Source organism: Bos mutus, chromosome 3 (assembly GCF_027580195.1).
Source record: "Bos mutus isolate GX-2022 chromosome 3, NWIPB_WYAK_1.1, whole genome shotgun sequence".
NCBI lineage: Eukaryota > Metazoa > Chordata > Mammalia > Artiodactyla > Bovidae > Bos > Bos mutus.
In genome coordinates, this window is record NC_091619.1 from 10,555,076 (window position 1) to 11,129,659 (window position 574,584).

Here is a 574,584-nt window from a genome sequence, read left to right on the forward strand (position 1 = left end):
AAAATTTTCCCTGAATTCTTAATCAACAGATGGGCAGAGAATAAATTAAATGTTCACTTTAACCATGACATTTATGGTTTGCTACCTCAACACAGGTATGTTCTAGGATTGCTACCTCAACACAGGTATGTTCTAGGATTTTAAAAAAGTAATTTTGCCGCTGCCTTTTGGAATCAGTGGGTCAAACTTGGAACATAAGGATGATTTAGAGTTCATGTTTTACCACCTTGAAAGTAGACTTCAGCTATCTTGCTGCTGCTGCTGCTGCTAAGTCGCTTCAGTTGTGTCCGACCCCATAGACGGCAGCCCACCAGGCTGCACCGTCCCTGGGATTCTCTAGGCAAGAACACTGGAGTGGGTTGCCATTTCCTTCTCCAATGCATGAAAGTGGAAAGTGAAAGTGAAGTCACTCAGTCGTGTCCAACTCTTTGCGACCCCAAGGACTGCAGCCTACCAGGCTCCTCCGTCCATGGGATATTCCAGGCAAGAGTACTGGAGTGGGGTGCCATCACCTTCTCCATCAGCTATCTTAGGAGAATGTTAATCATTGTTTCTTTTCTCATGTTTCTTTGGGCCATTCTATTCATTAAACTTAGAAGAAGGAAATTGAATTTCAGGCATGGTGGCAGCTTCACCTGTCCCCACTCTTGATGTTTTCAAACTACTGTGCACTTTTTCTTTAGGCTCTGAAACCTTAGACTGTAGAGAAGCAAATAATATACTATACCATAAAAATAAACTTCATCTTTCTGAGCCAAATTTTTAAAAAGTCAGGAATCTGGTAAGATTCCATCAACAAGATGGAAGACTTGTAATTTTACATTTTAAAAGGATCACTCAGGCTGCTGATTGGAGGAAAAATTGTGGGGAGTCAAAGGTAGAAGCAGTGTTAAACTGCTTTAAACAGTATTAAACTATTAGTTACTAATAGTGTTAAATTTAAATAATGTTAGTAAATCTTACAAAAATGCCACATAGGTTCTCAAAATAATGGAGATCAGACTATGATCTGATTTTTCTGTTCCATTTTAAGCACTTCACCCACTGCTTTAAAAAAAAAAAATCTCTCTCATCTCCCAAAAAAATTGTTTTAAGGAAATTAGGTATCAATATATCACTGCTATAAACTTATATCACCTTTCAAAAGTTTCTCTTTGCATGTAGTAAGCACTGTATAAACATTATTGGCAGTCTGATGAATACAGAAGGTTTATTCAGTAAATAATTCAGAAGAAATATTGACCAAAAATCTTTTGTAAAATAAAAATGTATGTCTTTCATTTTTTAGCATGACTAAAAAATCATTTTAAGTATTTTCTTAGCTTACCTCCTTTCCAAAAAGACTTATATTAGTTTTCCTGCATACAAATTTTCATTCCTCAGATTTCTGAGTCATCAAGCTAGTTTCGGTGATGATCTACCCAACTACATAATTACTGGAAGAGTTCGGATGAAACCAAATGTTACAAAGTTCACAGAAACATCAGCCATCTTTGAGGACGGCACAGAAGAGGATGTTGATGTTATAATCTTTGCCACAGGATACACTTGTTCTTTCCCATTTTTGGAAAATAATTCAACAGTTCTGGATATCCAGCGTTCCATGTATAAATTTGTTTTCCCTCCTGAGCTAGAAAAACCAACGCTAGCTTTTATTGGTATCCTCCAGCCAGTAGGAGCCACTATTCCCACATCAGAACTCCAGAGCCAATGGGCTGTACCTGTATTCAAGGGTATGTCGTGACCTTTTTCATATTTACAAAAGATAACCATCCAGATAATGTGATTTCAGAGGCACTGAAAAAGTCTTCTGCTGCAAACATATCTGAAGCTCACCTTTACAGTATTTGAAATTCTGCCTCAAGATTTTTTACTTCAGTGTTTGATGGCTATGTAATCTTTAGGATTCCCATATGAAAATGAAGATTAAAAAACTACTACCTAAAGATATCAAATGACAACTTATTGGCAAATGATTCTTTAAAGCACATCAGCGAGATACACAGGATAGGAAATGAGGGCAGGAGAAGAAAGATCTCAACCTAAAGTACACATGGGAAATAACAATTATCCTACTTTTCAGTCTTTCTAGAATATTTCTGGAGTGATCCACAACTACAGGGAGCATTTTTTGGCCTATCTCTCAAGTTTAAAATATAAAAAGGACAAGAAGAGTCACAGAATTATGAACTGTGAGTTATGAAAATTATGTCAGAGTCAGAAAGTAACTGGAATAGGACCACAGCACAATTAAAAAAGCAAGAACTTTGTAATCCAGCGAGCTCTGATTAAAACCCAGTTCCTCCACATGCTGACTGCATGGTCTTGACATATTACTTGACCTCCACAATTCCCTCACTTATAAAAATGAAATAATTAGGTGTATTGTGCAGAGCAGTGAGAATTAACAATTAAGCATTTGTCTTTTGTAAGCCTTCAAGGAATGTTGATTGTATGAATCAAGATTAGCCATGGTGCTAATTTTTTTATTATTATTCTTTTTTATATCATAACTTTTAGGTTTAGAATAGATTGAAGACAGAGTCAAACCTACCTTAATGAAATGATGTCCATCACATTGCAATAATTCTGCTCATTTTTTTGTTCCTTCTTCAAAATGTTTCCCATATGTTCCTACTAGATTCTGCTTCTTGAAATGTAGGATATTATTCATTAAAGAAATGAATAATTATAGGAAAGTGTTTTACATGATTTAAGATGAAAAATCAAGAAGAAATCTCTGTTCAATGAAGACAATCAGGAGTCATTGACTCACCATTAGTAGCTATTGAAAAGCTAAGTGATAGCGTAAATGAACAAGTATAGCTCACTATTTAAAAGAGAGTCAAAAAAAGTACTCTGGTTATGGAACTACACACACACTACTTTGTGCCTTGTTACTGGATGCAACTCCCTTCAGTTCATTCTTCCTTGTGAGATTTGAGGTCTACCAGTCAAGATGTGTGGAGAAGGCAATGGCACCTCATTCCAGTACTCTTGCCTGGAAAATCCCATGGATGTAGGAGCCTGGTAGGCTGCAATCCATGAGGTAGCTAAGAGTGGGACAAGACTGAGCGACTTCACTTTCACTTTTCACTTTTCACTTTCATGCATTGGAGAAGGAAATGGCAACCCACTCCAGTGTTCTTGCCTGGAGAATCCCAGGGATGGGGGAGCCTGGTGGGCTGCCGTCTATGGGGTCGCACAGAGTCGGACATGACTGAAGCGACTTAGAAGCAGCAGCAGCAGTCAAGATGTGGAGTCATTAAAGACATGTTTTTGCATGTGTAAGGCATGTGCACCTGATAGAACAGTGAATGTAGGGCAATCCAGAGCAACTCCTGAATCCATCTCTCCCACTCCTATGCTATCTCACGATGTTCTCCACCAAACATTACACATTTCTTCCTCAAACCACAGCTTTTCAATAAGAAAACCATTTTCACATTTGAAATTTCTTTCCTAGGATTGAACAAATTACCTTCAGTGAGTGGCATGTTGGCTGACATAAGAAAGAAGAGAACAAAACTTGAAAAACAGTAAGAAACTTGCTTCTTGATGAAAGTCAGTAGAAAGTGTTTAGGTGGAGGTGTTTGTATTTCAAGCATTCTTTATATTTTTCTCATGATGGAATCTGAGTCTATTTGCCTGGAGGAGATCTCAAATTATCAACTTTTTAATTTCCTCTTAACCATGCATAAATATCATATATGGAGGACTTATCGAATGGAATGGGTAGAGAATGGTCCAACTTGGAAAGTGTAGAATTTTATTTAAAGTTTATGGAACACTTTATATAACATATAATTATAAATTTGTGTCATGCTGTAGCCTTAGAGATGTAAAGCATCTGAAAATATATGATGAAATGAAAGATTGTTTCACTCTTTCACCATGTTGAAAAGAAAAACCAATGTGAGAAATGAGATAGGAGACCATTACAGAATCCAAGTAAAATTCTTATGTTTGGTTAGGAGCTTGTGGGTTCACCAAATCTCTTTAATGGAAAATTATTCTCAACCACTAGTGTTGGGGATATAATTTATTTCTATTTAGCAAATATCTACTGAAAATCTATAATGTGGAGGTCACAGCATGTTCTCTATGAGAAATAAAAGGCTTTATTTTAAGAATCACAATTTGTTACCCAGTAACTTTGGTTTAGGAGGGTGAAGATTTGCATTTCAGTAATATTTAAAGTGAAATTAATATCACACATATATGTACAATTCTTGTAGCATATTCCATAGTGTATTCATCACCACTGATTTAACGAAACGAGACTATATCCTAATTGAGAATTAAATTCATGGGCAAAGAAAATTTAAGAAAAGACAATAGTCTTCTGAAACCCACCTATTAATATCCAAGATCCTTGGAAGGATTTGTTGGGGAAAAAACACTGCAAGAATATTTTGTTAAAAAGCACTGAGGCCACAGTCAATGAAAAGAAGAAAACATTTTATATCTCATTTTTTGGAGAAATCATCAGCCAATGTCTAGATGTAATTGTGCTTGGAGAGATGGAGGTTCTGATAGTTTCCCCTTCTGGTTTCAGGTACCTGAATAGTCCCCGTGATGCACGCAGAGTTCAGTATGTGGATTACATGGATGAAATTGCCTCTGAAATAGCAGTGAAACCCAACCTGTTCTCACTTTTCCTGTGGGATCCAAAGCTGGCTCTGGAACTTTTCCTTGGGCCATGCACATCTTACCAATACTGCCTACAAGGGCCAGGGAACTGGGCTGGGGCCCGGGAAGCCATTCTGACTCAGAGAGAACGGATCATTAATCCCCTGAGGACTCGCACCCTCATATGTGCCCAGGCTCCATGCTGTGTGCCACTTTGGCTTAAAAGTATCTGTGTAGCCCTTCTCCTCTTTGTTCTCACTTTCATCATTATTAAAGGATAATCTTCCTGTGATCATTGCTATATTGTAGGTTAACAGTAACACACACTAATTAAGAGACTGGGCATGTGCAAGTATTTATCCCTCACTCTGGACAATTCAGTGCAATGAATTGCCTAATAATTGCAAAATTACTCATGTATGAGCATTTGGCAAAACTGGAGTCTTCAGAAGTCCAAAGGGGTAGAGTAACAACTTGAGCTAAAGCCAACTCGAAAATTGGAGATTTCAAATGAAATGGTTTATATGAAAGCTTGCTCTAGAAGAGCATATTTAATTTCTATAATATGAGAAATATTCTCAGTTACCAATCTCTCCTAGCCTCCTTTTGTATGAATTGGTGAATTCTTTGTTTTTCATGTAAAACACAGGCTAGGGAAAAGTGTCTCTTCAACGACTTAGAAAAATTAACAATGAAGAAATATTTTACCATCAATCCTTTCCACTAGGTCACATTCTGTATAATCATGGATATTGAGGTATCAAGTTGTTTGAGGGATTATTGATGACAGTTTCAGGTTATGGAGGGTGCCAGGGAGAGAAAAAGAGGGAATAATGTAAGTCAGAAAACGTACATAATTTTGTCTTCTACTCATACTATCAAAACACATGAAATAATTCTGTAGTAAAACTACAAAATTATATAAAACACTGAGGAGAATGAAAGGAAAAAATGGAAAATAAGCAAATATTTATAACATTTACAGAGACTTTTGCAACTAAGCAGAGAGATGAAATATTTGTGTCTGGATCAGTCACTCATATTACAGGCTATATCTGAGTTTAGTGCTGATATTCTGTAATAGATTTTTCTCCTAGATTTCTTGAGGCATGATTGAAAATTTAAAAAAAAAATGTGTATTTTTAAAGTGTACAATGTGATATGTTGATATACAAACACATAATGAAATGATTACCACAATAAAGTTAATTAGCATATTAATTACCTCATTAGTTATTTCAGAAGTTACCTTTGTGTGTGTGTGTGTGTGTGTATGTAGTGAGAACACTTATGCTATGTCCTCTTAGAAATATCAAGTATACAAAATAGTACATAATTACTATACTGTACATTAGGTTTCCAGAACTTATTAATCTTATAACTGAATGTCTGTTCCCTTTGACCAATGTCTCTCCATTTCCCCACCAGACTTCAGTAACCACTCTTGTACACTCTGTCTCTAAGAGTTAAACTTTACAAAATTTACATATAAGTGAAATCATTCAGTATTTGTCTTTTTACATTTGGCTTATTTCACTTAGGGCTTCCTTGATACTTCCATTATACTCAAATGGCAGGAAATCCTTCTCTTTTAAGCCTGAATAAAATTCTGTTGTGTGTATCTATCACATTTTCTTCACCCCTTAATCTTCTGATAGACACTTAGGTTACTTCCATATCTTGTGATTAACACTGTATTGAACATAGGACTATAGGATCTCTTCAAGCTCCTGTTCTCATTTCCTTTGAATATATACCCACAAGAGTGATTGTTGGACTATACAGTAGTTCTATTTTTAATTTATTTTGAGGAATCAACATTCTATTTCCTTAAGTGGCTGTACCAGTTTACATTTCCACCAACAGTGTACAGGACTCCATTTTCTCTACATCTTCACCAATACTTATCTTTTGACTTTTTTATAATTGGCATCTTAGTATGTGTGCAGGGATATCTCATTATTTATTTCCATTTCCCTTAGTGATTAGGGTTGTTGAGCATCTTTTCATGTACCTGTTGGCCATTTATGTCTTTGGAAAAATCAAGCCCTCTGCCCATTTTTTAATTATTTTTTTTATTGAGGTATGTGACTTCCAGATACATTTTGGACATTCATCACTAATTGAAAATTTGGTTTGCAAATATTTTCTCCCATTGCATTAGCTTGCCTCTTAATTTTGTTGACTATGTCATTTGCTGCATAGAGAAATTTTAGTTTGATATTTTTCTTTATTTTTGCTTTTATTGCCTGCACTTTTTGTATCATATACAAAAAATATATTTGCCAATACCAGTGTTGAGGAACTTAGTCCTATGTTTTCTTCCAGGACTTTAATGCTTTCAGGTCTAACATTCAAATCTTTAACACACTTGACTTGATTTTTTGCATATGGCATAGGATTACTGTCCAATTTCAGCCTGGGCTTATTCAGTTTTCCCTGTATCATTTGTTGAAAAGATTATTCTTTCCCCATTGTGTATTCTTGGTATGTTTGTCAAAAATTAGTATCTTTGTCAAAAAACCATACATGCTTTTCTGGGCTATATATTCTGTTCCATTAGTATATGTGTTTGTTTTTATGCCAGTACCATACTATTTTGATTATGAAAGTTTTGTAATATATTTTGACATCAGGAATTATGATGTCTCCTGTTTTGTTCTTCTAGCTTGAGATTGCTATAGCTTTTCTAGGTCTTTTGTGGTTCCACAAATTTTAGGGTTGTTTGTCTATTTCCCTAAAATATGCCATTGGAATTTCAATAAGTGTTACATAAAATTTGCAGATTGCTTTAGGTATCATGGATATTTTGACAATATTAATTATTTCAATCCATGAAAACAAGGTATCTTTCCATTTATGTGTCATCTACAATTTCTTTTATCAAGTTGTGGGCTTATTATACAGATATTTCATTTCCATGGCTAAATTTATTCCCCAGTCTTTTATTCTTTTTGATATTATTATTGTAAATTAGATTTGTTTTCTTAATTTCTTCTCGGAAGGTTTTTTTGTTCATATATAGAGATGAAACTGATTTTGTGTATTGATTTTTAGTCTACTTTACTGAATTCATTTGTTAGTTTACCAATTTTTGGTGGAGTCTTTAGGATTTTCTATATACAGGATCATATCATCTGCAAAACAGGCTTTTACTTTTTCTTTTCTGACTTGGATGCCTTTTCTTTCTTTTTTGTTTTGCCTAATTTCTCTAGGCAATTAGGGTAAAAGTGGTAAAAGTGGGTATCCTTATGTTTTCCTGAACATATATGAACTTGATTATGTGAGATATATTCCCTCCACACTCAGGTTATTGACAAATTTTATCATGAAAAGCTATTGAATTTTTTTCAAGTGCTTTTTTGTGTGTGTATTGAGATGATCATATGATCTTTATCCCTCATTCTGTTAATATGTTGTATCACTTTGATTAATTTATATGTATTGAATCCTCTTGCACCCAAGGGACGCTGTTGCTGCTGCTGCTAAGTCGCTTCAGTCATGTCCGACTCTGCGCGACCACATAGACAGCAACCCACCAGGCTCCCCCATCCCTGGGATTCTCCAGGCAAGAACACTGGAGTGGGTTGCCATTTCCTTCTCCAATGCATGGAAGTGAAAAGTGAGAATGAAGTCGTTCAGTCATATCTGACTCTTAGCTACTCCATGGACTGCAGACTACCAGGCTCCTCCATGCATGGGATTTTCCAAGCAAGAGGACTGGAGTGGGTTGCCATTGGGGGTAAATATTAGTTTATCATGTTCCCAAATAGCTCAGTTGGTAAAGAATCCGCCTGCAATACAGGAGACCATGGTTTGATTCCTGGATTGGGAAGATCCACTGGAAAAGGGATAGCTTACCCACTCTAGTATTCTTGGGCTTCCCTTGTGGCTCAGCTGGTAAAAAATCTGCCTGCAATGCAGGAGACCTGGGTTCAGTCCCTGGGTTGGGAAGATCCCCTGGAGAAGGGAAAGTTTACCCACTCCAGTATTCTGGCCTGGAGAATTCCATGAACTTATAGTCCATGAAGTCGCAAAGAGTTGGACATGACTGAACGACTTTCACTCACTCACTTATTATCCTTTTAATGTGCTGTTTAATTCTGTTTGAAGAATTTTATTTCTGTGTTCTTCCAGGTTATTGATCTGTAATTTTCTTTTCTCATAGTGTCCTTGTCTGGCTTTGATATCAGGTTAATTCTGGTCTTATAAAATGAGCTTAAAATGCCCTATCTTCATTTTTTTTTTTTTGAAATACTAGTACTAATTCTTCTTTAAATTCTTGGTAGAATTCACCAGTAAGGTCATCTGGTCTGGATTTTCCTTACTGGGAGATTCTTATTACTGATTCTGTCTCTTTATTTGCTATTTGTATGCTCATATTTTCTGTGTTATCATTATTCAGTCTTGGTAGGTTATATGGGTTTCTTGGCATGTGCTTCTTAATGGTCTCTCGTGATCCTCTGCATTTCTATAGTATCAGTTGCAAAGTCTCCTCTTTATTTTCTGATTTAAATTTTGATTATTCTCCTTTTTTTCTCAGTCAGAAAGGTTTGTCAATTTTATCTTCTTAAAAACTCAGTTTTGGTGATCTTTACTATTGTTTTTATTATTTCTATTTCACTTATTTTTGCTCTGATGTTTATTAATTCCTTCCTTCTGCTAACTTTGGGCTTTGTTTGTTCTTCTATCCCTTGAGGTACAAAATTTGGTTATTTATTTGAGACTTTTCCCCCCTTAATGTAGGCATTTATCCTTCAGAGTTCCCTGGGTACTGCTTGTGCCCATGAGTGGAAACAGATCCTCCAACTTTATCAACTTTACACACAAAACACCTACCACAGAACTCATATCAGTGGAAGCTCAATACAACAAATATTTAGACCTGAATGATAAAGGTCCATTGAATCCAAAGATGCTGGAAGGATTCAGCGCAAATGGAAAGTAGTCTTGAAACTTTTTCCTTTTTATAAAATTATCCTTGACCGTTGATGGTGTCTATTTCAGAAAAAAAAATAGTTCTATGTAAATGATGATTTTTAACATTAGATAAAACTTTGTATAATACAAAATCCATCAGAGATCAGAAATATTTAATATCCTTTCATCATCCAGAAATGAAACAGATATGTTAAACTTGCCTGTGGCTGCACACAGAGTCACTACTGGGTGTGGAGGTAAAATACTCAGGAAGTCTTAAGAGCTACATGTTGTGCCTGAAACAATGCAGCGGCCTAGTCACAGTTCCCTCACTTTTCTTAAATTACTAAAAGAATGGAAGAAAATTAAGAGCTTCAAAATAGAGAACTCACAAGACTAGATTTATTCTCTGAAGTCAACTAAACTTAGAAGTGTCTAGTAATTATTTTCAATTTGTAGTACAAAATTGAATAAAAATGTCAGTGTTATCTTTTGGAAAAATAATTAAATAATAACCCTGGTTTTTAAAAATAACAATGGAAACCTAGATCTGAAAATCTCAAATTATGTCAAGACACATTGGGCTGGAGATGAAAGAAGACTAAACTTGTGCTTAACTCCCAGCCTTCATAAGGGGTAATGAGTGTATGCCATTTACTTCTGACCACACTTCATTAATTCTGATATACCCCTGGGGTGGGTAATGTTTCTGATTTGGTCTTGATTCCACTTCCTGGAAGTTTGGTGTTCTGTGCCCCTAGCTCCATGCTCTGGAAGCTTCTGCTTGTTCAGCTATGCTCCGTGGTCCTACCTGAAATGGACTTTAGGTACTCTGCCCTCCTTTCTGACTAAGCGGCTTTTCCTGTTGATAGCCTACAACCACTGATGCTTGGGAGACCAAGGATCACTTTCAGTCCCAAATAGTTATAGTCTATTTTAGTCTAGGCAAATGGTTCCTCTGACAGTACAACTCTCTCAAAAACTTAGCTTCCTATCTGTTTAATTCCAGTTAGCTCCAAGTGTCAGTATCCGTGATCACAGCCTTCCCTTTATGTATGTCTATACCATTGTATTTCTTTACCCTTTCCCGGCTATGCTTCTTCCTTTGCCTATACACATACATACTCCTACATCCTCTGTTTCTCTCCTTCTCTCCCCCACTCCTGAGTTGAGTGAACTGCAATTTCCTTAGCTGTACAGATATCGATAGGAGAGCAGCACCCTGAGATTTTTGCTCAACTGAATGGATTTACTAGGAACCAGTGCCCTGGCTGGGCCTTGACACCTTATCCACACAAAGGCTATAATATAGATGGGATGGCTGCACCTTTGGAGAAGGCAATGGCACCCCACTCCGGTCCTCTTGCCTGGGAAATCCCATGGAGCCTGGTGGGCTACAGTCCATGGGGTCACAAAGAGTCAGACATGACTGAGCGACTTCACTTTCACTTTCAATAGTAGGCTATAAAATTGAAAGTTAAAGGAGAACTAAATTTTTTTTTAAAAGTCATAATAGTAAAAACATATCTAGGAATTTCTCTGTAGCAGTTGTGGGCAGTGTGGGGCTAGTTTAGTGTCAGATAGTCCCTTGTTCCAGCATGTACTTGTTCTCAAAGTCTATAGTTGCTCCCTCAAATGCATAGTCTCGGCATCAGTTGCAGGGTTTTAATCTGTTGCACCTGTCACTTCCAGGACAGTTCTGCCACCTTTGTTTATTTTGGCATCCTCTGTTTGCAAGTCTCTTCAGTGTCTAATTTCCACCCTCACATGAGGGGGCTAAGGTGACCACTTATTCAGGCTCACTTGTTCAGTTGCAATGTGGACAAGGAGGGGCACTGCAAATATCATTGGCATATGTGGGGATTGCTCACAGTGGGTGGCCCACACTGGGCTTGCCACAGCCCAAGGCAGCGTGTACTTCCCAGGTTCACACTGCTCAGGCTCCAGGGTGCTCCACTAGGGCACTGTCCCAAGTGAGCCCTGCATTTCATGCACATCCCAGGTCTAAGATGCTCAGATTCTTGGGTGTTCTGCAAGAGCACAGACCCAGATGGGCTGTGAGTTTTGTGCCCTTCCCAGGCCCAGGTCCAAGCCACTCAGGCGACCAGGTGCTTGGCAAGTGCACTGTCCCAGGTGGGCCATGCATCTTATGCACCTCCCTGGTCCTGGCCACTCAGTTCCCAGGCATGAGGGCACAGTTCTATGTATGCTGTGTGTCTCCTCTGGGGGCTGATCTCAGGCTGTGACACTCCTGGCCTATGTGAACCATCCAGGATCCCAGAAAGATGTGGTTAGCAACTGGCAGCTTGCTCACAGTTTGGTGGAAGATGTGGTCTGTAGGGCCAAGATTGCAGCCATCCCTTGCCTTCAAGCTCTGGCTGTTGCACACCTGCCTCTCTGTCTCTGCGGGGGGAGGGGGCGAGGCTAAAAGGCAGTCTGCCTGCTCTCCTTTGATATTCACTAGGGTGTAATCTTTTGTTCTGTGAGTGTACCAGGGATCACCATGCAGTGTTAGAGCCTTTCAGGGGAAAGGTTGTTTTTTCATAATTTTTACCTTTCTGGCGATCCCATGGTCTGGATTGCTATATCACATTAGCTCCCTCAGATTGTCCTCAGAGCATTCAAGGCCCATCCTTACCCTAAGGACAGACACATCTCTGCCCAGTCCCCACTCCCTGCTGGCAGACATGAGCGTCTGAGCCGTTTCTCCACTGGTAGTCGCAGTTAGGCACGTATTCTGTTTTGTTTTGTTTTCCTGGTTATTTTGCTCTCTGAGATTCCAAATCTCCCCGCTGAAGCCTGTGAAAGGATGTCCTTTTGTGTGGAAACTTCTCCTCCTTCTTGACTCCCTCCCCAGGATGGGTCTCCATCCCTAAATCTTTTGTCATTTTTGTCTTTTATATTTTTCCCTACCTCCTTTTGAAGAGATTGGGCTGCCTTTCTGGGTGTCTGGTGTCCTCCACCAACCTCCAGAAAGAAGTTGTTTTGTGAAAGCTACTTCACATTCAAATGATCTTTTGATGAATTTGTTGAGGAAAAAGTGGTCTCCCCATCTTATTCTTCTGCCATCTTGGGACTGTCTCCTGTTGAAGTGTGTTAATTCCAGATATATTTTGGACATTAATCACTAATTGATTATTTGGTTTTCAAACATTTTCTCACATTCTATAGGTTGCATCTTAATTTTGTTGATTGTATCAATAGCTACATAGAAAAAATTTAGTTGCATATAGCCCCATTGGTTTATTTTTGCTCATATTCTCTGTTTTTTTTGTGTCATATGCAAAAAATAATTACCAATACTGATGTCAATTTTTTCCTCTATGTTTCCTTCTAAGATATTAATGGTTTCAGGTTTCATTTTAAGTCTTTAACACACTTGAGTTGATTTTTGCATATGGCTTAGGATAATAGTCCAATTCCATCCTTTTTAATGTGGATGTCCAGTTTTCCCAGTACCATCTATTGAAAATGTTATCCTTTCCCCATTGTGTATTCTTGGTAACTTTGTCAAATATTGGTTGACTCTATGTGCCTGAGTTTATTTCTGTGCTATATGTTCTATATCCATTGGCATATTGTATGCCAGTACCATACTATTGTGATTATGATAGCTTTGTAATGTATTTTGAAATTAGGAAGTACAATGTCTTCAGTTTTGCTCTTCTAGTCTGAAATTGCTTTGGCTATCAAGGTTTTGTAGTTCCAAACAAATTTTAAGATTATTTTCTATTTCTCTAAGAAATATCATTGAATTTTGATGATAAATATATTGAATACTTAGATTGTTTTACGTACCATGGATGTATTGATAGCATTAATTGTTCCAATAATTAAATAAGATTTGTTTTCTTAATTTCTTTTCAGATGTTTTGTTGTTGGTATGGAGAAATGAAATATTTTGTGTGTTGATGTTGAATCTATGATTTTACTGAATTCATTTATTAGCTTTAACAGTTTTTGGTGGAGTCTCTAGGGTTTTATATATATGTAAGATTATACCATCAGTAAACAGAGGCTTTTATTTTTTCCTTTCTTAGTTAGATGCCTTCAATTTTTTTCTTGTCTAATTGCTCTAGGTAGGATTTTAATTACTATGTTGAATAGAAATGGTAAGAGTAGGTATTCTTATATTGTTCTTGAAAAATATAGGAACCTAATTATGTTGAGATATATTCCCTCTAAACACAGTTGATTAAGAATTTTTATCATGAAAAGCTATTGGATTTTGTCAAATGCTTTTTCTGTCTGTAATGAGATGATCATATGATTTTTATGCTGCCTTTTGTTATATAGTGTATCACTTTGATTAATTTGCATATGTTGTTCAGTTGCCCATCGTGTCTGACTCTCTGTGACCCTATGGACCCTGCAGCACACCAGGACTCCTGTCACTCACTGTCTCTTGAAGTTTGCTCAAGTTCATATCCATTGCATTGGTGATGCCATTCAACCATCTCATTCTCTGATGCCCTCTTCTCCTTCTGCCCTCAATCTTTCACAGCATCAGGGACTTTTACAATGAGTCAGCTGTTCGCAATAGATGACCAAAATACTGGAGTTTCAGCCTCAGCATCAGTCCCTCCAACTAGTATTCAGGGTTGATTTCCCTTAAGATTGACTGGTTTGATCTCTTTGCTGTCCAAGGGGCTCTCAGGAGTCTTCTCCAGCACCACAGTTCGAAGACATCAATTCTTCACTTGTTTTGCACCCAAGTGGTAAATGTAAGTTTATCAAGGTGTATGATCCTTTTAATGTGTGGTTTATTTCAGTTTCCTGGACTTTTATTGAATAATTTTACATTTGTGTTAATCAAGGTTACAGGTCTGTAATTTTCTTTTCTTATAGTCTGGCTTGAGTTTGAAAATGTCCCATCTTCTTTAATTTTTTGGAAATATTTGAGGATGGTTAGTAAAAATTCTTTTAAAATATTTATTAGAATTCACCAGTGAAGTTATCTGATCTGTATTTTCTTTCTTGAGAGAATTTTTATTATTGATTCTGACTCTTGTTATTCATCTGTCCATATTTTCTATTTTATCATTATTTAGTCTTGGTAGGTTATATGAAAATGTTAGTCACTCAGTTGTGTTCAACTCTTTGTGACCCCATAACTGTAGCCTGACAGGCTCCTCTGTTCATGGAATTCTTCAGGCAAGAATACTACAGTGGGTTTCTATTCCCTTCTCCAGGGGATCTTCCTGACGCAGAGATGGAACCTGGGTCTTCTGCAGTACAGGCTGATTCTTTACTATCTGAGCCATCAGAGAAACCCTGGGTTACACGATTTTAGAAATGAAGATATTTCTTCTAGGTTATCTAAAATGTTCCCATGTAATTGTTAGCAGTCTTTTGTGATCCTTTGTATCAGTTGTAATGTCTCCTTTTTCATTTATGATTTATATATTCTCCCTTTTTTGTCTAGAAGTTTGTCAATTTTATCTTTTCAAAGCACTTGATTTTGTGGATCTTTTCTATTGTTTTTTTGTCTCGATTTCACTTATTTTTGGTCTTGTTCTTTGCTAATTTATTCCTTCTGCTAACTGGACTTTGTTCTTCTATGTCTGTTCCTTGAGGTACAGAGTTGTTTATTTGAGGTTTTTTTCCCCTCATTGAAGCCACTTATCATTCAAACTTCCCTCTGTGTACTGCTTGCACCCATGAGTGGCAACAGATCACCCAACTCCAGCAGCTTCTATACACAAACATCTACCACAGAGCTCACATTGGTAGAAGTTCACAATAAATCAGATCAGATCAGATCAGATCAGTGGCTCAGTCATGTCTGACTCTTTGTGACCCCATGAATCACAGCACGCCAGGCCTCCCTGTCCATCAAAAACTCCCGGAGTTCACTCAGACTCACATCCATCAAGTCAGTGATGCCATCCAGCCATCTCATCCTCTGTCGTCCCCTTCTCCTCTTGCCCCCAATCCCTCCCAGCATCAGAGTCTTTTCCAATGAGTCAACTCTTTGCATGAGGTGGCCAAAGTACTGGAGTTTCAGCTTTAGCATCATTCCTTCCAAAGAAATCCCAGGGGTGATCTCGTTTAGAATGGACTGGTTGGATCTCCTTGCAGTCCAAGGGACTCTCAAGAGTCTTCTCCAACACCACATGTCAAAAGCATCAATTCTTCGGCGCTCAGCCTTCTTACAGTCCAACTCTCACATCCATACATGACCACAGGAAAAACCATAGCCTTAACTAGCTGGACCTTTGTTGGCAAAGGAATGTCTCTGCTTTTGAATATGCTATCTAGGTTGGTCATAACTTTTCTTCCAAGGAGTAAGCATCTTTTAATTTCATGGCTGCAGTCACCATCTGTAGTGATTTTGGAGCCCAGAAAAATAAAGCCTGACACTGTTTCCACTGTTTCCCCATCTATTTCCCATGAAATGGTGGGACCGGATGCCATGATCTTCGTTTTCTGAATGTTGAGCTTTAAGTCAACTTTTTCACTCTCCACTTTCACTTTCATCAAGAGGCTTTTGAGTTCCTCTTCACTTTCTGCCATAAGGGTGGTGTCATCTGCATATCTGAGGTTATTGATATTTCTCCCGGCAATCTTGATTCCAGCTTGTGTTTCTTCCAGTCCAGCGTTTCTCATGATGTACTCTGCATATAAGTTAAATAAATGGGGTGACAATATACTGCCTTGACGAACTCCTTTTCCTATTTGGAACCAGTCTGTTGTTCCATGTCCAGTTCTAACTGTTGTTTCCTGACCTGCATACAAATTTCTCAAGAGGCAGATCAGGCTTATACCTAAATGACTGAATTTCATTGAATCTAGATGCTGGTAGTATTTGGTGCATGTGGAACGTAGTTTTGAAATTTTTTTCTTGCTATAAACTTATCATGGATCTTTGGTGATATCTATTTTAAGAAAGTAATATTTGCATGTATAGTATAAATACTACATCAGATAATACTTTTTACAACAAAATTAATCACAGGTCAAAAGCTTTGATATCCTTTCATCCTCCAGATGAAAAATATATGTTAGGCTGTCTGGCCTAAGGCTTCACACTGAATCACCGCTCTTTGTGGAGATTAAATATCCAGGGAATCTTAAGAACTCCACGTTGTGCCTGAGATAATACAGTTGCCCTGTCACAGTTCATTCACTTTTCTTGAAGAAATTGCTAGAATTAAAAAAAATTAAGAGCTCATAAAAAAAGATCTCATAAGACTGAACTTATTCTCTGAAGCAAACTAAGCATGGAAAGTGAAAGTGAAGTCGCTCAGTCAAGTCCGACTCTTTGCGATCCCATGGACTGTAGTCTACCAGGCTTCTCTGTCCATGGGATTTTCCAGGCAAGAGTACTGGAGTGGGTTGCCATTTCCTTCTCCAGGGGATCTTTTCTGACCCAAGGATTGAATCCAGGTCTCCTGCATTGCAGGCAGATGCTTTACCCTCTGAGCCACCAGGGAATTATTTCAATTTTGAGTTCAATACTGAACACAAATGTTAATATTATTTTCTGGGAGAAAAAAGTTACACAATGACTCTGGTTTTTTAAAATTACAATGGAAACCTGGATCTACAAATTTCAAATTATGTCAAGACACATTGGGGTGAAGATAAAGGAGATTAAACTTGTGCTAAACTCCCAGCCTCTCCAGGGGTACTGAAAATATGCCGTATTCTTGTGATGATACTTTGATAATCTTAGATACCACTGGGAGTGGGTGGTGTTTTTGTTTTGGTCCTGATTCCACTTTCTGGAAGTTTGGTGTCCTGTGCCCCTAGCTCCATGTCCTAGTAGTTCTGTTTGCTTAGTTATGCTCCATGACCACACCTGGAAATGGACTTTAGGGACTCTGCCCTCCTTCCTGACTAAGCAGCTTTTCCTATTATCTACATCCATTTATGTTTGGGAGCTCAAGGATCACAGTCAGTCTCAAATGGTTACAGTCTATTTTAGTCCAGGCAAATGGTTCTTCTGACAGTACAACTCTCAAAAACTTACCTTCCTATGCATTCAGTTCCAGTTCAGCTCCAAGTATCGGGAGACAGGACCATAGCCTTTTCTATATGTATTTTTCTATGCTGCTGTATTTTTTGCCTTCTCCCAGCTATGCTTCCTCCTTTGCCCCCACCCACACTCATACATACTCCCATTTCCTCTGTTTCTCTCCTTCTCTCTCTTCCCCACCCCTGTGTTAAGTGAACTGCAATTTCCTTAGCCTTGCAGATACCAATAGGAGAGCAACACCCTGAGATTTTTTTTTTCCCCACTCAGTTGAATGGACTTACTCGAAACCAGTTCTCTGGCTGGACCTTGACACCTTAATCCACTCAAAGGCTATAATAGTGGGTGGGATGGCTGCACCCTTAATTTGATTTTTATCCCAAGACTGAGTTTTAATCAAAGATCTTCTCAGTTTTATATTTATTTATTTATTGAGTTAAGAATCAGTTGCCTCTTCCAACCCTGTAAGACCCCAAATTTTGGATTCTCTTCATTCCCTTTTCTAGATTATTGGCATAGACTTCCCTGGTGGCTCAGTGGCAAAGACTTTGCCTACCAGTGCAGGAGACATGGGTTTGATTTTTGGTCTGGGAAGATCCTCTATAGAAGGAAACGGCAACTCACTCCAGTATTCTTGCATGGAAAAACCCATGGACAGAGGACCCTGATGGGCTATGGTCTATTGGGTTGCAATGAGTCAGATACAACTTAGCGACTGAACAACAGCAACATCCCACTTCAAGGTATTAGGTTTTCCATCACTCAGGATAATGTCAATTTTGCTGTGGCCCCAAGCTTCATTGTTTAAAATCACAAATATTTCTTTCTACTTGTGACAGGTCAGCAGGAAGGCTCCTTATATCATAGTCAATCAGGGACCTAGGCAGAAGATGCATCTCTATTCACACATCCAAAAGTGTTAAGACATGAAAAAAGAAACATGGTAAGTTGTTCATTCACTCTTCAGCACCTCCTGAAAGTAACACATCACCACCATTCACATATTATTGGCCAAAGTACTTATGTGGCCACATCTACCTTTAAATAAGAAAAATACAATCCTATCACCATTAAATAAAAGGTTTTCCCAGGAAAGCCAAGAACTGGAACATTTCTGAACAGCCCTGATGACTAGGACACAGAAACATGTTAGAGAATACATATGAAAACTTTAAGCAATAAAACCAAACAGCAAAAACAATAATATACACAACTTTCTAAATGCCAGAGAAGAGACAAGCAAAGAAAACTGTCCATAAAGCTAAGGAAAATATATGGATACCTTAAAAGGGGAAGCCATAAAACAAAATGATAGAAATAAAGTCCAAGAGCATCACTTTGAAAATATGTAAATTTAAGTGAGTTAAACTCTCAGATTCATTGAATAAGATACAATCTAATTTTAGAGGATACAAGTGACATCAAAGTTTAGAAGAAGGGGCAGAAAACAACGGCCCACAGGCCAAATCGAGCCCAGCTCACTGCTTATTTTTGTAAGTAAGCTTTTACTGGAACACAGCCATGCCCAGCTGTTTATACATTATCTCTAGCAGTTGTTTGCTGAGTAGTTGTCACAGAGACCTTATGGCCAACAAAGCCTAAAATATTTGTTTGATTCTTTACAAAAATAGTTTACTGACTCATAACTAAGACAATAAAGGATAGATTAAGCTATGCAAAACAAATAGAAATAAAATAATGGTTGTAATATTAATAAAGTAGAATAAAATATCAACCTTCATTAAGAGTATAGAAAAATCCCTGAGTGTTAGAGTAAGAAAAGAACTCAGAGTAGAACAACACACAATTCAACACACACACACTTGAAATAGAACAACAAACATTCCAATTTCATGTTAAACTACCCTATAATCTTCTTTAGATAGAGGCTTATTTAATTTCCTAAGTCACACAATTCTTTTTTTCTTTTTTATTTATTTTTTTAATTTTATTTTATTTAACTTTACAATATTATATTGGTTTTGCCATATATCTAAATGAATCAGCCACAGGTATACATGTGTTCCCCATCCTGAACCCTCCTCCCTCCTCCCTCCCCATAACATCCCTCTGGGTTGTCCCAGTGCATCAGCCCCAAGCATCCAGTATCATGCATCGAACCTGGACTGGCGACTCGTTTCATATATGATATTATACATATTTCAATGTCATTCTCCCAAATCATCCCACCCTCTCCCTCTCCCACAGAGTCCAGCAGTCTTTCTTTCTAAACCAGTTCTTGATCTCTAATTTACTTCTTTTCTGAGAATGGTTTAATGAACCCAGCAATACAAGACTTTGGGCACTGTGTTTGACAATGCAGAAATGACTTTTGGTTAAACGTGAAAAATTATAGGAAATTTGCATAGCATGCATTTACAACATACATAGAACTTTAACAACTCATTAAATCAAGAAGCTTTGGATAAAATTTTTTTAATGAAGTACATGTAATGTTTCTCTATTTTAGTTTATTCTTATACTTGATAAAAAGTTTTAAACTGGAATCTCCTATTTACAATACATACTCAATGTCTTGGAGGGCTCTGCTCCACTTAAAAGGATTGTCTACTGGAGCTATAGTGGGCTTGCTTGCCAAGATGCAAGACAATCCTGCTCTAGAAGAAATCAATTCCTTTAATATTTTTAAGTTTTCAAAACAAAGAGCCCACATGTCTATTACATAGGTTTTAATCCACTGATGACTTTTTGAATATCTGTGAAAGAACAGTGTATACATCTGTGAGTTCTTCAGGTAATTAATATTATTAAATAATGTCTTAATGTGGAATATCCGGCCCCAACACTCCTGTAAAATATGCTCATTGAAAAAAGTAAGGCTGTGCCACATCCCCTCTCTCACTCCTATTCATTCATCTCAAAAATATGCACTGTTTATAATAGCCAGGACATGGAAGCAACCTAGATGTCCATCAGCAGATGAATGGATAAGAAAGCTGTGGTACATATACACACAATGGAGTATTATTCAGCCATTAAAAAGAATACATTTGAATCAGTTCTAATGAGGTGGATGAAACTGGAGCCTATTATACAGAGTGAAGTAAGCCAGAAGGAAAAACACCAATACAGTATACTAACGCATATATATGTAATTTAGAAAGATGGTAACAATAACCCTGTGTACGAGACAGCAAAAGAGACACTGATGTATAGAACAGTCTTATGGACTCTGTGGGAGAGGGAGAGAGTGGGAAGATTTGGGAGAATGGCATTGAAACATGTAAAATATCATGTATGAAATGAGATGCCAGTCCAGGTTCGATGCATGATACTGGATGCCTGGGGCTAGAGCACTGGGACGACCCAGAGGGATGGTATGGGGAGGGAGGAGGGAGGAGGGTTCAGGATGGGGAACACATGTATACCTGTGGTGGATTCATTTTGATATTTGGCAAAACTAATACAATTATGTAAAGTTTAAAAATAAAATAAAATTAAAAAAAAAAGAAAGCCCAGTCTATGTTAGCAGGGGTTTCCCAAAAGTGGAAACAGTAGAATATAAATGTATCTTATTTGTAGATATCTATTGTTGTTGTCATTCAGTCACTTAGTTGTGTATGACTCTTTGCACCCCATAGACTACAGCACACCAGGCTTCCCTGTTCTTCACTATCTCCTGGAGTATGCTCAAACTTATGTCCATTGAGTTGTTGATGTCATCCAACCATCTCACCCTGTTTTCCCCTTCTCCTCCTGTCTTTAATCTTTCCCAGCATCAGAGTCTTTTTCAATGAGTCAGCTCTTTGCATCAGTGGCCAAAATATTGAAGCTTTAGCTTCAGCATCAGTCCTTCAATGAATATTTAGGGTTGATTTCCTCTAGGATTGATTGGTTTGATCTCCTTACTGTTCAAGAGACTCTCAAGAGTCTTTTCCAGGATCAGAGTAAGAAGGCATCAATTCTTTGGCACTCAGCCTTTTTTATTGTCCAACTCTCACATCTGTACCTGACCATTGGAAAAACCATAGTCATTGACTATATGGACCTTTGTCAGAAATGTAATGTCTCTGCTTTTTAAAACTCTGTCTAGGTTTGTCATAGATTTTTCTTTTTTTTTTTTTTTTTCTGGGTTCTACTTCATTTTTTTTTTTTTTAATTTTTTTTTTTTTTTAATTTCAGGTATACACGTGCTCCCCATCCTGAACCCTCCTCCCTCCCCCTCCCTATACCATCCCCTGGGCCGTCCCAGCGCACCAGCCCCAAGCATCCAGCATCGTGCACTGAACCTGGACTGGCATCTCGTTTCATACATGATATTTCACATGTTTCAATGCCATTCTCCCAAATCTTCCCACCCTCTCCCTCTCCCACAGAGTCCATAAGACTGTTCTATACATCAGTGTCTCTTTTGCTGTCTCGTACACAGGGTTATCGTTACCATCTTTCTAAATTCCATATATATGCGTTAGTATACTGTATTTATGTTTTTCCTTCTGGCTTACTTCACTCTGTATAATAGGCTCCAGTTTCATCCACCTCATTAGAACTGATTCAAATGTATTCTTTTTAATGGCTGAGTAATACTCCATTGTGTATATGTACCACAGCTTTCTTATCCATTCATCTGCTGATGGACATCTAGGTTGCTTCCATGTCCTGGCTATTATAAACAGTGCTGCGATGAACATTGGGGTACACGTGTCTCTTTCCCTTCTGGTTTCCTCAGTGTGTATGCCCAGCAGTGGGATTGCTGGATGATAAGGCAGTTCTATTTCCAGTTTTTTAAGGAATCTCCACACTGTTCTCCATAGTGGCTGTACTAGTTTGCATTCCCACCAACAGTGTAAGAGGGTTCCCTTTTCTCCACACCCTCTCCAGCATTTATTATTTGAAAACTATAAAACACTGGTGAAAGAAATCAAAGAGGACACTAATAGATGGAGAAATATACCATGTTCATGGATTGGAAGAATCAATATAGTGAAAATGAGTATTTATAGCAATTTATAGATTTATAGCAATTTATAGATTCAATGCAATCCCTATCAAGCTACCAAGAGTATTCTTCACAGAGCTAGAACAAATAATTTCACAATTTGTATGGAAATACAAAAAACCTCGAATAGCCAAAGCGATCTTGAGAAAGAAAAATGGAACTGGAGGAATCAACCTACCTGACTTCAGGCTCTACTACAAAGCCACAGTTATCAAGACAGCATGGTACTGGCACAAAGACAGAAATATAGATCAATGGAACAAAATAGAAAGCCCAGAGATAAATCCACGCACATATGGACACCTTATCTTTGACAAAGGAGGCAAGAATATACAGTGGATTAAAGACAATCTCTTTAACAAGTGGTGCTGGGAAATCTGGTCAACTACTTGTAAAAAGAATGAAACTAGAACACTTTCTAACACCATATACAAAAATAAACTCAAAATGGATTAAAGATCTCAGCGTAAGACCAGAAACTATAAAACTCCTAGAGGAGAACATAGGCAAAACACTCTCTGACATACATCACAGCAGGATCCTCTATGACCCACCTCCCAGAATATTGGAAATAAAAGCAAAATAAACAAATGGGACCTAATTAAACTTAAAAGCTTCTGCACATCAAAGGAAACTATTAGCAAGGTGAAAAGACAGCCTTCAGAATGGGAGAAAATAATAGCAAATGAAGCAACCGACAAACAACTAATCTCAAAAATATACAAGCAACTCCTACAGCTCAACTCCAGAAAAATAAATGACCCAATCAAAAAATGGGCCAAAGATCTAAATAGACATTTCTCCAAAGAAGACATACAGATGGCTAACAAACACATGAAAAGATGCTCAACATCACTCATTATCAGAGAAATGCAAATCAAAACCACTATGAGGTACCATTTCACACCTGTCATAGATTTTTTTCCAAGGAGTAAGCATCTTTTAATTTCAGGGATACAGTGAGCAGCTGCAGTGATTTTGGAGCCCAAGAAAATAAAGTCTGTCACTGTTTCCATTGTTTCCCCATCTATTTTCCATGATTGATGGGACAAGATGCCATGATCTTCAATTTTTGAATGTTGAGTTTTAAGGCAGTTTTTTCACTCTCCTCTTTCACCTTTATCACATTTATCAAGAGGCTCTTTAATTCCTCTTCACTTTCTCCCATTAGGGTAGTGTCATCTGCTTGTCTGGGGTTATTGGTATTTCTCCCTGAAATGTTGATTCCAGATTGTGCTTCATCCAGCCCAGCATTTTGCATGATGTACTTTGCATATAAGTTAAATAAGCAGGGTGACAATATACAGCCTTAACGTACTCCTTTCCCAATTTGGAATCAGTCTACTGTTCCATGTCCGGTTCTAATTGTTGCTTCTCGACCTGTATACAGGTTTTGCAGGAGGCAGGTAAGGTGGTCTGACATTCTTATATCTTTAATTTTCCACAGTTTGTTGTGAACCACAGAGACAAAGGTTTTAGCATAGTCAGTGAAGCATAAGTTGATGTTTTTCTGGAATTCTCCAGCTTTTTCTATGATCCAATGGATGTTGGCAACTTGATCTCTGGTTCCTTTACCTTTTCTAAATCTAACTTGTATATCTGTAAGTTCTCAGTTCATGTACTGTTGAAGCCTAGCTTGAAGGATTCTGAGCATGACCTGGCTGGCATGTGAAATGAGTACAACTGCACCGTAGTTTGAACATTCTTTGGAATTACCCTTCTTTGGGATTGGAATGAAAACTGACCTTTTCCAGTCCTGTGGCCACTGCTGAGTGTTCCAAATTGAGTGCAGTACTTTAACTGCATCATCTTTTAGAATTTGAAATAGCTCAACTGAAATTCCATAACCTTCCCTAGCTTTGTTCTTAGTGATGCTTCCTAAGGCCCACTTGACTTCACACTCCAGAAAATCTGGCTCTAAGTGAGTGATCACACACTGTGGCTATCCAGATCACTAAGATCTTTTTTTTTATATATAGTTCTTCTTGTGTATTTTTGCCACCTCTTCTTAAAATCATCTGCCTGTTAGATCCATACTGTTTCTGTCTTTTATTGTACCCATCTTTGCATGAAAATTTCCCTTGATATCTCTAATTTTCTTGAAGAGATCTCTAGTCTTTCTCATTCTATATTTTCCCTCTAATTCTTCTTTGTGTTGTTCACTTAGGGAGGCTTCTTATCTCTCTTTGCTCTTCTTTGGAACTTTGCATTCAGATGAGTATGTCTTTCCTGTTCTCCTTTGCCTTTTGCTTCTTTTCTTTTTTCAGCTATTTGTAAGGCCTCCTCAGATGACCATTTTGCCTTTCTTCTTCTTGGGGATGGTTTGATCACTGCCTCCTGCACAGTGTTGTGAACTTCTGTCCATATTTCTTCAGGCACTCTATCAGATCTAATCCCTTGAATCTATTGTCACTTCCACTATATAATCATAAGTGATTTGACTTAGGTCATACCTTAGTGGCCTAGTGGTTTCCCCTAGTTTCTTCAATTTAAGTCTGAATTTTGCAATAAAGAGTTCATCATCTAAGCCACAGTTTTTGCTGACTGTATAGAGCTTCTCTATCTTCAGCTGCAAATAATATAATCAATCTGATTTCTGTATTGACCATCTGGTGATGTCCATGTGCAGAGTCTTCTCTTGTGTTGTTGGAAAACCAGTATATTCTCATGGCAAAACTCTGTTAGCCTTTGCCTTGTCTCATTTTGTATTCCAAGATCAAACTTGCCTGTTACTCCAGGTATCTCTTGACTTCCTACTTTTCCATTCCAGTCCTCTATGATGAAAAGGACACATTTTTGTGTGTGTTAGTTCTAGAAGGTCTTTTAGGTGTTCACAGAACTGTTCAACGTCAGCTTCTTCAGCATTAGTGGTTGGGGAATAGACTTGGATTACTGTGATATCGAATGGTTTGCCTTGGAAACGAACAGAAACCATTATGTTGTTCTTGAGATCGCACCCAAGTACTGCATTTTGGACTCTTCAGTTGACTATGAGGGCTACTCCATTTCTTCTAAGAGATTCTTGCCCACCGTAGTAGATATAATTGTCATCTGAATTAAATGTGCCATCCCTGTCCATTTTAGTTCACTGATTCCTAAAATGTCAACGTTCATTCTTGCCATCTCCTGTTTAGCCACTTCATGGACCTCCCTTTCCAGGTTCCTGTGTAATATTGTTTACAGCATTGTGCTCTATTTTCACCACCAGACACATCTGCAATGGGGTGTTGTTTTTGCTTTGGCTCAGCCTCTTCATTCCTTCTCGAGCTATTTCTCTGCTCTTCTCCAGTAGTATATTGGACACCTATTGACCTGGGGGTTCATCTTTCATTGTGTGAGAGAAAGAGAGATAGCTATACACAGAGACAGTGAGATAGAGAAAAAGAGACAGAGAGAAGCACAAAGGGAAAGAAACAGAGAAATTTATTATAAGGAATTGGTTCTGTGATTACGTAGGCTGCTGCTGCTGCTGCATCACTTCAGTCGTGTCCGACTATGTGCGACCCCATAGACCAAAGCCCACCAGGCTCCCCTGTCCCTGGGATTCTTCAGGCAAGAACACTGGAGTGGGTTGCCATTTCCTTCTCCAATGCATGAAAGTGAAAAGTGAAAGGGAATTCACTCAGTCGTGTCCGACTCTTAGTGACCCCATGGACTGCAGCCCACCAGGCTCCTCCATCCATGGGATTCTCCAGGCAAAAGTACTGGAGTGGGGTGCCATTGCCTTCTCTGGATTATGTAGGCTAACAAGCCTGAAATCTGCAGGACAAGCCAGAACACTGGAAACTGAGGTAAGATCTAATGTTGCAGTCTTGAATTTGGAGGTGGAATTCTTTCCTTTTCAGGGAATCTTAGTCTTTTTTCACAAGGCTTTTTGCTGATTGGATGAGCCCATCCACACAACGAAGAGTAATCTGCTTGATTCAAAGTCTGCTGATTTAAATACTAATCCCAGTTAAAATACCTTCATAGTAACATCTAGACCATGGACAACACAGCTTGACTAAATGGATGCATAAAGTTAATGATCACATCTCCTATGTGCCAGGCACTGAAAATAAAGAGGTGGTTAAGTCTAACAAACTAATGATTTCGAGTAGTGCACAAACACAGGACCATAGAGTTAAACTGAATTAACTCAAACAAAGAAAGAAATATACATCTAGTTGTTTCATGTAGAGAAGGCAGAAAGTCTTGGCAAATGTAGTACACAAACAGCCTCATGGTCACTGATGTGGAACAGGTATGCTGTCCTGAGATTCATCTATTATACCTTCTTCAGGAATTCCATCATCATAGGCCCCTGAAAAATTCTTCTAAGTCCGTCTTTACTGCATATATTGCTCCTTTGGGTTACTGACAGTTGGCATTTCTGCACACTGTACATGCATATGGGGAAAGAACTCAGCAAAGTGACTGATGTGTTTTTTCTCCTTCTCATGACTGTGTCTCCAACTTCTTTCCACTTCAACCTTTTTGCAGTACTCTATTAAAAAAAAAAAAAAAAAAGACCAAACACACAACTTCATGGAAGTATCTTTTGATTTAGCCACCAAAACTTGGCCAACATTCTCTTTGGTGACAGGTCCAGTAAATTTCAATCACTTCCCTGAGTTGTATGTTGTCCATTTCACATTATTGGAATCAGATGTGAGATTTTGCAAGACTGCCATTCCCTTTCATAAAACTTTTACAAAGTATTTTAGTCTTGTGTGACCTGAAAGTGACCTTCATAATTAAATAATCTCCTCAACTCTCTTCCAAATAGATCATAATGTATTTATGATCTGGAAGCAGATAGAAGTGATTACTCAAGAAACAAGATGAACTTGCTACTGTGAGTTTAGAGAGAAAATATAACCAGAACCGGGATCTAGCTGCTCACCATCAGAAGCCAATAAAGAAGCCATGATGATGGAAAGGAAAGTTTGCTTCATTTTGGATCCCAGTAGCAGGGAGGAGAGAGGGGAGGGGAGACTCCTGTCCAAAGATGGATTCCCTCTAACTGACAAACAGTGGGCAAGGGTTTTTATAGATAGAGGAATGGGACTATGTGCAGAAACAGCACAGTTGGCGCTGGCAGTCATTTTGAAATTGATCATCAGTGGTCTGATCAGCATTATCTTGATTGTTTTAAGTATAGTTAACCTTCAGTTTTTGGAGAAGGAAATGGCAACCCACTCCAGTGTTCTTGCCTGGAGAATCCCAGGGATGGTGGAGCCTGGTGGGCTGCCATCTGTGGGGTCGCACAGAGTTGGACACGACTGAAGCGACTTAGCAGCAGCAGCAGCGGCAGCAGCAGCAACCTTCAGTTTCAGGATCAGTTTATTCCCATTTCCTTGAGGCCAGTTCTTAGAATTGTGGCTTTTTATTTCACAACTATATTCAGGTCATAATGTAGTTAACTTCTTCCACTTGGTAGGGTTTCAGTATCTATAAGACAGCTCACAGGATATGGTTCAGGATATTATCTATAGTCTTTGACAAGGAACTAAAGGTCCTTGACTATGCTTAATGATGAAACTATTATTATTTGATCTCCTTTGACTGTTTTCCCTTATTTCTGCATTTTCTCATTTCTTTGATTAAATTTATCCATTGGCTAAAATTTTTTTACAAACAGAAGACCAACTGAGGACATAGGGGAAAGAGGTAGGGACCATAAGATCCTGCTTCATTTCAAGCCTCCTTTTCTATGATAATTCTCAATCTTGAGGAGGGAGAGTAAATAAAGTTTTGAATAGAGAGGTTAGTCATAAACTTAGAAGAGAAACTTGGTTTTAGTTCCATTTCTATTCCAATTTTGCCAACTCTTTGAGGGAATGGGGAAATGGTCACTCTTGGCTACTTCCTATGGAGGGGGTCACAGTCCTACCTAATTTACGAAATAGACACAGAGTTGGAAATAATCTTGAGTTTCAAACTTAGCATCAACATTTTGTATTCTTTTTCAGCATTACCTCTGTTTTTTGATTACTTTGTCATAGTACCTGGACTAGACAAACAAAATTAGTAGACATATTATCATGAGGATAATAGTCAAAAAATACCTCTTTATTCTACTCTGAATGTACTTTTTTTCTTAATGGTTAAAGCAGATGTACAATATATGTTTAATAGGCCACAATCAGGGTGTTTTGGCTACCTAAACTTCAATTTAAATCAACTATAAGCCAGAATGATTTCCCCACACTACAATATATGAAAATTTTCTTCATCATTTCCCCCTTTTAATTTCAAACCTTTCCATAGAAAGCATTGATAATCAACATATTTTTCCAGCATTGCCAGAATGACTCACTTGCCTGCTCTGGGTCCATTCATGGCCCTCGATGTTAGACCTCTTTTTTGTCTAGTTCTCCATGTTGGAGGAAAACTAATCAGACATTATGAACAGGCTCACAGGTATGTTAATAGGAGAAATGCTTTATAGACAATACATTTTGCCATTTATATCTAATTGTCACACAAAAATTGCACATGTGCTTTAAGTAGTAAGGGCTTCTCTTATGTCTCAAATGGTAAAGAATCCACCTACAATGTGGGAGACCTGGGTTGGGAAGATCCCCTGGAGAAGGGAAATGCTACCCACTCCAGTATTCTGGCCTGGAGAATTCCATGGACTGTATAGTGTTGGACATGACTGAGCAACTTTCATTTTAAGTAGTAAATTCAAAGCCAGCAGTGTTACACATTATGAGTATTTATACTCTGACAATTTCATTAAACAATTGTTTCCATCCTGAACACTGGGGTCACAAGTTTGGTTAGAAGCAAAACAGTAACTGTCCATTAGAATTCCCTGTTATCAAAATCACATCAATATTCCAGGAGACCTTTCTTATCTTAACAAGAGAAAAATAATCAGTCTTGCATAATATACTGTTAATAAAGAAATTCATTTACCTAATTAAATTTAATCTAACCTTAATCTTGACAGTGTACAAAATTATTTCTTGAAGTTCCTTTTTTTACAAAGTTTTTATCATTTTCTGATTTCATATTAATTTGTCCATTATTTTCCCATCTAGAATCAACCAACTGTAGGACAAAATTATTATCATCATTTTTCCTAAAAAAAAAATCTCACTTCCTTGTAACTTCTCTGGCTGACAATACATACCCTACTCACTTTACATATTGAAATGGTTCTCTAATCATTTTTATATGTTACAATTTTTAACTTGAAGCCTTAACAAAACCAAGAAACAACTGAGCTATTTGCTATATCAGTATTTTGTGATTGGCAAATTTAAGAACATATTTCTTCATAGTACAATATGACTTAAATGTGGTGCAAAATGTGTGTTTAATAAACTCAGACATCTTAGTTTCCATCTTGGTCATGCAAGACAAAAGTAGATAAATTTGCACTTGTTTGTCTTGTAAGTGCTTACTTTTTTAAAAACCAATTAAATAGAACTCCTTTATAAGTTAGCCTCAGCAATATTATCCAAAGACACATATTGAGACATACAATACATCCAGACAGAGATTCATTGTTTCATCTTTTTACATTTAATATATTAGGCATTGCAATTAAGCTTATTTGTTTATGAATAACAGAATAGTCAAATTTACATAGTTGATTTTAAAAGGCTTCTTTCTCCTCCCTCCTTTTCCCCCTCTTTGGCTTGAAATTTTCCTAATTAACCCAAGTCTGAAGTCCTAGGCCAAGGGGGCTGTGTTTGTATTTCAAGGACATGATAACAGTCAATTTCAAGCTTTCTCATAGGCAAAATTTTGTTCTCTCAGAATAACAATTTGGAAAAAAGTATTTTATCAAGGATGCTTTTCTTCACTGCATATGCAAAAAGAACCAGTTGAGGTAATTTCAAAAACAGTTATCTTAAACTTTTTTTTTTTCCTGTAGTCTAAAGAATATTCTTGCCATACATTAGTTTAAAAACCATCTTTCTTTCTTTCCTTTAGTCATAATATCATGGCTAAAATTTTTTCTTAATGAATTGAACCTGAATTTCCCAATTTACAAAAGGCAACAAGAAACAATTGCACACATTCACACACCAAAAGACAGAACTATCCCAAATCAGCTGAGAGGATGACCAGTATGGAGTTCCAAGCAAGCATTTCTCCAACATCAATAGCCCTCAATGGTAGATACGTGTCAGAACCAGTTGGCAAAATGCCCAAGTGACAACTCATTGCTCACAAATGGCCTCAAGCATAGACAGAAATCAGAACCAGTTGACAAAATGCTCGAAGAACAATCAGTGCTTATAAAATGATCCTCAACTTCAGACACACTTCAAAATCAACCAGCAAAGTGCCCAAATAGCATTTTGTGCCCAAAAGAGTAGTTTTCCCAGGAGGACTTCAGTGGTCTTGTTCTTGGACCTCATCAGTTCATCGAGATGCATGTTTTTATCCCATCAAAGAAAAACATAAGTTTGCCACTCATGTCGAGGAGGGAATAAACAAGGAGGATCCCCTAAACAAATGGTTTCAGCAGTTTCTAGAAACATCCCCCTAAATGCCCTTCTTCGGGCCAGCTAGCCATAAGCAGCAGGCTCATCACAACCATCAGTGTATTGTCATGGCTGTGGCTCTATTCTAGAAAACGCAAGGGAGCAAGGTGTCATGAAAGTGCAGGAGCTGCACCAAGTTGGGCACAAAATGTAACTAAAAGTGAGGATCACCTCCTTGCCACTCAAAAGCCAACATAAAGAGGCCAGGTTGGTGAAAAGGGAAGTTTACTTTATTTTGGATGCCAGCAACTGGGCTAGAGGGCAGATTCCTGTCCAAAGGCTGACTGACCCCCACTGACAATCAGTGGGCAAGAGCTTTTATAGATGGAGGGAGGGGGCAACATGCAGAAATATCAGTCAGCTAGCAGTCATTTTTGAACTAGGTCACCAGTGGTGTGATAGTGTCATCCTGATTGTTTTAAGCACAGTAAACTCAGTTCCAGGGTCAGTTTGTTCCTATTTCCTTGAGGCCCGTTCTCAGAATTGTGGCAGCTTATCACAGCTCCAGTCTGGTAACCATGTAGTTCATTTCTTCTACCTGGTAGGGATTTCAGGATTTATCAGAGAGCTCATAGCATATGTCTCAGGATATTATCTATAGCATTTGAAAAGTGACCAAGTGTACTTGACTGTGCTTAATGACTAAATTACTATTATTTGGTCTGCTTCAGTTGTTTCCCCTCATTTCTGAATTTTCTCATCTCTCTGATTAAATTTATCCATTGGCTAAAATTCTTCCATAGACAAAAGTCTCCATGTCTGAGGACATACTGTGGAGGGGGACCCCAAAATGTCCTATTTTGTTTCAAAAAGTGTTAGAAAAATCTGATCCTGTCAAGCCTCTGCAAGTTTTATATCTGGGAGATGATACCACCAGTTGGAGTCAGCTGTTTTAAGCCCAGGGCTCTCTAATCCAAGATTTGCTTGTCTTTTTTTGTTCCTCTTGTGATCCTATTTCTTCTCCTCCTCAGTGTTAAGCTCCTGACTTACCTTTATATTTCAATTACCTTGCCTGCTGCACCTCAGTTCCATCCCCTAGTCTCTCAACCTGGTAGCTTAGTTCTGATTTCCCAATGGCTTTTTTTTTTTTTTTTTTTTTCAGTTTTCTGTTACCCAGGGACTGTTTCTGACTTGCTTAAACATTCCTATTCAACACACAAACACACAAACCAAGCTTTTGCTCTAAACAAATATCTTTTAAGAACAAAATACTGAGCCTTGTACCAAAAAAGAAGAAATAAACATATTTAGAATATTTAAATATACCAAATTTGTGATCCTGCTCCATACAATGTGCTTATTTTAATATTAGCCAAACCTGTTTAAATTATACAATTGTATCATTCTAAAAAATTTTTTCCTCTTCATATTACCATTACCTTAAAATATTTAATTAATATAATGATATTTTATTATTTAAATATTAATGAAATGTAATGAATTTATTTAATTAAAGCTTAATTAAATAAATATTGATTTAATTAATGTAATATAATAACTTGGCACCTCTGTAAATTTAGGCATTGTATAATATGTTCAAAAAATGGCACAGTCAGAAGGAAAGTCAACAGGGAGAAAAATTGACTAAGTGTCCTTGGAAAGACCCTCACATCACATTACAGGTGGTTACCGTGCATGCAATCTAGCATGCTAAGCTGTTTCAGTCCTGTCCAATTCTTTGTGACTCTATGTACAGTAGCCCTCCAGACTCCTCTGTCCATGGGATTTCCCAGGCAAAAATACTGGAGTGGGTTGCTATTTCCTTCTCTTTTAACTAATGCATTATTCAATCTGTAGAGGTCCTTTTAAAAGGACAAATAAAACATTATTGAGTTAAGTACAATGGGTCTTGATATTATACTATGTGAAATAGACAAAGAAAGGCAAATACTGTGTGATCCCACTTACATGTGAAATCTATAACAAATTTTTTTTTTTTTTTTTAGGTTAATACGAAGAACAGATTGGTGGTGATCAGAGGTAGGGGATGGGAGGTTACTGATATGGGTGAAGGGGATGAAAATGTATAAGCTATCAGTTATAAAATCAGTTATCACTTATAAAAACTTTATTTTTTAAGTTCTGTATATATAGTGTACAGCACAGTGATTATGGGGCTTCCCTCATAGCTCAGTTGGTTAAAGAATCCACCTGCAATGCAGGAGACCCTGGTTCAATTCCTGGGCCAGGAAGATTCGCTGGAGAAGGGATAGGCTACCCACTCCAGTATTCTTGGGCTTCCCTTGTGGCTCAGCTGGTAAAGAATCTGCCTGCAATGTGGGAGAGCTGGGTTTGATCCCTGGGTTGGGAAGATCCCCTGGAAAGGGAAAGACTACCCACTCCAGTATTCTGGCCTGGAGAATTCAATGGACTGTATAGTCCATGGGGTGGCAAAGAGTAGGACACTACTGAGTGACTTTCACTTCACTTTATAATGATTATAGTTAATAATACTGTGCTTCATATTTGAATATTAAAAAAGTAGATCTTAAAAGTTATCACAAAAATGTACTTTTGTAATATATGTATAATGACAAATGTTAATTTACTGTGGTGATCATTTGTAATACATACAAATACTGAATAATTATGTTTTACACATGAAACTATTATAATATGTCAATTATAACACACTTAAAAAAAAGAGTTAAAACTAAAAAACCTGAAGTTACAATTACAATTATTACTGCTACCATTACTAGTTCTTCCCAAAAACCATGTTAGTGAAAGATCTTTGTAGTGGATAGTCCCAGTACACTTTTCCCTTGACAAGACAAACAACATTTATTTCTACTTCTTAATGACGGAAATAAATATTTAAAGAAAAATTGATAGACTCAGAAATTCGAGCTTCGAATTTTATGAGTATTTCCTCCACAATGCAAATTCTGCAAACACTGTGATTATATACTCTGCTTTTGTTTTCTTGCTTGCTTTTATTTTCTTCATTTCTTATTGTACCTTTGATGGTACCAAGCAGATAGGGGAGAGAGGTCTTCAGAGGAGAAGACAAAGCTGAGTGGAGCAAACGTTTTCAACTTAGCCCTGGATTGAACATAGATGAGTGTTGTGGTGTAATCTTTACCTGTTTTGATGTTTAGCAATGAGATCAGAATGACTCCTACTAAAGAACTGTGTCCAAAAAATCATATATATATTTAAAGCCAATGCTGAGATCCAGTTTAACTGTTAAGTCACCTGCTATTATTGATATGATTCTACAACAAGATATTGTGGAAAACATAACTTACATCCATTTAACCTTATGGAAAAAGTACTGACCTGTACCCAAGGTCCAGCATTCAGTATTATGTGCATTATCTGCCAAGGAGTCTCCTCAAGCATCTCTACAATTGAGTTTCTGTTTCTGGAAGTAAGTGTTCCAGGGATTAGAACATTTTATCTGTATTTCTTCTTTTGCTACCAGCAACAGAGGAACACACAACCCTTATTGCATATCATGTAAGTTCATTCATTAATTTTATGTCTATTGAGTATCCTAATTTAGAAAATACTTAAAGTAGATGATTGGCTCTACATAAAAAGAAGTTTGGAAGGGAAAATTATAACAAATTACTGAGGTTAGGGAAACAAATCAAAGAATAAAGGATACCTATCCCTTGTTCCACCAGGTGTATTCTCCATCTGCTCTACCTTTTCTTTTTCCATAGCACATATCATCTTCCAAAATGCTCTATAATTTACTTATCATGATAATTGATTTTTGACAGTCTCCTCCCACCAGAATGTAAGTTTTATGAGGGCAGCCACCTTCTTTTCTTCATTGATGTATTCCAGGCAACTAGAACAATGTCTGACACTTACTCATAAGATAGCTTCAAATAATAATCCTTCAATGAAAGTTTTAAAATTTTATATTAAGATTTTAACTTTGCATATCAAGTAAGTCGTCAAAAAATTTTTGCAAAGAAATAGACTATAAATATTTTAGGCTTTGAAAGCCCTGTGGTCTCTGTTACATGTGAAGTCTGCTGTTCTAATTCAAAAGCAACCACAGATAATATTTTAAATAATAATATTAATGATAATAATAAGCATGGCTGTGTTATAATGCAAGTTTATCTATATATGTTGAACTTTAAATTTCATATAATTTTAACATCTCATAAAATATTCTTTTTTCCCAACTATGGGCTAGATTTGGATGAAGGGCCATAGTTTGACAATCTCTATTATAAATCATGCTTCACAAATCAAATAATATTGGAAATGAAAAATGTGACTCACTGATAGATTTTAGAAGAAACCTGTTAAACATAGAGGATTCTGGCATATAATATTTGTGTGCCTTTCTACACTAACCAAACAAAACAGGTTGATAAATCTGACAGTATCATGAAAATGTTTTACCTCTAATAGGGCAGATGAAGAGCTCATACTTGGAATAAGAGAAGTGTCAGCTCAGACTTTCCTGTTAATTGATTATTAAAATTAGTATTACATTAATAATATCATTACTATCATCTCTATCAAATTTGTTGGCAGTGATCTTTTTTAAGCCACATATTCTTTTCTGGAGGTTAGTTTGGTTGAACTGGAATGATATAATCTATAAACCCACATAGCCCAGTCCAGGTAAACTGCCACAGCTCACAAGATACAAGTAAATGCAACATGGCCAGCTCCTCCTCATCCCTCAGGGTCACCACAGATGGCACATGCCTCTACCTTTTGACAAAGTTGCATGTCAATATCAGCATATATACTGAATTCAGTAAGGCTTAATGTAGTTCTTTATTTAGAGCAAAAAATACAGCAGAAGTCTAATATTTTGTTCGTAGGCCCCAGTTGTTGGTTGATTTCATTTACTGACCCCTCTTTGAAGAACACTAAACTGGCTTATGATTCTCTTTTTTATTTATTTATTTTATTTTTTAACTTTACAATGTTGTATTGGTTTTGCCATATATCAACATGAATCAGCCACAGGTATACACGTGTTCCCCATCCTGAACCTCCCCCTAAACTCCTCCCTCCCCGTACCATCCCTCTGGGTCGTTCCAGTGCACCAGCCCCAAGCATCCAGTACCGTGCATCGAACATAGACTGGCGACTCATTTCATATATATTATACATGGTTCAATGCCGGCTTATGATTTACTAATTGAGAATATATGTAAAACCACAGTCTACAAAATGCTGGAGACAATTCCCCGTCTCAAACTACCCTAATTACTTAACCATGGACTTTTCTTGCCTCTTATCTCTCTTTCCTGTCAGTGGTAGTCATTAAAGGCTTTCATTTCAAGGTGTAGCCCTTCCAAGGTCCTCAGTCAAACTTGATGGGATGAAGTGCATTAAGCCCCACTGCCTTTAATGGGTGTTGTCTGGACAGTGTTGTTTGTACTTCTTGGACTGAGTTAAACTTCCATCATTTGCTTGTTGCCCAGTCCCATAGTCTGCTTAAGAAAAGGCATCTCATGAATGCATTCATATCCTTGCATTCTGCTCTCCTGAAATATGTGCTATTTCCAGTCATTTCATAGCATAACTTTATATCAATATATCTCACTGCTCGATGGATACAAATTCCAAACTCACCATGTCTTAAAACTGAGTGCATCACTTTTTTCCCCCAAAGCTACTATTCTCCATCATCCTTTCCTCACTGAAGGAACTCTTCTTATACTTTTGTATTTGCCAGTAGAGCAACATCATTGAAAACAAAGAGTGCTATCTTATTCATGCTTCCAGTGAGGAGGAGAAGGAGTAGTGAGTAGTGTGTGCCCATGCTCAGTCTTGCCCCATCTTTGCGACCCCATGGACTGTAGCCTGCCAGGCTCTTCTGCCCATAAAACTTTACAGGCAAGAATATTGGAGTGGGTTGCCATTTCCTACTCCAGGGGATCTTCCCAACCCAGGGAACCTGCAACTCTTGCATCTCCTGCATTGGCAGGTAGGTTCTTCACCACTGTACCACTGGAGAAGCCCATTCATGCCTCTACCCCAAGTCTAACTCAACACCTCCCTAACCCAGTCAACGAAGGCATCAAAACTGACTACTGAACTACTGAGGATGCCTTGACTTTCTGCTCAGTTCCTTGTAGAGATAGAAGTTTCTCTAAATTTTATTCCACCCAGTGGAGTCTACATCTCACCTCAACACAATACCAGGGGATTGTGTCTTTTCTCTGTACCTCAGTATTGTTCCAAATGGAAGCCTTTTCATCAAGAACTATTTTATCACACCCAGTGGAATTTGAACCTTGGCAGTCTAGAACCACTAACTTCTGTGCCCTCCCCTTTGCATATAATCTTTATAACATAAATAAAACTTTTATTATTAAATGTGTTTTGCATTTTTTAACTAAATATTTGCTTGAAACTAAAGGCTTCCCTGGTGGCTGAGAGGTTAACGCATCTGCCTGAAATGCGGGAGACCAGGTTTCGATCCCTGGATCGGGAAGATCCCCTGGCGAAGGAAATGGCAACCACTCCAGTATTCTTGCCTGGAGAATCCCATGGACGGAGGAGCCTGGTAGGCTACAGTCCATGGGGTTGCAAAGAGTCGGACACGACTAAGTGACTTCGCTTTCACTTTTCACTTTAAAGGCATTAATATTTTTGATTCATAAGAGTGTTCTTTTAAGAAAGGCAAAAGTATAAGCTAGTCTTTATTGATTTGGTCAGCTGTATGTCAGCAGACAAAACTGGCCATTGTAGAAGTGTTTTTCTTTTGAGACGCAGAAAAGCTCACTGTGAACTAAACTCCTGCTGGGACCTCTTGCTTTTAATAACCTATTTGCACAAATACTTAAGTTAGCACAAAATAGGGTGTGAGACACTGATACTACATACTTAAATGCAAAGTATGGATAATTAATGTAAGAAAGAAGTCTGGTTTTAGAAAAGGCAGAGGAACCAGAGATCAAATTGCCAACATCCACTGGATCATGGAAAAAGCAAGACAGCTCCAGGAAAACATCTATTTCTGCTTTATTGACTATGCCAAAGCCTTTGACTTTGTGGATCACAATAAACTGTGGAAAATTCTGAAAGAGATGGGAATACCAGACCACCTGACCTGCTCTTGAGAAACCGGTATACAGGTCAGGAAGCAACAGTTAGAACTGGACATGGAACAACAGACTGGTTCCAAATAGGAAAAGGAGTATGTCAAAGCTGTATATTGTCACCATGCTTATTCAACTTATATGCAGAGTACATCATGAGAAACGCTGGTCTGGAAGAAGCACAAACTGGAATCAAGTATGCCAGGAGAAATATCAGTAACCTCAGATATGCAGATGACACCACCTTTATGGAAGAAAGTGAAGAAGAACTAAAGAGCCTCTTGATTAAAGTGAAAGAGGAGAGTGAAAAAGTTGGCTTAAAGCTCAACATTCAGAAAACGAAGATCATGGCACCCGGTCCCATCACTTCATGGCAAATAGATGGGGAAACAGGGGAAACAGAGGCTGACTTTATTTTGGGGGGCTCCAAAATCACTGCAGATGGTGATTTCAGCCATGAAATTAAAAGACGCTTACTCCTCGGAAGGAAAGTTATGACCAACCTAGACAGCATATTAAAAAGCAGAGACATTACTTTGCCAACAAAGATCCGTCTAGTCAAGGCTGGTTTTTCCAGTGGTCATGTATGAATGTGATAGTTGGACTATAAAGAAAGCTGAGCACTGAAGAATCGATGCTTTTGAACTGTGGTGTTGGAGAATGCCGAGGACCAGCCCCGGCTGATCCAGGGTATTCGAAGGGGAGACGGCGTCGGCGACTATTTATATGCTAATTAGAGATATAGAGAACAATAGAATGAGGATAGCTCAGTAGGAAAATTCAGTGGAGAAAAGAAGCTGAGTAGCTTGGTTTACGCTGGGAGACCAATAAAACTTCAAGACAAGAAGTTTGCACCACCGGATGCAGGCGCCCTCTCGAATAGCGGAAGGTGTCTCACCCTAGACACCTTCTCGAGTGGGTCTTAGAAGCCCAGGCATGATTAGTAAGCGTGGTGGGTTCAGGCTCCAGATGGAGACTCAGCTGGATTAAAAGAAAGAATGACATGGGGAGACCAAGCGTTGGTGAGCAAGGCCCATAGCTTTATTTTTAACAGGGGCTTTTTACCCTAAGTTACACATAGAGGATAATAGGGGATGCAAAGTCAGCAGTTTTGGTTCTTATCAAAAACCAAGGTTTCTTTCCTGCAAATGTATCGTATACAAATGGTTTAGGTGATTTACATCATCTTCTGGCCAGAAGGCCTACTAACATTTTATGACTCTTGACAAGGACTTATCAACAAAGACTTTTTTTCTCTAAGAGTAATTATTTCAAGGTTTGGCACCATCTTCCAAAGATAAAATTGCATTCCTATAGGGCGGATGTGTAATGGGTTTACAACAAAGAAAGAATTTATTACCTTAAGGGTCTAAAGTTACACTAACACCAAGGCCACTACTTATTTTTTCTACATACCCACTGTATTAATTGATACATATTCAAGGATACAATTCAGGGGATGTGAAAACTTGGCAACAAGCATTGACTCATCAATGAAATCCTTTACTAGTTTATTCTGACAGTTTTTAACTCTCTGAGAGGCTCTAAGCTATTTGAATATCTTAAGCTTCCCATGCCTCTCGAGGCTGGGAGACTGTAAACAATCGTATGCAAAGCTGCAGGAGTCCGGGTAAACTTGTCAGGTGAGTTAGAGAGCCATCAGAGGGGTTTGGATTTAAACACTCCCTAATTGCCCAGGAACTTTATTAATTGGAGCTGTAAGTTAACTCTTTGACAGAGAGAGAGAGATGGTGGTGGGGACAGCCCCAGTAAAGTCAGAGGTGAGAGCACAAAGCAATAAAGTAGGCAGACTCTGGTTTTGGGGGGAAAATGCTCGAGAATATCCGGGGACTCCTGAGGCTCGATCCCGCCTTTTGCGTATGCCGAGCCTCCTTCCTCATGACCTTTGTCACGAGTGGAATGCCTCACCGCTCCTCCACTGAGGAGAAGATTTTTGAAAGAATTAGACTGCAAGGAGATCCAACCAGCCTCATCCATCCTAAAGATCAGTCCTGGGTGTTCATTGGACAGGACTGATGTTGAGGTGGAAACTCCAATACTTTGAGTCACCTGATGCAAAGAGCTTACTCATTTGAAAAGACCCTGATGCTGGGAAAGATTGAGGGCAGGAGGAGAAGGGGACGACAGAGGATGAGATGGTTAGATGGCATCACCGACTCAATGGACATGAGTTTGGGTGGACTGCACGAGTTGGTGGTGGACAGGGAGATCTGGCATGCGGTGGTTCATGGGGTTGCAAAGAGTAGGACATGACTGAGTGACTGAACTGAACTAACAATGACAAAAGTTGTAGCTCTAAATGAGAATCAACAAAACTTTTACAAGAAAGGAAAGAAGAAGGTCATATCCTGAAGACAACCAAATGCATTGATCATAAGATAAACAATATGGAAATGGGTGTGCCTCTATTCCAATAAAATTTTATGGACACTGAAAAAAAAAAAAAAAAGCCTATGATTTTCTAAAAAAAGTGATGTAAGAACCTTCATAAGAGATAATTACCTCATTTTTCCCAGAGTCTGAATTGTCTATAATCTCTAAGAAATTAGTCTGGTCTTATGTACAACAGACAAGAAATAGATTAGAAGTGATCACTGAAGTAGGTAACACAAATTCTGTCCATGTGATGAGACAACACACATATACATTATTTCATGGGACTGAATTTTTTATAAAATCACATGTTAATGTATATGCCAATACACGATTTACACTGTGTATGAGATGTTCCCAAAACAAGAAACTGATAGACCATAATATAGCTAGAGTACACAGAAGAAGTAATTGTTGAATTATTCTTATATTCAGTTGCATGGAATTTCCAGAAGAAAAATAATCTCCACTCAAGGTGAGATCACAAATTTCAAATGACATAAATAAAGATTATCATTGATAATACTGTATCAAAGCACACACACAAAAATAATTAGTCCCTGAAATGTTTGAGATAACAGGACATTTGAGATAAGACAATTTCAAAAGGAAGACAATGGAGCAACCTCAGAACAATAGCATATCAAAAATACATAAATGAGTTGAAATATAAAAATTATATAAAATTATTAGGGAGACAGAAGAAGAAATACAATTCATTAAAAGGGCTATAGAAAAAATACAGAGAATTTCTAAAAATGTATATAATCCTCAGTTCAGTTCAGTTGCTCAGTCGTGTCCAACTGTTTGTGACCCCATGAATTGCAGCACGCCAGACCTACCTGTCCATCACCAACTCCCGGAGTTCACTTAAATTCATCTCCATCGAGTCTATGATGCCATCCAGCCATCTCATCCTCTGTCGTCCCCTTCTCCTCCTGCCCCCAATCCCTCCCAGCATCACAGTCTTTTCCAATGAGTCAACTCTTCGCATGAGGTGGCCAAAGTACTGGAGTTTCAGCTTTAGCATTATTCCTTCCAAACAACACCAAGGACTGATCTCCTTTAGAATGGATTGGTTGGATCTCCTTGCAGTCCAAGGAACTTTCAAGAGTCTTCTCCAACACCACAGTTCAAAAGCATCAATTCTTTGGTGTTCCGCTTTCTTCACAGTCCAACTCTCACATCCATACATGACTACTGGAAAAACCATAGCCTTGACTAGACGGACCCTTGTTGGCAAAGTAATGTCTCTGCTTTTTAATATGCTGTCTAGGTTGGTCATAACTTTCCTTCCAAGGAGTAAGCGTCTTTTAATTTCATGGCTGAAATCACCATCTGCAGTGATTTTGGAGCCCCCCCAAAAATAAACTCTGACACTGTTTCCGCTGTTTCCCCATCTATTTCCCATGAAGTGATGGGATGGGTGCCATGATCTTCATTTTCTGAATGTTGAGCCTTAAGCCTACATTTTCACTCTCCTCTTTCACCTTCATCAAGAGGCTTTTTAGTCCCTCTTCACTTTCTGCCATAAGGGTGGTGTCATCTGCAATCTTGATTCCAGCTTGTGCTTCTTCCAGCCCAGTGTTTCTCATGATGTACTCTGCATATAAGTTAAATAAGCAGGGTGACAATATACAGCCTTGACGTACTCCTTTTCCTCTTTGGAACCAGTCCATTGTTTCATGTCCAGTTCTAACTGTTGCTTCCTGATCTGCATATAGGTTTTGCAAGAGGAAGGTCAGCTGGTCTGGTATTCCCATCTCTTTCAGAATTTTCCACAGTTGATTGTGATCCACACAGTCAAAGGTTTTGGCATAGTCAATAAAGCAGAAATAGGTATTTTTCTGGAACTATCTTGCTTTTTCCATGATCCAGCAGATGTTGGCAATTTGATCTCTGGTTCCTCTGCCTTTTCTAAAGCCAGCTTGAGCATCTGGAAATTCACGGTTCACGTATTGCTGAAGCCTGGCTTGGAGAATTTTGAGCATTACTTTACTAGCGTGTGAGATGAGTGCAATTGTGTGGTAGTCTGAGCATTCTTTGGCATTGCCTTTCTTTGGGATTGGAATGAAAACTAACTTTTTCCAGTCCTGTGGCCACTGCTGAGTTTTCCAAATTTGCTGGCATATTGAGTGCAGCACTTTCACAGCATCATCTTTCAGGATTTGAAATAGCTCAACTGGAATTCCATCACCTCCACTAGTTTTTTCATAGTGATGCTTTCGAAGGCCCACTTGACTTCACATTCCAGGATGTCTGGCTCTAGGTGAGTGATCACACCATCGTGATTATCTTGGTCGTGAAGATCTTTTTTGCACAGTTCTTCTGTGTAGTCTTACCACCTCTTCTTAATATCTTCTGCTTCTATTAGGTCCATACCATTTCTGTCCTTTATCAAGCCTATCTTTACATGGAATGTTCCCTTGGTATCTCTAATTTTCTTGAAGAGATCTCTAGTCTTTCCCATTCTGTTGTTTTCCTCTATTTCTTTGCATTGATCGCTGAGGAAATCTTTCTTATCTCTTCTTGCTATTCTTTGGAACTCTGCATTCAGATGCTTATATCTTTCCTTTTCTCCTTTGCTTTTCGCTTCTCTTCTTTTCACAGCTATTTGTAAGGCCTCCCCAGACAGCCATTTTGCTTTTTTACATTTCTTTCCCATGGGGATCATCTTGATCCCTGTCTCCTGTACAATGTCACGAACTTCCGACCATAGTTCTCAGGCACTCTATCAGATCTAGTCCCTATTTCTAGTTTCTATTTCTCACTTCCACTGTATAATCATAAGGGATTTGATTTAGGTCATACCTGAATCGTCTAGATTGGGCTTCCCTGGTGGCTCAGAATTTAAAGCGTCTGCCTGCAATGTGGGAGACCTGGGTTCGATCCCTGGGTCAGGAAAATCCCCTGGAGAAGGAAATGGCAACCCACTCCAGTATTCTTGCCTGGAGAATCCCAGCAAGAATCCTGGATGGAGGAGCTTGGTGGACTACAGTCCACGGGGTCACAAAGAGTCAGACATGACTGAGAGACTTCACTTTCACTTTGAATGGTCTAGTGGTTTTCCCTTCTTTCTTCAATTTAAGTCTGAAATTGGCTATAAGGAGCTCATGATCGGAGCCACAGTCAGCTTCCAGTCTTGTTTTTTACTGACTGTATACAGCTTCTCCATCTGTGGCTGCAAAGAATATAATCCATCTGATTTCAGTGTTGACCATCTGGTGATGTCCATGTGTAAAGTCTTCTCTTGTGTTGTTGGAAGAGGGTGTTTGCTATGACCAGTGCGTTCTCTTGACAAAACTCTATTAGTTTTTCCCTGCTTCATTCCGTATTCCAAGGCCAAATTTGCCTGTTACTCCTGGTGTTTCTTGACTTCCTGCTTTTGCATTCCAGTCCCCTATAATGAAAAGGACATCTTTTGAGGGTTAGTTCTAAAAGATCTTGTAGGTCTTCATAGAACCGTTCAACTTCAGCTTTTTCAGCATTAATGGTCAGGGCATAGGCTTGGATTACTGTGATATTGAATGGTTTGCCTTGGAAACAAACAGAGATCATTCTGTCATTTTTGAGATTGCATCCAAGTACTGCATTTCAGACTCTTTTGTTGACCATGATGGCTACTCCATTTCTTCTAAGGGATTCCTGCCCACAGAAGTAGATATAATGTAGTAGATATAATCTTAGAAATAGACTAAACATAGATGATGGAGGAATCAGAGAAATAGAAGTTATATTCAAGGAATTATCCAGCATGTCATCTGAACAATAAAGTGATAGAATTGTTAAAGAAAAATTAGGATTCATAGGGCTAGTATGAGAAAGTTGAATATATGACTAATGGCTTCCCTGGTGGCTCAGATGGCAAAGAATCTTCCTGAAGTACAGGATAGTAGTAGTGTAGTGTTAGTAGCTCAGTCATGTCTGACTCTTTGTGATCCCAAGGACTGTAGCCCAACAGTCTCCTCTGTCCATGGAATTCTCCAAGCAAGTATATTGGAGTACGTAGCCATTCCCTTCTCCAGGGGATCTTCCTGTCCCAGGGATTGAACCTGGGTCTCCTGTATACTTGCCTGAAGAATTTTTATTAGAATAAGCATAAAACAAATTCTAAGTCAAAGATATTTTACTGAAACTACATAATGCTAAAGACAAAATCTAAAATACATTGCTACAGAGGACATGATTATTATTATCATCAAGGGAACAAGAATTGTGTATTAACAAGTTTGTTTATCAACAGAAAAAAAAAGAAAATAATTTAAAATGCTGAGAGAAAACACCTTTAAAATTAAAAATTTTATATCCAGCAAAACTATAATTCAAGAGGGCAAATAAAGCTGTCTTTTTCCCCCAAAGTTTGAGCATTTGCCATTCATTGAAATTTAATTGAAGAATTCTGAAGGGACTTCCCAAGTGGATCAGTGGATAAGAATTCTCCTGCCAAAGCAGGGGACATGGGTTCAGTCCCTGATCTTGGAATATTCCACATGCCACAGAGCAATAAGCCCATGTACTACAACTACTGAGCCAGCATGGCACAACTACAGAAGCCTGTGCACTCTAGGGCCCATAAGCCACAACTACTGAGACTGTGTGCCATAACTGCTGAAGCCCATGCATCCTTATAGGCCCTACATGCTGCAAATACTGAGCTTGTGTGTTGCAAGTTCTGAAGCCCACTCACCTAGAGCCTGTGCTCCACAATAAGAGAAGCCACAGCATTAAGAATCCCATGCCCTGCAATAAAGAGTAGCCCCCATTTGCTGCAACTAGAGAAAGTCTGTGCAAAACAACAAAGACCCAGTGCTTCCAAAAATAAATAAATTAATAACTTTTATAAGAAAGAAGTCTGAAGCACATTCTCCATTTTACTCATGCAGAGATACATAGGGAAATCTAAGACATGCTCCCTATCCTACATAGTATCATTCAACTAGAAGGGAATTCCCATTTCCCAGTTTCTCCATGAGGAGCAAAGCATTTGGACTCCCACTAGCACTGCAAATTCTAAGATTCTCAATGAATCCCAAAAACACCCACAGAGTTTGCTTCCATGAGACCCACAAGACTATAGCAAACAAAGAAACAGTTTCTTGTGACTTCACAATGACTCTCCAGGCCTATCTATCCAAGGCCCAGTTCAGAGGAACAAGGGAACAAATCCCAGTATTTCCCTGAAAATGGCTTATTGGCATACATTAAAAGCAGCTTCCTGGGGATAAACCCTCTAATTTAGCACAACTCTAGAGGCTGACTGCAATCCTTCACAGAGACTTTGCAGAGAGAGCAGATACCACCTCTAACTTCTCCCCTCCAAGTCCACTCCAAGTACTCAGTATCTCCTTGGAAAGATTTTTTATATACTTTTGGTGCCCCAGGTTTTGTGGAGCAGAGAGGTAACAGGCAAACGGAGACTATCTCAGTTTCTCACTGGAAAGTGTCTAAGTATATATACTTTGCTAGCTTTTGCCTGAGAGGCTGGCTTTCTGTCAACCTGAATCTCAAAATCTCCTTTTTGAGACAGTGACAGATTTTGGTACACCCTCAACTACAGAGAGCTACTAAAAACAAAGATGTCAGCTTGAATAATCACAGGAGTTTAAGATACATCTAAGAGCTTGGTCCAGGTGGAAAAATAATGTTCATTTCCTACACAATACTACTTTGTCAAGACTGAGAGAGGTGGCGTTTTTAAATAATATGACGAAACTAACACAGAGAGTCAAGGAAAACGAAGAAACAAAAGATATGTCCCAAGCAAAAGAACAAGTTAAAACTCCACAAACAGATCTTAATGAAATGGAAATAAGAGATTTATCTGATAGAGTGTTCAAAATAATGGTCATAAAGTTGTTCATCAAGGTCAGGAGATCAATACATGAACACAGTGAAAACTTCAACAAAGAGACGTAAATAAGTACGAAACAGAAATCACAGAAATGAAGAATAACTGCACTAAAAAATTTACTAGAGAGATTCAACAGCAGACTATATCAGGTGGAAGAAAGTCTCAGTGAACTTGAAGGCATGGTAGTGAAATTCATCCAATCAGAGGAGCAAAATGAAAAAGGAATAAAAGTAGATTAAGGGACTTAAAGGACTCTATAAAGCAGATCAATATGCACATTCATCCACAAGTCATTTTATACATACCAATATGTAAAAAGAGCTTGATTCACAGGGAAGATATATCATAATACTAATATGTAAAAAGAGCTTGAGCCATAGGGAAGATATATCATAATAGTGTGATATACAACAAAATCAAAATATGTGAGGCAAAATCTCTGATTAAGAGCAAACTGATAACACTCCAATGGATTATCTTTCTTAACAGAAAATAAAGATAAGTTAAATAGGGACACTAAAGATAATAAATATATACTAAATTCAATGCCCCAGAAAAAACTACCTTCTCTTCCATAATTTTTAATACAAGTACATAAAAATACAGTATGTTATATATCAGGGAAAGTATCAATAAATGTCAGTCAATTGAAATCATTTTGCTAACATCTTTTGATTCCACAAAGGTATAATTACAAATTAAGAACAAAAGTATAATAAAATAAAGAAAACCATCTGTGTTGACCTAAATGGGAAGAAATTCTAAAAAAGAAGTGTTATATGTTTGGTAAATCTGATCAACACTGCTGTACAGGAGAAACTAACAAAACATTTTAAATCAACTATACTTCAATTAAAATTAATTAAAATTAGCAAATAATTAGAACAAGACAAAATTTCAAAAAGATCTGGAAAATCATGTGACTTAAAGACCTTTGACCATAATTATAGGAAATTTTGGAAAAGAATGAGCATAAGAATCCCATATCTTAAAAACTTGAGAGGATATGGCCAAAATAGTAGTTAAAGTATCATTTATAATCATAAAAAGCAAAATATAACAAATAAAAATACATAAATAAATGAGGTATATATAAACTTAAGTTAGAAAACAAAAACTGAAACCTCAGGGAAGCATAAGAAAAGAAACAAAAATAAAAGCAGAAATTCATGAATTAATAAACAAAAAATGTAGACTTGATGGCAAACTGTAAAGCTGATTCTTGGGGAGTACAAAGTAAAATAAAATAAACAAGGTGGTTGTATTCTCAAATCGACTGTAATTTATCTACAATGAGACAACAAGTTTGTGAAAAAATATAAATTGATTAAATCATTAAAGGCTTTGCCGATGTTCACTAACTTTTTGGTGTTGTTGTGAGCTTCTCTTGAAGCCACAAATTGCTTTACATTCTGATATAAGCACTTTATCTCATTACCAACTGTGATTTGACAAGCTTTGCGATTAGACCAAAGTAAAATTAAGTGAATGCATTAAATACAAAATTAGAAAGGAATTTAGGGACAGTAACAAATCAGCAGAGATTTTAAAATCTTAAGATTACACATACTAGCAGGTGAAACTTTTGAAACTCATATAAATGAATAAACTTCAATGAAAAGAATAATTAGCTGAATTTGCATATGAAAAATGAAACAGTTAAAGAAATAAAAGAAAATTACAGGGCTCAGTTACCTAGTAGATTGGGTGTTAGCTTTCAGAACATAGATGATTACCATACCATGTAAACTGTCTGAAGCATAAAGAAAATACAAAAGTTTTTTCTAACCCTAATAGCAAAGATAGCATACAAAAAAGTATCAAGAGACCAATCTTAAGTATAATCTTAAGTGCAAAACGCTTTTTAAAAGTTCTAAGAAATAGAACACAACATTTTTGAATATTAGTATATCAAGACCAAGTAAGATTTTATGTAGAATGCAAATGTGACTCAAAAGGATAAATCTATTAATATAATCCATTATAGTTACAAATTAAAATTTTAAAACTACATAATTATCTTAAAAGATTCAGGAATATATTTAATAAAATCAATACTGTTTCCAGATTAAACACACAGACACACACATGTGTACACACACACACACACACACACAGAGACCTATCTATAAAGAGGAAAAAAATTTTCCTTAATATGGCATAATCATCTTCCTCATACCAAGAGCCAGCATCATACTCAAGGGTGAAACACAAGAGAATATGTTCAGTAACCCCATCCATTGGAAATTGTTCTGAAAATTCTAGACAATTCAGTAAATGAGAGGGGAAATATAGGAATACTTGTCAAAAATGGGGAAACTAAATTATATTGATTTTTAGGTGGACAGACGTGAGAATCTCCGAAATATTTAGAATGAAAGAGTTTGAAATGATCAAAATTGTATGTATCATGCTCAGTTGTGTCTGATATTTTTTAAATAATTTATTTTTTTATTGGAGGATAATTGCTTTACACAATTTTGTTGCTCTCTGTCAAGCCTCAACATGAATCAGCCATAGATATATATATATATACTCCCTCCATTTAGAACCTCCCTCCCATCTCCCTCCCCATTCTGCCCCTCTAGGTTGATACAGAGCCCCTGTTTGAGTTTCCTGAGCCATACTGCAAATTCCCTTTTGGTATCTGTTTTACATAAGGTAATATAAGTTTCCGTGTTACTTGTTCCATACATCCTATCCTCTCTTCCCCTCTCCCCATGTCCATAAATCTATTCTCTTTGTCTGTTTCTCCACTGTTGCCCTGTAAATAAATTCTTCAGTACCATTTTTCTGGATTCTATATATATGCGTTAGAATATGATATTTATCTTTCTCTTTCTGACTTATTTCACTCTATAAAATAGGCTCTCGGTTAATTCACCTCATTAGAACTGACTCAAATGTGTTCGTTTTTATGGCTGAGTAATATTCCATCTCACATGCTAGTAAAGTAATGCTCAAAATTCTCCAAGCCAGGCTTCAGCAATACGTGAACCGTGAACTTCCTGATGTTCAAGCTGGTTTTAGAAAAGGCAGAGGAACCAGAGATCAAATTGCCAACATCTGCTGGATCATCAAAAAAGCAAGAGAGTTCCAGAAAAACATCTATTTCTGCTTTATTGACTATGCCAAAGCCTTTGACTGTGTGGATCACAATCAACTGTGGAAAATTCTGAAAGAGATGGGAATACCAGACCACCTGACCTGCCTCTTGAGAAATCTGTATGCAGGTCAGGAAGCAACAGATAGAACTGGACATGGAACAACAGAATGGTTCCAAATAGGAAAAGGAGTTCGTCAAGGCTGTATATTGTCACCCTGTTTATTTAACTTATATGCAGAGTACATCATGAGAAACGCTGGGCTGGAAGAAACACAAGCTGGAATCAAGATTGCTGGGAGAAATATCAATAACCTCAGATATGCAGATGACACCACCCTTATGGCAGAAAGTGAAGAGGAACTAAAAAGCCTCTTGATGAAAGTGAAAGCAGAGAGTGAAAAAGTTGGCTTAAAGCTCAACATTCAGAAAACAAAGATCATGGCATCCGGTCCCATCACTTCATGGGAAATAGATGGGGAAACAGTGGAAATAGGGTCAGACTTTATTTTGGGGGGCTCCAAAATCACTGCAGATGGTGACTGCAGCCATGAAATTAAAAGATGCTTACTCCTTGGAAGGAAAGTTATGACCAGCCTAGATAGCATATTCAAAAGAAGAGACATTACTTTGCCAACAAAGGTCCATCTAGTCAAGTCTATGGTTTTTCCTGTGGTCATGTATGGATGTGAGAGTTGGACTGTGAAGAAAGCTGAGCCGAAGAATTGATGCTTTTGAACTGTGGTTTTGGAGAAGACTCTTGAGAGACCCTTGGATTGCAAGAAGATCCAACCAGTCCATTCTGAAGAAGATCAGCCCTGGGATTTCTTTGGAAGGAATGATGCTAAAGCTGAAACTCCAGTACTTTGGCCACCTCATGAGAAGAGTTGACTCATTGGAAAAGACTCTGATGTTGGGAGGGATTGGGGGCAGGAGGAGAAGGGGACGACAGAGGATGAGATGGCTGGATGGCATCACTGACTCAATGGACGTGAGTCTGAGTGAACTCTGGGAGTTGGTGATAGACAGGGAGGCCTGGTGTGCTGTGATTCATGGGGTCGCAAAGAGTCGGAAATGACTGAGTGACTGAGCCAAACTGAATATTCCATTGTGTATTTGCACCACAGCTTCTTTATCCATTCATCTTTCGATGAACATCTAGATTGCTTCCATATTCTAGCTATTGTATAGTATTGCAATGAACAATGGGATACATGTGTCTTTTTCAATTTTGGTTTCCTTAGGGTATATGCCCAGAGTGGGACTGCTGGGTTATATGGTGAGTTTATTCCTAAATTTTTGTTTGTTTTTTTGTTTTTGAGTTTTTTATGTCAAAGTCTTTAAGTTTTGCATCCATACACCATGTGTTATTTGTGTCTGGCTGCTTTTATCAACACAGTGTGTGTGAGGGTCCTGCACATTGTTGCACACAGCTGTAGCTAATTGTCACTCTAGTATAGTATTTGGGCAATCAACAGGTGTTTACACATCCACCTAGCTTGTTACCTGTTTGGGGATTTTATGACTACATCAGCTCTGAGCATTCTTATCTGTGTCTCCCTGTATTCAAGTACACACTTTTACATAGGCTGGATACCTTGGAGTAGAATGACCAAGTCATAGGTTATGTTCCTTTAAATTTACTGGATGATGACAACGTGATTCTGTTGATTTACACTCCCATCAGCTGTGTTTGGGAGGTCTCAGCACCTCATGTTCTCTCTGATGCTTAGTAATGCTAGTCTTTGCAAGTTTAGCTCTTTTTGTTGTTGTTGTTTCATATATGATATTATACATGTTTCAGTGCCGTTCCCCAAATCATCCCACCTTCTCCCTCTCCCACAGAGTCCAAAAGACTGTTCTATACATCTGTGTCTCTTTTGCTATCTCACATACAGGGTTATTGTTACCATCTTTCTAAATTCCATATATATGCGTTACTATACTGTATTGGTGTTTTTCTTTCTGGCTTACTTCACTCTCTATAATAGGCTCCAGTTTCATCCACCTCATTAGAACTGATTCAAATGTATTCTTTTTAATGGCTGAGTAATACTCCATTGTGTACATGTACCACAGCTTTCTTATCCATTTGTCTGCTGATGGACATCTAGGTTGTTTCCATGTCCTGGCTATTATAAACAGTGCTGCGATGAACATTGGGTACACGTGTCTCTTTCAGTTCTGGTTTCCTTAGTGTGTATGCCCAGCAGTGGGATTGCTGGGTCATAAGGCAGTTCTATTTCCAGGTTTTAAGGAATCTCCACACTGTTCTCCATAGTGGCTGTACTAGTTTGCATTCCCACCAACAGTGTAAGAGGGTTCCCTTTTCTCCACACCCTCTCCAGCATTTATTGCTTGTGGACTTTTGGATCGCAGCCATTCTGACTGGCATGAAATGGTACCTCATTGTGGTTTTGATTTGCATTTTTCTGATAGTGAGTGATGTTCAGCATCTTTTCATGTGTTTGTTAGCCATCTGTATGTCTTCTTGGCAGAAATGTCTGTTTAGTCCTTTGGCTCATTTTTTGATTGAGTTGTTTATTTTTCTGGAATTGAGCTGCAGGAGTTGCTTGTACATTTTTGAGGTTAATTTTTGTCAGTTGCTTCATTTGCTATTATTTTCTCCCATTCTGAAGGCTGTCTTTTCACCTTGCTTATAGTTTCCTTTTGTTGGGAGGCGCAGTGCAAAATAGCCTTGAAGGAGAAGGTCTCGGGAAGAAAATTCCCACAGGTGACGCCAAGAACAGGGACTTGATAGGAAGACTGAACAAAGCAGCGAGCCCTGCAGAAAGAGGTAAGCAGGATGGGACAACATAGCAGTAAGATTCCTTTCATTTCTATAATGCATCACTTTCTGAAACAAAATGGTGTTAATGTTTCAGGAGATCAGTTGAATGACTGCTGTCATATTTTACTGGAACATAATCGTGGTTCCCAGAGGAGGGGACGCTCGATCTAGACATATGGAAAAGGGTTAAGAATAATGTTTTGAGAGCATATCAGCAAGGAGTCCATATTCCCCCTCAATGGTAGGTTACATGATCACTCATATAGGCTGTCATAAAACAAATTGAAGGGCATAATGTTGATTTGGAAGTAGAGACTGTTCAGTCTTTGCATGAATATGAGCTTAAGGAACAAGATATGCAAGGTGCTTTGAAATATAAGAATGTTATGCTCAATCAGACAGAATCCTTGGAAAAACAGCTTGGAGACATATGTATACAGGATGTGTCAAAACTGAAACCACTTAGAGCGGAGGTCATTTCATTCAATGAACAGCCCAAATCTGAGGTTTTTCCTTCTGCTCCACCTGTAATACAGTTGCTAACTTTTTGCTCGTACTAATCATTTCACTCCTCCTCGGGAGATGACTACTTGCACTTTCACTTTCCCAATACAGTTTGATCAGCCTGCCCAAGGCCAGAATGCTTGGGCTGGTCTAGATTTTGGTATGTTGTCCAGCTTTAAGAAAACATGCACTCTGTATGGACCTACTTCTCCTTACTGTGTAGAATTCCTCAGAGGATGGGCTGATCATTGAATGCCACATGATTTTTTTTAATTAGCAAAGATGGTTCTAAATCCTCAACAATTACTTCAATGGCAAATATGGGTTGGTGATGAGGCCCGACAGATGATGATTGACCAGCAATCTCGTGGTAACCCTTCCCATTTAACCTATGATATACTCACTGGTACAGGAGCCATGGCCGATATGACTGCGCAATTAGCTAATATTACCCCTCAGATGTTGCATTTCATTAGAGAAATTTCTTGCAGAGCATGGGTAAAGGTTGATAATGTTAACTCTGATGGTTCATTTGTCAAGATTACCCAAGGACATGAGGAGAAATATTCCCAACTTATAGGAAAATTAAAGGATGCCATCAAAAAAATCTGTCTGAGATGAAACCTTACAAAATATTATTTTAAAACAACTTGCCTTTGAAAATGCTAATGAGGAATGTCGATTCATGCTTAGACCAATTCGAGAAACCGGTTCTCTTACGGAATATTTGAAAGCTTATAGAGATATCAGATCTATGTCCCATAGAGTAAAATTAGCAGCACTAGAAACTTTTAATGTGCAAAAGGCTGCTAATGCTAAATGTTTTAACTGTGGGAAGGCCAACCATATGAAAAAACAATGCCACATGCCAATGCAGACAGCTAAAAATAATAATACTTCTAATAAAAAAAAAAAAGGCCCCCAGGAGCCCAAAATGTAAAAGGGGATTCCATTGGTTGAATGAATGTCATTCCAAATTTGATAAGGATGGAAATGAATTGACACAAGAGGCACAACAAAAACAACAGGGAAACTAATAAAGGAGCTATCCTCTAGCCCCACTACAAAAGGAGGACCCAACATTATGACACTGCAAGCAGCTACATCTAAGAGTGCTTGCATTGATATACCTAGTCTTTATGATATGGAATTAATAGAATTATACAATCCTCATAAAATCCCCAATGGATATTATGGTCCAATCCCACCTGCAACAGTTGGACTAATTTTGGGATGTAGCAGCTATACAATGAAAGGTTTAATAATGTTGAGTGGAGTTATGGATGAAGATTATGAAGGAGAGATATATGTCATGGTTAATGTCATAAAATTAGGAAATATATATCTACAAAAAGGGGAACACTTTGCACAATTATTGCTTTTGCCATATGTCAAACCAGTGAGGGCATCTGATAAAATTAGGCAGGGGGATTTTGGTAGCACCAATCTTACCATGGCACTATCTACCTTATTAAAGGAACATCAAAAGCCTAATGCTTACTCTAAAGATACTGGGAAAAAATTTCACAGGTATGTTGGATACAGGAGCCAACATTTCCATTATTAGAACTGAAGAATGACCCCTTGAATGGGGTAAGACTGTGGCTCCTTCCAAACTGTGAGGGATGGGCGAAGCTGATGCTACACAAACTTTCGTCAGTGCATCCTATTTACAGGCTTATGGTCCTGATCAAATTGTAGCTTACATCAAACCATATATTACCAATATCCCTATTAATTTGTGGGGAAGGGATTTTCTTGAACAAACGAAAGCCACAATCTCTCTAAATGAGCCTTTTTAATGGGGGCCATTGAGTTAACACCGCTGCCTCTCGATTGGGAATCTGATGCCCCAGTATAGACACCTCAATAGCCCCTGACTAAAGAAAAGTTGGCAGCTCTCACACAATTAGTAAATGAGCAATTACAGAAAAATCATATAGAGCCTTCATTTTCCCCATGGAATTCTCCCGTTTTTTTAATAAAAAAGAAATCAGGAAAATGGCGAATGTTGATAGATTTAAGAAATGTTAATAATACTATGATTCCTATGGGGCCATTACAACCTGGATTGCCCTCCCCTTCCATGGTACCAAAAGGCTGGTCTGTAATTATTATTGATTTACAAGACTGCTTTTTTACTATACCTTTGCATCCTAAAGATAGAAAACGTTTTGCTTTTTCAGTTCCTTCTATAAATCACGTGGCTCCTATTAAAAGATTTCAATGGAAGGTTTTACCTCAGGGAATGATGAACTCTCCTACCATTTGCCAATATCTCATATCTGTTTTATTACAATCCATTAGAGATAAATATCCTACTGCCTTCATAATTCATTATATGGATGACATACTTCTTTCCATGGAATCTGAACTCTGTTTACAATAGCTATATGATGAAATCACCACCACTCTTCAAAATCATGGCCTACTTGTTGCACCAGATAAAACTCAATTGAAAGCACCCTTTAATTACTTGGGACATGTTATGGAAGAGTCTAACATAAAACCTCAAAAAACTCAAATCTCTATGCATTCTCTACTCACATTAAATGATTTTCAAAAATTGATAGAAAATATTAATTGGCTTCAGTCATTTATTGGCATTCCCACCTATGCATTACAAAATTTATTTAAAATTTTAGAGGGACCTCCTAACCCTAATAGTCCTAGACAGCTAACAAAAGAAACCAAAGAAGAATTAAAATTTGTTGAAAAACACATTCAACAATCTTTCTCAACTCGGCTAGACCATACCCAATGGGTCTGTTTATATATATTTCCCACCAAACATTCACCTACTGCAATCATAGCTCAAAACAGCCCGATAGAATGGGTATATCTACATACTAAACAAAGAAAATCGTATCATACATTGAGAAAATAGGGCAGATAATTGTATCAGGAAGGAGCCATGTACAAACCTTAACTGGATTTGATCCATATGCAATACATGTCCCCTCGACAAAAAAGGAATTACAAATTGCCTTACAATATAACATGACCATGCAAATAGCATTAAGTGATTTTCAGAACATTATCTCATTCCATTTGCTGAAAGGAAAATTATGGGACTTCCTACAATTTACTAAATTTATAGTAACTAATATCATTGCCTCCCAACCTATTTCAAATGCACCTACCTATTTCATTGATGGCAACAAGAAAGGCATAGCTGGGGTCGTCAGCCCTGATATCAAAGAGAAATTACCTACTACCTATTCTTCAATACAAAGAGTTGGATTATATGCTTTATATGCTCTATTGTCTCTTCAACCATTATTCTTCAATGTGTATACTGATTCCAAATATCTTGCTTCCCTTTTCCCTGATTTTGTTACCGCCTTTTTATACAACTTAAATGAAGAATTATATATTCTCTTTTCAAAGACTCAAGCCTTAATTCAATCACATACGAAACCTTTCTTCATTGCACATATACGTGCTCATTCAGGTTTACCTGGCCCCCTGGCATCAAGGAATGATGCTGTTGATAGGTTCATAGCTCCTGTCTTTGCGTCTGCTATGGACGAACACGCTAATCTTCATACCAATGCTAAAAGATTGCACTCTAAATACCATATTCCCCTCACTGAAACGAGACATATTAAATCCTATGACATCTGTGCTCCTCTGCACTTATGTACCACAGTTTAAAGAGTTAATCCTTGTGGGCAACAGCCTAACTCCCTTTGGCAATCTGACTTCACTCATTACTCCTTGGGAAAGTTTTCTTTGCTTTTTGTCTCAGTTGATACATTTTCAGGTTTTATATGGGCAATGCCTGTCTCTTCAGAATCCAGCAAACACGCCATTTCTGCACTTTTACTCACCTTCCCTGTTATGGGAATACCTTCGGTCTTAAAAACAGATAATGGGCCTGCATTTATCTCTCACTCATTTCATTCATTTCTAATGGAATGGAATATAACACACATCACAGGGATACCCTACAATCCCCAAGGTCAAACAATTATCGAAAAAGCCCATCGTACTCTTAGAACTCATTTATTAAAACAGACAGGGGGAATATAGAAGAGGAGATACAGTTTTTATCCTATGAACCCTCAATTGTTATTATCTTTAACTCTTTATTTCTTAATTTTTTTTTAATTTACTAAAAGATAGTTCTGATACTCGTGCAGACAAACATTTTGCAGAGGAAAACAATAAGAAACCATTAGAAGCCAACACACCAATATGGTATAAACAGTTTAATCAATGGTTGCCAGGAATCTTACGACTCCTAGGCAGAGGTTACGGTCTTGTCGTTGCAGATGGAGAAGAAATCTGGGTTCCACTTCGCCATGTCCATTACCAAGAAGGACCCCGAGACCGGACTCCTCTGACAGGTGACGCAGCTGACGCGAAGGGTCTCGTCAATGACCATAGAGAAGCTGAAGAGAAAACGTCAATGTCTGAACCCCTACAGTAGACCTGAGCAATGGCATGTGTGGAAGATTCCTGCTGCATTGGAGCGCTTTGCCAATGTGTATGGGACTGCGAAAGCCTTAAAACCTCAAAACTATACCTTTTTATACAATAGTACAGGTTATATCCAATCTTGTGTGCACCTCCCATACATGTTTATTGTAGGTAACTTCGATATAGATCTTTCTGCTAAGATTGTTAACTGTACAGCATGTGCCTTGTATACGTGTTTAAACCATACTATTTCATATCATTATGTCAACATTGCAATAGTCAAGCAAAGATCTGATTTGTGGCTTCCTGTTAACCTAACAAAACCATGGACCAACTCTGTATTTCTCTCAGTTTTGCTCAAATATGGCTTAAGGAGGTCAAAGCACATAATAGGATGGATTATTGCTGGCATTCTTAGTCTAATATCTATTGTTACAGTAGGAACCCTATCTGGTATAGCACTACACAATTCTATACAGATGTCTCTACTCAAGACTCCATGCCTCCTATGACGGAGTCCAACTAGCAGCTGCTGTGCTTAAACTAAAAACAAAAGGAGGATATGTTGGGAGGTGCAGTGCAAAATAGCCTTAAAGGAGAAGGTCCTTGGGGAAATGGCAAAGGGCCAGAAGTGCCCAGGCATTGTGTACTCATAGCTGAAAAACATTTCCTGCCTTTGGCTATGCTCGGCGCCAAAATTTAGCGATTAAACATTAAAGACATTGCTTGAGAAAATGGGTCATAGATAAACACATGGGTCATTAAGAATGCGCTGTTCCTTGAAATATCTTTTACTGATTATATCTTAGCCTTGTATGTGTTCTGCTGGCCGTATGCTCTAAGCTCTTTGTTCCTCACTCCTATAAAAAGGCTTGACTACAGAAATAAAGTTGTCAGTCCTTGCAGAGACTGTCCAAACGTTGTCCTTTCAGGTTCACCGTTTCCAAGTCCCGGGAAGAAAATTCCCACACCTTTGTTGTGCAGAAGCTTTTAATTTTAATTAGTCCCATTTGTTTATTTTTGCTTTTATTTCCAATGTTTTGAGATGTGGGTCATAGAGGATCCTGCTGTGATTTTTGTCAGAGAGTGTTTTGCCTATGTTCTCCTCTAGGAGTTTTATAATTTCTGGTTGTACATTTAAATGTTTAATTCATTTTGAGTTTATTTTTGTGTATGGTGTTAGAAAGTGTTTTAGTTTCATTATTTTACAAGTGGTTGACCAGTTTTCCCAGCACTACTTGTTAAAGAGATTGTCTTTTCTCCATTGTGTATTCTTGCCTCCTTTGTCAAAGATAAGGTGTCCACAGGTGCATGGATTTATCTCTGGGATTTCTATTTTGTTCCATTGATCTATATTTCTGTCTTTGTGCCAGTACCATACTGTCTTGATGACTGTGGCTTTGTAGTAGAGCCTGAAGTCAGGCAGGTTGATTCCTCCAGTTGCACTCTGCTTTCTCAAGATTGCTTTGGCTATTCAAGGCTTTTTGTATTTCCATAGAAATTGTGAAATTATTTGTTCTAGCTCTGTGAAAAATACCACTGGTAGTTTGATAGGGATTGCATTGAATCTATAGATTGCTTTGGGTAGTATACTCATTTTCACTATATTGATTCTTCCAATCCATGAACACGGTATATTTCTCCATCTATTAGTGTCCTCTTTGATTTCTTTCACCAGTGTTTTATAATTTTCTATATATAGGTCTTTTGTTGCTTTAGGTAGATATATTCCCAAGTATTTTATTCTTTTCATTGCAATGGTGAATGGAATTGTTTCCTTAATTTCTCTTTCTATTTTCTCATTATTAGTGTATAGGAATGCAAGGGATTTCTGTGTGTTGATTTTATATCCTGCAACTTTACTATATTCATTGATTAGCTCTGGTAATTTTCTGGTGGATTCTTTAGGGTTCTCTGTGTAGAAGATCATGTCATCCGCAAACAGTGAGAGTTTTACTTCTTTTTTTCCAATCTGGATTCCTTTTATTTCTTTTTCTGCTCTGATTGCTGTGGCCAAAACTTCCAAAACTATGTTGAATAGAAGTGGTGAAAGTGGGCACCCTTGTCTTGTTCCTGACTTTTGGGCAAATGCTTTCAATTTTTCACCATTGAGGATAATGTTTGCTCTGGGTTTGTCATATATAGTTTTTATTATGTTGAGGTATGTTCCTTCTATGCCTGCTTTCTGGAGAGTTTTTATCATACATGGATATTGAATTTTTTCAAAGGCTTTCTCTGCATCTATTGAGATAATCATATGGCTTTTATTTTTCAATTTGTTAATGAGAGAGTCAGTTCCTAGGCAGGTTGATAAGGAGTCTAGGGGTCCCCAAGGAGAGAGGGGTCTGGAATTCTCAAGGAGGAAGAAAGGACAAACTTTTTTCTTTCTCCATATTCCTTAGGATTATATAACAATAATGTATCCTGCCTAAGGACAGTCTTTGGATTCAACCTTCTGTTATCTTAAAATGTAAATTATGGGAGTAGACCTGGTCTTTACAAGGATGTATCTTGCCTGAGGACAGTGTTATCTTAAAATGTAAATTATGGGAGTAGGTCTGATGAGGTCTTTACAACCTCCAGACATTCTTTGGATTATATAACCTCATTGTTAACACTAGCAAGGGGGTACTCTTTCTGCCCCCTTCTGATGCCTATGTCAGAAGCTTTCTCTATCTCCTTTATACTTTAATAAAACTTTATTACACAAAAGCTCTGAGTGATCAAGCCTTGTCTCTGGCCCTGGATTGAATTCTTCTCCTCTCCGGGCCAAGAATCCCGGTGTATTTGCATGATTCAACAACTACCTTTCATTAATGTGGTGTATTACAGTGATTGATTTGTGGATATTGAAAAATCCTTGCATCCCTGGATAAAGCCCACTTGGTCATGGTGTATGACCTTTTTAATGTGTTGTTGGATTCTGTTTGCTAGAATTTTGTTAAGGATTTTTGCATCTATGTTCATCAGTGATATTGGCCTGTAGTTTTCCTTTTTTGTGGCATCTTTGTCCAGTTTTTGTATTAGGGTGATGGTGGCCTCATAGAATGAGTTTGGAAGTTTACCTTCCTCTGCAATTTTCTGGAAGAGTTTGAGTGGGATAGGTGTTAGCTCTTCTCTAAGTTTTTGGCGGAATTCAGCTGTGAAGCCATCTGGACCTGGGCTTTTGTTTGCTGGAAGATTTCTGATTACAGTTTCAATTTCTGTGCTTGTGATGGGTCTGTTAATATTTCCTATTCCTTCCTGGTTCAGTTTTAGAAAATTGTACTTTTCTAAGAATTTGTCCATTTCTTCCACGGTGTCCATTTTATTGGCATATAATTGTTGATAGTAATGTCTTACGATCCTTTGTATTTCTGTGTTGTCTGTTTTGATCTCTCCATTTTCATCTCTAATTTTATTGATTTGATTTTTCTCCCTTTGTTTCTTTATAAGTCTGCCTAATGGTTTGTCAAATTTATTTATCCTCTCAAAGAACCAGCTTTTGGCTTTGTTGATTTTTACTATGGTCTCCTTTGTTTCTTTTGCATTTATTTCTGCCCTAATTTTAAGATTACATTCCTTCTACGAACCCTGGGGTTCTTCATTTCTTCCTTTTCTAGTTGCTTTAGGTGTAGAGTTAGGTTATTTATTTGACTTTTTTCTTGTTTCTTGAGGTATGCCTGTATTGCTATGAACCTTCCCCTTAGCACTGCTTTTACAGTGTCCCACAGTTTTTGGGTTGTTGTGTTTTCATTTTCATTCATTTCTATGCATATTTTGATTTCTTTTTTGATTTCTTCTGTGATTTGTTGGTTATTCAGCAGCGTGTTGTCAGCCTCCCTATATTGGAATTTTCAATATTTTTTCTCCTGTAATTGAGATCTAATCTTACTGCATTGTGGTCAGAAAAGATGCTTGGAATGATTTTAATTTTTTTGAATTTATCAAGGCTAGATTTATGGCCCAGAATGTGATCTATCCTGGAAAAGGTTCCATGTGCGCTTGAGAAAAAGGTGAAATTCATTGTTTTGGGGTGACATATCATATAGATATCAATTAGGTGTAACTGGTCTATTGTATCTTAAATGATAGTTTGTGTTTCCTTGTTAATTTTCTGTTTAGCTGATCTATCCATAGGTGTGAGTGGGGTATTAAAGTCTCCCACTATTACTGTGTTATTGTTAATTTCCCCTTTCATACTTGTTAGCATTTGTCTTACATATTGTGGTGTTCCTATGTTGGGTGTGTATATATATATAATTGTTATATCTTCTTCTTGGATTGATCCTTTGATCATTATGTAGTGTCCTTCTTTGTCTCTTTTCACAGCCTTTGTTTTAAAGTCTATTTAATCTGATATGAGTATTGCTACTCCTGCTTTATTTTGACCTCTATTTGCGTGGAATATCTTTTTCCAGCCCTTCACTTTCAGTCTGTATGTGTCCCCTGTTTTGAGATGGGTCTCTTCTAGACAACATATATAGGGGTCTTGATTTTGTATCCATTCAGCCAGTCTTTGTCTTTTGGTTGGGGCATTCAACCCATTTGCACTTAAGGTAATTATTGATAAGTATGATCCCCTTGCCATTTACTTTATTGTTTTGGGGTCGAGTTTACACACCCTTTTGTGTTTCCTGTCTAAAGAATATCCTTCTGCATTTGTTGGAGAGCTGGTTTGGTGGTGCTGAATTCTCTCAGCTTTTGCTTGTCTGTGAAGCTTTTGATTTCTCCTTCATATTTGAATGAGATCCTTGCTGGGTACAGTAATCTGAGCTGCAGGTTATTTTCTTTCATCACTTTAAATATGTCCTACCATTCCCTCCTGGCCTGAAGAGTTTCTATTGAAAGATCAGCTGTTATACTTATGAGAATCCCCTTGTGTGATATTTGCTATTTTTCCCTTGTTGCTTTTAATATTTGTTCTTTGTGTTTTATCTTTGTTAATTTGACTAATATGTGTCTTGGGGTGTTTCACCTTGGGTTTATCCTTTTGGGGACTCTCTGGGTTTCTTGGACTTGGGTGGTTATTTCCTTCCCCATTTCAGGGAAGTTTTCAACTATTATCTCCTCAAGTATTTTCTCATGGTCTTTCTTTTTGTCTTCTTCTGGGACTCCTATGATTTGAATGTTGGAGCATTTAACATTTTCCCAGAGGTCTTTGAGATTGTCCTCATTTTCTCTTAATTCGTTTTTATTTTTTCCTCTCTGATTCATTTATTTCTACAATTCTATCTTCTACTTCACTAATCCTATCTTCTGCCTCCATTATTCCACTATTTGTTCCCTCCAGAGTGTTTTTTTAATCTCATTTATTGCATTATTCATTATATATTGACTCTTTTATTTCTCTAGGTCCTTGTTAAACCTTACTTCCAACTTCTCAGTCCTTGTCTCCAGGCTGTTTATCTGTGATTCCATTTTGATTTCAAGATTTTGGATCATTTTCACTATCATTATTTGGAATTCTTTATCAGGTAGATCCCCTATCTTTTCCTCTTTTGTTTGGTTTGCTGGGCATTTATCCTGTTCCTTTACCTGCTGAGTATTCTTTTGTCTCTTCATCTTGTTTATATTGTTGTGTTTGGGGTGGCCTTTCTGTATTCTTGCAGTTTGTGGAGTTCTCTTTATTGTGGAGTTTCCTCTCGGTGGGTGGGGTTGGACGGGTGGCTTGTCAAGGTTTCCTGATTAGGGAAGCTTGTGTCGGTGTTCTGGTGGGTGGAGCTGGATTTCTTCTCTCTGGAGTGCAATGAAGTGTCCAGTAATGAGATGTCAATGGGTTTGGAGTGACTTTGGGGAACCTGTATATTGAAGCTCAGGGCTGGGTTTCTGTGTTGCTGGAGCATTTGCATGGTATGTCTTGCTCTGGAACTTGCTGGGCCTTGGGTGGTGCTTGGTTTCAGTGTAGGTATGGAGGCATTTGATGAGCTCCTGCTGATTAATGTTCCCTGGAATCAGGAGTTCTCTGGTGTTCTCAGGATTTGGACTTAAGCCTCCTGCTTCTGGTTTTCAGTCTTATTTTTACAGTAGCCTCATGACTTATCCATCTATACAGCACCATTGATAAAACATCTAGGTTAAAGATGAAAAGTTTCTCCACAGTGAGGGACACCCAGAGAGGTTCACAGAGTTACATGGAGAATAGAAGAGGGAGGAGGGAGTTACAGGTGACCCAAATGAGGTGCTGCTGCTACTGCTAAGTCACTTCAGTCATGTCCGACTCTGTGTAACCCCATAGACAGCAGCCCACCAGGCTCCCCATCCCTGGGATTCTCCAGGCAAGAACACTGGAGTGGGTTGCCATTTCCTTCTCCAATACATGAAAGTGAAAAGTGAAAGTGAAGTCGCTCAGTCGTTTCCAACTCTTAGCAACCCCATGAACTGCGGCCTACCAGGCTCCTCCGCCCATGGGATTTTCCAGGTAAAAGTACTGGAGTGGGTTGCCATTTTCTTCTCCCAAATGAGATGATGTGGAATCAAAAGAGGAGAGAGCAAACTAGCCAGTAATCACTTCTTTATGTGCACTCCACAGTCTGGACCGCTCAGAGATGTTCGTGGAGTTATATAGAGAAGAGAAGAAGGAGGAAGGAGACAGAGGTGGCCAGGAGGATAAAGGGGGGAATCAAAAGGAGAGAAACAGATCCAGCCAGTAATCAGTTCCCTAAGTGTTCTCCACCGTCTGGAACACACAAAGAGATTCACAGAGTTGGGTAGAGAAGAGAAGGGGGAGGGAGGAGATAAAGGCGACCTGGTGGAGAAAAAGGAGAGTCCAAAGGGATAGAGAGTAGTCAAGCCAGTAATCTTGCTCCCAAGTAAAAATGGATACTGAAGATTGGGTTCTTAAAGGTTTTTAAGAACAAAATTGATAACAAATACCAAAAAGCACAGATTAAAAATCTAGAGTAGAGGTTGGATTTTCAAAAATAGAATATTAAAGAAAAAAAAAAAAAGTCACAAAATTATAAAATATATATATATGAATTTTTTAAAAAATAGCGTCTCTCTCTCTCTCTCTCTCTCTCTCTCTTTTTTTTTTTTTGCAAAGTAATAGTAGGTTATAAAAATGAAAACTAAAGGAGTAACAGAGGACTTAAATTTTTTAAATAAAAAAATAAATAATGATAGTAAAAATAGTAAAAATATATCTAGAACTTTCTCTGGTGTTGTTGTGGGCAGTGTGGGGTCAGTTCATTTTCACATAGTTCCTTGGTCCGGCTTGTATTTCTCAAGATCTATAGGCCCCTTCCTATGTAGTCGTTACTAACTACAGGGTTTTAATCTATTGCACCTGTCACTCCCAAGGTGGTTCCCTCTGTTTTAGCTTCTTCTGTTTGGTGGTCTCTTCAGTGTCTAATGTCCACCCTGACACAAGGGGGTAGTGGTGGACACGTTTTTAGGCTCACTTGTTCAGTCTCGCTGTGGGGAAGGAGGGACGCTGCAAACAAATAACACTGGCGTGTGCTCGCAGTGTCTCAGCCACATTGGGCCTGCCTCCACTCATGGCGCGTGTGCCCTCCCTGCCCACACTGCTCAGGATCTAGGTTGCTCTGCCAGGAACCGTCCGAGGCTGGCCCTGGGCTGCACGCACCTCCCAGGTCTAAGCTGCTCAGGTTCAGGCACTTGGGTAGCCCTCAGTGGTGCAGACAAGGTTGGGCCTGCGTTTTGTGCCCTTCCCAGGTCCAAGCAGCTCAGGTGATCAGGAGTTTGGCGAGTGTGGTCACTGCGACTTATCGCCTCCCCTGTCCCTGCTGCTCAGTTTTCTGGGGGTACAACCGGCGCACCTTCTCAGGCGGATGTTGACCATACAGAATCTCAAGAAGTCTTAGTTAACAAAGAAGCCTGCTTGCAGTTTGGTAGATAATGCCTCTCTGGGGCCACGATTGCCCCTTTCCGGCTCTGGCTGCCTGTCACTGGAGGAGGATGGTCTGCAGCCAGCTGGCTCTGTTCAGTCTTTTGTTCTGTGAGCCAGCCTGACAGTGTCTTAGGTTAGGGCTTTTTCCGTGGTAGCTATCCCACAGTCTGGTTTGCTAGCCCAAGTTAGTTCCCTCAGATTGCCCTTGGGGCATTCAGGGCCAGTCCTTACTCTAAGCAATACAGCCCGCACCTCCCTGCCCAGCCCCCGCTTGCTAATGGCGTGTGCAGGCTTCTGCACTGCTTCTCTGCTTGGGGGAGTTACCGTTGGGCACATAATCTGTGGGTTTTCATTATTTATTTATTTTTCCTCCCAATTATGTTGCCCTCCATGGTTCCAAGGCTTGCACAGACTCGGCAATGAGAGTGTTTCCTGGTGTTTGGAAACCTCTCTTTTTAAGACTCTCTTCCAAGGACAGAGCTCCATCCCTATCTCTTTTGTCTCTCTTTTTGTTTTTTATATTTTTTCCTACCTCCTTTAGAAGACAATGGGATGCTTTTCTGGGTGCCTGATGTCCTCTGCCAGCATTCAGAACTTGTTTTGTGGAATTTACTCAGTGTTTAAATGTTCTTTTGATGAATTTGTGGCGGAGAAGTTGGTCTCCCCATCCTATCCCTCTGCCATCTTAGGACTGCCTTCTGGATGTTGGCAATTTGATCTCTGGTTCCTCTGCCTTTTCTAAAACCAGCTTGAACATCTGGAAGTTCATGGTTCACATATTGCTGAAGCCTGGCTTGGAGAATTTTGAGCATTACTTTACTAGTGTGTGAGATGAGTGCAACTGTGCAGTAGTTTGAGCATTCTTTTGCATTGCCTTTCTTTGGGATTGGAATGAAAACTGATCTTTTCCAGTCCTATGGCCACTGCTGAGTTTTCCAAATTTGCTGACATATTGAGTGCAGCACTTTAACAGCATCATCTTTCAGGATTTGAAAGAGCTCAGCTGGAATTCCATCACCTCCACTAGCTTTATTTGTAGTGATAGTTTCTAAGGCCCACTTGACTTCACATTCCAGGATGTCTGGCTCTAGGTCAGTGATCACACCATCATGATTATCTTGGACATGAAGATCTTTTTTGTACAATTCTTCTGTGTATTCTTGCCACCTCTTATTAATATCTTCTGCTTCTGTTAGGTCCATAACATTTCTGTCCTTTATCAAGCCCATTTTTGCATGAAATGTTCTCTTGGTATCTCTAATTTTCCTGAAGAGATCTCTAGTCTTTCCCATTCTGTTGTTTTCCTCTATTTCTTTGCATTGATTGCTGAGGAAATCTTTCTTATCTCCTTGCTATTCTTTGGAACTCTGCATTCAGATGCTTATATCTTTCCTTTTCTCCTTTGCTTTTCGCTTCTCTTCTTTTCACAGCTATTTGAAAGGCCTTCCCAGACAGCCAGTTTGCTTTTTTGCATTTCTTTTCCATGGGGATGGTCTTGATCCCTGTCTCCTGTACAATGTCATGAACCTCCATCCATAGTTCATCAGGCACTCTATCTATCAGATCTAGTCCCTTAAATCTATTTCACACTTCCACTGTATAATCATAGGGGATTTGATTTAGGTCATACAAAGTCAAACAATACCAGGAGCCAACTGTGGCTCAGATCATGAACTCCTTATTGCCAAATTCAGACTTAAATTGAAGAAAGTAGGGAAAACCACTAGACCATTCAGGTATGACCTAAATCAAATCCCTAACGATTATACAGTGGAAGGGAGAAATAGATTTAAGGGACTAGATCTGATAAAGTGCTTGATGAACTATGGAAAGAGATTTGTGACATTGTACAGGAGAGAGGGAGGAAGAACATCTGCAATAAAAAGAAATGCAAAAAAAAGGGGGGGGGGGAATGGCTGTCTGAAGAGGCCTTACAAATAGATAAGAAAAGAAGAGAAGTGAAAAGGAAAGAAGAAAAGGAAAGATATATCCACCTGACTGCAGGGTTCCAAAGAACAGCAAGGAGAGATAACAAAGTCTTCTCAGTCATCAGTTCAAAGAAATAGAGGAAAGCAACAGAATGAAGAAGACTAGAGATCTCTTCAAAAAAATTAGAGATACCAAGGGAATGTTTTGTGCAAAGATGGGCTCGATAAAGGACAGAAATGGTATGGGCCTGACAGAAGCAGAAGAGATTAAGAAGAGGTGGCAAGAATACACAGAAGAACTGTTCAAAAAAGATCTTCACGAGGTAGATAACCATGATTGTGTGATCACTCACCTAGAGCCAGTCATCCTGGAATGCAAAGTCAAGTGGGCCTTAGAAAGCATCACTACAAACAAAGCTAGTGGAGGTGATGGAATTCCAGTTGAGCTGTTTCAAATCCTGAAAGATGATGCTGTGAAAGTGCTGCACTCAATATGCCAGCAAATTTGGAAAACTCATCAGTGGCCACAGGACTGGAAAAGGTCAGTTTTCATTCCAGTCTCAAAGAAAAGCAATGCCAAAGAATGCTCAAACTACCACACAATTGCACTCGTCTCACACGCTAGTAAAGTAATGCTCAAAATTCTCCAAGCCAGGCTTCAGCAATATGTGAACCATGAACTTCCAGATGTTCAAGCTGGTTTTAGAAAAGGCAGAGGAACCAGAGATCAAATTGCCAACATCCACTGGATCATGGAAAAAGCAAGACAGTTCCAGAAAAACATCTATTTCTGCTTTATTGACTATATGCCAAAGCCTTTGATTGTGTGGATCACAATAAACTGGAAAATCTGAAAGAGATGGAAGTACCAGACCACCTGACCTGCCTCTTGAGAAATCTGTATGCAAGCCAGGAAGCAACAGTTAGAACTGGACATGGAACAACAGACTGGTTCCAAATAGGAAAAGGAGTATGTCAAGGCTGTATATTGTCACCCTGCTTATTTAACTTATATGCAGAGTACATCAAATGAAGTACCAGGCTGGAAGAATCACAAGCTGGAATCAAGATTGCCGGGAGAAATATCAATAACCTCAGATATACAGATGATATCACCGTTATGGCAGAAAGTAAATAACGAAAGAGCCTCTTGATGAAAGTGAAAGAGGAGAGTGAAATAATTGGCTTAAAGCTCAACATTCAGGAAACAAAGATCATGGCATCCAGTCCATTACTTCATGGCAAATAGATGGAGAAACAGTGGAAACAGTGGCTGACTTTATTTTGGGGTCTTCAACATCACTGAAGATGGTGACTGCAGCCATGAAATTAAAAGACGCTTACTCCTTGGAAGGAAAGTTATGACCAACCTAGATAGTATATTAAAAAGCAGAGACATTGCCAACAAAGGTCCGTCTAGTCAAGGCTATGGTTTTTCCAGTAGTCATGCATGGGCTGAGAGTTGTACTATAAAGAAAGCTGAGCGCTGAAGAATTGATGCTTTTGAACTGTGGTGTTGGAGAAGACTCTTGAGAGTCCCTTGGGCTGCAAGGAGACCCAACCAGTCCATCCTAAAGCACATCAGTTCTGAGTGTTCCTTGGAAAGTTGATGTTGAAGCTGAAACTCCAGTACTTTGGCCACCTGATGCAAAGAACTGACTCATTTGTGAAGACCTGATGCTAGGTAGATTGAAGGCAGGAGGAGAAGGGGACAACAGAGGATGAGATGGCTGAATGGCATCACCAACTCTATGAACATGATTTTGAGTAAGCCCTGGGAATTGATGATGGACAGGGAGGCCTGGCGTGCTGCAGTCCATGGGGTCACAAGGAGTCGGACACGATTGAGTGACTGAACTGAACTGGACTGAGGGCATGGTAATTACTTTGGGTTGTACTTTTAGTGAAATAACAACACATTGGGGAATAATTTTACAGTTTTTTACTATTTAAATAAACATTTTTATTAAATACAGAGCAAGAAAATCAACAGTGTTTACTATAAATGGTTTGGTATAAATGTTCTTTAACAATGTTGTTCAGTCACTCAGTTGTGTTGAACTCTTTGCGACACAGTGGAATGCTGCACGCCAGGCTTCCTGGTGCTTCACAGTTTCCCAGCATTTGATCAAACTCATATCCATTGAGTCATGATAGCATCCAAGCATCTCATCCTCTGCTGTTCCCTTCTCCTCCTGTCTTCCATCTTTCCCAGAATCACAGTATTTTCCAATGAGTCCACTCTTCACATCAGGTGGCCAAAGTATTGGAACTTCAGCTCCTTTATTAGCCCTTCCAATGAATATTTAGGATTGACTGGTTTGATCTCTTTGCTGTCCAAGTGATTCTCAAGAGTCTTCTCCAGCACCACAGTTTGAAGGCATCAATACTTGGGTGTTCAGCCTTCTTTATGATACAACTGTCACATCTGCACATAACTATTGGGGAAAAAAAAAAAAACATAGCTTTGACTATGCAGATCTTTGTTGGCAAAGAGACGCCTCTGCTTTTTTTGTGCTGTCTAGGTTTATCATAGATTTTATTCCAAGGAGCAAGAAACCTTTAATTTCATGGCTGCAGTCACTGTCCATAGTGATTTTGGAGCCCAAGAAAATAAAGTATGTCACTGTTTCCATTTTTTTCCCCATCTATTTGCCATGAGGTGATGAGACCAGATGCCATAATCTTAGTTTTTTGAAGGTTGAGTTTTAAGCCCACTTTTTCACTCTCCTCTTTCACCTTTGTCAAGAAGCTGTTTAGTTCCTCTTTGCTTTCTTCCATTAGGGTGGTGTCATCTGCATATCTGTTATTGATATTTCTCCTAGCAATCTTGATTCCATCTTGTGCTTTATCCTGCCAAGCATTTCGCATGAAGTACTCTGCAAATAAGCAAGGTGACAATATACAGCATATCCGGTTTTAACAGTTGCTTCTTGACCTGCATACAGATTTCTCAGGAGGCAAGTAAGGGGGTCTGGTATTTCGATCTCGTTAAGAATTTTCCACAGTTTGTTTTGATCCACATATACAAAGGCATTAGCATAATCAATGAAGCAGAAGTATATGTCTTTCTGGAATCCCCTTGCTTTTCCTATGATCCAATGGATGTTGGCAATTTGATCTCTTGTTCCTATACCTTTTCTAAATCCAGCTTGTACACCTGGAAGTTCTCGGTTCATGCACTGCTGAAGCCTAGCTTGAAGGATTTTGAGAATTACCTTGGTGGTGGTGGTGGTTTAGTCACTAAGTTGTGTCTGACTCTTGTGACACCATGGACTGTAGCCTGCCAGGCTCCTCCATCCATGCAATTCTCCAGGCAAGAATACTTGAGTGAGTTTCCATTTCCTTTTCCGGGGGATCTTCCACAACAAGAATACTTGAGTGAGTTTCCATTTCCTTCTCCAGGGGATCTTCCGGGTCTCCTGCATTAAAGGCAGATTCTTTACCAGCTGAGCCAAGAGGGAAGCCCAAGAATTACCTTGCTGCTAAGTCACTTCAGTCGTGTCCGACTCTGTGCGACCCCAAAGACGGCAGCCCACCAGGCTCTGCCGTCCCTTGGATTCTCCAGGCAAGAACACTGGAGTGGGTTGCCATTTCCTTCTCCAATGCATGAAAGTGAAAAGTGAAAGTGAAGTCGCTCAGTCGCATCCGACTCGTAGCGACCCCATGGACTGCAGTCTACCAGGCTCCTCCATCCATGGGATTTTCTAGGCAAGAGTACTGGAATGGCTCGCCAGTGCCTTCTCCGAGAATTACCTTGCTAGCATGTTAAATGAGTGCAGTTTTACAGTAATTTAAATATTCTTTGGCATTGCCCTTCTTCAGGATTGGAATGAAAACTGACCTTTTCCAGTTTTGTGGCCACTGCTTTTTCCAAATTTGCTGACATATTGAGTACACACTTTAACAACATCATCTTTTAGAATTTGAAATAGCTCAGCTGGAATTCCATCACCTCCATTAGCTTTGTTTGTAGAAATCCTCCACTGTCGTGGCATGGATTTAGCTGCTAGAACTTCTACCTCCAGGTTTGGTTTCTTGACCCAAGGTTGGCCAATGTGAGTGACAGTGATTGGTTCAGAGTTAACATGTGACCAAGTGCTGGGCCAATGAAAAGCTGTGTGTGTGTGTGTGTGTGTGTGTGTGCACACCCACGGATGTGTGTGTTAGTCACTCAGTCATGTCCAACTCTTTGTGACCCCATGGACTACAGCCTGCCAGGCTCCTCTGTCCATGCAATTCTCTAGGCAAGAATACTTGAGTGGGTTGCTATTTCCTCTTCCAAATGAAGAGGCATACTTAGGATATTTGTAGAAACAGGGAGTGTCATAAAAAAAAAAAAGTAATGCTTCTTTGTTTTTAATTTAAATATATTTATTTTAATTAGAGGCTAATTACTTTACAATATTATATTGGTTTTGCCATACATCAACATGAATCCACCACGGGTGTACACGTGTTCCCAATCCTGAACCCCCCACCCACCTCCCTCCCCATACCATCCCTCTGGGTCATCCCAGTGCACCAGCCCCAAGCTTCCTATATCCTGCATCGAACCTGGACTGGTGATTCATTTCTTATATGATACTATACATGTTTCAATGCCATTCTCCCAAATCATCCCCCCTCCCTCTCCCACAGAGTCCAAAAGACTGTTCTATACATCTGTGTCTCTTTTGCTGTCTTGCATACACCAATACAGGATACTAACGCATATATATGGAATTTAGAAAGATGGTAACGATAACCCTGTATGTAGTAATGCTTCTTAAGGCCCACTTGTCTTCACACTACAGAATGTCTGGTTCTAGGTGAGTGATTACACCATCATGGTTATCTGGATCATTAAGACTCAGTTCCTCCATATATCCCTGCCATCTCTTAATATCCTCTATTTCTGTTAGGTCCATACCATTTCTGCCTTTATTGTGCCCATCTTTGCATGAAATGTTTCCTTGGTACCTGTAGTTTTCTTTAACATAGGGGAAAGATTAACTCAATTTAAATTAGCTAATTTTAAATATATATGTTTTTTATTGGAATATAATTACTTTACAATATTATTTTAGTTTCTGTTATATAACAAATTGAAGCAGCTATATGTATACATATATCTCCTCCCTCTTGAGTTTCCCTACCACATGCCCCTCCCACCCATCTAGGTCATCAGATAACACTGAGCTGAGATTTTGGGTTTAATTATGTCTCATTTATTTATTTTTGGTTTTATTTCCATTATTCTAGGAGTTTATAGAAAACAATGTTTCTGTAATTTATGACATAGAGTGTTTTGTCTATGTTTACCTCTAGGATTTTCATAGTATCTAATGTCATATTTAGGTTTTCAATCCACTTTGAGCTTATTTTTGTGTATAGTATTAAAAATGATCAAATTTCACTTGTTTTTCAGGCAGCTATCAAGTTTTCCCAGCACCATTTGTTGAAGAGACTCTCTTTCTGCCATTGTGTAGTCATATCCACTTTGTCCCTTTGCTGGATCCCCAGCTTGGGAAATCTGTTGTGGGCCCTAGAACTTTTGCAACAGTGCAAGAACTTCTTTAGTATAATTGTTCTCCAGTTTGTGGGTCACCTGCTCAGTGGCTCTATGGTGGGCCTAATGGAGACCTCCTACAAAAGGACTGATGTCACACACATTATTTTGCTGACAAAGGTCTGCATAGTCAAAGCTGTGGTTTTTCCAGTAATCATATATGGATGTGAGAGTTGGACTATAAAGAAAGCTGAGCACCCACTAATTGATGCTTTCAAACTGTGGTCCTGGAGAAGACTCTTGAGAGTCCCTTGGACTGCAAGAAGATCAAACCAGTCAATCTTAAATAAGGTCAACCCTAAATATTCATTGGAAGAACTGATGCTGAAGCTGAAGCTCCAATATTTTGGCCCCCTAATGCGAAGAACTGACTCACTGGAGAAGACTCTGATGCTGGGAAAGATTGAAGGCAGGAGGAGAAGGGGACAACAGAGAGTGAGATGGCTGGATGGCAACACCAACTCAATAGACATGAGTTTGAGCAAGCTCTGGGAGATGGTGAAAGACAGGGAAGCCTGGCATGCATCAGTCCATGGGGTTGCAAAGACTCGGACATGACTGACCAACTGAACTGAACTTTGTCATGAATTAATTAACTATAGGTGTGTGGATTTATTTCTGGGCTTCCTATCCTGTTCCACTGACCTATGTTTCTATTTTTGTGCCCACATAATACTGTTTTGATGACTATAGCTTTGAGGTATAGTCTGAAGTCAGGGAGCCTGATTCCTTCAGCTCTATGTTTTTTCTCAAGATTACTTTGGCTATTTTGGGTCTTTTGTGTCTCCACACAAATTTTAAAACGTTTTGGTCTGGTCTGTGAAAAATGACATTGGTAATTTAATAGGTATTGCATTGAATCTGTCGATTGCCTTTGGTAGTATAGTTATTTTCACAATATTGATTTTTGTAATCCATAACATGGTATATCTTCTTATATATTTGCACCTTCTTCAGTTTCTTTCATCACTGAGTACTCTTTCATCATGTACTCAGAGTACAAGTCTTTTGTCTCCTTAGGTAGGTTTATTCCTAGATATTTTACTCTTTTTTATGCAATGGTAAAAGGGATTGTTTCTTGAATTTCTCTTTATGATCTTTAGTTCAGTGTTAGTGTTCAGTAATGGAAAAGATTTCTGTGTATTTATTTTGTAGCCTGAAAATTTACCAAATTTATAGATAAGCTTTGGTAGTTTTCCGGTAGCATCTTTAGGATTTTTTTCTATGTATAGTATCATGTCACTGACAAAGCAAGTTTTACTTCTTTTCCAGTTTGAATACCTTTTTTCCTTCACTGATTGCCATAGCCAGAACTTCCACAAGTATGTCGAAGAGAAGTGGCAAAAGTGGACATTCTTGTCTTGTTCCTGATTTTAGAGGAAATATTTTCAGCTTTTCACCATTGAGCATGTTAGCTATAGGCTTGTTATATATAGCCTTAATTATGTTGATCTATGTTTCCTCCATTCCCACTTCCTGGAGAGTTTTTTTTTCATACATAGGTGATGAATTTTGTCAAAAAAATTTTCTGCATCTATTAAGAATATCATATGGTTTTATTCTCAATTTGTTGATGTGGTGTATCACACTGATTGATTTGTATATGTCAAAAAACTTTTTTTTATCCCTAGGATAAATCCCACTTGATCATGGTGCATGATCCTTTCAATGTATTATTGGATTGGCATTGCAAGTATTTTGTTAAGAATTTTGCTCCTATGTTTATCAGTGATATTGATCTATAATTTTCTTTAAGTTTTTACAAGGTTGTGAAGTGATGTACATGGTACAATGTTTGTAAATATAATGATATAGCCAAAAATTTAATCCTTGGTAATCCACAGAAAGGACATACTCTGAAACATAAATATTTATGCAGTAAATTCTTCCATACTCCATTAGAGTAAAAAAATGTATTAATTTGCATATGGAATACGATATTAACTATGTACATGTTTCTAGTCTTTAATCTTTGTCAGTTTGATTACTATGTGCTTCAGCATGTTCCTACTTGGGTTTATCCTTACTGGTACCCTCTGTGCTTGCTGGACTTGATTTTTTCCTTTCTTGTGTTATGAAACTTTCAGTTATTATCTCTTCAAATATTTTCTTCAGTCCTTTCTCTCTTCTCTTTCTGGCACCCCTGTAATGCAAATGTTGGTGTGTTTAATATCCAAGATGTTTCATATGCTGTCTTTGTTTCTTCATATATTTACATATATACATGTAAATTAGTTTATTGGCTGCATTGAGTCTTAGTTGCAACATGGTGGACTCTTCATTGCCACCCATGGCATCTCTCTAGTTGTGGCACATAGGCCTAGAGTATGCAGGCTCTCTAGTTGTTGTTCACAGGCTTAGTTGCCCTTTAGCATGTAGAATCTTCGTTTCAAAATCAGGGAATCCCTGCCCCCTGCTTTGGGAGAGGCATTCTTTACCACTGGGCCACCAGAGAAGTCCGTCTTCATTTGTTTTCATTCTTTTTTATTTAGTCTATTCTGCAGTAGTGATTTCCACCATTCTGTCTTCCAGGTCACTTATCTGTTCTTCTGCCTCAGTTATTCTGCTATTGATTCTAGTGCATTTTTCATTTCTATTATTGTGTTGTTCATCTGTTCATTCTTTAGTTCTTCTAGGTCTTCATTAAACATTTTTTTCATCTTCTCAAACTTTGTCTTGATTGTTTTTCTAAGATTGTGAATCATCTTCACTCTCATTATTCTGAATTCTTGTTTAGGGACGTTGCCTATCTACACTCCATTTAGCTGTTTTTCTGGGGTCTTGTTACTTCATCTGGGACGTAATTCTCTGCATTTTCATTTTGTCTAACTTTTTTTTCTGGAGGCTGCAGGGTTGTAATTCTTGCTTCTGCTCTCTGCCCTTTTGTGGATGAAGCTATCTATGAGACTTGTGGAAGTTTCTTGATGAGAGAGACTGATGATGGGTAAAGTGGATCTTGCTCTGGTAGGCAGAGCCTGTCCAATAAAATTTTAATACACTTGTTTACTGATATGTGGGGGCTGTGTTCCCTCCCTGTTTATTTTTTGGCTTGAGGTGACCCATCACTGGAGCCTACAAACTGTTTGATGGGGCTATTAGGGCTCACACCAATGAGTACTTCCCAGAATGGCTGCTTCTAGTGCCCTTGTCTCTGTAGTGAGCCACAGTTACCCTCCACCACTGCAGGAGACACTCCAACATCAGCAGGTAGGTTTGGTTCAGTCTCCTGTGGGGTCAATGTTCCTTTTCCATGGGTCTTGTTGCACACAAGATTTTGTTTGTGCTTTCCAAGCAAGGAGTCTCTGTTTCCCCTAGTCCTATGGAGTCCTATAATCAAATTCCATTTGCCTTTAAAGTCAGATTTTCTGGGAATTTGTATTCCTGTTACAGGACTGCCAGGATGGGAAGCCTAATGTGAGGCTCAGAACCTGCAAAACAATGGGAGTACTTCTGTGGTAAAATTGTTCTGCATTTTGTGGGTCAGCCATCTGGCAGTTATGGGATTTGACTTTATCATAATTGCACCTCTTCTACCATCTCATTGCAGCTTCTCCTTTCTCTTTGGATGTGCAGTATCTTTTTTGGTGAGTTTCAGTGTCTTCCTGTCAATGGTTGATCAACAGTTGTGAATTCAGTGTTCTTGCAAGAAGAGGTGAGCACATGCTCTTCTATTCCACCATCCTGAAACTAATTTTTAAAAGTATTTTCTTGATTGGGATATGCACATCACTATTTATAAAATAGATAGCTAATAAGATATACTGTATAGCAAAGGGAACTCTATTGAACTCAGAAATGACTTATAGGAGAAAAAAATCTAAAGAGAGTAATATATGTATAATTGATTCACTTTGCTGTACATCAGAAACTAATACAACAGTATAAATCAACTATATGCCAATAAAAATAGTATTTTACTCCCTTCCATAAAGACTTACATTCATTTTCCTGGATTAATTTTTATTCTTCAGATTTCTGAGCCATCAAGCTACTTTCAGTGATGATATACCCAGCCACATGATTTCTAGAAGAGTTCTCATGAAACCAAATGTTAGAAAGTTCACAGAGACATTGGCCAACTTTGAGGATGGTACAGGAGAGGAGATTAATATTTTTACCTTGCTACAGCATACACTTATTCTTTCCACTTTTTGGAAAATAATTCAACAGTTCTGGACAACCAGCACTCAGTGTTTAAATTTGTCTTCTCTCCTCAGCTAGAGAAACCAACACCAGCTTTCACTGACATCCTCTGGCCATTGGGAGCCACTATTCCCACATCAGAATTCCAGAGCCAATGGGCTGTATGTGTATTCAAGGGTATGTCTTGACCTTTTGCATATTTAGAAAAGAAAGGCATTCAAGTAACATTCTAAGGCATGCCATTCTGAGGCATGACAGGTGTCTTCTGCTGCAAAACATATTGTTAAACTACAGAATGTAAAATTCTGCCACTTAGGATTTTTTTACTTCATTGTTTGATAGCTATTCAATTTTTAGGACTGCTGTATGAAAATGAAGAAAAAAAATCCACTACCCTAAGATATCATCAACTGACAACTTGTTGACAAATAATTCTTTAGAGTACATAAGAAGGTACATAGTATGGGAAATGAGGGCAGTAAAAATAAGATCTCGACCTTCTACTGGAAAATACACCTGGAAAATAACCATTATCCTAATTCTCAATCTGACTAGGATCTTTCTGAAATGAGTCTAAGTTTAAGGGAGCATTGTTTGCCTGTCTTTCAAGTTCAAAATATTAAAAGGACAAACAGATCCATAGAATTATGAACTGTGAATTATGAAAATTATGGCATAGTCATAGAGTAATTGGAATATGACCACAGCACAATTAAAAGAGCAATAGCTTTGAATCCAATGAATTTGGGGTTAAAACCAGTTTTTCACATGATGACTGCATGATTGTCAAATATTACATGACCACAATTCCTTCACTTATAAAAATGGTGATACTTGCATATACTTTGCAGAGTGGTAAGAATTAACAATTAAATATATGAATTTTGTGGGCATTTTAAAAATTGAATGCATGAAAATTAGCCATTGTTGTAATTCTTTGTTATTATTCTTTATTATATCATTAATTCTAAAACTGAGACTAGAGGAAGACAGATTCAAACTTACCTTAATGAAATTATGTCAATCACATTGTAATAATTCTACTCCTTTAAAAATTTCCCATATGTTCCTGGAACACTCTGTTTCTCAAAATGTAGGATGTCATTCATCAAAGAAGTAAAGAATTATGGGAAAGTGTTTTCCAAGAGTTAAGATGGAAAATAAGAAGAACTCTCTATCCAATAAAAACAATCAGAAGACATTTAGTCACAACTAGTAGCTATAATATGTACTAGAAAACTAATGATAACATAAATGAATAACTGTAACTCACTATTAAGGGAGAGCCAAAGTGAATACTCTGGTAATGGGACTACACACACACAACTTGTGTCTTGTCATTGGATGCAACTCCCTTTAGTCCATCCTTCTTTGAAGACTCTGAGGTCTGCTAGTCAAGATGTGAGCTCATTAAAGACATATTTTTGCATCTGTAAGGCATGTACACCTGATGAAACAGTGAACGGAGGGCATTCCAGAGCAACTCCTGAATCCATCTCCCCCACTCCTATACTATCTCACTCACAATGTTCTCTAACAGAGGGACTCTCATATTACACATTCTTCCTGAAACCACATCTTTTCAATAAGAAAACCATGTTCACGTTTGAAATTTCTTCCCTAGGATTGAACAAATTATCTTCAGTGAGTGGCAAGATGGCTGACATAAGAAAAAAGAGGGAAAAAATTGAAAACGGGTAAGAAACTTGCTTCTTGATAAAATTCAATTGAAAATGTTTACATGAAGCTGTATGTCTTTCAAGTATTCTTTATATTTTTCTCATGACAGAATCTGAGTCTATTTTCCTAGATAAGATTTAAAATTATCAACTTTTTAATGTCCTCTTAACCAAGCATAAATATCATTATGGGATATTTAAGGAATGGAATATAATAAAGAATGGTCCAACTTTTTTAGGAATCTTGTTTAAAATTTATGGAACACTAAATATAGCATACAGTTATAAATTTACGTCATACCATAGCCTTAGAGGGGTTTCCCTCATGGCTTAGCTGGTAAAGAATCTGCGTGCAATGCAGGAGATCCGGATTTGATTCCTGAGTCAAGAAGATCCCCTGGAGAAGGGAATGGCAATCCACTCCAGTATTTTTGCCTGGAGAATTCCATGGACAGAGGAGCCTGGTGGATTACAGACCATGGGGTCACAAGGAGTCCGACATGACTAACACTTTCACTTTCACGGCCTTAGTGATGTAAAGCATTTGAAAATGTATGATTCTTTTAATGTGTTGAAAGATAAAAACAATGTGCAAAATGAGATAGAAAATCATTACAGACTCAAATTAAATTCTAATGTGAAGTCAGAAGTTTGTGGGTTGCACCAAATCTTCTTAATGGAAGACTATTCTCAACCATTAAGGTTGGGGATATACTCTATTTCTATTCAGCAAATATCTATTGAGAATCTACAATGTGAAAGTCATGGCATACGATCTAGGAGTAGAAGTCTTTACCTAAGAACAAGCAGTTATCCAGTAAATTGGTTTAAGAAAATGGACCAAGAATTGCATTTCAGCTGTATTTAAAATCAAATTAATGTCACATATAGCTAAATAACTGGCCTGTACAATTCATATATCATATTCCTCACCACCAATTTACCAAAATGAGACTATAACCTAATTGAGAACTAAATTCAATACCCAAGCACAGAATTGAGGAAAAGAATGCATTACTAAGACAAAAACTTTTCTGAAACCCACCCATTACTATCTGAGAGACTTGGAAGGATTTGATGGGGAAAAACACACTACATGATATTTTGTTAGAACCACTGAGACTATGGTCAATGAAAGCAAGAAAACTCATTTATCTCTCACTCTTTGGAGAAATCATTAACCAATGTTCACAGGAAGTTGTGCTTGATGAGATGGAGGTTCTGATTTTTTTCCCCTTTCTGGTTTCAGATTTCTGAACAATTCCCATAATACACTCATAATGTAGTATGTGGATTTCATGGATCAAATTACCTCTGAAATAGGTGTGAAACCCAACTTGTTCTCACTTTTTCCATGGTATCCAAAGCTGGCTCTGGAAGTTTTCCTTGGGTCATGCATGCCTTACCAATACTTCCTACAAGGGCCAGGGAAGTGGGCTGGGGCCAGAGGAGACATCCTGACTCAGAGAGAACAGATTAAGCCCCTGAGGACTTGCATGCTTACCTGTGACAAGGCTCCATACTCTGTGTTATTATGGCTTAAAGTATCTGTGTAATCCTTCTTCTCTTTGTTCTCACTTTAGTCATTATTAAAGGATAATCCATCATTACTGTATTAACTAAATTACAGGCTCACTGTGACACACACTAATTGAGACCCTGGGCAAGTACAAGTGTTTAACCCTTAATTCAGACTAGACCACTGCTGTTAATTGTCTAATAATTCCAAAATTACTTGTACATGAGTATTATGGGAAAATTGGATATTTCAAAAGTCCAAAGAGCCAGAGTAACAAGTTGATTGAAATTCAACCTCAAAATTGAAGATTTTAAATGAAATGGTGTATATTAAAGCTTGCTCTGGAAAAGTATATTGAATTTCTATAATATGAGAAATGTTCTAAGTTACCAAGTTCTCCTAGCCTCCTTTTACATGATTGGCAAATTCTTTGTTTTGTATGTAAAACACAGGCTAAGAAAAAGTATCTCTTCAATGTTTAAAAAAGTTAACAATGAACAAATATCTTGTCACTAAGGTCTCATTCTATAGAGTCAAAGTAACAGGTTATTTCAGGGATTATTGAGGGTATTTTCAGGATATCAAGTGTTCCAAGGAGAGAAAAAGAGGGACTAATAGAAGTCAGGAAATATACGTAGTTTTGTCTTCTACTCATACTATCAAAAATCTATGAATAGGAATTCACTGGTTTTCTAGTGGTTAGGATTTCTCGCTTCCAATGGTCAGGGAAATAAGATCTGCATGGCCAAAAAAAGAAGAAAAATACATGAACAAATTCTCTTGTAAACATACAAACTTCTGGGGAAAAAAAAACACTGAGGAAAATACAAAGGAGAAATAGAGAAATGCAAATATTTACAACATTTAAACAGCCTTTTACATTTAATCAGAGAGATGAAATATTTTAATGTCTGGATCAATAACTCATCACAGGCTATGTCTGAGCTGAGTCTTGATATTCTGTAAAGCAGATTTTCCCCTTAGCTTTACTGAGCTGTGGTTGAAAAATAAAGAACTGTAAATATAAAGTGTACAATGTGATATTTTAATATATACACACATAGTGAAATGATTACCACAATCAAGCTAAGTAATATACTAATTACCTCATAGTCACCTTTGTGTGTGTGTGTGTGTGTGTGTGTGTGTGTGTGTATGGTGAGAACACATAAAATATCACATTTAGGCAAATATCAAGTATACAATATTATATTATTAACTATAGACACTGTACTGTACATTAGGTATCCAGAACTTATTCATTTTTAACTGAATGTCTCTTCCCTTTGCCCATGATCTCCCCAGACCCTGTTTTCCCACCAGACCCTGTTTCTAAGAGTCAAACTTTGCGAAATTTCACATATAGGTAAAACCACGCAGTATTTGCCTTTCCACATTGGGCTTACTTCACTTAGCATAAGGTCCTCCAGTTTCATCTATTATACTGAAAAGGCAGGAAATCCTTCACTTTAAAGACTGAATAAAACTCCATTATGTATATCTATCACATTTTCTTTTTCTCTTTATCCTCTGATGGACACTTATATTGCTTCCATATCTTGAGATTAACACTGCTTTGAATTTGGGACTGCAAATATCTCCTGCTATCATTTCCTTTGAATATATACCCACAAGAGGGATTGCTAGACTATACCATAGTTCAAATTTTAATTTATTTTGAGAAACCAACATTCTATTTCCCTAAGTGGCTGTTGTGTTCAGTTGCTCAATCATGTCCAACTTTTTGTGACCCCATGGACTGCAGCATGCCAGGTTTCCCTGTCCTTCACCATCTCCCAAACTTTGCTCAAACTCATGTCCATTGAGTTGGTGATGCCATCCAGCCATCTCATCCTCTGTCATCCCCTTCTCTTCCTGCCTTCAATCTTTCCCAGCATCAGGGTCTTTTTCAGTGAGTCAGCTCTTTGCATCAGGTGGCCAAAGTATTGCAGCTTCAGCTTCAACATCAATCCTTCCAATGAATATTCAGGGCTAATTTCTCTTACGATTGACTGGTTTGATCTCCTTGCAATCCAAGCTACTCTCAAGAGTCTTCTACAGCACCGCAGTTCGAAACTATCAATTGTTGGGCACTCAGCTTTCTTGGGAAGATCTCCTGGAGAAGGAAATGGCAACCCACTCCAGTATTCTTGCCTGGAAAATACCATGGACGGAGGAGCCTGGTAGGCTACAGTCCATGTGGGGTCGCAAAGAGTCGGATACGACTGAGCAACTTCACTTCCAGCTTTCTTTACAGTCCAATTATCATATCTGTACATGACTCCTGGAAAAATCATAGTTTTGACTATATGGACCTTTGCCAGCAAAGTAATGTCTCTGGTTTTTAATATGCTATCTAGGTTTGTCATAGCTTTTCTTCCAAGGAGAAAGCATCTTTTAATTTCATGGCTGCAGTCAACATCTGTAGTGATTTTAGAGTCCAAGAAAATAAAGTCTCTCACTGTTTCCATTGTTTCCCCATCTATTTGCCATGAAGTGATGGGACCAGATACCATAATCTTAGTTTTTTGAATGTTGGGTTTTAAGCCACTTGTTCACTCTCCTCTCTCACTTTCACCAAGAGGCTTTTTATTTCCTCTTTACTTTCTGCCATATCAATGCTGTCATTTGCATATCTGAAGTTATTGATATTTCTCCTGGCTATCTTGATTCCAGCTTGTGCTTCATCCAGCTGGTGTTTCACATGATGTACCCTGCATATAATTTAAATAAACAGGGTGACAATATATAGCCTTAATGTACTCCTTTCTGAATTTGGAACCAGTCAGTTGTTCCATGTCCAGTTCTAACTGTTGCTTCTTGACCTGCATACAGGTTTCTCAGGAGGCAGATAAGGCAGTCTGGTGCTCCCATTATTTTAAGAATTTTCCACAGTTCGTTGTGATCCATACAGTCAAATACTTTAGTGTAGTCAATGAAGCAGAAGTAGATTTTTTCTGGAATTCTCTCACTTTTTCTATGATCCAATGGATGTTGGCAATTTCCCTCAACAGTGTACAAGGACTCCATTTTTTCTCCATATCTTCACTAATACCTATTTTTGACTTGTTTATAATTGGCATCTTAACATGTGTGAAGTGATACCTCATTTTATGCTTGCTTTCTCTAGTGTTTAGTGTTGTTGAGCATCTCTTCATGCACCTGTTGGGCATTTATGAATTCTTTGGGAAAATTTCTAATCAAGCCCTTTGCCCATTTTTAAATAAGTTTTTTCTGTTAAGCTGTGTGATTTCCAGATATATTTTGGACATTAATCACTAACTGAAAATTTGGTTTGCAAATATTTTCTCACATTCAGTTAAGTTGTCTCAATTTTGTTGATTGTGCCATTTTCTGCATATAAAAATTTTAGTTTTATATAGTGCTACCTTTTACTTTTGCTTTTACTGCCTGTGTTTTTTGTGTCATATGCAAAACATAATTGCCAATACTGACGTCAAGGAACTTATTCCCTATGTTTTCCTCTACGACTTTAATGGTTTCAGATCTCACATTTCAGTCTTAAACACACTTGAGTTGATTTTTGCATGTGACATAGGACTACAGTACACTTTCAGCCTTTTGCATGGGCTTATCCAGTTTTCCCAGTACCATTTACTGAAAAGATTATCCTTTCCCCATTGTGTATTCTTGGTATTTCTGTCAAAAGGATTATTTGACTATATACACTTGAGGTTATTTCTGTACTATATCTTCCAGTTAGTATGTGTGTAAGTTTTTATACTGTACCATACTATTTCCATTATGAGAGTTTTATAATATATTTTTACATCAGGGAGTATGATGTCTCCTGTTTTGTTCTTCTAACTTGAGATTGCTTTAGCTTCTTTGTGGTTCCATACAAATTTCAGGGTGGTATTTCCATTTCTCTAAAAAATGCCATTGGAATTTTTATAAATATTGCATTGAATTTGTAGATTGTTTTAGGTATCATGATTTTGATATTTAGTCCAAGTCATGAACATAGGATATCTTTCTATTTATGTGTGTCTTCTTCAATTTCTGCCCTCAAAGGTTATTGGGTTTTAGTGTACAGATCTTTCATTTCCATGGCTAACTTTATTCCTCAGTTTTATTCTTGTTGATGCTATTGTAAATTAGATTTTTTTCTTAATTTCTTTTCAGATAGTTTGTTGTTAGTGTACAGAAATGAAACCGATTTTGTTGATTTTTTAAATTTATTTTTAATTGGAGAATGATTGCTCAATAATGTTGTGTTAGTTTCTGCTGTATAGTGTGTGTGTGTGTGTGTGTGTGTGTGTGTGTGTTAGTCACTCGGTCATGTCCAATCTCTGTGACCCAATGGGCTGTAGCCCACCAGGCTCCTTGTCCAAGGGATTCTCCAGGCAAGAATACTGCGGTGGTTTGCAATTTCCCTCTCTAGCTGTGCATTCAGTTCAGTTCAGTTCAGTCACTCAGTCGTGTCCGACTCTTTGCAACCCCATGAATCGCAGCACGCCAGGCCTCCCCTTCCATCACCAACTCCCGGAGTTCACTCAGACTCACGTCCATCGAGTCAGTGATGCCATCCAGCCATCTCATCCTCTGTCGTCCCCTTCTCCTCCTGCCCCCAATCCCTCCCAGCATCAGAGTCTTTCCCAATGAGTTAACTCTTCGCAAGAGGTGGCCAAAGTACTGGAGTTTCAGCTTTAGCATCATTCCTTCCAAAGAAATCCCAGGGGTGATCTCCTTCAGAATGGACTGGTTGGATCTCCTTGCAGTCCAAGGGACTCTCAAGAGTCTTCTCCAACACCACAGTTCAAAAGCATCAATTCTTCGGTGCTCAGCCTTCTTCACAGTCCAACTCTCACATCCATACATGACCACTGGAAAAACCATAGCCTTGACTAGACGGACCTTTGTTGGCAAAGGAATGTCTCTGCTTTTCAATATGCTATCTAGGTTGGTCATAACTTTTCTTCCAAGGAGTAAGCGTCTTTTAATTTCATGGCTGTAATCACCATCTGCAGTGATTTTGGAGTGCCCAAAAATAAAGACTGACACTGTTTCCACTGTTTCCCCATCTATTTCCCATGAAGTGATGGGACCAGATGCCATGATCTTCATTTTCTGAATGTTGAGTTTTAAGCCAACTTTTTCACTTTCCTCTTTCACCTTCATCAAGAGGCTTTTTAGTTCCTCTTCTCTTTCTGCCATAAGGGTGGTGTCATCTGCATATCTGAGGTTATTGATATTTCTCCCAGCAATCTTGATTCCAGCTTGTGCTTCTTCCAGCCCAGCATTTCTCATGATGTACTCTGCATATAAGTTAAATAAGCAGGGTGACAATATACAGCCTTGATGTACTCCTTTTCCTATTTGGAACCAGTCTGTTGTTCCATGTCCAGTTCTAACTGTTGCTTCCTGACCTGCATATAGGTTTCTCATGAATCAAATATAAGTATACATACACTCTCTCTTGCGCCTCTCTCCCACCCTGCCATCCCACCTCTCTAGGACATCACAGAGCAGTGAGCTGAACTTCCTGTGCTATACAGGAAGTGCTATCTATTTACATGTGTTAGTATATATGTGTGTGTGTGTGTGTGTGTGTGTGTGTGAATACTGCTCTCAATTCATCCCACTCTCTCCTTCCCCTGCTATGTCCACAAGTTCATTCTCTATGTCTAGTGTCTATCCCTGCCCTGGAAATAGGTTCATCAGTACCATTTCTCTAAATTCCACATATGTGTGTGTGTGTGTGTGTGTGTGTTCACATACGATATTTTTCTCTTTCTGACTCACTTCACTCTGTATGACAGCCTCGAGGTTCATCCACCTCGCTACAACTGACTCAAGTTTTGTTCCTTTTTATGGCTGAGTAATACCACAACTCCTGAATAGTACCACAACTTCTTAATCTGTTCATTTATTGATAAACATCTAGGTTGTTTCCATTCCTTGGCTATTGTAAATAATGCTGTAATGAACATCGAGGTACATGTGTCTGAATTATGGTTTTCTCAGGATGTATACCCTGTAGTGGGGTTGGTGTGTCATATGTTAGGTTTACTCTTAGCTTTAAAACAAACCTCCATGCTGTTCTCCATAGTGACTGTATCAATTTACATTTCCACCAAAAGTGCAAAAGGATTCCCTTTTCTCCATATTCTCTGCAGCATCTATTGTTTATAGATTTTTCAATGATGGCCATTCTGACCAGTGTGAGGTGATACCTCAATTCAGTTTTGGTATGCATTTCTTTTTAAATGAACAATATTGAACATGTGCTTGTTGGCCATCTGTATGTCTTCTTTGAAGAAGTGTCTGTTTAGGTATTCTGCCCATTTTTTGAGTGGGTTGTCTTACTGATGTAGAGCTGCATGAACTGCTTGTATATTTTGGATAGTAATCCTTTGCAGTTGTTTTGTTTTCAATTATTTTCTTCCATTCTAAGAGGTGTCTTTTCATTTTGCTTATAGTTTACTATGAAAAAGCTTTTAAGTTTAATTAGGTTTTTTTTTTTTAATTTTTGTTTTTATTTTCATTACTGTATGAGGTGGGTCAAAGAGGTTCGCTCTAATTTATTTCAAAGAGTTTTCTGCCTGTGCTTTTCTTTAAGCATTTTATACTTTCCGGCCTTACATTTAGATCTTTAATCCATTTTGAGTTTATTTTTGTGTATAGTATTAGGAAGTGTTCTAATTTAATTTTTGGCATGAAGCTGTCTAGTTTTTGTGTGTTGATTTTGAATCTACAACCTTACCAAATTCATTTATTAGCTCTAAGAGTTTCTGGTAGAGTCTTTAGAGTTTTCTATATATAAGAGTGGACTTCCCTGGTAAAAGAATCCACCTGCCAATGCAGGAGATGCAGGTCTGATTCCTGGGTCAGGAAGACCCTGGAGAAGGAAATGGCAACCCACTCTGATATTCTTGTCTGGGAAATCCCATGGACAGAGGAGCCTGGCATCCATGGGATCACACAGAGTCAGAAACAATTTAGTGGCTAAACAACAACAATACTTTAGGTAGAGGTTTATTTAATTTCCCAAATCACAATTCTTCATTTAGAATCAATAAAGGTTAAATAATAGTCTTTCTTTCTTTCTAAAGCCATTTTTCAACCTCTAGCTTCCTTTTTTTTCAGAAAAAGATTTAGCAAACCCAGCAACACAAGACATTAGTTACCATGTTTGACAATACAGAGATGACTTTTGTTTAAACATATGAAGAATTATAGAAACTTTGTAAAGCATGCATTTATAACATACACAAGAAATTTAACAACTTTATTAAACCAAAATGTTTTGGTATTCCCATCTCTTCAAGAATTTTCTAGTTTGTTGTAATACACACAGCCAAAGGCTTTAGTGTAGTCACTGAAGCAGAAATAGATGTTTTTTTCTGGAATTTGCTTGCTTCTCTATGATCCAACGATTATTGCCATCTTTGATTCCTCTGCCTTTTCTAAACCTAGCTTGTCACATCTGGAAGTTCTAAGTTCACATACTGCTGAAGCCTAGCTTGAAGGATTTTTAGCTTAACCTTACTAGCATGGAAAATAAGCACAATTGTATAGTAGTTTGTACATTCTTTGGCACTACACTTCTTTGGAATTGGAATGCATTAGACATTGCAAGTAAACTTATCAGTTTATTTAAAATTTACACTTTTAAATGACTTTTTTTCTTTTCTCCTTTTCTTCCCCTTGGCTTTTAGTTTTTTTTTGTTTGTTTGTTTTTTTAATTTTAATTGGAGGTCAACTACTTTACAATATTGCATTGGCTTTGCCATACATCAACATGAATCCACCACAGGTATACATGTGTTCCCCATTCTGAACCCCTCCTCCTCCTCCTCCCCCTACCATCCCTCTGGGTCGTCTCAGTGCACCAGCCCCAAGCATCCAGTATCATGCATCAAACCTGGACTGGTGATTCATTTCATATATGGCTTTTACTTATTAACCCAAGCCTGATATCCCAAGTAATATGAGTTATGTTTGTGTGTCAAGGACATAGTAGAGTTAACTTCAAGTTTTCTCCTAAACATATTTTTGGTCTCTCCAGCTCAAAATTTTGGGGGGGAAAGTATTTTATTAAGGAAACTTTCACTGCATGTGCCAAAAGAACCAGTTTTAGAATTTCAAAAAGTTTCATCTTAAACAATTTTTTCTAGAGTCTTAAAAATGCTGTTGCCATGAATTGGTTAATTTTTCTTTCTCCTTAGTTGTAATGTCATAACAAATGTTTTCTTAATGAATAGAACCTGAATTTCACAATTTACAAAATGCAACAAGAATATCAATCACACAGATGGAATACACATTCACACACTGAAACACAAATCTGTCCCAAATCTTTTGAGAGGATGACAGATGCAGAGTCCCCAAAAAAACATTTCTCCAACACATTCATCAATGGTAAACACATGGCAGAATCAATTAGCAAAATGCCCAAGAGACACTCAGTGCTCACAAATGACCCTCTAGGGTAGACAGAGATAAGACTTAATTGGTAAATACCCAAATACCAATCATTGCCTACAAAATGATCCTTAGCATCAGCCACATGTTCCTTCCAGTTGGCAAAATACCCAAATAATACGTGGTGCTCAAAAGGGACATTTGCTTGAGTGCCCACTGGTGGATTTACTCAGTCCTGGGACTCACCAGCTGATGCAGGTGTACATTTCCATTCCACCAAGGAAAAACATAGGTTAGCAGCCAGTGCCAAGTAGGGGAGAAACAGGGATAATCCTAGAGACAAGTGGCTTTGGCAGGTTGCCACTTAAAGGCCAATAAAGAGGCCAGGTTGGTGAAAAAGAAAGTTTGTTTTATTTTGGATATCAGCAACTGGGGATGGGGAAGGCAGGTTTCCATCCAAACACCAACTCCCCCACCCCCACTGATAATTAGTGGACAAGAGCTTTCATAAATGGATGGAGGGGCTATATGCAGAAACAGTGCAGTCAGCTCTAACAGTCATTTTGAAATAGGTCATCGATGGTCTAATCAGTTTCATCTTGATTGTTTGAAGTACAGTTAACCTTCAGTCCCTAGAGGTAGTTTGTTCCCATTTCCTTGAGGCAACTTATGTCAGGGCTACAATCTGGTCATCATGTAGTAAACTTCTTCCACCTTCCTCCACTTTGTAGGGGCTTCAGTATTTATAAGACAGCTCATGGGATACGTCTCATGATATTATCTAAAGTCCTTGAGAAGGGACTAAAGGTTCTCGACTGTACTTAATGACCAAACTATTATTATGTGGTTTTCTTTGACTGTTCCTTTGCTTCTGCATTTTCTCATTTCTCTGATTAAACATTTGTTGGCTGAAATTTATTCACCAAGGCTAACTGGGGAAATGGGGTGGGGTGAGGGGACCATAAAATTCTATTCTGCTTCAGTGTTTCTCAGAAAAATCTGATCCTGTCAAGATTCTGTAAGTTCAATAGCTTGTAGGTGATACCACCAAGTGGAATCTGTTTTAAGTCCAAGGCACTGTAATCTGAGACTTGATTTCTGTCTTATTTTGATCCTCTTGTGATCCAATATTTCTTCTTCTCCACCTAGTGTTAAGCTCCTGACCTCTCATCTTTATTCCATTTTTAAATTTTATTTAATTATTTATATTAATTATTTAATATATTTATTGGCTGCATTGAGTCTGTAACCTGGTAACTTCCTTCTGATTTCTTAATGGGCTTTCTGCTTCAATTTTCTGTTCCCCACAGACTGTATCTGACTTGATTAAACACAGTTATTCAACATACACACACACACAACTTTTTCTGTAAACAAATATCTTTCAAGGACAAAACACTGAGCCTTGTACAAAATGGGAAGAAACAAAGATACTTTGCGTTGATTTTAAAATAAAATATCTGATTCTATTCCATAAAATATGTTGTTTTTATATAAGTGGCTTAGTGTTTGTCGCTCAGTCATGTCCAATTCTTTGTGACTTCATAAATTGTAGCCCGCCAGGTTACTCTGTTCATGGGATTCTCCAAACAAGAGTTTGAACTTGTTTGAACAAACAAATAGAATGGTTTGCCATTCCCTCCTCTGGGAAATCTTCCCCATCCAGGGATAGAACCTGGGTCTTCTGCATTGCAGACAGATTCTTTACCATATGAGCCAGCAGAGAAACCCTTTCTTATATTATGTAAACTCTATTCAGGGCTTTCCAGGTGGCTCAGAGGGTAAGGAATCTAAGGAGATGCAGGCAGACTATTCAAGTTATAAAATTGTTTTATATGATTCCGAAAAATTTTTCCTCTTCATATTACCATCACCTTAAAATATTTAATTAATATAATAATCTGGCACCTCTGTAAATTTGGGCATTGCATATTATATTCAAGTAAATAATCAGAGGGAAAGTTAGCAGGGAGAAAAATTGTCTAGGTGTCACTGAAGAGACTTTCACATGACATTACAGGTGACCATGGTACAGGCATTCAAATAATGCATTATTCAATCTACAGAGGTCCTTTTAAAAGGATAAATGAAACATGACTGAATTAAATATACTGGATCTTGAGGATATTATATTAAGTGAAATAAGTCACAGAAAGAAAAGTAAATACTGTGTGATCTGTTATATGTGGAATCTTTTTTTTTTTTTAAGCATACAGAGAACAGGTTGGTGGTGGCTAGAGGCAGAGGGTAGGAGGTGAGTGAAATGAATGAAGAGGATGAAAAGATAAAAACTTCCAGTTATAAAATAAAGTCCTGTGGATGTAGTGTACAGCATGGTGACTATGGTTAATAATACTGTGTTGTATATTTGAAAGTTAAAAGAGTAGATCTTAAAAGTCTTTATCTTAAGAAAAAAATTTATAATTATGTGTGGTAATAGATGTTAACTACACTTGCTGTGGTGATAATTTTGCAATATATACAAATATTGAAACTTTATGTTTTACACCTGAAGCTAATATGTCATGTGTCAATTATAATTCATTTTTAAAAGAGTTAAACCTAAAAAGAAATCTGAAGCTACAATTACTAGTTTTTTCCAAGGACTATGCTAGTGAAAGATTGTTTTAGTGGGTAGACCCACTTTAAAAAGTACATTTTTTCATTGACATGATAAATTGTATTTATTTATACTTCTTAATGAAGAAATAAAAATTTAAAGAAAGATTGCTGAACTCAGAAATTCTGATAAAGTCTAATTTTATGAGTATTTCTTCCACAATGCAAATTCTGCAAACATTGGGATTTTTATCTTCTGTTTTATTTTCTTTCTTGCTTTGAATTCTTCATTTGTTTTTGTGTCTTTGTTGGTACCTAGCAGATTTCCATACATAGAGGGAACTCCATAAGTTGTGAATGAAGGGGTTACAGAAATAATGAGAGAGAGATACTCTGAGGAGAAGACAAAACTGAGTGGAGTGAACCTTTCCAGCTTCAACTTAGCCCTGGATTGGATACAGATGACAGTGGCAATGTCATCTTCACCTGTTTCCATCTTTACAAATAAGATCAGTGCATGCGTGCTAAATTGCTTCAGTCATGTCTGACTGTAGCCTGCCAGTCTCCTCTGTTCAAGGGATTCTCTAGGCTAAAATACTGGAGAATGGATCGGATACTGGAGTGGATTGCCTCGCCCTCCTCCAGGGATCTTCCCTACCAAAGGATCAAACCCACATTTCTTGTGTCTCCTGCATTGGCAGGTGGGGTCTTTACCACTAGCACCACCTGGGAAGCCCAATGAGATCAGAATGACTCTTAAAGAATTGTCTCAAACAAACTGTACATATAATTAAAAAGCAAATGGTGAGAATGAGATGGTAAGATGATGGGTGGACGTGGCAGTTGGCACTCAGGAGCTGAGGTAGACAAGGTGCCCATTGGGCCCTTAAGCAGCCAGGAACTTGGGGAATCCCCCTGCTGAAGTCTCTAAGGGCAGTCCACTGCCGGAGGCAGGTCATGGGGGGCTGACCGCTACTCTGTTCTTGGAAGGAGTAGCTGCTTCATTTATAGAACACAACAGCTTTGAAGAGTGAAGCAGGAAGTGAGCCATTTCTGAGCTACAAAAACTAGTTTCTAAACAGAGATCAAACCTGAGCCTTTGGAGTGGGAGCACTGACTCCAAGACCATAGACTACCACAAAACTAACCCATGGGAGTATCAAATAGTGAGAACTCCCACAAAAGAAACCACTTGAATACTGGTTGGCATCACCCAACCAGTAGTATCACCCTGTGCAGGATGCCTCATCCAAACAAGAAACAAAACAAAAATAAAACCTAATCATCAACACACAGGATTACCACTTCACACAGCCTTGCCCATCAGAGGAAAAACAAACAAACAAACAGAAAAACTCAGCATAAATCTCACCTTATACAAAGCTTAAACAATCCACTGCACCAACCTTAGGGAGGTAGAAACCAAAAGGAAGAAAAAATTCAACCTTGAAGCCTGGGAAAGAAAGAAAGAAAGTGAAGTTACTCAGTCGTGTCCAACTCTTTGCGACCCCATGGACTGTAGCCTATCAGGCTTTTCTGTCCATGGGATTTTCAAAGCAAGAATATTGGAGTGGGATGCCATTTCCTTCTCCAGGAGATCTTCCCGACACAGGGATTGTACCTGGGTCTCCCGCATTGTAGGCACATGCTTTACGGTCTGAGCCAGGGAAGTCTGAAGGCTGGGAAAAGGAGACCTCAACCAAAATAAGTTTAAAAAAATAATAATGATGAAAAGGCAGAGAAATACTACACAAATGAAGGAACAAACTAGAAACACAGAAGTTCAAATAAATGAAGAGGAAATAGGCAAACTACCTGAAAAAGAATTCAGAATAGTGATAGTAAATGTGATTTTAAAAAAAAAAAAAACTTGAAAACAGAACGGAGAAAATGCAAGAATAAATTAACAAAGACCTAGAAAAATTAAAGAATAAACATACAGAGACAAACAACACAATTACCGAAATTAAAAATACTCTAGAAGGAACCAATAGCAGAATATCTGAAGCAGAAGAACGAATTGGTGAGCTGGAAGATAAAATGGTGGAAATACCTTCTGAAGAGCAGAATAAAGTAAAAAGAATGAAAAGAACTGAGGACAGTCTCAGAGACCTCTGGGACAATATTAAATGCACCAACATTTGAATAATAGGGGCCCAGAAGAAGAGAAAAAAAACTAATACAATTATATAAAGTTTAAAAAAAAATAAAAATAAAAAAAAAAAAAAAAGAAAGGGTATGAGAAAATTTTTGAAGAGATTATAGTTGAAATTTTCCCCAACACGGAAAAGGAAAAAGTCAATCAAGTCCAGGAGGCACAAAGAGTCCCATACAGGATAAAACCAAGAAGAAACATGCCAAGACACATACTAATCAAACTAACAAAGATTAAACACAAAGAAAGAATATTAAAAGCAGCAAGGGAAAGACAACAAGTAACATACAAAGGAAATCCTGTATGTTTAACAGCTGATATTTCAGCAGAAACTCTGCAGGTCAGAAGAATGGCAGGATATATTTAAAGTACTAAAAGAGGAAAATCTACAACCAAGATTACTGTACCTGGCAGAGATCTCATTAAAAATTGATGGAGAAATAAAAAGTTTTTCAGACAAGCAAAAGTTAAGAGAATTCAGTATCAAAACCAGCTTTATAACAAATATTAAAGGGACTTATATAGTCAAGAAATACAAGAGAAGAAAAATATCTAAAAATTCAACCCCAAACAATTAAGAAAATGGCAATAGGAACCTATATATCAATAATTACTTTAAATGTAAATGGATTAAACGCTCCAACCAAAAGATGCAGACTGGTTGAATGGATAAAAAAATAAGACCATTACATATGTTGTCTACAAGAAACCCCCTTCAGACCTAAAGACACATATAGACTGAAATTGAGAGGATGGAAAAATATATTCCATGCAAATGGGAAAAAAAGAAAGCTGGAGTAGCAATCCACATATCAAACAAAATAGACCTTAACATAAAGAAGATTACAGGAGATAAGGAAGGACACTATGTAATAATCAAGGGATCAATCCAAAAGGAAGACATAACAATTGTAAATATCTATGCACCCAACATAAGAGCACCTCAATACATAAGACAAACACTGACAGACATAAAAGGAGAAATTGACAGTAATGCAATAATAGTAGGAGACTTTAACACCCCACTCACACCAATGGACAGATTATCAAAACAGAAAATTAATAAGGAAATACAAGTCTTAAATGATGCATTAGATGATATGGATCTCCTTGATAGCTTCAGGACATCCTATCCAAATGCAGAAGAATACACTTTCTTCTCAAGTGGACATGGAACATTCTCCAGGATAGACCACATCTTGGATCACAAGTCAAATCTCAGTAAATTTAAGAAAATTTAAATAGCATCATGCATCTTTTCTGACAACAACACTATGAGACTAGATATCAATCACAAGAAAAAAACTGCAAAAAAACACAAGCACATGGAAATTAAACAATATGTTTCTAAATAACCAACACATTACTGAAGAAATCAAAAGGGAAATCAAAAAATTCCTAGAAACAAATGACAATGAAAACACTACAAATCAAAACCTATGGGATTCAGTGAAAGCATTTCTGAGAGAGAAGTTTATAGCAAAACAATTCTATCTTAAGAAACAAGAAAACCATTGAATAAACAACCTAACTTTACACCTAAAACAACTGAAAAAAGAACCCCCCCAAAAAAAAATAGCAGAAGGAAAGAAATCATAAAGATCCGAGCAGAAATAAATGAAAAAGTAATGAAAGAAACAATAGTGAAGATTAATAAAACTAAAAGCTGGTTCTTTGAGACGATAAACAAAATCGGCAAACCTTTATCCAGACTCATCAAGAAAAAAGAGACAAGAATCAAATCAACAATATTAGAAATGAAAAAAGAGAGGTTACAACAGACAAGGCAGAAATACAAAGGATTATAAGAGACTATTATGATCAACTATATGGCAACAAAACAGATAACCTGGAAGAAATGGGCAGAGTCTTAGAAACGTTCAATCTTCCAAGACTGAACTAGGAAGAAATAGAAATTATGAACAACCCAATTACAGATAATGAAATTGAAGCTGTGATCAAAAATCTCCCAAAAAACAAAAGCACAAGACCAGATGGCTTCACAGGAGAATTCTATCAAACATTTAGAGAAGAGCTAATGACTATCCTTCTAAAATTCTTTCCAAAAATTGCAGAGGAAGGAGCACTTCCAAACTCATTCTACAAGGCCACCATCACCCTGATACCAAAACCAGACAAAGACAACCCCAAAAAAGAAAACTGTAAATCAATATCACTGATGAACATAAATGCAAAAATCCTCAACAAAATTTTAGCAAACAGAATTTAACAACACATTAAGCTCATTCACTATGATCAAGTTGGGTTTATTCCAGGGATGCAAGGATTATTCAATATATGCAAATCAACCAATGTGATACACCATATTAACAAATTGAAAGATAAAAACCATTTGATAATCTCAGATGCAGAAAAAGCCTTTGACAAAATTCAGCACCCACTTATGATTAAAACTCTTCAAAAAATGGGCATAGAAGGAGCCTACCTCAACTTAGTAAAAGCCATGTATGATAAACCTACAGCAAACATTATTCTCAATGGTGAAAAAACTAAAAGCATTGCCCCTAAGATCGGGAACAAGACAAGGGTGTTCATTTTCACCACTATTGTTCAACATAGTTTTGGAAGCTCGAGCTACAACGAGAGAAGAAAAAGAAAGAAAATGAATCCAGATTGGAAAAGAAGTAACTCTCACTGTTTGCAGATGAGATGATACTTTATGTAGAAAACCTGAGAAATGCTATCAGAAAATTAGCAGAGCTAATCAGTGAATTTAGCAAAGTCGCAGGATGCAAAATCAATACACAGCAATCACTTGCATTTCTATATACTAACAATGAAAAATCAGAAAGAGAAATTAAGGAATCAATCCCATGCACCATTGCAACAAAAAGAATTAGATATCTAGGAATAAACTTACTTAAGGAGACAAAATAACTGTACCCAGAAAATTATAAGACACTGATGAAATAAATCAAAGATGACATAAACAGATGGAGAGATATCCCATGTTTCTGGGTAAGAAGAATCAATATTGTGAAAATGACTATACTATGAAATGAAATCTACAGACTCAATATGATCCCTATCAAATTACCAATGGCATTCTTCACAGAACTAGAACAAAAAAGTTCTCAATTCATATGGAAACACAAACACTCAGAATAGCCAAAGCAGCCTTGAGAAAGAAGAATGGAGCTGGAGGAATCAATCTTCCTGTCTTCAGATTATACTACAAAGCTACAGTCATCAAGACAGTATGGTACTGGCACAAAAACAGAAATATAGACCAATGGAACAGATAGAAAGCCCAGAAATAAGCCCATGCACCGCCTATTGAGTGCAGCACTTTCCACAGCATCATCTTTCAGGATCTGGAATAGCTCAACTGGAATTCTATCACTGCTGGGAGCCAGTGAGGAACTCCGCCCATGACAAAGGTCATGAGGAAGGAGGCTCGGCATACGCAAAGGCGGGATCGAGCTTCAGGAGTCCCCCTGGAAATTCTCGAGCATATACCCCCAAAACCAGAGTCTGCCTCCTTTCTGCTTGTGCTTTCACCTAAACCTCTGACTTTACGGGGGGCTCTCCCCACTACCTCTCTCTGAAAAAAGAGTTAGCTTACAGTTCCAGTTAATAATTCCTGGGTGTGACAGTGTTTAACCTACAAACTCCTTTGGAAATCCTCTAGCCTGCCTGAATAGGTTTTTCCGGCCACATGTGATTGTTCAGAGCCTCCCAACTGTGAGAGGCAGGAGATGTTCTAAACTGTCTAAACACAGATTCTTTTGAGTAGTTAAAAGATTGATTAGAAATTGTATTGGTGAATGGTTTTTCACTTGTTGGGCCATAGAATAGCTAGCTGTTAGATGAGCTACTATTATTGATACAATGCTACAACAGGACATTGTTAAAAAAAAAATTACTTATTTCCATTTAATATGTTGGAAAACTACTGATCTGTACCCAGGGTTCAGCTTAGAAGATTATATACATTATCTGCAAAGGAGTCTCCTCAATCATCTTTACAATTGAGTTTCTGTTTCTGGAAGTGTTCCAAGGTTTACAACATTTTATCTGGATTTCTTCTTTTTCTTTCCCAGTAACACAGAGGACACATAAGTCCTATAGTTAGGAATTTTGTTTTCTATCAAGTGTCTTTTTTTTTTTTTTTTTTTTGATTGATAGCACCATAAATCTAATTGCCAAGAAGTCAGAAATCAGACATAGCCATTCATTTGTCTATCATTATCAATCACCAAACTCTATTGACTCCATCTTTTAAATATGAACAACTCTTCTACTTCTCCCAACCATCCTTGTTTTTGTTACATATACAAGGCATATATATTTTGTATATATATATATATATATATATATATATAAAACGGCAATTGTTAATTCCCGTTTGGGTAAGTGACAGTTCTCAGTCATTTCCCTGAAAGCAGCATAGGTTAATTTTCCAAAACATAAGTTGTCACCAGCCCCCCTCAACTGGCTTCACGTTAAATTTAGGAAAAATGTACAAATTCTTCAACAAAGGCTATACATTATTTATTATATAACCCTAGCTAACCAGATTTTCCATTTTCTCACTGTTTCCTTATCAGAAATACAGCACTGATCTTTGATTATACTTTTCATCTCACTTTTACTTTCAAACGTGTTCACTGTGGTTTAAATACTGGTCTCCTTCCTCTTGCTCCATTTTGCCTATCCAGCAACTACTCATAAGCTATTTGCGCTGTGTGTTTAGTCGCTCAGTCATGTCCGACTGCGACCCCATGGACTGTAGCCCGCCAGGCTCCTCTGTCCATGGGGATTCTCCAGGCAAGAATACTGGAGTGGGTTGCCATTTCCTTCTCCAGGGTTTCTTCCCAACCTAGGGATTGAACCCAGGTTTCTCACGTTATAGGTGGATTCTTTACCATCTGAGCCACCAGGGAAGCCCATTTTTAGAATTTTTAAAATTTTTTAGAATTTTCTGATCCCTAGATCAATGATCTGCCTTTTTTGACCCTCCTGTGGGCCCTTGTCACTTATCCGTATCCACTGTCCAGATGTCCATCACACTTGTCATTCTCATGGGCACATTGCACTGACTAACTCAGTGCCAGACATAAGATAAACATTTGATAAATGTTTTTTGAATAAATAAATGAATAACAGCCAAAAGGAAGTAGAATCAATATATAATTATTAATAAATCTATATTATACAGTATATTCACTTGCTGTTTTTTATTGTTTTTTGAAGGTGGAATATGTGGATATCAATAGGAAAAAGTATATATATATATATACACACACATATATATATATTTTGTGTAGACAATCTCCTTTAATTAATCCTATTTTTTTTTTTTTTTTTTTAAGCATGATTGCTTTTTGTTTATTCTTTTAAAGAAAAATTTATACAAAGAAATTGGGTAGGTGTTTAAGTTTAGAGAGGAAGAGAAAGCTATTGTTGGTTAGGGAACACAGATGCTAAAAATTCTTCTATGCTTTGGTTTGCTTAAAGTGTGTATATTACTTTTTTTAGTTAGCACCAGAAGTTCAAGAGTCCAGTAGCTTACAGCCATACTTTTTCTCATCTATCTCCTTTTTTTTTTTTTTAATAATTACAACTATCGTTTTATTTATTTATTTTTTTAATTTTTCAGCACTTTATTTATTTATTTTTTATTTGATAAATTTAATGCCTTTTATTGCCATACCTCATTTTACTGTGCTTTGCTTTAGTGAGCTTTATAGATACATGTTTTTTTTTTTTTTTTCCTTGTTAATTTTCTGTTTAGTTGATCTATCCATAAGTGTGAGTGGGGTATTAAAGTCTCCCACTATTATTGTGTTATTGTTAATTTCTCCTTTCATACTTGTTAGCATTTGTCTTACATATGCGGTGCTCCCATGTTGGGTGGAAATATATTTATAATTGTTATATCTTCTTCTTGGATTGATCCTTTGATCATTATGTAGTGACCTTCTTTGTCTCTTTTCACAGCCTTTGTTTTAAAGTCTAATTTATCTGATACCCAGTATTGTGACTCCTGCTTTCTTTTGGTCCCAATTTGCATGGAAAATCTTTTTCCAGCCCTTCACTTTCAGTCTGTATGTGTCCCTGTTTTGAGGTGGGTCTCTTGTAGACAACATATGTAGGGGTCTTGTTTTTGTATCCATTCAGCCAGTCTTTGTCTTTTTGTTGGGCATTCAACCCATTTTATGTTTAAGGTAATTACTAATAAGTATGATCCCGTTGCCATTTACTTTATTGTTTTAGGTCTGAGTTTATACACCATTTTTGTGTTTCCTGTCTAGAGAATATCCTTTAGTATTTGTTGAGAGCTGGTTTGGTGGTGTAGAATTCTCTCAGCTTTTGCTTGTCTGAAAAGCTTTTGATTTCTCCTTCATACTTGAATGAGATCCTTGCTGGGTACAGTAATCTGGGCTGTAGGTTATTTTCTTTCATCATTTTAAGTATGTCTTGCCATTCCCTCCTGGCTTGAAGAGTTTCTATTGAAAGATCAACTGTTATCCTTATGGGAATTCCCTTGTGTGTTATTTGTTGTTTTTCCCTTGCTGCTTTTAATATTTGTTCTTTGTGTTTGATCTTTGTTAATTTGATTAATATGTGTCTTGGGGTGTTTCTCCTTGGGTTTATCCTGTTTGGGACTCTCTGGGTTTCTTGGACTTGGGTGATTATTTCCTTCCCATTTTAGGAAGTTTTCAACTATTATCTCCTCAAGTATTTTCTCATGGTCTTTCTTTTTGTCTTCTTCTTCTGGAACCCCTATGATTGAATGTTGTAGCGTTTAATATTGTCCTGGAGGTCTCTGAGATTGTCCTCATTTCTTTTAATTCGTTTTTCTTTTATCCTCTCTGATTCATTTATTTCTACCATTCTATCTTCTAATTCACTAATCCTATCTTCTGCCTCTGTTATTCTACTATTTGTTGGCTCCAGAGTGTTTTTAATTTCATTTATTGCATTATTCATTATATATTGACTCTTTTTTTATTTCTTCTAGGTCCTTGTTAAACCTTTCTTGCATCTTCTCAATCCTTGTCTCCAGGCTATTTATCTGTGATTCCATTTTAATTTCAAGATTTTGGATCAATTTCACTATCATTATTTGGAATTCTTTATCAGGTAGATTCCCTATCTCTTCCTCTTTTGTTTGGTTTGGTGGGCATTTATCCTGTTCCTTTATCTGCTGGGTATTCCTCTGTCTCTTCATCTTGTTTAAATTGCTGAGTTTGGGAGTCCTTTCTGTATTCTGGCAGTTTGTGGAGTTCTCTTTACTGTGGCGTTTCCTCGCTGTGTGTGGGTATGTAGAGGTGGCTTGTCAAGGTTTCCTGGTTAGGGAAGCTTGTGTCGGTGTTCTGTGGGTGGAGCTGTATTTCTTCTCTTTGTTCAGTCGCGCTATGGGGAGGGAGGGAGGGATGCTGCTAACAAATGACACTGGCGCGGCGCCGCAGTGCCTCAGCCACACTGGGTCTGCCCCTCGCCACGGCGCGTGTAGCCTCCCTGCCCACACTGCTCAAGCTCCAGGTTGTTCCGCTGGGAACAATCCGAGGCTGGCCCTGGGTTGCATGCACCTCCCAGGTCCAAGCCGCTCAGGTTCAGGCACTCAGGTAGTCCTCAGAGGCGCAGACTCAGCTGGGGCTGCGCTTTTTGTGCTCTTCCCAGGTCCGAGCAGCTCAGGTGATGAGGTGTTTGGCGAGCGCAATGCTGCGACTTATCGCCTCCCGCCACTTGGTTATCTGGGTGTAAAACCGGCGCACCTTCTCAGGCAGATGTTGACCGCCCAGACCCCAATAAGTTTTAGTTAGCAAAGAAGCCAGTTTTATAGATAATGTCTCTCTGGGGCTGCGATTGCCCCCTTCCGCTCTGGCTGCCTGTCAGCGGAGGGGGGAAGGTTTGCAGCCGGCTACCTCTGTTTAGTCCTTTGTTCCGACGCTGGCTGGCGGTGTCTTAGGTTAGGCTGGCTTTTTCGCATGGTAGATATCCCACAGTCTGGTTTGCTAGCCCAAATTATTTCGCTCAAATAGCGCTCAGGTATTCGGGCCAGATTCTTACTCTAAGCGATGCAGCCTGTGCCGCGCCTCCTGCCCAGCCCCGCTGCTAATGGCGGATGCAGGCGTCTGCGCTGCTTCTCCGCTGGAGGAGTTATCGTAGGGCCTGCAATCTGCGAGTTTTAATTGTTTATTTATTTTTTCTCCCTGTTATGTTGTCCTCTGTGCTTCCAAAGCTCGCACGGATTCGGCAGTGAGAAGGTTTCCTGGTGTTTGGAAACTTCTCTCTTTTAAGACTCCTTCCCGGACGGAACTCCGTCCCTCCCTCTTTGTCTCTTTTATTGTCTTTAATATTTTTTCCTACCTCCTTTCGAGGAGTTGGGTTGCTTTTCTGGGTGCCTGATGTCCTCTGCCGGCATTCAGAAGTTGTTTTGTGGAATTTACTCGGCGTTTAAATGCTCTTTTGATGAATTTGTGGGGAGAAAGTGTTTCCCTGTCCTACTCCTCCGCCATCTTGGCGCCTTCCCCTCTATCAAGTGTCTTAAAACAGAAAATACTTAAAGTATATGATTGGTCCTATATTTACAAAAGAAATTTGGAAGAAAAATGATAATAAATTACTAAAGTTAGGGAAACAAATTGAAGAAGAAAGTACTGCTGCTGCTGCTGCCAAGTCGCTTCAGTCGTGTCCGACTCTGTGCGACCCCATGGACTGCAGCCTACCAGGCTTCTCTGTCCATGGGATTCTCCAGGCAAGAACACTGGAGTGGGTTGCCATTTCCTTCTCCAGAACAAAGCACACCTATCCCCTATTCTACCAGGTGTATTCTCCGTCCTCTCTACCTTTTCTTTTTCCATAGAACTTACCATCTTCCAACATGCTCTATAATTTACTTATTTATTATGTTGATTGATTTTTTACAGTTTCCCCTTGCCAGAATGTAAGTTCCATAAGGGCTGGCACCTCATTTTCTTCAGTGATACATTCTAGGCAACTAGAACATGTCTGCCACTTACTCATGAGACCACTTTTGAGTAATAATCCTGCAATGAATGTTTTAAAATTTTATATCAAGATATTTACTTTATATATCATATGAGTTTTACAATATTTATATAACCCAAGAGTTGTCAAACATTTTTTTTCCAAAGACCAGATAATAAATATTTTAGGCATTGTAGATCATTTGGTCTCTGTTGCAACTAATCAGCTCTGCTGCTATACTGCAAAACCAGGCATAGATAATATTTAAAATAATAATAATGAGGATGGTTGAGTTTCAATAGAACTTTATCCATAGATATTGAAACTTGAATCTCATATAATTTTCACATCTCAAGAAGTATTCTTTTTGCCAACTATTTAAGATGTAGAGACTATTCTTGTGGGCTAGATTTAGTCTAAGGGTCATAGTTTAACAATTTCTGTTATGAATCACATTTCACAAATCAATCATATTGTAAATGAAAAAGGAGAGTCACTGATGGATTTTAGGAGAAATCTATTTAAGGTAGGGGATTCTGACATATGGTACTTGAGTGCCTTTCTGCACTGACCAAACAAAAGAAGTTGACAAATCTGACAGTATCATGATCATGTTTTACTTCTAATAGGACAAATTAAAAGCTCATACTTGGACTAGGAGACATGTCAACTCAGACTTTATTGTTAACTGATTAGTATTACATCAACAATATTAATATTATCTCAATCAAGGTTTCTTGGCAATAATCTCTTTTTCTTAAATCATGAGTTCACACAGTGGTCATATGTTCAGGCTTGATTGAGAGAGGTCTACATATGTCATAGGTTGTAATTATTAGTAGCAACCTATGTAGCTTTTAGGTGACCCAGGTTTGGTGATAAATTATTTGCTGCTGTTCAGTCACTAGGTCATATTCAAATCCCTGTGACCGCATGGACTGCAGCATGCCAGGTTTCTCTGTCCATCACTATTTCCCGCAGTTTCTTCAAACTTATGTCCATTGAGTTGGTGATACCATCCAACAATCTCATTCTTTGTCACTCTCTTCTCCATTTACCTTCACTCTTTCCCAGCATCAGGGTCTTTTCCAGTGAGTCAGCTCCTTGCATCAGGTGGCCAAAGGATTGGAACTTCAGCATCAGACCTTCCAACGAATGTTCAAGATTGATTTCTTTTAGGATTGACTGGTTTGATCTCCTTGCTGTCCAATGGACTCTCAGGAGTTTTCTCCAGTGCCACATTTTGAAAGCATCAATTCTTTAGTGCTCAGCCTTCTTTATGGTACAACTCGCATACATACACGACTTCTGGAGAAACCATAGCTTTGACTATATGGATCTTGGTTGACAAAGTGATGTCCCTGTTTAGGTTTGTCATAGTTTTTTCTCCAAGTACCAAGAGTCTTAATTTTGTGACTGCAGTCACCACCCACAGTGATTTTGGAGCCCAAGAAAATAAAATCTTTCACTGTTTCCACTTTTTCCCCATGTCTTTGCCATGAAATGATGGGACCAGATGCCATGAACTTAGTTTTTTAAATGTTGAGGTTTAAGCCTGCTTTTTTCTCTCCCCTTTTACCCTCATCAAGCTGCTCTTTAGTTCTTCTTTGCTTTCTGCCACTAGAGTGGTATCATCTGCATATCGGAGGTGGTTGATATTTCTCCCAGCAGTCTTGATTCCAACTTGGGATTCATCTAGCCTGACATTTCACATGATGTACTCTGTATATAAGTTAAATAAGCAGGGTGATAATATACAGCCTTGACATATTCCTTTCCCAATTTTGAACCTGTCATCATCCCATGTCTGGTTCTAACTGTTGATTCTTGACATGCAAACAGGTTTCTCAGGAGACAGGTAAGGTGGTCTGGTATTCCCATCTCTTTATTTTCCACAGTTTGTTATGATTCACACAGTCAAATGCTTTAGCATAGTCAATGAAGTATAAGTAGATGTTTTTCTGAAATTACTTTGCTTTCTCCAAGATCCAACAAATGTTGGCAATTTGAACTCTGGTTCCTCTATCTCTTCAAAAGCCAGCTTGTGCATCTGGAAGTTCTCAATTCATGTACTATTGAAGCCTAGCTTGGAGGATGTTGAGCATTACCTTGCTAGCATGTGAAATGAGGGCCATTATGTGATAGTTTGAATATTCTTTGAGATTGAAATGAAACTGACTTTTCCAGTCCTGTGGACACTGCTGATTTTTCCATATTGAATGCAGCACTTTAGCAGCAGCATCTTTCAGGATTTGAAATAGATCAGCTGGAATTCCATCACCTCCACTAGTTTTGTTCATTGTAATGCTTTTTTAAGGCTAATTTGATGGCACACTCCAGGATGTTCAGCTCTAGGTAAGTGACCACACCATGATGGTCATCTGGGTTATAGACATTTATTATAAAGTTCTTCTGTTATTCTTACCACCTCTTCTTAATCTCTTCTGCTTATGATAGGTCCTTGCCATTTCTGTCCTTTGTTGTACCCATCTTTCCATGAAATGTTCCCTTGGTATCTCCAATTTTTTCGAAGTGATCTCTAGTCTTTCCCATTCTATTGGTTTCCTCTATTTCTTTGCATTGTTCACTTAAGAAGGCTTTCGTATCTCTCCTTACCGTTCTCTGGAACTCTGCATTCAAATGGGTATATCTTTCCCTTTCTCCTTTGCCTTTCTCTTCTCTTCTTTTCTCAGCTATTTATAAGGGCTCTTCAGACAATCATTTGGCCTTCTTCCATGTCTTTTTCTCTGGTATAGTTTTGATCACTGCCTTCTGTACAATATTACAATCTCCATCCATAGTTCCTCAGGTACTCTGTTTACCAGATCTAATCCCTTGAATCTATTCATCACCTCCAGTATACAATCATAAGGGATTTGATTTAGGTCGTATCTGAATGGCCTAGTGGTTTTCCCTATTTTCTCAAACTTAAGCCTGAATTTTGCAATAAAGAGCTCATTATCTGAGCTACTGTCAGCTCTAAGTCTTGTTTTACTGACTGTATAAATCTTCTCCATGTTGATGTATGGCAAAACCAATACAATTTTGTAAATTAATTAGCCTCTAATTAAAATAAATAAATTTTTAAAAAATTTTCTCCATATTTGACTGAAAAAAATATAATCAATCTGATTTTGATATTGACCATCTGGTGATATACATGTCCATCTCTTGTGTTGTTGGAAGAGTGTGTTTGGTATGATCAGAGTGCTCTCTCAGCAAAACTCTATTAGCCTTTGCTTTGCTTCATTTTGTACTCCAAGGCAAAACTTGCCTACTATACTGGGTATCTCCTGAATTCTTAGTTTCACATTCCAATCCCCTCTGATGGAATATCTTTTTTTGGTGTTAGTTCTAGAAAGTCTTATAGGTCTTCATAGAACTATTCAACATCAGCTTCCTCAGCATTAGTGGTTGGGATATAGACTTGGATTACTGCGATGTTGAATGGTTTGCCTTGAAAACAGACTGAGATCATTTTGTTGTTTTTGAGATTGTACCCAAGTACTGCATTTCAGGGTGGGGGTGGCTCAAGAGGGCGGGGATATATGTCTTTTGTTGACTAAGAGGTTTACTCGATTTCTTCTAAAGGATTCTTGCCAACAGTAGTAGATATATATATAATGGTCATCTGAAGTAAATTCGCCCATTCCTTTTCATTTTACTCCACTGATTCCTAAAATGTTGATATTCATTTTTTCCATCTCCTGCATGACCACGTCCATATTACCTTGATTCATGGACATAACATTCCAGGTTCCACAACTGAGCATCATTTCCACTTTGTCCCAGGCTTTTTTTCTTTCTTTCTTTCTTTTTTTTTTTTTTTTTGCAAATAATGAGTTCAGCTTTATTTTCTTGCAGTGTTTCAGTGTAAATTAGATATGATGGTAAATCTTTTTAAAATTAATTAGTTTATTTTAATTGGAGGATAATTATTTTATAATCTGTGATGGTTTTTGCCATACATCAACATGTTCCAGCCTTTTCCTTCTTTCTGGAGCTATTTCTCTGCTCTTCCCCAGGAGCATATTGGACACCTACAGACCTGAGGGGTTTATCTTCTGGTGTCATATCTTTTTGTCTTTTCCTACTGATCATGTAGTTCTTGAGGCAAGAATAGCAAAATTTTTTACCATTACCTTTTCCATAAATTACTTGGTCATTCTGTATTAATAACACATTTTATTGTTTACTCTTTTGCCATTTTTAATTGGAATATAATTGCTTTACAATCTTCTTTTAGTTTCTGCTGTACAACATTGTGAATCAGCCATATATATACATATATCTACTCCCTCTTAAGCCTCCCTCCTATTCCCCCCATTCCACCCTACCACAGAGCAAAGAGCTGAGTTCCCTGTGCTATACAGCAGCTTCCTGCTAGCTATTTTACACATTGTAGTGTATATATGTCAAGGCTACTCTCTCAATTTTCCCCTCTCTCCTTCCCCCACTATGTCCACACATCCATTCTCTACATCTGTGTCTCTATTCCTGCCCTACAAATAGGTTCATCAGTAGCATTTTTTTCTAGATTCTTAATGTATGCATTTTAATATTCATTAGAAGGACTGATGCTGAAGTTTCAATATTTTGACCACCTGATGGGAAGAGCCGACTCATTAGAAGAGATCCCAATGCTGGGAAAGATTGAAGGCAGAAGAAGGGGATGGCAGAGGATGAGATGGTTGGATGGCATCACTAGCTCAATGGACGTGAGTTTGAGCAAGCTCTGGGAAATGGTGAAGGACGGGGAAATCTAGAATGCTGCAGTCCATGGGGTTGCAAAGAGTCAGACATGACTGAGAGACTAAACAGCAACAATATATGCATTAATATACGAAGTTTATTTCTTTCTTTCTGACTTACTTCACTTTGTATGACAGGTTCTAGGTTCAACCACATCATCTCCATGCCCTGGCTATTGCAAATAGTGCTACAATGAAATTGAAGTACATGTGTCTTTATGAGCTATGATTCCCTCAGTATATATGCCCCCGTAGCGGGGTTGCTGGATCATATGCAAATTCTACATTTAGTTTTTTAAGAAACCTCCATACTGTTCTCCATAATGACTGCACCAATCTACATTTCCACTGTCAGTGTAAGAGGGTTCCCTTTTCTCCACACCATCTCCAGCATTTATTGTTTGTAGATGTTTTGATAATGGTCATTCTGGCCAGTATGAAATGATACCTCATTGTAGCTTTGATTTGCATTGCTCTAATAATTAGTGATGCTGAGCATCTTTTCATGTGCCTCTTGGCCATCTGTATGTCTTATTTGGAGAGATGCCTATTTAGGTCTTCTGCCCATTTTTTAGTGGTATTGTTTGCTTTGTTTATATTGAGCTCCATGAGCTATTTGTACATTTTGGAGATTAATCCTTTGTTTCTTGCTTCATTTACAAATATTTTCTCCCCTTCTGAATGTTGTCTTTTCATCTTGTTAATGGTTTCCTTTGCTGTGCAAAAGCTTTTAACTTTCATTAGATCCCAATTGTTGATTTTTGTTTTTATTTTCATTATTTTAGGATGTGAACTAAAAAGGATCGTGCTGTGATTTATGTCAAAGAGTGTTTTTTATGTGCTTTTCTCTAAGAGTTTTATAATGGCTGGTCTTATATCTAGGTGTTTAATACATTTTGAGTTTACTTTTGTTACAGTGTTAAGTACTGTTCTAATTTTGTTCTTTTACATGTAACTGTCCAGATTTTCCAGCACCACTTACTAGAGAGGCTGTCTCTAGTAGGCTGTCACCATTGCCTACTTTGTCATAAAGTAACCATAGGGGAATGGGTTTATATTTGGACTTTCTATCCTGTACCTTTGGTCTATATTTTTTTTTGTGCCAGAAGCATACTGTTTTGAATACTGTATCTTTGTAGTATACTTTGAAGTCAGGGAGCCTGATTCCTCCTGCTCCACTTTTCTTTCTCAAGATTGCCTTGGCTATTCAGGATCCTTTTGTGTTTCCATAGAAATGTAATTCCTATCAAATTCCAATGGCATTCTTCACAGAATTAGAAAAAAAGCTTTACAATTTGTGTGGCAATAATATTTTGTAAGCCATATATTCTCTTGTGGAGGTTAGTTTGGTCCCAATGGAATGATGTAATCTACAAATTAACATAGCTCATGCAAACTGCCACAGGTCACAAGACACTGATTACAAAAGGCCAAATGTGAGAACAATTACCAGCTCCTCTGCACCCATCAGGGTCACGATAGATGGTATGTACTCCACCTTTTGACAAAATTGTATGTCAGTATCAACACATGTGTTAAATACAGTAAAGATTGATGTAGTTGCTACAGTTAGAAAAAAATACAGTAAATTCTAATACTTTATTCTTACTCACTAGTGGCTGGTTGGTTGCACTCACTGACCTATCTTGGAAGGTCATTAAACCTACATATGATTTGCTGACTGAGCATATGTAAAACAACATTCTACACAAAGCTAGAGACAATTCTCCATTTTGAACTACCCTAATTACTTAAACTACCTTCATGAATAACAGCCTTGTGGAAAAAGGGCTTGTGTAAACCAATGAAGCTATGAACCATACCATACAGGGCCATCCAAGACAAGATAGATGGGTCAAAGTGAAGACTTCTGACAAAATGTGGTCCACTGGAGGAGGGAATGGCCAATCACTCCAGTATTCTTGAACCCATGGACAATGTCAAAAGGCAAAAAGATATGACGCTGGAAGATGAGCATCTCATGTTGGAAGGTGTCCATTATGATACTGGGGAAGAGTGGAGGGCAATTACTAATAGCTAGAGAAATAATGAAGTGGCTGGATCAAAGTGGAAATGATGCTTAGCTGTAGATGTATCCAGTGGTAAAATAATGTCCAATGCTAATGAGAGGGTCGGAGAAGGCAATGGCAACCCACTCCAGCATTCTTGCCTGGAAAATCCCATGGATGGAGGAGCCTGGTAGGCTGCAGTCCATGGGGTCGCAAAGAGTCAGACACGACTGAGAGACTTCACTTTCACTTTTCACTTTCATGCATTGGAGAAGGAAATGGAAACCCACTCCATCATTCTTTCCTGGAGAATCCCAAGGATGGAGGAGCCTGGTAGGCTGCCGTCTATGGGGTCTCACAGAGTCGGACACGACTGAAGTGACTTAACAGCAGCAGAAACAATGAGAGGGTAACAGGCAGAAAGGCCAGGGGTCTCCAAATGGAGGAAATAAACTGCAAGTGTCAGACATTTTTATCTCTCTCTTAAGCGGCAGGAGGAAACAAACTAGTGAGATATATATATCCCCCTTCTCTATACAAATTTAAAAAGAAGTGATGTCGCTCAGTCATGTCCGACTCTCTGTGACCCCATGGACTATAGTCCACCAGGCTCCTCCATCTATGGAATTTTCCAGGCAAGAGTACTGGAGTGGGTTGCCATTTCCTTCTCCAGAGGATCTTCCCCACCCAGGGATCGAACCCAGGTCTCCCACATTGCAAACAGATGCTTTTAACATCTGAGCCATGAGGGAAGCTCCTAATTTAAAAAGAGGTTTCTCTTAAAATACTGTGTTGCCATAATGATACCTGGTTCCACCTGAAGTTAACTATTCTCAAACCTTGAGTTAACCAATGCATTCTTCTTATGGAAATGTTTGCTTTAAGCTATGTTAATGTACTATGCATTTACCCCAGACTCTGTCTTCAAGTCGATTCCACCTAAGGCTCAGAGCCGACTTGACAAACCATTATGTTATACTCAGACATTGCTCACCTAATCTATGTAAACGAAACTATTTGTACCGCAATCTGCCCTTCTACAAGATTCAAGTCAATCATTTTATTGCCCAGGATGACTTGTCTGGTGCCAAAATTATCCCAAAATACGTCTTATGGATCAGAGGCCTGATGCCATTTTCTGAGTCTTAAGACATTTCTGTCATTAACAGAAGAGGAGAAGGGGACGACAGAGGATGAGATGGCTGGATGGCATCACTGACCGAATTGACGTGAGTCTGAGTGAACTCTGGGAGTTGGTGATGGACAGGGAGGCCTGGCGTGCTGCGATTCATGGGATCGCAAAGAGTTGGACAGGACTGAGCGACTGATCTGATCTGATCTGAGTGACTATATAACATCCAGATAAAAACTAGCAGGGGAGTACCGTTTCTGCTCCCTTCTGATGTCTATGTCAGAAGCTTTCTCTATCTCCTTTATACTTTAATAAAACTTTATTACACAAAAGCTCTGAGTGATCAAACCTAGTCTCTGGCCCTGGATTGAATTTTTCTCCTCCGGAGGCCAACAATCCTGGAATCTTTTTGTGGTTCAGCAATAACCTTTCACTGTAAAAGAACTATATAGCAAAAAAACCCCTGGAACATTAGGTTCTTGAATCAAGGAAAATTGGACATGGTCAAGCAGGAGATGGCAAGAGTAAACATCAACACCTTAGGAATCAGTGAACTAAAATGGTTGGAAATGGGAGAATTTTATTCATTTGCCCATTAAATCTATTACTGTGGGCAAGTATTACTTCGAAGAAATGGAGTCACTCTCACAGTTAATAAAAAGAGTCTGAAATGCAATGACTTGGGTGCAATCTCAAAAACAACAGAATAATTTCAATTTGTTTCCAAGGCAAATCATTCAACTTCAGAGTAATCCAACTCTATGCCCAAATCACTGATGATGAAGAAACTGAAGTTGAATGGTTCTAAGAAGAACTACAATACCTTCTAGAACTAACACCAAAAAAGATGTCATTTTTATCATAGGGGACTGGAATGCAAAAGTAGGAAATCAAGAGATACCAAGAATACAGGCAAGTTTGGCCTTGGAGTACAAAATGAAGCAGGTCAAAGTCTAACAGTGCTTTGTCAAGAGAACACACTGGCCATTGCAAAGACCCTTTTCCAACAACTGAAGAGACAACTCTGCTCTTGGACATCACCAGATGGTGAATATTAAAATCACATTGATTATGTTTTTTGCAGTTGAAGATGTTGAAGCAATATGGAGTCAGCAAAAAGAAGACCTAGAGCTGACTGTGACTCAGATCATGAACTCCATATTACAAAATTCAGACTTAGATTGAAGAAAGTAAGGAAAACCACTATATCATTCAGGTATGACCTAAATCAAATCCAATATGATTATGCAATGGAGGTGACAAATAGCTTCAAGGGACTAGATCTGGTACACAGAGTGCCTGAAGGACTATGGGCAGAATTTCATAATATTGTGCAGGAGGTGGTAACCAAACCATCCCAAAGAAAAAGAAATTCAAGAAGGCAAAGTGGCTGTGTGAGTAAGCTTTACAAATAGCTGAGAAAAGGGTAAAAGTGAAAGGCAAGGGAGAAAGGGAAAGACATACCCAACTGAATGCAGAGTACCAGAGAATAGAAGGGAGAGATAAGACAGCCTTTTTAAATGAACAATGCAAGGAGGTAGAGGAAAAAACAATAGAATGGCAAAGACTAGAGATCTCTTTAAAAAAAAACAAAACCTGGAGATACCAAGGGAATGTTTCCTACAAAGTTGTGCACAATAAAGGACAGAGATGATTAAGAACTTAGCAAAAGCAGAAGAGATTAAGAAAAGGTGGCAAGAATACATATAAGAACTATGAAAGAGATCTTAAGGGTGTTATTTGGAAGGAATGATGATAAAGCTGAAACTCCAGTATTTTGGCCACCTCATGTGAAGAGTAGACTCATTGGAAAAGACTCTGATGCTGGAAAGTATTGGGGGCAGGAGGAGAAGAGGACGACAGAGGATGAGATGACTGGATGGCATCACTGACTCGATGAATGTGAGTTTGAGTGAACTCCAGGAGTTGGTGATGGACAGGGAGGCCTGGCATGCTGCGATTCATGGGGTTGCAAGGAGTCGGACATGACTGAGTGACTGGACTGAACTGAACTGAATGATTCAGATAACCATGAAAAAATGTGGTCACTCACCTATAGCTGGACACCTGGCAAATGATGTCAAGCAGGCCTTCAGAATTATTACTACAAACAAAGCAAGTGGGGGTGATGGAATTCCAGCTGAGCTATTTCAAATCCTAAAAGATGCTGCTCCTAAAATCCTGCAGCCAATATGCCAGCAAATTTGGAAAACTCAACAATGGCCACAGGACTAGAAAATGTCAATTTTCATTCCAATCCCAAAGAATGTTCAAACTACCATACAATTGTGTTCCTTTCACATGCTAGCATGATAATGCTCAAAATCCTTTTAGCTAGGCTCAGAAGTACATGAACTAAGAACTTCTAGATGCACAAGCTGGGTTTAAAAGAGGCAGAGGAATCAGAGATCAAATTGCCAACATTCGTTGAAGCACGGAGAACGTAGGAGTTTCAGAGAAGTGTCTAATTCTGCTTCATTGACTATACTAAAGCCTTTGACTGTATGGATCACAACAAACTGTGGAAAATTCTTCAAGAGATGGGAATACCAGGCCACCTTACTTTCCTCCTGAGAAACCTGTATGCAAGTCGAGATGCAACAGTTAATACCAGAAATGGGATAATGGACTAGTTCAAAATTGGGAAAGGAGTATGACAAGGCTGTATATTGTCACCCTGCTTATTTAAGTTATATGCAGAGTATATCATGCAAAATGCTGGGCTGGATAAATCACACACTGGAATCAAGATTGCCAGGAGAAACATCAACAATTTGATATGCAGATGACACCACTCTAATGGCAGAAAATGAAGAGGAATTAAGACCCTCTTGATGAGGTTGAAAGAGGAGAGTAGAAAAGCTGGCTTAAAACTCAACTTTCAAAAAACTTAGACCATGGCATCTGGTCCCATCACTTCAACGAAAATAGGGGAAAAGTGGAAGTAGAGATAGACTTTATTTTCCTGGGCTCCAAAATTATTGCAGACAGTAACTACAGTCATGAAACTAAAAGACACTTGCTCCTTGGAAGGAAAACTATGACCTAGACAGTGTGTTAAAAAGCAGAGGCATCACTTTGCAGACAAAGGTCCACATAGCCATGTATGGATGTGAGAGTTAGAGCATAAAGGTTTGTGCCAAGGAATTGATGTTTCACATTGCAGTGCTGGAGAAGACTCTTGAGACTTCCTTGAACTGTAAAGAGATCAAAATAGCCAATCCTAAAGGAAATCAGCCCTGATTATTCATTAGAAGGACTCTTGCTGAAGCTCTAATACTTTAGCCACCTGATGCAAAGAGCTAACTCATTTCAAATTACCCTGATGCTGGGAAATATTGAAGGCATATCGATAAGGGGGTGGCAGAGAATGAAAAAGATAGCATCGCCAGCTCATTTGGACATGAATTGGAGCAAGCTGTGGGAGATACTGGAAGACAGAAGTGCTTGGCATACTACAGCTCATGGGGTCGCAAAAAGTTAGATACAACTTGGCAACTGAACAACAACACAAAATTACTTAAACCTGCACTTTTCTGCCTCTTGTCTCCATTCCCTGATTAGTGGTAGTCATTAAAGGCTTTCTTCTGAAGGTTCAGTCCTTCCGAGGTCCTCAGTCAACCTTGACAACATGAACGATGTTAAGCCCAACTGCCATCAAAGCATGTATGGAATGTGTTGTTTGTACATCTTTGATTGAGTTAAACTTCTGCCATCTGCATGTTTTCCAGCCCTGTTTATACCCATAGACTGCCAAAATATGGTATCTCATAAATTGTTTTGCACCCCTGCATCCTCCTCTACTGAAACATCTGCTAACTCCAATCATTTCCTAGCACACTTTAAATATGTGTATCCCACTGCTAGCTGGATACACATTCCAAACTCACCATGTCTTAAAACTGAAAGCATCACTTTTACCCCAATTGCCAAAACTACTGCTCTCCATTATCCTTCTGTCACTTAAGGACACCTTAATATATGCTTATCATGGCATATTAATTGCTTGTAAACCTGTATTTTCCACTAATAGCAAGATCCTTGAAGGTAAAGAGTGCTACCTTATTCGTGTTTCTACCCCAAGTTTAACTCAATATCTGCCTAACCCTATCAATGTAAACCTCAAAACTGACCACTGGGACTTCCATGGTGGTCTAGAGTGTAAGACCTCACACTTCCAATGCAGGGGCCACGTATTTGTCCCTGATCATGGAACTAATATCCCACATGCTGGGTGGGGTGGTCAAAAACAAAACAAACACCAACAACAAAACAGCAAAAACTGACTACTTAACTGAATGCAATGATGATTCCTTGACTTTATGCTCAGTTCCCTGTAAGAGATAGAAGCTTGTCTAAATTTCATCCCACTTCAGTTCAGTTCAGTTCAGTCGCTCAGTTGTGTCCGACTCTTTGCGACCCCATGAATTGCAGCACGCCCGGCCTCCCTGTCCATCACCAACTCCCGGAGTTCACTCAGACTCACGTCTTACTGGAGACTCATCCCACATTACTAGAGTCAATATCCTGTCTCAGCACTATGCCGGAGATTGTGTATTTCTCTCTGTACCTCAGTATTGTTCCAAATAGATGTTTTTTCATCTAGAATTGTTTCATCACACCCAATAGAATTTGAATCTTGACAGTCTAGAACCACTACCTTCTACGCCCTACCTATTAAACATAACCTCTAGAATATAAATAACACTTATTATTAAATATATTTTGCCTTTTTTGGACTAAATACCTGCTTGAAGCTAAAGGCAATATTTTGAATCCATAGGAGAGTTCTTTCATAAAGCTGAAAAGTATAAGCTAGCTTTTATGAATTTGGTCATTAGTATGTCAACAGGAAAAACTGACTGTTGTAGAAGTGTTTTTCCTTTTAGACTCAGAAAAGCTCACTGTGAATTAAACTTCTGTTGGGACCTTTTGTTTTTAATGACCCATTTGTACAAATATTTGGGTTAACACAAAATAGAGTGTGAGGCACTAATACTACACACTGGAATGCAAAGTATGGATAATTAAGATAAGAAAGAAATCTGTTCTGCTTTATGTCTTACTACCTCAATTTTCCAAATTGTTTCCCTGAAAGTTATAATTTATTCATGTCTTTAGTTGTGTCATATATGATAATTATGAAGATTAATAAATTAGTCTTAAAAATCTAAAATGAATCCTCACTGACTCATGGTATTGTATATTAATTATTCTCATGACAGCTCCAACCTTCAGTAGAATCTCTTTTAGGAAACGAAATGTAGAAATATATCCATGGTTCTGCACTACACTTTCATCTACTATATGGATTACTATGCATTGAAAACTACGTCTTATGAAGAGCCTTAAAAAACTGAAATAGATCAAGAAGAAAATAACCAAGAGAGTAATGAAGTTTAAAATTATGAGATATGAGGAGCCATTAAAAAAGATAAATTATTTCACTAAGAAAAAAACTGATAATGTTTTTCTCAAACATTTGAGAATCATCATATAAAAAACATGCGCAGGTTTTATGTCACCTCAAAAAAAACAAAATTAGAATTAATAAATAGACACTACAGAGAAACATACTTCAGCTCAAAATAAAGATTGTTCTAATAATCATTTCTGTCTGAAAATGAACAGGCTAGTTTGGGAAGTGACACAATCCCCATTCCTAACAACCTTTAGGGAAAGAATGAGTGTTCTTTACTCAAGGATGTATTGGAGGATGGTAAGATATCCAATGAGAGCTGATTGATGACATGTACAGACACAAAATTCTATGATTCTCTAACAAAAAGAGATTTCAGAGCTTTTATAAAGATGAATTTTCTCATTTTCCCCAGCGTCTGTATTATCTGTAATCTCCAAGAAATCAGTCTGGTTTTATACACAACAGATAAGAAGCAACTCAGAGATGATTAATGAAATAGGTAACACAAATACCACACATATACATTGTTTCATGGGATTGAAAATTTAATAAAATCAGGTATATTCAGGTATTGATGCATATATGTATATGTCTTATTATATGTATATTTAAATTGTTTTTCAGTTGCTCAGTTCTATCCAACTCTTTGTGAACCCATGGGCTGCAAAACAACAGGCTACCATGTCCTACACTATTCCCTGGAGCTTGCTCAAACTCGTCCAATGAGTCAATGGCACAATCCAACCATCTCACCCTCTGTCACCCCTTCTCCTCCTGCCTTCAATCTTTCCCAAAATCGGGGTCTTTCCAAATGAGTCAGCTCTTCGCATCAGGTGGCCAAAGTACTGGTGCTTCAGCTTCAACATCAGTCCTTCCAATGCATGTTCATTGTTGGTTTCCTTTAGGAGTGACTGATTTGAACTCTTTGCTGTCCAATGGACTCTAAAGAGTCCAGCACCACAGTTCAAAAGCATCAGTACTTCAATGGTCAGCATTCTTTATGTCCAACTCTCCGTACATGATGACTGGAAAAACCACAAGTTTCACTATATGGACCTTTGTCATCAAAGTGGTGTCTCTGCTTTTTAATATTCTGTCAGTTCAGTTCAGTTCAGTCACTCAGTCATGTCCAACTCTTTGTGACCCCATGAACCTCAGCACGCTAGGCCTCCCTGTCCATCACCAACTCCCGCAGTTCACTCAAACTCATGTCTATTAAGTCAGTGATGCCATCTAACCATCTCATCCTCTGTCATCCCCTTCTCCTTCTGCCTTCAATCTTTCACAGCATCAGGGTCTTTTCAAATGAGTCAGCTCTTCGCATCAGGTGGCCAAAATATTGGAGTTTCAGCTTCAACATCAGTCCTTCCAATGAACACCCAGGACTGATTTCCTTTAGGATGGACTGGTTGGGTCTCCTTGCAGTCCAAGGGACTCTCAATGTCTTCTCCAACACCACAGTTCAAAAGCATCAATTCTTTGGCACTCAGCTTGTTTATAGTCCAACTCTCACATCCATACATGACTACTGGGAAAACTATAGCCTTGAGTAGACGGACCTTTGTGAACAAAGTAATGTCTCTGCTTTTTAATATGCTATCTAGGTTGATCATAACTTTATTTCCAAGGAGTAAGCGTCTTTTAATTTCATGGCTGCAATCACTATCTGCAGTGATTTTGAAGCCCCCCAAAATAAAGTCAGCCACTGTTTCCACTGTTTCCCCATCTATTTCCCATGAAGTGATGGGACCGGATGCCATGATCTTAGTTTTCTGAATGTTGAGCTTTAAGCCAACTTTTTCACTCTCCTCTTTGACTTTCACTAAGAGGCTTTTCAGTTCTTCTCCACTTTCTGCCATAAGGGTGGTGTCATCTGCATATCTGAGGTTATTTATATTTCTCCTAGCAATCTCGATTTCAGCTTGTGCTTCACCAAGCCCAGCATTTCTCATGATGCACTCTGCATATAAGTTAAATAAGCAGGGTGACAATATACAGCCTTGATGTACTCCTTTCCCGATTTAGAACCAGTCTGTTGTTTTATGTCCAGTTCTATTTGTTGCCCCCTGGCCTGCATACAGATTTCTCAAGAGGCAGGTCATGTGGGCTGGTATTCCCATCTCTTTTAGAATTTTCCAGTTTGTGGTGATCCACACAGTGAAATCCAGATCCAATCAGTCCATTTTGAAGGAGATCAGCCCTGGGATTTCTTTGGAAGGAATGATGCTAAAGCTGAAACTCCAGTACTTTGGCCACCTCACGTGAAGAGTTGAATCATTGGAAAAGACTCTAATGCTGGGAGGGATTGGGGGCAGGAGGAGAAGGGGATGACGGAGGATGAGATGGCTGGATGGCATCACTGATTTGATGGACGTGAGTTTGAGTGAACTCTGGGAGTTGGTGATGGACAGGGAGGCCTGGCATGTTGCAATTCATGGGGTTGCAAAGAGTCAGACACAACTGAGTGACTGAACTGACACAGTGAAATTCTTTGGCATAATCAATAAAGCAGAAATAGATGTTTTTCTGGAACTCTCTTGCTTTTTCCGTGATCCAGCGGATGTTGGCAATTTGATCTCTGGTTCCTCTGCTTTTTCTAAATCAGCTAGAACATCTGGAAGTTCATGTACTATTGAAGCCTGGCTTGGAGAATTTGGACCATTACTTTACTAGTGTGTGAGATGAGTGCAATTATGCAGTAGTTTGAGCATTCTTTGGCATTGCCTTTCTTTGGGATTGGGATGAAAATGGACATTTTCCAGTCCTGTGGCCACTGCTGAATTTTCCAAATTTGCTGGCAAACTGAGTGCAGTATTTTCACAGCATCATTTTTTAGGATTTGAAATAGCTCAACTGGAATTGCATCACCTCCACTAGCTTTGTTCATAGTGATGCTTGCTAAGGCCCACTTGACTTCACATTCCAGGATGCCTGGCTCTAGGTGAGTGATCATACCATCGTGATTATCTGGGTCATGAAGATCTTTTTTGTATAGTTCTTCAGTGTATTCTTGCCTTCTCTTCTTAATATCTTCTGCTTCTGTCAGGTACATGCCATTTCTGTCCTTTATTGTGCCCATCTTTGCATGAAATATTCCCTTGGTACCTCTAATTTTCTTGAAGAGATTTCTAGCCTTTCCCATTCTATTGCTTTCCTCTGTTTCTTTGCACTGATCACTGAGTAAGGCCTTCTTATCTCTCCTTGCTATTCTTTGTAACTCTGCATTCAAATGGGTATATCTTTCCTTTTCTCCTTTGCTTTTCACTTCTCTTCTTTTCACAGCTATTTGTGAGGCCTCCTCAGACAGCCATTTTGCTTTTTTGCATTTATTTTTCACTTTCATCAAGAGACTCTTTATTTCCTCTTTGCCTTCTGCCATAAGGGTGGTATCATCTCCATGAAAGTGAAAGTGAAAGTTATTCAGTCATGGCCAACTCTTTGCAACCCCATGGACTATACAGTGTCCAGAACACTGGATTGGGCACCCTTTCCCTTCTCCAGGGGATCTTCCTAGCCCAGAAATCAAACCCAGGTCTCCTGCATTGCAGGTTGATTCTTTACCAGCTGAGCCACAAGGGAAGGTCAAAAAGAATACTGAAGTGGGTAGCCTATCATTTCTCCAGAGGATCTTCCCATTCCAGAAATCGAACCAGGGTCTCCTGCATTGCAGGCAGATTCTTTAACAGCTGAACTATCAGGGAAGCCCCATCAGGGAAACCTCCACATATCTGAGGTTGTTGATATTTCTCCAGCAATCTTGATTCTAGCCTGTGATCCATCTAGCTCATCATTTCACATGATGTATTCTGAATATATTTAAATAATCAGGGTGACAGTATACAGCCTTGATTACTCCTTTTCCAATTTTGAACCAGTTAATTGTTCCATGTCCAGTTCTAACTGTTGCTTCTTGATCTGCATACAGGTTTTGCAGGAGGCAGGTAAGGTGGTCTGGTATTGCCATCTCTTAAATTTAAGAATTTTCCATAATTTATGGTAGTCTACACAATCAAAGGCTTTAGCATAGTCAATGAAGGAGAAGCAGATGTCATTCTGGAATTCTCGTGCTTTTTCTATGATCTAACAGATGTTGGCAATTTGATCTCTGATTCTTCTTCCTTTTCTAAATCCAGTTTGAACATCAGGAAATTCTCAGTTCACATTTTATTGAAGCCTAGTTTGAAGGACTTTGAGCATTTCCTTGCTATCATGTGAAATGGGCACAATTGTACAGTAGTTTGAGTATTCTTGGGCATTGACTTTCTTTGGGATTGGAATGAAAACTGACCTTTTCCTGTCCTGTGGCCACTGCTGAGTTTTCCAAATTTGTTGGCATATTGAGTGCAGCACTTTAACAGCATTATCTTTTAGGATTTGAAATAGCTCAGCTGGAATTCCACCACTTCCACTAGCCTTGTTCATAGTAATGCTTCCTACGGCCTACTTGACTTCTCTCCAGAATATCTGGCTCTAGGTGAGTGACCACACCATTGTGGTTATCCGAGTCATTAAGACCTTTTTTGAACAGTTCTCCCATGTGTTCTTGCTGCCTCTTCTTAATCTCTTCTGCTTCTTTTAGGCCCTTACCATTTTGTTCTTTATCATGCCCATCTTTGCATGAAATATGCCTTTGAAATCTCAAAACTTCTTGAACAGATCTCTAGTCTTTCCCATTCTATTGGTTTCCTCTATTTCTTTGCATCATGCACTTGGGAAGGCTTTCTTTACCCCCCTTGCTATTCTTTGGAATTCTGCATTCAGTTGGGTATGTCTTTCCCTTTCTCCTTTGCCTTTTACTTCTCTTCTTTTCTCAGCTATTTGTAAGACCTCCTCAACCATTTTGCCTTCTTGCATTTCTTTTTCTTGGAGATGATTTTGGTCACTGCCTCCTGTACAATGTTATGAACCTCTGTCCATAGTTCTTCAGGCACTCTGTTTATCAGATTTAATTCCTTGAATCTATTTGTTACTTCCACTGTATAAGTGATTAGATTTAGGTAATATTTGAAAGGAGTAGTGGCTTTCCCTCCTTTCTTCAATTTCAGTCTGAATTTTGCAATAAGGAGCTCATGATCTGAATCACAGTCTGCTCAAAGTCTTTTTCTTTTTTTGCTGACTGTAGAGAGTTTTTCCATCTTTGGCTGCAAAGAATATAATCAATCTGATTTTGGTATTGACTTCTGGTTATGTCCATAATATAATCATCTCTTGCGGTTTTGGAAGAAGGTGTTTGCTATGACCAGTGTGTTCTTTTGGGAAAATTCTGTTAGCCTTTGCCCTGTTTCATTTGTACTTCAAGGCAACTTGCCAGTCACTCCAGGTTTCTCTTGACTTCCTAGTTTTGCATTCCAATCCCCTATGATTGGGATATGAATGTACCTTATATATATATATATATATATATATATATATATATATATATGTGTGTGTGTGTGTGTGTGTGTGTGTGTGTGTACACATATCTTGATTAATAATACATAATAAAAGAAGATTCTGTAGAAATTATCAAAAGTCTCTGAATTTTAAGGTTAACAGTATTGAGAGGCCTCTAGTTCTAACAATCTGGTAGACTGAGCTGATACTGACAAATATTCACATTTTCCCGCTATGGGTAAATGTAGCAAAAATGATATAAATTGAATTCAAGATAAGCAATTGGAAATTCTTGGACTCCGAAATGAAAGGGAACTTAAAGACCAAGTAGTAAATACATAAGATGATATCAAATGGCCAGAAGAAAATTTAGGCTAAAGAGATCCTATGGGTTATGGGTTAGAATTTTAATCCCTAACTAAGCATCAGAAACACATGACATGCAAATTTCAAAGTATCACTCCCACATAGAGTATGGAGCTTAGAGAAGTACCCTCTGAGTGGAATGTTATCTTCAAGAACTTTTACCTTTAACACAGGAAAACAATCAAGGAGATTTATTTTTGTATGGGTATCTGGGTTGGGAAAAGATTCCCATGAGAAATAGAAATTTCAGGCCTAAGACATATATGACTGTGGTGTCCAAATTTACACTATGTACAAGATGACACCACCCTTATGGCAGAAAGTGAAGAAGAACTAAAGAGCCTCTTGATGAAAGTGAAAGAGGAGAGTGAAAAAAGTTGGCTTAAAGCTCAGCATTCAGAAAACTAAGATCATGGCATCCGATCCCATCACTTCATGGCAAATAGATGGGGAAATAGTGGAAACAGTGGCTGAATTTATTTTTTCAGGCTCCAAAATCACTGCAGATGGTGATTGCAGCCAAGAAATTAAAAGACGCTTACTCCTTGGAAATAAAGTTATGACCAACCTAGAAAGCATATTAAAAAGCAGAGACATTACTTTGTCCACAAAGGTCTGTCTAGTCAAGGCTATGGTTTTTCCAGTAGTCATTTATGGATGTGAAAGTTGGACTATAAAGAAAGCTGAGTGCCAAAGAATTGATGCTTTTGAACTGTGGTGTTGGAGAAGACTCTTGAGAGTCCCTTGGACTGCAAGGAGACCCAACCAGTCCATCCTAAAGGAAATCAGTCCTGGGTGTTCATTGGAAGGACTGATGTTGAAGCTGAAACTCCAATATTTTGGCCACCTGATGCGAAGAGCTGACTCATTTGAAAAGACCCTGATGCTGGGAAAGATTGAAGGCAGGAGGTGAAGGGGATGACAGAGGATGAGATGGTTGGATGGCATCACCGACTCAATGGACATGAGTTTGAGTGAACTCCGGGAGTTGATGATGGACAGGGAGGCCTGGTGTGCTGCGGTTCACGAGGTCGCAAAGAGTTGGACATGACCAGTGACTGAACTGAACTGAACAAGATGTCTAAGTTTCCAAAACAAGAAATTGAGAGACTGTAATATATCTAGTGTACACAGCAGAAATAATTGCAGAATTGCTCTTACATCCAGTTGCATGGAATTCCCAGAAGAAAAGTAATCTCCACTCAGAGTGAGAGCAAAAATTTCAATTGACATAAACAAAAATTGTCCATTATAATGCAGTATCAACATACACAAAAAAAAATTACTAATAAGTAATTAGTCCTTGAAATATTTGACATGATAGGACATTTGAGATAAGACAATTTCATATGGAAGACAATGGAGCAATCTCAGAACAATATCATAATATCCAAAACACATAAATGAGTTGACATACAAAATATATAAAATTATTAAGACAAAAGAATAAATATATTTTATGAAAAGGCAATGGAAAACATACACAGAATTTCTAAATATATATATAATCCTAGAAATAGACTAGACATAGCTGAAGGAAGAATTAGGGAGATAGAAAGTATATATTCAAGGAATTATTCAGCATGCAATATAAGAAGTAAAATGATAGAATAATTAAAGAAAAATTAGGACACATTGGGCTAGTATGAGAAAGTTGAATATATGACTAAGAGAATGTCTAAAAAGAAGAAATCAGGGGAACGAAAGAGAGATAAAATTCTAAGATGTAATAACTGAGATTTTTCAATTCATTATTAACATTAATTCTCATAATGAATACTTTTAAGCAGACTAAGTGCTAAAATAATTTTCAACTGAAAGCTATTGTAATAAAGCAACATAATGCTAAAGACAAAGAAAAAAACCTTAAGTATATCCATACAGAAGAAGAACATTATCTAAGCATTATCATCATATCATCAAAGGAGCAATAATTATGTTAACTAGTTTTTATCAGTAAAAAGAGAGAAAAATAATTTAAGATTCTGGGGAGGGCAGGGTGGGAGGGGACTTTAAAATTAAAAATTCTATACCCAGCAAGACTATATAATTCAGGAGGACAAAATAAAGCTAAGGTTTTTTTCCCCAAAGATTGAGAATTTACCATTCCCTGAGACTTACTTAAAGAACTCTGAAGCACATTCTTCAAAATAAAGTAAATTTAAGGGAAGAACACAATGAAATGCAAGATGAAACAGTTTTTGAAACATTAATAATGAAATTAGTGTCGTTTCAGTCCAAGATGGTGATGTAGGAGACTTCTTAACTCACTTCCTTACATAGACATATCCAACTTATAGCTAAACATGGAGCAATTTCTTCCAAAAGAAAGCTAGAAACTAGCTGAGCAACTCCTATACATCAGGCAAATGAGAAAATGCTTACACACCCACTCTGAAATAGTTAGGAAAGGCTAAAACATATTCCCCACCTTGTCATAGCATCGTACGGCCAAGAAGGAATTCCCATCATCTCCCTGAGAGGGAAAGGATTTGGACTCCTATCAAGACCCCAGATTTCAAGACTCTCACATAAGAGAATAGATCCCAAAACACCTAGCTCCAAAGGCCAACAGAGCTTGCTTCCATGAGACCCACAAGACTATAGCAATCAAAGAAACAGTTCCTTATGGGTTCACAAGGACTATCCTTCTAGGGCTCAGTTTAGAGGAAAAAGGGAAAAAACACCCATCTGTCAGTGTTTGGACTATTTGTGTACATTAAAAGATGCTGCCTGAGAGTAAGCTCCCTAATTTAGCACAACTCTAGAGGCTGACTACAATCCTTCCCAGAGATTTCCCAGAGACAACCAATGCCACCTCTAACTTCTCCATCAAGCCCACTCCAAATTGCCAGTATCTCCTTTGAAAGAGTTTGTATACACATCTGGTGCCCCAGCTTTTGTGGGGCAGAGAGGGAACAGGCAAAAAGAGACTATCTCCTAGTTTCTCCCTGGAACATGTCTAACTATATACTTTCCCAGCTGTTTCCTGAGAAACTGGCTTCCTATCAACCAGCATCTAGATTTCTATCCACCTTTTGGGGACAATGACAGATCTTAGCACACTCTCAACTACAGAGAGCTACTAAGAATGAAGAAGTCAGCTTGAAGAATCACAGTGATTTGAGACACAACTAAGAGCTTAGTCTATGCTGAATAGGGTCATCTCTTACACAAGACTCTGTAAAAGCTAGGAGAGATGGATGTTTTAAGTAAAGTGAAGAAACTGACACAGAGAGTTTAGAAAATGAATAAACAAAGGAATATGTCCCAAACAAAAGAATAAGATAAAACTCCAGAAACAGATCTTAATGCAATGGAAATAAGAGGTTTAGCTGATAAAGTGTTCAGAATAATGGTCAGAAAGATACTCATCAAGGTCAGGAAATCAATGCATTAGCAAATTGAGAACTTCAAGAAACAGAAAGTATATATAACAAACAGAAATCACAGAGTTGAAGAACACCTGCACTAAAAATTTCAATAGAGGGGTTCAACAACAGACTATATCAAGTGGAAGAAAGGATCAGTGAACTTGAAGGCAGGGTAGTGAAATTCATCCAATCAGAGGAGCAAGAAGAAAAAAGAATGAAAATAGCTTAAGGAACTTAAAGGACACAATAAAGCAATCAATATACACATTATAGTGGTCCCAGAAGGAGAAGAGAGAGAAGAAGTTCATTCAAAGAAATAATGGCTGAAAATGTCCCTCACTTAGGGAAAGAAGTTCCAGATCTATGAATTTCAGAAATAAGATCCACACTAAAATACATTATAATTAAACTTTCAAAAGTTAAAGACAAGGAAAGAATTTTACAAGCATCAAGATAAATACAACTGAAGTAGAAAGAAAACACCACTATGACCATCAGCAGATTTTCTAGCTGAAATTTTACAGGTCAGAGTGATGTGGCATGATAGATTCAAAGTGATGAAAGAAAAGAACTGCCAATGAAGGATATTACAACTGGCAAGCTGTCTTTAAGAAGTGAAAGAGAGAGAGTTTTTCCCCAATAAAACCTGAGGTTGTACATCACCACTAGACTTGCCCTTTAAGAAATGCTGAAAGGAGTTATTCTGGTAGAAATGAGAGGAAACTAACAAAATGAAACAAATGAAAGCATAAAACTCACTGGTTATGGTAAATATTTAGACCATTACAGAATACTCTGATATCATAAAAAGTGTGCAAAATCACTTTTAACTCTAATATAAAATACTAAAATATTCAGAGTAACAAAAAGTCAATATGGAAAGAATTATAAGACTAATAACTTCATAACTAAATTGTGAAATAATGCTTATATACAGTGTGAGATTACTTGGGCAAAATTTAGAAGCACATTATAATGTAGGTTACTAAGTGAATATACATGTATAATTCTGGTCTTATACATGCACAGGAAGGTTACACAAGACTTGCAGGATAGTGGTTACTTTTAAAGAGAGTGGGAAAGAATAAATGGGAGAATATAGAGTTTTAGCTGTATTGGTGATGTTTTATTTCCACACACACAAAAATCTAAAATAAACACACCAAAATGAAAATATATGTTAAATCTAACTGATGTATACACAAATGTCTTATATCAATATTTCATGACAATTTTCAGTTTATGGAACATAAACTAATTCAATATATTTGTTTATCAAATATAATGAACTGTTTATAGCACAGTAAATAAATATATGATGCTTTGGGGTTTAATGAGGCTGGCCTGGGAGAGCTAGCAGCCCCAAGACACTCTTGCTATGACTGAGGCCTGAAGTGTTCATATAATCCCAGTACACCCATAGCCCATTTGCTACACCTTAGTGCCCCTTTGCACACAGTGGGAAAAATCTGTTTTTATACTATTTTCTACATTTTTACATTTGTTTGAGTTATTGAAAAGGCCTTATTTGAATAAAAGTTTCACTTCTCAGGGAGTTCAGAGAATCTTCAACAAAATATGCTGGGCAGAAATGGGGTTACAGTAAAACATCTTTCTAACAGAATAAAGCTGGAATTGTATAGGTTGTTAAATCTTTAAACCTTCACAACAGAGTGTTGTAGCTCCAGATGGACTGAGTCTGTGTGGCAGCACATTTGTGTGGTAACAGATCAGGAACCAAAGGCAGTGAAGTTAAAGTGGAACTTGGGGTTCATAATCTGGTAATAGAGACCATGATGAAATGCCCAAGCCCTTGGATGGAAAGACTTGGAACATGTCCTGTTGCTTTCCTGTATTTTTAACTAACTTCTTAAATGCAATTTACTTCCCATAAGTAGACATGAAGGTTATGCTAATGGTGTTGGAAAATTTGAGTAGAAAATCTAGGCACTAAATTCCAGCCCACTTCTTTTGGACATCAGAAGCCATCCATCATATCATTGTTTACAATCCTTTTCTTCTATTATTGTTTGTTCCCTCTATAACATAGATGAATGACATGGACTCTGTATATAAGGGTATCATTCCTTGGGAGAGAAGATGGGCATGTGAAAATGGAACAATATAGAGAAATATAATATCTTTAATGCAGAGAAATAAAATGTGCCCCAGGTAGAGACAACACAGAGAAGCGCTTAGCAGGTGATATTGGAGAAAACTTCCCCAAATCTGGGGAGGCACCAAGTGATGGTGGTGATGGCCATGGTAAACTTGGGGTACAGAGAAGAAATCAGGATAATGCAACAGATGTGGCCACAGGTCTCAACAAAATTTGCACCATTTAATATTTCCTTGAAAAGTTCTAATGAGGTTAGATACTTCATTAATAGATTTTTTTTCCAAGGCCAACATTTAGCTCAATTCTGCCCTGAGAAGTCAACCATGAGTTTGGGTTTAGAAAACAGTGACAGCATGCTAATTTCTGCAACTATATTAACTTATTAAATCTAAGCAGAGAAAAAAGATAAACAGGAGAGTTCTTTGTGTGTGAACCATCACAGAAAGATAGACTTAAGCCAAAAGAAAGAAAAGTGGGGGCATTCACTCTTCATATTTTAGGAATACAGTAGTGCATTTCTCTGCCATATTCAGTGGATTGAGTCAAATCTGAATCTTCTTTTTACTAAGGTTAGTGGTCCTATGGTTTTACCAGTAGTTCATGTATGGATGTGAGAGTTGGACCATAAAGAAGGCTGAGCACCCAAGAATTGATGCTTTAGAACTGTGGGACTGGAGAAGACTCTTGAGAATCCCTTGGACAGCAAGGAGATAAAACCAGTAAATCCTAAAGAAAGTCAACCCTGAATATTCATTGGAAGGATTGATGCTGAAGCTGAAGCTCCAATACTTTGGCTACCTGATGTGAAGAGCCAACTCACTGGAAAAGACTTGATGCTGGGCAAGATTGAGGGCATGAGGAGAAGGGGACCAGAGAGGATAAGATGGTTGAATGGCATCATTGACTCAATGGACATGAGTTTGAGCAGACTCAGAGATAGTGAAGGACAAGGAAGCCTGGTGTGCTACAGTCCATGGGGTCACAAAGGGCTGGACACAACTGAGCAACTGAATGAATAAGTGTTACTAAATTTTATATATTCAAACAACAGTTTTTGAGTGATTTGGGAAAATATTTACTGGTCATAAATGCATAATTATCTCTTTTCTTCCATATCTGTATTCAAAATGTAGAAGGAAATGTCAGCCCACTCCAGTATTCTTGCCTGGAGAATGCTATGGACAAAGGAGTCTGGTGGGCTACAGTCCATGGGGTTGCAAGAGTTGGACACAACTTAGTGACTAAACCACCACCACCATATTCAAAGAGTAGAGTTAATCATCAGAATGAGAAAAGCAAGTGTAAATGATGTCTTAAATGGGATGTGGAAGAGAGGGAAGCATGTAAGAATAGAAAACTTGTTCTTTTTTATGACTTAAGCTTGGATGTGGTCCATCAGGGCTTCTCTGGTGGCTCAGTGGTAAAGAATCTGCCTGCAATGCAGGAGACCGAGTTTGACCCCTGGGTTGGGAAGATCTCCTGGAGAAAGGCATGGCAACCCACTCCGGTACCCTTGCCTAGAGAATTCCATGGACAGAGGAGCCTGGTGGGACTGTACTCCATAGTGTCAAACAGAGCCAGACACGACTGAAGTGATTAAGCAATAGCACCAAAAGTGGTCCATCAAAGACATAGACAGAGTTTGATCCATGGATCTTTTTGAAGGAGAGAAAACTGAGAAAACAAGATTTCAGAGGGACAAAAAAGGATCCATTAGAAATTTTCAGTAAATTCAGTAAATCTACGATATCTTCTGCCACCTACAACTTTTGAAGCACAGAGAAGAAACATACTAAATGAAAGCACTCAATTAGATTCTTGCAACAGTGGAATGTTGTTTTACATTATTGCTTGATGAAGTTAGACTTTAATATATTTAAAAAACTTTTGTACGTTTGGATCTTTTCCTATTTGTTTTTACATTTATAATTTTATCAGTTACTTATGTGCTAAGATTTTTTTTCCCATTAAAAGCTTTTCATTCTGCTGTTGGATGTCACAGGATATTGACTGATAAAGAGACATCTTATTGTATGATATTGTTTTACGTGCATGCTAAGCTGCTTCTGTCGTGTCTGGCTCTTTGGGATGCTATAAACTGTAGCCTGCCAGTCTCCTCTATCCATGGAATTCTCCAGGCAAGAATATTGGTGTGGGTTGCCATGTCCTCCTGCAGGGGATCTTCCCGACCCAGGGATCAAAACCCTGTCTCCTGTGTCTCCTGAATTGCAGGCAGATCCTTTACCTGCTGAACCACCCATTTTCCACTATAAACCAGAGGAAAGAAAGAAGAGAATCAATGAACTGATGTGGTAAGCTCTGAGAACATATGTTTATAAACAGCCAAAAGGGAAGAGTAATTTGGAGATGAAAAGAAAGGATAAAAGTGATCATCGATTTTCTTTCTAGTCGTTTTAAACATGTAGCACTTCAACTCTTGTTGTATCAGAATTTTCAAAGTATTTGGTTAAATTTTTCTATAGTCCACACAGTGGAGCTGTATCTTGATCTTATTTGCTGGAGCAGAATGACTTTTCAACCAAGAAAATTGGTCATTAAAGATCCTGTCAACTGAAGTAAAATGGAGGAATCAGAAGAACATCATAGTAAATGAAAAAAATCAGACACAGAAAGGCAAATACTGCAAGATCATATATGTGGAATCTAAAATAAACTAACACAGAGAGGCAGAGAGTAGAATGACAGGAGCTCCAAGGAGGAGGAAATGTGGAGATGTTGGTTAAGAGGTGCAAAGTTTCAGTTATACAAGATGAATAAGCTCTGGAGACCTAATGTATATGACTATAGTTAACAGTACTGTATTATTAACATATACATGAAATTTGCTAAGAAAATAGATATTAAGGATCCTGGAATAAAGGAAAGAAAGAAAGAAGGAAGGAAAAGAAAAAAGGAACGGAAAAAAGAAAAGGAAGAAAGGAGAAAGAAAATGGTTACTATGTGAGGTGATAGACTAATTAGCATTATGGTGATTATTTACATATACATATACACGTACATGTGATATACATACACATAAGGTATATGTATATCAAGTATATATATATATATCAAGTTTTTCACCTTAAATATACATAATTTTAATTTATGAACTAAACCTTAGTAACAGTGAAAGAAAAAGAGACCCAAAATGATTTCATATGAGACTATAAACTAAGTTGTAGGACAATTCAGGTAGTGAGTAAAAGTATTATGTTTACATTTATTTTCTTGTTATAAATCTTTGTTTTATTTGGTTAATTGTTCTATTTTACATTTGCCCAAACTCTCCAGCAAAATTGAAAGTCTCCTCTTAATTTTCTTAAGGACACTATATGAGAACATTCCTCTCTTCTTTCACCTTCATGGAGATATGTCTCTTGGAGCCTGCTGACCTCCTGCTAGGGTTGTACTGGTTACCATTCCAGGACTTATCTTCTTCACCATCTGAGAATGTCCTTTGCCCTACTCTTGATTTGAGTCATCTTTTTCCTGGATCTTGTGTAACCTTCATCTTGGTCTACCATTTTCTTTTGGTTGAACATAACCTCCAGTAGCTTTCTGAGACAGAGTTCATTAATGGTAAGTTTTATCATACCTTAAAAGGTCTTAATTTTACCTCCATGTTTAATCAATACTTCAGCTGGATATAGAATTCTAGACTCAAATGATTTTCTATTTAAAGTGTTAAGGATTTAATGTATTGTCTCTAGTCTTAAGGGCAGGTTATTTTCTCCTTGGGATATTTTATGATAGTCTCTTTATTTCCAGTGATCTGAAATTTCACAATGATGTGCCTTGGAGGAGATCTTTTTTCATTCTTTGTGGTAGGCATGCAGAGAATTTTTAGTTTAGAAGTTTGAATCCTTCAGTTTTAGGAAATATATTATACTTTATATATAATTCACTTTATTTTATTTCTTATTATTTTCTTTCTAGAGGTACTATTTTTGGGGTATTTAAGTCCTTTTCTAGATTACTAGCTATTTTCCCCCACCTTTTCTCTAGATTTCCATTTCTTCATCTATTTATTCCACTTTATGGAAGATTTTTTTTCTCATTCTTCTCTTCCAGATCTCCTGTTGAGATTTTTCATTTCTGCTACCATATTTTTAATTTCCAAAAGTTCCACTTCTCTAATGTTTTTTCCTTAAGGCCATCCAGATTGTCTCGTGGATCTGTATTTTCTTTTATCCATACATCTTTTAGTTATGTCTTTTATTTTTTAATTTTTTCTCCTTTCACTGTCAATGTTCTGACTTTATTTTTGTTTCTATCTTTCATGATACAATCTTTCCTAAAGTAACTTTGGTTGTTTAAGTGTGAGGAGAAAATTTTATTGGAAGTTGTGCATGCATAGGTAGGATTCATCTAATGATGTTTTTCACTGTATGGTAGTCTGTCAGGGAAAGTGATTTTTCAGTGGAAGACTCCCAAATGTCAGTATCTAGATTTTTTCCCCTCTTGGCTGAGTCTGCTTTCCCAGAGAGGGCCTCTCCAGCCTTCTTTGTATCTAATATTTCAGTATCTGGGGAGTTTAGTCAGGGGAAGGATAAAAATACAGGGTAAATGGATTCATTATCAAGATGTCAGCTTCAATGTATTACACTTGCTATGAGTTTGACACCTTCCCTGTGACTTTAGGTATACTTGAGCCCCTGAATCCACTAGCAGCCTCCTACACTAAATTCTCCAAGTCTAAGAGCCAAATAAAAAATAAACAAGGCAAATAAAACCAGAGCAACTGAAACAATTCCATACACCCCTACCACATGTTTAAACACCATGGTTAAAAAAATCTTACCGCAATGCAGGAGACCCAAGCTCTATCTCCTGGGTTTGGGAAGACCCTCTGGAGAAGGGAATGCAATCCACTCCAGTATTCTTGCCTGGAGAATTCCATGGACCAAGGAGCCCAAAGAACTACAGTCAATGGGATCGAAAAGAGTCAGATATGACTGAGCGACTAACACACACACACACACACACACACACACAAAGAGCCAATGAGGTTTTGATAGGCAATGTCAGTTGTTGAGACACAACTGGAAAATAATGGACTCATTATATCTTGCATTGTCACTATATCCTCCTTCCTCTCCTGCCCTTCACCCCCATGGATGTATCCAGTGTAAATACACACTTCTACGTTAGAACTAGGAAAGGACGAGCATATTATTTTTGAAGTCAAATCCCCAGAAGTTTTCATGGCACATTTTAACTCTCTTTATCCAGAAGATGATAGCTAAGTTGATAAAAAGATCTAGTTCCTAGGTTGTATTGGTCAACTCAACAAATGCTTTTATGGAATCCAGAATAGGTAGTGTCTCACATTGTGTTAAGAAAATAGCTGAATGAATTGTGGAAATTTTCTTAAATAAAAATTTAGATAGGATACGATAGCTTTTCTCAGAGAGTCATCATATATAATAGAAAACAGAGTGGAAGTACTGAGTGAAGACTGTCATACATAAATTAGACATATGGATGTTAAGATGACAGAGGAAAGAATTTTCTAAAGATTAGTACTTTATGGAAATGGAATATACTCCTTGTGAATCAATAACACCCTCATCACTATATGTAGTCAAGACTTGATAAATACATGTGAAGTTACTGTAAACAGAATTTCTACATTTGGTATGAGATAGAACTAGTCAACCTCTAAATTCTCTTCCATCTCAAGAAATGAATCTATAATTCCGCTTGGATTATAACTGAGAACACAGTGCCTAAGTGATTAGGAATAATCATTTTTAGTTTAGTAAAAATCATTTTGTTTTCTGTATATATTTTTGAATATATAAAGATTAAAAACATCATCAACCATTGTTCCATCACCAAAATGCAGTAATTAATAAAAATTTTATATGTTTCTTTTTGTAATTTACAGCTTGCTTTGTCTTCTTTTAAAAGTTATATCATAAGCATTAACTGAACATTATTTTCATCAAAAAATTTCTTAACATAAATACATAAAATTCCTTAGCATAAAATTATTATACAGAGTGAAATAAGCCAGAAAGAAAAACACCAATACAGTATATTAACGCATATATATGGAATTTAGAAAAATGGTAATGATAACCCTGTATTGGAGACAGCAAAAGAGACACAGATGTATAGAAAAGTCTTTTGGACTCTGTGGGAGAGGGAGGGGGGGAATGATTAGGGAGAATGGCATTGAAACATGTATAATATCATATAAGAAACAAATTGCCAGTCCAAGTTCGATGCAGGATGCAGGAAGCCCAGAGGGATGGTATAGGGAGGGAGGTGGGAGGGGGGTTCAGGATTGGGAACACGTGTACACCCGTGGTGGATTCATGTTGATGTATGGCAAAACCAATACAATATTGTAAAGTAATTAGCCTCTAATTAAAATAAATAAATTTAATTTTTAAAAAATTGATAAGAATGCTTAAATTTGTGAAGCATAATTAACAACATTACTTATTTTCAAAAATATCCATTATACTTTTCCCAGTCAATGAAAATACTTCAGTTTGGTTGAGCTTTTCAATGTGCCAGTTAGCATTAAAATGTACTGCAGACCAATACCTGTGAATGAATTGTAAATCTCATCAAATTAGACATGGTCCTTCCTAAAAAAATGCATGGCAATTTTTTTTTAATACAACTGGAGGAGTCATGGGAAAGAATTACACAGAAACTAGTTCAATAAGCTATACAAGTCTGTAAATTGTTGTGAAATGACTTTATTATAAAGAAGACAGAGGAAGCAAAAGATCTACTTTCAACCAGAGGCTGAAACTGAACTTGATTTTTCTTCTTTCCAAAGGTTGGTCGTTTATCCTTACTTATAACATATATTCAAAAGCAGAGACATTACTTTGCCAACAAAAGTCCGTCTAATCAACGCTATGGTTTTTCCAGTGGTCATGTATGGATGTGAGAGTTGGACTGTGAAGAAAGCTGAGCGCCAAAGAATTGATGCTTTTGAACTGTGGTGTTGGAGAAGACTCTTGAGAGTCCCTTGGACTGCAAGGCGATCCAACCAATCCATTCTGAAGGAGATCAGTCTTGGATGTTCTTTGGAAGGACTGATGCTAAAGCTGAAACTCCAGTACTTTGGCCACCTCATGCGAAGAGGTGACTCATTGGAAAAGACTGATGCTGGGAGGGATTGGGGGCAGGAGGAGAAGGGAACGACAGAGGATGAGATGGCTGGATGGCATCACTGACTCGATGGACCTGAGTCTGGGTGAACTCCAGGAGTTGGTGATGGACAGGGAGGCCTGGCGTGCTGCAATTCATGGGGTTGCAAAGAGTCAGACATGACTGAGCAACTGAACTGAAGCTGAACTGATAACACATATTGCTTTGTGGGGATAGTCACCAATATGTTTTATCTGATTATAGTTGTATGATATAATATTCTTACTGTCCAACCATATTAGCAAGTACAAAAAGTAGGAAAGTTCAGAAATTAATTTGTCCATTCAAATTTGATTTTAAGTCATTTATTAGACCAGCTGAGTCTCAAATTTTGCTAAGTGCTTCAGTTCAGTTCAGTTCAGTCGCTCAGTCATGTCCAATTCTTTACAATCCCATGAATCACAGCACACCAGGCCTCCCTGTCCATCACCAACTCCTGGAGTTCACTCAGACTCACGTCCATCGAGTCAGTGATGCCATCCAGCCATCTCATCCTCTGTTGTCCCCTTCTCCTGCCCCCAATCCCTCCCAGCATCAGAGTCTCTTCTAATGAGTCAACCCTTCGCAAGAGGTGGCCAAAGTACTGGAGTTTCAGCTTTAGCATCATTCCTTCCAAAGAAATCCCAGGGCTGATCTCCTTCAGAATGGACTGGTTGGATCTCCTTGCAGTCCAAGGGACTCTCAAGAGTCTTCTCCAACACCACAAGTGCTTAATACTCAGTAAAATAAGACAGAATAATAAACAAAAGGATATGCTAGATGCAATAAGATTTATCTGCACAAGTCACTATGTGGTTACCTTTTTAAAATGGGCTTAACTATGCCAACAAAGGTCCATTTAGTCAAGGCTATGGTTTTTCCAGTGGTCATGTATGGATGCAAGAGTTGGACTGTGAAGAAAGCTGAGCGCTGAAGAATTGATGCTTTTGAACTGTGGTGTTCAGCCCTGATCAGCCCTGGGATTTCTTTGGAAGGACTGATGCTAAAGCTGAAACTCCAGTTCTTTGGCCACCTCATTCGAAGAGTTGACTCATTAGAAAAGACTTCGATGCTGGGAGGGATTGGGTGCAGGAGGAGAAGGGGACAACAGAGGATGAGATGGCTGGTTGGCATCACTGACTCGATGGACGTGAGCCTGAGTGAACTCTGGGAGTTGGTGATGGACAGGCAGGCCTGGCGTGCTGCGATTCATGCAAAAAAAAAAAAAAAAAAAAGCATGGATCTAAATAGTCACTATGAGCAAGATTGAGGCACAATTTACATGTATCTTAATCTCACCAGTTACAAAGTCATATCTTTAATTTTATTTGCACCTCCTTTAGATTTAGATTGAAACCTTGAGGTCAGGCCTACATCATTTTCTTTGTGGCCTCAGCAGTAAACACAATATCTGGTCCATAGCCAGAGACGAGTAAGTGTTGAGCAGATAAATAAATGGGTAAACAAGTGAATAAATAATCTAAGGCTCATGCATGCATGCATGCTAAGTTGCTTCAGTCATGTCCGACTCTGTGTGACCCCATAGACGGCAGCCCACCAGGCTCCCCTGTCCCTGGGATTCTCCAGGCAAGAACACTGGAGTGGGTTGCCATTTCCTCCTCCAATGCATGAAAGTGAAAAGTGAAAATGAAGTCGCTCAGTCGTGTCCAACTCTTAGCGACCCCATGGACTGTAGCCTACCAGGCTCCTCCATCCATGGGATTTTCCAGGCAAGAGTGCTGGAGTGGGGTGCCATTGCCTTCTCCGACAATAAATATTGATGCTTTCATAGTAATTTCAAAAACACAGTTTTTTTTCACTCAGACCATCTTTATCATGTGTTTTTATTTTAAAATTTTTATTGTGATATAAAAGATATATAACATTGTGTAAGTTTATGGAAGAAATGCAGAAAACCAAAATGGCTCTCTGAGGAGGGCTTACAAATTGCTGTGAAAAGGAGAGAAGCAAAAAGCAAAGGAGAAAAGGAAAGATATACCCATTTGAACGCAGAGTTCCAAAGAACAGCAAGGAGAGATAAGAAAACTTTCCTCAGTGATCAATGCAAAGAAGTAGAGGAAAACAACAGAATGGGAAAGACTAGAGATCTCTTCAAGAAAATTAGAGATACCAAGGGAATATTTCATGCAAAGATGGGCTCAATAAAGGGCAGAAATGATATGGACCAAACAGAAACAGAAGATATTAAGAAGAGGTGGAAAGAATATACAGAAGAACTGTACAGAAAAGATCTTCACGACCCAGATAATTACGATGGTGTGATCACTCACCTAGAGCCAGACATCCTGGAATGTGAAGTCAAGTGGGCCTTAGCAAACATCACTACGAACAAAGCTACTTGAGGTGATGGAATTCCAGTTGAGCTATTTCAAATTCTAAAAGATGATGTTGTGAAAATGCTGCACTCAATATGCCAGCAAATTTGGAAAACTCAGCAGTGGCCACAGGACTGGAAAAGGTCAGTTTTATTCCAATCCCAAAGAAAGGCAATCCCAAAGAATGCTCAAACTACTGCACAATTGCAGTCATGTCACATGCTAGTAAAGTAATGCTCAAAATTCTCCAAGCCAGGCTCCAACAATACATGAACCGTGAACTTCAAGATGTTCAAGCTGGTTTTAGAAAAGGCAGAGGAACCAGAAGTCAAATTGCCAACATCCACTGGATCACCAAAAAGCAAGAGAGTTCCAGAAAAACATCTATTTCTGCTTTATTGACTATACCAAAGCCTTTGACTGTGTGGCCCACAATAAACTGGAAAATTCTGAAAGAGATAGGAATACCAGACCACCTGACCTGCCTATTGAGAAACCTGTATGTAGGTCAAGAAGCAACAGTTAGAACTGGACATGGAACAACAGACTGGTTCCAAATAGGAAAAGGAGTACGTCAAGGCTGTATATTGTCACTCTGCTTATTTAACTTATATGCAGAGTACATCATAGAAACGCTGGGTTGAATGAAGCACAAAGTGGAATCAAGATTGCTGGAAGAAATATCAATAACTTCAGATATGCAGATGACACCACCCTATGGCAGAAAGTGAAGACGAACTAAAGAGCCTCTTGATGAAAGTGAAAGGGGAGAGTGAAAAACTTGGCTTAAAGCTCAACATTCAGAAAACTAACATCAGGGCATCCGATCCCATCACTTCATGGCAAATAGATGGGGAAACAGTGGAAACAGTGGCTGACTTTATTTTTCTGGGCTCCAAAATCACTGCAGATGGTGATTGCAGCCATGAAATTAAAAGACACTTACTCCTTGGAAGGAAAGTTATGACCAACCTAGATAGCATATAAAAAATCAGAGACATTACTTTGTCCACAAAGGTCCATCTAGTCAAGGTTATGGTTTTTCCAGTGGTCATGTATGGATGTGAGAGTTGGACTGTGAAGAAAACTGAGCGCTGAAGAATTGATGCTTTTGAACTGTGGTGTTGGAGAAGACTCTTGAGAGTCCCTTGGACTGCAAGGAGATCCAGCCAGTCCATCCTAAAGGAGATCAGTCCTGGGTGTTCATTGGAAGGACTGATGCTAAAGTTGAAACTCCAATATTTTGGCCACCTGATGCGAAGAGCTGACTCATTTGAAAAGACCCTGATATTGGGAAAGATTGAAGGCAGGAGGAGAAGGGGATGACAGAGGATGAGATAGTTAGTTGGTATCACCGACCCAATGGACACAAGTTTGAGTAAACTCTGGGAGTTGGTGATGGCCAGGGAGGCCTGGCATGCTGCGGTTCATGGGGTTCCAAAGAATTGGACACGACTGAGCGACTGAACTGACTGATGGTGTACAACATGTTGATTTCATACATTTATGCATCACAATGTGAATAACACTGTTTCCTTAGCTACTTTTATCACATCATATAATTGTCATGTCTTTTTTACAACAAGATCATTTAAGATCTAATCTCTTAGCAACTCCACATACTTGCAGTTATAAGATGAATAACTTCTGGAGATTTAACGCACAACATGATGTTAGTCAACAATATTGTATTATGTACTTTGAAAAGAAAATATCTTTTTAAAAACAGCAAAATTATCTAAAGCAATTATCCTCCAATAAAAATTATATTTTAAAAAACCTCAACATTCAGAAAACAAACAAACAAACAAAAAACACCTTCCTATTATTTCCATTAGCTAGTATTAGGTCATTCAAAAAGAATAAACTATCAATATGTTGAATTTATTTTTTTTTTTTTTAACTTTACATAATTGTATTAGTTTTGCCAAATATCAAAATGAATCCACCACAGGTATACATGTGTTCCCCATCCTGAACCCTCCTCCCTCCTCCCTCCCCATACCATCCCTCTGGGTCGTCTCAGTGCTTATAGGCTTTTCTGGAGCATAATTAACAGTCAGTGTAAAAAATTATTTTGGGATATTTTTGTGTCCCTTATACCCATCATAGCCCCTGAAAGATGATCAACATATTGGTATTCTCATTGCTAATAAGACCATTATCTGGTCTTATTTTCTCCTCAAACTGTTAGAAAATGGCTACCATCCCACTGCTTCATTGAAACTTCTCTGGCAAAGATCACTTATGACCATTACCTTGGCAAATCTGATGGACTCATTTCAGTCCATATCTTTCTGAATTCAGTTTTACTATTGCCCATATTTTCTCACTCTGCCTTCAATTAAGTTGTCTTCCCTGTTTGAAATGTGATACACATATACACACATACCACCTTTCCTGGTCTCTCACTTACTCAATATCTACTCATTCATCCTTAAATTTTTGTATGTGTCACTTCCTCCATCAAGTCAAGTATTCCTTCCTATACTTCCTTTTATTATCATTATTATTATTATTATTTTACTTTACAATATTGTATTGGTTTTGCCATACATCAACATGCATCCACCATGGGTGTACACATGTTCCCCATCCTGAACCCCCCTCCCACCTCCCTCCCCATACCATCCCTCTGGGTCATCCCAGTGCACCCACCCCAAGCTTCCTGTATCCTGCATCAAACCTGGACTGGCAATTCTTTTATAATATGAAAGTAATTGCATTTATCAGGTAGTCTGATAATTACTACTTATGTATTTATGTTTCCATAAATACATAAATATGGAGAAACTTTTGGAGAACTTTTGGAGAAACTATATGGAGAACTTTTTGAGGGAAAAATTATTTTTGGATATTTTTGTGTCCCTTATACCCATCATAGCTCCTGACAGATGGTCAACATATTGGTATTATTGCTAATAAGAGTAATCAAGATTTAGAAATTGTAGGTCCTGTGGCAAATTAATTTTATTTTAAATGGAATTGATGGTAGTGATAGATGTTTCCATTTCTAGCAACCAGTTGAGTTTTGAGACACCGTGGCCAAGAAGCATATTGCTGTGATTAGAACTGGAATTAGTGGATTGGGCACCATTAAGTGCTGCTTAGATTAAGATTTGGAGCCCATTTGCTTTGAAAGAAATGATATTGGCGCTCTCTGGATTTTTCAGGTAAGTTTGGATCTTACTTGGTTTGAAGCAATTAACTTTTTAAAACATATGTAAAAATTTGGATAGTAGTTTTGATGGACAGAGAGGCCTGGCGTGCTGCGATTCGTGGGGTCGCAAAGAGTCGGACACGACTGAGCAACTGAACTGAACTGAACTGAACTTCCTCAAATGAAACAATACACCATATTTATTATTGAAGAAATTTGTAAATATGGGTCAATTTCAGACATGGTCATGAAATTTATGAGAGTCTATTCTTTGTAGCTAAGATTCCATGTGACCATGAGAAATATTAGAAAAAGATACTAGTTGAGTGTCAGGGGACGTTCAACTTTAGGGAATCCAATATGTTGCACTTTTCTTCCTTTATGTGCCATTTCTCAAGGATTCTCTATTCCCTATCAGTTCCTATTCCAGGAACGAGTAGAGCTGCATGCAGTTCTCAGGACTGAGATCATGGGAAAGTGTACCTGCTTGGATTCCTTTCAGTAACTCCCTTCAGTGACTCTTTTCAGCGTCAGCGACTCTGTATGTATTGGACTATCCATTTTGTTGCAACTGATGGAATTTCATTCTTTGTAATGGCTGAGTAATCATTTTACTAAAGATATATGAGCCTGCATTTCTGCTAATAAAATACCCTTGCTCCACTAGAGACCTGGGTCCCCTGAGTCCTGCTTTATGTCTTCATTCTCTTTGGAGCATGGAAACCTACTGAGCTCTCTTTCTCGCCTGGGCTTTCAAGACCTCCTTGAGAGGATGCCCTGTGCCTTCGTGAGCAGTGCGAGTCCTGTGTATGGGCTTTATTGGTTTTCCATGTAACCCGAGATATGCTGCTCTCTCTTTTTCTCTCTTTCTTTTCATCGACTCCAGTCCACCAAGTCCTGGTCTGTAAAGAAGACCAACAGTTGAGAATTAAGGTTGAGGATGCTAAAGATGTCACAGATTATTTTTTCCTGGCTTAAAATGGGTATAAGAAGAGTAAGATAAAGATTTTCTTCCATGGCTTATAATTTTGTCATGTATTAATATAAGTATTTATAGCTTTTTTATCCCAAGGTCTTAAAAGTATTCTATAATTTTCTCCCAGAAGCTTTATTGTTTTACCTTTAATATTTAGATCTATGGTTCATTTTGAATTACTCTTTGTATATGCTGAGAAATAGGGGGTCAATTTTTTTTTCTCATAGAGATAAATAGTAAAAGCACTACTTATATTTTGTTCAAAGTTGAAATAGTGCCTCATTTTGAAAATTAAATTACTTTATATGTGAATTTATCTGTTAATTCTGTTCCACTGATTCACTTTTCTATCCATGTACCACTATTATTTTTTAAAACTTTATACTCCTATTTTGTATTGATGTATTACTATATTTGCTGTTCTTATTCTTCTTCATAAGGACTGTCTTAATTTTGCAAGGATACTTACATTTCCATGTAAACTTTAAAATTGCCTTATTAATGTCCACAAAAATATCTTCTGGAATATTATTTAGGATTGTATTGAATCTATAGATAAATTTGGGATGCATTACCTGAGTCATCTTATTCATGAAGTAGTTTATTTCTCTAGTTATTTATGACTTTTTAATGTGAAAAACCTTTCATATCTTTTGCAAGATTTTTCTTATGTATTTGATGCTTTTACTTTAGTAAATGGTAGCTGTTAATTGTTGTTCTTCAGTTTCTCAGTTAAATTCGACTCTTTGCAACCCGATGGACAGCAGCATGCCAGGCTTACCTGTGGTTCACTATCTCCCAGAATTTGCTCAAACTTATGTCCACTGAATTGGTGATGCCATTCAGCCATCTTATCCCCTGTCATCCCCTTCTCCACCCACCTTCAATCTTTCCCAGCATAAGGGTCTTTTCCAATGAGTTGGCTCTTTGCATCTGGTAGCCAAAGCATTGGAGCTTCATTTTCAGTATCAGTCCTTCCAATGAATATTCAAGGTTGATTTCCTTTAGGATTGACAGGTTTGATCTCCTTGCAGTTCAAGAGACTCTCAAGAATCTTCTCCAGCACCATAGTTCAAAAGCACCGATTCTTCCTTCTTTACGGTCCAACTCTCACATCTATTTATACATGGCTACTAGCTTTGACCACATTTGACCTTTTTGACCATATTTGACCTTTGTTGGAAAAGTGATGTCTCTGTTTCTTAATATACTGTCTAGGTTTGTCATAGCTTTTCTTCCAAGGAGCAATTGTCTTTTAATCACATGGCTGCAGTCACCATCCCCTATTTTGGAGGCCAAAAAATATAGGGTCTCTCATGGTTTCCAATTTTTCCCCATCTATTTGCCTTGAAGTGATGGGACCAGATGCCATGATATTAGTTTTTTGAATGCTGAACTTTAAGCCAGCTTTTTCCTCTCCTCTTTCACTTTCATCAAGAGGCTCTTTAGATCCGCTTCACTTTCTACCATTAAAATGGTATCACCTGAATATCTAAGAAATGGTATTTCTCCAGGCAATCTTGATTCCAGCCTGTGCTTCATCCAACCCAGCGTTTCTCCTGATGTACTCTGTATATAAGTTAAATAAGCAGGGTGACAATATACAGCCTTGAAGAACTCCTTTTCCTATTTGGAACCAGTCTGTTGTTCCATGTCCAGTTCTAACTGTTGCTTCCTGACCTGCATACAGGTTTCTCAAGAAGCAGGTCATGTGGTCTGGTATTCCTGTCTCTTTCAGAATCTTCCACACTTTACTTATGTAAGTTTTCCACACTCTGTTTATTTAACTTATATGCAGAGTACATCATGAGAAACACTGGGCTGGAAGAAGCACAAGCAGGAATCAAGATTGCCGTGAGAAATCAATAACCTCAGATATGCAGATGATACCACCCTTATGGCAAAAAGTGAAGAAGAACTAAAGAGCGTCTTGATGAAAGTGAAAGAGGAGAGTGAAAAACTTGGATTAAAGCTCAACATTCAGAAAACTAAGATCAGGGCATCTGGTCCCATCACTTCATGGCAAATAGATGGGGAAACAGTGGAAACAGTGGCTGACTTTATTTTTCTGGGCTCCAAAATCACTGCAGATGGTGATTGCAGCCACGAAATTAAAAGACAGTCCTTGGAAGGAAAGTTATGACCAAACTAGACAGCATATTAAATAGCAGAGACATTACTTCGTCCACAAAGGTCCATCTAGTCAAGGTTATGGTTTTTCCAGTGGTCATGTATGGATGTGAGAGTTGGACTGTGAAGAAAGCTGAGTGCCGAAGAATTGATGCTTTTGAACTGTAGTGTTGGAGAAGACTGTTAAGAGTCCCTTGGACTGCAAGGAGATCCAATCAGTCCATCCTAAAGCAGATCAGTTCTGGGTGTTCATTGGAAGGACTAATGCTAAAGCTGAAACTCCAATATTTTGGCCACCTGATGCAAAGAGCTGACTCATTTGAAAAGACCCTGATGCTGGGAAAGATTGAAGGCAGGAGGAGAAGGGGATGACAGAGGATGAGATGGTTGGATGGCATCACCTATTCAATGGACATAGGTTTGGGTGGACTCTGGGAGTTGGTGATGGACAGGGAGGCCTGGTGTGCTGCAGTTTATGGGGTCACAAAGAGTCGGACACGACTGAGCCACTGAACTGAACTGATAGCGGTTTGGTAGGAATTGAGGTGGAAGGAAGGCTAATGATGATTAATGACTGTGTTTTTCAAACTAGGATACATAATAATACATCATTTTCTTCCTCAATTCTATGTAATTCAAAATATATTTTATCAGTAAGAGATCATTATGGCACAGAATGCAAGATTACATACATTTTCAAAATTATACATATCTACAAAAAGGTAGCACTGAAGTGACTTCTAAAGCACTTAGTACAAAATTACCTCTGTCTTCTGTTAGAGGCAAAAATTGGATAAGCACAGATTTGGGGGGAAATGCAAACTGACTTCAATCCCTTCTCATATGTATTTCTTTCTTTTTATATATTTTATTACTTGGGATTTTTTTGGTTTTTATATAGATTTTTAAGTCAGCATCCAAATATCAGTGATGACCTGACAAACCACATAATTTCTGGAAGAGTCCAAGTGAAACTCAATGTGAAGGAGTGCACAGAAACAGATGCCATTTTTGATGATGGCGGCATAGAGAGTATTGATGTTGTTATCTTTGCCACAGGATACAGTTTTTCCTTTCTTTTCCTTAGTAATTTGATCAATGTCACCAATAATAAAGTGTCCCTGTATAAATTCATGTTCCCTCATGACCTGGAGTGGAGAAAGCAATGGCACCCCACTCCAGTACTCTTGCCTGGAAAATCCCATGGATGTAGGAGCCTGGAAGCCTGCAGTCCATGGGGTCACTAAGAGTCGGACACGACTGAGCAACTTCACTTTCACTTTTCACTTTCGTGCATTGGAGAAGGAAATGGCAACCCACTCCAGTGTTCTTGCCTGGAGAATCCCAGGGATGGGGGAGCCTAGTGGGCTGCCATCTATGGGGTTGCACAGAGTCAGACACAACTGAAGCGATTTAGCAGCAGCAGCAGCAGCAGCAACATGACCTGGAAAAGTCAACACTGGCTGTCAACGGCCTTATCCAGCCACTTGGCATCATCCTATCTATTGCAGAACTCCAGTCTCACTGGGCTACACGAGTGTCAAAGATATGTCAATAAAGATTGGATAAATTCCTCATATTTCAGGGAAAATTAGTCTTCAGTTTCTTCTTGCCAGTAGTCATCTCCTTTCAACATTTGGAATCCTAAAACACTCTGATTGTCTCTTCTAGGATGAAATCAACTACTCTCGGTGGAGAACATGTTGGCAGATATTGCCCAGAGGGAAAAGGCAATGGAAAAACCATAAGTAAATAGTAACAACTAGTTTGGAACCAGTGTAGTGATCATGGAATCCCTAATCCAGGCTCAAAATCCATGCTTCATCTCAATTATGTGGGTTTTTCTCCATATCCTAAGTAATTTTGCAGCATAAAACCAGGTATGAATCTTAGTCCTCTGAGTTATGCAACAATTAATCATATTTATTCTCTTTAAATCATATTAAATCTGAATTTCAGTCTTTACTCGTTGTTTCTTCTATGGTTTCACCAGAATCCAGGAAATTTATGTAATCCCCCAAAGATGGGAATATTCTCTCATTTTCATATCACATTCCTTACCGGAATCCTCATTGTCTAGATCTAAAGTGCACTCTTAAAATCTGGAAAATTTGACTTTTCTGCCATGATGAGGATGAAGAGGTCTTTGCTGAGGATGGGGTCTCCAGTTGAGATGGGCTCAGAGTCTAATCTCCCCAGGAATTCAACACAGTTATTCCCTCTGAAATCTTGCCATGGGCTCCCAAACTCTTTCACACCACTCTTCTATATCACACACTGCATGAAATCTCTCCCTCTCCCATCTTGTTGCCTTCAAAGATATGTCATCTTCTTCCTGAGCCCAGAATTTAAGCAAACAAGTTAGAAGTAGAAATTACAAGGAAGCTATTTCTTTGACCATATAACAAAAAATGTCTGATGCAAGGAACTATAAAAGGCTCAGCTACTTTGATAGAATCGTGGAGATGAGTAATACAGACAGAAAATATACAAATTAACATCTTAATTACCTCACCACATCATTTTAGGATTTTAAAAATTGTAATATGTTTATATGTGTGTCCAAATTCATTCTCAGTAACCCACTCCAATTTATACTCAGTTTTACAAAAGTTGTAACACAATGAAAACTATTGGTTGAAGTATTCAAGTACCATTCTCATCAATACTTGTAATAAGTGAAATGTCTCTAGTTAACTCATTAAAAATCTATTTCATGCATATTATGGCAGGCACATTGCTAAGCATTTCCAATATGACAATGGAGAGTGATGTAAAATGGCAACATTGTAGTTTCTTCATATGTAACAGTACCTAAAATAATCCTTCTGTTCTCAGATGTAAAGGCTATAAACTTCATGTTGTTGTGAAGGTCCCACATCATGGAACAAAGGTTCAGATCATGCAAAAGAGGTGCCAGCTCTCACACATCTCTAAGACGACATTTTGTGTGTTCTTGCATCAGGAAATACACCATACCCTGCCCCCTGTTGTACAGGTGTGCACAGGACCACAGATATTCTATGAAACACATTTATGCATGTTATGAAAGGTCATTCCTTCTTCAAGACTCTTTATTGCTATATGTGAGAAATAAAACTATCATAATGAAAAATCAAACCCACAGTATAAGTAGGGCCTTTAGTGTTTTGCTGTCCTTGGATGGTCATCATGTTGAAGCATATGGATCAAGGCAGAGCCATACAGACAGCTGCCATTTCCCCACAGTACTGATCCCTGAAGCAACTACAACCACTGCATCCCTACCCCATCACAGCCACCAAGCACCTTGGCCAAGTTCTTAGTGACTGATTGACTATCCATCCCCCAATTGATGGCATGCACACAGGGTCTAGAAGTTAATAGTTTTCTATCCCACCCACACAACACACAGGGAAGTACTGAACTGGATTACAATCCTTCATTTACAAAATGAATTTCTTAGAAGGTAGGGATCACCGTTAAAACCAATCTGCAGTTCAGTCTCCTTAGAACAGTCAAAAATGAATGGACAAGAGCATGGAAACTTGGGTTCTGTGAATACTTTGCCATTTAGTGGCTGAAGGGAGCAGGGTTTGTCACTTAGCTTTCTAGTTCTGTTTTTTTCCCCATTTAAGGTGAATAGAAGTAAACTGGTAGCTTTCAAATGATGCAAAGCTCTGTCCTCCCACTTGTTTCAGGTATGTGAAGACACCCCGCCACACCATCCAAGTGGATCACATTGAGTATATGGATGAGATTGCCACCCTAATGGGTGTGAAGCCCAACCTGCTATTCCTGTTTCTCTCAGATCCAAAGCTGGCCGTGGAGGTTTTGTTTGGCCCATGCACAGCATACCAGTACTGCTTTCAGGGGCCAAGGAAATGGGCTGGAGCCCGGAGACACATCCTGACCCAGACAGAGCATATCATCAAGCCCCTGAGGACTCAGATTAGTAGTCCGGACAGTCATTCATCCTCACCACTCTCTTGGATAAATATGGCACCTGCTGGCCTTGCATTACTAACTGCTGGCTTAGCATACTTCAGATATATTCATCATCGTATATGGAAATAAATGAGTAAACATTGAGGGAAAAAGCATGTAATATTTTCTACTCATCTTGGATCATTATGTTTAAGCCAGTCACACATGTATAAAATGTTATTTAGTATTACCATAACTGTTATATAAAATATTATCTAGATATACTTTACAAATAGATTTATTTCTTAAAAATAGGTATACATTTTGCTTCTAGAAGTAATGTGAATGTCTAGGGAGAGCTTATCATTAAAAGGAATTCTATGTAAAGTATACCCAAATTGGTTTCCCAAAGCTCAATTATCCTTTTAGGAATTTATAAATAAAATATTACTTTATCACTGTATTTTCAATGTTATTCTTTTCTTCCTTCCAATTAAATTATATAACATTTTCATTCATAATAAAAGCTGAAATTTTTATTTTTGTGTTTACAACATAGGAAATAAAAATCAAAGGGGAAAGTACTTTAGGCTTTAGTTTCTCAGAAACTAAAAATGTTTTTTTGAGTACATTTGCAAACAATCATTTTATTTTGAAGAAACAACTAAAGAAAAAAAGTGCAGTGTATTACATACATTTTAATAAATTACTCTAAACTTTCAGTTAATAAGCAATTATATAAGGATTATATAATTTATATATATATATTATATTAAGAAAAAGGCTATACTGATATCTAAGTACCAAATACAGCTACTAGTTGGTTGACCTGGTCCTTTGGCTCAGCCTTCAGAGCAGCCCTCTCCATGTGTTATGTAGGAGACTTCCTTACTGATGTCATTTTGGGGGTGCCATAAGAGTTCTCTGCTCCAAAACACTTTCTCCTCCTCCTGACTATGTGAAATCCTCCCAAGACTCAGCCTCTGTTTTTTGACTAAAGGGTACTTTTCCTGTCTGCTTGTTAAAATCCAAACTACCATGGAATAGGAGTATGAAAATTAAGTGGGGTGAGGCATGGGTATTGAGCAGCTGTGTGGTTGTAGTCATAAGAAGGAACATTAGTAGCATATGCTAAAAGCATTACAAAGTAGTATAAATATTTACTAAAGTGGTGGCTCAGACGGTAAAGCGTCTGTCTACAATGCGGGAGACCTGGATTCCATCCCTGGGTCGGGAAGATCTGCTGGAGAAGGAAATGGCAATCCACTCCAGTACTATTGCCTGGAAAATCCCATGGACAGAGGAGCCTGGTTGGCTACACAGTCCATGGGGTCGCAAAGAGTCGGACACAACTGAGCTACTTCACTTTCCTTTCCTTTTCCTTTCTTAAAGACAAACCGATTTTTTTTTTTTTTTTTTTAAATTTTGGTTGCACTGCATCTTCATTGTGCACAGGCTTCTCTAGTTGCCCATGGCATGTGGGATCTTAGTTTCCCAATCAGGAATCAAACCCATGTCCTCTACATTGGAAGGGGGAGTATTAACCACTGACCATCAGGGAAGTTCCAAAACTAAATTACAATGACAGCAAAATTTAATATCTTCCCATATTTCTCACAGTAGCTTAAATAGCATGCAGCTGTTTTGCCCCACTGTACACACACAACCACCTCAGAACACCACTACTAGGACTAACCTCATAATTACTGATCTCTCTTTAAAACACTGATCCTTAGAACCTGTGAATGTATTACCTCCCATGAAAAAAAAAGGGACTGTGTGTATGTGATTAAGATAAGGCTCTCCTGAGATGAATAGAGGTCCTGGATCACCCTGATGGTCCCAGTATAATCAAAAGTCCTGATAAGGGAATGAGGGAGGTGATGGGACAGTAGAGGCCCTTGACACATTGGCTGGTTCTGAAGAGGGAAGTAAGCCACTGGTCAAGGAATTTAGGTGACCTCTAGAAGCTGGAAAAAGCAAGGAAAGGATTCTCCCAGAAACTCCAGAAGGAATACAGACCTATCCACACATTGGTTTTAGCCCAGTGAGATTTCTAACAAAGTAAAAATCTGTGTTAGTTAAGTAATCAAATCTGTAGTGATTTGTTACAGAGAAGATAGGAAACTAACACTTTCTAAATATAGAAAGACAGTGAAAAAGATCTGGAACATGGTGGAATATGAGGATATGAAGTTAACATCTCCTCACAAGTATATCAAGAATACATCAGAACAGCTCTCACAGAGCACCTACTAAACACTAGTGGAGGACCTCAGACACCTAAGAGGACAAGAAAACTCCCCACAGGTAGGACGTAAGAAAGAAGGAAAGTGGGGAGGAAAGTGGAAGTGGAAAGGGACAGGCACCACTGAGGGAGAGCTGAAGGAGAAGAGAGGCTCCCACACTCAGAAAGGCCCACTCACAGCAAGGGGATAAATGGGGACAGAGAGGGACCTTTGGGGCATCAGGGGATTGGAAGGCAATGAAGCTGATCTGTGGAAGGCAGGACTGAGTAAGACCTATAGGAATGGTCTGTGCTGCAGCCCCACACACCTCAGCCTGAGCTATGTGTATCCTGGTGAGGTGGACTCTAGGGACCAGAGAGTGGGGTTTGGAGAGTTGACCAGGAAGGGAACAGCTGAGAGCAGTGAGGACACAGCCAGAGGCAGCAGAAGGAAGGGCTCCACAGCTGGGAAGTTTAGTGGAGGGAGCCCGGGCCACCATGTAAGCCAGGTGCAAATGCAAGCTCACTCAGCTCACCACACAATAGGCCAACAAGTCTACAGACAAGATGTTGAGGCAAGGACTTTATTCAGAAAGCTAGCAGACCAAGAAGATGGTGACTAATATCTCAGAACAACCGTCTTATTAGTGTCTTAATGCCAGTTTCTTTTATAGAACAGAGAGAGGGAGAGAAAGGCAGTAAAGAAGTAAAGTAAAAAAGGCACAATCGAGAGGGAGAGGTAGTGAGGAAGTAAACGAAACAAACAGGCTATCAGTCTTGCAAAACATCTCCTGGAATGCCCAGGCTCATGGAGAGGATGTGTTAATCTCGTCTTTCTTACAGCCATTCACAGGTGAGCATGGTCAGATTGTCTTCCTATGAGCTAAACAAAGGCACTTTTAGTATAACATTCAGTAAGAGGGGCAGGGTTCCAAGACTGGCCATTATGTACGATTGTAATAGTAAAAGCAATGAAAAGCAAAGGTTAGAAAAAAATCCAACATGAAATCTGATTTTAGCTCTTCTGTTACAGTGCCATTGTTGAGTAGCATGCAAAGGGTGGGGCTTTCATTGCAATGCCCTTCCCCACCTGCCAACCTGGCTTCCTTGGGCAATGGCAGGAGAGCAGGCCTGAGCAGGCTAGCCCACCACTCAAGCCAGGGTCTCCTTTACCCTCTCAGGCTCTGTCAACCCTTCAAGAGTCCCAGGCCTGAGCCCCAGCCCTGGCAAAGCCTCTATAGGCTGAGTGGTCCCGAGGCTGAGCACCTCCCCATCAGATTTCCCTCCGACTGTGCAAGTCCTGGTAGACCCAAGTACTGCTCCCCAAAAAGCCTCCATGGGCCACACAGGTCCCAGCAGCCAACCTGCTGCCCTGACAAAGCTCTTCCATCCAAGCAGGACGTAGGCCTCAGTCCTACCTCCACCAAATCTTCCACGGGTAGCACAGGTACTGGCAGCCTGTGTGCCACCCCTAACAAAGCTTCCTCTGGCCACACTGCTTCAGGCGGGCCAAGCACCTCCCATTGACCCAAAGCCTCCTCCAGTAGTGCCAGCTCCTGAGGACATGCCTGGGGAAAGCCTATGCCCCAGCTGCCCTATGCAGCTCTGGGTGCTCTGGGTGCTCTGGGGAAGCTTCAGGAGCAGCCCTGGTGAAAAGAATACATGCAAGCTGGGGCTGACACATCAGGTCCAGAGACCTACCTAGAGGTCTTGGAGGGCCTCCTAGGAAGTAAAAGACTGGATATAGCTCACCATGAGGGCAAGAACACTGATAGTTGAGGCAAGAGGGGAATATTCTTTTTTTAATTTATTTTCTAACCTTTATTTTTTTATTTCTTTTTGATGGTGTTTTGTGTTGTTTTTTTGGTGTTTTTCCATTTATTTTTTTGAATACATTTTTATTTTCTAATTTTATTTTATTTCTTATTCTTTGATATTATTTTTCTCTTTTCTATTTATCTTTTCTGTTTTCTTTGTTTTTTGATATATTTTTAGGTTATTGTTTCATTTTGCTTTGTATTTTGTTTTGTTGTGCTTTATCATCTTTTTAATTTTGTTTTTGCATTGCTTTTGTCATCATTTTTGTGTGTTTATCTTTTGTTATTGTAGATTTTCTTTTAGTTTATTATTATTATTATTATTGGTCTATTTTTTTTGTTTTCTGTTTAGGTTAGGTTAGTTTGGTTTTTAACTAGTAATTTTTGGTTTGGCCACTCTCTTTTTTGAATGCCTTCTTGTTTTTTTTTGGTTTCCTGGTTGTTTTTGTTTTGTTTTGTTGTTTCCTTATTGGTTTTGTTGTTGTTGTTGTTAGTTTGTTTCATTGCATTTATTTTTAATTGAGTTGTGTTTAATTTGTTTGTTTCTCTTCTGTTTGTGTGTTTGTTTTTGTTTCTTCAGATTTGTTTTTATTATTCACCTTGGGCTTTGTTTGTCTGTTGTTTTGTTTGTTTGTTTGTTTGTTTGTTTTAACCACTCCATGCAGCTTGCTGGGTCTTAGCTCCCTAACTGGGGTCAGACCTGAACCCCTGTGGTGGGAACATTGAGTCCAAGCCACTGGACTACCAATAATTTCAGGCCCCAGTGAATATTAATTGATGTGAACTTTCCTGGAGGTCCTCACCTCAACACCAAGACCTGGCTCCACCCAAATGCCTGCAAGTTCCGAAGCTGGACACTTCAGGTCAAACAACCACCAAGACAGGAACACAGCCCTATCCGTGAATAAAAATGAGACAACAGAGAAATGCATTACAGATGAAGGAGCAAGATTAAAAACCTAAAAGGCCAAATAAATAAAAAGGAAATAGGCAGTCTATCTGAAAAAAGAATTCAGAGTAATGATAGTAAAAATGACCCAAAATCTCAGAAATAGAATAGAGGCACTGATAGAGAAAATACAAGAAATGTATAACAAGGACCTAGAAGAACAAAACAACAAACAGTGATGAACAACACAATACTGAAGTTAAAAATACACTGAAAAAAGAATTCATGGGTTGGGAAGATTCCCCTGGAGAAGGGAAAGGTTACCCACTCCAGTATTCTGGCCTGGAGAATTCCATGGACTGTATAAATAAATATAAATAAACAAATAATAAAAATAAATAAATACAAACCCTTAACTCTAGTTTTGTGGTCTTTCCTTTATCCTTTCTTAGCTACTTTACTCTCTACTGGACTTTATAATCATCCCACTGGTCAGTAAAGGTCATGTTAAAGTAATATGTGTAATACATTTCCTCCAGAATTAACAGTAGAGAAGTGACTTAGCAGCAGCAGCAGGTCAGTTTAATAGAGCAAATTAAAATGAGTTTTAAACTTATTATCTGGCTTGTTCATATAGTAGGAGGATCAAGAGTGGGGCCTTTTTTAGTATTAATCTACCTTTTGAATAAACAAATGAACAATAGCTTTTCAGGGAAAAGACAGAGGCTTGGCTAAAGGTGGAATCTTGGACTTTTCCATCTGAACCCTGTCTGTATGTACGTTTCATCACACAGTACCCCCACCACTCTGCACTGGTATGATTTGGTACTCTTTGCAGGATTTTAATTCATCTGTTTTCCCACAGTCTTCTAAGCAGTTCTGAAAATTTCACACAAATTACTGAGTACTTTTTTTTTTTATTATTTAGAACTGTTTCATTGTAGCTTAGTTACTTTTTGTTTCTTCCTTTACTGTACAAAATATGAGTTTATTCAGTCCTCATTCAACAACACACATGTTTAAAGATAAGTTATAAAAAAGCAACTTATGAATGTTGATTACTTTTATAAATAGTATGTTTCAAGGACATGGTGTAGTCAGATGAATCTTGATTCATGAGTGCTAATTTGTTTTATAATAGTATATGTGCTTCAGGAACAAGCTGTTCAGATGGATCCTAATTAATGAATTAATTTTTTTCAACTTGAACATGTTTATTAACTTCATTGATTTTTAATTCAAGATTTTTTATTGCATTAAACAAGCAATGAGTCTAAACCAGAAGAACTGAGGATTTTTTTTTAACCAGCCTTGAATTTTATATTTCTTTTTTCTCTTTAGTTCACATATCCATTTTATTTCTTTTTTAAGTTTTATTTTCTTTTTAAATTGAGGCATAATTGACATATGACATTATATTAATTTCAGGTGTACAACCTAATGATTTAATATTTATATACATTGTGATATGTTCACCACAATAAGTCTAGTTATCATCTATCACCACACAGTTACAGAAATTTTCTTTTCTTTTTTTCTTGAGAAAATTAAAGGCCTTTAAAATCTACTCTCTTAGCAATTTTCCAATATGTCATACAATATTATTAAGTACAATCACACCATTCTGGCTGTGCTAAGTCTTTGTTGCTGCACAGGCTTTTCTTTAGCTGTAGAGAGCAGGGGCTACCCTCTAGATATGGTGCGCAGGCTTCTCAGTGCAGTGGCTTCTCTTGTTGCAGAGCAAGGGCTCTAGGGCATGCGGGCTTCGGTACTTGCAGTTTCGGGTCTCTAGAGCACAGGCTCAATATCTGTGGCACACGGGCTTAGTTGCTGCGAGGCATGTGGGATCTTTCTGGATCAGGGATCTAACACGTGTCTCCTGCATTGGCAGGCATGTTCCTATTCACTGAGCCACCAGAGAAGCCCAAGAGTAAATTTTATATTATGTGTTTTATCACAAATAATTTTTAAAGGATGGTACTGGGAGGGAGGAGGGAGGGGGGTTCAGGATGGGGAACACGTGTATACCTGTGGCGGATTCATGTTGATATATGGCAAAACCAATACAATATTGTAAAGTTAAAAAAGAAAAGAAAAAAAAGGAAAAACTGGTTAGCTGTATGTTATTCAAATTTAAGTTTAAAAAATACTACAGCAAAAAAAAAAAAAAAATGGAGGCGTAGTGGTAGATAAAACTAGATTAGCAAAAAGCCGATAATTGCTGAAGTGGGTTAAGGGTATCTGAAGATTCATTATACTGGTCTTTCTTCTTTTTTTTTTTTTTTTTAATATAAATTTATTTATTTTAATTGGAGGCTAATTACTTTACAATATTGCATTGGTTTTGCCATACATCAACATGAATCCGCCACAGGTGTACACGTGTTCCCCATCCTGAACCCCCCTCCCATCTCCCTCACCATCCCATCCCTCTGGGTCATCCCAGTGCAACAGCCCCAAACATCCTGTATCATGCATCAAACCTGGACTGGCTTTTCATTTCACATATGATATTATACATGTTTCAGTGCCATTCTCCCAAATCATCCTACCCTCGCCCTCTCCCACAGAGTCCAAAAGACTGTTCTATACATCTGGGTCTCTTTTGCTATCTCGCATGCAGGATTATCATTACCATCTTTCTAAATTACATATATATGTGTTAGTATACTGTATTGGTGTTTTTCTTTCTGGCTTACTTCACTCTGTATAATAGGCTCCAGTTTCATCCACCTCATTAGAACTGATTCAAATGTATTCTTTTTAATGGCTGAGTAATACTCCATTGTGTATATGTACCATAGCTTTCTTATCCATTCGTCTGCTGATGGACATCTAGGTTGTTTCCATGTCCTGGCTATTATAAACAGTGCTGTGATGAACATTGGGGTACACGTGTCTCTTTCAATTCTGGTTTCCTCGGTGTGTATGCCCAGCAGTGGGATTGCTGGGTTATAAGGCAGTTCTATTTCCAGTTTTTTAAGGAATCTCCACACTGTTCTCCATAGTGGCTGTACTAGTTTGCATTCCCACCAACAGTGTAAGAGAGTTCCCTTTTCTCCACACCCTCTCCAGCATTTATTGCTTGTAGACTTTTGGATAGCAGCCATTCTGACTGGCATGAAATGGTACCTCATTGTGGTTTTGATTTGCATTTCTCTGATGATGAGTGAGGTTGATCATCTTTTCATGTGTTTGTTATAGGCTGTATGTCTTCTTTGGAGAAATGTCTGTTTAGTTCTTGGGCCCATTTTTTGATTGGGTCATTTATTTTTCTGGAGTTAAGCTGCAGGATTTGCTTGTATATTTTTGAGATTAATTATTTGTCAGTTACTTCATTTGCTATTATTTTCTCCCATTCTGAATCTGTCTTTTCACCTTGCTTATAGTTTCCTTTGCTGTGCAGAAACTTTTAATTTTAAGTAGGTCCCATTTGCTTATTTTTGCTTTTATTTCCAATATTCTGGGTGGTGGGTCATAGAGGATCCTGCTGTGACTTATGTAAGAGAGTGTTTTGCCTATGTTCTCCTCTAGGAGTTTTATAGTTCCTGGTCTTACGTTGAGATCTTTAATCCATTTTGAGTTTATTTTTGTGTATGGTGTTAGAAAGTGTTATAGTTCCATTCTTTTACAAGAGGTTGACCAGTTTTCCCAGCACCACTTGTTAAAGAGATTGTCTTTTCTGCATTGTATATTTTAAATTTTATTTATTTTTTATTGAAGGATATGCCAGGAGAAATATCAGTAACCTCAGATATGCAGATGACACCACCCTATGGCAGAAAGTGAAGAGGAACTAAAAAGCCTCTTGATGAAGGTGAAAGAGGAGAGTGAAAAAGTTGGCTTAAAACTCAACATTCAGAAAACGAAGATCATGGCATCCGTGGGAAATAGATGGGGAAACAGTGGAAACAGTGTCAGACTTTTTTTGGGGTGGGGGGGCTCCAAAAGCACTGCAGATGGTGACTGCAGCCATGAAATTAAGACGCTTACTCCTTGGAAGAAAAGTTATGACCAACCTAGATAGCATATTGAAAAGCAGAGACATTACTTTGCCAACAAAGGTCAGTCTAGTCAAGGCTATGGTTTTCCTGTGGTCATGTATGGATGTGAGAGTTGGACTGTGAAGAAGGCTGAGCACCAAAGAATTGATGCTTTTGAACTGTGGTGTTGGAGAAGACTCTTGAGAGTCCCTTGGACTGCAAGGAGATCCAACCAGTCCATTCTGAAGGAGATCAGCCCTGGGATTTCTTTGGAGGGAATGACACTGAAGCTGAAACTCCAATTCTTTGGCCACCTCATGCGAAGAGTTGACTCATTGGAAAAGACTCTGATGCTGGGAGGGATTGGGGGCAGGAGGAGACGGGAATGACAGAGGATGAGATGGCTGGATGGCATCACTGACTCGATGGACGTGAGTCTGAGTAAATTCCGGGAGTTGGTGATGGACAGGGAGGCCTGGTGTACTGCGATTCATGCGGTCACAAAGAGTCAGACACGACTGAGCGACTGAACTGAACTGAACTGAACTGAATTGCTTTACAGAATTTTCTGTTTTCTGTCAAACCTCAACATGAACCAGCCATAGGTATACATATATACCCTCCCTTTTGAACCTCCTTCCCATCTCCCTCCCCATCCCACCCGTCTAGGTTGATACAGAGCCCCTGTTTGAGTTCCCTGAGCCGTACAGCAAATTCCCATTGGCGATCTATTTTACATATGGTAATGTAAGTTTCCATGCTCCTCTCTCCATGAGTTTTAATAGGATAAGTCCTACAAGAACTGTGTGTACTCAGATGCGTCCTCCTCAATGAGTGAGCCTTTTCTCACATGCATTCATCTCCTAAAGATTGATATTCCACAGTTCTCTTGTTGACTCCTTTCTCTTGTTGTGGTACACTCCCTCCACAGAGGATATCACTCAGTTTTAATCTTCACCTGTAACCTGGTGACTTCCAAATCTTTATCTTCCAGTGTAGCCTTCTCTCTTGAGCTACAATTTCATGTTTATATCTGCCTTCTGGACAGCTCCACAGGCACATCATACTCTAATTTCTAAGACTGATTGCAATTTATTTCCATTAAAACAATTCCCTGAATACATCATGTTCATCTTGACTTCACATCTTTGTAGAGGCTGTTTGGAAAACTCTTTTCCTTTTAACTGCCTCATAAGCTCTATTCATCCCCCAGAACTTGGCTAAAGTACGATCTCCTTTAAGAACTATTTTCCTGATCCTTACTTCTCTAACCCAAGCAGAATTAGGGAGTTAGTGTGAAATTATGAAAAAGCAAAAATAGAAAAGATAAAAAACCATGCTATGTATTGTTGTGTTTTGTGTTTAATGAGAATGGGCTAAAAACAATGACTCATTGTCCTACTAGTGGAAATAATAGAAAATGAATTACTTGAACAGCAGCAATAGTCCCTCCAAATCTCTCATTCTGTTAATGGATCTGTTTCATTACCACTGTAATAAATTACCACAATCTTAGTAGCTTAAAACGATATGAATTCATTATCTTACAGTTTTGAAATTCAGAAGTTCAAAATTAGTTTCACTGGGATAAAATCAAGGTATCAGAGGGCTGTTTTCCTTCTGGAGATTCTAAGGGAGAATCTGTTCCTTGTCATTGTCAGTTCCTGGAGACCTCTTACATGCCTTGATTCATAACCCCTTCTATCCCAGCCAGCAGCAAAACATTTCTTTCCTCTAAGATCTTTTCTTCCATTCTCACATCTCTCTCTGACTGTAATCCTTCTTATAAGGACCCATGTGATCAAACTGAGCCCACCTGGATAATCCAGGCTACTCTTCCCATATCCACATCCTTAACTCAATCTCACCTACAAAGTCCTTTTTGCCTTTTAAGTAAATATATTCACAGGTTCTTATAATTGAGACATGGAAATTTTCCTTTTAGTTGAAAATTCTCTGCTGATCTCAAAGTTTCGATAATATTCCTGGTCATGCCTACATAGAGTAGACCATATACATCTGTCAGTGTTTTCTGTGATCTTGTCATATTTTGTAACTTTAGCCGACATAAAATTGAAAACTGATGAAGATTTATCTGCTTAAACTCATTTCTGCTATGCTATAGACTCCACTGTGGTTAATGAGAATTTGGCAGAAGTGTTTCCATACACCAGAACAATTCATTAATGAGACCACTGTTTTAGAAGAGAACACCCAAATGCATGGAGAGAATAAAAGGAGTTTGTTCCATCTGCAGGAGCAGCAGCACAAAAGAAAAATCTTCACATATTCCTGGTAAAATATCCCCACTGGCAAATTTTAATACTGGCTTTGGATGTCTACTTAACTTTTTTCCAGGAACTAATACTAAAATAACCAGCTTACCATGAGCTACCCTGTACCATGAGGTGCTTAGGCTTATGTATATAATATTCCCAATTTTCAAGTTGAGTCAGATTAGATTAGGAAAGAAGTGCAAAGGAGATGCACAGTACTGTGTTGGCTCTTAGGTGATGGTACCTATCTTTCCCCAGGTGAGTCCCATCTACTGTCTCTCCACAGTGTCTAGGAACAATTCTGATTGAAATCAGGATGTATCTAATAATGTCCCGAGGACCTAAGGTTGGTCTAGTTTCTCTAGTTAAACTCAAGCTATTAAATTTACATAGGAAAGAAACAAAAAAGTACATTTTTAATTATTTATTTGTCAGGTTTCTTTTTAATAAGATGTACAGTTCTTATAAGAATATCCTGTAATGTCTTTGAAATGGTAATTTTCTATTAAAGTGGAGTTTCTCAACTGGAGGTTTACCAGAATCTCCCATGGTATTTTTTCAAACTATATTAGTTTCCCTATCAGCTTTACTCCATATATATACACCTATGTCTTGATATATCTAGACATCACTTTGCCAATAAAGGTCTGTATAGCCAAAGCTATCGTTTTTCCAGTAGTCAGGTAAGGATGTGAGAGTTGCACCATAAAGAAGGCTGAACACCAAAGAATTGATGCTTTCAACTGTGGTGCTGAAGACTCTTGAGAGTCCCTTGGACTGCAAAGAGATCCAACCAATCAGTCCTAAAGGAAATCAACCCTGAATATTCATTGGAAGGATGGATGCAGGAAGCTGAAGCTTCAATACTTTGACCACCTGATGTGAAGAGCCGACTCATTGGAAAAGACCCTGATACTGGAAAAGATTGAAAGAGGGCAGAAGGAAAAGGAAATGGCAGAGACTGAGATGGTTGAATGGCATCACCTGTGGACATGAGTTTGAGCAAACTTTGGGAGATGGTGAAGGACAGGGAACCCTGGTGTGCTGCAATCCATGGGTTCACAAAGAGTTGAACACAACTCAGTGACTGAACAACAAAGATGAATCTTCAGTAGAGTGTCCATATTATTGATGAATCAGTTTTAAGAGTGAGTTTTGTTAGTCATACATAATACCAAAAAAAAAAAAAAAGGCAAAGCCAAGATTGTCTTGGGTAAGCAAGGACATGTGTTGCATATCTTTAAGTCCTCCAGTTCTGGGGAAGTGGTTCTCAACCTAGACTATATATTCATTTGTAAAAATGCTCCTTGAAAATATCAATCCCTGCTCCTTATCTAGGATGTTGAGAAGACAACTTGGAGGAGAACACAGAGAACCTTCCAGCAAAGAAGGAAGACAGTGGCTCCTATAACACAGTCACTTGGTTCACAAGCAACCCAAGCTGAGGGATTCAGGACAGGAATGTCAACAGCACAGCTGCATCATGCGTGAGTCCAGGAAGAGGAAGACACCCATCTTCAAAGATTGTAAAGGAGTTGCAGAATCCTCCCTTTGAAACATCGGAAAATTGTATTTAGAAAATTGAGCCTACTGATTTTTTTTTTTTTTTGCCTTCTCCTACCTCCCACTTCCTAATCTCCCATTGCATTGGTTTGAACCACTTTGTCAATGGATAATCTATCCAGGAATTTCTAGTATTTCTTTATTTTAAATAGTCGGTCTTAGATTGACATATGGTTTGAATAAATGTCAATTTTGAGTTCAGGAAATACATCAATTATTAGCACTTATATTTTCCATGTAATTGTACTTGTCTTAGCTTCTCTAGTCCACACTTAATTCCTTGATATTAGAATTGAACCTTATTCCTCATGATATACTACCTCCATGTCTGACACCTGCTTCACTTTGTGAGTTTTTAATATACTTTTGTTGAATTAAAATTTAATACACGCACATGAAATTAAGGACAGAGAACTTAATAGATACCACATTCTCATGTCTTCCTTCCAGATTGTTGGTTTTCATTGTACTTTATGTGCAAAGTGAAATTTTCCAACTACTTCAGTTCAGTTCAGTCACTCAGTCATGTCTGACTAATTGCAACCCCATGGACTGCAGCACGCCGGGTTTCCCTATCCATCACCAACTCCTGGAGCCTACTCAAACTCATGTCCATCACGTTGGTGATCTCATCCGACCATCTCATCCTCTGTCGTCCCCTTCTCCTCCTGCCTTCAATCTTTCCCAGCATCAGGGTCTTTTCCAATGAGTTGGTTCTTCTCATCTGGTGGCCAAAGTATTGGAGTTTCAGCTTCAGCATGAAGTTTCCAATGAATATTCAGGACTGATTTCCTTTAGGACTGACTGGTTGCAGGATCTCCTTGCAGTCCAAGGGAGTCTCAAGAGTCTTCTCCAACACCACAGTTCAAAAGCATCAATTCTTTGGTGCTCAGCTTTCTTTATAGTCCAGCTACTTACTGGATACTATTTACTGAGAAGGTGTCATGTATCAGGCACTGCACCTGCAGAGATGATTGTATGTTCATCACCCAAGAATAATAGGAATAATTGATGAAGATCCAGCTGATTGAAAAAGAAATGAAGTAGTAGAATTTCTGTGGCTAGGGACAGCTTATGAAAAGTAAGAAAATTTTTCTTTCTTTATAATCATAGAAATCTGGAAAAATCTAAAATGCACAATAATAAATTATGTAATAGAAAAGGCTATAGTTGTTAAAATACATTAATTCATTTAATAAATATTTCCTGAAAGTCTCTATATATACATATTCAAAACATTATTAGATAATAAAGCAGATTACATTCTATAAATGGTATACTTAAATTATATAATACATATATAAATGCATATGTGTGTATTTATATATAATTTAGGAAGATGAAGTCCAAAACTTTGTACAATGTGTAATGACATCTGGGTTGAAAGTGTCAGTGTTAGTTGTTTAATCCTGTCTGACTCTTTGTGACCCCACGGACTGCAGCCCACCATGCTCCTCTGTCCATGAAATACTCCAGGCAAGAATACTGGGGTTGGTAGCCATTCCCTCCTCCAGGGGATTTTCCCAAGCCAGAGATCGAATGCAAGTCTCCTACACTGCAGGTAGATTCTTTACCATCTGAGCCACCAGGGAAGCCCTTTTTTGCTTTGGTTTGGATATTTTATGATTTAATAATGACAAGTAGCATTGGGCCTGTTGTTAATAGTTCATAAACTATAATAGCTGCATTTGAGAAAGTACATTCTAGATATTAAGTGAATATGAAATTTAAGATGACACAAATTTTATTTTATTCTAAAATTAATGACTTACGAATTCCATTTTGAAATAAGCATAGAATCTTTATATTAAAGAAGAAAACTGCCTTGAAGGAAGCTCATATATAACTGCTATGAATTGGAAGGTGCTAACAATGTACATAGATATTTCTTCTTTATTGATTCTAAGCAAGTCAGAAAAAGATATATAAGAAAAAATGTAGATTAAAATATAGCCTTGCCAGGGTTTCCATGGTGGCTCAGTGGTAAAGAATCTGCCTGTCAATGCAGGAGAACCGGCTTCTCTCCCTGATCCATGAAGATCCTAATTATTAAGCCTGTGCTCTAGAGCACAGGAGAGCAACTACCGAGCTTGTGTGCTGCAAGTACTAAAGCCCACATGCCCTAGAGCCTGTGCTGCACAACAAGAGAAGCTTCCACAGTGATAAACCTGCCCACCACAGTGAAAAACCCATGCACCACAACAGAGTAACTCCCACTCACCACAACTAGAGAAAAGCCCACACAAAAGGAGACTTCACCATAAATAAATAAGTGAAATCATATATAAATATATATATATATATATAGAGAGAGAGAGAGAGAGAGCATTGCCTTCACTGTCCAAAGTACAAGGTCTCCCTGTTCAAGCTGGATTAGAAAAGTTCAATTAACTCACAATCAGAATCATAATCCTATTTCTTCTCCCTCAAGTCTAGATTTTGGAAAGTGCCTAGGACAGTGAGTTCTTCAGAGAGCTCATCTCTAGCCAGACACATGGAGGATCACAACTGGCTTCCCACCCTTGAAGAACAAAAGAGCCTAAGTAAGACAGGCAGGGCTCCACGTCTGGTTCAGGTCATCCAATAGACTGCTATTTCACCCATCAGAAAAACCATTTTTCCTCCCATCCTCCCATGAGGATGCAAAGGCAGGAAAAATCTTAACACTAGAAAAATGCTCCCCTCTTGGGAGATAAATTGGGAATCCCCACATCAAGACAAGGTTGAGATGCAAATGGCTTGACCCTAGGAGTATTGAGCCCATTTCTTCCTTCATGTGTCCCTGTGATATCCTTCAGTTCTATGATGGGGACTCAAAGAGATGGTCATGTACTTTCTCACAAACTCACTACCCAGTTGGAGGAGGACTGTGAAGCGGGTAAAATAATGTTTAGTAACAGAAAACTAGCAAATTACAAAGTTATGTCTTAAATTGTGTATTACCAACTATAGGTATGGAAAAGAAGGTCAAAGAGAATTGAAGTAGTCGAGAAAGATGAAAGGGGAAATAATATCTGAGTTTCATTACATTTTTCTCAATTAATCGAACTGAGTCTTAATGAATACATACAATTGAGTATACATGAAAAAGAGGAGACTTTCTGGACACAAGGGATAACAGTAACATTAAAATCAGAAGGTCACAGCATGCTGTGTAATGTTACGGTGACATGTAAGAATAAGAGATGGTGTCAAAGCTGTAGCTTTTTGTGGTCTCTGTTAAGTGACTCAGAGTTGTAAAATATTTTTCAGAATGTATCCTCTATTTTTCATGGACTTCTTACTTAAATTTTCCATTTGTAAGTGTATGAGATTTCCTCATGCAAATTTCTGTATTGCATCTCTGTTGTTATCCCAGACTTTGTATCCACTATACAAAATGATAGTTCTCTAACAGTCTGAATTGTAGAATGACAGACTTAGGATGGAACTAACTTGTAGCTCCCAACATAATAACTCATTTTTATTAACTTTTTATTCATATTCTGAGACCTAAGTAATTCTAAAAACATAGTACCTCTACAGTAAACACTAAAATAGAAATAGGTCACAAGGAACAACAGGTAATTTTAACACTTCAAGTAATAGGGCCTGAGAAATGTGTAACAGAAAGGAGGAAGAGGATCAGAAATTTCAGGTAAGGTGAGAAGTTAATTTCAAACTCTTAAGATTAATTTAAAAAATATATCTAAGATTCTGAGACAAGTATGATAAGAAGTAAAATTATTTGGCACAACTCCTTTCTTATAGGTTTTGCAAAACAAAAGACATGGAACTGGGTTTGGGATAATGAGAATCCCCTCGATATCATACTGTTTATTTGTTATAATAGAACAATCTAAAAATTCTCTCTCACATTCATGATCAACAGATGAGCACAGAATAAATTAAATGCAAAGTTTAACCTGACAATGATAGAAAAATTCCCCCCTTTGAAATATTTTATAAAGGGTTTAGTTATGAGTTCTATAAAGATGTGGATGTTTTTAATTTTTTAATTTCAGAAGGGTTTTGCATGTTTTTTCCTTGTGATGAGAACTTTTAAGATCTACTTGCTTAGTAACTTTCAATATACAATACAGTATTATTAACTAAAGTCACTTGTGTACATTACATCCCTAGGATATATTTTATAACTGACATTTCTACCTTTTGATCATTTCCACCTATTTCCTGCACCCCTCACCTCTTTTTAAATTCCTCATATGAGTGAGATCATATAACATTTGTTTTTCTCTCTATGACTTTCACTTTGACTAATGTCCTTGAGATCCATTCATACTGTTGTAAATGGCAATATTTTCTTCCTTTTATAGTTGAATAATATCCCATTATGTGTATGCCTTTTTGATTTTTTCAATCTAAAAAAGTGATATATTAATATTTAAACATATAGCAAAAAACCATACAGATTATGATATATTATAAATAGCATTCAACTGCAGCATCTCTCACACCTCCATTGAATAAAGTTTTAATGGCATAATTCTTAACTCTTCTTGTACATTTAATTCCCAAAAATATAACCAGCTAGAGGTGTCTAGACACACATATGTGACTGAAAGCCTCAGGTTCCAAAGCCAAACTGACTCAAGTTAAAACCCCAGTCCTATTGGACTGCAAGGAGATCCAACCAGTCCATTCTGAAGGAGATCAGCCCTGGGCTTTCTTTGGAAGGAATGATGCTAAAGCTGAAACTCCAGTACTTTGGCCACCTCTTGCGAAGAGTTGACTCATTGAAAAAGACTCTGATGCTGGGAGGGATTGGGGGCAGGAGGATAAGGGGACAACAGAGGATGAGATGGCTGGATGGCATCACTGACTCGATGGACGTGAGTCTGAGTGAACTCCAGGAGTTGGTGATGGACAGGGAGGCCTGGTGTGCTGTGATTCTTGGGGTCCTGAATCCAAGAGCTTCCCAATAGTTATAATTCTTTTCTTGTTGTTTTTGTTCAGTCACTAAGTCATGTCTGTCTCTTTACTACCCCCAGGACTGCACCATGCTTCCCTGTCCTTCACTATCTCTTGAAGTTTGCTCTAATTCAGCTCCATTGAGTCAGTGATGCTATCTAACAATCTCTTCCTTTGTTTGTCCCCTTCTCCTTTTGCCATCAGTTTTTCCCAGCATCAGGGGCTTTTCCAATGAGTTGGCTCTTCACATCAAGTGGCCAGAGTACTACAGCTTCAGCTTTAGAAACAGTCTTTTCAATGTTCATTTCCTTTAGGATTTCTTTTAGGATGTCAATGTTCATTTCTTCCTGGTTCATTTCCTTTAGGATTGACTGGTTTGATGTCCTTGCAATCAAAGAGACTTTCAAAATCTTCTACAGCACAACAAATCAGTTCTTCAGTGCTCAGCCTTCTTTATGGACCAGCTCTCACATCCATACATAACTATGGGAAAAACCATATCTTTGACTATATGCACTTTTGTCAGTAAAATGATGTCTCTTCTTTTGAATACACTGTCTAGGTCTGTCAAAGCTTTCCTCCCAAGGAGCAAGCACCTTTCTATTTCAGGGCTTCAGTAACCACCTGCAATGATTTGGTAGCCCAAGAAAATAAAATCTGTCACTGTTTCCACTTTTTCCCTTTCTATTTGCCATGAAGTGATGGGACTAGATGCCATGAATTTAGTTTTTTTGAATGTTGAGATTCAAGTCAGCTTTTTCACTCTCCTCCTTCACCATCATCAAGAGGTTCTTCAGCTCCTCTTCACTTTCTGTATCATCTGCATATCTCAGTTTGTTGATACTTCTCCTGGTGATCCTGATTCCAGTTTGTGATTCATCCAGCCCTGCCTTCATTTTACATGATGTACTCCACACAGAAGTTAAATAAGCAGGGTGACAATATACAGCCTTGTCATTCTCATTTCCCAATATTGAACCAGATAGATGTCCAGTTCTAACTGTTGCTTCTTGACCTGCATACAGATTTCTCAGGAGACAGGTAAGGTGGTCTAGTATTCCCATCTCTTTAAGAATTTTCCACCATTTATGATCCACACAGTCAAATGCTTTAGAGTAAATGAAGCAGAAGTAGATGTTTTTCTGGAATTCCCTTGCTTTTTCCATGATCCAACAAATATTGGCAATTTGATCTCCAGTTCCTCTGCTACATCAAAACTCAACTTGAACACCTGGAAGTACTCAGTTCACCTACCACTGAAGTCCAACTTGAAGGATTTGAGCATAACCCTGGTAGCATGTGAAATGAATGCATGTATAGTAGTTTGAATGTTTTTTGAACAGTGCTCTTCTTTGCAATTGGAATGATTGTTTACTTTCTCCAGTCCTGTGGCCACTGCTGAATTTTCCAAATTTGCTGAAATATTGAGTGCAGCACTTTAACAGGATCAACTTTTAGGGTTGTAAATAGCTCAACTGGAATTCCATCTCCTCCTCTAGCTTTGTTTGTAGTAATGTTCCCTAAGACCCACTCAACTTCACACTCCAGGACGTCTGGCTCTAGATGAGCAACCACATCGTCATGGTTATCTGGGGCATTAAGACATTTTTTTAATAGTTTTCCTGTGTATTCTTGCCAACTCTTCCTAATATCTTCTGCTTCTGTTAAGTCCTTACCTTTTCTGTCCTTTATTGTGCCCATCCTTAAATGAAATATGTCCCTGATATCTGCAATTTTCTTAAAGAAATTTCTAGCTTTTCCCATTCTAATTGTTTTCCTCTATTTCTTTGCATGCTTCACTTAAGAAAGTCTTCTTATTTCCCCTTGCTATTCTCCAGAACTCTGCATACAGTTGAGTATATTTTTCCCTTTCTCCCTTGTCTTTTGCTTCTTTTCTTTCCTTAGTGATTTGTAAAGCCTCCTCAGACAACCATTTTGCCTTCTTGTATTTCTTTTTTGAGGGGATTGTTTTGGTCATTGCCTCATTTACAATGTTATAAACTTTCCTCCACAGTCCTTCAGACACTCTGTCTACCAGATATAATCCCTTGAATCTATCTGTCCCCTCCACTGCATAATCACAAGGGATTTGATTTAGGTCATACCTGAATGGCCTAGTAGTTTTCCCTATTTTCTTCAATTTAAGCCTGAATTTGGCAATAAGGAACTCAGGCTCTGAGCCACAGTCAACTCCAGGTCTTGTTTTCACTGACCGTAGAGAACTTCTCCATCTTTGACTGCAAAGAATATAATCAATCTGATTTTGATATTGACCATCTGGTGATGTCCATGTGCAGACTTGTCTCTTGTGTTTTTGGAAAGGGGTGTTTGCTATGACCAGGATATTCTCTTGATGAAATTCTTTTGCCCTGCTTTTTAGCCTTCCCTCTACTTAATTTTTTACTCCAAGGACAAACCTGCCTGTTCTTCCGAGTATCCCTTAACCTCCTACTTTTGTATCCAGTCCCCTCTGATAAAAAGGACATCTTTTTTTGTTTGTTTGTTTGTTTAGTTCTGGAAGGTGTTGTAACTCTTCATAGAACCGGTCCACTACAACTTCTTTGGCATTAGAAGTTGGGGCATAGTCGTGGATTACTGTGATGTTGAAGGTTTGCCATGAAATCAAATCAAGATTATTCTGTCATTTTTGAGACTGCACCAAATACTGCATTTCAGGCTCTTTTGTTGACTATGAGAGCTACTCCATTTCTTCTAAGGGATTCCTACCCACAACAGTAGATTTAATGGTCTTCTGAATTAAATTCTCCCATTCCTGTCTATTTTAGTTCACTGATTCCTAAGATGTTAATGTTCAATCTTGTGGTCTCCTGCTTGACCATATCCAATTACCTTGATTCATGGATCTAACATTCCTATGCAATATTGTTCCTATGCAATACTGTTCTTTACAACACTGAACTTTGCTTTCACCACCAGACACATTCACAACTGAGTGTTGTTTCCACTTTGGCCCAGCCACTTCATTCTTCCTGGAGCTATTGGTAATTGCCCTCTGTTCTTCCCCAGTAGCATATTGGACACCTTCTGACATGGGGAGTTCATCTTTTGCTGTCATATATATTTGTCTTTTCATAATGTCCATGGGGTTCTCCAGGCAAGAATACTGGAGTGGGTTGCCATTTCCTTCTCCAGTGGACCATGGTTTGTTAGAACTCTTCACTATGACCCGTCCATCTTGAGTGGCCCTGCATAACATGACTCATAGCCTCATTGAGTTATGCAAAGCCCTTTGCCACAAAAAGGTTGTGATCTATGAAGGGGATCTAACTACTGTTAATAGTAACATGAAGCTAAAACTAGGGATTACTTATAATTCTTTACCACACTGAAAATGCCTATTAACACTGTTAGTTTTGTTAAGTTGTTTTATAGAAGTTAAAAAACAAATTAAAAAATTTTTGAACTGATCCTAGCCACAAAAGTTTTATTGGAAATGAGGATGTGAATTAAATCTTCAACCACCTTTACTATTGTAAAGGCATTTGGCCATGATGGCAATAACATGTGAATGCAAGGACCAGCTAAAGAATATTCTTCTGTCTTTGGTTCTCTAGAGATCTCAGACACTATAAGCTGAGGGGGTCACCCAACGTATTTGAAGAGTCAGTATTATATATGAACTCCAGAATCTTTCCTTTCAGGATTAGTGATCTATTAGATCCATTAGTAAGCCATGGACAAATACATTATCAGAAATATGCATTGTTAAGAATGTTTCTGTCTACTCCAGAGACCCTTTCAAACAAATAGATCCTCCTGTAGGGCATGAAAAAGCCTCTACCTTCTTTCTCTTCTCAGATAATACCCAACAGAGAACTGTATCCAGTGAAAGCTCAACAAACACTTCTGAATAAGTAAGTCCCACAGGGCAGGGGACTTCCCACTTTCTGAGGGGAGTAAATGAGTAAGAAGACAAGTTGTAAGCTTTGTATTTTTGACATATAGTTTTCTCTGACTCTTTGAAGGAGTCTATTTCAAAATAATGATACTGATAAATGTGAAACAATTTGAAACATGAACTAATTACTGCATATAATGTTCTTTAGATTCCAGGAAGCATTAATATCCCTTCATGTTAAAAAAATATATATATATCCCTTCATGTTTAAACAATGAAACAGATACATACAGTTGGCTGGCCTTAATGAGTAAGGATTAAGAAACAGGAACACCCAAAGTAAACCCTGTTGTTTGAACCACTCAGCTGCGCTGTCACTGTTTCCAAAGCCTTGAAGGAAATCCTAGCCAATTAATAAGAGACTCCAGTGCTGGAGGAGGTGGGGGCCACCAGGTGCCTTGTACTGTACACCGTAAGACAGCTTCACACTTCTGCAGTGACACCTCGAGGACAGGGAATCACAAGCCTCACTTTTCCCAAATGATTGGAGTTCAAGTAAATGTCACAATGGGTGGCTCATAGCTTGGTGCCGTAGCTGGACACAATTCAAAGCATGATTGCTGCTGCTGCTAAGTCGCTTCAGTCGTGTCCGACTCTGTGCGACCCCATAGACGGCAGCCCACCAGGCTCCCCCGTCCCTGGGATTCTCCAGGCAAGAACACTGGAATGGGTTGCTATTTCCTTCTCCAGTGCATGAAAGTGAAAAGTGAAAGTGAAGTCGCTCAGTCGTGTCCGACTCTTAGTGACCCCATGGACTGCAACCCACCAGGCTCCTCAGTCCATGGGATTTTCCAGGCAGGAGTACTGGAGTGGGTTGCCATTGCCTTCTCCGTCAAAGCATGACTAGGTCCTTATATCCTCAGAAAATCCTTCCCTTGGCTGGCTTAAGCATCCTATTAGTAAACAAAGCCAGCCGAAGCATGGTCCTACTCTGAACCTAAAGGAAGCACCATTGTTCTAACACTAGGCTAGAAGCATTTTCCATTTATGCAAGCTCATTCATTCATCTTCCATCATAAATACAACAAATATTTCAGAGTTCCAGGCACTATCCTAAGCACTAGGACAGAAAACAGGAGGAAGAAAACAAGAAAAACAAAATCCCTTTCTAGTGTGGAGCTACAGAGTCTAGGGCAAGAGAGGTACTAAACAGACAAGTAAGCATAATGCCAAGGAGGCAAAAGAACCAGGAAGCAAATTAAAGCTTTGTTATATAGAGTCTGGGAAGGACTCTCTGAGGAAGAACATTGTAGTAGAGACTTGAATGAAGTGAGAGAGGCAACTGTTGTGAGCAATTTAATATCTAGTCTTTCTCATTCTTTTTGATGTATATAAATACAAATTTTTCTGCAGAAATTGGAACAAGCCTACTTTGTTGTCAACTTATATAATTTATTTCAGTAACCCTTCAATGGCTGGAATTTAGTTTCTTTCAACATATTGGGATTTATAAAAATAATTGACTAAAAACTATTAATTAATTATAAAATAGTTAAAATGAATTATAAAATGAAGACTTTAAGCACCTAAAATGACTAAAGGCTGGAAAACACGTTGATGGTGTATCCAAAGATCATTTTTATGTTGACCAGTTTGCTCTTAGCCAATTACTGAGCTTCAACTAGGACACTCCTTTACTCTAATTTTGCCATCACCTTCATAATCCGTCATTGCTCAGAGAGCCTTTAAGCCACTTCAGTACACAAGTGATTCAAGGTCTCCTATCTGTAGCATCTGGAATCAAGAAAGAACATCTGAGCAGGAAACGTTATCTGGCTCCCCTCCTTAGACAAGTCCCTCATTGTTGCAAAATACACCTGGAACCTTCCCAGTGCTACAGAAATTTTAAGTTCTGCTTCCACACGGATTTACTCCATTGCCCATCCACTCTGCTACATCCTGCACTGCCTTTCTGTATGCCAGCTTTGAAAACTTGGGAAGGTGATCTAGACACACGACACAAGAAGCACTGAATTTCCACAGAGTGCAATCCATTCTGTCATTTAGGACAATGGGAGGGTATGAACTGCAAGAAGAGTCATGGGAGCTTAGCCACTGCCCCCTCCCTTAACAACTTAGGGCTTTTCAAGGAGTACCTGTGATACCAAGCCCTAAGGAAGAGGGGACTTCCTATACATCTCTTTAAGTGGGCCAGCTCACTAGGCTGTCACTCCAATAGCTCCACCCCCATTTCCCCATTTATTTCCTGCTTACCAGTCCTTACTACTTTATTTATTCCTTGGCCATTATTTATAGCCTCCAGGCCACCTCTATAGCTGCCTTTTGTGCCATCTCATCTGGGCAGTCTTCAGAATTCCCTTAGTTATTTTTGACCTTAGCTTTCTAGCAGTCTGATTCTGTTTGCCCTTTCCCCATTCATAAAAGAAAAGTAAAACTTCTTAAAATATAGTTATCTAGAGTCTTTTTGACAAAGATGGACAGCCCCAAATTCAACTAAACATCCAAACCTTTTTGAAGTTGAAAACAAAAGTATAAATAATAAATAAGCCAGAGTATAAATATTTGATTCAAATTGTCTGAGAAACTATCTCTGTAGGCATGCTGAATATGAATTGTCACATTCAACTAATTTGGGTAAAAGCTTTTTTCCTTCTTATCACAGAATGGGGATGTGCATGAATTGTGAAACTTCTGAATTTGTTCCAAATTGGAAAGAGAGTTGGAAAGAGAAAAATAAGGAGGCAGCAAGTAGGTGGTAGAACCATTGTTATAGCCGTCTTTCTGGAAACTTGTTTCCATTGCTAAAATGAGCACACCACTTCAACTGGTTGGCAGGATTTCACAGAGGCAGTTTTACAAGATTACAAGGTGTCATTTGTAGCTGTATTTGAAAATTAAGATTAAGAAAAGGCACCCTGTTACTATCATCTAATTTGATATTTCAAGGCAAATCTAGCACAGATGTGTAACAACAAAACATACTGGCAAAAACTGGAACAAGAGAGAGCAGATTTAGAACTTTCTGAGATGATGAAATATTACAAACTCATTCTCCAGATTATGAACTTCTGCCTTTTTCATTTTGTTCAGTTCAATGCAAAAGCAGACCTTTAAGAGAGTCCCAGTGGATTACCCAACACAATAGCATGACTAAAGCAATACTCTAGTAAAGCAAATATCCCTGTAGGTATGTCCAATAAAATCCTTACTAGTGACAGCTGATTTCATGGACTTTATTTAAGTAAATAAGCTACATAAATTCCAAAGAATGCCTATTTATGCCTAATAAGTATTATTAGCCTCACTTTTTGTATGAATGAACTAAAGTCGGGAGCTGGAAACCAATCCAGTGGTACTTGGGCTAAGCCTTCCTGCCTGGACTTGACTAGCTCATCATGGGTAACTTCTGGGGATCTACCAGGTGATAATGGTGCTGTACTATCCAACACCAGGCTTTCGCACCTCAAGTTGGGGGGTGACGTATAGGAGGACTGCTGAGAACAATGGGCCTTTGTGCAAAGAGGACCTCTATTAAGAACAAAGTCAGAGGCACAGAAGTCAAGTTAGGAGCCAGGGTCTAGAGGTCAAGAGCATTGATACCTCTGGCCTTGCTTGTGGTAATGACCTGGTTTTATTGTGATCAAAAAGCAATGCTGAGGACAGTCCTTGCCTGAGGACATATCAAAAGAAGTTCTTGCCACACAGTCCATTAGTCAGTGCTTCTCTCAAAGAATGTATGCTGTTTCTCCAAAAGAATTTACAAGTTACTCTTTTAAAAATTAATATAAGCATATTTGGGGTGATCTGGATGACCAGTGACCAAATTTGTTTGTGTTCATGACTGCATTGGTGCCAAAGGAAACAGGTTTTTAATTGTCTCAGAACAACTGAAGAGAATGTAATATGTAAGTGATAGGAAATCAGTCCTGAATATTCACTGGAAGGACTGATTCTGAAGCTGAAGCTCCAATACTTTGGCCTCCTGATGCTAAGAACTGAATCATTGGAGAAGACCCTGCTGGGAAAGATTGAAGACAGGAGGAGAAGGGGATGCCAGAGGATGATATGGTTGGATGGCATCACAGACTTGATGGACGTGAGTTTGAGCAAGCTCCAGGAGATGGTGATGGACAGGGAGGCCTGGCGTGCTGTAGTCCACAACTGCACAACTGAACAACAACAAAAGTGACCAATGTCAGAATGAAGGCTAAGCAAAGTTTCTGAGGAAAAGAGAGAAAAGTAAAATTTTTTAAAAAGAGAAAGAAAGAAAGAAAACTTGTCACACAGCACATAGTGATGTAGCCATACCAACATCAAAAGAACCGTAATAGTTTACACCTGGTTAATACTGAAACCTTAGGAATAAGAACTAATTTAAGGTTTATTGTACAGTTAAGCCACTCGTGAATGCCACATTTTTCAGGTCCTCTATAGTACATGGTTAAATTAAGCAAAAAAGAGGACATTTTGATAAATGTGAAGAACTACCTAACACAGAACAGACACACAGCCTGACTTCAAGAAGAACTAGCTCCAGAAACTAGAAAATTGCTCATAACTCTGACAGGAGCCTCTCTCTCCCAGGTCTCTGCTCTGACCACTGACTCTTTCTCTGCTCTCTCTACTCCTTCACCATTCTCTTCTCTGCTCACAGCCTGCAATGCACAATATGACTGCCCATAGCTACCCAGCTTGAGTTAACAGGTCCATGAGAGGAATGTGTTCCTCAACCCTTGATCTAAGTCTCCAGTGAATGAACTAGGTCAACCTGAGTCAAATTCTCACACCAAAATCAAGCAAGCAAAGGCTAAGGGCAGAGTTACTATTTTATACACAAACAACTGCTGGGAGCCACACACCTACCATAAATTAAGAGGGAGCAGTTAAGAAAGTTGCTGAAACCTGGACAGATCTCTCCAAAAATGTTTGTAATAAATGAAACATAGGGGTTTTGATTTTTTTGTGCAGTTCACAAAGAAAAAAAAAAAAAAAAAAAAAAGGCTTTGTATCTACAAAATCTTGAAAACACTTCTTTCTTATAACAGGATTGCAATAAATTCTTAACCAGTTTTCATTTTTTCAAAGGTTAAGTATGAGTACTCATCAACTATATTCCTCTCTTCCTCTAAAGTATCCATGCCTTGTAAGGTCACCAAGACGGACAGGTCATGGTGGAAAATTTTGACAAAATGTGGTCCGCTGGAAGAGGGAATATCAAACCATTTCAGTATTCTTGCTTTGAGAACCCCATGGATAATATGAAAGGGCAAAAAGATATGACACTGAAAGATGAACTCCCCAGGCCAGTAGGTGTCCAAAATGCTACTGGAGAAGAGCAGAGAAATATCTCCAGAAAGAAGGAAGAAGCTGAGGCAAAGTGAAAACGATACCCATTTGTGGATGTATCTGGTGGTGGAAGTAAGGTCCAATGTTGCAAAGAACAATATAACATAGGAAACTGGAAGGTTAGGTCCATGGATCAAGGTAAATTGAAAGTGGTCAAACAGGAGATGGCAAGAGTGAACATCAATATTTTAAGAATCAGTGAACTAAAATGGACTGGAATGGACAAATTTAATTCAGAAGACCATCATATCTACTACTGTGGGCAGAAATCCCTTAGAAGAAATGGAGTAGCCCTCATACTCAACAAAAGAGTTTAAAATGCAGTGCCTGGGGGCAATCTCAACAATGACAGAATGATCTCTGTTCATTTCCAAACTAACCATTCAGTATCAGAGTAATCCAAGTCTATGTCCCAACCACTAATGCCAAAGAAGCTGAAGTTGAATGGTTCTATGAAGACTTACAAGACCTTCTAGAACTAACACCAAAAAAGAAGTCTTTTTCATCATATAGCTTGGAATGCAAAAGTAGGAAGTCAAGAGATATCGAGAGTAACAAGCAAATTTTGCTTTGGAGTATAAAATGAGTAGGGCAAAGACTAACGGAGTTTTGCCAAGAGAATGCACTGGTCAAAAAAAAAAACACCCTCTTCTAACAGCACAAGAGAAGACTCTATACATGGACATCACCAGATGGTCGACACTGAAATCAGATTGATTATATTCTTTGCAGCCAAAGATGGAGAAGCTCTACACAGTCAGCAAAAACAGGTCTGGGAGCTGACTGTGGCTCAGATCATGAACTCCTTATTGCCAAATTCAGACTTAAATTGAAGAAAGTAGGGAAAAGCTCTACACCGTTCAGTTATGACCTAAATCAAATCTCTTACTATAATACAGTGCAAGTGCCAAATAGATTCAAGGGACTAGATCTGATAGACAGAGTGTCTGAAGAAATATGGACTGAGGTTTGTGACATTGAACAGGAGGCAGTGATCAAGACCATCCCCAAGAAGAAGAAATGCAAAAAGGCAAAAGAGTTGTCTGAAGAGGACTTACAAATAGCTGATAAAAGAAGAGAAGTGAAAGGCAAAGGAGAAAAGGAAAGATATACCTATTTGAATGCAGAGCTCCAAAGAATAGCAAGGGATAAGAAAGCCTTCCTAAGTGATTAATCCAAAGAAATAAAGGAAAACAACAGAACAGGAAGACTAGAGATCTCTTCAAGAAAATTAGAGATACCAAGGGAATATTTCATGCAAAAGTGGGCATAACAAAGGGTAGAAATGGTATGGACTTAACAGAAGCAGAAGATATGCAAGAACACAGAAAAAGTATACAAAAACATCTTCAGAATCCAGATAACCACGATGGTGTGATCACTCACCTAGAGCCAGACATCCTGGAATGGGAAGTCAAGTGGGCCTTAGGAAGCATGACTACAAACAAAGTTAGTGGAGGTGATGGAATTCCAGTTGAGCTATTTCAAATCCTAAAAGATGATGCTCTGAAAGTGATGCACTCAATATGATAGCAAATTTGGAAAACTCAGCAGTGACCACAGGACTGGAAAAGGTCAGTTTTCATTCCAATCCCAAAGAAAGGCAATGCCAAAGAATGTTCAAACTACCACACAGTTACACTCATGTCACATGCTATCAAAGTAATATTCAAATTTCTCCAAGCTAGACTTCAACAGTATGTGAACCGAGAACTTACAGATGTTTAAGCTGGACTTAGAAAAGGTGGAGGAATCAGAGATCAAATTGCCAACATTCATTGGATCATAGAGAAAGCAAGGAAATTCCAGAAAAACTTCTACTACTGCTTCATTGACTACACTAAAGGCTCTTACTGTGGGAATCACAACAAACTGTGGAAAATTCTCAAAGAGATGGGAAAACCATACCACCTGAGAATCCTGTATGCAGGTCAAGAGGCAACAGTTAGAACTGGACATGGAACAACAGACTGTTTCAAAATTAGGAAAGGAGTACATTAATTCTGTATATTGTCTGCTTATTTAACTTCTATGCAGAGTACACCATGTAAAATGCTGGACTGAATAAAGCACAAGCTGGAATCAAGATTTCCAGGATAAATATGAATAACTTCAGATATGCAGATGACAGCACTCATATGCAGAAAGTGAAGAGGAACTAAAGAGCCTTTTGTGAAGTGAAAGAGGAGAGTGAAAAAGCTGGCCTAAAATTCAACATTCAAAAAACTAAGATCATAGCATCTGGTCCCATTATTTCATGGCAAATAGATGGGAAAACATTGGAAACAGTGAGATACTTTATTTGGGGGCTCCAAAATCACTGAAGATGGTGACTGCAGCCATGAAATTAAAAGACACTTGCTCCGGGGAAGAAATGAGATGACCAACCTAGACAGTATACTGAAAAGCAGAGATATTACTTTGCTGACAAAGGTCCATATAGTCAAAGCTAAAGTTTTTCCAGTAATCATGTATGGATGTGAGAGTTGGACCATAAAGAAGGCTGAGCATTGAAAAACTGATGCTTTTAAACTGTGAGGTTGGAGAAGACTCTTGAGAGCCCCTTAGACCCCAAGATCAAACCAGTCAATCCTAAAGAATATCAATCCTGAATATTCGTTGGAAGGACCAATACTGAAGCTGAAGCTCCAATACTTTGTCCATCTGATGCGAAAAGTTGACTCATTGGAAAAGATCCTGATGCTGGAAAAGATTGAAGGCTGAAGGAGAAGAGGGAGCAGGGGATGACATGGTTAGATAGCATCACCGACTCAATGAACATGTATTTGAGCAAACTCTGGGAGATACTGAAGAACAAGGAAGCTGCAGTCCATGGTGTCACAAAGAGTCAGACATGACTGAGCAACTGAACCACAAAAATTTTGTAAATAAGTTCATTTGTATCATTTTTTTTAAGATTTTACATATAAGTGATACCATATGATATTTGTCTTTGTCTGATTTATTTCACTCAATATGACAATCTCTAGGTCCTTCTGCTGCTGCTACTGCTGCTGCTAAGTCACTTCAGTCATGTCCAACTCTGTGCAACCCCGTAGATGGCAGCCCACCAGGTTCCCCCATCCCCGGGATTCTTAAGGTAAGAACACTGGAGTGGGTTGCCATTTCCTTCTCCAACCTAAGTCCTTCTATATTTCAGCAAATGGAGTTAGTTCATCCTTTTAATGGCTGAGTAATATTCCATTGTGTAATATGGACCACATTTTCTTTATCCATTCATCTGTCAGTGAACATTTAGGTAGCTTCCATGTCTTGGCTATTGTAAACAATGTTGCAGTGAACATTGGGGGTGCATGTGTCTTTTTGAATTATGGATTTCTTCAAATGTATGCCCAGGAGTGGGATTGCTGGGCCATATGGTAGTTCTATTTTTAGTTTTTTAAGGAACTCCATGCTATTTTCCATAGTGGCTACACTAATTTACATTTCTACTAATATTTATTATTTGTAGACTTTTTGAGGATGCCTCTTCTGACTGGTCTGAGGTGATACTTGGTTGTAGTTTCCATTTGTAATTCTTTAATAATTATTGCTGTGGATGTGACTGGTGATAGAAGCAAGGTCCGATGCTGTAAAGAGCAATATTGCATAGGAACCTGGAATGTCAGGTCCATGAATCAAGGCAAATTGGAAGTGGTCAAACAAGAGATGGCAAGAGTGAATGTCGACATTCTAGGAATCAGCGAACTAAAATGGACTGGAATGGGTGAATTTAACTCAGATGACCATTATATCTACTACTGCGGGCAAGAATCCCTCAGAAGAAATGGAGTAGCCATCATGGTCAACAAAAGAGCCCGAAATGCAGTACTTGGATGCAATCTCAAAAATGACAGAATGATCTCTGTTCGTTTCCAAGGCAAACCATTCAATATCACAGTAATGTAACGCTGAAGACGCTGAAGTTGAACGGGTCTATGAAGACCTACAAGACCTCTTAGAACTAACACCCAAAAAGGATGTCCTTTTCATTATAGGGGACTGGAATGCAAAAGTAGGAAGTCAAGAAACACCTGGAGTAACAGGCAAATTTGGCCTTGGAATACAGAATGAAGCAGGGCAAAGACTAATAGAGTTTTGCCAAGAAAATGCACTAGTCATAACAAACACCCTCTTCCAACAACACAAGAGAAGACTCTATACATGGACATCACCAGATGGTCAACACAGAAATCAGCTTGATTATATTCTTTGCAGCCAAAGATGGAGAAGCTCTATACAGTCAGCAAAAACAAGACCGGGAGCTGACTGTGGCTCAGACCATGAACTCCTTATTGCCAAATTCAGACTGAAATTAAAGAAAGTAGGGAAAACCACTAGACCATTCAGGTATGACCTAAATCAAATCCCTTATGATTATACAGTGGAAGTGAGAAATAGATTTAAGGGCCTAGATCTGATAGATAGAGTGCCTGATGAACTATGGAATGAGGTTCGTGACACTGTACAGGAGACAGGGATCAAGACCATTCCCATGGAAAAGAAATGCAAAAAAGCAAAATAGCTGTCTGGGGAGGCCTTACAAATAGTTGTGAAAAGAAGAGAAGCGACAAGCAAAGGAGAAAAGGAAATATATAAACATCTGAATGCAGAGTTCCAAAGAATAGCAAGAAGAGATAAGAAAGCCTTCTTCAGTGATCAATGCAAAGAAATAGAGGAAAACAACAGAATGGTAAAGACTAGAGATCTCTTCAAGAAAATTAGAGATACCAAGGGAAACTTTCATGCAAAGATGGGCTCGATGAAGGACAGAAATGGTATGGACCTAACAGAAGCAGAAGATACGAAGAAGACGTGGCAAGAATACACAGAAGAACTGTACAAAAATGATCTTCACGACTCAGATAATGATGATGGTGTGATCACTGACCTAGAGCCAGACATCCTGGAATGTGAAGTCAAGTGGGCCTTAGCAAACACCACTACAAACAAAGCTACTCGAGGTGATGGAATTCCACTTGAGCTATTTCAAATACTGAAAGATGATGCTGTGAAAGTGCTGCACTCAATATGCCAGCAAATTTGGAAAACTCAGCAGTGGCCACAGGACTGGAAAAGGTCAGTTTTCACTCCAATCCCAAAGAAAGGCAAGGCCAAAGAATGCTCAAACTACCGCACAATTGCAGTCATGTCACACGCTAGTAAAGTAATGCTCAAAATTCTCCAAGCCAGGCTTCAGCAATATGTGAACCGTGAACTTCCTGATGTTCAAGCTGGTTTTAGAAAAGGCAGAGGAACCAGAGATCAAATTGCCAACATCCACTGGATCGTGGAAAAAGCAAGAGAGTTCCAGAAAAACATCTATTTCTGCCTTATTGACTATGTCAAAGCCTTTGACTGTGTGGATCACAATAAACTGTGGAAAATTCTTCAAGAGATGGGAATACCAGACCACCTGACCTGTCTCTTGAGAAATCTGTATGCAGGTCAGGAAGCAACAGTTAGAACTGGACATGGAACAACAGACTGGTTCCAAATAGGAAAAGGAGTTTGTCAAGGCTGTATATTGTCACCCTGCTTATTTAACTTATATGCAGAGTACATCATGAGAAATGCTGGGCTGGAAGAAGCACAAGCTGGAATCAAGATTGCCGGGAGAAATATCAATAACCTCAGATATGCAGATGATACCACCCTTATGGCAGAAAGTGAAGAGGAACTAAAAAGCCTCTTGATGAAAGTGAAAGCGGAGTGTGAAACAGTTGCCTTAAAGCTCAACATTCAGAAAACAAAGATCATGGCATCCAGTCCCATCACTTCATGGGAAATAGATGGGGAAACAGTGGAAACAGTGCAGACTTTATTTTTCTGGGCTCCAAAATCACTGCAGATGGTGACTGCAGCCATGAAATTAAAAGACGCTTACTCCTTGGAAGGAAAGTTATGACCAACCTAGATAGCATATTCAAAAGCAGAGACATTACTTTGCCAACAAAGATCCGTCTAGTCAAAGCTATGGTTTTTCCTGTGGTCATGTATGGATGTGAGCGTTGGACTGTGAAGAAGGCTGAGCGCCGAAGAATTGATGCTTTTGCACTGTGGTGTTGGAGAAGACTCTTGTGAGTCCCTTGGACTGCAAGGAGATCCAACCAGTCCATTCTGAAGGAGATCAGTCCTGGGTGTTCTTTGGAAGGAATGATGCTAAAGCTGAAACTCCAGTACTTTGGCCACCTGATGCGAAGAGTTGACTCATTGGAAAAGACTCTGATGCTGGGAGGGATTGGGGGCAGGAGGAGAAGGGGACGACAGAGGATGAGATGGCTGGATGGCATCACTGACTCGATGGACGTGAGTCTGGGTGAACTCCAGGAGTTGGTGATGGACAGGGAGGCCTGGCGTGCTGCGATTCATGGGGTCGCAAAGAGTCGGACACGACTGAGTGACTGAACTAACTAATAATTATTGATGTTGAGCATCTTTTCATGTGCCTATTGACCATCTGTATGTCTTCTTTGGAGAAATGTCTCTTTAGATCTTCTGCCCATTTTTGATTAGGTTGTTTGCTTTTTTATTATTGAGTTTATGAGCTGTTTTTATATTTTGGAAATTAATCCCTTGTCAGTAGCATTGTTTGCAAATATTTTTTCCCATTCTTTGGGTTGTCTTTTTATATTATTTATGGTTTCCTTTGCTTTGCAAAAGCTTATAAGTTTGATTAGGTCTCATTTGTTTATTTTTTCTTTTATTTCTATTGTCTTAGGAGACTGACTTATGGAATCATTAGTGCAATTTATGTCAGAGAATGTTTTGCTTGTGTTCTCTTCTAGGAATATGGTATCATGTCATATTGAAGTCTTTAACCCATTTTGAGTTTTTGTGTATGGCATGAGGAAGGGTCTAACTTCATTGATTTCCATGCAGGTGTTCAATTTTCCCAACACTACTTGCTAAAGAGACTGTCTTCTCTTATTTTATATTCTTGCCTTCTTTACTGAAGATTAATTGACTAAAGTTGTGTGGGTTTATTTCTTGGCTCTCTATTCCGTTCCTTTGATCTATGTGTCTGTTTCTGTTCCAAAACCAGTGTTTGGATTACTGCAGCTTTGTAGTATTGACTGAAGTCTGGGAGGATTATGCCTCCAAAGCTTATTCTTTTCCCTCATGTTTGCTTTGGCAATTATGGATCTTTTGTTGTTCCGTGTAAATTTTAGGATTATTTCTTTGAGTTCTGTGAAAACGTCATGGGTAATTTGATAAAGATCGAATTAAATCTATAGATTGCTTTGGGTAGTATACCCACTTTAATGATATTAATTGCTCAATTCAAGAGCATGGGATATCTTTCCATTTCTTTGAATCATATTCAATTTCCTTTATCAGTGTTTCATAGTTCTCAAGTCTTTCAACTCCTTGGTTAGGTTTATTCCTAAGTAGTTTTTTTCTTTTGGATGTAATTTTCAAATGGATTTTTTTTTTTTTTACTTTCCCTTTCTGATATTTCATGGTTAGTGTAAAAAAATGTAACATATTTCTATATCTTAACCCTGTATCCTACTACCTTGCTGAATGTCATCCACTTATAATGAAGAATGTCTTGTCTTCTAAAGTATAGATGTTAAATGTTGTATCATAAATGTGTTAATATTTTATGGTTTCACAGTACTGAAGAAGGAACAAAAGCTTCCTGACGTCTACACTTACTACTCAATGACCAGGAAGGACAATGACAAAGGCATCTGGACCTCTGGAAAAGGGGCCCTTCAAGCTCCAGTTATAGCTGCTACTCACTTTAATAAATCTATAACTTGAAATCCAGAGTTTTACACTTCAGTTGCGAACAATTTGACAAATTCAAACTGATTCAATACCCTACAGGATGAATATTTACAGTGACAAACTATTTAATTCAGTCTCAATTTCTGCAACAGTTATGATCAGTGAAAGTATTTTTATTAATCTGAGATTTCTTTTAGGTAAGAATAGTGGCTTGTTTATATACTAAAGACATTCCATCCTAGGATTTCCTTCTTTATAATCATTTCAGTCCAAGTTTCTGCCCTTGGGAATCTGATAATGAGTATTCTATGTCTATTTGATTTTTATAAATTTAGGAGATTACTTTTTTTCCTATCCTGGAGTTGTCTTGTTGTGTAGTTATTTGCTTTTAATATTTAAACATATTCTTAACAGGCTATCCCTAATGAGTAATACTTTTACCAAACACATTATTCTTTAGCCATTTTATGCATAAGGAAAATGTAAGTTGTGTATATAATCTAGAACGATGTGAAAATCTGAACCATTAGCCATCTAGTAAAAGACAATATTTTTACTCTTTTTCTAAATAATGTTAGTGATTCTCAGCACACTTTATGTCTTAAAACTATTGAAGACTCCAAAAGAATTCTTTATGTGTTACACCTATTGATATTTACCTCATTAGAAATTGAAACTGAGATATTTAAGAAATATTTACCTGTTTATTTGAGAATGATAATAGTAAACCCAATGCCTGTTAACATAGACATATTTAATGAAAAATAACTATCTTTTTCAGAAGAAAGAAATTTTAGTGTAAAGAATGGCATTAATTTTTCACTTTGCAAAGTTTTTCAATGTCTGACTTGACAGAAGACAGCTAGATTCTAATATCTGTTTCTGTATTCAATCTGTTCTGTTATTTCATTGTAGTTTATAAAGGAAATACAGCTTAATTCAGATATAGTTGGGAAAAGAAAGCGTATTTTACTAGGCTTTCCAAATAATTGAGGCTATTCCTCCTGGATATCAAAGCAAAACTCTACAAGTGGTAGCTTCTTATAGATTTTCTGCAGTGTAAAATCTGAAACTACCTCAGTGAACTGTATGTAGTCTTATTACATTAAAATCTTTTGGTCTATCTTGCACTCTGGACACATCTTTTAATCATTCATGATCCTGTAGTGTCATACATTGGTTATTTCAAAAATATTGTTTTCCAGAATTGTGCAGCTTCTCCAAATGTTGACATTATATTATTATACAATATCAAAGAATCACATTTCTCATCAGAAAAGACTTTAAGTATTAGGAAGCTAAGGAAATGGCAACCCACTCCACTGTTCTTGCCTGGAGAATCCCAGGGATGGGGGAGCCTGGTGGTCTGCCATCTCTGGGGTCACACAGAGTCGGACACGACTGAAGCGACTTAGCAGCAGCAGCAGCAAGCTTATAGTTGCAAATACAAATTTTCCAATTTTAATATCTTTGCTTGAATGCTCTAATTTTATTAACAGCAAATGCTGTCAGTTGCTTTCCTTTAAGAGATGGACTTGCTTCATCCATTTTTTGTTTTTGTTTTTTAGAAAATGTCTGCCAAATACCCAAGTCAAAACAACCTAAGTTTAAATCTCAATTATTCTTTCAAATAAAAATGATGTTTCACGGGAAAAGTCAGTTGTTCAGCTCACAACTTAAACAATTGGATGCTTTTACTTCCCCAGAGACAATCATCATATGTTAATGCATCAGAAATGCTTTAAGTATTTCCCACTCTATTACATGAAATGTTACAAACACTCAAGGGTTGAGATTTAATAAAATTCATAATTCATCAGGGATGTTGTTAGGTGAAACTGGCCTCTTTTTTAACTGTAAATGTGTGGCAAGGAAGAGTGCAATGGCTGCAAGTATGGTTTGGTGCCACTGCTTTGATTTTTTTCCTGAGATACCCCCTTTTACTCATCATTGCTTTTGTCCCAACAGTGCAAATGTCAGTACAGTGAAAAAGACAAATAAATTTGATATAATTATGAAGTGTCTCCCCATAGACTTTCATAGAATCTCAGGGACCTGCAAGGGTCAAGGGGACTAGACTTTGAGAACTACTACTTCACAGAATGTTCGGTTTAGTCTTCACTTCTAAGGATCTGGTTTGAAAAGTGCTAAAACTTCAGCTATATTGTCTAGTGAAGATAAAGAAGAGAAGCCAAAACTGACCAGGACAAAGGGTACAAAATAAAAAAAAATTGCCCCAATTGGAGGACTATCTTTTCAAACAAGTGAATTCTAGTGTCAAATGAAATTCAAAGTCAGACTGGTGAGAGCACTGTCATAAGAATGTCATAAGTATCAACCTGTTTATTTTTAAAAGAGTCCAATTTATTTGCAAGTTAAATAAAACCAAAAAAAAGGCCCTATATAATAGTGTTTGCTATTTTTGTATTTTGAAGTTAATTTGCTAGTAAATATAAAACACAAATTAAAAAAAAAAAAAAAAAAAAAGAATCACAGCCACTAGTTGGCTTATAGAGCTAACAAGTAATTTTCCCCAGAGATGCCATCTCACAAAATGTAGGCAGGATATTAAGTCTCTGACTAGGTAGGTTGAAGTCAAACACAGTGTTCATTCCTAACAGTAGATGAATTGTGGGGAGCGAGCTCCGCCCCTGGCAAAGGTCATGAGGAAGGAGGCTTGGCATACGCAAAGGCGGGATCAAGCCTCAGGAGTCTCCCTGGAAATTCTCGAGCAATCTACCCCCAAAACCAGAGTCTGCCTACTTTCTGCTTTGTGCTTTCACCTACATCTCTGACTTTGCGGGGGGCTGTCCCCCACTACCTCTCTGAAAAAAGAGTTAGCTTACAGCTCCAGTTAATAATTCCTGGGTGTGACAGTGTTTAACCTACAAACTCCTTTGGAAATCCTCTAGCCTGCCTGAATAGGTTTTTCCAGCCACATGTGATTGTTCAGAGCCTCCCAACTGTGAGAGGCAGGAGATGTTCTAAACTGTCTAAACACAGATTCTTTTGAGTAGTTAAAAGATTGATTAGAAATTGTATTGGTGAAGGATTTTCACTTGTTGGGCCAATGTTTGCTGCTAAGTTTCCATATCCCTTACCTGCTGTGTCCCTGGCAGTGTATTGATTAATATAATTGGTGTAAGTAGTAGCTTTAATGTTTGTAACCTGGGACCCTTGAGTTAATTCTTTTTCTTGTTGTAGCCCACCACACCTTTGCTCTGTAGGAATGCAACTTTATCTAATGTTTTTGGAGGGTGGCTCCTGACCAATCACCTTTAGAGAAAAATAAGTTTTCTGAAGAAAAGGTCTTAAAATGTTAACAGGCCTCCGGGCCAGAAGATGATGCAAATCACCTAAGCTTTTGCATATGATAAGTTTGCAGGAAGAAAGCCTGGCTTGCTGCCTGACTCTACCCCTTCCCCCATTATCCTCTATGCATAACTTAAGGTATAAAAACTACTTTGGAAAATAAAGTGCAGGCCTTGTTCAACGAAACTTGGTCTCACCATGTCATTCTTTCTCTTACCTTCTGGCTGAATTATTCAGCCTCTTTTCTCCACTGAATTTCCTCACTGAGCTATCCTTATTTCAGCCTCTTTTCTTCACTGAATTTTACTGAGCTATCCTCATTCTATTACTCTTTATATCCTTAATTAACGTTTAATTAAGCAGTTGTTTCCTGATCTTCGCCTACGCTGTCTCTCCTTCGAATACCCTGGATCAGCTGGGGCTGGTCCCCGGCAATGAATAATGTGCTAGTCAGTAAACTGAGGCAGATACCTAGTCTTTATGGCTAGAACCACCTGAGGAGAGGGGTTAATTTGAAGGAAGAGAGATGAGAGTAACCAAATGCAAATTCTATAGTTTATAGATTCCAAAGGCACACAACAAAGTACATCAGGTCTTAGGTCTATACAAGCAAGATTAAGACTAGAACACATCAGCTGGCATCTGAATGAGGCTAATAAGAAACCTCACTCCTTGGTGAGTTTTGGTCCTGAAACCAGGAATGATGGAGTTTACAGATTTAAAACTTGAACGATTACATCTACAAGGTTCTCAAGAAGGCAAAGGTAGACTCAATTTTCCAAACCAATTGAAATAATTTTAATGATCTTAACAACTTGACAAATTATTATTATTATTAGAATGGAGATATGTGAAACAATGATTTTCAAACCATAACCTTCATCGTCCTTGGACAGATGACTATCTTATGGTATTTACAACATGGGTAGAAATAAGATACATGACAACAGCAACACAAAATGAGAGGGAAATAAATGGCTTAAACACTTGCATTGTTTGGAAAGTGAAATAGACCAATTTAAGCACCCCACTCCAGTACTTTTGCCTAGAAAATCCCATGGACGGAGGAGCCTGGTAGGCTGCAGTCCAGGGGGTCACTAGAGTCGGACACAACTGAGCGACTTCACTTTCACTTTTCACTTTCATGCATTGGAGTAGGAAAGGGCAACCCACTCCAGTGCTCTTGCCTGGAGAATCCCAGGGACAGGGGAGCCTAGTGAGCTGCCGTCTATGGGGTCGCACAGAGTCAGACACAACTGAAGCGACTTAGCAGCACAGCAACAGCAAGGTAGACTGTAGCAAGCCAAGAATGTATATTGTAGCCTCGACTGTAATCATTAAAACAATAATGCAAATCTATTTACCCAAAATGTAATAGAAGACATAAAATGTTATATTTTTAAATTTTTGCTTATGTGGCAAAAAAAGGGTCAGAAAAGTGAGGAAAAAAGAAAAAGTCAGGAAAAAAGAACAAATGAGAAAAATGGAAAATAAATTACAAAATAATAGAACAAGTTACCTAAAAGAAAAGAAACAGATATGTTAAAATAATAATGTTAATAATGACTGAGATGTCAGGCCCTGTGCTAGACACTTCACATGAATATTTCATTGTCTTCTCAACAATTCAATAGACAAGTATTCATTTCAGTTCAGTTCAGTTCAGTCACTCAGTCGTGTCCGACTCTTTGCGACCCCATGAATTGCAGCACACCAGGCCTTCCTGCCCATCTACTGGAGTTCACTCAAACTCACATCCATCGAGTCAGTGATGCCATCCAGCCATCTCATCCTCTGTCGTCCCCTTCTCCTCCTGCCCCCAATCCCTCCCAGCATCAGAGTCTTTTCCAATGAGTCAACTCTTCGCATGAGGTGGCCAAAGTACTGGAGTTTCAGCTTTAGCATCATTCCTTCCAAAGAACACCCAGGACTGATCTCCTTCAGAATGGACTGGTTGGATCTCCTTGCAGTCCAAGGGACTCACAAGAGTCTTCTCCAACACCACAGTTCAAAAGCATCAATTCTTTGGTGCTCAGCTTTCTTCACAGTCCAACTCTCACATCCATACATGACCACTGGAAAAACCATAGCCTTGACTAGACGGACCTTTGTTGGCAAAGTAATGTCTCTGCTTTTGAATATGCTATCTAGGTTGGTCATAACTTTCCTTCCAAGGAGTAAGCGTCTTTTAATTTCATGGCTGCAGTCACCATCTGCAGTGATTTTGGAGCCCAAAAATATAAAGTCTGCACTGTTTCCCCATCTATTTCCCATGAAGTGATGGGACCAGATGCCATGATCTTCATTTTTTACTATCTCCATTTTATTACTGATAGGAAAACTGAGGCTTTTAGTAAGGAGCAGAGTCAGCTTTAGAATCAGAGTTGCCTGACCACAAAACTTAAGTTTTTAACCATTCTGCTAGTATGTTTCTCTTTGGGTTATAAAGAAAAACCAAGACTCTGGACAGACAAACCTACAAAGTGATGAATTTCTCTGCACAATGGGAACATGTTAATCTTATGTTCAGCTTACTGTGATACAAAGAAAGCTAGTGTATGTACATATATGTATATATATAGTATATACATATACACCTAAATATGTAAAACACAATAAATATAAATGAGATACAAATAAAAACTTCCCTGGTGCCTCAGACAGCAAAGAATCCACCTGCAGTGCAGGAGACCAGGGTTCAATCCCTAGGCTGGGAAGATCCCCTGGAGAAGGGCATGGCAACCCATTCCAGTATTCTTGCCTGGAGAATCCCCCTGGACAGAGGAGCCTGGTGGGCTACAATCCATGGGGTTGTGTCAATCAGACACAACTGAGTGACTAAGCACATAATACAGGTTTGTATATAATGTCCCCTTCATAGATCACAACTTTGTCATGGTGAAGAGATTTACAAAACTCAGTGAAGCTATGACCTTGTCGTGCAGGGCCAGCCAAAACATGAAGAGTTCTGACAAAACATGGTCCACTGGAGAAGAAAATGGCAGTATTCTTATCTGGAGATCTCCATGGACGGTATGAAAAAGCAAAAAGATATGACATCAGAAGATGAACTGTCCAGGTTGGAAGATATCCAATATGCTACTGGGAAAGAGCAGAGAGCAATTACCAATAGCTCCAGTAAGAATGACAAGACCAGACCAAAGCACGAATGACGCTCAGTTGTTGATGTGTCTGGTGGTGAAAGTAAAGTCCAGTGCTGTAAAGAACAATATGACATAGGAACCTGAAATGTTAGGTCCTGAATCAAGATAAACTGGACATGGTCAAACAGGAAATGGCAAGATTGAACATTGACATCTTAGGAATCAGTGAATTAAAATGGACAAGAATGGGCAAATTTAATTCAGATGACCATTATATCTATCCCTTAGAAGAAATGGAATAGCCCTCATAGTCAACAAAAGAGTTCAAAATGCAGTTGTTTCTTAGTTCTTAAGTTGTGTCCAACTCTTTTGCAATCCCATGAACCATAGCCCACCAGGTTCCACTATCCATGGGATTTTCAAGGCAAGAACATTGGAGTGGGTTGCCATTTCCATCTCCACCAAAATGTAGTACTTGGCTGCAATCTCAAAAACAACAGGATAATCTCTGGTATCTTTCCAAGGCAAAACATTCAATATCACAGTAATCCAAGTCTATGTGCCAACAACAGAGTCAAAGTAACTGAAGTTGACTGGTTTTATGAAGAACTACAACACGGCCAAGAACTAACACCAAAAGACATCCTTTTCATCATATGAGATTGGAATGCAAAAGTAGGAAGTCAAGAGATACCCAGATTAACAGACAAGTTTGGCCTTGGAGTACAAAATGAAGCGGGAAAGGTTGATAGAGTTTTGTCAAGAAAACACACTGGTCATAGCAAACACCTTTTTCCAACAACTCAAGACAGGACTCTACACATGGACATCACTAGATGGTCAATACTGAAATCAGAATGATTATGTTCTTTGCAGCCAAAGTTAAGGAAGCTCTATATAGTCAGGTGCTGTTATCTTCATTGCCTCCACCAAAGTTTGGTCTCAGATCAAACAATGGGAAGGGAACACAGTCCTGCCCATCAACAGAAAATTGGATTAAAGATAACTAAGCATGGCCCTGCCCATCAAAACAAGACCCAGTTTTCCCCACAGTCAGTCTCTCCCATCAGGAAGCTTCCACAAGCCTCTTATCCTTATCCTTCAGAGAGCAGACAGAATGAAAACCACAATCACAGAAAACTAACCAATCTGATCATGGGGTCACAAAGAGTCGGACTTGACTGAGTGACTGAACTGATGCAGTCAGTAGAAACGAGACCTGAATTGATGGTGGCTTAGATCATGAGCTCCTTATTGAAAGTGTTAGTCATTCAGTCATGACCGACTCTCTGTGACCCCTTGGACTGTAGCCCACCAGGAATTCTCCAGGCAAAAATACTGGAGTGGGTAACCATTCCTTACTCCAGGGAATCTTCCTGACCCAGGTATCAAACCTAGGTCTCCTGCATTTCAGGGGGATTCTTTGCACTCTGAGTCACCAGAGAAGCCCCCTTAGTTTAATTAAAAAAAAAAAAAGTAAAGCTTAAATTGAAGAAAGTAGGCAAAACCACTAGGTCATTCAGGTAGAACCTAAATCAGATCCCTTATGATTATACAGTGGAGGTGAAGAATAGATTACGGGATTGTATCTGGTAGACAGAGTTCCTGGAGAATTATGGACAGAAGTTTGTAACATTATACAGGAGATAGTAACCAAAACCATCCCAAGAGAAAGAAATGGAAGAAGACAAAGTGTTTATCTGAGGAGACTTAATAAATGGCTGAGGAAAGAAGAGAAGCCAAATGCAAAGGTGAAAGGGAAAGACATACCCAACTGAAAGCAGAGTTCCAGAGAATAGCAAGGAGGGATAAGAAGGCTTTCTTAAATGAACAATGCAAAGAAATAGAGAAAAACGATTGAGTGGGAAAGACTAGAGATATCTTCATAAATTGGAGATATCAGTGGAATATTTCATGCAAGAATGGGCACAGTAAAGGACAGAAATGGTAAAGACCTAACAGAAGCAGAAGAGATTAAGAAGAGGTGGCAAGAATACACAGAAGAACTGTACAAGAAAGGTCTTAATGATCTGAATAACCATGCTAGTCTGATCACTCACCTAGAGGGTGGAGTCACTCATCCTGGAGTGTGGAGTCAAGTGGGCCTCAGGGAGCATTACAGTGAACAAAGCTAGTAGAGGTGATGGGATTCCAGCTGAACTATTTAAAATCCCAAAAGAGGATGCTATTAAAGTGCTTCACTCAATATGCCAGGAAATTTGGAAAACTTAGCAGTGGCCACAGGACTGGAAAATATCAGTTTTCATTCCAATACCAAAGAAGGACAATGCCAAAAATGTTCAAACTACCATACAATTTGCATTCATTCCACATGCTAGCAAGGTTGTGCTCAAAATCCTTCAGGCTAGGCTTCAGCAGTATGTGAACAAAGAACTTCCAGATGTACAAGATGGGTTTTGAAGAGGCAGAGTAATCAGAGATCAAATTACCAACATTTGTTGGATCATGGAGAAAGCAAGGGAGTTCCCGAAAAAAAAAATTTACTTCTGTTTTAATGACTATGCGAAGCCTTTAATTATGTAGGTCACAACAAACTGTGGAAAACTCTTAAAGAGACAGGAGTACCATACCACCTTATCTGTCTCCTGAGAAAACTTACATGTAACACCTGACTGGTTCAAAATCGGGAAAAGAATACAATAGGCTATGTACTGTTATCCTGCTTATTTAACTTCCGGGCATAGTACATCATGTAAAATGCCAGGCTAGGACAAATCACAAGCTGAAATCAAGACTGCTGGGAAAAAATATCAACAACCTCAGATATGCAGATGATACCACTTTAATGGCAGAAAGTGAACAGAAACTAAAGAGCCTCTGAAAGAGGAGAGTGAAAAAGCTGGCTTAAAATTAAGCATTCAAAAAGCTAAGATCATGGATCCCATCCCTTCATGGCAAATAGAAGGGAAAAAAGTGGAAGCAGTGACAGGTTTTCCTTTGTTGGGCTCCAAAATCACTGAGTTAGTGACTGCAGCTGAAAAGCTATGACAAACCTAGGCAGCATATTAACAAGCAGAGACATCACTTTGCCAATAAATGTCCATATAGTCAAAGCTATGGTTTCTCCAGTAATCATGTACAGATGTAAGAGTTGGACCATAAAGAAGGCTGAGTGCCAAAGCATTGATGCTTTCAAATTGTGGTGCTGGAAAGACCCTTGAGACTCCCATGGACCGCAAGAAGATCAAACCAGTCAATCAAAAAGGAAATCAACCCTGAATATTCATTGGAAGGACTGATGCTGAAGCCAAAGCTCCAATATTTTGGCCACCTAATGCTAAGAGCTGACTCATTGGAAAAGACCTCGATGCTGGGAAAGATTGAAGGCAGGAGGAGAAGAGGGTGACAGAGTACAGATGGTTGGATGGCCTCACCGACTCAATGAACATGAATTTGAGCAAACTCTGGGAGATAGGGAAGGATAGGGAAGCCTGGCGTGCTGCAGTCCATGGAGTCACAAAGAGTAGGACACAACTGAGTGACTGAACAGCAACAATAATGTACCTGTGGATATATATCTATTGATCCATATCTATCTCTACCTATTAGACCAGAGCCTGACATTGAAATAACCCTTCTTTTGAAACAATTACATATATATAAATAGGATTGATTTTACTTGAATCATAATTGTTTTTTAAATTAGTTTCAAGAGGTTTTAAAATCTAGTGACAGAAAACAATAAAATTAGTTCAATGTAAAACCAGTTAGTATTTATCCAGACATTAGATTTCTTGGAGTTTGGACACTTTGAGGAAAAAAAAATTTGAGAAAGAGAAATAATGAAGTTAAAGAACAGCACGTGTGCTGTGCTAAGTTGCTTCAGTCATGTCTGACTCTTTGCGACTCTATGGACTACAGCCCAGGAAGCGCCTCTGTCCTCGAGATTCTTCGGGCAAAAATACTGGAGTGGGTTTCCCTGCCCTCCTGCAGGGGATCTTCCTAACCCAGGGATCAAACCCTCATCTCTTATGTCTCTTGCACTGTCAGGCAGGTTCTTTAACACTAGTGCCACCTGTGAAGCCCCAAAGAACAGCATAGATATATGTTATAATTACTGTATTGCTGTTCTTTAGGTTTAGAGGTTTGTAATGATTTCTGTATAGCTTAATTTCCTCATTACTTTATCATTTCACTTGTTTGGGTGTATATCCAGAGAACACCATGTGCTCAATTGTCTGCCTCTTTTCTCTGAAAGCCAGAAATAAGACCATTCTTATTTACCCTCACCATTTGAAAAGCACAGATACCTGTAGTCAGTTAATTATAAAATTGAGTGAATATATGAATATCCAGAAGCAGTTTAAATACTCCTGACTCTAAGTTCCTGAAGAAATACATCATCTTATTTCATCATCATGACCAAAGTTTCATTGGTGGAAAACTGATGAGATGAGGGAGAAAGGATGTGAGAATCAATGACACAAATAAAAATATCAAGTGACCCAAAACCTAATTACACTTCTTTTTTTTTTTTTTAATGCCATTCTTCCAAATCTTCCCACCCTCTCCCTCTCCCACAGAGTCCATAAGACTGTTCTATACATCAGTGTCTCTTTTGCTGTCTCGTACAGCGGGTTACTGTTACCATCTTTCTAAATTCCATATATATGCGTTAGTATACTGTATTTATGTTTTTCCTTCTGGCTTACTTCACTCTGTATAATAGGCTCCAGTTTCATCCACCTCATTAGAACTGATTCAAATGTATTCTTTTTAATGGCTGAGTAATACTCCATTGTGTATATGTACCACAGCTTTCTTATCCATTCATCTGCTGATGGACATCTAGGTTGCTTCCATGTCCTGGCTATTATAAACAGTGCTGTGATGAACACTGGGGTACACGTGTCTCTTTCCCTTCTGGTTTCCTCCCTTCCCTGTAATCCCTTAATTACACTTCTTTATGTTTAGTTTTGGCAAGTAAGAGAAATTGTTTGTACCACTTCTTAAGCACCTATATCCATAGGCATAATGGAGATTCTGGCTGAAAGAATAGACAATTTAGGATTAAAATTTAGTCAAAGTGGAATATCCTAGAAAGGCACAGTCAAAGGCTGGCTGGGTGTCTTCTGACAACAAATATTCAAGCTAAAATCTTTAAACAAAATATTTTATATAAGAGACAAAAACTTTTCTGGCTGATCTAAGTTATTCTATGCAATTCTGAGAGATATTTTATTCTCTACAAAGTATTTATCAATATCACTTGTTTCAATGAATATATGCTTCAAGGTCCTTGAAAAAATTCACCAAAGTCCAGGGTAAAGAATAATTCAAATTCAGAATAACTAAACTGAACTCTTGGCACAATCTTCTAAATTTCAAATCGCTGGTGAATGCTCCTTCCATGTGTTACCCTTCAAGAACCATTAGCCCTTCTGTCAGTTCAAATCCCTAACGTAAGTGTTTTGAGGCTTCCACCTTGCCCAACACAATGCTAGATCACTAGGGGATACACCTGAAGTACACTATTTGCAAAGCCTCCTCAGATAACCACATTGCCTTCTTGCTTTTCTTTTTCTTTGGGACAGTTTTGTTCAGCATCTCCTGTACAATATTATGAACCTCTGTCCATAGCTCTTCAGGCACAGTGTTAACTAGTTATCTAGTCCCCTGAATCTATTTGTTACCTCTACTGCGAATTCATACAGAATTTTATTTAAGTCCTACCTGGCTGGTCCAGTGTTTTTCCCGGTTTTCTTTAGTTTAAGCCTGAATTTTGCTATGAGAAGCTGGTGATTTGAGCCGCACTCAGCTCCAGGTCTTGTTTTTGCTGACTGTATATTTCTGGGCAACTGGACAACAACACCACCTGAAACCCAGACATAGCTCTGGTCCTAAGGAACTGATCCTTTCCTTGTTGTTGTTCAGTTGCTAAGTCATGTCCAACTGCTTGCAACCCCATGAATTGCAGCACACCTGACTTCCCTGTCCTTCACTATCTCCCAGAGTTTGTTCAAATTCATGGCCATTGAGTCAGTGATGCTATCTAACCATATCATCCTCTGCTGCCCCCTTCTCCTTTGGCCTACAATCTTTCCCACCATCAAGGTCTTTTCCAATGAGTTGGCTCTTGGCATCAGGTGGCTGAAGTATTGGAGCTTCAGCTTCAGCATCAGTCCTTCCAATGAATATTCAAGACTGATTTCCTTTGAATTGACTGGTTGGATCTCCTTGCAATCCAAGGGACTCTCAAAAGTCTTCTCCAACACCACAGTTCAAAAGCATCAATTCTCTGGCGCTCAGCTTTCTTTATGGTGCAACTCTCACATCCATACATGACCACTGGAAAAACCATAGCCTTGACTAGACGGACCTTTGTTGACAAAGTAATGTCTCTGCTTTTTAATATGCTATCTAGGTTGGTCATAACTTTCCTTCCAAGGAGCAAGATCTTAATCTCATGGCTGCAGTCACCATCTGCAGTGATTCTGGAGTCCAAGAAAAGAAAACCTGTCAGTGGTTAAATATAAACTAACTTTCCATATTAATGTTATGAGGGAATAAGATAATATGCCCCTGATGTCCAAGTCACCAAATAACTTTTTGAAAATTGAGTTCAAAAAAATTGAGTTCAAATCAATCTTTTTTATGTGATGATGAACCACCTTTTAAAAAGTAGCTTTTCATACATGTAAAATGATAATAGGAAAATGTCTTCTGAGTGCATCTTCAAGGACACTCAAGCACCAGACAAAAACTGATGTGGCTAATGATTTTATCATATAGGGGCAAAAGTGTCTTAGTTATATTGAGGAACTAAGATGCTCTCAGCATGCACTGAAAGATTTAAAAGAAATGTGACTCCTAGGTATTATTTTCAAGCTTACCAGGAAGGAAAATAAGCCTAAACCAAAGAAGAATAAAAACTCTACACAACTAAGGAGAAAACTGTGAATGGCATAGACTATAGATATCACAGAAAGACGAAATAAGGGATTGTGATGGGCAGGAGCAGTCAAAGAAGTTTTCAAGAATGTGGCAGATGATCTTTAAACTCCCAGTTATCCGCTCCTTTTCCTGTAAGCAGTATACAGGCCCTCCCTTGCCCTACCTCTTCATGAGGAAACTATGTTTCCACATGCCACTGCAATGCTTGGCTCGGTGACAATAGTATATAAGTCTATGCATGTAACACAGCATGACCAACCAGGAATTCCAAATGCACATGTAAGGCTGTTCGACCTCTTGAGTTACTACCTTCTGCCAAGAGAACAATATGTCCCAGATAAGCTACAAAAGCTGCCCTTAATCAGCCAGGAATTACCAAATCCACTGAGTCATAAAATTAACAGAGAACAGAAGCAAGCTATTGATGGAGATAATCTGGCCTGAGCAGGTGAGGCGAGCACAAATAAATTGCATGAATAAGTGGTCATGATCCCAGTGTCATCTATTTCTGTTTGCTTTGGAAGTTAGGGGAGCCTACAATTAGTTGATGGAGGAAGAAAAATCTCAGGGGTGGTACAGAGATGGATGGCCTCCTTGTCAGTGAAAGCTGAAAGTGAATGATCTGGAAGGCAGCAGTGAAGTGAAATGTTGCCAGTGGACACAACTGTGAGCAGGGCATTTGCTTATTTACCTTGAATGGAAGGAGAGATGAGTTACACTTGGACTCCTGTGTAGTGACAATGATCAAATGCATCAAATCCATCCCGTGAAGCAAAATTGAAAGGCTGGAGACACAGGGAAGCATGTGGATGGGTCTATTGGCATGAGCACAAGTGTGTAAATCTGTGCTTCTCACATTGATGCCCAAAAGAGAAGAGTCCCTTACTAACCTGGCAAAGGTCTACTTTCCTTGATCAGATGCTTTTCTCAGCCATCCTGTACTTGTGCAATGAGTTCCTGGTGGCCATGGTGTCAGGAGTAAGTGCTATGAAGAGGCCCCCAAACATAGGATCCTTCTCCCTAAGGGTCCTGCCACTGGTGAAAGTTCAGTGTGCCTAACATTGAGCTTTAACACTTGAAGAGACCATTCAACCACTTGGTGGTGAGTTGATTACATCAGACCTCTTTCACCATAGAAGGAATATCAATTTGTCCTTACTGAACTAAAACCTGTTGTGAATGGGATTTGCTTTCCCTGTCCACAGCGCCTCTCATGGGCCTACAGGGTATCTGATATACCAGCATGGGACCCTGCACAGTGTCAATGCAAGCCAAGGCAACAACTAACCAGCTGTAGGACCTCAGACAAGTTACTCACTCTCTCTTAGCCTCAGTTGCCTCATCTAAAAATGAAGAATTTAATAATAATTGTCTTGGTTTTAATGTATATGAAGGCATTCATATAATAAGTCCATAGTGAATTATAGATCTGTGTCCTATACTCCTGCTTTATTTAGCCTCCTTATCATGAGTTGTCTTGGAGGGATAGTAGTACAGAGTGGGGCCTGAAACCCAGTAAATATTCAGTTCAGTTCAGTTCAGTCACTCAGTCGTGTCCGACTCTTTGCAACCCCATGAATCGCAGCACACCAGGCCTCCCTGTCCATCACCAACACCCGGAGTTCACTCAGACTCACGTCCATCGAGTCAGTGATGCCATCCAGCCATCTCATCCTCTGTCATCCCCTTCTCCTCCTGCCCCCAATCCCTCCCAGCATCAGAGTCTTTTCCAATGAGTCAACTCTTCACATGAGGTGGCCAAAGTACTGGAGTTTCAGCTTTAGCATCATTCCTTCCAAAGAAAGCCCAGGGCTGATCTCCTTCAGAATGGACTGGTTGGATCTCCTTACAGTCCAAGGGACTCACAAGAGTCTTCTCCAACACCACAGTCCAAAAGCATCAATTCTTCGGCGTTCAGCCTTCTTCACAGTCCAACTCTCACATCCATACATGACCACAGGAAAAACCATAGCCTTGACTAGATGGACCTTTGTTGGCAAAGTAATGTCTCTGCTTTTGAATATGCTATCTAGGTTGGTCATAACTTTCCTTCCAAGGAGTAAGTGTCTTTTAATTTCATGGCTGCAGTCACCATCTGCAGTGATTTTGGAGCCCAAAAAAATAAAGCCTGACACTGTTTCCACTGTTTCCCCATCTATTTGCCATGAAGTGATGGGACCAGATGCCATGATCTTTGTTTTCTGAATGTTGAGCTTTAAGCCAACTTTTTCACTCTCCACTTTCACTTTCATCAAGAGGCTTTTTAGTTCCTCTTCACTTTCTGCCATAAAGGTAGTGTCATCTGCATATCTGAGGTTATTGATATTTCTCCCAGCAATCTTGATTCCAGCTTGTGTTTCTTCCAGTCCAGCGTTTCTCATGATGTACTCTGCATATAAGCAGGGTGACAATATACAGCCTTGACGTACTCCTTTTCCTATTTGGAACCAGTCTGTTGTTCCATGTCCAGTTCTAACTGTTGCTTCCTGACCTGCATACAGATTTCTCAAGAGGCAGGTCAGGTGGTCTGGTATTCCCATCTCTTTCAGAATTTCCCACAGTAAATATTAGCTGTTATATTAGGAGTGTGACTTCCGTGAAGACTAAGACCAACACAGCTTCACTGCTGACTGATGTCTGGCATTACACCATCAAAGGCTCTTTTCCTTTAGCTTGAGGCCAATGTAGGAGGAATCCACTTTGCTGAAAATATTTGTTTAATTGTTTGCTCCCAAAAGAAAGTTACTGTTATATATAAGATTATGTAGTAAGATAACTTCAAAGCTGTAGCCTTTGATCAGAGGGGAAATAAATAAAACAGAGACAAAAAAATAGGAAAGATAAACAAAACCAAGAGCTGATTTTTTGAAAAGATAAAATCAATAAGCCTTCTGCTAGGCTCATCAAGGAAAAAAGAGAGTGGACTTAACTAACCAACATAAAAAATAAAAGAGAAGAAATTACAACTGATACCGCAGAGAATTTAAAAATCACACACACAAAAATACTAGTTATACATCAACAAATTGGACAACAAAACAGACAAATTTCTAGAAGCATACAACCTGCCAAGACTGAATCAGAAAGAAATAAACAATTTGAATAGACTGATCATTAACAATGAGATTGATTTAATTGAAATCAATTTTAATTGATTTAATTGAAAATTCCCCCAGTAAACAAAAGTGCAGCACCAGATTGCTTTACAGGGAATTCTACTAAACATATAAAGAAGGGCTAATACCTACTTTTCTCAAACTGCTCTACAAAACTGAAGAGGAGAGAACACACCTAAATTCATTCTACAAGGTCACCATTACCCGATACCAAAACAAGACAAAGACATTATGAAAAAATGAAAATTATAGGCCAATATTTCTGAAGAATATGGATGCAAAATTCTCAACAAAATTTAACAAACTAAATTCAACGACATGTAAAAAGGATCACACACCACTATCAGGCGGGATTTATTCTAGGGATGCAAGTAAGTTTCAGTATCTCGAAATGAATCAACACTGATTGATATCACATGATATTAACAAAAGGAAGGATGGAAATCACATGACTATCTTAACAGAAAAAGCATTTGACAAAATTTCAAAGTTGTAACCTTTAAGACAGGAAATACACGAGGCATTCTGCTTAGCTTTCTCACTGAGGAGAGAAAAAGATGAGGGAAGCTTCTGAGGACAGTCAGTCAAAGGAGCTATGAAAATCCATTTCCTTGTATACTTAAAATGGGTGAATTTTAGGATGTATTAAGTATATCTCAATAAAGCTGTTTTCCAAAAAACCTGTCCAGAAAGCCTTATCAGAGTGGAGGTCAGGAAGAAAGGAGCTATGAAGACAATGATAGATTTTAAGAAATATCTTTAAATTATCACTAACCTAACAATTTTAATGGAATTAAATTGCATAATTTACTTTTTTAAACTTTTGAACCACTAAATAACTGTTATATTTTTTCCTTTCCTAGCAAACCAATTCACATCGGACAACTCCAAAATCCATTTTTCATAAGTATCCAGCACCTGATTGAGTTGTCCCCTAATGATGTGCTGGAGCTGATTCATAGCAGCTCACAAGAGGCAGTTGTTAAATGTTTAGGAATTTTGGTAAGCAGTTATTAAACACAGGAATTAAAAGTTAAACTATATAAACTTGAAATTAAATTAAGTATATTAAAAAGCAAAATTAATAAATACTCTATACTCACCCTGTCCTGATTATTTTACTACTTTTATTTTCTATGCTCTTAAGATTATTTTTTTTTTTTTTTTTTGGCCCTACATGGAATCTTAGTTCCCCAACCAGGGATGGAACCCACGACCCCTTCAGTGAAAGTGCAGAGTCTTAAATATTGGACCACCAGAGAAGTCCTGTGTTTCTATTATACAGAAGAAGCAGTCCCATGAAAGAGTCAAAAGAGTCTCAAGAAAAAAATGAAGAAGGGAGAAACAGTCCACCTTTGTTATCTCCTAAGGCATACTTCCGAGATATTGAGATAAAGTTCCGGACCACCACAATAAGGCAATTCACATGATTTTTTTGGTTTCTCGGTGAATATTAAAGTTACATTTTTACTATACTCTAGTCTATTAAGTGTGCAATAGCATTATGTCTAAAACAACAAAGTTCATACCTCAGTTAACATTTACTATAATATGAATGCATTTAATATAATATTTAATTTAATATATTAATACTATACAATATTTAATATAGTTAATAAATAAAATATTTTATTGCTAAAAATTGCTAACCAACATCTAACAATGCAAGGTTGCCACAAAACTTGAATTTGTTAAAAAAAAAAGACTCAGTATCCCCCTACAAGCTGCAATAAACAAGGTGTGCTGTGATCCTGCCTCACTGCTGCTCTTATAGCTCATGGTGAACACACAGTCCCAGAATGTATATGCCATAGGTTAAACACTGCTGCTGCTGCTGCTGCTGAGTCGCCTCAGTCGTGTCCGACTCTGTGCGACCCCATAGACGGCAGCCCACCAGGCTCCCCTGTCCCTGGGATTCTCCAGGCAAGAACACTGGAGTGGGTTGCCATTTCCTTCTCCAATGCATGAAAGTGAAAAGTGAAAGTGAAGTCACTCAGTCGTCTCCGACTCTTCGCGACCCCATGGACTGCAGCCCACCAGGCTCCTCCATCCATGGGATTTTCCAGGCAAGAGTACTAGAGTGGGGTGCTATTGCCTTCTCCATAAACACTGGGTGTTAGCAATTAGCATCCCTCTAAGAGTTCACCCCAAAAAGTCTTGCACACCATGACCCAAGAAAGCCCTGTCACAAAATGCCCAGAACCCTCAGAGACAAGTTTCTTCTGTAGTTTCGGCCTTTTTTAAACTCTCCCTCTCTGAAGAAAGAAATGGCGTTGTGCAGCCTGTAGGAGTCTGCTTAACTCATCCATTGTAGGTAGCAATTGTTCATCCATCAGCTATTCTCTTCTCTATGCTGAAAGACATTGAGCTCCAGTACAACCTACCCAGCTTCCACCTGTTTCTTTTACTAGTCATTCTAATGGATATAATAATGGGTCACAGATTTGTGACATCATTGCTTAGCTATTTTTGTTACTTCACAATAAGTACCTTTAAGTTTTCAACAGATTGTAAATGTCCTGAAGTCTCCATGAATTATAAACATAATTATCATACCAAACAGCCTCTTTGTCTAGGCATCTCTTGAAACACCCTTTTGGTCTCTTTTGCACAATTTTCCCCTTTGGGGCCACTGGCTTTTGATCTTTTAAAATCCCCAGGGTTTGAAAGAGAGGTTGGGGTATATTCATTAATTTCTTCCCTTGTTTCTACTTTTTTAACTCAACACTCAAGTCAGTGTCAAACTCCACCTGTACCAGGAAGCCTCCCTTAATCACCCAGTGCTGCCTTAAGCTTTATGTGGGAAGCAAGTGAAAAACAGGTAAAGAAAAACTTTTTGATCTTTAGTTGGTTTGGTTTGAGTCTGTACACCAGGAATGGAGAATTTTCCTCTTTTGTAGCAGAGTTGCCTTTAGTCTTGGTGGCTATGGAATTGAGTTGGCAACTATGTTTAAGGGCAAGCTCATTAATTTCCATAATTGATATGTATCTAAAAAGATAAGAGAAGCAAACTTCCAGAATAGACATATAAAATAATGAAAGTTAAATGTTATAAATTGAATACAGTTTTCCATTAAGGTACTCTATCATTAAGAAATTTTAATGCCCACAAGTCTTTGTCTCTTCCCTATTTCCTTTTTTTATTTTTCCATTGGATGGTCATTATGGGAGAAGATGGCAACACTGGCTCATTTACTTTTCAAAGAAGGAGCAAGTGAGGCAAGAAGAAGTGTGGGTTAAATTCCCCAAGGTCAAAAAAACTGATCAGTAGTAGAGTTAGGATTTGACTCTAAATGTACCTGATTCCAAAGCCCAGGATCTTTAAAATTTATATAAATATATATATATATATATATATATATTTTATTGTACAAAAAGATTCATATTTCTTCTAATAATCAGACCTGGATTTCCAAGATCTTCACATATTTTCCTAGTGATTCTACAAATAAGTGGGGCATATGAAGTCTTTCAGGCCTTGTTTCCTAGCTTATTACTGGAATTTTACCGCAGTATCTCTTTCTGGGGGTAATTTGGGGCCTTGTGACCCTTCACTGGGACATCCAGAATTTGTGCGGAGTCTGCCCTACCCAGAATGAACAGCAGAGGGAGCCATCAGCTCTTTCTCTCACTCGCTCGCTCGCTCTCTCTCACTGCAAGGCACGTGGCCGCAAGTTACTGCTGCCCTTCCTTCCAGTTTCAAAAACATCTTCCTCCAAAAGAATATTTAAGGAGTCGGAGAGAGAGAAGGAGGTGGAAGAGACTACTTGGACACTCCAGAGAGAAAAGCGCCGTGACCACTGGGGCTTGGAGCAGGGAAGCAGCATGTGGGAAAACAACAGTGCCTGCAAAAATGGGAGTTTGTAGTCACGGTGTCTGTATGCAGTGCGGACTGGCTTCAGACAGGATGCCTGTGTTAGCCACATCTGCCTCTCACTACTGAAGTTATTCTGGGGAAAGGGCTTAACTTACCTGAACCTCCGTTTTCCTCATCTGTAAGACAGCAATAATACCTGCCCTGCCAATTTCACAGGATTTGCCGCAGGATTAAATAAGATACAAAGTGCATGCAAAGGGCATGCAGAAGAGGTAATGAAGGTAAGACGCAGCATACACTGAGTGTTTATCTTGTGCCAGATTAGAGCTTTACATGTACAAACACACCTAACGTGGTAACACAAGGGCCAGAGATCGGAAGAATTCGTGGACCATCTGCTCTGCCACGTGACCCAGATGAAAGCAGTGATACACCATTTTTAATAAAAGAAAGTAAAAATAACCGACTTTGGAAATTGTCCTGTCATTAACTGCATGCATCTGTTACTTCATAGTTCTAAGTCATGTTTTCCTTCCAGGAAAATGAGAATAACAACACCTACTGTGATTCACAGATTGTGAGAGATCATCTAATTCTTGCCTCATCTTTCCCCGTCTTCTTTTGGCTGCAGGAGTTTCTTACACACTTGTTGACAGAACTGAGAACACAGTTCCAATCTGTGGAGTGCAACCTCAGGCCCTACAGTTTCATCCTAGGGAGGACCATGGCCAGCCACAGATCCACAACCCCTTGTGGGGTCTAACAGAACTAATTTCTCAGCATATTCATTTCACTGCTTATATGAATCCCCAAACATTGCACACATCCCAAACCAAAAACTTCTTTTTAAAATATTGATCTATTATTATTTTTTCGGCTCAGTCGGGTCTTAGTTATGGCACTTGAGATCTTTGATCTTCGTTGTGGCATGCAGGATTTTTAGTTGCAACACGTGGGATCTAGTTTCCTGACCAAGAATTAAACCCAGGCCCCCTATATTGGGAGTCTTAGCCACTGGACCACCAGGGAAGTCTCTCCAAAACTTATTAACCAAGAAATTGTTTTGAAAGAACTAATGATTAGATTCAAAAAGTCAATATTCTTACACTGAGCATCATTCACAATTGTATGAAAGTCTTGATTTCAAATAAGCTGCCTCCCTGTTGATCCACCCTCATTTCCCAACTTGTCATATTGGATGTTCTGATTGGCAAATTGAAAAATAAAGTCGTAGTATCTTTTATAATTGGAAACCCTTCTTTTGAAAAATTCTAAATTAATAAGTAGAAATCACTTTAAGGTTAATTGAGTCCATTTGTTAAGAAAAATTAGCCAAAGTTTGGAAAGAAGGCAGACGGGGCACAATGTGGCCATCAGTGTCATGCTGGAAACTCGTGTCCCAGGCCTGCCCAGAAGTATCTCATTCTCTAGCAGACGGACCTGTGTTTCACCTGCTGCTTACTATTAATTGGGACCAAGACTCTTTGAAGTTAGATAACTTGTAGATTTTCATCAGGTAGAATTGTAAACAATTTCTCTACTATGGAAAAGTTAACCACAAAGTTATGATTTTATCGCTCAGAATGATGGTAACCAGATTTTCATCTAAAAGTCATGACATGCCTAAAATCTCTCGATGCCAAACTTTACCACTGATTTGCTTGTTAATGAATTTAATAACTCTTTGATGTTTATTCGTTCCATATTTGTATATAAAAATATTTTTTAAATTTTTACATCCCTCTCATTTTACATACCTCTCCTTTCCCTACTCTCTACCATTGTGTCACAAATGGTAAAACAAAATTCCTGATCATGTATCACAAGCCAGAAGTGGCTGCAAAATACAAATGGTCTTACTCCTAACAACTGCCAGGAAAACAAAAATTACTCTATACTGAAATGAAATTTACTACCTTTAGGACAAACAATCTAATAGATGTACAACAAGTAACTACTTTCCAAAGATCAGCTTGTCCTGTTAGCTGAGGGTTTACTCTTCAGATCTACATTCCAGTGTATATATTACGAGGCAAAGTTGCTTATGGTGTCTTAATCCATTCAACAGTAACTGATTGAGTGCATACTACTTGCCAGGGACTATTCTGGCTGTCAGCAATGCAGCAGTTAACAAAATAGACATATGCATCTATTCCAGTGGGAAGGCAGACAATACATAAGTTAATATAAAGGGAGGGAGGAGGGTTCAGGATGGGGAACACATGTATACCTGTGGCGGATTCATTTTGATATATGGCAAAACCAATACAATATTGTAAAGTTAAAAAATAAAATAAAATAAAAATAAAAAAATAAAGGTGGTCAGATAAGTATGATGAAGAAAATAAAGCAGACTACAAGAGATAGAAGATGTGGGAAGTAGAGGGAGAAGTAGTGGTTTTCTAAATGGTTGTCATGGAAGGTCTCATTTAGATGGTGACATTCAAATGGAGGCCTGGGGCCTTTTTAAAATATCTAGGTGTTACATTGAAAACAGACTGTAGAGGACAGAAGTGAAAGCCTGACAACCAGCTATGAGGTTATCAGCTGTAACCTAGGTAACAGATGCTGTGGTTTATTTCAGGTGGAGGGGCAATGACGCTGGATATATTTTGAAGGTAGCGCCTACAGGATTTCCAAATGAATTGAAAGAAAAAAGACACGAATCAAGAAAAACTTGCCCAGAAAAACTGTTAGACTGGAACTGTTACTCAACAAAATGAGAACTGTAGAAGAATAACTTGAGAATATCAACATTTTAAGTTTGGACTGATTTATTTTAAGATGCCTATTAAACAAGCAAATAAGGATTTCTGGTAGACAATTGAATGTGAGTTGCAGTTATGTTTCAAGCTGGAACATAAATGTGGGCCTAATCTTAAATGTGGGTATTTAAAGCCAGTGACCAGTCTGAATAAGAAAAGGAGTATAGAAAGAGATATCTGAGAAATGAGTTCTGAGGCATGCAGTTGTTCAAAGGTGTGGCAGATAAAAACAGCAATGAAATATGAGAAAAAGCAGTTAGTGAAATAAGAGAAAAACATCCTGAAAGAAGGGGATTCAAAAGAAAGACATACAAAAACTTAAACAGATACTTGTGTACCAGTCTTCATACCATCGTTTTTCACAATAGCCAAAAGATAGAGACAACCCAAATGCCCATCAGCTGATGAATGGATAACAAAATTTGGTATATCTATAGAATGGAATATTATTCATTTTTAAAAAACAAGGAAACTCTGATACAAGCTACAATGTGGATGAAACTTGAAGACTTTACTCTAAGTAAATAAACCAGGAAAAAAAGGAAAATTTTATTATATGATTCTACATAATTATCTAGGCAAAAGAGACATAAAGTTATCAGCAAATAGGGAACGTGGAAATGGGAATTTATGTTTTAATGACTACAGAATTTTTGTTTAGAAATATGAAAAGTTCTGGAAATGAACAGCGATGATGATTTTACATGTAAATGCCTGATTTATACACTTAAAATGGTAAATTTATGTTATGTATACTTTCAATTCAGTTCAGTCGCTCAGTCGTGTCCGACTCTTTACAACCCCATGAACAGCAGCACGCCAGGCCTCCCTGTCCATCACCAAATCCTGGAGTTTACCCAAACTCATGTCCATTGAGTCAGTGATGCCATCAAACCATCTCATCCTCTGTCGTCCCCTTCTCCTCCTGCCCTCAATCTTTTCCAGCATCAGAGTCTTTTCAAATAAGTCAGATCTTCACATCAAGCAACCAAAGCATTGGAGTTTCAGCTTCAACATCAGTCCTTCCAATAAACACCCAGGACTGATCTCCTTTAGGATGGACTGTTTGGATCTCCTTGCAGTCCAAGGGACTCTCAAGAGTATTCTCCAACAATATCTCCAGTTAAAAAGCATCAATTCTTCAGTGCTCAGCTTTCTTTATAGTCCAACTCTCCCATCCACACATGACCACTGGAAAAACCATAGCCTTGACTAGACAGATCTTTGTTGACAAAGTAATGTCTCTGATTTTTAATATGCTGTCTAGGTTGGTCATAACTTTCCTTTCAAGGAGCAAGCGTCTTTTAACTTCATGGCTGCAGTCACCATCTGCAGTGATTTTGGAGCTCAGAAAAATAGTCAGCCACTGTTGCCACTGTTTCCCCATCTATTTGCCATGAAGTGATGCGACCAGATGCCATGATTTTAGTTTTCTGAATGTTGAACTATAAGCCAACTTTTTCACTCTCCTCTTTCACTTTCATCAAGAGGCTCTTTAGTTCTTCTTCACTTTCTGCCATAAGGGTGGTGTCATCTGCATATCTGAGGTTATTGATATTTCTCCCAGCAATCTTGATTCCAGCTTGTGCATCCTCCAGCCCAGCATTTCTCATGATGTACCCTGAATATAAGTTAAATAAGCAGAGTAACAATATACAGCCTTGACATACTCCTTTTCCTATTTGGAACCAGTCTGTTGTTCCATGTCCAGTTCTAACTGTTGCTTCCTGACCTACATACAGGTTTCTCAAGAGGCAGGTCAGGTGGTCTGGTATTCCCAACCCTTTCAGAATTTTCCACAGTTTATTGTGATCCACACAGTCAAAGGCTTTGGCATAGTCAATAAAGCAGAAATAGATGTTTTTCTGGAACTCTCTTTCTTTTTTGATGATCCAGTAGATGTTGGCAATTTGATCTCTGGTTCCTCTGCCTTTTCTAAAACCAGCTTGAACATCAGGAAGTTCATGGTTCATGTACTGCTGAAGCCTGGCTTGGAGAATTTTGAGTATTACTTTACTAGCGTGTGAGATGAGTGCAATTGTGCAGTAGTTTGAGCATTCTTTGGCTTTGCCTTTCTTTGGCATTGGAATAAAAACTGACCTTTTCCAGTCCTGTGGCCACTGCTGAGTTTTCCAAATTTGCTGACATACTGAGTGCAGTACTTTCACAGCATCATCTTTTAGGATTTGAAATAGCTCAGCTGGAATTCCATCAACTCCATTAGCTTTGTTTGTAGTGATGCTTCCTAAGCATCACTTGACTTTGCAGTCCAGGATGTCTGGCTCTAGCTGAGTGATCACACCATCATGGTTATCAGGAGCGGCGGCTGGGACGGCGCAGGAGCGGCCAAGAGGGGCTACCCCATGTCCAAGCTCAGGGGCGGCAGGCGAGAGGAAATACCCCACACCCAAGGTAATTAAGGAGCAGCGGCTGTGTTTTGCTGGAGCAGCCATGAAGAGATACCCCATGTCCAAGGTAAGAGAAACTCAAGTAAGATGGTAGGTGCTGAGAGAGGGCATCAGAGGGCAGGCAGACTGAAACTACAATCACAGACAACTAGCCAATCTGATCACACGGACCACAGCTTGTCTAACTCAATGAAACTAAGCCATGCCATGTGGGGCCACCCAAGATGGACGGGTCAGGGTGGGGAGGTCTGACAGAATGAGGTCCTCTGGAGAAGGGAATGGCAAACCACTTCAGTATTCTTGCCTTGAGAACCCCATGAACAGTATGTATACTTTACCATAATTTAAATATATATATATAATCACGAACAACTTTGTCAAATGCTTCTAATTAGTTGAGTTTATAAGCTATCTATTATACAATGAAGCACCTCAAAACTTAGTGACTTAATCATTTTCTGCTTATGCTTTTGAGGGTCACTAATTTGGACGGGGCTCGGTAGGTAGTATTTTGGATTATTTTCCCTTAGGTTTATTGAGGAATAATTAACATATAATATTGTGTAATTTTAAGGCATACAGTGTGTTTCTGTGATACACTTCTATATTGCAAAATTATTCAGTTCAGTTCAGTCGCTCAGTCGTGTCCAACTCTTTGTGACCCCATGAATCGCAGCACGCCAGGCCTCCCTGTCCATCACCAACTCCCGGAGTTCACCCAGACTCATGTCCATCGAGTCAGTGATGCCATCCAGCCATCTCATCCTCTGTTGTCCCCATCTCCTCCTGCCCCCAATCCCTCCCAGCATCAGAGTCTTTTCCAATGAGTCAACTCTTCACATCAGGTGGCCAAAGTACTGGAGTTTCAGCTTCAGCATCATTCCTTCCAAAGAAATCCCAGGGCTGATCTGCTTCAGAATGGACTGGTTGGATCTCCTTGCAGTTCAAGGGACTCTCAAGAGTCTTCTCCAACACCACAGTTCAAAAGCATCAGTTCTTCGGTGCTCAGCTTTCTTCACAGTCCAACTCTCACATCCATACATGACCACAGGAAAAGCCATAGCCTTGACTAGATGAACCTTTGTTGGCAAAGCAATGTCTCTGCTTTTGAATATGCTATCTAGGTTGGTCTTAACTTTCCTTCCAAGGAGTAAGTGTCTTTTAATTTCATGGCTGCAGTCACCATCTACAGGGATTTTGGAGCCCAGAAAAATAAAGTCTGACACTGTTTCCACTGTTTTCCCATCTATTTCCCATGAAGTGATGGGACCGGATGCCATGATCTTTGTTTTCTCAATGTTGAGCTTTAAGCCAACTTTTTCACTCTCCTCTTTCACTTTCATCAAGAGGCTTTTTAGTTCCTCTTCACTTTCTGCCATAAAGGTGGTGTCATCTGCATATCTGAGGTTACTGATATTTCTCCCAGCAATCTTGATTTCAGCTTGTGTTTCTTCCAGCCCAGCGTTTCTCATGATGTACTCTGCATATAAGTTAAATAAGCAGGGTGACAATACACAGCCTTGACGTACTCCTTTTCCTATTTGGAACCAGTCTGTTGTTCCATGCAAAATTATTACCACCATATTATTAGCTAACATCTGCATTATGGTACATAATTACCATTACTTTTTGCAGCGAAAACATTTGAGATCTACTCTCTTAGTAACTTTCAACCATGTAATACAGTATTATTAACTATAATCATGTTTTACATTAGATTTTCAAAATTTATTCATCATATAAAGAACTTTATACTCTTTGACCAACATCTCCCATTTTCCCCTACTTCATAGTCCCTGGTAACCTTCAAACCATCAGTTTAGTCTCTATTTCAATAAGTTGGGCTTTTTGAAATTCCACATAAGCAATATTATGCAATGTTTCTTTCTCTGTCTGACTTACTCGTCCATGTTGTTGGAAATGGCAAGATTTTCTTCTTTCTCATGACTCTAGAAGATTCCATTGAATGTATATCCATTTATCCATTGATGGACAGCTAGGTTGTTTCCTTATCTTGGCTATTGTGAATAATGCTACAATCATCAAAGCTATGGTTTTTCCAATAGTCATGTATGGATGTGAGAGCTGGACCATAAAGAAAGCTGAGTGCTGAAGAATTGATGCTTTTGAACTGTAGTGTTGGAGAAGACTCTTGAGAGTCCCTTGCACTGCTAGGAGATCAAACCAATCAATCCAAAAGGAAATCAAATTTGAATATTCATTGGAAGAACTGTTGCTGAACCTGAAGCTCCAATAATTTGGCCACCTGATGTGAAGAGCTGACTCATTGAAAAATACCCTGATTATGGGAAGGACTAAAGACAAAGGGAGAAGGGGGTAGCAGAGGATGAGATGATTGGATAGCATCACCGACTCAGTGGACAAAAATTTGAGCAAACGCCAGGCTTCCCTGGTGGCTCAGATGGTAAAGCGTCTGCCTGCAATGCTGGAGACCTGGGTTCCATCCCTGGGTTGGGAAGATCCCCTGGAGCAGGAAATGGCAACCCACTCCAGTACTCTTGCCTGGAAAATCGCATGGATGGAGGAGCCTGGTAGGCTACAGTCCATGGGGTCACAAAGAGTCGGACACGACTGAGCGACTTCACTTTCCAGGAGATGGTGGACAAAGGAGTTTTGTGTGCTACAGTCTATGAGGTCACAAAGAGTTAGACATGATTTAATGACTGAGCAACAACAAACATGGGTGTGCTTCTAACTCCTTTATTTTCATTTCCTTTAAATACATATCCGGAAATGGAATTGGATCCTGTGGTAGTTCTAATTTTTTAAAGTAACTTCCATAATGTTTTCCATAACAGCCAAGCCAACCTTATTGCTACCAACAGTGCACAAAGGTTGCCTTTTCTCCACATACTTGCTGCTGCTGCTGCTGCTAAGTCACTTCAGTCATGTCTGACTCTGTGCGACCCCACAGACGGCAGCCCACCAGGCCTCCCTGTCCCTGGGATTCTCCAGGCAAGAACACTGGAGTGGGTTGCCATTTCCTTCTCCAATGCATGAAAGTGAAAAGTGAAAGTGAAGTCGCTCAGTCGTGTCCAACTCATAGCAACCCCATGGACTGCAACCTACCAGGCTTCTCCATCCATGGGATTTTCCAGGCAAGAGTACTGGAGTGGGGTGCCATCACCTTCTCCTCCACATACTTGCTAGCATTTGTTATTTTTTTGTCTTTTTGATGCTAGCCATTCTAATAGGTGGAAGGTGATACCTCTTTGTAGTTTTGATTCACATTTCCCTAATGATTAGTGATACTGAGCACCTTTTCAGGTACCTGTTGGCCATTTGTATATATTCTTCTATACATACAAATGGAATAGACATATTCTTCTATACATACATAGTATATACATTCTAAAATGTCTATTGTTTCTCCCCTTATTTTTAATCAGATTGGGGTTTTGTTGTTGTTATTGGATTGTATGAATTCTTTGTATATCATGGATATTAACACTTTATTCAATATATTATTTGCAAATATATTCTCCTGTTCTGTAGGTTGATTTTCATCTTCTTTGTTTCTTTTGCTGTGCAGACATTTTTTCAATGTGATGTAGTCCCATTTGATTTTTTCACTTGTGGTTTTGGTATCATATCCCCAAAATTATTACCCAATCAAACATCAAGGAGTTTCTTCTTTATGTTTTCCTCTAGGGATTTTATAGTATCAGGTTTTATGTTTGTCTTTAATTCACTTTAAGTCAATTTTTTTTTAAGAGGTGTAAGATCAGGATCCAATTTCATTGCTCTGAATGTAGTTATCCAGGGTTTCCAATATCATTTATTGAAGAGACTGTCCTTTTTCCATTAAATATTCTTGACTCCTTTGTCTCCTATTAGTTGATTATATATATGAGGGTTTATTTCTGGGCTCTCTATCATTTTCCATTGATCATGTGCCTATTTTCAGGCCATGACATTTTTTTAATCACTATAGCTTTGTAGTATACTTTGAGATGAAGTGTGATGCCTCTGGCTTTCTTTCTCATGAATCGTTTGGCAAGTCTAGTTCTTTTTGGTTCCATACAAAGCCTAGGATTGTGATTTCTTTTACTGTGAAAATGACTTTGGAATTTTAATAGAGATTATGTTGAATCTGTAGATGATTTTAAGTAGTATGGACATTTTAACAATACTAATTCTTCTGATCCATGAACACAGGATATCTTTCCATTTGTTTGTGTCTTCTTCAGTTTCTTTCATTAGGCCATGTAGTTTTCATTGTACAGATCTTTCAGCTCCTTGATTAAATTTATTCCTAAGTATTTTATTTCTGATGCAATTGTGAATGAGATAGTTTACTTCATTTCTTTTTCAGATATTTTATTGTTAGTGTATAGAAACGTAACTGATTTCTGAATGTTAATTTTATATCCTGCAACTTTCCTGAATTCATTCATTAGTTTCAACAGTTTTTGGTTGAGTCTTTAGGATTTTCTACATATAAATCTGTAAACAAAGACAGTTTTTCTTCCTTTCTTATTTGCATGCCTCTTAAAATCTTTGTCTTGCCTAATTGCTCCAGTTAAGACTTTCTTTACTATGTTGAATAAGGGGTGAGAATGGGCACCCTTATCTTGTTCCTGATCTTAGAGGGAAAGCTTTCAATTTTTCACCATTGAGTACACTGTTAGCTGTGAGGTTATTATTTATAGCTTTAATTATGCTGAGATACGTTTCCGCTATACCCAATTTTTTGAAAGTTTTATTCATGAAATCATGTATTTTGTCAAATGCTTTTTCCTCATCTATTGAGATAATCATAAGATTATTACCTTTCATTCTATTAACATAGTGTATCCCATTTATTGATTTGCCTATGCTGAATCATCCTTGTATCCCAGGGATAAATCCTACTTGATCATGGTGTGTAATCCTTTTAATGTGCTATTGAGTTCAGCTTGCTAATATTTTGTTGAGAATTTTTGCATTGGGGTATTGATCTATATATTTCTTATAGAGTCCTTATCTGGTTTTGGTAGCAGGATAATTCTGGTCTCATAAAATGAGTTTAGAAATATTCCTTCCTTTTCAATTTTTTGGAAGAGTTTAAGAAGGATTGGTATTAATTCTTTAAATATTTGGTAGAATTCACCAGTGAATCAAGCTTATCTTGGGATTTTCTGTGTTGGGAGGGTTTTGAGTACTTATTCAATTTCCTTATTCATTATTGGTCTATTAAGATTCTTATTTCTTTCTGACTCAGTCTTGGTACATTCTAGGAATATATGCCTATCTTCTAGGTTATCCAGTGTGTTGGTGTGTAATTATGATGTTTTATATCTCTGTATTATTTCCTCCTTCATTTCTGATTTTATTTGGGTGTTATTATCTGAAATTTAATCTTTGTGTTAGTACACCTGCTCCATTCTTCTTGCTCCTTCTTGTGGCAGAATTCTTAAGCTTTTTTGTCTTCTCTGGTTCTTACCAGTCACTAGGCTGGCTAGTGGAAACCTCCCTGCTATTTTCCAGAAGATGGCACTAAATTCAAGTTTGTGGTTTTTCCTTGCCCACAGATAGTGGCCTGTCTTCTGAATGCTCCTAGTCTATCTGGAGCTCTCTATAAATGTTTTGTGTGGAAGTACATACCAGTAAGGGCTTCCCTGGTGGCTCAGACAGTAAAGAATCCGCCTGCCATGCGGGAGACCCGAATTCGATCCCTGGGTTGGAAAGATCCCCTGGAGGAGGGCATGGCAACCCACTCCAATAATCTTGCCTGGAGAATCCCTATGGACAGAGAAGCCTGGCAGGCTACAGTCCATAGGGTTGCAAAGAGCGGACACGACTGAGCGACTAAGAACAGCACAGCACATCAGTAATAGGTACAGAGTTGGGGAAGGTGTGGGTTTAGCCCTTGAGGCCTTGGAGGTGACCCATGGGTCTGATAGACGGATTCCTGGGTTCGGTACTCCCAGAGGCTTAGGTAGACTTCCTGCTGAGTGCAGTCAGAAGGAATGAAGTCCCTTCTTTCCCAATCTCCTCCCCCACCTCAGCCATGGAGGTCCCACCTCAGTTCTCTGGGTGTTGCTGGAGAGAAATGGGTTGTTCCAGCCACATTTCCTTCCTGCACAGCTAGGGTAGCCAGACACTCATACTCACAGCTACCCTTTTTCCCCAGGGAGAATTCACCTCCTGGTTGGATAAGTTTCCCCTCCCCCAACTCTCACACATATTCCCTACCCACTCCCCCACACACAGTGTTTCCTTGTGAGGGATGGGAGAACTGGGAAAGTTTCTCTTACCCTCGCCTTCACAGCAACCAAACATTTTTTTTCTAGAATAGTGTGCTGGAACCTCTTCTTGGGAAACTGTACTTTTGCAAATTCTCTCTCATACATGAATATCTACCCAGGGCAACACTCTCCAGGGTTTTTCTTGGCTGTACTGATAAAGGTCTGGGTAAGTTTGCTGGCTCCCCAGTTCCACAGCCCATACCAACGTCTGTCTGCCTATTATTGAATGCACAGGTGGGCACGACTCCTCCCAGATTCCTTGGCAATATGGTGCTAGATCCCACAACACCCACAGAGGCCCTTATGTTCATGGATGGGATATTTCATTGTTTGAAAGTAAAAGTGTTAATCTCTCAGTTGTGTCTGACTCTTTGCTACCCTATGGACTATAGCCCACAAGTCTCCTCTGTCCATGGAATTCTCAGGTAAGAATACTGGAGTGTAGTCAGTATTCTGCCATTCCCTTCTCCAGGGCATCTTCCTGACCCAGGGATCAAACCTGTGTCTCCCCCACCGCAGGTAGATTCTTTAACAACTGAGCCACCGGGGAAGCCCATTTTGTTGTTTAAAAGGGAGGATATAAAGGAGAACTGTCTTACACCACCATGATGCTGACACCGTTCCTAGGCAGCACATCTAATGGTCTTGCTTAGAGACACTTAAGCAGCTACAGTCAGACTGATCTTGAGTGACTGCAGCCTGCAGTGGCTTGGAGTGAGGTTTTGGTTCCCAGCCACAGATTAAGATCAGGTCACAATAGTGAAAACACCAGATCCTAGCCACTAGACCAGTCGTCAGTGACAAGGGCTGTGACTCTTTTGACTGTGCAAAAAGAATTTCTAAAAAGATGGGAAATAATGAAGCAAATATTTATTAAGAGGAAAAAGAGTACAGTGTGTGTGGATAGATACACGGGCAGACTCAGGGGGAGAGTCCCTGAGTCGTGCCCTCATGGCAGTTTAAGTCATTTATGTGGAACATTTCTTCCAGTTTTCCTTTGGCCAAACTTTTTGATTTTCCTGGATCACAGTCAATATTTTGTATATGTCATGATTCTTCCATGTGTGTGAAAGCATCTCTTAGCCAAGATGGATTTTATCGAACAGGTGTATGGGTAGAGCATCCCTTGACATCACCTCCCCCTTTGATCTCCAGTGAGCCTTTCTGTGCACATGTGGTCAGGGAGGTCTACTGATTTTGGGAATGAGAAATATGTGGTCTGGGAAAGGTCCATTCTTCTCCCCCAGTTGTCCTGCTATTCTCGTCTTTGAGTTTTGGTCCATACAGAATGAATCTCCAATTGCTTTACCATGGGTTGGGGAAGTGGCAGGGGACATCAGCCTTTCTGCCTCAAGACAACAGGGTGGCTGGGAGCTTACTGTTTCCCAATGGCCTCAGTCACAGAGCTGGAGATCGGTTTGGGCTGCCATACCTTGATTCTCCTGCACATCACCTCTCCAGCAGGATGGCACAGATTTTTTCCTTGGGAACCGGGCTCCAAGAGTGACAGTATCAAAGCAAAAATGCTTATCAAACCTATGCTTGCTTCAGACTTGTTGATGTCTCATCAGTCAACACAAGCCCCACGGCCAGTCCAGAGTTTATGTGGAAGAATACCACATGGGCACCCCCATCCTGAGACACATGACTCTTTGGGGATAGTAATATAACAATATCTCATAATTCAGTAAGATGCAGATAGAGAATTGGAGAGGGAAATAACCAACTCCAGCCCTGTCTTCCTGTCTCATTTAAGGATGATAAATGGAATGTTTTCTGCATATTAGTCATCAGTGATTGCAGCCCTCTAACATGAGGAAGTGCAGGATGTGAAAATATAGGATACGAGCCCAGATAGCTGAGGTGCATATCGAAGGAATGATTGCAGTGAGCCTAGATTCTTGCATCTTCCCATACATAGGAAAGCGCTAAACTTCTTAACTTGGGATACCTGGCTTTTTTAATTAACAATGATCTTTTGACGTTCAGACTACCTACGCTTTGTTGCAGAACTTCTGTATAGCCTGGCTCCCCACTCGCCCCCTCAGAGCAGTTCTATCAAGGTTACTTGAGATGCTGCCTCCTGGGATTGAAGTCCTAAAAATTCCTTCAGACTAAAACACAACTCTCAATAAGGTTGTGAATAATTTATATCAACAAGGGGGAAGGAGGGAGAAGCTGAAAAGCACTTGTGAAGATCAGAGTCCAGGAACACAGGCTCATTAGAAGACTGAGACTTAATCATAGCAGTGTGGACATTACTGATCACCTTGACAAGTTCCGCAATTAGGGAAACAGAAAACAATGTTGAAGGGTGTTTAAGAGGAAAGTGGAGATGAAGGAGACAGTGAGAACAGACAACTCAAAGGGGATTGTGGTAAAAGAGTGAAAAAAGGTATATGGAGGGAGATATGAGGTAAAGAGTGGCTTGTTTGTTTGTTTGTTTTATTGAGAAATACTGTAACATGCTTTTATGCTGATAGAAAAGACCAATAGATAATTCATGGGACTACTGTTTCTTGGTACTCTCTGTAGGACAATTGTTAACACCTGCTTTAAAGATTTTCAAGGCCAAAATTACTTTATCATCCTTGAGGTCAAGCACTTTAGGGATACCACCAAGCATGTGCTGAGGCAGATCTAAAATTCCTTTCATTTAAAAATAAAAGCCTAGCCTTTTTTGCCCACAGGTACCCTTCTGTATATGTCACTTAATTTTTGTAATATTGCCATTGAATGTCAATCCCTAACCCCCATCCTCACCCTTTCCCACTGCTGATGTGCATCCCAAAGCACATGGAGTTTTCCTGTGGGTGATATAAGACACCAGCAATTCTGTCTCTTATTTGAAAATTATCTCCCTTCAAGCTCCTAGAAAAAGCTAGGCCAGTAGCAATGATATTCAGAGAAAACTGATCAACAAATTAATTTTCATCTACTCCTCCAGCAAAACCTGGAGGTGACTCTGGCTCAGATCATCAGCTCCTTACTGCAAAATTCAGGCTTAAATTGAAGGAAAGAGAGAAAACCACTAAGCAACCCATGTATGACCTAAATCAAATCCATTATGATTATATACTGGAGGTGACAAATAGATTTAAGAGATTAGATCTGAGACAGAGTGCCTGAAGAAATGTGGATGGAGGTTTGTAACATTGTACAAGAAGTGGTGACCAAAAACATTCCCAAGAAAAATAAACGCAAGATGGCAAAGTGGTTGTCTGAGGAGGTCTTACAAATAGCTGAGGAAAGAAGAGAAATGAAAGGCAAAGGAGAAATGGAAAGATTTACCCAACTGAATGCAGAGTTCCAAAGAATAGCAAGGAGAGATAAGAAGCGTTCTTAAGCAAACAAGGCAAAGAAATAGAGGGAAAAAATAGAATGGGAAAGATAAGCGATCTCTTCAAAACAATTGGAGACTCCAAGGGAATACTTCATGCAAAGATGAGCACAATAAAGGTAAAAAAATGTCAAGGACCTAATAGAAGCAGAAGAGGTTAAGAAGAGGTGGCAAGAATACCCAGAAGAATTGTACAGAAAAGGTCTTAATGATCCAGATAACCACAATGGTGTGGTCACCAAACTAGAGCCAGACATCCTGAAGTGTAAAGTCAGGTGGGCCTTAGGAAGCATTACTGCAAACAAAGCTAATGAAGGTGATGGAATTCCAGTTGAGCTATTTCAAATCCTAAAAGATGATGCTGTTCAAGTGCTGCACTCAATATGCCAGCAAATTTGGAAAACTCACCAGTGGCCACAGAACTGGGAAAGGTCAATTTTCATTCCAAGCCCAAAGGAAGGCAATGACAAAGAATGTTCAAACTGCCACACAATTGCACTCATTTCACATGCTAGCAAGGTAATGCTCAAAATCCTTCAAGCTAGGCTTCAATAGTACATGAACCAAGAACTTCCAGATGTACACGCTGGACTTAGAGAAGGCAGAGGAACCAGAGATCAAATTGCCAACATCCACTGGATCATAGAAAAAGCAAGGGAATTCCAGAAAAGCATGTATTTATTTTTCATTGACTATGCTAAAGCCTTCAACTGTGTGGATCACAACAATCTGTGGAAAATTCTTAAAGAGATGGGAATACCAGACCACCTGACCTGCCTCCTGAGAAATCTGTATGCAGGACAAGAAGCCAGAGTTAGAACTGGACATGGAACAATGGACTGCTTCAAAATTGGGAAAGGAGTACATCAAGGCTGTATATTGTCACCCTGCTTATTTATCTTATATGCAGAGTACATCATGGGAAATGCCACATTCTGGAAGGCTTACAAGCTGGAATCAAAACTGCTGGGTGAAATATCAACAACCTCCAATATGCAGGTGATACCACTCTAATGGCAGAAAATGAAGAACCTCTTGATGAAGGTGAAAGAGGAGAGTGACAAAGCTGGCTTAAAACTCAACATTCAAAACACTAAGATCAAGGCATCTGGTCCCATCACTTCATGGCACATAAATGGGGGAAAAGTGGAAAGAGTTACAGACTTTTCTTGGGCTCCAAAATTGCTGTGATCTATGACTGCAACCACAAAATTAAAAGACCCTTGCTCCTTGGAAAAAAAACTATGACAAACCTAGACAGCACATTGAAAAGCAGAGATATCACTTGTCCAACAAAGGTCCATCTAGTCAAAATTATGGTTTTTCCAGTAGTCTTGTACAGACGTGGGAGTTGGACCATAAAGAAGGCTGAGTGCTGAAGAATTGATGCTTTTGAACTGTGGCGTTGAAGAAGGCTCTTGAGAGTCCCTTGGACAGCAAGGAGATCAAACCAGTCAATCCTAAAGGAAATCAACCCTGAATATTCATTGGAAGGATTGATGCTGAAGCTGAAACTCCAATATCCTGGCGACCTCATGCAAAGAACCGACTCATTGAAAAAGACCTTGATATTGGGAAAGATTGAGGGCAAGAGGAGAAGGGGTGACAGAGGATGAGATGGTTGGATGACATCACCTACTCAATGGACATGGGTTTGAGCAAACTCTGGGAGATAGTGAAGGATAGGGAAGCCTGGCATGCTACAATCCATGGAGTCTCAAAGAGTCGAACACGACTGTTACCAATGACAACTCCTCCAAAATCTCTAAATTCACTCTTTACATCAGATTGGATATCTAAGAGAGAAATAGTAAATGTCATCCATTTATGACCTTCCTGACTCCTTTTACTGAGTTACATTTCTATGTTATTCTCTCATCTTCTCCTAAGAAACAACCATATTTAGCAGTTACATGTGTGTCATGAGAGTTTCAAGTGATTTTTATTCTTTTCTGTGAGTAAAAGTCTTCTTTTTTCCTGGTAAGAGAATCAGTTTCTCTCTGACATATGGCTTGGAAGTGGTCGTTCCTGTCCTCCCAAGAAAAGAAGCTGAACAAATTGAAAATCAACAACCCTTCTTAGATCTGTGAGAAAGCTGAAGTCACAAGGCAAGTAGCCACACTGAAAATCAGATGGGTGAACACAGAGAAACAGTTTCCTGGAAGCAGGAGCCCATGCTAGAGCCAGTATAGGTACAACGCTTTGCTAGAGGCTATGTGTGCACCAGCCATAAGCTTAAAATCCCAGGGGCCCGGTCTTAGTGGAACCCTAACTTTCATAAGCTTTACCTTCAGAAGCCCCATCAGGTCCTCAGAGTAAAGACTAGATTAGAGAAAATTTCCCTTATGTTTCTGGCAAGGGGAGAGGACAAAAAGGTTTTTTAAAACAAGTCCATAGCATTCTGTTTTTGTTTTTATTTATTTGTTTATTTTTGTATGGCTGTTCGATTTCTAGTTTTATAAGGAATCTCCACACTGTTCTCCACAGTGACTGTACTAGTTTGCATTCCCACCAACAGTGTAAGAGGGTTCCCTTTTCTCCACACCCTCTCCAGCATTTATTGCTTGTAGACTTTTGGATAGCAGCCATTCTGACTGGCGGGAAATGGTACCTCATTGTGGTTTTGATTTGCATTTCTCTGATAATGAGTGATGTTGAGCATCTTTTGATGTGTTTGTTAGCCATCTGTATGTCTTCTTTGGAGAAATGTATGTTTAGTTCTTTGGCCCATTTTTTTGATTGGGTCATTTATTTTTCTGGAATTGAGCTGCAGGAGTTGCTTGTATATTTTTGAGATTAATCCTTTGTCAATTGCTTCATTTGCTATTATTTTCTCCCGTTCTGAGTCTGTCTTTTCACCTTGCTTATAGTTTCCTTTGTTGTGCAGAAGCTTTTAATTTTAATTAGGTCCCATTTGTTTATTTTTGCTTTTATTTCCAATATTCTGGGAGGTGGGTCATAGAGGATCCTGCTGTGATTTATGTCGGAGAGTGCTTTGCCTATGTTCTCCTCTAGGAGTTTTATAGTTTCTGGTCTTACATTTAGATATTTAATCCATTTTGAGTTTATTTTTGTGTATGGTATTACAAAGTGTTCAAGTTTCATTCTTTTACAAGAGGTTAACCAGTTTTCCCAGCACCACTTGTTAAAGAGATTGTCTTTTTTCCATTGTATATTCTTGCCTCCTTTGTCAAAGATACGGTGTCCATAAGTGTGTGGGTTTATCTCTGGGCTTTCTATTTTGTTCCATTGATCCATATTTCTGTCTTTGTGCCAGTACCATACTGTCTTGATGACTGTGGCTTTGTAGTAGAACCTGGAGTCAGGCATGTTGATTTCTCCAGTTCCATTCTTCTTTCTCAAGAAGAAAGAAGAATCGCTTGCTTTGTCTATTCAAGGTTTTTTGTATTTCCATACAAATTGTGAAATTATTTGTTCTAGCTCTGTGAAAAAATACCGTTGATAGCTTGATAGGGATTGCATTGAATCTATAGATTGCTTTGGGTAGTATACTCATTTTCACTATATTGATTCTTCCGATCGATGAACATGGTACATTTCTCCATCTATTGGTGTCTTCTTTGATTTCTTTCACCAGTGTTTTATAGTCTTCTATATATAGGTCTTTTGTTTCTTTAGGTAGATATATTCCTAAGTATTTTATTCTTTTCATTGCAATGGTTAATGGAATTGTTTCCTTAATTTCTCTTTCTATTTTCTCATTATTAGTGTATAGGAATGCAAGGGATTTCTGTGTGTTGATTTAATATCCTGCCACTTTCCTATATTCATTGATTAGCTCTAGTAATTTTCTGGTGGAGTCTTTAGGGTTTTCTCTATGGAGGATTTCTTTGGAAGGAATGATGCTAAAGCTGAAACTCCAGTACTTTGGCCACCTCATGCGAAGAGTTGACTCATTGGAAAAGACTCTGATGCTGGGAGGGATTGGGGGCAGGAGGAGAAGGGGATGACAGAGGATGAGATGACTGGATGGCATCACTGACTCGATGGACGTGAGTCTGAGCAAACTCTGGGAGTTGGTGATGGACAGGGAAGCCTGGCGTGCTGCGATTCATGGGGGTGCAAAGAGTCGGACACAACTGAGCGACTGATCTGATCTGATCTGATCTGATGTAGAGGATTATGTCATCTGCAAACAGTGAGAGTTTTACTTCTTCTTTTCCAATTTGGATTCCTTTTATTTCTTTTTCTGCTCTGAGTGCTGTGGCCAAAACTTCCAAAACTATGCTGAATAGTAGTGGTGAGAGTGGTCACCTTTGTCTTGTTCCCGACTTTGGGGGAAATGCTTTCAATTTTTCACCATTGAGGATAATGTTTGCTGTGGGTTTGTCATATATAGCTTTTATTATGTTGAGGTATGTTCCTTCTATTCCTGCTTTCTGGAGGGTTTTATATCATAAATGGATGTTGAATTTTGTCAAAGGCTTTCTCTGCATCTATTGAGATAATCATATGGTTTTTATTTTTCAATTTGTTAATGTGGTGTATTACATTGATTGATTTGCAGATATTGAAGAATCCTTGCATCCCTGGGATAAAGCCCACTTGGTCATGATGTATGATCTTTTTAATGTGTTGATGGATTCTGATTGCTAGAATTTTGTTAAGGATTTTTGCATCTATGTTCATCAGTGATATTGGCCTGTAGTTTTCTTCTTTTGTGGCATCTTTGTCAGGTTTGGTATTAGGGTGATAGTAGCCTCATAGAATGAGTTTGGAAGTTTACCTTCCTCTGCAATTTTCTGGAAGAGTTTGAGTAGGATAGGTATTAGCTCTTCTCTCAATTTTTGGTAGAATTCAGCTGTGAAGCCATCTGTCCTGGGCTTTTGTTTGCTGGAAGATTTCTGATTACAGTTTCAATTTCCGTGCTTGTGATTGATCTCTTAAGATTTTCTATTTCTTCCTGGTCGAGTTTTGGAAAGTTGTACTTTTCTAAGAATTTTTCCATTTCTTCCAAGTTGTCCATTTTATTGGCATATAGTTGCTGATAGTAGTCTCTTATGATCCTTTGTATTTCTGTGTTGTCTGTTGTGATCTCCCCATTTCCATTTCTAATTTTGTTGATTTGATTTTTCTCCCTTTGTTTCTTGATGAGTCTGGCTAATGGTTTGTCTATTTTATTTATCTTCTCAAGGAACCAGCTTTTGGCTTTGTTGATTTTTGCTATGGTCTCTTTTGTTTCTTTTGCATTTATTTCCGCCCTAATTTTTAAGATTACCTTCCTTCTACTAACCCTGGGGTTCTTCATTTCTTCCTTTTCTAGTTGCTTTAGGTGTAGAGTTAGGTTATTTATTTGACTTTTTTCTTGTTTCTTGAGTATGCCTGTATGGCTATGAACCTTCCCCTTAGCACTGCTTTTACAGTGTCCCACAGGTTTTGGGTTGTTGTGTTTTCATTTTCATTCATTTCTATGCATATTTTGATTTCTTTTTTGATTTCTTCTGTGATTTGTTGGTTATTCAGCAGTGCGCTGTTCAGCCTCCATATGTTGGCATTTTCAATAGTTTTTCTCCTGTAATTGAGATCTAATCTTACTGCATTGTGGTCAGAAAAGATGCTTGGAATTATTTCAATTTTTTTGAATTTACCAAGGCTAGATTTATGGCCCAGGATGTGCTCTATCCTGGAGAGGGTTCTGTGTGCACTTGAGAAAAAGGTGAAATTCATTGTTTTGGGGTGAAATGTCCTATAGATATCAATTAGGCCTAACTGGTCTATTGTATCATTTAAAGTTTGTGTTTCCCTTTTTTTTTTTTTTTTTTTTAAGTTTGTGTTTCCTTGTTAATTTCTGTTTAGTTGATCTATCCATGGATGTGAGTGGGGTATTAAAGTCTCCCATTATTATTGTGTTATTGTTAATTTCCCCTTTCATATTTGTTAGCATTTGTCTTACACATTGTGGTGCTCCTATGTTGGGTGCATATATATTTATAATTGTTATATCTTCTTCTTGGATCAATCCTTTGATCATTATGTAGTGTCCTGCTTTGTCTCTTCTCACAGCCTTTGTTTTAAAGTCTATTTTATCTGATGTGAGTATTGCTACTCCTCTTTCTTTTGGTCTCTATTTGCGTGGAATATCTTTTTCCAGCCCTTCACTTTCAGTCTGTATGTGTCCCCTGTTTTGAGGTGGGTCTCTTGTAGACAACATATATAGGGGTCTTGCTTTTGTATCCATTCAGCCAGTCTTTGTCTTTTGGTTGGGGCATTCAACCCATTTACATTTAAGGTAATTATTGATAAGTATGATCCTGTTGCCATTTACTTTATTGTTTTGGGTTCGAGTTTATACACTCTTTTTGTGTTGCCTGTCTAGGGAAGACCCTTTAGCATTTGTTGGAGAGCTGGTTTGGTGGTGCATAATTCTGTCAGCTTTTGCTTGTCTGTAAAGCTTTTGACTTCTCCTTCATATTTGAATGAGATCCTTGCTGGGTACAGTAATCTGGGCTGTAGGTTATTTTCTTTCATCACTTTAAGTATGTCCTGCCATTCCCTTCTGGCCTGAAGAGTTTCTATTGAAAAATAAGCTGTTACCCTTATGGGAATCCCCTTTTATGTTATTTGTTGTTTTTCCCTTGCTGCTTTTAATATTTGTTCTTTGTGTTTGGTCTTTGTTAATTTGATTAATATGTGTCTTGGGGTGTTTCACCTTGGGTTTATCCTGTTTGGGACTTTCTGGGTTTCTCAGACTTGGGTGGTTATTTCCTTCCCCATTTTAGGGAAGTGTTCAACTATTATCTCCTCAAGTGTTTTCTCATGGCCTTTCTGTCTCCTCCTTCTGGGACTCCTATGATTCAAATGTTGGGGCATTTAACATTGTCCCAGAGGTCTCTGAGATTGTCCTCATTTCTTTTAATTCGTTTTTCTTTTTTCCTCTCTGTTTCATTTATTTCTACCATTCTATCTTCTACCTCACTAATTCTATCTTCTGCCTCCAGTATTCTACTGTTGGTTCCCTCCAGAGCGTTTTTTATCTCATTTATTGCATTATTCATTATATGTTGACTCTTTTTTTATTTCTTCTAGGTCCTTGTTAAACCTTTCTTGCATCTTCTCAATTCTTGTGTCCAGGCTATTTATCTGTAACTCCATTTTGTGTTCAAGATTTTGGATCATTTTCACTATCATTATTTGGAATTCTTTGTCAAGTAGATTCCCTATCTCTTCCTCTTTTGTTTGGTTTGGTGGGCATTTATCCTGTTCCTTTACCTGCTGCATATTTATCTGCCTTTTCATCTTGTTTATATGGCTGTGTTTGGGGTGGCCTTTCTGTATTCTGGCAGTTTATGGAGTTCTCTTTGTTGTGGAGTTTCCTCACTGTGGGTGGGGTTGGACAGGTGGCTTGTCAAGGTTTCCTGGTTAGGGATGCTTGTGCCCATGTTCTGGTGAGTGGAGCTGGATTTCTTCTCTCTGGAGTGCAATGAAGTGTCCAGTAATGAGTTATGAGATGCCAATGGGTTTGGTGTGACTTTGGGCAGCCTGTATATTGAAGCTCAGGGCTATGTTCCTGTGTTGCTGGAGAATTTGCATGGTATGTCTTGCTCTGGAGCTTGTTGGCCCTTGGGTGGTGCTTGGTTTCAGTGTAGGTATGGAGGCGTTTGATGAGCTCCTATTGATTAATGTTCCCTGGAGTCAGGAGTTCTCTGGTGTTCTCAGGATTTGGATTTAAGCCTCCTGACTCTGGTTTTCAGTCTTATTCTTACAGTAGCCTCAAGACTTCTCCATCTATACAGCTTTGATGATAAAACATCTAAGTTAAAGATGAAAAGTTTCTCCACAGTGAGGGACACCCAGAGAGGTTCACAGAGTTACATGGGGAAGAGAAGAGGGAGGAGGGAGATAGAGATGACTAGGAGGAGAAGAGGGGGAATCAAAAGGGGAGAGAGCAAGCTAGTCAGTAATAACTTCCCTATGTGCTCTCCACAGTCTGGATCCCTCAGAGATGTTCACGGAGTTACACAGAGAAGAGAAGAGGGAGGAAGGAGACAGAGGTGAGCAGGAGGAGGAAAGGGGGGAATCAAAAGGAGAGAGACAGATCGAGCCAGTAATCAGTTCCCTAAGTGTTCTCCACAGCCCAGAATACACAAAGAGATTCACAGAGTTGGGTAGAGAAGAAAAGGGGGAGGGAGGAGATAGAGGCTACCTGGTGGAGAAAAAGGAGAGTCCAAAGGGCAAAGAGCAGTCAAGCTAGTAATCTCATTTCCAAGTAAAAATGGGTACTGAAGATTGGGTTCTTAAGGTACAAAATTGATAACAAATACCAAAGATTAAAATTCTAGAGTAGAGGTTGGATTCTCAAAAATACAATATTAAAGAAAAAAAACAAAGTTACAAAACTTATTTTTTATATATATATATATATATATATATATATATATATATGAAGTTTGCTTTAAAAAATAGGGTCTTTTTTTTTTTTTTTTTGCAAAGTAATCTGTCCTGTCACTTCGGTCATGTCCGACTCTGTGTGACCCCATAGACAGCAGCCCACCAGGCTCCCCCGTCCCTGGGATTCTCCAGGCAAGAACACTGGAGTGGGTTGCCATTTCCTTCTCCAATGCATGAAAGTGAAAAGTGAAAGTGAAGTCGCTCAGTCGTGTCTGACTCCTAGCAACCCCATGGACTTCAGCGCACCAGGCTCCTCCATCCATGGGATTTTCCAGGCAAGAGTACTGGAGTGGGGTGCCATTGCTTTCTCCATGCAAAGTAATAGTAGGTTATAAAAATGAAAATTAAAGGAGTAATAGAGGAGTTTAAATTTTTTTTTTTTAATTTTAAAAATGATAATAGTAAAAATATATCTAGGACTTTCTCTGGTGTTGTTGTGGACAGTGTGGGGTCAGTTCATTTTCAGATAGTTCTTTGATCCAGCTTATACTTCTCAATATCTATAGGCCCCTTCCTATGTAGTCGGTGCTAGCTACAGGGTTTTAATCTATTGCACCTCTCACTTCCAATGCGGTTCCTTCTGTTTTAGCTTCTTCTGTTTGCTGGTCTCTTCAGTGTCTAATTTCTGCCCTGACACAAGGGGGCGATGGTGGACACTTTTTTAAGGCTCTCTTGTTCAGTCGTGCTGTCGGGAGGGAGAAACACTGCAAACAAGTAACACTGGCGTGTGCTCACAGTGTCTCAGCCACACTAGGTTTGCCCCCACTCACCACGTGTGTGCTTTCCCTGTCTTCACTGCTTAGGCTCTAGGTTGCTCTGCTGGGAACTGTCTGAGGCCGGCCCTGGGTTGTATGCACTCCCCAGGTCTAAGCCACACAGGTTCAGGTTCTTGGGTACTCCACGAAGGGCAGACTCAGTTGGGCCTGCGTTTTGTGCCCTTCCCAGGTCTGAGCAGTTCAGGTGACCAGGTGCTTGGTGAGCACAATCGCTGTGACTTATTGCCTCCCCTGTCCCAGCTGCTCGGTTTTCTGGGTGAACAATGGGTGCGCCTTCTCAGGTGTGCCGTGTGTCTCTTCTGGGGAGCTGATCTCTGGCTGCGACTCTCCCGGCAAATGTCGACCATCAGGAGTCCCAAGAAGTCTTGGTTAGCAACGAAGTCTGCTTGCAGTTTGGTAGAGGATGCCTCTCTGGGGCCACGATTGCCTTCTTCTGACTCTGGCTGTCCTTGCCTGCCTGTCTCTGGTGGGGGATGGGCCAGTCCACAGCTGGCTAACTCTGCTCAGTCCTTTGTTCTGTGAGTGGGCCTGGTGGTGTCTTAGGTTAGGGCTTTTCGCGGGATAGCTATCCCACAGTCTGGGTTGCTATCTCAAGTTAGTTCCCTCAGATTGCCCTCAGGGCATTCAAGCCCAGTCCTTACTCTAAGCAATGCAGCTCCCTCTTGCTAGTGGCGGATGCGGGCTTCTGCGCTGCTTCTCCGCTGGGAGTTACCCTTGGGCAGGTAATTTGTGGGTTTTAATTATTTATTTATTTTTCCTGCCAGTTATGGTGCCCTCTGAGGTTCCAAGGCTCGCCACAGACTCACCAGTGAGAGTGTTTCCTGGTGTTTGGAAACTTCTCTCTTTTTTAAAACTCCCTTCCCGTGACAGATCTCCATCCCTACCTCTTTTGTCTTTTTATCTTTTATATTTTTTCCTTCCTCCTTTCAAAGACAATGGGCTGCTTTTCTGGGTGACTGATGTCCTCTGCCAGCACTCAGAAGTTGTTTTGTGGAATTTACTCAGTGTTCAAATGTTCTTTTGATGAATTTTTGGGAGAGAAAATGGTCTCCCTGTCCTATTCCTCCACCATCTTAGGACCGCCCCCTGTTTTTGTTTTTAAACAAAATACTGCTCTCAAGGAAAATAGTTTCCCTTGAGAAGCTGCTGCTACTGCTGCTGCTAAGTCGCTTCAGTCATGTCCGACTCTGTGCAACCCCATAGATGGCAACCCACCAGGCTCCCCTGTCCCTCGGATTCTTCAGGCAAGAACACTGGAGTGGGTTACCATTTCCTTCTCCAATTCATGAAAGTGAAGTCGTTCAGCTGTATCCGACTCTTAGCAACCCCATGGACTGCAGCCTACGAGGCTCCTCTGTCCATAAGATTTTCCAGGCAAGAGTACTGGAGTGGGGTGCCATTGCCTTCCCTGCCTTGAGAAGCTACCAGAGCCCAACTCATGTGAGGGAAGGGTGATACTCAGCTCCAGCCCCCTCTTATTATCTCCCTTAAAGGTGTAGGGGTAGAAAGCAGAGAAACACCTGAGAAGGTCAGAGCCCAAGAATACAGGCTCATTAATGACTGAGACCTAAGCAGAGAATTAGAGGATGCTTCTTCTCACCCCCATATCTTTATACCGTATCATTCAGGTACCTAATAACAGGGAGTCAGCAGAAAAGCAAATGGAAGGTAGCTGAGTGTGTGTGTTAGTTGCTCACTCATGTCCGACTCTTTGTGATCCCATGGATTGGGGCTGACCAGGCTCCTCCCATTCATGGGATTCTCCAGGAAAGAATACTAGAGTTAGTTGCCAGTCCCTTCTCCAGGGGATCTTCCAGACCCAGAGATCAAACCTGGGTCTCCCACATTGCAGGCCGACTCTTTACCGTCTGAGCCACTAGGGAAGCCTAATTGTGCTAAATTGTTATCAGTTATCAGCCCCAATTGTTCATGCTTCTGTGTTATTTTATGCCGATGCCGTTGTCATGGCCTTGAGGTCAGCAGGGTGTACGTTTCTCTGCCCCTTGACTTTGGACTTGGCCATGTGATTTGCTTTGGCCAACAGGATATTAGTAAATAATTGAAGACTCGAAACGTGCTCTCCTACAGTGGGTCTTGCCCTCCTGTGTTTCTATAATTCCCCCATGAGAACAGTTTCCTTCTAATAGCTGCTGCTCCTTCAATCTGTTTGCTGTTGCTTAGTTGCTAAGTTTTGTCTGACTCTGTGACCCCCATGAGTTGTAGCCCACCAGGCTCCTCTGGCCATGGGATTTCCCAGGCAAGAATACTGAAGTGGGTCACCATTTCCTTCTGCAGGGGATATTTCCAACCCTGGGATCGAACCCATGTCTCCTGCAATGGCAAGTGAATTCTTTACCCTGAGCCATGAGGGAAGCCCCTTTGATTTGGAACCCAAAGCAAACACATGTGAGCACACCTGAGCCTAGGCCACAAGCTGGAAACACATGCAGCCAGCCTCCTGCCAGAAACACATGAAGCCAGCCTCCTGCCAGAAACACATGCAGCCAACCTTTAGCACAGCTAAAGCCCAGCTGAGATCATCTAAGCAACAACTGACATGCAGGCCCATGAGCATAAAAATAAATGCCTGAGCTTTTGTGTGTTTTGCTTTGTGTTTTTGGTTATACTACATGTAGGAGCTTAGCTCCCCCACCAGGGATATAACCTGCACTCCCTGAAGTGGAAGTGAGGAATTTTAACCACTGAACAACCAGGGAAGTTCCAATAAATGCCTGTTTTTCTAAAACACTGAGTTTTAGAGTATATATAATACAGCAAAAGCTAATAAAGAAGCTCATAGCTAGAGGTGAGTTACTGCTACAACAGAAATGTAAAAACGTTTGGGACTGGGAAGTAAGTGACCCAGAAACTTATAAGCTGGAAGATGATGATGTGTGTAGTGGTAACATACTTGATAAAACTTTCACTATTTATTCAATATTGATAAAACTTTCACTATTTATTCAATATTGATAAAACTTTCAATATTTGATAAAACTATCTACTTGAAAGGCAGATAATATAACTAATGAAAGGAGGACAACGTTTTAAGGTGGACTGTTTGGCTGTGAACTAGCTGCTACTAGCTACATTTTAAAGCCCTAGAGCAAAGACAGCTCTGAAATGAGCTGAGGAAAAAACCGGTCAGATTTTGAGCAGAGATTAGAAGGAATATAGAGGTCACAGAAATTGCAGAGTAGGGAAAAGAAATGATTTCTCATCAAATAACAGGAGTGGGTATTAAAATAGGACCTCAATAAAAAAAACCCAAATCAAAATAATAGCTTTTATTAAGACCTTGGAAAGGACAAAAGTATCATAGAGCAGATCCTTCCAGCTGCACGAAAGGACCACTTGAAATATTAAAAAAAAAAAAAAAAAAAAACTTGGCCCAGAAGCTGGAAGCACCCTAAATTTCCTTAACTGTGTCTAGAGAGAGAGAGCCATCTCCCCCAAAGAATGGAAGATGTGTCTTTGGACACATGATGCAAATTGTAATCAAATACTTAGAAAACTCACAAAGTTTTTAGGAAAGCTGTGTTGGCAAAAGGTTCCTCACAAATCCAGACTATATAAAAAAAAAAAAAAAACAACCTTGAGGGTGTTCACAATGTATAAGGATCTATAAATGATGATTACTATATAAGAAGCGACAGTTAAACTTCTGTATGGAAAAACCGATTGGTTCAAGATTAAGAAAGGAGTACAACAGGGTTGTCTTCTCTCACCCTGTTTGTTTAATCTATATGCTGAGCACTTGTGAGAAATGCCAGGCTGGATGAGTTACAAGCTGGAATCAAGATAGGTGGGAGAAACATCAACAACCTCAGATACGTGGATGATACTACTCTAATGGCAGAAAGTGACGAGAAACTAAAGAACTTCTTGATGAGGGTCAAGGAGGAGAGTGAAAGAGCTGGCTTAAAACTAAATATTAAAAAAAAAAAAAACCTAAATTATGGCATCTGGCCCCATTGCTTCGTGGCAAATAGAGGGGGAAAATGTGGAAGTAGTGACAGAATTCCTCTTCTTGGGCTCTAAAATCACTGCGGATAGTGACTGCAGCCATGATTTCAGAAGACGTTTGCTTCTTGGCAGGAAAGCTATAACAAACCTAGAGAATGTGTTGAAAAGCAGAAACATTACTCTGCCAAAAAAGGTCCCTGTAGTCAAGACTATGGTCTTCCCAGTGGTCACGTATGGTTGTGAAAGCTGGACCATAAAGAAGGTAGAGCACTGACGAATTGATAGCTTCAAATTATGGCGCTAGAGAAGATTCCTGAGTGTCCCTTGGACAGCAAGCAGATCAAACCAGTCAATCTTAAGGGAAATCAACCGTGAATACTCATTGGAAGGACTGATGCTGAAATTGAAACTCCAATATTTTGGTCATCTAACGTGAACAACTGACTCATTGGAAAAGTCCCTGATGCTGGGAAAGGAGATGGTGGCAGAGAAGAGGGCATCAGAGGGTGAAATGGCTGGATGATACCACCAATGCAGTGAACATGAACTTGGGCAAACTTGGGAGATGGTGAGGGACAGAGAAGCCTGGCGTGCTACAGTCCATGGGGTCTCAAAGAATCAGACACAACTGGGCAACTGAACAACAACTATATAAGGATCTATATAAGCATCTATAAAAATAAAGCCTTTTGTAGTTTAAAGGCAGGAAGCAGGTTGAGAAGGTTACTCTTGCCACCAAGATGGACATGTTCCCCTTTGGCCTTGGAAGAGGCTAAGGAGAATGATGAAAAGTGAAGGGCCTCCTAGAGTGTGGAGCCATAATGGTAAAGAACATAAACTTGGGAGTTACTCCCAGGAGCAGATCCAGGGCCTAACCAAGGGACAACATTCACCTAGTGGGCTTCCAGAGTTGTTATGATTATGACTGCTCTACCTCTCACTCCTCTTCCTTTCAAATCAAAGTGTTCATGTGGTTTTCCTGTCCCTGGGTTCTCATTCTACACAGGTGTGCAGGGCTGGGGAAGAGGATAACTTGCCTTCTTAGTTTATAGAGGTCCTGATTAAGCAGACATGATGAAAGTCATGAAAATCTGGACTTTGAGCTGATGCTGTGATTAGATGAGACTTGGGTGGGGAAAGATCTTGGACTGGGTATGAATATATTTTGCAAGAGGAAAGGTCATTAGTAATTTTTCAGATTGAATTAATGGTGCCAATTATTCATCCCTTGTGGTAATATTATACAGTGACACCTTCTATGGACTGAATTGCCTCCTAAAAATTCATATGTTGAAGCTTAATACATGTCTGTATTTGGACATGGGGTCTTTGGGAGGTAATTAAGGTTGTAGGATTAGGTCCCTAATCCAATAGGACTGGTGGCCTTATAGGAAGAGGAAGAGAGAAAGAATTCTTATGCTCTCTTTCCACATGCAGCACTGAAGAAAGTTCGTGGGAACACACAGTGAGATGGTGATCACCTACTACCTAAGAGAAGAGGCCACAGAATGAAACCTTAGCAGCACTTTGAACTTGGACTTACCAGATTCCAGAACTGTGAGATTTAAATGTCTGTTCTTTAAGCACTTTCTTAAGGCAGTCTGAGCAGATAAGACAATAGTCTTACCATGGCCCCATGGTGGACAGAGTATTTCTCTAGCTCTTGACTTCAGGCCTGGCGATGAGACTTGCTGTGACCAATAGTAAGTTCAGTTCAGTTCAGTCACTCAGTCATGTCCGACTCTTTGCAACCCCATGAATCACAGCACGCCAGGCCTCCCTGTCCATCACCAACTCCCGGAGTCCACCCAAACCCATGTCCATCGAGTCAGTGATGGATCCAACCATTTCATGCTCTGTCATCCCCTTCTCCTCCTGCCCTCAATCTTTTCCAGCATCAGATTTTTTTCAAATGAGTCAGCTCTTCACATCAGATGGCCAAAGTATTGGGGTTTCAGCTTCAACATCAGTCCTTCCAATGAACACCCAGGACCAATCTCCTTTAGGATGGACTGGTTGGATCTCCTTGCAGTCCAAGGGACTCTCAAGAGTCTTCTCCAGCACCACAGTTCAAAAGCACCAATTCTTCGGCACTCAGCTTTCTTTATAGTATAACTCTCACATCCATACATGACCACTGGAAAAACCATAGCCTTGACTAGACAGACCTTTGTTGACAAAGCAATGTCTCTGATTTTTAATATACTGTCTAGTTTGGCCATAACTTTCCTTCCAAGGAGTAAGTGTCTTTTAATTTCATGGCTGCAATCACCATCTGCAGTGATTTTGGAGCCCAGAAAAATAAAGTCTGACACTGTTTCCACTGTTTCCCCATCTATTTGCCATGAAGTGATGGGACCGAATGCCATGATCTTAGTTTTCTGAATGTTGAGCTTTAAGCCAACATTTTCACTCTCCTCTTCCACTTTCATCAAGAGGCTCTTTAGTTCTTCTTCACTTTCTGCCATAAGGGTGGTGTCATCTGCATATCTGAGGTTATTGATATTTCTCCCAGCAATCTTGATTCCAGCTTTTGCTTCCTCCAGCCCAGCATTTCTCATGATGTACTCTGCATATAAGTTAAATAAGCAGGGTGACAGTATACTGTCTTGATGTACTCCCTTTGCTATTTGGAACCAGTCTGGTGTTCCATGTCCAGTTCTAACTGTTGCTTTCTGACCTACATACAGGTTTCTCAAGAGGCAGATCAGGTGGTCTGGTATTCCCATCTCTTTCAGAATTTTCCACAGTTTCTTGTGATCCACACAGTCAAAGGCTTTGGCATAGTCAATAAAGCAGTAATAGATGTTCTTCTGGAACTCTCTTGCTTTTTTGATGAGCCAGCGGATGTTGGCAATTTGATCTCTGGTTCCTCTGCCTTTTCTAAAACCAGCTTGAACATCTGGAAGTTCATGGTTCACGTACTGCTGAAGCCTGGCTTAGAGAATTTTAAGTGTTACTTTACTAGTGTGTGAGATGAGTGCAATTGTGCAGTAGTTTGAGCATTCTTTGGCATTGCCTTTCTTTGGGATTGGAATGAAAACTGACATTTTCCAGTCCTGCAGCCACTATTGAGTTTTCCAAATTTGCTGGCATATTGACTGCAGCATTTTTACAGAGCCGTTTTTCAGGATTTGAAATAGCTCAACTCAATTCCATCACCTCCACTAGTTTGTTCATAGTGATGCTTCCTAAGGCCCACTTGACTTCATATTCCAGGATGTCCGGCTCTAGGTCAGTGATCACACCATCGTGATTATCTGGGTCATGAAGATCTTTTTTGTACAGTTCTTCTGTGTATTCTTGCCACCTCTTCTTAATATCTTCTGCTTCTCTTAGGTCTATACTATTTCTGTCCTTTATTGTGCCCATCTTTACATGAAATGTTCCTTTGGTATCTCTAATTTTCTTGAAGAGATCTCTAGTCTTTCCCATTCTGTTGTTTTCCTCTATTTCTTTGCATTGATCGCTGAGGAAGGCTTTCTTATCTCTCCTTGCTATTCTTTGGAACTCTGCATTCAAATGGGTATATCTTTCCTTTTCTCCTTTGCTTTTCACTTCCCTTCTTTTCACAGCTATTTGTAAGGCCTCCCCAGACAGCCATTTTGCTTTTTTTGCATTTCTTTTTCTTGGGGATCGTCTTGATTCCTGTCTCCTGTACAATGTCATGAACCTCCGTCCATAGTTCATCAGGCACTCTGTCTATCAGATCTAGTCCCTTAAATCTATTTATCACTTCCACTGTATAGTCATAAGGGATTTGATTTAGGTCATACCTGAATGGTCTAGTGGTTTTTCTCCACTTTCTTCAATTTCAGTATTTTAGTGGTTAAACATGCACAGATGATTGACATGTATTTACACAGTCGGGCTTGTTTCTTATGCTCAACTGACAAGCCTGGTCCCATCTCCTAAAACTCAGTGATTTACATAAAAAGTATTTTCATGTTTACTGGTCCTAAAGTCAACTATGTATCAGATGATCTGGACTGGGCTTCCATGGCAGCTTTGTCTGCTTCAGGCAATGAATTGGTTGGGCTTGGTTCCAGGCTGTGGGTTGAGTTAAGGTCAGCTCCACATGTAAGGTCCAGAGACCAAGCTCGAGGAGCAGCCACCCAGGGGAAACTCTTCATAGCCAATCACTGGTGCATCAGAGGCAAATCCCACTGTGCCAGCACAGGTCAATTCTCTGCTCACATACATCCACTAACATCCCATTGTGCAGCAAAAGCTGGCAATTACATTATTTGAATTTGAGACTACATTTTCTCAAACGATGTTGTTGAGGATGGTATTATATCACTCAGTATCCCTTATACAAGACACATGAGAAACTGAGCTAGCATTCACTGCTAGGGAAGATTTTGTCTCCTGTTGAAGAACTAGTCTGCTTTTTCCTTTCCAGTAAAAAGCCTTTCTGTCTGTAGAAAGAAGAAGAAATAAATGCACATAGAAATATATGTGGGAAAATTACTATGAGGATCATATACCACTAAGATCCATAGTCTCAGGAAAATTCTGAACTACAATAAATGATCAGTTCAGTTCAGTTCAGTCACTCAGTTGTGTCCGACTCTTTGCGACCCCATGAATCGCAGCACGCCAGGCCTCCCTGTCCATCACCAACTCCTGGAGTTCACACAGACTCACGTCCATCAAGTCAGTGATGTCATCCAGCCATCTCATCCTCTGCTGTCCCCTTCTCCTCCTGCCCCCAATCCCTCCCAGCATCAGAGTCTTTTCCAATGAGTCAACTCTTCGCATGAGGTGGCCAAAGTACTGGAGTTTCAGCTTCAGCAACATTCCTTCCAAAGAAATCCCAGGGCTGATCTCCTTCAGAATGGACTGGTTGGATCTCCTTGCAGTCCAAGGGACTCTCAAGAGTCTTCTCCAACACCACAGTTCAAAAGCATCAATTCTTCAGCGCTCAGCCTTCTTCACAGTCCAACTCTCACATCCATACATGACCACAGGAAAAACCATAGCCAATGATAAATAATCTCAAAAGACAAGAAACTTGAAACCATGCTCTATGAAGGACTATTGAAGAAAAAAGGAACTTTTAGATTTTTAAAGGAACAGAAGTTTTTAAATCTTAGATTTGGTTTGAACAACTTCAGAGACTAAGACTAGGAGCAATAAATAAATATTACAGAAGAGCGTGGGAGAAGGTTGTAGACATAACATATAAACTGAGAGTTAAGAAGAACAGTGATTAAGACTCCACACTCCCAAAGCAGGGGGCCTAGGTTCAATCCCTGGTTAGGAACTAAGGTCCCACATGCTGTACAGTGCAGTCAAAAAGAAGCAGCAGCAGCCTGAATGAGCAGTACCAAGCTCAACTCTGTTGGTGAAAAGAAAATTAGCTCTTATACTGTGTCATCTCTAAGGATAAAGTAAAGTAGGAGACTCTTGCCATAGTCTTATCTCCAACTTAAAGATCAATAGCTTCCCTATTTAAAGAACCCCTGGCCAGTCTGACATGTGAAGAGCTTGGAAGTCATCACTCCTATTCTCACAGAAAGAAAATACCTTGAACAAACTGAAAATCAATAAGTGTTAGATATATCAGGGAACTGAGTTTACAGGAAAAACCGCAACCCCAAAAACGCAAGAACTGCAACCCTGGAGAGACAGGAAAATACAGAGAATTATAGTTTACTAGCTGGAGCCTTGTGCTCCAGTGTTCTTGCCTGGAAAATCCCAGGGACGGTGGAGCCTGATGGGCTGCCATCTATGGGGTCACACAGAATCGGACACGACTGAAGCGACTTAGCAGCAGCAGCTGGAGCCTTGCAGAAAGGGCCACTGACTAATTACTGGATACTGGGCCTGGGTTAGTTTAGGAGATAAATGTGCCTGGGGGGGGGGCCCTAAATTTTTGAGTTTTATGTCTAGAAGCCTCACCAGGTTCTTAGGGTGAATATGGGAGAAAAATCCCTTCATACATCCAGAAGAAGGGGGAAAGTAACCATTTTAAAAGAGTGCTTTGTTCTCTTTAACAAAAGCCTGCTTTTAAGGAAAGCTATTTTACCAGAGCTTAACCAACTCTGTTTTCCCGGAGCCTAACTGACCTGGGAGAAGGGCAAGACCCAATGCCAACTCCTCTTCCTGTCTCAGTTAAGGAGGAAGGGGAAGAAGACTGAGAAATACTTGTGAAGGTCATAGCTCAGAGATGCAGGCTAAAACAATGAAGACCTGATTATAGATTATGACATGCTTATCCTCCCCCAATAGTTTTCACCATATCAAAGAGGCTCCTGGATGGTACAATAACATAGATTTACAGCTAAAAGAACTTCAGGGCTCAGAGCCTAAAGAAAGAGTCTCTAGGGAAATCCAACGACAACAAAGGAGACAAAACAAAGACACTCAGGAAATTTTAGAGTCAGCTGAAACTCCAGTACTTTGGCCACCTCATGCGAAAAGTTGACTCATTGGAAAAGACTCTGATGCTGGGAGGGATTGGGGGCAGGAGGAAGAGGGGACGACAGAGGATGAGATGGCTGGATGGCATCACCGACTTGATGGACGTGAGTTTGAGTGAACTCTGGGAATTGGTGATGGACAGGGAGGTTTGGTGTGCTGTGATTCATGGGGTCACAAAGAGTCAGACACAACTGAGTGACTGAACTGAACTGAACATCTCAGCTATAGCAAACTGCCAAGTATAGGATAAATCCTAGCCCAATAAACATTAAACCTCACAGTAAAGGATCATTTACCTCAGTTCTTTTACCCAATGATTCATGTCTGGGTTTTAACAAAAACACCATAAAAGCAAAGCTAAAAAGCAAAAAAACACAGCTTGAAGAGACAGAATAAGCATCAGAACTAGACTCAGATATGCCAGAGATTTTAGAATTATCAAATTGGGAATTGGAAGGAATGATGCTAAAGCTGAAACTCCAGTACTTTGGCCACCTCATGCGAAGAGGTGACTCATTGGAAAAGACTCTGATGCTGGGAGGGATTGGGGGCAGGAGGAAAAGGGGACAACAGAGGATGAGCTGGCTGGATGGCATCGCTGACTTGATGGACGTGAGTCTCAGTGAACTCCGGGAGTTGGTGATGGACAGGAAGGCCTGGCGTGCTGCGATTCATGGGGTCGCAAAGAGTCGGACACGACTGAGTGACTGATCTGATCTGATCTGATCTGATGGTTAATATGCTAAGGGATTTAATGGGAAAAGTATATCATATGTAAGCAAAGACAAATGATGTCAGCAGAGAGATGGAAACTCTGAGAAAGTATCAAAAGGAAATTCTAAAAATAAAAAACAGTGCAATATAAGTCAAGAATGCTTTTGACAGGTTCATCAGTAGTTTGTGCACAGTCAAGGAAAGAATCAGTGAACATGAAGATATGTGAGTAGAAATTTCCCAAACTGAAAAGCAAAGAAAAAAACAGGTGAAAAATAACTATAAAGGATTACAACAGGTATAACATACACATAACAAAAATGCCAGAAGGAGAATAGAGAAAGGAATGAAAGCAATATTTTAAGTAATAATAATGAATTTCCCCAAATCAATGACTGACAGCAAACCATAGATCCAGGAAACTCAGAGAACAACAAGCAGGAAAATATCAAAAAACTACACCTAAAAATATCCTATTCAAACTACAGAAAAACAAAAAGAAAATCTTAAAAGCAAGAGGAGAGTGGAGTAAAATAATTCAAGTGTTGGAAAAAAAAAAAAAGCATCCCCGTGGCAGAGACAAAAATCCAGGTTCCCCTTAACAATGTGCAGAACTGTCATTGGAAAGTGACTGCCTAGATATATTCTACATTTCCCAGCCCCTCTTCATATAAGTGTAATTAATCCTAACTAATAGAATGTAAGCAAAAGAGATGTGTATCACTTAAGGGCTTAAAAAAAAAAAGGGTGTATATTCTCCATTTTCTCCTTTCTCCTCACTCAGGTGGATGAAGGAAGCCACAAGGCCTGGAGGTGTGGCAGAGCCACACGGTGAAAGGAACCTGGCTCCATAAATGACAGCATGGAGGAGAGTCACCTGTGGACCAGGAATACCCACAAAGGACTGTTACATAAGTGAAAGATACATTTCTATTGTTTGAGCCTTTACATATTTGATAGTCTGTTTGTAGTCTGTACAGTATTCTCCCCTCATCCACAGTTTCACTTTCCATAGCTTTAGTTACCCATAGTCTACCATAGTCCGAAAATATTAAATGGAAAATTCCAGAAATAAACGACTCATAAATGTTAAATTGTGCATCATTCTGAGTGGCATGATGAAGTCTTGCACCCTCCCCTCCTTCTTGCCTGGGACATGAATCATCCCTTTGTTCAGCACATCCTTTCTGTTAGTCACTTAGTAGCCATTTTTATCATAAATTGATTGTATCAGTATATCAGTGCTTGTGTTCAAGTGATACTTATTTTACTTGATAACAGCTCCAAAGTACAAGAGTAGTAGTGATGCTGGCAATTTGGTTATGCCAAAGAAAAACCATAAAGTGCTTCCTTTAAGTGAAAAGATGAAAGTTCTAAACTCAATAAGTAAAAAAGATCATATGCTGAGTTTGCTAACATATGGTAAGAATGAATCTTCTATCCATGAAATGGGGAAAAAGAAAAAATAAACTCATGCTAGTTTTGCTGTTACACCTTAAACTGTAAAAATTACAGTCACAGTGTTTGATAGTATTTAGTTAAGATGGAAAATGTATTAAATTTGTGGGTGGAAGACATGAAGAGAAAATGGTTCAGTACTATCTGTGGCTTCAAGCATCCACCAAGGGCCTTGTATCATGTCCCCTGCTAACAAGGGGAGACTACTCCACCACAGTCAATATTACAGTTCTCTTTCCTTTTTCTCTAGAAAATCCTTTACCTGTTCCTTCACCCCCTGAGTTGCTCTAACAACAAACTGCCTCTCCAGGAACCTAAACCTTCTAAGAACTGTCCCAAGAAGGTTTTCCCTTAGCACTTTATCAAGATCTCCCAGGAACAGTTTGAGGCTTTACGGGGAATATGAATGTAGAGGTCCTATCTTGATCTTCCTCTGAAGTGCCAGAATCCCAGGGAAGAAAAAGAGCCAGCAATGACACTCCTCCCCTGTTTTGGTTCTCTCTTCCTCTGCTTTCAATCTTGGATTCGAAGGAGGAGATGGGGACGACAGAGGATGGCATCACCGACTCAATGGACATGAGTTTGAAGAAGCTCCAGGAGTTGGTGATGGACAGGGAGGCCTGGCGTGCTGCAGTCCATGGAGTCGCAAAGAGTTGGACATGACTGAGTGACTGAACTGAACTGGACTAAGTCATGTTAGCAATTGTGACTTCTACAAAGGTAGGCCCCATGACAGGAATTGAGATCATGGGGCTGGGAGTTCAAACTTAAGAATTCAGGTGGGTCACTGTTGGTTGGCATCTTCCCAGGAAAAAGCTAGTCAAAACTGCATGAGAACAGTCAGGTTATTAGAGACTCAAATCCTAGCGTAACATTCCTCTTTGGTTATCTCATACTCTGTCTTAATACTTTTTTGTAAGAAGGTGAGTTACCAACAGTGTCCCTCGTATTCTTCTCCTTCCTGATTCCCTCTTCACCATTTCACTTGAACCAGCTATTTTCCCAGAAAACTTAAGAGTGGAATGTCAGTCAGGGTAAGCTAAAATGTCACTCTTACCCTAAAAAATGTTAAATTTATATAGAAAAAGAATATTTTGCAAAAACAAAAAATCTTAATATCTGTCCCAATATGTGAATCAAATGTTCTCCATTGACTAGATTTCTTTGGTCTTGAGTTGTCTGCCACAATTACTCTTCAAAGACATGACTGTCATACTATATTTCATATACTGAGTGATACATGGTCCCATTGTAGCCTCTCCATGGCAGAGAGAAGTCAAAGTCACACGTAAATACAGGAATGGTGACAAAAACTTGGAGAAATCTTTCCCTGCCAAAAACTCATGTCTAAAGGACAGTCTGAAATGTGACAAAACCCTCTCCTTCACCAAATTTGAGTCAAGCTCCTCTGAACCCTCTTCTCTACCTTGAACACATAAACACACTCACTCTGATCCCAGGACCGCCAAGCCCAGTGGTAGTAAGAATTCTGCTAAGTCAGGTTAGAGAGAATCTCCCATCTTGGATATCAATCAACCCAGCTTGCCATCAGCAAGAATCCTTCTACCCTTCATGTCTCCTCTTAGTATTCCATCCACTGACCCCCCCCCAACTCAATGCAAGTGATGATCCCCCAATTTGTTTTTCCTGTATTGAGCCAGAGAGCTCATCTCAATTGCAATAGTATTGCCAACTATGTCAATGCTGCTGCTGCTGCTAAGTCGCTTCAGTCGTGTCCGACTCTGTGCGACCCATACATGGCAGCCCAGCAGGCTCCCTCGTCCCTGGGATTCTCCAGGCAAAAACACTGGAGTGGGTTGCTATTTCCTTCTCCAATGCATGAAAGTGAAAAGTGAAAGTGAAGTCACTCAGTCTTGTCCGACTATTAGCAACCCCATGGACTGCAGCCTACTAGGCTCCTCTGTCCATGGGATTTTCCAGGCAAGAGTACTGGAGTGGGGTGCCATTGCCTTCTCCCTAACCCTGAATAAAATCCTACTATTTCACTTTAAGCAGTGTCAGAATAATTTCTTCTTTGAGATACCAACAAAAACTCAAACCTGAGATCTTTTTTCTGGAATGAGATGGGTTTCAGGGCTTCACTGCTCACTTTTGTTGTATCATCCACAGTTCAGTTCAGTTCAGTTCAGTCCCTCAGTCGTGTCCAACTCTTTTCGACCCCATGAATTGCAGCACGCCAGGCCTCCCTGTCCATCACCAACTTCTGAAGATCACTCAAACTCACGTCCATGGAGTCAGTGATGCCATTCAGCCATCTCATCCTCTGTCATCCCCTTCTCCTCCTGCCCCCAATCCCTCCCAGTATCAGAGTCTTTTCCAGTGAGTCAACTCTTTGCATGAGGTGGCCAAAGTACTGGAGTTTCAGCTTCAGCAGCATTCCTTCCAAAGAAATCCCAGAGCTGATCTCCTTCAGAATGGACTGGTTGGATCTCCTTGCAGTCCAAGGGACTCTCAAGAGTCTTCTCCAACACCACAGTTCAAAACCATCAATTCTTCGGTGCTCAGCTTTCTTCACAGTCTAACGCTCACATCCATACATGACCACAGGAAAAACCATAGCCTTGACTAGATGGACCTTTGTTGGCAAAGTAATGTCTCTGCTTTTCAATATGCTATCTAGGTTGGTCATAACTTTCCTTCCAAGGAGTAAGCGTCTTTTAATTTCATGGCTGCAATCACCATCTGCAGTGATTTTGGAGCCCCAAAAAATAAAGTCTGACCCTGTTTCCACTGTTTCCCCATCTATTTCCCATGAAGTGATGGGACCGGATGCCATGATCTTAGTTTTCTGAATGTTGAGATTTAAGCCAACTCTTTCACTCTCCTCTTTCACTTTCATCAAGAGGGTTTTTTTGTTTGTTTGTTTGTTTTTTAAAGCTCTAAAAACCACTAGGCCATTCAGCCAGTTAAATATGTTGCTCAGTCGTGTCCGATAGTTTGTGACCCCGTGGACTGCAGCACACCAGGCTTCCCTGTCCATCACCAACACCCAGAGCTTCTTCAGACTCATGTTAATCGAGTCAGTGATGCTATCTAACCATCTCAACCTCTGTCGTCCCCTTCTCCTCCTGCCCCCAATCCCTCCCAGCATCAGAGTCTTTTCCAATGAGTCACCTCTTCACATCAGGTGGCCAAAGTATTGGAGTTTCAGCTTCAGCATCAGTCCTTCCAGTGAACACCCAGGACCGATCTCCTTTTTAGGATGGACTTGTTGGATCTGCCTGCAGTCCAAGGACTCTCAAGAGTCTTTTCCAACACCACAGTCCAAAAGCATAAATTCTTCTGCACTCAGCTTTCTTTATAGTCCAACTCTCACATCCATACCTGACCACTGGGGTGGCGGCGGGGGAAATAGCTTTGACTAGACAGACCTTTGTTTGCAAAGTAATGTCTCCACTTTTTAATATGCTGTTTAGGTTGGTCATAGCATTTTTTCCAAGGAGCATGCATCTTTTAATTTCATGGCTTCAGTCACCATCTGCAGTGATTTTGGAGCCCAAGAAAATAAAGTCTGTCACTGTTACCATTGTTTCCCCATCTATTTGCTATGAAATAATGGGACCAGAAGCCATGATTTTAGTTTTTTGAATTTTGAGTTTTAAGCCAGACTTTTCACTCTCCTTTTTCACTTTCATCAAGATACTGCTTAGTTCTTTGCTTTCTGCCATAAGAGTGGTGTCATCTGCACATCTGAGTTATTGATATTTCTCCCAGCAATCTTGATTCCAGCTTGTGTTTCTTCCAGCCCAGCGTTTCTCATGATGCACTCTGCATATAAGTTAAACAAGTAGGGTGACAATACACAGCCTTGACGTACTCTTTTCCCAATTTGGAACCAGTCCATTGTTCCATGTCTGGTTCCAACTGCTGCTTCTTGACCTGCGTACATGTTTCTCATGAGGCAAGTCAGGTGGTCTGGTATTCCCATCTCTTTAACAATTTTTCACAGTTTGTTGTGATCCACGCAGTCAAAGGCTTCAGCATACTCAATAAAGCAGATGTTTTTCTGAAACTCTCTTGCTTTTTCTATGATCCAGTGGATGTTGGCAATTTGCTCTCTGGTTCCTCTGCCTTTTCTAAAACCAGCTGGTACATCTGTAAGTTCTCAATTTACATACTGTTGAAGCCTGGCTTGGAGAATTTTGAGCATTACTTTGCTAGCGTATGAGATGACTGCAATTGTGCCATAGTTTGAATAATTGTTGGCATTGTCTTTCTTTGGGATTAGAATGAAAACTGACTTCTTCCAGTCCTGTGGCCACTGCTGAGTTTTCCAAATTTGCTGGCATATTGAGTGCAGTACTGTCACAGCATCATCTTTTAATATATGAAACTGCTCAACTGGAATTTCATCACCTCCACTAGCTTTGTTTGTAGTGATGCTTCCTATGTCCCATTTGACTTCACATTCCAGGATGTCTGGCTCTAGGTGAGTGATCACATCACTATGGTTATCTAGGTCATGAAGATCTTTTTGGTGTAGTTCTTCTGTGTATTCTTGCCATTTCTTAGAATCTTCTGCTTCTTAGGTCCATACCATTTCTGTCCTTTATTATGCCCATCTTTGCATAAACTATTCCCTTGGTATCTCTAATTTTTTTTGAGGCGATCTCTACTCTTTCCCATTCTATTGTTTTTCTCTATTTCTTTGCGTTGATCACTGAAGGCTTTCTTATCTCTCCTTGCTATTCTTTGGATCTCTGCATTCAAATGGGTATATATTTCCTTTTTTCTTTTGCCTTTAGCTTCTCTTCTTTTCTCAGCCATTTGTAGGGCCTCCTCAGATAACCATTTTGTCTTTTTGCATTTCTTTTTGTTGGGAATGGTCTTGATTACTGCCTCCTGTACAATGTCACAAACCTCTGTTCATACTTCTTCAGACACTCTGTCTATCAGATCTAATTCCTTGAATCTATTTCTCACTTCCACTATATAATTGTAAGGGATTTGATTTAGGTCATACCTGAATGATCTAGTAGTTTTCCCTACTTTCTTCAATTTAAGTCTGAATTTGGCAATAAGGAGTTCATGATCTGAGCCACAGTCAGCTTCCAGTCTTGTTTTTGCTGACTGTATAGAGCTTCTCCATCTTTGACTGCAAAGAATATAATCAATCTGGTTTTGGTATTGACCATCTGGTGATTTCCATGTGTAGAATCTTCTCTTGGGTTGTTGGAAGAGGGTATTTGCTATAACCAGTGTGTTCTCTTGGTCCTTTCCCTGCTTCATTCTGTACTCCAAAGCCAAATCTGCCTGTTACTCCAGGTATCTCTTGACTTCCTACTTTTGCATTCCAGTCCCCTATGATGAAAAGGACATTTTTGGGGCATGTTAGTCCCAGGAGGTCTTGTAAGTCTTCACAGAATCGTTCGGCTTCAGCTTCTTCAGTGTTAGTGGCTGGGGCATGGACTTGGATTACTGTGAAATTGAATGGTTTGCCTTGGAAATGAACAGAGATAATTCTGTCGTTTTTGAAACTACACCCAAATACTGCATTTCGGACTCTTTTATTGACTATGAGGGCTTCTATATTTCTCCTAAGGGATTCTTGCCCACAGTAGTAGATATAATGGTCATCTGAATTAAATTCGCATATTCCCTCCATTTTAGTTCACTGATTCCTAAAATGTTCACTCCTCCCATCTCCTGTTTGACCTCTTCCAATTTACCTTGATTCATGTACCTAACATTCCCTGTTCCTATGCAATATTGTTCTTCACAGCATCAGACTATTTCCATTACCACTCACATCCACAACTGGGTGTTGTTTTCACTTTGGCTCTGTCTCTTCATTCTTACTGGAGTTATTTTTCTACTCTTCTCCAGTACCATATTGGGCACCTACTGACCTGTGGAGTTCATCTTTAAATGTCATATCTTTTTGCCTTTTCATACTGTTCATGGGGTTCTCAAGGCAAGAATACTGAAGTGGTTTGCCATTCCCTTCTCCAGTGGACCACATTCTGTCAGACCTCTCCACCATGGCCCGTCTGTCTTGGGTGGCCCTACATGGCATGGCTCATGGTTTCATTGAGTTAGAATGGCTGTGGTCCATGTGATCAGTTTGATTCATTTTCTGTGACTTTCATTTTCATTCTGTCTGTCCTCTGAGGGATAAGGATAAGAGGCTTATGGAAGCTTCCTCATGGGAGAGACTGACTGTGGGGAAATCTGGGTCTTGTTCTGATGGGCAGGGGCATGCTCAGTAAATCCTTAATCCAATTTTCGATTGATGGACTGGGCTGTGTTTCCTTTCTGTTGTTTGACCTAAGACCAAACTGTAGTGGAGGTAATGAAAATCATGGTGACCTCCTTCAAAAGGTCTGTGTGTGCACTGTTGTATTCAGTGCCCCTGACCCTGCAACAGGCCACTGTCAACCCACACCTCCACCAGAAACTCTTGGACCCTCATGGGAAAGTCTGGATCAGTCTCTTGCAGGGTCACTGCTTCTTTCTCCTGGGTCCTGGTGCACACAAGGTTTTGTTTGTCCCCTCCAAGAGTCTGTTTCCCTATCCTGTGTAAGTTCTGTAATCAAATCCCACTGGCCTCCAAGTCAAATTGCTTGGGGGTTCTCAGCCCCTTTGTCAGATCCCCAGGTTGGGAAATCTGTTGTGGGTCCTAGAATTTTAACAATGCAAGAATTTATATGGTATAATTGTTCAGCACTTTGTGGGTCATTTGCTCAGCAACTCTATGGCAGGGTTACTGGCGACCTCCTCCAAGAGGGCTTATGCCACATGTTGTGTGACCCAGGTATGCTGCACCCAGAGCCCCTGCCCCTGTGGCAGGCCACTGCTGACCTGTATCTCTGCAGGAGACACTCAAAAATACTCAAAGGCAGGTCTGGCCCAGTCTCTGTGGGTTCTCTGGGTCCTGGGCACACAAGATTCTGTTTGAGCATCTCTGGCGAGTATGGGATTTGATTCTAAACGCAATTACACCCCTCCTACCATCTTGCTGGGGCTTCTTCTTTGCCCATGGATGTGGAGTATCTTTTTATGGTGGGATCCAACATTCTGCTGTGGATGGTTGTTCAGCAGTGAGTTATAATTTTGGAGTTCTCGCAGGAGAAGATGAATGCATGTCCTTCTACTCTGCCATCTTGTGGGTCACAGTGGTCCCATCAAGGGCTCAGAATAAGCCCTTGGAGGTCGAACAGCTGTCTTTAGTTCCAGCACACAGCTGACTAGGTAGGGGAAGAACCCTTTTAAGGCCATTCATGTAGGACTTAAATCAAATCCCTTATGATTATACAGTAGAAGTGACAAATAGATTCAAGGGATTAGATCTGATAGACAGAGTGCCTGAAGAACTGTGGAGGAAGGTTAGTAAAATTGTACAAGAAGTGGTGACCAAAAACATCCCCCAAGAAAAAGAAATGCAAAAAGGCAAAATGGCTGTCTGAGGAGGCCTTACAAATAGCTGAGAAAAGAGGAGAAACGAAAGGCAAAGGAGAAAGGGAAAGATACACCCATCTGAATGCAGAGTCTCAAAGAATAGCAAGAAGAGATAAGAAAGCCTTCCTAAGTGATATATTCAAAGAAATAGAGGAAAGCAATAGAATGGGAAAAACTAGAGATCTCCTCAAGAAAATTAGAGATACCAAGGGAACATTTCATGCAAAGATGGGTACAATAAAGGACAGAAAGAGTATGAACCTAACAGAAGCAGAAGAGATTAAGAATAGGTGGCAAGAATACACAAAAGAAGTATATAAAAAAGCTCTTAATGACTCAGATAACCACAATGGTGTGATTACTCACCTTGAGCCAGACATCCTGGAGTGTGAAGTCAAGTGAGCCTTAGGAAGCATTACTATGAACAAAGCTAGTGGAGGTGATGGAATTCCAGCCGAGCCATTTCAAATCCTAAAAGATGATGCTGTGAAAGCACTGCACTCAATATGCCAGCAAATTTGGAAAACTCAGCAGTATCCACAGGACTGGAAAAGATCAGTTTTCATTCCAATCCCAAAGAAGGGAAATGTTAAAGAATGTTTAAACTACCACACAATTACCTCCATTTTACATGCTCAAAATCCTTCAAGCTAGGGTTCAACAGTACATGAACTGAGAACTTACAGATGTATAAGCTGGATTTAGAAAAGGCAGAGGAACCAGAGATCAAATTGCCAACATCCGTTGGATCATAGAACAAAGGAATTTCAGAAAAACATCTATTTATTCTTCGTTGACTATGCTAAAGCCTTTGAATGTGTGGATCACAACAATCTGTGGAAAATTCTTAAAGAGATGGGAATGCCAGACCACATGACCTGCCTTCTGAGAAATCTGTATGCAGGTCAAGAAATAACAGTTAGAACTGGACATGGAACAAAGAACTGGTTCCAAATCAGGAAAGGAGTACATCAAACTGTATACTGTCACCCTGCTTATTTAACTTATATGCAGAGTACATCTTGCGAAATGCTGGGCTGGATGATGCTCAGGCTGGAATCAAGATTGCTGGGAGAAATATCAATAACCTCAGATATGAAGATGACACCACTCTAATGGCAGAAAGCAAAGAAGAACTAAAGAGCCTCTTGATTAAAGTGAAAGAGGAGAGTGAAAAGTCTGGCTTAAAACTCAACATTCAAAAAACTAAGATCATGGTATCCGGTCTCAGCACTTCATGGCAAATAGACGGGGTAAAAATGGAAACAGTGACAGATTTTATTTCTTGGGCTCCGAAATCGCTGCAGACGATGACTGCAGCCGTGAAATGAAGACGCTTGCTCCTTGGAAGAAATGCTTTGACCAACCAAGAAACCATATTGAAAAGCAGAGACATCACTTTGCCGGCAAAGATTCGTATAGACAAAGCTATAGTTTTTCCAGTAGTCATGTATGGATGTGAGAGTAGGACCATGAAGGCTGAGCACCAAAGAATTTATGCTTTCAAACTGTGGTGTTGTAGAAGACTCTTGAGGGTCCCTTGGATAGCAGAGTGATCAAACCAGTCAGTCCTAAAGGAAATCAACCCTTTATAGTCAATTGTAAGTACTGATGCTGAAGCTCCAATGCCGTGGCCACCTGATGAGAATAGACCACTCCTTGGAAAGGACCCTAAAATGCTGGGAAAGATTGAAGGCAGGAGAAGAGGAAGACAGAGGATGAGATGCTTGGATAGCATCAGCGATTCAATGGACGTGAGTTTGAGCATAGTCTAGGAGATGGTGAAGGACAGGGAAGCCTGGCATGCTGCAGTCCATTGGGTCCTACAGAGTAGGTCACTACTGAGCGACTGAACCATAACAACAAAGTTCTGATATGCCTGCCAGAATGTGCATATGCAGGCCTCCCCCAAAGTCCAACACCCCTCACTCTCCCTCATGCCCTTGCTGGTCATTCTTCATAACACATTTCTTGAAGCACGGCCCCGAGTACCCGGAGTACTCATCTAACTAAGCGCAAAGCAGTGGTTCATGCAAATAAGCGCAGGGACGCGTGCACCCAGGCTACGTTCACTTCAAATGTAAATACGGGCTCTTCCTGCCTCATCTATGCCGAGGTCACAGACGGAGCGTTGGAAACTGCACCAGGGGAGCAGAGAGGGCAGAGTGCACGACTGTTCAGGCAGGCGAGGCATAGGCTGCCAGTGGGTCAGGAGCTCAGCCTCGAGGAGCGCAGGGCGCTCACCAGCCGGAAGCCACGCCAGGAGGAGGGTCGGGAGCTGGCGCGGACGCCGTCCCCCGGCGCCGCCGAGCCCGCTGACATCAGCCGCGCTCCTCCCCTCGCCTCCCAACACTCTCAGCTCCCGGCCGGACCCTCCCTCCTCCCACCACGTGTCCTCTCCCCTCCCTCCCGAGGGGCCGCGCGCACGGGAAGCCAGAGAGACGGGAAGGATGGCGCTGTGACAGCCGGGACGCAGCCCTCGGCGTCTGCATCGCGGCCCCGGCCCGCGCCCTGGCGCTCGGCCCGGCGGTGAGTGCGCGCGGGCGGACGGGGCGGGGGCAGCGCGGCCCCTCCCTCGGGCCCCAGGCCGCTGGGCCGCGGCGGGGGCGGGGGCGCCGACGCTGCAGCTGCTACCGCCGCCGCCGCCGCCGCCTTTGTTGCGGGCCCGCCGGGGGAGGCAGGCGGTGCCGGCCCCGGCCGCTCGGCAGGTGCGCTGGGGCCGGGAGCGGGCCAGGCGGGGAGGCGGGCCGGGCCGGGCGCGGGCAGGCAGGCGGCGGGAGCGCTCCCGGCGCGGGGCCGCGGAGAAAGGGAAATGGGACAAGATGGCTGGAGAAACCCGAGCGCGCCCCGGGGGCGCGGCAGCGGCGGCGGGCGGGGCGCCGAGCGGGTGGGCGGTGGCGGCGGGGACCTCTTAAACCACACCTTTGCTGTGGGGCGGCGCCCCCACCTCCCGGGAGCAGGCAGGCGAGGCCGTAGCTAAGTTCTGGCCGCAGCTCCAGGGATCTGAAGCCTGTTTCACCCGCCCCAGAGGTATCTTGCTGCATTTGCCCGTCCTTTTTGAAAATACCGAAGAAGCGGACTTTGAACTCCGGAAGGATCTTTTTTCTTTGGAAGCCTGGGAGGATGCGGCCCACCAGATGCACACTCACTCCACACCTAGGAATTGCCCGCGCCCCTAGAGGGCAGGAGCGCGGCCTTTGTACTGGCGTAGGAGCTGGGCGAAAGAGAATTCGCAGAAGAGAGAATTTGCGGTCCAGAGGCAACGAGTTTTGCCGGTAGGGGTGGGCCCCAGACCCTGGTGATTTCTGCCTCTTCTTGGGTATCCAAGCATTACTCTTCACTAAGGGTCCTGGGCTTGGAAAGTCACTAAAGGCAGAATGACTCTATTTTCTGACCTGGCTCATGGACAAAACCTTTGACTCTGGAAAATCCAGGTCTTCTGGGCCAACCAACCTCCTGACACAACTGGCCCTGTAGGAACAACCCAGTTGAGCGAGTGCACTATGAGTTCAAACGCCTTCATTGACAGGAAGCCAACACACCTGCTGCTGATTCCATGTTTGGGTGGCACTGGCTGTGAGAAAGTTCTGCCTTTTGTTGCATTAATAAAACTTCCTGGAATGTTTACCCACCAACCTGTTATGCCCTTGGGTCTCTACAGAACCAGTTTGGTCTCTCTTCCAGTTTTTTAAATATTTGAAGACAGCCAGGTATGCTGACTGCCTACAACCCTCTTCTTTTCATAACTAAATGTCACCTTCCAAACCTTCCTGGTGCTTTCCTTGAAGCCCTTGCTCCCCAGACCTGGCTCTTCCCTTTCTCTTGTTCCCCTGAACTGTCCTGGGGCTAAAAAGGTTTGTGTAACCTGAGCTGCCCCCTTCACAGGCTCTGAAGAGTTCACACTAGCACCTGATTTTTCTGAACTGAATCTTGCTTGCAGAGATGGCATCCACAGCCTGCCCTCTGAATTTGACCCTGAAAGAAGAGGAAGAAGAAGAAGAGATTCAGAGCCGGGAACTGGAGGATGGCCCCACAGATATGCAAAAAGTCCGAATCTGCTCAGAGGGTGGATGGGTAAGTAAGAAGGTGTGGGGTTCTCACACAGCTGTGAGGGGCAGGCCTGGGAGCCAGGTTTGTAATAAGTCTCTTCCTCAGGCAGCCACAGGAAGTAAAAATAGCCTAGCTTAGCCCAGTCCGGTGTGTTTGCATTCCTGAGAAAACAGTTCTGTGGCTTTAAAAGGCACAGCGAAGAATGGAGAAGCTGGTTATGGGAACTATCTCTTTAGCCACATAATGTATCACCATCAAGACTGGAAGTCCAAGAGGCCATGACTGTGTCTCTCTCCTGTATCCATGGATTCCCTATATCCTGCTTAATGCCAGGCACCTTGTAGATATCAACTAAATGTCTGCTGACCCATGTGTAAAAGAAAAATTATTCTGGCACTTGTTTAGATAATAAGGAATATACTAAGGAATATATTAATATTCAGAATACTGAGATAGGCTTCAAGACTGTCACAATAGGAGAGAGAAGAGAACGGGAGAGAGCTCAACAGTAAAGACACGTGGGGATTTATAGCCAGGGAAGAGAGCGTAGGGCTCAGTGAATGGAAAATTGCTAAGTGGAGCCATCAACAGTGGCATCAACAGATTCTTTCTAAACTAACTTAGTGAAATTCTTGCTAAAACTGGGCTGTGCAGGCTGTGGACCATAGCAGCTGTGTATGTGTCCAGGGTAGAGGCCTAGTGGAGAAGAGGGCTCAGAGGCTGACCAAGTTTGGGGTGAGGAGAAAATCTTTGTCACCTACTGCTGATTGAAGGGAACCACTTAAACCATTTAAGTCTTGGGGCACTGAGCTGATATGAGGAGAGCTGTATGGGATGAGGCCAGCTGGTTCTGTGTGAACACCTCTTACGGTAGTTGACACAGGACAGAACTGCATTTCCAGCTGGCCTTGGATTGGGATGGTAGGCAGCAGTGAGTAGGGAGCACGTCCGAACATTGTAGCGTGATAGAATTCAAATTTAAAGCATAAATGGAACAGATACTTAGAGTTGTATACATTTACAGTACTTACTGGACTTCATGATAACTCAGCGTGCATGGTAAACATTTTAAATAAGCACCAAATGACGTTCCTTTTCTCTGCTTGGTTTTCCACTGTGTATGAATGTCATTGGTATACATAGTACGCTTTGTTTCCAATGAGAGATCTGTATCCATAGAATCACGGTCTTTGCAAACTATCTCGTCCTACTCCCCTCCCACTGCATGAGGTGCAGCAGGGTTATCTGCTTTGCCCCTGGATACACATGTATGCTGACTTCTGTTCTTAAAAACACCTCTTGAGCTGGAACCTTAAAAGTAGTGCATTTTGTTGTATGTATGTTATACTCAATTAGGAAAAAAAAAAAAAATACGACTCCAGGCTGCGGGTTTGCCAGTCTAGCTGTTGAAGCTGGACTGCTTCTGTCTCTTCAGACCATGCTGCTGTCCTCCTCAGTTCTAATCCCTGCAGCTGGGGAGATTTTAGAGTGCAGGAGTCATCCCATCTAGCCCTGAGCAAGAACTCAATGCTTTGAGGCTATACTGGCCAACCGAGAACATTTAGACAGGATGGAGAAACATGCAAAACGGGTGCAGTAGAAGCAAGCATTAGAATCTGTTGGGACAACACAGAGAGGAGCAAGGTGAAGCCCATGCTTGGCTTGGGCTGGAGGAGGAGGACCGGCACGTGTGGCATCCAAGCAACCGGCCATCCATCTACAGTTGCTCAGCGCAGTGCTGAGTGTCATTAACACAAAGTCCTTAGTCTCGTGGAATTATTAATACTTGTTTTATGAGTAAGACAGGAAAGTAAATCTGATTAATTGCACAGTATTTGGAATTCTGTGGTAGATGTCAGTCTCTCCTACAGGCCTGAGAACTCCTGGAAAAAGCAGGCAAAGACCTGGTCTTGAGTAGTACGTAGTTTTGCCCCCTCCCAGGTACATCTGGGTGGAGACATTTCTGGTTATCATGACTTGTGGTGGAACTTGGGAAGTGGGAGAGCCTACTGGCATCTCCTGGGTAGAGGCCCGGGATGCTGCCGTACATCTGTGATGCCCAGGACAGCCCCTGCAACAGAGAATGATCTGGCCAGAAGTGTCAGCAGTGCTGAGTGAAAAAAATCCTGTTCCAGGGCAACTAGAAGAAAACAATCAAATCTGTCTCTTACATATGTGTTTTGGCTGTAGGTTGTGTTAGGGTGATCAATAAAAGCTTTCAATCTTAAACCATGCTATAAGGGTAATATTGCATGGGAGAATTGGAGTAGAAATACAATTTCAGCTAGAGAAAAGGGAAGATGTACTTTGAACCAAGTCTTAGGCAGAGGTAGAACCAGCCAAGGGAACGGAAAATCTTGCTATCTAGGAAGCCAGGAGCACAGGCACTGGGAAAAAAAGTTTATGTGTAGAGTCAGCAGCAGCTCTTGCAGCTGGAGCCTGCAGTGCGTGTCGGGGAGTGGAGGAGACGGTTGAGAGAAGAAGGGCGGGCCCCAGGCTCAAGCCAGCCACTCGGGGGTATATGCTGCACCCTGGAGTCTGAGCTCTCTCCTTAGAAGCTCTGAGGAAGAAGTCCTCGGTTCATCTTGCTTAAGGGACCCTGGGGTTTCCTACTGCCACGAAGCAGGGGCCTAAGTGACCTGCTGAGAAAGTGTGGGCATGGGAGTCAGACTTGCTAACTCTGTGATCTTGGGCAAGATGCTTATCAGCCTTTTGCTCACCCATAAAACTGGGGTAGTGATCCCTGTATCCTTGTATTATCTAAAGGATTCAATAAAAGTGCAAGAAAGAGTGCCCTACACAGTGCCTGGCACTCTATCAGTGCACTGGTCCCAGGCCTCTGCCCTAAGAGCCCCACTGTCTTTGTTGAGTGGTTATACAGCTTCGTCAGCATGCCTGGGCAGCGTGTAAGTACTCTAGGATGGTTAGATAAGCATTGGAATGCCAGCTCTTGGAGCCGAGCGAGGCAGTGCACACAAGCAGAAGGAAGAACACCTATCTGATGAGACCTTGACCTTCTGGGAAGGAAGGAGGGCAGGGATCGAGGGCCCCTACCTGTGAGGCCAAGCAAGGGTGGGTGTCTGGGGGTTGGACGCTGGCTGCCTGATTTCTGAGTTTGGCCCAGGGCTGGCCCTGTTTACCTTCTGTGCTTGGCCAGATAAAAGGCCTCTGTAGAGAGCAGGGAGGCCTGCACAGCAGGGCCTGGCTAAAGGCTTGCTCAGTTCTCACAGAAGGTTGCTGTGAGCAGCATCGCTAAGCCACACTACACCGTGTGCCTCTGAAGCATCATGTGGGCTTGTCTGAGGACCCTCTGTGGCTCAGTCGTAAATGGGAGGAGATGAATCCAACCCCAGCCTCCAGGTGCCTGCTCACCACTCCAGGGCTGCTGTATTTTTGTCACACTGGGTACGTGTTACCTTCTATGAGTGTTGATAGGGATCGCCCTTCTGAAATGACAGGCACAGCCCGTCCTGTGTCCTGTTTTATCAGCAAAGGGAAAGGGACTATAAATAGGTATAGCCTAGATCTGAAATTTCCTAGGGAGAGAAAAGGCCAAAGGGAGAGTTGTTCAAAAGCCTGGGAAGTGGGATAGGGTGGGATGGAAAATTCCTAGCTTCCTGGCTTTCCAGATTGATGAAATCTGAGCAGAGCCCGGAGACCCATCCATTATACCTCCTGGTATTTTACACTAGGCATTTTTGTCCATTCTTACTCAAAAGAGTAGGCTCAGTTTTGTGACAGATAAATTTTAATGATTATTTGAAACTATTCCAGGTAGAACAAGAGAAGCGAAGAGAGTATATACTTAAATCTTTGACTCAAAAACACCATTTCAAGGGATTACTTTCTACAGGAAGTGTCCTAGGCTTAGGGGAACAAAACAAAATAAGCCCAGGTTCTGCCCTCAGTGAGCTGATACTCTAGTGAAAGAAGCAGACAGGTAAACCAAGAGGATCCTGCAGTGTGATAAGTGCCACAGAGCTTGAGCCCAGGGCATTACAAGGTACACAGCCCAGGTTGAGGCCAGCTTACCCAGGGAACAGGATATCTGGGCTGAATCTTGGAAGGCGGATGGGTGTCAGCCAGGCCAAGAATGAGGAAGACTTCTGAAGCAGCATGTATAGAGACCTCCTGGTCTTTGGAGGGGTGGGAATGGTTTGTTCAAGGAACTGCAGGAGTGAAGTTCCACTGAGCGTGTGGGGTAGAAGTGCAAGCCTGCAAGCTGGGTACCAGGGAGGCCATTCTGCCCTCTGTAAGGGCCAGAGCCTTGAAATCAGACATCCTAGGTCCCAGCCTCAACCCTATTGTTTATTGGCTGTGTGATTTTTAGACCAGAAACAGGGCTGCTCAGAGCCAGTTTCCTCCTGGATTAAATGGGGTTGTGGGGGAAAATAAATGAAGCAGTTACAGAGCCTTTTGCAGAAAGTTCTCCCTATGTGGAAGGGGGCTGTGAGGGTGAGGAGGGATGGGGTGGATTTTGTGAATAAGGCGGAAAGGCCAGGAGGTCTAAATGACTGATGGCCAGACACCTGAAGAAGCTGCAGACCATGCAGACACGGAACTTTTCTAAACATCATCATGATCCCCTCCCAGGCCCTAGACTGTGCCACAGGAAATAGCTCTGAACGCAGCAGCCCAGTGATGCTTTACCACTAAATATGATGAGCTTTGGAATAGGATTTTTAATGACTGCAAGATGACACATAGTAAAAAGAAAGGAAAGAGTTGAACAAGAGGAGGTTGGTCTGGGTGGCTTGGCTGCATTTGACCACGTGGGCACCCTCTCCCACTGGCCCATGGTGTCGGGGAGGTACAGGAGCGGGGAGTGGAGCTCTGTCTTTAGGGCTTTCTGCTGTGGGTCTAGGCGTCAAAGCAAACCAGTTTACTCTAGTATCTCATTACATAAATTGAAGCTCTAATTAGCCCTTCTCTCATCCTCATCCTCTTATGGATTGGAAAAGGCCAGATGAGGTCCCTTCTCTCACCGGCTCCTCCCCAGGCAGCTCTGGGGTTCTGAGTCATACACTGGGGCTAGTGCTCTGCAACTGGAGACTAGTGCCCAGGCAACCACCAGCACCCCCGTGGTCTGAGGGTCTGTGACTGAGGGAGACAGCAGGGCTGTGTTGGCAGGGGAACCGTCTCAGGGTGCTCATTCCTGTGGTTGACTGGCTCTGGGTGGGGGCTGAGCTGTGATCAGCTCTCCCTGCTTTGGATGAGGATCCAGTCTCTCGACCTGGTGATCCATGGTGGGGAGTTTTCATCTCAAGGTTCTGCTCTCCTTATCCATGAATGGGAGTGTGGCAAACACTCAGCAGGGCACAGAGGAGCTTGTTGACATCCAGATTTTGCTTCTTGGAGCCGTGTGAGGACTGATGTGTCTCTGGGCCCAGGCCGCCCTTGTGAGACAATGGTGTGATCTGTGTCTGCGTGTGCCAACTAGTCGTTGAGAAAAGCCTGTTCACTGTTGCAGGTGCCAGCCCTATTTGATGAGGTGGCCATATATTTTTCCGATGAGGAGTGGGAAGTTTTGACGGAGCAACAAAAGGCTCTCTACCGGGAGGTCATGAGGATGAATTATGAAACTGTCCTGTCTCTGGGTAAAACTTTGTTTTCCTTTGTCCCTTAGAAGCTCTGAGCCCAGAGAATTGCTTCCATGTCTCTCTTCTCAGGTGTATCCAACATACCTCTCTCCTGAACCTGGACTCTGTCCCCTCAATGCCTGTGTCCATTTAATTTCCTGTTTTTGATTAGGCAGGATATAAATATTGTGTCCTCCTACTCAGCAGCTTATGCCAGCTCTCAGAACCATCCTCATTCAACCCAGGCATACTTATCAAAAAAAAAAAAAAGACATCTAGGAAATGTCACTGTGGATCTGGGCCTGTACTTTATACTTCTCTCCTAGGAGAGAAGGCAGGCCTCGCTGTTATCCTGTCAGCCTCAGAAGCTTGGGGACATATCCCCAAAGAATCCTTGTTGCTTCCCTCCCAGCACTGATATTATTAGAGTCTAACCATTTGGAGGGATTTCCCCACTTGGCTCATGCAGGTACTGGAATGCTCATTAGATCAGTGGCTGCATACACCCACTTCCCTGCTAAATGCAGTTCGTTTTTGTCATTGCTAGTCCGGCCCCTCATTAACAAAGATCCATAAATTCCCTTGGACAGACGTATTTCCCATCATAGTTTTTCTTTAAGTATCCTTGAATTCTTCTCTACGGCCTTTCATAAATCTCCATACTGAGAAGACTATAGGGGTGAGAGTGGATGGGAGGTTTGCTTAAGTATCACAAAGTACTTATTTTGGCAACTGTCCAAGACAGTAACACAGCTGTTAACCTGTTTTATTTCCTGTAAACAGAATTCCCATTCCCTAAGCCTGACATGATCACTCGGTTGGAAAGGGAGGAGGAGTCTCAGAATTCTGACGAATGGCAGCTCCAAGGAGGAACCTTTGCAGGTACTATGATTAACCCAATCCAGAAGGCATCCAGTGGGAGAATTATGAAGATGGATTTTAAGTTTACATTAAGGTACATTCTGGGGGGTATTTAAGCCTAAGACAAGGTTCTGAGGCAGAAAAGCTATGGGCTTTGGAGTTTAAAAAATCTCCTTGTTTCCCATGCTGTGTGACCTTAGGCAACTTCATCCACCTCTCTGATTGTCCATTTCTTCATCTGTCAACTGCGGGTTATAAATCTCAACATGCAACCTCGTATGCAGGTGAATGAAATTGAAGTTTGTGTGGCTTTGGTCCAGTGCACATCCTGAGTGCCTTGGGAGCACACCACACACTTCTGAAAACTAAGGAAAACAGCGTGACAAAGCATGCATCCAGGGTGCTTTGCTTGACTTCCTGTCTTCTTCATCTTGGATAGAAAAAGCAGTAGCAGCTGTAGTACACATTTGAGCAAATACATCTAAAGAAGCATACAGCGTTGTACCGAGAAACAATGAGAGAGCAGGAGTTGGATAAATACAGCTTCCCAGCAGCCAGAATGATTTTATTTGCCTTCTCTCTATAAGTAATAGTTTAAAATTCTGTGTTTCATTGATTCTAAAAGATGTATTTCTCTCATCACTTTAACATCTCTGCAATTAAGAATGCTTGTTAAAACTGCTGGGTCTTCCCTGGTGGCTCAGACAGTTAAGAATCTGCATGCAATACCAAAGACCCAGGTTCAATCCCTGGATCAGGAAGATCCCTTGGAAAAGGGAATGGTAACCCACTCCAGTATTCTTGCCTGGAGAATTCCATGGACAGAGGAACCTGGGCTACAGTCCGTGGCATCGCAAAGAGTTGGACACGACTGAGTGACTAACACTTAAAACTGATGGCATGTTCCAGTTTCACTAGTGGCATTTTTTTTTATTATAAATTTATTTATTTTAAGTGGAGGCTAATTACTTTACAATATTGTATTGGTTTTTTTCTTTTTTTTTTCTTTCTTAATGGCATATAATGGTACATCTTGCAATCAATGGGTTCTTAGTTTTGGTGACATATGGTAATATCCCTGAGTAATATCTAATTTCTGTGACCACTCTCTAAATAGAAACATACAGTGAAACCCAGTTCTGACATGGGTATGCAAAAACCATACCTTATAAAACCATACCTTATGCAAACTTATAAGTTAAGCCTTATAAGCTTAACTTTGCTAAGTGTGGTATTGCTATAGATTTTGTTTAAGGGATATGATTCAGTTCATGATGATAGAAATTCTGTAACACTATGTGTAGAATGGGTTGCATTTGGCTTCTCACCCAGGTGAAGGTTATTTTGGCCCAAGCGTGTGCCCTCACAGTCAGTACATTACTCAAGCTGGGTGCCTGTGTTCAGTTGCCAGCCTGTGTCACTTCCCGGCTTTGCCACCTTGATGCGTTACTTAATTTTTCTACACTCATCTGCAAAGACAGAGTAAAGAAACAGTTATTGTGAGAATTAGAAGTGGTGATCTATGGGAACTGGCACAGGGGTGAGGACTTTGGAAGTATCTGTTATTAAAGTGACTGCTTTTAGTGAACTTCAGATTCAAGTAGTCTCGGTATTTTGACCAAAAACAAATCAAGGAATGACCCCAAAATCATTTGACTCATGGGCACTGTCTTCACTCCTCCCTGTATGTCTTCCAGAAAAGGAAGAATCCGACATGAAGCCCCCAGATTGGGCGGGCCCGATGAACGTAGCCTCGCAGTTTCCCCAGGCTCAGCACCTGGATGGCTTTGGCCTCCGTCTGCCTCGGGACATCACAGAGCTGCCCGAGTGGGGCGAGGGGTACCCCTTCTACATGGCCATGGGCTTCCCCGGGTATGACCTCTCGGCGGACGACCTGGCCGGGAAGTTTCAGTTCAGCCGGGGCATGCGCCGCAGTTACGACGCAGGGTTCAAGTTAATGGTGGTGGAGTACGCCGAGAGCACCAACAACTGCCAGGCGGCCAAACAGTTTGGGGTGCTGGAGAAAAACGTCCGCGACTGGCGTAAAGTGAAGCCGCAGCTGCAGAACGCCCACGCCATGCGGCGTGCCTTCCGCGGCCCCAAGAACGGGCGCTTCGCCCTTGTGGACCAGCGCGTGGCCGAATACGTGCGATACATGCAGGCCAAAGGGGACCCCATCACCAGGGAGGCCATGCAGCTGAAAGCTCTGGAGATCGCCCAGGAGATGAACATTCCAGAGAAAGGGTTCAAGGCTAGCTTGGGTTGGTGTCGAAGAATGATGCGGAGGTATGACTTGTCACTGCGACATAAGGTGCCCGTGCCCCAGCAGCTGCCCGAAGACCTGACGGAGAAGCTTGTCACCTACCAGCGGAGCGTCCTGGCTCTGCGCAGGGCACACGACTACCAGGTGGCTCAGATGGGAAACGCAGACGAGACGCCAATTTGCTTAGAGGTGCCCTCGAGGGTGACTGTGGACAACCAGGGGGAAAAGCCTGTCTTAGTCAAGACGCCAGGGAGGGAGAAACTGAAAATCACAGCCATGCTTGGTGTCTTGGCTGATGGGAGGAAGTTACCTCCATATATCATTCTGAGGGGCACGTACATCCCCCCTGGGAAGTTTCCGAGTGGCATGGAAATCCGCTGCCACCGGTATGGATGGATGACGGAGGATCTGATGCAGGACTGGCTAGAGGTGGTGTGGAGGCGGAGGACGGGCGCGGTGCCCAAGCAGCGAGGGCTGCTGATCCTGAATGGCTTCCGGGGCCACGCCACCGACTCAGTGAAGAGTTCCATGGAGAGCATGAACACTGACATGGTCATCATCCCGGGGGGCTTGACCTCACAGCTGCAGGTGTTGGATGTGGTGGTCTACAAACCACTGAATGACAGTGTCCGGGCCCAGTATTCCAACTGGCTCCTGGCGGGGAACCTGGCGCTAAGCCCCACCGGGAACGCCAAGAAGCCGCCTCTGGGCCTTTTTCTGGAGTGGGTCATGGTGGCATGGAATAGCATCTCGAGCGAGTCCATCGTCCAAGGGTTCAAGAAGTGCCACATCTCCAGCAACCTGGAGGATGAGGATGACGTGCTGTGGGAAATCGAGAGCGAGCTGCCAGGCGGAGGGGAACCGCCCAAGGAGTGTGACACTGAGAGCCTGACGGAGAGCCACTGAGGGAAAGCCGAGGTAAGCAGCCAGGAGGGGCCACTGGGTGCCTTCCCTGTGGGACATGTTGGGTTTCACAAACACCCTTTGTCTCTTGCCATTCTTGGTTTCTGAGAACTCTTCGAACTCACAGTGCAGTGCTGCAGGTAGCAGGCCATCAGCGTTTTCTCCTTCATATGAAACTTTGGTTGCCTGGCTTATTTCATGGGTATTTTGTATAATGCATGAAGTGAACAATGAGTGAGCTGCCTGAACATTTAATCTGAGTGCCATAATGCTGAAATTATTTAATCCTGAAGGAGCATAGTTTGACATGACTCCATTAACAAAAAGTTTTGTCTGCAAAACCAAAATTTTTCTTCCCCATGTAAGTCATGCTGAATATATAGGGCCGACGTGTGTACCTGATTCACTTGAAGCAACTGTGCTCATCTTGGCTAGCCTGGAGGGCTGGGATGTAAGGACGTGTGCACCTTCGAACTGTGTCTCCTGGGTCTCAAGTTTCTGTCTGGGGTAGTCTGCAGTAGCCCAATGGGGAATGAAAGAAATAGCTTATGTTTGCTTTTCCCTGGGACATCAAAAGTCTGTTTTAAAGCATCATCTTATCCTCATGATGACATTCACATGGAATAAACAATTACAATAATTTCACAGACACGTGAAGAGTGATATTTTTAAACTGAAATTCTGTACCAAAAAACAAACCAGAATGCTTATCTAGGACTCCAGTAAGTGAAGTCTGAGGACAATAAGGCCTGGAATTTTCCGAGTTAAGTATATAGAAGGGCCACAGCTTTAATAGGAAGTTGGGAGTGGAGGACTACCTCACAACACAAGTAGAATGATTATTCCCCCCACACCACGGAGAGAGGAGAGTGACCACCTAACAGTGGGCAGCATACAGAGAACAGACCATTCCACTTTTTGTTATTTCCCTAATTTGTTCATTTGTTCAGTTCATTTGTTCCTCCACACAGTGTTTAATATGAAGAGAGCATGCCTTTTATAAAGAACCTAAATGTATCTTGATATTTTTTTCTTTCCTGTAAGGTATAATTAGGTATTTCCATCCTACTTGCTTCTTTCTCTCTAAATGAAATGCTAAGAGAAATCTCCTGTCAGACACCCCCCACTTCATGCTGTGTAAGTTGAAGAGTGATTTAAGTCTCCTTCCCTGCCCCCAAATCAAGTGAAAGTCACTTGTATCCAACTCTTTGCAACAACCCCATGGACTATACAGTCTGTGGAATTCTCCAGGCCAGAATACTGGAGTGGGTCGCCTTTCCCTTCTCCAGAGGATCTTTCCAACCCAGGGATCGAACCCAGGTCTCCTGCATTGCAGGCGGATTCTTTACCAGCTGAGCCACAAGGGAAGCCCAAATCAAGTTGTACTCCTAACATTGGTCCCGTGTTATTGAGATCCTCAGAATTACAGAGCCAATTAGAAGTTCTTATGGTCAAAATCACTAAAATTGCTTTTTTCCTCTCATGTCGTCTAACCTTTCTCTCCATGAATTCAGCCTCCCTTTATGAATTCAGCCTGCTAACCATTATACTGCATCCACTGAATACCAAACTTTGAGTTACAGTGAGTTTTTACCGTATTTACCTTCCTCCCCCACCCCATTGTTGTTCAGTCGCTAAGTTGTGTCTGACTTTTTGTGACCCTGTGGACTGCAGCACTCCAGGTTCCTCTGTTCCTCCACTGTCTCCCCGAGTTTGCTCTAATTCATGTCCGTTGAGTCGCTAATGCTATCTCATCCTCTGCTGCCCTCTTCTTTTCCTTTCAGTCTTTCCCAACATCAGTCTTTTCCAATGAATCTGTTCTTTGCCTCAGGTGGCCAAAGTATTGGAGCTTCAGCTTCAGCATCAGTCCTTCCAGTAAATCTTCAGTGTTGATCTCCTTTAGGATTGACTGGTTTGATCTTGCAGTCCAAGGGACTCTCAAGAGTCTTCTCCAGCACCACAGTTTGAAAGCATCAATTCTTCGCCGCTCAGCCACCTTCGAATTGTGGTGCTGGAGAAGACTCTTGAGAGTCCCTTGGACTGTAGCTTCCTGGGTGGTGCAGTAGTAAAGAATCTGCCTGCCAATGCAGGAGACACAAGAGATGTGGATTTGATCCCTGGGTCAGGAAGATCCCCTGGAGGAGGAAAATGGCAACTCATTCTAGTACTCTTGCCTGGAAAATTCCATGGACAGAGGAACCTGGTGGGCTGCAGTCCATGGGATCACAAAGTCAGGACACAACTGAGCACAATCATCATCCCACATCCATGCATGCTGCTGCTGCTGCTAAGTCGGTTCAGTCGTGTCCGACTCTGTGCGACCCCATAGATGGCAGCCCACGAGGCTCCCCCGTCCCTGGGATTCTCTAGGCAAGAACACTGGAGCGGGTTGCTATTTCCTTCTCCAATGCATGAAAGTGAGAAGTGAAAGTGAAGTCGCTCCGTTGTTTCCGACTCTTCAGCGACCCCATGGACTGCAGCCCACGAGGCTCCTCCATCCATGGGATTTTCCAGGCAAGAGTACTGGAGTGGGGCGCCATTGCCTTCTCCCATCCATGCATGACTACTGGAAAAATCATAGGTTTGACTGTACAGACCTTTGTCAGCAAAGTGATGTCTCTGCTTTTCAATATTCTAAGTTTGTCACAGCTTTCCTTCCAAGGAACAAGCGTCTTTTAATTTCATGGCTGCAGTCACTGTCTGCAGTGATTTTGTAGCCCAAGAAAATTGGTCACTGTTTCTACTTTTTCTCTATCTGCCATGAAGTGATGAGACCAAATGCCATGATCCTAGTTGTTTTTAATGTTGAGTTTCAAGCCAGCTTTTTCACTCTCCTCTTTCACTCAAGAGCCTTTTTAGTTCCTCTTCACTTTCTGCTATTAGAGTGGTATTATCTGAGTATATGGGATTGTTGATATTTCTCCTGGCAATCTTGATTCCAACTGGTGATTCATCCAGCCTGGCATTTCACATGATGCACTCTGCATATAAGTTAAATGTTAAATATACAGCCTTGGTGTACTCCTTTCCCAATTCAAAACCAGTCAGGTATTTCATGACCAGTTCTAACTGTTTGCTTCTTAACTTGCATGCAGGTTTCTCAGGAGACAGGTAAGGTAGTCTGGTGTTCCCATCTCTCTTTAAGAATTTTCCACAGTTTGTTGTTGTCTACACAGTCAAGCTGGAATCAAGATTGCCGGGAGAAATATCAATAACGTCAGATATGCAGATGATACCACCCTTATGGCAGAAAGTGAAGAGGAACTAAAAAGCCTCTTGATGAAAGTGAAAGAGGAGCGAAAAAGTTGGCTTAAAGCTCAACATTCAGAAAACGAAGATCATGGCATCTAGTCCCATCACTTCATGGGAAATAGATGGGGAAACAGTGTCAGACTTTATTTTTCTGGGCTCCAAAATCACTGCAGATGGTGATTGCAGCCATGAAATTAAAAGACACTTACTCCTTGGAAGGAAAGTTATGACCCACCTATATAGCATATGCAAAAGCAGAGACATTACTTTGCCAACAAAGGTCCGTCTAGTCAAGGCTATGGTTTTTCCTGTGGTCATGTATGGATGTGAGAGTTGGACTGTGAAGGCTGAGCGCTGAAGAATTGATGCCTTTGAACTGTGGTGTTGGAGAAGACTCTTGGAGTCCCTTGGACTGCAAGGAGATCCAACCAGTCCATTCTAAAGGAGATCAGTCCTGGGTGTTCTTTGGAAGGAATGATGCTGAAGCTGAAACTCCAGTACTTTGGCCACCTCATGCAAAGAGTTGACTCATTGGAAAAGACTCTGATGCTGGGAGGGATTGGGGGCAGGAGGAAAAGGGGATGACAGAGGATGAGATGGCTGGATGGCATCACCGACTTGATGGACGTGAGTTTGAGTGAACTCCGGGAGTTGGTGATGGACAGGGAGGCCTGGCGTGCTGCGATTGATGGGGTCCCAAAGAGTCGGACACGCCTGAGCGACTGAACAGTCAGAAACTTTAGCGTGGTCAATGAAGCAGAAGATGTTTTTCTGAAACTCCCTTGCTTTCTCCATGATCCATAAGATGTTAGCAATTTGTTCTCTGGTTCCTTTGCCTCTTCAAAACCCAGCTTGTAAATCTGAAAGTTCTTGGTTCATGTACTGCTGAAGCCTAGCTTGAAGGATTTTAAGCAGATGACATTTTTGTGTATTTTTCATTTTCTAAGGTATATGCTACCCATAGGACTGGACCAAAAACTGTCAAAAGGAAGAAAATAAGGCTGGGGCACAGCTGTGGACATGGGCCATGCATTTACATCCCATCAGAACCATGAGTTTTGGCTCATCTTGACAGCCACAGGTCTCTGTATAGTTGCCCTGGTTTTGAGCTGAGTAAGTTACAGAAGTAGACAGGACATTTGAGAGGAGACATATGGGCATAAAATGGCCTCTCCTCATCTGTTTGGAAATGTGACTAGTGGAATAATTATGTTCATGAAGTTACACAGTGTCTAAAATCCAAAGGTTAACTCATACTTATGTTCTGTTTTCTAGCAAATAGAACTGTGCTTGGAACATTTGGGGAGGAAAATCTTCAAGAAGATTCCTCGCAGCCTGAATGCACAGGGAGAAGCAGGAAAAGGCCATGGGGCTTGAAATAACCCAAGTCTGGACAGCAGCGTGAGCATCCGGCCCTGGGATAGAGCCCAACCCCATCCCACACCATGAGGAGTCCAAAAAGTTGAGGACCCTTCATTTCATCAGAGACGTGATTAGAAAAGAAACTGCTTCTGCCTCATTTCTTGTTTTAGAAATTATGTTTATAGAACCTGTAAACAGGTGTGAACAAACGTATTTCCTAGAGAAGATACCATTTGTTCAACACCAACAAGAAACTCATCATATGGGCCCAACTCCACTGGTATTCTCTCTTTGGAGAAAACCTCAAGTTAATGTTTTTCCTTCTGCCTCTAAAAATGCTTCCATCAGTAGAACCTGTCCTCACACAGGTCAAGACTGCAGAGAAGGCTTTGTAGAAATGGCCATTTATGTACACGTGCTACTTACACATTTCCTTTTTTGGAAAAATGAGATGCTAATAATGACAAAATTCAGACATACTGACCTAGTGCCAGCAGATGGCTTTTCTACAAACTAGGTTAGTATGGAAGATACAGATTAAAATAAACTATGCTATTTTATTTATCTTCCCAATCTGGTTGGCAGCTAGACTTTTCTAGGGTCTCATTTAATGGCCCTATTTTTCATTATTATTTTATTTAATGATAGGGTAGCATTTAGTACACAAGCTCTTCTGTTTCTCAGGCTGCCTGCAGAAGTCACCATAAATTATCTGCTGTCTACATGGTACAAAGCTCACTGACTCACCTGATACTGTTTGGTTAATTCCTTTAATATTTTTATCACAGGGTGGTAAGAGGGCTTGGGCCTTTAGCCACAACTGTTTCAGGACTTCTAAACTTCTATCCCGCAGAAATAGGTGGGAGATTTTTGAAATTTTACACTATACTAATTTGCATTCCCACATAAGTTGAGTGTTATTAAAACATTCCATCAAAACTACCTGTGCTACAAAAAAATATGCCAGAACCTCATAGACAAAGCCATTGCTAGAAACGTCATTCCAATGTCAGATCTGGATAACAGGCTACCATAACCACTTTTCCTTCCTATAGACCCAGCTCACTTGTATAATATTCTTGGCATCCTGAAACACCTATTTCTACTCAGGTACTCATTCCTATTATTAGTGACCCATGTTCCTCATTTTTTAAAACCAGTTTTCCTCCAAGAGGGGAACTTTAACTTCTGGTGTCTGATTACTTTTCAGTTTGAATTGTTTCCTCATTTGCTTTTACCTGCACTGTGTTCTTTATCATCTCAAATGGCATCTAAATCCAGCTACTTTTCATTCCAGAAGTTTTCATTCCCTCCAATTCCACTTAATTTATCCTCCACTACCCTGGTTCCTGGCCCTTTCCTCTTTACGTACTGTTTTACTTGTTTTGGGAGCTTAAAGGATTTTATAAGACCTAGTTTTTGGTTCCTGCACTGGAGCCATAGTTGTCTTGCAGAGAAGAGTAGAAAATGGGTTCAACTCCTGTTTCATTCCACCAACACCTCCTTGAGTCTCATCATCAGCTGACAGGTGATGCCTTACAGGTTGCATAGCACTGGAACTTCTAGAGTAATGGCTCTACTGTCAGGGTTTTCTGGGCTCACTCTTCCACTGACTTATGATCTATGCCTAACAGAGCCCCAGTACAACTATTTTGCAGAATGGCTATTACCCTAGAGATACTATAGCACATATTGAGACACAGTTGTACTCCCCAGTAGATAGGAACTGAGTCTAACAATAAACTTTGATAATAAAGACAATAGGCTCCGGTGGTTTATTATCTGCTAGCATTTAAAAAAAAGTCACATTTCAAACTCTCATTTACACTTTATTCTCCACTCAGTTTGGTACCAATATATTATACCCTTAAATAAAAAAGTCTGTTCATGGGGATGACAATGTAATTACTGTTGGTGTCTATATGTGTGGTTTCCAACTGGCTTTTAAAGGTGGGGGAAAGGGCCCTAGCGAAAATAGCTTTTTCCCTGTCATGTTTGGTGACTGTTCTCAGGAATGGTATATTACCAGTCAATGAAGAAAATCCATAAAGGGATATTAAATTTAAAAGAATGGAAACATGCTAGCAGGTTGATGAATAGAAAACTTGGTCCTATTTTGATAAATATTTTTAAAAACCAAAGTATGATGAATCTATATGCCTTTTAATATTGTTTTTAGTAATTACCACGCCAGTTGATTCAGTTAAATATTAGGCTACATGCCAAGAATAATCTAGATATTTTTCCTTTATTAAGCCATGAGAACTGAATGCTGAACCAATCTGTTGGCCATAGCATCTAAGTGACTCACAACCATTATTCAAACTGGAGGAATTTCTGGTTTAAGTCAAAGACACGATGAAACATAGGCATTTTTATATGGTCAAAGTGAGCAATCATTTAGAAATCACTTCATGAAATCTGAGCAGCAACACGCTAATCACTTCAGGCAATGGGAGAAGTGTTAGAGGAACTGTGTGCCTGACTGGTGATGAAGGTGTTTATGTGCTGAACTGGCACTTGGTGCCTGGTAGGGAGGCGGGCCTTACCAAATCTGGTTTTGAACAATGATAACACCTATAGCTGAAAGAATTACTGAAATCTCTAAAGGAAAAATAAGCTTTATTCTAAGCCCGAAATTATCTCACTTCTAATTGCCTTCTTCCTCTCAGAAGCAGTTTTTTTCTAAATGATGCCTGATAATAAGCACTCATGATTTCTTAAGAAACTAATTATAAAAGATGCACTGCACTCAGGATCCCAAAATGGAGCTAGAGCTGGAGGCAGTGTTTCATGGAACTGGGGTATTTGAATCTCAGTCTATCTTGAAAAATCCTAAGTGTCAATCACTCTTTCTACCTGCCTGCCGTGCCCTTAACCTCATCTCTCCACTGTACAAAATGATACTTGAGGAAAACTGGCATGGAAAGCAGACCTTAAGGGTGAGGCCCCAAGCTTGGGAGTCCTCTGGTGTCCTATGGTCCCACCAGAATAGATGAGTAGGGACTTAGGCCAGGTCCTGTAGAGCAGTGAGGAATTCTCTTTGGAGGTCCATTGCCATACAGATTTCAATGGGAACCTGCCCTTATAATGAGCAGCAGGGCATGTTCAAGAGGTCTAGGTGTCTCTGCATCTATGGAACACATGAAATATAATACATACTTAGCATTGAGGCTCAAGATAGAATATAGATCCACTACACACAGATATCAGTTCAAATTCTTAGAAATCCTAAAAATTCTTGAGTTATCTAAAACTCTAAATGACTTTTCAGAGTTGTGCCAAGAACTCAAACTAAGCTATTTATTTATTTTTTGTCTTAATCTATATATCACAAACAGAGAAGGCAATGGCACCCCACTCCAGTACTCTTGCCTGGAAAATCCCATGGAAGGAGGAGCCTGGTGGGCTGCAGTCCATGGGGTCGCTAGGAGTCAGACACGACTCAGCGACTTCACTTTTCACTTTCATGCATTGGAGAAGGAAATGGCAACCCGCTCCAGTGTTCTTGCCTGGAGAATCCCAGGGATGGGGGAGCCTGGTGGGCACAGAGTCAGACACGACTGAAGCGACTTAGCAGCAGCATATATCACAAAAGTGATGACACACCTTAATTGGAACTTGTTTTTTATCTTTCTTATCTGATACATTCTTTTGAAAAGTTTCTGCTAAGATCCCATAAAGCAAGGTTCTTCACATTTCTGAAGGCAGTATTCCTTATGTTTACTTTAATAAAAAAGTTTTCTCCCAAAAGATTTGTCGCATTTAAAGTACAAAAACAAATACACAGATCCAGATGTTGAACCACACATACTTATCTATACATATATTATTTAGACCTACTTAAACCCATCTGTACATTCTAGTGTATCTACCTATAACATCTCTTGAATAAAAAAGCAACATATCTTTTAAGAAACAAACTTGGTAGTAACACTGCCATTTGGAAGGATATTTCACAAGAACAGGAGAATTAACCCAGTATAAATCCAGTATGTTTACTTGCACTTCTTAAAACAGTCTACAGGAATAATGAATAGATGAACCTACCAATCAAAGTCTTTGGGCCTAACAACTCTAAAAGAAAGGAATTATGAGAAGATATTTTATAAGGTTAATTACATCCTAAGAGATTATTCTGATTTCTTTTTTTTTTTAAGTTTTTAAAGAAAAGACTTTATCTTCTCAAACAGCATAGCATTTCTAAGTCTTGTTTTCTATGAAATTGTAATAGGCAACTATATCTGTTAAAACTGGTCACACAAAAAAAGTATATTAAATTGACTACTAACAAAGATAACCAATTTTTAACACTTTGTTAAAAGCAGTTAAAAAAAAAAACAGTTCTTCAGGAGAAAAGCAGAAATTTTAGAATTGCCAGATACAGAATATGTGATGTCTCTGAACAGACAGACAGCCTCCTGATTGTGGAGACAAAGTTGTAACAGCTTCTTTGTTCTAGAATGTCACCTACCTCACATGAAGACCATAGGATACTAGGGCTCAGATGCCCAAACATCGCTATTCCAGGCACAGAACTTTCTCAGTGCCTAGTCCCATAACTGGGAACACACAAACATACACAAGAGAGATACGGGTCATTATTAAAATCAGATTTATATTAATGGTGTCACAGTAGCAACACAAAATGTACTGTCTCGTTTCCATAGGAAAGATTATATTTACACTATACACTTAAGTCTTGAAATGTGAACCTCCAAACATTCAGTTCAATAATCAATGAGTTTGCTGAGGGTCCCACACCGTCAAATCCTAATTCAGCAGAATAAAAGCCCCTCCTTGGCTGCCAAGCGCTGGCGATGGACTTTGTCTTGCTGCAGCTCTTCATGATTTGGATGCCAGAGTTTCATAATGATCCTTTCAATGTTGAGAGCATATACGGTATGGGTAGGAATGACTTCCCTGTGTACCTGGGATAAAAACATCAGCATGTCTCCAATTATACTTCAATACACTTATTTTTCCAACACAGAAAATGAAAGTAAGGTTTATATCAACAAAACACTCACAAAAAAGACACAAGCCTGTTAAGTTTTGAGCCAGAACTTAATAAAACCCAAAACAGGTAACAAAATAACAAAGCTCTGAAGGAAAAATAAGGGAACAAAGAGTTTGTTTGTTTGTTTTTTCCTTTCACTGGAAAGGTGAGGAATGGGGGAGGTAAGTTAGGAAGGATTCCTGAGAGCAGGATTTGAAAATAAGGCTAGTATTAATGGCTTTAGTAACAAACAATAAAAACTGAAAAACAAAAGTCAGGAAATGGAAAAGCTAGTGAATATCTTTGTAGACTTGAAGAAACTTTGAACCTATCCATAAATCTAGATAAACCTTAAGGTGCCAAGAGTTACCTGCAAAGCTTCAAAAAGGTCGTACATGTTCACTGGAGGCAGAGACGCGGGCAGTGTGTCCCCCGAGCACGCCAGCAGGAGTGCAGCCTGCTGCTCAGCATCGTCAGGGGGCGGGTGGGACGCTGGGTTCTGACCAGCAAAAGGAGCGGAGAGGGCTGGAGGGCTGAAAACAAAACGTTCCAGAAACATTCCAGTAAGAAAGAGGGAAACCACTGAACAACCAGAGTAGGGACGGTCTGCTAGAAAACTTCTTATAAAATGTATCTCAAAATGAATCAGAAATCCAATTATTTTTCAGCCAGTGTATACATGAATAACCTACAATTTTCATTTTTAAAGGCAGCCCATCTCTTGGGCTGGAAATAAAATGCAGTACAACTGCATTTACCCTCCTCCCTCCACAAGTGTCAAAATATTTGTTAAGTCAGGATACAGAGTCAAAATTGTCTCCTGCCCTTAAAGAGCTTCTAGGTGGAAAAAATAATAGACCCTAATTAAAGGAAAATGAAATTGCAAACTGACTTGGAGAGGAAACTAAAGACAACAGGATCAAAAAATAACAAGCAAGGAAAGAAGATAAGGCACAAAAGCAGCAACGGGCAAACCTGGAAGGTAGAGAAAATGCACCCAAATTTTGCCAACTTCCCCAAATAGAACCCAGATATAACTGGGAAGACAAGCATGATTTTTGTATCATAATACAGTAGGAGACAAGCTATGCCATTCTGGAGAACACACAGGAGGTAAAACAGTGAGGAGGGAACCCGGAGGAAAGCACAAGTAGAGTGTGAGCGTGGGTTTCGGCACCAGACAAAGGCAGCCCTGATGGAGAAACAGGTGGCCAAGAATGAGGCAGGAGTCTTCTAGGGACAGGCTGGCAGGGAGAGAGGGCGGCTGGAGGCCTGGCAGGCCCAGACACTGCTCCAGCACTCACCCAACACAAGGGGCTGTTTTTCTCTAAAGACGAATGACCCACAAAGGAGAACAAATAATCAACAACAGATATGCTTGCAGGAGGTCGAGTAAATCTTCACCTATGGCAGTCTGAAATAGTGAAACCAATTTAAGCCAGTGCTCTTCAAAATGAGCCTTGTGAGTTGTGTTGAGGTCTGCAGAGCCATGACACAAGCACCAGCACCAGGCCCTCCCTACGGTGTCAGCACCGTCTGCTCTGACTCCCTGCTCAGCTCTCCCACCACACATCCCACCACGATCACGCCACCAGCCTTCCTTGCCAGTTACTTCTTCCCCATCACCACTCCAGCCAGCCTTCCCAATAATACTTTTTTCTACCTCTCTTCTCCCTGAAGAGAGACAACAAAGGGAAGGTAATCCAGGTCATCTCAGAGGGATGTTTCAGGACAGCACAGAGGTCCTGGGAGCCCACAGTGCAGAGAGGTTCCAGAGATCAGAGCTCAAAGACCAGATCTGCCCAAGAGGGTGCCAAGAGCAACCGATGACACCCAGCCCAGGCCATTATCTTGAGCTCTAGCTACAAAAGCCAGGTAAGGACCTGGAGACACACACACCACTGCTCCTCCCACCATCAAGAAACCCAACCCTGACACAATAACCACAGGCCACATTTCAGAGTGACAGCTGGCCCACTCCCACCACCAAGAGGTGCTGCCCCAGGAGCCTTCAAGATGCACTGCCCTCAGAGTGGGGCCACTCGCATTAAACCACACGCCGCAGCCAAACTCTACAACTTTACTTTTGATCTACAGAGTACCAGAAGAATTCACTAGTTATGCAAGGAAGCCACTTGAGAAAATAAAACTGTACTGCTCTCAGAGTTACCCTAGACTCACAGAAACTCAATAATCAATTATTTAACAGTGGTCTATTATGTAAGAGTAGCATAACCAACTAGAAAGGATGGATGCAAAAATCACAAGAAACTTCATATACCTTTCTATTAAGCTGTTGTAAGCTACTACACTATTCTTCAGGTATGGCTGTGGGGTCACATTGCTACCAAAGGCATATTTAAAATGACCATCACGTAACCGGTAAGCTTTCCTTCTTGACACAACTGATGACAGTATATCTTTAAGGTGATTCTGTAAAAACAAGAAAAAAAAATGAAAAATAGCATGAACTGTTCTTAAAAGCAAACCATAAAACTTCCATTAACCAAACAATGTTATTGGCAGTGAATGGAGACGTGAGAATGGCAAGCAAGTGCTGAAGCCAAATGAATGCTCACTAAAAAGCCACAGACCATACCAGAGTGGGAAGGCCTAGCAAAGAGTGAAGGGAGATGCACTGTTTTGATTTAGTTCTACTCAAGATGAGCTTGCTCTACAGAAATTTATTAAAGTCTTATACCTCTAAATTGGCTCCTCTCTCTCAAAAATGATTTTTAGATAGCTTTAAACAGAAGTACAAAAACAAGTAATTTTTTAAAGTAGCAAACTACCTTGAAGCTTGTTTGAAAATGGTACAAAATGTTTTAAGATCAGAAATATATGTTATAGTACCCAATCTACTAAAATCCTTGCATGAATAGAACCCTGGCTCTCTCAAAAGCCACATAAAAGACAGATATTACAGGAAATAAATAGTTATTAGGTATTTAACATCTCTTCACCTTTGTGACAGCCTAAGAGAGGGTTAGAGATTGTCTGTGAAAACGGAGACAGACTAGTCCCAGACTACCATTATTAACAGCGAAGCCAGGGGGCATGGTATTTCAATTATACCAGTAAGATCATCTCATGTCAGGACATCATGGTACCACTTGTAACTTAAAACTTCATGAGATAGCTAGCATAATCTCTGAGGTACAGGCGAGGAAACAGAGCCCCAGAGAATCGCAAGGAAAGACCCAGTGTCCCCTGTCAGCACCTGTGCACTGTAGACCCCAGTGTGCGTTTTATCTAGTGACTGAATGAGTAAAATGAATGAATGAAAGCGTGTGCTGAGACAGACGCCCACGGTTTGGACACCACGCCTAGTAATGCTCTTCAAATGCTGTGCCACAGCAAAATCAAGTGATTTTAATCTTTAGGATTCTCAATCTGTTTTTTGCTTAGAAACTGTCCCCTTGTTATCAAGTTAAACATCAAAAGTGTTATGCCACCAGTAACCTTTTGAAAAGCTTAGTCTGTTAACTGAAGGCAACTGTTTGGATTGTGATGTTTCTCCCCTCAAGAGAAAACAATTTCAGCAAGGCAATTCTGAAATCAGAGTTCCATTTTAGTTCTTTTCTTGCAGTACGAACTCTGAATAACACACACAAGCCTGTCACATTCAATCTATAGGAGTGTTTTTGTGACACTAGCAAACCAACCTCCACCGCGTAGACCACAGCTGAGACAGCTTCTTCAGTGACGTTGTCCAGCCCGTGTTCGTAAGCAGTCACTATCATCCTCCCTTCAAGCTGACCCCGAGTAGGAAGCATCATTGTGTGGGAACAAAGTTTCAAGTCATCATCATCCTGGGGATCCTTTGCCACAAACTGCTGGGCTCCTGAGAGGGGATTCTGAGGCTGGAATCTATGCTATAGGTAAGAAAACTTCAAAATTATTCATTACATGGCAAGTAATAAGACACAAACAAAAGTAACCAATGAATTGGACCTGAGATCCTACAAATTAATGCCATCAAAACTAAACCACAAGAGTTAAAAAAAGGTAATTCATGCACAAATAATCACAGATTCACAACCATTACATATCAATAATGAAGACATGAGTTAAGGGGAATAGCAGCATAATGCACAGTAGTTTATTCTATTTAATTAATTCCTTAGTAATCACAGAATATATGGCTCTGTGCTAAAAACAACAAATGGGGAGAAGGAGAATATATAAAACTATTTTCAAACAAGTCAAAACATTTTAAGTACACTTGTAAGTAAGCAGATTCTGAACGCAGAAATATACGGTGAATGTTTCAGAAAACTGGTAATTTCTGTTACCAACATAACAGATCTAATAACAAATATTCCAAGATAATGTAGGGTAGTATAACTCTTCAGTTACATTATATTCCACTAACAATTCTCAACACAGAATCTTTTTAAGACAGTCATTAGTTTTTTAAAAAATAGCCTTTCCCAATCTTTTCCACTTATAAAACCCCAGCCTTGCTCTGGGAGATGCTGAGAGCACATTTATATTCTCCATCATCAGCAGGAGATATGCCCCTGTAGCTTTTGCTTAAGTTCAGCTCACAAGATTTTGTAGCAAATATGGCTTGTCCTGTTTGAAGTCTGTATTATAAAAGCAACTTGCTTTTCCATTTCCATAAGTATATAGCATATACTTATGCCATAAGTATAAGTCTTATAGCAAGTATAAGACTATTTCATATCAAACATGCTTTTTTAAAGCAAGTATGCCTCTCTGGAGATGCTGTTGCCCTCCAGATCGAATATTATTGATATAAAACATGGAGGAAAAAGTAGAAGTAAATAAATGTTTGTTGATATTTATCAATAAAGTACCCAATCAAATCTATAAAAGGCATAGGGAAACTTTGTTCCCTGGATATAAAACTGAAAAAGCAAGTTATTCTAAAATGTTTACAAATTTCATAGTCCAATGCCTTCAAGATTTCTCTGAGGATCCCCAGAAGACTCAAGGTTTACCAGGGCATCACCAGGATCCTGCTGGAGGCCTTTAGGCCTCCTGGACCCTTGGAACAGAAGTCTTCAATCTGAGCAACATTATTCATTCCCAAAGATATTTCAGAGGAAAAAGAACACAGGTATAGTTCTTGAATCACTGAAAAATCCTTATATACAAATGACAACATATTAATAATTATGCAATAACAAACCAGAAGCATAAAAACTCAGACACTCTGGTAAAGAGGGTTTCAAAGATTGGGTCCCAATTTCAAATTCAATAACATCTTTTCCTCCCCAAATAACACCTTTTTCTCTTCACCTTTTTTCAACTTTCCTACCAGAATTGTAATATTCATTAAAAAAACTAAAGCCAGTTCCGTCACAACAGTTCTTAAATCAGTCATTACCAAGATTTACTGAAGAACAACCTACATCAAATTTCTGACGAACAGAAGAAAGCTTTTTCTTTCCCTTTGGTTTTCCAGGTTTGGCTGCAGAACCCCCTGTCCAGGGTAAAGATCCAGCACCCTCTATGAGACAGAAAAATAGCAATCATAAGAGAAAAGAACAACTGATAACTGCTAAGTTTGTTTTCCCTTTGGGTTAAAGAAGCATGAGATGTTCAAATGATGAAAATAAACAATAAACGCTTAAATTCAGATCTCTTTCTGCTTCTCTAAAAAAACTTCAAATTCTCTCAAATCTTTTTTTTTTCCTAGCTATAACCAAAATTGTTCTTTTAGGAAGACAAATTTGTTTTTCACGTTTTTAATTGTCTATGGGGTGCCTGTTTGCTTAATAGTAGCAGTAATATTATAAAAGCAGGACAGAATTTTCTAGTTCAAGATAGCAAACTGAGCACGTGTATTTGTCTCCTCTCTCTTCCAAGACCCTGCTAAAACAACAGTAGGGAAACGTAAATGGCACGTGCACAACAGAGACTAAAAGGAGAAGGAGTGGCAGACCAAGAGGAGATCTCGCCAAATTCCAAGGACAGGCTAAAAAGGAGCCAACTCACAAAGTGGACGCGTGGAAGCTACGGCCTAAGCTGGGCAAGCTTGGTAAATAGGTGGAGCTAAGTTAACCTGACTAGTAGACATCCATAAAGAATCTGAATTTGTAGGTGAGGCCAGTGGAAAGCAGGAGGGATAGTACAGCTAAAAACAAGATTAATGGAGTATCTATATTGAAAAGTCACCCATACAAATGCCTTCCCTCATATCCAGGACTGAACTCAGTACAACACAAAAAAGATGGGTCCGCTGATCAAAAGTTAAGAATTTCAAGACAACCCGGGTACAGCACCAAAGCAAGTGCAGGCCCTTCCGAGTTCACTGAACAGTTGTTCCTGGCCCCACGCAACCAGTCCCGCTCACCCCTGTGCACAGGGAGGCCTATGTAACAGGAGGATGGAGAGCTCTTCTCCAGTTGAAACAAATCTTCTTGGCTTTACTAAGGTGTTGGTGTGGGTACTGGCACCCTCGAGCACAGCCCCACTGTAATGCTGGCCTCCTGCCACTCTAAAGGGCAATCTCCAGGCAGTTTTATGCTTCATTCTTAAATACAAATCATCAGACATTTGATAGAAATCTGTAACATGGTGAGAAAGACCAAGCTAAACAAACAAAAAAATCAAAGTTATACATACACTTGAAAAAAATATCCCAAAGAATACTTTCAAGAAAAGACAATGCACATAAAGTGTCTAGGATACAGCTGTTAGGAGTCAACAAATAACATCATTAAAACCATCTTTCTTGCCTGGCTTAGAGAAATAGTAAGCAATTTGACCACAATTATTAACACACACACACAAATTATATTTCTATATTATACTTTTAGTAGAAATCATCTCTTTGTTGCCAACAAATATTTTAAGGAAAGATATTTTGGGTGTTTGATGGAGAAATAATCTCTTAAATTCCAATGTACCTTCATTTATTTTTAAATAACCAACAACAAACATTCAAGAGTATCAAAGGCTTTAATTAAAATCAGCCACCTGTATTAATAGCACTGTATATTCTTTTGGCATTTTTTATTTCTAAGAGAAATTTTACATGTTCTTTCACCTGCTTTTTTATAACCATGTGGGGTAGATATTACAGTCTCATAGAAGCTCACAACATTCAATAATTAAATATATCACCTAAGCTAGTGGCAAAACTTAAACTTGAACCCAAGTCTCCTGACTCCTATCAACCAAAGTGTTTAATTCCAATCATCCCACTGAATCTTTTGGGTGTGTGGCACTTCAGAATGTATCTACCTAAAAAGTAAGATCCATCCTCACAAAATGTTGGCTTTTCTGATCAAATTAAATTTTAAACAATAAAGTGGATTATGTTTATGATCTAACAGGCAAAAGTCCACTTCTATTTAAATTAAATAAAACATCAGGCACAGTGTAGAATGTGCAGAAGCGGTATGGTGAGGGATGGAGAGCAGCCTCCCTGCTCTAACACCAGTCTCCATAAACAAACGCTCTTTACCACTCTTCCCAGCAAGGGTAACTTCTCTTGAGTGTGAAGAATAGGCCTTTAGTATATCTTATCTGAATTCTCCATCTTACAACAGAGCTTAGCAGAGGGAGATGATACAAAATACTAGCCGTGTCTAGATAAAAGGGGCGTCCCTGGTGGCTCAGATGGTAAAGTGCCTGTCTGCAATGCAGGAGACCTGGGTTCGATCCCTGGGTTGGAGGAACCCCTGGAGAAGGAAATGGCAGCCACTCTAGTAGTCTTGCCTGGAAAATCCCACGGACGGAGGAGCCTGGTAGGCTACTATAGTCCATGGGGTCGCAAGGAGTCGGACACAAAGGAGTGACTCCACTTTCTCTAGATAAACATGGGCTTTTAATAAATGACCATCAGAATTACCACAGGCCCTTTAAAAGCAACAACAAAAACCAACAGTACCTTTAAATACAAGAGCCCAGGATAAGCTTTACCATGAGGCAAATTTTTAATGTATTTATTTGGTTTTGACTAACTGATTAACATAAGATTGAAAGAGGTGACTTGTACCACTTAAACCTCCAAAAAACTAGGGGCAAAAAATCATCGTCTGTATCCATCTTCTTAGGCTGATGTGACAGACGTGGCTTCCGTGCACGTCCCTGCTGCTGCTGCTAAGTCGCTTCAGTCGTGTCCAACTCTGTGCGACCCCACAGACGGCAGCCCACCAGGCCCTGCTGTCCCTGGGATTCTCCAGGCAAGAACATTGGAGTGCTCCCTACCATGCTGCTATTCACCACCTTTGTTCTCCACCAACAGTTCGCCAAACACAGGCTGAAGCACTTAACCTTCCAGGTGCTAATATCTCACTGAATTAAGAACAGGAAAACCCAAGTTCTCAACACATGCTGTGGTTTATCCTCCATACATCCCTGGTAAACCTCTTCTAACCACCAAATGCCCTCTCTTCACTCTCCTCAGCTTCTTCCTCCTGACTACTCGCCTCCTCACCTCTGGTTTACTTAAGTAATTGAAACCCAGTAAAGCCCAAAAGTCAATGTAAAGACAGTGAAATTACCTGCTTTAAAAAGGTCCTATAAAAGAATCAGCACTTTATAATAAAATGTGTCTTCTAAGCAGTTCAAAGAACATTTCATTTGCAAACACGTCTGTTAGAGGCAGCGAGAGCCTAGTAAAAGCCCGAGTTTGTGGCTCTGCTGACTGACATCCCTAGAGGTTATTTGCACTCCCTTACCTGGTGTAGACACCAAAATCTGACAGCGCGTGAGAATAGCCAGGAGGAAATCGTTGTGAGAGTGGACTGGAAGAGGGAAGATGGCCACAAGTCAAGCACACGACATTTACAACATACGGAAACCACTGTGTTAGTCTAGTTTTTAAAGACTTTGGATATCCCCTACTCTGCCATTCTTTACATTTACTTTTAAATATCCACATTATTTAAATGACCTTATATACTACTAAAACAAACAAACAAAAAATTTAATTTATTGCAGATCTGGGAAAACTTCAGAACAGTAAAGTAAGTCCCCAGATTATTTTACCATTATCCTGTGTGAGAAGTCTATGAGCTTCAAGGTCAAACTCTTCTTTGCTGATCTTCTGCTTGAACCACAACTTTAAGTTAGCCCAGTATCTGCAGAGGCAGAAGCAATATTAAGAACCTCAGGTTTTGCTTCTTCCCCAAGTGCACCTTATCTCCCTCAACTCCCAGGGAAAGAAGGAAATTTTGCATTCCCTAATGTTATGGACTGAGTTGTGTTTCCCCCAAATTCATATGTTGAATCCCTAAGCCCTAGTATCACAGAACGTGACAGGGCCTTCAAAGCGGTAATTAAGTCACATGCTTATTTAATTTAAATGCAGAGTACATCATGAGAAACGCTGGACTGGATGAAGCACAAGCTGGAAGAAATATCAATAACCTCAGATATGCAGATGACACCACCCTTATGGCAGAAAGTGAAGAACTAAAGAACCTCTTGATGAAAGTGAAAGAGGAGAGTGAAAAAGTTGGCTTAAAGCTCAACATTCAGGAAACTAAGATCATGGTATCTGGTCCCATCACTTCATGGCAAACAGATGGGGAAACAATGGAAACAGTGACAGACTTTATTGTTTTGGGCTTCAAAGTCACTGCAGATAGTGACTGCAGCCATGAAATTAAAAGACACTTGCTCCTTGGTAGAAAAGCTATGACCAACCTAGACAGCACATTAAAAAGCAGAGATGTTACTTTGCCAACAAAGGTCCGTCTAGTCAAGGCTATGCTTTTTCCAGCAGTCATGTATGGATGTGAGAGTTGGACTATAAAGAAAGCTGAATGCCGAAGAACTGATGCTTTTGAACTGTGGTGTTGGAGAAGACCCATGACAGTCCCTTGGACTGCAAGGAGATCCAACCAGTCCATTCTAAAGGAAATTAGTCCTGAATATTCACTGGAAGGACTGATGCTGAAGCTGAAACTCCAATACTTTGGCAGCCTGATGCAAAGAACTGACTCATTGGAAAAGACCCAGACGCTGGGAAAGATTGAAGGCAGGAGGAGAAGGGACGAGAGAGGATCAAATGGTTGGATGGCATCGACTCAATGGACATGAGTTTGAGTAAGCTTCGGGAGTTGGTGATGGGCCAGGGAAGCCATGGGGTCACAAAGGGTCAGACATGACCAAGCAACTGAACTGAAGTGATCAGAGTAGGCCCTAACACAGTGAGACTGGTGTCCTTATAAGAAGGGATTAGGATACAGACAAGAGACAGTAGGCAACAGCCAATGGGAGAGGCCTCAGAAAATAACAACCCTGCTCACACCCTGATGTCAGACTTCTAGACTCTGGAATGGTGAGAAAATAAATTAGTTGTTTAAGCTACTAAGGAGCCAGAACACCATCAGAAGAGGAAAGTCCTCCCTAAAAGGGACTGAGCGGTAGTCACAGAATCTGACCTGTAAGTCAACCAGCTAAAAACCATAGCTGTACCTTTCCTTCCTCGCTGTTGCCTTTCCAAAGGACCTACTCCCCAGAAAAATACACTTAAAATTATTTTAAAATATTATTAAAGTTGTCAAATATTGCATATTTGAAAGTTTCTGAGAGTAGATCTTAACAACTTACTGCCCAAAATGTATTAATAAGTCTTTTGTTAACCTGAATATTATTGACCAGAGTGTTTCAATATTCACTTACATAACAAATAGATGGTCATAGGTATTAGTTTCTACAAAAACCCCCTAGTCAATAATGTATTAAACGTTCTCATCAACAAGAAAAAAATAATTTTTTAACTATATATGATGAGACATGAACTAGACTTATTATGGTGCCACACTGCAATATATATACAAATACTGAATCATTAATGTTGTACCCCTGAAACTAATGAAAAGCTGTATGTCATTTATACCTCAATTTTAGGAAAGATTTATATTTTAAAGTTTGTTATGTGTTATAGATTGAGGAGTGTAGTTTTTTAAAAGTGAAAACCAACCACTAATCATAAAAATTACTAGTTAACTGGTAGGAAAAAAGGATCCAATCTTTTATACCTTAACAACATTATTAAAAATAGGAGTAAAATACTTGATTTTTCACATCCACACCCCTTGTTTTGATGCTTAAGACAGCTACTCCTCATTCATGAAACAGGACTAATAATTACTTAGTACATGTTTTACAGTAACTTTGAATTCATGATTAGCTACTTTCTAATGCTCATTTGAGTTTCTAACAACAAAGTCCTAAACAAGACAGTTTAATGCTCTCACTGCCATCATTATACCCACGGCAGTTTCTCCTGCTGTCCTATACGCCGATCAGCTTAAGTCTGGCTAACTATATACATGTAATTGTTTGAGTTCCTGTACTCCCCACCCCAACCCTGCCAGAGAAAATTCACAACTTTAATGGAGCCCTAAAGTTTCCCAAGACCCATTTCACTCAACAGTAAAACAAGTTTAGTTCTAGAACCTGGCACATTTCACCTGAGTCAAATTCATTAGTCAATAATACCTTCCCAATAGCAAACACATGATTCCTCTGCCTTTTTAAAGACAAGAACAATTTAAAAGTGAAATAAAGTGCCACAGAAAGGCAAAAGTCTTTTCCTATCCCATTCTATACAACAAAAGAGGAGAGTAACATGAGAAAAACTTCATTATTTAAAAACCCTGTGTTCCTATTTTACAAGAAAGGATACTTTCAAATACTTCCTATTTGAAGTGAACTAAGGCAAGACTCTGCCAACCTGATGCTATCTATCTTTTCAAACTTTATAGCCCAAATAGCCAGCACTGGCTATCAAGTTGAAGATTCACTTCCCAATCCTGGTCCCTGTATTAACCTGTTATGTAGCCATGGACAATTGATTGTTTTCCTTAAAAATAAGGAAAACAAAGTAAGCCAGCCTCTATATAGGTGAGGATAATGGGTGATGAGTATAAATGGATCGGACTAGGAAGCACTGCAGAAACCTGGGGAAGATTAAACAACATATGGCTAAATCATCCAAAAAACAAAGCACTCATTTGAACCCGACACTAAACTAAGTACTATACAGAGTAAGCTAGCAAAGCTCATGTCTTTCTAGAAGCTGACATGGGCAGACAACCTGACGTGAAAGACATTAGGACAACAGCATAAATAGGAAACAACTCATGCCTAAGATCCTTTTACACCTGATATCTTTTATCTACAAACAAGAACCGCATTTAAATGGTCAGGCTGTACAAACCAAGACAAACTACTCAAGCAGGATGTGTGAGAAAATATTGTAGGACAGACTGCTCAACCAAGAAGTACTTTTTAAGGAGCAGAAGGAAAAAAAGACAATGGAAAACATTAATAGAGAACAACACTGTACCACTAACTCTTCCTAGCACAAAGGTATATTTTGATTGCATTCTTAATGGAGATTCAGCTACAGATGCACCAAATGTAGCTTCGGCATCTATATTTGACCAACATCTGATAGCCAGCGTTGATCTTTAAAGACCAAATAGGAAACACTAATTTCAATATTTCTAGTGACCCATGTGAGAAGTGTGGCTTCACAGAGGGCATCATCGCATCTAATCAGTCAATTATACACACAAGCCAAGTTTACTGCAGCATGAAAACATTCACTTTCAAATATTTGTAAGCATCATAAATATAAGAGTGACAAGTCTATTGTGCTTAAAAAGTATAAATTTAAGCGGTCAGTATTACAAAAATAAGCTACAGTAATTAATGACAGTAAATTTTACTCATTAAAATTAAGGATTTTTAATTAAGTAAGCAAGGTAAGAGAAAGAACGTCAACATGCATATTAAACTAACTTCAGGTAAAAATATTTTATCTTTGGGAGTCAATTAATGTTTATGAAAAATTAAATAATTATGCCCCAAATAACAGATTATTAAAATTTAATTCCAGTGTTTCTAGTTTGATTTATTATTGTTCCTAATAACTTTAAAAATTATATTTTGTTTTTAGTTATTCCATTTAGTCCATCGGTGTTCCAAGAAGTCTTACATGAGAATTCTGTGTATCTTGGTAAGACATAAAGTAGACTGCCACATCAAAATTTCACAAGAAGGAAAAACCAAAACTCATGTATGACATCCAAGTTAAGCAACTTCAATTCAGTTATAATAAAAAAATAAAAAGATGAGAAGGAGAAAGAGTGGAGAAAAAGAAAGTATCCCCCAAACACCCTGCACCTCTAGAAACATTTCAAAATAAGTGCCTACTGAGTACTGTAAAACGTACAGAATATCACAAAAATCATCCAGCAGCAACACAGGCATTATAATCTTAAACCTTTAAAATTGGCTTCTAATATTTTATAAAAATAAAAATGCAATCATACTGTTTTGAAAATTTCCAAATTTGTCCTTGTACTTCGGAGGGTTCCTTCTATGACTTTGGCTTTGTCTGAATTACTGATTTTACACTCAGCCATTTCGGCGATTCTGACCCGACTATGTACTCGGTCCCCTGCTATAACCTGGGTGAAAGTCTTTGGGAGCTTCTGGGATCCTTTGCAACCCTCCGGTAAGGTTTCTGAGCGAGAAATTAGACACGAGGGCCCCAATACTGCCATGACTTTTGAAGAGTTAAGATCTCTGTCCTCTCATCCATCAAACGGGATTGATAACTGTACCTACCTCAAATCTCTGTTGCGAGGATTAGATGAGATAGTACATCTAGAGCGCTTTAAAGGTTCGCTACTGCAATAACCACTGTAATTGCAGCAGTGTTCAGTGACTATTTCACCGGAGCGTCTGTCTGCCTTCCGAAATGGCTTTCTGTGTCTTACCCACAGTTCCTGCACAACACCTGAGCTCAATAAGCCTCCGCCTCCACGAAGCCCTCCGCGAGCGGGCCGCCTAGAGACGTGCCGGCTCGGACTAGGCCGCTGCTCAGCGACGCGCGTCCCGCACTCCCGCGCCCTTGCCGCACCCGCCCAACAGGCCCCTGGGCGTGAAGGCGTGGAGTACGCCTTGCTCGCCCCACCCAGGGCAGAGCTTCGGGGGAAGGCGCCCGCCCGGGTCCCGAGCAAACCGGGGAGGGCGGCCCCTCCAGCCGGGTGCGTCGGGGCTGCCCGCCGGCCCCCGCCGGAAAAACCCACAGGCGCCACGGCGCGAGGGGCGCACAGGCCCAGCGGCCGCGTGGAGCCACTCCACGATGGGTGGGCAGCCAGAGGCCGGGGGAGCGCCCGCGCAGAGATGCGGAGGCTGCGTCTGGGGAGTTCTTACTGTTTCACGTTGTCCCCCAGGGCCTCGCTCAAGTTCTTCTTCGCCGCCTCCAGCTCGCTCACAAAGGTCGCCATTGCTCCCCACTTATCAGCCCGACCTCAGACCTCTCGGCCACAGCGACCAGCAACCGAAAAAACAACCCCACGAAGGCTTGGGCTCCGGCGACGCCGTCTGCTCCCGCCTGCCCCGCCCCCAGGAGCTCGGAAGACGGGTGTTCGGTTTTCAGCTCCGCCCGCCTTTCTGAAGGGAAAGCGCTGAGCCGAACTCGGCGTTTCCGCGGTCCTCCAGCCCCCGCCCCTCGCGTCGCGTGCCCCGCCTCCTCGCGCTCAACCGTGCCGCCGCCGCCGGGCTGCAGCGCCGCCTTCAGGGCTGGCGCCTCCTGGGCCCTCAGTCTTAGCGCTGCTCGCTCGAGTGTCTAATTCGCTCTTTTTACCTGCATGAGTATCTCCTCCCTCCACGTGAAAAGGTAAATGATGTTGATTTTATTCTCTTTCGTTGCCTTATTTTTTTGTCGACCACTTATCTAATTGACTTGTTAATTTTCTGGCTTCTCCAACTAACGTGTAAGTTCGTGAGGACAGGATCTGTGTTTTGTTCACTGCTGTTGCCCCTAATTCCTAGAGCAGTACCTGACGCATAGTGGGTTGTCAATGAATATTTGATAAGTGAATGAAATAATGAGGACAAGTAGGGAAAATACACAGAAGGATAAAAGAAAAAAATGTTACCACCCCCCAAACTCTTTCCCCCTTCCCATGATTTATAATCATACCCTATCTTCAATTGGGCATCTTGGTGGGGTTTTCCTTATATTTACTTAATATAGTAATATATATGTTTTCCTCTTATATCACGTCGTCTTTATAATCGTAATTTTATTGACAGCATCTTAAATACCCTACAGGAGAAAGGCACACAATAACTTGTTTCCCACTTCTTAGACTATCTCCATTTCTTCTTTTAAAAACAATATTGTAATAAACTTTATGCATAAAGCTTTCCCTCATTTAGGATTATTACTTTAAAACAGAGTCCCATAAATAGAATTACTGGGTTAAATGATAGGAGTATTTAAAAGAGTCTTGATGCATATTGTCAAATTGCCTCCCCCAAGTTTGAAATAATCCTAAATGGCTTTTAAATCTTATGTAATTTCTCCATGGAGATTCCTTAAAGCTTCTTCATTCCTTCAGCAAGTATACAGTGAGTTTCTGTTATGCATCTGGCTCTCTTTTGGGTGCTGGGGATACAAAGATGAACTGGGCAGTTAAAGTCTTCCTGCTGCTAAGTCGCTTCAGTCGTGTCCAACTCTGTGTGACCCCATAGGCGGCAGCCCACCGACCTGTGTCATAAAACTCTAGAGAAATTTTGACTTTTAAAAAACTAGTTATCCATGTATGCTTTTCAAGGCTCCCCACTGACTACTGACCAAATTCCAGTCCTCCTGAACGTTTGGCTAAGTCACTTCAGTCATGTCCGACTCTGTGCGACCCCAGAGACGGCAGCCCACCAGGCTCCCCCGTCCCTGGGATTCTCCAGGCAAGAACACTGGAGTGGGTTGCCATTGCCTTCTCCAATGCATGAAAGTGAAAAGTGAAAGTGAAGTCGCTCAGTCGTATCCAACTCTTCGAGACCCCATGGACTGCAGCCTACCAGGCTCCTCTGCCCATGGGATTTTCCAGGCAAGAGTACTGGAGTGGGGTGCCATTGCCTTCTCCCCAGTCCCCCTAACCTGGCATTAAAATTTTCTTATGACCTGGATTCAGCCTACCTGTCTGCCTCACACACCCACAGGCCTGTCTTCATCACCCCTTAGTATCTACTTCACATTCTAGTTATTTGACTTTCTATAACAAACCCTATGTCTCAGTCCTTTTATATCTCCCCTCTGCTAGTTTTGAGACCTATGATTGGCTACCTATGTTTTTTACAGTCAGGTTCAAATATTAAAGGGCCCCTTCAGCAGAACTAGGAAGGGGCACAGATATGTGGGTATATCTGTCAAGAACAGTCCCTGGCTGTGTGGTTATCCCATCTACCTATCCACTAACAAAATGACTCATTTCTTGGAATCGATACTTGAAAACACGCATACCTCTACACATCTAGCTCAATTAAATAGTCCATCCTCTCTCATCATTTTGTACACCTATTAGCATTCATTTCAGTATAGTTATTCAGGTAAATGTCCATTCAAACTGTAGTGTTAGACAATATAACAAACCAAAGACATCTGACCAAAACACATACTTAATAGAAATGAATACTAAAACCATTTGTAATTTGATAGTTTACCTTAAACTAATTCTCAGTCTTTTAGTTAAAAGAAAAACACATGTATCAATGCATATATATATATATATATATGGAATCTAGGAAAATGGTACAGATGAACCTATCTGCAGGGCAGGATAGAGTCATAGATGTAGAGAATGGAGATGTGGACACAGAGTGGAACAGGGAGAGTAGGTTGAGTTAGGAGAGTACCAATAACGTGTACACTGCTGCTGCTACTGCTGCTAAGTCGCTTCAGTTGTGTCCGACTCTGTGCAACCCCAGAGATGGCAGCCCACCAGGCTCCCCGTCCCTGGGATTCTCCAGGCAAGAACACTGGAGTGGCTTGCCATTTCCTTCTCCAATGCATGAAAGTGAAAAGTGAAAGTGAAGTCGCTCAGTCGTATCCAACTCTTAGCGACCCCGTGGACTGCAGCCCACCAGGCTTCGCCACCCATGGGATTTTCCAGGCAGGAGTACTGGAGTGGGGTGCCATTGCCTTCTCTGAACATGTACACTACCATGTGTAAAACAGATAGCTCCTGGGAGGCTGCTGTATAGCACAGGGAGCTCAGCTCAGTGCTCTGTGATGACCTAGAGGGGTGGGATTGGGGTGGGAGACAGGAGGGAAGCCCAAGAGGGAGGGTCTGTGTGTACACAGAAAGCTGATTCATGTTGTACAGCAGAAACTAAACAGTCACACTCCAATAAATTTTTTTTTTAGTTATAGCAATACTAGTAAAAAAATGCATACCCTATACAGACAACTATTAAATGGCAGGGCTTCCTTGATAGCTCAGTTGGTAAAGAATCCGCCTGCAATGCAGGAGACTCTGGTTCCATTCCTAGGTCGGAAGATCTGCTGGAGAAGGGATAGGTTACCCACTCCAGTGTTCTTGGGCTTTCCTTGTGGCTCAGCTGATAAAGAATCCGCCTGCAATGCGGGAGACTTGGGTTCAATCCCTGGGTTGGGAGGATCCCCTGGAGAAGGGAAAGGCTACCCACTCCAGTATTCTGGCCTGGAGAATTCCATGGACACAGTCCAGGAGTCACTACTGAGCGACTTTCGCTTTCATTTTTCTTTCATTAAAAGACAGAAAGTGAAGAATTAAAGGACCTCTTGATGAAAGTGAAAGAGGAGAGTGAAAAAGTTGGTTTAAAACTCAACATTCAGAAAACTAAGATCATGGCATGTGGTCCCATCACTTCATGGCAAACAGATGGGGAGACAATGGAAACAGTGACACACTTTATTTTGGGGGGCTCCAAAATCACTGCAGATGGTGACTGCAGCCATGAAATTAAAAGACACTTGCTCCTTGGTAGAAAAGTTATGACCAACCTAGACAGCGTATTAAAAAGCAGAGACATTAGTTTGCCAACAAAGGTCCATCTAGTCAAAGCTATGGTTTTTCCAGTAATCATGTATGGATTTGAGAGTTGGATAATAAAGAGAGCTGAGTGCCGAAGAATTGATGCTTTTGAACTGTGGTTTTGGAAGAGACTCTTGAGAGTCCTTTGGACTGCAAGGAGATCCAACCAGTCCATCCTTAAGCAAATCAGTCCTAAATATTCACTGGAAGGACTGATGCTGAAGCTAAAACTCCAATACTTTGGCCACCTGATGCAAAGAACTGACTCATTGGAAAAGACCCTGATGCTGGGAAAAATTGAAGGCAGGAGGAGAAGGGGACAACAGAGGATGAGATGGTTGGATAACATCACCGATAATGGACATGAGTTTGAGCAAACTCCAGGAGTTGGTGATGGACAGGAAGGCCTGGCGTGTTACAGTCCATGGAGTCACAGAGAGTCAGACACAACTGAGCGACTGCACTGACTGAACTGAACCGATTAAATAGCTTCAGAGAATGTGAAAATCTTTTATAAAATGTAAATAATTCTACAAAAATAGATTTAGTTTTAAAAATCTTTTTTAAAGTATTATTTTATAGAAATTTTCTCTCCCCCAATTGCTGGCTAGTTTAAGAGTAACTAGTAAAGTCAACTCAATAGGCTATTGGGAACAGACAATATAAAATAAGAATGTCCTGTGTTTACATTATCCATATTTTTCCATATTAGTAGGATGAACTGTTGAAGGTTGGTAGTATTATTGATATATTGCCTGTTTTTAATGCAAAATCTTTCAAAATCTAATTATATAAATTATAAATATGATTGTGTATGACTATAATGCAAAGGAAAATCCTTCAAAAAGGCCATTTTCATGGCTATTTCATTTACAAATCCATCAAAGTTTGGCCTCTGCTTTCGTAATTCTTCCCAGTTCTGTATTTTGTAAAGTCCTGGTTTGTTTTTTTTGGCAGCAGGATGGGATGTTGATGGAGTTTTGAGATGTCTCAGCTCTGGAGATGATGATATTGATGGTGATGATGGTTTCTCCCAGGTATGATATTTAGGTTTTTCCCCTGGTGGCTCAGAGGTTAAAGCGTCTGCCTCCAATGCGGGAGACCCAGGTTTGATCCCTAGGTCAGGAAGATCCCCTGGAGAAGAAAATGGTAACCCACTCCAGTATTCTTGCCTGGAGAATCCCATGGATGGCTACAGTCCATGGGGTCACAAAGAGTCGGACACGACTGAGTGACTTCACTTTCTTTCACTTCCTAGACATATATATAAAACCGCTGATTCCTCTTTATTCTTTAAAACTCAACATGCAAAAAATTAAGATCATGGCATCTGGTCCTATCACTTCATGGCAAATACATGGGGAAAATGTGGAAACAGTGTCAGATTTCATTTTCTTGGGCTCCAAAATCAATGAGGATGGTGACTGCAGCCACAAAAGTAAAAGACTCTTGCTCCTTAGAAGAAAAGCTATGACAAACTTAGCATATTAAAAAGTAGAGACATCACTTTGCTGGCAAAGGTCCGTATAGTCAAAGCTATGGTTTTTCCAGTAGTTATGTATGGTTGTGAGAGTTGGACCATGAAGAAGGCTGAGCACCAAAGAATTGATACTTTCAAACTGTGACGCTGGAGAAGACTCTCGAGAGTCCCTTGCACTGCAAGGAGATCAAACCAGTCAATCCTAAAGGAAATCAACCCTGAATATTCATTAGAAGGACTGATGCTGAAGCTGAAGCTCCAGTACTTTGGCCACCTGATGTGAAGAGCCAACTCATTGGAAAAGACCCTGATGCTGGAAAAGACTGAAAGCAGGAGGAGAAGGGGACGACAGAGGATGAGATGGCTGGATGGCATCACTGACTCAATGGACATCAGTTTGAGCAAACTCAGGGAAATAGTGAAGCACAGGGAAGCCTGGCATGCTTCAGTCCCTGGAGTTGCAAACAGTCGGACATGACTTAGCGACTCAACAGCAACAACCTCTTTATTCTGGCTAGCGCCTAATGCAGCAGAAATATCTGATAGACTATTCATTTGATAGTCTACTCATTGGCATTGATTCTTTAGCTTTCTTCTCAAAGCACTGTCTGCAAACGTGTGAGTTCTTTCCATTTCAGACGTCAGTAGCTCTGCTTTACTGGGAGGACTTTTACAGTTTAGCTTTAAGATATTGATAATATTTTAGTTGCTCTGTTGAAATTGCCCTCATGTTCACAGTAACTTGCAATACTTATTAATACTACAGTATGATTCATGTCGTGTCCCACTCTTTGCAACTCCAGGGACTATAGCCTGCCAGGCTTCTATGTCCATAGCATTCTCCAGGCAAGAACACTGGAGTGGGTCCTTTCCATTTCCTTCTCCAGAGGAGCTTCACAACCCAGGGATCGAACCCATGTCACCTGTGGCTCCTGCATTGGCAAGTGGATTCTTTTCCACTGAACTACCTGGGAAGCCCCTATTACATAGTATACTCTGGTACATATGGTACACACATATCATACCTATATAAACAGTTATACTATGCAACATTGAGGCTCACACTCAACATCTGTGTCTGGTAGAAAAATAAAATTTTTAGAAAATTCTATATAATATTCTTCCTCATCTATATTGATCTACAGATTTTAACATAGTTAAAGGTTACAGACTAAAATATATCAGATCCTAGAAAAATTTACATTTGAAGACACTTGAGAGGCATGTCACACTGACTACATATATTTATTTTATGTCTAGCTGAATAATATACCAAAGTTCCTAACCTTTGTTTTGTGCCATGGACCTCTGGTGAGTGTCTGGTGAGCCCTTCTCAGAGTAATATTTCTAAATGCATAAGCTACATAGGTTTACAATTAAAAGTTTTATTGAAACAAAGTACTATCCATAGGCCCCAGCTTAAAATCCTCTGAAGTTTCATAGGTACTTAGTTTGCTCAGGCTACTATAACCCAACATCACAGACTGGGTGGTTTAAATAATATACATTTATTTTCCTCACAGGTCTCTCATAGAGGCTGGAAGTCCATGATTAAGGTGCCAGCAAGTCTGGTTTCAGGTGGGGGTTCTCACCTGGCTTAAAGACAGCCACCGTCTCTCTAACGTCCTCACTTGGCCTGTCCTCAGTATGTGTGTGGAAAAAGGAGAATTGAGAAAGAAAGGGGCAGAGGAGAGAAAGTGTGTGTGTGTGTGTGCATGCGTGTCTCTGCTTGTAAGGAAACTAATCTGTTGGATAAGGGCTTCACCTTTATGAGTTCCTTTAACCTCAGTTACTTCCTTAGAGACCTCATAACTAAATACAGCCACAGTGGGGTGGGGGGAGGCATATATTCAGTCCATAACAGTACTACAGGGATTTACCTGTAGTTTCTCTTTCCTTTTCTCAGGAGCTCTTGGAGATTAAAGTTCCAGGACTCTGAGAAATGGAAGGCATCTAGAGATTATATTGATAAAAGACACCTCAGAAATCCCTTAGAGTACTAAAAAGGGAGCACTGTTTTTACAATGTCTTTTGGTACTATCCTGGTTGTAATTAACTTGATTAAAGCATTTCCCCTGGAGTTACTGGGTCTTACAATAGAGGAACAAACATCTAAGGACTAGAAAGAAGAGGCATGATCTATAAGGTAGCTAGAAGATAATTATAAGCCAGTCAACTGTACAGTACTTGTACATTATAAAATGTAAATAACTATAAATATTAGCTTAGTCTAGCTTTTTAAATCTCTTTTTTAATTATCTGAGCGATTTTTCTTTCCCCAGTTAAAGGAGTTTGAGCAAAAGTATAAGTACTGTTGCAACTAAAAGAAGATTTAGAATTAGGACAGTCAACTGAGAATAGCGATAGGGTTTACCTTTCAACTAAGAGGGACCACTACATGGCAGAGCTGGACCACTAATTAGCTTCTGAGAACACAAAGAGGCAGCCAAGCTTGAGCACAGTTCCATAGGTCTCCTTGGGGTATTCCTTTGCTTTCAAGGGAATCTCAGGATGTTGCCTCTTCTCACTCTGGGAGCCTGACAGTGAAGACCCTCAATCCTATGATAGTAAGAATGCTACAGTCTGTAATGAAATAGAGCTTCTATTAAGGATGAAGTTAGTCCTGGGCATGTTCTTGCCTGGAGATTCCCAGGGATGGGGCATCCTGGTGGGCTGCCATCTATGAGGTCGCATGGAGTCGGACGCGACTGGAGTGACTCAGCAGCAGCAGCAGTCCTGGACATAACATCAGAGTTACTTGTGGGCTCACACTTTATATTTTTTTCAGAACATAAATTACTAAACTGTGTAGGCTGAAAAAGAATACCTGCAAACCTTTGTAAGCAGCTAGCCAAACTGAAATTCGGAAAACTTGGCTGAAGCCTTTGGCCAGGCTTCTTGTAGATAAGAACTTCTCCACGATGCTAAAAAATATTTTTGTGTAGTGATGGAGGTTGAGCTCTGGAGACTTCTTTGGCATTGGGAACAGGTGGAGATTCCAGACTTAAACACTGTCCCTGGAGTTACTAATAATATAGGGAGATTGCTAGATGGAGACTAGGCTCCACTCATCACCCTCTGGAAGGAGGGACAGCCACAGTGCTGAACCAGAAAGATGAACTGCTCTCTGCTGTTGCCCTGAAAAGCCAGACTCCAGGGATGGAACCTGATAAGTCAATCTTAGAAGTTTTGCCCAGGACTCATTATTTGAAATCCAGGAGGTGATTTGCTGACTGAAGTTATAGCTGCAGTTGTACCAAACAGAGCATCCTATCTGCTTGCTGGAGCCCTGAGCCCACTCTTTAGGGCTTTCCTGGTAGCTCAGAGGTTAAAGCATCTGCCTGCAATGTGGGAGGACCAGGGTTCGATCCCTGGGTTGGGAAGATCTCCTGGAGAAAGAAATGGCAACCCACTCCAGTACTCTTGCCTGGAAAATCCCATGGACGGAGGAGCCTGGTAGGCTACAGTCCATGGGGTCACAAAGAGTCAGACACTCTTTACTCCTGTCAGATGCAGCAAGGCTGCTGGGAGCCAGGGCTTCCTCCAAAGCAAGGAGCTCTGTCTTGCATATCTTTTGTTAGCTTTATGCCTAATTTCTTTAAAAGTTGTTGATGCTCTTGTAAAGATACCTTTTGTGTCTGTTACTTTTTTCCTTTATTATGTTTGAAATCCTGTGTCCATGGGATTTTCCAGGCAAGAATACTGGAGTGGGTTGCCATTTCCTTTTCCAAGTAACACTGCTAAACTCTTGTTAAATCTAATACTTTATCTGCAGGCTCTAATAGTTTTCTTAGATGTCCTGTGTAGACAACTGCATTGTATGCAGACAGGGGAAACATTTCTTTCTTTCTAATCCTTAGGCCTCTCATTTCATTTTCTTGGTTTTGTTATATTGGCTAGACTATCACTACTAGCAAATAGAACTTTTCCAATGATGGATACGTTCTATAGCTGGGTTGTCCAATATGGTAGCCACATATGGCTGTTTATCACTTGAAATATGGCTAATGAGACTCAGTTAAATTTAAATTTGAAAATCCACCTGTAGCTAGTGACGGCCATATGGAACAGCTCAAGGCAGATCCTCTAACAGAGTAATGGTAGCTTCCCTGGTAGCTCAGTGGTGGAGAATTGCCCTGCCAGTGCAGGAGACACAGATTCAATCCCTGGGTTGGGAAGATCCCCTGGAGAAAAAATGGCAGCCCACTCCAGTATTTTTGCCAGGAAAATCCCATGGACAAAGAAGTCTGGTGGACTACAGTCCGTGGGGTTGCAACAGAGTTGCACATGACACAGCAGCTAAACAACAACCGCAGAAGTAGCGCCACTCGTGCCATCGTGGCCTGGCACTGGCCTTCACGGCACTCCTCACGTTTCACCAGCAAGTATGATGTTTGCTGTATACTTAGAAAAATACCCTCTACTCCTAGTTTGCTGAAAGTTTTACCGTGATTATCACTGAATGTATAAATGAATTTCTGCATCCATTCAGGGAATTGTTTTGTGTTTCTCTCTTAATTTTTGGTGTGGTGAATTACACTCAGAATTTTATCCAATACTAAAGCACTCTTGTATTTCTGGGATAAATCCTCTTTGATTGTGATGCATTTTTCAAATATACTGCTGTATTTGAGAATATTTTGTTTAGGATTTTTGCATCTGTGGTCATAAGTAATATCAATCTAAAACTTTTGAGTACTGTCTTTGGATATAAATATTGCATCATGACATGAATTGGGAGTCTTCCTACTGTTTCTAGTCCCTGAAATAATGTTTGAAAAGGAGAGTGAAGCTTCTTTGATCTTTGAAAGTTTGAGAAAATTCCTTGTAAAACTCTCTGAACCTGCACTGGTGGAGAAGAGGGCAGGTTTTTTAAATTTCAAATTTAACTCAATGGTTTTTGGGGTCAGGATTGGTTCCTTTAGGTAGATGGGGACCCTCTTGCCTAACATCACCATCCTTCTTTGCGTATCTGCAGACGCAGCACACACTGTTGCTGTTTTCCTGACAGTTTAAAGAATGTCCCCCACATCTGGCCCTCCTGCAGCTGTGAGAGCCTCCTGCACTGTCACCCAACTCCCAAGGGCAGCTGGAGAGAAGCCGAGGTCCCGGGCTCCATGCCCCTCGATTTTAGATCCCACCTCCCGGAGGAAGCAGGTATAGGGGGACTGTTACGTGGCTTCGGGTAGAGGAATCTTTCTGCAGGCCAGGCAGTGCTGCCACAGCACCACAGCAACTGTGTCTGAAAAGCCAAGATTTCAGAGCTGGTCCGGACACAGAACTGTCTCCGGAGCAGGGCAGCCTGCCTTCCAGAGAAGAGACAGCCCTGGGTACACTGCACTGCCTGGCCTGGCTGATGTCTGCTCTGCCGCCACCAGAGGGTGGTGTGCTCTCATCCTTCCCCGGGGATGCTGCAGCTGAGAGCGAGCACAGTGGGCCTCAGGCATCCCATCCTGGAGTCGCAACTTAGGATGCTGCAACTGGCCACCAGCGGGGCTCTGGTGGTCACCTAACCTATGTGCATTCCCTCTACAGATTAAGAGGCTCTGGGAAGTCCTGGCCTTTGCACTCACACCCCTTGACCATCCAAAGGTGAGAGTTCTCATGCCCTCCAAGGATGTTGGGGCTCAATGACCTCTGGTGGGTTCAGGCTTAACTGGTGGACAGTGACTGTGGCATTGGGCCACCATAAGGTTCCTCACAGCAATAGGCTCAAAATTATTGCTAGATTCTGTGGAATGTTGTCACCTACAGGAATAAATTGTTGAATTGCTACATTTGGGAACAATCGGAGAGCTGAGGACCAAAGGGGTCTTACAGCAGTGGTTTTAAAAAAAAAGCGGAGCAGTACAGGAATCCGGCAGAGGTTACCCAACCCTGAGAACATGAGCCCAGAAGAACAGAGTGAGCAAAAAGTCTGTTGTGAAATTGCTTTCTCATCAGCTCCTAGTCAATAATGATAATAATAGCTGTCCTTGACTGACTGTCTACTAGATGCCAGCTGGAGTTATACATTGCCTCCTTTAGTCCAGCTGTAACCCAGTGAGGTTTGAACTGCTGCCATCCCCATGTCAGGGGTGAGAAAACAGGCTCAGGAAAGTTAGGTTGCCCTCTGTTACACAGAGTGGCAGAGTTAAGACTGAAACCCAAGTCTGACTGACACCAAATCCATGAACTTCTCCCCTTTGCCACAATAACCATACTAAAGTTAACTTCACTGAGAATTTAATATCTGCCAAATAGTGTGCAGAATATTTTTGTGATGCTTTATTTCATCCTTACAATAACCCCATTATTATCAGTACCTTATATAGATATCCCTCGCTTTTTTGAAAGTTTGCTTTACACTCCTTGGCTTTTACAAAAGACTTGTATTAGTACCTACTTTCACTACTGAGAGAAAATTGGAAGAGGAATTTTCCCTTTACACAAAAAGCTAAAGTCAAGTTTCAGCATTTGTTTTCCAGGAGCCCTTATAGAGGCAGCACACTCCCCAGTCAGCGAGAGCTGTTGTTCAGTTGCTCAGTTGCTCAGTCGTATCCGACTCTTTATGATCCCATGAACTGCAGCACACCAGGCTTCCCTGACCTTTACTATCTCCCTGAGTTTGTTCAAACTCATGTCTAGTCAGTGACGCTATCCAACCATCTCATCCTCTGTCACCCCCTCTTGCCTTCAATCTTTCCCAGCCTTTTCTGCTCCTATGTGCCAATGGAAAGAGAACACTGAGTGTGTTCAGAAACCCAGCAGAGCCAGTTTCTGATCAGATAATAAGGTTAATAAGCATTTACCAAGCACTTAATATACCACAAAAATTAGTCTAATGTCTAGACTATTCCAGTGGTTTCCAACGGTATCCTAGGGGATGCCTGGGAATCAATCAGACCAAGACAAAGGAATCCAGCTGGTTGCTATGGGAATTCCAGGGGAGCCTATGAAAGACATGAGCTACCTTTCATAGGCTCTTTTCATAGTGAAAGTGAAAGTGAAGTCGCTCAGTCATGTCCAACTCTTTCCATGGGGTTGCAAAGAGTGGGACATGACTGAGTGACTTCACTTTCACTTTCACAATGAACAGAGCCTGTGAAAGATAAGGAGCTGACTCTCCATTTCTGGAAACTGTCATAGCCAAAGATTACTGAACTTTGATTGCTCTATTAGAGAATAATTTCTGTTTAATTGCCCCATTATAACTTTAATAAGAGCAGTTTCTCAACTTCGGTGTTAGAATCACTTGGGAAAACTTAAAACAACTCCATGCCCAGGCATACTCCAAATTGATTAGATTAGCATGTCTGCGGAATGGAACACAGATGCCAGTATTTTTCAAAGCTCACAGGTGATTCCAGTGTGCAGCCATTCCTCATAATTTTCCCCCAAATGTTAATAAGTGCTTCACAGTGCAAGACACCACCAGCCAGGGTAGAAGCCTGTGAGTTGGGCACCCCAAACACTCCTGGTAAACCTGAAAACTGACCTGACTGAATGACAGGCAGCAAGTTCCAAGATGATTGCTAAGCTCACATTAGAAATAAATTTTACAAAATCACTTTATAAAGAGGAATAGACACATGTTTGATAGCTTACGGTGAACAGTGTCAGATTTGTGATCGCTGAAGAAGATTTAGCTTCGGGACCAGGGACCAGACTTGATCATGCAAGAGCTTTTGTGGAGCAGAGTTTCATTAAAGAATGAAAAGGCACAGAGAAAGCTTCTGACACAGACATCAGAAGGTGACGGAGAAGGCCCCATCACTAGTCTAAGCAAGGGAGTCATACTTTTTTAATTGGTTATTACAATAAATCAAAAAAATGTCTCAAGGTTGTAAAGAAGGTTGTAAAGATCTTAACAGACCCACTCCCATAATTTACATTTTAAGATGACAGGATTAGAACTAGCAATAGAAAGATCTTACCAGATCCACTCCCATAATTAGTTCAGTTCAGTTCAGTCCCTCAGTCCTGTCCGACTCTTTGCAAACCCATGAATCACAGCATGGCCTCCCTGTCCATCACCAACTCCTGGAGTTCACTCAGACTCACGTCCATCAAATCAGTGATGCCATCCAGCCATCTCATCCTCTGTCGTCCCCTTCTCCTCCTGCCCCCAATCCCTCCCAGCATCAGAGTCTTTTTCAATGAGTCAACTCTTCACATGAGGTGGCCAGAGTACTGGAGTTTCAGCTTTAGCATCATTCCTTCCAAAGAAATCCCAGGGCTGATCTCCTTCAGAATGGATTGGTTGGATCTCCTTGCAGTCCAAGGGACTCTCAAGAGTCTCCTCCAACACCACAGTTCAAAAGCATCAATTCTTCAGCGCTCAGCCTTCTTCACAGTCCAACTCTCACATCCATACATGACCACAGGAAAAACCATAGCCTTGACTAGATGGACCTTTGTTGGCAAAGTAATGTCTCTAATTTTGAATATGCTATCTAGGTTGGCCATAACTTTCCTTCCAAGGAGTAAGTGTCTTTTAATTTCATGGCTGCAATCACCATCTGTAGTGATTTTGGAGCCCAAAAAAATAAAGTCTGACACTGTTTCCACTGTTTCCCCATCTATTTCACATAAAGTGATGGGACCGGATGCCATGATCTTTGTTTTCTGAATGTTGAGCTTTAAGCCAACTTTTTCACTCTCCACTTTCACTTTCATCAAGAGGCTGTTTAGTTTTTCTTCACTTTCTGCCATAAGGGTGGTGTCATCTGCATATCTGAGGTTATTGATATTTCTTCCTGCAATCTGCTTCCAGCTTGTGTTTCTTCCAGTCCAGCATTTCTCATGATGTTCTCTGCATATAAGTTAAATAAGCAGGGTGACAATATACAGCCTTGATGTACTCCTTTTCCTATTTGGAACCAGACTGTTGTTTCATGTCCAGTTCTAACTGTTGCTTCCTGACCTGCATACAGATTTCTCAGGAGGCAGGTCAGGTGGTCTGATATTCCCATCTCTTTCAGAATTTTCCACAGTTTATTGTGATCCACACAGTCAAAGGCTTTGGCGTAGTCAATAAAGCAGAAATAGATGTTTTTCTGGAACTCTCTTGCTTTTTCCGTGATCCAGCAGATGTTCACAATTTGATCTCTGGTTCCTCTTCCTTTTCTAAAACCAGCTTGAACATCTGAAAGTTCACGGTTCACATATTGCTGAAGCCTGGCTTAGAGAATTTTGAGCATTACTTTACTAGAGTGTGAGATGAGTGCAATTGTGTGGTAGTTTGAGCATTCTTTGGCATTGCCTTTCTTTGGGATTGGAATGAAAACTGACCTTTTCCAGTCCTGTGGCCACTGCTGAGTTTTCCCAGTTTTCTGGCATATTGAGTGCAGTACTTTCACAGCATCATCTTTCAGGATTTGAAATAGCTTAACTGGAATTCCATCACCTCCACTAGTTTTGTTCATAGTGATGCTTTCTAAGGCCCACTTGACTTCGCATTCCAGGATGATCACACCATTGTGATTATCTGGGTCATGAAGATCTTTTTTTGTACAGTTCTTCTGTGTATTCTTGCCACCTCTTCTTCATATCTTCTGCTTCTGTTAGGTCCATACCATTTCTGTCCTTTATCGAGCCATCTTTGCATGAAATGTTCCTTTGGTATCTCTAATTTTCTTGAAGAGATCTCTAGTCTTTCCCATTCTGTTGTTTTCCTCTATGTCTTCGCATTGATCGCTGAGGAAGACTTTCTTATCTCTTCTTGTTATTCTTTGGAACTCTACATTCAGATGCTTATATCTTTCCTTTTGTCCTTTGCTTTTTGCTTCTCTTCTTTTCACAGCTATTTGTAAGGCCTCCCCAGACAGCCATTTTGCCTTTTTGCATTTCTTTTCCATGGGGATGGTCTTGATCCCTGTCTCATGTACAATGTCACGAACCTCATTCCATAGTTCATCAGGCACTCTATCTATCAGATCTAGGCCCTTAAGTCTATTTCTCACTTCCACTGTATAAGGGATTTGATTTAGGTCACATCTGAATGGTCTAGTGGTATGCCCTACTTTCTTCAATTTAAGTCTGAATTTGGCAATAAGGAGTTCATGATCTGAGCCACAGTCAGCTCCTGGTCTTGTTTTTATTGACTATATAGAGCTTCTCCATCTTTGGCTGCAAAGAATATAATCAATCTGATTTTGGTGTTGACCATCTGGTGATGTCCATGTGTAGAGTCTTCTCTTGTGTTTTTGGAAGATGGTGTTTGCTATGACCAGTGCATTTTCTTGGCAAAACTCTTATTAGTCTTTGCCCTGCTTCATTCCATATTCCAAGGCCAAATTTGCCTGTTACTCCAGGTGTTTCTTGACTTCCTACACTTGCATTCCAGTCCCCTATAATGAAAAGGACATGTTTTGGGGTGTTAGTTCTAAAAGGTCTTATAGGTCTTCATAGAACCATTCAACTTCAGCTTCTTCAGCGTTACTGGTTGAGGCATAGACTTGGATTACTGTGATATTTGAATAGTTTGCCTTGGAAACAAACAGAGATCATTCTGTCATTTTTGAGATTGCATCCAAGTACTACATTTCAGACTCTTTTGTTGACCACGATGGCTACTCCATTTCTTCTGAGGGATTCCTGCCCACAGTAGTAGATATAATGATCATCGGAGTTAAATTCACCCATTCCAGTCCATTTTAGTTCACTGATTCCTAGAATGTCGACATTCACTCTTGCCATCTCTTGTCTGACAGAATATGGTCCACTGGAGAAGGGAATGGCAAACCACTTCAGTATTCTTGCCTTGAGAACCCCATGAACAGTATGAAAAGGCAAAATGATAGGATACTGAAAGAGGAACTCCCCAGGTCAGTAGGTGCCCAATATGCTACTGGGGATCAGTGGAGAAATAACTCCAGAAAGAATGATGGGATGGAGCCAAAGCAAAAACAATACCCAGCTGTGGATATGACTGGTGATAGAAGCAAGGTCCGATGCTGTAAAGAGCAATATTGCATAGGAACCTGGAATGTCAGGTCCATGAATCAAGGCAAATTGGAAGTGGTCAAACTCCCATAATATGCATTCTAAAATAACAGGATTAGTTAGAAAGTTTTCAAGAAGGAGAAACTGTCCTTAGGCAGGATACATTGTTGTTATATACTCCTTAGAACAGAGTTTGAACCCAGTTTTTTGTTGTGTAATCATCAGTTCCAGGCTTAAAGAAAAAAAAAAAAAAAAAAAAAGCTTCATGTGACTAAGACTAAGGAATGTAGAGGGAAAAAAAGGTGTTTGTCCTTTCCTCCTCCTTGAGAATTCCAGACCTGTATCTCTTCCTTGAGAGCCCCATACCCCTTTCTCCTCCTCAGGGACCCCGGACTTCTTATCAACCTTCCTAGGAATTGACTCTTGTTAAGGGCATTCCAGAATGGAGGCAACTGGCCTCTGTCACATGGAAGAGGCTGAGCCTGGGCCTTGGCCCCAAAAGCAGTCTCATCTGGTATCCAAATTTAAATTTCCCTTTGGTTATCCTAGGGGCTTCACTGGTGGCTCAGAAGATAAAAAATCTGCCTGCAGTGGAGGAGACCTGGGTTTGATCCCTGGGTCAGGAAGATGCCCTGGAGAAAGGAATGGCTACCCATTCAAGTATTCTTGCCTGGAGAATTCCATGGACAGAGGAGCCTGGTAGGCTACAGTTCATGGGTTCACAAAGAGTAAGACATGATTGAGCAAATTTCACTTTTGATTATCCTAGAGTTTTTTCACACCCACCAAAGCCCATCCTGCCCCACCTGGTGGGCTGCCTTGGCCATCACAGGCACGCCTCCAAAGAGGTCCCCACTCCAGGCGACCAGCCCTGCCCACCAACCTACCCACAACAATCACAGCGAACCACAACAAGAGGGCATATGAAGCCCACACAAGGGGTATTCCTGGAGCACTTGACTCTGACGACCAGGGAGTTGTGCCACTGAGCCTTCACAGAACACTTTCTAACATAGGACCACTCTTTCAAGATCAGGAGATATAGCTGATATACCTAATAAAGAGAAACAAACACAGAGAGTTAGGCAAAATGAGAAGACCAAGGAATACTTTCCAAACAAAAGAACCAGACAAAGCTTCAGAAAAAAAAAAAAAAGAACTAAATGAAACAGAGATAAGCAATTTATCAGATAAAGAGTTCATAGTAATAGTTATAAAGATGCTTACTGAACTTGGGAAAAGAATGGATGAACTTGGTGAGAACGTCAACAAAGAGACAGAAAAATGTAAAAAAGAACCAATTAGAACCAAAGAATACAATAACTAAAATGAAAACTATGCTAGAGAATCAACGGCATATTGGAAGGCACAGAAGAATGAACCGGTGATCTGGAACACTGGACAGTGGGAATCATTCAATAACTGCACAAAGAGAAAAGGATTTTTTTTTTTAATGAGGGTAACTTAAGAGATCTATAGGACAACATCAAGTGTACTAGCATTCATATTGTGGGGGTCCCAGAAGGAGAGAGAGGGACAAGGACATGCCTGAAAAACTAATCTGGTGAAGGAAACAGATGTCCAAGTCCCCAAAGCACAGAGTTCTAAATAAGCTGAACCCAAAGAGTTCCACACAAAGACACATTAAAATGTCAGAAGTTAAAGATAAAGAATCTTAAAAGCAGCATGAGAGAGTTCTCTGGTGGCCTAGTGCTTAGGATTCTGGGCTTTCACTGCCATGGCCCAGGTTCAGTTTCTGGTTGGAGAACTGAGATCCTGCAAGCCACTGGGAACGGCCAAAACAACTTGTTTCTGGGAACAAGAAAAACAACTAGTTACATATAAGAGAACCCTCATAAGACAGTCAGCTGCTTTTTTTCAGCAGAAACTTCCCAGACTCGAAGAGACTAGCACAATGAATTCAAAATGCTAAAAGGGAAAAATAAAACTTAGAATCAAGAAACCTACCCCACAAGGTTATCATTCAGCACTGAATGAGAGACGGTTTCCCAGACAATCAGAAGCTAAAGGAGTTCATCACTACTAAACCAGCTCTACAAGAAATCATTCAAGGGACTTCTTTAAATGGAAAGAAAAGGCCAAAACTTTAGAAAAGAAAATTATGAAAATATATATATATATATTACAGGTAAAAGCAAACATATAGTGGATCACCTACCTACAAAGCTAAAGTGTTCATGCATGTGTGCTCAGTCATATCCAACTCTTTGCAACCCCACCAGACTCCTCTGTCCATGGGATTTTTTTCCAGGCAAGAATACTGGAATGGGTTGCCATTTCCTTCTCCGGGGGATCTTCCCAACCCATGGATCAAACCTGTGTTTCCTGCACCTTCTGCAGATTCTCCTGTGGATTCTTTACCACTGAGCCACCTGGGAAGCCCACAAAGCTAGTATGATGATTAAGACAAAAGTAGTAAAATCACTTATAACTAAGTGAAACACACACAAAAATGTAAAATGTGATGTCAAAGCATAAAATGTGATGGCAGAGTAAAAATATGGTGCTTTTAGAATGTGCTTGAACTTAAGCAATTGCCAGCTTAAAATAAACTACTGTAACGTAGGTTGTTTATATGTGGATCTCATGGTAACCACAGTCCAAAATCCTGTAATAGACGCACCAAAAATAAAGAGAAAGGAATACAAACATAACACTAAAGAAAATCATCAAGTCAGAAGGGAAGAGATAATGAGAAGAAGAAACAGAGAAGAACAACAGGAGCAATCAGAAAACAATTAACAAAATGACAGTAAGTACATAGCTATAAATATTTTGAATATAAATGGACTGAGTGCTTCAATCAAAAGACATAGGATAGCTGAATGAATAAAAAATAAGATATATATATATATATACATACATATACTATCTCAAGAGATTCTCTTCAGATCTAAGATATATATGGTTTGAAAGTGAAGGGATGGAAAAAAAGAGGCCATACAGGAAAGCTGGTGCAGCAATACCTATATCAGATATATGCATACCTATGTTCATTGCAGCACTATTTATGTTAGCCAAGATATGGAAGTAACTTAAGTGTTGTTGATAGATGAATAAAGAAGATGTGGTATACACACACACAATGGATATGACTTGAGCAATAAAAAAGAATGAAATCTTGCCATTTGCAGTAACAGATGGACCTAGAGGGTATTATGCTAAATAAGTCAGACAAAGACAAATACTGTATGGTTTCATTTATATGTGGAATCTAAAAAATAAAACAGCAGAAACAGACTCATAGATGTAGAGATTGAACTGGTGTTTGCTAGAGGCTAGAGAGGTGAGGGATCGGGAGAAATAGGGGAATGAGATTAAGAGGTACAAACTTCCAGTTATAAAATAAATGTCATGCAATGTAACGTATAGCATAGGGACTACCATCAATAATTTTGTAAAAAATTTTGTATGGTGACAGATGGTTACTAAACTAATCATGGTGTTCAATTTGTAATATATATAAATGTCAAATCACTGTGTTGTACACTTGAAACTAGTATAATATTGTATGTCAACTATACTTCAATTTCAAGAAATAAAAAGAAAAAAAAGTTCACACCTAAAGTGCACACCTGGTTTGAGCTGTGCTGTGGGGACCAGGGAAGTGTCTAAGGATGGACTGGCAAGAGAGCAAAAACCTCTTTTAGGCTGAGCACTTTGGGAAGGGGTCAGCGGTTGCATGAACAGTGATCACAGGCAGAGCAAGGAACAGCATCCAGCTAGGTAGTGGCAAAAATCCAGTGGTGTCACGGACTGCCTTGGAACCTATATGAAGCCCTCTGACCCCAAGATTGCCCAAGGTCCCAGTGCCCCTTAGAGTGAGGCTGGAGGTTCTGTGAGAAGGTATGGGCAGGATGGGCAGGATAGGCAAAAGGCATTATTATTTGGGCATGATGATAAACTTGACCTCTCCTGCACTGATGTGAATTTTATCACATATAGGCTGTAATCAAATAGGTCACTCAGTTCAGTTGAGTTCACTCACTCAGTCGTGTCCGACTTTTTGCAACCCCATGAATTGCAACACACCAGGCCTCCCTGTCCATCACCAACTACGGGACTTCACCCAAACTCATGTCCATTGAGTCGGTGATGCCATCCAGCCATCTCATCCTCTGTCGTCCCCTTCTCCTCCTGCCCCCAATCCCTCCCAGCATCAGAGTCTTTTCCAATGAGTCAACTCTTCGCATGAGGTGGCCAAAGTATTGGAGTTTCAGCTTTAGCATCAGTCCTTCCAAAGAATACCCAGGACTGATCTCCTTTAGAATGGACTGGTTGGATGGGTCTGCTTGCAGTCCAAGGGACTCTCAAGAGTCTTCTCCAACACCACAGTTCAAAACCATCAATTCTTCGGCTCTCAGCCTTCTTCACAGTCCAACTTTCACATCCATACATGATTACCGGAAAAACCATAGCCTTGATTAGACGGACCTTTGTTGGCAAAGTAATGTCTCTGCTTTTCAATATGCTATCTAGGTTGGTCATAACTTTGCTTCTAAGGAGTAAGTGTCTTTTAATTTCATGGCTGAAGTCACCATCTGCAGTGATTTTGGAGCCCCCAAAAATATAGTCTGACACTGTCTCCACTCTTTCCCCATCTATTTCCCATGAAGTGATGGGACCAGATGCCATGATCTTTGTTTTCTGAATGTTGAGCTTTAAGCCAACTTTTTCACTCTCCTCTTTCACTTTCATCAAGAGGCTTTTGAGTTCCTCTTCACTTTCTGCCATAAGGGTGGTGTCACCTGCATATCTGAGGTTACTGATATTTTTCCCGGCAATCTTGATTCCAGCTGTGCTTCTTCTAGCCCAGCATTTCTCATGATGTACTCTGCATAGAAGTCAAATAAGCAGGGTGACAATATACAGCCTTGATGTACTCCTTTTCCTATTTGCAACCAGTCTGTTCCATGTCCAGTTGTAACTGTTGCTTCCTGACCTGCGTATAGGTTTCTCAAGAGGCAGGTCAGGTGGTCTGGTATCCCCATCTCTTTCAGAATTTCCCCTAGTTTATTGTGATCCACATAGTCAAAGGCTTTGGTGTAGTCAATAAAGCAGAAATAGATGTTTTTCTGGAACTCTCTTGCTTTTTCAATGATCCAGCAGATGTTCACAATTTGATCTCTGGTTCCTCTGCCTTTTCTAAAACCAGCTTGAACATCTGGAAGTTCACAGTTCACATCCTGAAGCCTGGCTTGGAGAATTTTGAGCATTACTTTACTAGCGTGTGAGATGAGTGCAATTGATGGTACTTTGAACATTCTTTGGCATTGCCTTTCTTTGGGATTAGAATAAAAACTGACCTTTTCCAGTCCTGTGGCCACTGCTGAGTTTTCCCAATTTGCTGGCATATTGAGTGCAGCACTTTCACAGCATCATCTTTCAGGATTTGAAATAGCTCAACTGGAATGCCATCACCTCCACTAGCTTTGTTCATAGTGATGCTTTCTAAGGCCCACTTGACATCACATTCCAGGATGTCTGGCTCTAGGTCAGTGATCACACCATCGTGATGATCTTGGTCATGAAGATCTTTTTTGTACAGTTCTGTGTATTCTTGCCACCTCTTCTTAATATCTTCTGCTTCTGCTAGGTCCATACCATTTCTGTCCTTTATCAAGCCTATCTTTGCATGGAATGTTCCCTTGGTATCTCTAATTTTCTTGAAGAGATCTCTAGTCTTTCCCATTCTGTTGTTTTCCTCTATTTCTATGCATTGATCGCTGAGGAAGGCTTTCTTATCTCTTCTTGCTATTCTTTGGAACTCTGCATTCAGATGCTTATATCTTTCCTTTTCTCCTTTGCTCTTCGCTTCTCTTCTTTTCACAGCTATTTGTAAGGCCTCCCCAGACAGCCATTTTGCCTTTTTGCATTTCTTTTCCATGGGGATGGTCTTGATCCCTGTCTCCTGTACAATGTCACAAACCTCATTCCATAGTTCATCAGGCACTCTATCTATCAGATCTAGGCCCTTAAGTCTATTTCTCACTTCCACTGTATAATCATAAGGAATTTCATTTAGGTCATACCTGAATGGTCTAGTGGTTTTTCTTACTTTCTTCAATTTAAGTCTGAATTTGGCAATAAGGAGTTCATGATCTGAGCCACAGTCAGCTCCCAGTTTTGTTTTTGCTGACTTTATAGAGCTTCTCCATCTTTGGCTGCAAAGAATATAATCAATCTGATTTTGGTGTTGACCATCTGGTGATGTCCATGTGTAGAGTCTTTTCTTGTGTTGTTGGAAGAGGGTGTTTGCTATGACCACTGCGTTCTCTTGGCAAAACTCTATTAGCCTTTGCCCTGCTTCATTCCATATTCCAAGCCCAAATTTGCCTGTTATAGATCAAACCATGGATGAATATCATATTAAAATTAAGCCTCATTCCCAACCATATATAAGTTTCTCTTAGGCTTTAAGTACTGGACAGAAGTCTTTCATGTTGCTGCAGAGGAGAAAATGTCTGAGCAGCGTCTCCAACAACTAAGCAGCCTGGAGATCAGAAGTCCAGGATGCCAGGTCACTTTATATGTAACACATGTCATAGTGGTTAGGAAATACAAGGCTTTGAATATAACACTCTTCCCTGGCTGGTGCATTCATGAGTAGCAATGATCAAAAAAACTTGTGCTTGTCTTAATCTATGTTGTCTTTGAACTCTTTTGTGTCTAGCCTCTCTGAAACAGAGCACTGGGAAAAAGCAAAGCAGTAACCTCAACTAAGCATGAAACAGTGTCATTTTGAAACATCTGTAACATACTTGTTTGCCTTTTTCAAAATCCTCACCAACAGAGGCACAGTAGCCCTCTAGTCATAATTTCAAGCACTGTGTCTCCATAGTGATGATTCAGGCTCCTGTTGCCATGGTGATTCTTCTGTGAGCTAAAATACTTTCATCAATCTTTCCCCTCCTTCCCATTACCATTGTCAAACCTTCAATCTAGGCCCTTATTATGTCTTCAGCACTAGCACTGGGCCTGGCAAATAATAGGTGGTCAATGTATTAAATGAATGTGTCTGACCAAAACTATTAAAATAGCCCTCTTTCTGTCTTATCCTTATCCTCTGGATTATTATGCTTATCTTCTTGCCTTTTTCCTTTACTGGAATTTAAATTACTGAACCAAACACATGCTCATTTTAGAAAACTCAAACAGTGTAGATATTTACAGAGTTAAAGTAAATATTCTTCGCTTCACTAAAATTCTAGCTGCATCAATGTTTTAAACATAAAAATTAAAGTTTTAGAAGAATTTATAATTTGTGATAAGCAAGGCAGTTTTAAGTAAGAACAAAATCCAAAGCTGTTAAGAAACAAAATTATTTAATCGTATAATCATTTTAAAAAGCTGTGTGGAGGAAAATGCTATAAACCAAGACTAATGGCAAACTGGAAAAATGTATTTGCAAAGCAAATGGTAAAAAGTTAAATTTCCTCAATTATCAAAGAGTTCATATGTGTAAGTTTGAAAAAAAAAAAAGACTAATCCAGGAGAAAAATGATCAGAAGAAACTAATGTTTATAGAAAAATACACACGACCATCCACTAAACAAGTGACAAGGTATTAAACTCCACTCATAATTAAATATATGCAAATAAGAGAAACTACAATGACAACAATATAATTTTTTTTTTACTGATCTGATTGGAAAATAGAAATGTTTGATGACTCCTAGTACTGCAAGCCTGAGGGGAAAATGAGCAGTCTCATAAATAATTAGCGGAAATGTACATTGGTGCATTCTTTCTGAAGGATAATCTGACAATACCTGTCAGAATTAAAAATATCCATCCCCTTTCACTAGTAATCCTTCTGCCAGAAACTTACCCAATACATTTAGTTGCAATTATTTAGCAAAAATATGTTCTAGAATGTTTATTGCTACATTGCTTTGCAACACCAAAAGGCTAGACACATCTAACATTCAAAAGAAGGGGACAAGTTAACTAAATTAAATATGGTAGAATAAGAATGCCTTCATGGAAAGAGCACGGTAGTTCTGTGTCATCAAAAGCAGAAGAACAAGCAGCACAATGTGTAACATTTTTATAAGAACTGATAAATAGATGCATATATTATGTGAATATATATATTAAAATATTTTTTCTGAAATGAGTTACAAGAAACTGTTATCAGTGGTATGGGAACTGGTGTTAAAGAAAGAAAGGAGCTCTCACTTTTATTTTCTATCTTTCACTCATTACATTTTTCATCTTATATGTGCTTTATATATGACATTTAAAAAACTATCAGCAGCAGTTTGCTTTTCTCTGCTTCTCCCAATTGCAGTGCCCAGAGATATGTTTTATTTTGGGGGGTTTTTCTTTTATACAGTCCTGCAATTGCCTTTTCCTTTTTTATATACCATTCACATCTTTCCATGTAAAGACATACTGAATAAGATTTCACAGTGAAAACATACTATAATATGGGGACTTCACTGGTGGTCCAGTGGTTAAGGCTCTGCGCTTCCACTCCTGGGGCCATGGGTTTGATCCCTTACTGGGAACTAAGATTCCATATGCCAAACTGTGTGGCCAAAATCAGAATCAGGAAAAAAGAATATACTATAACTTATTTACCCTTTCTTCTATTTAGGTTCCTTCCATTTTTTTTTTTTTTTTTACCTTTACAATCAATTCTATAAGACTATCATTTTGCATAATTTATTTGTATACTTCTGTATTTCTATAGGGTCAGTTCCCCAAAGTGTACTTATATGTGTAAAGGTAGATGACATGAACACAGAGATTAGGCTGTTTAGAGTCTGTGCTCCCATCACATATTTTAACTTTCCACTGGACAAATGCAGGTCACTTGGCCACCCTAGTCCATAGTGTGAGAGAGTTACACTCTGCTCATCATTCAGCCGTGGCAAGGATAGAAGAAGGAAGACCTTTGGATAATACATACAATCTGACTTAGTCTGACAAATAAATAGAAAGGAAGTCTATGGTTTTGTCTTTTTCTTTAATGATATTAATTTCTTTAGCAGATGTTATTTAATGCCCCACCTCTAATCCACTTAATATTCATCTCTACAAGACAGAGCTGCTTACTGCAAGTATCCACAACTCTGTCTGAGGACTTGTCTTCAGCCCAGCAAGGAGGACAAGCAGGATATGCTCGGAAGTTAATGCCCTGGAAGCAGCTGAACCAAAGATCAGTTCAGTATAGTTCAGTTGCTCAGTCGTGTCCGACTCTTTCCAGCCCCATGAATCGCAGCACGCCAGGCCTCCCTGTCCATCACCAGCTCCCGGAGTTCACTCACACTCACATCCATCAAGTCAGTGATGCCATCCAGCCATCTCATCCTCTGTCATCCCCTCTTCCTCTTGCCCCCAATCCCTCCCAGCATCAGAGTCTTTTCCAATGAGTCAGCTCTTCACATGAGGTGGCCGAAGAATTGGACTTTCAGCTTCAGCATCAGTCCTTCCAATGAACACCCAGGACTGATCTCCTTTAGGATGGACTGGTTGGATCTCCTTGCAGTCCAAGGGACTCTCAAGAGTCTTCTCCAACACCACAGTTCAAAACCATCAATGTTTCGGCTCTCAGCTTTCTTCACAGTCCAACTCTCACATCCATATATGACCATTGGAAAAACCATATCCTTGACTAGATGGACCTTTGTTGGCAAAGTAACGTCTCTGATTTTTAATATGCTATCTAGGTTGGTCATAACTTTCCTTCCAAGTAGTAAGTGTCTTGTAATTTCATGGCTGCAATCACCATCTGCAGTGATTTTGGAGCCCCCAAAAATAAAGTCTGACACTGTCTCCACTCTTTCCCCATCTATTTCCCATGAAGTCTTGGGACCAGATACCATGATCTTCATTTTCTGAATGTTGAGCTTTAAGCCAGTTTTTTTCACTCTTCTCTTTCACTTTCATCAAGAGGCTGTTTAGTGCCTCTTCACTTTCTGCCATTGGAGTGATATCATCTGCATATCTTAGGTTGTTGATATTTCTCTTGGAAATCTTGATTCTAGCTTGTGCTTTCTTCTAGCCCAGCGTTTCTCATGATGTACTCTGCATAGAATTTAAATAAGCAGGGTGACAGTATACAGCCTTGATGTACTACTTTCCCAATTTTGAACTAGTCAGGTATTCCATGTCCAGTTCTAACTGTTGCTTCTTGACCTGCACACTGGTTTTCTCAGGAGGCAGATAAGGCACTCTGGTATGCCCATCTCTTTAAGAATTTTCCACAGATTGTTGTGATCCACACAGACAAAGGTTTTGGGTAATCAATGAAGCAGATGTTTATCTGGAATTCTCTTGCTTTTTATATGATCAAACAAATGTTGACAATTTGATCACTGGTTTCTCTGTGTTTTCTAAATCCAGCTTGTAAATCTGGAAGTTCTTCATTCATGTACTACTGAAGCCTAGCTTGAAGGATTTTAATCATAATCGTGCTAGCATGTGAAGTGAGTGCAACTGTATGGTAGCTTGAGCATTCTTTGGCATTGCCTTTCTTTGGGATTGGAATGAAAACTGACCTTTTCCAGTCCTGAGGCCACTGCGGAGTTTTCCAAATTTGCTGGCATATTGAGTGCAGCACTTTCACAGCATCATCTTTTAGGATTTGAAATAGCTGAGCTGGAATTTCATCACATCCACTAGCTTTGTTCGTAGTAATGCTTTCTAAGGCCCACTTGACTTCACACTCCAGGATGTCTGGCTCTAGGTGAGTGACCACACCATTGTGGTTATCTGGGTCATTAAGGCCTTTTTTGTACAGATCTTCTGTGTAGTCTTGCCACCTATTCTTAATCTCTGCTGCTTCTGTTAGGTCCTTGCCATTTCTGTCCTTTATTGTGCTTATCTTTGCATCAAATATTCCCTTTGTATATCTGATTTTCTTAAAGAGATCTCTAGTCTTTCCCATTCTATTGTTTCCCTCTATTTCTTTGCATTGTTCATTTAAGAAGGCTTTTTTATCTCTCTTTGCTATTTTTGGAACTCTTCATTCAGTTGGGTATATCTTTCCCTTTTTCCTTTGCCTTTCACTTCTCTTTTTTTCTCAGCTATTTGTAAGGCTTCCTCAGATAACCATTTTGCGTTCTTGCATTTCTTTTTCTTTGAGATGTTTTTGGTCATTATGTCTTGTACAGTGTTACAAGCTTCTGTCCATAGTTCTTCAGGCAGTTTGGAAATAGGGTCTTGGCAAATGTTTTCAAATATCTCAAGAAAAGATCATTTTGGATTTAGGCAGACACTAATGACCAATGTCCTTATTAAAGATTAGAGAGGGAGACTTGAAACATAGAAACACGCAAAGGAAAGAGCCTTGGGGAAATGGAGGTGGAGATTGTAGTGATGTATCAACAAGCCAAGAAATGAGCACCAAGGATTGCCAGGAACCACCAGAAGTGAGGAGAAATGCATGAAAGGCGTTCTCCCCAAGAGCCTCAGGAAGAATCAACCCTGCTGACACCTTGATTTCAGACATCTGGCCTCCAGAATTGTGAGAGGGGAATATATTTCCAATGTTTTAAGCCACGCAGTTTGTGGTAATTTGTTTTAAGATCCTTAGAAAACAAGTATAGCAGAGAAAAAATAGGGAAGAAATAACTGGTCTTTGGGTTTCACCAGTGGCTCAGTGGTAATGAATCCGCCTGCAAGGTAGGAGATGTGGATTTTATTCCTGGGTTGGGAAGATTCCCCTGGAGAAGGACATGGCAACCCACTCCAGTATTCTTGCCTGGAGAATTCCATGGACAGAGGAACCTAGGACTCTACAGTTCATAGGGTCACCAACAGTCTTGACACGACTGAAACGACTTAGCTCACTTGGATGAGCCATGGCCTTTCCCTTCTCCTGCCCACCTGATCTCGGCCAGCGCTTTCCACTGGCAAAAGTCAAAAGGCAAGCGAACGACAGAAGCTGCAGTCTGCAGAAGAGGGTATAAAGCGTCCTTTAATCTAGGGTGAGGTGTGGGTGAGGGCAAACTGAGAACATGAGCACTATACAAGAAGTAAAAGTCATTACAAACAATTTTTAACACGGTGACAAATGGAAACATAGCAGGAATAGCTGGTAAATTGCTTCAGGGAAGACACAGGCCATGAAGCCTAAAAGCATTTCATTTGCCGTTGGGCTGTACTAAATCACAAAGTTAAAAGAGAGCTTCGGGCTCATCCAACCCAAGTGTTTGTTCATTCTGTTTACAGAGAACGAGGTTCGCAGATGCGTCCACCTTCACACAGTCAGTGAGGGAAGGAGTTGGGCCTGAAACTAGGTCAGCCAGATCCTAGTCAGTTTTTCATTGGCTGGTGTAATATATTTCTCATCCAAAGAGGAAGGCCAACCTGGTGCTTTAACTTTCCCTTTTCTGAGATATTTTCAGAAATAGCAGCTCTCTTTTTCAGGTGGCGTCTCAAGCAGAACTCAATACCACCAGAAGCAGTTGCCCCATCTTCTCAGGACAGAGTATTACTGATTCAGAGGACGCGTTCCCAGAGGGCTGTGCTGTGAGGCATCCAGAGCTATGGCTTCGCTCAAGTGCACTTCAGGGCAGCTCTGTAGCTGCCCACGCTCTGATTCAGTGAATAAGCATACATACACTAAACATCTAGTAGATACCAGGCAATGGGGATGCAATGCTGAATCACACACAGCTCCTGTCCTTAAGGGGCTTGCAGTCTAGAGGGGAGACAAGGAAGTGAGTGAATGTGGTGGGGGTGGTCAGTGAAGCCGAGTACCTACCTTACCCTAGGTGAGATGCAGAGAGGCTGCTCAGCCTTGGGGAGTGTAGAAGCTGCTTTTTCCTCAAGCACCAGAGAAGCTCGTGTACAGAATTTTCCTCATTTTACAGTATTTGTTTAACAACACTTTTTTCCCTTCCCTTTTCTTTTATTATTATTTTGGCCCTGCCATGGGACATGTGCAATCCTTGCTCCTGGCCCATGGGCTGACCTCACGCCCCCTGCATTGGAAGCACAGTGTCCCCACCACTGGGCCACTAGGGAAGTCCAAGACTTTACTTTTTAGAGCAGTTTTAGGTTCACAGAAAAACTGAGCAGAATGTACAAAGGGTCCCCATATACCCCTTGCCCTCATACATGCCTAAGCTCCTCCACTATTAACATCCTGCCTTAGAGTGGCACGTTTGTTACAAGAACCTAAATTGACTCATCCCTGTAACCCAATATCCATAGTTTATATTCGCGTTCACTCCTGGTGTACATTCTATTGGTTTTGACAAATGCGTAAGCACATGCATCCATCATTGGAGTACCATGCAGAATAATTTCACTGCCTAAAATATCCTGTGTGTGCTGCCCACTCACTGCTCCCTACCCCCAGCCCCAGCCAACTGCTCTCTACTGTCTGTATAGTTCTGCCTTTTCCAGAATGTAACGTGTTTGGGATCATAGAGTATGTAGCCTTTGCAGATTGTCTTCCTTGGTTAATAATATGCTTTTAATATCCCTCCGTGTCTTCCTGTGGATTCATAGCTCATTTCTTGTTGTGCTGAATAATATTCCATTGTATGGATGTGCCACAGTTTATTTATCCATTCACCTACTGAAGGGCATCCTGGTTGCCTTCAAGTTTTGGCAATTCTCTGTAAAACTGCAACAAAGATCTGTGTGCAGATTTTTGTGTGACATGTTTTAAATTCTTTTAGATAAATAGCAAGGAATGTGATTACTGGAGTGTATGTTCAGACTGTTTAGTTTTGTAAGAAACCTTCAAACTTCAAAAGCAGTTATACCATGGAATATATATATATTTTAAATGACTTAATCTTGAATCCAGTAGTACCTATATGAGGTGTGTTTTTTTTTTTTTTTTAATGAGAAACACTTTATTTTTAAAGCAAGGAAATTCTTTTTTTTTTTTTTAATATTTAGTTGTAGATGCACTGGGTCTTAATCGCTGGATGTGGGCTTTCTCCGGCTGCGATGAGCAGCAGCGCCTCTCGAGTTGCAGCGCGCAGCCTTCTCACTGCCATGGGGTCTCTTGTTGTGGAGCCCGGCTTCAGTAGCTGCTGCCCGTGGCCTCAGCAGCTGTGGCTCACGGGCTCAGTTCCCCCATGGCAGGTAGGATTCTCCCGAACCGGGGATCAAACCGCTGTCCTCTGCATTGCAAGGCAGCTTGCTAACCACGGGCCACCAGGGAAGCCCGAGGTATGTTTTCAGAGACTTCAGAAAACTTCCCTGATCAGCTGTTAGTTGGAAGATGCCTCTCATTCTGTCATCATATTTCATCTAAATAGTTTGAGTTTTTGAACTCTGTCAAAATACAAACTCTTGTATAATTGGTAACAATTTTCATTGTCATCAATTACATATACCTTGAACAGGAACAAATATTCTAAGAGTGCTTTGATTAAGCAACATGCAGTGGAAGTTAAGGGGAAGAACTGCAGTATATATAACTAACTGGTCTGTATAGTTCCTCTCCCAGGAGTATTTGCTGTATCCAGGGTTAGAGATCTGTTCTGTTGACTCTAATAAGTGGAGAAGGAGCCAGCAGTCAGCAGGCACTGAACTAGAACTGGGCACACAGAGGTAAAGAGCAATCTGTGTCCTTGAGGAGCTAACCACCCAGGCATGTACAAACACAATTTCAATATAACATGAAGTGAAGTGAAGTGAAGTCGCTCAGTCGTGTCCAACTCTTTGTGACCCCATGGACTGTAGCCTACCAACTTCCTCCATCCATGGGATTCTCCAGGCAAGAATACTGGAGTGGGTTGCCATTTCCTTCTACAGGGATCTTCCCGACCCAGGGATTGAACCCAGGTCTCCTGCATTGTAGGCAGATGCTTTACCGTGTGAGCCACCAGGGAAGTCCATGTTATACTGGAACCAATATAACATGGTAAGTATTATAATCACAAAATTGATTTTCAAATAGTCTGCCTAGTTGTCAATTGATGTGTCAAATCATGAGTTGCAATCTTTGATGCAGAAAATATGGTTTGCTCAAATAGAGATATTAAATCACCATCGAAGCTCAGCAGTGAGCATGACTGACTCAGCCTGGAGGGTCTGAGAATTCTTCACAGAGGAGACAAAGTTGGGGTTTAATATTCAACAACATATGTGACATTTCCTGGCACAGGCGAGAGACAGGTTTTAAGGCAGACAGTTAAGTGTGTGTCTGTAAAGGTGTGAAGTAGGAAAGAGTTTGGTCTGTCTGAGGGAAGTGCTTCAGTGTGGTCAGAGAAGAAAGTATCTGAGTTGGCGGCAGGAGGGATGGAAAGGAGAAAGCAGGATGACATGCAGGCAGGAGGCAGCATGTGAAGGACTTTATATCACAGGCAGGAAGCTAACCTTGTAGTATTCCAGTAGGATAGCCATGAACCATATGGCTCTTGAGTACATGAAATGTGTCCAGTGCAACTGAAGGGCAGAATTTTTTGTTTTATTTCATTGATGTAAATTAAAGTGGAAATAGTATAAAATAGAAAGATACATATTGAAATGTTGGTATTTTGGATAGGTTAGTTAAATACAGTACACTATTAAAATTAACTTCACTTGTTCCTTTTCAGTTTTTAAAAATGTGGCTACTAGAACCTTTAAAATTATGTGTTCAGCTCACATTATATTTTTGTTGGGCAGTGCTGCTATAGGCAATTGGAAGCCACTGAGAGATTTTGTGCAAGAAATGAATGTGATCAGATTGGGGTTTTATTTTTAATTTTTTTTTAATTTTTTAAATTATGAAAGTATGGTGACACATTTACAGGAGACTTGGAAAATACAGAACAAAGTTACATATAGTTCCCCTATACCAATTATTATTTCAAGTAGATAAATTAAGGTTTTTAGTTGGAGTTTCAATATCAAACTCTCAAAAATTAATAGAATGAATAGACAGAAAAGTAGAAAGATATAGTAGACCTGAAAAGCACTATGAACCAATTCAACATAATTAAGATTTATACAATTTTCACACAACAGAAGGGTACAAATTTATTCAAGTTCCCATAACTATAAACCAGGAGACACAGAAACATATCCAGACATGTAAAAGAAGTATACACAGTCTGTTCTCTTATAACTGTGTAATTATCTTAGAAATCAATATCAAAAGATACTTGAAAATAACCCACATATTTTCAAGTGCAATGTGAGATCTTTGATTTAGCCACAGAAATCTTTGATTTAGCCAGAAAGATCTTTGATTGAGCTATTGAAAGCCTCAAGAAGGTTAAAAGACTAAAAAACCACAGAGAGCAATTGCAGAGAAAGAAACATTTAAATGAGACATTAATACCAAAATGAGAAATTAATATAAAGATACTTCAAAAACCCCATATATTTGGAAATTAAATGTCCACTTTTTTTTTAATTTAATTTTATTTTTAAACTTTACATAATTGTATTAGTTTTGCCAAATATCAAAATGAATCCGCCACAGGTATACATGTGTTCCCCATCCTGAACCCTCCTCCCTCCTCCCTCCCCATACCATCCCTCTGGGTTGTCCCAGTGCACTAGCCCCAAGCATCCAGTATCGTGCATCGAACCTGAACTGGCAACTCGTTTCTTACATGATATTTTACATGTTTCAATGTCATTCTCCCAAATCTTCCCACCCTCTCCCTCTCCCACAGAGTCCATAAGACTGTTCTATACATCAGTGTCTCTTTTGCTGTCTCGTACACCGGGTTATTGTTACCATCTTTCTAAATTCCATATATATGCGTTAGTATACTGTATTTATGTTTTTCCTTCTGGCTTACTTCACTCTGTATAATAGGCTCCAGTTTCATCCACCTCATTAGAACTGATTCAAATGTATTCTTTTTAATGGCTGAGTAATACTCCATTGTGTATATGTACCACAGCTTTCTTATCCATTCATCTGCTGATGGATATCTAGGTTGCTTCCATGTCCTGGCTATTATAAACAGTGCTGCAATAAATGTCCACTTTTAAATAATGGGTGTTTCTAAGGAGACATAACAAGGAAAATTAGAAAATATTTGTAACAGAAGAGAAATGAAAAGAGAATGAACACTAGTATAAAATTTTCTGAAATTTGAACAAAATCTGTACTTTAGTTAATAATACTGTGAAAGTAAAAGTGAAAATTGCTCAGTCGTATCTGACTCTTTGCGGCCCCATGGACTATAGATTCCATGGAATTCTCCAGGCCAGAATCCTGGAGTGGGTATGCCTTTTTCCCTTCTTCAGGGGATCTTCCCAACCCAGGGATCGAACCCAGGTCTCCCACATTGCTGGCGGAAATATACTGTATCACATGTTAATTTCCTGTTTTTTTCAACATAATATTTCTTTATATTTTCAAAATTGGATTAGAAGTTTCTGAGGTGAAGTGAAGTGAAAGTCACTCAGTCATGTCTGACTCTTTTGTGACCCCATGGACTATACAGTCCATGGAGTTCTACAGGCCAGAATACTGAAGTGGGTAGCATTTCCCTTCTCCAGGGGATCTTCCCCAAACCAGGGATCAAACCCAGGTCTCCACATTGAAGGTGGATTCTTTAGCAGCTGAGCCACAAGGGAAGCCCAAGAATACTGGAGTGGGTAGCCTATCCCTTCTCCAGCACATCTTCCTGACCCAGGAATCAAACCAGGATCTCATGCATTGCAGGCAGATTCTTTACCAACTGAGCTATGAGGGAAGCCCTAGAAGTTTCTCATTCAAATGTTTTTTTACAAATCACTAAAATAATAAATTTTCTAGACTTTTATCACTAATACTAGATGCCAGAATAAATGGAACTATATCAAAGTTTTGAGTGACTATAAATTTACAAATCTAGTATTCTATTTATATTAAGTCAAACAAGGAGACTCAAAATGTCATGAATTTTTTAGCTAGGCAAAAATTCAGAAGTTTTCTAAAATACATATATTATACTTACTCTCTCTATATATACACACACACACACACACACACATACATATACAAAAGCTTTTCTACTACACTTGATAAAGCCTTGAGAAAGAACAACAACAAAAAGAAATGGAGAAATTAGAAAACATAAACTAATGAAATGGGAGCATTGAATATGAAATAGAAAAAATGAAACAAACTAGATAAAAGTAAAGGTCATCATATAGTCCATTTGTTTTTAAACATGACTGCTCATTGGAATTACCTCTGGAGCTTTGGAGGAAAAAAAAACAATATCTTGGCATTTGTATTTTTCAAAAATTTCCTAGATAATTCTACTGTGCATCTGGATTTTTAAAAGTGATTACAGTGTGGAGATTCCTTAAAAAACTGGAAATAGAACTGCCTTATGATCCAGCAATCCCACTGCTGGGCATACACACTGAGGAAACCAGAAGGGAAAGAGACACGTGTACCCCAATGTTCATCACAGCACTGTTTATAATAGCCAGGACATGGAAGCAACCTAGATGCCCATCAGCAGATGAATGGATACGAAAGCTGTGGTACATATACACAATGGAGTATTACTCAGCCATTAAAAAGAATACTTTTGAATCAGTTCTAATGAGATGGATGAAACTAGAACCTATTATACAGAGTGAAGTAAGCCAGAAAGAAAAACACCAATACAGTATCTAATGCATATATATAGAATTTAGAAAGATGGTAACAATAACCCGGTGTACGAGACAGCAAAAGAGACACTGATGTATAGATCAGTCTTATGGACTCTGTGGGAGAGGGAGAGGGTGGGGAGATTTGGGAGAATGGTATTGAAACATGTATAATATCATGTATGAAACGAGTCACCAGTCCAGGTTCAATGCACGATACTGGATGCTTGGGGCTGGTGCACTGGGACGACCCAGAGGGAGGGTAGGGAAGGGAGGAGGGAGGAGGGTTCAGGATGGGGAACATAGGTATACCTGTGGCGGATTCATTTCAATATTTGGCAAAACTAATACAATATTGTAAAGTTTAAAAATAAAATTAAAAAAAATAAAGTGACCAAGGAGAACTGCCTGATTGGCAGCCACAGGAAAAAAAAAAAAGTGATTACAGGTTTTTCCATTAAATGGTTGTTTTAGTGATATAGAAGTCAATTATTTTCTCTTAACCAATCATGATACAATGGTATTAAAATGAATATTAGTTACATAATCACAAAATTAAACTCAGCATTCAGAAAACTAAGATCATGACATCCAGTCCCATCACTTCATGGCAAATACAAGGGGAAACAATGGAAACAGTGACGGACTTTATTTTTTGGGCTCCAAAATCACCACAGATGGTGACTGCAGCCATGAAATTAAAAGACACTTGCTCCTTGGAAGAAAAGCTATGACCAACCTAGACAGCATATTCAAAAGCAGAGACATTACTTTGCCAACAAAGGTCTGTCTAGTCAAAGCTATGGTTTTTCCAGTAGTCATGTATGGAGAGTTGGACTATAAAGAAAGCTCAGTGCCGAAGAATTGATGCTTTTGAACTGTGGTGTTGAAGAAGACTCTTGAGAGTCCCTTGGACTGCAAGGAGAGTCAGCCAGTCCATCCTAAAGGAAATCAGTCCTGAATATTCATTGGAAGGACTGATGCTCAAGCTGAAGCTCTAATACTTTGGCCACCTGATGCGAAGAACTGACTCATTGGAAAAGACCCTGATGCTGGGAAAGATTAAAGGCAGGAGGAGAAGGGGACAATAGAGGATTAGATGGTTGGATGGCATCACTGACTCTATGGACATGAATTTGAATAAGCTGTGGGAGTTGGTGATGGACAGGAAAGCCTGGCGTGCTGCAGTCCATGGGTTTGCAAAGAGTCGGCCATGACTGAGCAACTGAACTGAACTGAACTGAATCACAGAATTAAAAGTTTTCACAGTTAATAGCCAGACAAAAGGTAAAAGATAATTACAGTATACTGTTAGGCTAATCATGTTTCCATTATGGCTTGCAATTATAATCCGCCTGTAATACAGAGACCTGGATTCAATCCCTGGGTTGGGAAGATCCCTGGAGAAGGGAAAGGTTACCCACTCCAGTATTCTGGCCTAGAGAATTCCATGGACTGTATAGTCCATGGGGTCTCAAAAAGTCAGATAGGACTGAGCGACTTTCACTTTATAAAATAATTACACACAATTTAGGGGGTTAAGTAGAGTGATGTGTTAAGTAGAAGTATATACCTGCACATGTTTTTATCCTCCTAGCCAGTCTGTGTCTTTTGGTTGATGCACTTAATCCTTTTACATTTAAGTTAATTACTAATATGTATGATCCATTTTCTTAATTATTTTGGGTTTATTCTTTGTAGGTCTCTTTCTTCTCTTGTGTTTCCTGCCTAGAGAAGTTCCTTTAACATTTGTTGTAAAGATGGTTTGGTAGTGCTGAATTCTTTTAAATTTTGCTTGCTGGAAAGCTTTTGATTTCTCCATTGAATCTGAACCTGAGTCTTGCTGGGTAGAGTAAACTTGGCTGCAGCTTCTTCCTTTTTATCACTTTAAATATATCATGCCACCCTTCTAGTTTGTAGAGTTTCTGTTGAGAAATCAGCTGATAATCTGATGGGAGTTCCCTTGTATGTTATTTATCATTTTTCCCTTGTTGCTTTTAATACTTTATCTTGTCTTTAACTTTTGTCAGTCTGATTATTATGTGTCTCAATGTGTTCCTCCTTGGGGATATCCTGCCTGGGACTCTCTGTGCTTCCTAGACTTGGTTGATAATTTCTTTTCCCATGTCAGGGAAGTTTTCAGCTATTATCTCTTCAAATATTTTCTTGGGTCCTTTCTCTTTCTCTTCTTCTTCTCAGACTCCTATAGAGTGAATGTTGATATGTTTAATGTTGTCCCAGAGGACTCTTAGGCTGTCTTCATGTTTTTCATTCTTTTTTCTACATTCTGTTTTGTGGCAGTGATTTTCCACCATTCTGTCTTCCAGGTCACTTATCCTGGAAGTTATTCTTCTATTGATTCCTTCTAGTGTATTGTTCATCTCTGTTTGCTTGTTCCTTGGTTCTTCTAAGTCTTTGTTAAACATTTCTTGCATCATTTCTATTCTTTTCCCAAGATCCTGGATCATCTGTACTATCATTATTTTGAATTCTTTTTCTGGAAGATTGACTATCTCCACTTATTTTTCTGGGGTTTTATCTTGTTCTTTCATCTAGGAGATAATACTCTGGGTCCTGGTGCACACAAGATTTTGCTTGTGCCCTCTAAGAGTGGAGTCTCTGTTTCAGCCAGTCCTGTGGAATTCCTGTAATCAAATCCCACTGACCTTCAAAGTCAGATTCCCTGGAGATTTATAGTCCCCTTACTGGATCCTCAGGCTGGGAAGCTAGAGATAGAGCTCAGAACCTTCACAACAGTGGGAGAACTTCTTAGGTATTATTGTTCTCCAGTTTGTGGGTTGCCCACCCAGCAGGTGTGGCATTTAATTTTATCATAATTTCACCCCTTCTACCGTCTTGTTGTGGCTTCTCTTTTGTCTTTGGAAGTGGGGTATCTTTTATGGTGGGTTCCAGCACCCTTCTGTGGATGATTATTCAATAGCTAGTTGCAATTTCTGTACTCTCACAGGAAGAGATGAGCACACATCCTTCCATGCCACCATCTTGATTTAATCTCCTAGGTTTGTTGTTGGACTCAGTCATGTCCAATTCTTTGTGACCCCATGGACTAAAGCACTCCAGGCTTCCCTGTCCTTCACTATCCCCTGGAGGTTGCTCAAACTCATGTCCATTGAGTTGATGATGCCATCCAACCATCTCATACTCTTTCATCCTCTTCTCCTCCTGCCCTCAATCTTTCCCAACATCAGGGTCCTTTCCAATGAGTAGGCTCTTTGCATCAAGTGGTCAAAGTATTGGAGCTTCAGCTTCAGCATCAGTCCTTTCAGTGAATATTCATGGTTGATTTCCTTTAGTATTGACTGCTTTGATCTTCCAAGGGACTCTCAAGAGTCTTCTCCAGCACCAAAATTCGAAAGCATAAATTCTTGGGCACTCAGCCTCCTTTATTGTCCAACTCTCACATCCATACATGACTACTGGAAAAGCCAGAGCTTTGATTATACGGACCTTTGTTGGCAAAGTCTCTGCTTTTTAATATGCTATCTAGGTTGGGAAAATCCTCTGGAGAAGGAAATGGCAACCCACTCCAGTACTCTTGCCTGGAAAGTCCCATGGAGGAGCCTGGTGGGCTACAGTCCATGGTGTCACAAAGAGTCAGATACAACTGAGAGACTAACACCAAACACTGAACTCTAGGTTTGTCATAGCTTTTCTTTCAAGGAGCAAGGGCCTTTTAATTTCATGGCTGCAGTCACCATCCACAGTGATTTTGGAGCCCAAGAAAATAAAGTTTGTCACTCTTTCCATTGTTTGCCTATCTACTTGCCACGAAGTGATGGGACCAGATGCGATGATCTTCGTTTTCTGAATGTTGAGTTTTAAGCTAGCTTTTTCACTCTCTTCTTTCACCTTCATCCAGAGGCTATTTAGTTCCTCTTTACTTTCTGCCATTAGGGTGGTGTCATCTGCATATCTGAGTGGGTTTTTATAATTACAATTCTGATAGTAGAGCAAAGGATGGCTTGGTGAGAGAGTAAGGTGACCAGTTAGGAGACTATGGCTATAGTCCACATACATTGACATTGACATTGAAGTCGCTCAGTTGTGTCCGACTCTTTGCGACCCCATGGACTGCAGCCTACCAGGCTCCTCCGTCCATGGAATTTTCCAGGCAAGAGTACTGGAGTGGGGTGCCATTTCCTTCTCCAGGAGATCTTACCAACCCAGGTATTGAACCCAGGTCTCCCGCATTGTAGGCAGATGCTTTATCATCTGAACCACCAGGGAAGTCACATAAGCGCCTACAAAGACCTGAAAGAGTAGGGATGGAATGAGGGAGCTCTATTGAAAAGATATGTAGGATGGAGATTGGCACCGCTTAGTAATGGACTGGCAGCGGAGGTCTTTTGTACAATGAAGAATTTGGCTTTTGTCCCTAGTTTCTTACAGGTAATCTTGAAATCTGGAATTTCCCAAGTGACAGTAGTGTCTTTATTATTCATGGTGGGGCCCTTGGACCACAATTGAGTTATGCTAATAAGGTGACTCATTGTGAGCCCCTAGAAAGTTTCAAGATAGGGACTGGCCACACCAGAAGGACCAGTCATGCAGTTTGGAGATTGAAGCTTTGAGCCAAGTGATATATGCTAGACCTCTGAACTTTGGGGAGGGGAAGAGAGATTAGAATTATTTCTATCACATGGCCAAGGAATCCAGCAACCAATGCCTCTCTAACGAAACCCTAATACCAGTAAAAACTCTGGACACTGAGACTTTAGTGAGTTTTATGGCTAGTGATGCACATTGATGTATTGGGAGGGTGATGCATCCTGAAAACACAGAAACTTCACACTTAGGGCCTTCACCTGCGATTCTTCTTTGTGCTGGTCCTGATTTTTATGTTCTTATCATGAACTGTAATCAGAAGCATAGCACTTTCCTGAGGGTCATTCTAGCAAATGATCAAATCTGAAAAGGTCATGGGAGACCCTCCAATTTATAGCCAGTTGGTCAGAAGTGCATATGACATCAGTCAGTTCAGTTCAGTCGCTCAATCATGTCTGACTGTTTTTGACCCCATGGACTGCAGCACGCCAGGCTTCCCTGTCCATCACCAACTCCCAGAGCTTACTCGAACTCATGTCCTTTGAGTCGGTGATGTCATCCTACCATCTTATCCTCTGTCATCCCCTTCTCCTCCTGCCTTCAGTCTTCCCAGCACCAGGGTCTATTTTAATGAGTCAGTTCTTCGCATCAGGTGGCCAAAGTATTGGAGCTTCAGCATCAGTCCTTCCAATGAATATTCAGGATTGATTTCCTTTAGGATTTGATCTCTTTTCAGTCCAAGGGACTCTCAAGAGTCTTCTCCAACACCACAGCTGAAAAACATCAATTCTTCGGTGCTCAGCTTTCTTTAGCATGTGACATAGTAACCCCTGAACATGTAGCTGAAATCTAAAGTAAGGACAGCCTTGTGGAAGAATGTGCACCTAGCCTGTTAAATGTAACTTGTCTAGCTAGTGTCAGGATTGTGTGGCAGGGTGAAAGCAAACAAGTCAAGGATGACTTTAGTTTTTAGATTAAAGGTATAACAAACCCAATAAGAGATGCAGGTCTGAGTCAGAGCAGAGGAAGGTGAATTTGGTGTTATGCTTGTCAACTTTGAAGAGTCTGTTGTCCTCAGGGTTGATATGTCTAGAAAGCAAAGCAGTTGGGGTTCAGGAGAGAGTATGGGCTGGGGACAAAGATTTTATGGTGCTCAACTAACAGGCTGAAATAGGAATCTTTCTGCTTTATTGTCCTCTAAGGCTCCTTGTTCCTTCCATTCACTTCCCTCCCACTCTACAGTTTTCCTGTGTCTTTGTCTTTTCTACACGTCCCCCACCCCACCACCACCACCAAGTTACTCCTTTCTCTTCATTCTCTTCCCACTCTGGCCTGAAGTGGCCCTTGGAACTGCCTTCCTGCCCAAATTTGAGCCAATAATCTGGAGAGGCTTAACAACCAGAAGGCTCTAAGCACACCCTACCCCACCGTGTGTGCAATTAATCCTCAGTGCTCACTGATTTTTATCTGTTATGTACCTACATGACTTTGCCCTTTCTACCTTTTCTTCTGCCTGGGGAGGGCACAAGTGTGATTCTTTGCAGGTAGAGTTTGTCTTATCACTTTTGCATAATATAACATGATGAAAGGTCATGTTTTTAAATGCCAAAGACATTCATTTTTCTTCCCAACAAATATTTGAACACCTAGTATGTGCTTAGTGTTAAGGATATGAAGATGGAAAGACATGATTGTTTACAGTCTGAAGGAATATGAACACTTACTTGCAAACCAAATTTTTCTCATCATGTGACTATGTGTAAATTGTAATTGAGGAGGTAACCTAATGTAAAGCCATCTTATAGTTGACAAGAGTGATAACAGTCAAGATGAGTCATAAGTCTCTTTACTGTCTCCTCAAGTATTTGTCCATAGGGACTTCCCTGGTGGTCCTCGGCTAAGACTCCACACTCCCAATGCAGGGGGCCCAGGTTTGAGCCCTGGTCAGGGAACGAGACCACGTGTCACAACTAAGAGTGCTCACGCTGCAACTAGAAGATCTTGCACACTACAACGAAGACTGAAGATCCTGTGTGCCACACATCAGATCTGCTGCAGACAAATAAAGACAAATGCTAAAAAATGTCCGTAAGAAGAAACTGGGTTTCAGAAAATAAAATATTTCTCCATTTTTGGACTTTACATTTTGGGATTTTAAACTTTTAGATTTTTAAAACATTTTTTATATTCTTTCATTTATTATATTTCATGTACATGTATATTATTTTATATGAATATATGTTCACATTTTATGATATGTGTTTTACATAGTATATATTATATATCAATAAACTTTTCCCAGGTGGCACAGTGGCAAAGAATCCACCTGCCAGTGCAGGAGACGAAAGAGACATGGGTTCAATCCCTGGGTCGGGAATATTCTCTGCATTAGGAAATGGCAACCCATTCCTGTAATCTTGCCTGAAAAATTCCATGAACAGAGGAGCCTGACAGGCCATAGTCCATTGGGTCCCAAAGAGTCAGACATGACTAAGTGACTCAGCATGCACAAACTTTTCCTACACAGCTGTCTTTCCCCTTTCTCTGACACTCCTGTGAATATAGACATGTGGTCTAGGGAAAGAGGAAGAATTATTTGGGACAAGCTCTATGAAAGTAGAATGCAAACAGATCTATAGGAGCTGCAAATATGGTCACTTGTCACACTTGTCAAAGCACAATGCAAGGACTGTCTCTATTTCTTGCTACTCTGGACCATTCAAAATCTGACAGCATTAGTGTGACCTGGCCTATTAGAATGCAGAATCCTAGGTCCCAGCAAGACCTACTGAATTAGAATCTGCATATTTAATAAGAAACCCACATCATTTAAACTCAAAATATATGCTGTTGAGAGTCCCTTGCACTGGAAGAAGATGAACCCAGTCAATCCTAAGGGAAATCAACCCTGAAGTTCATTGAAAGAACTGATGCTGAAGCTGAAACTCCAATACTTTGGCCACTTAATGCGAAGAGTCAACTCACTGGAAAAGACTCTGATGCTGGGAAAGACTAAGGCAAAAGAAGAAGGGGACAGCAGAGGATGAGATACTTAGCTAGCCAACTCATCACTAATTCAATGGACATAAATTTGAGCAAACTCCAAGAGATAGTGAAGGACAGGGAAGCCTGGCATGCTGCAGTCCATGGGGTTGAAAAGAGTGGGACAGGAGTCAGCGATTGAACAATAGCAACAAAGTTTGAGAAGCACTATTCAGATTTCCGAACAAAGCTAGTGGAGGTGATGGAATTCCAGTTGAGCTATTCCAAATCCTGAAAGATGATGCTGTGAAAGTGCTGCACTCAATATGCCAGCAAATTGGGAAAACTCAGCAGTGGCCACAGGACTGGAAAAGGTCAGTTTTCATTCCAATCCCAAAGAAAGGCAATGCCAAAGAATGCTCAAACTACCGCACAATTGCACTCATCTCACACGATAGTAAAGTAATGCTCAAAATTCTCCAAGCCAGGCTTCAGCAATATGTGAACCATGAAATTCCTCATGTTCAAGCTGGTTTTAGAAAAGGAAGAGGAACCAGAGATCAAATTGTCAACATCCTCTGGATCATGGAAAAAGCGAGAGAGTTCCAGAAAAACATCTATTTCTGCTTTATTGACTGTGCCAAAGCCTTTGACTGTGTGGATCACAATAAACTGTGGGAAATTCTGAAAGAGATGGGAATACCAGACCACCTGACCTGCCTCTTGAGAAATTTGTATGCAGGTCAGGAAGCAACAGTTAGAACTGGACATGGAACAACAGACTGGTTCCAAATAGGAAAAGGAGTATGTCAAGGCTGTATATTGTCACCCTGTTTATTTAACTTATATGCAGAGTACATCATGAGAAACGCTGGACTGGAAGAAACACAAGCTGGAATCAAGATTGCCAGGAGAAATATCAATAACCTCAGATATGCAGATGACACCACCCTTATGGCAGAAAGAGAAGAGGAACTAAAAAGCCTCTTGATGAAAGTGAAAGTGGAGAGTGAAAAAGTTGGCTTAAAGCTCAACATTCAGAAAAAGAAGATTATGGCATCCGGTCCCATCACTTCATGGGAAATAGATGGGGAAACAGTGGAAACAGTGTCAGACTTTATTTTTTTGAGCTCCAAAATCACTGCAAATGGTGATTGCAGCCATGAAATTAAAAGACACTTACTCCTTGGAAGGAAAGTTATGACCAACCTAGATAGCATATTCAAAAGCAGAGACATTACTTTGCCAACAAAGGTCCGTCTAGTCAAGGCTATGGTTTTTCCTGTGGTCATGTATGGATGTGAGAGTTGGACTGTGAAGAAGGCTGAGCGCCAAAGAATTGATGCTTTTGAACTGTGGTGTTGGAGGAGACTCTTGAGAGTCCCTTGGACTGCAAGGAGATCCAACCAGTCCATTCTGAAGGCGATCAGCCCTGGGTTTCTTTGGAAGGAATGATGCTAAAGCTGAAACTCCAGTACTTTGGCCACCTCATGTGAAGGGTTGACTCATTGGAAAAGACTCTGATGCTGGGAGGGATTGGGGGCAGGAGGAGAAGGGGACGACAGAGGGTGAGATGGCTGGATGGCATCACTGACTCGATGGACGTGAGTCTTGGTGAACTCTGGGAGTTGGTGTTGGATAGGGAGGCCTGGCGTGCTGCGATTCATGGGGTCGCAAAGAGTCGGACACGACTGAGCCACTGATCTGATCTGATTCAGATGTTCCACGTGGAATTTTGTGAAATGCTATTATTACACAAGGAGAATTGGATTTCAATCCCTCTGTAAACACTGACTGCCTGGTAAAGACTCGATGTGATGGTTGACATGTTTAATGAGCTGGTGAAAAGAACTGATCACCTTTGGCTTGAGCGCATTCTCCCACTTCGAGTATGGAGAAGACTCTTGAAAGAGGGACCTCTACTCAGCATAGTTGTGCAGAGATGGGCTTTGTATTGGTGGTGGACCTGAGCAAAATGTTTATGCATCCATTCTTGGAATGGAGGTCAGGGAGAAGTGTGGTCCCATGAGAAACAAGGCCTGTCCATCAATAACTGAGTGGCAGGACACTTTTAGAGCCCAGACTTTCCCTCCCTTCATGGTTTAAAAGGCAACTTTCCCTGGATTCAGAATTCAGACATTCCCTGTTTAGGTTTCAGCTTTTGGGGTTTTGTCTGGGATTGAGATCTGTGTCTTTAGACTTGGGGGCTAATGGTTGGGTTGTCATCTGGAACTTGATTATATTGTAATTCCTCATAGTCACCTGGGGAACTGGGTGCTCATGGAAAGTACACTGGTTAAGAAGTATAGCTGGTAGTTCCTTGCCAGGCCCCTCCCCTGTGTTAATTTCCCGTGGCTGCACTAATACACTATCACAAAGTTGAAGGCTTAAAAAAACGGTTTACTCTCTCCTAGTTCTGAAGGCCAGAAATTGGAAGTCAGTCTGTCTACAGGGTCGTGCTCTCTCTGATGGCTCCAGTTTCTGATGACTCTAGGTGTTCCTTGGCTTTTGGATGCACAGCTCCAGTCTCTTCCTCCTTCTTCAGATGGACTTCATTTCTATCTTTCTGCATCTTCTCTTCTGTCTCTTAAATTTGTCATTGGATTTAGAGCCTACTCAGATAACTCAGGATAATCTCATCCTGAGACCCTTAACTTCATTACATCTACAGAGATTCTTTTTCCAAATAAAGTTTCATTCACAGGATCTGGTTTAGAATACAGGGATATTTTTGAGGGAATCCACAAATCAATTCACTGTTGACTCTAACAAGCTGTGTGGCTCTGGACTGTTATTGTTATTTAATCACTAAGTCATGTCTAACTCTTTTGCAATCTCATAGACTACAGCCCACCAGACTCCTCTGTCCATGGAATTCTGCAGGCAAGAATATTGGAGTGGGTAGCCATTTCCTTCTCCAGAGGATCTTCCTGACCCAGAGACTGAACCCAGGTATCTTGCATTGGCAGGTAGATTCTTTACACTGCTGAGCTGCTCTGGACAGCTATCTACAAAAAAGTCAAGCCTCAGGTTTCTCATCTATGAAATGAGATCTGTATTAACAATAGTGTTAATATTTTCTGGTTCTTTTACTTGAGTGCTCTATTCCTAGGCAGGATAGGACAGTTAAAGGGTATATCATCAAGTGTGTGTTTTAAATAGCATCATCCTTATGGTTCTGGGCTTCCCTGATAGCTCAGTTGGTAAAGAATCTGCCTGCAATGCAGGAGACCCCAGTTCAATTCCTGGGTTGGGAAGATCCCCCTAGAGTAGGGATAGGCTACCCACTCGAGTATTCTTGGGCTTTCCTTGTAACTCAGCTTGTAAAGAATCTGCCTGCAATGTGGGAGACCTGGGTTCCATCCCTGGGTTGGGAAGATCCCCTGGAGAAGGGAAAATCTACCCACTCCAGTATTCTGGCCTGGAGAATTCCATGGACTATACAGGCCATGGGGTTGCAAAGAGTTGGACTGAGCAAGTTTCACTTCACTTCACTTACGGTTCAGTGTTTTTATATTAATTCTTTAGACAAATATTTGCCCAGGATGCAATTCCCAGAAAGGTGTTGGACTCCAGTGATAATTGAAGAAAATATAAGATTCCTGTCCTCATGGAGCTTATATTCCATGTCGGTTTACATTCTCTCTTACTGGAGAAGAGACACCATTAAGAAGTAACCAATAAATACTCAAGTTGATTAGGTGATCTATGTTCCATGAAAGGAATTAGGTTGACAGGCTGACTGGGAAGACTTCTCCAAAGAAAGGACATTCAAGCTGAGATATTAAAGATGAAGAAAAGTCAAGAATAAGATGGTTCAAGAAGCTGAAAGGAGGCCCATATGACTGGAGTAGATGTTTGAAGCCTCCACATGAAAAGTGATCTCTGGAGAGCAAAGCTAACAGCACAGATGACAAGGCTCAAAGGGTTTTGATGGGCGCGATGTCAGTAGTGTGCTGTGAGTGCCCCTGTAGCCCTGTAGTCAGGGACTGCTAGGCACAAGTCTGGTACCTGGCTCAGGGAAGATGTTGGTCTCCATAACTTGCCTAAATCCAAAGAGTTACAAAATAGAAAGGATGGGATTTGAATCCAAGAAGTCTGACTCTGGACCTGGACATCACCTCTGTGCTAGGGTAGAAGAGTGAGAGAAGTCTGTGATGATCTCCTAGGACTCAGCTTAACTAACTGGGATAGATGAGGCCATCAACACAGGTAGAAAAAGCAGGTGAAAAGGCAGGACTTTCGTTTTAGGGTTGATGTGGTTGCTGCTGCTGCTAAGTCGCTTCAGTTGTGTCCGACTCTGTACAACCCCATAGACGGCAGCCCACCAGGCTCCTCCGTCCCTGGGATTCTCCAGGCAAGAGTACTGGAGTGGGTTGCCATTTCCTTCTCCAGTGCATGAAAATGAAAGTGAAGTGATTGATGTGGTTAGTGCTAAGTTATTTTTACTCCTATGTTAAAACTCCCAGTTTATCTCTAAGGGAATGTAAAAAAATTTCTTCTTTTCTAATTTCCTACCTTCTTTATTATACTTTGTAGTAATCGTTAACTCTGATTTTTCAAAGACAATACACCAAAGAAATCTTACAAAGAAATTGTATAAATGCTAGGTGGAGGGAAGTCCACTGGTTAGGACTCAGTGCTCTCACTGTGGTGGCCCAGACTCAACCCTGGTTGGGGAACTAAGATCCTACAAGTTGCGTGATGTGACAAAGAAAAAAAAGAAAGAAAAAAAAAATAGATGGAACACATCTAAAATAGATCGAAAGTCAGAAATGAAGCTTCATAGCTTTGTCTGATCTGTTTGGCCACCTTCTGTCCTTAGCAATTGGAGTTGATGGCTTGTGGTGGGGCAGGGGGCACGGGGTATACAATCTAGGACTACTGGGAGTTCAGACTCCATGTGTCCGATGCAAGCTAATTGGCAAGTGCCCAGGTGTTTCATGTCCTGAGTTTTTTAGGTTCCTGGCAGCCGCACCTATGATTTGGCATAAACCCTGCTCCCTTTCTCCTGACCCACATCGGTCTTGTAGTCATTGGGTGCTCCAGGAGTATCACAAAAGTTAACCAAGAACTTCTTCAAATAGCTTCTTCATCTGTAGCTAATGGTGAGCAGCTTTTGAACAACGCTGCTTATTCAAATCTTCTTATTCAAAGAATCAAAAGCAAAAGAGCTGCCCACCCAAAATCAGTCTCCCTGGACAGCGGGTGCCACTTAAGATATCACATTTTTCTTGTTGGTTCTCTTCCCTTATGTCCCTCATCCTGAACAAAGGCTGCTTTTGGCCCTTAGGCCCAGGCTGTTTGTTTTTTGTATTCAAGGCCTGGTTTCTGAAAATATCAGAGGCTTGACTCACAAAAGAGAGACAGTTTTAGAATCTTTTATGATCATTCTCCAGTCCAAAAAACTGGGTTTCTAAGACACAGAAACTGAGGACCAGCAAGAGTTTTCTTTTGTATCTTCTTCTCTGACTCTCTCCCAGGGTTGCTTGGACTCATCAGTCTCAGATAGCGTATTTGTGTCATCCAAATAAAGTCACAGACATAGAAAATAATACTATAATCACCAAAGGGGAAGGGCTAAATTAGGAGTCTGGGATTAACAGGTATCAGTTCAGTTCAGTTCAATCACTCAGTCATGTCCAACTCTTTGTGACCCCATGAATCACAGCACGCCAGGCCTCCCTGTCCATCATACACTACTCTACATAAAATAGATAAACAGCAAGGGTCTACTGTATAGCACTGGGAACTCTATTCAATATCTTTTAATAACCTATAACTCTTTCTCCCCTCTCCAAAATCTCCTGGCTCATCTTGACCATTTTTTTTACTGTCTTTTCTCCCACACTCTGTTCATTCCACATGAACCCACCAAGCCAGGCCAGGGTTCTCTAGGTTCTGCCCTCACTCAGAGTCGCTGTCATGTCTGACTCTTTGCAATCCCATGGAGTGTAGCCTGCCAGGCTCCTCTTTCCATGGAATTCTCCAGGCAAGAATACTGGAGTGAATTGCCATTTCTTTCTCCAGAAGATCTTCCTGACCCAGGAATTGAACCTGAGTCTCCTGCATTGCAGGCAGATTCTTTGAGCCACCAGGGAATGCCTCACTCATTACCTTGTTTTATAGCACAAGTTGTAGACACTGAGCTGGCTGTTCAGAATTTGGTATAGATTGAAAGAGAAAGAGGTTAAGGGGTGCTCATACCACTGATATATTCTACATAACACACTGATTTGTTGCCTTTCAAACTAAAAGAAACTGAGGCTCGGATACGGTGGAGAGGAACGGAGCAGACCCAGAGCCAGTCAATGACTGAGCAGATTTCTCTGGCACCTCAGGCTTCATCTTCCCCGCAACCTGGACAGGATGTCTTCCAGGCCTCCTGAGTTGTCCAACCCTGCTGTCTCTGTCTTGGATACACAGCTTATAATCTTTCGTGGTTCTCATGAGCTTGGGGATAGTAATGACTGGTCTAGGTGCTGATAGAGACACACACAAACATCTTGTGGCCTTGAGACTGGCTGCTTCTTTCATGTCTCAGTCACAATAGCATGAAAAATCCTCCATGGATATAAATCCTCAATTGGAGTGAAAAGCTGAAGTTGGCAGCCAATATGTAGCATCAGGTGTTTCTACCTCCAAAATATTTGGCCTGTCACCCATGGCTTATAGGTGAACACAATCCCCATCTCCTGCCCTCCAAACATCTCTAGGCTTACATGTCACCGAGAAAGAGACTAGTTTCTTGGCAAGTCCCTTTCAGAAGTTTTCAAACCTCTGTTTTAGCATATGGCTATGAGGAAAGCCTCAAGGTGACCGAGATCATCTGTCCTGGCTGAGCTGTGACCTGGATATGTAAAGGTCTGGGCATATTCAACCAGCATGAGAGTAACTGCTTTCCAGCCCTTCTGCATTCAGAGCTTTCAGAATATCATGAGCTCACTCTGGTTTAGTTCAACTAACATTGGTAAATTTATTGTGTACCACATACCAGGATGATTTGAAGGAGACAGGAAAAGCATACTTTCAAAAAACTTGCATTTCAGTGGGTGGACAGGCACAAAAAGGAATCATTTTGAATTCACGTTGATTGCAGTAACAGGATGAACACTGCCAGAGAAGCTTGGATCTGGGGCTCTTAGCTCAGCCTGATGAGAGCAGGGATTCCTAGAGGATGTGACAACCAAAATGAATCTTAAAATGTGTGTAAGGTGCCCAAGGAGGAGGAAGAAGGCATTCTATAATACAGATGCAAAGCAACGCAGTATATTTGAGTCCTACAAATGATTCTGCATGTGAGAGCACAGCAAAGAAGAAGAAAAAAGAGAAGTCTAAGTAGAAACTGGCAGTGAAGCTGCAATGGCAGGAAGAGGTTGGATCACAGAGCCTTGTGTACTTTCTAAGACACTTGACCTTATGCCAAGAAGACTGTGGAGAGCCAGAAAAGTTTTCAGCAGGGAGTGACAAAGTCAGACTTTGATCTTGCCAGGGATCTTGGTTTTAACTGAACTATTTATTTTAGTTTTTGGATTAGGAAATATTTGCATATCTGGACTTTTGTAACCGAGGGTCATCATCAAGGTGTAACATGGCTTGTGTGAGAGTGTTTGGGCTGTCCCTCTCAGATGAACTTTGCTGGCTGATTTATTTTTTGCCCTGGATCCAGGGGCTCTGGTCCCGCCAGTCACTGGCACACAGCCCAGTGCCCAGCACCCTACCCTCCCAGCACTGCCTGGTGTCAGGCTGCCTTCCACTACAAGCCAGACTTGACTAGCTCCTTTTTATCCCTTACAATTCCGACAGTGAGAGTCTTTGGGTAGACTTTTTTCTTTCTTATACTCTGAGGAGCATTTGGCAGCTTTATATATATAAAACAAACCCAGGTCTCCTTAAGTCAAGAATTTAAAACACTTTTTTTTTGTTTGTTTCAAATTTCCTTGAGAGAAAAACATGTGTTTCTTGGAATGAGAGATACATTTGCTGTGATGAAGAGCTGTTTGCCAGCTATTGAAGATTTTTCCTTCGGAAGCACTGAAAGTAGACACAAGAGCCCTCAAACACCGAGAGAAGAGGTTTCCTTTTGAAAATGCCCATGGTCTGCTCTGAGTGATGAGATTTTGGATCACTGTGAAAATCTACCTTTGTTTAATGGACTTATTTAAATCTGAAGAATCTCTATGGGTGCACTCCAAGTTCTCCTCATGGGGAGGTCTTGGACATGGCATTCACTTTTCTTGAGGCAACATCTCTCAATAAATGTATTTTCCCCTCAAGAACCTGCTGCTTTAAATCTGTTAACACTTGGTTCAGTATTCTGTTTCAATTTCTGTATCAAATGCTGGAATGGAAAAGAAATGCAAATCTATGGTCAGATGGGTGTGAGATATTGGTGGCTTGGAAGCAATAAATTTTTTGAAAAGATATATTTAAAGTTACATAATATAAAGTAAAAGTTGTTTGTATAGATAACATACTTCAATAAATTTTCTATAGCTGTACAAATATCAACAAATGTCTTAGCAGCCTTAGAGGTCTGAGAGGCACAACCCTGTTTACCTGTACCCAGAATGAGTAGAATTCCAATGAGGGCTCTGAGGGACAAATGTGAGAGAATGTGTGTGAGAACACGGCCGTGCTCTGAGGTGGAGGTGCTTGGTGCTGATTCTGCCCACATGTGCTGCCCCTCCACGGGGAAGGGAAGCTCAGAGGTGCTGGGCATCTTGAGAACAGGAAACGGAAGGGGAAGTGGGACCAGAAAAGAGTGTGTGGTCTGCGAACACTTACCTTTATGCATAAATTGTGGCGCGGTGAGCTTCAGGGATTCTCAGTAATCCAGTTAGTTCTCCTTTCCTGCTGGTACAGAAAAGAATGAAAGTGCATAGAGAGACTCGAATTCCCCAGCTCTGCGGAACTTGGAGAGGAAAGAAGGCATTTTGCCCAACATCAAGTATTTCTCTTGAAACTAGCTAGAATTTCTGACAACAAAGTAGAAGGTGAATTATTAGGGGGACAACACTGGAAGCAGGAAAGAATAAAGAGGGAATATTAGACTAACTCAGGACAGAGAGGAAACGTCTTCACTAAGGCAGTGACCCAGAGACAGATTTCTGAATTTAGAATGAGTAGAGGGTAACCAAGGAGATACACGAGTATGTGGAAGGCTCTGACGGGATTTTCACTGAATTGCAAACAGCCTCCCTACTGCCCTGCATAGGATGTTGTGCCTGAGGGGTTTTCAAGGCTCCATGACTATAGAAGAAACTTCCAGGATGCAGCAGTGCATGCCTGTCATTCTGGTGTCCCATCTGCCCCACATCCCTTTTCCCACTTCTGTTAATAACACTGTCTTCTTTCCTTTGGAGAAATATTCTTATCCCATGATCCAGTCCATCACCAAATCTCAACTTTCTAGTCAAAAATGGACTTGCCATCTCTCTGGAATAGACTTGCCATCTGTCTGGCCACAAGGATGAGCTCAAACATGGGCACATGACTCAAGATGGTTTAGTCAAGCCTTTCCCCAGGATCATTCCCATGAGGAAGGCCCTTCATCTCTCTGGGGCCACATGAGCTGAAAAATTGTAACTCGTGAATTGCTTTTGGATATATTCCTGCCTTGTAGAGAAGTCTGTCCTCAATGGGAAAAATATAGACATAAAAAGCCAAATAGATGTGAGTGATAGATGGAGAGAGAATCTGAATACATCACAATGCAGATTTACCCACAGTTCCTACAGCTGTTCTTCCATCCCGTGATCTATCCCAGGGTCTTTCTGATAAACAGCCTCCCTCTCTTCCTTTTTTTACCTTAAGCTAGTCTGAGATGGCTTTCTGTTATTTTCCACCAGAAGATTTTTTACTAATACCTCTGCAAAAGGAAAGTAACTTCAACTAGAACTTCAGTGGCTGTCTCCCTGGCATGATGGAATAAGAAAGGCCAGTTGCCTGGACCATAGAGGTTATGGGGGAGAAGGGGTGGCAGTAATGTCCATTATAAATGGATTCATTCAGTTGAACAAAGGGCTTTTATAAGAACAGTGCTAAATAGAAGTTGGCATCTCTCTCTCTCTTTCTGGTTTTGGTCTACTGGAGACTGAACATCTCATGAAAAACCAAAACAAGCCAAGAAAACATTAGTGCTAGGCTGCTTCACAAGATACATATACAAATACAAATACAAAATACAAGAAAACATGTCTTAAGAGCAAGGATTGCTTTTTATAAAAAGTGTTTTCATGTAAGAGACTATGGAATTTTTTCTACTTGCTTTTTAGAGACAGTAAAATAGTGAGAGCAAGAGCAAGTGAACAAGCAAAGGAGAGAGAGAGAAATATTGATTCAAATGTTTTTCACCCAAAAGCCAGGGAATAGACTATTTAGATCCTTTGGTTGCACAGTTCAATGATATAATTTTTGCTTGCTAATGGTAAACTGACTTCACTATAACTCTGTAGCCACAGAAGTCCGCCCTGAAAATACAACATGGCAAGATCTAAACTTGCAAAACATATACAAGGACTTATCACTTCTACATAAAGAACTCCAAATGCACTTAGTTTAATTTGCCAAAAGTGAATTCATACACAGTGTTTTAAGAATACATCTCTTAGACAACGTGAGGCACAGTTCAGCCGCTCAGTCGTGTTGGACTGTTTGGGACCCCATGGACTGCAGCACACCAGGCTTCCCTGTCCATCACCAACTCCTGGAGCTTACTCAAATTCACGTCCATCGCGTCGGTGATGCCATCCAACCATCTCGTCCTCTGTCATCCCCTTCTTCTCCCACCTTCTATCTTTCCCAGCATCAGGGTCTTTTCCAACGAGTTGGTTCTTCGCATCAGGTGGCCAAAGTATTGGAGTTTCAGCTTCAGCATCAGTCCTTCCAATGAATACTCGGGACTGATTTCCTGTAGGATTGACTGGTTGACTCTCCTTGCAGTCCAACGGACTCTCAAGAGTCTTCTCCAACACCACAGTTCAAAAGCATCAATTCTACCTTGAGTCCTGAAAAGTTAGCACCTGAGACGCTCCTTTAGGTGTGTGCCACTAGATGGCGTATCAGGCTAACTTGCTCCCCTTCTCTGAGCAACTTGCTAGCTCCCTCTTCACCTCCTGCCATATTTGGTGAGTCACCTCAGGCCACCTGATAAACACTCAGGAAATACTTAAGACCAATTCAGCAGAAAATATAACTCACCTAGATGGTATGATGAGTATTATTAGGATGCCTCTGCCAAGATTTTTTTCAGAGCCTGAAATCAGCCTACTTCTTTGTTTCTTGGATTGAATGTATTTAAAAATCTGACTTTGGGGGCTTTCCTGGTGGCTCACCGGAAAAGAATCCACCTGCCAAGGCAGGAGACAGGGGTTTAATCCCTGATCCGGGAAGATCCCACATGCCACAGAGCAACCAGGCCCATGTGCCACAGCTATTGGGCCTGTGCTCTAGAGCCCGGGAGCCACGGCTACTGAGACCATGTGCCACGACTACTGAAGCCTGTGCACCCCAGAGACCGTGTTCAACAACAGGAGAAGCCATGGCAACGAGAAGCCCGTGCACCGCAAGTGTAGAGCAGCTCCTGCCCACCACAACTAGAGAAAAGTCCACAAAGCAATGAAGATCCAGCACAACCAAAAATAAATAAATTACTAAAGATTTTTTTTTAAATATGACTCTTACATGAAGCAAATGGAAATCAGTAGGGTTAAAACATTAAATAGTTGATTTTTCCCCCACAACTGCCTAATTCTAACCCTATGGGTCAAGCCCTTCCTTGCTTCATGAATGAAATCTAGATCCATACTTTCTTTGGTCACTGTTGAATAATACATGGCATTCTATTCACCTTCAACTCACCCAAATAGTTTTAGTTCTGTAATTCAAATGATGATTCTTTTATAATGATCAAACTGCACAATTTGTAAAATTAGACTTCTTGCTCTCCCCTATTGTAGGATCACTTTACTCTAGAAGTTTGCATTAGAGAGAAATGCATATACTGTCTAGATTTTCCCACTTAGCACTTCCATTCCTTCTTCCCTCAATCACTTATTCTTTTTGGATCCTCCAGGGCTGCTGTGTGTATGTATATAGATGTGGAGTTACTATGGAGAGAACAGGACAGGTAAGGAGAAGGAGCAAGAAATGTTTTTCTTGACTGGCATCAATATAATGTGACATTTTACCAAACATGAATTCACAATCAAAAACTACAAAACATATAAGGAGATAAGAAACCACAAGTGAGAATGAGCAGACCCATAAAGACTTCAGATATTGGAATTACTGGGGATAAAGTATAAAATTAGTACATTTAATATATCCAAAGAAATAAGAGGAAATTGTATAGCAGTAAGAGCAAGACACTATTGCCAGTGACCATACTGATTTGAAAAAGAACTAAATTGAATTTTTAAAAATGAATACCTTACAGATATTTATTAATTAAAATTAAAACTCAAAGGAAAGAGATTAGAGGAAACTAGAGAGAAAAATAGTGAAATGGAAGATAAACTGGAAGGAATTACCCAGAAGAGAGCACAGAATGATGAAGGTGAAAAATACAAAAGATGGCTTTAAACAGTATGTAGAACAGAATGAAAAGGTCTAATATACATTCAATCAGAATTCTCAAAAGAGAGCTAAAGGGGAGAAGAAATAGTTGACATATTAATGCCTGAGAGTTTTTCATAATTAATGAAAAATCCACAGATTCAGGAAGCACAACACATTCTAATGTGAATAAGTAAAAAGAAATCCATAACCAGTCACATGTTGATTAGGCCAAAAAACACTAGAAACAGAAAATCTTAAAAATAACCAGAGAGACAAGACTGATTATTTATGAAAAAAGGATAATTAGATTGGTAACTGCCTTCTCAAATCAACAACAAAAGCAGAAGGCAGTAGAATAATATCTTCAGTGCACTGAGAGAAAATAACTATTGATTTAAAATTGTATACTTAGTGAAATTATCTTTCAAGAACAAGAATGAAGTAAGGATTTTGTTTTAAACACAAACTGACAGAATATCCTACCAATAGACCATTACTAAAGAAAACTTTATTCAGAAAGGAGAAGACTCTTACACTATAGTTGGGAATGTAAATTGTCACAGCCACTATGGAGAACAGTATGGAGGCTCCTTAAAAAAATAAAAGTGGAACTATCATATGACCCAGAAATGCCACTCCTAAGTATATACCTGGAGAAAACCATAATTCAGCAAGATGCATGCACCCCAATATTCATTGCAGCACCATTTCCAATAGCCAAGACACAGAAGCAATTAAATGTCCATAAACAGAGGAATGGATAAAGATGTAGTACCTATATACAATGGAATACTATTCAGTCAGAGAAAAGAAGGAAATAAGGCTATTCACAGCAATATGGATGGACCTAGAAATTGTCATACTGAATGAATTAAGACAGAGAGAGACAAATATTATATGATATTGCTTATATGTGGGATCTTAAAAAGGAGTATAAATGAACTTATTTACAAAACAGAAGTAGAGTCACAGATATATAAAACATATTTATGGTTACCAGGGGATATAGGGGCAGAGGGATAAACTGGGAGATGGAGACTGACATATACATACTGCTGCTGCTGCTGCTAAGTTGCTTCAGTCGTGTACTACTCTGCGCAACCCCATAGACGGCAGCCCACCAGGCTTCCCCATCCCTGGGATTCTCCAGGCAAGAACACTGGAGTGGATTGCCATTTCCTTCTCCAATGCATGAAAGTGAAAAGAGAAAGTGAAGTCGGTCAGTTGTGTCTGACTCTAGCGACCCTGTGGACTGCAGCCTACCAGGCTCCTCCACCCATGGAATTTTCTAGGCAAAAGTACTGGAGTGGGGTGCCATTGCCTTCTCCACCGATATACATACTACTATATATAAAATTGGAGAAAGTGATGGCACCCCACTCCAGTACTCTTGCCTGGAAAATCCCATGGATGGAGGAGCCTGGTGGGATGCAGTCCAGGGGGTCGCTAAGAGTCGGACACGACTGAGCGACTTCACTTTCACTTTTCACTTTCATGCATTGGAAAAGGAAATGGCAACCCACTCCAGTGTTCTTGCCTGGAGAATCCCAGGGACAGGGGAGCCTGGTGGGCTGCTGTCTATGTGGTCGCATAGAGTCAGACACGACTGAAGTGACTTATCAGCATATATAAAATAGGTAACTAATAAGGACCTACTGTATAGCACAGGGAACTCTACTCAATAGTTTGTAATGGCCTATATGGGAAAGAATCTTGAAAAAAAGAGTAGGTATATGTATATGTATAACTGATGCAATTTGCTGCAACAAACAATATTGTAAATCAACTATACTCCAATAAAAATTAAAAACAAATAAATACAAAAAGAAAAGAAGGGAGAAGATTTCAAAAGCAGATCTGAAATGTAGAAAGAAAAGGCGTAGGTGATTCTAAACAAACAAGTCAAATACCATATTTTAAAGCTGAAAGGTAAGATAGAAATTTAAAAATAGATAAAATAGCAGAAAGTTCAAAGGAGGTAATCAGAGTTAAACTGTTTTAGTGTCTAAGTTAAATCTACATATAAACGTTTTTAGTTAACTATTAAAAGAAGAAAATTGAGTCCAGATGATTTAAGCAAGGACTGAATTTTCATTCAACCAGGACCCTAAAGTCTAGAACTCCTTTGAGAGGACCTGGCCAGGAAGAGAGGATTAAGAGTTCTCTGGAGGTATCACCTATATTGCTAACAAAGGGCTTCCCTGGTGGCTCAGCTGGTTAAAAAAATAATCTGCCTACAATGCAGGAGACCCTGGTTCAATCACTGATTTGGGAAGATCCCCTGGAGAAAGGGGAAGGCAACCCACTCCAGTATTCTTGCCTGGAGAATTCCATGGGCTGAGGAGCCTGGTGGGCTACAGTCCATGGGGTCGCAAAGAATTGGACCTGACTGAGAGAGTAACACTCAACTTTCACTTTGCTAACAAAGGTTTTAAGTTGCCTTCCCTAAATTATGATGCTGTGGAATTTTCCAAATCTCCTCAGAATTTAATCTTCCCAATACAGTTTCCTTCTTTCCTTCCCCAAATGCCATTTCTAGCAGCAAATGCTTGGACCCTTTTTGAAAATGAACTACGAACCCTCCCATTGTCCCAGCATCTGTCCTACTCCTCATGTCTGTGCAGAGTCATGAGAGTGGCCACAGAAAGCTTACTAAAATCTATAAAAACATACAGTACACTTGGTCAGTACTTGCCTCTAGTCCCACAGTATTCATTCTCCATTACAGTAGTTAAGAAAATCTGAGGAGGCCATGGATTGTATGATTTTTTTTCTATTCAGATCATTTAATGACAGGTCATGATTAAACATAGTTATAATAAATCATGAGTTCTTGATAACCAATGTAGGTGACAATGCTTTATTTAAACATTACAACCAAATTCAATTTATATGTCTGATACCAAAAAAAAAGTCATGGGCAACATGATACAAACATTTAAATTTTGATGCCACAGACAAGGCTCAAAATAACTGGACAGGCAACGACCATGAAGCAGCTTTCCGAGCTTTCTTGGCCTGTGGTTCCTTCTATTCCCTTTTCCTTTATTCCCACAAAGAAAATTCTCACTGGATAGTGCCTAATACATTTGTTAATATAGAGTGACTTTTTTGGAAGCCAAGGTAAGAGACAAGCTATCTGAATCTCTTTTAGCCTTCCCCAAAGAAACGGGCCAGACTACATGGACCTGTATCCTGCCTCACCAAGAAACAAAACTTTTAACTAAACGGCCTCATGGCTCCCTCTATATCTGGCCACTCTCAGTTCTATCTAAAATCACCAAATGCAGTGAAGATGCCGGATTGTTCATTCCAGGCAGGTCACCCCAAGCTTCGGAATTCTGAGTCTACAGGAATTTGTTATTTGGCTCAGAAATTCCTTCTCAGGAAGGATTCTAAAATCTAAAGCACATTTTTATCAAAACCTTTTCTCAACTCCAGCATGGCTAATGAAAGTCTCCTTGAATAAACTGACTTCTGCTCACAGCAGCATTTGAGGACCAATGCTTGGCAAGAGGAAGAACCCACAGTGCTTGTCCCCACAGGTTCATTCCAGGGATGTCGTGAGTGAGCATCACCTCCAGGACTCTACTCCCAGATATTGGGCTGATTCTAGTCCCACAAGTATTGTAGGAATTAGAAAGAACCCTCAAGAGATAGTCAGAAGGCCTGGCTCTATGATGTAAAAACTCATTTGACAATAGGCACATCACTTAGCCTTTGTCAGTTTCAGTTTTACCTTCTGTTTGATGGGATCAGCACATCCACCCTGCCTTTATCATAGAGGTCACTGTGAGACAGTCAAATGAGATAATGCATGTGAAAATGTTTTGTAAACAGTAATACACCATAAAAATAATACAAACTTTATTCTTATCACCTTCTTAAAGCAGCTCACACTATCCTTGCTCCATCCTCACATTAAAAGTCCCTTACTCAGTGGAAACAGTGTCAGACTTTATTTTTTGGGCTCCAAAATCACTGCAGATGGTGACTGCAGCCATGAAATTAAAAGACGCTCACTCCTTGGAAGGAAAGTTATGACCAACCTAGATAGCGTATTCAAAAGCAGAGACATTACTTTGCCAACAAAGGTTCGTCTAGTCAAGGCTATGGTTTTTCCTGTGGTCATGTATGGATGTGAGAGTTGGACTGTAAAGAAGGCTGAGCACCGAAGAGTTGATGCTTTGGAACTGTGGTGTTGGAGAAGACTCTTGAGAGTCCCGTGGACTGCAAGGAGATCCAACCAGCCCATTCTGAAGGAGATCAGCCCTGGGATTTCTTTGGAAGGAATGATGCTAAACTCCAGTACTTTGGCCACCTCATGGGAAGAGTTGACTCATTGGAAAAGACTGTGATGCTGGGAGGGATAGGGGGCAAGAGGAGAAGGGTACGACAGAGGATGAGATGGTTGGATGGCCTCACTGACTCGATGGACTTGAGTCTGGGTGAACTCCGGGAGTTGGTGATGGACAGGGAGGCCTGGCGTGCTGCGATTCATAGGGTCGCAAAGAGTCGGACACGACTGAGCGACTGAACTGAATTGAACTGAACTGACTCAGAGCTTCATTGAACAATTTCCCAGGTGAAAAGGAGGAAGGATCCGGGCAGGAAAAATCTAGGCAGTTTTTTTAAGTACCTGGCCCCCATTTTGGTGAATTTGGATCTCTACATTCTATAAATCAATTTCAAAACCCTGTAAGATTGTGGCAGCAGTTAAATCTGATGTTGGAAGGATATGTAACAGATTTTTATTATTTTTGCTCATTCAGTTTGGGTCTTAAGGAGGAAGTAGGTGTTGACCAGTCAGGCTGTGATTTGAATGTTTCAAAAATGACTTATTTTTGCCATTCCCCCAAAGGTCTTGTTTATTTCTATTCATGATCTAAATTTTGCTCAGAATGACATCAGGGGAATGAGAAAATTACCTGCAATTCTTGTCAGATCTGAAATTGTCACAACAGGACCTCTATTCCAGGACTGGAGGCACTGGGAGCAGCCTCCTCGGGTGGGCTCCTGGCCGTCCTTTCCCTCTGCCTTGCTCAGCTCTCCTACCCCTGGGCCCTGGTAAGCCAGTCACCACCATCCTAGTGAGACTGCTGGGGGCTTCACCACTTTCAGGCCCAAGAGAGTATGAGAAACCTCACCAGGACATCTGAAGAAAAATATTTGAAGCCCAAGGAACCCTCAGGACTAAGTGTTTGGGGCACATGATGAGGTAAGATCTAGTGTAAGATTTTCCAAATACATGTGATCACAGGACTCTCCTGAAATACATGTTAAAAGTACAAATCCTAGCTCCAGACTCATCCTATCAGTCTCCTGGGCAGGGCCCAACAATACATTTTTAACAGCAATCAGGTAATTTATACGGTTAGACAATTTGGGAAAATGCCAATCCAAAAGAAAAGACTCAATTAAGTTTTTGACTTCACTAATGGCGGCATCTCCATCTATAAAGAAAAGAGGGGGTGGGTTACAGTGCAATCAGTGACCTCAGCCTCTCTCAAAGGCTGCCTAAGCTCTGACTGGATTACCTGTATGAAGTCTTTCAGACTTTTTAGAAATATTTACAGATGTGGCTAGGTCTAGATGTTCCTTAGGCTAGAGTGACAGCCATTTGCCATGCCCAGTTTGCACAGTCTGCCTGGTGTGGAAAGGGAGACTGGCCAACACTCCATGGCCGCAGAACGAACCCCTGGAGGAGCAGATGGAGAGCACCCCATGAGCACCAGGTCCATGGCAAATTCTCCCAGCTTCCTCATGAGTCTGCATGGCCTAGAGAAGTTCATCTGCCTGCCACCTGCCTCCTTGTGCCCTCATCCAACATGTCCCTGACTCAGCTGTGACTCACAGGCAAACACGCTCCTACATCATCCTACTCAGCCCTCTGCCTCTCACCCCTCCCCATTCCAACTCACCTCTTTCAGCTCAGATTTCTTAATACTGGCTTTTCAGATCACTGAGCATGTCTTTAAATAGGATGGATGGACAAATACACACAACACTTAGATATCAAAATATACCCATTTAAATAAAAAAACTTTAATTCTCTGGGTTTGTTGTAATTTATCCATAGCAGTATTTCATATTATACATATAAAATCTCCCAATTCTTTCTTGGGCATTTCTTGTTTCCTCTATTCAGTTGCAGCGTCCCCATGGACAGAGTGGGCTTTCCAGGTGGCTCAGTGGTAAAGAATCCAACTGCCAAAGCAGGAGACGCAGGAGATGAGGCTCAGTCCCTGGGTCGGGAAGATCCCCTGGAGGAGGAAATGGTGACCCACTTCAGTATTCTTTCCTGGGAAACCCCAAGGGCAGAGGAGCCTGGCGGGCTACAATCCATGAGGTTGCAAAGAGTTGGACCTGACTGAGTGACTGAGCACGCACGCATGCATGGACAGAGATCATGTCTTACACAAGCCTAATATTTTACCCCCAATAAAACAAAGGAAGGAAGCTAATATGTGTAAGCACTTTCTACACAGGACTAGTCAGGGGAAAAGAAACAGAAGGATGTGCTGAGAAAAGCCAGGGTGCTGAGGATGGCCAGCTTTGCCTTTACTTGTCCGGTCAGACTTATCTCTTGTCCACATACCCAGAAATGACTGTTTTCTCTCTTGACCAGAAACCTGGAGGTCTGAGTGATTTATGCAGCCCTTCCGAGGACAACCTGGTCCCATGTACCCAGTTTATTTCGGTAATCTGTTATCATCTTTGTATTTTTTATTGTCTGTCGGTAGTTTTGTTGCCTTCAGGTTTCCAATTTTAATAATTCTTTCCCATGGCTCCCTTCACCAAAATCATACATGCCCCCGGCTAATGAAAGCAGTATTTTTGGTCTCTGCAGCTGGTGCTATGGGGCTCTTTGGTGGTGAATAGCCTGACACAGTGCTCAGTATGAGGAAATAATAACTACTTCAGCTACCCAAGATTCTCCAAAATTGCCTGAGCAATTTAAAATCCAAAGCTGGTGACTAAGAATTGGTGTTTTAATCATCTTTTCCAGTGGAAATGGGGCCCAAACAGACAGATGAGACCTAGGCTTTCAGATGACAAGGACTAAAAGCTCAGCAAGTCTAAAAACTCAGCACCAGGGTTATGGCTTGTGTCTTCCAGCCCTTGGAAGTGCCAGCAGTGGACTGAATTGTCCTCCTGGTTCAACTCATACAGGCCAAGGCCATTATGAAGTCTTTTGGCAGGCCAATTCTACCCCCAGCAATGGTATCAACTCATCCTTCTGACCCTCACCCAGTCACTTATTATTTCATTGCACACATAGAACTGGTTTGGAAATGCCATGAATTAAATGGATATCAGTGCAATGGTACTCTGAGAAAAGGGCCTAGCCCCAGTCAGGTGGTTCCGGAGAAGACCAAAGAGATGTTGAGGAAGAAACTTTCTTCAGCAGTTGTCCATGGATCCACAGACAGAGGATGGAGCCTGCTGAAGTAGAGGGATACAGAGACCAAGCAACACTGTCTGCCAGTGATTTGACCTAACCAAGTATCCCACCATAACAGTGTGGGGTGAAAAGCTTTGACAAAAGTCTGTCAAAGAAAGTAGAGACCAGCACTCACCTAAGGTTAGAGTTTTGGGGGTTAAATATTCAGACAAGAAAGAAAAAAAAACTCAGCTTTTTCCTTGAAGAAAAATGAACATTTAAAGAGTGAACCAGCTTCTCATGCCTTGGGTAGCAATCAGCAATTTGGGCTGGGCTCAGCGAGGCAATTCTTCTTTTGGTTTTATCTGGGATCACTCATGTTTGCAATCAGCTGAGAGTTGATAGGCTGCCAGTTAGAGTGATGGGATAACTGGGCCCTTTCATCATGCAGCAGGCCAGCCAGGCTAATTTACCTGGTGGTGATGCACAGTTCCCAAAAGCAGCAAGAGAGGACAAATTCCCTCATGCACAAGAATCTGTCAAGTTTCTGCTTCTATCATATCTGTTATTAGGCCACTGGCTAAATCAAATAATATGGCCAATCCCAAATCAAGGGGTTGAGAAATAGACGGCACCTCTTGATGAGAAGAGAAGAGTTTGTAGCCTTTTTTTTTTTTTTTTTTTACCAATCTATACAAATTATGAAATCCAGAGAGTCCTAGATTTGAGATTTAAGCAAAATCTATCCTTCAGGCAGGGGTAGGAGTAGAAAAGGGCTTCCCAGATGGTGCTAGTGTTAAAGAACCCACCTGCCAATGCCAGAGACAAACCAGAGAAGCAGGTTTGACCCCTGGGTTGGGAAGATCCCCTGGAGGAGGGCATGGCAACCCACTCCAGTATTCTTGCCTAGAGAATCCCATGGACAGAGGAGCCTGGTGGGTTACAGTCTATGGGGTCGCAAAGAGTCAGACATGACTGAAGCGACTTAGCATGCACACATGGAGTAGGAAGTGCTCCTTCCTGAGAAAGCAATATCCCTCATCTCCCAAAAGCATCTAGAGTGGCAGCCTGGTGAGGCCCAGGGATGCCTGCTCCACACTCAGGTGTCCTGGGATGATGAAACTGGGCTGGGCAGGAACAACTCATGGTAAATGAAGTCTAAAACACACAGAAGAGCCAGCAGAGCCTGTGGAGGAAATGGCCCATATTCAACATATAGTGAGACCATACATTCTTTTCTTCTTAGATTCTTTCTCATTTTTCTTTCTTTTGCTTTATTCTCTTCTCCTCTTTTTTTCCCCTCTTCTCTTTCATATGTGTATTTTAAACATTTATCAAAAGGCACCTGATGACAACCTAATCAAGAGTGCAGAGGGACACGGGGCTCTGTGTGTGGCACCAACCTGTGGACAGTCCAGGAAAGGGGAGGACGAGAAGAGCCCTTGATGTCCAAGACTCACGTCGCTATGACAAAAGAGAAAAAGCAGTTCATGTTCTCAGAATGAAAAAAGAAACACCACTTTGACAGCTCTTGTTTTGTTCCAGCCAAGAACTGTCATTAGGAACAGCAAATTGAAGTCATTTCTGTGATTGTCCGGCAGGTCATGGTCACTGAGCTCACCACAGGCCTGATTTCAGTGTAACAACAGTCATTGACGAGTGACTGGGAAGTGATGGGGCTAAAAGGTGTATTTTGCCTGAAGCTATCTTCCACTGTGGGTGAAGGCCTTCTAATAGCAGTAATCGGTTCTGTTTCTAAGCACAGCACAGGAGGTATGGAAAAGCAGACTGTAGTATAGGCATTATCTGGAGATTAGCAGTCCAGAGCTAACTCTCTTTCAGAAATGGAAAAGGAATCCTGGTTTGGCTAAGGGAGGAGACAGGGCGGGATGAACTCTGTGGGTGAGAAACTCCATGTGTAGGAATGTGTTCACCTGTACTTGTTTTCTTGATAAGTTTCTCAAACTAGTTAGATGGGCACTGAGGTTTGCAATCAGCCTCCCTTAAAGGCTGCCCCCCATCCCTTGCCAAAGCAAAGATCAGCAAATCTTCCAAGGTGGTGGCCCAAGAAGGTCCAGGGCCTGCTGGCTCTTGGATTTGTGTCTTGTTCCCATGTTCTGTTCCCAATTCCTAGTCATTCAGAGAGTTGTCTTGAAAACAAACATCAGACCACAAGGGACATCCTGGTTGGAAAGTCACTCTGGGGAAAGAACAGAAAAAGCCTGATTAAAGAAACACAACCAATGGCTCCCTGGGAAGAATCCACACCTGTTCAGAGCCTAGCACACTCTGACTTTTAGGACATTTCATTAAGCTTGTGACTACTGCCCTAAGCCTCAATTGGTGCTGAAGCCAACACACATCTCATAGAACTTAGTTCCATGACCACAGAAAAACCTCTCACCCCTTTGGGGATAACTAAAATGTTTACATTTCCACAACAGTTGGTGTGGATGGTGCACCGTACAGCTGACATCACCTGAAAGTTCCTTCTCTACTCATAATACTTGGGTCATTGCAGGTTTTGTTTTGGAGGGGTTAATAATCATGCCAGAACCTTTTTATGTTCATGTTCTCTCCCCATACAAATGTGCTGCTTGGAACCATGAGAAAAACAAAACCACAAGAGAGGCAGGGTAACTGAGGAGGGGGCAGTAGCACCCAGGCTTGGAGAGGGCCTCTGGAGCACAGAGGCACCCTGGAAACCCACAATGATCTGTGGTTTGTCCCCCAACAATCTCTCAGGTTCAGAGCTCACATTAGGGGGCTGCAGGATTCACTGGGCTGCTCTTGGCTTTTAGAGGGAAAACAATAAAGTCTAAAAAAGGCCACTTACAGAGACAAATGAGTTGGGCAGGGCCGGAAAGATTTCCTTCACATATACAGGCACAGTACAGTTTACACTCAATAAAACGTCAAGGGAAAAAAAGAAGTGAGTTGTCCTTCATAAATACCAACGGCTTCTCTGGAATCTGGACTCTTCCGGCATTTGATGCAAGTTACAAACCCTCACCCTAAAGGGAGCAGGGGCTAGGGAGGAACGCACACATAAGCATGCATAGAGCACAGATCGTCAGAATGCAGACCTCAGAAACCCACCTAAAGGCCTGTGGTGGGAATGAAGCCCTAGAATCCCTGATGCTAAATGCTTCTTAAAGCTGGCCATTAATGCTAATCTGCTACTTCTGCTTGTTTTCAACGCTCCGGGCTCCAAGCCCAGTTACTTCACCTGGTCCTGCCTGGGTAGAAGGAGGTGGGGGACAAACCAGCCTAACATCCGGATTCCCCAAGCAGGTGAGCCTGCTCTCTCCACCTGGGCCCCACCGGGTGTCTGCGCATCTAGGGCAGGGCCCTCCTGCTCTGTTCGCCTTCCTCCCCAGCCCCGCGGCCCCCGGTTGGCGATCGTGCCCACCGGCCCCCGGGGAGGCCGCCTGGGCCTCACCGTCTTCTTCGCCGGTGTCTCCTTCTTCCTCTTCTTCTCCGAGTTGCTGTGGTAGGGCAGGTCGCGGCCGCGGTAGGACGGGCCCCGGCTGAGCTCGAGCTCGCTGTAGGGAGGCAACGTGTCGTCGGGCGTGTCCTCCTCGTCGTCTGGAGGCGCGCCCGCCTCGTAGGTGGCCGGCGGCGACCAGGCGTAGTAGGAGGCGCTGCGAGGGCCGAGCTGTGAGCTCAGCTTCGACGGCGTCTCGAGGCTGCCGCCGCGGCTGGCGCCCTCTGGCCGCACCTGCCGCTCCAGCCCGGACCCGCGAAACGAGTGGTCGTACTTGGGCGTGGTGCCCGGCGTGCGGCTCACCAGGCGCGGCAAGTGCGCGTCGTCCGGCGGCCGCCGGCGCTGGGGGCTGTAGGACCAGCCGCGGTCCGCGTCGGTCAGGGGCTCCCGGCTGCGGCTCCGCGGCCCATAGTACTCCTCCAGCGAGCCGTCCTGGTAGAGGCCCCCGTGCGCCCGCGCCTCCGAGCGCTCGAAGCGGCTCCCGCCTCGGAGGTCCTGCTTGTTGCCGTCCGCCCTGCGGGACCGCGGGCCGTAGGAGTCGGCAAAGGCCGCGAGCTCATCCATGGAGACGGCCGGCACCCCGGTGGCGAAGTTCTTCCGGGACAGCATCTCCGATTTGGAGCGCTGCTGGCTGCGGACAGAGGAGGCGCTGGTCAGTCCTTGAAAGGCCCAGGTACCCAAGACCTGTCAGACGCGCGAGGCAGGGAGCTGAGCTGGGATCTAAGGACCCCATCGCGGCTGGGGCCTCGCTCAGGAGACTGCGCGGCCCGACACGGCTCTGCTCCTGGCTGGATGTATCACCCCAGGCACCTCTCACGCCTCAGAATCACAGCCAAGTCAAGGCGTCCGCCCATCTGGTGAGTTAGCGTTAAGGATTAACGGGTTGTGTGAAAAAAACCTCTTTGTGATCTACACGGTGCTGAAACACACGTGGGCCTTCTTTTGGCCATTATGATATGACCTCTGGTTGACAGCCTCCTGACTCACTTCTCACACCCTCGAAGCCGGCATGGGCGATGTGGCCTGCTGTCCAAACAGCTGTGGCCCACGGAGCCCTGTATTATTTGGTGAGAAACAGAGAGGCCTTTTCCTTCCTCAGAGTGAAGGGCAAGTTACCTCGTGGGGCAACAGGCCAGAGGGACCCCGCAGTTGGTTCTTTGGGAGAAGAGCAATAGCTACTGTCCTTCGATATAAAGGATAAGTGAGTGGGGAAGGTGCTATCCGGGCATTGGCCATACCAAACCAAACACACATCTTGTCCCTTCACATTCACTGGCCACATGACCCTGTGTAAGTCCCTTAGAATTTTTTAAGTTTCAGTTTCCCCAGCTAAAACTGGAAGGACATTAATAGTACCTGCCTTTTAGAATTATGAGAATCAAATCCAACAGTATAACATAATTGGCATTTGACTTTTCACAAAACAAATGATCAAAAATGAGAGAGATGATGGGTGGGGTCTTTTAGAGGTTACAAGATAAAATATATGAGAAGGGCAGAGAAATGTCAACAGGGTTCATTAAAGGGTCTAGAGAATCCTCTTCAAAGAGCCTTGACTGATTACTTCTGCACATGGTGCCCCAAGCGTTCCCTTGCTTAATACATGTGGGAAAGGGGTGTTCAATAGGCACAGAGAGAGATGAGGCAAGATAACCTAGAAGGGCAGACAGAGATGTTCTCGGATCACTGCAGCCTCAGACCCATCCTGCCCCCCAGCTTTTGGCTCCTCATGCCCAGCACTGGAGCTGCCTTGCCACAGTTAGCCTCACCTGTGCCTGAAGCTCTCCCGATCCTCTTTGTTATACTCCATGGCCGAGGGCCCCCGGCTGGCCCCACTGCTGCCTCCCATGACCCCTGACCAGTAGTCAGGATTGCTCTCCAAGTCCCCAGACACAGGGAACTGCTTGTTCCGCATCTGATGGTAAGATTGGCGGAAACTGCTGTCCTCCTCATGCAGAGAGCTGAGTTCCGAGATGGTGTTGTTATCTGCAAGGACAAAAACTAGGCATGACAGAGCTTTCTACCTGTAGGACAGAACAGGAACTTGGTTAAGGGCTAACACTGGAATCTTTGGGAAACTCCCACCCGAGGGTCTCAGTCCTGTCCAGGGTGGGTTGTAGTCCTGAACTAATGGTATTTGTGTTCTCAGCTCAGCAGCAACTGGCTTCAGTTGGAAGCCTAGTTGCCGACAGAGGGGAGGCTTCCCACATGCTCTGTTCTTAGAATAGGAAAACAATTGTTATTGTTCCACCTAAGGCAGGCTTTCCAGAACTTAGGCTCTCTGCAGCTGGTCTCCTCCTAGTATATCATCCTCGCTCAAATATTTTGCTTCTTCTTGTTTAAATCAGTGATGAGCCATGATGATCCCAGCCATGAGGCAAAGGGGACAAAATGAGAGAAAAGCCACAGATCACAGTATCTTCCCTGCTGTTATCTGAGTCCCAAGATGGAGCCTTCAGAGCCAGTCCCATGCTGTGGTTCACACGCACCCCATCCCAGCTGCTGCTGTGCCCCTCCCCACAGAGCAAGGAGCCCACAGGACAAAGAGAGTGTGCACACCCTGCTCCTGGATGTTCATCCAGGAATTTGGAATATTTTCCCTGAACAGTACCAAGCTCATTTCTGTGGCTTGAGTAGACCTCTTCACTCCCCAGACTGTTCAGGTGTATGTGGCCATGGATGGCCAGGATAGCTGTTTGGAAGTGTAGGAAGAAATGGGGAAGGCTAGGCTGCACTTATGGTCCATGGACCTCCACTTATGCTCTAGTCCCAGCCCAAAAATGTAAAAAAGGAGGGGATGGTCACAGCTTTCTCATTTTTTAGGGTGGCCTAAGTAGCTTTTCACAAAAGCACTTGTGAATAAGGACCAGAATCACAATTTGGAAAGAAAAAAAAAAAAAAGAAACTATTTATTTAGAAAACTTTGAAATGGATTGAATTTCATATTACTTAAAAAATAAATCTAGCAAATCTATTTGTAATGTAACTGAATCCATTGAAAATCCATTGTTTTCTAAAAATCCTTTGAACTTCAAACTATTATCAGAATCAACAATTATAAGTTGTAGGGCCTGGCTGCCGAATGAGAGGTAAACTAAGATCAGATGTGGGAAGCACAAGTGTGTGTCTCATGTTCCCCTCTACTTTATCTCCTCCCTATCCCCAACAGTCCTTAGAGGAGCAGAGGAATTTTGCTGGCTCCCACCCCTGAAGGGAAGGGTGGGCCTCCCTGCACAGCATAAACACAATCTCCTTACGAGGACACAGGGCTGAGCAGGAATGCCATTCAGTTTGGTCATGTGATCAGTTGGTTTTGAATTATAATCTAAGTCTTTTGTTCCTCATAAGGAGAATGGTCTAGTGCCTGCCTATTTCAAAGGGAAATAACTCAGATCCTATTGATTAATAAAATCTTGTCTTCCTTTTCTCACGATGCCAGTGAATTCCAGTCTTCTGGGAACCCCACAGAAGAGAACTTTAAAATGCACCAAGTGTGTTTATTGGAAAATTACATTATTGGCTCAGAACTTGCCTTAAACTTCAGGGAATAATGGACATTATTCATCTCTCCAGATGTGAGGGAGAGATGTTTCTCCATTCATATGATGGATAGTCCAGGATGTATGCTGTTCTGAAACTTCTGCCACAGTGAACGTGAACATCAACATCCCCCACTTCAGAGACACCTAGCAGTGGGACTCTAGGACAGCAGAGGCAAACTTCGTGTAAAGGGCCAGGTAGTAAGCACTGTGGGCTTTGCAAGTCTTCCTGTCACAACTATTCAACTCTGCTACTGCAATAGGAAAGGAATCATGGGTAAGACAAGTAGATTGGCATGGCTGTGTTCCAAGAAAATTTACTTCAAAAATAGGAGGTGGAACATATGTGCCCTGGGAGCTGTGGTTTGCTGATTCCAGACTAAAATATCCCCAGAGCAAGCCCCTACTTACAGGGAGCAGGTGAATGAGGCTCACACATTCTGGGAAATTCATAGGCCTGACCCTGAAACTCCCATGCCTCACAGAATCTATTACTCCTTTGCCACACCTGCAACTAGGTGTGGCTCATTTTATGATGAGATCTTTAAGACCATCCCGTGGCCATGATCCATCCCAGGGTTTACTTTGCTCTTCGGGGATAGAACCTCTCAAAGTAAGGAGAACTTAGATTTCTGCTTCATCTCTGTGCAGTTATTGCAATGTGAACTTAGATTTCTGCTTCATCTCTGTGCAGTTATTGCAATGTGAACTTAGATTTCTGCTTCATCTCTGTGCAGTTATTGCAATGTGTAGGTTCCAAGAGCTCTGGGTTCAATTCTGGCACTGGCAGTGAGTACTGGCACTGGTTACTTTCCCCTCGGCCTCCCTTTCCTCCTCCATAAAATGAGGGAGGTACATTCAACAATCTCAGTCTCTTTCTTCCCGCTCCAACATCCTAAAGTCCCAAGAGTTAGAAGGCTGTGATCTTTGAATATAAACTGCTACTGCAGCCATAGCACCATCCACAGTTGGCTCCAAAGTTTCTAGTTTAGCAGCAAAGCACAGGACAGCAAACCACAGACCTGGGTTGTAGTCCTGATACTGTCATTTCCACCTTCTGGGCTTCAGTTTCTTCATCTGTTGACCCAGGCCACCCCTTGGACTCTTAAGATTCCTTGGTCATTACCTTCTGGCTAGCCAGGCCTTTGGAGACCACTTTAATCCAGGCAGACAGGAGACATCATCTCAACCGGGATCTACCCTTTATTTTTAACCTCTGTTTTTTCTCTGAGCTGTGAGTTCACAGATTTCCTCCACGGGCTTTCTCCTTGGACTCTGACTCTCTCTCTGTCTGTCCCCTTACAGGGATCCATGACAACACTGTTACAACTAGCTTGTCAAGTGCAGTGACATCTGCATTCCTGACATTCCAATCTGGAGATGGTCTTTTTATAGCCAGTGTGGTGGGAGGAGGCAGCAATGGATGCAACTCAGACAGGATGAAATTAGAATCGCAAACTGGGAGGAATATGTTGTCCTTAATCTGAATCAAGTTCCTCTAGTCTGGGTCTGTTTTCCCAACAATGCCATTGAGTCTGGAGTTGGTTCCAAGACAAGGAGGGTTCAAAGAGAGCAATGTAGTGACCGCACTCCCACGCCTGCCAGCACCTCTGACAATTAGCCCATCCATGTCAGACCTGCCCTGTGCTGCTTTTCATGATAGACAGTAATGTGGAGTCCAAATCAAGAATCAGCTATGTCAGCGGCAAAGTCTCCACGGTCTGTGGGTGAGTTAAGCGTTGGGGCCCTGCCGCCTACAGACTCAATAATTAAAACATTCTTTTGACTTTTTGCTTGCCCCTCAGTCTCTGCCACTAGGTATCTGAAAGGAATGTAGGCATCTTTTTTATGAGATTCATTTGGCAGACTTGTTCTTTTACTTTCATTGATATGGCAAGTTGGCAGCTGGACTGTCATTCGAGGCTAGGGCCTTTCATGTTGGAAAAAACTGACACTGAAGCTTCCCCATTGTAAGCCATTATTTTGAATATATTTTAAAGGGAGTAGTAGGGAAAGGCTGTTTTAATAAAATGGTGCCAACCCCACTGCACAGCCCAGCAATACTGACTGCCCCATGCGAGAGGCAACAGAAGCCAAGATGGTACATGATGCTCTATTCTTTTTTTAAAAATCCTATTATAGTTTATTACAGGATATTGGATATAGTTCCCTGTTATCACCCTATCCTTCATACCAGAACCCTTTTTTTCTTTCCTCCCTGTACTCAAAGCTACTTTCTTTAGCGTGGTGTCACCAGCACCCCTACTAATTCTGACCCTGAAAGCTCAGGGTTCCCCATATATGGTCACCCCCAAATCCCTTTTAGCATGATGCACAGAACACATAAAACTAACAGATGCTCACATCTGCTTCTCATCCTTCTGGCTGGATCAAACTGAGCCAGCTCCTTCTCGACATAGTATAAGACCTTCATGGAGTCTCTCTCTTTATCAGCTTGGATCCGGTAACCTTTGCGAACTGTTGAGAAACAAACAAGATAGTAAGCTGAAAAAAAATCAGGAAAAGGTGACTTCCATGTAACTTACCAGTAGAAAACATGGGTCCCAGATAGGGACCCATGTGATTCAACTCTTTTTTAAATCACCCAGAAATAGTAACCTATATTTCTATATATGGAACCATACCCTTTATCAGATGGTTCCATTAGAATGGAGGATTGGCACATCAAGAAAAAACTTCTGTTCCAGTAACCTCTCCTTCCTACTTCCTGACCTCTTATAGCTCCACTTAAAGATTATCTTCTCAAAGTTTGGGGGAGTATACTCACACTAAAAAAGACCACTTTCTAGACTAGGGATACAGATCACTCTACAGTCTGAGGATCATACCTTCACTTGGAAGCACATGTAGCTTTAAAACAGATACCCAAACGTCAGAGACCTTGACACAGGTGGCCTAAAAGCCTGTAGTTGCCTGTACAAAAATTCCATAACTAGGCGATGCCTAAGAGCTAATATTAGATTGCAGGCTTTATACACAGTAGAACAAAATAAAATGCATGGATTACTAATTATGGTTCCATTATTATTTCTTTAGCATTTTCCCCTTAGGAAAGGGAATACCATATTTTAGACATGATTAAGTCAATCTGCTGCAATGTGGTTACAGGCAGGTGCTATTTTCAGGGCTTAGTAAAAATAAAACAAAACTAAAGCGTGAGAGATAATACCATCCTCTACGTTCTCATCACTCACGTTGGCAGAGACAAAGGCTGCTGAAGCCTGGTATCACTTAAGCATCAACCTAATCCAATACCAGCCCCAAGGGTGATCAGACACAGACAGCTCTAATATTCACAGATAAGACAAAGAGAAAACAAGAAAGAGAAAGGACTGGGATGGGGACAGAACAGCAGGGGTAACAGACAAGGCCTGCGGGCACTGGGACGTGCTAGGCACCGCGCTACGTGCTTTCCGTGGACTCAGTCCTCGCAACTGCATAAGGAGTCAGCTGTTAGCAGCCGTGCTTCACGGACGAGGAAACTTTGGTTCAGAGCAGTTTTATAACTTGCTCAGCAATAAGTGGCAGTGCCGGGACTGGAATGTAGTCTGAAGGAAGCCCAACAATACTGGGCCACCTGTCTGTCTGGAGTCTGGGGCCAGAAGCAGCAGAGAGAGATGAAAGGAAGACAAAAAGGAAGAACCCAGAGGTGGACCTTGGGCATCCGAGGCACTGTCCTACCATGCAGCCAGTCAGGACCATACAATGGGGATGGAAACAGATGACCCACCCCCAACACTCTCTATTCCCAGAGCAGGGAAAATACCACAAGGAAACCACACAACTGCACGTGTCTCTGGAGAAAGTTCTGCGTTTTGCTCTCTGATTATGTTCCCCTGCTGTGGACATAGCCCCCTACACAAGCATGTATGTGGAAGATTAAAATATCATCTTTCACAGACTCTAATCACAGCCCTGGTGTTGAAAACTGGGAAGACGCCCACACATCCATTTGCAGGTGCACTGGTTTTCTCTATAAGCATAGGATGGACAGTCCACCTTCAGCTTCAATTGTGGAATTACTTTAAAAAATTAATGAATCTCAGCACACGCTTTTTAGTGACACCTTCTCCCAGAGGTTAGATCCTTAATCCTTATGCAGAAGCAATTATTAGCAGAAATGGTTTTATTTATCAGCCTCCACACCCTCCCATCTCTGCAGAGGCGTTTACAGAGTAGCACAGACAGTTCAATTAAAATGCAATTATCCCACGGAACTGCTATGTCTGTTCTGAGGTGTTTGTGTCTGATGAATAAAACACAGGGCTAGGAAGTGGGGAACTGGGCACCCTGTAGGCCACGAGGACCTCAAATAAGTGGTGACCTATCCAGGATTCAGTTTGCATGTCCACAAAATACAACTAATAATTTTCACCTTTTAAATAATCTTATAAGTCAGAGAAGACAAATACATAAATGAAAAAAAGAAGACAACAAAGACCAACTCAGTGGAGCACTTTGAGTTCTTTGTAATTATTAGGGGTGGCGCAAACAACATCTCATCCAAAAGACTTTCTTTTTCTCCAGCTAGAAAAGTTTTCTCTTTTCTCTATCCAACCCCCAACTTACAAATCATTTACTTTGAACTTTCATCATATGTCCCTTAATATATTCCTACTTGTTTCAAATGATATGTATAAATGTCTAATCTTCCAAAAGATTCTTGAGGGAAAAGAATGCTTATCATTCTAGCTCAGTGGAACGCCCAGGATGGTGCTCTACAGAGTATATTCCTAAACAAACGTAGTATGTTTGTTTGAGCTGAAATGGTGCCAGCCTGGGGATGGGTGTGAGGTTAATGCTTTCTTAAGAAAGATTATTTACAGTAGAATTTCTCTCTCTAGATTGTAAACTTCCTGAGATCAAGGACCAGTTCTCTCTGTGTATCTATGATTCCTGAGCACCTAGCATAGAGCCTAGCACATTGCAGACACTCCAAACATGTGAGTTTGTATGAATGAATGAATGAAGTGAAAATCAGGAATAGAAACTGTATTACAGGGAATTGCAAAGTAAGGCAGAAGAGACATGTGGTGGGTTTGTTGGAGAATTTTGAACAGGAAGGGGAAGCCTTGAATGGTAGCTTGAGGGAGCAGCAAAGTTTAGGCAAGTTTTGTTATTTTTATTGATGATTATATTTTTAGTCTGCTTCCCTGGTGGCTCAGAGGTAAAGAATCCACTTGCCAGTGTAGGAGATGCAAATTTGATCCCTGGTCCAGGAAGATCCCCTGGAGAAGGAAATGGCAACCCACTCCAGTATTCTTGCTTGGAGAACCCCATGGACAAATGAGCCTGGGGGGCTACAGTCCATAGCACTGCAAAAGAGTCAGACACAACTTAGGGACTGTAAACAATATTTTTAGTTAAGAAAAGGAGCATGTTTATAGGCCTTAAAGAAGGGGTCTACTCTACCTGCAGCTGTGTCTTTAGGTGTTCTTAATATGTGAAGTGCTGTTATGGCAGACATTCAGTAATACTTAGATAAAGGGGGAAAAGTATTGCTATATGGAACAATGTACCAGCTGTACCCTGGTGGTAAGAGAAGGCTGCCACCCCAAGCAACAGTTGGAAATCTCCCTTAATTGCAACTTGGATTGGAGCTTAGATTGCTTTCTGTGTCGTTATAAGAATTTACGCTCCTAATTATGACACAGATTGATCATGTATGCATAGGTTATCATGCCTCTGAAAAGATGAAGATGTCAGCTTCACCTTTCAGTACTGGCATTATAAAGAGACATTACTGTACTACATATTGGGTTGGCCAAAAAGTTTGTTTGGGTTTTCCTGTAACATCTTATGAAAAACCTGAACACACCTTTTGGCCAGCCCAATACTTTCAGATTTTATTCTCAGTCACACCAGCTCATAATTTCAGAAATCTAAATCTGTCCCCTTTGTCGAAAAGGACAGAGTGGAGCACTGACAGACTTCAGAGGCATCATCCGTTTGGTTTCAGCAGTTAAAAAGCTAGGCGCTTCTCCCTTGAAAAGACTTTTTTTTTTAACCAAAAGCTGTAAATTCGATTAGGCAGCACACTATAATTCTCTCATTGTGGCAGGAACTGACTCTGTGTCACATATATGCTCAGGAGCATAGAAAACATCAGAAAACCTTTCTTGATCCCTCCAAGCAGATGAGACTTTGCCTTCTCTGAGCTGACATCAGAGATTAGTCTTATTACATGCTCCTTTCTATTTTTTTACTCATTTTATTTCCATTCACAAGCCGCCCAAAACCATTCTGCTGGACTGTAAACTCCTTGAGAAAAAATTTGTAGACATTCATTAAATTTTTCTTGATTTGAAAACAGAATGGTGTTGGGCTGATTTTTATCTGTAATTTAGATCAGAGAACTCTCTGAGGTGTGGTGATATTTTAAAAAGAAATATCCTACAATATTTAATAACAAATATCCTACAATATTTTTATTGGTCAAAGACCAGCATTTTTTGGAAAATGACTTTTTTCCTGGTGATGTTTCAGTTCAGGGTCAATGGAAGATTTATTTCTCTTTTGAATTTCAGTCTGGTCCAAGTCCTTTGGTTGGTGTGGTTTTCATACTTCAGCTCCTCTAATTTACTAGCCTCACCAACTTTGATTTTTACTGGAGAGGGAATATTGGGATATTCATTTTGATGCCAAATTTAAAAAATTCTTACTGTTAAAAGATAATTCTGATCCAATTAAGACTCAACTATTTTTCAGCTAATTTCCCCTTTAACACCAAATTCAATTTGTAGAACTTGCAAAAGTGTCTAAGGCAGATATCCATGGGTATATAGCCTTGTTCTTCCTGTCCTATCTTAATAAGCTAAGGAAGGCTGTTTATGGATAATGGAACAGCTGCCAGATTCCACCCCCAGGGTGGCAGCAGCTCAGCTGTGGGAGGAGTGATGCTTAAAATTTGCATATTCTCTGTATACATACAGTAGGCATATATCCTTATTAGTTTGAAAAATGACATTTCAAAACCCTACTTGCCTATTCAGTTCTTTTGTAAGAAGGATGAGTGGAGACCAGGTAGATATGAAAATAAAATGGATTCAAGCAAGGGAAGAGAGAAGTGCATTAATTAAGGTGGGAGATGATGGCAGCAATGACTAGGATAGTTGAGTAGAGATGGACCAATTCAAAGTTATTTTGAGATCCTATCTGAAGGACTTGGTGACCAACTGGATTCGAGAAGTGAGGAAGAGGAAGGGATAAGGATGTCTGGTTTGGGCTACTAGGTGGGTAATAATGCCATCCGCTGAAATGAGAAATGCTGGAGTTGGTCTGAGGTTGAGAAACAGCAGATGAATTCCATTTCCTAGATAGAGGTTGAATTGAAATTGAAAGACATTCAGGTAGAAATGTCCAGAAGGCAGTTGGATATGTGGGACTGAGGAACAGGAGAGAGGATGGACATAAAGACTGGCAGTCATCAGCATACAGATGATGACTGAGGCCATGAACAAGGTAAGATTTCCCAGGGAGAGGACCTTGGACAAAACAGAAACACCAACATCTAGGGGATGTGCAGAGGACGAACAGCCAGCATATAGTGAAATGGCTAGGAAAAGCTACAAAATACAGTGTTGAGGAGGGCAAAGAATATGAATGTATCATCAGGGGTGGCAAATGTTGAGAAGTCAAGGGGGGCAAGCTTTGAAAGGCATCCTTTAGACTTAGCAATAAGGCAGTCTTGGCAAGAGCTGGTCTTTGGAGTGGTGAAAGTGACAGCAAGACAGAAGTTAGCTGAGGAGAGGAAATGGAGACATTAAATATTCAAAACTCTATCAAGGAGTTTATCTGTGAAGAGGGGAAAGTGGACAGGGACACAGTATTAGAGGACTAAGGGTTTTTGCAAATTGTTGTATTTTAATGCGAGATCTGAGCATGTATTGAATGTGGATAGGAAGAAGTCACTGAAGAAGGAAAGGCTGGACCCATGAGGTGGGAATGGGGTGGGATTTAGAGAGTCAATAAAAAGAAAAACTTGACAAAGCAATGAATCCAGAGCAGGGCAGGAGGAGACAGTCCTTTTTTTTTTTTTTTTTTTTGTAAAGAGGTAATAAATAGCTGCTATGAAGAATGGGAGAAGGAGTCAGGATTCCTTTTCTGTCTCCCCCATTTGGTAACTAACTGGCTATACTATATATAGCTCATCAAAGATGCTTTTCAACTACACAGAACATTCAAAGAGTATTGTGTACAAATGTAATCTGAAAAATTACTGTTGCTAGATGATTACCCTAAAATTGAAGTAGCATAAAAATATAAAATAAGCTACATTTACATCTTTATAAATCAGCATTTCTTAACACTTCGAACATTCTTTGAAAAACAATCTACATGGAACACTAGCTTAAGCCACCTTTCTTAAAGGAGAAACAGCTAAATGCTATCAGTAATTCTGGCCACAGGACCATGAGTACAGAAATGTGCCTGGTAGGGATCATGAAGAATTCACTCCTGACTCAGTAAGCCAGGTAACACGAGCCAGACTGGCTGTGGCCAAAGCTGGTTATGCATCCTCCCCTTTTTCCTGGGGAACAGAATTCTGACTGTTCATTTCTGAGGTGAATAGGTGTTTTGGCCTAACAGATGAGTCTTGGTGGGTCCAAGTCAATCTGGCTTAGGAATGGACACAGGACATAATTCTTGCCAATAAAATGACAGTAGAAGTCTGCTGGAAGGGAAGGAGACTTATGGACAAGCTTTCCTCCCTCTTGGGAAAAGGAGCACAAGGAAGAAGCATATCTTTTCCATCTCTGAATGCATATAGTGTCTGAGACTATGGGATCCGGAGGGGAGCTCGTCCAGGAGAACAGAGGATACACTCAGGATGCTGAACACAAGATGGAAAGAAGCAGGTCCTTCAGGGATGCCACTTGAATTCTTCCATTAACCAACCCCTGAACCACCTTACCTTGGAATTTCTCACTATGTGAAATCATATTTTTTTCCTGTTTTTTTTTTAAGCCACTTCTAACTACAGTTGGTTAGCATGGCAGGATGGAGTCAAAATGATTGAACTGCAACAAGCAGGAACTGGAAAAAAGTTGAAAATAGGACAGAAGTATTTGCCATCCTATAAATAATAGTTATTTTATTAAGAGAATCTACTCAATAAACTAAGGGGGAAGGGTCCCGGTGGGAAGGAAAGAGAAAGAAGATTGGGAGAAAAAGGCAGCGACGAGTCCTGTTAATGCCTCTTTTGTCCTCTGCATCCTTTGGGAAAATGGACTGTATTGTCTTTATTTCTCTAATACCCTGTGTGTCCTTGATTATTAACTTTTACTTCTCAGTCTATGACTCATTCCCAATCTCATACGTCAGAATTCCACTAATAGTTTCTGAGAGAGAAAAAACACAAGTACCAGTTACTCACTGAGGATATCCACCCCTTCCATGGTGGAGCACTGACAGGTCACTAAATGATCTAGACCTTCGGCCCCCGATTCCCACTGAAGTCTGTCCAGAGCCCTCCGGGGGAGAAACGTCTGTTTCACCAACCCTAGTGGCTCATTTACAACTAGGAATCTAAAAGTCACCTCCTAAATATATTCTGTACACAGTTCTAACCTTTACTACTCTGTATAGTCCCCTTCAGATGCCTCCAGGAAAGCTACATTTTAACGCCCCTATACTCTTCTGCTGCTGCTGCTGCTAAGCCGCTTCAGTCGTGTCCGACTCTGTGCGACCCCATAGACAGCAGCCCACCAGGCTCCCCCGTCCCTGGGATTCTCCAGGCAAGGACACTGGAGTGGGTTGCCATTTCCTTCTCCAATGCATGAAAGTGAAAAGTGAAAGTGAAGTCGGTCAGTCGTGTCCGACTCTTAGCGACCCCATAGACTGCAGCCCACCAGGCTCCTCCATCCATGGGATTTTCCAGGCAGGAGTACTGGAGTGGGGTGCCATTGCCTTCTCCGCCTATACTCTTCTACCACTGCCCATAACAACAAATTTATCATGCCCTCAGTGGTGCTAATCATCATCCAAAGAAACTACTTACCAGTTATTTCTTCTCTGTCTCGGATATACACCACTAGACAACTTGGGCTCATTCTAAAGTTTTCTAACATCTAATTGCTTGCTCTTTCAAAGCATCTCTCAGATTTACCACTCAACTCCCTTTGTCTGCATCATAATGTCCCACCTGAAACATATCAATCACACCTCGGCTCAAGGTCTCTGGTTCTCCTCTGTCCTACTCACCACTAGCTTTGTCAGCATGTCACCTCGCCGCTCAGGAGCCTGGCTACAGGGGTTCTCACTTACTATGGCACCAACCCAGGCTCTTCTGGAGGGGTTCCAAGGCCCTGCCTAATCTGGCTCCACCATATTCTTCCATGGTCTTCCAGTCAGACCAACAAGCTGGACACTGTCAAACACACACTGTTCTTTTAGCTCTGGCTTTCCATTATGCTGGTCTGTGAGTGTCTGTGCTTTCCTAATCCATCTCAGTCCTCTAAGCCCAGCTCTAATCTCACCTCCTCCCTGAAGACTTTGTGAGCATTCCAGCTCTTTCTTCTTTGAACTCCCAGTACATTCACTATAGCATCTAACTGTCTAGTAAAAGTCCGTTCTCTTTCCCTGGCTGGGCCATACTGCTGGTTAGACAAACCATGTCCTACACTTCTGGGTGTTCTCAGAGTACCCGGTAAAGTCCTGAGCACTAGGTATAAGAGATAACCATTTATTAATTGAATGATCAACATTCAGGGGGTACCTTGCCTCTTTTTCTTATGATTTTAGTTATTGTGAGGCCCAGGAAGAAAGCAAGGGGCAGCTATGTCCTGCAGCCCTTGGCAAGCTTGACATGCATTTCAGGAGATATCTGATACAGCTGTCAGGATCCCATTTCCAGAATGGAGATAATCATTGTCCATGGAAGCATCACTGAGCTGATGGTTCTTATCAGCAAGGAATCAGAATGGAAGCCCGACAGGAGCATGGGGCAGGACAGTCTGGAACTGCATTTACCACTGTGGCTTCCTCCAGTGGAGTCACTTGGTGCCAGGGGAGGTGGATGCGGCTTGTCCATCAGCATGCCAGATGAGGGGGCTCCTCCCAAGGGGACAGAGGGGATGGAGTAAGGGCCAGGGACACCGGAGACAGAGGGAGGGTACCCGGCCTTTGCTGCTTTCCCTGCTTCATACACTGTGGAGGGAGATGAAGAGCAAGAGAGATTACATCGTTCCACCCTCCACAACCCTCACACCAAAAATCCCTGAAGATGCACTTAAGGGAGCTCCTGGATGTATGCGCGGGCTTGCGTGTGTATGTGTGTGTGTTCCACTAGGCCTGACTTGATTCATTGGAAACACTCTCCCCCACTCTCTTGGACTCCTCCAGCAGTGACATAAGGGATTATAGTGTTCAGTAGTACCTGGCAACTGAGTAATTCAGTGGTGCTGGGAGCTGTCACAGCAGCCTCCCGTGACAGCAGCAGCCCACTCTTAACCACCCTGTCTGCAGGCTGCCTCAGCCCTCTGTAGGAGGCCTAGCACTGGCACTGCCCAGGGTTGCTTCCAAGACGATCCTAACCTCTTCTAGGGAGGCAAAGCCAGCAAAGCGCTGACACATGGCCCTGCTATTAGAATTCAAAAGCAGAGCAAATAACCTGACACCTCACAGAAACCGCTGTGTTCCTGAGGATACTAAAGACACATATTGTGTCTCTCTCCGTCAAGATGTTTATGGCAGGGGTTCCAAACTTAATGCCTATATGGGCTTGGCTAGGGAGGTAAAATTGTGAATCCCCGAATGAGGACTAGTCCCTTTGTGGACCATTTTGTCACAGCAGTAAATAAAACTCATTTGTGGCTAGAGGGGACCCAAAGGCTGTACTCTGAACATGCTGCTGGTAAAAAGAAGAGTTCTCTGCATGTGAGAGGCATGGCCAGAGAAAGTTTTCTCTAGTTTGGATGCCCAAGGAGAGGGCAAAAGCCTTATCCCACAACCTCACCATCCTGAACCTGCCCTTCCTTTCATCAATAGTGTTAAAGAGAATTCCAAATGCAGGGGTGGTAAGTGTGGATCACAAGCATGGAGAGGCGCCTGTGTGTGAGAAGGCAAACAGGAATGGTCATCTCAGAAAGTCAGGGCCTCCCAGGACAGGACAGTCTGGAATGATCCGTTTTGCGGTGGAAGGAAAGGTGGCCGACAAGGCGCTCAGGGCACACTGCTGTCTGATGGAAAGGTGACGTTTCTTTTGGTCATTCTGTGTCTCCCCATGCGTCACGTTACTCACAGGCCTGAGGGCAGCAGCAGGAGTCTGGGCAACACGGGCAGCGGATGTAGCAACAGCAGCTATGAGGGCAGCACTGGCACCAGCAGATCCCCACCAAGACGAAGAAGAGGAAGACTCCCAGGATCACCAGACCAACAAACACCCACTCTGGAAGGATGCACAGAGAAACCCACACTCGTGGCAGCCCCCTTCTAGGTCTCCCCGTGAGAGCAAGAGTGGGAGCAGCCTGGGGAAGAAGGCACCTTGTAACAGGGTGCAGAGCCCCCAGACTCAGGAGGGGCTCTGAGGCTGAGAGGTGCAGACCATCCCAGGGCTGCGGTGTGGAGGGCAGGGACGGTTACCCAGGTCATATTGAGCACACATAATGTCCAATACAAAGTGCTAGGAGCAGTTTCAGGGCCCCTTCCCAAGGAAAGGGCTTACCTTATTGATTGTGGTGTCAGAAGAGGTAGGGGACAAGAGCAGAGAAATTCCTGGCTGGGGACAGGGGACTTTGCTTGCTGAGCTATAAAGTGGTGATTTCCATGAATACATATCTTTGGTAGTCAACTTAATCTTATCCCTTAATAGTGTAAGTCCTGAGAAAAGCTCTCCATGTCTGTGTGGTCTAAATCAGAATACCTGTAGGCGGTCCAGGTCCCTTATGTAGCCATCTGCTTTCCCTGCTGATCGCCTCTTGACACCTTTCCTGTGCTCAGCATCAGAGCTGAGATTAAAACCATTTCCTTGAAAACACTAGAGACATAGGCTCTGGTAGAGAAATGCTGTCCCCGTCCCCTAAGAATGGTTTGATCACAGGCAGGCTGACCATGCTACATAGCCAGCACAACCACGGACTAAAGTGACTTAGGCGGTGATGACTGGCAAGGCTAATGTGTATATCTGACCATGTTTGTTAACGTCAGCTATTTTCACAGCTCTGCCAGAGAGTGAACATGAATTTAATTCATTTGCCTATCCAACAGATAAAGAGAAAGGAAACAAATTTCATTTGACTTAGAGAAAAATGACTGTGGCCCTCGAGGGACTTGATGTCATGCTTTTGGGACTTGGCTATAAGACCTAATGTCCTGCTGGGGCCTGGGACGGACTGGAATGAGCCATGATTTCCTTTCAAAGCAAAAGATTAAAGCAATTCATTTTGATTGAAAACCATCTACCAAAAATCCCTTTGCAACAAACTTCAAGTATACATTATTTTGTTTGCATTTTAGTTATTAAATATTTCTTCAACAAAATAGGACATTCATTTGGAGCTTGAGAATATGACATTTTGGTTAGATAAAGGGTTTTGTGATAATGATAAAGTTATTTGACCTTTGCTTAGAACATAATTTTCTCAGAGAAAACACACAACTTAGATTTCCTAAGTGTCCCTCTTCACTCACCCAACAGAAATACACTCAAATTAACCAGGTCACCCTCTCTTCAGGGCGGAAGTGAGAAGGCCAGAATGTTCTGGAAGAGCTTCTTGCTGAGGACAGTAGATAGTTGAAGGCTTTGGCATTGCCTTTGCACTAATATAACAAGACAATGTGACCTGAGATAGATATGGGCCCTGAGGACTAGAAGAGCTGTGTGGTATGGTAGCTACAACTGGGGTCAGGCAGTCAAGGATTAAAGACTGCCAGGTTGCCTTGGAGAAACAAAAAATGTTAGCCATGAAAGGATTCTTGGAGTCAGAAGGGGGGAAATTCGGAGGGCCAGGACCAGATATGAGAAATACAATAACTTTTCCTTGGGACTCGGGGATGCAACATCTAGTTTGAAGCAATGCAGTGTAACATTGTGGGTTTTTTTGTGATGAAAAAAATGAGTACAAATTGACTGAACTCTGGATAAGGCGGATCACAAAGAAATGTCTATTTGTGATCTTGGGATCAACATCAGTAAGAAGAATGTCTGTATTTGGGTTAACCAGCTAATGGGGAAGGATCTGGAGATTTCACAGAAGAGTGAAGCTCAACTGTGAGGACTCTGGATAGTTCTCAAAACTTGAATCAAGTCTAAAACAATCACCAGGATTATTTTGTATCTTTCTGTTGCTCTCAATTATTAGTCAGCTCTTAACGCTTTGGCAGAAGCCCTCCAAAGCAAAACTGAATCTCACCCTTTTCTACTTTCTGTGTTTGGATATGTCCTCTCCCATAGTTCATTCTTGTTTCTCTCTGAGCTCCTTCCATGATGGACTATAGTGCAGCATTGCTGACTGTCTAGCTGATATGTTCAACGGACGCTACATAAAAAGACAGGTGTGCATTTGCTGCAGGTGTCCTTGACAGGGTCCATGGACCCCAGGGATTTAGGAGGTCAAAAAGTCCTAAATTGCTTTGTTATTGCTTTGTTATTGTATACAAAGCAATATGCTGCTGCTGCTAAGTCGCTTCAGTCGTGTCCGACTCTGTGCGACCCCAGGCTCCGCCGTCCCTGGGATTCTCCAGGCAAGAACACTGGAGTGGGTTGCCATTTCCTTCTCCAATGCGTGAAAGTGAAAAGTGAAAGTGAAGTCGCTCAGTTGTGTCCAACTCTTAGCGACCCCATGGACTGAAGCCCACCAGGCGCCTCCATCCATGGGATTTTCCAGGCAAGAGTACTGGAGTGGGGTGCCATTGCCTTCTTCGAAAGCAATATAGATCGTATACAATGCAATATAGACCTGTAAATGTGTATTTTTCAAGGTAGGAGGAGTACATAGCATTCATAAGGTTTGAAAAAATGTTTTGATAAAGTTATAAAAGGCAATTCCAAGTAACATGGTTGTACAGTGATGAATGGGTAAACATTAAACTTGGGCTTCCCTGATAGCTCAGTTGGTAAAGAATCTGCCTGCAATGTGGAAGATCCCAGTTTGATTCCTGGGTCAGGAAGATCTGCTGGAGAAGGGATAGGCTACCCACTCCAGTATTCTTGGGCTTCCTTTGTGGCTCAGCTGGTAACGAATCCGCCTGCAGTGCGGGAGACCTGGGTTTGATCCCTCGGTTGGGAAGATCCCCTGGAGAAGGGAAAGGCTACCCACTCCAGTGTTCTGGCCTGGAGAATTCCACGGACTGTATAGTCCATGGGGTTGCAAAGAGTTGGACATGACTGAGCAACGTCCACTTTCACTTTCAAACATGAAACTTAGGGAACAGGAATGCAGATAAATAACAACTCCATTAAAGACACTTTACAGCAACTGGGTGCAACCAAGATTCTGAGACTGTCACAGGGCCCGCACCGCTGACACAGAAGGCCTGGGCCCTGCCTCAGCCTGTTTTTAACTACCATTATTCTTTTAGGGCCTAGTAACAGAAGAAATACAATTTGAAGGCTCTTCCAATGGGCTTAGTTCATCCTGGAAAATACCACAGACATATATAGACAAATGTGCAAATAAGTTAAAGGAGCAATTAGTAACTAATGCAGAAGCAAGACAGATGGAGGGATAGCAAATTAAGCAAATACAGAGTTAAATGACTGAATACCTGGCATAATCTCCACAGCAAAACTGGGCAAGAGATCAGCAAGCAGCCCTGTTCTGCCTAGAAGAGGTGGAAGGAAAAGAAGAAAAGCGGTTACTCCAAAGGCAAATACAGCCTGAAGCCTGGCTTCAGTTGGTACCATCCCTACATGTGGCCACTGATCCCTGCTATTTCAGTGATGAAAGGCACATCACCAAGGCTGGGCTCAGTCAAGACCATGACCTTCTCCATCAATCCTCGGCAGCCATTTAGGAGAACTCTGCGCCTAGACCAGGCAGAAGCAGAAACAGAACTTTCTTTCCAACTATTATAGAAGGAGGAGATCTTTGCTTCAAATACAAAAAAAATCCTGCTTGATACATACCATCTCCATTCATTTATACATCCACATATTTTATTGGAAAGTCAAACACATCTGTATCTAAAGGGTCAACCTACATCTTCATACATCTATATAACAGCCCCATGTCCATATAAAAACAAAAGTACATACTTTGTTTTAACTCAGAATTATCTCCCTACATGATTCTATTTATAGACTAAAGATATGTCAATGATTAAAATTTTCAAAGGGAAGGAAAAGATACAGCTAGATCAGTTACACATACTTCAACATTCCTTCTGGCTTCAGAAACATTCTGTACAATGTATATGATATGGCTCTTCCATATGGCACCCACAGCTGGCGTGGCATGGGACCAAGTGCCTTCTGCATGATACAGCACAAAAACTAAGGGCTGGTGTCAGAACAGGTGCCGCTCAGGACTCTGGGAAGCAAAGAGCTGTGCAAGAAACAGCACCCTAGAAGATGTGGGGAAGGAGATTAGTCTTTTAAAAAAACTGGCCTGATTTATACAGAAAGAAGGGCTGTATCTTCCACCATGTTCTCATATCCAGGTAAACGTAAAGGCCAGGATAGAACTTCTGCCCCTACCAGGTTCTATCCCATGGAGCCTTGTTAATAAACAAGTTCTACTAGGTGACAACTAGTAGCAAACTAGTTGCAAACTCGACTCATTTCAGACTTGTGGCGGCAAAGGTCACTATGATTCCTAAGCCTGCAACTGAATCTGACTTCATTTATGGGCATGACATATGCCTATAGAATAGCTCTGTCCAGTAGAAATTAATGTGAGTAACTGGCAATTTTAGCATTTCCAGTAATAGCATTAAAATAGCTCTTTTTTTTTTTTTAAGTTGAAATTAGTTCTCCCTCTGGAAGAGCCCAGCATTAGAGCCTGCTAGGGGGGTCCCAGCCTCATGTCCTCCTGCAAAAGGACATGGCTGATTCTTGGCTTTTTTCTTGAATGCATTGGTTATGCAGTAACCCTAGCAAGTCAAGCTGGAGAGGTAGTTCATGAAGCTCTAAGAAATGAAACGAATGCTATGATTAAAAGCTCTCCAGTTGATTTGGTAACTGCTGCTGGCTTCCCTGGTGACTCAAATGGTAAAGAATTCGCCTGCCAATGCAGGAGACCGAACTTCTATTACTGGGTTGGGAAGATGCCCTGGAGGAGGAAATGACAATCCACTGCAGCATTCTTGCCTGGAAAATCCCACGGACAGAGGAGCCTAGCAGGCTACAGTCCATGTGGTTGCAAAGAGTCAGACACGACTGAGCGACTAACACAAACATACACTGATCATAAAGTTGAAAAAATGCTTACCTCTTCCATAAAGGAAAAGTATCTGTGGTGTTGGAGAGACTCCTGAGAGTCCACTGGACTGCATGGAGATCCAACCAGTCAATCTTAAAGGAAATCAGTCCTGAATATTCATTGGAAGGACTGATGCTGAAGCTGAAACTCCAATACTTTGACCACCTGATGCGAAGAACTGACTCATTGGAAAGACCCTGATGCTGGGAAAGATTGAAGGCAGGAGGAGAAGGGGACGACAGAGGATGAGATGGTTGGATGGCATCACCAACTCCATGGACATGAGTTTGAGCAAGCTCTGAGAGTTGGTGATGGACAGGGAAGCCTGGCATGCTGCAGTCCATGCGGTCGCAAAGAGCTGGACATGACTGAGCGACTGAACTGAACTGATATATCTCAGTTTCATTAGTGAGTAATCTGTGGCAGTTGGGGAAAAAAGGTGTCTTAACTGACAATCCTACATGGATCATTGACCTTACTGATGGAACAACTAACTTTGTACATGGGTGCATACTAAGTCACTTCAGTTGTGTCCAACTCTTTGAGACTCTGTGGACTGTAGCCTGCCAGGCTCCTCTGTCCATGGGATTCTCCAGGCAAGAATCTTAGAGTGGGTTTCCATTCCCTTTTCCAGGGGATCTTCCTGATCCAGGGATCAAACCTGTATCTCTTGTCTCCTGCATTGGCAGGCTGGCTGTTTATCACTAGTGCCACCTGGGAAGCCCCAACTTTGTACATAGGCATGTTTAAAAATTTTTAATATTGTAATTAATGTTTGTGTATTACCTGAATGGACTGTTTGATATATTTTTCACAAGCACATATACTTTAGAGACTTTGTAATTTGTAAAGTAAAATGTGCTATGCATAATTTTCATCAGCTGTGGAAGAGATGAATTATTAATGTTGTAGACTTATCTTGTGTGGTGAAGCGCCCGGTTCACCATTCTTTTTCTCACTGTTGAAACCACATAAAAATGTATTCAAGCAACACTACTGCTTTGAGGTCAATTAAGAAACTGATAAACTCAGTCTTGGAGAGCTGTCTCTCCTAGATTGAATGGGTTCAATCTAGGACAAAAAGAAGTTAAGAGAGCATGGATTTTAGAATGTGTGACCTTATGACCTTAGACAAGTTATTTAATCTTTCTAAGCTTCAGTTTTGTGTTTTAAATTTTATAAAATAGGCATATTCATGGTACCTGCCTCATAGAATTGTTGATAGGACTCAATGAGTCGTACATTTATTATATATATTATGTATATATATAATATAGTGCCTGGCCCAAAGTGAAAGGTAAAAGTGTTAGTTGCTCAGTTGTGTCTAACTCTGCGTCTCCATGGACTATAGCCCACCAGGCTCCTCTGTCCATGGAATTCTCCAGGCAATAATACTGGAGTAGACAGCCATTACCTTCTCCAGGGGATCTTCCTAACCCAAGAATTGAACCCAGGTCTCCTGCACTGCAGTCAGATTCTTCACCATCTGAGCCACCAGGGCCTGGCATAAAGTAAGTACATAATTCAGGATATATCGAAGGAAGCCTGATGGAATTGCCAGGGAGAATTCAAATGATTAGCCAAGTTTGGTGGGATGACACATAGTTATTATATTTTTACTAACAGAATTGTTAAAGCCATAAAGCTAAGATGTAGAATCTATACATGATGGAGTGTTAATGAGGAAAGATGCTTGTAACATCATATAACATAGAGATTATAATACAGTGTAGAGTATGATCCCATTTTTGTTAAAGTTAAAACTGTATGCATGGAATTCGACATTTAAAAAGTATAAAATGGCATGCAGTGCCAAGTGGACTTCTCACTTCTGACCCCAGCTTCTCAGGACCCATCTCTAGAGGTGACCATTGTTATGAGTTTCTGTGAATCCTTGCAGAGATGTCTCGTGCCTATGAAGCATCCTGTATGTATGCATCTGTACATTCTATCCACCCTGCCCCCCACCATTTAGGGAAAGGGTTGCATCCTGTACATGTTCTAGGGGAGGAGGCATGAAACAATTCATATGAAAAACTTTGTAAAGTTATATTATGGAAAAATGTGTTTGTTGAAAATAAGTTCTATCTTGGTAAATTTGTGTTTTGTTTGAAAGATTTCCTTTTGTAGCTGTTTCAATTGGCTTTATTGTAAATAAAAAGGTATGTTGTTTAAATTAAAAAAAAATATGGAATTAGCTTCATAATATTTTCACTTGTATCAATGTAGCCAAAATATTAATGCTTCAAAGGCTCATCACTATTACAAAGCACAACTCCAGGCGTCTGGTCTCTCTGGCTCACTTAGAAGACAACTTTTCCTGTTGAGGTATGTTAAAGAAAAAGTTACCCATGTATGTGGCTTATATTTTGTGTCTAAAGGACATAGTTGGTCACTGATCCTCTCCTCTATCAAATCACTCCACAGAAAAGCAGCTCTGACAAAAGTCAAAGAAAACAGGAGCTCTTCCAGGACTAGAGGAAGACGTTGCAGCAGAGGCAAGGTGCAAGGGAGTCAGGTGAGAGGACTCTCTGCTCACTTTATTTTTCTTGGCTCTCCTCAACTATACCAGGCCAGTGTAGTGAAATGTGTCCCGGTCATGTCTCCTGCATGGTCCCACATTTGAAAAGTTAATCAGGACCAGAGTACATTCCCAGGAAAATGAAGCATGGAGTGGGCCACTAGCTTAGCTGTTTTAGGTTTTGGCAAGAAGGGTTTCCTTCTTTCTATCTTCCTTCTTGTGCAGCTGACATGGTGAGAGCAGTCTGCTGCTTGCAAAGTTTCTTGGAAAGACAAGTAGGGCCCAAGTAGGTCACTGGAAAATGGCATCTTGAAGAAGAGTTCTCTGACTAGCCTTTGGCCTCAGCCTTCATGAAAGGCTGAGAGGTAACGGTAAAGCTTACATGTGGTGCAGTCCAGTTCCCTATGAGAGGCAAGTGATGAAGAACATCCATTGGTCTCCTATGGAGTGATTTGTGGACAAATATTTCTTGGAAATCAACAAGGTAACAGACAGGTGGTCAAGGATTTGGGAATTTAGGATCTTAGACATCTCTTAAAGGAATAATTAGTATTAATTACCAGGCAACAGCCAATGATTAAAAAGTCAATATACTTTGCTTTTTATCAAGACAGTTATCAGATACTTAAGTTTTTTTTTTTAAATATGGACCATTGGCACTTCTAAATATATCTCTTATCATGTCTAGTAAAATGAGACATTTATTGTGTTTACTCTCTAGTTCTCAAGCCTACCAATGTTTTAAACATCCTTTTATGTGCTATAGCCCAAATCATTAATTACATTCATAATAGAAATGTTACCAATGATACAAGCTATTGATTTGTATACAGTTTCTCACAGAAAATTAGCTACATGATAATCATTAACTATAAATACAAAATCATTATAAAAATTGAAGGAGGATATGGTGCTCACACCTGTTATATAGAGCATGTTCTATTGGAGAAAGTAGTAGACTGGGAATCAGGGTAATAAAGGCAGCTTTGCCAAGAGTTTACTTGCTGACCGTTAACAGGCAAATTCCTTCCTCTTTCTAGGGTTCAGTTTTCTCATTAGTCAAGTGAAATAGTTGAGGAAGAGATCCATAAATAGGGAGACCTTACATCTTGGTTTGTCTAGGACAGTCCTGGTTTATGCCTGATGTAATTATTAAGAACACCCCTTTTTAATTTCAAAGTCTTCTAATTTGGACAATTATTTATATGGTCACCCCATCCATGACATTTTCTAGTCTCCAATCTGATACTTAATGATTAGAGTTTCAAACTCAACTCTCCAGTAGGTAATGCAATCAAGTGCAGCTGCCCTTCTGTAATACAACCAACAGCAGTTAAGGGTATGGCAAACAGCATATTGTGTCTGTAGGGGCTGCTCCTACCCACCTCTAGACTATTGTTACCTCACAGAAATGTGTCTTCAAGGTTGCAAATCTTCCTATTTTTCAAGATTAGCCAGACCTCAGATTTTTATGTAAAAAATCCCGATTTTCAGATGTTGGCAACTGATTCATAAATTGTTAAAAAGCATTGGGCAAGCCATATAAAATATGTTTTGGGGCTATAAAACCTAGAGATCATGTGCTTGCAATCACTGAGGGATATACATGAAAGTGAAAGCCGCTCCGATGTGTCCTACTCTTTGTGACCTCACGGACTACACAGTCCATGGAATTCTCCAGGCCAGAATACTGGAGTGGGTAGCCTTTCCCTTCTCCAGAGGATCTTCCCAACCCAGGGATCAAACCCAGGTCTCCCACATTGCAGGTGGATTCTTTACCAGCTGAGCCACAAGGGAAGCCCAAGAATACTGGAGTGGGTAGCCTATCCGTTCTCCAGTGCATCTTCCTGACCCAGGAATGGAACCAGGGTCTCCAGCATTGCAGGCAGATTCTTTACCAACTGTGCTATCAACACAGATATAATTATGATGGGTAAAACACAAAAGCTGGGTTTCCCCAGAGACTGTTTAAAACAACATCTTGATGGTGTTCTGACACTACTTGTACACAAAGAATGTTAGTGAATATAAGCTCTAGGCACGATGTTCAAATTAAAATCTGAAAACAACAGTATGACACACCAAACTGTTAGCCCTTATTTCTGGGGAACTGAAATGGGCATCATGAAGAACAATGAAGGGGCTTTCATTTTTTAGATTTTTTTTATATGTGTAATTAAAAAACTTACAATAAGAAATATGGACAGGAGGTTCACAAAACTTGTCACTCCAACAGAGAGACATGCATCAGGCTTCTCATTCTCCCTGAAGCAACAGCCAAAAGCTGAAGTTCCAGAAGCCGGTAAAGCCTTCCCATAATGCACCCATGCAGTGTTAGCCCCAGGGTGCTGTGAGTGACAGAATTTGGCAGTAAAGTGGGTAAAATTAAATGTCTTCAAAATTCAGAATATAGTAGGGGTTTGGGGATAGCTGATAATACCACTATGTTCTGTCAACAGCAGAGAGAAGAGGGAGAGAGAGAAAAGCTCTCTGGCTTTTATACCATGACCTATATTTTCCTGGAGCTAAAGGCATTTTAACAAGTGGATTTATACTGAAATCCTGTATTTCTGAAAGTCATTTTGCTTTCAGCTTCTTGCTTAACAATTTCTAAGAAATGCTGTTGTCAGTTAGAAATGCTCTAACTTTTCTTCCCTTTCTCTGCTATTCTATCACATCCAACGAAGGTTTGATCTTTGAGAGTCCGAACAACTGCAGTAAATACATGCCAGATTTCCACCGCACTTTACTAACACTTGTGAATCACTGTCATTCTTCTAGGATTCAGTTAAGAGTGGCAATTAGAAGTTACTTTACTGTCTAAGAAAAGGATAGAGAACAGACCTCACAAATAGAAGTCACCTTTACTCTTTTCAAACCCAGCTCAAGTTATGACTAGAAAATAGTTTTCATGTAAGCACTCAGTTTTCCCCAAACCTTGCAGAACCAAATATTTTAAAGAAACTTCCACATGAATAGACCAAACGAATCAAGCATACTAATAGTTTGTAATGCGCATACACATGTGCCAGTATCATACCCTACCATACCATCAGAAACTTCACAGCCCAAAACACTCACATATTTTGGGTTGAATGATGAGGGCAGAAAACAATCATTGTGAATAAAATAACTTACAGATTTTAACTATATAATTCCCCATTTCAACTGTTTTCTGCCACTGACAACGTGAAGTTATCCCCAACTAAACTCTTGGTACCTATTCCTGAGAACAAGCTCATTTTTGGAATGTCTCCAATTCATTCATTCAATCAATAAGGAAATGTGTATTTGTGCCAGGTGGAGACACAGAGAAGAAGACATGATCCCTATGCTTGAAAGTCACAGGCTTGCCCACGCAGCTTGTCCAAAAGTGTGAGGTTAAGAACTCAGCTTTACTTATCTGCTTCTGTGTCATATGATTTACCAAGGTCAAAGGACTATCTTCCTGCCAAATTCCATGTTTTCATCAGCTTTTGGGGGGCATTTTTGACATCAGGTTCCCCCTAGTCATGAGGCCTTCCCTCAGAGACACAGTCCTTGCCTGGTTTCCCACTCTTCTCCTATCCATGGCATTATTTTTGCATATTTACAACAGACCACGTCCTGGTAACATCTCCCCAAGGTTCTAATCCCTTTTTCTGGGCTGGCCAGGTTCTCAATGCAGGACGTACTTACCTTCTGTAGTAAGATAACTAGCTAATGAACTTCTGCTTCTCTCAAATCCATAGCACACACAGTCTGCAAAACTCAGAAATATGTTCTAACAGAGTCCTCTAAGAATACTGCTCTGATAGGGTGCATCCCCCTCCATGCTCCTGATGACCACTGTACATACCTTCCTGAGAATACATCTTGCCTACAGTGATTCCTTTACATGTTCCTCCACTAGCAGGATGGAAACCCCTCTGGGGCAGGGCCTGTGTCTGTGCTGCATCCCTAAGAGCCTGGCACAAGAAGTCACCTCACCCATCAGGACCTTGAAGTTCTCCCAGCAGCAAATCCCCAGTTTTCTATGCTAGACTTCTGATTTACTGCTCACCATAGTGCCTTTTACCCATCCCAGATGGAAATGGGCTCTTAATGAGGATCTGAAGGAACTGCCCATTCATTCAGCACTATGCTATGTACTGGAAATATTTAGCAGCCCTGGACTCAGGGCTCAATGTCAGGAAGATCTTCAGGTCACTGAAATATCTCATAAAATGCCATCCTGCCATCTTGGGGAACTGAAGCACCACCATACCCCAGCCCTACAAGTTGAAAGCCACCATGCTAGGGTATTTTCAAGGCAGTCATTACAGAGAGATTCAATATGCTCCCTAAATTGGTTTTTGTCTCTAGTCTTAAAACTTAAATCCAAGTTCTGTTCCAAGCCTTTTTAGTACAATGGAAGGTACAGAAGTTCTAGATGTAGGACAAACTTGTTTTCAGATTTTTAGATCTGCTACTTAATTACTTGATTAAGTAATTATAAGACACATTAATAAGTCATAAGACGACACATTATGTTATGCACTGGAACCTATGAAAAGGGAAAACAGTACTTCCTTTTGTCCATGTGATGCCAAAACTGCTGAATCTCCATCCATTTCTCTGAAATGTACTAACTTGGGAGTCCTCCTTGGGTTTGCCAATATATTATAAAATGAACCTTCTGTTCAGGATAATATAGAATGTTTTTCTTCCCCAGATCCTTGAGGTTTCCTCCTTTCCCCTTCTGCTTAATGCACATCTGGGCTTCATCATACTTCCAAGCTTTCCTAAGATTCCCTGGATCCATTTTCAGTGATGCACTATATCCACCCCTATTGTCTCAGCTCCTAACCCTCCAGAATGTTTCTCTCCTAAGTCTCTGAGAAGAACAGATGTTTCTCTCTGGTCCTTTAAAGTGTAAAGTTGTTTCTATGACTATTTGGAATCCCCTCAAATTGGAAATTTCCCAAGGGCACACACATCTCTGTTTTTATTCTATATTCCCATGGCAACCATGCATTCAATATATACAGTTTATGATTATCCATCACAAATGTGGACATAGCTTCTCTTTTATATGTATTTTTAAACTATGTAAGCATTTCATGTGTGTATTTTTTCTTTTCTTGTCCCTTTCATTTTAGTTCACTTCAAATTATAGGGAGTAATTCTGACATTGAATTCTCTCCACAAAATGACTAGTATCAGACCATCTGCAATTAACTGTTAATAAATGCCTCAGGCTTTTTTGGCAGTGGTTGTAAGCTTAGCCTAAGGCACTGACTTCTATTCACACAGAATTCTAGAATCAAAACAATTGATTATATTGACTGAATCAATACAATCAATACAATTCTAGAATTGTATTGCTAGAAAGGATTTCAGAGGTCATCTAATCCATAATCCATTTCATATTTTCAAGAACCTAAGGTTCAGAGAGCTTAAGAATCTTACCCAAAACCACACAGCTGACTAATAATGAAACCAGGAGTAGAACCTGGGTCTACTCACCCGTATTCTTGTCTCTTTCCCAATCTCACTCCACCTCAAGCTTTGCTTATTCTAAATTTAGAAATGTTAGAAATGTGAAGCATTTCTAGTCTTTGCAATGAGCAATGCAGAAATCCGTGTTTGTGGCGTTATTGCTCTACCTACATAACTCAAGTATAATTTTTGGATAGGAGGTGGTTAACAATTCAACACCTTTTAAAGTTGTGACCAGAAAATGATTACTGAATACATAACACAGTATGAGCTAATTAAAAGGTATTCACTGTGCGCTACAAACTACTAAAAGTAATAATAAAAATGATTGTGAAGCACTCTGTCTTTGCAAAGTGCTATAGTGATCCAACTCCCTAGTCTTAGAGTGAACAGATGCAAAGGTATTATTAGTAATATAACATGCTCAACTTAACATGAGATGAAAAGCTGAAGACAGGTAGATTTGACTCCAAAATAACATAGAGGAGGGTGGGATTTATTGGAAGAAGGAAATTGAGTTTCTTGGTGCCCAGTGTGATTTCCTGAGCTCACTGTGCTCCATCCATCAGGCCAGCACAGATACCACAGATGCAAAGGTATCAAAATGGCTAGTTTCCTTAACCAAAAAAGCCCAGGAGGTCCGAGGCTGACCGCAGGGGCACACAGCTTGATAGGCCTTAGATGGTCAGAGCTCTGCCCTTTCCTCCATGGTCAGCCCGCTCTCAGTGCGAGGGGCTTGAGCATGGGGCATTTCCCAGAGCGAACTCAGAGGCACTATCCCCCTGTGAACGAAAACCGGCAGACTCGAATAGCAGCAGCTGGCTCTGGAGAAAAATGCCGTCACTGTCTCCTGACCGGCTTTCAAGGGCTGCCATTCTTTTTTTCCAGAGCTGAGCCGATTTTCGGCGACGCCCACTGTCCCGCGGGCCCCCAGTGCCTCCCGTCCGCCGGCCCCGTCCCCGCCCTCACGCGCACCAGCTTAGCGCGTTTACCGCCGCCCGGGTGCACCGACTACAATGCGCCAGGCGAGCTGACCCAGCTGCCCGGCTCCCGCCCGGGTAACCACGGCAACCGCGGGCTTCAGGAATGCGCACTAATTGAAGGCCCAGTTTCCTCCCACAGTGATGAGCAAGAAGTGAAGCAAAAATAGTGAGGCGGGATACAGGCTTCGACGGAGGAAGGGGGGAGGGGAGGCAGTCACAGCTCGGGCTGGGTGGTTGTGGGTGAGGGAGGGCAATGAGTGCCTTCAAGACTTCGTTTGTTAACAACCCAGGGCAGTGAAGAGCCTAAACGTCCTTCACCCCTCAGAAATCTTCGCACACATTTTTCAGTGAACAAGTAGTACCGCAAACCACGACCTCTTTGCTTGCTTCTAGTAAATGAATGCGGAGAAGGCAATGGCACCCCACTCCAGTACTCTTGCCTGGAAAGCGCCATGGACAGAGGAGCCTGGTGGGCTGCAGTCCATGGGGTCGCTAGAGTCGGACACGACTGAGCGACTTCACTTTCACTTTTCACTTTCATGCATTGGAGAAGGAAATGGCAACCCACTCTAGTGTTCTTGCCTGGAGAATCCCAGGGACGGGGGAGCCTGGTGGGCTGCCGTCTCTGGGGTCGCACAGAGTCGGACACGACTGATGCGACTTAGCAGCAGCAGCAGCAGTAAATGAATGGAGATGTACACAGCCCTGTAAAAGTGAAAGTGTTAGTTGCTCAGTGGTCTCAGACTCTTGGTGACTGCATGGACTGTAGTCCACCAGGCTCCTCCATCCATGGAATTCTCCAGGCAAGAATACTGGAGTGAGTTGTCATTCCCTTCTCCAAGGGATCTTCCCGACCCAGGGTCTCCTGCATTGGCAGGAGCTACCAGGGAAGCTAATTAGGCTCCCTAATTAGAATGCCTGCTAACATCTTGGGGTCAGCAGGTGAAGGTGAGCTGAAACTAATTTGCTCCCAGCTCCTCTGGCTCTTCTGTTCTCTATAATTAAAAAAAAACAACAACAAAAACCAAAAAACATTCCAGGTGATCATCTCTAGAGACGGGGTGATCACCACATCCATAGGCCTGTTGTCTTGATATAAATTATTTAAAGTCTCCCCTTTTCACTTTCAACCTAATTTGGACAAGAAATTATAAGGTTGTCCTATCTAAAGTCTTTCCAAGTCCATCCAGATCCTAATCCAAGTCTTAGGTGTTCCCAAACCCTTCTAGCCTTCATCGAGTGGCCTGTATGACCTAATCCTTGTATGTAGGTCAGGTAGCAAACACTGTGTAATTAACGAGAAACAGGGGCTTTCAACAGCTACCAAAACATAGCAACCAAAAGATTGCATGCTGGGACAGAATACCCTGAAACCCACTAGCAGGAAGATTCCCATGGGGTTGATGAGGGTCACCGCTGCACAGCACTGCACAGATGTCATCGGAAAAAACATGAACCTATTAGTAACAGGATCGCCAATTCAGATGGCTCATTAAAGCCTCTGCTATGGAACAGGCTAAAGGAAAATCGGCTCTCTAGGATGAGTCCCAGAACACAGAATTCCCTTAGAGGGTTCCCTCAGATGAGGGGTGCTACTGCTGCTGCTAAGTCGCTCCAGTCGTGTCCGACTCTGTGCGACCCCATAGATGGCAGCCCACCAGGCTCCCTGGTCCCTGGGATTCTCCAGGCAAGAACGCTGGATGAGGGGTGGCACACTGCAAACTAGACGTGGGGGATGGCAAAAGTAGAAGGAAACTGACATTTTGTCGTTGCTGTTTAGTCGTTCACTTGTGTCCGACTCTTTGATGACCCCCAGTCCGTAGCTTGCCAGGCTCTTCTGTCCATGGGCTTTCCCAGGCAAGAATACTGGAGTGAATCACCATTTCCTTCTCCAGGCGATCTTCCCAACCCAAGGATCAAACTTCCCAAACCAAGTCTCCTGCATAGCAGGCGGACTCTTTACTGTTGAGCCACCAGGGAAGCCCCGAACTGACGTTTTACTGAGTTTGTGTTCTGTGCTATTTAATCCTCACAATAGGTTTTCCATGTTAACTTTTGTTTTTCCTCCCTCATTTTTACAGATAAGGAAACCATGACTCATCAACATTGAGTTATTAAAGGTTATATGGCTGCATGGAGTCCACATAAATGTGACCCCCCCCAAAGCCCACGCTCTTCACAGTGGACCTTATCCAGTATCCAGATTGACCTTTGATCAAGATCAGGGTTTTGCAACCTTGGCACTATTCACATGTGGGGACAGATAATCCTTTGTTGGAGGTGGGAGGGCTGTTCTGTGCATTGTGGGATATTCAGCAGTCTCCTTGGCTTCTACCTGCTAGATGCCATAGTATCCCACAAGCTGTGACAACCAAAGTGTTTCCAAATATTGCCAAATATCTTCTGGGGGGCAAAAGTGGCCCCTCTTGTGAATCAGTAGCCTAGATATTTAATATCAATACACTTTTTAACTTTTCTTATATTATTCTCTCATTGCCTCAGAAATATAATACTTATCTTTATCAAAAGATGGTAATTTATATAGGGACAGAACAGTGCCTTTTATTTATTTTGTATCCTCCCTGTGTTAGGGACATAGTATGCAAACAAGACTGGTTAAAAGTTAAATCATAATGCAAATACAAGTCACACTTGAAGCAAAACTGACTCCATTCCATGATGCCCATCAAAGAACAAGGCTGTGATTATGCAGGAGAGAGGCGTGAAGGCTATCAGAGGCTTCTTGCAAAGAGTGAAAGGCATGATCCTCAGTCATTGGAGCAACCACAAACCCCACTCCACTCCTCAGATGGTAGAAGGCTCACTGACAGCCATTAAACAGAATCAACTTCTTATTGATGCCTGGCTGATTTTTCTGCCTCTTCCTTCTTCCCCACTCCTTCAACACATTACTCTGGTTCTTCTCAAAACCAAGATCAACAGAGGCATGTAGGTAAGCTCAGGGCAGAGTAGGCCAGAATTAGGAGAAAGGGCAGGGAGTAAAGCCAGTGGGTCTGGGGCCTAAAAAGCTCTCTCCCGATATTAGTTCTGTGTCTCCGCTTTCATGGCAGCCTGTGCAGTTATTTCGACTCTTCTGGAAATCTGAAGATGGATAGGATAGGTCCACCTTCCAAGAGGAATCAACTCCACTTTAAGTCTTTCATTTGAAACCAAGATAGCTGTAATATAATCGAGTCTACAAATGAAAATGTAGGAACAGCCCAAATGGAAGATGTTCCAAAGGAGTAACCTCAGATTTATGGCTAGAGTGTGGCTGTAATTAATTCCTTCTCTCCTTTTGGCCAGGAGTAAACTTTTCTTCTCCTCCAATTCTTTTCTCCTCTTCCTCTGTTTGTAAATCTTAGAGAGAAACAGCAGCAGCCACTCTCAGAGATCAAAGTTTTAGCAGGCAACAAAGACCTCTGAGGAGTCTGTTGCCATGGGAACTCTCTGAGCTGAAGCCCTTCTAATCGGCAAATCTCCTTGGTTAGCAGCAGGGGCTGGAAGCCAGGAAGAGAAGGGGGAGGGGGAGTCTTGGCAACAAGTAATCTTTCTAAATAGCCAGAACTAATGGGAGGGGGGTGGGTAGTACAACAGGATTCAAATTGAGGCAGCGCTGACAGAGGGGTGTGTGCCTGAATATTTCTGCACAGCCATAGAAACAGATTCCTATCAAAAATCCCTAAAGTGGATCACTAGTTCAGAGATGTCCCTCCCTAGAATTCCCTGATTTCTCATTATGTTCTTAATGGCTTTTTAATGCTAGTAGGCCAAAAAGTTGATTTTAGACCAGAATAACAATTTCAGAGTCTTTTCCAATGAGTCAACTCTTCACATGAGGTGGCCAAAGTACTGGAGTTTCAGCTTTAGCATCAGTCCTTCCAAAGAAATCCCAGGGCTGATCTCCTTCAGAATGGACTGAGTGGATCTCCTTGCAGTCCAAGGGACTCTCAGGAATCTTCTCCAGCACCACAGTTCAAAAGCATCAATTCTTTGGCACTCAGCTTTCTTCACAGTCCAACTCTCACATCCATACAGGACCACTGGAAAAACCATAGCTTTGACTAAACAGACCTTTGTTGGAAAAGTAATGTCTCTGCTTTTGAATATGCTATCTAGGTTGGTCATAACTTTTCTTCCAAGGAGTAAGCGTCTTTTAATTTCATGGCTGCAGTCACCATCTGCAGTGATTTGGGAGCCCAAAAAAATAGTCTGTTTCCACTGTTTCCCCATCTATTTCCCATGAAGCGATGGGACCAGATGCCATGATCTTCGTTTTCTGAATGTTGAGTTTTAAGCCAACTTTTTCACTCTCCTCTTTCACCTTCATCAAGAGGCTTTTTAGTTCCTCTTCACTTTCTGCCATAAGGGATTGGGGCAGGAGGAGAAGGGGACAACAGAGGATGAGATGGCTGGATGGCATCACCGACTCGATGGACCTGAGTCTGAGTGAACTCCGGGAGTTGGTGATGGACAGGGAGGCCTGGCATGCTGTGATTCATGGAGTCGCAAAGAGTCGGACACGACTGTGCGACTGAACTGAACTGAACTGAACAATTTCAGGCACAGTATTGTGAATAATTTGATTTTTAAAAAATTTAATGCATGCCTGTTTCTCCACCTCTTGTCAAGGTAATATAAATCAGGATAAATCACAGGAGGAGATGGAAGGAAAAATAGAAGCATGACAGGAAAACATAGGTAATTCTGCTGCATTACCTTCACAGGGAAGAAGCAATTCCAACTTAGTGCCTACTCACAAGGACCTGCTGGGAGCAAGCCTATTTCTGGCCTCCTGGAATAGCATTGCATTTGGCCTAAAAAGAAGCAGAAATTGATGAATTCCACAAAATATTAACAGTGTGTGTTTTTGCCTGCCTGGCATTCTTTTCTTCTTCATTTGGAAACAAATGTCCAATTTCTCTTTATGAAGCTACTCCCTTTCCCTTCAATTCATATGGTTCATTTGGGGCTGGTGGAACCCTATGTTCCTCTCAGAATGCACAGCCCACCCCCAACAATAGGACTTTTGCCACACTATGGAGAGAGGCAGTTTATCCTCCTGAGATCAAAGGTGTTAAAGATCTGCTAGGGGTCACATTTGGAGACAGCGTGCTGGAGAATGAATCTAACACAGAGGAGATGGCGATATTTAAAACATAATCTGAACACTGGAACTCAACCATGCTTGAAGTTAGGAATACCCCTGGACTTACTGGTTACAGTAAAGAGTCTGCCTGCAGTGCTGGAGACCCCGGTTTGATCCCTGGGTCAGGAAGATCCCGTGGAGAAGGAAACAGCAACCCACTCCAGTATTCTTGCCTGGAGAATCTCATGGATGGAAGAGCCTGGCAGGCTACAGTCCACGGGGTCGCAAAGAGTCGGACACGACTGAGCAACTTCACTTTCACTTTACTGGTTACCTAAGCCAAAAAGTTCCCCTAAGCCAGTTTGAGAATCTGTCCCTTGCAATTAAAAGAGTTCTGAAGAACACAATAGTTAGCTCTGAGTGGTGAATTTTTTAAAAGAGATTTTCTTCTCGTGTTTTCTGTTTTGTTTGGTTTTTATAATAAAGAGGTATCACTTTTCCTAAAATAGAAGCAGTATTAAACAAAACAGGACAGCAGTATTTGGGCATCCCCTATATAGAGAGTTAATTCTGCAATTTGTGGATATTTTAGATAAAGTCAAAATTATAGAAAGGATGCTAAAGCCATCTTGTTTATCCTGATAACCTGGACAAGAGAACCTGTTCCATGCTGAAACATGCTCATGAAACAGGCTCATGTCGTTATTCTTTTCTCAGTCCAGAGGCACAAGTGTTCATTGCGCCATATTTTTACTGGGGCCCTTTCCCTCCTTTTTTCTTTTGGCCCTTAGAAAACAAGCTATCACATGAGACATCAGAGAGAAGGGGTCAGGCCCTTACCTTGTGCATAGAAAGAAATGAGAACAAGGCGAGCTGCCTTTAGATTTTAAAATAGCAACTTCCCTACTTGAGCCTTCCTGAATGGTGAAGTCCTTTTCCTGCCAGCTGGAGTTGCCCGGGGGAACTTTATTCCTATCCAAACAGTGGCATGGTTCCAGGTTATAAACAGATTGTTCCTGATCCTAGACCTATATCTAATCTCAGGGTGGCAGATTTTCTGGACACTTCCACCTTCTGTAACTGTCTGCTGGCATGGCTCTATGACCCCAAACATCTATCTAAATATTTCTAAGGTACCTGTCACTATCATCTCAGAGCACCCTAAACACCACGAGCATTTCTTCAGAATGACTCTACCTTCTGAATCATCAAAAAGAGATTTAAAAGTGTTCAGTATAGTGTTCGAGTTTAATGGTGAATCAGTGGTTATCCTCACATTTCTCTAAATCACATCTTTGGATATTTCTGAACCTCTGAAAGAAGCATCAGCTGCAATTCATAGATAGTTCAGATGTATGGGGAAAAGAAGGTAGGTCATACTCAGTGGGGAGGTAAGCAGTATAGACAAGGACAACTATGTCTTTGAAGTGAGGTTAATGATTATAGGCAGTTTCACTGAGAAATGAAATGAAGTACTAAAGCAAATCTGGGCCAAGTAAAAACCATTACCTAAAGCAGCAGTTACATTTTTGAAAACATGATTGATGCCAGGGAGCATTCTATAGCTTCGTAATATAGACAGGTTGTGTGGTATTGTGGCTTCAACCGTACTTCCTGGTGGTTCTATCACTAGGAAAAATTTAAATACCTAGATAAAGAATCATGACCAATGAGATTAAATTATGCTATATCTCACTTGAGACTGTAAACATTTATTGTATTAACACTTCATAAGTCAACAAATACATACTCAGCATTGACTAATATTTAAGAGGTACAAAGTAAATATTAGTTACAGATTCTGCCCATTTGTCATTTAAAAAAACATTCACTTAAACTTCTTTATTCTAGAAACTCTGCAAACCAATGCAAATAGATGAATGAGAACTGGCCCTGGCCATTGAAGAGCTCATGTTCCAGTGCTACTGAGAAGGGTCCAGTGTTGTAAGGGAAATTAAGACAAGTATACACGCAGTACCAGGGTCACCACTCACATGAAGTCAAACTAGAATATAAGACTGAAAAGCTTCTGTCCTTTGGCCCTTTTCACTTTATATAATCTTTTTGGGTGACTCATCTATTCTTTCACGGTTGTGACTATCATTCATGACTCTCAAATCTATTATCTCTAATCCCTGTTTTTCCACTGAATTCCAGACCATATTTCTAATTGTCATCAAGACATCTCACATTCCATGTATTAAGAACCAAATTCATTTTCTGGCCTCTCCAACCTGGTTTCCAATCTGTAGCCTCTCTCTTGGTTGACAGAACAGTTGGCTCCCCAGTTAACTATAAATCACGGTGTCCTTTTGACTCATCCCTGTATCTCAATATCCACCACTTCCCTCTCAGAAATGTTTCCATGCTGTCTGTTCTCAGTTCATTACTCTGGTTCAGAATCTCATGCCCTTTCACCCATGCTGCTGCAGTACCCCATAACCAACCCCTCTGTTCTAGTACTCCTCTCTAATGTATTGTCTACCCTGCTACTACTATTCTGATCCTCAAATCTAATTTCATTCCTCTGTGATGGCTTCTTCACTGGCTCCTCTAAGTCTTCAAATGGAACACAAAGTTCTTAGTCTGACATATAAGACACTTGATAATCTTGCTCCATTAACTTTTCCAACTTTACCTTTGTGCGTATAATGAAAAAACAACAAATTCTCCTTAACTTTGCCTCTGGTTTATCCCTTTAACTAACTCCCTTACTAATTGGTCATCTGAAATTCTACAGTTTTCTATTCCTCACGCTGTGATTATCCTCTAAGAAGAGCTCGTTGCAGTTCCTACAAGCCTCCATCAAGTTTATTCTTATTCTTGTGGAATCAGTTCTTTTAACACTGACCTACCACAAAAGACCACAGTGCATTCCCTCTGGCTTCCTTTTGAGTGAATGCTATCCTGTATGTTCTTGTAACCAACTTGTAACCCTTTTATCTCTGTCATGAGGACTAAATTACCAGGAAGTCATTTTCTCCCTTTATCAGAGTAGTCACATCACTCATATTCATCTACTTTTTAAAACCAATAATTTTAAATTTGAAATAAAGCTCAAAAATAAGTGAGTTGAACACCTTTTACTATAAATACCTGATACAATAACTCAAAAGAAATTTTCCACCTTCTTAAGGACATAGAAATTAATACTCCTAAGAACACTGCATCTTCAGATGCCTCTCCGATTGTTAACAGTTCTTTCTTTATCCTGAGACAGACTTCTTCCCTTTGTAACTTCCACTCCTGGCTCTAGTTTTACCTAGCTACAATGGGTAAGTTTCCAATCCTCCTACACAATTTCACTCCAGATATCTGGAGAGGCTTCCCATGCTCCCTTTCCCAAGACCGAATCCTCCCAGTTCCTCCAACTGTTCCTCATAGTAAGTTCGGTGACCACAAGTGGCTCATGACGGTTGTAGTCAACAAACTGTGGACCATTATCTTCCTACCGAGGTCTTTATCTCCTAGAGGTTGACTTCAGAAACAGGTTGCTCTCTTGGTCTCACATAAAAAGAATACCTCATGAACAGGCCTGCAGGATATAACCACTAAATATTTAGAATTTTAAAAACTGTGACAATATTTTGAAAAATTCCATAATGGGGTGTCAAGCCCAAGAAGATTCAGAATGTTGCATTTGGAAAGTAAATATCGCATTCAGGAAATTCTCCTAGATTTCAAACTAACACCTTTAATTAACTAACACAACCAGTGTTGCCCTAAAAAGTTTACATGGCAAATTTACCGTGCTTTGAACATTTCTAATTAATGCGGGATACAGGCTTCCCCAGTGGCTCAGTGGAAAAGAATCTGCCTGCAATGCAGGAGACGCAGTAGGAGTCACGGGTTTGATCCCTGGGTCGGGAAGATCCCCGGGAGAAGGAAAGGGCAACAGATTGCAGTATTCTTCTCTGGGAAATTTCATGGGCAGAGGAGCCTGGTAGGCTACGGTCCCTGGGGTTGAAAAAGAGTCAGACACAACTTAGCAACTAAACAACAACAATAGCAGAATTATGTGTTTCTCCTCCCTAAGAACTCCACTGTGTATCTGTTTATCTCACAAATGTGCTGCTTCTATCTGATTTGCAGCATCCACATTTGGCCTTTCTGATACCTTTTTAGGATAACACTAATTTTTCTTATCTTTTCTCCCATCATTGCTGACCCTTTTCATCTGAGCCTTCCTTTCACCTCCCTGTTGGTCCTGAGGATAGCATCTTTGCCCAAGTTACTCTGTATGTTTCAATCCAGAGGAATGCCCTTCATATACTTCAGCACATCCTCTAATGACTAGGCTTTCACTCTATTTATTTCCCCACATTTGCAGAACGGGGACCAAATTATTTCAAGTGGTTTTTACCTGGCCTCCTTTTCCTGCACAAGTAATTACTTTGCTGCAAACGGTTGCACTGGTCAAATAACTTGTGTTCACAATCAGCTAATTGCAGGCTCAATGAGCGACTTGTTCCTTCAAACTTAACCATTAGAGTTGTGTTATTAGGCAGACATTTATCTTTTTATTTCCTACAGAGTCACACAGATCCTAAATCTAACTGCCCTGTAGTCTTTTATAATGTCAATATAAACCTTTTACATTTTTATTTCCTTTTGAATGTATGTCATATTTCCCATTCTTTTACAGATCACAGCAGTTTTTCATTGCAGCATGCCAGCCTCCCCTGTCCTTCACTATCTCCCAGGATTTGCTCAAATTCATGTGCTTTGAGTCAGTGATGTTACCTAATCATCTCATCCTCTGCTGCCCCCTTCTCCTCTTGCCTTCAATCTTTCCCAGTATAAGGGTCTCTTGCCATGACTTGGCTCTTCACATCAGGTGGCCAAAGTATTGGAGTTTCAGCTTCAGCATCAGTCCTTCTAATGAATATTCAGGGTCGATTTCCTTTAGGATTGACTGATTTGATCTCCTTTCAGTCCAAGGGGCTCTCAAGAGTTTTCTCCAGCACCACAATTTGAAAGCATCAATTCATTGATTATTATTAAAGGGTTAATACTTAATAAATATTTACCTTAGTCCATTTTGTAAACCGTAAAATTAAGGCAACAGTAAACCTTATTTGCCAATCATGATAGAATAAAACTAAAAATCCTAAGTAGAAAATTCCATTTTCTCCCTGGGCACTGAATTTCTCACAGGGGGTAAAAATTAACCTTTAATTTTATTTGCCTCTAAAAGAAAGCACCTTATTTGTGCCCCCACATTGTTATCACCTGGTTTCTTAGAGGCTACAAAAAAAGTAATTTCTTTTGAAAACGGCTTCAAGGATGTACATTTTATCCTACAGTTAATGTTTCTTTTCTTAATTTCTGCATATTTTATTCCAATTTTCTTGTTCAAGTAACATTTATAGAGCATGAAATATGTGCTCAGTTCTTCAGTTTCATACAAGGAGGTCATCTGCCACTGACATTCTTCTAATCCACCAAAGAGAAAAGTAGCCAAAAGTAATGAGTTTTCATTTATGAGGGAATTAATATTAATAAGGATTAGATTATATTTGCTTTGAGACTAATTCAGGCACTTTTAGCTTTCAAGAAATTTGCCCTCCAATTAAACACTAGTAGGTCTACCCCAGAGCTCTTTTCACTGGGTACCTTTTATTATTAAAAGTGCACAGCCATCTTTCCTTAGGATTGCCTTAAGGGGAGATAATTGAATGGGAAAAGATTCCCAAAGGCCTCAGGAGATCCTAACACACCAGTGAATTCCTGTCTCTACCCTGCTTCAAAGGCATCTGGCATTTTCCTCACTAGTAGCATATGTAAAGAATAAGCAGAAATAATTCAGGGTTAAAGGTACAAGTGGAAAGGAGGAGAAAAAAACTAAGAAAGCAGAAGAAACATTTAGGCAATGCGAAAAAGGGGATCATAGCAGCCAAGAAACAAAATATAACAAATACTCATTAAAGACCATATTCTGAAATCAGTTTGTGCACCAAAGATAAAGCCTGTGTGTGCAACCTACTGATACACGCAGGGAGAAGTGAGAAGAAGGAGCAGTGCAAGCAGTCTAAGATGAAAATATCGCTGAGGACCGTCACCTACCCAGCACCAGTACTTCCACGGAGTCCTCATTCTTGCCCTCCAGGTCATCAGGGGTGGTGATGATACAGTAGTACAGTCCGCTGTCTCCCCACATGAGTTTTCCAATTTGAAGATCTGCATCTGTTATCACAAAGAGAAGGACCTGGTTCTAAATTCTGTCCTTTGAAGAAAACACTGAACAACAGAGGGTGGGTGGAAATGAGGTGCTTCTGGGTGTCTGCAATGTTCTATTTTTCAGCCTAAATGGTGGCTGACGTGATGTTTGCTTTACTGAAAACAAACTAACAAAACAATGATAAAAACTAGCATCCCTAAGGTGAGAGAATTCACACCCAGAAACTGGTCTAGTTGCAGGCTGGTTTCAGGAATAGAACACTTGCTTTCAACCAGGCTTACTGAGGCCTCTGAAAGCCAAGTAAATTCCAGAATTAACCTGGACTCCTGGAAATGAGCTGAGTTCACAGGAAGTGAAAAGTGTTAGTCACTCAGCCGTATCTGACTCTTTGCAACCCCATAGACTGTTAGCCTGCCAGGCTCTTCTGTCCATGGGATTTTCCAGGCAAGAATACTGGAGAGGATTGCCATTTCCTTCTCCAGGGGATCTCCCCAACCCAGAAATGGAAACCGGGTTTCCTGCATTGCAGGCAGAGTCTTTACCATCTGAGCCACCAGGGAAGCCCAAGACGGGTTCACAGGAGTTCTTCAAAATTCCAATAATCAAGTAGGTCATACCAGACTTTGGACCTTTTCTTGTCCAAAGCTTTAGAGACCAGGAGAAAAAGTGGAACGGATGCAAAACTGCCTGGGACTTGGGCCATGAAGTGACCTGGCTTTGCACTTACACACATGCATCCCTTTTCCCAGCAGAGAACTTCTAGGGAAGTTTACTTTCTGAGTTAAGGGCAATAAAGCCTGGTGTCAAGCTGTAAAGTATTTGACTGAGAAAGCTTTCACTAGAACCCATTTCAATTCAGTGCTGATAATACATTTATTATCAGACTAAAAGTCAAGCTCATGAAAGCTTCTTGATGCTATCATCTCCCATAAAATCAAACCCTTGAGAGACTGAAAGGGTGCACAGCTGACACCCTCTTGCACCTGTGAAGAATGAAACCAACCTCCCTCCCATTCCTTAAAAACAGAGGCATTATTACCGTGAACAATCGTGATCTCTCTGCCCCTGTAGAAATCTCCCAGGGTCACAGTCGAGCCCTGTTTAGAAGCCACCACTCGAACAGTCCTCCTGCTGTCTAAGCAATCCAAGTAAGGGTCCCATTCCAGGTTTCTTTTACTGAGAGACTGGGTCCGTGGAGATGACATGCCCAGGGATTCCCCCATGCGATCCTGGCAATAGGACTTGAACTTCCACTGGACGACGGCCGGCTGATGGGAGGATGTAGAGAAGCGGCAGTGGAGCACAGTGGGCTGGAAGAGCATGGCCACCTTCTTCTTGTCGGGCACTGTAACCTGAAGGCCTTCAGCCATGGCTGCAAAACAGAATGAAGATGTCCAAACAGTATCTGTATCCTGGACCTCACCTCACACTACACAGGCACGCCTTTCTGCCTTAGCTCCCTAACCTGTCCCTCACCTTGTTTTTTCCATCACAATGAAGAACATCAATATCTACCTGGTCGCCCTGTCCAGAATCTGCTCTCATTCCTAATACCCAGTTGGTCACAAAGTCATGTCAACGTGACCTCTTAACATCTTTAATATTTCCATCCCCCTCTTTAACCCCACTACCAGTGCTTCCGTGTATGTTCTTCTCATTTTTTGCCTATAATTTTGCAATAATCTCTTGTCTGGTCTCTCCACCTGCAGTTGCCCACATGTATCCATCCTCCTTGCTATAATTTCAGGTTATCTTTTTAAATCTGACTGTTATGGCTCTCCTTCTTAAAATCCTTCACTCATCCTCCATGGCCTTTAGAACAAAACCCAAAGTTCTCAGCAAGGCGTTTAAGGTGCTTCATCATCTAATTCCTCCTCAGCCTCACTTCTTGCAGCACCTCTGTTTGAGCATCAACCTCAGAGGACAGCAAACTAACAGTTTCCCTAAGTGGGATGTGCTATATCACACCTCTAGATCTTGGCACATCATGTTTCTTGTTTATGGCAAGCTTTTTCCTCACTTATCTTCCTGGGAAACTCATTTTCATCTTTTAAAATCCAGTTCAGAGGCTTCTTGTCAAGCCTTCTCTGACCAGTCAATCTATGTATCACTTCCTCCTTTGCGCCATAGTGTCCCCAGCATTCCCCGCCAGACATTTACTATAATTTTGCAAGTTCTTCTTTTCACACCATCAGACTTGTCGGGTCAACTAAGTAACGTGTCTTATTTAGCTGTCCTGGCTCCTGAAGCCCATAGACACTAAACTATTTGATAAATGAGGAAAATGAATCCAGGAAGTATGAATTTAGGAGAAAGTGACTTCCCTTCTAGCTGGTGACCAAGCAAAGGAGACAGAGATTAAGGGGGAAAGAAGGCTTTGAGAGAAATGGAGAATTTCAGATCAAAAGCAGTAGACCAAGTTCAAAAGCTTTGAAGGCGATCCAAAAAGAGGTGGGGGGAGACTAGAAAGCAGATGAGAAGTTTAAGTGTTAAAAAGATCAATTTGAAGCTTGGTGTCCAAGAAAGAGAGGGAAGTTTCCATGAATGAAAGCCCAGGGGAGTGTTTGAGAGGCAAAGGGCTTCTATGAACTCAATGGTAAGGTCTAGAAACTCCAGACAAAGAGAACACAACTTCTTCAGGTTACTGGGAGAGTTAAGAGTTTCTAGCTTGATCTAATTCTGCTTTGAAACAGAAGCAGAATCATGATGAGAAGCAAAAAAAGGAATATGAATAAAAAGACAGGATAAAGAGGTCCAGAGTTGAAACCAGGAGGCTGCCAAGCCACCTTCAGGTAGCTTGAGGCAAAGAGTTTCACCCTAGAATTGCAGGTGGACTTCAGAGGCAGGAGGACTAGTTTCCTAGGGGGGCCTACTATCCTTCATTACTGCCCATGGTCACAATGACAGCCCACAAAGCAAACTCACTCTCACAACTCGAATATGCATTTATTCATGACTCTTCATAGAGTCACGAATAATAGCTTTATAGCTCGCTCAACAAGGGCAAGATACCACATTTGTACTCACTTCTGATTTCCAGACTAGTGACTCTCCCCCATGAAAGCACTGTGAAAACTAGGTTTTAATTCCTGTTAGGAATAAAAGGTTTTCATCCTATGGAATTGGGAAGTGAATACAGCAGAGTATTTAAGATTTAGTATTTTGAACCTTAAGTGCTGGATAGCTACAATAAATAAAGGAATGGGCAAGTAAATGAATGAATATTAATATGAAAATTTCTAGGACTTCACAAATTTCTAGGACTTCACATTTATGTTTAAATGACATAAACAGCATAGTATAGTAAAAGAGCATGGGCATCAAAGAGATAAGGCTTTGAATCTCATCTGGCTACACACTAATGGTAAGGCCTAAATGAAGTCTCTTAAGCAACCTTCACCTGTAAAATGAGCCTCATATTCCTTAACTCAACAGAGTTGTTAAACCTTCTCTCTCTGGATGCCTGCAGAGAGAGGACTCTTTAAGAGCACCTTGACCATGACCCATAGATGGTACATCTCAAATGGGAACCCTCCCTTACCTTTCCTGCCTTTGCCCTTGACTCCCATTCAGAGGCTCTTGAATCTTGATGACCATTCATCACCAAAAGGTTTGATTATAGCCAGAGTATGTAGATCAGTGCCAGCGAGGGGCAGGTAATTCCCATCTGGAAGCTCAGAAAAGAACCTCCTAGGCTCTGCTGCTTCCCTCCACCACCCTCAAATGCTGGTGTCACTGATTCTGTTCTTCCCAACTCACACATCTAGAATCTAGATGACAAAGACTTGTGTGTTATTGTTGTTGTTTTCCTATAGTTTCTCCTTGAATTCTACTGCATTAATTTTTAACCTTGTAATTCTTCAAATCCTTATTCACAGTCTGATTTTCCAGGTAACAAAATGGGACAGAGAGGTGAAATGACTTCAGTGAGCAGTCGCTGAGGCTGGATGACCAGTCACAGGTATTGACCAATCACAATGCTGGCTGCTGACCAACCACCTTTCTTCTCTGCTACCTATTCAGGCTCTACTTGGGAAATGAAATATTTCCTAGCCCTTCCAGGATAAATGAAACTAGCAAAGGAGGCAGGTGCAACACAAAAAGTGTTGGGGGAAGGGTTGTTTAAGTATAGGGTTTTCTTCGTTAGATGATTACTAAGGATAACCTCCTTCTCAGCTCTATTCTCTGTTAATGAGATTAGACACTTGACCAAGCCATGGGACACCATTAATTATTGTTTTTTAAAATCGTGGACTCCCTTAATTATTAACAGAGGTTAGTCAACTCAGTTTCTTCTATGACATACACATAAGCTCATGTTCCAAAGAATAAAGACTATGTTTTCAGAAACATTTACCTCTTTATAGCATGATAGTTAAAGGCATGGATTTTAGAGGGAGTTCTCATTTAAAATCCAAGTCTTACCACTTCCTAACTGCATGACTTGCAGTAGATTACTCCTCTTAGGAGTTTCGGTTTCCTTACTGGTAAAACCAGAATAACTAACTATTTTGTGGAGCTGTTTGAGGGTTAAATAAGATTTTATCCTAAGCATTTAGGATAATACTGATGTAAAGTAAGCACTCAATAAATGTAGTTGTTGCTGCTGCTGTCAATAACAATCTGTTGATTTCTGTAAAGCCATATAACCTAGAGCTGCTGCTGCTGCTGCTAAGTCGCTTCAGTCATGTCTGACTCTGTGCGACCCCATAGACGGCAGCCCAACAGGCTCCCCTGTCCCTGGGATTCTCCAGGCAAGAACACTGGAGTGGGTTGCCATTTCCTTCTCCAATGCATGAAAGTGAAAAGTGAAAGGGAAGTCGCTCAGTCGTGTCCAACCCTCAGCAACCCCATGGACTGCAGCCTTCCAGGCTCCTCCATCCATGGGATTTTCCAGGCAAGAGTACTGGAGTGGGGTGCCATTGCCTTCTTCTAATCTAGAGCTAGGTGAGCACAAAGGTGTGAGTTATAGGGCAGAATGGGCAGAAACTACAAAGGAATAGTATTGCAGACTGGGTAATTCAGTATCAAACAATGACTGGGTGCACAGCACAGTCACATCCATAGCTCCCAGCAGTTGGAAATAGAGCGTACCCCCGAGTGTGTGCACATACATAGACGTGTATACATATTGCAGGGACAGTGAAAATCCTGGGAACCTAAGCTCGGGATACATCTGGATAGCTGGAGAGGCCAGAACTAGGAATTTCAAGGAAATGTCAGTTTATTGAACATTTGAGGACCAGAGTGAAGAGTTAGAAAGCTAAAGAAGCCAATCCCTGCATTAGCTCTAGGAGCTTCCAAACTGTAGGATACACGGCACCCAGGTCCCAAGCCTATCCTGGCCAGCCCTGTTAGATGCCCCATTCCCACCAGAAGGCGAGGCCTAGAACTGCTCTTCTGGCCCTAACCCTGGGTTCTGGGTGAGGGCTGCGATTCCCACACCCACTGAGCCACGTCTTTCCCTCAGTCCTTGCTTATATTAGGCTGTGTTTCCACCTGGCTTGCAATCCACTGGGATCAAAGGCTTGTCCCGAGATCCAGCCCTGCTTGCTTGGGCCCTGATATAAGGTCCTTCTCCTGAGAACTAGGTTTTGTTTCCAATATACTCACACACGACTGATCTATATCTGAAACTGTAAAGTGCTATTCACTCAACTTCAAAAAACACCACTCATGGAATCCTGACTCCTGTGCCAGATCAGGCCCCTCAGAGTCACAGCAAGTCTGGATGAGGACCAAGACTGACAGTCTCCTGTGGACACTGAAGTTTGGCCTGGGAACACCCTCCCTCTGACTCTAGTTCCCAAGAGATCTGCCCTGGGGCTAGGTTAGTGTCCTGAACTTGAGTCCCACCTCTTATAGATTTTTTTTTTCCTATGTCACCACCTGTCAGATGTCAAAAACCTAGTACTTCTTATGCTGGTCTATACAGACTAATAAGAACATCTTTGAATGCCAGGTAAATAAACTGAAATTTTTCAGCCATTTTGTAATGTTCACCTGTGCATTTGATCTAAGAAATCTTATTCTCCCATGTTTCTAACTACCAGTTTGCCTCAGACCCTCAACTTTATGAAACCTCATCTGCATGTTTAACAGATACTTCAAATTAAACAGGATTTCCCTGGCGGCTCAGACAGTAAAGTTTCTGCCTTCAATGCAGGAGACCTGGGTTCAATCCCTGGGTCAGGAAGATCTCCTGGAGAAGAAAATGGCAACCCACTCCAGTATTCTTGCCTGGAGAATCCCATGGACAGAGGAGCTTGGTAGGCTACAGTCCATGGGGTCACAAAGAGTCTGACATGACTGAGCGACTTCACTTTCTTTATTCCAATTAAACATACATCACTTTCTCTTTTCCCACCTCAACTCTTGCTCATAGACTGGTCTTCCTTGTCTCCCTAGCTCTTTTGCCAATGCAGCCCTTGTTCTGTGCCTGCACCTAGAAATTAAAGCTTTGATCATTTCCTCTTTGTCTCTACCCTCTTTCAGTGGTCACTAATTCCAAATCTTTCTCCAATTTGACTCTTCTCTATTCCTACGGTCATTCCTAGTGGGAATAAATCAGGTTTCTATTCCTTCTACCAGGAAGTAATTGTGAAAGAATTACTATGTATTAGAAAATGTGTTAAGTGTCATTCATGTAGTAGCTTAATTCTCTCAAAAAATCCTATAAAGTAGATATTATCATTACATCCATTTTATAGATGAAGAAACTGATTCTCAGAGAATGTATGTATCTTGCCTAACACATGAGGGTTAGCAAGTGACAGATTTGAAGCTAGGCTTTTACTGTTCTTTAGTCATTAAGTTGTGTTTGACACTTTTGCAACGCCATGGACTATAGCCTATGAGGCTCCTCTGGCCATGCAATTTCTCAGACAAGAATACTTGAGTGGGTTGCCATTTCCTTCTCCAGGGAATCTTCCCAACCCAGGGATCAAACCTGGGGCTCCTGCATTGGCAGGTGTATTCTTTACCACTGAGCCACCAGAGAAGCCCAGACCTAGACTGGGCCCAAAACTCTTACTATCACTTTACACAAGTCCTCATTACCTTCCTGGTTCTATAATAGCCTCTTCTGTGGTCTCCCTACTTCCAGCCCGGTGCACTCTCCACATTTTTTATATCTAGAATATTCTTTCAGAAAAGACAGTCTCCTGTTTCAAGGCTCAAAAGATTCCCCACTCCTTCCAGGATAAGGTCCAAATGCCTTGACATGGCATGTAAGATTTTCTCCATTATTTGGCCCCACACATGTTCCAGGCATACTAAGATGTTTTCCATTCTTTTATTATAAACATGTTAGTTGCCCAGCTGGGGAAACATCAGGACATGTAGCTGAGGAGTTTCTGGGAGGCAGACAGGGAGAAGCACTGAGTGTAGGTCATGCACACACATGAGAAGCAGATGCTGGCACAATGGGAAGGCTGGGACTCGGAATCTGGGCGCTGGTGACACCAGAAAGGATTTGTGTTTTGAAGCTCTTATAAAGACGTTAACAGAGGTATGGGAAGAATCCATGTTTCACTCTACAAAATAAAACAAGGATCCCCCCAAACTGGAAGGAGACTGCTTAGAGAAGATGACAAAAGACAGAAAAAGGAGGTAAGTCAAATAAGGGATCATACTATATAGAACACATCTGTAAAAATTAGGATTCCTGACCAAAAGAAGCACCAGATGATATTGAAGATTGAAGATTATAGGTGGTTTTCTCTATTTGCAAAAGGAGTCATCATTCTTGGATCATCAGACCATTCTTCCAGTTTATACTGTGCCCCTGATCTTCAGGAAAACTGCCCTTGACTATCTAGCTCAAATTCATTCAAAAACATGTTTTAAAATACAGTGTTAAGTTCTGGGGAAATAAATTTAAAAGACCATCTTCTGATCTTGAAAAATTCAATATAAACTGAATTTTATATATTGAACCAATATAAATTGGTTTCTAACTCTAAGGTCCCTGAGGGCAAGGACTAGGATTTGGTGGATTTCAGTTCAGCTCAGTTGCTCAGTTGTGTCCAATTCTTTGCGACCCCATGGACTGCAGCACGCCAGGCTTCCCTGTCCATCACTAACTCCCAGTGTTTATTCAAACTCATGTACACCGAGTTGGTGATGCCATCAAACCATCTCATCCTCTGTTGTCCCCTTCTACTCTCACCTTCAATCTTTCCCAGCATCACGATCTTTTCCAATGAGTCAGTTCTTTGCATCAGGTGGCCTAAGTATTGGGAGTTACAGTTTCAGCATCAGTCCTGCCAGTGAATATTCAGGACTGATCTCCCTTAGGATGGACTGGTTAAATCTCCTTGCAGTCCAAGGGACTCTCAAGAGTCTTTTCCAACACCACAGTTCAAAAGCATCAATTCTTCGGTGTTAAGCTTTCTCCAAAGTCCAACTCTCACATCCATACATGACTAGATGGAATACCATAGCTTTGACTAGATGCACTTTTGTTGGCAAAGTAATATCTCTACTTTTTAATATGCTGTCTAGGTTGGTCATAACGTTTTTTCTAAGGAGCAAGCATCTTTTAACTTCATGGCTGCAGTCACCATCTGCAGTGATTTTGGAGCCCAAGAAAATAAAGTCTGTCACTGCTTCCACTGCTTCCCCATCTATTTGCCATGAATTGATGGGACCAGATGCCATGATCCTAATTTTCTGAATGTTGTGTTTTAAGCCAACTTTTTCACTCTCCTCTTTCACTTTCATCAAGAGGCTTTTTAGTTCTTCACTTTCTGCCATAAGGGTGTTGTCATCTGCATATCTGAGGTTATTGATATTTTTCCCAGCAATCTTGAGTCCAGCTTGTGCTTCCTCCAGCCCAACATTTCTCATGATGTGCTCTGCATATAAGTTAAATAAGCAGGGTAACAATATACAGCCTTGATGTACTCCTTTCCCTTTTTGGAACCAGTCTGTTGTTCCATGTCTAGTTCTAACTGTGGCTTCCTGACCTGCACCCAGATTTCTCAAGAGGCAGGTCAGGTGGTCTGGTATTCCCATCTCTTTTAGAATTTTCCACAGTTTATTGTGATCCACACAGTCAAAGGCTTTGGCATAGTCAATAAAGCAGAAGTAGATGATGTTTTTCTGGAACTCTCTTGCTTTTTTGATGATCCAGCAGATGTTGGCAATTTGACCTCTGGTTCCTCTGCCTTTTCTAAATCCAGCTTGGTGGATTTGGTTGACTCTGTATCCTCATTATACAGCAAGGCCATAAAATAGAGCTGAAGCTCACAAAACGTGGAATGAATCAAAGAATGAATGAAGAAATGAATAAGTGAATCCAAAGGGTCTTTCTCAGCAGGTGGTCCTCAGTGCAGAGAATGGATTCTGATCAATAACTAGAAAAGCTGCCTAAAGGCAGAGTGATGAGTGACAGCTCAGCGCATCAGGCCCCATCTCAGCTAATCACCAGGGGTGCCTAGTTACCAGGCCAGGGAGGATCAGCTACAAGTATAGACAGTGCCTCCTCACATATGGCAAAATAAGTTCCTGCCCCAATTCTCATGTGAAAAAAAAGGAGTCTCTACATGAGGAATTGTGTTCTTGGAAGGATAACAAAAGCAGTATCTACAGCAATGCTGTTCTTATTTTAGCACTTTCTTTTTTTTCAAAGCAAGTCCCTTTTCCCCACTAGTTGTAAGCTATTCCTGCCAGCGTTTTTGAGATGCAGATCTATAAGCACAGCCACATTTTAGAGAAGTAAAGATTGCTGCTAAAGATAATGGAAAATTATTATCACCACAGACCGGCATCTTTAGGAATTGTATATCAAGCTCATCCATCCTTTAACTCTTGAAGCCCTCAGAATTGCCCATTCACCAGCATATCTTGGCTTTCAGACCCCTGAGTTTTTCCTTCATTCAATATGACAATACATATCTCCTTTTTCCTGCCGTTAAGTTAGATCTTTAAGAAATTCATCTTTTTGTCCTCACATTTTTAACATACTGTGCCAATTTCCTATGACATTGTCTTAGGAACAACTGATAGGCGGGTTTTCTAAGTGTAAGAGATGGATAATGGGTGCTAAAGCATCTCCACTGGGTTTGGTCCAGTGTGCCCATCCCTGAGTACTGTCAGCATGGAAAACAAAGCATTTGGGGAAATTCTGACCTACAGGCTCAATTTTTAAAGACAAAACACAATGTGAACCTTTTAGCCACCGGAAGTAAAAACTATTCATCTTTTGATATAGCTGGGTCATAAAATAAAAAAGGCTTTACCAAGAATCACAGACATTCCCTTGCCTATTTTCTAAGCCTAGTTCTCCAGTTTGCTTATTGGTCCTATAGGTTAATCAATTTTCTTTCAATAAGTTTCTTTCTGTCCAATTGCTTAAATTGAACAGAATCAGTTTCTCTTGTTTCCTACCACAGTACCTAATGGCTTGATACATTTTCGGGTTAGGGTGACCAGATGTACTATTTTGAGATTAAAAGTATGACAACATTCTTCCATATTTTCTCCCCAAGGGTCCTAAAAAGCATCAGTATCTCCCCATTTCTATGGGCTAAAGTAAACACTGGTGTTACCCTTGCTCAGGTGGGCGTTGCTCATGGCCTACTTATTATTCGCTGCCTATAACTCTGGCCCTTGTGCACACAGAGCTTGCCATTCATTAAGCATATGTCCTGTGTGCCCCACTGAGCCACACTATCCCGTTCTCTGCCACCACTGTGCAAATGAAAGCCAGAAGCACATCTCCTTTCTATTTGATTTGCTCATCTTCCAGAGATCTGAAGCAAGCTCATGGGTAATGTCTAGCTGGCTTACATGCTGTTCCAGTGTGACCAAAGCAGTACTAAAAGAGGTCAGTCTACCCTGCACGGCCCAGGAACTGTGGAAACGGTTCTGATTCAATCAGGTGGGTCAGACTCCTTGGATGGACCAGCCATTTGAGCAGAGAAAGCTCCTGTAAGAAAGCTCTTCTCCACTTTCATCAACTTGTTACCTGTATGTCTAGTTTAGATCTCTTACCCAAGCTCCAAACCCAAATATATAACTTCTTTTTCCATCCGGATGTTACACAATCACCCCAAACTCATCATTCTATAGATGGAGATGCTAACTGTCCACTTCTTTTAGAAACAGAACCTTCCAGGTTTTAATCTGGCCACCAAGACAGCCACATATTATATTTCCTAGCCTCCCTTGTAGCTAATTATGGTCATAGGACTAGATTCAGGACATAGTGAGGAGGGGTGATGTATGCGATTTCCACGTCACCTCCCTAAAAACAAACTACTTGATCCTCTGTTTTCCTTGCTTCTACTAGCTGAAAAATACCTATCACTGGAGCAGTCTTGAGAGCCACATATGGGAACAGTAGACTCAGTCCCACTAGTTCTCTTCTGTTATAGGAGAGAGAAAAAAAAACTATTTTATGTGAGTTTTAAACTATTATTAGGGTCTCTTTGTTATAGCATCTTAGGCTTACTCTAACTAATCTAATGCAAAAAACTGAACCTATATCTCCCTCCCTTACAAGTTCCTCCTCCTATATTAGTTCATGTCCATAAATGGCATCCTAGCAATCCCAAGACAGGAACCTGGAGACATCTTTGATACTCTTGTCTTTCAACTTCCACTTGCAACCAGGCCAGGATTACTTCCTCCATCTCGTCACTGTCTACTCCTCTCATCGTCACTGCACCACCGGAGCTCAGAATCTCGTCATGTCTCCCTTCTCTTTCTGCAAGGGTCTTCTAGCTGGTTTTTGCTGCATGTCTGTCTATATCTAATCTACCCTCCACGTTGAGGTTCAAATAATATTTCTAAAATGCACATCTGGTCATAGCACTCCTTTGCTCTCACACTTTCAAATACTCCCTGTAGGCATTCAGAAGTACAAGACTCATTTTAGATGGAGGCACCCTCTTCCATGGGGCTTTCTGCCTGCAATGCTGGAGACTCTGGTTCAATTTCTGGGTCACGAAGATCCCCTGGAGAAGGGACAGGCTACCCACTCACATTAAAAAAAAAAGTAAAATATTTGTACTTTCCAAAAAACATCATGTCCTCTTTTGATTCCTGGCTTTTGCACATGCTGTCTCCTCTGTAAATTTCCCTTCCCTCAATCCCACTCTTCCTCTAGTAACACCAACTTATCTTTCCTGACTTCCTCAGCTATCACTTCTTATATAAAATTTCTTCTTGCTCTTACTGCAGTCATAGTACCCTAGAGAATCACATAATCTTGTCTAAGAATTTTCTATTTAGTCATCTGTCTTGGTCATTATTAATAACAACAAGCTCTCTCCTGAAGGCTTTTAAAAACTGCTACGTAGTAGGTACTCCGGAGAAGGCAATGGCAACCCACTCCAGTACTCTTGCCTGGAGAACCCCATGGACGGAGGAGCCTGGTGGGCTACAGTCCATGGGGTCGCTAAGAGTCAGACGTGACTGAGCAACTTCACTTTCACTTTTCACTTTCATGCATTGGAGAAGAAAATGGCAACCCACTCCAGTATTCTTGCCTGGAGAATCCCAGGGACAGAGGAGCCTGTTGGGCTGCCGTCTATGGGGTCACATGGAGTCGGACACGACTGAAGTGACTTAGCAGCAGCAGCAGTAGGTACTCAGCACATTCAGTTGAATGATTTAACCCAGTTGATAGATTGTATTATTTGTTCCCCGTTGGTTTTCTCTCTTGACTCTTGCATTGTTCCCTGTAGGCAGAGTACACTTACCACTCCATAGACTATGGCTTGGCCAGGTGACACGTTTGGCTAATGAAATGTGAGCACATGTGCCATAAGACTTGTCCAAGCAGAAGCTTAAAAGGCATTTGTGCCATTTGGCTCTGTGCCCTCTCCCTACCAGCCTTGAGTCCTCCACCAGGAGAACAGCATGCCCACATTGTGGCTGCTCCTTCATCCTGGGTCTTGGAATAAGAAGACATCTGGAAATGAGCCAAGTCCACCAATTCTAGCCAATTCACAGTTGACCTGCAGCTGACTGCATCTCTCATATAATATGAACAACTAAACATTTGGTGTTGTGAGCTATCGAGATTATGAGGTTGATTATTGCTACATCAAAATGCTGACTAATATTCCTATTTTGGGCCCATAAAAAGTATTGAGTGCATACTATGTGCCAAATACTGTGCTAGGAATTGTACATCATTTCATTTTAATGATCACAACAACCCTATAAGGTAAGTTAGCTTTCCCATTTTAAAGCTAAAGAAAACAAGGTAAACTATTAATTTAGTCTTTAAATCCAAGTCAGTTTGAGCCTTATCCCTCTCTCCCAACTGCCTCCTGATGAGCCCAGGGCAAGGGAGGAGTGACGATGCAGGATTCCAGCTGAATGTGAAGGTTCTACTCCTAATTTAGAGCAATACTTCCTGCAGGGCTCCAGCCGCTGGAGGAGAACAGGGAAGCAGCATGTTCTTCTGAGTTCTTCCTTGTTTCTTGGCCCATAAAGAACTCTAGTCATCCAAGATGCCTTCTTTCATTTCCAGCAAGCCAGAAGCTATCTTAAAGACCAAGATTTTAAAGCTACATATGCTACCTCTTGTGTGGCTCCTGGATACACAGTACCGGCCGCTACTCCCAAATGGGCTCTGACATGCCAGCAGTCTCTGCTGTCACAGGGCCACATCTGATGCTCTCCTGTGCCTCACTGGAGCACTCCTCACTCACTCCTTTCCTGTAGATCTTAGGATTTAATTAGAAATACTAAATGCTATTCTTTACCACTTTCCCCTGTAATATTTCCCCGAGTTCTGTGAATTCTGAGCCTCATTACCCAATGCCCTATGACAGATAACCACGTTGTGCTGTTGTTAGTCTCTAAGTCGTGTCTGACTCTGTGACCCCATGGACTGTAGCCCACCAGGCTCCTCTGTCCATGGAATTTCCCAGGCAAGAATACTGGAGTGGGCTGCCATTTCCTCCTCCAGGGGATCTTTCCAACCCAGGGATCAAATGTGTGATCTCCTGCTTGGCAGGTGGATTCTTTATCACTGGGCCATCAGGGAAACCCAGACACCTGGATTTGTTCCCTTAAGTCAGGAGTTCTAGTTTCACCCACCTTAACTAGAAAATGTTTCCCTTGGATTCAGGCATTTGAAACAACCAAGTCATATGGAAGTCAATGACATTATTTCTTATTTTTAATCAATAAGATACAATGGACTTAGACAAGTCATTTACTTCCTCTGAGCCTTATTCTTCTTATGTATAGGTAGATGATAACCAGCCTTATTTAGAAGGATCAAAAGAGATTTTAAAAAGTCATAAAACACATTAAAAAAGTATTGCATGCATGCTCAGTCATGTCTGACTCTCTGCAACCCCATGGGCTGTAGCCTGCCAGGCTCCTCTGTCCATGGAACTTTCCAGGCAAGAAAACTGGAGTGGGTCGCCATTTCCTACTCCAGGGGATCTTCCTGAGCCAGGGTCTGAACCAGTGTCTCTTGCATCTTCTGCACTGGCAGGCAGATTCTTTACCACTCACAAAACTAGAAAAGCATTATAGTATCTAAGCAAGAGCAACAATTAGATTATACCTTTCTTTATAATTCCTAATTGGGGGAAAGTCGGTATAAAAGCTAAAATAATTGGAAGGAGTAAAGAGGTAAGTCTTTTCATACTGTTCATGGGGTTCTCAAGGCAAGAATACTGAAGTGGTTTGCCATTCCCTTCTCCAGTGGACCACATTCTGTCAGAAAGATTGAGGGCAGGAGGCGAAGGGGACGACAGAGGATGAGATGGTTGGATGGCATCATTGACTCAATGGACATGGGTTTAGGTGGACCCCAGGAGTTGGTGATGGACAGGAAGGCCTGGTGTGCTGCGATTCATGGGGTCGCAAAGAGTCAGACACGACTGAGTGACTGAACTGAACTGAACTGAAAGAGGTGAGTGTGTCCTGGAACAAAAAGTTGAGACCAGAAAGGACATTTGAGGGCCATGTTGGCTAGAGCAAGATTCATCCCACCTGGCCCAAAGCACTTGACTCTCTTCAACAGTTCCCCCAATATGACAACATTTAATTGTTTAGAGTTGACCCTATCCTGTCTACCAGGCACTGGGTGCTACTCATTCCTCTGAAAATGCTAACATGTGCTCTCCTTTCCCAGCTGCTGTTTTTCATTCCAATCATTGGTGGTCAGAGAAAGGCTGAAGATAACTGGGGCTCCCTCTGTGGCTCCTCACTGAGGACCTTTTGTTTCTGTTTGTTCAGTTGCTAAGTTGAGTTTGATTCTCTGTAACCCAATGAACTGCAGCACACCAGGCTTCCCTGTCCTTCACAGTCTCCCAGAGTTTGCTCAAATTCATATCCATTGAGTCAGTGATGCTTTCTAATCATCTCGTCCTCTGCTTCCCTCTTCTCCTTTTAAGCCTTAAATCTTTCCCAGCATCAGGGTCTTTCCCAGTGAGTTGGCTCTTTGCCTCAGGAGGCCAATATATTGCAACTTCAGTTTTAGTCCTTCCAAAGAATATTCAGGGTTGATCTCGTTTAGGATGGACTGGTTTGATCTCCGTTCTGTCCATGGGACTCTGAAGAGTCTTCTCCAGCACTACAGTTAGAAAGCATCGATTCTTTGGCACTCAGCCTTCTTTATGGTTCTACTCTTACATCCATACATGACCACTGGAAAAACATAGCCTTGACTAGACGGACCTTTGTCAGCAAAGTGATGTCTCTGCTTTTTAATATGCTATCTAGGTTGGTCATAGTTTTCCTTCCAAGGAGCACGCGTCTTTTAATTTCATGGCTATAATTACCATCAGTAATGGCAACCCACTCCAGTACTCTTGCCTGGAAAATCCCATGGATGGAGGAGCCTGGTAGGCTGCAGTCCATGGGGTTGCTAAGAGTCGGACACGACTGGGTGACTTCACTTTCACTTTTCACTTTCATGCATTGGAGGAAGAAATGGCAACCCACCCCAGTGTTCTTGCCTGGAGAATCCCAGGGACGGTGGGGCCTGGTGGGCTGTTGTCTATGGGGTCACACGGAGTCGGACACGACTGAAGCGACTTAGCATCAGCAGCAGCAGCAGTGATTTTTGGAACTCAAAAAAATAAAATCTGCCACTGCGTCTCCTTTTTCCCCTCCTATTTGCCATGAAGTGTTGGGACTGGATTTCATGTTCTTAGTTTTTTGAATGTTGAGTTTTAAGTCCGCTTTTTTACTCTCCTCTTTCACCCTCAACAAGAGGCTCTTAAGTTTCTCTTTACTTTCTGCCATTAGAGGGGTATCATCTGCATATCCGAGGTTGTTGATATTTTTCTCGGCAATCATTCCAGGTTCCTATGCAGGACGGTTATTTACAGCATCGGATTTTACTTTTTCCTCCAGGCAAATCCAAAACTGAGAGTCGTTTCTGCTTTGGCTGAGCCGCTTCATCCTTTCTGGAGCTATTAGTAATTGCCCTCTTAACCAGTAGCGTACTGGATACCTTCTGACCTGGGGGGCTCATTGTCTGGTGTCATATCTTTTTGTCTTTTTATACTGTTCATGGGATTCTCACAGCAAGAGTACTGGAGTGATTTGCCATTCCCTCTTCCAGTGGATCACGTTTTGTCAGAGCTCTCCACTATGGCCTGTCTGTCTTGGGTGGCCCTGCGTGGCATAGCTCATAGCTTCATTGAGTTATGCAAGTCCCTTTGCCACGACAAGGCTGTGATCCATGAAGGGACACTAAGGGCTCTGTAAGTCTGATTTCCAACTCATCAAAATTAAAGGGAGAAAAGTTCCATAACAAAGGATCTTAGAGCTGAAAGACATGACCTCATTCAAAAGATTATAATAGCAAGACAACATTGTAAAGCAATTATCCTCTAATTAAAGATAAAATAATAAAAAGAAATGGATTTTTAAAAGATTATAATATATGCAATCCCATGTTCACTGCTACTTTATTTACAATAGCCAATAGTCAAGATATGGAAACAAGCTAAGTGTCTGTCATTTAATAAATAGATAAAAAGATGCCATACTATATACTTATACATGTGTGTGTGTATAATTGACATTTATATCTATGGACACACAATGGAATATTATTTAGCCATAAAATAGAATGAAATCTTACCATTTGTGACAACATGGATGGACCTTGAGATAATTATGGTAAGTGAAATAAATCAGAAATACAAATACTGTATGATCTCACTTATATGTGTAATCTCTAAAAACAAAAACAAAAAACCAAGCTCACAGATACAGAGAACAGACTGGTGGTTGCCAGAGGTGCGGGCTGGGTGAAGGGGGTCAAAGGGTACAAACTTCCAGTTTATAAATAAGTCCTGAGTATATAATGCACTGATTTCATTTTCTTGGGCTCCAAAATCACTGCAGATGGTGACTGCAGCTACGAAATTAGAAGACTTGCTCCTTGGAAGAAAAGCCATGACAAACCTAGACAGCATACTAAAAAGCAGAGACATCACTTTGCTGACAAAGTCCATGTAAAAAAGGTTATAGTTTCTCCAGTAGTCATGTACAGATGTGAGAGTAGGACTATGAAGAAGGCTGAGCACCAAATATAGATGCTTTTGAATTGTGGTGCTGGAGAAGACACTTGAGAGTTCCTTGGAAGGCAAGGAGAACAAACCAGTCAATCCGAAAGGAAATCAACCCTGAATATTCACTGGAAGGACTGATGTTGAAGCTGAAGGTTCAATACTTTGACCACCTGATGCAAAGAGCGAATTCACTGGAAAAGACCCTGATGCTGAGGGCAGGAGGAGAAGAGGACAACAGAGAATGAGATGGTTGGATGGCATCACCAAATCAACGGGCATGAGTCTGAGCAAACTCCGAGAGATAGTGAAGGACAGGGATCACGTTTTGCAGTCGTGCTGCAGTCCACAACAATATAATGCACAGGCTGGTGACTAAAGTTAATAATACTATGTTGCATATTTGAAAGTTGCTAACAGAATAAATGCTGAAAGCTATCACAAGAAAAAAAATTATAACTATATATGATGATGGATGTTAACTAGACTTATTGTGGTGATCATTTCATAACATATAAATATGGAAACTTGTACACTTGAAACTAATGTTATATGTCAATTATATCTCAATGAAATAATAAAATTACGTGCCAAGATCCCATGGATATACAGTTAATCTGTGGAGAAGGGACTGGAATCCAGTCCTCAAATCCTAGGTTAGAGTTCTTTCCGCTAACCAAGTCCTGGTACTAACACTGCTGCTGCTGCTGCTGCTGCTAAGTTGCTTCAGTCGTGTCCAACTCTGCGTGACCCCATAGACAGCAGCCCACCAGGCTCCCCCGTCCCTGGGATTCTCCAGGCAAGAACACTGGAGTGGGTTGCCATTTTCTTCTCCAATGCATGAAAGTGAAAAGTGAAAGTGAAGTCGCTTAGTTGTGCCCTACTCTTAGCGACCTCACTGTAGCCTTCCAGGCTCCTCTGTCCATGGGATTTCCCAGGCAAGAGTACTGGAGTGGGGTGCCATTGCCTTCTCCGGGTACTAACACTACTAACACTACAAGCACTAGGTGCTTTCACTAAGACTCTAGTATAGCACTAGCGCAGTATTCCACTAGGACTACTAGAACGAATCCCCATGTCTGTATAAGCCAGACACTCGGCAGAGTTATGAGTCTAAAATCTAAGGAGTGAATGCAACACTGAAACAAGCCCCCTTTCCCAGTCTGGAGAGACTCATCCAGGCTTATGGTAGGAAGTGGAGAGAGTTGTAATAAAGTGCTGAAAGATGCTCCAGTACAAAAAAGGTCTCTTCTGTGGGGAAAAATGGACAGAGGAGAGAAGGGAATTCAAAGAATGGAAAAAGGAGATAATGGAAGTTGAGGTGACAGTTCAGTTCAGTTGCTCAGTCGTGTCCAACTCTATGACCGCGTGGACCGCAGCACGCCAGATGCTGAGGTGTCAGGAATCTTTAAAAGAAACTTCTGCCTCTCTAGGACTAATAACACTTTAATTCTCCATACGCAAGCCCATTCTCACATGGTCACCAGGCATCTACCTGAACGCAAATAAACCAGGTAACAACCCTTCCTGGATACTTCCCTTCCTGCTGTATGTAGCCTGGGTTAGTAGCCACCTTACGGCATCCACAACACTTAATGCCTATCTCCACGGTCGCCTTTGCAAGTGGTACTCTGTAACTGTTCACAGTTCCATCACTGATGTCACCACCACCAGACTGTAAGTTGCTGGGGTGCAGGGCTGTCTTAACCACAGAGCAATGCCTGGATGTGACAGTAACTCAGCAGCTGACTGTGCTTGAACAAACATGCTAACTCAGCCATCACCTCTTCCAGGAGTCTGTTTCCAAGTTGTTTGACTCCCACCCCAGGTTTGAGGTGGGTATGCCCCATCCATGCCCTTACAGCACCTGTGTGGCTCTCATGGCCCTTACTCTAGGACTTTTTACCCCCATATCAAAATTATCTGAAAAATTTGAGTCACTCACTAGACTGGCCACTCTTCGAGGGCAAAGACTATGTCTTTTCTCTCTGTAGTCTCAGCACCTATAAAAATACTTAGAAACCACAGGTATTTGGTACGTGCTTGGAGAATGGATGAATAAATGAATAAATACCACCAAAAAGGTACCAAAAGAAATACTAATAGAAATACCAAAAGAAATAGCATAAGCACTCTTTAGCACAGAGAGACCCAAAAGAGTCTCCAGGAAAATGCACTGCCTGCTCCTAGAGTATGTTCCCAGAGTGTCACCACAGTTCTGGCGTTTCTCAAAGCCTCTGCTGCCAGAAAGGTTGAAACACCATCCGTATTCAGGAACAAAGGCATACTGAACCGTCCTCAAGTCTTATTGCTAGATGGCACCTGTTGCTAAAATAGCAGCTGGTAAGCATTTTATTTTGTGCAATACAACAAGAACAATAACAGCAACAAAACAGTCCATTGCAGGAAGCTCCCTCACACTGACAATGGGAAATCAGGAGGCTAAATATATAGCAGAAAGAAATACAGAATTTTTGCATTGAAAGACGAGGAAGAAGCTGCTAGAGCCTGAGGAAAAAAAACCTGAAGTGTTGATTAGAAATTGCTCAGCCAGCATTAAAACAGAGAAACTGGCGGTGGGGGGCGGGGGGAGGGTGGATGGGAGGAGGGGAGGAGAAAAGGAGAGAAGCGGGAGGAGAGAGAAAGGGAGGGAGAGGGAGAATGAATGTGTTTTTTCCCCCTCTGGCTCTCTGACTCATTTTTAATCTGTCCTTTCCTTTTTCCCTCCCTTTCCACCACCCCCTCAAGAGAAAATTCATTGATTGGGCTGGACTAAAATGTCTTACCTTTCCTCTCCTGGTTGCTCTGTAAACGAAGAGTCTGAATCCATTTCATCCTTGACTGCTCCTCTCTCCTCCCCACCCCACCACCACCCCCCAACTCCCCCGCCCTCCCCAGCCGCCATTGTTAGCTCCTGCACTTTGCTGAGACTGAAAGGCTTGTCCACCGTGGCAAGAAAGGGAAGCAGAAGCTAGGACCAGGGGATGCCAGTGGGTGATCAGTGGGATCTCTGGAGCCACCTGACTTGCAGAGCCTGGAAGTTCTGGCCCTCTGACAGCTGGGATGGCCCTGATAACCTGTTGCCTGTTCCCAGGCAGGAACAATCTCTCCAGGTGCCCATGGGAGAAGGACGGGCCCGGGGTTCAAGAGAACTGGGTTCTGGCACCTGCTCCAACACAAACTTACTGTGTGACTATTGCTTTTCTGGGTCTCTATTTGTATAAATTGAGAGGACTGAATTAGGTTGTTCCTTCCAGGGACCATTGCATTAAAAAGCTGTCAGCCCTCTAGCGTGGGCTATATCTTCCCCTTCTGCCCATGCCCTGCAAGTCCTTAGAGAGCTTTTCTAGGGTACACCCCAGGGTGTCTAGAAGAGCATCTCTGAATCAAGGACTCCTCCGCAGTTGCCTAGCGGACTTTAAGGAGGTGATAGAGGTTCAAGGCCAAAGTTCCCCTCAAATATGATAACTGAGAAGCAGAGGCAAATTAAGGACATTCCGAATCAGTAAGGGTAGAAGTGGAAGGCACTGGGACGCCAGAGGAGTGGGGAGGCATGGATCAGCCAAACCCTGAAATTAGAGATGATTCAGATTTGAATAATGTGGGAGGGATGAACTCAGAGCAGCCAAGAGAAGTGGCTAACTCTGCTAAAGACTCCCCCCAAACCTAAACCTAGCAGGGAGCAAGAGCCAGTGTTAGGGACCCTTCATTAGGGATAGGAAAAAAACTGAGGCAATCTATAACCTTACTCTGAAACTAAGGGAAATAGTGGTTTTCTTTCTTCTTAACTGTGTTATTGACCCTCTTTCAATCACTTCCCTTAGATTTTTAATCTTGGTCCTCTTTTCCTACTGACTTGATTTTTCCCAGTCTTCAATGCCCCCAGAGGGGACACAACTTTATTTTTGGTGCTATTTTACATTTTCTCTCTTGCCCTTCTCTGCCCCCTCTTGTCCTCACCTTTCTGCTCCCTTGTTCCTCTCCTCCATCACCTGGTTTCCAGCTTGCTTAACCCCTCCATCCCCACCCAAGGCAGGGCTGCCCCATGAATCTCTCGGGGCTGCCCACCCTGCCTGGCCACCTTTCAACCTCGCAGATCATCCTGTGGGAACACATGTTTGGAACTACAGCCTTTCCAGATCCCAGGACGGTGAGTAGAAAGTTCACCAAAAGGGAGGAGGAAATATGGAGGTCCAAGCTAGAAGAAGTGACTCTAATGCTAAAGAGAAACCCTACCTTCTGAATATATCTGCAAATTATCTTTATTAGGAGGTGTTCCCACTTGTTTATCGGGGGAGGAAGGCTCCTTTCCTCTATGGAACCACTCCCCAAATGCTACCAAATGAGTGAGCGCAAAGCCCTAAACTCCACAACCAATCAAGCCTCCATCCCAGTCTCCTTCCTCATTCCAGCTCCCCTGCACCCCTGGGAGCCACAGAAGAATGCCCCTGGGGCTCCGGGCTTCTCCAGGGAAGGAATTAAGGAGACACTCGTGTACCTCCAACCTCCAGAAAACTAGTTCTCTTAATTAATCAGTCTCCCCTGAGCTTTCATTTTTCTCCCAACCAGGTTTTTCCCAGGACTCACATAATACAAACTCCGGATAAGACTGAGGAAGAACCGTGGTATGGAAAGGGAAATGCACATTGGCAAGAACAATCTCATATCTCGAATGAGTCAAAACACCTGCATCTCCATCCGGCTCACTTGATTATCGGGCTTCTCTTGGCCTCCCCCACCATTCTAATACATACATATAGATATATATAGATACACACACAGAGCCCCCTCCCCCACTTACCACCAGCCTGCTAAGCAGCTTTAAACACAGTCTGGGGGAACTGGGGATGGGGTGGGGAGGAGGGTGAGAACAGTACCAGTACCGGAATACGTGTCAAGTTATCCGTCTCGGTTGAAAATGCCTCTTACCTGTTAGCCAGAGGACAGCAACCCAAGCCATCACGACCCTGTCCATTTCCCCCAACTTCCCATCCAGATTAAGGAGTGAGGGAAGAAGGAAGCGGCATAGATTGAGGATCTATATAACCTAGCGGCGGAGGCGGCGGCGGAGCCGTGGCGCCGGGCGCGAGCGGGGCTCCGGCGTCCGTGGATGCAGCCGCCCGCCGGCTCGGCAGCGCAGGCGGGCCTCCGGGCCGACAGCGCCGCAGGCTGCACGCGCGTTGCCGCGGGCTCCAGGAGTCCGCCCCGCGCTCGGCGGCGCCTTCCCAGCCTTCTGGCGCACCCGCACGCGCAGGCAGCGCAGCCCGCCGAGCGCCTTCCCGCCGCAGCGCACGCCGCGCGGGGGAGCTCAGCTGCCGGCCCCCAGCCCCGCCGCCCGCCGCCCGCCACCCCGGGCCTGCCAAAGTTTCTCCGTCACGTGCACGCCCCTGCGGCCCGGAGGTCAGGGCCGAGAGACAAAGTACAAGGGGGAGAGGGGTGCGGGGGAGGCGGCTGAGCGGGCTGCGCCGAGCTGGGAGCGATCAGCGCCGGCAGCTCCCAGCGAAGCCAGCGTTCGGGACCAGAGCCAGAAGCGGGGTTGTGGACTCGAGGAGGGAGTCTGGGTACGCACGTGGCTAGGGCCATTCTAACTGGGAGAGAGGGACCTGCGGCGACTTGGCATAACTTGTTGGCAAGGCTGTGGGCTTTCGCTGAACCCCCTTGCCGCCCCCCCCATCCCGATCGCTTATTGACAATGCCAAAAATTAAGGGGCTCCACAGAAGTGGAAAAGGTACGCGAGAATCCGCATCCAAACTTTCTTCTTTTAGAAACGTTATGAGATTAAAACATTATGAGATAAAGGCATGCAGCTCTTTAACAGAAAAAAATGTAAATATAGAATGAAGTGAACAATTATACGGCTCACATTTGTCCAGCATTTAATCACTTTTCCGCCATTTGTCTAAAAAAAGGCGCACTTGTGGCTCAGTAAAGAATCGGCGTGCAATATAGGAGACCCGGTTCGATCCCTGGTTAGGGAAGATACCCTGGAGTAAGAAATGGGTACCCACTCCAGTATTCTTGCCTGGAGAATTCCATGGACAGGGGAGCATGGCAGGCTACAGTCCATGGGGTCGAAAAGAGTCGGCCATGACTGAGCGAACTTCACTTATAGTTTGCAGGGCGTATTTAAATGGATTACTTCAGTTTTAAAAAGGATTTGTCTGTGTGTGTAGGAAAGGATCCTAAATGTATGTTTCGAGACAACCAAGAAATATATACATTAACAAACATGTATCAAGCATCTACTAGGTGCTAAGAGCCAAAGCTACAAAGATGAGGAAGGCAGATTTTCTGCCATTAAGGGGCCTCATCTTGGGTCCAGGAGAGGGAGGAAAATCAGACTATTAAACACAAAAGACATACTGGTGGTAAAACGGAGCAAACATGATGGTGGAGGTATGGAGAAAGTGCCCCTGGAATATGAAGGAAGGAGCAGTTTAGTGGGGCTGGGGAGTGGGGGCAGTGAGCAACACCAGCAAAAATGAATTAATGTCTCAATTGGTATTTACAGGATGGGCAGGATTTGTTATGTTGAGGGATTGGTGGTGGAAAGGGGACAGGGCAGGGGAATACTGGGCAGAGGAAAGAAAGGAGATGAGGCAGAAAGGTGTAAAACTGCTCTGAAAACAGAGTGGTTCTAGGCTTAAGGAGAGTTCCTGGAGAGAGACTACAACCTTAGGAATGAATGTATGTATATGTGAAATGAGGATGAGATGTGAACATCAGAAATGGTGAGGATTTACTCTGGGCTTTCATGGCTTCCTGACATCTCAATTCCCTTCTTATTGTCAAGGATGAAAGCCTTGACAAAAACTCTAGAGCAGTCTCACCAACCAGGAAGCCTCTCACTCAGAGTTTTGTTTTTGTTTTTGTTTTTTTTTAAGCAGGCCTCCCAAGCCCAAGCAGACAAGCCAGACTACAACATGGTGGATCGTCTGAATAAGCTAAGGGCAGGCTGCTTGGAAGCCTATACTAGAATTGCCAAGGAACTGATGGGAGACTAGGAGAACGTACACCCAGGTGTGATGCTGGTTCAACCCGGAGTAGAATTTATCCTGTCTTTCCTTGATCTCTCAGAGCTTTTTGAACCAGGAGCACGTGAGACAAGAAGCAAAGTCCGAGGAGAATCGGTTTTGCCACTGAGGGGACAGCAGCCTCCAGTGTTCACGGTCAACGGTGGCAGATACCAGGCCATCAGACTACTCTGAGGTGAGATCTTGGCTGTGCTTTTGGTTGTAAAGCCTCTCTGAGTTCCAGTTTATTTTCTGCACCTGGCTCTTCAGGCTTCCCAGCAATTCTGTGAGCTACCCAATGGCCCCTTGTACATTCCCTCTTTGCTTGATTTAGCCAGAGATGATTTCTGAAGTTTGCAATTAAGAACCCTGACTAAGATGCTGCGTGAGAGAAATTTGAAGGATTGTTTTCTTTCATATACAAAAATTAAGAAAGAAAATAGAAATAAAGGAGATACCTAACAATTATTGGTTTAGATGCTTATTTGTTCCCGACTCTTGTGACCCCATGGACTGTAGCCTGCCAGGCTCCTCTGTCCATGGGATGTGCATTTCTAGAAATAGTCCTAGATGTTTTACAAGCTTTCTCAATTAATCCAAATAAGGAAACTCAGGTCCAGAGAATTTAACTCCTCTAAGATCAGCTAGCTAATAAATGGCAGTGGTTAGATTTGAACTAAGATTTTTTAAAATTAATTTACTTGTTAAATTGAAGGACATTGCTTTACAGAACTTGGCTGTTTTCCGTCAAAATCAACATGAATCAGCCATAGGTACACATATGTCCTCTACCTCTTGAACCTCCTTCCCGTCTCCCTCCTCATCCCACCCCATAGGTTGTTACAGAGCCCCAGTTTGAGTTCCCTGAGTCATACAGCAAATTCCCATTGGCTGTGTATTTTACATATGGTAATGTGATTTGCCATGTTACTCTCACCCTCTCCTCCACCACACCCTGAGTCCGTAAGTCTGTTCTCTATGTCTGCTTCTCCAAGGCTGCCTTGTAAATAAATTCATTGGTACCATCTTTCTAGATTCTATATATATGCATAAGTATACGATCCTCTTTCTGACTTCAGTTTAGTTCAGTCACTCAGTCATGTCCGACTCTTTGTGACCCCATGACCCACAGCACGCCAGGCCTCCCTGTCCATCACCAACTCCCAGGGTCCACCCAAACCCATGTCCATGGAGTCGATGATGCCATCCAACCGTCTCATCCTCTGTCATCCCCTTCTCCTCCTGCCCTCAATCTTTCCCAGCATCAGAGTCTTTCCAAATGAGTCAGCTCTTCGCATCAGGTGGCCAAAGTATTGGAGTTTCAGCTTCAACATCAGTCTTTCCAATGAACACTCAGGACTAATTTCCTTTAGGATGGACTGGTTGCATCTCCTTGCAGTCCAAGGGACTCTCAAGAGTCTTCTCCAACACCACAGTTCAAAAGCATCAATTCTTCAGTGCTCAGCTTTCTTCAGAGTCCAACTCTCACATCCATACATGAACACTGGAAAATGCATTGCCTTGACTAGACGGACCTTTGTTGACAAAGTAATGTCTCTGCTTTTTAATATGCTGTCTAGGTTAGTCATAACTTTCCTTCCAAGGAGCAAGTGTCTTTTAATTTCATGGCTGCAATCACCATCTGCAGTGATTTTGGAGCCCAGAAAAATAAAGTCAGCCACTGTTTCCACTGTTTCTCCATCTATTTTGCCATGAAGTGATGGGACCGGATGCCATGATCTTAGTTTTCTGAATGTTGAGCTTTAAGCCAACTTTTTCACTCTCCTCTTTCACTTTCATCAAGAGGCTCTGTAGTTCTTCTTCACTTTCTGCCATAAGGGTGGTGTCATCTGCATATCTGAGGTTATTGATATTTCTCCCGGCAATCTTGATTCCAGCTTGTGCTTCTTCCAGCCCAGCGTTTCTCATGATGTACTCTGCATATAAGTTAAATAAACAGGGTGACAATATACAGCCTTGACAAACTCTTTTTCCTATTTGGAACCAGTCTGTTGTTCCATGTCCAGTTCTAACTGTGGCTTCCTGACCTGCATACAGGTTTCTCAAGAGGCAGGTCAGGTGATCTGGTATTCCCATCTCTTTCAGAATTGTCCACAGTTTATTGTGATCGACACAGTTAAAGGCTTTGGCATAGTCAATAAAGCAGAAATAGATGTTTTTCTGGAACTCTCTTGCTTTTTCCATGATCCAGCACATGTTGGCAATTTGATCTCTGGTTCCTCTGCCTTTTCTAAAACCAGCTTGAACATCTGGAAGTTGACAATTCACGTATTGCTGAAGCCTGGCTTGGAGAATTTGGAGCATTACTTTACTAGTGTGTGAGATGAGTGCAATTGTGTGGTAGTTTGAGCATGCTTTGGCATTTCCTTTCTTTGGGATTGGAATGAAAACTGACCTTTTCCAGACCTGTGGCCACTGCTGAGTTTTCCGAATTTGCTAGCATATTGAGTGCAGCATTTTCACAGCATCATCTTTCAGGATTTGAAATAGCTCACCTGGAATTCCATCACCTCCACTAGCTTTGTTCATAGTGATACTTCCTAAGGCCCACTTGACTTCACATTCTAGGATGTCTGGCTCTAGGTGAGTGTGAGTGATCACACCGTCATGATTATCTGGGTCGTGAAGATCTTTTTCATACAGTTCTTCTGTGTATTCTTGCCATCTCTTCTTAATACCTTCTGCTTAATATCTTTCCGACTTATTTCCCTCTATATAATAGGCTCTAGGTTCATCCACCTCGTTAGAACTGACTTAGAAGTGCTCCTTTTAATGGCTGAGTAATATTCCATTGTATATATGTACCACAGCTTCTTTATCCATTCATCTGTCAATGGACATCTAGGTTGTTTCCATGTAGATTTGAATTAAGATCTATTAACCTCCAAAGCATATGCCCTTTGCATTATGACAGGGACATCTAGACCAGAGGGTTGATATAACGAGGTATGTTTATTGTCTACAACTTATTTACACACACGTACTAAGTATGTGTCTGGGTGCTGGTGGGCACATGCACACAAAGCATGAAAGAGAGTCTGAATAATGTTTAGTATCTAAGCATATAACAAGGATATTTTATGCAAAACTTGAAAGATGATGCTGTGAACGTGCTGTACTCTTTTGTACTTTTCCAGGTAAGAATACTGGAGTGGGTTGCCATTTTCTTCTCCAGGAAGGAGCTGCTAAACTGGACTAAGTCATTGGGAAATGTGTGCCCCTCCCCAGTACACATATTATTACCAAGGTAATTGAGGATTATGAGGAACTTTAGGTACACCTAATGATTCACAACCTGCAACCTAAAGAGAGAGGTAAGAGGAGGTTGGGACAATGGCATTATTTTGCTGAATTGGTGTTCATAGCAGGATATGCCACTAGAACCCTGATGCTCTTCCAAGCGAGGTTTTGAACTTCTAGCATCAGAATCACATGAAAGTGTTTGATTAAATGCAGGTTCCCAGGCTCTACTAAAAACTTTGAGATCAGAAACTTTGGGTGGGGCCTGGAAATCTGCATGTTAACCACTTTCCTCGCATACTTCTAAAGCTCACTAATATTTCAGAAGCCCTACTTAATCACTTTCTTTGTTTTCTGGGGAAGCTGTTGACTTGATGTTTACCAATGAGCCTCAGATTCAGATCCAGTTGATCTCTAATTATCTGTTTATCCTGGTCAAATAGGACAGGACGCCCATAGAAATGCATCTTTCACCACCAAAGGAAGGGTCTGGATCCCCAGTGCTTCAAACTTTGTTCTGCAACCCAGAGACAAAAATGTCAGAACATAGGCCCATGTGGGACCAGATCAGGATTCCTAGGAAGCCACAGCTGGAATTGTGTATGATGGGAAGAGGGTGTGGACTGACCAGCAGCTTCAGCAAAGCTGCACCCTTTAGAACAGAATTAGGACATGGAGAAAAGAGAAGTGAACCACTGCAAGAGACAGGCCGGTAGCTGGTAGCAACCACATAGTTATAAATATAATGCAGCTGAATCCTCTTTAAAACATGATTTCATTGCAGGCACATAGGCATGTATGCACATGAATTCTGTGGAATGTAGGTCTCTTTAAAGCACACAGATAATACCACATTTCTACTTCTGTCCAATCTGGTCTTCCAGGAGAAATCTATGAAGTGGGACCTTCAAACAGATACTATGTTTCTTATCTGAGTTTTGTTTCTCTTCCTTCCCTTGTGCTACCTTTTCAGTTTATCTTTCCCATCCCTCATCTCTTCAAAACCACCTTCAATGAATTATAATTTTTTTAAAAGTCTAAATTAATGTGAGAAACCAAAATAAATAAATAAATATGAACAAACAAATACTGAAGACTCTAAGCACCCTGTACTAGAAACTGGAAACATTTTCAATCTGAAAGCCCTTTCATATTGAAGAATAAACTGTTTCATTAAGAAAATGCTTTAAAGAAAGGAAATGCAAATATAAAGTGCATGATGCCAGAGAATTCTAAAAAGCTGTACTGCCAAGAACAGTAGAAGATTGGGAGAACATACTGAAAATTTCATGAACTTGAAGCAGATTTAACCCAACAGCCTGCTGTCTCAGGCTTCAAATCAAACTGCGGTGGTGCTGGGGGCAGGGGGTGGTACAGAATTAGATGACATCAGCTTGCCTCATCCTGAGGCCAGACTCCACCATCAGTAGGCAGCCCCACCTGAGTTAGCGCTCTATATTTTCCCCATAGAGGCCCATCCAAGAATAGTGTGCAGGAAAAAAGAGCAGAACATCAAATTATATTTAGAGCACAGTCCCAAATATGGAAAATGCCTTTAAAGGAGTCAATGGAAACAACAAAAGAGTAATAATGGTTTTATCAGGGAGTGCAGTCATTCCTTTATATTTTCTTCTTTAGATTTCCTCTATGCACTAATAGTTCTACAGTGTAGAAACTGTTGCTTAGACAATAGGTACAGCTGTGCCACAGGTTACTCAGTCTCTGGGACATCCCTGGAGGAAGGAGAGAGTCAGCGAGAAGAAATGACAGGGGTTTTGTCAGGCCTATATCTTTAGCCAGATACAAAGCCCCCAGATGTACACCTGCTCTCATTCTGTCTCAATCATGAGCTGTTAATCAAGTTAATTATGAGTGGTTGAAGCCCTGGGAGCCCTTACTGACTGACAATTCAACCTATAATTTTTTTGAGTAACAGAGCCAAACGTGAAGTAAGTCTGCTTCTCTCTTATGAGCCCTATCTTTGGTTTTTGCTTTTGTTTCTGTTTTTGTTTCAGTTTTAGCATCCTTTGGAAATCAGAACAGCATTGACAGACCCCCAAATTAGCAGCAGAGCAGAGTCCAGTAATCAAGAAGCATCCTTTAGCCAAAGGGGGAATGATGAAGGGAGCCTGTCTTTCTGTATTTTATCAATTCTTTGGGTTCTAGGTTTTGGTGATTAAGCTAGAAGATTGCTTCTCAGCCCTAAGCATTCTCCTAGAGGCCTTCTCCATTGGCACAGGTCTAACATGGACCCTAAGGGAAGGAAGTGAATAAGTATGTCATCCAATGACCTCACCCCCAGAAAACAGGCAGGTAAGGCAATTGGGAAAACGGAGCCAGAACACTGAACATCATGAAAGGAAGCTGCTCAAGCAACAGAATCGTCATTTGTGGGCTCTTGAAAACTAGTGTTAAAAAACAGCAGCCTTGACTTTTGTGTTGGAGTTGTAGCATGAGCCTGTCTCATAGACTGTTAATTCTGTACTCCTAGCCCAATCCTGAATGAGTTCCCTGTACACAAATATGATCAAGATGTTTTTTGTCTGATTTCAACCTGTTCCAAGGCCTACTTCCCTTTTCCTCATCTTCTCTTCTCTCTTTCTTGAATTCATTCAGTTATTTATTCCATACACATTCATTGAGCACCTACTATATTTTAGACAGTGTGCTGCCCAGAAATGCAAGATGAGTAGCTATTCAAAGATGGATGAGTCACAGCCTCTTCTGTCAAAGAGCTTACAGTTGAACTGTAGCCATATGTGGGTGTGGCTGGGTGTGTGTGTGTGTTGGGGGGTGAGAGTCAGACACATGGCCTTTGAATGTGATAGTGTGGCAGGACCTATGTAGGGACATTTGTAGGTATGGTGGGGGCACAAAGGGAGAGGGGTCAGTTACCTGTGGGAGTGCCAGTCAGAGATGTCATCATGAAAAGGTGACCCCTGAGCTAAGTCCTAAACATGATCTGGGCAGAGTTTCTAAAAGCAGAAGTGGAGCAAGAGGTAGGGCAGATGCACAGCAGTGGGCTGAGGTGAGAGTGGGGCCTGCTGCCAGGAGTGTGAGTCGGCAATGAGGCTGGAAGGCAGGCTGAGGTCAGAACAAGGGGAGCCAGGCTACCAGGCCTGGACTTAACTCTGCAGGCAGTGGACCACCCATAAGGATATCTAAGCGGAAAAACAAGATCAGACGTATATTTCACACAAGGTATTGTGGCCACAGGCTGTAGGATGTACTGGTGGAAAGAGAGACAACAGGCAGAGGCCTCTTCAGTGGGAGAGCTCATCATAAGAACCCAAGAAGGAACAAGCACCAGAACTCAGCTATGGGGTGGCAGGAATGGGAAGCCAACTGTACGTGAGAGACACTACAGGGAGACATAGGAAGTGGAATCACATAACCTGACAAGAGGTTGTATATGTATAGACTGAGCAAGCTGAAAAACCAACCAGACTTAAGGCTGAGTTACTCAGGAATGTGGTGTGAATTCAGGCAACATCTAGAGATGATGGGGAACTTGGAAATTCCCCTTTTTTGCTTTGGCAGAGCCTTGTATAATAAACATCCTTGAGCATCTATAATGAACAGCTTGGAATACTTGTGTTAAAGAAGCAGGGATCTCACAGAGGTCAGAGCCATTCATGGGCTGTGTGGCCTGGGGAAGCCCCAATTTCCCATTCTGCAAAATGCAGAAGATCATAGAATTTATTACATAGGGATGTTATGGAGAGGAGAGATCAGATAACCCTTGTGCAGTGTTTAGCAGGGAGTCTGACACAATAGCTTTCAATGAATGTTAGCTATTATTACTATTATTAGCACAGGTTGGAGGATGCACTCTATACTGTCAGGGCCTTAATTTAAACTAGCATCAGGAAAAAAATAGCATAAGATAAACATTCTCTTAAAATGCTGTATTTTTGGGGGTGGTTTCATACTCACTTGGCTGAAAATCACACCTCATACTTAATATTTTAAAAAAGTAGAAGCCATGCATGTTTCTAATGGCTTCTCTCCCATTTAGATTGAAATCCAAAATTCTTAGACTGTCTTTGTAAGCCCTGTATGATTTGGCCCAATCTCCCTCTGCAATAACCTCTCTGAGCCCCTCCCCCGCCTTGCTCACTTCAACTACAGACGTATTTAGCTATTCCTCAGACATCCTTGATGTGTGCCCACCTTGGAGTCTTTGAACTTGCTATTTCCTTGACTGGGAGTGATCTTTGCCTGATATCTTCATGGTTTGCTTCCTCACTTCCAGAGTTTACTTAAATGTCATTTCCTCAAATAGGGCCTTTTCTGACCATGCTAAAGTTGTACCCTCCATCAATCCCTATTCCCTTATCCTGTATTGTCTTTCTTCATTGGACTTATTGTCCAATAAGGTGTTCAGACAACATATTATATACGTAGTTATTTATTTCTTTATTTTCTGCCTTCCTCATTATGTTATAAGCTTTGTTCTGTTCTACTTATTATTGTGCCTGAAGTAGAGCCTGGCGCTGCATAGACTCTGAACAAATATTAAATGAATGAAGCACTTCCTCTTGGAAACTCTTAGTTTCCCTAGTTTTCTCTCTGCTTCCTCAGACATTCCTTCTTCCTTACTTTTACTAGGTTTTCTTTTTCTAATGAAAGTTGCTCAGTCATGTCCAACTCTTTGCAACCCCATGAACTATTCAGTCCATTGAATTTCCGAGGCCAGAATACTGGAGTGGGTAGTCTTTCTCTTCTCCAGGGAATCTTCCCAACCCAGAGATCAAACCCAAGTCTCCCACATTGCAGGCAGGTTCTTTACCAGCTGAGTCACCAGGGAAGCCCAAGAATACTGGAATGGGTAGCCTATCCCTTCTTCAGCAGATCTTCCTGACCCAGGAATTGAACCGGGATCTCTTCTTTTGCAGGGGATTCTTTACCAGCTAAGCTACCAAGGAAACCCCATTCTTTTTCTAGTTCAGTTGCTCAGTCATGTCCAATTCTTTGTGACCCCATGGACCGTAGCATGTCAGGCCTCCCTGTCCATCCGAACTCTTGGAGTTTACTCAAACTCATGTCCATTGAGTCGGTGATGCCATCCAACCATCTCATCCTCTGTCGTCCCCTTCTCCTCCTGCCTTCAGTCTTTCCCAGCATGAGGGTCTTTACAATGAGTCAGTTCTTTGCATCAGGTGGCCAAAGTATTGGAGTTTCAGCTTCAGCATCAGTCCTTCCAATGAATATTCAGGACTGATTTCCTTTAGGATGGACTAGTTAGATCTCCTGGCTGTCCAAGGGACTCTCAAGAGTCTTCTCCAACACCACAGTTCAAAAGCATCAATTCTTCAGCATTCAGCTTTCTCTATAGTCCAACTCTCACATCCATATATGACTACTGGAAAAACCATAGCTTTGATTAGTTGGACCTTTGTTGGCAAAGTAATGTCTCTGCTTTTTAATATGCTGTCTAGGTTGGTCATAATTTTTCTTCCAAGGAGCAAGCATCTTAATTTCATGGCTGCAGTCACCATCTGCAGTGATTTTGGAGCCTAAAAAAATAAAGTCAGCCACTGTTTCCATTGTTTCCCCATCTATTTGCCATGAAGTGATGGGACCAGATGCCATGAACTGACTTCTAAATGCTGGTGTTCCTCAGGACTCCATCATGGGCCCTTTTTTTCTCTCTTCACTCTCAGCCTAAATTATCTCATCCATTTCCATGAGTCTATGTACCAGCTTTATGTGGCTTACTTCCAGATTCTATTGCTAGCCCAGAACTCCAGATAGATAGCCGATTGACTGCTTTACATCTTGAATGTATAATAGGCATTTCAAAATTAACATCCATAACTGAATTCTTGACTCCCCTCCCCTTGCCATGCATGCCCCAAACAAAAACCTGCCACCCTGTAGAATTTCTGAATAGGAAGATCCATGTGGCTGGTAAGAGGGGAACACTATTCTGTTTACATAGGATCTTAAGTAAAACCAGAAAATAATCAGTTGTAACAAAGAAGGAGAGGAGCAGATAATAGTAGTATGAAGAGCAGACCCTCTTTGGTACTAGAAAGCCTAGTATTCCTCCCTTTCTCTCACTTTATAACCAATCCATCAGCTAGTTCTATTTTTCCACAAAGTACAATTAAAACCATGGTCACCTCTCCATGTCTGCTCCATGTCTCTGTTCTAGGTCATCATCATTTCACATGGACTCCTGAAGGAACCTTTTAACTCATCTCCTCGTGCCCATTCTTGATTTGAAACTGTTCTCGGACTAGCATCAAGAGTGAGCTTCTTAAACTCTAAACCATGTGACACTTAAAAAATCTCTTAAATGACCACCAACATCCTTAGGATAATACTTGAACCCCTGATACTGGCCACGTCCAGGTCGTTGCTGGTCACTCCATCCTCAGTAAGCACCACACTCCACCTGACTGGATACACTTCAGCAACACCAACCAACCTTCTGTTTGTTCTGAGGATTCACCAAGCTCTTTATTGTGTGAGGCTTTTTCATACACTGTTCCCTCTGTCTGGAATGCACTTCTTCAACTCTTAACATGACTAGCTCCATACCTTTGCATTCTTTCTCATTTTAAATGACATCTCAGAAAGATTTGCCTCTGATCACCTATCTAAACATTTAACAGTTAAATCCGAGTATTATTTTAAGTGTTTAAAATAAGATAAAGCAATCTGAGCCAAGATGGAATAACAGGAAATGAATTTATCAACTGGTCAAAATATATGAAACAATCTTTTCAGAAATGACATCAGGGAGCAGAGGCGAATAATCCCTGAGAGAACAGAAGCAAACAGGGTGAGCCCTGTGATTGCCCCAGGTTGCTGCTCAGAGAGAGTATCCAGAATCCAGAATCAAGAGTAGTAACCTAGGCAGAGCCCTGTGGCCTCCTTGAAAGATGGAGTTTGTTGTCTAGGTAGGCCAAGGTGGCTAGAGTTCACAGGGCAGAGTACCAGACGAAGAGAGCAGCACAAAGAAGAGTTCTGGAAATCTGCTGAGGATCTCCCTTGGAGCTGCAGCTGAATACTGATGAGTGCATGTGTGGGAGGAAACTATACAGTGCCAGGGAAAGAACAACCTGAAAGGACTGGAAGGAACAATCCTTGAAATTCACACAGGGCTAGAAATAGTCTGCGTTTCCATTAGCCAAAGTGGAAGAAAACCCTGCAAATTCATGGGTTATCAGCACAATACTCAGAAGCATGTTATATCGGCAGAGGAGAAAATTAGTCCTAAAGGTTGCTCTAAATCTGAATAACTAAGCATAAAAGCAAACCTCAAAAGGAGGTAAAACTAGACCCAAATTGTTTCCAAAAACATAATACAAAGCACAAGAATATTTATTAGAAAAACATGCAGCATCCAACAGGGTAAAATTTACAACGGTCATCCAACCAAATATTGCCAAGCTTACAAAGAAGCAGGACAAAATAAAACCCATAATAATAAGAAAAATCAACCAGTAGAAACAGACCCAGAAATGACCTAGATGATGGGATGAGTGGACAAAGACAGTCAGTAGTTACTATAATACACTCCATGTTAAAGGTAGAAGACAGATCGACCATGTTAAGTAGAAATATGGAAGACGTAAGAAAGATTTAAATAAAATTCTAGAGATGAAAACTAAATGATCTGATACAAAAAAATATACTGGATGGGTTTAGTAGCAAATTAGATCTCTCAACAGAAAAGGTTAGTAAACATGAAGAAACAGTAGAAACTGAAAAATAAAACACAGAGAACAAAGACTGAAGGAAAAACAAATGAACAGAGTATCAGTGATTGTGGGGCAACTTCAAGGAGCCTAAGGGGGTAGTAAGAGAACTTTTGGGGGTGGATATGTTTATTATCTTGATGGTGGCGATGGTTTCACAGCTGTACACATATGTTAAAACTCTTCTAGTTGTATGCTTTAGATATATGTATTTAATTTACTATACTTCCAACATGTCTCAACCTTGGTATAAAAAAACAATCTGAAACTAAAATCCCAGATAATAACAAGTGGAATGGTGGAGCAGTGAGTTGGGATACTAAGTGAGGGGAAGCAATAGTTTTCTAAGCTTCTTGTCTATTTGAGAAGAATGGATGTGGATACCTGCTAACTGTATAAGTTGTTATAAAAATATGTTTTAAAACAACTATCTTAAAAATATAGATAGCTACAGAATGAAGCAAAATAGAAAGCATGACTTGAAACCAGTGTAAGAAAAAGCAGAGTAAAAAATACTGATCAATCCATCTAAAGCAGAAAAAGGAAAAATAAGAAACCTAGAACGATAGTAAACAGAAACTGAAAATACTTGAATGAAGCTTTTTATTCAAGAAACTAGAAAAAGAACCACAAAATAGCCCGAAGGAGATACACAGAGGGACTCCATAAACTTAAAGCAGAAATAAAAAGGAACAGGAAAACTGTAAAGTTCATAAATAAAACCCAAAGCTTTTTTTTTTTTTAAGATAAGTAAAATAAACATTTGCAAGAGGAAAAAAAGACATGAGGTAATAATAATATTAGGAATGAAAAGGGAAAGCAATATTAGAATATGTATGTTTTAAATTATAAATAAATATTATAAGTATTTTATGCCAATAAGTCTTGTTTTTTAAATCAACTTTATTGAAGTATAATTTACACACAGTAAAATGCACACCTTTTAAATATATTATTTGAGAAATTTTGATAACGATATGCCACTTGTAACCACTACCGCCATAATCAAGGTATAAAATATTTCTGACAACCCAGGAGTTCTCTTGTCAGTTCGCAGTCAGTCCCCTCCCTCTACCTCTCGCTGCTGCTGCTAAGTCACTTCAGTCGTGTCCGACTCTGTGCGACCCAATGGACGGCAGCCCACCAGGCTCCCCTGTCCCTGGGATTCTCCAGGCAAGAACACTGGAGTGGGTTGCCATTTCCTTCTCCAATCTCAGTCAATCCCCTTCCTCTACCTCTTAGCCCTAGGCAACTGCTGATTTGAGCAACCCTCGTGGCTCAGTGGTAAATAATCTGCCTGTCAATGCAGGAGACACAGGTTCTATCCTGGGTCTGGGAAGATCCCCTGGAGAAGGAGATGGCAACCCACCCCAGTATTCTTGCCTGGGAAATCCCTGGGGCAGGTGTGGGGGGGGAGTGGGGGGGTGGTCTTCTATACAATAGTTTGGCCTTTTCTTGAGTTTTGTATAAATGGAATCAAGATATCTATCTATCCTTTTATATATTCTTTTTTTTCACTCCATGAAATTATCCTGCAATTCATCCATGTTAAATATCAACAGTTCATTGCATTTCTTTCCTGAATAGCAGCGTGTTAGTCACTCAGTTGTGTCCGATTCTTTGCAACCCCATGGACTGTAGCCTACTAGGTTCCTCTGTCCAAGGGATTCTCCAGGCAAGAATACTGGAGTGGGTAGGCTTTCCTTACTCCAAGGGCTCTTTCCAACCCAGGGATCAAACTCAGGTCTCTTGCATTACAGGCTGACTCTTCACCATCTGAGCCACCAGGGTAGCTAATAAGGATATACCACAATTTTAAAATCAATTCCTCTTTTAATGATCATCTGGGTTGTCCAGTTTGAGGCTCTTACAAATACAGCTGCTATGAAAATTCATTTCCAAGTGTTGTTTTTTTTTTTTTCATTTCTCCTAAATGAATGGAAGTTCTGGGTCTGATGGTAAATGTAAATTTATCTGTATAAGAGACTGTCACTGTATGAAAACCCTAGTTGTGTCACATCCTTGCCTACATTTTACAGCACTATAAGTGGAAACCTAAATGAAACAATTTTCTAAACAGGAATATTACCAAAATTAGCTGAAGGAAAGTGGGGAAACCTAAAGAGTAATAACCATGCAAAATACTGAAATGATAATCAAAGGTCAACTCCATTCTCCATAGATATACTAGGATCAAAGCGTTTTATTAGTGAAGTTCTATCAAATTGTCCAGGAATAGATAATGCCATTGTTCTTCAAAGTGAACAGAGAAAAAGATGGCAGTTCATTTTATGGTTGCTTATACCAACATTTTGTACGGATCGCATGGAAAAAATCCATCATTTAATATCACTTCAATCAAGGAGGCAAAAATCCCACATTGAGTATACTTTAAAAAATAAACAATGCCAAGCATGATTGAGAAGAGGTTATAGTAGTAGTAATGGTAGGATGCTTTAACAGAAAAATATAGCAATATCATTTACTATACTAAACAAAGGATAAAACCACATGGTCATCTGAGAAGATGCACAAAAAGCATTTAAAAATATTTTAAAATCTTGTTCTTGCTTTTAAAACATATATATACAACATGCATACACATACTTAACCAAATAGAGACAGACAGTTCTCTGGGAAGCACATATCCAAGAAAATTGACTGACACTATTTGAATCAATTTGAGAATTCAGCAGTGTCTAAATACACAAGATTAACACTAAAATGAACATGTTTCTCTACACATCATCAGTAACTAATTAGAAAACATAATGGAAAAAAGAAACATGTATAATACTTCTATATACATTCTAGGAATAAAACTAAGAAAGGAATAAAATGAATCAGACCTTTATGAGGAAATCTATAAAACTTTATTCAAGGACGGTATTTAATATCCCAGCCTCTTACTGTGTTTCCTTTATAATACTTGTGAAAAACTTTTTAAAAACCATGTTCTTAAGTAATGTTTAAGAATCAGGGCGGAAACCAAATCAAATCATTCTGGTTGGTTCTCTTGCTTTTGTCATCTTACCTGCCCCTCCCCCCATTAGACTGTAAACTTTTTGAGGGAAAAGATCTCATTTGTGGTGTTCCTCCCTCTGTCCACCCAAGACCTTTCACAGTCTTGGCACAGAGTTGGCCCCTTACAACCATGGTGGTGGTGGTTGTTTAGTTGCTAAGTCATCTCCGACTCTTGCGACCCTGTGGACTGTAGCCCGCCAGGCTCCTCTGTCCATGGGATTTTCCAGGCAAGGATACTGGAATGGATTACCATTTCCTTCTCTATGGGATCTTCCTGGCCCAGGAATCTAACCCAGGTCTCCTGCATTACAGGCAGATTCTTTACTGACTGAGCTATGAGGAAAGCCCCCTTACAACTGTAAAGCACCTATTTCTGCTTTATTGACTATGCCAAAGCCTCTGACTGTGTGGATCACCACAAACTGGAAAATTCTTCAAAAGACGGGAATACCAGACCACCTGATCTGCCTCTCGAGAAATCTGTATGCAGGTCAAAAAGCAACAGTTAGAACTAGACCTGGAACAACAGACTGGTTCCAAATAGGAAAAGAAGTACGTCAAGGCTGTATATTGTCATGCTGCTTATTTAACTTCTATGCAGAGTACATCATGAGAAATGCTGGGCTGGAAGAAGCACAAGCTGGAATCAAGATTGCCGGGAGAAATACCAATAACCTCAGATATGCAGATGACACCACCCTTATGGCAGAAAGCGAAGAAGAACTAAAGAGCCTTTTGATGAAAGTGAAAGAGGAGAGTGAAAAAGTTGGCTTAAAGCTCAACATTCAGAAAACTAAGATCATGGCATCTGGTCCTATCAATTCATGGCAAATAGATGAGAAAACAGTGGAAGCAGTGACAGACTTTATTTTTGGGGGCTCCAAAATCACTGCAGATGGTGACTGCAGCCATGAAATTTAAAGATGCTTCCCCCTTGGAAGAAAAGTTAGGACCAACCTAGATAGAATATTAAAAAGCCAAGACACTACTTTGCCAACAAAGGTCTGCCTAGTCAAGGCTCTGGTTTTTCCAGTAGTTATATATGGATGTGAGAGTTGAACTATAGAGAAAGCTGAGCATGGAAGAATTGATGCTTTTGAACTGTGGTGTTGGAGAAGACTCAAGAGTCCCTTGGACTGCAAGGAGATCCAACCAGTCCACCCGAAATGAAATCTGTCCTGAATATTCACTGGAAGGACTGATGCTGAAGCTGAAACTCCAATACTTTGGCCACCTGATGCGAAGAACTGACTCATTGGGAAATACCCTGATGCTGGGAAAGATTGAAGGCAGGAGGAGAAGGGGACGACAGAGGACGAGATGGCTGGATAGCATCACCAATTTAATGGACATGAGTTTGAGTAAACTCCCAGGAGTTGGTGATGGACAGGGAGGCCTGGCATGCTGTGGTCCATGGGGTCGAAAAGAGTCAGACAGGACTGAACGACTGAACTGAACCGAACCGTAAAGCATGGAAGAACCTGAAGCACTGGCTGGTCCTCTTCACCTACTTTGAAGGATATTACGCAATAATGTACAGAAATTTCTCCACGCCATCCTCGTGACAACACCCCCCCCACCGACTCATCTCCACCAATCAGAATGCTTGGCACCCGTGCCCTAGCTCTCCCTCAACCCCGCCTCCAAGGTCGCACGAGGCGGAGTCTTCCGGTCTCAGGCTGTTTTTCTCCTGGAGAGGCCGATGCGCCTGCGCACCGCGCCCTGATTGGCTGAGAGCTGAGGACCTGCGCGTGCAGGCCACAGCCTCGGTTACTAAGGGCGGGAGCCCGGCGAGGGCGCCGGCTGCTGGTGCTGTCTCAGGCTCGCTTCAAGGCCTGGCTACGCTCACTATGCCGAACCGCAGGGCCAGCCGCAATGCCTACTATTTCTTCGTGCAGGAAAAGATCCCTGAACTACGGCGGAGAGGCCTGCCTGTGGCTCGCGTCGCCGATGCCATCCCCTACTGTTCCGCTGACTGGGCGGTAAGGCTGGAGGCCCATGGCCCGGGGCCAGGCAGTTGGCAAGTGGGAGAGTAAGGCGGGAGGGACAGAGGCCTTGAGAAGGCCAGTGACCTCTGGGCCCTGCTGGAGAGGGAAGAAGCTCCCCGTCCCCAGTCGAGGGCAAACCGACGCCGGAACCGCCTCCCAGTAGTGTCCAGGCGTCTGCTTGCCGGGCCCCGGGCACTAGGCCCTCACTGCTGCTGCTTGTTTTCCCTTTCCATCTCCTCAAGCTCCTGAAGGAGGAGGAAAAGGAGAAATATGCAGAAATGGCTCGAGAGTGGAGAGCTGCCCAAGGGAAGGACTCCGGGCCTTCGGAGAAACAGGTAAAGTTAACCGGAGAAGAGCAGCCACCTGCCTCACAGGTAGGCGTGCTCAGTAAATGCTGGATGAGTGAATGGATTAATGTCAAGAGTAGACGACTGGGTGATTTGGGTGAGTGCAAAAGAGTTTTTCATTTTTTTTCTTGGCGTCAGAATGCTTGCTGAAAAACGAGCAGGCTCCTGAACTAGGGCACACGTTGGTTTCGTTTGATGGTGAAGGCCAGGGAAAATCCCAGTAGGAAGCCTGCAACCAATAAACCTTGATTAGCAAAAGGGAGTGTTGATATTTAGGATTTGTACTAGATCGCCTCTAAGGGTCCTTGTGAATTCTTTTATGATTGAAGAATCTTTTTCAGGTGTTTAACAGTAGTTTGGTCCATTCTCTCTTTTTGAATGACACCAGTCTGTGTTTAAAATATTGAAATAACAGTATCTGTGGATGTTGATTAATGTTTTGTGTGCCTTAAAAGGTAAGAGTTGAATAAAGTTTATTTGAATTTATGTCTGTGTAGCAAAATGTTAAAGCGCTGAATAAAATCTGTTGCTTATTCATATGTGGAAAAGGCAAGGTAAATGTGGAATTTTACCCCCTTCCTCTGTCTTCTTCCCATTCTGACATAGCAAAAATTCTGTTCTTATTATAAACTGCTAACATTGGATTGAAATTCAATAGTTTTGCTTGTTTTAGGTTTGAGAGATTTTTATATTATGGATTTATGTTTGAGTAGAAGCTCTACTCAGTTGAATTCGTATTAATACTTAATTAGATTTGTGAGCCCCGATTTTTTTTTGTCTTCTTTTCACTACAGTTTCTTATTTCCCTTCAAAATAAAAGTCATGTTCTACATATATATCATTGAGACTTGAAGTCAACACAATCTGGTTTTTACTTTGAGTGAGGAAAAAACAGTATTGGAGTACTTCGGCAAATGATATTCTTTTGGCCACTGGACAAGCATGCGTTATGTGACTCCATAGGATTAGATTATCAGTAGTGGGGAAATGGCTTTCAACAATAATTGGATTGGTTATTTACCACCTAGCCCCTTGATTCAAAATATTTTTAGATTTTGCCATCCTCTGCCTTTGGGTGTAGGTGTTATAAGCATTATTTATGTACTCATTGGGTTTACTGGCTTGGAGTGGTTATTAAAGTAATCTATGGGTTGTTTCAAAGTTATTTTGCTAAATTTAAGTATATGTTATAAAGTGGGCAAGAGTTTAAATATATGGTCAATGATTACCTTTCTCTTTAGAAACCTGTTTGCACCCCATTGAGGAAGCCAGGCATGCTTGTACCAAAGCAGAATGTTTCACCCCCGGATCTGTCAGGCTTGTCTCTAAAAAGTGATCAAGGTAGAGTAATCCTACAGTGTTTTGCTTATATAAATTTGGGCACTTAAAATTCTACATTATGTTGATCAGTAAACTTGTCTTCATTTTAATTCTGCATTTCAAAGTAATTGACTCTGGTGTTCAAACATGATGGCACGAAAGTTGTAAAAGATCAGGTAATATGCATTTGTTGAAGTAATACTGGGTTTTTGTTTTTTTTTTAAAACAAAAATCTGGTCTCTTGATTTCTACCATTTCATATGTTATTAGATGTACTTTTTGAATTCGAGTGTTTATAGCTAGACACTTAAATATGCTTGTTTTAAAAATAAATTGAGCCTAGGACAGCAAAGAATATAGTTAATCAGAGTCCTTGCTATTCCTTTTGGCTGTTTTTTGTTTTTGTTTCTTTTTTAATTAAATGTGTTCTGACTTTGTTAAAAACTTACTAATCTTTAGCACTCCTTAAGTGTGGCCAATCCTGGTAAATAATACCCTTCTTACATTCTCACATTTCTTTATTCCTTTAGAGAATTTATAAGTGGTCTTTTGTGTATTGGTAAAAGGTAAAGAGTGAACTAAAGTGTCCATAGTTTGTACTAGAATTTTTCTATACTGATTCTACTTGGCTTTATTTTCCATACCATTATATTTCTTGAATATGGGTCACAGCTTTTCTTAAGTCATTACTCACATTTAAGTCTTATGTATAGCTAAGTTATGTAGAGCTAGCTGTAAGTTTGAATAATTTTGTTATTTCATGCAAAAAATGGTTACTGCTTTAATCCTTGGTAAATGTTATAAAAATTTATTTATCTGATACACCTGATTTATTTTCTCTTTTCTAATTCATTTAGAAATATAGGAACAGAAGGAGAAAGGTTCTAAAACTCTTGTTTTTATCAAGGAGTATATCTTGAGATGCTTATCTGTTTGTGTTGTCTTTTTTTTTTTTAAAGCTCTCCTTGGAGGCATTTTTTATTTTTTGAATATTTTTAGCCATGGCGAGCTACCTCCTCACTGTGAACAGCGCTTCCTCCCTTGTGAAATAGGCTGTGTTAAATATTCTCTCCAAGAAGGTATTATGGCAGATTTCCACAGTTTTATAAATCCTGGTAAGTAGCCAATTAGAGTACATGCTAGATGTTAAAAAGTTACTTTTTTATATTGATCTTATTCAATAGTAGTATTTTTCTTAAAAGCTGTTGCATGGGTGAGTTCTTCAAATGTAGACTGTTTGAAAACTATTGAGAATGAAGTGTTGACAGAGTTTTTGGTTTAAGCTTTTAATCTCAAATAAGCATTAAAGTAGGAGGAGAGTGAAAAAGTTGGCTTAAAGCTCAACATTCAGAAAACTAAGATCATGGCATCTGGTCCCATCACTTCATGGGAAATAGATGGGGAAACAGTGGAAACAATGTCAGACTTTATTTTTGGGGGCTCCAAAATCACTGCAGATGGTGATTGCAGCCATGAAATTAAAAGACGCTTACTCCTTGGAAGGAAAGTTATGGCCAACCTAGACAGCATATTCAAAAGCAGAGACATTATTTTGCCAACAAAGGTCCGTCTAGTCAAGGCTATGGTTTTTCCTGTGGTCATGTATGGATGTAAGAGTTGGACTGTGAAGAAAGCTGAGTGCTAAAGAATTGATGCTTTTGAACTGTGGTGTTGGAGAAAACTCTTGAGAGTCCCTTGGACCACAAGGAGATCCAACCAGTCCATTCTAAAGGAGATCAATCCTGGGTGTTCATTGGAAGGACTGGTGCTAAAGCTGAAACTCCAGTACTTTGGCCACCTCATGTGAAGAGTTGACTCATTGGAAAAGACCCTGATGCTGGGAGGGATTGGGGACAGGAGGAGAAGGGGACGACAGAGGATGAGATGGCTGGATGGCATCACCGACTCGATGGAGATGAGTTTGAGTGAACTCCGGGAGTTGGTGGTGGACAGGGAGGCCTGGCATGCTGCGATTCATGGGGTCGCAAAGAGTCGGACACGACTGAGCGACTGAACTGAACTGAAGCATTAAAGTTGAGCAGATAGAATGCCTGAAAAAATCTGTAGCCTGCTGTTTGCTTATCTGTAGTCTTAAAATTTCCTGAAAGCTTTGCTCTTTTCTTTCTTTACCCCATTCTTCACCTCAGCAGTTCTTAGTTTTTAACTTGGTGTTGACTTGTAACCTTGAGCAAAATATTTATCCTTTCTGAACCTATTAATTAATCTGTAAAGTAGGGATAATACCTGTTGGAGAGCTGTTCTAATGTGGGAGACCTGGGTTCGATCACTGGATTGGGAAGATCCACTGGAAAATGAAACGACCACCCACTCCAGTATTCTGGCCTGGAGAATCCCATGGACAGAGGAGCCTGGCGGGCTACAGCCTATGGGGTCGCAAGAGTCAGACATGACTGAGCAACTTTCACTTTTACTTTTCTAAAGAATACAGGAGATGGTATGGAAATAGACTAGTATTTAAAAGACTTTCAGCTATTATTATTCCTACTATTCCACTCCATCGAAAGCAGTTAGTAATGAACACATAGGATTTGATTCAGTTCTCAAGTTGGTAGATAGTAGTTAGGGGAGTATGAGGAATATATAGGGAGAACTATTTGGGGAAAGAATAATTTCGTCTTTGGTTTTGTCAGTTGCTTTAAAATTCATTAGGACAGTCCAGCACTTTTCCTTGTTTTGAAATAACAGGAAAACAAATTTTCCTACTTAATGAGAGTTGCTGCTTAGGATAATTTTTGAGCAGGTGTAAAACGTTAAAAAGGCAGAACTTGGAGACTTTCCTCTGAGAAATTTGTCAGTTATCTTGGTATATCAAGGGCCTCATGGACTGTGGCCTTTTTATGGACTCCTGGCTAAGACTGCTTTAGCACAGATTTTCTTCACGTAGTATTTCTTTCTCTGTGAGGACTAACTTTTTAAAGTAGTGTGAATAATATACCAAGATTCTTTGATAGTCATCATACCATGGGTTAGGAAAAAACTCCTGTGAGGTTTAAGTCTTCTATAATTTCACATAACAATAGCAATTACCTTTGTTATGATATGGTCATCCTATGGAATATTACTGTAGTACAACCGAGAGCTTATGGATTTCTGCATCTCTCAATGAAATATTTTAAATTACAGGTGAAATTCCACGAGGATTTCGTTTTCATTGTCAGGCTGCAAGTAAGTATAAAGGAGTGGGATAGAATATAGGCATTGAATATAAGCTACCTGGTTAAGATGCTCTTTAAACAGACACATAAAACACTGGGGGAAGATAATGTTAAATTATTGTTGGTAAATCTTAAAAGTGGTAGTGTATGTAAGCCTTAAAAAATTTTAAATTACAAGCAATGATAGAATAATGTCATTTTCCTTTTCTGGAGATTGTGTTGTTTTTTTTTTTTTTTTCCCTCTGCTTATATCCTTTGGCTTGAAGATCAGTGGCTTTTACTGGCCAGGTGCTTAGGTAGGTCTTCTAACAGGTATAAGGTTATCTAGATTTAGGGCTATTCACGGAAACGTCCATTCAAAAGTAAAGGGGGAAAAGTTTATGCTTCTAAAGTAACAGAACAATAGTGTTAAACAGATGAAACAGCTATGAATTGATTTTTCAGATGAGGAAAACAGGTTTTCCTTGTACCCTTTTCTAGAAAAGAGTACATAGGTTTCTATGTAAAGTACATAGTACATAGGTTTCTATGTAAAGTATCTTGCAACCAAAGGATGTGTCTGTGTAAATCTGACCTCTTGTACTCTTTTCTAGGAACTAGATTTTAACCAGTTTTTTTTATCTCTTTTCAAATAAAAATCAGGATAATAGGTTTGTTTGTTAGTTTTTATTCAAAATGTCAGTGTTTAAAAGTTTTTTCTTAAAAATGTAGACAACTAGTCTGTAGAAGTGTTTGAAATTAGAAATAAGTTTTTCAAATCTGCTATAACAAGCAGCTGTTTTGTAATACTTATTCATTTTTGATAGTGTTCTTTGAGTTTTTCCCAGTCTTAATAAAAAAATGTGTTAGTCCCTTTTTTGTTTGTTTGGTTTTTCTGAGTCAGAGCCGTGGGCTTTGGAATAAGGAGTTTAAGGCAGTCTTTTAGTAAGTTCTCTTATGTAGCTTTGGGTGAAAAAAATGTATAGAATAAAAATGCTGTTGTATCTTTGAGATGTGAACCCAGCTCATCTCAAGTGTTAAATTGTCTGAAGCTATTTGGCAAAATAGGTAGTAGTGTAAAAGTAGAAACTTAGCTGGTGAATTAATTTCACCTTTTTACTTAAGCTCTGTTTATGGTTTGTTCATCTCATGAATGCATTGGAATCCTTATATGCCAGACACTCATTTGTGAGAATGCCCCTTACTGTTTATTTTGTTTCTGATTAATTTTTTTAAAAAATCATTTTAAAAACTTATTTTTGCAATGGTCTCAAAATTAAGTGATTAATAGAAAGTGTGGTTCTTGAAAACAAGCCTATTAAGGTCTCCAGGAATGTTTTCTCAAGTTATTTTTCACACTGTTTGAAACGAAGCACGATGTTTTTCATTCAGGAAACCTAAGATACTTGGAGCTTACCAATTTAAGCATGTCTTAAATTGCCAATTTGATAACCCTAGGGAATGTATCAATTAAATAAGATAAATGACTGTATTAGAATGACAGCTATGTCAACATAATAACTGAAGATACCGAGGATAGTGTAATCCAGCTGATGTCTCACACAATGACACACTGAAAGAGATACACATGATTAATAGCTAAGGACAGTACATTCAGATCTGCCTGACGCTCCTGTGCTATCTGGTCTTTAAGAAGTACGTGTGAGACCAAGTGAAGTCTTCATGGGCATTATGGTTTAGCATGTTACATTGAAGAATTTTAAAATTGGAAGAGATTTTGATAGTCTCCCGTGTCCCGCCCACCCCTACAATGCTCCTCTGAATGGGAGTTCAGGTTCTGTGTGTGTTGGGGGTGCGGGGGTGGGTAGGATATTTGGGCCCTCTCATTCTCCAGTGCTTCACCAGAGGCACTCTGCTTCTTTCCTTTTTATAGTTAATCATTTTGAGAGATAAGTTCTGCTTTAACATGAGCCAAGCCTTAGAAACTGCTTTCAGCTTCCTATATGGAAGGTCTATCAGCTTTTAAAATGAAGCTTCATACACATATAAAAAAGATTATAACATTCACTTAAAATTTAAAGAATATTAATGAACAGCAGTGCACCTGCCGGTCAGCTGAAAAAATAGCACTTTGCTGTTATCACTGAAGGCCCCTATATTTCTCTCTGATTTCATCCCCCCTTAAGAGAACCACTTTTCTGAATTTTGTGTTATTTCCTTTGTTTTATGAATAGTTTTATGATAAGTACATATTTAAATAATGTATTTTATTTTGCTTGTTTGAACTTCTCGGTCGTGTCTAACTCTTTGCAACTCCATGTACTGCCCCACCAAGCTCCTCTGTTCATGGAATTCTTCAGGCAAGAATACTAGAATGGGGACTTCCCTTGTGGTGCAGTGAATAAGACTCTGTGCTCCCAATGCACGGGGCCTGGGTCAGTCCCTGGTCAGGGAACTAGACCCCACATGCCGAAACTAAGATCTGGGTCAGCCAAATAAATACATGTTTTATTAAAAAAAAAAAAAGAATACTGTAATGGGTAGCCATTCCCTTCTCCGGGGCATCTTCCCAACCCAGGGACTGAACCCAGGTCTCCTTCATTGCAGGCAGATTCTTTACTCTGAGCCATCAGGGAAGCCCCACATATTCTGTATATTTCTGTGTATTTTTTAAATGACGTCTTTCCCACTATTTCTCTGTTGGATTGTTTGTCATCTTTATTGGTGTATGGAAGTTTATAGTATATCTGTTTTTATTGATTATTTTAGTCGTGTGCAGATACCTGTTTTCATTTTTCTCTTATGGGTATTTTAATTTACAGCAGTTTTTTTATTTTTAATGTAGTAAATATATCAGTTTGTCCCCTGATAGTTTGTGGGTACTTGGGGTCTTATTTAAGAATTCCCTTTTACTTTTTTTGTAGTAAACTTTAAAGAATTTATTTTCACTTGACCTACTTATATTTCTCAGAATGAGAATATATACATTATTTACCAATAAGTGCTTAATGCTTTAAACTTATAATTACCTTACTTGCAGAAATTTGGAAATCATTCCAATTAACTGGAAAAAAATACAAACATTTTTTGTTCTTATAATTCAAAGTATATTTAAAATAAAATTTCTACAGCAGCCAAAACCTTTAACCAAAAGTTCAGAACTGCAGTCTCTTAAGGGTAACAAAATGGCCACATACTAATTATCTTGATTATTAACACAGAAAAAGAAATATTTGGCTCTTAAGACTGGCTAGCATTTAGTACAGTTTTACTTTCTGGGCATACAAAGCTGTCTTTATTTCATCTGTTCAAACACAGACAATTGCTCCAATTTTAAAGTTTAAATGAACTTTCAACATTTAATATTGGTGATGCTTGCTAAGATTTAATAACTTCCAGCAATGAGAATCATAAAATGACCACAATTAAAATTATCCTAAAGGACTTAACTACTACACAGAGTAATCTGCTATTCAATAGTGTTTTTGAATTACATGGTATTTTTTCACAAACATAACACCGCATTAAATATCTTGTATACCAATTTGTAGTTACAATAAGGATTGGGAGGTTAAGTTCCAAAGATAATTATGTAATTAGTTTCACATAACATTGCAAGACAGTGCAAATTTCAGGCAAAGTCAGCATTAGGAATGCAGTCTGTTGATCACTACAGTCCATGGAGTCGCTCATACTCTAAGGGGATGCTGCTGCTACTGCTGCTAAGTCACTTCAGTCGTTTCTGACTCTGTGTGACCCCAGAGACAGCAACCCACCAGGCTCCCCCGTCCCTGGGATTCTCCAGGCAAGAACACTGGAGTGGGTTGCCATTTCCTTCTCCAATGCATGAAAGTGAAAAGTGAAAGTGAAGTCGCTCAGTCGTGTCCAACTCTTAGTGACCCCATGGACTGCAGCCTACCAGGCTCCTCCGTCCATGGGATTTTCCAGGCAAAAGTACTGGAGTGGGGTGCCATCGCCTTCTCCAACTCTTAAGGGGATGCTCATCTATAATGGGCACCATCTTAATTCAGTCATGGTATTAATACTATGCTTCCAAAATCCAAGTAGATAAACAGTGAAATGGACTCCTGCTTTACAAATCATCTATTAAATATGCCTATAAAACTAAAAAAATTTTTTCCGAAAGGTCAAATGAGTTACACTTATTTTATCCTTAAACCCAGGTAAAGAATTCCCTTGTCCTTGAAGGCCATGAAGATATCTTTATTTTATAGTTCCAAGATCTTATTCCAGTTGGAATTGACTTGGGTATGATGTGAGGTAGAGATTCCGTTTCTTTTCCCTGTGGGTAATCCCGCTGTCTCATTTATCGAATGATCAGTGTGTCCCCATGAGCAGTGCCACCTGTGTCAAGCCATACTTCTGCTTATGCATGAGTCTTCTGGATATCTTCTGTCCTGTTAATCTGCTTGTTTTTTAGTGCCCGTATATTGTTAAAACAATATTTTCATAATGTTTTTACTTTGTTTTTTTGGAATATTATGGCTGTTCTTGTTTCTTTGCTCTTCCACATACAATTTATCGTGCTTCACAGAAAGGCTATTGAGATTCAGAATCTCCCGATTTAGAATCACAGGATTCTAATCTTAGGATTTGGGGGCTTTTTAGGGGAGTGTTTGTGCATTTTTATTTTAATTTTTATACATTTTTTAAAGATTACTTTCCACTTTTGGTTATTACAAAATGTGGGTTATATTCTCCATGTTGTACAATACATGCTTGAGTCTATATATTATGCCTCATCCTTAGTACCTCCCATTCCCCCACCCCTGTCTTGCACCTCTGCCCACTGGAAGCCACTGGTTTGTTCTCTATATTTATAGTCGTCTTTTATATTCACTAATTTGTTGTAGTTTTTAGATCCACATACAGTACTGATCTTGGTCTGATTTATTTCACTTGGCGTAGTGTCCTCCAAGTCCATCCGTTACAGCAAATAGCAATGTTTTATTCTTTCTTAATGACTGGGTAGTAGTCCTATGTATGTATATATCACAGCTTCTTTTTAAATTTTTATTTTATATTTGAATATAGTTGATTTGGGCTTCCCAGGTGGCGCGAGTGGTATAAAAAACTCAGGTGCCAGTGCAGGAGAGGTAAGAGACATGGGTTTGATCCCTAGGTTGAGAAGATCTCCTAGAGGAGGCCACAGCAACCCTCTCCAGTATTCCTACCTGATGAATCCCATGGACAGGGGAGCCTGATCGGCTGCAGTCCATGGGGTTGCCAAGAGTTGGACAGGACTAAAGCAACTTAGCACACACAGCACACTCATGATTTACAATATTGTGTTAGTTTCAGGTGAACACAAACTGATTGTTGTACACACATGTATATCTGTTGTCCAGATTCTTTTCCCATGCAGGTTATTATAGAGTATTGAGTAGGGTTCCCTATCCTTGTTGATGATCAATTTTATATATAGTAGTTCAGTTCAGTAGCTCAGTCGTGTCCAACTCTTTGCGACCCCATGAACCGCAGCACTCCAGGCCTCCCTGTCCATCACTAACTCCTGGAGTTCACTCAGACTCATGTCCATCGAGTCGGTGATGCCATCCAGCCATCTCATCCTCTGTCGTCCCCTTCTCCTCCTGCCCCCAATCTCTCCCAGCATCAGGGTCTTTTCCAATGAGTCAGCTCTTCGCATGAGGTGGCCAAAGTATTGGAATTTCAGCTTCAACATCAGTCCTTCCAGTGAACACCCAGGACTGACATTCTTTAGGATAGACTGGTTGGATCTCCTTGCAGTCCAAGGGATTCTCAAGAGTTTTCTCCAACACCGCAGTTCAAAAGCATCAATTCTTCAGTGCTCAGCTTTCTTTATGGTCCAACTCTCACATCCATACATGACCACTGGAAAAACCATAGCCTTGACTAGATGGACCTTTGTTGGCAAAGTAGTGTCTTATGTATATGTTAATCCCAAACTCCTAATTTATCCCTCCTCTCTTTACCTTTCCCCTTTGGTAGCCATAAGTATGTTTTCTAAATCTGTGAATATGCTTCTATTTTGTAAATAAGTTCATTTGTATCATTTTTCTTTTTTTAGATTCCACATATAGCAATGCCATATATATCTTTGGCTTACTTCACTTGGTGTGATAATCTCTCTAGGTTATAGAGATTGTCTATGGGTCTATCCATATTGGCTGCAAATGGCATTTTTGGGGGGAGGCCCCTCCCCCCACCGCACACAATGTGGTATTTCAGTTCCCTAACCTGGGATTAAACCTGTGCCTCTGCAGTGGAAGTGCAGAGTCTTAACCACTGGATGCTGGGTAAATCCCTCCAAATGGCATTATCTTATTCTTTTTTTTTTTTTCCATTGTATATATGTACCACATCTTTATCCATTCATCTGTTGATGGACATTTAGGTTGCTTCCATTTCTTGGCTATTGGAAATAGTACTGCAGTGAACATTGAAGTGCATGTATATTTTCAAAGTATGGTTTTCTCTGGATATATGCCTAAGAGTAGGATTCTTAGATCATATGGCAACTCTCTTTTTAGTTTTTTTAAGAAACCTCCAGACTTCTTTCATAGTGGTTGTACCAATTTACATTCTTACCAACAGTGTAGGAGGTTCCTTTTTCTCCATACCCTCTCCAGCATTTACTGTTTGTAGACATTTTGATGATGGTGATGATTTTGATTTGCATTATAATTTTTATTTGAATTGTAATCAAAATTATAGTGTAAATTCATTTTATAATTGTAATGCAAATTTATAGTAATTTATATTGTAAATTATAACAATTTATAATATAATTTGCAATAAATTATAATGGAAATTTTATAATTTGTAATGCAGTTTTTATGTTATAAGATTTATAAAAATATAAAATTTTTAAAATTTTATAATGCAAATTTTGAAAATAAAAATTATTGAGATAATTTTTATTTGCATTATAATTTTGATTTGCATTTTGATAATTATCAAAGTTGAGCATCTTTTTTGTGCGTTTTGATCATCTGTACATCTTTGGAAAAATGTTTATTAAGATCTTCCACCCATTTTTTTTTTTTTTTTTTATTCAGCAACATGAGCTGTTTGTAGATTGAGGGAATGTCTTGTGGGTTGCATCATTTGAAAATATTTTTTCTAATTCTGTGGGTTGTCTTGTGGTTTTGTTTATGGTTTGCTTTGCTGTGCAAAAGCTTTTAAATATTTGTTTATTTTTATTTATGTATTTGTTGAGCCAGGTCTTAGTTGTAGTCCAGGGGATCTTCAAACTTTGTTGCAGCATATGGGATCTAGCTCCCTGATGAGAGGTCAAACCAGGGCTTCCTGCATTGGGAACTTAGAGTCTTAGCAACTAGACCACTAGGGAAGGCCTGTGTAAAAGCTTTTAGTTAGGTCCTATTTGTTCATTATTGTTTTTATTGTTATTAGGATGTGGATCCAAAAAGATACTGCCATGATTTATGTCAGAGAGTGTTCTGTTTTCCTCTTAAGAGTTTTACAATATCTGGTCTTACATTTAGGTTTTTAATCATTTGGACCTTATTTTTGTGTACATTTTTAAAGAATGTTTTAATATTATATCATTCTGTCACATGTGTCTGGCCATTTTTCCCAGCACTGCTTACTGAAGAGACTGTCCTTTATCCACTGTATATTCTTGCCTTCTTTGCTGTAGATTATTGACCATAGGTGAGTGGGTTTATTTCTGGGCTTTTTATCCTATTCCATTGTTCTGTGCTTTTGTATGAGTACCATACTGTTTTGATGACCTTAGCTTTATAGTATAATCTAAAGTCAGGGAGCCTGATTCCTCCAGCTGTGTTCATCTTAAGATTGCTTTGGCTGTTTTGGAGTCTTTTATGTCTGCCTACAAATTTTAAGGTTGTTTTTGTTTTCTAGTCCTCTAAAACAGTGACATTGGTAATTTGATAGGGATTGCATTGAGTCAGTACACTACCTTGAGTAGTATAATCATTTTGACAATATTGATTCTTCAGATCTGAGAACATGGTTTATCTATCTGTGTCATCTTTAGTTTCTTTGCTCTGCACCTTCTAGTTTTCAGAGTACAGGTCTTTTGCCTCCTTCAGTTCAGCTGAGTTGCTCAGTTCTGTCTGACTCTTTGTGACCCCATGAATTGCAGCACGCCAGGCCTCCCTGTCCATCACAAACTCCCAGAGTTCACACAAACTCAGGTCCATTGAGTCAGTGATGCCATCCAGCCATCTCATCCTCTGTTGTCCCCTTCTCCTCCTGCCCCCAATCCCTCCCAGCATCAGAGTCTTTTCCAATGAGTCAACTCTTCGCATGAGGTGGCCAAAGTACTGGAGTTTCAGCTTTAGCATCATTCCTTCCAAAGAACACCCAGGACTGATATTCTTTAGAATGGACTGGTTGGATCTCCTTGCAGTCCAAGGGACTCTCAAGAATCTTCTCCAGCACCACAGTTCAAAAGCATCAATTCTTCGGCGCTCAGCTTTCTTCACAGTCCAACTCTTACATCCATACATGACCACTGGAGAAACCATAGCCTTGATTAGACGGACCTTTGTTGGCAAAGTAATGTCTCTGCTTTTGAATATGCTATCTAGGTTGGTCATAACTTTTCTTCCAAGGAGTAAGCATCTTTTAATTTCACGTCTGCAATCACAATCTGCAGTGATTTTGGAGCCCAAAAAAACAAAGTCTGACACTGTTTCCACTGTTTCCCCATATATTTCCCATGAAGTAGTGGGACCAGATGCCATGATCTTCGTTTTCTGACTGTTGGGTTTTAAGCCAACTTCTTCACTCTCTTCTTTCACCTTCATCAAGAGGCTTTTTAGTTCCTCTTCACTTTCTGCCATAAGGGTGGTGTCATCTGCATATCTGAGGTTATTGATATTTCTCCCGGCAATCTTGATTCCAACTTGTGCTTCTTTCAGCCCAGTGTTTCTCATGATGTACTCTGCATATAAGTTAAATGAGCAGGGTGACAGTATACAGCCTTGACGTACTCCTTTTCCTATTTGGAACCAGTCTGTTATTCCATGTCCAATTCTAATTGTTTGCCTCCTTAGGTTAAGTTTATTCCTAGATATTTTACTCTTTTTGATGTGATGGCAAATGAGATGGTTTCCTTATTTTTTCTTTCTGTTCTTTTTTTCTTAGTGTGTAAGTATGCAACAGATTTCTGTGTATTAATTTAGTCTCCTAAAATTTTACTGAATTAATGAACTGTAGTAAGTTTTCTGGTAACATCTTTAGGATTTTCTATGTATAGTATCATGTCATTTGCAAACAGTGATGGTTATGCTACTACTTTTCCAATTTGGATTCGTTTTGTTTTCTTCTTTGATTGCCCTGGCTAGGACTCCCAAACTATGTTCAATAAAAGTGGTGAGAGTAGACATCCTTGTTTTGTTCCTGGTCTTAGAGGGAATGTTTTAGCTTTTCACCATTGAATATGGTGTTGAATTTGTCACATATGGCCTTTATTATGTTGAGGTATATTCCATCTGTGCCCACTTTTTTATGGATTTTCTTTAATTTGTAAATGGGGTGCATCACACTGACTTGGAGATACTTGAAAATACTTGTATCTTTGGGATAAGTCCATTTGATCATGATGTATGATCCTTTTAATATACTGTTGGATTTAGTTTGCTAGTATTTACTGAGGTTTTTGCATCTTTGTTCATTGATAGTGGCCTCTAATATTTTTGTGTGTCTTCTTTGCCTGATTTTGGCCTCAGAATGAGTTTGGAAGTGTTCCTTCCTGTGCCATTTTTCAGAATAGTTTCAGATGGATAGATGCTAACTCTGCTCTAAGTGTTTAATGGAACTCGCCTGTGATGCCATCTGGTCCTGGACTTAACTTTGTTGGGAGTGTTTTAATTAGTTTCAATCTCAGTACTTATGATTGTTCTGTTTGTATTTTATGTTTCTTCCTGGTTTGGAAGGTTGTACTTTTCTAATAAGCTTCCCAGGTGGCTCAGTGCAGGAGTCATGGGTTCCATTCCTGGGGTGGGAAGACCCCCTGGAGGAGGAAATGGCAACCCACTCCAGTATTCTTGCCTGGAAAATCCCATGGACAGAGGAGCCTGGTGGGCTACAGTCTATAAGGTCTCCAAATATCGAGCACAACTGAGCAACTGAGCACAGATACGCACACACTTTTCTAATAATTTGTCTGTTTCTTCTAGATTGTCCATTTTATTGATGTGTAGTTTCTCATAGTAGCTTCCTTTGATCCTTTGTATTTCTGTGGTATCCATTATAATTTCTTCTTATTTCACTTCTAGTTTTAAGTTCAGCCCTCTCCCTTTTTTCCTTGATGAGTCTAGCTACAGGTTTATCAATTTTGTTTATCTTCTCAAAGAACCAGCTTTTGGTTTCATTGACCTTGCCTATTGTTTATTTTGTCTCTATTTAATTTATTGTTTTGTCTCCATTTCATTTATTTCTGCTCTTTCTTTCCTTCTGCTAATTTTAAGTTTTTGTTTTTTCCTCTGGTTGCTCTAGGCGTAATGTTAGATTTTTTTGTTTGACAGATTTTTCTTGTTTCCTGAGATAAGATTGTATTGCTTATAAACTTCCCTCTTAGAACTGCTTTTGATGCATCCCATAAATTTGGATCATCGTGCTTTTGTTTGCATTTATCTCTAAGTATTTTTTTATTTTCTCTTTCTTCCCCATGATCCATTAGTTATTTAGCAGCATATTGTTTATCCTCTGAGTTTTTTTTTTCTTGATTTTTTAAAAAATCTTCTAGTGTTGTGGTTGGAAAAGATTGATGTAATTGCAGTTTTACCCAAGCTTGCTTTGTGGCCTAGCCTGTGATCACTCCTGGAGAATGTTTCATGTGCACTTGAGAAGGATTTGTATTCTGCTGCTTTCAGATGGAATGTTCTTATAAGTATCAGTTAAGTCTGTCTAATGTGTATTTAAGACCTGCGTTTCTTACTGATTTCGATTTGGATGATCTGTCTGTTGATATAAATGTAATGTTGAAGTCCCCACTCTTGTGTTACTGTTGACTTCTCCTTTCATGGCTGGTGCGTGTGTCTTGTTCAGTTGCTCAGTTGTGTCTGACTCTTGTGACCCTATGGATTGTAGCCTGCCAGGCTCCTCTGTCCATGGGATTTGTTTCAGCAAGAATCCTGGAATTGGTTTCCATTTCCTCCTCCAGGCCCAGAGGCCCATTTCTTCCTCTTCCCAACACAGAGATCAAACCTGAATCTCTATGACTGTTAGCATTTGCATTATATTATTATTGCTCCTATGTTGATTGCATGTAAAATTGTTAATTCCTCTTTTTGGATTGATCTCTTGATCATTATACAGTAGAAGTGACAAATAGATTCAAGGGATTAGATTTGATAGAGTGCCTGAAGAACTATGGACAGAGGTTCGTAACATTGTACAGGAGGCAGGGATCAAGACCATTCCCAAGGAAAAGAAATGCAAAATGGTTGTCTGAGGAAGCCTTACAAATAGCTGTTAATACAAGAAAAGTGAAAGGCAAAGGAAAAAAGCAAAGATATACCCATTTGGATGCAGAGTTCCAAAGAATAGCAAGGAGAGATAAGAAAGCCTTCCTCAGTGATCAGTGCAAAGAAATAGAGGAAAACAATAGAATGGGAAACATTGGAGATGTCTTCAAGAAAATTAGAGATACCAAGGGAACATTTCATGCAACAATGGGCTTGATAAAGGACAGAAATTGTATGGACCTAACAGAAGCAGAAGATATTAAGAAGAGGTGGCAAGAATACACAGAAGAACTATACAAAAAAATCATGACCCAGATAATCATGATGGTGTGATCACTCACCCAGAGCCAGACATCCTGGAATATGAAGTCAAGTGGGCCTTAGAAAGCATTACTATGAACAATACTAGTGGAGGTGATGGAATTCCAGTTGAGCTATTTCAAATCCTGAAAGATGATGCTGTGAAAGTGCTGCACTCAATATGCCAGCAAATTTGGAAAACTCAGCAGTGGCCACAGGACTGGAAAAGGTCAGTTTTTATCCTAATCCCAAAAAAAGGCAATGCCAAAGAATGCTCAAAGTACCACACATTTGCACTCATCTCACATGCTAGTAAAGTAATGCTCAGAATTCTCTGAGCCAGGCTTCAGCAATACGTGAACCGTGAATTTCCAGGTATTCAAGCTGGATTTAGAAATGGCTGAAGAAGCAGAGATCAAATTGCCAACATCCACTGGATCATTGAAGAAGCTAGAGAGTTCCAGAAAAACATCTGCTTTCTTGACTATGCCAAAGCCTTGGACAGTGTGAACCACAACAAACTCTGGAAAATTTTTAAAGAGAAGGGAATACCAGACCACCTGACCTGCCTCTTCAGAAATCTGTATGCAGATCAGGAAGCTACAGTTTAGAACCGGACATGGAGCAGCAGACTGGTTCCAAATTGGGAAAGGAGTACTTCAAGGCTGTATATTGTCACCCTGTTTATTTAACTTATATGCAGAGTACATCATGAGAAACGCTGGGCTAGATGAAGTACAAGCTTCAATCAAGATTGCCGGATCAATAACCTCAGATATGCAGATGACATCACCCTTATGGCAGAAAGTGAAGAGGAACTAAAGAACCGCTTGATGAAAGTGAAAGAGGAGAGTGAAAAAGTTGGCTTAAAGCTCAACGTTCAGAAAACGAAGATCATGGCATCTGGTCCCATCACTTCATGGGAAATAGATGGGGAAACAGTGTCAGACTGTTTTTGGGGGCTCCAAAATCACTGCAGATGGTGACTGCAGCCATGAAATTTAAAGACACTTCCTCCTGGGAAGAGAATTTATGATCAACCTAGACAGCATATTCAAAAGCAGAGACATTACTTTGCCAACAAAGGTCCGTCTAGTCAAAGCTACAGTTTTTCCAGTAATCATGTATTGATGTGAGAGTTGGACTATAAAGAAAGCTGAGCACCAAAGAATTGATGCTTTTGAGCTGTGGTGTTGAAGAAGACTCTTGAGAGTCCCTTGGACTGCAAGGAGATCCAACCAGTCCATTCTAAAGGATATCAGTCCTGGGTGTTCTTTGGAAGGAATGATGCTAAAGCTGAAACTCCAGTACTTTGGCCACCTCATGCGAAGAGTTGACTCACTGGAAAAGACTCTGATGCTGGGAGGGATTGGGGGCAGGAGGAGAAGGGGACAACAGAGGATGAGATGGCTGGATGGCATCACTGACTCAATGGACCTGAGTTTGTGTGAACTCTGGGAGTTTGTGATGGACAGGGAGGTCTGCTGTGCTGCAGTCCGTGGTGGTCACGAAGAATCGGACATGACTGAGCAACTGAACTGAACTTGATCATTAGGTAGTATCCTTCTTTGTATCTTGTATGTCTTTATTTTGAAGTTCATTTTTTCTGATACGAGGATTATTCCCTTGTTGATTTTCTTTTGCATGGAATGTCGTTTTCCATCTCCTCGCTTTCAGTCTGTATGTATCCCTAGATCTGAAGTGGTTCTCTTGTAAACAGCATATATGTGGTCTTATTTTTGGACGTTCAACCACTGTATGTCTTTTGGTTGGAGCACTTGATCTGTTTACATAGAAGTCTATATATCCAAGATTAAGTTACTGGTCTCTTAATTTCAAATGTGTTTCCATTATCCTGCATTTGTACTCTACTCATTCTGTGTGAGTGATTTCCTGTTTTTACTGTGTGTACTGGTGAGCTTTCCTATTTGTAATTTTGTTTCTAGTTGCAGCCTTTTCATTTCCATTTAGAGAAGTTCCTGTACTATTTGTTATGAAACTGGCTTGGTAGTGCTGAATTCTCACAACTTTTACTTGTCTATAAAGCTTTTGATTTCTGCATCAAATATGAATGAGAGCCTTGCTGAGTAGAGTATTTTTGGTTGTCATTTTTCCCTTCATCATTTTAAATATGTCCAACCATTTTCTTCTGGCCTGTAGAGTTTTTCCTGAAGAATCAGCTGATAACCTTACAGGGATTCTCTTAATGTTATTTGTTGCTTTTCCCTTGTTGCTTTTAATATTTTACTTTTGTCTTTTATTTTTATCAATTTGGTTAACATGTGTCTTGGCACATTCCTCCTTGGGTTTCTGCTGTACATGACTCTGCCTCCTCAACTTGGGTGACTTTTCCATAATAGGGAAGTTTTCAGATATTATATCTTCAAATATTTTGTCAGGCCCTTTCTCTACATCTTCTTTCAGGACCCCTATAACATGAATTCTCATGCATTTAATATTGTCTCAGAGTTCTCTTAAACTGTCCTCATTTCTTTTTATTCTTTTTTCTTTTGTTTTCTTTATTCTGTTCCACAGCTGTGAGTTCCACCATTCTGTCTTCCAGCTCACTTATCCATTCTTCTGCCTCATTGATTTTGCTATTGATTCCTTCTAGTGTATTTTTCATTTACTGCATTTACCACTCTGTTTGTTCTTTATATCATCTGGCTCTTCATTGAACATTTCTTGTATCTTCTTGGTCTGTGCCTCCATTCTTTTTCCAAGATTTTGGATCCTCTTTACTGTCATTACACTCAATTCTTTTTCAGGTAGATTGTCTATCTCCACTTAGTGTTTTTTTGTTGTTGTTCCTTCATCTGGAACCTATTCCTCTGTCATCCCACTTTGTTTCACTTTCTGTCTTTGTAGTCCCATTGGCTACAAGGTTGTAATTCATTTTTCTTCTGGTGTCTGCCCCCTGGTGGTTGGAGCTGGGTCCTGTTCCTCTGGCGGGCAGGGCAGTGGCAAAGATTGTGTTTAGAGGCAGCTTTGAGCTCAGGAAGATCACCTGGAGAAGGAAATGGCAACCCACTCCAGTACTCTTGCCTGGAGAATCCCATGGAAGGGAGGAGCCTGGTAGGCTACAATCCATAGGGTCACAAAGAGTCGGACACTGAGCGACTTCACTCACTTCACTGAGCTCAGGAAAACTTTAAGCAGCTTGTCTTTTGAGTAGGGATATGTTCCCACCCTGTTTATTTTTTGGCTTGAGGCATCTTAGCACTGGAACCTTCAGGCTGTTGGGTGGGGCTAGGACCTGGCATTAAAATGGTATCCTTCAGGACAGCTCACAGCAGTGTGCATGCCCCAGAACCTTTTCCACCAGTGCTGTTGTCCCCACAGTGAACCACAGCAGCCCCCGCTTTGCAAGAAGATCCTCTAGGACCAGCAGGTGAGTCTAGCCCAGACTCCTATGAAGCTGCTGCTTTTCCCCCTGGGTCCTGGTACACATGAGATCTTGTGTGTGCTCTCCAAGACCGGGGTTTCTGCTTCCCTCCAGCCCACTGGAGCTCTTGTAGCAAGCCTTGCTAGCCTTCAAAGCCAAATGGCTCTGGTGGCTCCTCCTCCCAATAGCAGGCCCCCGGACTAAGGAGCCTGACACAAGGCTCAGAACTGTCATGCCTGTGGGAGAACTTCTGAGATATTTTCCAGTTTGTGCTTCACCCAACTGGCAGGTGTGAGATTTGATTATTTTGCAAATGTGCCCCCACCATCTTGTTGTGGTGTTCTTTTTTTGTTTTTGGAGGTAGAATATTTTTTGGAGAGGTTCCAGTCTTCTTTATTGCTAGTTTTTCAGCAGTTAGTTGTGATTTTTAGTGTTTCCTGCTGCTGCTAAGTCACTTCAGTCGTGTCCAACTCTGTTCGACCCCATAGACGGCAGCCCACCAGGATCCCCCATCCCTGGGACTCTCCAGGCAAGAGTACTGGAGTGGGGTGCCATTGCCTTCTCCAATGCATGAAAGTGAAAAGGGAAAGTGAAGTCGCTCAGTCGTGTCTGACTCTTAGCGAGAGGAGGTGAACTCAGGTCCTTTTACTTTGCCTTCTTGTCCTCTGTGCAGAGAAACTAATCTCAGAATTTTGAATATATTTGAATCTTTGAATCATTTTGAAAAGAACTGACAGCTTCATGATATTCTTTATGTTTACACATTTTTGACCAGAGACATATTAATGCCACTGGCATTGGTTTCTGCAAAAATTCCCCAGTTAGAAATGTTTTAATATAGAGCTACTCTTATTTTTTAAATGTGTAGTTCTTTATAATAAAGTCTTAGTTTTCTCTATAGTCTTTATCTTATTAGTTATAGCTTATCATTTTTCTTGCTAATTATATGTAATAGATCTCAATTATATTTTTTTTCTCAGAAATAAAATTAATTTTATTTAAAAATTATTCTCTTTAGTATTTTTTTAATTGAATCAAAATTATATTTTCTAATTGTTTATTTTTTGTTTTGGTTTTATCCCACCTTTGCTAAACTGAGGTTTTTAGAAAGTTCCTTATATTTGTGAAATGACTTCTTCTAGTCTGTATCTTTTATTTAAAACGTTTAAAACCTGTTTGTCCTAGTGTGTTGGCTGTGAACTCTAGTTTCTAATCTTTCACCAGTGAGTGTTCTGTTTGCTATCGTTTTTCTCTCTCTTTTTTAGTTTTGGTATATACTGTTTATCAGGATAAAGAAGTTCCCTTTTGTTCCCACTTTCACTAGAGATATCAGTTGCATATTTTAATGAATACTTTTTCTGTATATCAGATGATTTGTGTCTTTTGTTTATATGGTGATTTACTAATCTTAAAAACTAACCTTACATTCCACGAACAAATCCAACATTTTCACTATATAACTCTTAAATAAATTGCTGGATTCACTTTGCTAATATGGGTTGATCAAAAAGTTCCTTTGGTTTTTAAAAAGTAAAAATAAAGGACACGTTTTTCATTTTTACCAAGAGCTTTATTAAACAGTGATTCACCATTTTTTTCCACTAACTTCTACCATTTTTCAGCAACTTCATAATTCCATCTTCCTTTTAGAACAAAGAATTATTCCAGGTGCCTTTTACACCAGAGAATTGAAATTTTTTTTCTTTAAAAGAAGTTTGTAAAGATCAAAATAAATGGAAATTTGAAGGTGCAGTGGCTAGTGAGTATGGTGGATAAATGAGAACTTCCCAGCCAAGCTTTAACAGCTTTTGCCTGGTCATCAAAGAAACATGCAAACTTGTGTTATCCTGATGGAAGATTCTATGTTTTCTTTTGGCTAATTCTGGATGCTTTTCATTGAGTGCTGCTTTCTGTTGGTCTAATTGGGAGTAGTAATTATTGGAATGAATCGTTTGGTTTTCCAGAAGAAGCTCATCCCTTCCAGTCCCATCATGTACACACCATCACCTTCTTTGGATGAAGATCGGCCTTTGGTGTGGTTGGTGGTGGTTCATTTTGCTTTCCCCGTGATATCTTCCACTTACATTATTATACTATATCTGCTTTTTATCACCCATCACAATTTATTCAGAAAACGAAATGTTTTTGTTATGTTTTAAGTAGAGAATTGCATTCAGAAATATGATCAAGAAGGTTGTGTTTTTTTTTCCTCATGTGCAGCCCAAACATATTTAATAAAAGCAGTTACCATAGTGTTTTGATTTTCAGTGGTTGAGTTGGATATTTTGAGTATGTCACTTATCTCCCATGTGGAATAAAGTTCATTGTTCTCGATATCTCAGTTTGATTGCTGTCACCTTCAACTGGTCTGCCCAACCATGAAGCATCGTCCAGCAAGAAATCTCTACCATGAAACTGTGCAAACCACTTTTGGCACATCTGATCAGTCACAAGACCTTTTCTATATACTTCACAAATCTTTCTTTGTGCTTCAGTTGTGTTTTTACCTTGAAATAATAAAGCATATTATTCTGAAAATGTGGCTTTTTTTCCCTTCCGTCTTCAGTATTAAAATGGCTTCACAAAAATTCAGCAGTTTTGGTAAACTCTTTAAAATGCACACTGGTATGACAACTGTTATAATACAGTGGAACAAAACTGTTTTGAATGAAGTTAAAGACACCTAAAGCACTACTAGAGCCATTTTACAGAAAAACCAAACTTTTTGGACAAGCCAATAGTTTGTTTTAGGATTTGTGCATTCATGTTAAACCTGAGGTTAATCTTTATTTTCTCATCAAGGCTGTTTTGCCATTCTAAAATGGTTTGGGGAATGTATTTTCAGTTTTTGAGTCTACATTTGTTCTTTTTTATGGTTCTGTTTAAGTTATCAGTAATTTTATTTCCTTGAACATAATAAGCCTTGTTTTTTTTAAAGTTTTATGTTGGTTAACTATTAGGGCGATCTTCTTTTTTGGATATATTTTTGTAGTCTGTTTATCTTGATGTTCAGTCACATATTCAGCTCTCTTAACAGGTCTTGTCATTTTTGAGTGCTGAACAGTAGATATGACTTGGCACACATGCAAAGAAATCATCAGTAAAGTTTATAATGGGCTTCACAGCATAAACAGTGGAGGCCAGAAGACAATTGAGTATTTTTTATAAATTTTTATATATACACAAGTAATTCTGGAGTAATATATTAAATTCTTACTAGCTCTAGGTCTGTAGAAATCTCAGTTTCTCAGTCTCTGTATCTCTTCTACCCAACTGCCAGATTCAGCTCTGTAGGATTTCTTCATTTTAAGATTTTGGACTTAAAATTCCTCTCTTCATTTGTGTCTCTGCAGTGCCTTCAAGCAGGTGTTTGATGTGTTCTATCATTTCCTTAGTCTGTCATTACCAGAACTTGAACTCTTCCTGTATTATTTTTTTAATTGGCTGCACAGCGCTGCTTGAAGGATCGAACCCAGGGCCCCAGCAGTGAAAATGCCGAGTCCCCATCACTAGACCACCAGAGAGTTCCTAGCATTCTTTTTCTTAATAGTTTCCAATTTTATGTTGAAATTTGTAATTTGATCTCATCAAATAATAAGCATGATTATTTAAAATCTATGTCCAGAAACTTCCGCTTCTGGACTCGATTTTGTCTTTCAACTTTGTCTTGGTTCTCTCTTTCGTGTGTGTTTACCTGGTTTATTCATATAGATTATCTGGGGAAAAAAAATGGTTTAAGGTAACTTGAGGTTGATATTTCTCTTCTAGAAAGGATTTATGATTGCTTTTTCTAGACACCAGGGGTCTCACAAACCAGGCCCCCAAAGCTGTCTGAAACACAACTTCTTAGCCAGTAAACTTTCTATTAAGGAATTAGCAAATGACTCCAGGGTAAAAACTGCCTCCAGAGTTAGGCTGACCTCTCTGACTTCTTTGCATTTTGATCACCTCTCTTTGCATTTTGATCACCTCTCTTTGCATTTGATCACCTCTGTGGCTTATTTTGCTTTTGACCTAATAATTCCTTGCTACTGTAGCTGTTTTTGATATCCTAAATTTTTGTGGGAAGTTTGTATTACTTCGTCTGTATTTTACTGGAAGTGGAAATACCATTTTACAACCTTCTAAAAACCAGTCATTACTGGTTTACAAGGTCTCCAGTCTTTTTAATAAAACAGATTCGTGAAGAGCAGCTTAGAAATGGTGAAAACACTGCTGCTTTCACTTAACAAGCCTGGGCTTGAGTCCTGACTCCACTGTTCACCAGCTGTTAACTTACTGTTAACTTCTGTGATTCTCAGTTCCCTCTTCTTTAATATGTATATTACCTATTTTTTTTTATTTTATTTTTAAACTTTACATAATTGTATTAGTTTTGCCAAATATCAAAATGAATCCGCCACAGGTATATATTACCTATTTTATAATATTATGGGATAAAATTTGTAAAGTACCTGACCATAACCAGGCTTTGTACAAGTACTTAAATACAAGTTACCCATTACTCCTTCCTATACCCACCCTTCTATACCTAATCCATAATATCTGTCTTGGTCAAATTTTAACTCCTACCTACCTTTTCATTTCCTTCAGGTGATTCTAGTCACAAGATTCCTATTTCACACTTTGAATCTGGGCATGACCAAGCAACTGTGTTAGAAAATCTTTATAGATTCATTCATCCAAACCCAGGGAACTGGCCACCTATCTACTGCAAGGTAATTTCAACATAAGAATTTCTTTTAAGTCATCTACTTAGAAAATAGAAGATCCATGAAAGATACCCAAAGAAAGAACTTTCGCCTGTGTCTTAACTGTGTGTTAAAATATGTTCATTTTTAGTTGCTTTGAATGTAATTAGGTATGTATAATGCCTTTTCTTCTACATTTGTGTAATATTGGACGGATTTTGAAGACTGCAGTAACTGAATATATTTCACCTTTGGTAGATTTCATGTTTATAGTTCCTCCTTCTGAAATATCTTCAATATCTTTTTACCCTGAAGGATGGGTTTCTAGTTGTACACCTATCACTTCCAGGCAAGAGTACCATTTATTCAGAACTATTTTTGTAGTAATTCCTTGATCTTCTTTTTGTAATTTTATTCTTTGTTTTGTGTAAATTCTTTCAGGCTTGGTGTAGTAGAATTGGGTTTTAACCTTACTGTTTTATTAATAAAACAGTAAAAATCAAACATTTCTCACCATGAACATAAATCACCTTATCTTTTTCTGAACATTGGTTTCGTTTGCCTACCTTAAGTCTCACTTGCTGTTCATAAAGTATATTAACAATGCCTTATGAACGTAACTGGTTATTATTAGCAGTATTTTCTAGTATATGTTGCCCTTTTTTTTTTTTTAACCATTCTCATTTAGTTATCGTGGACTCTTCAGCCTTTCCCTTCCCCTTCCCCATCCTCCCTCCCACAGTTTGAAAGGGCCTTATTAATTGAAAGTAACAGGATAGAAGAAAATACAAGTAAAATTTTTTCCCTTCTCTAGTCTGATGATAGAGCCAGAGTCAACTGGTGTTTGAAGCATATGGCAAAGTCATCAGGTAAGTTAAACTGGGTCACTGCTCAAATGCATTTTAGTATGTGTGTTTCCATTTTCATTTACATGTTCTGTCTACCTGAATTCACTAATTTTATGTTTGTTTTTATTTACCAATGGAAGAAATCAGACAAGATCTAGAACTTCTCACTGTAGAGGATCTTGTAGTAGGGATCTACCAGCAAAAATTTCTGAAGGAGCCTTCCAAGACCTGGGTTCGGAGCCTCCTAGAGGTGGCCATGTGGGATTATTCCAGCAACACAAGGTACTTATGTGATTTTGTGATAATCATACTGACTTTTTTCTGAACTGAGAAATACAGTAGGATTAGTTTGTGCCATTTAAAGCATGACTTTCCTATGAAACTTTGGAATCATTGTATTTCCTTGAATATAAGGTTTCACTGATTATAAGATACATTGTTAATTTGTTTATCACTAAAAGCAAAAGCAAAATAATAAATAAAATGACAGTATTTTATCATTTAGAGTGTCTGTATTGATGAAAGTATATAGTATCCATTTAAATAAAGACTCTATTACATTAGAATTCTTATAAGAAATATAAAAATGAAATGGAAAGTATTTTTTATTTTGATATTTCAGGCTTACAGAAAATTTGAAAGACTCTAGTACAAGGAACGGAGAAGGCAATGGCACCCCACTCCAGTACTTTTGCCTGGAAAATCCCATGAATGGAGGAGCCTGGTGGGCCCCAGTCGATGGGGTCGCTAAGAGTCGGGCACGACTGAGCGACTTCACTTTCACTTTTCACTTTCAGGCATTGGAGAAGGAAATAGCAACCCACTCCAGTGTTCTTGCCTGGAGGATCCCAGGGACCAGGGAGCCTGGTGGGCTGCCGTCTATGGGGTCACACAGAATCAGACACGACTGAAGTTACTTAGCAGCAGTACAAGGAAATTGTATATACCATTCTCAGATTCTAATTGTTAATATTTTAATATGTTTATAAAAATAAACAGTTTCTTTTTCTCAACCACTTAAGAGTGAGTTGCTGCCCCATGCCTTTTCACCCTGAATATCAGAAATGTTCGTAAGAACAGGAACATGTGTATTGCCACAATACAGTTATCAAAACAGTATATTAACATTGCTACAATCAGTTCAGTTCAGTTGCTCAGTAGTGTCGACTGTTTGCGACCCCATGAATCACAAAACGCCAGGCCTCCCTGTCCGTCACCGACTCCCGGAGTTCACTCAAACTCACGTCCATCGAGTCCGTGATGCCATCCAGCCATCTCATCCTCTGTCGTCCCCTTCTCCTCCTGCCCCCAATCCCTCCCAGCATCAGGGTCTCTTCCAGTGAGTCAGCTCTTCACATGAGGTAGCCAAAGTACTGGAGTTACAGCTTCAGCATCAGTCCTTCCAGTGAACACCCAGGACTGATCTCCTTTAGGATGGACTGGTTGCATCTCCTTGCAGTCCAAGGGACTCTCAAGAGTCTTCTCCCCTACCACAGTTCAAAAGCATCAACTCTTCGGCGCTCAGCTGTCTTCACAGTCCAACTCTCACATCCATACATGACCACTGGAAAAACCGTAGCCTTGACTAGATGGACCTTTGTTGGCAAAGTAATGTCTCTACTTTTGAATATGCTATCTAGGTTGGTCATAACTGTCCTTCCAGGGAGTAAGCATCTTTTAATTTCATGGTTGCAGTCACCATCTGCAGTGATTTTGGAGCCCCCCAAAAAAATAAAGTCTGACACTGTTTCCACTGTTTCCCCATCTATTTCCCATAAACTGATGGGACCAGATGCCATGATCTTCATTTTCTGAATGTTGAGCTTTAAGCCAACTTTTTAATTTCCTCTTTTACTTTCATCAAGGGGTTCTTCAGTTCCTCTTCACTTTCTGCCATAAGGGTGGTGTCATCTGCATATCTGAGGTTATTGATATTTCTCCCGGCAATCTTGATTCCAGCTTGTGCTTCTTCCAGCCCAGTGTTTCTCATGATGTACTCTGCATAGAAGTTAAATAAACAGGGTGACAATATACAGCCTTGACATACTCCTGTTCCTATTTGGAACCAGTCTGTTGTTCCATGTCCAGTTCTAACTGTTGCTTCCTGACCTGCATATAGGTTTCTCAAGAGGCAGATCAGGTGGTCTGGTATTCCAATCTCTTTCAGAATTTTCCACAGTTTATTGTGATCCACACAGTCAAAGGCTTTGGCACAGTCAATAAAGCAGAAATAGATGTTTTTCTGCAACTCTCTTGCTTTTTCCATGATCCAGCAGATGTTGGCAATTTGATCTCTGGTTCCTCTGCCTTCTCTAAATCCAGCTTGAACATCTGGAAGTTCATGGTTCACGTATTGCTGAAGCCTGGCTTGGAGAATTTTGAGCATTATTTTCCTAGCGTGTGAGATGAGTGCAATTGTGCGGTAGTATGAGCATTCTTTGGCATTGCCTTTCTTTGGGATTGGAATGAAAACTGACCTTTTCCAGTCCTGTGGTGACTGCTGAGTTTTCCAAATATGCTGGCATATTGAGTGCAGCACTTTCACAGCATCATCTTTCAGAATTTGAAATAGCTCAACTGGAATTCCATCACCTCCACTAGCTTTGTTCGTAGTGATGCTTTCCAAGGCCCTGTTGACTTCACACTCCAGGATGTCTGGTTCTAGGTGAGTAATGACACCATCATGATTATCTGGGTCATGAAGCTCTTTTTTGTAGAGTTCTTCTGTGTTTTCTTGCCACCTCTTCTTAATATCACTGCTTCTCTTGGGTCCATACCATTTCTGTCCTTTATGGAGCCTATCTTTGCATGAAATGTTCCCTTGGTATCTCTAATTTTTTGGAAGAGATTTCTAGTCTTTCCCATTCAATTGTTTTCCTCTATTTCTTTGCATTGATCGCTGAGGAAGGCTTACTTATCTCTCCTTGTTATTCTTTGGAACTCTGCATTCAGATGCTTATATCTTTCCTTTTCTCCTCTACTTTTCACTTCTCTCCTTTTCACCGCTATTTGTAAAGCCTCCTCAGACAGCCATTTTGCTTTTTTGCATTTCTTTTCCATGAGGATGGTCTTGATCCCTGTCTCCTGTACAGTGTCATGAACCGCCATCCATAGTTCATCAGGCACTCTGTCTATCAGGTCTAGTCCCTTAAATCTATTTCTTACTTCCACTGTATAATCATAAGGGATTTGATTTAGGTCATACCTGAATGGTCTAGTGGTTTTCCCTACTTTCTTCAATTTCAGTCTGAATTTGGCAATAAGGAGTTCATGATCTGAGCCACAGTCAGCTCCCAGTCTTGTTTTTGTTGACTGTATAGAGCTTCTCCATCTTTGGCTGCAAAGAATATTATCAGTCTGATTTCAGTGTGACCATCTGGTGATGTCCATGTGTAGAGTCTTCTCTTGTGTTGTTGGAAGAGGGTGTTTGCTATGACCAGCAAACTCCATTAGCAAAACTCTGTTAGCCTTTGTCCTGCTTCATTCCATACTCCAAGGCCAAATTTGCCTGTTACCCCAGGTGTTTCTTGACTTCCTACTTTTGCATTCCAGTCCCCTATAATGAAAAGGACATCCTTTTTTGGGTGTTAGTTCTAAAATCTCTTGTAGGTCTTCATAGAACCATTCAACTTCAGCTTCTTCAGCGTTACTGGTTGGGGCATAGGCTTGGATTACCGTGATTGAATGATTTTGATTTGGAATGATTTGGATTGAATGATTTTCCTTGGAAACGAACAGAGATCATTCTGTCATTTTTGAGATTTCATCCAAGTACTGCATTTCGAACTCTTGTTGACCATGATGGCTACTCCATTTCTTCTAGGGGATTCTTGCCCACAGTAGTAGATATAATGGTCATCTGAGTTAAATTCACCCATTTCAGTCCATTTTAGTTTGCTGATTCCGGGAATGTTGACTTTCAGTCTTGCCATCTCCTATTTGACCACTCCAATTTGCCTTGTGTTGGAGAAGACTCTTGAGAGTCCCTTGGACTGCAAGGAGATCCAACCAGTCCATTCAAAAGGAGATCAGCCCAGGGTATTCTTTGGAAGGAATGATGCTAAAGCTGAAACTCCAGTACTTTGGCCACCTCATACAAAGAGCTGACTCATTGGAAAAGACTCTGATGCTGGGAGGGATTGGGCGCCAGAGGAGAAGGGGACGACAGAGGATGAGATGGCTGGATGGCATCACAGACTTGATAGACGTGAGTTTGAGTGAGCTCCGGGAGTTGGTGATGGACGGGGAGGCCTGGTGTGCCGCGATTCATAGGGTCATAAAGAGTCAGACACGACTGAGTGACTGAAGTAACTGAACTGAATTTGCCTTGATTCATGGACCTAACATCTGATCTGAACATTCCAAGTTCCTATGCAATATTGCTCTTTACAGCACCAGACCTTGCTTCTATCACCAGTCACATCCACAACTGGGTATTGTTTTTGCTTTGGTTCCATGCATTCTTCCTGGAGTAATTTCTCCACTGATCTCCAGTAGCATATTGGGCATCTACCGACCCGGGGAGTTCCCCTTTCAGTATCCTATCATTTTGCCTTTTCATACTGTTCATGGGGTTCTCAAGGCAAGAATACTGAAGTGGTTTGCCATTCCCTTCTCCAGCGAACCACATTCTGTCAGACCTCTCCGCTATGACCCACACGGCATGGCTTAGTTTCATTGCGTTAGACATGGCTGTGGTCCGTGTGATCAATACTACTGTCTAATCTAAAGGCTATATTCATATTTTGCTAGTTCTAATAAGGTCTTCTTTAGCAAAAAATAAACACCTAGGGTCCAACCCAGGATGACATGTTACATTTAGTTATTATGTCTCTTTAGGATCCTTTTAACCTGGAATTATTCATTAATCTTAGACTTTGGTGGTCTTGACCTTTTTGAAGAGTGCAGGCCAGTTACTTTGTAAAATTTTTCTCAGTATGAGTTTGCTTATATTTCCTCATGGTTAGATTGGGGTTGTATGTGTGTGTAATTTATTTATTTTTAATTGAAGGATAATTGCTTTATAGTATTGTGTTGGTTTCTGCCAAACATCAACATGAATCAACTATATATATATACCCTCTCTCTCTCTCTATATATATATATATCCCCCCTCCCTCTTGAACCTCCCTCCCACCTCTCTCCCCGTCCTTCTGGTCTAGGTTGTTACAGAGCCTCAGATTGAGTTCCCTGAGTCATACAGCAAATTCCCATTGGCATCTATTTTATATACTGTGATGTATATTTCCATGTCACTCTCTCCATATATCCACTCTCACCTTCCTCCCCTTCTTCCATGTCCATAAGTCTGTTCTCTATGTCTGTGTCTTATTGCTTCCCTGCAAATAATTTCACCAGTATGAGGTTGTATATTTTTAGCAAGAGTACTTCAAAAGTGATGTCTCTTCTCAGATGTGTCAGATCTGGAGGCATCTGATTTTAATCTCATTACTGATAACTTTGATCACTTGCTTGAGATAATGTCAGCCAAATTTTTCCATTGAAAAGTTACTCTTTTTCACTGTACAATTAATATTCTGTTTGGAGAGTCTTTGAAATTTGGTAGATTATCTATTCTTTAATCTTTAATCTGCTAGCTTATCATCTGCTAGTCAGTTATGACTATATTTGTGAAATGGTGGTGCTCTAATTTGGTTGTTGTCTCGGCATTTACTAGCATTCTACTGTAAGAAGCTTTTCCTTTTTGCTGACTTTTTTTTTTCTTTTATGACTATGGACTTATATATTCCTAGTATCTTATTCAGTGAGCTGTAATGTCTTATTAACTTATTTTTTGCTCAGATTGGTTTCTTTATAGCCAGTGGTTTCTTTGTTGTTTGTTTGGAGTTTGGCTTTTGTTGTTGTCAAATTTTACAATGCTGCCTCATTCAAGTGTTTCTTTGCTTTTCCAGCTCCAAATATTCCAGGTTCATCTTTTACTTTCCCTTCTCTAGCTTTAAATTAGCCATTTATCCAAGGAACCCTGATTCTGTTTAATGGAGGAGAGTATTTAGGAGATAGAATCTGGGTGCAAGGTGTTCATTCCTACTAGAGCATCTTTGGTTCTAGTTCTCCTTAGTGGAGAGAGCTAGGAAATGTGTTGTGTACTACCCTTAATACACATTTTTACGTGGCTAGACTCACCTGCCCACTCCTTCCTCCCTTTCCTCCTCCCTCTCTGTCTTCATCTCATCATGAGTTCATACATAAACCTGCAATTGCCATTTAAAACCATAGAGTTCTCTAGTTTTCCATTTTTGTATTGCTTTTCTGTGTGGAAAAACCTGATGCTCAACAATTTTGTTGGTTCAGTCCTAGAATGTATTAGGTTGTTGTAAAATTAAGTGATACCACCATTTTAAAAAGACATATTAACAGTTTAGAATCTTTTTTTCAGTTTTGTTAGTCAGAGGTTAGTCAAAAAGTTATTGGTGAGGGACTGGTGGTCCAGTGGTTAAGAGCTCATGCTCCACTACAAGGGGCACAGGGTTTGATTTCTGGTCAGGAAGCTAAGATCCCTCATGCTGCAGGATATGGCCAAAAAAAAAAAAATTACTGGAATTTGTTCTTTCTTTTCTCCTTCACTGTGGTTAAATTATTCATTTGAAATAGTTTATTTGCTTGATTTATTCCAGTTTGTTTTTGCCCATATTTGTTGGTTTTATTACATTTTGAATATGTAGTATATTAGCACAGTTCAAACAAAACAGTTCAGTCTAGTTCTATAAAATTTCTTTTAAGTGTTAGTCACTCAGTCATGTCTGACTCTTTGTGACCCTGGGGACTGCAGCCCACCAGGCTCCTCTGTCTTTGGGATTCTTCAGGCAAGAATACTGGAGTGGGTAGCCATTCCCTTCTCCAGGGGATCTTCCTGACCTAGGAATCAAACCTGGGTCTCCTGCATTGCAGGCAGATTCTTTACATTCTGAGCCACCAGGGAAGTTCTGTAAAGTTCCTTGGATTGCATTAAATTTATAAACTAACTTGAGAACTGAAATCTTTACATATGAATTCTATCCAAGGACAGATGTCTTTTCACTGTTCAGATCTGTGTTTGGGTCTTTCAAGTTTGTTTTAAAATTTTTCTCACATTGTGCGTATCTGAGACTGGTGAGTTTTTGTGGGGTGATAACTTTTTGGGGCTCCAAAATCACTGCAGATGGTGACTGCAGCCATGAAATTAAAAGACGCTTACTCCTTGGAAGAAAAGTTATGACCAACCTAGATAGCATATTGAAAAGCAGAGACATTTGCCAACAAAGGTCCGTCTAGTCAAGGCTGTGGTTTTTCCAGTGGTCATGTATGGATGTGAGAGTTGGACTGTGAAGAAAGCTGAGTGCTGAAGAACTGATGCTTTTGAACTGTGGTGTTGGAGAAGACTCTTGAGAGTCCCTTGGACTGCAAGGAGATTCAACCAGTCCATTCTGAAGGAGATCAGCCCTGAGATTTCTTTGGAAGGAATGATGTTAAAGCTGAAACTCCAGTACTTTGGCCACCTCATGCGAAGAGTTGACTCATTGGAAAAGACTCTGATGCTGGGAGGGATTGGGGGCAGGAGGAGAAGGGGACGACAGAGGATGAGATGGCTGGATGGCATCACTGACTCGATGGACGTGAGTCTGGGTGAACTCCAGGAGTTGGTGATGGACAGGGAGGCCTGGCGTGCTGCGATTCATGGGGTCGCAAAGAGTCGGACACGACTGAGCGACTGAACTGAACTTTGTTCTATGAAAGTTGACTTGATTAGACTTTCTAACTTTAATTGCATCAATTTTGGTAATCTGTACTTCCCTAGGAAATTATTCATTTCATGTAGGTTTCCAGACTTATTTAAGTCTGCAAACTAAGTCTCTTATAATTTAAAATTCCTTGTTTCATTGGTTTCTTATATATTTGTGCTTCTGCTTTCCCCTCCTAAATCACACCTCGTGCATTGTCTTTTTTTTTAAACAGCAGGATTTCAATTTATTAGATCTAATTTTTTGTCCCTCATTCATTTCTGTTTTTGTATTCTTGGTACTTTGTGATTCTTTGTTTAGATTTGTGGGCTCAGTGTTAACCTTTTTGATTTTTTAATTGATAAGTGTTTTTAGTAGAGTGAATTTTCTCAGACATGGCTTTCAGTGCATCCCGTAAGTTGTTGACATAGCATTTTGTCATTTTTTTTTTTAATTCTGTAGTTCCAGCTCTCTTTAACCCAAGAGTTAATTTGAGGCTTTTAAATGTCCAGATGGAAAGAAAGCCTTTCTGATTTTTTGTTAGTAAACTTTAATGTCTTTGAATTCTGTTCAAAGTATTGTTTATAACATTTCTACCTTATGAAAGTTACCAGTGTTTTGCAAATTAAATAATCAATTTTTGGACTGTTTTATGGATATATGAGAACAATATGTATTTGTCAGGGTGCAACTTTTGACAAGTACCTGTAAGCTCTACATTATTATGTCATTTAAGCTGTGTTAGCTCTTTGTTTTTTCTCTGCTTGATCTGTTTTATATTGAAAATGGGGTGGTCTCATTACTATTGTTTATGCCTGTGTCTTAGGACATCTCCTATAGTTAAAAGTGGTTGCTGTGTTATTTGATGCCTTTACAGAACAAGTTTGCTGAATCTTGATCTAGTAGATTGATCAAGGGCTCTTGGGAATGACAGTAACTGTGTTCTTGCGTGCTTAAAACTTTTTCCATTGGTTTGCATTTTATTTCCTTGAGTTTTTAAAAAATACAGCTGTACTGTTATTGCTTTATGTTGTTATTTAGAAGTTTGGTCATTAAATTCTCTTGATTTTTTTTTTTTTAAATCTTTTTTGCCTGGAGACCTTAAGAATGATTTTTTTTCATCTTTAAACTCTAATAGTTTTTTAAGAAATGTATTTATTCATTTATTCCTTCTTGTGCTGGGTCTTTACTGCTGTGCGTGGGTTTCCTCTAGTTGTGGTGCACAGGCTTCTCACTGTGGTGGCTGCTCTCGTTGCGGAGCATGGGCCCTAGGGTGAGTGGGCTTCAGTAGTTGAGGCCCATGAGCTTAGTTGCCCCACCACATATGGACTCTTCCTGGACAGAGATTGAACCTATGCCTCCTGTTTTGGCAGGTGGATTCTCCACCACTGTCCCACCAGGGAAGTCCTAAAGTCTAACAGTTTCACTGGGGTATGTCTCTGAGTTCATTATTGCAGGTCAGTTTTCCCAGGTCTTTGGCAACCCTTTTAGTGTGCAGAATCAGGTCTTATTTCTGGATATTTTTCTTAGATTGTAGTGTAATATTTTTTTCTATTTCATTTTTCTTAAGGATGTCTGATATATGTATGTTTGGTTTATTTTACCTATCTTTATGGTCACTCTTTCTCACCCCTGTTTCATCTTTCATTAATCTCTTATTCTCATGTTAGTTTTCCAGTTTCTTTAGTTTTTCACTTCTCATTTGTATCTGTTCTTCCTTAGGTAGTTTGAAATTCAGTTATTTTCCTATATGATTTTTCTTTTCTGAGTTTTGTCAACCCTTATGTCTTATTTTTGTTCTTAGTTTTGAAGTTTCTTATTTAGGCCATGTTTTCATATTATCAGGATTTTTGTTTGAGGATATTTAATTCGTATATTAATAACAGTGTAGAATGTGTGTGTGGTCGCTAAGTAGTATCCAACTCTTTGCAACCCCATGGACTGCAACCCTCCAGGCTCCTCTGTCCATGGGATTTCCCAAGCAAAGGTACTGGAGTGGGTTGCCATTTTCTTTGTGCAGGAGATCTTCCTGACCCAGGGATCAAACGTGCATCTCCTGCATTGGCGGGTGGATTTTTATGTTGTTGTTTTTTACTACTGAGCCACCCCGGAAGTCCTTGTTCTGTTATGGTGTTACGTTACAGTTTTCTTCTCCTTCGTGTTTTTTTTGGGGGGGGATGGGGTTGGGCAGGAGTGAGGGTGGGAGAGTTATCAGTGACAGTGATTCTCGTTTTCTGTTTTCTCCTGCAGTGGCTTTGTGTTGTTCCTTTGCATTTCTTGGACAGAGGTGGTTATTTCCGGTGGTTTGAAATGTATAGTTTAAGTGCTCCCTCTTCTGTCAGTGTAAAATAAAGTATGGTTTCTTTGAATGCTTTCAGGGCGGTGGGGGTGTGGTTATTTCTTTACTTTTTTTTTTTTCTTCTGCTTTCCTTGTTCTGGAAAATATTAAATTTCCCCCTCTTTGCTTTTTTACCCCTCACACAATCTCTGAAGGACTTTTTCCTCTTGCCTTCTGCTGCCTAGAAACATTGCCTTCCAGGCCGCCTTCTAGAGTCTTCACGCACTTTTAAATCCCTTTCCTGTAGTCAGTGCTCTGATCTTACCAGGATTCTGAATATTTATGGACCTCTTCATTGTGGGAATGATTATGATTTAATCTTGGGCTCTTCATTTCCCTTCTCTCTTCCCTCATGTTTTCTGGGCTCCACTCTCTATATGAAGTTATGTAAAGGCTTGGGTGTGAACTTGAGAAATGACTCCATTGGAAATTAAGAGGTGGTTTTTTTCCCTCTATTTATAGGTAACTGATGCTTGTAGTCTTATAATGTTCTCTTAGTTATGCTGCAGGCCTGTACTTTGTTTGGTTTATTCTTGTTAGGCTTTAAGTTTATGGATGATGTATTAGGATATTTAGATTTATATACCATTGCCTCAGCCACTCACTAAAGTATGCCTAAAATTTCATATCCAGAATCATTGTCTGTGTTTTTAGACTTTACTGTCTCTGTGCCATCCAGAGTGGTAGTGCAGCATTTCTTAAAAGATAACTGCACTATTATCTCAGGATTTTCTACCAAGCCAGTGATAGACACCTTTTATGCAGATTTTGATGCTGGTTCTTTCTTGATCTTGTGAGATAATATCAATAGAAGATTTCAGAGACAAATCAATATTTTCTCAATGGTTTATTGACTAAAATTTTGAAAGATTACAGTTGTTAGATAATCAAGAATAATAAGCAAATATATATTCAAATGAGAAACAGAGTCACAGATACAGAAGGCAGACTAGAGTGGTTACCAAAGGGAAAGAGGGTGAAGGAGGAAGAAATTTAGGAGTATGGGATGATCAGATTCAAACTAATATATACATAATAGATACACAACAAGGATATACTGTATGGCACAGGGAATTACTATACCATTATCTAGTAATAACCTGTAATGGAATATAATCTGTGAAAATACCAAATCACTATGCTGTGTACCTAAAACTCACACAATATTGTAAATCAACTATACTGCAATAAAAATAAAAATACTACATATGACTTCTTTGAAAAATAAAAAATTTGTACTTGTTTAGGCAATTTCAACTATTTCTAGACTGACCAGTAGCAATTATAGAATGCTTTACTTTGTATGTTGCATTTCACCTTCAGTTAAAATGTGAAAAAATAATTTTAGAATTGAAGAAACAGAGTTGAGTCTCAGATTATGTACGGGCTGCAACAGGAATAGTGTCGCTTTGGTGTAAGGCGTTTTGGGGGGTCTGTGCCATGGGATCCTATTAAAGACAGAACCATTACATAGAACTTTAAGCACTGTAATGACACATTTCTTTGGAAAGGATGGATCTGCCTTTTCCTGAGCTTCATAATGTCGTATGATTCTGAATACATATATTCAGAAGATTTCAAATGGTATCTTACAAAGGAGTTCTGGTTTTAGTGGACAACAGAAACTGTTGTTAGAATCTGTTAGTTAATATAAGCTGATAGGACTCAGTTCATATAAGCTAGATATGACTCATTTCAAACACTGCTCTTAAACTTCTTAAAGTTTATGAAAATTTGTACTAAATTTTTGATAAATATTGTCTCTACCTCCAGGAGAAATGGGTGGGTTTTATATTGGTGAAATTGAATACAGTTGCATAAAAACAGTAGCAAGAGTCTTAAACAGGCTGTTAATGACAATCATGTTATTTTGAAGGCTAGAGTATTTATAACTTTTATAAATTCCCCCCATTCTCCTTGTTGTTTCCTGTCATAATTGTCCTTTGACTGTGACCTGCTGACTGAAACAAGGCAGCTTTTATTTAATCAACAAATATTTACTAAGCATGTCCCAGTAAGTGTCCTAGGCACTTACCAAACATATAGTGGTGAATGAGATTAATACGGTCTCTGCTTTCATGCAGCTCACAGTTAAGTGGGAAAGAGAAACATCCTGTAAAAAAAAAAAAAAAGTGGTTTTAACTGTGATCAGTGATAAGGAAGTCAGCAGGGTACTATAGTAAGAAATACTGTGCAGAAAGGTAGACTGCTTCCTAGAATGTTAAGGAGACTTTTTTGATAACTTAACATTAAAACTGAGATCTTAAGCAAGAGGAGAGAAACAGCCTTGCTAAAAATAGAAGGAACAGCATCCTGAGCAGAGGGTTGCAAAGACCTTGAGGTGAAAACTTGGTGTTTACTGGAAGCTGTTAGACAATCTGTGTGTCCCACTGGAGAGTTAGTGAGCAAAGGGGAGATTTCATAAGATGAGATGGAAGCAATAAGCAAGGACCGTAAAGATAGGGCCTTGTTAGCTAAGGGAAAGAATTTTATCAAATTAGAGAATCAACAGGATTAGCTAAGATTTCTAAAAATTTGTGAGTATTTAACAAATGTATTAGGAGAGGTCAAGAAAGACGGTATTGAGCCTGTACTTATTAGTTATTTCTCTGGTCCATGTAAGAAATGACTTGAACAAGGATGATGACAGCAAAGTTAGGGCTGAGTAAGTAGCTGTCAGATTGGTCAAAATCAGTGGACCTTGCTGATGGGCTGGGTACAGGAAGAGAGGATGAAAAGAGGAAGACCTAAAGGCAGTGCACAGGTTTCTAGTGTAGACCTCAGAGTAGAGGAGGAAGTGAAAGAGGAGGAAGTTTAGAATATGTTGAGGCCCTGGTGAGGCAAGTTCTAGAAATAGTATATAAGCAGCTGGTCGTTCTGGCCTAGAACTCAGTGGAAAAGTTTGGATAATGTCAGCATTCGTTTCACTATATTTCAGGCACTGTTCTGGATACTGAAGATGCAATGAAGAAAGCCAAATCCTCTGCCTAAATGGATCTTACAGAGTATAGATGAGATCATCTAGGCAGAGGATGCAGAGAGAAGAGAGCCCAGCACAGAGCCCTCACAAACTCTGACATTTTCAAGCTGGGGAGAGATTGACTTTTTGATCTTCTAGAACCTTTCAGCCCACCGTTGCTGTCTATATAAATCATCATAGCCAATCATCAGTGTTAATGAGGGTTGAAGAGATGAAGAGAAAACCTAGGATTATAGATGCAGTAATTTCACAAATCTCACTGGGGTGCTTGTTGGTGGGGCAGAAGTGTTAGCTTGCTTTGTTTCCCTGGATTATCTCATCCTTTTGGGTTGGGAGTTGTGATCCTCCTCTTGTTATTGAGTCACTCAGTCGTGTCTGACCCTGCGAACCCATGAATTGCAGCACTCCGGGCTTCCCTCTCCTTCTCCATCTCCCTGTGATCTTCCTATGTGGACCTTTCTTGTGTTGCAGGCTTTCCTTAAATGTCTGATTGTCCTTGGCTCTGTTAACATTTTAGAATGAGGCTGTAAATAAGTGCTCACAGAATAAGTGATCTGTGTTGTCCAGTGGGGACTGTCAACTGACCAAGCTTTGCTAAGGGAAAGCAGACAAGGAGCTGGTTGTAAAGCTGGAGGTGGAATCATGAACTCCAGAATCGTGAGGGTTTTTCCCTGGTTTCCAGCACCCATGCCTGCTGCCTACTTCTCCAAGAACAGGTCACTTCTGTGCATGGAGTCAGGGAAGTTAACTGTTCTCTGTACAGAAGAAGTCCAGTCTCATAGCTTGCCTCTGCTCTCTGGCCAGGGACATGTCCATGAGTTCAGAGCTTCTCCAGAGGTCCATAGGTAGATTCGCGTCTGTGCTGCCTATTCCCTGAGCACTGAAGGCTGGGACTTCGTTTGTCTAGTTCCATCGGTTATCACTCCTTCATTTACTTTCTATATCCTACAGATTTGTTAAACTCTCTTCCTTGGAGGCCTCTTCCTGTTTTCTCCTTTATTGTGGGCATCTACTACTATGACTGTTCGACTTTCATTTTGATAGGGTCTTAAGAGCAAGAGGAGAGAAATGTAGGCATCCTGAGCCAGAAGCATTCATAATTTTAAGAGGTGCAGTTTTCTATTTTGACATCACTTGAGAAGCTTTTTCTTAGTCCAACTTGAGGTTTTGATATTTAACAAATAAAACTTCTGTATGTAAGGCATGAGACTAGGTTCTGTGGGAAACAAGGGAAAGAGTAACAGGATTGCCCTTGCCCTCAGAGTCTCCTGTCTGATAAGAGCAGTAAAGCACATTATGTGTGAGTTATATATGATAATTTCTGAAAATTCTTAAAGAATTTCAGAAGATTATGATAAATCACATGAGGGAGGAATTGCCTCATGTATTTAATATATGAAGTACTTTATAGAATAAATGTTTTACTTCTTCTGGAAAGATGGATAGAATTTCTTTTTTTTTTGATATTTATGATTTTTTTTAATTTTATTTTATTTTTAAACTTTACAAATTGTATTAGTTTTGTCAAATATCAAAATGAATCTGCCATAGAATTTCTATGAGCAGAAGTTTGGGTTAAAGGGAGGACCTTTCCAAAAGAATAACATGGCCTGAGCAGTGATTCAGAGTTGAAAACACAGAAAGTCCGATTGAGAAAAAGCAGTGAGTCAGTTTGACTAGAGTAGAGGACATCAGTAACTGTCAGATGACGGTGGTTCCTGAGAAAGGGAAAGGCAGGCCTATCCTTGAAAAGGAGGAAACTTAGCCCTGAAATAAGAGGAAAAGAGATCAGAGACCTTGGGATATCAAGGGAAGAGTGCAAAAGTCCTCTATGCTGCACATAATTTTAATGGATAAGATAGTTTTGAAACTTCGGGAGTGAGTTGCAGACTTAACAGACATACTCACTTATGATCTTATGTTATTACTTGAGAGTGGAACTTCGTAAAGGAAGCACATTGGAAATGTATTAAAGTTGAAGCTAGATTTGAGGTTGCATAATGCATATTAGCATAACAGTATACAAAGTTCTGATTATTGACAGTTTTTAGAATGAATAGTCCTTTACTAGAAGATACATTCATCTTTTGGGATAATTTGGAGGAAGATCAGTAAGTATAAATAAAACCAGATCAAAATAATGTCCTTTTTAACAGTATGATGAGATTTGGAGACATTTTTCCCTGGAGTCAGATTTTTCTGGGGTTTTTGTTGTTGTTATAATATTTTTAATTGCTTTCACTTAAAATACGATCTCCAATGGAAAATGTGTATATTAAGTAGGTGCTCTTGGGAATTAAGATCTGAACAAGGGGCAAAACTAACTGGAAACTTAAAATTTCTTGATTCCACATGGACACGTGAGAACTAGATTTAGTTTTCTTTTGTTTGTTTCTTACTGGAGTGTAGTTAACTTATAAGGTTGAGTTAGTTTCAGGTGTACAACCTGGTGATACAGTTATAGATACATGTATCTATTCTTTTTCAGATTCTGTTTCCCATATAAATTATTACAGAGTATTGAGTAGAATTTCCCGTGCTGTACAGTAGGTCCTCCTTGGTTCTCTCTCTGGTACACAATAGTGTGTATGTGTTAATCCTAGCCTTCTAATTTATCTCTCCACCCTCACCTTTCCCCTTAGGTAATTGTAAGTTTATTTTCTAGCTCCGTGTGTCTGTTTCTGTTTTATAAATAAGTACATTTTTATATTTTTTTTAGATTCCACATACACTTAAATGGGCAAATGTCATATAATATTTGTCTTTCTCTGGCTTACTTCACTTAGATATGATAATATCTAGGCCATCCATGTTACTGCACATGGCATCATTTCACTCTTTATGGCTGAGTAATATTTCATTGTGTGTGTGTATCACGATTTTTGTCCATGCTTCTGTTAATGGACATTTAGGTTGCTTCTGTGTCCTGGCTGTTGGAAATAGTGCTGCAGTGAACACTGGGGCACGTGTATCTTTCTGAAATATCATTTTCTCTGGAAATACGCCCAGGAGTAGGATTGTAGGATCATATGGTAGGTCTGTCTTTAGCGTTTTTAAGGAACCTTCATCCTCTTCTCCAAAGTGGTTATACCAACTTACGTTCCCCACCAACAGTGTATGAGCGTTCCCTTTTCTCCACACCCTCTCCAGCATTTATTGTTTGTAGAATTTTTGATGATGGCCATTCTGACCAGTGTGAGGTGAAACCTCTTCATAGTTTTGCTTTGCATTTCTCCAACAGTTAGTGATACTGAGCATATTTTAATGTGTTTGTTGGCCATCTTTATGTCTTCTTTGGAGAACTTTCTGTTTAGGTCTTCTGCCCATTTTTTGGTTAGGTTGTTTGGTTTTGATACTGAACTTGCAAGAGCTGTTTGTATATTTTGAAGATTAATCCCTTGTTGGTTGCTTTGTTTGCAAATATTTTCTCACATTCTGGGTGTTGTCTTTTTGTCTTGTTTATGACTTTCTTTGCTGTGCAAAAACTTTTAGGTTTCATCAGGTCCCAGTTATTCTTTTTGTTTTTATTTTCTATATGAGGTGGGTCAGAAGAGAGATTGTGGTGATTTTTATGTAAGAGTTGTTCTACCTGTGTTTTCTTCTAAGTTTATAATAGTTGGTCTTACATTGAGGTCTTTAATCCATTTTATTTTTATGTATGATGTTAGAGAATGTTCTAATTTCATTTCCTCTACATTCCAGTTTTCCCAGCACCTCTCAATGAAGAGACTATCTTTTCTCCATTATATATTTTTGCCTCCTTCAGTTCAGTTCAGTTGCTCAGTCATGTCCGACTCTGCGACCCCATGGACTGCAGCACACCAGGCCTCCCTGTCCATCACCAACTCCCAGAGTTTACTCAAACTCATGTACGCTGAGTCAGTGATGCCAACCAACCGTCTCATCCTCTGTCGTCCCCTTCTCCTCCTTCCTTCAGTCTTTCCCAGAATCAGGGTCTTTTCCAAGAGTCAATTATTTGCCCTCAGGTGGCCAAAGTATTGGAGTTTCAGTTTCAGCATCAGTCCTTCCAATGATTATTTGGGACTGATTTCTTTAAGGATGGACTGGTTGGATCTCCTTGCAGTCCAAGGGACTCTCAAGAGTCTGCTCCAACACCACAGTTCAAAAGCACCAATTCTTCAGTGCTCAGCTTTCTCTATAGTCCAACTCTCACATCCATACATGACTACTGGAAAAACCATAACACTGACTAAATGGATCTTTGCTGGCAAAATAATGTCTCTGCTTTTTAATATGCTATCTAGGTTGGTCATAACTTTTCTTCCAAGGAGCAAGCGTCTTTTAATTTCATGGCTGCAGTCACCATCTGCAGTGATTTTAGAGCCCCCCAAAATGAAGTCTTCTCACTGTTTCCACTGTTTTCCCATCTGTTTGCCATGAAGTGATGGCACCAGATGCCGTGATCTTAGTTTTCTGAATGTTGAGTTTTAAGCCAACTTTTTCACTCTCCTCTTTCACTTTCATTAAGAGGCTCTTTGGTTCCTCCTCTTCACTCTGCCATAAGGGTGATGTCATCTGCATATCTGAGGTTACTGATATTTCTCCCTGGAATCTTGATTCCAGCTTGTGCTTCATCCAGTCCAGCATTTCTCATGATGTATTCTGCATATAAGTTAAATAAGCAGGGTGACAATATACAGCCTTGACGTACTCCTTTCCTGATTTGGAACCAATCTGTTCCATGTCCAGTTCTAACTGTTACTTCTTGACCTGCACTCAGATTTCTCAGGAGGCAGGTCAGGTGGACTGGTATTCCCATCTCTGTAAGAATTTTCCACAGTTTATTGTGATCCACACAGTCAAAGGCTTTGGCACAGTCGGTAAGCAGAAATAGATGTTTTTCTGGAAGTCTCTTGCTTTTTCGATGATCCAGCAACTGTTGGCAATTTGATCTCTGGTTCCTCTGCCTTCTCTAAATCCAGCTTGAATATCTGGAAATCCACAGTTCACGTACTGTTGAAGCCTGGCTTGGAGAATTTTGAGCATTACTTTACTAGCGTGTGAGATGAGTGCAATTGTGCAGTAGTTTGAGCATTCTTTGGCATTGCCTTTCTTTGAGATTGGAATGAAAACTGACCTTTTCTAGTCCTGTGGCCACTGCTGAGTTTTCCAAATTTGCTGGCATATTGAGTGCAGCACTTTCACAGCATCATCTTTCAGAATTTGAAATAGCTCAACGGGAATTCCATCACCTCCACTAGCTTTGTTCATAGTGATGCTTTCTAAGGCCAACTTGACTTCATATTCCAGGATGTCTGGCTCTAGGTGAGTGATCACACCATTGTGATTATCTTGGTCATGAAGATCTTTTTTGTACAGTTCTTTTGTGTATTCCTGCCACCTCTTCTTAATATGTTCAGCTTCTCTTAGGTCCATACCATTTCTGTCCTTTATCGAGCCCATCTTTGCATGAAATGTTCCCTTGGTATCTCTAATTTTCTTGAAGAGATCTCTAGTCTTTTGTTCTATTGTTTTCCTCTATTCTTTGCATTGATCGCTGAGGAAGGCTTTCTTATCTCTCCTTGCTATTCTTTAGAACTCTCCATTTAGATGGATGTATCTTTCATTTTCTCCTTTGCCTTTTGCTTCTCTTCTTTTCATGGTTATTTGTAAGGCCTCCTCAGACAACCATTTTGCTTCATGCATTTCTTTTTCTTGGGAATGGTCTTGATCACTGCCTCCTGTACAGTGTTACACACCTCCATCCATATTTCATCAGGCACTCTATCATATCTAATCCCTTGAATCTATCTCTCACTTCCACTGTATAATCATAAGGGATTTGATTTAGGTTGTACCTGAATGGTCTAGTGGGTTTCCCTGCTTTCTTGAGTTTAAGTATGAATTTGACAATAACAAGTTCATGATCTGAGCCACAGTCAGCTCCCGGTCTTGTTTTTGGTGACTGTATAGAGTGTCTCCATCTTTGGCTGCAAAGAATATAATCAATCTGATTTCAGTGTTGACCATCTGGTGATGTCCATCTGTGGAGTCTTATGTGTTGTTGGAAGAGAGTGTTTGCTATGACCAGTGCATTTTCTTGGCAGATTGTATTAGCCTTTGCTCTATTTCATTCTGTTGGAGAAGGAAATGGCAACCCACTCCAGTATTCTTGTCTGGAGGATCCCAGGGACAGAGGAGCCTAGTGGGCTGCCATCTATGGGGTCGCACAGAGTCGGACATGACTGAAGTGACTTAGCAGCAGTAGCAGCTACTTCATTCTGTACTCCAAGGCAAAATTTGCCTGTTACTCCAGGTATATCTTAACTTCCTACTTTTTCATTCCAGTCCCCTATAATGAAAAGGACATTGTTTTTGGGTATTAGTTCTAGAAAGTCTTGTAGGTCTTCATAGAACTGTTCAACTTCAGCTTGTTCAGCATTACTGGTCAGGGCATAGACTAGTATTATTGTGATATTGAATGGTTTGCCTTGGAAATGAACAGAGGTCATTCTGTCGTTTTTGAGATTGCATCCAAGTACTGCATTTCAGACTCTTGTTGACTATGACGGCTACTCCATTTCTTCTAAGGGATTCTTGCCCACAGTAGTAGATATAATAGTCATCTGAGTTAAATTCACCCATTCCAGTCCATTTTAGTTCATTGATTCCTAAAATCAGTGTTCAGTCTTACCATCTCCTGTTTGACCATTTCCAATTTGCCTTGATTCATGGACCTAACATTCCAGGTTCCTATGCAATATTGCTCTTTACAGCTTCAAACCTTACCTCCATCACCAGTCACATCCAGAATGGAGTGTTGTTTTTGCTTTGGCTCCATCTCTTCATTCTTTCTAGAGTTATTTCTCCACTGATCTCCAGTAGCATATTGGGTACCTGCTGAGCTGGGGAGTTCCTCTTTCAGTGTCCTGTCTTTTTGCCTTTTCATACTCTTCCTGGGGTTCTCAAGGCAAACTGTTCATGGGATTCTGTCTTGCCTCCTGCTGTAAATTAATTGATCTAGGTGTGTGGGTTTATTTTTGGGCTTTCTGTCCTGTTCAGTTGATCTATAACTCTCTACTTGTGCCATTTATTGTTGTTGTTACTGTTCAGTCGCTAAGTCGTGTCCAACTGTATGCGCTCCCATGGACTGCAGCACGCCAGGTGTCCCTGTCCTTCACTGTCTCCCAGAGTTTGCTCAAACTCACGTCCATTGAGTCAGTGATGCCACCCAACCATCTTATCCTCTGTTTCTGTTTCTCCTTTGCCCTCAATCTTCCCCAGAATCAGGGTCTTTCCAGTGAGTTGACTCTTCACATCAGGTGCCCAAAGTATTGGAGCTTTAGCATATTCAAGGTTGATTTCCTTTAGGATTGCCTGGTTTGATCTCATTGATGTTCAAAGGACTCTCAAGGGTCTTCTCCTGTACCACAGTTCAAAGGCATCGATTCTTCAGTACTCAGCCTTCCTTATGGTTCAACTCTCACATCCATACATGAGTACTGGAAAAACCATAGCTTTGACTAGATGGACCTTTGTCAGCAAAGTGATTTCTATACTTTTTAATACACTGTCTAGGTGTGTTGTGAGAAGGCTATGGCACCCCACTCCAGTACTCTTGCCTGGAAAATCCCATGGATGGAGGAGCCTGGTAGGCTGCAGTCCGTGGGGTCGCTAGGAGTCAGACACGACTGAACGACTTCACTTTCAGTTTTCACTTTCATGGATTGGAGAAGGAAATGGCAACCCACTCCAGTGTTCTTGCCTCGAGAATCCCAGGGATGGGGGAGCCTGGCGGGCTGCGGTCTATGGGGTCCCACAGAGTCAGACATGACTGAAGTGACTTAGCAGCTTAGCAGCAGCAGGTTTATTGTAGCTGTTCTTCCTGAGAGCAAGCATCTTTAAATTTTGTGGCTGCAGTCACCGTCTGCAGTGATTTGGAGCCCAAGAAAATAAAGTCTGTCACTGTTTCCCCATCTATTTGCCATGAAGTGATGGGACTGGATGTCATGATCTTTGTTTTTTGCATGTTGAGTTTCAAGCCAGCTTTTTCACTCTCCTCTTTCACCTTCATCAAGAGGCTCTTCAGTTCCTCTTCACTTTCTGCTGTTAAAGTGATATCATCTGCAAACCTGTGGTTGTTGATATTTCTCCCAGCAATCTTGATTCCAGGTTGTGATTCATCCACCCCAGCATTTTGCAGGATGTACTCTGCTTTGTATGTTAAATCAGCAGTGTGACAGCATATAGTCTTGATATAGTCCTTTCCTAGTTTGGAACCAGTCCGTTGTTCCATGTTCAGTTCTAACTGTTGTTTCTCGTCATGTGTACAGGTTTCTCAGGAGGCGTGTAATGTGGTCTGAGATTCCCATCTCATTAAGAATATTCCAGTTTGTTGTGATACACACAGTCAAAGGCTTTAGCATAGTCAGAGAAGCAGAAGTAGGTGTTTTTTTTTAAATTCCCTTGCTTTTTCTATGATCCAGAGTATGTTGGCAATTTGAGATCTGGTTCCTCTGCCTTTTCCAGATCCAGCTTGTACATCTGGAAGTTCTCAATTCACATACTCTTGAAGTCTAGCTTGAACGATTTTGAGCATAATCTAGCTGGCGTGTAAAATGAGTACAATTGTACAGTAATTGTACATTCTTTGGCATTGCCTTTCTTTGGGATTGGAATGAAAACCGACACTTTCCACTCCCGTGAACACTGCTGAGTTTTCCAAATTTGCTGGCATAATGAGTGCAGCACTTTCAGAACATTATCTTTAAGGATTTGAAATAGCTTAGCTGGAAAGGCATCACCTCCACTAGCTTTGTTCATAGTAATGCTTTCTAAGGCCCACTTGACTTCACACTCCAGGATGTCTAGCTCTAGGTGAGTGATCACACCATCATAGTTATCTGGGTCATTAAGAGCTTTTTTTGTACAGATCTTCTGTTTCGTCTTGCCACCTCTTCTTAACCTCTTCTGCTTCTGTTAGGTCCTTGCCGTTTTTGTCCTTTATTGTGCCCATCTGTGCATGAAATGCCTCCATTTTGCTTAAAGAGATCTCTAGTCTTTCCCATTCTGTTATATTCCTCTATTTCTTTGCATTGCTCACTTAAGAAGGCTTTCTTATATCTCCTTACTATTATCTGGAACTCTGCATTCAGTTGGGTATATCTTTCCCTTTCTCCTTTGCCTTTCACTTCTTTTCTCAGCTATTTGTAAAGCCCCCTCAGACAACCATTTTGCCTTTTTGCATTTCTCTTTCTTGGGGATGGTTTTGGTCACCACCTCCTGTACAGTGTCATGAACCTCTGTCCATGGTTCTTCAGGCACTCCTCTACCAGATCTGGTCCCTTGAGTCTGTTAATCACCTCCACTGTATAAGCATAAGGGATTTGATTTAGGTCATTCCTGAATGTCTTAGTGGTTCTCCCTACTTTATTCAGCTTGAGCCTGAATTTTGCTATAAGGAGCTTATGATCTGAACCATAGTCAGCTCCAGGTCTTGTTTTTGCTGACTGTATAGAGCTTCTCCATCTTTGGCTACAAAGAATATAATCAGTCTGATGTCAGTATTGACCATCTGGTGATGTCCATGTGTGGAATCGCCTCTTGTGTTGCAGGAAAAGAGTGTTTTCTATGACCAGTGTGTTCTCTTGGCAAAACTCTGTTAGCCTTTGCCCTGCTTCATTTTGTACTCCAAGGTCAAACTTGCCTGTAATTCCAGGTGACTTCCTTCTTCCGCACTCCAGTCCCCTGTGATGAAAGGACACCTTTTTGGGTGTTAGTTCCAGTAGGTTCTGTAGGCCATCATAGAACCGTTCAGCTTCATGTTCTTCAGCATCAGTGATTGGGTCATTGACTTGGACAACAGACTGGTTCCAAATAGGAAAAGGAGTACGTCAAGGCTGTATATTGTCACCCTGCTTATTTAACTTACATTCAGATTACATCATGAGAAACGCTGGGCTGGAAGAAACACAAGCTGGATCAAGATTGCTGGGAGAAATATCAATAACCTCAGATATGCAGATGACACCACCCTTATGGCAGAAAGTGAAGAGGAACTAAAGAGCCTCTTGATGAAAGTGAAAGAGGAGAGTGAAAAAGCTGGCTTAAAACTCAACATTCAGAAAACTAAGATCATGGCATCTGGTCCCATTACTTCATGGGAAATAGATGGGGAAAGAGTGGAAACTGTGTCAGACTTTATTTTTGGGGGCTCCAAAATCACTGCAGATGGTGATTGAAGCCAGGAAATTAAAAGACGCTTACTCCTTGGAAGGAAAGTTATGACCAACCTAGACAGCATATTGAAAAGCAGAGCTATTACTTTGCCAACAAAGGTCCGTCTAGTCAAGGCTATGGTTTTTCCAGTGGTCATGTATGGATGTGAGAGTTGGACTGTGATGAAAGCTGAGCACCAAAGAATTGATGCTTTTGAACTGTGGTGTTGGAGAAGACTCTTGAGAGTCCCTTGGACAGCAAGGAGATCCAACCAGTCCATCCTAAAGGAGATCAGTCCTGGGTGTTCATTGGAAGGACTGATGCTGAAGCTGAAACTCCAATACTCTGGCCACCTCATGCGAAGAGTTGACTCATTGGAAAAGACCCTGATGCTGGGAGGGATTGGGGGCAGGAGGAGAAGGAAGACGACAGAGGATGAGATGGCTGGATGTCATCACCGACTCGATGGACGTGAGTTTAAGTGAACTCCTGGAATTGGTGATGGTAGGGAGGCCTGGTGTGCTGCAATTCATGGGATCACAAAGAGTCAGACACGACTGAGCGACTGAACTGAACTGAACTGTGATATTGAATGGTTTGCCTTGGAATTGAGCTGAGATCATTCTAGCATTTTTGAGATGACACCAAGTACTGCATTTTGGACTCCTTTGTTGACTATGAGGGCTACTCCATTCCTTTAAGGTATTCTTGGCCACAGTTTTAGATATAATGATCATCTGAATTAATTCGCATATTCCTTTCCATTTTAGTTTACTGCTTTCTAAAATGTCAGTGTTCAGTTTTGCCATCTTCTGTTTGACTACATTCATTTAATCTTGACTCATGGACCTAACATTTCAGGTTCCTACGCATTATTATTCTTTATAGCATCGGACTTGACTTTTACCACCAGACACATCCATCGCTGGGCATTGTTTCCGCTTTGGCTCAGCCTCTTCATTGCTTCTGGAGCTATTGCTCCACTCTTCCCAGTAGCATATTAGGGCACCTACCCAGCTGGAGAGTTCATCTCTCAATTTCGTATCTTTTTGTCTTTTCATACTGTTCATGATGACTGTAGCTTTATAGTATAGTCTGAATCAAGGAATCTTATTTCTCCAGCTCTGTTTTTCTCTCAGGATTGCTTTGGCTGTTTGGGGTCTTTTGTATTTCCATAAAATATTAAGTCTTTTGTGCTTGATCTTCCATTGGTAATTTGACAGGGATTGTGTTGAATCAGTAGACTGAGGTGGTATTTTGACAATATTGATTCTTCTAGGCCAATAACATGGTTTATATTTCTGTTTGTTGTTGTCATCTTAGATTTTTTAATCAGTATCTTCTAGTTTTTGAACTTCAGTCCTTTTGCCTCCTTAGGTAGGTTTATTTTTAGGTATTTTTTATTCTTTCTGATGTAATGATAAATGAGATTATTCCCTTCTCCTTATCTTTAGTGGTTAGTAGATAGACATGCAGTACTTACTGTTTACCGTCTTTATAATTTTTAAATGGAGATTCATGCTAAGTTGAGGCAAGCCTCCTATTGGATTGGCCAAACAGTTTGTTCGTCTTTCAGAAAGCCCCAGACAAACTTTTTGGCCAACCCAGTATTTTGCAGGTAATGCTGTTCTGAGTCTCAATAGACTTTGGCACTCGGGGGAAAGATATATGCAGGTTTATAGTGGTTCTTGTATGTATGTTGTTGGTCATTTTAACATCACTGCCTGAAGTCTTCACTCAAACATCCACTTTCTAGTCATACCTTCCCTGCCTAACTTATCTAAAATGTCACCCTTCTGTAGCATTTCATATCACCTTTTTTTTTTTTTCCTTCTTAGAACTTATCATCTAACTTACTGTATGTTATATCTACATATCTTTAATCTGACTTCCCCATTAGAAAGTAAGTTTTGTGTGCCTAAGTGTGTTTCACTCAATGCTGTATCCCTAATGCCTAGAACAAGCCTGGTAAGTAGTATGTATTCATTAAATGCTTGTTTTATGAATGCTTGCTAACCATAGTCACTAAATGTCTCCTGAACTCTCAGTTTATTTCCAGGTAAAATTTGTCTTTTATAGTTGTGTGTTATTTGCAATATATCATGAATCTGCATCTGAGGAAGTAATGTAAAAAACTTGTTTTTTAAAAAATCTATTTTGTATGTTAAATTAGAAATTTTAGTATTTGAGTAATAATTGGAATCATTTAAGAAAAACTGACCCTAAGTAAGTTTGAAATTTAGCACATGAAAACTCATTAGATCAGGATATTAAAGTCTTTTTTTGTACAGGTGCAAGTGGCATGAAGAAAATGATATTCTCTTCTGTGCTTTAGCTGTTTGCAAGAAAATTGCGTAAGTTAAGAGTGTCTTCATAATACTCTAATCTGCACTGAATTCTTTGCAACTTTCCTTGTTGCTTTGACATATAGGATGCATCACTCCTCACCTCTGTTTCCACAGTTCCCTTTTAAAACAAGCGCTTTTTAAAATCATGTTACTTTTATTATCACTGTTACTACTTGTTGGTTGTAGTTACCACCTGAGCAATTTGACTGACCCTTCAGAGGCACTTAAGCTGAATTTTTCCTTCTAGGATTCCAATAGGAAAGCAAAATCCCCTACTGTCATTAAGAACAGCACTTCCTTGTGAAGGTGCTCAAAAAATATAGACCCTTTTCTCCTCCTTTTGTCAGGAAGGTACTTGCAGCCTCAGATCTCTAGGTGCTCTGTTGATCACTTTATACAGCTGCTGATAGTTGGTCTGAGAATGAATAAGTGTTTAAGTATTAGCCCTCCTTCTGGTGTTGTTTCTTCCTGACTTAAGTATATGAGAATTCTGGTAATCTTTACACCCATTCCTGTTCTCTCATAATGAGGCTGATATTATATTTGCTAATCAAAGTATTGGTTACCACTGATGTACAATTTTATATGTGCTGCTACCAATTCCCATTTTTATTCAAATCTCTAAATTTATTTTTTCCAAGATTTACAATATCTCTCACATTGTTAGAAATTTTTAAAATGTGACTGCTGTTTAAATGAATTAGATGAGATTCTGATAATGAACATTTTGAATTCCTTTTTAAAGGTACTGCATCAGTAATTCTCTAGCCACTCTCTTTGGAATCCAGCTCACAGAGGCTCATGTACCGCTTCAAGATTACGAGGCCAGCAATAGTGTGACACCCAAAATGGTTGTGTTGGATGCAGGGCGTTACCAGGTAAGGAGCTGACTCTGGTGGCTGCTAGTTTCTTAGGTCCTGCTCAGTGTGGTCCTGGTCCATAACAGATAACGAGCTTTCCTTTTTTGGTTCTCTCTTCTCTTAAAAGTTTTTTTAATCCTTCATGGAATGTCAGTTTTTAATCCAATTGAATTTTGCATAAGATCATTTTATTTCCTGGTGTATTTTTTCCTCTGGGGGACATTTGGCATTAGTCTTTATACAAAACACATTCAAACATTTATTCAAAAAATTATACACATTTTTGAAGTAGATATTTTAAGTACGAGACCCGATTCAGGATTTGATTAGAGGCTAATATAATTTCTCTACCACCTCTCTTCCCTCCTTGCTATTTACTTACTCGTAGGCCTCGCTATACTGCTGAGAGCATAGCAGTTAAGAGTATGGGCTCTCTAGTTAGAATTCCTGAATTTCACTTCAGGCTCTGCTACATATAGGCTATGTTACTGCGAGTTATTTGAACTTTCTGTGCTGATTTCTTATCTGTAGAACAGTAATAATAATGAGCTAGTAGTTGTAGGGTTGAATGTAGCAGTATACGAAAGTACTAAAAATTCTGCCTTAGAATATAGTAGATAATAAATAAGTATTGTTATTTTAAAATAGTCAATAAAATAGTGAAAGGGGAACCCCAAAATGGAATGAATGATTGATACAGATAACTACTACTATCAATCTCAAAGGCACTACTTACGCTTAGCAAAAGCACCAGTCTCAAAAGGTTATATACTGTATGATTCCATTTATGTGACATTCTTGAAAATGCAAATGATAACGATGGACATGTCAGTGGCTCCCAGAGGGTGGGGGAGGGTGTGTCTGTAAAAGGGATAGTGTGAGGAAGGTTTTTGAGGTGATAGGATGGCTCTGTCTCCTAATTGCCGTGGTGGTTTCACAGATCTCTTTGTTAAAACTCAGAAATGTAAACCCCACCAAAAGTCTGTCTTAGTTGTGTGATAATTTTAAAATCTGGGCAAAACTGTTCTCTTTCTGTATTGTTAACCCTTAGCGCAGTAATTCTTCACTAGGGCCCATTTTTGTGCTGTTCAGGAGACATTGGCAACACTTGGAGACATTTTTGGTTGTTACAGCTGGGAATGGGGCGCTGCTGGCATCTAGTGAGTAGATACCAGTAAGCCTGCTAAACACTTGATAAAATGTACAGTGAAAGAAAGTGAAAGTTGCTCAGTCGTTTCCAACTCTTTGCGACCCCATGGACTATATATATAGTCCATGGAATTCTCCAGGCCAGAATACTGGAGTGGGTACCCTTTCCCTTCTCTAGGGGATCTTCCCAGTCCAGGCATCAAACCCAGATCTCCTGCATTGCAGGCAGATTCTTTGCCAGCTGAGCCACAAGGGACAGGACAGCCTTCTAAACAAAATATTACTTAGCCGAAAAATGTCAGTAGTATCCAGGATAAGAAGCCCTGCCTTAGCCCCATCTCCGCCGTCTGTGCTGAGACTACCAGGTTTCATCTCATTGTCCCCCCTTCCATTGTTAGCATCAGTCACTATGCAAGCTCAGGACACCTAGAGCCTCTCTCCATTTCCCAGACTCATCTTACTACGCCGATTCTGTATTCAGCCCTCCCCAACTCCTGGAAAACTGTGTGTCTTCTCAACCTCAGTTATCAACAAAATCTTGTATCATCAGCCTCCTCTGGGGAAGGCCTGTTTTCCTCCTTGATTCTAACTAAAATGTTACTGTCCTCTAAAGACACTGCTTCCCTGTTAGCTCTTTAAAATGGTGACCTTTTTTTCCCCTCATTTATTGTGGGCCTAGATTTGAGGTAGTTGTCCTTATTTAACTTCGTGGTCTCCAGACTTCCTAACTTTTCCCTAAAACCCCTAGGCTTTGAATCTCATGCCATTCAGGCTGATAGCCCCTTTTTGGAGTCCATAGGCCTCTGAGTTGGACATCTCCATTCTTTATTGAGGCAGAAAATCAGACAGTATTGCTGTCAGAATTCTTGATTTCAGTTTCCCCATAGATCTTTTTAATTGCCTGATATTTCAGTTCCTTGACTTTCCCTTCTCCAGTGGCGCTATCTCCTGCCATCCATCAAATATCCACTCCCATGATAGTCTAGGTCCCGGTGGAATCTTCCCACAATCTCAGTTTCAAGCATCCTACTCTCCTACCACCGCTGTCTTTCTCTGGTACCTCAGTGCCAACAGCTCTTTCACCTTGACTGAGACCTTCTATGTCCCCACTATTTGGAAGCCCTCCTTCGCAGGGTCACTGCATTGCACAACTCTGGGGGTCCATTCACACGTGGACAGTGCTGCACTCTCTCCTCACCTTGCCCTTCACCTCCTTCCTTCCCTGTTTAGATTCCTTGCTCTGTTATTTCCACTCACTTGCACTGTCAACTCCATTGGCCTTTCATTCTTCATCATACTTGGTTAATAAACACTAACCCTGATTAAATCAGCTTTTTACCTATTCTGTTCTTATACATTTGAAAAGAAACTACCATACTGACAGGTATTATTTAATATCTATCAGCACCAACTTCAAGTGAGCCCTTAGCGGTGCGTGGCAGTTGTCCATTTCTCTGATTTGATTAATCTTCCTCTCTCCTAGACAGTTATTTCTCATCTTTTCTCACTTGAAACTTCATCACCTCTTCCTTCATCCTTGTTCTAGCTGATGCTTTTATCCCCTCCTTCTCCAAGGAAATAGAAGCAATCAAGAGGTTTTCCATGTATTCCTACCATTACATTCACCATATACTCTGCTTTAATGCATGAATTGTCTATGTTTCTATCTAAGGCTAATCCTTCTATTTCTATATATCCTGTTCTCTTACCTACCTGAGGACATGGCTCTAATGGTTTTATACTGTTTCCTTCATCACTAGGGTTTCTTTCTTTTCTGAGTCATTCTTATTAGAAACATTATATGATCTCATATTTAAAAATAAAACCCCTTTTTTATGCTATAATTTCCCCCTCGAAGATTCCCTTCTGCTTTTCCTTTTACAACAGTACTCTTCAAAAGTTGATCAGACATTGGAAAGTGGGTGTTAGTTTGTCTTTAAGGAGTAATTTGAAATAGATGATCCAATAATAAATGTTTCCCACTGTTTTTTGTTTGTTTGTTGGTTGCTTTTTACTTATAGAAGCTAAGGGTTGAGAGTCCAGGATTCTCTCATTTCAGCTCTTCTAATCAAGAACAAAGATCAAACACACCCACTGGTAAGCATCTTTTGTTTAATAAGGCACCTCAAAAAGTTAGGGTCTTTCTAAGATCCCAGGGTATGGTACTTAAACCAGTTCCAGAATGGCTTTAGGGCATTAGAATCTTGAATTGGGAGTTTACCTGTCAAAAGCACTTCATTTGGATATGTGTGGCTTTTTATCACTTTGATAAAATTTAACTTACTCTTCAGAATTTTGTTCAGGGCATTTAAAATAAAGCCTGTTACTCTTGTAGCAGCTATTGTTTTATAGTTTTGATGTGAGGGTGTCTTTGGGGAAATGGGAAAGTTTAAAAAAGCTAGTGACATAAATTTTCAAATGGTCCCTGAAGAACTTCAATTAAGATTTCCAGGACTTAAAAAAAATATTCAGCCTTTTGGCATCTACTCTAAGAATGATCTCCCCTTTTGATGATCTGTTTAATCATGGTTTAGTGAAAGGCGTGCAGTAGGATGAATCAACTGAGAAAGCTGTTTATAATAAGACTGTAAAATTGCTACATTTTTTTCCTTGTATTTTTAATATCCTAGGTGACTACCCATCTGGGGTGAAAATCTCTGGCCAAAACAGCAGTGTTCGGGGAAGAGGGATTACCCGCTTACTAGAGAGCATCTCCAGTTCCTCCAGCAATATCCATAAATTCTCCAACTGTGAGACTCCAGTCTCACCTTACACATCCCCAAAACACGGATACAAATCTTTCTCTTCCTTATCTTAATGATGGTACATTTTTCAATTTCTGGAAAAATAACAGGGTCAACTTCCCTTCTGACTATAGTCATATATTAAACAGATGACATCAATGATAAATGTCATTACTATAAAAACTACTTAATTTGTAAGGAAATTCTGTTTCATGGATTAAAAATAATTGTGGTTGGAGAAGATCTTGGCATTTTTGCTTTTTTCTTTAGGGCTTGTTCTACTTTCTGACTGTATTATGGGAATGCCATTAAAGTTTTGAGTCCTGTAATAAAACCAGCATTTTAAGAGTTGTGCTTTTGGGAATGTTATATTTTTGTATCTTTTCCTCCACAATAAAGGTATTGAATATCTGTTATGAAAGATTTTTAAATAGTTTTATGTGTTTCTTTCCATTATGAAATGTGGAATGGTACCCTTGAGACCAGCTCTTTTCATTGCAAATATCTAAAAAAAATTAGTCTTTAACAAAAATACTTTTTCTACTTAAAGTCTTTGAAACATGCTGACTTTGGCAAAAGTCATCTGAAGAATGAGAAACCAAAAGGAGATTATGTCATTTTCCCCAAATCACATGGCTGGACAGTGACCAGATTCCAGGTTTACTTGACCACAAGGCCTTCTGCATATTCCAAGCAGATATATTTTGAGTCAAGAATTTGGCCTGTTTGTGACTGACTTAAACTGGCTCATGTTCTCTACTTGGGCTATTATGTAGCCCTGGAGTAGGAGAAGAGATGAAGTAACCCTTTTTTCTTGGAACCATAGTAAGACAGTATGGTCTTACTATGACAGAAAGAGCAATCTAATTTAGGTCTATTATATAGCCCTGGAGAAGGCAATGGCACCCCACTCCAGTACTCTTGCCTGGAAAATCCCATGGACGGAGGAGCCTGGTAGGCTGCAGTCCATGGGGTCGCTAAGAGTCAGACACGACTGAGCAACTTCACTTTCACTTTTCACTTTCATGCATTGGAGAAGGAAATGGCAGCCCACTCCAGTGTTCTTGCCTGGAGAATCTCAGGGACAGGGGAGCCTGGTGGGCTGCCGTCTCTGGGGTCACACAGAGTCAGACACGACTGAAGCGACTTAGCATAGCATAGCATATAGCCCTGGAGTAGGAGAAGAGATATAGTAACCCTTTTTTCTTGGAACCATAGTAAGACCATAGATGGCAGTATGGACTTACTATGGCAGAAACAGCAATCAAATTTAGGTCTGTTTGACTCAAAACCCAGGAGAATTACTTGGACTCTAATTTTTCTCAATAGCCGTATTCTCCTTTACTACTGAGTACCTACATTGTGGAGATACACCCACCCACACACATTTACACAAATATACACACACATCTTGTAAACTTCTTAATAACCACTCTGAAGAAGGTGATACTTCATTCCATCTTACACACACAGGTGGCACAGTGGTAAAGAATCTGTCTGCCAGTGTAGGAAATAAAAGAGAAGCAGGTTTGATCCCTGGGTTGGGAATATCCCCTGGAGAAGGAAATGGCAACTCACTCTGGTATACTTGCCTGGAAAACTCTATGGACCAAGGAGCCTGCTGGGTTACAGTCCATGGAGCCTCAGAGTCAGACACGACTGAGTGACAGAGCCCACACATGCAACTCAGATATTCAGGTCATACAGCTACTCTGTGGAAGAAATGTTAACCATGTCTGCCTCCAAAGACCGTGTTACTCATATCCTCGCTGTCTTTTACCTCCTTTTCTTCTGTCTCTGATATCAGATCTTTAAACAAGGAACGGTTATTGAATGTACCTTTATATATTGCATTTTCTACTAGCAGATTGGTTTTTAAATCTTCATAAGCTATGAGACCATTTTATCTTTCTTCAAAATCAGCATGTTGACAGTAATTGAGTTCAGTCATTCAGTCATGTCTGACTCTGCGACCCCACGGACTGCAGCACGCCAGGCCTCCCTGTCTTTCACCGTCTCCCAGAGCTCACTCAGACTCACGTCCATTGGATCAGTGATGCCATCCGACCAACTTGTCCTCTCCTCCCTTCTCCTCCTGCCTTCAGTCTTTCCCAGCATCAGGGTCTTTTCCAAGAAGTAGGCTCTTCTCATCAAGTTGTCAAAGTATTGGAGCTTCAACATCAGCTTCCAATGAATATTCAGGGTTGACTTCCTTTAGGATTGACTGCTTTACTCTCCCTGCAGTTCAAGGGACTCTCAAGAGTCTTCTCCAAACCCATAATTCGAAAGTGTCAGTTCTTTGGTACTCAGACTTTTTATGGTCCAACTCTCAGATCCATACTGGAAAAACCATCGCTTTGACTAGGTGGACCTCTGTTGGCAAAGTAATGTTTGTTTTTTAATATATTGTCTAAGTTGGTCATAGCTTTGCTTCCAAGGGGCAAGCATCTTTTAATTTCATGGCTGCAGTCACAATCCACAATGATTTTGGAGCCCAAGAAAATAAAAGCTGTCACTGTTTGCATTGTTTCCCCATCCATTTGTCATGAAACAATGGGACCAGATGCCATGATCTTCGTTTTTTGAATGTTGAGATTTTAATCAGCTTTTTAACTCTCCTCTTTCACTTTCATCAAGAGGCTCTTTAGTTCCTTCACTTTCTGCCATAAGGGTGGTGTCATCTGCGTCTCTGAGGTTATTGATATTTCTCCTGGCAATCTTGATTCCAGCTTGTGCTTCATCCAGCCTGACATTTCGCATGATGTACTCTACATATTAAGTTAAATAAGCAGGGTGACAGTATACAGCTTTGACATACTCATTTCGCAATTTGTAACTGATCCATTGTTCCATGTCTGGTTCTAACTATTGGATTCTTGACCTACATACAGATTTCTCAGGAGGCAGGTCAGGTGGTCTGGTATTCCCATCTCTTTAAGAATTTTCCACAGTTTGTTGTGATCCACACAGTCAAAGGCTTTATCATAGTCAGTGAAATAGAAGTAGATGTTTTTCTGGAATTATCTTGCTTTTTCTATAATCTGAATGATGTTGGCAATTTGATCTCTGATTCCTCTGCCTTTTCTAAATCCATCTTGTATATCTGGAGGTTCTGGGTTCATGTACTGTTGAAGCCTAGCTTGGAGGATTTTGAGCATTACTTTGCCAGCATGTGAAGTGAGTGCAATTTTGCAGTAGTTTGAACATACTTTGGCATTGCCCTTTGGGATTGAAATGAAAACTGACCTTTTACGGTCCTGTGGCCAGTGCTGAGTTTTCCAAATTTGCTGGTATACTGAGTGCAGCACTTTAACAGCATCATCTTTTAGGATTTAAAATAGCTCAGCTGGAATTCCATCACTTCCACTAGCTTTTGTTCATAGTGATGCTAAGGCCCACTTGACTTCAGACTCCAGGATGTCTGGCTCTTAAGTGAATGATGACACCATTGTGTTTGTCTGTGTCATTAAGATCTTTCTTGTATAGTCTTTTGTGTTTTCTTGCAACCTCTTCATAATCTCTTTTGTTAGGTCCATATCATTTCTGTCCCTTATTGTGCCCATATTTGTATGACATGTTCCCTTGGTATCTCTAATTGTCTTAAAGAGATCTCTAGTCTTTCCCATTCTGTTGTTTTCCTCTATTTCTTTGCATTGTTCATTTTAGGAAGAATTTCTTATCACTCTTTGCTATTCTTTGGAATTCTGCATTCAGATGGGTTTATCTTTGCTTTTCTCCTTTGCTTTTCACTTCTTTTCTTAGCTATTTGTAAGGCCTCCTCAGACAGGCATTTTGCTTCTTGCACTTCTTTTTCTTGGGAATGGTTCTGACCACTGCTTCCTGTAAATATTACGAACCTCTGTCCATAGTTTTTCAGGCACTCAATCTATCATATCTAACTCCTTGAATAATCATTATGGTGTGATCACTCACCTAAAGCCAGACATCCTAGAATGTGAAGTCAAGTGGGCCTTAGGAAGCATCACTGAGAACAGAGCTAGTGGAAGTGATGGAATTCCAGTTGAGCTATTTCAAATCCTAAAAGATGATGCTGTGAAGGTGCTGCACTCAATATGCCAGCAAATTTGGAAAACTCAGCAGTGGCCACAGGACTGGAAAGGGTCAGTTTTAATTCCAATCCCAAAGAAAGGCAATGCCAAAGAATGCTCAAACTATCACATAATTGCACTCATCTCACATGCTAGTCAAAGAAGGCAATGGCAACCCACTCCATGGGCGGAGGAGCCTGGTAGGCTGCAGTCCGTGGGGTCGCTAAGAGTTGGACATGACTGAGTGACTTCACTTTCACTTTTCACTTTGATGCATTGGAGAAGGAAATGGCAAACCACTCCAGTGTTCTTGCTTGGAGAATCCTAGGGATGGGGGAACCTTGTAGGCTGCCATCTATGGGGTTGCAGAGTTGGACACGACTGAAGCGACTTAGCAGCAGCAGCAGCAACACACGCTAGTAAAGTAATGCTCAAAATTCTCCAAGCCAGTCTTCAGCAATATGTGAACTGTGAAATTCCAGATGTTCAAGCTGGTTTTAGAAAAGGCAGAGGAACCAGAGATCAAATTGCCAACATCTGCTGGATCATCAAAAAAGAGAGTTCCAGAAAAATATCTATTTCTGCTTTATTGACTATGCCAAAGCCTTTGACTGTGTGGATCACAGTAAACTGTGGAAAATTCTGAAGGAGATGGGAATACCAGACCACCTGACCTGCCTCTTGAGAAACCTTATATGCAGGTCAGGAAGCAAGAGTTAGAACTGGACATGGAACAACAGACTGGTTTCAAATAGGAAAAGGAGTACGTCAAGGCTGTATATTGTCACCCTGCTTATTTAACTTCTATGCAGAGTACATCATGAGAAACGCTGGACTGGAAGAAGCACAAGCTGGAATCAAGATTGCCGGGAGAAATATCAATAACCTCAGATATGCAGATGACACCACTCTTATGGCAGAAAGTGAAGAACTAAAAAGCCTCTTGATGAAAGTGAAAGAGGAGAGTGAAAAGTTGGCTTAAAGCTCAACATTCAGAAAACTAAGATCATGGCATCTGGTCCCCTTAGTTCATGGGAAATAGATGGGGAAACAGTGGAAACAGGGTCAGACTTTATTTTTGGGGGCTCCAAAATCACTGCAGATGGTGTTGGCAGCCATGAAATTAAAAGATGCTTGCTCCTTGGAAAGAAAGTTATGACCAACCTAGACAGCATATTGAAAAACAGAGACATTACTTTGTCAACAAAGGTCCGTCTAGTCAAGGCTATGGTTTTTCCAGTAGTCATGTATGGATGTGAAAGTTGGACTATACAGAAGGCTGAGCATCAAATAATTGATGTATTTTAACTGTGGTATTGGAGAAGACTCTTGAGAGTCCCTTGGACTGCAAGGAGATCCAACCAGTCCATCCTAAAGAAGATCAGTATTGGGTGTTCATTGGAGGGACTGATGCTGAAGCTGAAACTCCAATACTTTGGCCACCTGATGCGAAGAGCTGACTCATTGGAAAAGACCCTGATGCTGGGAAAGATTGAGGGCAGGAGGAGAAGGGGACGACAGAGGATGAGATGGTTGGATGGCATCACCAACTCAACGGACATGGGTTTAGGTAAAATCCGGGAGTTGGTGATGGACAGTGAGGCCTGGAGTGCTGCAGTTCATAGGGTCGCAAAGAGTCGGACACGACTGAGCGACTGAACTGAACTGAACCCCTTGAACCTATTTGTCACTTCACTGTATAATGACAGTAATTGGGTTGCTGAAGAAAAAATATCTTTATTGAAGATCAGTGGACTGTATTCATCTGGGTCTATTTACGTAGTTCTGTTCCACTGATCTAATTGTCTATTATTTCAGTAGCACACTCATTTTACTACTCTGCTGCTGCTAAGTCACTTCAGTCGTGTCCGACTCTGTGTGACCCCATAGAAGGCAGCCCACCAGGCTCCCCCATCCCTGGGATTCTCCAGGCAAGAACATTGGAGTGGGTTGCCATTTCCTTCTCCAATGCATGAATGAAAGTGAAAAGTGAAAGTGAAGTCACTCAGTTGTGTCCGACTCTTCACGACCCCATGGACTGCAGCCTACCAGGCTCCTCTGTGCATGGGATTTTCCAGGCAAGAGTACTGGAGTGGGGTAGCATTGCCTTCTCCATTTTATTACTCTAGCCTTATAGTAAACCTTGAAGTAGGATAGTGCGTCTTCCAACTTTGGAGTTGTATTGAATCTGTATTGTCTGTTGAGTTGGCTGGGTCTTTTGCTTCTCCATATATAGTTAAAAATCAGTTTGTTGATAATCACAAAATAACTTACTGGGATTTTGAGAGGGATCGAACAGAATCTGTAGATCAGTGTTGGTAAGAACTGCCCTTTTGACAATATTGAGTGTTCCTATCTGTGAACATGGAATCTCTCTACATTAATTTAGTTCCATCAGAATGGAGCTATTTCATTTTAGGGTGTACTAATGAAATAATTTTTTTAATATTTAGAGACAGTTTTTACAGGAATTTTATTATTTTAAATTTTTATTGAAGCATAGTTGATTTACAATGCATTTGTTTCTGCTGTACAGCAGTGAATCAGTTACACTAATAAATGTATCTACTCTTTATTTGGACTCTTTTCCCATATAGGTCACTACAGAGTACTGAGTAGAGTTCCCTGTACTGTACAGTAGGTCCTTAGTTCAGTTCAGTTCAGATCAGTCACTCAGTTGTGTCCGACTCTTTGCGACCCCATGAATCGCAGCACGCCAGGGCTCCCTGTCCATCACCAACTCCCGGAGTTCACTCAGACTCACGTCCATCGAGTCAGTGATGCCAACCAGCCATCTCATCCTCTGTCGTCCTCTTCTCCTCCTGCCCCCAATCCCTCCCTGCATCAGAGTCTTTTCCAATGAGTCAACTCTTCACATGAGGTGACCAAAGTATTGGAGTTTCAGCTTCAGCATCAGTCCTTCCAAAGAACACCCAGGACTGATCTCCTTTAGAATGGACTGGTTGGATCTCCTTGCAGTCCAAGGGACTCTCAAGAGTCTTCTCCAACACCACAGTTCAAAAGCATCAATTCTTTGGCACTCAGCTTTCTTCACAGTCCAACTCTCACATCCATACATGACCACTGGAAAAACCATAGCCTTGACTAGACGAACCAGTGTCTGCCTAAAATGCGGGAGACCTGGGTTCAATCCCTGGGTTGGGAAGATCTCCTGGAGAAGGGAATGGCAACCCACTCCAGTATTCTTGCCGCCACCCCCCGCCACAAAAAAGGGGCTCAAAGAAAGGTCCTTATTAGTTATGTGCAAATGTCAATCTCAATTTACCACCCCACTTTTCCCCTGGTAACCATAAGTTTGTTTTCTATATCTTTATTGGAGCTTTAGATTCACAGCAAAATCTAGAGGAAGCTACAGAGATTTCCCATATACCTTGTATCCCCATACATGTATAACTTTCCCCACATTAGCAACATCCCCTGGTTACAATTAATAAACCTAAAATACACTGACATATATAGTCATCCAAAGTCCATAGTTTACCTGAGGCTTCACTCTTAGTAGTGTGTAACCTGAGTTTGGACAAATGTAAAATGACGTATATATACCCATCATTATGATACAGAGTATTTTCACTACCCTAAAAGTTCTCTGTGCTCTGCTGGTAATGTGTTTTTAATTTCAAATTCCACTTGTTCATTACGGGTATATAGGAAAATGATTTTTTGTATGTTAATCTTGTCTCCTGCAACCTTGTTATAATCATGAGTTTATAATTAAACTCGCAGTTTTTTGGTTAATTCTTTTGAGTTTTCTGCATAGGTTATTATGTCATCTGTGAACAAAAATAATTTTGTTTCTTCCCTTTCTGGTGTCTGTACCTTTTATTTCCTTTTCATATCTTATTGATATCCAAATAAATGGTCTTATTATGATGACATGAGTATCAAAGCTAGAGGTTTGGGGGAGAAGGAAGATAGATCTGAAAGAAGCACTGAAGAACAAGGAGATGCTACCCAAACCTTTAGGCTCAGTGGCAACAATGGGTCTGAGAGGAGAAACAGCATTTGAGAAGACTGCAGGCAAAACTGCTTTCAGGGAAAATCCACATTTCAGTTGTTGCAAGAAGGTGATGAGGGCATCCAGGAAAAAAAGGTTGAAAGGCAGTTTTGATGAATCATGAATTTTAGAGGGCATGATAGTTTCAGGAATTGGAGAAGAGTGCTGAAGTGGGCAGGATTAGGGATGTATAGACCCTTTGATCTGAGTGTGGGAGCTGACCTAGGAATCTGGCGGTTCTTGTGATAACTGACAAAAACAGCACGAGAAAGCTGCTCCTGGTAGATTGAAAGCAGATACTGATGCTAAGACTATCGTTGTTAGCAGGTCAGGATGAGTGAATTTCTGTGACTTTTCACTCATGATGGATGAGCATACACCTATGGAAGGTGTACTTCTGGACCCAGACTGACTCGTGCCAGACCTCTGTTGAGGGAAGGGCAATCACTCTAAACATGTCTACTCATCTTTGATGCACAGCAGGAATTTGAAGTTGTGGAGGGCCTGGGGGTAGGAGATGGACATAGAGCATAATGCAGGTGGCATGACTGCTATCATTTGACTTGCTAGGACCAGGAGCAAGATGGAGAATCTGAGCCTGGCCTTCTACCTCTTGGAGATCTGAAAGAGTACCGTGTTGATGAAACCCCCTGGGCATTGTCAGAAACAGATGGTGATCCTCGTAAGAAATGTTTGTCCAATTTAGTCCTCCAAAATTCCCTCAGATTAAGATCACGAAGTAGCTCATTAAGCACATGAAGCCTAGGGAAAGGTAAAACATTTTGACAGTAGAAACATCAAATAATGGAATTATTCATTCAGGTACCACAGATACTGGAACTGTTAAACATGGAATGCAGAATATTTATGCATGAAATGTTTTAAGACTCACAAAAAAGTAAGCAATAATTATTTGAATGAGGAGGCATATTTTAAGGACAAAAAATGAGAAGCTCTAGAAATGAACAAAATATAATTGTTGAAATGAAAAAAATATCACTGGAAGATTAACCACAGATGAAAAGAGAATTAGCAAGCTGGAAGATAGTACTGAGGAAATGAGTAGAATGTAGCATAGAGATACAATAGAATGAAAAATTAGAAACAGATGATAGATTTGGAGGAAAAAGTGAGAAAGTCTAGTATTTGTCCAACTGGAATTTCTGTGCAAGAAAAACTAAAGGAGAGGTGGCTGAAATTTTTCAGAAATGATGAAAAACATGAATCTTTGGTTAAATTTCTCAGGCAAGAATACTGGAGTAGGTTGCCATTTCCTTCTCCAGAGGATCTTCCCAAACCAGATGTCAAACCCTGTGCTGCAGGTGGATTCTTTACTGACTGAGCCACCAAACCTAAGCAAATATTGTTCATGTAAAAAACTGAGTATTATATTGTTTAATTCAAAGGGGTTATAAAAGGACAGCTCTAAAATGCTGGATCTGTAATAACATAAGCAGACAGGGTGTTTGCTGAAATTACCGTTCTAAATTCCTAGAATTGTTCATTAAAAGTTTAATATATTATTTGATACTGTGCTGTGCTGTTCTTAGTTGCTCGGTCATGTCTGACTCTTTGAGACTGCATGGACAATAACCTGCCAGGCTCCTCTCTCCATGGGGATTCTCCAGGCAAGAATACTAGAGTGGGTTACCATGCCCTCCTCCAGGGGTTCTTCCCAATCCAGGGATTGAACCCAGGTCTCCCACGTTGCAGGTGGATTCTTTACCATCTGAGCCACCAGAGAAGCCCTATTTGACACTAAATCTTACCAAATAAGTTTGGTAAAATGTCCAGGGTAACCACTGAGAGAACAGAAATAGAGTGAATAAATTATAAATTTATAAAGAGAAAACAATTAGAATACAGAAATATATAATAACAAAAATAAACTCACCCCCCTGGGGAAGCAGGAGAGAAGAAAAGAAAGAAAATGCATAGAGTTGGGGGAAAGAAAAATAGTGAAAATAAAATGGTAGAATCAAGTGCAATATATCAATAAGTACAAGAAATGTAAACTCACTGGTCAAAAGTTTAACATATTGAATTTTTTTAAAAATCCAGTTATATGTATATGCTATGTACAAGATGGCACTAGAAGCAAATTGGCAGGAAAAATGGGAAAAAAATGTAAATACATATGCACCAGGGAAATACCAACCCCTCAAAAATCTGTGGTGTTAATATCAAACAAGAATGTTTAGCAAAAATCATTGTTAGATTTTTAAAATATTTCCTGATTAATTCAGTAATTTTTCCTTTTTCAATAGTTTCCTAAAATGTAAAATTAAAAGTAAAAGAGAATAAGGAGAAACTGACAAGTCTACTATCATGCTGTAAGATTTAACATGTCTTTGATAAGCACACTAAAAATCAGTAAATATATAGAATATTTGAAAATTTTAGTTAAGCTTAAATAGACAATTTGTTAACTACATTCATTTCAAATACACATGGAATTTTTTTTTCAATGGTAATGGACCAAACTGTAAGAAGAAAAGTCTCAATAAATTTCAAGGAATTGACAAATCATGTTTTTTCTCAATTATCTGTATATATCAAAAATCTTTTTTAATCTCATACATTTGGAAATCATGATGAAATCCAAAAACTTATGACTAAATTGATAGTAAAAATCTGCATAACAATTTTATTAAATACTACATACTACATGAAGAGAGAGGAAAACATATAGCTTTAAATATTTATATTGGAAGAAAAGGACTGAAAATTAAGCAACTAAATAACCAACTTAAATTAGAAAAATAACAATTTACCCATGAAAAGTAAAAGAAAAGAGAAAATAAAGAGAAATACAAAACAAAGATAATGAACTTCAACAAAGCCCAAGCTGACTCTGAAAAGATTATTAAAATAGATGAAAACTCTGAGATGAACCAAGCAAAAAAGAAGGCATATACAATAATTAGGAATATAAAAAGAGGCATAAATTCAGACCAGCAGAGGCTAAAGACATGAAAAAAATACTGGAATATTTCATACCAATAAATTTGAAAACCTAGGTGAACTGGAAAAAATTCCTAGAAAAATGTAATTCACTAGAAATGCATTTAAAAGACATAGAAAGCCTATACTTCCTGTAATGGAGAAACTGAAATGCTAAAAGATTCTTAAGAATAAAATGCCATGGTCAAACAGTTTAACCAGCAAATTCTACTAAATTTTCAAGAAATATATCATTCCAAATATATACAAAAATATATCGTCTGTGTTCAAGTTGGGTTTATTCAGGAGAGCAAGAGTGATTTAGCATTAGAAAAACCTATAAATGTTGTTCATCACATTAATAGGTTCAAGAGAGAAAAAGCATGTTATTAGAATGGATGGAGAAAGAAATATTTGACAAAATTCAACATCCACTTATGATTTAAAATACTATAAGTGAACTAGAATTAGAACTCCCTTTAGCCTGATGAAAAGCATCTACAAAAATTTTATAACAAGTATTCTCAATGGAAATTTAAAAGCTTTTCCTTTAAAATCAGGAGCAAGAGGCGGAAAAAATGTCTGATGTCACTAATATTTAACATTGTACTGGAGTTTCTAGCAAACACAATATAAGAAAGAAAAGCACAAGTTTTGCTTAAAAGAATCTACAAACAAAAAGTAGAAAAAAATAAGGAACTCCCTGGCAGTCCAGTGGTTAGGACTCTGCACTTCCACTGTGTTTTCACTGCCATGGGCCTTGGTCAGGGAACTAAAACCCCATAAGCCATGTGGCAAAGCCAAAAAAACCAAAACTAACAAGCAAAAAAATAAAAAGTAGAAAAAAAAAGAAAACTTTAGCTGGCTAAAAGGTCAATAAAAAAATCAAATATATTTCTATACACCAGCAACAAATAGTTTGAAAAACATTTTTAAAAAGAAGGGGGGGAAGACAGCATTTACAATAGCAAAACAACAACAAAACAAAACAGAACACCCAAACTGTGAGGTACCTAAGAATCAGTTCAGTTCAGTCGCTCAGTCATGGCCGACTCTTTGCGACGCCATGAATTGCAGTACGCCAGGTCTCCCTGTCCATCACCAACTCCCGGAGTTCACCCAAACCTATGTCCATCGAGTCGGTGATGCCATCCAGCCATCTCATCCTCTGTCGTCCCCTTCTCCTCCTGCCCCCAATCCCTCCCAGCATCAGAGACTTTTCAATGAGTCAACTCTTCGCATGAGGTGGCCAAACTACTGGAGTTTCAGCTTTAGCATCATTCCTTCCAAAGAACACCCAGGGCTGATCTCCTTTAGAATGGACTGGTTGGATCTCCTTGCAGTCCAAGGGACTCTCAAGAGTCTTCTCCAACACCACAGTTCAAAAGCATCAATTCTTCAGCGCTCAGCGTTCTACACAGTCCAACTCTCACATCCATACATGACCACAGGAAAAACCATAGCCTTGACTAGACGGACCTTTGTTGGCAAAGTAGTGTCTCTGCTTTCGAATATGCTATCTAGGTTGGTCATAACTTTCCTTCCAAGGAGTAAGCGTCTTTTAATTTCCTGGCTGCAATCACCATCTGCAGTGATTTTGGAGCCCCCCAAAATAAAGTCTGACACTGTTTCCACTGTTTCCCCATCTATTTCCCATGAACTGATGGGACTGGATGCCATGATCTTCGTTTTCTGAATGTTGAGCTTTAAGCCAACATTTTCACTCTCCTCTTTCACTTTCATCAAGAGGCTCTTTAGTTTCTCTTCACTTTCTGCCATAAGGGTGGTGTCATCTGCATATCTGAGGTTATCGATATTTCTCCCGGCAATCTTGATTCCAGCTTGTGCTTCTTCCAGCCCAGCGTTTCTCATGATGTACTCTGCATAGAAGTTAAATAAGCAGGGTGACAATATACAGCCTTGACGTACTCCTTTTCCTATTTGGAACCAGTCTGTTGTTCCATGTCCAGTTCTAACTGTTGCTTCCTAACCTGCATATAGGTTTCTCAAGAGGCAGGTCAGGTGGTCTGGTATTCCCATCTCTTTCAGAATTTTCCACAGTTTATTGTGATCCACACAGTTAAAGGCTTTGGCATAGTCAATAAAGCAGAAATAGATGTTTTTTCTGGAACACTCTTCTTTTTCCGTGATCCAGCGGATTTTGGCAATTTGATCTCTGTTCCTCTGCCTTTTCTAAAACCAGCTTGAACATCTGGAAGTTCATGGTTCACGTATTGCTGAAGCCTGGCTTGGAGAATATTGAGCGTTACTTTACTAGTGTGTGAGATGAGTGCAATTGTGCGGTAGTTTGAGCATTCTTTGGCATTGCCTTTCTTTGAGATTGGAATGAAAACTGACCTTTTCCAGTCCTGTGGCCACTGCTGAGTTTTCCAAATTTGCTGGCATATTGAGTGCAGCACTTTCACAGCATCATCTTCCAGGATTTGAAATAGCTCACCTGGAATTCCATCACCTCCACTAGCTTTGTTCATAGTGATGCTTTCTAAGGCCCAAATGACTTCAACATTCCAGGATGTCTGGCTCTAGGTGAGTGATCACACCATCGTGATTATCTGGGTCATGAAGATCTTTTTTGTACAGTTCTGTGTATTCTTGCCACCTCTTCTTAATATCTTCTGCTTCTGTTAGGTCCATACCATTTCTGTCCTTTATCGAGCCCATCTTTGCATGAAATGTTCCCTTGGTATCTCTAATTTTCTTGAAGAGATCTCTAGTCTTTCCCATTCTGTTGTTTTCCTCTATTTCTTTGCATTGATCACTGAGGAAGGCTTTCTTATCTCTCCTTGCTATTCTTTGGAACTCTGAATTCAGATGCTTATATGTTTCCTTTTCTCCTTTGCTTTTCGCTTCTCTTCTTTTCACAGCTATTTGTAAGGCCTCCCCAGACAGCCATTTTGCTTTTTTGCATTTCTTTTCCATGGGGATAGTCTTGATCCCTGTCTCCTATATAATGTCATGAACCTCCATCCACAGTACATCAGGCACTCTATCAGATCTAGTCCCTTAAATTTATTTCTCACTTCCACTGTATAATCATAAGGAATTTGATTTAGGTCATACCTGAATGGTCTAGTGGTTTTCCCTACTTTCTTCAATTTCAGTCTGAATTTGGCAATAAGGAGTTCATGATCTGAGCCACAGTCAGCTCCCGCTCTTGTTTTTGCTGACTGTATAGAGCTTCTCCATTTTTGGCTGCAAAGAATATAATCAATCTGATTTCGGTGTTGACCATCTGGTGATGTCCATGTGTAGAGTCTTCTCTTGTGTTGTTGGAAGAGGGTGTTTGCTATGACCGGTGCTTTCTCTTGGCAAAACTCTATTAGCCTTTGTCCTGCTTCATTCCGTATTACAAGGCCAAATTTGCCTGTTACCCCAGGTGTTTCTTGACTTCCTACTTTTGCATTCCAGTCCCCTGTAATGAAAAGGACACCTTTTTTGGGTGTTAGTTCTAAAAGGTCTAGTAGGTCTTCATAGAACCATTCAACTTCAGCTTCTTCAGCGTTACTGGTTGGGGCATAAACTTGGATTACTGTGATATTGAATGGTTTGCCTTGGAAATGAACAGAGATCATTCTGTCGTTTTTGAGATTGCATCCAAGTACTGCATTTCGGACTCTTTTGTTGACCATAATGGCTACTCCATTTCTTCTGAGGGATTCCTGCCCACAGTAGTAGATATAATGGTCATCTGAGTTAAATTCACCCATTCCAGTCCATTTTAGTTTGCTGATTCCTAGAATGTTGTCGTTCACTCTTGCCATCTCCTGTTTGACCACTTCTTGTTTACCTTGATTCATGGACCTGACATTCCAGGTTCCTATGCAATATTGCTCTTTACAGCATCGGACCTTGCTTCTATCACCAGTCACATCCACAACTGGGTATTGTTTTTGCTTTGGCTCCATCCCTTCATTCTTCCTGGAGTTATTTCTCCACTGATCTCCAGTAGCATATTGGGCACCTACCGACCTGGGGAGTTCATCTTTCAATATCCTATCTTTTTGCCTTTTCATACTGTTCATGGGGTTCTCGAGGCAAGAATACTGAAGTGGTTTGCCATTCCCATCTCCAGTGGACCACATTCTGTCAGACCTCTCCACCGTGCCTGCCCATCTTGGGTGGCCCCACACGCATGGCTTAGTTTCATTGAGTTAGACCAGGCTGTGATCTGTGTGATCAGATTGACTAGTTTTCTCTAATTATGGTTTATGTGTCTGCCCTCTGATGCCTCTTGCAACACCTACCATCTTACTTGGGTTTCTCTTACCTTGGACATGGGGTATCTCTTCACGGCTGCTCCAGCAAAGCGCAGCCACTGCTCCTTACCTTGGACAAGAGGTATCTCCTCACCGCTGCCCCTCCTGATCTTGAACGTGGAGTGGCTCCTCTCTGCCCTCCTGCACCCAGGCAGCCGCTGCTCCTTGAATGTGGGGTAGCTCCTCCCAGCCACTGCCCCTGACCTCGGGCGAGGGGTAGCTCCTCTAGGCCATGCTTCTGCGCTGTCCGTCACAGCCAGCGACAATAATTTCCTACACAAAGTGCTCCTGACCAAAAACTTAGACTTAGTTCTTCTGTCTATCAGTTCAGTTCAGTTCAGTTCAGTCGCTCAGTCCTGTCCGACTCTTTGCGACCCCATGAATCGCAGCACGCCAGGCCTCCCTGTCCGTCACCAACTCCTGGAGTTCACTCAGACTCACGTCCATCAAGTCGGTGATGCCATCCAGCCATCTCATCCTCTGTCGTCCTCTTCTCCTCCTGCCCCCAATCCCTCCCAGCAACAGAGTCTTTTCCAATGAGTCAACTCTTCGCATGAGGTGGCCAAAGTACTGGAGTTTCAGCTTTAGCATCATTCCTTCCAAAGAACACCCAAGACTGATCTGTATAGAAAGACTCAAAATTGTACAGATTTTCATTCTTCCTAGACTGGTCTGTAGATCAGTACAGTTTCAATTAAAGTCCCAGCCCTGTTTTTTCAGGACTTCACAAGCTAATTCTAGGAAGATAGAGATGAAGGAAGCCTGGACACACCTAAAGAAGAATAACGTCTTAAGAGGGATGGGACTTGCCCTGTCAGATATTTAATTGATTATAAAACTTATTATAATGATAATTAAGACTGTGAGATATTAAAGTAAATATAGCCAAATTAACAAATAGCATAAAATCAGAAGACCCACTCATTATTATTTTTCCCATTCATTTATGAAACTGATATATGACCAAGGTAATATTTCAGACCAACGGGACTATTTAGAAAATTGTCCAGGAACAATTCATTGGTAAATGCATAAAGGGAAAAAGTTTAATTTAGACCCCTTCCCCACTTTATTCATAAAAAGCAATTCCACTTGATCTAAGATTTTAAATATGAAAAGGAAACCTTTTAAACTTTAGAAGAAAAATGTATAAAATATCATTGAGGTCATAAAGATTTTTTTGAACACATAGTACAGAAAGAATTGACTATAAAAGGGACTACTGATAGTTGTGACATCATTAATGTAAGAAATTATGTTCATTTTTTTAAAAAGCTACAGAGAATATGAAAAGACAAGACACAAACTGGAAATTATAACCATAGAATCAAGATAGCAAATTGCCTCTGGGAAATGGGAGTGAGAAAGCAGAGGAATGTACGTGTCAAATATTACACTTAAAAGGACAATAAAGAGTCAATTTTAATAGAGGCTTTTTGGTGACTAAAGCAATAAATAGTGAAATAACAAGTTTCTTTCTCTCATGTTATGATACCTCAACCTTCCTCTAAGACAGTTTATACTAATTGTTACAGAAAGGGCTAGAGTTAATGAGTTACCTGAGACCTTTCTTCTACTTTGAAAAATAAAGGCAGGTGAGTTCTGTTTGCTGTCTCAGTAAATCAGATGTCTTTATCAGCTGCTGAGCTGAAACTCTGCGTCCGTCCTTACTTTTAGGGGAAATAAAATCCCCAAACTGTCAGTCGAGCCACAGTTGGATGCCGCCTTGGGAATTTATCCACCCATTACATCCCTGCTTGAGGAATCTAAAAAGTCCATTTCTCCACTTGAGATGACAGACAAGGATGGCAATTTAACTAAATTTGGCCTCCCAGGAGCTGAGAGGCAAGTCTGCCAGCAAGTCCAAAGAGCATGCATCCACTGGTACTAGAATTTGTTAAAAATAACATATATTTTCTGTCTCCTGCTGGCACACAATAGTGTTAAGCACAGCTACTTTAACACTGGAACAGATCATGATGGAGGGTGATGTGCACTTAAAAATGCTTTGAGTGAGTGAAATCACTCAGTCGTGTCCGACTCTTTGCGACCCCGTGGACTGTAGCCCACCAGGCTCCTCCATCCATGGGATTCTCCAGGCAAGAATACTGGAGCGGGTTGCCATTTCCTTCTCCAGGGGACCTTCCCGACCCAGGGATCGAACCCAGGTCTTCCGCATTGCGGGCAGACGCTTTAACCTCTGAGCCACCAGGGAAGACCACAGTTAAAAAGGCTTTAATTAACTAGTAACATTAGACCCCTGACTTTTGCCAGATGCTATCTGGGCTGTTTTAGAACTCTTTTGAGTTTTAAGGCACCTGCTTTTAACCAGAAAAAAGTCTTGTTGGAGGCCAAAGTGCTGCTGAATATGACTTGAACTTGGAGGTTAGAGCACTCGTTCTAGCTCCATATACTGCTGCTGCTGCTAAGTCGCTTCAGTCGTGTCCGACTCTGTGCGACCCCGTAGACGGAAGCCCACCAGGCTCCCCGTCCTTGGGATTCTCCAGGCAAGAATACTGGAGTGGGTTGCCATTTCCGTCTCCAATGCATGAAAGTGAAAAGTGAAAGGGAAGTTGCTCAGTCATGTCCAATTCTTCCCAACCCCATGGACTACAGCCTACCAGGCTCCTCCATCCATGGGATTTTCCAGGCAAGAGTACTGGAGTGGGGTGCCATCACCATATACTATAATATTTAAATAAAATACAAGTATCCTCCTGCCTAAATTTCCATGAACGCTATCTTTCCAGCCCAGTCAGAACATAATTTCATCCCTGGTTCTCTTAGGATGCCAAACACTTTCCATCCTGTAGTAAAGCAATAAATGTATGTCTGGTCTCCCCAACTTGAGGACAAAAAGACGTTCACTTTGTTATGATCACTACTGTTATTTGGAATAGGTTACTATGAGTGAGTGAAAGTCATTCAGTTGTATCCAAGTCTTTGCAACCCCATGGACTGAGTCCATGGAATTCTCCAGGCCAGAATACTGGAGTGGGTGGCCTTTCCCTTCTCCAGGAGATCTTCCCCCCAGCCCAGGGATCGAACCCAGGTCTCCCGCATTGTAGGCAGATTCTTTAGGTTACTATATTTGAGTACAAATTCAGAAGATAGGAAGGATTTGTGGTAATCCTTATGCATGACTTGCAAGATAGCACTTGTATCCAGTGTACTCAATTCTGTTCTCCAGGGGCACCCAATATTTCCAGTTTCTTGGATGTCTTTCTAAAGTACCTTACACCTATAGAAACATACCAAACATCATATAGTTTTTTATCCCCTCTTTCAAAAATTAGAAATGATAGCATACTATCCAGCATCTTGTGTTTTTCCGCTTGTTGTATATGGAACTCATTCTGTATCATTCTACAGTTTCCTCATGCTTTTTAACAGGTTCGTGTATTTACGTGTGTGTGTGTGTGGAGCAACATCCTGCTGTATGGTGTGACCTATCCCTGTTCATGCACAGTTAAGTTACTCCTTACCTTCTGCTGTTACAAAAGCTGCAGTGAATATCCTTGTATGTACATATGTAATGTTGTGCACATACAAGTATGTAAGTATCCCTGTTTCCCCAGACCACATAGTATGTTCCCAAACCTGTATTTTCTCCAGAGTGATAGTGTTTAACTATGTTTGACTATGGTATTACAGCATAATTTAAATTCCATTTCTCTTAATGTGAATGAGGCTGAATGTGTTTTATATACTTAAGAATATATATATATAATTTTTTTCTGTTAACCAGGCATTCCTGTCCTTTATACACTATGCTCTTGAGTAATTTTTACTTTGATTTTTAGAATCCCTTTATATCTATGACATGAGTTGCAAACATTTTATCACAGCTTATTGTACTTTTTTATCTTTACCAATTGTTTTTGTCATGCTGAAATTTCTGTTTTTACATTGCTCAGATTTATTGATCTTTTATATATGGGGCTTAATATTACATTTAGAAATGACTTCCCCACATTGAGATGAAAAATAAATAAATAAATATATATATACACCATGCTTATTTCTCAGACTTCTAGAATTTCATTGTTTTATAACTTTTTGATCCATCTGAATTGTATCTTGGTTACAGTGTAAGACTGTATTTTTGCACTGTACTCAGATTGTATTTTTTTCCAGATGATCAATTAGTTTTCCCAACATCATTTATTAAATAATCCACATTTCCACACTAATTTCAAAGTGCATATTTTTCATACCATAAATTCCAATGTTATTTAGGTCTAATTCCTGACTTTATATTCTACTCTATTCATGTGTTCTTATGTCCTGTTTTACTTAATATAACTTTACAACAAGCTTTTAATATTTGGTATGGCAAAGGAACTGTCTTATTCATTTTTAATTTAACCTCTACCCTTCATTTTTCTACTTATTAATACATTTATTTACTAGTCAAGCATTTATTAAATGCCCTCCATATTCCTGGCGTTATGCCACGTGTAGGAGAGGAAAGGATTAACAGCAGTCCCTATTTTAGAGAGTTCACAGAGAAGTGGGTAGATGGGTGGTACCCAGTCAATGTTCAATGAATGTCAAACATCTGTATGTTAGTGGTTAAGAGTATGGGCCTTGGGCAGATAAACAGTTTCCACTCATATCTGGACTCCACCACTTATTGGCTGTATGCTGCTGCTGCTGCTGCTGTTAAGTCGCTTCAGTCGTGTCCGACTCTGTGCGACCCCATTGACAGCAGCCCACCAGGCTCCCCTGTCCCTGGGATTCTCCAGGTAAGAACACTGGAGTGGGTTGCCATTTCCTTCTCCAACACATGAAAGTGGAAAGTGAAAAGTGAAAGTGAAGTCGCTCAGTCGTGTCGGACTCCTAGTGACCCCATGGACTGCAGCCCACCAGGCTCCTGCATCCATGGGATTTTCCAGGCAAGAGTACTGGAGTGGGGTGCCATTGCCTTCTCCGTATAGCCTTGGCAAATTGTTCTTCTCATCTAAAAGTGGTACTAATAGGAGAATGGGGTTGTTAGGAGAATTAAGAGAGTTGATGTACTTAGAAAATTCTCGCACTATGTATTTTCTAGGTGAGACAATCTTGCCCTGACCCCGTAGGCCTTCAGGGATCTCTGAATACTCTGATAAGATGTCCTCTCCCTGGCCTCCTCCTCGCTGGCTGGCAGGAATGTCACATGACCCAAGACCCCAGCAACCTTCACACTCATGGTGGCTTTCCCACCATGTGCCTTGAGACTGTTGGACCAATCTCACTGTGCTTCCCCCGAACAACCCTGGCTCCAAACACCAGGCTCTTAAGTCATCCCTCTTCCCCACATTGGAAGCCGCTATAGCCCTGTATGTTTCTTTCCAGCCCCCACTCAAAGCCCTCCCCATCTTATGAAACCCTTCCACTGAGCCCTCTGGAACTCAAGGGCAGTTGTGGGCACACCCTCCTGTATACACCACCTCTTGTAAGAACACTCCTTCCACTTCATGCTCTGTATTCACCTACATTGCTGGCTGCTTCTCTCCCACTTTCTTATACCCCCAGACCTAGAGTTGAGAAGGGTCCCCCCCTGCTTCTTCAATGCTCTTTAAACTCCCTTTTCCTACCATCTCCCTTCTCCTCCCTAAAGCCTACACCCTAAGAACCTCCAGACTTAAGTGTCCATTGATAGACTGTCACCCACTACCCCTCCTGTTGCTGCCATCTACCCCACCAGAGCACTCCCACTCTTTCCTTGCCAATTTCAGCCCCAGGCTCACTGTCACACTCTCCAAAGCTACTTCTACCATGGTTCTAGGTGATTTCAATCCATGGAGATGATCTTTTCAAATCCTGACCTCTTACTCCCTCTACCCAGTGAACTTGTCCTCAATCCCTCTTCAACTACCCACTCTCCTAGTCATGAAAGTGAAAGTGAAAATGAAGTCTCTCTGTCGTGTCCGACTCTTTGAGACCCTGTGGACTGTAGTCCGCCAGACTTCTCTGTCCATGGGATTTTCCAGGCAAGAATACTGGAGTGGATTCCCATCTCCTTCTCCAGGGGATCTTCCTGACCCAGGGATCAAACCCGGGTCTCCCACACTGCAGGCAGCCTCTTTACCATCTGACCCACTAGGGAATCCTAGTCATATCTGAGTCCTTATCACTAATAATAACACTACCCCACCATACAGTGAATTTCAAGTGTTCTGTGCTTGACTCATCACCTCACATTTTTAATTCATACCTTCTGGCACCCCAAGTTCAGCAATTCTTCTGTTGCACATGGGACCTACAACCTGTTGATTCAGTTACCATTTTCCCCATCTCTTACCATTCTTTGTCTTCACTTTGCTTTTTACCAAACTAAAAGGCCCCAATCAAGTGTTATGATCACTCCCTTGCATACACATTCTCACCTCCTTTGCTCATCTTTTTCTCTTGTTGTTTGGCACAGTCCAAATCTTGCCAGAAACCCAGTCCGGTGCCTACTCTGTGTCAACAGCCACAGATCTAAATACCCAAAGAGAAAGACACCCAGCCATGTTGCCCAGTCTTACTATGAATTCCTGACCCCCACCTGCAGGGGGCACTTAATGCTGCCATATTTCCCTAGTCCCTAGTCTAGATGATTACACCTTTTTTTCTTTCCTTAAAATTCCAATACCCACCTCCCCATCCACACTCCTAGGAGTGTACTACTAGAATTTCAATAAGCTCCCTCTGCCACATCTACCCAGTGACTGGCATCTGTCCCACATCTGCATCCTCCCCACCCCAGCCCACTGAACAGATGATCTGCTCCTGCTCCTCCGTAAGGCCAGCACCACTCCTCCAGGCTACATCTCATCCCTCTCACTCAGGGCATTGCACCTGCAATCTGGCTTTTTCCTCAGATACCCTTAATGTTTCCCACCCTAATCGATCATTCCCATTGGGGTACAAATTTAGTATTATTTCTCCCATTAAAAATCAAAAACAGTCCTCATACCCCTCTATTGTTCCACTCGGGGCTCCCTTTTAGAGCAAAGCTTCTCTTCCTTGCCTCAATTCCTCTCCTCCCCTTGTCTCTTGAAGCCAGTCAGGCATTTGTCCCTCTCAGTCAACTATGACTGTTCCTATCACGGTCACCAGTGACTTTCATATTGCTAAACTGAATGGCCAAAGTCTCAGTCCCCCTCCTCTTAATTAACCAGTAACCTTTCTCTAAAGAAATGTTGAAACACAATTGAAACAGGCTCTTTACTTAGCTTCCAGAACACCACATTCTCTTGGTTCTCTCCTATCTTAGTGATTCCTCAGTCTTAACTGCATTACCCTCCTTCTTCAAAATTTTACAGTTCCTGAGGGCTCAACCTCCAGAAAGGATCAACCCAAATGACACCCTGATTTCAAACTTCTGGACTCCAGAACTGTGAGAATAATTTCCGTTGTTTTAAGCCATCCAGTTTGTGGTATTTTGTATGGCAGGCCTAGGAAATGAATACATGCTGCTGCTGCTGCTAAGTTGCTTCAGTCGTGTCCGACTCTGTGCCACCCCATAGACAGCAGCCCACTAGGCTCCTCTGTCCCTAGTTCAATAAAACTACTTAAAAACAAGCAAACAAACCTTTAATGGCTTTCCATCTCAAATCATGAACAAGTCAAAAGTCATTTTCTAGTTACCCAAACCTGCACTACTTCTTTGACCTCACTTCCACCCTCACCTTTGATCCAGCCTCGCTCTTCTCCTAGCTATTCTTAAGCATTGCAGGCGCACTCCTGCATGGGGTCTGCATGATGGCTGATCCATTTACCTGCAGTGCTCTTCCATAGATATCTGTATAGCTCTCTTCTTGCTTCCTTTGTTTGCCCAGATGTTATCTTCCCAGACATTTTTCCTCAAAACAACTGTTCCCCCACATTCCCTAGCATCCTAGCCAGATTTACCATTCACTATTGCATTAGCAGCAGCAGCAGCAGCATTGCATTTAGAAGTATCTGGGATACTTTGGGAATTCCCTAGTGGCCTAGTGGTTAGGACTTGGCAGCACTTTCACTGCCAAGAGATCTGATCCTTGATGTACAAGCCGGACAATGAGGCCAAAAAAAAAAAAAAATGGACCTTCATACCTTGTTTCACTCACTCATTTTTTTTCTAGTTGATTTTGGTTTTTTTTCCAAATAGTAAATTTTTATTTTGTATTGGGGTGTAGCTGATTACAAAATAAAAATTTAATATTTGGGAAAAAATAAAATCAACTAGAAAAAATAAAACAAAATAAAAAATGAGTGAGTGGCTGATTAACAATGTTGTGGTAGTTTCAGGTGAGCAGTGAAGGGACTCAGCCATACATATACATGTACCCATTCTCCCTCAAATCCCACTCGCATCCAGGTTGGCACCTAACATTAAGAAGAGTTCCAGGTGCTGTCCAATAGGTCTTTGTTGGTTATCCACTTTAAATATAGAAGTATATACATGACCTTCCCAAAGTCCCTAACTATCCCTTCCCCTTAGCAACCATAAGTTCATTTTCTAAGTTTGTGAACCTCTTTCTGTTTTGTAAGTTCCTTTGTATCATTTCTTTTTAGATTACACATATAAGGGATGTCATATGATATTTCTCCTTCTCTGTCTGACTTACTTCATTCAGTATGACTCTCTCTAGGTCCATCCATGTTGCTGCAAATGGCATTATTTCATTCTTTTTAATGGCTGACTAATACTGCATTTTGTATATATGTACCACATCTTCTTTACCCATTCCTCTGTCAATGGACATTTAGGTTGCTTCTATGTCTCAGCTATTGTAAACGGTGCTGTAATGAACATTGGGGTGCATGTATCCTTTTGGATCATGTTTTTCTGTGGATAAATGTCCAGGAGTGTGATTGTAGGGTCATATGATAGCTCTATTTTTTGTTTCTTAAAGAACCTCCATATTGTTCTCCATAGTGGCTGTACCAATTTACATTCCCACGAACAGTGTAGAAGGGTTCCCTTCTCACTAACCCTCTCCAGCATTTGTTTGCAGATTTTTTGATGATAGCCATTCTGACTGGTATGAAGTGATATCTCATTGGAACTTTGAGTTGCATTTCTCTACTAATTTGCAATGTTGAACATCTTTTCATGTGCCTACTAGCCATCTGTGTGTCCTCTTTGGAGAAATGTCGATTCAAGTCTTCTGCCCATTTTTTGAGTGGGTTGTTTCTTTTGATGCCATTAAAGCATCATAAGCTGTTTGTAAATTTTGGAGACTAATCCCTTACTGGTCACATTATTCACAAATATTTTCTCCCAATCTGTGGGTTATCTTTTTGTTTTGTTTATTGTATCCTTTGCCGTGCAAAAGCTTTTAAGTTTAAGTAGGTCTCATTTGTTTATTTTTACTTTTATTTCCATTTTTCTGGGAAATGGATTGACAATGATGTTGGTTTATGTCAGAGAGTGTTCTACCTATGTTTTCCTCTAGGAGCTTTAGACCAGAGGAGTGTCCGGTCTCACATTTAGGTCTTTAATCAACTTTGAGCTTATTTTTGTGTGTGGGGTCAAGGAATAATCTAATTTCATTCTTCTGCATGTGGATGTCCAGTTTTTCCAGCACCATTTGTTGAAGAAACTGTCTTTGCAATATTGTGTAATCTTGCCTCCTTTGTCATAGATTATTTGACCATAGGTACATTGACTTATTTCTAGGTGTTCTATCCTGTTCCATTGATCTATATTTCTATTTTTGTGCCAGTACCATACTGTTTTGATGACGGTAGCTTTTAGTATAGTCTGAAGTCAGGGAGCCTGATTCCTCCAGCTCCAGTTGTTTTTATTTTTATTTTTTCCCCAAGATTGTTTTGCCTATTCAGGGATTTTTTGTGTCTCCATAGAAATTTTGAGATTTTTTTGTTCTAGTTCTGTGAAAAATGCCATTGGTAATTTGATAGGGATTGCATTGAATCTGTAGATTGCCTTGGGTAGTATAATCATTTTGACAATATTGATTTTTTCAATCCATGAACATGGTATACCTTTCCATCTGTTTATGTCTTCTTCAATTTCTTTCGTCAGCATCTTATAGTTTTTGGAGTACAGGTCTTTTGTCTTCTAGGTAGGTTTATTCCTAGGTAATTTATTCTTTTAGATGCAATGGTAAATAGAATTACTTCTTGAATTTCTCTTTCTGATCTTTTGTTGTTAATGTATAGAAATGCAACAGATTTCTGTGTATTAATTTTGTAACCTACAACTTTACCAAATTCATTGTTGAGTTCTAGTAGCTTTCTGGTAGCATCTTTAGGATCTTCTATCTTTTATCATATCATCTGCAAACAGTGACACTTTAACTTCTTCTTTTCCAATTTGGATTCTCTTTACTTCTTTTTCTTCTCTGATTGCTGTAGCTAGGACTCCCAAAACTATGTTGAATAAAAGTGAGAGTGGACATCCTTGTTTTGTTCCTGATCTTAAAGGGGATGCTTTCAGCTTTTCACGGTTGAGTATGATGCCAGCTGTAGTTTTGTCATGTGTGTGTATGTGAGTTAGTTGCTCAGGCATGTCCAGCTCTTTGCCAACCTGTGGACTGTAGCCCACCAGGCTCCTCTGTCCATGGGATTCTCCAGGCAAGAATACTGGAGTGGGTTGCCATTTCCTCTTCCAGGGATCTTCCCAACCCAGGGATTGAATTGAGTCTCCTGAATTACAGTCAGATTCTTTATGCTCTGAGCCACCAGGGAAGCAGGTTTGTCATAGATGGCCTTTATTATGTTGAGGTATGTACCCTCTATGCCCACTTTCTGAAGCATTTTATCATAAATTGGTGCTGAATTTTGTCAAAAGCTTATTCTGCGTCTATTGAGATGATCATATGGCTTTTATTCTTCAGTTTGTTGATGGTGGTATATCATTTTGATTGATTTGCAGATGTTGAAAAGTCCTTGCATCCCTGGGATGAATCCCACTTGATCATGGTGTGTGATCTTTTTCATATATGGTTGGGTATGAACTGCGAGCATTTTGTTGTGGAGTTTTGCATCTATGTTCATCAGTGATATTGGCCTGAAATTTTCTCTTTTTTGTGTGTGGTATTTTTGTCTGGTTTTGGTATCAGGGTGATAGTGACATCATAAAATGAGTTTGGAAGTTTTCCTTCCTCTGCAACTTTTTGGGACAGTTTCAGAAGGCTAGATATTACCTTTTCTCTAAATGTTTGATATAAAATTTGGTTGTGAAACCAAGGTCCTCAACTTGTATTTGTTGGGAGGCTTTTAAGTACAGCTTCAATTTCAGCACTTGGAATTGGTCTGTTTATTTTTTCCTTCCTAGTTCAGTCTAGGGAGACTGTACATTTCTTCCACATTGTCCATTTTTATTGGCAAATTTCTACTTTTTCACTGATAATTTTACTGATTTAAGTTCTATCTGGTTTTTCTTGATGAGTCTGGCTAGAGGCCTATCAATTTTGTTTATCTTTTCAAAGAACCGGCTTCTAGTTTCATTGATATTTGTGATTATTTTGTCTCTATTTTATTTCTGCTCTGATCTTTATGATTTCCTTCCTTCTGCTAACTTTGGGTTTTGTTTGTTCTTCTTTCTCTGGTTGCTTTAGGTGTAAGATTAGATTGTTTATTTGAGGTTTTTCTTGTTTCTTGAGGTAAGATTGTATTGCTATAAACTTCCCTCTTAGAATTGCTTTTGCTACACCCATTAAGTTTTGAACTGTTGTGCTTTTGTTTTCATTTGTCTCTAGGCAATTTTTCATTTCTTCTTTGATCTCTCCAGTGATCCAATGGTTGTTTAGTAGCTTATTGTTTAGCCGCCGTGTGTTTGTGTTTCTTCAAGTTTTTTTTTTCTTGTAGTTTATTTCTCATCTCATAGCAGTGTGATAAGAAAAGATGCTAATATGATTTCAATTTTGTTGAACTTACCAAGGCTCATCTTGTGGCTCAGCATGTGGTCAGTCCTGGAGATGTTCCATGTGCACTTGAGAAGACTGTGTAGTCTGATGCTTTTGGAATTAAGTTTGATTCATCTAAAGTGTCATTTAAGGCCTGTATTTCCTTATTGATTTTCTGTCTAGATGATCTGTCCATTGATGAAAGTGGGGTATTAAAGTCCCCCACTATTATTGTATTACTGTTGACTTCTACCTTTCTGATGTTAGCATTTGCCTTACATATTGAGGTGTTCCTATGTTGGGTACATACATATTTATAATTGTTATATATTCTTGGATTGAACCCTTCATAGTTATGTAATGTACTTCTTTGTCTCTTATAACAGTCTTTGTTCTAAAGTCTATTTTTTCTAATATGAGTATTGCTACTCAAGCTTTCTTATAATTTCCATCTGAGTGAAATGCCTTCTCCCATTCCCTTACTTTCAATCTGTAAATGTCCATAGGTCTGAGGTGGGCCTTTTGTAGACAACATATACATGGGTTTTTGTATCCACCCAGCCAGTGTGTATCTTTTGGTTGGTGCATTTAATCCATTTACATTTAAGGTAATTATTGACATGTAAGATCTTCCCTGGTGGCTCAGAGGTTAAAGCGTCTGCCTCCAATGTGGGAGACCCGGGTTTGATCCCTGAGTCGGGAAGATCCCCTGGAGAAGGAAATGGCAACCCACTCCAATATTCTTGCCTGGAGAATCTCATAGACAGAGGAGCCTGGTAGGCTACAGTCCACGGGGTCGCAAAGAGTTGGACATGACTGAGTGACTTCACTCACTCACTCATTGACATATATGATCCTATTACCATTTTCTTAATTGTTTGGGGTTAATTTTTTGTAGACCTTTTCCTTGTGGTTCTTGCCTAAAGAAGTTCCTTTAGCATTTGTTGTAAACCTGGTTTAGTGGTTATGAATTTTCTTAACTGTTGCTTTTTTTGGATAGCTTTTGATTACTCATCAAATCTTATTGTGAGTCTTATCAGTAGAGTATTCTTGCTGGTAGATTCTTCCCTTTCATCACTTTAAATATGCCATGCCATTCCCTTCTGGCTTGTAGAGTTTCTATGGAAAAATCAGCTGATAGCCTGATGGGAGTTTCCCTGTATGATATTTGTCATCTTTCCCTTGTTGCCTTTAATATTTTACCTTTGTCTTTAATTTTTGTCAGTTTGATTACTATGTGTCTTGGTGTGTTCCTCCTTGAATTTATCCTGCCTGGGACTCTTTGTGCTTCCTGGACTTGGTTGACTATTTCCTTTCCCATGTTAGGGAAGTTTTCAGCTATTATCTCTTAAAATATTTTCTCAGGTCCTTTCCCTCTTTTCTCTTTCTATAATATGAATGTTGGTGCACTTAATGTTGTCCCAGTCTCTTAGACTGTCTTCATTTCTTTTCATTCTTTTTTCTATATTCTGTTTTGCAGCAGTGATTTCCACCATTATGTCTTCTAGGTCACTTATCGATTCTTCTATCTCAGTTATCCTGCTACTTCTATGTATTCCTTCTATGTATTGTTTCATCTGTTTGTTTGTTCTTCAGTTCTAAGACTTTGGTAAACATTTCTTGAATCTTTTCCATTCTTTTCCCAAGATCTTGGATCATCTTCACTATCATTATTCTGAATTCTTTTTCTGGAAGGCTGCCTATCTCCACTTCATTTAGTTATTTTTCTGGAGATTTATCTTGTTCCTTCATCTGGGACATAATTCTATTTCTTTTAATTTTGGTTAGCTTTCTGTGATTGTAGTATTAGTTCTGGAGGCTGTAGGGGTGTAGTTTTTCTTGCTTCTTCTCTCTGCCCTCTGGTGAATGAGGGTAAGAGGCTTGTGCAAGCTTCCTGATGGGAGGGACTGGCTGTGGGGAAAACTGGGTCTTGCTCTGGGTGGGCAGGGCCATGCTCAGTAAAACTTTGATCCAGTTGTCTGCTGATGGGCTAGGCTCCCTTCCTGTTAGTTTTTGGCCTGAGGCACCCAGTTCTGGATACCTAGAAGTGGCAAAAATACACAGAAGAAGTGTACAAAAAAGATCTTCATGACCCAGATAATCACGATTGTGTGATCACTCACCTAGAGCCAGACATCCTGGAATGTGAAGTCAAGTAGGCCTTACAAAGCATCACTATGGACAAAGCTAGTGGAAATGATGGAATTCCAGTTGAGCTATTTCAAATCCTGAAAGATGATGCTGTGAAGGTGCTGCACTCAATATGTCAGCAAATTTGGAAAACTCAGCAGTGGCCATAGGACTGGAAAAGGTCAGTTTTCATTCCAATCCCAAAGAAAGGCAATGCTAAAGAATGCTCAAACTACTGCACAATTGCACTCATCTCACACGCTAGTAAAGTATGCTTAAAATTCTACAAGCCAGGCTTCAGCAACACATAAACCATGAACTTCCAGATGTTCAAGCTCGTTTTAGAAAAGGCAGAAGAACCAGAGATCAAATTGCCAACATCCGCTGGATCATGGAAAAAGCAAGAGAGTTCCAGAAAAACATCTATTTCTGCTTTATTCACTATACCAAAGCCTTTGACTGTGTGGATCACAATAAACTATGGAAAATTCTGAAAGAGATGGGAATACCAGACCACCTGACCTGCCTCTTGAGAAACCTGTATGCAGGTCAGGAAGCAACAGGTCAATTAGAACTGGACATGGAACAACAGACTGGTTCCAAATAGGAAAAGGAGTATGTCAAAGCTGTATATTGTCACCCTGCTTATTTAACTTATATGCAGAGTACATCATGAGAAATGCTGGGCTGGAAGAAGCACAAGCTGGGATCAAGATTGCCTGGAGAAATATCAATAACCTCAGATATGCAGATGACACCACGCTTATGGCAGAAAGTAAAGAACTAAAGAGCTTCTTGACAAAAGTGAAAGAGGAGAGTGAAAATGTTGGCTTAAAGCTCAACATTCAGAAAACTAGATCATGGCATCTGGTCCCATCACTTCATGGGAAATAGATGGGGAAACAATGGCTGACTTTATTTTTCTGGGCTCCAATCACTGCAGATGGTGATTACAGCCAGGAAATTAAAAGATGCTTACTCCTTGGAAGGAAAGTTATGACCGACCTAGACAGCATATTCAAAAGCAGAGACATTGCTTTGCCAACAAAGGTCTGTCTAGTCAAGGCTATGTTTTTTCCAGTGGTCATGTATGGATGTGAGAGTTGAACTATAAAGAAAGCTGAGTGCCAAAGAATTGATGCTTTTGAACTGTGGTGTTGGAGAAGACTCTTGAGAATCCCTTAGACTGCAACGAGACCCAACCAGTGCATCCTAAAGGAGATCAGTCCTGGGTGTTAATTGGAAGGACTGATGTTGAAGCTGAAACTCCAATACTTTGGCCACCTGATGCGAAGAGCTGACTCATTGGAAAAGACCCTGATGCTGGGAAAGATTGAGCACAGGAGGAGAAGGGGACGACAGAGGATGAAATGGTTGGATGACATCACCTACTCAATGGACATGGGTTTGGGTGGACTCCAGGAGTTGGTGATGGACAGGGAGGCCTGGCGTGCTGTGGTTCATGGCATCAAAAAGAGTTGGACACGACTGAGTGACTGAACTGAACTGAACTGAACCCAGTCCTGGAGTATACAGGCTCTATGATAGGGATAACAGTAACCTCCATGAAGCCTTACATCAAGACACAACTCTCAGGACTGCTGCTGCTAGTGCCTCTGTCCCTGTGACAGGTCACTGCCGACCCACGCCTCTGCAGGAGAACCCTCAAACCCTCACAGGGTAGGCCTGCCTCAGTCTCCTGTGGAGCTATGAGCCCTTTCCCCTACTCCTGGCGTGCACAAGGTTTTGTTTGTGCCTTCCAAAAGTGGAGACTGTTTCCCCCAGTCCTGTGGAAGTCCCGTAATCAAATCCCGCTGGCCTCCAAAGTCAGATTCCCTGGGGATTCCTAGTCCGTTTGTCAGATCCCCAGGCTGGGGAGCCTGATGTGGGGCCTAGAACATTCCCAAAGTGCAAGAACAGTATTATTGTTCTCCAGTTTGTGGGTGGCAACCAGGGCTTATGGGATTTGAATTTATTGTAATTGCACCCCTCCTACCATCTCATTGTGGCTTATCTTTATCCTTGGATGTGGTAGTGTTTATACTTCAAATAGGATGAACAGTTTCTTGTTTTCTCTCTTTTTAAGGGGTTATGATTATTGCCCAAATTTTTTTTAAAAATCTACTTCTTTGTTAGTTACTCAATCATGTCCAACTCTATGTGACCCTTTGGACTGTAGCCTGCCAGCTCCTCTGTCCATGGGATTCTCCAGACAAGAATATTGGAGTGGGTAGCTATTCCCTTCTCCAGGAGATCTTGTTGACCCAGGGATCAAACCTGGGTCTCCTGCATTGCAGGCAGATTCTTAACTGTCTGAGTCACCAGGGGAAAATAGTGATATTCTATCATTTCCCTCTCCCATTTTTTAGCTGAAATATTTCTACAAAAAGAAGCACCTCCACATTCACCACACATCAACTATCTAGTTTCCCTACCCATTCACAAAAAAGCAGGCAAATGCTTCATTTACCTATTTTTCAAATTAATGATATGAGTTAATAACCATCTCTAGCATCTTCCAGAGGTTATTATTTTAGCATCATTATGAACAATAGATAAAAGTATTTTTATATGTTTTAATCTATAGCAATTATCTTTATTGTTGCTCAAGTTGTCCTATCTTTGCCCAGTGGGAACTCATTTAGATTGATTTCTGAATTCTATTAACACAATTCAACTGCTCTATGATAACTCTCTTACTCTGGTATGACAAAATATCCTAACTTAACTTTGTACATTTATTGCCCTAGAACTGGGTTCAACCCTTTTTCCAAAGAGCCCTATTTTCTTTTCTGGCCAATAGTGTTTAAAGACGACAACCTGAGCTCTAGTGGTAATTCAGTGATACTAGGACACTGTGCCTAAGAAGACTTAAGTTATCCAAACACTGCTTATTCCAAAGAAAGGTTTGGCTCTTGACTAGCTCCTAGGAGAGAACCTCTAACTAGTTCAGTTCAGTTCAGTTGCTCAGTCGTGTCTGATTCTTTGAGACCCCATGAATCGCAGTGCACCAGGCCTCCCTGTCCATCACCAACTCCCAGAGTTTACCCAAACTCATGTTCATAGAGTCAGTGATTCTATCCAGCCATCTCATCCTCTGTCGTCCCCTTCTCCTCCTACTTTCAGTCTTTTCCAATGAGTCAGCTCTTCACATCAGGTGGCCAAAGTATTGGAGTTTCAGCTTCAACATCAGTCCTTCCAGTGAACACCCAGGACTGATCTCCTTTAGGATGGACTGGTTGGATGAAGGAACTTGGGCCACACCAGGTTATCTGTGCTAACAGTGTAAGTTATGGTGTGGGCGTTGGGTCACACAATATCTGTCAGTTGACCACTGGAGGACATACCTACATAATTGACCTCTAAAATAAAAATCCTGACATCAATGCTTAAGTAAGCTTCTGTGCTTGGGAAGTGCAAGTTGCTGCACACTATTGCTGGGAAAATGAAATTTTGTCTGTGTGACTTACCTGGGAGCAGGCAACCGGAAGCTTGTCCCTCATCTGCCTTATATGCCTTCTTCCATTGTTGATTTTTAGTCTGTATCCTTCCATTGCAAAACCTGTAATCCTGAGTATAACAATTTTGTTGAGCTCTGTGGGTTCTTTCAGAGAATCACTGAGCCTGAGGTTGGTTTTGGGGACCACTGATTAGAGTCAGGAACTGTGTCTGGACCTCTTCAGTAGATAGAACTAGAAAATATATGTATTTTTAAGATCTAATATACATTATTTCATACTGATGAAGTACAGGCCTACAGACTCTTATTTAAACTCACTAGTCTTGCATTTGTATCTTCTTTCAACCACACTAAAAAAATGTGGTTCTTAGTATTACCAAATAAGCACACTTCTTTAATCCTGTGATACAGCAGTCTGAGAATAGCAATACCAAATCTACCACCAAACTGAGAACAATTTATGGTTTTATTTTCTGTTGTTTTTGTCCTTGGGGTTAATCCTAGGGGAAATATATGATCAAATTACTGTTTTTAAAGTCATTTAAAATATTTCATTTCTGAGAATTATGTTATAAACTGGATATACAGATATAATCACTTATTTTTGCTTTTTTAGGGATTATATTTTTATTTAATTTAAAAAATACTTGTTTCTAAAGACAATCTTTGGCATATTCAGAAAAGATCTTCTCTTTTCCCCTTCATATATAACAATTAAATTTTTTATTATTCTTTTATTGGCTTTTATAACATGAGCAAATACATATGTGTGTATATATTAGCTATATATCTATCTGTAGATATATAATTATATTCACATCTCCCCTTTCTTATATAGCATACTCTAAGTGTCTTTCTTCACTTTGCTTTTCCCACTTAACAATATTCCCTAAAGAACCCTCCTACACTGTTGATGAGAATGTCAGTTAGTGTAACCACCATGGAAAACAATATGAAGGTTCCTCAAAAAACTAAAAACAGAGGTCTGTGGGGATTTCCCTGGTGATCCAGTGGTTGAGAATTGCCTTGCAGTGCAGGGGATGTGGGTTTGGTCCCTGGTTGGGGAACTGGGATCCCGCATGCAATGAAGCAACTGAGCCCACATGCTGCAACAACTGAGGCCCCTGTGTTTTGGAGTCCTCACGCCACAACTAGAGAGTCTGTCCACTACAAGTAAAGATCCCACATGAGGCCACAAAGATCCCACTGCCACAACTAACACCTGCTGCTGCTGCTGCTAAGTCGCTTCACTCGTGTCTGACTCTGTGTGACCCCATAGACGGCAGCCCACCAGGCTCCACCGTCCCTGGGATTCTCCAGGCAAGAACACTGGAGTGGGTTGCCATTTCCTTCTCCAATGTATGAAAGTGAAAAGTGAAAGGGAAGTTGCTCAGTCATGTCCGACTCTTCACGACCCCATGGACTGTAGCCTACCAGGCTCCTCCGTCCATGGGATTTTCCAGGCAAGAGTACTGGAGTGGGGTGCCATCACCTTCTCCAAACTAACACCTGACATAGCCAAATTTAAAAATAAGTGTAAGTGCCATACGATCCAGCAATCCCACTCCTGAGCATGTATCCAGACAAAACTATAATTCAAAAAGACACATGCACCTTATGTTCATAGCAGCACTATTCACAATAGCCAAGACAGGGAAACAGCCTAAATGTCCATCAGCAGATGCATAGATTTTAAAAAATGTTATACATATATACAATGGAATATTACACAGCAAGAAAAAAAGAATGAAATAATGGCATTTGCAGCAACATGGATGGACTTAGAGATTATCATACTAAGTGAAGTCAGACAGAAAAAGGCAAATATCATATAATTTACATGTGGAATCTAAAACATGACACAAATGAACCACTAAAAAAAATAAAAACAGACTCACAAACATAGAAAGAATAGACTTGTGGTTGCCAAGGGGGATGGGGTGGGGGAGGGATGCACTGCGAGTTTGGATTAGCAGATGCATGTTATTACACATACAATGGATAAACAACAAAGCCTGATTGTATAGCACAGGGAAATATATTCAGTCCCCTATGATAAACCATAAGGGTTTGAGTACGCCTGCCAATGCAGGGTATGCAAGGTTGATCCCTGGGTCAGGATGATCCCTTGGAGAAGGAAATGGCAACCTCTCCAGTATTCTTGCCTAGGAAGTCCCATGGACAGAGTCTGAGCCTGGCAGGCTGCAATCCGTGGGGTCTCAGAGTCAGACATGACTTAGCAACTGAACACAAATGATATCATAATGAAAAAGAATATTTTAAAAAAATGTACACATATGTACAACTGAATCACTCTGCTATATAGCAGAAACTAGCACAACATTGTAAATCAAATATATGCCAATAAAAAATGCACGTTCAACAGAAAATAATACAAAACAAAAAATAATATACCCTACAGATTACCACATTGTAGCTTTTCCTTTTATACTGTTTATATTCCATTGTGTAGCTAAAGCTTCATTTAACTGTTTTCCTGTTGATTCAGGTTGTTGCCAGTCTTTTGTTATCATAAATAATGCTGTATTATAGTACCTTATTTGTACATCTCATCATATTTTTTTAGTATGTTTTCAGGATACTGTTCTAAAACTCTAGATTCTTTTTTTTAATACAAATTTATTTATTTTAATTGGAGGTTACTTACTTTACAATATTGTATTGGTTTTGCCACATATCAACATGAATCCACCACGTGTATGCACGTGTTCCCCATCCTGAACCCCCCTCCCACCTCCCTCCCCATACCATCCCTCCAAGTCATCCCAGTGCACCAGCCCCAAGCAACCAGTATCATGCATCGAACTTGGACTGGCGAATCATTTCATATGTGATATTATACATGTTTCAATGCCATTCTTCCAAATCATCCTACCCTATCCCTCTCCCACAGAGTCCAAAATAGTGTTCTATACATCTGTGTCTCTTTTGCTGTCTCGCATACAGGGTGATCGTTACCATCTTTCTAAATTCCGTATATATGTGTTAGTATACTGTATTGGTGTTTTTCTTTCTGGCTTACTTCACTCTGTATAATAGGCTCCAGTTTCATCCACCTCATTAGAACTGATTCAAGTGTATGCTTTTTAATGGCTGAGTAATACTCCATTGTGTACATGTACCACAGCTTTCTTATCCATTCATCTGCTGATGGACATCTAGGTTGCTTCCATGTCCTGGCTATTATAAACAGTACTGCGATGAACATTGGGGTACATGTGTCTCTTTCCCTTCTGGTTTCCTCAGTGTGTATGCCCAGCAGTGGGATTGCTGGGTCATAAGGCTGTTCTATTTCCAGTTTTTTAAGGAATCTCCACACTGTTCTCCATAGTAGCTGTACTAGTTTGCATTCCCACCAACAGTGTAAGAGGGTTCCCTTTTCTCCACACCTTCTCCAGCATTTATTGCTTGTAGAGTTTTGGATAGCAGCCATTCTGACTGGTGTGAGATGGTACCTCACTGTGGTTTTGATTTGCATTTCTCTGATAATGAGTGAGGTTGAGCATCTTTTCATGTGTTTGTTAGCAATCTGTATGTCTTCTTTGGAGAAATGTCTATTTAGTTCTTTGGCCCATTTTTTGATTGGGTTGTTTATTTTTCTGGAATTGAGCTGCAGGAGTTGCTTGTATATTTTTGAGATTAGTTGTTTGTCAGTTGCTTCATTTGCTATTATTTTCTCCCATTCTGAAGGCTGTCTTTCACCTTGCTTAGAGTTTCCCTTGTTGTGCAGAATCTTTTATGTTTAATTAGATACCATTTGCTTATTTTTGCTTTTATTTCCAATATTCTGGGAGGTGGGTCATAGAGGATCCTGCTATGATTTATGTTGGAGAGTGTTTTGCCTATGTTCTCCTCTAGGAGTTTTATAGTTTCTGGCCTTACGTTTAGATCTTTAAACCATTTTGAGTTTATTTTTGTGTATGGTGTTAGAAAGTGTTCTAGTTTCATTCTTTTACAAGTGGTTGACCAGTTTTCCTAGCACCACTTGTTAAAGAGATTGTCTTTCTCCATTGTATATTCTTGCTTCCTTTGTCAAAGATAAGGTGTCCATAGGTGCATGGATTTATCTCTTGGCTTTCTATTTTGTTCCATTGATCTATATTTATGTCTTTGTGCCAGTACCATACTGTCTTGATGATTGCAGTTTTGTAGTAGAGCCTGAAGTCAGGCAGATTGATTCCTCCAGTTCCATTCTTCTTTCTCAAGATTGCTTTGGCTATTCGAGGTTATTTGTATTTCCATATAAATTGTGAAATTATTTGTTCTAGCTCTGTGAAAAATACCGTTGGTAGCTTGATGGGGATTGCATTGAATCTATAGATTGCTTTGGGTAGTATACTCATTTTCACTATATTGATTCTTCCCATCCATGAACATGGTATATTTCTCCATCTATTAGTGTTGTCTTTGATTTCTTTCACCGGTGTTTTATAGTTTTCTATATATAGGTCTTTAGTTTCTTTAGGTAGATATATTCCTAAGTACTTTATTCTTTTCGTTGCAATGGTGAATGGAATTGTTTCCTTAATTTCTCTTTCTATTTTCTCATTATTAGTGTATAGGAATGCAAGAGATTTCTGTGTGTTGATTTTATATCCTGCCACTTTCCTATATTCATTGATTAGCTCTAGTAATTTTCTGGTGGAGTCTTTAGGCTTTTCTATGTAGAGGATCATGTCATCTGCAAACAGTGAGAGTTTGACTTCTTCTTTTCCAATTTGGATTTCTTTTATTTCTTTTTCTGCTCTGATTGCTGTGGCCAAAACTTCCAAAACTATGTTGAATAGTAGTGGTGAAAGTGGGCACCCTTGTCTTGTTCCTGACTTTAGGGGAAATGCTTTCAAATTTTCACCATTGAGGATAATGTTTGATATAGGTTTGTCATATATAGCTTTTATTATGTTGAGGTATGTTCATTCTACTCCTGCTTTCTGGAGAGTTTTTATCATAAATGGATATTGAATTTTGTCAAAGGCTTTCTCTGCATCTATTGAGATAATCATATGGCTTTTATTTTTCAATTTGTTAATATGGTATTACATTGATTGATTTGTGGATATTGAAGAATCCTTGCATCCCTGGGATAAAGCCCACTTGGTCATGGTGTATGATCTTTTTAATGTGTTGTTGGATTCTGATTGCTAGAATTTTGTTAAGGATTTTTGCATCCCTGTTCATCAGTGATATTGGCCTGTAGATTTCTTTTTTTGTGGCATCTTTGTCAGGTTTTGGTATTAGGGTGATGGTGGCCTCATAGAATGAGTTTGGAAGTTTACCCTCCTCTGCAATTTTCTGGAAGAGTTTGAGTAGGATAGGTGTTAGCTCTTCTCTAAATTTTAATTTCTAGCATGATTGCTAGGCCAAATGATAATGCATATGTATATATAATTTTGTGAAATATTCCCAATTTCTCCTCCATCAGTGTTATTTTACCATTGTGCATTCCTACCAGCTATGCATTCAAGGGCTTGTTTTACCATAGCTTGGCAAAAAGAGTATATGGTCCAAATATTGGATTTTTGTTGAACTTACAGATGGGAAGTGGTATCTTAGTATAGTTTTACTTACATGTATCTTTTGAATGATATTCAGCATCTGTTCACATGCTTAAGAGTCATTAACATGCTTTTCAATTCACTGTACGCTTGTATCTCAGATGGCTCTGCCTTATATTTCAAATTATTATCCTATCTTTCTGCTAATAGCCTCAAATTCTCAAGAACAATATACACCAAAGAACTCTCAGTTCCTGGTGTAATTTCAGTTGAAGAGTGGTACAGTAAATTCCCTACATACAAACCTTCAAGTTGCAAACTCTCAAAGATGTGAGCATGTATTTGCATGTCCAATCAGGTAAGTTAGTCATGTATCTGGCATACACTGTCATGTGTGTACATCTTCTACAAGTGGTTGTGCTTTTGTGTACTTTACTATACAGTACTGTATAGAGTGGGCTTCCCAGGTGGCTCAATGGGTAAAGAATCTGCCTGCAATGCAGGAGACAGAGGAGATGTGGGTTCCAACCCTGGGTCAGGAATATCCCCTGGAGGAAGGCATGGCAGGCCTCTCCAGTATTCTTGTCTGGAGAATCCCATGGATGAAGAATCTCATGGACAGAGAAGCCTGGTAGGCTAGAGTCCACAGGATTGCACAGAGTTGGACAGACTGAAGTGACTGTGCATGCACACACTATATACAGTATAGTAGCACAATATCTTTATTTCAAGCCCCTTTATTTCAAGTCTGCAAGCAAGAAGGTAGATAGAATTGAATCCAACAAGGAACCAGAACCTATGCCATCAATTTGATCAGGTGTGAGTGAAATTGCAACTTTCCCTCCATCTCCAATTACTGACAAACCTTCAGCTCTTCCATCTCCCACATTCTCTTCTTCCTCCAATCAGTAACTCTTCTTGCCTGTTCACTTGATGCCAGTCCCTGTATGCCAGCTATTGTACTCTATTACCTTACTTTTTAAGGTACTGTACTGTAAGATTTCAAATATTTTCTTTATTTTGGGAGGGTTGCTTTGTATTTTATGTATCATTTGTGTGAAAAGTATTATAAACCTATTACAGCACAGTACTTTATAGTCAATTGTGTTACCTAGAATTTGTTGAACTTACAAACTAATTGGACTTAGGAATGTATTCTCAGAATGGAACTCATTTGTATGTAGGGCCTTACTGTATAGAGACCATGGAGAATCACAGATGACCTGTAAGCATATGGACAAAAGTACCTTCAGATTTTTCCAGACAATGTTATGGAAAAACCTGAAAGAATTTTTGGCCAACCCAGTCCATCAACTCATTCAATCCTCACAGTAATCCTATTAAATAAATGCTATTTTTGGTTCTATTTTACAGATAAGGAAACAGTGATACAAAGGTTAAATATTAATACATTGCCCAGGTTCACATAGCTATTAAGTGAAAGAGCTAGAACTTCAGTCAAGCTACCTGGCTCTAGTGTCTGTGCTCATAACTATATGCTAGTATATGTCACCTTTTATCTTTGATCATTTTAAACATATTTATTTAGTAGCCTATTATATTTTTATTCTGTTTTACTCATACTTGGGGGTTCTAATTGCCTGCTAACTAGCACGGAAATAGCAGGGAGGGAACACAGCTCCACCCATCAACAGAAAGCTGGATTAAAGATTTACTGAACATGGCCCCGGCCAACAGAACAAGACCCAGTTTCCCCCTCAGTCACTCTCTCCCATCAGGAATCTTCCATAAGCCTCTTATCCTTCTCCATCAGAGGGCAGACAGACTGGAAACCACAATAACAGAAAACTAACCATTCTAATCACATGGGCCGCAGCCTTGTCTAACTCAATGAAACTATGAGCCATGCCATGTAGGGCCAGCCAAGACGGACGGGTCATGGTGGAGAGTTCTGACAAAATGTGGTCCACTGGAGAAGGGAATGGAAAACCACTTCAGTATGCTTTCGTTGAGGACCCCATGAAGAGTATGAAAAGGCAAAAAGACAGGACACTGAAAGATGAACTCCCCAGCTCTGTAGGTGTCCAATATGCTACTGGAGATCAGTGGAGAAATAACTCCAGAAAGAATGAAGAGAGAGAGCCAAAGCAAAAACAATACCCAGTTGTGGATGTGACTGGTGATGGAAGCAAGGTCTGATACTGTAAAGACCAATACTGCATAGGTACCTGGAATGTTAGGTCCATGAATCAAGGCAAATTGGAAGTGGTCAAACAGGAGATGGCAAGAGTGAACATCGACATTTTAGGAATCAATTAACTAAAATGGACTGGAATGGGTGAATTTAACTCAGATGACCATTATATCTACTACTATGAGCAAGAATCCCTTAGAAGAAATGGATTAGCCATCATAGTCAACAAGAGTCCGAAATACAGTACTTGGATGCAATCTCAAAAATGACAGAATGATCTCTGTTCATATCCAAGGCAAACCACTCAAAATCACAGTAATCCAAGTCTATGCCCCGACCAGTAACGCTGAAGAAGCTGAAGTCGAATGGTTCTATAAAGACCTACAAGACTTTCTAGAACTAACACCCCCAAAAGTTGTCCTTTTCATTATAGGGGACTGGAATGCAAAAGTAGGAAGTCAAGAAACATCTGGAGTAACAGGCAAATTTTGCCTTGGAGTACAGAATGAAGCAGGGCAATGGCTAATAGAGATTTGCCAAGAGAGCGCACTGGTCATAGCAAACACCCTCTTCCAACAACACAAGAGAAGACTCCACAAATGGACATCACCAGATGATCAACACTGAAATCAGATTGATTATATTCTTTGCAGCCAAAGATGGAGAAGCTCTATACAGTCAGCAAAAACAAGACTGGGAACTGATTGTGGCTCAAATCATGAACTCCTTTATTGCCAAATTCAGGCTTAAATTGAAGAAATAGACAAAATCACTAGACCATTCAGGTATGATCTAAATCAAATCCCTTATGATTATACAGTGGAAATGACAAATAGATTTAAGGGATTAGATCTGATAGACAGAGTGCCTAATGAACTATGGACAGAGGTTTGTGACATTGTACAGGAGACAGGATTCCTGTACAGGGATCCAAGAAAAAGAAATGCAAAAAAGCAAAATGGCTGTCTGAGGAGGCCTTACAAATAGCTGAGAAAAGAAGAGAAGCAAAAAGCAAAGGAGAAAAGGAAAGATACACCCATTTGAATGCAGAGTTCCAAGGAATAGCAAGGAGAGATAGGAAAGCCTTCCTCAGTGTTCAGTGCAAAGAAATAGAGGAAGACAATAGAGCGGGAAAGACTAGAGATCTCTTCAAGAAAATTGGAGATACCAAGGGGGCATTTCATGCAAAGATGGGCTCGATAAAGAACAGAAATGGTATGGACCTGAAAGAAGCAGAACAGAAGAGGTGGCAAGAATTCACAGAAGAACTACACAAAAAAGATCTTCATGACCCAGATAACCACGATGGTGTGATCATTCACCTAGAGCCAGACATCCTGGAATCAAAGTCAAGTGCGTCTTAGGAAGCATCATTGAGAACAAAGCTAGGGGAGGTGATGGAATTCCAGTGGAGCTATTTCAAATCCTAAAAGATGATGCTGTGAAAGTGCTGCACTCAATATGCCAGCACATTTGGAAAACTCAGCAGTGGCCACAGGACTGGAAAAGTTTTCATTCCAATCCCAAAGAAAGGCAATGCCAAAGAATGCTCAAACTACTGCACAATTGTACTTACATCACACACTAGTAAACTAATGCTCAATATTCTTCAAGCCAGACTTCAACAATACATAAACAGTGAACTTCCAGATGTTCAAGCTGGTTTTAGGAAAGGCAGAGGAATCAGAGATCAGATTGCCAACATCCATTGGATCATCAAAAAAGCAAGAGAGTTCCAGAAAAACACTTGTTTCTGCTTTATTGACTATGCCAAGCCTTTGACTTTGTGGATCACAATAAACTGGAAAATTCAGAAAGAGATGGGAATGCCAGACCACCTGACCTACCTCTTGAGAAACCGATATGCAGGTCAGGAAGCAACAGTTAGAACTGGACATGGAACAACAGACTGGTTCCAAAAAAGAAAAGGAGTACTTCAAGGCTGTATAAGGTCACCCTGCTTATTTAACTTCTTTCTCTCTCTATCTCTTTTTTTTTTTTAATTAAAAAAAAATTTTTTTTACTTTACAATATTGTATTGGTTCTGCCACACATTAACATGAATCTGCCGTGGTCGTACACGTGTTCCCCATCCTGAACCCCCTCCCACCTCCCTCCCCATACCATCCCTCCAAGTCATCCCAGTGCACCAGCATCCTGTATTGAACCTGGACTGGCGATTCACTTCTTATATGATATTATACATGTTTCAATGCCATTCCCCCAAATAGTCTCACCAACTCCCTCTCCCATAGAGTCCAAAAGACTGTTCTCTACATCTGTGTCTCTTTTGCTGTCTCGCATACAGGGTGATCGTTACCATCTTTCTAAATTCCGTATATATGCGTTAGTATACTGTATTGGTGTTTTTCTTTCTGGCTTACTTCACTCTGTATAATAGGCTCCAGTTTCATCCACCTCATTAGAACTGATTCAAATGTATTCTTTTTAATGGCTGAGTAATACTCCATTGTGTACATGTACTACAGCTTTCTTATCCATTCATCTGCTGATGGACATCTAGGTTGCTTCCATGTCCTGGCTATTATAAACAGTACTGCAATGAACATGGGGTACGTGTGTCTCTTTCAATTCTGGTTTCCTCAGTGTGTATGCCCAGCAGTGGGATGGCTGGGTCATAAGGCAGTTCTATTTCCAGTTTTTTAAGGAATCTCCACACTGTTCTCCATAGTAGCTGTACTAGTTTGCATTCCCACCAACAGTGTAAGAGAGTTCCCTTTTCTCCACACCCTCTCCAGCATTTATTGCTTGTAGACTTTTGGATAGCAGCCATTCTGACTGGTGTGGGATGGTACCTCATTGTGGTTTTGATTTGCATTTCTCTGATAATGAGTGAGGTTGAGCATCTTTTCATGTGTTTGTTAGCCATCTGTATGTCTTCTTTGGAGAAATGTCTATTTAGTTCTTTGGCCCATTTTTTGATTGGGTTGTTTATTTTTCTGGAATTGAGCTGCAGGAGTTGCTTGTATATTTTTGAGACTAGTTGTTTGTCAGTTGCTTCATTTGCTATTATTTTCTCCCATTCTGAAGGCTGTCTTTTCACCTTGCTTAGAGTTTCCTTTGTTGTGCAGAAGCTTTCAAGTTTAATTAGGTCCCATTTGTTTATTTTTGCCTTTATTTCTAATATTCTGGGAGGTGGGTCATAGAGGATCCTGCTATGATTTATGTTGGAGAGTGTTTTGCCTATGTTCTCCTCTAGGAGTTTTATAGTTTCTGGCCTTACGTTTAGATCTTTAAACCATTTTGAGTTTATTTTTGTGTATGGTGTTAGAAAGTGTTCTAGTTTCATTCTTTTACAAGTGGTTGACCAGTTTTCCCAGCACCACTTGTTAAAGAGATTGTCTTTCTCCATTGTATATTCTTGCCTCCTTTGTCAAAGATAAAGTGTCCATAGCTGCGTGGATTGATCTCTGGGCTTTCTATTTTCCATTGATCTATATTTCTGTCTTTGTGCTAATACCATACTGTTTTGAAGATTGTGGCTTTGTAGTAGAGCCTGAAGTCAGACAGGTTAATTCCTGCAGTTCCATTCTTCTTTCTCAAGAAGAAAGAAGAATGGCTTGCTTTGTCTGTTCAAGGTTTTTTGTATTTCCATACAAATTGTGAAATTATTTGTTCTAGCTCTGTGAAGAATACCTTGGTAGCTTGATAGGGATTGCATTGAATCTATAGATTACTTTGGGTAGTATACTCATTTTCACTATATTGATTCTTCCCATCCATGAACATGGTATATTTCTCCATCTATTAGTGTCCTCTTTGATTTCTTTCACCAGTGTTTTATAGTTTTCTATACATAGGTCTTTAGTTTCTTTAGGTAGATATATTCCTAAGTATTTTATTCTTTTCGTTGCAATGGTGAATGGAATTGTTTCCTTAATTTCTCTTTCTATTTTCTCATTATTAGTGTATAGGAGTGCAACGGATTTCTGTGTATTGATTTTATATCCTGCCACTTTCCTATATTCATTGATTAGCTCTAGTAATTTTCTGGTGGAGTCTTTAGGGTTTTCTATATAGAGGACCAGACTTTATTTTTCTGGGCTCCAAAATCACTGCAGATGGTGACTGCAGCCATGAAATTAAAAGACGCTTACTCCTTGGAAGGAAAGTTATGGCCAACCTAGATAGCATATTCAAAAGCAGAGACATTGCCAGCAAAGGTTCGTCTAATCAAGGCTATCGTGTTTCCTGTGGTCATGTATGGATGTGAGAGTTGGACTGTGAAGAAGGCTGAGCGCCAAAGAATTGATGATTTTGAACCGTGGTGTTGGAGAAGACTCTTGAGAGTCCCTTGGACTGCAAGGAGATCCAACCAGTCCATTCTGAAGGAGATCAGCCCTGGGCTTTCTCTGGAAGAAATTATGCTAAAGCTGAAACTCCAGTACTTTGGCCACCTCATGGGAAGAGTTTACTCATTTGAAAAGACTTTGATGCTGGGAGGAACTGGGGGCAAGAGGAGAAGGGGACGACAGAGGATGAGATGGCTGGATGGCATCACTAACTCGATGGACGTGAGTCTGAGTGAACTCCGGGAGTTGGTGATGGACAGGGAGGCTTGGTGTGCTGCGATTCATGGGGTCGCAAAGAGTCGGACATGACTGAGCGGCTGATCTGATCTGATCTGATGTAGAGGATCATGTCATCTGCAAACAATGAGAGTTTTTCTCTTCTTTTCCAATTTGGATTTCTTTTATTTATTTATTTTTTTTTTTCTGCTCTGATTGCTGTGGCCAAAACTTCCAAAACTATGTTGAATAGTAGTGGTGAAAGTGGGCACCCTTGTCTTGTTCCTGACTTTAGGGGAAATGCTTTCAATTTTTCACCATTGAGGATAATGTTTGATATGGGTTTGCCATATATAGCTTTTATTATGTTGAGGAATGTTCCTTCTATTCCTGCCTTTTGGAGAGTTTTTGTCATAAATGGATGTTGAATTTTGTCAAAGGCTTTCTCTGCATCTGTTGAGATAATCATATGGCTTTTATTTTTCAATTTGTTAATGTGGTGTATTACGTTGATTGATTTGTGAATATTGAAGAATCCTTGCATCCCTGGGATAAAGCCCACTTGGTCATGGTGTATGATCTTTTTAATGTGTTGTTGGATTCTGATTGCTAGAATTTTGTTAAGGATTTTTGCATCTATGTTCATCAGTGATATTGGCCTGTAGTTTTCTTTTTTTGTGGCATCTTTGTCAGGTTTTGGTATTAGGGTGATGGTGGCCTCATAGAACGAGTTTGGAAGTTTACCCTCCTCTGCAATTTTCTGGAAGAGTTTGAGTAGGATAGGTGTTAGCTCTTCTCTAAATTTTTGGTAGAATTCAGCTGTGAAACCATCTAGACCTGGGCTTTTGTTTGTTGGAAGATTTCTGATTACAGTTTCAATTTCCGTGCTGGTGATGGGTCTGTTAGGATTTTCTATTTCTTCCTGGTTCAGTTTTGGAAAGTTGTACTTTTCTAAGAATTTGTCCATTTCTTCCAAGTTGTTTATTTGCATATAGTTGCTGATAGTAGTCTCTTATGATCCTTTGTATTTCTCTGTTGTCGTGATCTCTCCATTTTCATATCTAATTTTATTGATTTGATTTTTCTCCCTTTGTTTCTTGATGAGTCTGGCTAACGGTTTGTCAATTTTATTTATCCTTTCAAAGAACTGGCTTTTGGCTTTGTTGATTTTTGCTATGGTCTCTTTTATTTCTTTTGCATTTATTTCTGCCCTAATTTTTTAAGATTTCTTTCCTTCTACTAACCCTGGGGTTCCTCATTTCTTCCTTTTCTAGTTGCCTTAGGTTAAGAGTTAGGTTATTTATTTGACTTTTTTCTTGTTTCTTGAGGTATGCCTGTATTGCTATGAACTTTTCCCTTAGCACTGCTTTTACACTGTTCCATAGGTTTTGGGTTGTTGTGCTTCCATTTTCATTTGTTTTTATGCATATTTTGATTTCTTTTTTTATTTCTTCTGTGATTTGTTGGTTATTCAACAGCATGTTGTTCAGCCTCCATATGTTGCCATTTTTAATAGTTTTTCTCTTGTAACTGAGATCTAATCTTACTGCATTGTGGGCAGAAAAGATGCTTGGAATGATTTCAATTTTTTTGAATTTACCAAGGCTGGATTTATGGCCCAGGATGTGATCTATCCTGGAGAAGGTTCCGTGTGTGCTTGAGAAAAAGGTGAAATTCATTGTTTTGGGGTGAAATGTCCTATAGATATCAATTAGGTCTAACTGGTCTACTGTATCACTTAAAGTTTGTGTTTCCTTGTTAATTTTCTGTTTAGTTGATCTATCCATAGGTGTGAGTGGGGTATTAAAGTCTCCCACCATTATTGTGTTATTGTTAATTTCCTCTTTCGTACTTGTTAGCATTTGTCTTACATATTGTGGTGCTCCTATGTTGGGTGCATATATATTCATAATTGTTATATCTTCTTCTTGGATTGATCCTTTGATCATTATGTAGTGTTCTTCTTTGTCTCTTTTCACAGCCTTTGTTTTAAAGTCTATTTTATCTGATATGAGTATTGCTAGTCCTGCTTTCTTTTGGTCTCTATTTGCGTGGAATATCTTTTTCCAGCCCTTCACTTTCAGTCTGTATGTGTCCCCTCTTTTGAGGTGGGTCTCTTGTAGACAACATATATAGGGGTCTTGTTTTTGTATCCATTCAGCCAGTCTTTGTCTTTTGGTTGGGACATTCAACCCGTTTATGTTTAAGGTAATTATTGATAAGTATGATCCCATTGCCATTTACTTGATTGTTTTGGGTTCGAGTTTATATACCCTTTCTGTGTTTCCTGTCTAGAGAAGATCCTTTAGCATTTGTTGGAGAGCTCGTTTGGTGGTGCTTAATTCTCTCATCTTTAGCTTGTCTGTGAAGTTTTTGATTTCTCCCTCATATTTGAATGAGATCCTTTCTGGGTACAGTAATCTGGGCTGTAGGTTATTTTCTTTCATCACTTTAAGTATGTCTTGCCATTCCCTTCTGGCCTGAAGAGTTTCTATTGAAAGATCAGCTGTTATCCTTATGGGAATCCCCTTGTGTGTTATTTGTTGTTTTTCCCTTGCTGCTTTTAATATTTGTTCTTTGTGTTTGATCTTTGTTAATTTGATTAATATGTGTCTTGGGGTGTTTCGCTTTGGGTTTATCCTGTTTGGGACTCTGAGTTTCTTGGACTTGGGTGATTATTTCCTTCCCCATTTTAGGGAAGTTGTCAACTACTATCTTCTCAAGTATTTTCTCATGGTCTTTCTTTTTGTCTTCTTCTTTTGGGACTCCTATGATTTGAATGTTGGAGCATTTAATATTGTCCTAGAGGTCTCTGAGATTGTCCTCATTTCTTTTAATTCGTTTTTATTTTTTCCTCTCTGATTCATTTATTTCTACCATTCTCTTTCACTAATCCTATTTTCTGCCTCAGTTATTCTACTATTTGTTGCCTCCAGAGTGTTTTTTATTTCACTTATTGCATTATTCATTATATATTGACTCTGTTTTATTTCTTCTAGGTCCTTGTTAAACCTTTCTTGCATCTTCTCAATCTTTGTCTCCAGGCTATTTATCTGTGATTCCATTTTGATTTCAAGATTTTGGATCATTTTCACTATCATTATTCGGAATTCTTTATCAGGTAGATTCCCTATCTCTCCCTCTTTTGTTTGGTTTGGTGGGCATTTATCCTGTTCCTTTACCTGCTGGATATTATTCCTCTGTCTCTTTGTCTTGTTTATATTGCTGTGTTTGGAGTGGCCTTTCCCTATTCTGGCAGTTTGTGGAGTTCTCTTTATTGTGGAGTTTCCTTCCAGTGGGTGGGGTTTTACGGGTGCCTTGCAAAGGTTTCCTGGTTAGGGAAGCTTGTGTCGGTGTTCTGGTGGGTGGAGCTGGATTTCTACTCTCTGGAGTGTAATGAAGTGTCCAGTAATGAGTTATGAGATGTCAGTGGGTTTGTAGTGACTTTGTATTTGGAGTGACTTTGGGTTTGGAGCAGCCTGTATATTGAAGCTCAGGGCTGTGTTCCTAGATTGCTGGAGAATTTGCATGGTATGTCTTGCTCTGGAACTTGTTGGCCCTTGGGTGGTGCTTGGTTTCAGTGTAGGTGTGGAGGACTTTGATAAGCTCCTGTCAATTAATGTTCCCTGGAGTCAGGAGTACTCTGGTGTTCTCAGGATTTGGACTTAAGTCTCCTGCTTCTGGTTTTCAGTCTTATTTTTACAGTAGTCTCAAGACTTCTCCATCTATACAGCAGTGTTGATAAAACATCTAGGTTAAAGATGAAAAGTTTCTCTACAGTTAGGGACACCCTGAGAGGTTCACAGAGTTACATGGAGAAGAGAAGGGGGAGGAGGGAGTTCGAGGTGACCCGAATGAGATGAGGTGGAATCAAAAGAGGAGACAGCATGCTGGCCAATAATCACTTCCTTATGTGTGCTCCACAGTCTGGACTGCTCAGAGATGTTCATGGAGTTATACAGAGAAGAGAAGAGGGAGGAAGGAGACAGAGGTGGCCAGGAGGATAAAGGGGGGAATCAAAAGGAGAGAAACAGATCCAGCCAGTAATCAGTTCCCTAAGTGTTCTCCACAGTTTGGAACACACAAAGAGATTCACAGAGTTGGGTAGAGAAGAGAAGGGGGAGGGAGGAGACAGAGGTGATCTGGTGGAGAAAAAGGAGAGTCCAAAGGGGGAGAGAGCAGTCAAGCCAGTAATCTCGCTCCCAAGTAAAAATGGGTACTGAAGATTGGGTTCTTAAAGGTACAAAGTTGACAACAAATACTAAAAAGCAAAGAGTAGAGGTTGGATTTTCAAAAATACAATATTAAAGAAAAGAAGGAAAAAATAAGTTACAAAAATTATAACAAAAAATATATATGAAGTTTGCTTTAAAAATAGGGTCTCTTTTTTTTGCAAAGTAGTAGTAGGTTGTAAAAATGAAAATTAAAGGAGTAATAGAGGACTTAAAAATTAAAAAAAAATTTTTAAAGAATGATAGTAAAAATATATATAGGACTTTCTTTGGTATTGTTGTGGGCAGTGTGGGGTCAGTTCATTTTCAGATAGTTCCTGGGTCTGGCTTATATTTCTCAAGATCTATAGGCCCCTTCCTATGTAGTCGGTACTAACTACAGAGTTTTAATCTATTGCACCTGTCACTTCCAAGGCGGTTCCCTGTTCTAGCTTCTTCTGTTTGCTGGTCTCTTCAGTGTCTGGTGTCCGCCCTGACACAAGGGGGCGGTGGTGTACACTTTTTTAGGCTCACTTGTTCAGGCAAGCCACTCCAGTACTCTTGCCTAGAAAATCCCATGGACGGAAGAGCCTGGTAGGCTGCAGTCCATGGGGTCGTGAAGAGTTGGACACGACTGAGTGACTTCACTTTCACTTTTCACTTTCACACATTGGAGAAGGAAATGGCAACCCACTCCAGTGTTCTTGCCTGGAGAATCCCAAGGACGGGGAAGCCTGGTGGGCTGCTGTCTCTGGGGTTGCACAGAGTCGGACACGACTGAAGCGACTTAGCAGCAGCAGCAGTTCTGTCGCACTGTGGGGAGGGAGGGACGCTGCAAACCAATAACACTGGCGTGTGCTCTGTGCTCGCAGTGTCTCAGCGACACTGAGTGGGCCTGTCCCCACTCATGGCACGTGTGCCCTCCCTGCCCACACTGCTCAGGCTCTAGGTTGCTCCATCGAGAACCATCCCAGCTGCATGCACCTCCCAGGTCTAAGCTGCTCAGGTTCAGGCACTCAGGTAGTCCTCAGAGGCGCAGGCTCAGTTGGGCCCACGTTTTGTGCCCTTCCCAGGTCAGAACAGCTCAGGTGATGAGGTGTTTGGTGAGCACGGTAGCTGTGACTTATCGCCTCCCCCATTCCTGCAGCTCGGTTTTTGGTTTTCTGGGTGTACAACCGGCGCACCTTCTCAGGCAGATGTTGACTGTCCAGAACCCCAAGAAGTCTTAGTTAGCAAAGAAGCCTGCTTGCAGTTTGGTAGATAATGTCTCTCTGGGGCTGCGATTGCCCTCTTCTGGCTCTGGCTGCCTGTCACCGGAGGGGGATGGTCTGCAGTGGGCTAGCTCTGTTCAGTCCTTTGTTCTGTGAGCGGGCCTGCCGGTGTCTTAGGTTAGGGCTTTTCGCGTGGTAGTTATCCCACAGCCTGGTTTGCTAGCCCAAGTTAGTTCCCTCAGGTTGCCCTCAGGGCATTCAGACCCGGTCCTTACTCTAAGCAATGCAGCCCATGCCTCCCTGCCCAGCCCCCACTTGCTAGTACCGGGTGCAGGCATCTGCACTGCCTCTCCTCTGGGGGAGTTACCGTTGGGCTAGTAATCTGTGGGTTTTAATTATTTATTTATTTTTCCTAACGATTATGTTGCCCTCTGTGGTTCCAAGGCTCGCCACAAACTCAGCAGTGAGAGTGTTTCCTGGTGTTTGGAAACCTCTCTTTTTAAGACTCCCTTCCTGGGATGGAGCTCTGTCCCTACGTCTTTTATATTTTTTCCTACCTCCTTTTGAAGACACTGAGCTGCTTTTCTGGGTGCCTGATGTCCTCTGCTGGCATTCAGAGGTTGTTTTGTGGAATTTACTCAGCGTTTAAATGTTCTTTTGATGAATTTGTGGGGTAGAAAGTGGTCTCCCCGTCCTATTCCTCGGCCATCTTAGGGCCGCTCCTCCTTATTTAACTTCCATGCAGAGTACATCATGAGAAACGCTGGGCTGGAAGAAGTACAAGCTGGAATCAAGTTTGCCAGGATAAATATCAATAACCTCAGATATGCAGATGACACCACCCTTATGGCAGAAAGTGAAGAAGAACTAAAGAACCTCTTGATGAAAGTGGAAGAAGAGAGTGAAAAAGTTGGCTTAAAGGTCAACATTCAGAAAACTAAGATCATGGCATCTGGTCCCATCACTTCATGGCAAATAGAGGGGGAAATAGTGAAAACACTGGCAGACTTTCTATTTGGGGGCTCCGAAATCACTGCAGATGATGACTTCAGCCATGAAATTAAAAGACACTTACTCTTTGGAAGGAAAGTTATGACCAACCAAGATAGCATATTAAAAAGTAGAGACATTATTTTGCCAACAAAGGTCCATCTAGTCTAGGCTATGGTTTTTTTCTGTAGTCATGTATGGATTTGAGAGTTGGACTATAAAGAAAGCTGAGTGCCAAAGAATTGATGCTTTTGAACTGTGGTGTTGAAGAAGACTCTTGAGAGTCCCTTGGACTGCAAGGAGATCCAACTAGTCCATCCTAAAGGAAATCAGTCCTGGGTGTTCATTGGAAGGAATGATGCTGAAGAGAAAACTCCAATATTTGGCCACCTGATGCGAAGAGCTGACTCATTTGAAAGGACCCTGTTGCTGGGAAAGATTGAAGGAAGGAGGAGAAGGGGACGATAGAGGATGAGATGATTGGATGGAATCACTCACTTAATGGACATGAGTTTGAGTAAATTCTGGGGGTTGGTAATGGACAGAGAGGCCTGGCATGCTGCAGTCCATGGGGTCACAAAGAGTCAGACATGACTGAGTGACTGAACTGAACTTAACTGATGGATATTTTAAATTATTGGTTTAGGTTTTATGTTATGAGATAACAAATCCAATACTTCTTAGGTAGTTCTATTTTCTCACTAGTTCAACTAATATTTCTTGAGCACATGCTATGTCCAAACACTTCCAGCCACTGGTGATACAATGATGAATTGATTCTCCCACCTCAGGGAACTAATGGAAAAAGGAATGATATTATTCTCCTGATCCAAGCTGAAAGATCACCCCTAGAGAATATATTATTCTTTTGCTTCATTTTCCCCATGTTTCTGTTTGTGGTATGAAGAAATTGGGAATCAGCCCATTCGTGGGTTTCAACCACTGCTTTTGATTCCAGTTTCTACAGAGATGACTTTCAGTGCTGGAAGAGGAAGTGCAGTCTCATCTTGTCTCATTTGTTTCTTCTATTGAAGAAGGAAAAATTATCCAGAGATCTTAACACTTCTCGAAGTCATACAGAGCCAGGAGCCCCTGGTCTGTATGGGCTATTTTTTTAGGTCTTACTGGGTTATTTTCACAGCATTAACCATATAGAGAACTTAAAAGAGCAAAAACAACACAAATGCAACCCCACCATTTGGTCCTCATCTAGAGAATAACTCCTATTAATGGGGCCCTGGGCAATATTTGGTGGTGGCATTATTTCTGCCAGGCTGTTCCCTAGCAAGTCTCACCTTTATGTGCCAAGCCACAGAGCTCTCCTGAGTCATGGAGCTCGTTCAAAGGAACTTCAGGATGTTTTTAATTTCGTTAGGAAGACAAGAAAAGCCAGAGAAAAGTGGGAGAAGGAAGATAAAAGTAACATGCTGAGGGAAGGCTTTTCTGAGTTGATAAACCATATAGATCTTTCCCAAAAGGAAGGACAAAGGCTTATAACATTTAGTTGCTTAGGACTAAGCAACCAGCATTTATTTAGGGGTTCTGGATCTCTCTCTGAAGCATAAAGTTCAGCAATGAAGCCCAGGACTTAAATGGTCAAACTGTTTGGGCCCCAGCTCTGTCACGAACCAGCTGCCTGAATCCTGCTCAAGATACATCAATCTTCTGAACCTTAGATTCCTAATCTGTATACAGAGTGTGGTTGTCTGACTGAGAGTGTGGATGTGAGGATGGAAAGGGGTCATTGAATATGCTTTACAAAGCTCAGTGCTTCTTCCATTCCTGAACTGGCTATCCGTGAACTTCTGAAGAATCAGCTCCCTTCCCCCATGCCATCAAGCACGTGTATATATAATGCAAAATATTTAGATAGGAAGATTGAGTGGTTGTGATTCACTGAGGTTGATTTTTCTAGAAAGTGGCTCAGTTAATGTTTTGGCACAGCTTTGAAGCCTGTGTCTGGGTCCTGGGTGGGATGAGACACTTTTAATCCACCTCAGAAAGCTCTTGCTTGAAGGCAGCAGGAGCATGTGCTCTTCTCAGAGCAATATGAAATAATCACCCACTGGCACAGTTAGCTCATCTCCTCTCTAGGCAGCACAAAAGAAAGCTCAAAAACATCTCCAGTTTTGATTGCCAAGTGGGGGGGGGGGGGGGGAAGTAGCCTAAATCATGAGTCCAGGCACAAATCCACTTCTGCGTTTCTGAGATGCTTGTCCTGTTTTGCTGTGCATGCTTCCTCAGCCTCAAACACTCTGGCTCCCTGAGAGAACTATGTAAAGTCAGGGTGAGCTCCCAGCCTGAAAGTCTGAAAGGTTACTTAAACTGGCAGTAGACCAGGCTGATATGCTTATGCTTATGTCAATGCACCTAGGGATCTGGAAAGTGAATTTTAGGTGGAATAGAATGGCTTGTATTTTCATGGGTAGCCTTGTTTTGATTCAGGGGAAAAAAATATAGAAGATTGTCAAGCTAATTAAGCAATGCTCAGTTAAGACTTTAAACTATGGAGTGCCTTGTGTTTATTTTATGCAGGAAAAGTGATATAGAAACAATGGGTTTGTTTAAAAAACTTAAAAGAAGAATCTACAGGGCGCTGAAGACAAGATGCCAGAGTAGAAGGACTCATGCTTACCTCCTCTCCCAAAATCTCCAAAATCACAACTAACTGCTGAACAACCATGACAAAAAGACTGCTGCTGCTACTGCTGCTAAGTCACTTTAGTCGTGTCCAACTCTGTGTGACCCCAGAGATGGCAGCCCACCAGGCTCCCCCATCCCTGGGATTCTCCAGGCAAGAACACTGGAGTGGGTTGCCATTTCCTTCTCCAATGAAGACTAAAAGACTAGAACCTATCTAAAAGACATTCTATATCCAAAGACTAAGAGGAAACCACAAGATGGTAGGAGGGGTACATTAGTGATCTAGTCAATCCCATACCCGCCTGGTGGATGATCCACAAACTAGAAAATAATTATATTGCAGAAGTTATCCCACAGGAGTTAATAGTTCTGAGTTTTACATAAGGACCCCAGTATGAGGATTTGGCATTAGGAGGAGGAGCCCCCAGAGCATTTGGTACTGAAGGCCAGCGAGGCTTGATCGTAAGAAATCCACAGGATGGAAGGAAATGGAAATGCTGCTCTTGGAGGACACAGACAAAGTCTATGCACACTGGGACTGAGGGAAAAAGCAGTGACTTCGTAGGAGCCTGAGTCAGACCTACATGCTGGGGTAGGGGGATGTCTCCTGGGAATGTGGTGGGTGGCTGTAGCTCACTGTGAGGTCAAGGATACTGGTGGTAAAGGTACTGAGGAGTACTCGGTGTGAGCTCTCTTGAAGGCTGCTATTTTGACACGATGACCTGACCCCAACCCAACAACCATGTAGGCTCCATTGCTGGGATGTCTCAGGCCAAACAACCAACAGGGTGGGAACAACACCCCACCCATCAGCAGATAAATTGCCTAAAGTCTGCTAAAGTCTTCCTGAGCCCATAACTAGCTCTACCATACCCCTTGACATGACCCTGCCACCAGAGGGACAAGACCTAGCTTCACTTCAAAGTGAGAAGACACCATTTCCTCCAACCAGGAAGCCTTCACAAGCCTCTGAGATCAGCCTCACCTACCACAAGGCAGACACCAGAAGCAAGAGGGGAATGGAGACTACAAACACACAGAAAGCTAGACAAAGCAAGATGACAGAGAAATATGTTCCAGACGAAGGAACAAGATAAAAACCCCAGAAGAGCAACTAAGTGAAGTGGAGATAGGCAATCTATCTGAAAAAGAATCCAGGGTAAAGATAGTAAAGATGACTCAAGATCTCAGAAAAAGAATAGAGGCACAGATGGAGAAGATATAAGGGATGCTTAACAGTTAGAAGATATAAAGAACTAACAGAGTTAAACAACACAATAACTGAAATGAAAAAATACTATAAAGAATCAATAGCAGATTATATGAGTCAGAACAACAGATAAGTGAGCTGGAAGACAAAGTGGTGGATTTCATTGCAGTAGAACAAGGTATAGGAAAAAGAATGAAAAGAAATGAGAGCAGTCTAAAAGACTTCTGCACCAACATTCACATTATAGGGGTCCCAGAAGGAGAAGAAAGAGAGAAAAAGCCTGAGAAATTTTTTGAAGAGATAATAGTTGAAAACTTCTCTAACATGGGAAAGTAACAGTTCATGCAAGTTCAGGAAGTGCAGAGAGGCTCACACGGGAGAAAACCAAGTAGGAAAATGCCAAGACATGTGTAATCAAGTTGACAAAAATTAAAGACAATGACAAATATTAAAAGCAATACAGGAAAAGCAAAAAAAAAAGAAAGAAAGAAAAACAGAAAGGGACACTCATAAGGTTATTGGTTTTTTTCAGCAGAAACTCTGCAAGCCTGAAGGGACTGGCATGACAAATTTAAAATGATGAAAGGAAAAATCCTACAACTCAAGAATACTCTAACTAGCAAGACTTTTATTTAGATTCCACAGAAAAATCAAAAGAGTTACAGACAAGCAAAAGGCATGAGGATTCACCATCACCAAACCAGGTTTACAACAAATGCTAAAAGGTGGAAAAGAAAATCCCACAACTAGAAACAAGAAAATTATGAATGGAAAAGTTCACTGGTAAAGATAAACACACAGTAAAGGTAGAAAGTCATTCCACACACAAATATGATATCAAAACTAACAACTGTAAGAAGTTCAGTTCAGTTCAGTTCAGTCCCTCAGTCGTGTCTGACTCTTTGCGACCCCATGAATCACAGCACGCCAGGCCTCCCTGTCCATCACCAGCTCCCAGAGTTCACTCAGACTTACGTCCATCAAGTCAGTGATGCCATCCAGCCATCTCATCCTCTGTCGTCCCCTTCTCCTTCTGCCCCCAATCCCTCCCAGCATCAGAGTCTTTTCCAATGAGTCAACTCTTCGCATGAGGTGGCCAAAGTATTGGAGTTTCAGCTTTAGCATCATTCCTTCCAAAGAAATCCCAGGGCTGAAGCAGGATATTGAAAATGCATTTGAAATTGAAAGACAGCAACATAAAACAATCTTGTATGTCTATATACAGACTGCTGCATCAAAACCTCATAGGAACTGCAAGCTAAAAATCCACACCAGATATATACACATACAAAAAGAAAAAAGAATCCAAACACTAAAGATAGCCACCACGTCACAAGAAAAAAGAACAAAAGAGGAAGAAAAACGACTACAAAAAGAAATCCAAAACAAAATGGCAAAACATACATATCAATAATTATCTTGAATATAAATTGATCAAATACTTGAACCAAAAGACAGAGACTGGCTGACCAGATTAAAAAAACAAACCCATATATACGCTGTCTACAAGAGAACCACTTCGTATCTAGGGATACATAGAGATTGAAAGTGAGGGGATGGAAAAGCTATTACATGCAGGTAGAAATCAAAGTAGGAGTAGCAATATTCATATCAAACAAAATAGATGTTAAAGTAAAGACTGTTACAAGAGACAAAGAAGAACTACATAATGATCAAGGGTTAATCTAGAAAGAAGATATAACAGTTGTAAATATACATGCACCCAACATGGGAGCACCTCAATATACAAGACAAATATTAACAGCCATAAAAGGAAAAATAGACAGTAACATAATAACAGTGGGGGACTTGAATATCTCACATACACAAATGGACAGATCATCCAGACAGAAAATCAGTAAGGAAACACAAGATTAAATGACACATTAGACCAGATGGACTTAATTGATATTTATAAAGCATTCTATCCAAAGGCAGCAGAATACACATTCTTTTCAAATGCACATGAAACATTCTTCAGGAGAGAGCACATGCTGGGCCACAAAGAAAGCATGGGTAAATATAAGAAAGTTGAAATCAGTTCAAGCATCTTTTCCAACTGTAACACTATGAGTTAGAAATCAACTACAAGAGAAAAAAAAACTATAAAAAAAGGAGGTCAGGGCTAAAAATATGCTATACAACAACGAATGGATCACTGAAGAAATCATAGAGGAAGTCAAAAAATATCTAGAGACAAATGAAAATGAAAACATGATGATCCAAAACCTATGGGATGCAGCAAACACAGTTCTAAGAGGGAAGTTTATAGCAATACAATTTTATCTTAGAAAACAATGAAAATCTCAAATAAACAACCTAACTTTACACCTGAAGCAACTACAGAAAGAAGAACAAACAAAACCCAAAGTTAGTAGAAAGAAAGAAATCAAAGAAAAGAAAAAAAAAAAAAAAAAAAAAAAACAGATGAAAGAGAGACAAAGAGAACAGTGGAAAAGATCAATGAAAGTAAAAGCTGGTTCTTTAAAAAAAGATAAGCAAAATTGATAAACCTTTAGCCAGACTCATCAAGAAAAAAAGTAAGAGGGCTCAAATCAATAAAATTGGAAATGATAAAAAAAAGAGAGAAATTACAACGGACACCACATGAATACAAAGAAGAGACTACTAAGAGACTACTAAAAACAGCTATATGCCACTAAAATGGACACCCTAGAAGAAATGGAGAAATTCTTAAAAAGGTACAATCTCCCAAGACTGAAACAGGAAGAAATAAAAAATATGAACAGAACAATCACAAATACTGCAATTGAAACTGCACTTTAAAAACTTCCTTGGCAAAACTAATACAATTATGTAAAGTTTAAAAATAAAATAAAATTAGAAAAAATAAAAAAATAAATAAAAACTTCCAACAGGGACTTCCCTGGTGGCACAGTGGATGGAATTTGCCTGCCAATGCAGGGGCCATGGGTTTGATCCTGGGAAGATTCCACATGCTGCAAAGTAACTAAACCTGTTTGCCACAACTACTGAACCCATGCTCTGGAGCCTGCGTGAGCCGCAGCTACTCAGCTATGTGCTGCATCTACTGGAGCCTGTGCACCCTAGCACCTGTGCTCTTCAATGAGAGAAGCCACCACAGTGAGAAGCCTGAAAACTGCAATGAAGAGTAGGCCCCCCTTGCTACAGCTAAAGAAGGCCCACACAAATCAATGAAGACCTGGTACAGCCAAAAATAAAATGAGTAAATAAGTAAAAATTTTAAAAAGTCTTCCAACAAACAAAAGTCTAAGACCAGGTGGCTTCAAGGGCAAATTCTATCAAGGGGAGAAGAGTTAACACCTATCATTCTGAAATTATTCCAAAAAAAAAAAATGGCAGAGGAAGGAACACTCTCAAACTCATTCTATGAGGCCACCATCAGTTCAGTTCAGTCGCTCAATCATGTCTGACTCTTTGCAACCCTGTGGACCGCAGCATGCCACGTTCCCTGTCTGTCACCAGCTCTTGGAGCTTGCTCAAACTCATGTGTATCAACTCAGTGGTCTCATCCTCTGTTGTCCCCTTCTCCTCCTGCCTTCAATCTTTCCCAGCATCAGGGTCTTTCCCAATGAGTCAGTTCTTTGCATCAGGTGGCCAAAGTATTGGAGCTTCAGCATCAGTCCTTCCAATGAATATTCAGGACTGATTTCCTTTATGATTGACTGGTTAGATCTCCTTGCAGTCCAAGGGACTCTCAAGAGTCTTCCCCAACACCATAGTTGGAGGCCACCATCACCCTGATATTAAAACCCAGCAGATACCACAGAAAAGAAAATTACAGGCCAATATCACTGATGAACATAGATTAAATTGTCCTCAGCAAAATAGTAGCAATCCAAATTCAACAATACATTAAAAGGGTCATTCATAATAATTATGTGGGATTTATCCCAGGGATGCAAGGATTTTGTAATATCTGCAAATCAGTCAGTGTGATACACCACATCAACAAACTGAAGAATAAAACCCACATGATCACCTCAATAGATGTAGAAAAAGCTTTTGACAAAATCCAGACACTTCTTTATGACAAAAACTCTCTAGAAAGTGGGAATAGAGGGAACTTACTTCAACGTAACAAAGGCCATATATAACAAACCCACAGCTAACATCATTCTCAATGGTGAAATGTTAAAAGCATTTCCTCTAAGATTAAGAATAAGACAGGATGTCCACTCTCACCACTTTTATTCAACACAGTTTTCGAAGTCTTAACCATGACAGTCAGAGAAGGAAAAGAAATAAAAGCGATCCAAATTGGAAAAGAAAAAGTAAAACTGTCACTGTTTTCAGATGGCATGATACTACAGATAGAAAATCCCAAAAATGCCACCAGAAAACTACCCCAAATAGACAAAGCAATCTTGAGAAAGAAAAATGAAGCTGGAGGAATTGGGCTCCCTGACCTCAGACTATGCTATAAAGTTGCAATAACAAAAATACTATGATATACTGACACAAAAACAGAAATATTGATAACTGGAACAGGATAGAATGCCCAGAAATAAACCCATGCACAAATGGTCAGTCTGTGACAAAGGAGGCAAGACTATACAATGGAGAAATGACAGTCTCTTCAATAAGTGGTGCTGGGAAAACTGGACAGCTACAGGCAAAAGATGAATTATAACACTCTCTAAAACCATATGCATAAATAAACTCAAAATGGATTGAAGACCTCTATGGAAGACCAGATTCTATAAAATTCTCAGGAAAACATAGCAGAACTCTCTGACATAAATTGCAACAATATCTTTTTGGATCCACCTCCAAGAGTAATGAAAATAAAAACAAACCAAAAAAAGGGAGCTAATTAAACTTAAAAGCTTTTGTACAGCAAAGGAAACCATAAAAAAAGACAACCCACAGAATGGGAGAAAATATTTGCAAACAAAGCAACTGACAAGGGATTAATCTCTAAAATATACACACAGCTCATAAAGCTCAACCTCAAAAAAAACAACCAACTCAATGAAAAAAATGAGCAGAATATTTAAGTAGACATTTCTCCAATGAAGACATACAGATAACCCAAAGGCACATGAAAAGACACACAACATCACTAATTGTTAGAGAAATGCAAATCAAACTATTAATACATCACACAGGTCAGAATATATCATCAAAAAATGTACAAACAATAAATGCTGTGAGACAGTGTAGAAAAAAGGGAACACTTCTACACTGTTGGTGGGAATGTAAATTGGTACAGCCATTAAGGAAAATAGTATAGAGGTTCCTTAAAAACTGAAAATAGAATTACCATATGATCCTACAGTCCTGCTCTTGGGTATACATCCAGAGAAAAGCATTAGTTAGAAAAGATCCATGCACTCCAGTGTTCAGCAGCACTATTTCCAAAAGCCAAGACATAGAAGCAACATAAATGTCCATTAACAGAGGAATTTACAAAGAAGATGTGGTACATATATACCATTGGATATTACCTAATTACCTAGCCATAAAAAAGAATGAAATAACACCATTAGCAGCAACATGGGTGGACCAAGAGAGTACTATACTAAGTGAAGTAGATCAGACAAAGACAAATATCATGTAACGTCACTTATACGTGTAATCTAAAAATATGAACTTATTTACAAAACAGAAATAGACCCATAGACTTAGAAAACAAAGCTTATGTTTACCAAACAGGAAAGGTGGGGCAGGAGGGATAAATTAGGAGACTGGGATTAATATATACACATATAGTGAAGTGAAGTCGCTCAGTCGTGTCCGACTCTTTGCGACGTCATGGACTGTAGCCTACAGGCTCCTCTGTCCATGGAATTTTCCAGGCAATAGTCCTGGAGTGCATTGCCATTTCCTTCTCCAGGGGATCTTCCCAATCAACAGGGACTTACTGTATAGCACAGGGAATGCAATACTCTGTAATAACCTATGAAAAAACTCTGAAAAAGAACAGATATATGTATAACTGAATCACTTTGCTGTATATCCAAAACTAATAAAACATCATAAATCAACTATGAAAGTGAAAGTCTTAGTCCCTCAGTCGTGTCCCACTCTATGAGACCCCATGGGCTGTGGCTTCTCTGCCCATGGGATTCTCCAGGCAAGAACACCATGCAGTGGGTTGCCATTTCCTTCCCCAGGGGATCTTCCTAACCCAGAGATTGAACCAGGGTCTTCTGCATTGCAGGCGGATTCTTTACCGCCTGACTCACCAGGGAAGCCCCAGTAGAGTTCTCTAAAATGACTGATAAGAAAGCTTTAAATTTTAAGGGTATTAACCCTCTGTTGTGGCTGCTCTCAATTTTATACAATTAATCATTCACCAATATTTTAATTATGATCTATGATAGACAGAATTTTAGTTACGTGGCTAAATCTAAAGGTTATCTTTTACTGTTCATTCTTTGCATTTGTAAGCCAGAACATGAAGTACTTGCCATATTTCCTTCTATTTATTTTATGTTTTTATTTTTTACACGAAACTTAAAATCTATTTGGAATTTATATTGACATGTAGTGGCGAGGTGAAATCTCACCTGACTCTTTTCTGAATACTAACTTGCCATCTCAGATTGATTCCTTTCTGTCTTATAATGTCTCCTTATCACCTGCCAACTTCCTAAATACCAGGGCTTGTTCTCCAGTAGACAAGCACGGGAACACAGCAGGGAGGCCAACTCGGCCAAGGTCAGCAAGAGCGAGCTAGTGAGCAGCACAGTCAAGATCTCAGCTTCACCTCTTACCATGCCCCAACTGCCCTAAAGTAATGTCAGCTCTCTTAAGTCCGCATCTAAAAGTTTTAAAAACATAACTAAATTAACAACCTTTCCAACAAGCTGATTTATATTAAGGGGAAGTAATTTGATATGCTCATCAAATCTCATCAATTAGAGAACCAGATTTCTGCTTTTGGTGGGGGAGGGTTCTCAGAGAGCCCTCGAGTGTATATTTTGGAGACCACCAGAACAACACACACAGACAGATGTGTGAGGGATGCATCTGTACATTAATACCAGTTCACAGCCTGGAAAGCAGCCCAGCATCTCTTTGATAACCAGTAGGCTTCCTGAGCTGTGGACCATATAGATGGGTTTCCTTTAATCTAGAGTTGTTGTCCATAGGCTTGAAGATGTCTATAAAGTCCATGAAATTATATGCAAGTGTGTATTTGTGGAGATTTTTTTCTGGGAAGAGGATTGTTAAAACCTTCATCAAAATCTATGGGTTAGCAAGGTTTCTGTTCTTAAAGACTATTCTAAGTTTCAAAGACTACAGTTAAGTCCATGGACCTGTGACCTACTGACCACTTGACAAGTTCTAGGAACATGTCACATATGCTCCATTTAAACTCCTCCCACCAAATGGAATCCTTTTGCCCTGTTGGTGGGAATGTAAACTGGTACAGCCACTATGGAGAACAGAATGATGACTGCTTTAAAAACTAGGAATAAAAAACTACCATATGACCCAGCCATCCCACTAGTGGGCATATACTGAGAAAACCATAATTGAAAAATAGACATGTACCCCAATCTTCACTGCAGCACTATTTACAAGAACCAAAACATGGAAGCAACCTAGATGTCTGTCAACAGATGAATGGATAAAGAAGTTGTGGTACATATATGCAATGGAATATTACTCAGCCAAAGAAAAGAAAGAATTTGAATCAATTCTAGTGAGGTGGGTGAGCCTATAGCCTGTTATTCAGAGTGAAATAAGTCAGAAAGAGAAAAATATCAAATATTGATGCGTATATATGGAACCTAGAAAAATTACAGGACAGGAATAGAGACACAGACAGAGAACAGACTTATGGACACAGTGGGGACAGGAGAAGACTTATGGACACAGTGGGGGCAGGAGAAGATGGACAAATTGAGAAAGTATCATTGAAATATATGCATTACCATATGTAAAATAGACACCTAGTGGGATGTTGCTGTATAACACAGGGAGCTCAGCCTGGTGCTCTGAGACAACCTAGAGGGGTGGGGAATGGGAGGAAGGGTCAAGAGGGAGGGAAACATGTATATACCTAGGGCTGATTCATGCTGATGTATGGCAAAAACCAGCACAACATTGTAAAGCAATTGTCTTCCAATTAAGAGAAATAAGTTAAAAAAAAAAAAAAAGCTCCTCTCACTATTTCTCAACTTTCTCTTCTTTTCTCCATAAAGCTGGAATTCTACACGTTCAGCATTCTGCCCATAAGATCACCTGCCAATCTTAGGACTAAGACACAGAATAAAGGCTCATCAGACATATTAAAAGCTGTGAGGCTAAAAGAAAAGAGTGGAAGGACTTCCCTGGCAGTCCAGTGGTTGACTCCACACTTCCAATGCAGGGGTTAAGAGTTCACTTCCTGGTTGGGGAACTAAGACCCCACATGCCAAGTGGTGTGGCCAAAAGAGAGAGAGAGAGAGGAAGGTGGGGGGAAAGCTTGCTGATTTCCACTGGGAACCATTTGGATTAGGACATCTGCATTTTAGCAGGATTTAAATGGAGTGCCGAAGAATTGATGCTTTTGAACTGTGGTGTTGGAGAAGACTCTTGAGAGTCCCTTGGACCGCAAGGAGATCCAACCAGTCCATTCTAAAGGAGATTAGTCCTGGGTATTCTTTGGAAGAAGTGATGCTAAAGCTGAAACTCCAGTACTTTGGCCACCTCATGCGAAGAGTTGACTCATTGGAAATGACTCTGATGCTGGGAGGGATTAGGGGCAGGAGGAGAAGGGGATGACAGAGGATGAGATGGCTGGATGGCATCACCAACTTGATGGATGTGAGTTTGAGTGAACTCCGGGAGACAGTGATGGACAGGGAGGCCTGGCATGCTGTGATTCATGGGGTCGCAAAGAGCCAGACATGACTGAGCGACTGAACTGAACTGAAGCATTCCTTATCATGTTTCTGAAATGCCCAAGAGGAGTGCAATCACATGCCCTTTATACAATATTTCTATAAACAATTTATATGGCTAAACATTATTTTGGAGAGTCTAACCAATTAAATAAGGAAAGAAAAAGAAATCATTAAAATAATACCAAAAGAAGAAACAGAAACATAACACAGATGATATTATATTCACAGAAAAGTCAAGGAAGTAAAATTATTAACTGTAGCTAAAGAACTTGTCAAGTATATACAAACATCAATATGACCCATGCTAATTATACTAATTAGGCACTATCCTCAACAAGAACAACTGCAACAAAATATTTAGGAAGCACATGAAAGCTTTGGGTCTATAAAGAGATGTGCCATGCTCACACTGTAAAGATATCAATTCTCCCCAGGTCCAGTTCACAGATTTCCTAGACCCTAATTCCTGGGTTTTACTTATTTCTATCTCCTCGGGACCTAGCCCATAGCAGGCACCCAATAAATATTGTTTGGATAAGCGAATGAGCTCCATATCAATCAAAATCCTAAATGAATTTTTCTAAGAACTAGAAAAGTGATGCCAAAATTCACTTTTAGACAGAAACAGGAAAGAATAACTGAAAAAGAAGAGCTCACGGAAACCATGTGTACTAGATTCAAAACATGCTACAGGTCAACAGTTAGTAAAACAGTGTGGTACTGGTGTGCACATACATACAGGCACACTAAAGCCATAAATCAGTGGAAGAGAAAGTGCAATTGAAAAAGTAGATGTAAGAATTATATGTTTTTAAAAAAAGAGAAAAGCATTATAAAACACTGGGAAAGCCAAGTTTCATGGTGTTATATATTTCTGTAAACAGCATCTAACCGTATACCTCTTCCCTTCACCTCAAGCATTATGCTGTTAAATGTGTTTTCAAGTCAGTCCCCAGGGCCCTTGTCTTGGTTCTGGTCACCACCACTTCTCTCAGTCTGTTCCATAACTTCCTAGCTCGTCTCCTTTCATCTTCTCCTCTTTCCCTTCCTCCACTTGCTGCCAGAGTTGTCTTCCTAAAGCACTCACTGAGTTTTCTCAACCTTCTGCATATAAGGGCTCCGCAGATCCACTGCAATGGTTTCCAAAGCTGGAACAGAAGTCTTTCCAATGATGGTCTTCCACAGAAGAGAACAAAAGCCAATCAATACTACCTGACTTCAAAAAGTTGAGTGGTTGTGGTCATGGGTGATCATGTGTTTGAGTTCTGCCATATTGGGGTTGTTTGGGGATTATTATTAATCCTAGCATGTCCAGAAATGCAAAAGCAGTGTGAGTACTGAAAAGGTTATAAGAGAGGATGAACAAGTATAATGGAAAGTAAAGAAACTAAAAGCCACACAGTGGGAAATAATGCCTCAATAGACTTTCCACGTACAGCAAAATTGTCTCTTCAAGGGTAGATGGTCACGCATTTACACGAGGTGAAGAAAATTGAGTACACTGGTTTTAAGGCTTCTTAAAGCTTTGGAGAACTAGTTTACTTCTCCTGCTGTACGGAAATGCATCTAGGGACTTGCGAATTGAAATATCACAGTCATTCTGGACTTGAGATTATGTGGATCTACACACAACCTTTCTCAACCTAATTTGAAAATTAGAGATGGGTAGAGTTTTACCACTGTTAAGAGTCAGATATAGTTGTCTTTTTCCAATTTGTAGACAAAAAAATATTACATAAAGAATGCATTTTTCAGGGTTTTAGGTTTGTGCTATGAATTTTTCTTCTCCCTTGGAATTCTTAATCACCCATCATCTTGTCCTGCCTGTTATCAAGATTGCTAAAGTATCACATGTCAGAGAAGCTTGACTGAGCCCCCAGCACATCTCAGAGTCCTCAGCCTGAACCCCTGTTCCATCTACCCTAGCACTCACCGCAGCTAGTGAAGGAGAAATATCTGATGTATTTCCCCAAGGTACAGCTGGGCATGGGTTCAAGTGGCCACTCCAGAGCATGCATCTGAAAGTATCCAATGACCATGTGAAATCCAAGCTGGTAGATGTGTAAGTGTTCACGCTGACAGGTAACAGGTAGCTGGGAGTTGCCTACAAGAATTTCTGTGTAGTTCTGACCATTTATATATTTAAATGTTTGTATTTATTTCAGAATTTGTTTATTTAGTCTACAATTTATGATTTAAACTCTAGGAGGCAAAAACTTGGCTAACCCATGTGGAAGAACACCGAGAAACTATAGAAGAAATGCTGATGAAACATTAAAAGAGAGATTAAATTGACTACTAGATTAGGCTATTGATAAGGAAAACACCTGAAAAAGAATTGAGGAAAAGGAGAGGAAGAGAAACATCTGAGGACTAATTAACAGGAAGAGGCCTATGCAAATAATCAGCTCTGAAATATCAAGACACAGGAAGACAATCTTACAACCCAGAGGGCTGAGGTGAACTGAACATTGTTTTCATATCATTTGCTACAAATAGGCTCTACCTATTCAAAATCAAGATATGGCACTAATATTTCCTTACTAACACCTAAAATCCACTAGAATAGGTACATTTGGCTGTATTCGAATTATTTGTTTGTGTTCCCACTCAAGTTCCTAGGCATCAGATATATTTTTTTAACCCCAGTCCCTAGCATTTGACAGATTCTCAATCACATTGGATATTCCCAGGTGGCACAATGGTAAAGAATCCGTTTCCCAAAAAAAAAAAAAAAGAATCCGTTTCCCAAAGCAGGAGACACAAGTTTGATCCCTGGGTCAGGAAGATCATCTGGAAGAGGATATGGCAACCCATTCTAGTATTCTTGCCCGGAGAATCCTACGGACAGAGGAGACTGGTAGGCTTCAGTCCATAGAGTTGCAAAGAGCTGGACACAACTGAAGCAACAGCATACACACACAATACACATTGGTTGAGTTGAATTGATAATCGAACAATGAAATTGACAACAAACATTAATTCCATGGCAATTAAACACACAAATGACATACAGAAAACTTGAATGTATAAGGAAACACAAATATAGTGATCATGGTCATTTCAACCTTTAGTGGAAAAAATTAAAATAAGTAATGAATTTTGGGAAGATTTGGGAGAATGACATTGAAACATGTAAAATATCATGTAAGAAACGAGTTGCCAGTCCAGGTTCGATGCACGATACTGGATGCTTGGGGCTAGTGCACTGGGACGACCCAGAGGGATGGGATGGGGAGGGAGGAGGGAGGAGGGTTCAGGATGGGGAACACATGTATACCTGTGGCGGATTCATTTTGATATTTGGCAAAACTAATACAATTATAAAAAAAAAAAAAAGACAACATCTGGAATTCCCTAGTGGTCCAGTGGTTAGGAGTCCACCTACCAATGCAGGGGACACGGGTTTGATCCCTGGTCTGGGAAAATTCCATGTGCCAAGGAGCAACTAAGCCAATATGTCACAACTACTGAAGCTCATGCACCTAATGCCTGTGCTCTGCAATTAAAGAAGCCACCGCAACCAGAAGCCTGCACACCTCAATGAAGAGTAGCCCCCACTCGCCACCACTAGAGAAAGCTTGCGCACAGCAACAAAGACTCAGCACAACCAAAAATGATTAATTTAAAAAATAAGATGTCTAGGGCTAAGGGGGTGTTGGTGATACATGGCATTCATCATGTCGTGCATGGTGATGTGCATTCTAGGGGACATACTTGCTGTAAATGTACTGCAAACGAAATGACTGCACTGTCATGTAAGCAGGCGATTTGCAGTACATGCCTGCCTGCTCAGTCACTCAGCTGTGTCCAACTCTTGTGATCCTATGTAGTGCAGCCTGCCAGGCTCCTCTGTCCATGGGATTTCCCAGGCAAGAATACTGGAGTGGGTTCCCATGTTCTTCTCCTATAGAAAAAAAGAAGAGAAAAATATAATCCATAGTCTCTTGCTGTGTGTGTGCATGCTAAGTTGCTTCAGTCGTGTCTGACTCTTTGTGGCCCTATGGACCATAGCCTGCCAGGCTCCTCTGTCCATAGCATTCTCCAGGCAAGAATACTGGAGAGGGTTGTCATGCCCTTCTCCAGGGAATCTTCCCAACCCAGGGATTGAACCCACGTCTCTCATGTCTCCTGTATGACAGACGGGTTCTTTACCACCAGTGCTGCCTATGGACCATCCTCTCTAGGGCTTTCCTCCATCTTTGCTGCAGGCTTTTCACTTTGATCTCCTTTGTGTGCTTCCTTTTACCATGTGCCATTAAAGATGCCTTCAAGACTTGACCTTGGCTCCTTTCTCACCACATGCCATCCAGGGCATCTCCTTGGTGTCCATGGCCTTGCTCCTTCCTGGATATCTGTGACCCTTGAAGTCCATAATCAGCCATAACTGTTTCCAGAGCTCCAGGTACTTAGACCTCACACCTCTTTTCTTTATTCTTATTTATTGCTAATCAAACCCACCTTGTTTTCAAAAGAACTTATGATATCAAGGTGGATTATAAAATACATTTAAAAAGCTACATAAAGGCAATATGTAAAGGCAAAATCCATGTGAAGATAAAAATGAAGGCAATTAAAAAATAATGCACGATACTGGATGCTTGGGGCTGGTGCAATGGGACGACCCAGAGGGAGGGTATGGGGAGGGAGGAGGGAGGAGGGTTCAGGATGGGGAACACAGGTATACCTGTGGCGGATTCATTTTGATATTTGGCAAAACTAATACAATATTGTTAAGTTTAAAAATAAAATAAAATTTAAAAAAATAATGGAAGGGTTATTTCACAAGGTCTGTTTAGAAAAGTTGTACATAGTTGCTTGATCTGTGTCATAAGTTTGTCTTTGAACTTGCTACTAGCCATTGCAAAAAGGGAAACACAAGTTCATCAGTTCAGTTCAGTTCAGTTCAGTGGGTCAATCATGTCTGACTCTTTGCAACCCCATGGACCACAGCATGCCAGGCCTCGCTGTTCATCACCAACTCCCGGAGTATACTCAAACTCATGTACACTGAGTCAGTGATGCCATCCAGCCATCTCATCCTCTTCCATCCCCTTCTCCTCCTGCCTTCAATCTTTCCCAGCATCTAGGTCTTTTCCAATGAATCAGTTCTTCGAATCAGGTGGGCAAAGTATTGGAGTTTCAGCTTCAGCATCAGTTCTTCCAATGAATATTCAGGACTGATTTCCTTTAGGATGGACTGGTTGGATCTCCTTGCAGTCCTAGGGACTCTCAAGAGTCTTATCCAACACCACAGTTCAAAAGCATCAATTCTTCAGTGCTCAGCTTTCTTTATAGTCCAACTCTCACATCCATACATGACTACTGGAAAAACCATAGTTTTGACTAGATGGACCTTTGTTGGCAAAGTAATGTCTCTGCTTTTTAATATGCTGTCTAGGTTGATCATAACTTTTATTCCAAAGAGCAAGTGTCTTTTAATTTCATGGCTGCAGTCACCATCTGCAGTGATTTTGGAGCCCCCCAAAATAAAGTCTGTCATTGTTTCCACTGTTTCCCCATCTATTTGCCATGAAGTGATGGGACCAGATGCCATGATCTTAGTTTTCTGAATGTTGAGTTTTAAGCCAACTTTTTCACTCTCCTCTTTCACTTTCATCAAGAGGCTCTTTAGTTCATGTCAAATTAAAACAATATGTCTATAGCAAATCTGTTGTTCATGAGTAGCAAAAATCTTCCTAGTAAGCAGAATTGAGAGCAAATTCTCTAGTGGATTTTAATCAATAAAAAACTTGCGATGTAATGATTAGTATCCTCAATAACATTCTAAAGGTAATTACAAAAATGAGAGACCTAATACTGTTTCTAACAATTTTCTGCAATAGTCAGTGGAATAACATAGTTATATAAAATAATTCCAGAATAAATCAAGATGGTACAAACCAAGAATGCAGATCTGATGATTTGACTTGAGTCAAGGATGAGGAATATTATATACTTTGCAAAATTTTTCTGCAAACTTTATTTTATTCAATGGAAAATTTGAAATTTATTGGTTGGCAGTGATTTTTCTAAAGTGTAAAATATTCCTTTCTTGGTAGTTAAGTGTGGACACATTTGCTTTAAAAGCTAGACAATGAGGGTGAGAGTAAAAGTGACAACCTTTTTTGAATGTTGAAATGTAGACACTAACCTAAAGGAAGCCACTCCACTTGTTTCTGCGTGGAGATGATCTGAGGGGCTAGCAATGGACAGAAAACAACCCCAGGTTCCCTTTGAACCAGGGATATGTCAGCAGGCAAGGCCTGAGGTCTCTATGCCATGGAACAATGACAAAATAATAAGGAGAACTGAGACAGTGAAGACACATTGGAGAATGCTAAGAGTAGAATCTTCAGGACTGGGCACAGGATGGTAAAAGGAAAAGTAGAGTCTTATATTAGGGAAAGACTTTCATTTTTTGTGCTTTTTTTCTTCTCATTTTTTCCCTGGGCAGATCACCACTGATAAGGAGAAGAGAAGAGACCAATACCAGAGGAATCAGCTTCAAGTATCAAGGTGCCTAACCAGAGCAAATGACCAAAGAGGGACCCTAACTGAACGTTCCTCTCTTCACGCCCTTAAGGCTGAGTGACTGCAATCAGAAGAAAAGGCTCCTGAAGAGGGGCAGTGCCCGAGGCTGAGGTGGAAAGAGACTCTGTGAGATTCAGGACCTCCTTGAGGGAGAGCAGCTTAATGCCTCCTAAATATTGAGAGAGCTACATACTATGCTCATAAATTGGAAGCCTCAGTATTGTTAATATGTCAGTTCTCCCCAGTTTAATTTATTGATTCAGAGCAATCCTAATCAGAGTTACAACCAAGGAAATGGCAATCCACTCTAGTATTCATGCCTGGGAAATCCCATGAGCAGAGGAGCCTGGTGGGCTACAGCCTATGGGGTCAGAAGAGTCGGACACAACTTAGTAACTAAATCACCACCACCATATTACAAATGTAAAAGCTGATTCTCAAGTTTATGTAGAAAGGCAAAGGATCCAGAATAGCCGGAACAGTCTTGAAGAAGAACTAAGTTAGAGGACTCTGATTTCAAGGCTTACTATAAATCCATAGTAATCAAGACAGAATAGTACTGGCATAAAGATGGACAAATAGATCAAGGGGAAAGAGCAGAATTCAGAAACAGACTCAAATATATCTGGTCAATTGACTTTTTGCAAAAGTACCAAGGCAAGGGAGGGAAAAAAAAGTCTTTTCAATAGATGGGGTCACAGAGATTCGATAAACATGTCAACAAACTGAAACTTCACCTGATAACACACTCAAATATTAATATGTGATGAATCAAATATCTAAATGTGTAAGCTGAAACTAAAATGCTTCTGGAAGAAATACATGGAAGACATTCATAAACAAGTTAGTCTCCCTAAACAAGGACGTGAGAGGATATGTGGTTAGCAGGTTGTCCACATGGACGAAAGAGCAGTGGCAAAGTAAAGCAGTAAAAGGAGACTGGTCATCCAGGGAAATTTATCAAATAAGCAAATGACTGAAAGAAAATTGAGTCTGAATCTTCATTTCTGGAAGAGGAATATACCAATATGGAAAGCGAGAAAACTCACTTGAACCATGTAGTGTGTTGAAGACATTGGTGTGAACTAATGGTCGTCATATGGAGAGATGAATGTATACATAAATATAGAGGTAAAGTAGAGGATAATGTGTGTGGAAGAAATACATTTCATTCACTAGATCTTTTCACTTCTGAGAGGGGCTCCCATTGCCAAATCTGGGACAATTCAAATGTCAAAGTAAATAATGATAGGAATGGGTCCTAGCCCAGTGGGTAAAATAAAAATGCAAGAGCCCATAGAAACTTAATAAGTTGATGAATAAGCTAAAAGTTTAATGAGAAATGGAACATTTCCATTGTCTCTTAAAGCCTCTCAATAAAGCATCTTTTAATTGCAATGGGAAAACAAGTAACTTTAGAGTTGAGAAACTGCAGATACCATCTCATCCAGTGATCAAAGTTAACATCATGAGTAACAGGAAAGTTGAATTCCTGTGCCACCTAATAGGATGCAATGAGAAGAACACAGCTTCATTTCTGCAGTATTTTTGCTAAAGATGCATGAATTTAATCATAAAGAAACATCAGACAAACCCAAATTGAGAGACATTCTACAAAATAACTGGTGTGTATTCATCAGAAGTGTCAAAGTCATGAAAATCAAGGAAAGATTGAGGAATTGTTCCAGATTGAAGGAGACTAAATATACATAACTAAATGCAGTGAGTAATTCTGAACTAGAGTCTTCTGCTCAAATGTAAATTCCTGGAGAAACTGGTGAAACTTGAATGTGGTCTGCGGATACTGATACTGATTTCCTGATTTTGATTGCTATATTGTACTTAGGCAGGAGAATATCCTTACAGGAAGAAAATGCACATTAAACATACATATATAGGATGATGGCATGTTGTGTGGGTAACTTATCCTCAAATAATTCAGGAAAAGTCTTTTATATTTACTTGTATATTTTTTGTAATTTTGAGATTATTTCAAGGAAAATATCATAAGGGGGGAAACTCTAGTGGAGGGGTGTGCAGAATCGTACCTCCTTCCTGTATATGTTGGCATCTACATATGTGCCAATCTGATTGCAGGACCAGCCATATGAGGAATCAATTCCCCATTTTCTGGAACTAGAAAGATATCGAAAGGTGCTTGTTCTTTTTAGGCCTTCAGAATAAGGTATGAATATTTCTGAGATTCCTTTTTCGGGGGGAACTTAGATAGCTCAGTTGGTAAAGAATCCACCTGCAATGCAGGAGACCCCGATTCAATTCCTGGGTCAGGAAGATACTCTGGAGAAGGGATAGGCTATTAATATTAGAATACTCATACTCCAGTATTCTTGGGCTTCCCTTGTGGCTCAGCTGGTAAAGAGAGCTGCCTGCAATGCGGGAGACCTGGGTTCGATCCCTGGGTTGGGAAAATCCCCTGGAGAAGGGAAACACTACCCACTCCAGTGTTCTGGCCTGGAGAATTCTATGGACTGTAAAGTCCATGGGGTCACAAAGAATTGGACACAACTGAGCGACTTGCACTTTCACTTTCACTTAGACTGGGTCACCTCTGAATGAGCTTTAACTCTTTTGAAGGTAGGATAAGTCTCTCTTGACCCTTTAAGAAAGTGCAGGAGTGAGGCTGAGGAGGATGAAGAGACCTAGTTCTTGGGAAAAACAGGATACTCCCAGTTGGTTATAGCTGAAGGCAGCTGTGTTGTTTATTCTTCACTTGCACCTTCCTGTTTCCCCCCCAACTCCATTCTCTTTCCTTTTCTTCCTTAATTTGTACTCCTGGAGGGCACAGCCTGATCCCTTGCCATCTAACTTCTAGTTGGGTTCTGCTAATGAGAGGTGGGCAGGATGGGAGAGTGGGAGGAGAAATTGGTTGTGGTGTTTCCTCCTTTGCACACTCCCTGCATTGGCACTGCTGTGTTAGCAGTGGCATTTCTCCATGATTCCAACTGCTGAAAGTCCCCCTCTGTGCTTCTAGCTCTTCCTGGGTTCTGGAAGGTTTCACCGTCTCCTCTGCCCTGGTCCTTTCAGGCCTTGGGGAGGTTATGGCTTTCCCAGCAATAAAGAACTCATTTCCCATAATGAAAGACAACTCCTAACCTATATAGTGAAGTGAAGTGAAGTCGCTCAGTCGTGTCCGACTCTTTGCTACCCCGTGGACTATAGCCCACCAGGCTCCTCTGTCCATGGGATTCTCCAGGCAAGAATACCAGAGCGGGTTACCATTTCCTTCTCCAGGGGATCTTCCCGACTCAGGGATTGAACCCAGGTCTCCCGCATTGGAGGCAGACACTTTAACCTCTGAGCCACCAGAGAAGCCCAAAGCTATATATGATGGACTTAATAAAGAAGCTAAATAGTCTGCACAAGTGGCTTCCTTTCCTTTAAGAAGTAACTTCAAGTTAAGTGATCTTAAGAATTGACTCACTTTCCTTTATGTTTAAGCTGTATGGGGAACCTGTGTACAGAGGAAGGGACTGAGAAGGTGGACTAGATTGTTCAGTGTCTTAATGCCTCTCCCTAAGGAGGAGGATGAACCCCTGCCCTAAGATATGTGACATGTGTCTGGCTCTGGATAATGAAATGGGAACAGAAAGGATGGTGCCTCAAGAAGAAGCTTTATGAGTCACTTTGTGAGTCTATCATTTTTCATTCCCCTATACCTTGAGGCCAGAATCATCCAAAGATCTGGATTTGTTACCAAGGCCAAGCTGTACTGCTCACCACGTGATGGGCCAATTAATCAAGATAAGTTGTTGTGGCAAGGAATAGTGACTTTATTCAGAAAGCCAGCAGACCAAGAAGATGGTGGACTTGTGTCTCCACGAACCATCTTACCAAGTTAGAACTCAGGCTTCTTTTATACTAAAATGAGGGAGTCAAGTCAAACATTTCTTGGTTCCGGTCAGCGTCCAGGAGGGACATGTTAGTTTCTTCCTCCCTGCAGTCATTCACAATGGGCCTGGTCAGGATGTTTCCTGTGAGCTAAACAAAAGTATTTTAACTTAATGCTCATTACCTGGGAGGCAGGGTTCCCAGAGATGGGCTGTTATAGGCAATATCCCTTAGTGAGTAACATGTAATAGAATACAAAGATTCTTCCCTATTACAATTCCCCACTGTTGGTGTCCGTTCTACAATCTCGTGGGGAAAGGCACGAAGAGTTCCCGGTGATGAATATTCCTAGGCTCTTTAGTCAATCCTTTATTATCTACAACTATTTGAACCCGATGAAACCTCTCAGCACTTTGCTGTCTAATTTGTCATTGAACTGGAGTTTTGGCTCCAGTTCCCAATACATATACTAAATTCCTGTGCTACTTATGTGTACAAAATTAAACAAACTGGTTGATCCTTCTCCAGCTGCAATGAAATTACCATCTACTTCGGTTGAAGAGGCAGATCTGTTGGAGGCAAGCTCGTGAACAGATGTTGGTATAGTGCCCAAAGTTTTAACATAATTGGCAACTTCTAGGTCTTTTAGGGCATTTATAGATTTTCTCACCTGGATGGACACCTAGAATGGCCTACCATACACTATTTGAAAGGGGCTTAATTTAAGCCTGCTTCTGGGAACCACTGATCTATAGCAGGGCAACTGGCAAGGCCTTATCCTTAAATTAATATTCATTGTACCGGTTTTTCCTGTTAATTGTGGTCTCCAGGATGAATGTAGTTCTAATGCCCTAATCCATATCAGGAGATAAAGGGTTGTAACTAATTAGAAGCTACTTATTTTAAAAACTAGTAGCTTAAAAGTGTCATATACAGAAAAAAAAAAAAAGATCCACAAAACATTCTCCTTTCCTTCTGAAGGTTTTATGATACATCATTATCATTAACCAGCCTTTTACTATAAGTTAAATGGCCAATCGAGACAACTGAGACAAACAGTTCTGACACCATTCTTCCTCCACTGATTAAGATTGGGGTGGCTGGTATTGGGGATAACACTCATTTAGCTTTCTGAGCTTTGTGGGAAGACTTGGTGACCTTGCCAGCTCTTTCTGCCTTCTTGTCCACTGCTTTGATGACGCCCACAGCAACTGTCTTTCCTGTTGTGAGCAGCAAAATGGCCCAGAAGAGGATAGTCAGAGAAGCTCTCAACACATAATGTTTTGTTAGGAACCATGTCAACGATGGCAGCATTAGCAGAGTTCGAGAATTTGAGGCCATCTTCCAGCTTTTTTCCTGGAGCAATGATCTATCTTCACCTCGTCCCAGCTGACTTGCAAGCAAGGTGAGCTCTGTGACAATCCCGCATAGGTGCATATCCAGCAATGATTTGGCCTGGATAGTTCAAGATAATTCCTTGAGCTGTGAAGCAGCCGCTTCCACTGGAGGGTCATCTTTGCTATCACCAGCTGCATTGCCATGATTAACATCTTTGACAGACATGTTTTTGACATTGAAGCCCCACATTGTCCCCAGAAAGGACTTTACTTTAAAGCTTCATGGTGCATTTCAACAGACTTTACCTCAGTTGTAATGTTGACTGGAGCAAAGGTGATCACCAAGTCAAGTTTGAGAACAGCAGTCTCCAACTGACCTGCAGGGACAGGACTAATACTGCCAATTTTGTAGTCATCCAGGAAAGGCAGGCGCAAGGAATACACTGGCTGGTATCCTAACAAGTCAATCTGTGGGAGAGGTGATCCTCTCGCCTCAAATGATATTACTTTGGGTTAGGTGTCAGTGTCCCTTTTTAATGGGATTTGTACTGGCCGAGTGTTTGGCCTTCCCCAGGGTGCTATGAGTACACACTTCTGAACTTAACTTTTAGTAGACTTTGGAGCAGGGGGGAGCTCTGTCTCCTTTTCCTGGGGTTTTCATTTGTGAGTTTGGGTTTTGGGTTTGTTTTTTTTTTTGCCAGATTTCTTGAGTCTAGTTCACTTTTGCTTTGGTTCTCTTTTTCAAAACCCTGTCAAAGTACTGTTCTAAAAGGGCATACCTCCCTCACTGGGGTCCCAGTTTGGTTCATCTGTGGGTACAGCCAAGTGGGCTTCAGCTGTAGATAATTATCCCTATAAAGGAGGGTTATGATCCTTTCAATAACAATAGAAACCCAGCTGGCTATTTGCACTTATCCCCCTATGTGAGATAACAGCAATTGAAATTGCCCTGCCCTGGGAGTGGCTCCTGTCCCAGACTGAATACTCCACTGGTTCTTAGTTGGTGATACCAGGCCAACTTCCTGTGGTCCAGGAAATAACAGGATTTTCTTATTGGTCCCTAGAAAGAAGGGAAGTCCTGATTCCTGGAGTCAGGAATCAAGAAGAAAGGATGGTGGGAAAGAACAGAAGGTAGAGGAAGGAATGGATACATTGGCATAAGAGCAGGTGCATCTGGGACACCCAGCTCAGCTGGAAGGAGGTAAGGTTTGACTCGGCACATCCTTGCCCTCTTTCCCTTCCTTTCCTTGTTTTCCCTGATGTATTGATAAGGGTACAAGCGCTTGCACATAAGGGATATCATCATTCCTCCCCTCTTCATAGAATAGCTACAGAGTCATTCAAAAGCCACTGTAAAACCATAAATAGCAATTGATCATCTCTAACCATTTTGCTTTGGCATCAACCAATTGAGATTGTAAAGAAACTTGGTTACTACTGTGACATACAATTTAAGATAATTCCTAAAATTATGACTGGTATCATTTACCAGAGTATACTAGATTTTGTGAAAGTTAGTCACTCATTTGTGTCCAACTCCTTGCGACCCTTTGGACTGTAGCCTTCCAGGCTCCTCTGTTCACAGAATTCTCCAGGTAAGAATACTGGAGTGGGTTGCCGTTTCCTCCTCCAGGGGATCTTCTCAACCCAGGTCTCTCAAATTGCAGCCAGATTCTTTACCATCTGAGCTACCGGAGTGGGTAGCCTATCCCATCTCCAGGGGATCTTCCTGACCCAGGAATCAAACTTGAGTCCCCTGCATTGCAGGTGGATTTTTTGCCAGTTGAGCTATCAGGGAAGCCCATGCCAGATTTTAGGAGCCCCATATAATGTCCAAAATGTGTACATCAATGTTCACCCATCTGATATGATCCAGAGGTTTTATTTTCACTTATTTAATAATTCTTCCCACATTAATTCAACTCACTGAATAAGTCCAGTTAGTTTAGCACTCCTCTCTCAGATGGAGAGAAAACAAATAATTTGAGGTGTTCCAGGAGTCTTTGGAAAACTTCAAACTTAGCTAGAGATCAAATGAATGTCACCCAAAATTTGATTTTGGAGAAGTCTGTCAAAATATCCAGAGTTTTAGTCAGTGATAATAAGATCTTAATGGCAAATACAGATCACTTAAACAAAGAAATACAGTTATCAAGGCAGAAAGGCTGGCTCGAAGGCTTAATTGGCTCTAAGGCATGTGGGATCTCAGTTCCTCCAAGCCTTGGGGGAATCTTAGTTCCCCTGAGGTGTGTGGGATCTTAGTTGCCTGACCAGGGATCAAAATTGCATCCCCTGCATTGGAAGGTGATTCTTAACCACTGGAGCACCAGGAAAGTCCCAACACTCATTTTCTTAATTAAATTCAATCTTATTTAGTGAATCCTGACTATGTCACCTTTTTCCCTTTAACAAAATGCATTTTGATTCCTCATACCTTCTTTGCTGAAAACACATAATCTATGTCTCTGCATACTGAAATGTTTCCCTTATATCTTCATGTTTAAACCTTAATCTCTAGTGAAAACCAAGAAGCAAGTAGTTGTGAAATATTTGTCTTTTTTTGTTGTTGTTGTTCTGTTCTCTTTCCTTCATTTGACATCACTAAAAGTTTTAAATATTCCAAAACTGAATTGGCTGTAAATGGAGAACCAGTACCAAACAAAATGAAACAAACAACTCAAAGGACAAACAGGAAATCCTAAGCTAACCCTCAAGTTTGCTCTTGATTTTACACACCCCAGTGACACAGGAAACCATAAGTGATCTAATTAACACAGCAAGGTAGTAGTACATGGTGGACAGGGTCCTGAGATAACCCTCCTAAGCCCCTTGTGGAGATCCTAACAGATACTGTGGCCACACATTATCACAATAAAACATCACCTTCCTCTCACTCATGGATTCATATCTGTATTCAGATCACTTATCCAAAATGCATCTCACAGGACTTTAGGGATAGTTGAAATATTCCCCATTGTTAAAGACAAATTCAAGACAAAACACAAACTTTACACACAAATGCTAACATCCAAAGAAATGAGTGAGCCAATTCACAAATCAGGTAAAAATCCAACAATTCCTTCCTCTCTCCATCAGGGTACCCCATTCAAATACAAAACAAATTGGCTTCTTCCAGAGAAAGAGCCCTGAATGGAGAGGAAATAGTTTCCAGCTGCACACACTGGAGCAACTTACCCTATTTTATAGAGCTTATCATCTCTCAAATGTTGATTCCTTGTTCCAACTGCCAATCACTGGGGCAGCTGGGTGCAGCTTTGGGAAATCTTGAAGAGAAGATCCTCAAAACAAGGGATCCTAGCACCTGCTAGGACCTAACTTGAAAATCTCCCAATCAAGGCAGCCAGCCAGAAGTAGCAAGGCTCCTGGTTGCTGTTGCTGCTGCTGCTAAGTCGCTTCAGAGGTGTCCGACTCTGTGTGACCCCATGGATTACAGCCTACCAGGCTCACCTGTCCCTGGGATTCTCCAGGCAAGAGTACTGGAGTGGGTTGCCACTGCCTTCTCCCAAGGCTCCTGGTTAGCTGTGGCTAAACTTATTTATCAAGTCCAAGCTTGTATTGCTCACCACATGATAAGCTGATATATTGAGAGATCATTTGCTAGGCCAAGGAATAAGGATTTTATTCAGAAAGCCAGCAGGCCAAGATGATAGACTCATGCCCCCAAAGAACTATCTTGCCTCAGTTAGAACTCAGGCTTTGTAAAAGGAGAGAGAGTAAAGACAAACGTTTCCTGGTTCTGGTCAGCCTCCAGATTCCTTCCTTCCTGCAGGTACTCACAGGTGGAACTGGTCAGGAAGTTTCCTGTGAGCTAAACAAAGGTATTTTAGCTTAATGCTCATTACCTGGAAGGCAAAAGTTCCCAGAGATGGGAAGTTATGTATAATTTAAGCTTATAGGCAATATCCCTTGTGATTAACTTGTAATAGAACGTAAAAGTTATTCCTTATTACAAGTTGATCTTCAGCTTGGATTCCAGAATGAGGAAGATGTGGAGGAAGACTGAGCCTATCTGAGATGGCATGTTATATGAGCAAGAAATAGTCTTTTGTTGTTGTGAGCCACTGAAGTTTTATGTTGTTACCACAGCGTAACTTGGTTTAAGCTGGTTAATACAAAAGACACTTCCTTTGTGTAATTTTTTTAAAGGGCTAATGGTACACACCACCCTGCAATATAGTTTGACCCTTTCCTACAACCAGCAAAGACAGGTATATCCACTTACAGTTGACCCTTGAACAACAGTGGGAGCAGGGGTTTCATTCCTGTGCAATCAGAAGTTTGCATTTAACTATTAACTCCCTAAAAACTTAACTACCAATAGCCAACTATTGACCGAAAGCCTTACTGATAACATAAACAGTCAATTAACACATATTTTTGTATGTCATACATATTATATAGGGCCCTGGGGGCTCAGACAGTAAAGAGTTTGCCTGCAATGCAGAAGACCTGGGTTTGATCCCTGAATCAGGAAGATCCCCTGGAGAAGGGAATGGAAACCCACTCCAGTATTCTTGCTTGGAGAATTCCATGGACAGAGGAGCTATGGGGTCGCAAGAGTCAGAGATGACTAAGTGACTAACACACCTCCTGCTGGCTCAGATGGTAAAAAATCCACGTGCAGTGCAGGAGCACTGAGTTCAACACCTGGGTCAGGAAGATCCCCTGGAGAGGGGATTGACTAATCTACTCTACCAACTCTAGTGTTCTTGCCTGGAGAATCCCATGAACAAAGGAGCCTGATGGACTACAGTTCATGGGGTCACAAAGAGTTGGACACAGCTGACTGATTAACACACATACAAATATATACTGGATTCTTACAATCTTGTAAGCCAGAGAAAAGAAAATATTAAGGAAATCATAAAGAAGAAAACATATGTTTACAGTAGTGTACTGTATTTGTTAATACCATAAGTTTACATTGTCTGTTTATAAGATAAATCATCTGTCAGTAACTACATCAATATCATCTTATGTGTGCAAAACACTGTAGATGTTACTAACACCAGACATCAAAAATGAAAAGATAATGTGAAAAACAAAAATTCATATTTATTTACAAGTATAAAGAATCATGCATTGATAATGAAGAAGCTGCTGTACTGTAGCTAGTGCTATTAAATTAAAAGGCTCTTGCTCCTTGGAAGGAAAGCTATAACAAAACCTAAGGCAGTGTATTAAAAACCAGAGACATCACTTTGCAGAAAAGGTCATATAGTCAAAGCTATCATTTTTCCAGTAGTCATGTATGGATGTGAGAGTTGGACCATAAAGAAAGCTGGGTGCTGAAGAATTGATGCTTTAAAATTGTGGTGCTTGAGAAGGCTCTTGAGAGTCCCTTAGACTGCAAGGAGATCAAAGCACTCAATCCTAAAAGAAATCAACCCTGAATATTCATTGAAAGGACTGTTGCTGAAGCTGAATCTCCAATACTTTGGCCACCTGATCCAAAAAGCTGACTCACCGGAAAAGACCCCAATGCTGGGAAAGACTGAGGACATGAGGAGAAGGCGGTGACAGAGGATGAGATGGTTAGATATCATCACTCACTCAATGGACATGAATTTGAGCAAACTCTGGGAGATAGTGGAGAACAAAGAAATCTGGTGTGCTACAGTCCATGGGATCGAAAAAAGTAGGACACAACTTAGTGACTGAACAACAACAGTGTAAAGTTTACAGTTTCTTCTAGTAGCCTAGCCTATAAATTAATGAATAAATCATTAGAAAATATTGATGGCATCCAATATTGCAGTCAAATTCATAGTACTGCATTGTAAACATTGTCACTTTTTTTTAAAAACCCACTTATCTGTGATGATAGGCTTGTAGGCAGTTTCTCCAATTATGAGAGAGAGAGGCATACTACATGGTAATACAATTTTTTGAAAACAAAGTTAGAAAAGTAACATGTTAATTTTGTATTACTGTAAATATCACTCACCTTATGCCTATGTAAGGATACATGTCTTACACAAAATGTACTACATGATAAATACTTAGGCAGTGATGATGATGACACAAAAACTTCTCATAGAGTTCTTACTGTGCAGTTTTTAGATCTTCACACGAAGATACTCACACACATATACGACAGATAAACCTATTAATATTAGGGCACAGTGATTATTTACTATTCATTAAGGTGAAATGGATCATCTTAAAGGTCTTCATTCTCTTCCTGTTCACATTGAGTGGGCTGAGAAGGAGGGTGAGGTAGAAGAGGCAGGAGAGGCAGAAGAGGTAGAGGAGATGGAAGTGGAGCTGCATTAAAAACATATTCAGTTCTTCCTTTTCTAGTTGCTTTACGTGTAGAGTTAGATTATTTATTTGACTTTTATCTTGTTTCTTGAGGTATGCTTGTATTGCTATGAACTTTCCCCTTAGGACTGCTTTTACAGTGTCCCACAGGTTTTGGGTTGTTGTGTTTTAATTTTCATTTGTTTCTATGCAAATTTTGATTTCTTTTTTGAAATCTTAAAAATTAGGGCAGAAATAAATGCAAAAGGAACAAAAGAGACCATAGCAAAAATCAACAAAGCCAAAAGCTGGTTCTTTGAGAAGATAAATAAAATTGACACACCATCAGCCAGACTCATCAAGAAACAAAGGGAGAAAAATCAAATCAATAAAATTAGAATTGAAAATGGAGACATCACAACAGACAACACAGAAATACAAAGGATCATAAGAGACCACTATCAGCAATTATATGGCAATAAAATGGACAACGTGGAAGAAATGGACAAATTCTTAGAAAAGTACAACTTTCCAAAACTGGACCAGGAAGAAATAGAAAATCTTAACAGACCCATCACAAGCATGGAAATTGAAACTGTAATCAGAAATCTTCCAGCAAACAAAAGCCCAGGTCCAGATGGCTTCACAGCTGAATTCTACCAAAAATTTAGAGAAGAGCTAACACCTATCCTACTCAAACTCTTCCAGAAAATTGCAGAGGAAGGTAAACTTCCAAACTCATTCTATGAGGCCTCCATCACCCTAATACCAAAACCTGACAAGGATGCCATAAAAAAAGAAAACTACAGGCCAATATCACTGATGAACATAGATGCAAAAATCCTTAACAAAATTCTAGCAATCAGAATCCAACAACACATTAAAAAGATCATACACCATGACCATGTGGGCTTTATCCCAGGGATGCAAGGATTCTTCAATATCTGCAAATCAATCAATGTAATACACCATATTAACAAATTGAAAAATAAAAGCCATATGATTATCTCAATAGATGCAGAGAAAGCCTTTGACAAAATTCAACATCCATTTATGATAAAAACTCTCCAGAAAGCAGGCATAGAAGGAACATACCTCAACATAATAAAAGCTATATATGACAAACCCACAGCAAACATTATCCTCAATGGTGAAAAATTGAAAGCATTTCCTCTAAAGTCAGGAACAAGACAAGGGTGCCCACTTTCACCATTACTATTCAACATAGTTTTGGAAGTTTTGGTCACAGCAATCAGAGCAGAAAAAGAAATAAAAGGTATCCAAATTGGAAAAGAAGTAAAACTCTCACTGTTTGCAGATGACATGATCCTCTACATAGAAAACCCTAAGGACTCCACCAGAAAATTACTAGAGCTAATCAATGAATATAGTAAAGTTGCAGGATATAAAATCAACACACAGAAATCCCTTGCATTCCTATAAACTAATAATGAGAAAACAAAAAGAGAAATTAAGGAAACAATTCCATTCACCATTGCAACGAAAAGAGTAAAATACTTAGGAATATATCTACCTAAAGAAACTAAAGACCTATATATAGAAAACTATAAAACACTGGTGAAAGAAATCAAAGAGGACACTAATAGATGGAGAAATATACCATGTTCATGGATCAGAAGAATCAATATAGTGAAAATGAGTATACTACCCAAAGCAATTTATAGATTCAATGCAATCCCTATCAAGCTACCAATGGCACTCTTCACAGAGCTAGAACAAATAATTTCACAGTTTGTATGGAAATACAAAAATCCTCAAATAGCCAAAGCCATCTTGAGAAAGAAGAATGGACCTGGAGGAATCAACCTGCCTGACTTCAGGCTCTACTACAAAGCCACAGTCATCAAGACAGTATGGTACTGGCACAAAGACAGAAATATAGATCAATGGAACAAAATAGAAAACCCAGAGATAAATCCATGCACATATGGACACCTTATCTTGACAAAGGAGGCAAGAATATACAATGGATTAGAGACAATCTCTTTAAAAAGTGGTGCTTGGAAAACTGGTCAACCACTTGTAAAATAATGAAACTAGAGCACTTTCTAACACCATACACAGAAATAAACTCAAAATGGATTAAAGATCTAAACGTAAGACCAGAAACTATAAAACTCCTAGAGGAGAACATAGGCAAAGCACTCTCCGACATACATCACAGCAGGATCCTCTATGACCCACCTTTCAGAATATTGGAAATAAGAGCAAAAATAAACAAATGGGACCTAATTAAACTTAAAAGCTTCTGCACAACAAAGGAAACTATAAGCAAAGTGAAAAGACAGCCTTCAGAATGGGAGAAAATAATAGCAAATGAAGCAACAGACAAACAACTAATCTCAAAAATATACAAGCAACTCCTACAGCTCAAGTACAGAAAAATAAATGACTCAGTCAAAAAATGGGCCAAAGAACTAAATAGACATTTCTCCAAAGAAGACATACAGATGGCTAACAAACATGAAAAGATACTCAACATCACTCATTATCAGAGAAATGCAAATCAAAACCACTATGAGGTACTATTTCACGCCAGTCAGAATGGCTGTGATCCAAAAGTCTACAAGCAATAAATGCTGGAGAGGGTGTGGAGAAAAGGGAACCCTCTTACACTGTTGGTGGGAATGCAAACTAGTACAGTCACTATGGAGAACAGTGTGGAGATTCCTTAAAAAACTGGAAATAGAACTGCCTTATGATCCAGCAATCCCACTGCTGGGCATACACACTGAGGAAACCAGAATTGAAAGAGACACGTGTACCCCAATGTTCATCGCAGCACTGTTTATAATAGCCAGCACATGGAAGCAACCTAGATGTTCATCAGCAGATGAATGGATAAGAAAGCTGTAGTACATATACACAATGGAGTATTACTCAGCCATTAAAAAGAATACATTTGAATCAGTTCTAATGAGGTGGATGAAACTGGAGCCTATTATACAGAGTGAAGTAAGCCAGAAATAAAAACACCAATACAGTATACTAATGCATATATATGGAATTTAGAAAGATGGTAACAATAACCCTGTATACAAGACAGCAAAAGAGACACTCATGTATAGAACAGTCTTTTGGACTCTGTGGGAGAGGGAGAGGGAGAGGGTGGGATGATTTGGGAGAATGGCATTGAAACATGTTTAATATCATATATGAAACGAGTCGCCAGTCCAGGTTTAATGCACGATATTGGATACTTGGGGCTGGTGCACTGGGACGACCCAGAAGGATGGTATGGGGAAGGAGGAGGGAGGAGGGTTCATGATGGGGAACACATGTATACCTGTGGCAGATTCACTTTGATATATGGCAAAACCAATACAATATTGTAAAGCTAAATAAAATAAAATTAACAAAACAAAACAAAACATATTCAGGCAGATTTCCTTCCTCAGTGATTTTCTTCATGACATCTGGTAACTCTCCTGTTTCCTCTTGGTCAGAAGAAGGTACTTCTACTGTAATGCAGCCCACCAGGCCCCGCTGTCCCTGAGATTCTCCAGGCAAGAACACTGGAGTGGGTTCCCATTTCCTTCTCCAATGCATGAAAGTAAAAAGTGAAAGTGAAGTCGCTCAGTCATGTCCAACTCTTCGCGACCCCATGGACGGCAGCCTACCAGGCTCCTCTGCCCATGGGATTTTCCAGGAAGGAGTACTGGAGTGGGTTGCCATTGCCTTCTCCGGCTCAGTTCTCTTAATAATAAATGTCCTTGGTAATGGAGAAGGCAATGGCAACCCACTCCAGTACTCTTGCCAGGAAAATCCCATGGACAGAAGAGCCTGGAAGGCTGCAATCCATGGGGTCTCGAAGAGTCGGACACGACTGAGTGACTTACTTTCACTTTTCACTTTCATGTATTGGAGAAGGAAATGGCAACCCACTCCAGTGTTCTTGCCTGGAGAATTCCAGGGACAGGGGAGCCTGATGGTCTGCCCGTCTATGGGGTCGCACAGAGTCAGACACGACTGAAGCGACTTAGCAGTAGAAGCAGCAGTCCTAGGTAGAATTTTTTTTTTTTTTTCAGAATAGGGTACTTCTATCTGCATTAAAAACATTTTCAGGCAGATTTCCTTCCTCAGTGATTTTATTCATGGCATCTGGTAACTCTCCTGTTTCCTCTTGGTCAGAAGAAGGTGCTTCTCCTGTTATCTGGATGTTTTTGAAGCCAAGCCTCTTTCTAAAATTATCAAATCATACTTTGTTGGTTTTAAATTCTCCAGCTGTAGATCCTTCACCTTCCTTTCACTTTAAGTTATATAATGACTTCTTTTCTTCTTGAACCACATTAAAGTCTATAGGTATGCCTTGTTGTTACTGTTCAGCCACTAAGTCGAGTCTGACTCTTTGAGACCCCACGGACTGCAGCATATGGCTTCCCCTGTCCTTCACTGTCTTCCAGAGCATGCCTGCCTTTCTTAGAGCAACTCTGTAACACATAAAATCTGTACTACCGATAGTAGATTTAAAGGTATTTTGCAAAGAGTGCGAGGTTTTCGAAGGCTTCCCAGGTGGCTGTAATGGTAAGGAATCCAACTGCCAATGCAGAAGATGTAAGAGACGTGGGTTCGATCCCTGGGTTAGGAAGATCCCCTGGAGAAGGGAATGGCAACCCACTCTAGTATTCTTGCCTGGAGAATCCCATGGACAGAGCCTGGTGGGCTACAGTCCATAGGTTGCAGAGTCGAACACAACTGAAGTGACTTAGCACGCATGCATGCAAGGTTTTTTAGACTGCTGGAGTAGCTGCAACAATGGTTTCATGAATTTTCTCTTTTTTTACAATGGTCCTTACGCTGGATTCATTATCTTGGAATGGTGGGCAGCTGCAGACCTCAATTTACTGTACATATCAAGCCATTCAACTTTTTCTTGTAATGTCATGTCTTGTAATGTCTGCTTCTTGGGAACACTTCCAGCATCATTAGTGATAGTTCGTATGGGTCCCATGGTGTTATTCAAGGTCTATGGTATTTCACTAAACACAAAGGAAAATACACAAGAATCATGAGATCTCCTTTTAGTGTAACATGCAATTGCCTGGAGAGAGAATCTGCTCACACAATTTTTGATTAGCTGATTAGCATCACAAAGCACAGTGGACACTCATGACACTTGAGCTTATCACAATAGCAACAGGAGGTTGTTTTGGATTATGTACATTAGTACAGTATGTACCACAGTTAATTTTATGCAGTTATGGTTTAATACTATATCTTTACACTTGTTTACATTTCCCTTTACTAAGTATGGCACCATGTATGGTCTGTTTGTGAGCATAAGCTTTGATAAATTTTATTTTTTATAATATATTTGTGTATATTTTATGATAGTAAGTGGTAAAATAGATTAGTACATACATATACTTTATATATTCATGATATAGTTATCATTATCTTAAACCTTTTGATATTTCTAGGCTACACAATTTGCAAGTTTTTCAAATTGTTGCGGATCTCAAAAAATTTTTTCCCATATACTTATTGAAAAAAAAAAATCTACGTATAAGGTGTTAGTCACTCAGTTGTGTCCGATTGTTTGTGACTTCATGGACTATAGCCCACAAAGCTCCTCTGTCCATGGCATTCTCCAGGCAAGAATACTGGAGTGGGTTGCCATTTCCTCCTCCAGGGGGCCTTCCTGACTGAGGGATCAAACCTGACTCTCCCACATTGCAGGCAGACTCTACCGACTGAGCCACCAGGCCTCCTTTCATATAAGTAGACCTATGCAATTCACATGTGTACCCCAATGTTCATCGCAGCACTGTTTATAATAGCCAGGACATGGAAGCAACCTAGATGCCCATCAGCAGATGAATGGATAAGAAAGCTATGGTACATATACACAATGGAGTATTACTCAGCCATTAAAAAGAATACATTTGAATCAGTTCTAATGAGATGGATAAAACTGGAACCTATTATACAGAGTGAAGTAAGCCAGAAAGAAAAACACCAATACAGTATACTAACACATATATATGGAATTTAGAAAGATGGTAACAATAACCCTGTGTACGAGACAGCAAAAGAGACACCGATGTATAGATCAGTCTTATGGACTCTGTGGGAGAGGGAGAGGGTGGGGAGATTTGGGAGAATAGCATTGAAACATGTATAATATCATGTATGAAACGAGTCGCCAGTCCAGGTTTGATGCACGATACTGGATGCTTGGGGCTGGTGCACTGGGACGACCCAGAGGGAGGGTTGGGGGGGGAGGAGGGAGGAGGGTTCAGGATGGGGAACGCGGGTATACCTGTGGGGGATTCATTTCGATATTTGGCAAAACTAATACAATATTGTAAAGTTTAAAAATAAAATAAAATTAAAAAGAAAAAAAGAAAATTAGAGATACTAAGGAAACATTTCATGCAAAGATGGGCTCGATAAAGGACAGAAATGGTATGGACCTAACAGAAGCAGAAGATATTAAGAAGAGGTGGCAAGAATACACAGAAGAACCATACAAAAAAGAGCTTCATGACCCAGATAATCACAATGGTGTGATCACTCACCTAGAGCCAGACATCCTGGAATATGAAGTCAAGTGGACCTTAGAAAGCATCACTACGAACAAAGCTAGTGGAGGTGATGGAATTCCAGTGGAGCTATTTCAAATCCTGAAAGATGATGCTGTGAAAGTGCTGCACTCAATATGCCAGCAAATTTGGAAAACTCAGCAGTGGCCACAGGACTGGGAAAAGTCAGTTTTCATTCCAATCCCAAAGAAAGGCAATGCCAAAGAATGCTCAAACTACCACACAATTGCACTCATCTCACATGCTAGTAAAGTAATGCTCAAAATTCTCCAAGCCAGGCTTCAGCAATACATGAACCGTGAACTTCCAGATGTTCAAGCTGGTTTTAGAAAAGGCAGAGGAACCAGAGATCAAATTGCCAACATCCTATGGATCATCAAAAAAGCAAGAGAGTTCCAGAAAAACATCTATTTCTGCTTTATTGACTATGCCAAAGCCTTTGACTGTGTGGATCACGATAAACTGTGGAAAATTCTGAAAGAGATGAGAATACCAGACCACCTGACCTGCCTCTTGAGAATCCTATATGCAGGTCAGGAAGCAAGAGTTAGAACTGGACATGGAACAACAGACTGGTTCCAAATAGGAAAAGGAGTAAGTCAAGGCTGTATATTGTCACCCTGCTTATTTAACTTATATACAGAATATATCATGAGAAACGCTGGGCTGGATGAAACACAAGCTGAAATCAAGATTGCCGGGAGAAATATCGATAACCTCAGATATGCAGATGACACCACCCTTA

The 574,584-nt window shown here is 40.4% G+C and overlaps 5 protein-coding genes, 1 long non-coding RNA gene and 1 pseudogene across 19 annotated transcripts in view; 5 read left to right on the forward strand and 2 right to left on the reverse strand.

Moving 5' to 3' along the window:
- The window catches only part of LOC102264945 (flavin-containing monooxygenase 5-like), a 16,269-nt gene extending 11,356 nt beyond the window's left edge, over positions 1 to 4,913 (forward strand). Inside the window, exons 5-8 of the mRNA XM_070368721.1 lie at positions 1 to 95; positions 1,384 to 1,733; positions 3,467 to 3,539; positions 4,559 to 4,913. The exon at positions 1 to 95 is cut by the window's left edge and continues 105 nt beyond it. Coding sequence (XP_070224822.1) covers positions 1 to 95; positions 1,384 to 1,733; positions 3,467 to 3,539; positions 4,559 to 4,913 — 873 coding nt within the window. The remainder of the gene's footprint in view (positions 96 to 1,383; positions 1,734 to 3,466; positions 3,540 to 4,558) is intronic.
- A 70,604-nt stretch (positions 4,914 to 75,517) lies between these two features.
- On the forward strand, positions 75,518 to 146,157 carry LOC102277087 (flavin-containing monooxygenase 5-like; annotated as a pseudogene).
- A 101,035-nt stretch (positions 146,158 to 247,192) lies between these two features.
- Positions 247,193 to 264,866, forward strand: POGK (pogo transposable element derived with KRAB domain). 6 transcript variants are annotated; one of them, XM_070366748.1, is made up of 6 exons: positions 247,193 to 247,364; positions 247,864 to 248,110; positions 248,776 to 248,909; positions 255,248 to 255,346; positions 257,023 to 258,506; positions 263,019 to 264,866. In XM_070366748.1, the coding sequence occupies exons 2-5, from the start codon at positions 247,959 to 247,961 to the stop codon at positions 258,492 to 258,494; spliced, it is 1,857 nt and encodes a 618-aa protein (XP_070222849.1). In that variant the 5' UTR covers positions 247,193 to 247,364; positions 247,864 to 247,958; the 3' UTR covers positions 258,495 to 258,506; positions 263,019 to 264,866. The 6 variants fall into 6 exon arrangements, with proteins under 6 accessions (XP_070222849.1, XP_070222850.1, XP_070222862.1 ...); XM_070366749.1 differs by lacking the exon at positions 247,864 to 248,110 and adding an exon at positions 254,356 to 254,482 and having other exon boundaries at positions 247,198 to 247,364; XM_070366761.1 differs by lacking the exons at positions 247,193 to 247,364; positions 247,864 to 248,110 and adding exons at positions 247,388 to 247,543; positions 254,356 to 254,482.
- A 1,849-nt stretch (positions 264,867 to 266,715) lies between these two features.
- TADA1 (transcriptional adaptor 1) lies at positions 266,716 to 282,485 on the reverse strand. The gene is made up of 8 exons (XM_070366762.1): positions 282,268 to 282,485; positions 277,075 to 277,166; positions 276,765 to 276,830; positions 273,486 to 273,583; positions 271,770 to 271,979; positions 270,386 to 270,537; positions 268,475 to 268,637; positions 266,716 to 268,036 (listed from the first exon to the last, which is right to left on the reverse strand). The coding sequence occupies exons 1-8, from the start codon at positions 282,339 to 282,341 to the stop codon at positions 267,884 to 267,886; spliced, it is 1,008 nt and encodes a 335-aa protein (XP_070222863.1). The 5' UTR covers positions 282,342 to 282,485; the 3' UTR covers positions 266,716 to 267,883.
- A 168-nt stretch (positions 282,486 to 282,653) lies between these two features.
- LOC138986828 (uncharacterized) lies at positions 282,654 to 407,046 on the forward strand. Of its 2 annotated transcripts, XR_011463458.1 has the most exons (6): positions 282,654 to 282,733; positions 370,106 to 370,265; positions 370,984 to 371,082; positions 371,182 to 371,272; positions 392,880 to 392,949; positions 406,329 to 407,046. It is a non-coding gene; the product is annotated as an uncharacterized lncRNA (long non-coding RNA). The 2 variants fall into 2 exon arrangements; XR_011463457.1 differs by lacking the exons at positions 392,880 to 392,949; positions 406,329 to 407,046 and adding an exon at positions 379,800 to 382,525.
- ILDR2 (immunoglobulin like domain containing receptor 2) lies at positions 339,810 to 411,990 on the reverse strand. Of its 6 annotated transcripts, XR_011463450.1 has the most exons (11): positions 411,422 to 411,986; positions 390,028 to 390,360; positions 388,874 to 388,993; positions 367,100 to 367,156; positions 363,636 to 363,782; positions 362,366 to 362,542; positions 353,738 to 353,851; positions 349,604 to 349,820; positions 347,790 to 348,465; positions 345,751 to 346,547; positions 339,810 to 343,226 (listed from the first exon to the last, which is right to left on the reverse strand). XR_011463450.1 is itself a non-coding variant. In XM_070366727.1 (10 exons), the coding sequence occupies exons 1-10, from the start codon at positions 411,465 to 411,467 to the stop codon at positions 346,512 to 346,514; spliced, it is 1,923 nt and encodes a 640-aa protein (XP_070222828.1). In that variant the 5' UTR covers positions 411,468 to 411,986; the 3' UTR covers positions 339,810 to 346,511. The 6 variants fall into 6 exon arrangements, 5 of the variants coding, with proteins under 5 accessions (XP_070222828.1, XP_070222837.1, XP_070222831.1 ...); XM_070366727.1 differs by having other exon boundaries at positions 339,810 to 346,547; XM_070366736.1 differs by lacking the exon at positions 362,366 to 362,542 and having other exon boundaries at positions 339,810 to 346,547; positions 411,422 to 411,990.
- A 1,395-nt stretch (positions 411,991 to 413,385) lies between these two features.
- On the forward strand, positions 413,386 to 485,657 carry MAEL (maelstrom spermatogenic transposon silencer). 3 transcript variants are annotated; one of them, XM_070363204.1, is made up of 13 exons: positions 413,386 to 413,702; positions 429,402 to 429,485; positions 429,734 to 429,826; positions 431,080 to 431,179; positions 432,118 to 432,273; positions 434,303 to 434,344; positions 454,015 to 454,139; positions 454,927 to 454,981; positions 455,101 to 455,242; positions 480,467 to 480,529; positions 481,269 to 481,401; positions 484,554 to 484,629; positions 485,163 to 485,657. In XM_070363204.1, exons 3-13 carry the CDS (start codon positions 429,770 to 429,772, stop codon positions 485,348 to 485,350), a joined length of 1,137 nt encoding a protein of 378 aa, XP_070219305.1. In that variant the 5' UTR covers positions 413,386 to 413,702; positions 429,402 to 429,485; positions 429,734 to 429,769; the 3' UTR covers positions 485,351 to 485,657. The 3 variants fall into 3 exon arrangements, with proteins under 3 accessions (XP_070219305.1, XP_005909875.1, XP_005909874.1); XM_005909812.3 differs by lacking the exon at positions 413,386 to 413,702 and having other exon boundaries at positions 429,060 to 429,485; XM_005909813.2 differs by lacking the exons at positions 413,386 to 413,702; positions 434,303 to 434,344 and having other exon boundaries at positions 429,057 to 429,485.
- Positions 485,658 to 574,584: the final 88,927 nt, after the last annotated feature.

Bases quoted from the DNA above. Each gene is read 5' to 3' on its own strand.
- MAEL (XM_005909812.3), top strand. From the start codon at position 429,354: ATGCCGAACCGCAGGGCCAGCCGCAATGCCTACTATTTCTTCGTGCAG. The intron at 432,274-434,302 runs GTAAGTAGCCAA...TTTAAATTACAG, and splicing joins CCACAGTTTTATAAATCCTG to GTGAAATTCCACGAGGATTT. The intron at 454,140-454,926 runs GTAATTTCAACA...TCCCTTCTCTAG, and splicing joins GGCCACCTATCTACTGCAAG to TCTGATGATAGAGCCAGAGT.
- POGK (XM_070366748.1), top strand. From the start codon at position 247,959: ATGCGGCCCACCAGATGCACACTCACTCCACACCTAGGAATTGCCCGC. The intron at 248,111-248,775 runs GTAGGGGTGGGC...TCTTGCTTGCAG, and splicing joins AGAGGCAACGAGTTTTGCCG to AGATGGCATCCACAGCCTGC. The intron at 255,347-257,022 runs GTACTATGATTA...TATGTCTTCCAG, and splicing joins CCAAGGAGGAACCTTTGCAG to AAAAGGAAGAATCCGACATG.
- ILDR2 (XM_070366727.1), bottom strand. From the start codon at position 411,467: ATGGACAGGGTCGTGATGGCTTGGGTTGCTGTCCTCTGGCTAACAG. The intron at 390,361-411,421 runs GTAAGAGGCATT...TCTGTTTTGCAG, and splicing joins TGCTGTCCTCTGGCTAACAG to CCATGGCTGAAGGCCTTCAG. The intron at 348,466-349,603 runs GTGAGGCTAACT...CTCTGTCCGCAG, and splicing joins CGGGAGAGCTTCAGGCACAG to CCAGCAGCGCTCCAAATCGG.
- TADA1 (XM_070366762.1), bottom strand. From the start codon at position 282,341: ATGGCGACCTTTGTGAGCGAGCTGGAGGCGGCGAAGAAGAACTTGAGC. The intron at 273,584-276,764 runs GTAAGGGAGTGC...TCTGTCTCATAG, and splicing joins GATTTTGGTGTCTACACCAG to AGGGTGCTGGATCTTTACCC. The intron at 268,638-270,385 runs GTATATGAAGTT...TTTTGTTTTCAG, and splicing joins TACAACAGCTTAATAGAAAG to CCCTCCAGCCCTCTCCGCTC.